The sequence below is a fragment of the Canis lupus genome, chromosome 3 (assembly GCF_011100685.1).
Source record: "Canis lupus familiaris isolate Mischka breed German Shepherd chromosome 3, alternate assembly UU_Cfam_GSD_1.0, whole genome shotgun sequence".
In the NCBI taxonomy this organism is placed as follows: Eukaryota; Metazoa; Chordata; class Mammalia; order Carnivora; family Canidae; genus Canis; species Canis lupus.
In genome coordinates this window covers 12387449-12875035 of record NC_049224.1, presented here as the reverse complement: position 1 = coordinate 12875035, position 487587 = coordinate 12387449, and the positions used below count along the sequence as shown (strand labels likewise).

Sequence of the window (487587 nt, the reverse complement as noted above, 5' to 3'; positions counted from 1 at the left end):
GCACACGGGCTTTGGAGTTACGTGGCCTGCGTTCAAATACTCAGGCAGGCACTTACTTTAGCTAGTTGTTGAGGGTCTGTTGCCTCAGTTTCTTCATTTACAAAGAAGGGGGATAATTAAAGTAGTTACCTTGAAGGGTTGTAGTCACAATCAAGTGTGATGGGGTCTGGTGTACCCTAAGTGTTCAGTGGCTATAGTCATTGCTCCTACTGATAGTGACCAATGTTAGTAGCAGTATCAGAGGGAACATTGCCAGACCTGATTAAGGCTTTTGGAAATATCTTCCAGTATCTTTGGAGCTGCTTATCGGCCTTAAGACTAACACCATGAAATCTTTAAAAGGAGAATCTGGAACTATTAGTCAAAAGCCACTGAGATTTTCACCTAAATCTGCATTTGATCCTTCAGGGATGTTCCTCTTCAGCAATTCTTTTTTTTTTTTTTTTTTTAAGATTTTATTTATTTATTCATAGAGATGCAGAGAGAGAGAGAGAGAGAGACAGAGATAGAGACACAGGCAGAGGGAGAAGCAGGCTCCATGCAGGGAGCCCAACGTGGGACTCGATCCCGGGACTCCAGGATCATGCCCTGGGCTGAAGGCGGCGCTAAACTGCTGAGCCACCCGGGCTGCCCTTCAGCAATTCTTCTTAAGAGAGCCCTTTGTTTTGCTGGAGTGTTCGTTGCCGATGGCCTTGCTGAAGAATTCGTGTGTTCATTACCTTTCTGATATCAAGATATTAGTGGAGAAAACTCACACCAATGCCAACTGCTTTGGACGCTGCAGGAGGTAGTTAGACCAGTAGATCTCATGGTTCCAGGCCCTTTCTCATACCTCCTTCACTATAAAACGACTGGATGCATTATTTCTGGGAATCTGTTAAAGTATTTTTGACAGTTCGAATAATTTTTAGGAGGCTGTAGAAATAGCTTTATAAACTTCAAGGAGGACCCCGCCTACAATTCAGCCAGAGTCCCGTCAGCTTCATGACCTTACAATGTTCCATAAAAAGGTAGCTATCCCTGCCTGCACTCTTAAAAGAAAAAAAAACCCCAAAGATCTACATGAAAACTGTTTACCTGTCTTGCTCATTTCTGAATCAAAGTCCTATATTAGTGCATTTGCTTGGCACAGCAACCTCACTGTAAGGGAGGCTGGGACTTGGAGTCTGACATCTTTGGGGCAGTGGGACTGCAAATGTGAGATAATAAGTAGCCACCAAATCACATGGGCCTGATAGACTCTTCCACCTTCCCCTTTTTAGTCCAGCTCCCTGGGTTCCATAGAGCTCCTCCTCATGGAAGTCTTCCATAAACTGCCTGTTGCTGAAGGAATCTTCCTTGATGCTCTGGGCTAGGTTGGGCTGCCACACAACAAGGTCATAAGGGTTCATTTTGCTCAGCGCCATAGCGTTAGCATCTAACGCAATGTGCTTGGCCCTCAGTAGTTACTCAATGAGTTTGTTGGATGAATATAAAGCTGTTTCTTCTCTTCTGTAAATCTAGCCTAAGGGCCCTACAACTACCCCTTCAGGCCTAACTTATAATTAGGACACATGAAATGCTGTCATATTTTGTAGATACAATGTACTTTGGACCTGTATGTTGTCTCACTGTGATGCTAAACCCACCCATGGAACGCCATTCTACTTCAGTTCAGCCCAACTGCTCAGGGCAGGCGGTATGCTGGCCATTCTTTTACACCATTTGGACTATATTTGAGATTTCGTGTGTGAAAACCTCCTCAAACAATAACAAAGCCCTCTGAACCTCACTGATTTTATGAGGCTGAGGTCATTGGGTCAGAGTCAAAGAAACCAGCTGAAAATGACAATGTCACAAATACCACCAGTAATGCCACTTACATTTATTAGATTTGCTTTGCAGTTGGAAAGGCACTTTTATATATATCATGCCATTGATCCTCAGAACAATTCCGTGCGTAAATCAGGGCGTGTATTTATTTCATCTTGCAGATGAGAACACTGAAGCTCCGTGGTGTTAAGTGACTTGCTGGAGTCTTCAACAGTGAGTAGCAGAAAATGTCAAGGTAGAGGTCTAGCCTTCCAACTCTCTTCAAGGCATTTGCCATGTTGCCATGCAGCTAGAGTGACATTGAGACACAGGATGTGAACCTTCTAGAAAGATAGGAGCGCAGAACCCTCTACCCACAGAGGAGAATGTCCCTCTTGGTCCAGCCGGGTTAGTATCATAGCACAAACAGTATGGAAGCTCGAGGCAGCACTCCAGCCAAGTGAACCGTTGCCTTGACTTCACATGCATTTGCAGAAGAGCATCTGGTTGGGAATATGAAGCTGGAGCACAGCCCACTGGTGTGCTTGTGCCCTGCGTCTCTGAGGAGCTTTCTGCCCACATGGAACAGAGCCCTAGCAGAGCCTGCAAGGGACAGAAAGAATGCTTCTGTGTGACTCAGAGACCCAATTCTGCAATTATCTGATGTCTAGTAAGCCTGGGCCTGTGCCGGCCGCCATGGGGGCAAGAGATGAATAGAACACGTCTGCGTCCCATGGTGTGTGTGGGGGCGGGGAGGGGCCGCAGGCATGGCACCAGTCTAACATGAGTTTCATCTTTTTCATTTGTGATTGTAAGCGAAGCAGCTAATAATGTGTTTTGAAGGAGCAATTTTCAGAGCTAGGCCTCCTGGCATTCTTTGGTGGTGGATACTGTTTGACTTGTGCGTGTCTGTGGACCAAGGGCACAGAGAGGTGTTGAGATGATGAGAATAGACTGCTGGCATTCCACATTGGTGTTCTTTGTCTTCTCACTTTGATTTCATTGCTAATCTTCTGCTCTGGACATGAAATATTAGCTATATTGACTATTTATTTTTATACCATGATTAAATTGAGAGATTCTCTGGGCTCCTTTAAGGCAGCACGTATAACAGGGAAAATACTGGCATGGGGGGAGAACTGTCATGCGGTATAAATCTAGTTAACTTTATTACTGAAGACAAATACTGTCACCCAAATTTAAGGTTCAGAGATATCTGAGAAATGCTCAATGTTCTTTGGCATAAATCTCCAAGTCAAACGGCTGTCACTGATCATCAAGTTATTAGCTCAAGGTTATTAGGTGTTATTAAGTGAAGAGGAGATTTATAACTGCGCCGCTGGCTCGATGTTTGCTGTAACCCAATTGATCAGATACAAATTATCTTGTATTGTGGCTTAGTAGCAAAAACATGTTTGTAGAATCTAGACTTCAGCCTCTGCCCCTCCAACCTGCTCTTCCTTGCTATCAGACCCATTTTTCTTAAGGATTTTATTTATTTATTTTGAAGAGAAAGGGAGAGAGCAGACACAAGCAGGAGGAGCAGCAGAAGGAGAGGGAGAAGCAGACTCCCTGCTGAGCAGGGAGCCAGAGGCGGGACTCGATCCCAGGACCCCAGGATCATGACCTGAGCCAAAGGTAGATGCTTAATGGATTGAACCACCCACCACCAGACCCATTTTTTTTTAAGTTTTTATTTATTTATGATAGTCACACATAGAGAGAGAGAGAGAGGCAGAGACACAGGCAGAGGGAGAAGCAGGCTCCATGCACTGGGAGCCCGACGTGGGATTCGATCCGGGGTCTCCAGGATCATGCCCTGGGCCAAAGGCAGGAGCTAAACTGCTGCGCCACCCAGGGATCCCCACCAGACCCATTTTTAACACTTTCTGGGGACCTGATCTTGACTTTATCCTTTGGACCTGATTTTTGTTATTTTCGCTCTGGCTCTACTTATTTTCTTCCTTCCCCTCTATCCTGATCCCTAGGGACCTACCATCTAGGCCTGGGTATAAAGTACATGTATCCAATCAAGATTAAAATAAACTGAACATAAAACGTGTTTTCTCACTCATATGTGGCTTTTAAATTTAAGCTTATTTTGAAGTAACAGCAAATGATACGTTATTATTGCTATGATTCCACCTCTAACACAAAAGCAAGGACATAGAGTATATGGATAGTAGCATACGTAGAGCCAGCCTACCTGGATTTTCAACTCACATCTATATTTATTGGCTTTGTAACTTTGGGAAAGTCACTGAATTTCTCTGGGCTCAGTCTCCTCATCTGTAAAATAGGAATGATGATGGGTTGCATTAGAAGTATTAACTTTTTTTTTCGATTTTATTTATTTATTCATGAGAGACACACAGAGAGAGGCAGAGACACAGGCAGAGGGAGAAACAGGCCCCATGCAGGGAGCCCGACATGGGACTCGATCTGGGGTCTCCAGGGTCATGCCCTGGGATGAAGGCAGGTGCTAAACCGCTGAGCCACCCGGGCTGCCCTAGTTTCTTTTTCAAAGTGAGCATATTTAAGTTTTAAAAAGTGACACATTACCAGAAAAATATTAAGTAAATACTAGTTCAGGCAGTCAAAGAATGTGGGAAAACAATAAAGCAGGGTCCTTGTATGATTATTACTGAGATACTAAGCCTCTTTCATTAGGACCCATACAAATATAAGAAGGTAGGCAGTTTTTACCTACAGTTTCCAGAGAAGGAATCGTGAGGCCCACTTCAGAACACATGGCGGGTCAATGGTAGACCTGAAGTTTGTACCCAAAGCTGTCTGATGCCACAGTTCACTCCAGTAGGTACCACTCTACCTTAGCACTTCGTGAGCCACTTTCCTAAAGCACTCTGGAATTTAGGAAATGTGGAATGGGATTCTTGAGCCTCCGGGTTCACATTACAATTCTCCCAACCTGCTCGCCGCTCTTGAATGCACCGCAAAGTCCATTGGCCGCATTTCCAATCCCAGGGTTGGCTGTGTGTAGTAAGATGAACACTTGACAGGATGAGCACTGGGTGATATGCTATATGTTGGCAAATTGAACTCCAATAAAAAAAAATAATAATTAAAATAAAAAATAAAAGATAAACAACTGACTGGTTGACTTGTCCTGCTCAGGTTCATGCTCCACACCGCAGTCAGAGTCATATTCTCAAAGCGTGAATTGAATTATGTCACTTCCTTGCTCAATGTCCTCCAGTGGTTTTCCAATGCACTTCGGAAAAAAGTTACCAGGCCTGATTTGTGGGCTTATCCCCAATGCTCAACTTCCATGCTTTTTTCCTCGTGCCTCCCCCAGAATCTCACTCCTTCATCATTTCCTCACTTTTCCCTTGTGCAACAATCTGTTCAAGTTTCTTCCACTGTAATAAAAGTGCTTCTTCAACCTCTGCTCCCCTCTCCCTCCCCAACCACTGCCCTGTTGCTCTTCTTCCTTTTAACTTTAAGCTTCTAGAAAGGACCATAGACATACTCTAGCAGCTGTTTTCCCTCCATGAACCACATATATACTCTCTTAGCTCCTTGTAGCGTGGCTTCAGCCTTTACCTACTCCTGAAGCTGAACCATCTCTTAAAGGTGTAATCTGAGGCAGCCACCCAAGCCAAGGGCTCTCGCCTTTCTTGACTTCTTTTTTGAAAGATTTTATTTATTTATTCATGAGAGACAAAGAGAGAGAGAGAGGCAGAGACACAGGCAGAGGGAAAAGCAGGCTCCCTGTGGGAAGCCTGATGCAGGACTCGATCCCAGGACCTTGGAATTACAACCTGAATTGAAGGCAGATGTTCAACCAGAGTCACCCAGGCTCCCCTCCTTTCTCAACTTCTATGTCACGTTTTTGGGCTCTTTCTTCCCCTGTTCCTGACCTCTCTAGTTCTCTTTTCCTTTCCTTGTGCTCCAAATGTCCCTTCCTGTTGCCGATCCATATTTTCCCTTAACAGGCACATCCACTGTAATGACTTTATCACCTTTTTTTTTTTTTTTTTTTACAATATCCAACTCTGAATTGTTCATGTATTCTTGCTCACATTTCTCATGCCCATTGATTTCTATGTGGAAATCCTTACTGGTTCTTCAAGCCACCTACGACTAAGCTTCCGTCACACCTGCCAGGCCTTTCTAGTGCAAACCCCTGCTTCTAAGCAGGCAACTTCAAATCTCATTTCTTCTTTTAAAAAATATTTTATATAAATTCAATTTGCCAACATATAGTATAACACCCAGTGCTCATCCCATCAAGAGAAATCTCATTTAAAAAAAAAAACAACCAATAATCTTACCTCTATTGCTTTGCTGTGATTCAATATCATTTCCTTATGTGCTCTCTACCCCTTTTCCAATTCTCATCATTCTTTAAGACCTGGTTTATATTCTCTCTCCTCCTCCAACTCTTCCTTGACCACAGATATACTGTAAATCTTATACCAAAGATAAATTCTTAAGGGCAGAGGCCATGGGTTCCATAACACTGCATTTTTCTCATTGTAATCATCTCCACCTCCTCTCCCCAAATTCCAACACTTTGTAAGCTTTCAAATGTTTCCTGAGCATATAAAGGAAGAAATGAAAGAAGGAAGGAGGTCAAACATTTGGGGAGCTAAAGAAGAAAATGTAATCTTGGCATACTGCTTAGTTCTACCGAGAATGATATTTGCATTATCGCAATATGGAAACATGCTTATGATTTTCAACCTTGAACCTGACCTCTAAGAAAAAAAGTAGAAGATTTAAATATAATTACATGATAGACTGTGATTGTCATCTACCTTAAGGCTGTAAAAGTGAAGATGGTTGATAGATGGTGGGAGTGAAAGTGGGGAAGCAGGAAGGAGTTACCCTCAGGTGGAAGGCGGTGGGTTTGGATTCAGACTGTCTCGTCCCCCCACCACCTTCCTGGCCTTGTGACCTGAGGGAAGGTATCCCCTAACTACCATGTCCTATTTTTCTTATTTGTAAATTAGAAATGATACCTTATAGAGTTGCTATAAGGATGAAGTAAGATAATTCATGTAAAACACAACAGTGTCTGGCAAATAGTAAATATCCAGTACATTTTAGTCATCGCTATCTTACATAGTTGAGGGAGAAGGGACAGTGTGTACAGTTGATGGAATGTGTTTTGTGTAAAGATATAAAGATAACAGAGGAACTAAAATAAAAGTAGTGAAACTTGGAGTTGGAGGAAAAAATGAGGAAAATAGAAATGAACTAAGTCTTCATATTTCAAACCAGGAGTCAAAAGACCCTATTTTAAGATATAGTGGCCCCAAATATTATTTAGAATTAGGGAAATAACCATCAGAAATTAAAAGGGAAAAGTTTACAAATGAACGCATGACTGTTGTAGGAAGGAGTAGAGAGAGGGTCTGTTGCTTTTCATTGTGATCTTTCCAGTATTTGATTTTTTTACTGGGCATGTATTATTGCGATTTTTATAAGGTAGAAACATTCATATACATACAAGTATTCGCATTTACATGGACACAAGATGCTTCAAAAAAAAGGGCAGGAGTGATCTCACGCCCTGGCATCACCTGCTGCGGCATTTTGCCAAAATGTACACACAATAAACAGGTGTGAAAGCTGCTGCTGCCTTTACCTGTTTGTGAGTGGTGGTTATTTGACACTGTTACCTTCCAAAGCAACAGGATTACCTTATTTTTAATAGAAGAGCTGAGCTGAAAGTTGTTTAACTTATGCTAACTATGTCAAGCCCATGTGTCTTTTTTCCTGTTTTCCTTTAGATTAGCCAACAGGTGCTTCCTTCTTCTCTAAAAGCAACACTTGATGTTCTGAGCACTTCAAGGAAAGTGAACATACGTTGAAAATGACATTTTTCTCAGTACGGAAGAGATGATAGTGGAAAAGTCTCCAATTTACTTTGCCTCCCTTTATATCCATCAGGTTGCTGCATATTGCACGGACATATTACATCAAATGATAAACAGAAATCATATTTCAGCTGTGGTAGAAGGGTTTAGGGCTGTTTTTCACAAAACAAAATTGTGAAGCAAAATGTTAGGGGTCAATCAATTATATACAAGACTTGTATAAACCCCTGGAGGGAGACAATGCTTTGAAAAGGAATTCTGCTCCTCAGTCAATTCTATTATACCTGATAGTTTGGATTTGGGTCTCTTGAAGATGCAAGTTCAAAACTAATTCCTTTAGAATATTGCAAAGTTTTGATAGTTTGGACAAGGAAACAATACCATGCTTTTTTTTTTTTTTTAAAGTGACTTATTTAGATGTAGGTTAAAACTATAAAATTCTTTTCTCAAAAAAAAAATTATTTTCTCAGACACTTGTAGAACTGCATGTGTTCAGTAGGAAACTTATTGATAGATATGCATAAATCCAAGCTAGTAATTTGAAAGACACTTGGGAATTGAGCAGAGAGCTAGAAACATTAAGAACAAATCCATAAGAGAGAAACATATAAGAATGTCACACAGAAAACATCAGTGACCAAGAGAAAGCTGGATAGGTGGTACCAGAGAAATAGAAGGATTTTGTCTCTTTCCTTCCAGTTGCCTACCTCTCCCACTGATCCTAGAAAAGACCCAGAAAAAAAAATAGGTGGAAAAATGAAGAGCAAGAACAGGAGGTGGAAGGGGAACTGTTCCTTATCTCAACTCTCATTGACTTGTATCCATTTTATAAACCTGGTTGCATAATAAAGAAAAAGAAGATGAGGGAAAGGAGGAGAAAACTCAAGTATCTTTTCTTTGGCCAAATTTTCCCAATGACCAAAAAAAAAAAAAAAAAATTACTTTGGAAATAAAAAAAAAAACAAATATATTTCCCTCTAGAAAAGAAAAAAGAAAAAAGAACAAATCCCAGATTAAAGCTAGTATTTTATTTTACTTTACCTTCTGTGCCCTCTTTCTGGAACTCCTTCTGTGGTCTTTTAGTCAATAATTATTAACAGGTGTGAATTATACCAGTGGTTCCATGAAAACCTGGTCCCCTGACAGAAGGGTGCATTCTTTCCCCTTCCACTGATATGTGACCTCCTCCATCCTCCTTGTATCTTCTATATGAGTGAAATGCTTATCCAAATAATGGGAAAGGAAGGCTTCTGAATCTTCTTACAGACAGAGAAGCACTCAAGATCTGCACCTTGTAGGACATTTTCTACTTAAAAAGTGTGATTAACTTTAAAGCACCCGACCAGGAATAGCGAGAGGCCTAGCTATTCCATTTCTAACGTTCCCACTGATATAATGAAGCCCATACCTCCAACGCATAGTTATTCAAATACCAAATTTGATTTATTGGAATCCTTTGAGTTTTGACCCCTAGTCCTCAACTTCTCAGAAATCCAAGCCTATCTATAAACCTGATTCTCTTAGGTCTGGTTTATGCATTAGATAAATATGTCAATTGCTTTTTGGATTGTGTAATTTGCCACAGGAGGTATGTAAGGGTTAGGACAAATGACTCTCTGCAGTTACACATGTCCCCACTAGATGAGGCTACCACTGCTTTTGCTCTCTCCTCTCCAGAGAGCTTGTAGTTTGGCTACTAGATAACATTAATGCGGAATTTAAAACCCTAGGGTTACTCAAGGTTGCCTTGTTTTGAGGATAAGGTGACCAGTCTATTTTGACAATTTCAATAAAATTTAGAGAGCCAAGTGTTAAAGTGCACATAGACGCCCTTATTATAGTGCACTATAATCCATGGCTTGTTTAGTTAGTAACTGCTTATTTTAAAAATATTCCCATCATCACCTACTGCACACTTATTTTGTAGCAGTTATTGGCTTAACAGAGGCACAAACATAGCACATCAGTGGAAAGAAGAAGCCTCTACTTCCTCTTAGATAAAAGTTGGGAATTAGCTTAGTAAACATATTTTCAGAAGCATAACCATGAGCCCACCTACTTTTACTTAGTGTACAGATTTATAGAGGGTAACAGGTGGATACAGAATTTTCACAGAAGTTGGTTAAGTGTCCAACTTTTGATTTCAGCTCTAGTCATAATCTCAGGGTTGTGGGATGGAACCCCACATGGGGCTCTGTGCTTGGTGCGGAGTGTGCTTGAAATTCTCTCCCTCTGCCCCTTCTCCACTCACTCTCATTTCTCACACTAGAATAGATAAATAAATCTTAAGAAAAAAGAAGAGGGTCTTAAGAACAGCAACCTAGTAGAAAGAAGGAACTGGGGGTGGGGTTTGTTAGTAGCTACATTTGTATATAAAGAACACGGTCAGATGATTCTCTGGATTGTTCAGTGAAAGAGCTGAAGGGGGTGATGAGTGTTGGGTTAGAGAGGATTAAACATAAGTGGAGTGAAAACTACTCAGTCGTCTGACCATCCACTTTGTGGAGCTACTGTAAGAGGATCAGATACTTAGCGGAATTGAAACAGTTCTGGTAAATGCAGATGGTGTCCTGGCACCTGGGAAGTCTTTGAGGGGAACCAGGGCAGAAGAGAGGGTCCTTTTATTTTTATTTATTTATTTTTTATTAATAAATTTATTTTTATGGTGTTCAATTTGCCAACATATAGAATAACACCCAGTGCTCATCCCGTCAAGTGCCCACCTCAGTGCCCGTCACCCAGTCACCCCCACCCCCTGCCCACCTCCCCTTCCACCACCCCTAGTTCGTTTCCCAGAGTTAGGAGTCTTTCATGTCCTGTCTCGAGACGGTCCTTTTAATCACAATAATGGCATACTATGTAATTGGACCAGCACTCACAGTGAAGATAACTATAAACACTGACAAAATATAAAAAACACCTTTAAAGCCTCAAAGACTAAGTTACTGAGCCAGAATTCTAGAAAGAATGGAAATCCAAGAGGCCTTTAGGGATTCTTTTGCACTAGGGGCATTTACAGGTTTGGAAACAAGAAACTGAGAGGCTAAGTTTTTGACAGCTTCCCAGGCCCAAGGGAGGCAAATTCTGAGTCCAAGACCAGCTGAGCTTAATGAGAGAGAGTAAGGCAGTCCCCGACACCCAAGAGCTCACCTGGGACTCATAGACAGGACTTGGTGTTGATCTGTTGTTGAACACAAACAATTTTGTAGAACATCATCAGACAAACCCACTCGATGTCTATGACGGTCGAAGACCAAAAAAGGCTGACTTCATAATCGTGTCTGAATTCAGGCAAAACATGAACATTGTCATCAGCACAGAAATGACCAAACACCTCCCTATCCTGACCAACAGGAGTGACTGCAGTCTCTTTACAAATTACAGCCTTAGCCTTGGTCTAATCTTCCCTCCTTATTAAAACACCCGCTTACAGAATTAGCCCCACTCCTGAGATGGTCTGAAACAAAACAAGGCCCTGCTTCATTAAGCCCTTCTCAATCACCTGACACATCCTCTAATAAGTCCTTCCCAGCATTTTCCTTCTGAGATGCCCCGGTGTCTCCACCGTGTGCATTCCCTCTTGCTGCAATGACTGGAAAAAAAACAAAACAAAACAAAACAAAAAAACCAGTTTATTTAAATGTTTAAATGACTACTCACCTTTGTACCTATTTGGGTGGTAATTTTTTTTATTATTATTGCTATAATCTTCTTGAGCTTTGTCCTGGGACACAGTTAAGTTACTTGAAAACAATTTGATCCCTTTGGATCTTGCTTTTAAGATTTTTGAGACAGGACTGAAGCCATGCTCCATGTAGGGTGATTGCTCCTTCCTACTGAGGCAAAACCCCTCTGGGTACTCTACTTGTTGGCTTGTTGATCTTGAGGTTTTCCAGTCGGACTGGCGGACGCACACACTGTTTCTGCCTCTGTGTGGGAGCCAGGTACCATTACCTGTACTCCTTTCCAGTGGTTTGTGTCTCTGGCTTATGTATTTTCCACAAACGCAGGCGCTGATCAATGATGAGTTGAACATTCAAGGGGAACCTTTGGCAGATCTCCAAAGCACGTTCTGTGTGTGGGGGTGGGGGGTGGGAGGTGGGGGGGTGGGGGGGGTGGGCTCTGTCCTTTCGGTATTTTTCCCATGAACTCGAGTTTCCTTGCTTCCCCAGAATCTCAGCTGCATCTCTTCAACAGAAAATGTCTGCTGGGATCTGCCCGTGGTCTCCCTCCAGGCACAGCTGCGTGGAATCCCTTAAAGCAGTGAACTGGGACAATCTCAGGGCTGCCCTCATTTGTTTCCTTCTCTTCTGGGGTCACCGCTGCCTCCAGTTGCCTGACATTCTTTGTCTTGCAAACTGACTTATGTCCATTTTTTTTGGTTGTTCCAAGTGAGAGGATAAATCCCAAACCCTTACTCTATCTTGGCCAGAGTAGAAGTTCTTATAGACATTTAAGCTATATCTTTAAACAGCAGGAAGCCAAGAAATGTGTTTTGGTTTAATCAGTTGGTTGTGTAATTTGGAAGCATTAAAATTTCCTTTCAAAATAAAGCATTTAAGAAGCTCAGAACCCCTCTGGTTTCTTTTGCTGCCATTTTCCTGTTTGAAAATGTGCTATCAGTTATTGAGGTAATATTTAGAAAGAGTAAGAAGCACCAGAACTTTTCATTTGGCTATTAAATAAAAATTTTAAATGTGGTACAATTTCAGTTGTCTAACGTCAGGTCTGCTTAATATTCTGTTCTACTTCAGCAGTGTAAGATGTTTATTGTTACATTTTTCCGCTTTTGTTTTTAATAAACGTTGTGCACGGCATACTAAAGATAATCAATTTTTTATAAACCATCTTCCTGTCAGCTACAGGTTTAAAATTCTGACATTATGCTCTTCTCATTTTCTGTTGAAACTGAATGAGTTTAAAGGAAGCTACAGAATGTGTTTATTAGGTGGATTCCATATCCCCCACTCTCTCTCTCTCTCTCTCTCTCTCTCTCTCTATTTAGCATAGACCCTAGGTCTTTGTACTATCAGAAACTTTTTTTTTAGGTTAAAAATATTAAAACCATATTATAGATTTTGCCTTTATTTATTTGAAAATAAATAGAGGCATAGCAATAATTCTGTGAAGAACTTTCGACAGATTTTCAGAGATCCTTTTGAAAAGAGATGGAAGACAGAAGAGGAAGTGGTTTTCAAAACTGTAAGTTGGTTGGGTTTTCAGAGTGACAGCATCAAGTATTGATAAAGGTCAAGCTGTACCTATGTTAAGGGCAGAACATTCAGCAGCCACACTAGCAAAACAGAAGGGGAACAGGGAGATTCAGGAACATGTCATCTGTCTGGAGGCTATTTATCAGTTAGTTTATCCTGAAATCTCCCCACCTACAATATAGGCAGCATTAGGAAATAATTTTTAAGGCATTTGAGCACCTCAAGTATTGTCCAACTGGCTTTATCTGTTCATTTTTCAACTTGCAGCACTTTTTAAAAGATTTATTTATTAATTTGGGAGAAAGAGAGGGAATAGGGGAGAGGAGCAGAGGGAGAGGGAGAAGCAGACTCTTCACTGAGCCGGGAGCCCCATGTGGGAGGTGGGGCTGGATCTCAGGGGCTTGATCATGGGGTCTCCACCGTGGGAGCTCCATCCTAGGACCCTGAGATCAAGACCTGAGCCGAAGTTCAGACTCTTAACTGACTGAGAATGAGCCCCTCCATGAAGCCCCCAGCTTGTAGCACTTTAGAAGGAACAATCTTGGCCCTAGGGTGGAGGTTGGGGATAGTTGAAGGTAACAATAGAGAGTAAATAAAAATCTGACAATACTAGAGGAAGTGAAATAACCTTTGTAGAGTACTCACAAGAATTCAGAAAGATATAGCAACACAAGATTATTTATTAGATCTCATTGGCCTCAAGGGTAGCATTTTATTACAAAATAACATAATCACTGATTATCATCAAGGTAGAAAACCTGTAAACAACTTGTAAGACATTTATAAACTGATTTTCACATATGATCTCAAATTGATTCTGACATTGACAATAACCCTCTGTAATAATTAAGGAAAGTATTATTGTCTCTAAATTGGACATAAGGAAGTGACTTATTTTAAGAAGATGGCAAGTTCGATTCTCTTGATTCTAGGTCCAGTTTGTAATAATAATAAAAACCTTGAGTCATTAATGTTTAAATCTGTTGAGAACACCCTAGGGGGAATGGAAACCTCTACAATATTTTTGAGAAATGTTTCCATTTAAAAACTAGTAAAAATCTTTGAACTTAAGTAAGTTTCAACTTTTGGGAAAAATAATTTTACCTCATTCATTGTCACTTGTTTGTCGGCCTATAGGTACACAATACCCTGTGAGGTGCAGGGAAGAGGTGGAGGCGTGGTGTTTGGCCCCTAGCCTACAAGAAATGATTGTTTAAGGAAGAATATGAAGCACAAACCTGTTAACATAAGATATGGGCGGGTAGCACTAACTGAACAAGTGCCTGTAGATAGGGACTGGAAGGGGGCATGTGTCACTTCCAAGGTGGCATTTGCCTTGTGATAAGTAGGTTTACCTAGAGGACGTTGAGAGAGATGTATTGCACATAGAGTGTAGCTCCAGGAAGATGAGGAGATACTGGGCACATCCATCAATGCAAAGCTCCCTTGTCTGCCTGAAGCATGGAGCAAGTACAGGACAATCTGAAAGAAAAATTTTAAAAATGGAAAATATTGAAAATACATTCACTCAGCCAGCAGATATAAACAGATAGGCCAGGCTCTGCTCTAGGCTCTGGGCATTCAGCAGTGAGCAAAGTAGACAAACTCCCTGCCTGCAAGAAGCTTACGTTCTGGTGGAGAGACAGATCAAGCAAACAAATCAATACATCATGTAGTATCAGAAGTTGACAAATACTAAGAAGGAAAAAATTAAGCAGGCTGAGGTGATAGAAGCTGGGAGGTGGCAGGCGGGGGCGGACTCAGGTAGGAGTGCTCTTTTAGAGAGAGCCAATGGGGAGAGTTTGAGCGAGGACAGTTCAGAAGCCCAGGGTAAAGTGAAAGAGTGAGATTTATGAATTCCCTGGGCCACAAACATCCCATAGCTTATTCTGTTATCAGGAAAAAATTAATTAGAAACCCTATTTGATGAGAAAGAGTTCTAAGTAATAAGCTACGAAGCCCCCTGGACCTTACTCAACTTTGTTGTCTAGGATTCTGCAGCCCGATCCTGGAACCCTGTTTCCTCACTCTCTCCCATCCCTTCTGTTCTCGTGGGCAGAGAGGAGTTCTGAGAACACACACACTGAGCTGGGCCCTGTGACAAGGAATGTCGCCAAAGTACCCCCCGCTTCCTCTCCATCCTTTGCCCCGTCCCTCCCCTGCTGCAGCATTAGATACCTAAGAGTTGGCCTTCGGTTCCTCCTCTTCTTTGGCCCCCTTTTCTGCACTCATCTGTTTCCAGCCGACTTCCCCACGCCACGGTGCCCCTCTAGCTACAGGAAATGCCATGCTGAGGGGCTCCATTCAACCCTGTGCCTCTAGCCCTCGGTGTAGGCTACCTCCTAGACTTTTGCTCCTCTGCTTTATCAAATTGTTTATCCAAGTTGACATGAAAAAACATAGAAAAAAGAAAAAAAATTAAAGTTTGAGAGTTAACTAGGATCTAATAATAGCAGCACTTGAATTGAATGCTGAGCCAAAGGACAGGCTGCAAAATCAAATGTATGGCAGGACAAAGTACAAACACCAGAATATGAGGAAGGTGTGTAAGATGACAAAAGCCAAGCTGGTTTTATTTCACTTGAGAATAACACCTGTGTGGGCCTTTAATGCCCTAGGATCTAAACCAAACACCTGGACAGAGCATCAGAAGGCCCATGTGGCACATAGGCTGCCAGTTGGCCCCCCACGGTCTCCACGTGGGTACCTGCCTCTCTGTGTACATAGGAGGAAGCCACAGAAAGTTTTAAGCAGGGGGGTGACATGATCAAGCGGTAGTGCAAAGGATGAATCTGGCATCAGACCAGGCCTTGAGGAGTCCAGGAGACTTGTTTGAAGGCCATTGTGAGGAGCAAGGGGGACCTAGACAACTTGAATGGCTCTGAGAATTCTTTAAACTTTGGATACAAAGAGATTGAAAGCGAAGGATCAAAAGGACTTCGCAACAACCTGGAGAGGGGGCAGGATCAAAATAGGTCTATGGTCCAATCACAGATGATGGAGGAGGGCTTGAAGCAAGACAAAGTCTTGTGCTTTTGGACTAAAGCTCTTGTCTGAAGCCCCATTCGTCTTTACCATAATGAACCAGCCAGTGCTGTAATCAGGAAGTATGCAAAGTTCTGGGTCTTACCAGAACAGAAAGTGAAATCAAAAGCACCTTCCCTTTCACTCAAATCTGCAACAGCATGGAGTAAGGTAACACATCAATATTTCTCTTCAATTTTGTCTTAAAGCTCAGAATTTTTCAGTGAGAATGATTGATTACTAGAACTTAAGCTATAAAAAATGCTAGATTGAGGAGCTCTTGTGATGTAAGGTGAGGCCTGGGGGAAGGGAGCGAATCTGGCACTACTGCCTTGCAAAGTATGTGAGGTTAAGGTTGGGAGTTGATTTAAGAATCCCTCTGCTTTACTGACTCACTCTCTTTCAGAGATCTTTTAGCCTTTCCCAGACATTTGCTGCAATTCCTGTCTTGGATCGCAGGATGTTTTTGTTCACTGCAGTGCTCTTGGATGTAAAGGAAAGTCCCCGAGACCAAGGGTCAAGGACTATATATTCATCCCCATTTTGCTTGAAATTTCCCATGTGATTTTGGGAAAGTCACTTACTCTTAGGTTCCTTATCCAGACACCAAAGATTTCTATCAGCCGGCCTTTCAAGGGCTGTATGAATAAATAGCAAGGCCTTTTTCTCCAGTCTTGACCAATGAAATACAGCTTTCTTGGAGTGTGTCTGCTACAAGTAGGGACAGAACTAATCCTTAATTTATGCCAGATAATTCAAGTAATAATAATCACAATAATAATTTAATAGTTAACATTCATTATGTGCTTTGTATAGGCTAGTTGCGGCGCTATATCAAATTCTTCCTATGAGTTATTTCATTTAATCTTCCTAAGGTGAGGATAGTATGATTATTACACTATTTTATAAGGTTAGAAAACTTACACTCAAAAAATAAAAAAAATTGGGCAGCCCAGGTGGCTCAGCGGTTTGGCTCAGCGGTTTGGCACAGCCTTCGGCCCAGGGTGTGATTCTGGAGACCTGGGATCAAGTCCCATGTCGGGCTCCCTGCATGGAGCCTGCTTCTCCCTCTGCCTGTGTCTCTCATGAATAAATAAATAAAATCTTTAAAAAGATTGTCCAAAAATCATATAGGTAAGTGCATTGGAACTAGTATTAGAATCCAAGCACTCTGATTCCCAAGCTCATGACTTATCAAATAAGCAATTATTCAAACATTTTCATTTTTAAAACATTCAGAAATTTGAGGTAATAGACCAATTATGGTTTTGTGTTTTAGAGGTTCTTGGAACACTAAGGTTTAGTAGCTGTAATTTTTTTTTTCAAAGATTTATTTATTTGGGGACAAAGAGCATGAAGGAGGAGGGGCAGAGGAAGAGGGAGAGAGACTCTCCAGGAGACTCCTTGCTGAGTGTGGAGCCCAATGGGGGGCTCGATTTCAAGACCCTGGGATCATGACCTGAGCTGAAACCAAGAGTCAGACACTCAACCGAAAGAATCCTTCAGGTGCTCCTAGCCGTAATATAATGCTTACCTAAAAAAGATAGGAAAAATGTCATTATCTTTTTTTTTTAAGATTTTATTTATTTATTCATGAGAGACACAGAGAGAGGCAGAGACACAGGCAGAGGGAGAAGCAGGCTCCCTGCAGGGAGCCCGACGTGGGACTCGAGGATCATGCCTTGGGCCAGAAGCAGGTGCTCAACCACTGAGCCACACAGACATCCCTCATTATCTTTTTAATGAAAAAATTTTCCCCAGCTTATTGAAGTATAACTGACATTATATTATTATATAAGTTTAAAGTGTACGACGTATTGATTTGATACATTACATATTACAAAATGATTACCACCATTGCATTAGCTAACACCTCCATCCCATCCCATAATTACCATTTCTTTCTTGTGGTGAGAAAGTTACAGACCTACTCTTTTGAGAATACACTGAGAATCTACTCAACATTCAAGTACAAGATACAGTATGATAATCTACAATCACTGCTGTACATTAGATCCCTAGAACTTGTTAAATCGTTTTGTGCCCATTTCCCCCACTGCACAGCTCCTGGTAACCACCACTCTACTCTGTTTCTCTGAGCATTGCTTTTGTAGATTCTACACATACATGATATACGGTATTTATGTGTCTTTCTCTGTCTGACTTATTTCACTTGTCCTTAGTGAAATAATACATAAATATTCTCACTAAGAATATTAGAAACTCAAACTTTTTTCCTGTATCTTTTGATGTTTTGGAAATATATGAAGGGTAAACACTGAACTTGACCAGCATCCTTTCCACCAACAGCCATAGAATAAAGCCATTCAGATGATGCTATTCATTGAAAGAGGTGAAGTTCAACACCATTAATAATTATACCTGGTGTCCAAAGAACATAGAGTTTCATAGTGACTCAAGACAAAATAGAGACCACCTGTGCAGCTTATTTTCAGGTGTCCAGGATACAGCTAGAATGATGTAGCCAAATGTTAAAAACATTTAAACATTAATTCACTAAATCATTAGTGAATTCATTAGTGAATTCATTAATTCTTCATTAAACATAATTCACGCAGTGAATTTATATACCTGCCTTATGTTTATTGCATAAGAATGCAGAGGGAATTCTATACATGCAGTTTTAAGGCAGAGTCCTTTCTTTCATTTGGCCTCTACAGGACTTTTTTGTAATAACTAAATGATAGCTCAATTTCTACTTTATTGTGTGGTTATTTAGCTTGATCCTAACAGCAGGTTTTCTCCATTCACAAACATAGTTTTACTTTTTAAAGATTTATTTATTAATTGAATTCTTTTTCTACATGCTATAAATGTTTTCTTTTTCCTCCTAGGTCAAATCCATCTTTGAAACATATCATTCGGATCCTGTGTGATGTAACTGGAGCTAGTACAGTGCTGTAGAGAATTATGCAATTTAGCCTGGATATTAATTTGTTCTGGAGAATGATTTAGTATCCATTTGTCTACAATGGCTAATTCATGCAGAAAACTGATATTTAATATTTACATGGGATTTTACTGCTCAGCCATCTTGCCCAAAATATGCATTTGTTCTCAATTTTCAATGTCATCTATTGATCTGTTAAATACAGACCCTGGGGCTTTCCCAGTAGCCACCAGTGGGGAACCATTTCCTTGGAATAAGCTAAGGCTCCCCAGCATGGTCGTTCCCCTCCACTATGACCTCTTGGTCCATCCAAATCTCACCTCTCTGGACTTTGTTGCATCTGAGAAGATTGAAGTCCTGGTCAGAGATGCAACCCAATTTATCATCTTGCATAGCAAAGATCTTGAAATCATGAATGTCATCCTTCAATCAGAGGAAGATCTGAGATACAGGAAACCAGGGAAAAGGCTGAACATTTTGCATTATCCTGCTCATGAACAAATTGCACTGTTGGTTCCAGAGAAACTTATGGCTGATTTGAGATACTCTGTGGCAATTGATTTCCAGGCCAATTTAGCCAACGGTTTTGAAGGATTTTATAAAAGCACATACAGAACTCATGGTGGTAAAACAAGGTAGGACATTGCTCTAGCTGTTTAGTCTCTTGTGATACTTTCCTTATGGGTGACATCTGTTTGCCAGGAGCCCATTTCAGCAGTCTTTTATGAAAAGTTTAATAAACTGTGAGAAACTTGGAAGAAGCAGCAGCTCTGCGATTTATTAAGGAAATCTCAATAAAGATGGGAACACAAAATGCAGAGGCATAAACAACTAGAGGGAGAATGACTAGGACAGATGAGTATGTGACTGTGTTGAGACAGGTATATTCATGTGCTAGGGAGAAGGACTGTCCTGGCACAGAAAGCTGAAATAGGGAAGGCTTCTCAAAGGAGGTGAGTCTTGATCTGGAACCAGAAGGAAATGCAAGTGAGATTTGGGTTGAGAGAAAGGAAGTGAGAATGTGTGTACATTGCCCAGGAAACAGCATGACTCAAATCCAAGAGGCAGGAACAAGTCTGTTTGGAGAAATGAGAAATATGGATTGACCGGCATGGATAAGGACAGTGACAAAGGAGAGAAGTAGAGTATAAAGGAGTCAGATCATGCAAAGACTTTGAACCTCTTGTAGGGAGGTTAGGCTTTTCCTCCAGTGCAGTAGGAATTCTCAGGAGCTTCTGGTCTGAGGTATGCTCCATAAAGCTCAAGTATATGTTGAGAGTACATTATAGAGAGGGGGAGAGGGGACATAGAGGACGGCAATTATTTAGGAGGCCGTTCCAGTGATGTGAGCAAGAAGTGAGGGTGGCTTGAGCCAGGCTAGTGGCAGTGCTTATGGAGTCAAGTGACTGAACTTGGCATTTGTTTTGGAGGGTAAAACGGAATTTTCTGATAGTTATGTGAAATTAGAGAAAGAGAAGCATCAGTGATGCTTTATAGAGTGGATGCTTTGGTTGCCCACGGCCAGGGTCCATCTGGGAGGGAAGAGGAGTCTGGTTTCAGTACTTTCCCACCTTTTATCAGTGACACTCAACAGCCAGTTAGAGAAACCCAAATACAGTGGCTTAACCACAGAGGAGGCCATTATTTTCTCATGCAACAGGAAGTCCAGAAACAGGACAGCCCAGGTTTGCTACAACCCTCTTCCGTGCTATCCGGGACCCAGGCTGCTTCTATCTTTCTGCTCAGCACCCCTGGCATGTGGCTTTCCTCCTAATACAAAATGATTTCTGCACCTCTAGGCATCAAGTCCACATTGTAGGAAGGGGGTGGGGGGTTGGAGGAGAGAAAAAGACAAAAAGAAACATTTCAGCTGAATATTTTACAAAGTTTTCCCACTCATTGACTTTAACCAGGCCAGAATGAGTTATATTGCTCCACCAAGTTGCAAGAGAGTCTGAAGAGGTGATTCTTTTATCTGGACACATTGTCTTCTTGAGTAAAATCAGGATTTCATTGGCACTGGAGAAGGGGAATGAGTGGGTGACTTTAGCAATGTCTGCTACATATCTCTTTTTTCCCGCCTTAGGTGCTCACTACCCTCTGGGGACTCATGTGCCGTCCCCCTCCCCTGCCTAGTCCCCAGAGTCCACTTAGGGGAGTTCTTTAGGCCCATGTCTTTGCCCCTCCCCTTGGGGACACCCCCTCAATGCAACCTCATTTCTCATGGGTCTAATCTCAGCCAGCATAGTGCCAGATGGGGAATTTATTATCAATTTTGCTCACTTAGGCAACATGTGACCAGTGTGGCTTTTTCATTTTTTGAAGTGACAAAGCCTTCACCCCAAAGAAGTACTTTTTAAGGATATTATTTTGGGAGATGTGGGAAATTGGGAGGGGAGGGGAGGATTTTTTTGAGTACAGCTCTTGTAACTAACCTCAGGCTATTTGTGACTCTTCTTAAGATTAATTAGTTCTCTTCATACTCAATCACATAGTAGGTCTAACACATAGGATGATTTGCAGGACAGCGTCAAGAGACTCATGAATCTCTCTCTCTCTCTCTCACACACACACACACACTCACACGCACACACACACACACACACACACACACACACACACGACTTAACCTAAAATATAGAATAATCCAGTCCACATAGTTCTTTGAGAAGCAAGAAATCACTACTTTGCATGCAGAGCTAAAACTAATTGTGCAAGTAGCAGAAAAGAAATTGAATTTTTCACTTTCCCAATATAGACTTACTATAAACAAAAGTTCACAGCAGTGAAAATTCTTCTGGGCATGTGGAACTCTTTTATTCTTGTAGTAGCTGCTACCAAATCCAAATAAAGCCGGAAGTTCCAAGCAAATCGTTTTGATCCCCAGCCTCATTCTCCAATCTATATTATAGAAACAAAGTGAATCGAGGCACAATTATCCTGACAACTCCTCTTCTTTCCCTCCTGGGCCTTCACCTTTATCTCTTCTCCTTCTCTAACAAAACTCTGCACTCTAGGTTTGTTTCTTAATTGAAGCTTAAAGTCCAAAGAATACGTCTATAATTATACAATTTCAGGCATTATCAAGGTGATAAGGTAGAGAGATTTGTCAGAATAACTATGTATCTATTATAGTCTGTGGACTGGAGCTACTTTGCTGGAAAGCAGAGAAAACTAGAAGTTTCTGGGAGTTAGACTCTGTGCCCCACCCCCCAACCCCCCCCACCCCCGTGGGGTACAGAATATGAAATCCCAGCTCCTTGCTTCCGACAGGGGAAAACTCAAAGGTGTAGTTTCCATTCCAGAGCTCCCCAGAATGCAGGCTGAAGCTGGATCCAGCCTGGCTTTTTCTTCTGTCCTCTCCTGTTTCCCTCGCTCCTTACCTACCTCCTTAGCATCTCCTGGGGGGCATGTTTTTAATAAAGCAGGGCCTGCTTCCTGAGAACACAACCTAAGACATCCCTGATATTCACAAGTACTCAAATCTCCAACTGAAGCCCCCTCCTTAGGGATGGTCCTTACCCACTAATAATCGTAGTCACTTTTGGCATCAAATTGATGGGGTGTGCCTATTTCATTTAGCAGCTGAGTTACTGAAAGTCTCTGATCCTTGTCAACTACAAGTATGAAGGAGGTCATGTAAGTGGACTGTGCAGCACTGTGCATTATTCATGATTGGCAGCCACCAAACACAATTTTACCCCTGTTTTATTTAAGAAGACAGCCTAGATTCACTAAGATGATGGTTTGAGAAGTCAAATATATCACCTCCAGGATTGATAACCTGTGTCCTGATGGCATAGTGCATTTCTTTTCTTGGTTTCACTTGCAAATTCTGGCCGGTGGTTTCTTAACTTCACAGAATAATTGCAGTAACGGATTTTGAGCCAACTGGAGCACGGATGGCTTTCCCTTGTTTTGATGAACCACTGTTTAAAGCCAAATTTTCCATCAAGATAAGAAGAGAAAGTGGACACGTTGCACTCTCCAACATGCCAAAGGTATTGTCACTTTCAGAAACTTTGGGGGAATCATCGCAAGTTGACCCTTGGTCTTTGTATTTATTTATTTATTTATTTATTTATTTATTTATTTATTTATTTATTCATTCATTCATTCATTTATTTATATTTCCTGTTTTCAAATTTCAGCCGTTATTTATTTTTTTTATCCACTTACATATTCTATAATAACCCCAATCCTTCTAGATTTTAACATCATTCTGTGTGGGGCATTGTTATACCAGAAGTTAAAAAAAAACACAAAGTGATTTATATTTTATTTGTATTCATATGGAAACAATGTTCCTTTTAAATCTGTGTTACTTGGCTAGGGATGAAATTCAGAACCACCCAGACAGAGCAGCACTTCTCAAACTTTAATATTCGGATGAGTCATCTGAGGATCTTGTTAAAATTTAGATTCTGATCCAGCTTGGAATGAGGCTCAAAGTGCTGGCTTTTTAACAAGCTCCCAGGTGATACCACTGCTGCTGGTCCAGGCATCACATTTAGAGCGGGAAGGATCTAGAGAACCCTGCCTGGGCTCGACCCTGGAAATTCTGAGCTAGTGATCTCTGATCTCTGATGAAACTTAGAAATTCTTTTTTTTTTCTTTTAAGTTCCATGGGTAACTCTTAAGATCGTCTGTGAAATTCATCTATTGTAGCCATATACTTTTTTTTTAATTGAAAGAGACACTTGAACATTTTATTTGGACTCAAAATTCAGAGACTCAGAAAGATACAGCAGGCTATGGGCCTCATTTGATATTTCCTCACTAATGATGTACTTGCCATTTGTGATGTTGGACAAAAAATATAAAATATTTCTCAACCACTGCTTGGAAAGTGAGACAAAATTAGAGACTATTCTGATTGTTCTTCAGCAAAATGAGCAGCCCAGAAAGCAGCCGGGCCATCACAAGCCAGCAAGGGGCCCTACCGCATTTTTCTCTCTGCCCTCCAGAGAGATGGGCCTCTATGGATGAAGGGGAGAAATGAGTCGATAACATGAGACACTGAATTTCCCTAGATTTCGGTTTCATGCTGGTAAAGGTATTTGCTCTGATACACTGGCAGAGCAGATCAAGGGGGAAAGTGACAATACTCCATGTGACACATATCCTAGTTTTTCCCCGATCACACGGACAGCAATTTAATCAGCCCACTCGTTTCAGGGTAAAAATGATCCTCTACTTGGAACTCCAAGTCTGCTTTCTAACTAAACGTTCATTTAAGGGCAGCTCAGTCTCTTTCCCGGCAGCTTTTAATTAATGTCATTTTTCCTATGAACAATCATGGAAGGTAATAAAAATATACTTATTGAAGCCTTTTAATTAAAATGCGGTGCAAATATAATTGCCATTTCATTATATGAGAATTTGGGTTTTTTATCTTTAGAATCCTCCAGCCATTTCTCATATTTAAGACAAATAAGTGAATATTTCAAAAATGTTTTATGCAATCCTTGAATACTTGCATTGCCTCAACTGACTTGTTCAGTTCTTTGGATCGTGCCTTTTCCAGCAAATACTGGCTTGACTTTCTGCTTCTCACCGACATGCCCAACCCAGGCTCTCTCAAAGTTGGCCGAAAAAGGGCAACTGAAGAAATGCCACAATCGTACACTCTGGCCAATCGCTGTAGCAATTAAGTTGGGTTATGGATTGGTGAGAAGAAGCAACACATGCTAAGTTCTCAATCTGTTTAGTTAAGAATACAAGATTTCAAGGAAGCGAGGTAGCCAGCTAAGTTCTACTAGAGGCAGCCTATCTTTGGGGCCTCTCTTTGTTCCCTTCATTCCTTAAAGGAACACACACCTGCTGGCGACACTTGCTATGTAAGTAAAGTCCTGCCAATATTGAGAAACAGCTAAATCCTTGTCTAGCAACAAGTGTTCCCTACTTGGAGATTACATCATCATCCTGGAAGAACATACACTAACACCTCATACGCTTCCATTTAAGGCAATGTTAATCTACATGGGTTGTTCCCAGTTCCTGAACAAAACTCAGCCTCCATGGGCTACATCTGCATCTGGAGGGAGAACACAGAGGGATCGCCCATTTGTCTCCTAACCACTCCTGCCACCAGTGTCTAGTGTCACAGACTCTCATTCTCCCGTAGTCCCACAGCCTTCCTCCTCCTTCCCTCCCAGCTCTAACACCCTAGCCCTATTTTTTTTTTTTTTTTACAGAGTTTGTTCCTAAGACTACGGTCATAAGGCCCTCTCCCCGGCCTCTGCCATAATCCTCACCTCTGTAGAAATATGTGCTCATAGAATTCTGGTTGAGTCAGACTCCTAAAAAAAAAGAGATTGTTTTTCTGCAAAGTTAACTTGTAGGATATATAATATGATATATATATATCATAGTCCAATACACTGTATATACCGCCACCTTTTTAAAAGTATTTGGTCAGTGTCTTCTGCTTTATTAAAACTTTGGACCTCATTTTTTAAAAAATAGAATTCTGTAGAATCAAATCCTGTTGCACAAACACTAAATAGCGCAAACATTTGTTATTTAAGAAGGCGAGACAGTTTCTGGTAACACTTCAAGCTATTTTCTCTTGCCAAACCAAACTGCGATCTTATCCAAACAGATAAAATATGTTTAACAAGCCCTGGGTAGTGCTGTCACGAGCCTGATGCCTTCAAAGGGATGTTGGGAGGGGAAAGCTAGTCTAAGAGCTGTTACCCATTTGAAGAAAGCAGTATTTTCAGATTCTTGGATCTGTGTCCATTCAATATTTGGGGGCATTGTACCATGGTGGAGACCATCTCTGGGGCAAGTTATCCTGAGCAAATAAAGATAGAATTTGGTAATTAACTCAGTGATTTTGATAGATGTGGCTGACCAGTCTGTAGGCTTAAAACTTCTTACTTCTTCCGGAGATAGGCAGAAGCTTAAATTACTAATGACCTCCTTGGCCTGCCTGCTTTCATTGCTGAATCAATGAAGCAAAGATAAAATAAGACTATGACTCAAGCTGTCACACAGCGAGTGAAAGAATGAGCAATGTCTTTGGAGTCACACGGTCACATCCACATCTTGGTCTTGCTGTGGAACTAGCCATGTGATCCTGGGCCAATTCAGTTAATGTTTCTGAGGCTCTGTTTCCTCACCTGTGAAATAACACCTACCTCACACATAAATAATAAGAGGATTAAAAGATGATGAAAAGTATTTCACGGAGTTTTGCGTCCCATTCCCTTCTGCAACAGAGATTTCTTATATAACAAACAAAGGGAAAGGAGACATTCTTTGATATTTTTCCTTAGAAGTACAGATTTTGAATTTATGCCAGTGTTGGAGATTACTGCATTTCAAAAAAGTAGAACCATCTAAAATATTTTTATGCTTTCAAGAAACAAAATAAGAAATAAGATTTGGCATCATTCTGGAATCCCAAAAGTGGTACACTGAGTCTTCGAGGAAGTCCAGGGATTAAAAAAAAAAAAAAAAAAAAAAAAAACAACCCACAAAAGGAGGAGGGGAGAGATCACAATATTATGATGGGCCATTAATTTCCTATAATGGCATCAAGTGTCCTTCAAAGTGTCAGGACCTTCCTCTAACTAACCTGGCTTAAGTCATGGACATTGTAAAATAGTCACATTTTCAAGTACTGTTTTTTCCTCTTCCTGTAGGTTAAGACAATTGAACTTGAGGGAGGCATCTTAGAAGATCACTTTGAAACTTCAGTAAAAATGAGTACATACCTTGTAGCCTACGTAGTTTGTGATTTCATCTCTGTGAGTGGCACAACCTCCTCAGGGGTCAAGGTGAGATTGAGTTCTAATTTTATGCACTGTCCTGAGAGCAATAAGCTTTTATTAGATTAAGATTTCTTTTTCTCTTATTACTAAAGTATCATGCTTATTTTACAAAATAGGCAAAAAATAAATTGTTTATAAATCCCATCACCAAGATATAATGATTGATAATTTAGTGTAAACTTTTCAAATATTTTCTGTATGTATGTCAGTAGATGAGAGTGTATACAATAGCTGTATATACTTACTCTTTACAAAATAAAGTTTAACCTTATTTCACTCTATTTTTACCATAATATGCCATAAGAACTGAATGCCATTAAATTTTTCTATAATATTTTGTTATAATATTTTAGAGTATATTTTATGGATATTTCTATAATATTATGTTCATAATACCTTAGTGTTATATTGCATGGATGTACCAAAAATTTTAATCAGTATCTTGTTTTAGGACATTCATATTGTTTCCAATTGTTTTCTATAATAACTTTTTTCCCCAATGAGAGGTAGACTTTGTAATTTTTAAAGTCTTCATTATTTGAAAAAATTTACAACACCCAGTGAGTATCTTACAGTTTTGCAAATATCAGTAGAGAAACATCATTATCATCATCTCCTTACCCTGAAGAGCCAAATGTAGACATAAAAATATTCAAAGAACCATAAAATAATGCTTATTAAAAACACCTATAATATGGCTATTTCAACTTATATACTTATTATACTTACAGATATATAGATATATATATCTACAATGTATCTACATACATAACATACCCAGCTTCAGGTGTGCATAGGTAACAGAAGTGTGAGCAGTCTGAGGGCACTATACTTCAAGTTCCAGTGAGCTTCCTAGGTTTCACATCCCAGCTCTACAATTTTCTATATGGGTGTATGGGTGACTTGGAGCAAATTAATTTTCATGTGTTTCTATCTTTTCATAAGGTTGTTGAGAGAATTCAGTTAGATTTCACATGTATACATTTAGCACTGTGCCTGATAAGCCATCAAAAAATGGTAACTATTAACATATCCTTCCTATAAAAGTTCTTAGGGATTTCAGATAATTCAGAGCAAGAAAGCAAATCATGAAATGAAAGTAAACCCATCCCTGAAACCTGATAAAAGTGGAATGTAATTTTATTTTTTTCCACTCAGTGGCTATTTACTTGGAGGGAGAAAATGAACATATTTGGATATTCTTGAGTTTAGAGTCAACTAGATGGGAAGATGGATCCAATAAGTTCTTGAAGACTTTCCAACTTATGTACTTATGTTTTATTTGACTTGTGCTGGTGGACACAATTCTGGAAGGCTAACACTCAAGTGCTAGAATGCATGTCAGTGATGAGTTCAAGTGGCATCTCATGATAAAATGGATCCATATAGCTTGAAATTTACAGATTAGCACCTAGGAAATGAATTATAACAGGGAACACAGGGTTGTTTGTAATTCTTAAGACTGACTTTTGCTGTAATACTTTATGGAACATCTTATCCCCATCAAAAACATTCTTAATTCTTAATCATTTCTTGAAAAATGTGGTCTACCTTTCTTTGAGTGAGGACTGTCAGGAATGGAATTGTGCCAAGGATTTGTGATATTCAAAGACCACTTCTTCTGATTAATATTTCCAGGTGTCTATCTATGCATCCCCAGACAAATGGAGTCAAACACATTATGCTTTGGAAGCATCATTAAAGCTACTTAATTTTTATGAAAATTACTTTGATATCAACTATCCACTCCCCAAACTGGGTAGGTTCAAATTCCATGTCATTATATTTATTTTTGCTTATAAACCTTGCTTTGATTTTTTATATGTGATTTAAATGAGTACTGAAGAGATTCAGTTAGCCCAGGAAGCAATAATTTTACTTCAGAGATGGTTCTTGAGCATAGAGAAGGTATTTATGAGAAGTACAAGTAGTGTGGATCATTTTATTATTTTATTAGGTTCATATTAAAATAGCTGCATGGCAGGTTAGATTTAATCGAATGAAGTTTCCAGAGCATACAACCTTTTTCTGTGCCTTAAAGATCATATGAAATGTATTTATTTTTTTAAGATTTTATCTATTTATTCATGAGAGACACAGAGAGAGAGAGAGATAGAGAGACACAGGGAGAGGGAGAAGCAGGCTCCATGCAGGCCCCATGCTCGATGTGGGACTCGATCCCCGGTCTCCAGGATCACACCCTGGGCTGAAGGCCGCGCTAAACCGCTGAGCCACCCAGGCTGCCCGAAATGTATTTTATTTTTAAAAATATTTTACTTATTTATTTATTTATTTGAGAGAGAGAGAGAAAGTTTGAGCAGGAGGAGAAGCAGATGGAGAGAGAAAGGGAGAAGCAGACTCTTCACTGATCAGGGAGCCCAACTCAGGGCTCAATCCCAGGAATTTGGGATCATGACCTGAGCCAAAGGCAGATGCTTACCCGACTGAGCCACCTAGGCGACCCTATAAAATGTATTTTAAAAATAACTGAAAAGAAGGATACAGTATAGGAAAAATTAAACCAGATATAAGTATCTCTAATGACTATAGGAAATAATCCAATTAATATAAAATCATCAGTGCAATTTACAAAAGGAATTATTCCCACAGGTGAAGTATCAATGAATCTTTATTGATGCTAATTTATTTTTTGATTGTCTTATAAATATTTGTTTTTATCCACTAGAATTAACTAGTGTTAATTCCAGGCAATGTAATCACAAGTCAAGTGGCTTGGTTTGTTTCAACTTAAAAAGAATTACCTTTCTTTTTAGTCAAACAGTACTTCTTCCAAAATGACATAGCAGAATAAAAAGTAAAAATTCCAAGATTAAATATTAGCCAGAAATTTTATGACCTATGTGACACCAATGGCAAAGGATAAACATACACACACACACAGAGATATAATATAAATTAATATACGTTATGCCCGAGTTGCTTAAAGCTGATCACATTTCACTTTTTTTACTCAAGACTTTGTTAAGAGGTAGAAAAAATATCAATGCTGAAAAGGAAATTGAGGTCAGAAATAATTGATGCCCATAGCTTTTTTCCTGTACTGCCTTAGAAAGGACACTTGCTCATAATAGAGGCTGTATGTTCTTGAAGTACTAATTGAAATATTGACAATAGAGATTTCTCCTAAAAGATGTTTTCTGAAATTAAAATCTCATATCATTCTCTGTTTTATAGAAATGAGTTCATTATGTTTTGATGAATCTCAAACATACTAAAAATTATTTAACACCTTTCAAAGTTTTTGAGTAGTATTAATACAAAATATGAGTATTTTTTAAAAATTATTTCTTTATTCATGAGAGACGCAGAGAGAGAGAGGCACAGACACAGAGAGAGGGAGAAGCAGGCTCCATGCAGGGAGCCCGACGTGGGACTCATTTGGGGACTCCAGGATCATGCCCTGGGACAAAGCTGGCGCTAAACCGCTAAGCCAACAGGGCTGCCCTAATATGAGTATTTTTTTAGAAAATAATTTTTTTAGCAGTAATGCGCCCAAGGTATTTGCCGAGTTTAGCATGCTTCAAAACAAATGGTTAAATGTCAACAGGTTACTTCAGCTCTAACCAAAGCTGTATTGATAGAATTAATGCTGCTCAGTGATGGGTACTGACTATTTTCAGTGCAACTACGAGACACTGTGTCAATGTTACAATAGACTTGATGTTTCCAGAAAACCTACTTATACGTGAAAGCATCACAATGTATTTGAGGAGAAAGTAAACCTCATTTCTAAAAAAAAAAACAAACAAACAAAAAAAAACATTTCTGGTGCAGAAGCCATAATGATCAAATATGGTTGTTCTTATTTCTTAGATCTAATTGCCATTCCTGACTTTGAATCTGGAGCCATGGAAAATTGGGGCCTCATCACATATAAAGAGACATCCCTGCTCTTTGATACTAAGACTTCTTCTGCTTCTGATAAACTATGGGTCACCAAAGTCATAGCCCATGAACTAGCACACCAGGTACCTGACACTCATGACAGTTTCTTAGTATCAGCCCAAAAAAAGCATTGTACAGGACATCAGCAGTCTTCCTGAAACAACATAAAATTATATCGTTTTACCCTTAGAGGGAACCTTAGAGACTATCAAGCCAAACAGTATGTCAAGTAGCAGAGATTTCAATTTCTAGACTAGGAGACTCACACAGGAGTGTTATCACAGGAGTGTTATCACTGGCCACTGTGTCATCTAAAACTCTTTAAGGCAAAGCCTTCCAATGTATTTTAGTAAGGAAGGTATGGATTATGCAGATACATAGGACGCAGAATTGGAAACCCTACAAGTAGAGTTTTCTATTAAAAGTATTTCTCCTTATACCCCTAGTCTAGGGCAAAACCAATCCCCCTTCAGTTGAAACCTGTCATTATATAGCCATCACGAGTACTTCAAGTCCAAGCCATTACAGGCAGCTGACCCTAGACACATTACCTAATCCTCTAAATTTCATTGTCTTTGTCTATAAAATTAAATTAATAAACTCCCTGCTTCTTGCAGCTGTTGTAAAGAATTACAGATAAGTGTCAGTGCCTGTCACACTCAATAAGTGTTGGTTATTAATGATGGCAGCACTGATCTCTGCTACTGCTACCATTTCTTGCAGGCTACAAAATTTCCATTTCCTAGGCCCATCTATCAACACTGTATTAGATGCAAATATGGAAGTGTAAAACTAGCTGTATGGATATCAGAGACTATTTTCCACTCTATTTCATTTCTGAAAATCCCTAGTAACAAAGTGAATTGTTAAGGGCCCCAGAAATTCTCCTTCACCATGTAGACAAATATCATTTTATTGTATTTACTAGAAGCCAGCAATATCTTATTTTTAATTTTTAACTTTCCCTTTATCATTATTATAATAATACATTGGATTTTAAGTAGTGAACTAAGTACCCAATTACATAGGAACCATGCTCAGCACTGTACTCTAAGAACATATGTACAGTTTCCTCTGGTTTAGAATCTCCCCACTGGCCCATCTTAGGGCTTTTGATCATTAGTCACTGATAGCCCTAGAGCACTTGACTGAATGTGTGGATTTCTAATCTTTCTACTGAATGTTCATAGAGAAATGGTTGGAGAGCTCTACTTCTGAGGCTCCGCTAGGCCTTCCTTTTACAGCTTCTCTTTCATTGGAGATGCAGAGTCTAGAGCTGAAGCAGTAGGCAGCAGTGGAATTTTTGTCTTGACATTTTTGTTTCCCCATTTGTCTCCATGCGACCATTCACTCTGACAAAGACTCCCAACACCAACTGAGTGGGTCAAGGGTCCATAACATGGCATACAAGGTGGCCAGGATGAAGCCCTTCTCCACTTCATCTCTTACCAAACCTAAGCTTTAGCCATCCCAGGCTATCTGCCATTTCTGAATAAGCCAGGTTGTATTGCTCCTTTATGCTTTTGCTCCTACTACTTAATCTGCCTAGAGCACACACTATTCCCAACAAGAAGACTCAGGGAACCAATCATTTCCTAACTAACTTAGGCACTCTCCTAGAAGAACTTATTTTTAACCCCTGGAATCCTCTCTATCCCTTGTACAGGCATTGGTCATAGCATCATAATGTTTCATTGTATTTATCTATCACTTGACCTCTGTCATTTGTATTGGGGCAGAGGCTGTATTATATACATCTTTATATTTCTAACTCGTTGCCAGTAATGTAGTAGATTATCAATAGATATCTATTGAATGAATGAATAAACCACTCTTATAACTGGTGACATTACCATAATTAGCTCAACTTGTATTTTTCATATTCATCACTTTCAAATTAAGGAAACACCTCCATCCCTTTTCACAGATGTCCTTAGGAAGATTGGTGCCCATTTGTAAAATGATCTGAGGGTTGTCAGAAAAGAAATAGACCTTGAACAGTTTTTAGAAGCTTCATATCTAGCTATAACTGTAAAACTCTTCTGAATCTTAGAATTTTTTTGTTTAATTTCCTACCCCTCAGGAGATTGCAATCCTAAAACAGATAAACTAGATGGATAGTACTGGGCATACAGGCTAAATAAAATACAAAAGTACATGAAAAAGTAGTAATACTTAAATATAGTGTTACAGATCAAATATAGGTTAAAGGTAAATTTCTATTTAGATTTCCTTTAGGCATCTTGTTAATTTTATGTATATATATTTAAAATTGCAGAATTTTATTCACTTTAGTGTCCAGGTTAATCCCTGGAAGGAAGTCAGAGCAAAAGTTAACAACTAAATTCCCTCATCAGTAATACTATGTAGCAATCTGAAAGTCCTAAGCAAATTCTTACCAATTCTCTTAAGTACCTACTACTTAATGTAAGGAAGTGACTTCACCAAAGATATTTAGGCTTATATTTCTCCTAAGACCACCACCATAAATCAAGAATAAGGTGAGTTTGCACTTACCCCACAAATGATTTTATTTTCTTCCTTAATATTAAAGCTAATAGCTAGGAAATGTTGGGAGAATAAAATGCAAGTTGGAGAGGGCAATAAAGACGAAAGAAAAGTGAAACAAAAGCAAAAATGTGGTGAGAAGGGAAGGCAAAGAACTTGGTAGAAGGAAGTTGTACAGAGAGAAAAGGGTAACAGAGAGAGGAAGGGCCTTAACCACCGAAAGAAGGAAGTTACCACCCGTTGTACTTTTTGCTACAATTAATAATTTTTTATATTTGCTTTATTTCTTTTTTTAAAGAGATATTTATTTATTTGAGAGGAGAAAGAGAGAGAGTGTGCATACATGAGTGGAGGGAGGGGCAACCAGAGAGGGAGAGAACCTCAAGCAGACTCCCCACTGAGCATGGAGTGGGACTTAGGGCTGGATCTCACAACTCTGAGATCATGACCTGTGCTGAAATCACAAGTCCCACACTAAACCTACTGAGCCACCCAGACACCCCAATATTTGTTTAATTTCTAATAACATTGAGTCTTTGCCTCCTAGTGGTTTGGGAACCTGGTTACAATGGAATGGTGGAATGATATTTGGCTCAATGAAGGTTTTGCAACATACATGGAACTCATCTCTCTTAATGCCACATATCCAGAGCTACAATTTGTAAGTTTACAATTTTGTATGTCATGCTATATATACAATTCTGCTCATAACATAAATCCCTCACCCAAACATCTATGGACAGAGAGCTCAAATAGCACAAATACACAGCGGTGTATGTGAGGTGAAAGGAAAGAAAACCTATGTGCATATACAATGATGTAGGACAAGATGGTGCCCATGGCTAAGGATCCTGTGAAGAGTTCTTGACATGTAACCTGAAAATTAAGCATAATTGGGGCACATGCCTCTAGAATTTTCAAAAGGTGAATTCACTTCCCAAAATGTATGAAAAGATTTTTTTCAAACATGTCTTTTTCTTTAGGCATAAGGAATCTAAACCCTTCATATCATAGTAGTTTGTAATGGTTAATTAGCCCTTTGAGGTGGGCGTTTGGTCCAGGATCATTTAGACAGACATGGACTCAGAGTTAGTGTCTTCTTATTTGCTTTGTGTTGAGTCCACGGTGTAATCCTAAAACTTCATATAGCCTCACTTGTAAAGCGCATACAATGCATCTACTTTGCAGGGATCACAAATGATGGATACGAGGTCCTGGCACATAGCAAGTGTTCACTAAATGGGAACCATTTTATTTCTGTATCCAAGGGCTTTGGTATATGGTAAACATTCAAAGAATGTCTGAAGGAATGTTGGTTTTATATCTTTATGAAGCAGACAATTGGGGGAAGGGGAATATATAATGTGATAGAAATTTTCAATCAATTGAAGAAATATTGGTCGAAAATTTTTAGGAATATGTTACTAAGCCTCCTGTGTTTTCTACTGCTTTGAAAGTGCCAAATTGAAAGTGAAAAAATGTTCTTTCCTCTTTAGGATGATGGTTTTTGCCATACATGTTTTGCAGTAATTAAAAAGGATTCATTAAATTCATCCCATCCTATCTCCAACCAAGCAGAAACTCCTACTCAGATACAGGAAATGTTTGATGCGGTTTCCTATAACAAGGTATTAAATGCTGTGGGCAAGTGGAAGCTCTGCTTTCAGGAGAAATATAATGAGGCTTGTTAAATCAGCAGTTGAAGTTATTGGTTCCAGGTTATTGCCACTTGTTATACTTTTGTTATATTTGATGTTCATCTTTCAGACATTATGCATGTTCCATAAAATTTAAACTTCCTTTAAAAATAAATCATACTACCTATTTTTCTTTCTTTCTTTTTTTAAGGGAGCTTGTATTTTGAATATGCTAAAAGATTTTCTGAATGAGGAGAAATTTCGCAAAGGAGTTATTTACTACTTAAAGAAATTCAGTTATGGAAATGCTAAAAATGATGATTTGTGGAGAAGTCTGTCAAATGTAAGTCATCTGTTGGGTAACAGTAGACTGTTGTTAAGCCTAAGATGTAACAGCATAATTATGAAGGTTTATAAATAGCCATATTGTCAGTCATCCAATATTTATTCCACTTTCTACATTGCCAGGGTCCATAGAAGGCAGAACTTTCCTTTTTTCTTTAGCACCACACTAAACCAGGATGCCACCCACACTGGGATAGTCACAGGTGTTTGACGTTTGGCCCTCCTCTCTTTGGTTCCCTTCTATCGTTAACCCAATAGTTTTGTCTCCCCATTTTCCAAAATCTTTAATGTCTTTGTAATTCCTGCCATGAACATCTAATCTTCTCATCCAAATTTTAAGGTTGAATTCTACTTTCTCAACTTTATTGTCCAGCATGTATTCTCCATTCAGTGAGACACATCTTCTCCCTCATTAGAAGAAATCCTGCTCAATCCTTATGTCACCATGTTTTTGTTTCTAGTGACCTTGCTACGTGAAATGCGCTTCTTCTTGCCAGCAATTCAAGTGCCATTCATCTTTTGAATTCTAGCTGAGATTTTACTTCCTCCTTACAGACTAACGCACCCCTCAATGATTCACCTTTCTGCTCAATACGTCAAAGTGTGTTTATGATTCTGTTCCACGCAGTGACATTCTCTTTTACTAGTTTATAATGGTTCAATAATAACAATGATAATAATAAAATTTGCTTAAGAACAAGAATCATATCTATTCTTTTTTTAATGCCATGGCAATTAGCATTGTGATAAAAAACAGTTAGTTATTGATTAAAGAACACATGGTCTCTTTGTTATTGGGATTCATGTAGTATAATAGGTAAAATGAAGAAAACATGCAGTCAACTCAGATAATTCTAATAATTATTAAAATATTCTTAAATTTTTTACTTGGAGTAAAATAATCTTTTATAGAAGTATTGGACTGATGGAGCTCATGTATATAAACGCATATGGCCCAGGGACAGTAATAATACTGTTCAACATTGGTATAGCACTTAATCGTTTAAAAAGTTATTTCAAGTGCATTATCTCATTTGATTTTTTATGCCCTTTTATAAGGGCATAAGTCTGGACCCTCATGGCCTAATAATTTATGTGATTTTGTGGTCAAAGAAACAAAGTCGTTAAATATTTTTTCAAAATGGCTCAAATCTTTTGTTCACATTTCTTGAAAATCACAAAGGGACCAAAATACATAGTCTTTAGTATGACCTATATAAATGTTCTTTACCCATTTCCATTACCTTCTGCCAGCAATCTAGGTGATTCTCTCTCTCCAGAGTCCTCCTAACTTCTCAAGAAGCCTCACATTGCTTTTATCCCCCATCCCTCTCCTTCTTCCTCTCCTTTGCTCTGTGTGTGTATATGCGTGTGTGTGTGTGTGTGTGTGTGTGTGTGTGTATAGACCTCAACTTTGCCTCTCTTCAATAAGAAACAATCCATCTTTGGTGTGCATAGTGGATATGAGGGGAGAGATTAAAGGAGAAATTTGGTCAACAATTGCAGGATTCTTTTAGGTCAGCTATGACTATTTCTAGGTTAATTTTTGTCACATCATGCTTATTAGCCACCTCAAGAAGGTAAGGTAGGCATTCTTACCCCATTTTTGTCAGTGAGAAAAGCAATACTGAGGAAGAGATTGGTGCAAGTTGTATATACACCATGCAATGACAGAGTCAGTACTTGAAATCTATCTTCTGATTCTAAGCTGAGTATTCATTTTCTTAATTACATCACAGCTTCTTCCTAGTTATCAGGAAAGTCTCGATCTAACCTTTCCCTGAAAGTCCTTAGTTCTAGTTGACCACTTCCTGATGCCAAATGAAAGTATGGTACGAAAACGATAAATTCCTGTAAATATCTTACTCAGAATTGTGTCACGTTATATCATTTCTAATACATTTCAATAGCCACTTGGGAATTAGAAGAATTATTTGTTGTTATTTTTCACAAAATCATTTAATAGCATTTGAGAGCCTTAGACAGTATATATGTCTTATTTTTCCATTTACAGTTCCCCTTAAGCATTCAGTCCTTGTTATTTAAGGATTGATTGACAGACAAGTTGTTGATTCTCTTAGGTCTAATTTTAATTCTGAATTCAAAATTTATTGTTCTCTTTATAAGCTACTGTGAATCATTGGGAATGCCCAGGTAAGCAAAGACATACCCCTCCCCGGTCAAGGGATTTGTGATATGAAAGAAGAAGGTTAATACTAGAGACACAATTGCCTAAATGCTAAACAGGGGCCTGAGTAGAACACACAATAGAATAATAAAGTAGGACCTTCCCCAGGGGAAAGAGAAAAAATGAAAGAAAAATTCGGCAAACTAATTCATTCTTAAAATAGTTGTTCTACTACCTTGTACTTCTTTAGAAAACTTAAAATAAATATATATGTATATAATACACACACACACATATATAAATTTAATTGATGAAAATAGACATGTTAAGGAGCATAGCAAGTCATGAAAATTAAAAAAAAAGGCAAAAAAAGGCATCTTGGTAGTGACCGTAGGAAATCCACAAAAATTATTTTTGTTTTATGTATATAAGTAACTTTTGTGGACTTCCTATGGTCACTGCCAAGATACTTTTATTTTTTAATTTTCATGAATTGCTATGCTCCATACTAGATCAATTAAATTTTCATAGACCTATGCTGCTAAATGTCTGCATTCATGTCTAATATGCATATTCAGCTGACTATCAGTACTGAAATGGCAGTGTTCTTTCATTCTTGTTTTATAGAGTTGTCTAGATGATTTTACATCTGGTGAATTTTGTTATTCCAATTCCAAGATGACAAGCAATATAGTAAGTATAAAGAAACCTACAAAGTAGAAGTCTGGGGTATCACATGACCTGTAGTGAGTGTGGACTAGCCCAACTGTCCCTTTATTTTTTAAAAATATTTATTTAATTATTTGAGAGGGGGGAGTGCTGTGTGGGGAAGGTCAGAAGAAGAGAATCAGAGGCTCTATCCAGTCCCCTGACCTGTGAGATCATGACCTAAGCTAAAACCAAGAGCTGGACACTTAACTGACTGAATCACCCAAGTGCCCCATCAACTGTCTCTTTAAATAACTGGAAAGGAAGAGAGACTTCATAATTTTCCTTGAAACAGATTTGACTGAAATAGGCATGTTCAGGCCATTTAGGGGGATGATGCTGTTACTACTATATTTTTGTTGTTATAATTCAGCATTCCCACAACCCCACTGCTAGCTAAAAATATCTCAGCTTAGAATTCCTCTGCGTGGTTAGTGCTGCACTGGCATCCTCCAGGCTCAAAAACATGCCAAGCCAAATATGTTAGGTCTGGAAATATAGTGAATGGTTTTCTTGAGGCCCTGTCTTTTTGTTTACTTCTGGGAAGTTATTGGAACACTTTAGTGAAGGAGAAAGAAAAGTCACCCTGAAAGAAAAGAATTCCCTTTGAAAAGAATCATGGTGATCCCATAAATTGTAATTTTTAAAGGAAGAGTCAGCATAATCCAGTGATTTGAAATCTATAATAGAAGCTGGGGAGCTAGAGGTTTTGTTCTTTATTCAATAGACATCTATTGATGTAATATTGTTCTTTTGGAATATTTAAAGCTCCCTAAAGATAGACATTTCTCTCCTAAACACCTCGACTTCACTGTTCTTAAAATGAAATGGTGGGGTGTTTTTTTTTTTTCTGTTTTTGTTTTTGTTTTCAGGGTTTTTTTTGGTTTGAAATGGAGCAGGAAAAAAAAAAAAAAAGAAATGGAGCAGGAGGGAGGCTCCAGCATCAAGGCCTTCCTCTGGGACTTTGTCACCACACGTTAACCCTCTCGCTCCCACATCCACCCCTCCTTCAGTTAACTTGCAGAGAGCAGGGGGCTCCAGTCCCGGCCCTGAGGGTATACCCTGAGGCCTCCCCTCTTCCTCCTCCAGCCTGGTTCCTGGCATCCAAGGAGGTCTCTGTGTTTTTCTGCCCTCCTTGGTGTCTCTCCTCTGGCTCGAGTCACCAAAATCACTTGTCATTTCAGCTGGCCTTTCTGGGGGAGCATGTGGACGTCAAGCAGATGATGAGGACCTGGACTCTGCAGAAAGGACTTCCCCTCCTGGTGATTGAACGAGAAGGGCATTCCCTCAAACTGAGGCAGGAGCGCTTCCTGAGCGGAGTCTTCAAGGAGGACCCTGAGTGGACGGCCCTGCAGGAAGGGTGACTGTGTTTCTTCTGTTGGTCCAGTTCCCTTCAGCTCAGTTTGCTGCTTGGTTCATTAGCTTTCTCTCAGTTTCAATGGCAACAGGCTGGATGCTCTTTCTCCGCAGGAGTCAGAGGCCTGAGCTAGCCTTGAGAACCCATGGAGAGAGCTCCGGGTGGGCCCCAGGCTGCCTTGTTGAGGGTGCAGCTGTGTTCTTAGGAACCTGCGGCAGCCCCTCAGTTCTGATGCAGGGGGTGGTCAGCTATGTGGCTGTTAAAATATGTCCTGTTCTTTTCAATCCTAGATTTCTTGGGCCTTGTAAGTTAGGTGACCAGCGCATACCTAGAAAGTGTTATGACAGCTCCACATCTTATCAGAAGAGAAAATAGGGGCACCTGAGTGGGTCAGTGGTTGAGCATCTACCTTTGGCTCAGGTTGTGATTGGGGTTCTGGGATCGAGTCCCTCTCCCTCTGTCTCTGCCTCTCTCTGTGTCTCTCATGAATTAAGTCTTGAAAGAAAAAAAGAGAAAATATATCCCCTATATGGTGAATTACATTCCTGGGAATTAAACCTCCTGTGGCCTTTTATTTTTCAGTAACTGACTATAAACAGGGGGTCTAAAAACATATGATGTTCTTGGTAATAATGAAAGCAAATCCAGTGAACCGTACTATCATCTTGCTCACCAGCCTGACCTAAAGAGGATGTGTTCAAGGCTTTACTAAAAGCAAGAAACACAACACTGCCCACGTTTCTCAGATCTATTGGTTCTATCCACAAGATGAATGAGGTTAATTTTAAATGAAATAGTACAAGTGAATCTGCACTAGCTCTTATGATTGTTATTTCTTTGGGATGTATCTGTCCAATAACAATTCTAGAATTTTTCTGAGAACCAGAAGCAAATTCAAAGTCTTTAACACAGAGAATATATATATATTATATATATATTCAATATATATAATATATTTTTCTTTTTTATTTGGTCAGTTGCCTATTTCCAATCCAATAGCAACTTTAATGCCATTTCTCTATACATGCGTCATTTCATTTTTCTGTATCTCCTTCTGAAGTCTGAACCTCAAAGAGCTTAAACAATTTAGATCTTGACAACACAGCCTGGAAAATCTAATGTTTGCTTTGTTACTGGGAAGGCATGATTCACACTTTTGTAGTTTATCCAAATGCCATGAGGGAGTTCAATGGTGTGGATGGTCCAGAATAACAAATAATCTTCTACAATGATCTGTATTTTTCCTCTGAGGCAGTATTTAGATTACTCTTATAAAATTATTACCCTCAAAAAAAAATAAAATAAAATAAAATTATTACCCTCTGATTCATGCCTATCCAAACTCATGAAATGCTACTCTCCCTCTTTTTCACTCCCAGATATGTTTACCTAGAAAAAATCCCTTTCCTTCTGGAGCCAAGAGTGATCCAGATCATCCTGTTAAGTCCTGGCAATGTCTATGTGTCTATTTTTACCTTTTTATATAAATTTTTCGATTGTTTTGTTAATTACTGATACTTTGTGGGTTAGCAGGTAGATTATCCCTTCTGACCCTTTATGGGATAAAGTCTGTGTATACTGTTTCTCTCATTGTTTTACATTTTTCTGAAAACTAATAGGTAAATCCTTAATTACTCCTCTTTCTGTTTTATACCTGTCGGTATTTTCAAGCACATGATTTTACGTGTGCAAGATTACTGAAGCTAATATGGCTTGATGTGATAGAGGAAATGAAAAAAAAAAAAAAGACCCAGCCGATTTCTGTTATTTACCATAGTAGGACCATTGAAAAGTGTCCGAAGTACATTGAAATTGGCCTTTCTTCCAATCCATTCTGTTTTTCTGCTCTCTGGACTTTGCTGATTTGCAGATCCTAGATTTTTTGTGGCATAGCTGACCACTTACAGTCACTAACCAGTTGCAGGAGTTGGGTGTGGGTAGCTTTGTTGAACAAAACGGCAAGTGGAAATTATACTGAAGTCAGATCTTTATCTCTTGAGGCTTTTCTTGAAGCTTTTCCTTGGTTATTTGAATTAATATCAGGCTGCCAGAGTTTTTGAAACTGTGAAAGGAAGATTGGATTTTTTTTCTCTTGCTTAGAAGAAAATAATCAGCAGAACTTGTGGTATGAGATTTGGACAGCAAATGACACTGGTAATTGTGACAGAGTTCACCTAGGTATATATTGTTGCACCTCTATAATCACATAGAAGAATTTTTACATACTCAAGGATCTGCAAGTCTTAGCCTATAAAATTTACAAGGCCACTGATGGTGTGAAAGATGGGCCATTAGGTGTCTTTGACAGCCTACCTGAGTCTGGCAATGTGAATGTTAAAATGGCCATTCATAACCGTCTCTATTTTCTGACATAGGTTCCTCTGGCATATTCCACTGACCTACTCCACAAGTTCCTCTAATGTGGTTCATAGACACGTTCTAAAATCAAGGACAGGTAATAAACTCATTAGTCAAACAGGTGTTTCAATTCTGAAATTAAACATGTTTTGGGTTATTTGGAGGAAAGATACTATAAGTAAATCTCATAATAAGAGATTTATATTTGGGGAAGTTCTCACTTATCCATTTATTAGTTACTAAAAGAATCCTTTAGTTGGAACATTCAAATTTCTATTCAGTGGAAAGTTTTCTTGTGCTTTAGCACTTAGAGATAGGTTTGTATTTGTATCAAGAAATGATGGATTCCTATCTTACAGCTCTCAAATTACTAACCTAGCAATTGGCAAAAATGTGTATTGGAAACATTTTTGTTTGCCACAAGGCAAAAATATGTATTGGAAGAAAACATGCACTTTGGAACAAAATGGCCCTGGATTCAACTCCTCACTATATCATCTATTATATGTGTGACCCTAAGAAAATTCCTTACTTCTCCTGAGCTTCAATTTTTTCATCTTATTTTGCATGAGGACTAGGTCTCACAGAACTATTGAGAGAATATGATAATAATGTTATTTTACCACATAGTATAATGTCTGTCATATTAAAAATATATATTACAATCTTAATTTCTCTTGAACACCTCACTGAACTGTGAGAGGGTTTCCATCATAATGTCATGTTCAACCTGGAATCCTTATTTCACCCCAAATAAGGACTAGACAAATGGATCACGTCTTTACATGTACATGTTTCAATGACCAGTAACTATGTTTCAATGACCAGTAACTAAACCCTGAGACAAATAAATCAAGCGGGATTCTGATCATGCTTATCATCTGGTTAACGGGGCCTCTTAGACCAGCGAAGACTGCGTTTGAGAACAAATTTAGCAGTCTTTTTCCTATGAATTAACTTATTTATTAATTTAATAAGACCATAGCTCACAAAAAAACCCCATTCAGTAGACTATGAAAATGAATGTCACAATGATTCTTCCATAACTTTGTCTTCCTACCGATTATTTAGTAAAAGAGTGAGTACTAACAGTTTTGGAGATGTTCTCCTAGTATGTCTGTTGATAATGAAATGCTATGACAATTTCCTCCTTCTAGACACTCTGGAATTATCTGAAAAGACCAGTTGGGTGAAATTCAATGTGGACTCAAACGGCTACTACATTGTTCACTATGAGGGGCATGGATGGGACCAACTTATTACACAGCTGAGTCAGAATCACACACTTCTCAGACCTAAGGACAGAGTAGGTCTGATTCATGATGCGTTTCAGCTAGTAAGGTAATGCAAAATTTCATCTGATTTCACAGTAAATAACTTAATCATAATCAGATATGCTAGATTTCAAAATCAAATATTCAGTGTTGGTCATTGATTGTTGGTATGAGATGGATCTGAATGAAGGTCAAATACGGGCCACTAGGCCAAAGCCTACTCACTAAGAAGATGTTTTGACCCGACCAGTATTTGAAAATGTATTCTGACATTTTAAAATGTGGGTAAATTTATATACAAATCCTGACTTCTGGAATCTTTTTTTGAAAGTGAGGAGATTTTGCAACTGTGGACCTTAATTCCCACAGAGGAGGGTGCAGTGGGCAGATCCTTCTTGAAGCCAGGCTTTCACTGTCCCATGCACCAAAGTTTCAAACTGTACATGAGTGGCCTGATTCACTCACTTAGGATGGACCCTCTAAACATTTAAGCTTTTGACTCCAGATTTAAAATTTGTTTATATTTGTTTGTTGTTTGTGAGTAGCTTGCTGCTTCACCAAACACCTATGTAATCTGTTGAACCAAAAGTATAATATAGTCTTAGCCTTTATGATTTTAAATGTTAAATCTAGTACACAATCCACTTGTCACATTGAAGAAGTCAGTATGAAACTGAAAGGGAAATGAAGGAGGAATTGGCTACTTATGCTTATTCCTCCTTAGACTTTCCTGGAAAGACAAAATATTTTCTTTCTTTTCTCACTTATCCTCAGCAGAATAAAATATAAAATAAATAAGGTCACAAGATCACCAACAGAAAAAAATATTGGAAATCAGGTGGAATATTGTGCATTGTAAGCTTTTCCTATTCTCAGAATTACTATAGTCATTTTATTCAATGTGACATATTATTTCCTTTCAGATGTTTATCTAGGTCAAGTTGAGTGAGAGTAATCAGCAGGACATCTCTCAGGAGAAGCTTCTCCATACAACAACAGAATTCTCTAGTTAGGGGAAAAGGAGAGATTGAGAGCTGAATCTTCAGCCCCACGTGTCTCAAGAACACTGTGGTAGCAGAGCCCACTGGAGGCCAGGATTGGCCAGGACGTGGCCATCCAACATCTGAGTGGATCCATCAGACTAGCAGAGAAGTAGGCCACAGTTCACGGAAGGCGATTTGTCTGCTCAGAGGAGAAACTCTGAGTACATTGCAGAGAAGATAGATTAAAAATTTAAGAACAGGGTCACTGAGGAATATTGACAATTTAGCAAATGAAAGCCAATCTTTCAAGTAGTTGCGAAGTCTTTTTTGCTCTCTCTAGCCAATACATTTATGGGTTGTGTTAATTTAGCAGAAGGAACCCTACAGTTATTAATAAATCAGTAGAAAAAACAGTAATATTTCTTCACAAAGTGGACAGGTTAGTGAAGCTAATTCAGAGTAAAATTTTGGTTTAAAATAGATGACTTCAAGTACTACCTCTTTAATTCTTGTTTGACCTTGGGCAAATTATTTAAACATTTTAAGCCTAAATTTTCTAGTCTTTAAAATTCCAGCTTTAAATGGTAATATCTAATATCAAGGGTTGTTTCGAGGATTGCATGAGATAATGCTGATAAAGCACTAGCACAGTACCTGTTCAATCAATGTGAACTGTTAGTATTATTAGTATTATCTAATATACATTGCGTAAAAGATTGTGTATTGAAGAGGAAGATGAAGTGACGGCATAGAAATGCATTTCAAATAGTGTGAGGTTAGGAAAAAAGTGGAAAGTGAATTTGTGTATTATTATGTTTGTAACTACATAGAAAAAAGTACTTCCTAAAAGTGGAGGGGAAAAAAGAGGAGGAAATATTCCAAAGTGCTATTTGTGAATATGTAAGGCAATGAAACTATGAGGCTTGTTTCCTCCCCCCTCTAATTTCCAGCTGTTTCATAATTTGTTTATATTAATTTTATAATAAAACTGATTCAATAAGGAAACAATTTAAAACACTCATAATAGAACTAAATATTTTTACTTGCTACTCTCCCTTTAGTGATATTTATCTCACCCTTCCTTGCTTTATAAAATCTCTATTTAAGAGTTCAAAGAAGTAATCAGCTATCATATTTGGTTTGAAGACAGAATTTGACCAAGGAATGGATATTTATTTCGATTGGATTTTCATATTTACTAAATATAATTTAACACTTGAATCCCATCTGAGTTGAGTAGAATTAAAACGACAACTGTAATTTCCTTACAGAAAAACTATTTGTTTCTTTTAATCTGACACCATAAAAAGAAGACCTAAAGTGGTTCCTCGAAAATATAGTTTTATCTTACAAAGATACCATTTAGCTGAAACTGTATACTAATAAGTAGAGAACCGTCTACTAATAGAATATAGTTTTTTTTTTTCTGTTGGGCTGAAGTATACACTTATATGTGTCTTTAGTTTTAAGCTGAACAAGCATTCAGATAACATTTTGTGTAATGATTGGTGGTGAGAAGCTGGATTTTTATTAAACTAATTATATAAAAAGAAAAGATGACTTCTCATATGAATATTAAGATTAATTGTTTATAATAGATAACTACAGAAGTAAATAAGGTGCTTGTTTTAGTAAGATACAAATTAGGCTGGACCAAAAAAGAAAAGCAGGATTACTATAAGGTAGTTTTTGTGTTCAACATTCTTTTTTAAATTGTGCCCCTGGAATATTATACTTAGTTTTTCCTGTTGGTGATCCTCTAGGGTATCAGCTGTACTGTACATCATGACACTTACACATGTGGGAAGGAATAGTGACATTTGGTAGATTAATGCTTTAAAAAACACAGCCATCTATAGAATCATAGTGTATATGGTTTAGCCCTCCGTCTTCAGACAAAAATTGTGGAAATTTTCCGTAAGTCTGTTTTAAAGCAGTATCTCATTGTGTCTGAGAAGAGTGAAGTCACAACAAAAGTTCCTTCTTTTTAGTTTCAGTTCCCTCTTTCTCAATAAGAATTGAAAATTTCAAAAACCCCAAGGAGGTAGCACATTATGTTAATGAAAAATTCAACAGAGACGTCCTTTGTTCTGGAATCTGTTTCCATATCAAACTACTATGCTTAATCTGGGAGTCCGATGCTGGCAGTAATAGCTTACAGACCACGTGCAGGCACAAGTCCTGTCAGAAACACATGTGAGAACCACTCTGCAAAAATGACAATATAATGGTTTACTTCCTCTGCAGAAGAGACCCTAATGCTTTGGTATTCAGAATAATAGTTTTTGTTTGTTTGTTTGTTCTTCTTATTAAAAGAAAATATGGAGAAAGCATATAACTTTGGAATCTAAATAGATTTCGAAAACACAATGAAACTACTTTTTTTGTCCCACTAGAATAATTACTACTTCTCTGTTAGACTCTAGGAGGGTCGTTAAAAAAAGAGAAGACACTGTACATGTCATCAAAATTCCAAATTTAAAAAAAAAAACAAAACCAAAATTCCAAATTTGCTGGGAGGAACAATTCAAATCCACAAACTAAACAATTAGAGAATGACATAATATATGAAAACCTTGATATTATTTTGTACTAAATATTAATATTAGCTAATATTTCTTTTATAAAGCTCTTCCTGTATTATAGGAATTACTCTAAGCACTCAACTCATATGAAGCCATTTAATCCTTAGAACAGAACTGCCCCCATCATTGCTCTCTATATCATATTTGTTTTAATGTTAAGAATATTAAGAACTATAAAATATGCACAAACCACCAACAACTTGTTTCATACTTCAGTGCAGGAAGGTTGACCCTAGACAAAGCCCTTGATCTGACTCGCTATCTCCAACATGAAACAAGCATCCCTGCACTTCTCAAAGGTCTGGAATACTTAGAACTATTTTACCACATGATGCACAGAAGGAATATTTCAGATGTCACTGAAAACCTCAAGGTTTGTATCACTTCCAGAAAATTCACTGAGTAAGTATAGAGTGTCTGGAGGATTGGTGAGACTTGGTCTGTCTGTGTGAACTCCTGGGGAATAAATCTTCAAGAAGCTGGGGCAACTGGCTGATAGCACAGTCAACACCACAGCATTGAATGGTTGGGAATCCTTTGCTCCTTGTCATCACCAACTTAAGAAGATCCTGACAGGATCATGAGCAAAATATTCCTCCTAAATGTGATTTTATCTATTGATATCCACCCCCACCCCCGATAGGAAATTAAGTCATACTTTTAATGCAGAAACTCTATTTGACTATGGTAGGTGGGGCCCAGAAAACAGAGAGAAAAATAGATGGACTAATAGTTCTGTGTTTGAGGAAGATTCATGTAGATAGTTTAGAGTTGACCCCTTTTGATGATAAGAGCTGTGTTAAGTACTAAATTTAGCCTCTCTGTAAATCATCCTGTGCTTTCTGCAGCGTTACATTCTCCGATATTTTAAGCCGGTGATTGACATGCAAAGCTGGAGTGACAAGGGCTCAGTCTGGGACAGACTGCTTCGCTCGACCATCTTAAAATTGGCCTGTTACCTGAACCATGCTCCTTGCATCCAGAAGGCAACTGAACTCTTCTCTCAGTGGATGGAATCCAGTGGAAAATTAACGTAAATCTAGATATCTGTCCTGTTCTTTGTTCCTTTCACTTTGATGCTGAAGTCTTTGATCAAGCAAGACATTACATCTAAAACCTTTCAGTGAGGTTGGAGGAGGGGGGCGGAAAGCCATGCTGGGAATTACAAACCCTTGTTTCATGCTCCCATATAGTAAGTGCTCAATAGATTTTGTGGGAAGTGAGATTTAGGTACCTTTAGAGGAACAGCTAATAAGCATTGGCATGGTAACAGAAAGACAGCCAGAGGGTAGAAGCACCGGGGGGGGGGGGGGGGGGGTGCCCAAGCTCAAAAAGTGATGTCTTTTAAAGACAAAAGGCAATGTGAAATGTACATGTAGTCAAAACACCAGTGATCATTTGCTAAAACTTGTTTTTAAAATAAGGAGAGGATACCTTTTTAAAAAGTCTATTACTTCTTCATTAACCAATACCACAGACCCGAATTTTGACCCCAAATTTCATATTTGAGGGGAAATTGATGGCCTGAGCCATGAAAAGTGTGTATATTGATGGCAAAATGTATTCTGGTGGTTATTATAATCAAGAAGATGCCCAGTGATCACATGGATTATGCTGCAGTTCAGTTTAGCAGTTACAATACAGAAATACTAACAGATGCCACAATCTTTTCAATGTAAGACTTGATTTCTATCCAACACATGGTTTTACATTGTTATCATTAAAACTGACTCTAGAGTTGGATGTTTTGAGAAATCAAATTGGTATGTGAATCAAGGAAAATTCATTCTTTAAAACTGAAGAAAAAAATTCGCAATTTTAGTGCTGTGCAATGTAATGGTGTCCATTTGTCCTATCATATTGCTGATAGGCTATCATAATTTCTCTCCATATAACTAAATCTCAGTGAGCTTTTTGAAATCCTTTCTTGAATTCTTCTTTTTGAAAACATTAATTTGTTTTCTTCTTTGTACTTTCCTTGTCATTGTTATTTGAGCCAAAAAAAAAAAAAAAAGCAGTTTAAGAAAAGTATCTTTTAGCTCCTCTTTTTTGTTCATGTTTGAATGGGTTGAATGAGTGACGCTAAAATGTAAACATCCTGCTGCCTTATAGCATAATGAGATATTATTCCACCTTTATACTTGTTCCAAGAGGAGTGATCTTATCTGCAGCAACCCACCTATGGGTTAGATATGTGAGTTGAACGTGTTTAACCAGATGCTATACTTGTGAAAATATAAAGCTCATTTATGCTTGTAATCGATAATACATAATTAAATATTATAGGGTTTTCCCCCTAAACTTCAAGATTTCTAGTATTGATCCTAATGAAGAATTTTCTTACATAGATTAATTACTTCGTTCATTTGTGTGTCCAATATATAATTCTTTGCATGTTGCCTGTGGGCCAGGCACTGCTTATAGGAAAAAAGGATAAAGCAGTAAACAAAACAACTATGTGTCTTACCTTCAGGGAACTTACATGTATTTATTATCAACTTTCATACATTTGTACAGTAAATACACTAAAATCAAAACAATGCAGACTATAATTTAATTGCTTAGTCTTTGTTTTGTGATTCAACTGGCACTTGGGATATTTAAGCACGTATAGGGGAAATAACGCAAGTGTTAGGATCATAGGTTTAAATTCCATCTTCACAATGGCTAGTCATGTCACCTTGTGCAAGTTACTTAACCTTTCCAAGCTTTATTTCCACTTTTTAAAAATGGAACTATCTCACTAGGTAGCTTTGACAGTTAAATATGATTGTAGATTCTCCTATATGGTCACTACATGATAAATGCAAATTTCCTGCCCCATCCTCTGTTGCAGTTTTTCTGAGCCATCAAAAGGAATATCAGTTATTATTGATCTAACAATATTGGAATTAAAAACCATAGACCAAATTAGAATCAAACCTAGTTAATATTCTACAGGGCAATAAAACCCCAAAACCTTATCAGGTTTACAAATTATAAATTATAAAATGACCGAACCCAATCAATTGTGCTAAATTAAATTTTCTAGACCCAGAGAATCAGATGACTCTCAGTCCTGTTAGAAAATACACTTTAATGTGATATTAAAGCAGTAAGAAACCAAGTTTTATTTTTAAAAAAATCACATAGCACCAATATAGGTTATTCAATTCTAGAATTCCGTATAAACCAACACTTTGATATGTCAGAAATCATTGATTCTACAAAGTTGCTATTTTAGTCCCTGAGTAAGTTAAAATTTTATGATTATTCTCCTTGCTAACATTTTATTATCAATAAGGGAAAAAAAACCCACGGGGCACCTGGGTGACTCAGTCGGTTAAGCGTCTGACTCTTGATTTCAGCTCCGGTCATGATCTCCAGGTTCTGAGATCCAGCCCTGTGTAGGGTTCCCTGCTTGGAGGGGAGTCTGTTTGTCTGCTTTTCCCTCTGCCCCTCCCACCACTGCTCTCTCTTTCTAAAATAAATAAATAAATCTTAAAAAAAAAAACCCACAAATAATTTGCAAAGCAAAATTACATAAAATATTTTTATAAAAATTTGACAGAAATAAAGGTTTAACACACTACTGAAAATAACTCAGGGGTGATTCTGTTATAGCAGTTTAAAACTGTAATAAGAAAAAAGGGTTTTTGTTTCATAGGGCTTTTTTCTTCACTTTGTTCTTCATACTACAGCATTCCATCAGATGTTTTGGAGATTGTGTATTCCATCGGTGCTCAGACAACAGTGGGATAGAATTACCTTTTAGAGCAATATGGGCTGTCAGTGTCAGGTGCTGAAAAAAACAAAATTCTGTATGCATTGTCAACCAGCAAACATCAGGAAAAGTTAATAAAGTAAGTGCATAAACTTAACTAACTTGTTAAAAGTAAACTGATACAAATTCAATGAAGTAAAAAAAAAATTCAATGAAGTCACTAAAATATTGCCCTCCAACTTCAAAGGCATTAAAATAATTTAATCAAGATTTGATTTGCTTTGACTTTACTTCCAAAAAATACATATTGACAAAATGCAAATAGTGAAAACAGATATATTCCTAGTTATTAATCTGGTGACCAATACTGGACAAATGGCTACATTTTACATCAAAACTTTGGAGAAAAATGATCACAAGAATACATTCTTGTGTGTTAGATGTTTTACAAGATGCTAATTAAAGTACTTTGAAGTAATAAGTGAATGAAGTTACTGGCAGAAAAAAAATTGAAAGTTCAACTGGAACATTAAAAATGTTAGCCAGGAAGGAATTTGTTATGGATTTTAACAAATTATAATTTTATCATGCCTCTTTCTCTTCTATTCTTTTAATATATTAGTAGCCTGAGTTAATTTCCATTACATAGCACATACCATGACAAGTCAAATGGTCTTTATTTCTTCAGATTAATTGAACTAGGAATGGAAGGAGAAGTCATCAAGACTCAAGAGTTGGGCCTCCTTTTTCATGCGATCACCAGAAGTCCACAGGGGCAGCAATTAGCCTGGAATTTTTTGAGAGAAAATTGGACCCATCTCCTTAAAAAGTTGGTATTCATTTACATCCAATGTGTGCTCTTCCACCTAAATAGCTCCGTCGCCTGAAACCAAGTACAATGATGTGTCCCCCCCCCCCCCCAAGCATATAAATGATCCTAGTTCTACCCAAATAGTTTGAAAACTTAATGGCCCAAAATTACTCTGTCCAGGTGTGAGGGAGAGGAATGAGAAGTGAGTGGCAAAGAGATTTCGCTCACTCTGCACAGGCAAAGACCTGCTGGGAGCAAGCGTGTGATGAGTTAAATCCAGTCATCAGCCCCATCCAGCACGCTGAAACCACATATAGTGCATCAAACACATTTGGCTTGCTTTGTTAATGCAGTTTTGTTCTGGGGGAGAGTTTCAGGAATTTTGATGAGAGCTAACCCCCACCCTCAGGTCCCCTGTGGAAGTGGCCCAGTGGAGAGCTTAGAGGAACTGAAAGAAATCTGATCAAAAGTGTTTGGGGAGCACTCCCACCCCTTTTTAAAACTCAATCAGTTCTGAGTCTTTTCTCGGATTTCAACTCTTAGGAGAACCAGAGCTCACTCCAGCCTGCTCCTGGGCCTAAAGTATCCCCCAGAAGGAACCAATAATGGTTAGATTTCATTGGAAGGCACAGGATGGCATTGCTTTCTTTCACAACAAACCCCTGCTAAGGCACTCAGCTAGTCCTTATCCAGAACCAAAATGTCACTTACAAACTATTTGGAAAATATCCTGAATCTAAGAGCTGCACAGTCTGTTCTGTTTACCTTAGTGTCAGTATCTCTGATTTCCATCATTCCCAGTTCCTCTTCCCTCTCATTTGTTAGCCATGAAGGACTCAGAGCCTCCATAGCTTTGTGTAAGCAAAAAGAGCATTTTCACCCCTCTGCCAAGGCCTTGAAGGAGGTTTGAATTCTCATGGTATCAAACAGAAACAGCTTTAAAAAACATGTGTGTGTGTGTGTGTGTGTGTGTGTAAAATGAGCGTGTGTATGTTTCCTTAAGGATTACTGGAATCATTGGTTGGGTCGTTTGCATGACTATCAGTTCCCTCCCCTGAAATGATGAGACTTTTTCTGCAATGCCATAGATTTCCTTTGTCACTAGAAATGATCCTCCTGCCTGACCATGTGCACAGCCTGGATTTGGAATCATTTCTAAGATGTATCCATTCTCTGCTTTTCAGCACGAATCCCTTTGACTTATGGTATAAATTCTCTATATAAGACACTGGGGTGAAGGACTCACTCTGTGGCTACAAGTGAGAGTTCAACCAAATAGCATTGCCCCCCACCCCCACCAAAATACTGTGTATAAAGACAGTGGATTTCCAAAATGGGAGGCGAAGTGTGCAAGACAGTACATGAGAGTGCAAAGAGAACATATTACTACATATATTAGTTCTTATGCTATTAAATTTTCTATTTGACCTATAACAGTACATGCATATAATACATAAATAAAAATATGAATATTGGGAAGTTTGTGGACAAAAAAATCTTTACCAATGGAGTGCGTAATAAAAACATAAAGAATGCTGCTTTAAGCATAAACATATATTTAAACATAAACATTGCTGGATAAGCTAGTCACAGTTCCTAAAAAGGTTTTATCTACATTTTCATCTTATGGTCAAATTTGACACACTTTGGGACGTCTGGGTGGCTCAGCGGTTAAGCGTCTGCCTTCCGGCTCCGGGCATGATCCTGGAGTCCCAGGGTCGAGTCCCGCATCCGGCTCCTTGCATGGAGCCTGCTTCTCCCTCTGCCTGTGTCTCTGCCTTTCTCTCTCTCTGTGTGTGTCTCTCATGCATAAATAAATAAATAAATCTTAAAAAAAAAAAACCTTTAAAATAAATTTGATACACTTCATAGTTTTGGGATTTTCCTGAATAATTTATTCTTATGGTAATTAATATAATATATTGTAATGTACAAGCTTATTATCACTAGATTAATGTCATATATTTTAAAAACATATGGTATCATAAAGATAAGGCCAGTATTTCTACTACTTAAATCTGTGTGTTTCTCTTTTTATTTGCAGATTTGACTTGGGCTCACATGCTATGAGAATAATCATCTCTGGCACAACATCTCACTTTTCTTCCAAGGATGAGTTGCAAGAGGTTTGTGACTCTCTACTGCTAACAACCTAAAAATAAATGTTCAAATCGTAAAACTGAAAGCAAACCTAGATGTAATCTGGTTTAAAGTTCTTGTTTTATTAAAAGAAAATAAGTAGTTCATCCAGTGTCACATAGAAAGTAAATGGAAGGGACAGGGCTAGAATGTCTTAAAATACAGGTGTTCATAGCATTCAAAATGAAAATTACACTTAAGAGATGAGTCCTTGCTTATTTTTTGTTTCATAGTGTATTGTCACAGAAGTGACTATATTGAAGTTTGGGAGAGTACTTAAAGGTCTTTTTTTTTTTACCAAAACTACTGTTGTTGATAATTCTACTTATTTTTTTAAAGCATTCTAATGTTTTATATCTTCTTTCCAAAGTGAATCTGGAGTTATTTACCCTTTAAGGAAACTCAGAATTCTACAACTTAAATCCTGGCTCGCTACTTAACTGTATGACTTGGCTTGATCACTAAACATTTTTACTCACAGTCTGCTCACTTATAAGATAAGGATTTATCATTCTTGTCTTACATTATCTATTGTTTGAAGATAAAGTGAAAAAATAATTACACACACACACACACACACACACAAAAGAGGAAAAAAACCAACCATTCAAAGGTTGGCAGAGAAATGATTACTCTGGTGTTGGTATAATTTGCAAGCTGTTCTGAAACCCTTTGCAAGAGCAAGTATTTTATGAACCATGTCAGTAATTTTTTTCTTGCTTATTTTTCAGGTGAAACTCTTCTTTGAATCTCTTGAGGCCCAAGGATTACATCTGGATATTTTTCAAATTATTTTGGAAACCATATCCAAAAATATTAAGTGGCTGGAGAAGAATCTTCCCACTCTGAAGACTTGGCTACTGGTTAGTTCTTAAGTGGTCAGTAGAAAGAGCACTTTGGTTGTGGACATGAAGTCAACAAAGCTCAAGTCAAAGCTCTGGATATTTCGCCTAAGCCACCAAGCAGCCTCAAGAAACCAGCCAGCTCAACTGCCTACCCTCACGGCTGTCTCTAGCTGACAGATGTATGATGTTGAGGTCGGGGAAATCCACTTCAGTAGCCTATTTAAAAGTAAACTTCCTGAGTAATGGAGATATGTTGAAATGTGAATATAGATATATAGACATAGCTGTAATAGATTAGCCACACGGCACATTATCTACATTGCCTTACACCATGCTACTTTTTTTGCTTCTTTGATGCTTTTTCTAACCTGCTTAGTATCCTGGAGTTTGCCCAGCCAGTTTTACCTTCAAGGAAACATAGCCAATTCTTTTTTAAAAAATCTTTCATTTACATCCTTTCGTCTCCTCCTTTTCTTCCTCTTTCATCTCAGCCTGCATAGTTCATTTGATTTCTACCATTCATGGACAACCTGAATCAAATTATGAAGTATAAGGATCAGGAAAACAGAGAATTTGTCACCAAATCTCAGATTATTAGAAGCTAGGTGTCAGAGTTTATTAACAAAATCAGGAGGGCTACTTGGCTTGAACCTCACATTTATTTTTAATATTTTATTTATTTATTTGAGAGAGAACACAGGCAGGGAGGAGGGGCAGAGGGAGAAAGAGAAGCAGAACCCCTACTGAGCAGGGTGGGTTCAGTCCCCACTCTGGGGACCCTGGGATCATGGCTTGAGCCAAAGGCAGGTGCCTAATCAACTGAGCCGCCCAGGTGCCCCAAGCCTCACATTCTTAATGAGCCTCAAGTATAGCCTTCTGAGGTCATCTCCACGGGCAGCAAAATCTGTAGTCACAGAGGCTCAGGAGAGAACAATGATACCTCACCACTTTAAACCATACACTGTCACTTTTTAAAAAGATTTTATTTATTTATTTATGAGAAACAGATTGAGAGAGAGAGAGGCAGAGACATAGGCACAGGGAGAAGCAGGTTCCATGCAGGGAGCCCAATGTGGGACTGGATCCCGGGACTCCAGGATCACGTCCTGAGCTGAAGGGAGGCGCTCAGCCACTGAGCCACCCAGGCGTCCCTACACTCAAATTTTTAATCTTTTGAAAATTGCAAAATTAGTTGGTGTTGTGTATATTTCCAGTTAACTCAGGTTTAATGTAAATATTTAAATGAATCATCATACTTTATAATTCAGTTTTAGCATTTCTTTATATTTTTAAAGGAAACTTGACCTCTGAAACGTATTTCTAGATGCTTCTCTGAATTATTTTAATAAGGTATTTGGAATGAACAAAGAAACCACCACTCCAAATACAGGTTGTAAATTTAATAAATTCATGTACCCATGTATGAATCAGTATGAAGATATAAACATGTTCTAGAAAAATTTGAATCAATACACAGATGATTAACTTTTCTGGGCTATTAAGGGAAGCTGGGATGTTGGGGCAGAGGTGAGGTGGGAAGGGTATTGACTAGTCCATTTTGGAGTGATATCTTGAAGGTTTATAGATCTTTCTTTGGTGCCACAGTCAGAGAGAGGGTACAATTTGGATAGACCATGGGCATGACATTTTGTTAAGTTTTCAAACCATTTCTTGGAATCTTTGATGTATCCTTGGCTTTAGATTTGACTTGGTTGTGGTCCTACCACAGTCTGTGTAACGCATATATCCCTCTGCAATTATATGTACTTTCAAATAAAGAAACTGAAAAAGTAAAGAATGTCATTTTTCCACCAACATAATGTGTAAATTAAGCAGAAGAATGTGTATGAGTTTTGGTAGATCTGTTCTGTCATATTTATTTCCATAAACATGTAAAGTTCTTTCTTTTGTATAGTAAGTTATCCACCATAAATTTCCAAGTTTTTTATTCTCTTCCTTTTAGTTCTTTATTTATATACATTTGTACCTTTTCGCATCCTTAAGGATCGGGTAGAGAAGTAGAAGTTGTAGTAGAAGTAGCAGATTATTATTTGTGGTGAATGAACATGAGAAGTACTGTGCCAATATTGTTTTAACAAATAAGGAGGTTTTTTTTTTTTTTTTTAAAAAAAAGAAATGTATTCTACTTCGTGTGGTATTTCAAAACCTTTCTGGTAGATGACAAACCCCCAGCACCAACTCAGATTTGGCTAATGTTAGTTTTACTTCCTTTTGCCCCAAATGAGCAAACAAGCTATGAAAAAGTTATACAGAAGATTGTGAATGGATGATGGAGGGAGCAGACACAGTACTGTCCCTCACCGAATTCCCAGAGTCTTGGGAGGATTTTATGGTCTCCAAAGCCCACCCAGAATGAGAAATCTTCCATACCAGGGGGCCCAGAACCAATGTCTTGCTCTCTTTTAGGCTTCGTGTAGGGGTCAATGGGGACTTCAGCTCTCAGCAGTCCAACTTCACCACCATGATAGGAATTTCTCATCCTACGTCATGTCGTCCTACTTCTGCATTTCATTCCTTGCTATGTCATTGGGTCTATATGAGGTTCCACAGAATCAAATGATCATAGATCCTGATTTTCTGAGGGAAGTTCCTGTTTTTTTTTTGTTTTTTTTTGTTTTTTTTTGTTTTTTTTTTGTGAGTGGAGGAAGGATTTATTCCAGCCTAATTACAAGGGGAACCTCCAAATAGTCCTGGAGGTTAGTTTTCCAGTTGAACACTGATGTCTACCAAACACAAGGTTGTTTAAAATGGCCACATTTTTACTCTGCAAATTTACTTTGCTTATATTCACTATTGATCTTCTTTCTTCTATTTAACCATATATCACAATTTTTCATTTCAGCATGTAATGGTTTACAACCATTACATTTACAGACTTTTTTATTTTTTAATTATTTATTTATTTAGTTATTTATTTATTTATTTATTTATTTATTTATTTATTTATTTATTCAAGAAAGACACAGAGACATAGGCAGAGGGAGAAACAGGCTCCCTACAGGGAGCCCGATGTGGGACTTGATCCCAAACTCCGGGATCATGCTCTGAGCTTAGGGCAGACGCTCAACCGCTGACATTTACAGACTTTAAACCATTTATCTGTTATATTATCTGCTCCCAGAAGTCTTAATCTCATTCATCAAAGTGATAAGGTCTCTAAATCATAAGGAAGAAAGGGTGAAAAAAATATTATGAAAGACATAGGTTAGCTGGGTTGAAGCACATGCATGCTTTATGTAACCTAATATTTTAATAGATAGTGCCAGGTTACCTCCAACTTAAGTTTTCATTGTTTATTATTTTTCTAGTTCCTATTTTGTTATTCACTGTTGGTTATACCTGTAAGGGGGTGTTAGTTTACTTAAATAAAAATGATTTATTTATTTATTTGAGAGAGAGGGAGAGATATTGTGCAAGAGTTAGCAGGGGGAGGGGAAGGGGGAGAAAGAGAGAGAGAGAATCTTAAGCAGATTCCCCCCAACTCAGGACGGCCGATGGGGCCTTGATCCCATGACCCTGAGATCATGACTGGAACTGAACTCAAGAGTCAAATGCCTAACCTACTGAGCCACTTGGGCATCCCTAATTCACTTGCTTTTTACCCCTGTATCCTGCGCTTGTTGGTACCAAATGTTAATCTTTTATATCTGGTAACACTTTCCCTGGTAAAGTACAGCTCCCCCAGATATATCCATAGTTATGCCATTAGTTTCTTTTGATTGACATTTGCTTGATGTATTTTTCTCTGTCCCATTACTTTGAAATTTTCTGTATTTAGTCTCAGATGAGTCTTTTGTAAACGGGTTACACCTGAATTTTCTCTGCTATTCTGTTTCCCCACTTGGGCAAGCTCAGGCTCTCCCATCTGTCCTTCCCACTCTCAAAGGCAGAAAAAGTGAAGCTTCAGATGCCCTCCAGGTGAACATTGACTTCAGCCTTCTGCTTACCCCTCAGGGTTCCTGCCTTCCATTAGTTTTTGATCCAGGACTATTTCTTACTAGCTTTCCAGGTCATTGATACATTCAAACGATTAATTTTTTTAAATTTTTTTTATTTATTTATGATAGTCACAGAGAGAGAGAGAGAGAGAGAGAGAGAGGCAGAGACATAGGCAGAGGGAGAAGCAGGCTCCATGCACCGGGAGCCCGATGTGGGATTCGATCCCGGGTCTCCAGGATCGTGCCCTGGGCCAAAGGCAGGTGCTAAACCGCTGCGCCACCCAGGGATCCCTTAATTTTTTTTTAATTTTATGTTTTTAATTATTCTCAGTAAAAAGGTCAGTCAGGGTATTTAGTCTATGCATATTCCAAGAAGCAATAATTTATTTTCAACAATGTGCAAATGCCTAACACTTTTACATAAGAGCCTCCTTAGGATGGAAATTGGTTTTCAGTATTGACTGTGTAGTATTGATTTGTCATAAATAAAGTTATGGATGCCTAACATTGTATCAGGAAGTTAGGAGTATACACAGATCATTTGTTCAGGATTTAAATTGAGAAAAATTTCCAATATTCATAGGGAGAAATGGCTAGAAAGTATGAGAAATGTAGATCTGACAAAGTAAAAAGAATTTCTGTGTCTCAATCACCTCTGCAAACTTTACTTCGCAATCCTAACTTCAAGATCTTTTGCTAATTTTTTCTCTTTTCTCCAAAAGTTTTCATCTTCTACTACGTTCCCAGATGAAGTCAGGAAGCCAGTTTTTTATTCTCAGTACACGATTAATTAATTCTTACTGTTGGGTATTTACACATATAATTTCCCACACTTCTTTTTTAAAAATTTTATTTATTTATTCATGAGAGACACAGAGAGAGAGAGGCAGAGACATAGGCAGAGGGAGAAGCAGGCTCCATGCCGGGAGCTTGATGTGGGACTCGATCTCGGGTCTCCAGGATCACACCCTGGGCAGAAGGCAGGTGCTAAACCACTGAGCCACCCAGGTGTCCCCAATTTCCCACACTTCAAAGTTCATACCTCACCTCTGTTGAATTATGCCATCTTTCTTTTTCTTTCTTTCTTCTTTCTTTCTTTCTTTCTTTCTTTCTTTCTTTCTTTCTTTCTTTCTTTCTTTCTTTCTTCTTTCTTCTTTTTCTTTCTTTCTTTCTATATGTCATTTCAGGTTCATGCTTCTGCAAGGAATCCACCTGACAGGTCTCTGCAGTCATCCAAACAACACTTGTTATAATTACAAACCCCATTTTAAAGTAGGCAGAGTAAATTGTCTATGAAAAGACTTAATGACTACAAAGGACATTATTTCCTGGTTTTAAAACCATATCCCTCCTTAAAAACTGTTCTCTAGTAAACTGAGTTTGGAAATTCTAACTCATTTCTAATTATTTTGAGTTCGAGTTGGGAAAAAGTTAGGTTTTACACTCTAAACACTCAAATACGGCAAGAGGCAGGGATGGGAGTTGGGGAACTTTTTCTGAAAGACAAATGAGTGTCTTTGCGGCCCAAGGCTATTAGTATCTACTTTTATTTTCTTTCTATTCATGCCTCTAGATGTAGGCCCAAAGACTAGCAGTAGGAATTTTAGAAGGATAAACAAGAGCTTTTTAAGCTGGTAAGAGGTAAACAGGTCTAGAGACTCAAGCTAATAAAGATCAAAGACAAGATCTGATCTGAATCAACTTGCACAATTCGTGTGAACCAGATAAAGCCCATAGGAGTCAGACCCTGTGTCCTGGGCAAGTTAATTCAACTCACACTCAAGGACTACATTAGGGTCACTTAAGCAATGGTGAATACGTTGTTGGTTAATGAGAGAAACTGTATAGCTTTTCAAGGTTTAATCTTATTCTAACTTGTGCCTTATCTATAGGCAACAGTTATGACACTCCTGATCAAAGCACTGTTTTGTTTTATTTTACTTTATTATTTTTTCAAAGCACTGTTTAAAAAACAATGTTCTGTATTCTAGAAAAACCATTACCTAGTAGAAAAAGCATTTTAGGGCAGCCCAGGTGGCTCAGCAGTTTAGCGCTGCTTTCAGCCCAGGGAGTGACCCTGGAGACCAGGGATCGAGTCCCACGTCGGGCTCCCTGCATGGAGCCTGCTTCTCCCTCTGCCTGTGTCTCTGCCTCTCTTTCTCTCTGTATCTCCCATGAATAAATAAAATAAAACCACTAAAAAAAAAAAAAAAGAAAGAAAAAGCATTTTATTCTCCTAATTTAGATAACTGTTTCTCTGGGCAGCCTAGCTGTTTGGATTTTAAGGCCAAGGGGAATATACTTATTATTTCCTTCATCTCACTGAGGACTTAGATAGAAATAACACCTGCAGTGTTGGACTTGCAAGTCTAGATCTAAAAAATGCTACCTAAAAAAAGGAAACCTCATAGCCTATTCTTCAAAATACATCTTCTCATTCAGTTGCCTCTTCTTCTAGAATTTCACCACTATAGATTCATTCCTTTGGGCTAATATAAGTTAAAGTATTCAATTGTAACTCATTAGTCATGCTTTAGTGTTACTTTTTAATTTTTTTAAAGATGAATACTTATTTCTTTATAGCTAGCTGAGAAAAGAGCCCTAAGGAGAGAGAGAAACCTGGAGCTGGGAGAGGGGATTGGGAATGGGTGGGTTCTGGGACAAGGGCAACACTCTAGAAAATACTGGTTTGGTGGGAGGCTCTGGAAGGCAGTGTCTGTCACTTACTCAAGTGTGTTATTTACAGATGGCATTTGATAAATATTTGTTGACTGTGGGAAGCAGCATCTAGAATTGAGGAAGGAAAATATAAAATGGGACCTAGCAGAACTCAGAGACCTCTACTTGTCAACTCTGCCCCAGACTGGTCCTGCTAGTACATATGTATACTTCCGTGTCATGTGTTGTGCATTATGCATGTATCCTGGGTGCTTGTCCGGACCGGCCCAACGTATTGCAAGCATCTTAAAAGCAAAACTGTACCTCCCGCTTTGTTTTTCTCAGTTCTCTTTGGTGTTCCGGGCACCGTGGGTATCCCACAATGTTTCTGACCGACAGTCTGTGCTGGCAGCTATCAGCCAAAGGGAGGAAGAAAGCATCTGAGTCATCCCGGAGTCAGCCAAGAATCACAGTCAAGTATAATTTTCTTCATAAATATTACAGTACCTTCTCATGCTCAAAAACAAACAAAAAACCCGAAGGACACATTTAATGGGAAGGAAATCTTAGGCTCTGGTTTAGCACAGCTGCTAGAAATAAAGGAGAAGGAAAACTGAAACAGAATCTTTAGGAGTGTAAATATCTCCCTAGAAAGAGCAGGTCAATCAAAAGTTCCAACTAGAGATAATTTCTAAAAATAACATGTATATCTTTTGACTTTTATAGAGGAAGGCCCATAATTGGTTTTCATAGCCTGAAGCAGGGCCCACTGTCCCTGATGCCTCCCTAGCCTGGGTAGGGCCCAACTGATTGCAGGGCTTAAATACCAGTATCAAGAACTCCGTTTTCTCAGGACATTATTATTTTAAATTATTGGGTTGGAATAAATCAGCATCATACAAATTTGTTTGCTCTCACATTATACTTTGCAAATCTAGACTTTTTTTTTTTTTTTGCATGTAATATACATGGTACTAAAATGTCAGAGTTCACATCTAACGGTAATAGCAAATACAACCTTAGTGCTGATTTCGTGCCAGTCTCTGTTTAAAGCACCTTCGGTGTGTTATTTTATCTTATTCTTATAATAATCCTAAGAGGGTGGTAGTACTTGTCTCCTCAGTTTACAAAGGTGAAAATGAAGCCCAGGGAGATTAAGCAACTTGCTCCAGTCGCAGAGGCACAGGTTTTTAGGATACTCATAGAGTGTGCCAATCAACAGTCAATCTTAGAACATTTTTACCCAAACAAGGATCCCCCATACTATGAGCAGTCGCTTCCCTTCCTCCCTCCCTACAGTCTTAGGCAAACACTAATCTTTCTCTATCATTTTGCCTAGCCTGAACTTTCCATATAAATGGAATAATACAATGTATGGTTTTCTGTAACTGGCTTCTCTGATGAACACTTTTTGGCTATTATGAATAATGCTGCTATGAACATTCATGCACAAGTTTTTGTATAGATATAAATTTTCAATTATTTTGGCTATATAGCTAAGAGTGAAATTGCTGGATCATTTGTTAATTCTATGATAGTTTTTTGGGGAACTGCCAGACTATTTTCCAACACAACTGTACCATTTTATATTCCCACCAGCAGTGTATGAACATTCCAATTTGTCTAGATCTTCACCAACATTCATTATGTCTACCTTTTTGATTCTAGCCATCCTATGCCTGAGCCTAGCCATACTGCAAAGTGGCTTCTCACTGCAGTTTTGATTTGCATTTGCCTTATGGCTAATGATATGTACCATCTTTTCTTTTTATTTTTTTTTTAAGATTTTATTTATTTATTCATGAGAGACACAGAACTAGAGGCAGAGACACAGGCAGAGGGAGGAGAAGCAGGCTCCATGCAAGGAGTCCAATGCGGGACTCGATCCCGGAAATCTGGGATCAGGCCCTGAGCCAAAGGCAGATGCTCAACCGCTGAGCCACCCAGGTGTCCCTGTACCATCTTTTCATGTGTTTATTAAGTCAGGTGTATGTCTTCTTTGGAGAAATGTCTATTTGGATTTTTTGCTCTTTTTTAATTGATTTATTTGTCTTTTATTATTGAGTTGTAAGAGTTCTTTATATATTCTAGATATGTCTCTTGTGAGGTAGATGACTTGCAGATATTTTGTCTCATTCTGTGGGTTGTCTTTTCACTTCTTGATGCTATCCTTTGAGGTCAAATCTTTCTTGATACTTATCTTCAACTTTCTTTCTGTTAGAAGCTGTTACAATGAGTTGAATAGTGAAACCCCCCACCAAAGTTCACATGTTGAAGTCATAACACTCACGACCTCAGGATGGGACTTTATTGGAAATGAGGTCATTGCAGATGTAATTTGTTATGATGACATCATACCCTGATCTAACATGACTAGTTCCTTTATTAAAAGGGAAAATATGGACACAGGAGGGTACACAAGGAGAATGCCGTCTGAAGACTTGGAGTTATACTGCCATCAGCCAGGGAAGCCAGGATAGAGCCTGGAACATATCTTTCCCAGGAGCCTTCAGAGAGAACATGGCCCTGCTGACTCCTTGATCTTGGGCTTCTAGCCTCCAGAACCATGAGGGAATAAATTTCTGTTGTTTAGCCTACCAAATTGTGATACTTTTTTACAGGAGCCTTTGCAACCTAATATAAATGCTTAATTTATTTTTTTCATTTTAGCAGTTATTTCCAGATCAGAATTTGAAGTTTAATAATATACCATTTCCTGATTTGGAAGCCTAATGGCATTGACCAATTCCATGAAAAATTACATTAAATTTGGGCTCTATCTTTACTATTCTGTTGACAAGTACCTTAGGGTTTAAAGAAATTATTATCAAAACATTATTAAAATATTTTGGTGTTTATAACCTTCAGTGGACATTTAGGTGGCCTACTTGACATTTCAGTTGCTTAACCCCCACTTTTCCCTACTGAATAATAAAAATGATTTTACCCAGTCCCTCTTACTTCCTCCTGTGAAACAGGGAAGTGATCTTAAACTCAGTACTCCTAAACTCTGCTTTAAGAAACCACCCATAATAACACTGTTTTTATTTCCAGTGATTGGTTTAGAAATGTATAAAATTCAGTTTTGGCAACCCAGGAAGAATTCTTTTGGGGGGTTTTTGAGAAAAGTTTCCTTGCTCTTGAGAAAGAGACACCAAAGAAAAGGTTCCTTCTCTCTTGTCTGATGCAGCCCATGTCCTGTCCACAGGACGCTCAGTCTTTTGGAGAACTGCTCACAGAGCGGACAGAGTGAGAAGCTGGGTTCTTGGTGAGGTTGCGAGCTGTGACTAAAGACTGTCTTATCTCTGCACTTATGTGAGATGATAATTTTCCTTAATGTTTATGCTGATTTGATTCAGCATTTTGGTTTTTGTAGGCCAAAGCATCTAAACTAGTATATAACTGTTCCTTTCTAATAATCTTTCAGTTTACTTAGCTGAAACTTTTTGCTAATGTCTAAGCTCTATAAGAACTCTGTTGGATAATTATATTGCTTTCCTTAGTGCTCTAAATATTTATTAATTTGTGATAGCTTCAAACATCACTAATTGGTGCAGAGCATGTGTGCTGCAAATAGGTTACATTTAATGAGATATTGACTCCTCTGGTCCTTGGGTAGAGTCTGGAGTAGCTATAAATCTCATGGTAGTCATCTTTGTCCTGGAAGCAAGCAGCGCCCTCCATTTATTGAAGAGTGCTGAATAAATATCATTTTCCGATGTGTATACTGAATTAATATATCGTTTAGCTTAATTTCAAAATAATTAGAGAAGATATTTAATAATGTTAAACCTAAAGTTCACATAGAATATCAGTAAACTAAATTGGAATATCAATTAAATAATTAATGGAACAGTCTTCTAGTAGCCTGAAGTTGGCTATATTTCTCTTTACTACATATCCCTTTAATGTGTTATTGTCATTGGCCCTAAATTCCCTGTGGGAGTAGGGAAGGAATAGCAAACTCAAGAGCACTCGTTTAGAACACAGACCACCTGAATTCCAGTCTGTGTGTGCCACCGGACTGGGAGTAACTCCTCTAACCTCTCCAGAATTCAACTTATCCATTAACATGAGACTTGGATTAGTTGATCCATGGCAGACCAAGTGCTTTATTTTGATGGGAAAAACAAAAAAAGTTTCTTTATTCATTGTTTAGCAAATTTGCTGCTTATTTATAAATAAATGCTGTTAGTTACTCAGGGATCTTACATTTTTTTCCTTTGTTATGTTATTTATACTATATTTAGTCCTCTAATTTTTTGGTTTTCTAATGTTAAGTGGTAGACAGCAAGGATCTTGAAAATAATAGGTGGGTATAGCAGATAATGTCATACTACCTCCTCTGATAATGAATATTAACTTAATAATAATTTAAAGTATTATATCCTGGGCACCTGGGTGGCTCAGTTGGTTGGGCATCTGCCTTCAGCTTGGATCATAATGCCCCATCCTGGAATTGAGTCCAGGGTAGGGCTCCCTGCTTTGCGGGGAGCCTGCTTCTTCCTTCCCCTCTCCCTGACACTCCCCCTGCTTGTGCTCTCCCTCTGCCAAATAAATAAATAAAATCTTTAAAGTATTATATTCTTGGGCAGCCCAGGTGGCTCAGCGGTTTAGAGCCGCCTTCAGCCCAAGGCCTGATCCTGGAGACCTGGGATCAAGTCCCACGTCGGGGTCCCTGCATGGAGCCTGCTTCTCCCTCTGCCTCTCTCTCTCTCCCTCTCTCTCTCTCTACTGTGTCTCTCATGAATAAATAAATAAAATCTTTAAAAAAATAAAGTATTATATTCTTAAACTGAAGATGAAACTCTGTGTAGGAGAATAAGAGGAAGTTAAAGACTGAAACATAATCAGTAGCAAATTTATGAAATCCTGTTCCCTCAAAGAGTCTTCATGAAGTCAAACGTAAAATGGCATGCAAACAAAACCAAAATACCCACAAGGACATCCCAGAATAAAGCAAAACAGAATTTATTATTATTCTTTTGAAGGTAGGTGGGATTCTAAAACATTTTGGTTGCTTACTCATTTTACCTCCATTACAAAATCACAAGTCCTTAAATGTCCTTCGTGTGCGTGTGTGTGTGTGTGTGTGTGCGCGCACATGTACGAATGGGAGGAACAAGAGGCAAGAGGTTAGCAAAGAAGATAAAGAAGTTACTTATCTCTTTCTCAAAGAAATCTCAGAAAGACAGGATGACCCACCTATATTTGCTACTGCAATGGTGAAGCATTGTTACCACAAGTCTGGAAAACTGAAGTATTTAAGACAAAACACAAGATAACGTGTTTCACACCTAAAAGCATGATAGACTCTAGCTTACAGGTAAGGTGAGGTGAGGAGATTTAACACGTAGAGTTTTAAATATCTCTGATCCTAAGTGCTTTGGCTGCAAAAATAACTTCAAAGGAACATGACATGACCTAAAGTATAGGGACGAGTCTCTTATCTGAGCAATAGAAGATGTGGAGTTCTTTTATCAAAATCCATCCCTGCACGTTCTATATGATATCTGAACACACATGGCACCAACCTGGGGGTTCACTTCCTGTTCGGGGTTCTGAAGTGCCTGGGCCAGGAGGGGAGCCTAAGGGCTCTGGTTATTTAACACAGTGGGGAGAGAGCAGCTTTGAGGTATCATAGGATACAGACATCTTATCTGGAATCATCACAAACACACTACTGTTTCTGGCAGAGTTTTTCAACACTGCAAACGAACTAGAATTCTCCATACCATTGTATCTGTTCACATACGTGTTCATAAATGATTTATTACATACTTACCTTGGGTTGGGATACAGCCCTTAAAAAGGCAATGACCCTGCCTTCATGGAACTTGCATTCTTGAGAGGCAGATCGCTAATAATGAAACAACAAACAGAAGCATTGGTTCAGAGAGTGATGAATGCCGTGAAGACTATAAAGCGGGGCCCAGTCTTTAGAGAGGAGACTGTGGCTATTTTCCACTGTGTGGTCAGGAAAGGCTGTCTGTAGAGGGGACATTGGAGCCGAGACCTAAAGGACGCGAAGATGCCGGCAAGCAAAGTACCAGGCAAAGGACTCCTCCTTGGGCAAGGACCGTGCAAGAGGACTGTGGCCAGGGCTGGGTAGAGCTTGCGGACTCCCAGGGACCGCGGGGAGGCCTCTGCGGCCCAGGCGTCGTTATAGCACGTGGACGTGAGGTTCCAGAGCTGGACCAGGAGTTTCGCGTTTCTGGTCCTGCCATTGGTATCCACCGGAGGTCCTAAAGCTGGACTGAAAAGTAGGTGGCTTAGTACAGTGGACATTTAAAAGTGCAACATGGCAGTCCGATTTCGCTTCTTTTGAGACCCAATTTCTAATTCTGCACGGGTCAAACGACACCCCAGCCCAAGCTGTTTGCAGTCGCCGCCGGATTGCTTGCACCCGGCGTCCCGTGCTGACAGCCTCGGAGGAGGAGTGTGACAGTTGGCAGGCGCAGGGAGGCTCGCCCGAGCCAAGTCGCTGCAGGGGCCGGGGCTGCGGGAGGGGAGGGGGAGGCGGCTGTGGCTGCGCTGGGGGCGGGGGGGCACGGCTTCCCCTGCGAGCCGGGCGGCGGCGCCCACTTGGACCCGGGGGTAAGGAGGCGGGCCCCCTACGAAGCCGGGGCTCCTGGGGCCCCGGGTTGTTCCATCCCGAGGGTTCGCCGGCTAACGCCTAGATTTGACATTGAAGACAATGCTGGCTCGGGGTCGGTGGCAGCGGCGCGAGCAGCCGAGGCGGGAGCGACTTAGGGCGTTTGCGCTTCTCCCCGCTTGCTCCGCCCGGCCGGGCCGCGAGCCCCTGCGGCTGCACCCACCCGCGCCCGGGCGCTGATTTAAAGCCCAGCTCCGCAGGCCTGCAGCTCAGACACTGCGGCGCCCGCACCGCCCGGCGAATCCAGCTCCGGGTTTTGGGGCCCGCCTGCGCGGAGAGGCGCGCCCACCCCCCCCCCGCGTGCTGACCCCCGGGCTCCGCGGGCTCCGCGCAGGTCCCCGCGCCGTCGCGTCTGTGTCCCGGCCGGCGACCGCGGGGCACCGCTCCGGGGAGGGGCGGGCGGCCCTCCCGACATGACCCGCAGCACCTGCTCCCTCGGGCCTCCTCGGCGGAGCGAGCCACCCGGAGCCCGTCTCCGCCGGGAAAGCGAAGCCTCGAAGTCTGGGCAGCGACCTTGGCCCGCGGGCGCCCGCCCCGCCTCCAGGTGCGGCCTCGGGGCGCCGCCCGGCCGTCGGGACAGCCGCGCGCTCTCTGCAGCCACCGCCCCGATTTAAGGCTCGGCGGGACAGTTCTCTCGGTCTTGTGCGCCTCTGTGTTTGCTTAGTGTCTGTCTCCGGGATGCCCCCCTCCCCGCACGGGGCAATGGTCGTTGTTTTTTTTGTGGGGGGCGCAGTGCCGAGCTCCCGGCGCCCAGGCCCCCGAGGCCGTCTCCTTGGCTGAGTGACTGACTACGGCCCCGGTCCTGCGGCCCCGCGGCGGCTGCGAGGCTCCCGGGGGCGGGGCTGCCGCAAGCCCCGCCCCCGTCAGGCCCCGCCCCCGTCAGGCCCCGCCCCCCGCCTGTCCCAGGCGCCGGCCCCCGGGGGCCGTGCGGTGTTTTCCCCTCCGGCCTCCCTCGCGCTCTCTCTGCGGCTGTTGCAAAAACCTGGAGCGGCGGAGCCTCAGAGCGGCGGAGCGGCGCCGCCCCTCGCGGCACCTCCCCGGCAGCCCTCGGCGGCCGCGCTGGGCATGCTCAGTCGGCAGCGCCGCTTCGGGGCTTGGAGGAGGAAGCCGGGGCGCCCGGGCGGCGAGGAGCGGCGGCGGCGGGCGGGGAGATGGATCCCTTTACTAACGGTGAGCGGGCGGCGGCGGGCGGCGGGCGGCGGGGCCGGGCGCCCCGGGGCGCGGAGGGCGGCTGGCCGCGGTGACACGCGGGGGCCGCGGCGGGGGCGGGGGCGGCAGGGGCGGCGGAGGCCCCCGGGCCCGGGGCTGGCTGCGGGTCGGGGCCGCCGGGCGCGGGCGCCGGGGCCGGGTGGGCGCGCCGCAAAGTTCGGGCGGCTTCCCGCGGCGGAGGGGAAAGTTGGCCTCCCGGGTTCGCCCCCGCGGAGGCGGCGCGCGCCGCGGCTCTAGGGCCGGGAGGGTCGGACCGCGGCCGCTGCCTGCAAACTTCTGCGGTGCAGGGAGCTGGGGTCCTTCGGCGGCGGCTGCTGCGGGGCGGGGTGGGGGGGACCCGCGCAGAGGAGGGATGCTGCTGGGTCCTGCGCTGCCGCGGAGCTGCCCGCCCGCCCCGGGCCCCTGCCGTGGGTCCCGGGGGAGGCCCCCCCACCCATCCATCCACGCATCCACCCATCCCTGCAGGGCGTTCCAGCTCCCTTTCGGGGGCTCCCGAGGAAGACCTCTTAAATACCAGGGGGTCCGTCATGCTGATCTCACAATGTGACTTGAGGCCAGAGCCGGAGCCTTGCAGGATGCCCTGCAAACAGCCCCAGCTCCTCACGGAGCGGACGCACACGGTGGATCCCACCCCGGGCAAAACCCATGGCTTTGCTTTGGCCCCCCACCCCCCAAGTGCTAGAGTCACAATACAGGGGTGAGATGTCTTCACCGTTTTTGTTTTTGTTTTTGTTTTGGTGGACTTGGAGTATATGGGGTTTCCTTTTGGGGGACCAGAAAGTAGGAAGGATGCCGGCGAGGGAGAATTGACCCTAAAAATTAAGACGATTCAGTCTGTGGCTGACATGTGTTTTTCTTGCGGGTGGTGGTTGGTTGCTCCAGGTGGACAGTTTGTCGCATTAGTAGATGCGAACGCCTACTCCTGTTTAGGGTCGGTGGCCACCCCAGAGGTAGAGGCATTGTCCACTGGACATCCCAGGCCCTAGCCGGACTTTCCGTAAGCCTGTTCCATACATGGGACTGCGAATTATCCTAATCTCCCTGTCCCTAGTTCAGGGTGCTTTCTTCTACTGCCATCTTCCTGTCTGCACTGTCTCATTAGGCTCAACGGTGGCAACTTTAATTCTGCATTTTCTTTCTCAATCAGGTTCTTTTATTAAATTATTTTTTAGAGATTTTATTTATTTATTCATGAGAGACAGAGAGAGAGAGAGAGAGAAGCAGAGAAACAGGCAGAGGGAGAAGCAGGCTCCATGCAGGGAGCCCGACCTGGGACTGGATCCTGGGACTCCAGGGTCAGGCCCTGGGCTGAAGGCGGCACCCAACAGCTGAGCCACCCAGGGATGGATCCCTCAGTCAAGTTCTGTTTGTAATAACTAAGGCTCTAAGAATAGTCAGGTAAAGTCACTAAGAGAATTAAGGAATACTGGAACCAGAAGTAAACTTAGAGAGCATCCAGTATTTTAGTGTCAAATACGTTTCATATAAATCATTATGTCCTTTCAAATTAATATTCCAAGCCTTTTTCTTTGTCTGAGATAGAATATTTGGAGCTTCCATGTTCACAGGACTTTTTAAATGTGAACTTTCGACTTAAAAAAAAAATTCCCTCGCAACAAGGCTGAGTCACCCATTTGGTCAAGACTGGTGCTAGCCGATTTGGTAGACCCGTGCCTATAGAATTAAAGTACATTCTCACATCTTCCAACTGGAGTCTTTTCTCCCCTCTTAAAATATGGTCCTCTGTATGTGAATATTTGCAAATCGTCACATTGGCGAGGGCAGTGGAAAAGCCCCAGAGAAGTGAACAAAGACAGACAAACGCTTCAGCGTCTATGTAGGAAATTGGTTTTTTAATCCTTTTCCTATCTTCCAGATTTTCACAATCTGCTGGAGAACAGTTTGACAGTGCATTTTAGTTAATGTGTTAATCACTCCTTGAAGGCTTATCTAAGTGTCCTTTAAAAGGAAATAGAAACTACAACACCTAAAGTCAGCCAAAAATTAGCTCCTAGCAGTTTGAGGTGCTTTTCTGGGTTAAGATGGACTGTTTATTTATTTCAAAAGTTTTGAAGGATAGCTGTAGAATTTTTATAGTGTCTTTAAATGGGACTTGTTTAAGCATGTTTATCTTTGTACTTAATTCTGTTGGGTACAGAGGATATCTACATCTAATTCTTCTCCTTTAGGTCTGGGGGTTTTGGTGCAGAGTATTTTCTTATGCAGAGAATTTAAAATTATAGGATTTATCAAGCTTGATATTGGCTTTTGCACATTCACTCTCTTCTAATAAAATCTTCACCACTTATACTGTCTCATATATATCTCTGCTTATAGGAGAGGTGTGAGAGCTTAACAAACTAGTTTTGGCAATTCAGAACCACTTATCTTTTAATTAAAATGTTGTCAATAGTTTCATCCTCTGACCTGGAAATTTGTAGAAGAGGCACATTTAGTTTCTGTTTTGTGGTTTTGTGACTTTCAGTACTCATCTATTCCAATAGGGCTTTCTGTGCTTTCCCTGTTTTCCATCAAAAGTTGCTGCTGGTGTGGCCCATTTGTCTTGGGCCCTGCTCTCTGCCTGCTCTGCCTGCTGATAATGGGTTCATTTGATGAATATCCTATGTTAACCTGTCCAGGTAACATGCTGCTTCAACCTGTTTAATATGCTTATCTCCAGAAAGGTTTATAAGAAGAGACTTCAGTGTCAGGAATTTCCACTGGGCTCAGGAGTTATTTTTGATCTTGCCCTTGGGAGGGGACTGCTGACTGTTACACTGCAGACTGGATATCCAGTCTGGCTTTGGATTCTTGGTGACTTTTCTGGGGAGAAGGATGTGCTGGACTAGTTACTCAAGATTGATTTGGCAGTAACTATTATGTCTTGTTAGGCCGTTAGAGATGACTTCTTAGGAAGTAGTGATTTATATATCACTAAAACCCAAAAAAATAATGGCAACTCTCTAGATCTTTTGATACATGTACTAGGTTATGGCAGGTAGTTATTTGATGACTGTGTTGCTTTATTTCTCTTTATTTCTTCTCATTTACATGCAGGATTAGAGTATTTCAGAAGAATTTAAATTCATGTTAAGGAATGTAAATGCCAGGGCTCACTCTTAGAATCTGATGATGGAGTTCTAAGGTTAGGGCCAGGAATGTGGGACTTCATTTTGAGGATACTAGAAGTATTCACCAGAAGGGAGCTTTTGAGAACTTAATTAGGTAGGCAAATTCAGGATTTGGAAGCATATTAATGGAGGACTTTTTTTTTCTTCTATGAATACATATATAGTAGACATATAACTATAACTATAACTATATATATATATATATTCCACCCCCTCCCCCCATGCTTTTTAGTTTGTGGTATCTGGAGGGTGGAAAAGCATTGATATTTTGAAGTCCCAGAACTGAAAACATAATTTAAATGGTTCATCATTTTTTTTTCTTATGAACAAAGCTCCCAGGAAACACTTTGGTACTACAGCCTGGTTTATAACCAAACAAGGGGAATTTACCTGTCTTACAAACTGTCTTTGTTTTTGTTTTCAGATTGCCATCCAATTGAAAATATTCCCCAACTTCCAAAATGGGAAATCTGGAAAACAAATTAGACAATTCATGGGTTGTAAAGCAGTATAAAATTGTGATTTCATCTTTTGAACTTAAAAATAACAGTTGTCCCATAGTTATACATTTTCTTTTTTAAAAAATGGTAGCATCATCTATCAAAAATATGAACTTACCACATTATTTATATATATGCGTGTATATATATATATATATATATATATATATCTTCTGTGATAGATGGCCACCATGAAGGAAAATCCTTAAAAAATGGAAGATTGTTTCTCCGAGTGATGGAATATAAAGTAAAATATATATCTTTATCCTTCTGTCTTGAGTTTTCCATTTCACGTGAGTGAAATAGGACTGTACAGGAATCAAGTGTTAACATCATTCAGTATTCTAAAGTTAAGGCTGTAATTAGAAAGTATCCATTTTTAAAGAAAGCAGTGTTGGTTGGGGAGACCTTTGCTTTGCATAACAATTTCCAAAAAAGTGTGTCGTGAGACAGCATATTTTAGGAATGATTAACATCGGTGGTTATCCCTTATCCATAGGTGATCCTTGAGAACTGAAAGATACATAACTGGAAGATTGGTTATAAGGAAATTATCATATAGAAAATAAGCCAGTAATTCATTCAAACACTGTCTTTTGAATGCTCACTTACAAGGAGATTTTTCTGCTGGGCCCAGTTGCAAGAAACCCACAAACCTGTCAGCAGATACTGCTGACCTCAATAAGAGAAATGAAATGGAAGAGTCTAGTTTTGTATTCATGCTAATATAAAACTAAGAAGTATGGAAGAAACAAAAAAGCAATGAAACTTTAAGATAGTTTTCTAATTAGGAAGCAAATGTACAGAATTGTCTTTATTACCTTTTCATGTAACATCTCTTACCAGTAAGTTCACATTTGTAATGATTCATTGTAATACTCCTGTTGGGAAACAACAGCATTTTGAACCCTCTCTGTGAAAGCATTAGGAAATTGAGATATGAAGGAATTTAGCCAAGGTTACCCCTGAAGTTGCGATGGATCTAGATTAGGCCAATGTCTCTGGGCCGTTGAGGTTAGGACAGTGTCCCTGTGTTCTGTTGGTTAGTTACCTCATGTCTCCAAAACTGTAGGAGGTTGGAATGAGGGCTAATAATATACTAGTAGATCTTTCCATAATATTATTGGAGCAACCAGAGAAAGCTTTTTTTTTTTTTTTTCTTTTTTAACTTTGAATCCCTAGATATGTACATTTTCTGAGCATTCACAGGAAACCAGGGTTGGGGATGGAGAGAAACTTTGGGTGATTCAGCTCCTTGTATATCCATCCAGTGGCCTTTGAAAGAAAGCTGCTCATTGCCTTGGTGTTTCTTCTATGTCGTAAACATGACAGAACATAGTTTTTGTTCCTTAGTTTATGGAAGGATGGTCAGGATTCCCTTGTAACTTGATTCGTTGTTGTAATCCAATTGTGATTGTCCTGGGATGCCCTGTAGGACTTTGAATCCAAAGATATTTAGGGAAAATTGGGACTTAAGAGAATAAGTGATGAAGATGAAAGAAATGTAGAGGTTTAAGGAAAAGGGGAAAGCTGATAGGCAGAGATTTCCTAAATGGTCATGTCTTGAGCCTTGCAAATCTTTGGCTGAGAAATGACTTTAGTTTGGGGAGCAGGACACTGATGTATGAGGTTGAAAGATGGAGGAATTGAAGTGGGAACAGGCAAGTAGGTGGATCTGGTTAGGCAAAAGTAATTGAAGGATGGGGGGATTAGTGAGTTAAGACTGGCATCTTATCTTATCTCCCTGGAAGGAGATGACAACATTTGCCGCAAGTTAAGTGATACACAATGTACTTCTCTGTCTCATAGTCAGAAAATTCATAGTTATTTGTAAGGTAAGACTGTTCACTTTCCTGGGGGCGTCTGGCTAACTCAGTTGGTACAGGATGAGACTCTTGATCTCTTGGTTGAGTTCAAGCCTCACATTGAGTGTGGAACCTGCTTAAAAAAAAAAAAAAAAGACTTTCCGGAATGTTTTAGGTTTCAAGAAAAACATCACTAAGAGGAATATGGAGTCATTGACTTTGTAGGAGCATAGTGATTGCAGTTACTGCTTTTTAGTGCCTGGTTTTCCTTCACTTTTCCACTGATGCTTATGATTGAAAAATGAATTAATTTACTTTTTAAAAATTTCAACCTTAGCATCTAAACCAAGAGGAAACCAGTTCATTTACCAAAGTAAAGAAAATTCAGGCTTTCAAGGGTGTTTGAAAAAACAATGGAGAAGCAAGTTCAATAGTAAAAGACTCTTTGAAGTTCTTTTCCGTTAGAATGTTTTGCTTAATAAAGGCCTCCTGAGCATTCCTTCCACATATTTCAAGAATGCAGCCACCAAAATAAAACTTAAGCTGGTTGTTTGGACTTTTTGTAGATTGAGGGGTTGGGTAGTCCAGAGTTTTGTCTAGACCCCTGGTGGTATCCAGGGAGGCCAAGCTAGTGGATCTGGGAAGAAGGGTAAGGTAAAGGTAAAGGCTTCTTGATGCGTTTATGGGGAGAACTTCCTAAGCTGGGCTAACAGGAGAATGGAAAGTGTAGTGAGAGAATGAGTACCTTTGTGGGTTGGGTGAGCTCTTTCCTTCATGGGCCTTGGAGCAAATAATGACCAGGCCTGTGTGGTAGTGTTTCTGAGACAATTGCCCCAGGTGTCATTCACTGCCCTAGATGAACTTTCAGGTGGGCAGGGAGGCTTTGGACCATGATATTTCTCACAGCTGAAACTGTTATTTCATAAGATTTAAAAGAGTTTTAGAACAGTCATCATTTCAACAGCATTACACCATTCCAAGGTTCTTTTTAGAGGAGAAATGCATGGTAATTAGTGGGAGTAATTGAGGACAGCTAAATGCTTTAAAGATCTTTCTTTAATTTGGTATTGGTAGTGTGATTTGATGACAAAGTAGTGTAATCCTTGCCTAGTTTCTTCTCATTCCATAATTGTCAAAATGTCCTCAATGGTTAAGAAAGGGAGGCTTCTGTGGCCCTTGGAGCTTGGTGGTAGGCACTAGTATGTTCAACAGTTATCAGAATAATGTCCATGAATTTGGGCTGATTCCTCTTTTATACATATTAGCAGTATTTTCTCTGCCCTCTAAACTAAATGCGAAGTACCTAAGCCCTTTGGGCCACTGACATTGTCCTTTCACTCTCTAGATTGGTGGCGAGTTTAAGAAAACTCTTGAGTGTAGAGTATTGAGTATTAGTGGGAGTAAGAAATGCTTTGCTCTTTAGAATAGCAGCCTCACTTCCATTTACATCAGTACAGGCTACTGAGAGGCTTGCTAAGTTTTTATCTGGAGGAAGCACACAGAAAAATAATTAAACGTAAAAGGAAAGTCCAGCCTGATTTGGGAATTAGATAATAGTGTTTTGAATTAGGTAGAAATAAGCAAATGTTCACTAAAGAGTCACTAACTTTGCTCCAGTGCAGTTCATTGCAGTTGAGTACATAATTCTGTTTTAGTTAATTACCAATTCAGGAAACACTATTGAGATAAAGATTTGAAGAATCCATGCATAGAAGCTTTTCTTGGCAGATAATGAAATGACAATGACTATTGGTAGACAAAAATGCTGCAATCCCAGACTTTTGGATAATCGTCACTATCATCATTTTTAAATGAGTTAGTGATAGGCAAACTGACCCTCAACAAATTGTAAATTTATGGCAAAGTTTTTGCTATGAAGATTCAAGATTATCATTTACCTTGTGTTTTATTAGTCTGATAAGTCAGAGGGAAAAGTATTTCAGAATTATCAGCAAAATAATTTTTTTTTCCAAATCCCTCTGACATCAGTTCTAGCAAATTTATTCACCAGTTGAGGTATTTTCTAACTCATAAGCATTCTGCATACATTGAAGAGTTCTCATATATTTTCTTTGGAGATCTTTGGTGCTATGCATTCTCTTTAAATCACTCACAGGTGTTCTTTATGCCTAATGCCATTTTTCATTTTAAATAAAGAATAACGATAGGTTAAGATTCTTTTGAAACTATATCCAAATAGTTTATGGAATTAAAAATAAAATTTTAGGTTTTGCTCTTTAGAAAGTATTTGAAGTTTTGTAGATTTACTCAAGAGATTAATGAACACAAATATTTAGGCATCATTATCAGTTTCAATTACTTCTTATGGCTGAGTCTTTCTCAGGGGTGCCCTGAGGATTGTCGAGGTGTGTGAGACTTATGTTATGAGGAAATATTTTTTAAAAATACTATACCTGATAAAGATTGTAAATTTGTTTGGAGAACAAGTTTGATATAAATATAAACATTATGCTAAATAATTTAGCCTTGAAAAGGAAATTGAAAAATTAAGCTCAATTTTATTTTTTACCCACAAGGAATGACTGAGATTAGCTAACTTCTAAGCGAGTAAAATAGCATATCTTTATGTGAATTCTGGTCATTATGACAGTATTCCACACTGTTTGTATTCTTTAGTCCGTGGAATATCGTGCTGCCCTGCCCTGCCTTAATGTGATGTGTTTTAGGTGTCCTCTAGCCTGAATCTTAACTAGAGTATTCCTTCTGTGGTATCAACGGTGTTTTTGAATTGGTGATTGTTCAGTAGAATTAAATGGTTATGATCAGGACTTTATACATTATTGTAAATTTTACTTCTTCTCTTTGTTCTTTATTAATTTCATTCTAACAACCAGGGAAAAATACAGGAATACACATGTATATTGAATTTATCGTACAAAAAGTTTTTTAGGAGATGAATGCTTTGGACTTAAGTCTGTTTTATTGAAACCAGGTAATACTAAGATTCGAATGTACTTAAATTATTTTCTTTTATATTGTTATTTTCTTTTTAATTTCTTCTTACATCCTAATAGCCTTACTGCATCTGTTTTTATCAAGACTAAAAATATTGCAAACCAAAATTAGTGTCCCACGTCTCCTTGCTCCATTCTTCTTTTGGGGAGTGAGTAGTTGGGGTCAGAGAAAAACCATAGAGGGAGTATTTTAATACGGATTCTTCTTATATACCATTTTAAACTGTATCAGCTAACCAGTATTTTTAAAATTTGTTTTTGACAGGCCCCCACTTAACTCTTTTAAAGAAAATAATAGCTTTTAAAAAGATATCCCTCTCAAATAAATATATTAAAATATACCTTCACTATGTGCTAACTTGTTCCAAGTTGTGTTCTTAAAGCTGGAATACAAGTAAGTGCAGTATGCTTTCTGCCCTTGGAAAATTTACTTTCCAGCAGAATAAATAAAAAAAAAATGTGTATGAGCACACAAATTAGTACACTCTCTTTGAAAACAGTCAGACTTGGAGGAGCGCAGGTCCTGTCCCACATTGCTTTCCTTAAATATATTTAATTTTATACTTTGTTTTTTCATTTTAGAGATCTACCCATGAATCTACCCCCTTTTGTAAGGCTACTGCATAGTGTAGCATAATGGTGAAGAGCAATTCATACTGCCAGCATTCAAATCCAGGCTCCTCAGTCACTGGCTCTGTGACTCTTGTTTTAAAGATACTACCAAGATGCTTTCTTTAATAAGTTTTGTTAAAAAACCAAAATGTGCACAGAAACTCAAAACCTTTTCTAATAACATTTGAGATCTGGAAGACATGGTGGTTTGGGCATATTCCTGCCATAATGAGATTTTGAAATTTGGGAAACAAATGATATTTCTTGTATTTGTTTACTAAAGGCTAGAGGCCAGTATAGGAGGATTCTTTGCATTTCATATTTATTAAGAATTATGCATTTGTAACACTTTCAGGGAAGTGTTGCCTAAGTAGAGGAACTATTCATTTCTACATTCAGTTTAATTCTGGTTTACATATGTTTTCCTGGTTCTTTCCAGCAAGTGTAATTTGCAACACCTTGCTGTTCATACAAGTAGGTCTTGTTTTCAGTGTTAAATCAGGTATTAAATATATTTTGTCTCTTAGGTGGGGTTGAAGTAGTTAGGAATTTAAGACCAAAAGGGGTAGTGTTAAACATGAAGGTATAGAATAAAGGTACTTCTTTAACTGGTAACAAGGTCTGTATTTCATAGGCATCAGGAATGCAAACAAACCTGTCTATCATACAGTGTGTTTCAATACATACCTGTTTTGTGTTTTCACAGAAGCTTAAGAAACTAGTTTTACTAGTGAATTTCTATTTCTTCTAGTACCTGTTTACCCTTACTTTATTATTATTTTTGCTGAATGAATGTAACTTGGCAACACCTTTTTGGATCTAAGAGTCTATTGTGAATTTTGGCAATTCACCTCCCTACCTCCATCCTGCCAGAAGTCTCTGGGTCTGTTGTTTGTTTTTTCTCACAAAGATAATATTCTGAACTTCTGAATCATTAGTGATTTTGACTAAACAGCAAGGTGAAGGAGGTAAGAAATAATCTTTTAAGTATTTGGTGGCTATGTGAGTGGATTGCATTGGAACAGAGTAGAGACATTCTTCTCCTTGAGTCAGGGTTGTTCCTGGGAGACCTCAATGTTAGGAAGATAGCGTTTTCCCACAGGAATAAATTATTGGAGTTCACAGTTCTGCCCAAGAATGTCCAAGGACGCATAAATGGTATATTATGAAAGCAGAGATACCACTTGTTTAGGACTCCATTTTTTGAATGGTGAAAACCACATTTTCAGTTCTGTGTTTATGTACATGCTTGTTCAGCCAAGAACCATCAATTACATATGACAGGAAAAACACAGTTGTCTTATATCTGGTTCCTACCAGAGTTGACACCCAACATAGTACCCCACATGTTAGACGCACATGTTAGATGCTTTACATTAAATGTTATCTGAGACTAATACTTTACACAACTCCAAAACAAACTTTAAGTAACATTTATGTTTTTACTCTTTTAATGTGGGTTTTTCCCAAGTAAAATTAAATTTCAGTGCTCTTTTCCTTTTTCTATATATTTTTCTCTAGCAAATAGAGTAATTCCAAATCACTTTTTTTGAATGTTCGTATCAGTGTTCATTCAGCTTTTCTTTCCCCCGAAATGTGTTTTGAGTTCTTGCTGTGTTTCAGACCCTGTGCTTTGTGTAGGGAAGATAGTGCTAAATGAGAAATGGTCAAAGTGTTTGAGGGGAAGGGGGATGAAGGTTAGTGGAAGGGAATCTCTTACTCTGAAGCATTTTCAGAATCAAAATTAAAGAATGACCCAATATTTTCCCTCTCCTTTCGTCTTCTGTGCTTATCGCATAGCTAGAGAGCTGCTTTGCATTTGAGAACTACATGATGCACTTAAATCAGTTTCTCTTTTTGCAGTGCTGTGGGTCTTCTGACTGACCTGTTCAGATACTTTGGGGATCTTTGGGGATACTTTGTCTGGGGATAACTGTTCAGATACTTTGGGGACCTTTGGGGATACTTTGTCTTTCATTAGAGAGCCACAAAAACAAATACCAAGTCAATTAGATGGGACTTTTAAAAAGAAATTTCCTACTATCAGAATTGGTCAAAAAGGCATGAACTGGTCATGCATAAGAATTCAAGTGGCCTCATGGATAGAGTAAAGTAGAGGAAGCTGTCTCATGGCTGTCACTTAGACAAAGATATTGAAAGGCAGGATTCCCCATTAGTTTACACAACAGAATAACTAATGGTCTGAGTTACTGTATTACAACATGAGCTGAGGTATGAAAGCATGAATTTAGACATGACACTAACCGGAAAGAAAAAAATGTAGATGTTTCTGTTCTGATGTTAAAAGATAAAAATTAAATGACATTTTGAGAAGAACAACACTAACTACTAGTACCCAAGTAAAGGAGATTATAATATATAAACTGTGAAGACATTTTTTCAACATTGCCTTCCCCCTTAAAAAAAAAATCTGTATTTCCCTCCCTTACTTAGTATATTTATATACCTTATACCTTACTTTATTTATATATCTTACCTTATACCTTACCTTATTTATATATCTTATACCTTACTTAGTATATTTATGGAGTTTTTATATAGAAATGGTATAGGCAGTATATTAGCTCAACCTGCTGTAACAAAAAACTGTAAGACTTAATTAGTGACCTAAACCAAAGAAAAATTATTTTCTTACAGTTGTAGAGGTTAGGAGTCCAAGATCAAGGTGGCAGCGTGGCTGGTTTCTGGTAAGAGCCCCCTTCTTGGCTTGCAGTTGGCCACCTTGCTGTGTCCTCACATGGCTTTTCCTCTGTGCCCAGATCTCTGGTGTCTCTCTCTCTCTCTCTTATAAGAGCACCAATCTTATTAGCCCCACTCTGATGACCTCATTTAACCATTATTATTTCTTTAAAAGCCCTGTCTACAAGTATAGTCACATTGGGGGTTAACACTTCAACATGTGAATTTGAGGGGAATAGGGAACCCTCGTTTTGGATAGTTTATTTATCTCAAGGTAAAGAAAATTGTGTTTTTCCATAGGAGCAAATTATTAGAGTCTATGTTCCTTCTGCCTGAGGATGCTGAAAGGAACACAAATGGTTCAGTTCTTTTTTTCTGGACCCAGGAATTCAGGGTGATTCAGAACCCCTTGCCCCTGCCTGCCGTACTATAAAGTTATGCAGACCACCTATATTTATTTTTCTTTCTTAATAAGTTTCTCTATATGCTTTTTTCATACAGTATAATGAAACTGCAGTGCTCAAATTATGATATCTGGAAAGTTTGGGAATTTTTTTATCTTTAAAGGCAAGAGTTATGCTTCTCAAATCTTAGGGTATCAGGACCCCTTTTATACACTTCAAAATTATTGGGAACACCTAAGAGGTTTTGTTTATATGGGTTATATCTCTGATATTTACTGCATCAGAAATTAGCACTGAAATTTTTTAAAAGATAAAAATTAATAAGTTAGTAGATTCCATACTAACAATAAAAAACCTTTTACATGTTAACAGAAATGACATTTTGGAATGAAAAATAGCTATCCTCCAAAACAAAATAGAGCAATTACCTTCCACCGTTGCAAATCCCTTTAACATCTGGCTTACTAGAAGACAACTGAATTTTCATATTTGCTTCTGTGTTCAGTCTGTTGTATCACGTGTCGTGTAGCCTATGGAAAACTCCACTGTATACTTAGGAGAGCCTGGGAGTGAAAATGGCAAATAACAGCTCGGTATGAAAACAGTTTTGGCCTTGAAGGCCACTAAGAGTATCAGGGATTCTCAGGGGTACTTATGCTGTGCCTTGAGAACTATTCTAAAATTCTAAAACAGGTAGAAAGTGGAGCTGATGGAATTGGGCAGCAAGTGTCTTAAGATAAATCTAGGTCATAGGAGAAGGAAATGTCCTAGTCAGGCATATCTGACGAGCCACACCTCAGATGCCTTGGTTGTTTGAGGACTCTAAGGTCATTTTATTTCAGCCCTGGATGGTTCTAAGGAGGGCACAGATTTAAAAAGAAAAACAAAACATTCAATTGTCTTTTAAAAAATTGATTTTTATCTCTTTTCTGTTTATACTTGCAAGATTTTTTAGCAAGTTTCCCCTCTTTCTCAATACCCCCTCCCTCCAACATACACTTTATGGATGTATTGTTTAATTTCTCAGCCCTTGAGTGATATCTTAGACTTATCTTAATTATAATGAATTAAAAGCTTCCAAAGTTCAATTATTTTTGATTTCTGCTTGTCTTGGTCTGTGGAGTCCAGAATGATATAAAACCCTTTGTCCCATACCTGCCCCCTCATAGAATGACCTATACCTTTAAGAGAACTAAAGTCAACCCTCTTTTTTTTCTCTGGTCTCTTTGGGGCCTGAATAACTAGGACTGATCTACTTAAAACTGTCTTGCCTGGGAAAGAAGACCTATGGTAAACTGTGATCACATGTAAATATGTACATCCCGGCATGTACACAAAAGTTGAGCCAGCTGAGCTAGAGTTCTAGAAAAATAGGTGATATACTCACGTGTGCTAACACATCCATTCAAAGTACTTTGAAATAGTTATTAAAGAGAAAGCCATCAACTCTCTTGGTGTTTATAAGAAGTGTCAGGAATACTTTTAAACAGGAGACCTTTTACACTTCCTCTGTGTGAGTGGACAAAAAGTAGTTTTGTTACAAAGTCATGAAGTCTGGTGGGTGATTGTGTAGTTATTGTTCAAATAAACCTCTCAAATTGACCTTTTTATAATGAAAATCAAGAGTACCAAAGTGTTGCATATTCCTGATTCTTGGTGTTACATTTTTTAAACGTAAAGTCAAACAAAACAAAAAAGCTTTACAATTTATCCCTCCCTCCATCCTGAGGACCCTGAGATCATGACCTGATCCAAAGGTAGATGCTTAACTGGCTAAGCCATCTAGGTGTCCCTACTTTATAGAATTATATATAAATAGAATTATATAGATTTTGTATAAATGGAATCATGTACCGTTTTTTTTTTTTTGGCCTGTATTTTTTTTTTCACTCAGTATAATTTATTTTGAAACTCATCCATGTAATACCAGTAGTTCCTTTTTTTCTTTTTTCTCTTTTAAATTGCTGATTCGTATTTTATTGTATTGATATACCATCATTCGTTGGTTCACCTCTTAATGGACATTTGTTTCCAATTTTGAGTTATTATAAAGCTGTTGTGAACATTCAAATACAGGTCTTTGTGTAGTCCTTTGTTTTTGTTTGTCTTAGGTAAATACCTAAGAAATGATTGATAGGATCATCAGGTAGCTGTGTTTTAACTTTTTAAGAAACTGCCATCTGTTTTCCAAACTGGTTTTACCAATTCACATTTCCATTAGGAGTGAGAGTGCTTATTCTCTATGTCCTTGCCAATATTTGGTATGATTAATTTTTAAAATTTCGACCAATCTAATGTGTGCATAGTGGTATCTCAGTGTGGTTTTAATTTCATTTCCGTGGTGACTGCTGATGTTGAACATATTTTCATATTTTTTTGGCTTTTTTGTGTGTGTGAAATATGGCTGTTTAAATCTTTTTGCCCGGTTTTTGAGTGATAAGGGTTGTTTATGTATTCTGGATACATGTTTACACAAAAGTATTAAAAAAAAGGTTGCACAAATGTGCAATATATATTAATACAGTTACTATATATATTACACAACCACATATAATAATTGTTCCATGTACATAAAAACAATAAAGGTGTTATTCTATCATTTTCTGGCTTCCGTAGTTTTCTGTTAAGAAACCTGTGGTGGGATGCCTACCTGGCTCTACACAGAGCTTGCAGCTTGTGATCTCTGGGTCATGAGTTCGAGCCCCACCGTCCGGCACCTGCTCCTCCCTCTCCTTCTGCCACTCCCCCTGCTATGTTCTCTCTCACTCTCTGTCAAATAAATAAAATCTTTAATAAAATTCTATAAAAGTAGAAAATAAACTAATCTGTAGTAACAGGAAACAGGTCAGTGACTGCCTAGGAATGAGGATGGAGATAGAGTTTTCTTTGAAAAGAAAACCAAAACCAAAAAAACTTGTCGTAATTTGAACCAGTGTTACCCTATATATGATATATCACTTTTTTTCTAGCTGGTTTCAACTTTTTCTTTACTTTTGGTCATTAGCAGTTTGGTTGTTTGGGTCGTGGTTTGGTTGTCTTTGGACTTTACTCCCCCCCCTGCCCCCCCCAAGATTCATTGAACTTCTTGAATTTATAAGTATATATCTTTCACCATATTTGCAAAGTTTTGGGCCATTGTTTCTTGATAATTTTTCTGTCTCTGTTTTTTTCCTGTCATTCTGGGACTCCCAATTACATACAATTACATACAATTATATGTTAGTTCTTTTGCTACTTTCTTACAGGTCTCTGTGGCACTGTTCATTTTTTTCCTCACTCTTTTCTGGGGATTCTTCAAATAATTTGTTTACCTATAAGAAATATTTATTGTCTGATATGTGGATCATAATCAAAATTGACCTTCAGTTGAACTTATAAATAGCTGGAGTAAACAGCTACAGTGGGTTCAGTGAAGAAATCTAAAGTAAAACTTAAAAAAAAATCCCACACAGTATGATTTGCTGTAAACTTTTAAGTTGCTAACTGAAATGTTTTTTAAGCAAGTTGGCCAATTTGGTGTTTTAGGTATGGGGTGTCATTTCCTATATTACTATTCTTTTATCAGTTAGGACGGTGAGTTCTGTGTCCCAACAAAGAGCAGTGCAATTATTTTTTCCCTATGATGACTGTGTTGAGACCAGTCTTTGTAAGAAGATGGGAAAGTAATAAAATGTGTTAGAAACATTTGCATTAAAAAACAAATTTTAAAAATTAGTAAAGTTTCATCTCTTAGCCAGAAAACTCCTACATTTATGATTATGCAGACTCTGCTGTCCCAAGTATCATGTTTTCCAGTTCTAGGATTCACCTAGTACTAAAGGGTAGAAGGAGACAGTGCATAGTTTTCAAAAAATCAGCTATATTACAACATGAGAAATTTCCCTAAAAATACAATTTTTTCAATCATATTTCGTCTCTGTTTTGTCTGAGATCAGGATGGAACCATGTTGCTCAGTCTTGAACTGTCAACCTGTTTGTTCATTGTAATGTGTTCATTTTTCTTTTTCTGGTTTGGCCTTAAAGTCTTAAGAATTCATTTTACTATGAAATGTAAAAACTCATTTTTAAAAAAACATTATAGTTCTTTGCTCTTTCATAGGAAAAAGAATAGAATAAAGTAATAACTCTAGCATCTTATATACTTGCTATTTAGATAGATGAGTGCTTTACAACATTATGAAGTTCTATTATCTGAAATGGACTCATTTAAAAAAAAAAAAACTTGTCTACCATGGCACAAGAACAAATGACTTATCTGAGGTTGCTTAACCATTTCCTGTAAGTCTGAGAAAGTGGTTGTTTTCAAAATCATTGAGCTGAATTTGGGTAGAACTAAACTTAGCCGAGCAGTTTGGTAGGTTACATTCACTCATCGTTTCACTTCCATCTTCCTTGTAGGAAAGTTAAAATTTAAAAATTAAAAAATGAAGTCTTGATTTCATTAATATTTCCTAACCAACTGAATAACTGAACAAAAATTAATTATAAAATATAATGGGTTTAGAGGGTAGCATAAAAAGTTTCTAGTTTTCTAAGACATCAAAAAAAAAGTTTCAGTAAAATGAGTGTTATATTTGGATAATTTCATAATCCTAACGAGTGGTAGAAAGTTCAGTTTACTGCCCGTGATGAAGTTATAACAGGGAATGTAATTGGGAAAATCAAACAGCACTTTTGAATACCTACTAAATTCCTGGTGGAGAGAGTTGTGCGAACCATCGTGTTCAGTGTCTGACACATGGTGGTAGTTGTATCAATCTCTTTGTAGTTCTTCAGCTCTGACCTAGAATAGAGGTGGCTCTGTGACCGCCCCAACCAGATCCAGAGGCTGCAAAGACATAGGACTTTTCTCTGGCACGTGGGACTTGGTTTGACATTCCCGGAGCTATTTTAAGTCCTGGCACACGATCTAGAAGGGTTTAGTTACTACAGTCAGAAAAATGTAGGTTTGAAATTTGGCCATGCCACTTACCAGCAAGTTATTTAGCCTCTCTGATTCTCACTTCTTCATCTATAAAATGTTGTGGGGATTAAATTAAATGAGATGACGTATGTAAAATGCTGATTAATAATACCAAAAGCTAATAATTATTTAGTACTTTACAGTGTGGCACTTTACTAACGCTCTGTTCTAAATGCTTTACACTTATACTATTTAATTCTCAAAACTCAATGAGATAGGTACTATTATTATGTCTATTTTACAAATGAACAGACTGAATTTGGAAAGATGAAATAACTTGCTCCGGGTTACACAGGAAGTGACCAGTCTGTTTTTTTTTTGTTTTTGTTTTTTTTTTTTTCCAGTCTGGTTTGAGAGTCATTCTTAACTACTCTGCTGTGCCTGGCTCATTGTTAGCACATGCTAAAGCCCTTAGTGAATGTTGATTTTGATCATCATAATTATTGGTGGTGGAATTAAGAAGGGGATTTTTTTTTTAATTTTTATTTTTTTTATTTATTTATGATAGTCACAGAGAGAGAGAGAGAGAGGCAGAGACATAGGCAGAGGGAGAAGCAGGCTCCATGCACCGGGAGCCCGATGTGGGATTCGATCCTGGTCTCCAGGATCGTGCCCTGGGCCAAAGGCAGGCACCAAATCGCTGCGCCACCCAGGGATCCCAAGAAGGGGATTTTGATAATGAACTTGGTGTTAACTTTTTTCATTGTCTGACCTAGTCCTGTACTAGGACCCCAGGCAGAAAGAGCATCCACATATCTGTTGATGAGGGATAAAGATGTCATGTATTTCAAGGCTCTTGGGCTTTGGAGGAAAAGCCCACAGTTGCACAGTTTTCATTTGAAGAATGCTGTACGTTCTGAATATTGGGTATTCTATTCTAAAGGGTCAGAGTTGAAGTCTGACCATGAGGCCCTGCTTGTGTTCCCATTTCCAAGATGCTATAGAATCATAGAACTAGTATGTACAGTGTAACCTCAGTTTTGTCTTAGGGAATAAATGAATCTGTAAGAATTGTACACCACAATATTAATAGCTACTGTGTGGATGATGGATAAATAATTTATCTATTGCTGTGTAACTAACAAACGACACAACTTAAGGCTTAAAATAATAACCATTTTATTTGCTCACAATTTTGTAGGTCATCAGTTTGTACTGGGCTCAGCTGGATGTTTCTTCCACTGGTCTTGCCTGAGGTCACTTGATTTAACAGCTTAATTTGGAGCTGGAAGATTTAAAATAGCTTAATTGGCGTATCTGGCCATTGGTGCTGCCTGTTGGCTGGGCCTGTCTTTCCAGCACGGTTCCTCATCCACAGGGAGACTAGCTCAGATTTATTTTTATGGGGCTTTCCGGTCAGTACAAGAGAAATAATGAAAGGGACGGGGCCTCTTAAAGCTAGGATTAGAAATTTTACAGTGTCACTTATGCAGTACCATTAATGGAAGCAAGTTTTAAGGCCATTATATTCAAGGGGTGGAGATACAGACTCCGCTTCTTAATAAGAGGTCCCATGGGAGGTTAATAGCAAGTTCTGTCCTGCTCTCCCAGGTTTCCTGCACCATCCAGGGCCATTTCTAAGACACTGCAACAGTGTTGATAATTTTTCATCAATTCGTTAACTTTAGATCTCCACAGATTAAAGCATGGTCTGTATAAATTTGAGGGAGGTTTCCTGTTTTTATACAGATAAAAAGTAGAAAGTATAGATAATAAAAATGCTCAATATACCCATAACTCCCAGAAATAACTAGTATTAACATTTTTATTTACGGTGCGTCCAACTGGATGAATATTTATTTAAAATTCTGTAAATTGCCACCTAATACTATATTTTGCACAACTTTCCATGTTTTAGATAGCAGTAAATTTTATGATATAATTAATTTTTATTTCTGATATTTTATTAGGTATGAATATATCTAGCCCCAATAGTTTCATACTTAGATTGTTTCCTTTTTCTTACTGTGTAAATAAGACTGCTGTAAACATTCTTATACATACATCTTTCTGCATTTACTCATAGGATGTATTTCTCTTCTGGAGTTACTTAGTCAAAGAATACGTTTTAAGTTTTGACATGTATTAATGAGACATGATTTTAAACATCTTGTGGTTTAAACTCATCAGCAAGTGTAACTACAGAGTAAAGTTCTTAAGTGTTGTAGTAAAATTATTCTTTAGACATTCATGAGTAGATGTATACATTATGATTTGTGTTTGGGGGAACTTAGATGTGTGCGTGCCCTTGATTGTCAGGATGAACTGTTAGGGTAAACCTTAGATTTAGATCAGTTTCCCTTTAATGTGATCTCAAATATAATGAATAACTTTGAAAAACTAGTTAAAAATGGAAGTCATAAAGAAAAATACTTTGCTCTAGTATTTCAAGTCAAAATGTGTAAATTTAGTTACTAATATTGTCTTATGGACTGAAGCTTTTATTTTGCATGTGGACCCACTGATTAGAGTTTTGTGTTCTTCTCTGCTGCCCATGATGCATCTATAATTTCCAGGTTCTTCTTTTCTTTTTTTTTTTTTCAAGTGGTTTGAGAACTTAGACACTTTGAAGCCTGGGAGCAAACATTCTGCTGTAGGGCCCTGTTTCCCCAATCTTTTTGTTTTTTCTTGGTAACACTTAATTTGGCAGCTGTGTTACTTGGGAGACTTGCTTTTGTAGGGTCTTTCTGCTGCATACTCAGCTTTCACAGAAACAGTTTTCCTCCTTTTTTTTTTTTTTACATTTAATGAAATACTTATGTAACTACAATCATAATTTTAACTAGCATGTATTGACTGGAGAACAACTAATCCTTGGCAAGAACACAGCTGCTCTGGTGGGGACATAAGTGTTTGGACCTTCTAGATAGTAGCGCTTTTGGCATCAGTGGGCACTTGGTGTCAGAAAATGTCTTTTGAGGGGAATGGAGAACATTGGCTGATTTAGAGGTTTAAGTGGACATAAGTTAAAAGCATGCCTAATTTGTTGAGGTAGAAAATTTTCTTCCTTTACTAAAGGAAATTACTCTTATTTTTTAATTCTTGTATTGCAGTTAAGGTTTGTATTAAACTACAGGTGTTTATTTGTCCCTTTCTCCTAGATCCTTTTTTTTTTTTAAAGATTTTATTTATTTATACATGAGAGACATAGAAAAAGAGGCAGAGACGTAGGCAGAGGAAGAAGCAGGCTCCCTGCAGGGAGCCTGATATGGGACTTGATCCCAGGACCTCTGGATCACCACCTGAGCCAAAGGCAGAGGCTCAACCACTGAGCCACCCAGGCACCCCGCCCCTCCTTGATCCTTTATGTGAAATTCTATATTTGAAGCATTTCATGTCCAGATTATGTGCTGTAGCCCTTGTTTGTATTTGATACTCTTTGATCATTGGCCTTCTCTAGTAGAATGCTTCCTTTTCATCTTAAATGTTCTCCTTGATAGATATTTAAAATTATGTGCTTCATAGCTACAACGTAAAACAAACAAGTTCATATTATTTGCTTCTTTCCTCCTGCACTAAAATGTTGATTTTTGCTTATTGTTGACTACAAAATTGCACAGAAAATAACAGATGTGATTAGGCTCAGGGAATAAAATGTGGTGTAGAATTTGAAGATAGTGAAAAGTTTATTGACAGTGTTTTAGTTTGGTAATGTAAAATTGATAGCTTTGTAATACTGCCCTTCAGGTTATTTTAATCAGAAAATGTGAGCATTATATAAATTTAAATTGCCTTCTTATAAAGTGTAGCTGTCATTGGTTATCTGGGTTTTATTGTGTAAATGCAATTATAGTAAATGAGCATGGCCTTTAGATACACTTAATCCCTAGAGATATTTTGGGAAGAGTTGTAGTGTATTTACAATCAAGGCAGCCATTTGGCAAATATCTCAAAAGTCACATGACTTCAAATGTAAAACCTGTGTATTAAAATCTCTGCAAAACAGAATTATCTCAAGTTACCGTCTTCCACACTGAAATCCTTTATGGGCGTTGCTGTTGCTGATCTTAAACGACAAGAGGCCAGAATTGTTGCTTATGTTATCATTTGGTATTTGTGGCACAGAAGACAGATTGGGTTTCTAGACTTTATCTATTTTATGAATTTTTTTTACTGATGTGTGCTGTAGGTGACATTTAAGCATCATCTTTTATAGTAAAAGGGGGGGGGGGGGGATGGATTGTACCAATGCATTTTAAAGGGAAGTGCTGTGTGTGTAGTTGAAAAGTAAAAGATGTGTTTATTTGCTATGATTTTGATGCTCCTACCATAATTATTTAATATATTAGCAAATAACATTTAATGTAGCACTTCATAGTTTGCAAAGTGTTATGACCCATTTATCTTATTTGATGTCTATGATTATCTAAGCAGATTGGGCAGTCATTATTTCCTTTTTACCTGTAAGAAAACTGAGGTCCCAACAACACACTAAGTGGTGGAGCCAGAACCAAAATCCACAGGTTCCTCAGCACTATGCTTTATGCCTCCTAAAGCATAATTGATTTAAATTTCACACTGGCTCTGAGGGAAGAGTACTAAGAAGTAAGTAAGAAGTAAGAATAGTCAAGTGTCCAGAAGAAATGATACGGAGTGATTCAAAGCCCATAATCACTGAAGTACTACTAAGCCCTGCTGATTTGGGACCCAACCCCACAATAGATGTTAGGAGGACCTTCTTAACCTCATAGCTAGCTTGTTAATTCTATCTTATTCCAAACTTTAGTAAGCCTTGGAGATTTAGCCCTTGGAGAATCTGTGAGTGGACATGGAGGTAATTTTCATTAATTAATACTTAATTTTAATATGTTGGGTGTTGCTACTTTCATTTCAACATTTATTATAGCTATTTTCCCTGCAGGGCACCAGGGATATGGTGATGAATGAGATAATTGCCCCTCCCTAGAAGACTGTTTCAGTGTGAAGCAGAATCTATAATTATAGTTTACCTATGCAGAACTTCCCTTCTTTATTGGCTAAACCAGGCCTTGAAATTTTTCTAAACCTTCTCACCTTCAAATTATATAATTCTGTAATAAGCAAGGAGTTCCAGAATTAAAATGTGGAAAAATTTTAGAAAAATGTACAGAGCAGGTTTTGGAACTTCATATTTCATCCTAAATGTGAAAGGCTGTATGAGCATGTCGTGTGCACAACTATCATTTGACAGATTTGAGAGGCTGCCAGGGGTTTGTAGTGTGGAAAGAGTGAGGTGACTCATGATTCGGGAATGATTGTTTTGATCTCTCCCTGTAGGCTCCGTAGAACATTGGCAGGGCGGCCAGCATAATTAACACTGCACAGTCTAATTATAAACACAACTCTGTGGACAGTGGCTACCATAGAAGAAAGCCTGTATTGGATAAACAATCAAGCTGGCAGGATTCTTGTGAGTGATGACTAGATAAGGTCAAGTTTACTATAAATCAAATTGCTTTTCCTAGATTGTCTCAGGAGTTACCATAGGGGAAAAAGGTATTTACTGTGAAAGTCTCACTGGGTTATTTTCTTAAGGGCCCATTGAAGCATTTCTTTATTGCAGTCCTTCTAACCTTCTCATCCTGAGAAAACAGGCGTCTTAATTTTTATGGTGTGCTGTTTTAGGGAGAGGAGGGGGATGGGTCACAGTAGCACACTTGTTCCAGTAATAGTTGAATTGATTTTGAAAAGGTGAAAGAAACTAGGGATTTGAAAAGCTTATATTGGACTAGTGTACTGAAGAGTGAGAAAAGCAAGTCCTGTGGGCTGAGGAAGGTGAGGAGGCTGGGCTCAGGGTGCAGCGGTGAAGTGGCCACGAAAGCCCAGGCTTGCGAGAAACTGAGACGTATGTTACACATGATGGCCTTGCACACCAGTCAGAGGCAGCACAGGCACTGTACGTGGTTGTATGTGTTTAAGGATTTGTTGAAGCGTGGCGCGGAGCTGAGGAATGACTTAGTTTAAATATAGGTTTAGCCACTGGCTCCCTGAGGTTTAGAACAAAGCTGCTGGTCCTGGAGGTGGGTTTCACAAAACTGTAAACCTGTGCTATACTGCAGGATGGTTGTATTTCTACAGAATGAACCTCAGATTTGTGATTTACCCTAAATAAAGTAGCACTTTAAATCAAATGCTTAAAAATGAGGCTTTTTTTTTTTTTTTTTTTTTTTTTTTTTGGCTTTTGCTTTTGCTTTGTCTTATTGAGAAGTACTCAGTTAAAATTTTAAATGGACACTGAAAGACATTTTTCCTTTTGCCTTTGTGTTGCCCATTCTTTTTTGGAAACTTGCGAATGTGGTGTCAAAAAAAGCAGAATCTAAACACTTTGCAGCCTTTTCCTGTCCTTGAATTTTTGGTGTAGGAGCTGTATAAGTAACAGTTTATGCTTTTACTTTAGTTTACACATGTGATCTTGAGTTTTCTGTTAAATGTATGGTTTCTCTTAAACAGTTTTAAAAAAGATTTCTCTTTTTAATAAAACAATATACAGAAATCTAAATTCAGAAATAAATGAGTTAAGTACAGGTTGTTTTTTTGGTTTTCTTTTTGCATAAGAATGCTTTTTTTTTATAACCATTGAAGAGATTTTATAAGAGGTTTTCTTTAAGTACTGCTCCAATTCCTTTTAAATTTACAAAAAAAAAATTACAAAAAAACTTACAAAAGGAATTCTAGCTTTTTATTTTAAGAGGAGGGGGGAACATATGGATGTAGCTAGTAGCATTATCCCTGGCTATATATTTACCAGACACTCTTGGAAGAGGTACAGATATAAAGCTGTGGGGCTTGTGAAAGAGAATTTCTGTCCCTAGCCCAGGACCCAGTTCTTATTTGTCTCTTACATGAACCTAACTAGACTTTTGAGAAGTGAAAAACTGGTCTTGGAGATCCATGAGGACCTGACATAACGTTGATTTTTAAGGCCAATTCCTAGGAGAATATGATTAAGAGCCAGTAATACTACTTTCCTGCCCTCCAGCATTTTTTGCTTTAAAAATTTCTGTTGTTTCAGCTTTCTATTTCTTTGATTTCCACTCTGTTCTTTATTATTTCTTCTCTTAGGCTTAATATACTATTCTTTTTGCTTTCCTAGGGTGGAAACTTATATCACTAATTTTGAACCTCTTTCTAACATAGGCATTTAAAGCAATAAATTTATTTTTTAAAATTTATTATTTATTTCAGATATTTTAAAATTCCTGTGGTTTATTATTTGGCTTGTGAATTATTTAGAAATTTTCTGCTTTCCATATATTGTCTAGATTATTATTACTGGTTTTTAAAAATTATTTCTATTGTGGCTAGGGAACATAGTCTCTAAAAAACTCTTTCGGTCTTTTAAAGTTCATTGAGATTCGTTTGATGGCCCAGTATATGTATTCTTCAGTTGTTCAGTGTAATGTTCTATAAATGTCTTTTCAGTCAAATTAGATGATGGTGTTGTTTAGATATCCTTGGCTTTACTCTTTTCTTTTTTCCTTGTTCAATCAATTTTGAAGAGAAAGATGATAGACTCTCCAGTTATGATTGTGATGTTTCTATGTCTTGAGTTTTGCCATTTTGTTTTTAATTTTGAAGCTCCTTTTTTAGATACATACATACTTAAGCTTGGTATCTTATTCTGATGAATTTATTTTATCATAATAAAATTTTATTGTAACTTGTTAACCTATTTGTGTTCTTAAATTTAAAAGTTATCTTTTATAAACAATGTGTAGTTGAGTCTTGCTTTTTTAAATCCAGTGTGACAATCTCTGTCCTTTAGTTGGAATGCTTAATCCATGTACAGTTAATGAAATTATTTATGTGGTTGTGTTTAAATCTACCACTTTGCCATTGTTTTTATTTGTCCCTTTTATTTTTGTTTCTGTTTCTTTTTTAATACCCCCTTATGGGTTAATTGAGTATTTTAAAATTAATTTTATTTTCTTTACTGGCTTTTTAGCTATCCATCTTTTAAATTACAACTTCTATCGATTACTCTAGGGTTAAAATTTGCATCTTTAACTCATTAAAGTCTGTTTATTGTGAATATTATATCATTTAACACTTATACCTGTTTCTCTCTCTTCTTTACATCTCCTACTTTTCACTGGATACTTCCATTTCCCCTTCTCACTTCACAAATATAACTTAATTCCTCTTATCCACTCTCTCTATTCTTTGTGCTCTTGTTGTCATATTTTTTATTATATAACATACATATTCTATATATGTTAAAAACTGCTTACATACTATCTTTAAGATAGTTTTAATATACAGCTTTTTAATGAAATTTTGAGAAGAATAAAGACCATAAACTTTTATTTTTAACAACTTACTCATCATTTCTGATATTCTTTCCTTCTTGCAGATTTCAGTTTGTCTGGTATCATTTCCCTCCCGCCTAGAGAACCTTCTTTATAGGATCTTGTAGTGCACAACTGCTTGGGATTAATTCTGTCAGCTTTTATTTTAGAAGATCTTTATCTCATTTTTTGAGGGATATTTTCACTGGTTATAGAATTCTGAGTTGACAGGTTTTTTTTTTTTCTTACAGCCCCTTAAAAATGTTGTTCTGTCATCTTCTGGCCCCCATTGTTATGATGAAGTTAGTGTTCTTTGTATTATTTTTCCTCCTGTATGTAACATATTGTTTTTAGGCTTTTTAAAAGACTTTCTCTTTGGTTTTCAGCACTTTGACCATGATGTAGCTAGATATGATTTTCTTTTATCTATAGTTTTTAGAGTTTGATGAGCTTTTTGGATCTGGTAATAGTGTTTTCAGCAAACTTAATACAATTTTAACTTTTGTGCCTTCAGATATTTTTCTGCTTTATTTTTAGAGTCTTTTGGGGCTCTTGTTACATATGTGTTAGACAGTCTCAAATTTCTGATACTGTATTAATTTTTCTTTGATCTTATTTTTTTCTTTGTTCCTCAAATTGGTGATTGCTAGTGATCTGCCAAGTTCATGGACTCTTCCTTCTGCCATCTCCAATCTCCTATTAAGTCTATTCAGTGAGTTTTTCATTTTAATTATTGAACCTTTCAACCCTAGAATTTCCTTTTTCCCCCTCCCATTTGATTGTGTTGTGTAGTTTCAGTTTCCTTACTGAGAGTTTCATCTGTTTATGTATTTTCCTTTCTTATTGTTGTTTAAAAACATTTTACTTTATTTAAGACATATTTCAAATAGCAGCTCTGAAGTTTTTACTAAATTCAATATTTGGGCCAATTTAAAGTCAGTTTCTAATGACTTATTTTTTCTTATGGGTCACATTTCTTGTTTTGTTCAATGTCTAGTAATGTTTTTATTATGTTTTGGGCAGTGTTGACATATTGAAGATATGCCAATTTAAAAAAAAATTTGTAGAGTGTTTTGTTTTGTTTTGTTTTTTAGTAGCAGTTTAGTTACTGGCTGATGTCCCAATACAGGTTTTTTAGGCTTTATGGTTTGCCGGGAGAATATCTGTGGAAAGCTCAAGGGTTTTTTTCTGGCTCCCCTAACTTAGCACAACTCTTCCGCCAGATTCTTTTTGCCTTGTGAATTTTGTTAGGGCTTGGTTTTAGACTTTGTTAATGTGGTCTAGAGTTGGTCTTCTTCTAGGGTGTACTTTTTCCCTTAAAGTGAAGCCTTTCTAGCATTTCAAATTGATATGCAGATTGGTCATGAGTTCTCTTTATTCAGGCTGGATTAGATTGGCAATGTTTCCCTCTGTTGCTTGACCTTATTACAGCCGCTCTTTTGTAAGCCTTATGTAGTTACACCCAGCATTGGTTAAGGACTCTCAGGGAACCCTTATACAAACTTCTGTGGTCCCTACTCGGCACAGTCCTGCCCTCTCCAGTGTCCGGCCATGCTCTACTAGGACTCTAACTCACTATACTACAATTAGAAAGTTGTCCCAAGGCAGAGAACCAAGCAAATGTAGGCTCACATTATTGTTCATTTATCCAGTAGCTAAAAATAGTTGCATCATTTTGTCCAGTTTAATAGTTGTTTACAAGAGGAAGAAAAGTCTGGTATCAATTACAGTGTCATATTGGAAGTGGAGGTCTCCCTTTTTTATAATGTGTTGGAGTGAACTTTATAGGTAAGTTGAAAGGGAAAAATAAATCTTGGTCTCTCCTAGAATGAAATAAAGTGAGCTTATGGTGCTTATGAACTGACCATTTCTCTTTGGTCTTCCTTCCTCCCACCTCTATTCTTCCATTCATGACTATCCTAGCGCTCTAGTCATAAGAGAGGCAAAGTGGGAAAAGGGAACAGAAGAAAGACCTTTACTTGGATCATGCATCCTAGGTTGTGACCCTGGACCTGTCAATTGGAAAATTAAATGGGCTTTTTGAAACAGCACTATGTAAAAGTAGGAATGCATATAGGACTTTTCTGCATTAGTATTTTATGACACTGCTGATACATTGCAAGCAGTGTTTGTAAGCAAACAGGGTGTATTAGAGAAAGAGGCTTTTGAGAACATCTTTAAAACTTCTCCTGTTAGTAACTACTCTTCAGATTCTGGTGAGAAAATGATGTTTCTTAAACTCATAACTTAACAGAAGCATTGTAATCAATAGACTTTCTGAGTGTGTCCCTTGAGGAGGAATGGGGTATTGTTTTATCAGATCAGGGCTATACAGAAAAATCACTGTTTTTGTTCTAAATTCTAGTTGTTTTATTTCCTTTTTAAGCTTAAATTTTTAAAAGATGAAACCTCTTTTTGATTGCAGAGGATTGCTTATTGGGGAAATAATTACCTTGTTTGATAAGTATCCATCACTTCAGAAATTTTATAGTTTCCATTTGGAAATGATCTAGAAGATATAAAAAAAGCTTGAAGCTTTTAGCTCTGTTTAAATATATCTGAGAGGCCTCAAAAGAAGCATAATTCTTTACTGTTGGTCCAATTTAAATCTAGCAAGTTGGGACGCCTGGGTAGCTCAGCAATTGAGTGTCTGCCTTCGTTCGGCCCAGGGCGTGATCCTGGAGTTCCGGGATCGAGTACCGCATCAGGTGCCCTGCATGGAGCCTTCTTCTTTTTCTGCCTGTGTCTGTGCCTCTCTCTGTGTGTCCCTCATGAATAAATAAATAGAATCTTAAAATCAAGCAAGCAAGCAAGTTGCTGTATTACCAAATTGAATATAACCATTTTGGATCTGCCCAAAAACCCTTGTTGAAATTAGGCCTATTCTTTCAAAGTTATTCTGGCTTGTTGGTTTGAAAATATACCCCATTTCATTTCATTTTCTCAGAAAATGTAATGGTAGTTTAAAGGGATTAAAATCGTGAGAAGTTTTCTTGTTTTAATTCAAGTTGCTCACTATGTTTTTTGCCATAGCTTTACTTTTGTTGTGTTTTCTAAATTCAACCCGTTAATCACTTTCTCTCTTGCCAGCACCTTCTATGCATTTTCCCCTTAACTTTTCACCACATCCTCTCTACATATTTAACCCTGAATTATCCCATCTGCTTTCTCTACTCTAAACATTTTTTGGCATTAATTTTTTCATTTTTTAATTGTGATAAAATACACATAACATGCTCTTTCTTCTTTTAGACTTGGGTTGGTAAGCACTGCTAAAGGCATTTATGGAGACTGGTAGTATGACAAAATCTGCTGGATGTACTGAACTTCTCAGCCATGCTTTGTCCTTGGGTCATCCTTCCCTGGTCCTTTGCTCCTGTACTCCATTTTTCTCTTTAAGCCACCTGTGCCTTTCCCACAACTGCCTTTGGGCAGTTAGCCTTGATTCCTCTGTTATAGAAAACATGGAGACTCTCTGCTCTTCACCTCCTCAGCTTTTCATGCTCTTATATATGCTGCTTTTCTACCTTCACTTTCTGTCTCCCAAGTTCAGAGAAGTGCCTACTTCCCAAGGTAAATCTCTCTCCTGGAGTTTGTGTGAGGTCTTCCTGCCCCTCTGGGATATTATTCCAACATTTGCTCTGGTCTATTTCTTCACCTCCACATTTTGTCATTCTTTACTTTTCCTGCATTCTTAAAGTTGTTCCCATCTTAAACGCACACAAACAAATTTAAAGAAGGACTTAACTCTTCTCTGTGCCATACTTTCTTTTAGTTTGGCCCTATGTTATGTGTTTTTTTTTTTTTTTCCCTTGACATGTAACTATGTACCTTGAAAGAATAGCCTGCAGCTCTTGCCTTCCATGTTAATTTTCCATTCTTTGGACTGTTGATGTTAGGTTCTCATTCCTACCATGCACCTGAAGTGACCTTCCTTCATAAAAGTCTCTTCCTTCATGAAAACTTCCTTTGTTTTCTGGGATGCTATTGTCCTAGTTTTCCTACCTTTAGTAATGTTCCTTCTAATTCTGCCGGTCTTCCTCTGCCCACCTCTTCAGTGCTGATGCTCTCTGACTCTTACCTCTTTTCGCTTGTCTGCATGATTTTCATTTTGTATACATACCCAGGTGATTCTGAAATCTGAATCTTCCATGCAGGTGCCTGTGTTGAGTCCAGATCCACGTAACCTAATCTTCAAGCAATCCTATAAAATAGTTAGGTTTTCCACATTTATAGGTAAGGAAATTGAAGTGCAGGGTTGTCTGGTAACCCATTTGAGATCATGCAGTAAGTCCAAGAGGCAGGATTTGAACTTCTTTCTAAAGTTAGGTCTTTAACTCTGTAATAAGCTGTTAGTCAAACATCTCCACCTGGCTGTCTGACATATATTAAATAACAAATGCCATCCCCTGACTCCATTCTCATTACTCTTCTTCTTACAGCCACCACCCCCCTAAAAAAAAAAAAACAACAAAAAAGACAAAGAGAATTTGAAAACCTATACTCTTAATCTCAATGAATGGCATTCTTTCTTCCAGTTATCCAAGCCAGAATGTATGCTGAGAATAGATATAGATCCCTCTATCACTCCATCTTACAGACCTGCCTGGCCCAAGGGAGCATCAGTTCCTGGGTATTCTCCCTTTTTAACATGACTTGTAATCATTGCCTTCTTTTCACTTCTACTGCCATCATAGTTGAGAACTTCATATTGACCTGGATTGCCATTATAGTAACAATCCGACCCATTTCCTCCTTATTACCTGAGTGAAGAATTGAGGTTTTTTGTTTTGTTTTGTTTTTTAATTGTTAATCTGTTGCAGAAGTTTTGTAGCATTTGAAAATATAAATTACTGGAAAACAATGAAAAAAAGACATACAATCTATAAGTTCCATTTTTTAAATGATTGAATTTGATAGACATAAAATTACTGATAAACTGCTACGAAAGTTTTTAAATACTAATCATACACATGTGTCTTGTCACAGACAGCAGTTTGTAGATTGACACTGATCCACAGACAACATTGAGGAGCACCAGTTCATAGAAGGATGAAAAGAAATGTCTTCAGTTTTCTTAGATTATTACCACATGGGCTTATGTTATTTAAAACTGAAACATGTCAGCTAGGTCATTCTTTGCTTTTGGTTTATAGATAGCATATATATGTGGATTTAAGAGATTTTAGAAAGTTTCCTGTTTCTGATGGATCCCTTCTTTTATTTTTTAATTTTTTGGGTCTTTTCTTTTAATATAAATAAATCCTATTAGAGCAAGGGTAATAATCATTGTCACATTACAATTTAATGCTAAGAATCCAAAGTAAGATTTTCTAAAATAGGTTGGAAGTACAGTCTTCATAGATTACCTATAACAAGAGTGATTTCCCCAGGTTTGATACATTTAATTTGATATTGTATACATATACTCAAAGTTTATACCTCTAATGTGTAATAAATTACAGCAGAGGGGTCAATGTATTCTGTTTCTGAAAGATTAAAATTCTGCAGAGGTGTTAATCTGAATGGATGATAAATAATGAAAGTAAGGTATCTTATCTAAAGATAAGACTAAACCCTTATCAGAAGATTTGAAATAAATGAAATGCAGACAGGTGATATGGAGGTGGTCAGGGAGTAGGCTACTCCCTGGCTTTAAACAAGGCATTACTTAAAACACAGAAAAACAAAGTTCTAAAGGGATACGAATTCAAGAACAGATTACTCTAAGTAAACTGAAATTATAGTTTAGAAATTCATTAAATAAAACCATACTTTGTGGACCTCCTTGTTGTCTTCATTAGGCCTAACACAGAACAAAACACAGGGCAAATGCTAAAAGAACAGGGATCCCTGGGTGGTGCAGCGGTTTAGCCCCTGCCTTTGGCCCAGGGCGCTATCCTGGAGTCCCGGGATCGAATCCCACATCGGGCTCCCGGTGCATGGAGCCTGCTTCTCCCTCTGCCTGTGTCTCTGCCTCTCTCTCTCTCTCTCTCTCTCTCTCTCTCTGTGACTATCATAAATAAATAAATTAATTAATTAAAAAAATGCTAAAAGAACATAATTTTCCGATATGCAACAACAAAAAGTCTGAAAAGGCCTTTTCGTATTTTGAAAAAGCAAATTAAGCAATTAATCTTCAGCACTGTCCCAGGACCAAAAACTACTATAGAATTTCTAACCATTAAGAATTCAGTAAGAGTTCAAAAAAATTTTTTAAGTTCAATTACAGCAATATTTACTCTATTAAAGAAGTAAATGACCCCCAAACACAGTAAAACTATCCAAAACAAAACAAAACAAAACTTTGTCATGAGAAGTAGAGGCAGGATCAGATGTTTAAGAGATTAAGTTCCTAAAGCAGGATATTGTAATCACTCTTCTTCCATTTGTAGGTCATTCACAGGAGGTGGGAAGATGGCAGCTTGCTAAACCCACACCTAGAATGTGATCAAAAGTTTTACGCAAAGAAAACTTATAGGGCAGCCCGGGTGGCTCAGCAGTTTAGCGCCGCCTTCAGCCCAGGGCGTCATCCTGGAGACCCGGGATCGAGTCCCATGTCGGGCTCCCTGCGTGGAGCCTGCTTCTTCCTCTGCCTGTCTCTCTCTCTCTCTGTCTCTTTCTCTCTCTCTCTCATTGTCTTTCATGAATAAATAAATAAAATCTTATTAAAAAAACTAAACAAAGAAAACTTGTAAAGTAGCATGGCTTGTGTGGAAGTTCAGGTTAGAGAGGAGGTAGGAAAAGATAACCTTGTTGGGGTCTCTGTGCTCCCCAAAGCAGAAAGAGGTGACATGCAGTAAAAAGAAAATTTGTTTTTTAAATGTAATAAATAAAAAGGAAAACAAGAAAATAACATTTCCTAATTAGCATTGTAGCAAGTTAACCTGGGTTATGGAATAACAAGTGTTCACCTGGTAGTCTGGGATGGAAGGGAGAAATGATGACATTGCAGGCAGGGGGAACAGGGAAGATAGGCATGTGGAGGATAGCTTGAAAGAGCAGTGTGTCTTGTTCTCAGAAGAGTCAGCAGTTTGAGGTGGCCAAAGCACACCCAGGAATGGGGTGTCTAACGCTGGCTGAGATCTGACCATAGAAAAGGCTGAGACCAGTGCTTCTCAAGCTTATGTGTATGTAAATCACCTAAGGATTTGTTAAAATTCAAATTAGGGAAATGAACTTGAGAGCCCACTCTCAAGCTGCAATGTGATGCCTGTGCTCTGGTCCACAGAGCACGCTGTAGCAAGACTAAGTTTTGTTCTGCTGATGATAAAATAATACTCTTAGCAACTTCATTGCCAAGTACAAAAGAAATAATTTAGTTATTCTTATTCTTAATGAATTAGTTGAGTAGAGGGTTGCAGTGTATTATGGAAATAATCTAAAATTTGGAATTAGATTTTTAGACCTGGGCTTCAGTATCAGGTTTGTGTCAAAACTGCTCTTTTATGAAGCTAAATTCACCCATTTCTCTTTTTTGTTTCCTAATGCCTAAAATAGTTATACTTGGCATTTATAGAATTGTTGTGAGGGTTAGAAATGATAATGTATGAAGTACCTTGAGGAAGGTTAATGGAGGTTTTAATTACCACATTTTTTACATCCTTTAAAAGCTGAAATTCTGCTAGTCTTAAATAAAGAAGACAGGATCCTTGAGTGATCTTATCTTAGAAATTATTGATCTGTGTGCAATTTATTTACCCTTTTTGTTTTCTCAGGAATTTTTGGCAAGTAGGAGAATATTGTTCTTTGTAGCTTATGAAACCTGCCACTACTACCCTAACACACGATCCACTTATACTCATGGTATACAGAATGGTTGTTACAGAGGGAGGAATATGTTGTGTTTCTGAATGCTCTGGAAGCATGAAATAATAGGTTGGATTGCAGTGGTATCTGGTTTTTATAGTTCTTTTATTTTTAAGTGATTTCTTGATTATGGAAATTTTCTATAAAATTTGCCACTTTCAGTTTGCTGTAGAATAGGAACATCTCTGTTTTGGAAATAAAAAATAGCCCAGCCTGTTGCTTAGCTATCATTCAAGCCTATAAATGGACATACCAGTATGTGTTCCTCCCTTGGGAGAACCGGACTCAGCAGAGACCCACAAGTACTTCAGAAGCAGGTGTGAAGCCTTTTAGGCAGGAATTCTGGTGGTTCTGGTGACCAGACCCTGCAAGGGGGACATAGACTCTGGATGGGCACACCTGTGATCCGTGAGGACAGGCACAGCAGTTCTAAACCCGGGCCCTCTAAAGCTCAAGACAAGGACCCAGGCTGTTGGGCAACAGTATATTAAGGAAATTAGTGTCTAGTCTCGGCTGTCTCTTTTTCGATACTAGCTCGTTTGTTTAGCTTTTTTGTTTCATGACTGTGGTAAACTTGTATTTTACGCTTGAGTTTTCTTAATGGATGACACAAGAAAATTATAAGCACCTTATTTAATTCAGTAGCTCTAAGATGGAAATAAGTCTTAGTGACAAATTTCTTAAGATTCAATGTGGTTTTGCTAGTAGGCATTTTATGATGAGATTTTCTTTTCTAACTCTGTACCTGTCCTTATGTTTTGGTGTATAGATTTGCTTCAGCTCCCCAGGAATATGATTGAAAACAGCATGTTTGAGGAAGAACCAGATGTGGTAGATTTAGCCAAAGAGCCCTGTTTACATCCGCTAGAGCCTGATGAGGTGGAGTATGAGCCCCGGGGTTCAAGATTGCTGGTGCGGGGTCTTGGCGAGCATGAGATGGATGAGGACGAAGAGGATTATGAGTCGTCTGCGAAACTGCTGGGCATGTCCTTCATGAACAGAAGCTCAGGCCTTCGGAACAGTGCAACCGGCTATAGGCCGAGCCCAGATGGGCCTTGCTCTGTACCCTCTGCCAGGACCATGGGGGTTTGTGTTTTCCTCATTGTGGTTGCCGTTTCTATAATAATGGTGATTTATCTTCTGCCCAGATGTACCTTTACCAAAGAAGGCTGCCATAAAAGAAACCAATCCATGGGAGTAATTCAGCCACTTGCAACAAATGGAAAGTTGTTTCCCTGGGCACAAGTCAGGCTTCCCACCACCATTATGCCACTACGCTATGAACTTAATCTACATCCAAACCTAACCTCGATGACATGCAGGGGTTCTGTGACAATTTCACTTCAGGCTCTTCAGGCCACATGGAATATCATTCTTCACAGTACAGGCCATAATATTTCAAGAGTGACCTTTATGTCAGCAGTTTCAAGTCAAGAAAAACAAGTTGAGATCTTGGAATACCCATTTCACGAACAAATTGCCATCGTTGCCCCCGAGGCCCTTCTTGAAGGACACAATTATAGCTTGAAGATAGAGTATTCGGCGAATATATCTAGTTCTTACTATGGGTTTTATGGAATCTCCTACACAGATGAAAGTAATGAGAAAAAGTATGTAGCCTTCTTAAATGATTCTATTTCTTTGCTCTGTGATGACTTACATAATATGGATTCCTTTGCCCACACTGGAGACATTAGCTGGATTTTTTCTTTCAACTTAGAAGGTTATATGCAAAATAGTAGGTGATTTGGAAGAAGATACTATTTCTGTCTTAGTCAAAGCCTTGAGCATCTATCATGCTCATATATATCATATATCATATGTCATGGTGGGACTTAGGCATGCCAATGGAAGGAAATGGGTAAAGATTATATCAGTTATATTCTCTAACACAAAATCTTAAGTTATTTTGAGCTTTTTGTATCTTAGATGAATATAGTTTTCAGTCACCTTACAAGATCTCCATGGGATGTAAAGAAGAGTATGGATTATTTTTTAAGACCTGTTTTTCTAATGTGCAGAGCTTTTAGGAAGTGCTTAGTGGGATGGAGAAAGGGGACAGAAAGAACTGTTGTATACCTAATGTATGTCATTTTTAGTGTCCTTAATATTTGCTATTCATGAAAAAGTCACTCTGTTTTGGATTTCTGATGGAATTTAAAAAAAAATCTAGGAGAGACTGAATTTGGTTTAAAAAAAGCTGATTCACAACATAAAAGTGTTCAGCTCCCTATTTAGACTATGTATTTTTCACTTTAACCTTAGCATTCATAGTATCTAGTTTCAGTTTCTGGAAAGATGCAGTGCACACTGTATACAGGTTACAGGTTATTCTTAAGTAGCAATAATGTCATTTCTCTTATGTATATGAAATCCTTATGACATCTGTTTAATTTGATTGGCACATACACTCATATTACTTTGTAAGCCCATTTGTGAATAGCTGATGCTGGCCATTTGGCAAATGTGTGTTGGTGTACTGAGAAAATAGATGAATATTTTAAATCTATCTTAAGGAAATGGTTTGATCCTTCTTAAATGGAGAAAGACAAAGCAAGATTTATACACCTATTCAGATAAGTAATTTTTCTCTTTGCCTTTATTTAAGAAAAAAGTGGCATGCTGGCTCTTGCATGAGATCTGATGTTAAAAGCAAATTTATAATTTTGAGATGTGGCCGTGGGCACTGCCAGAGGTGAACGTGACCCAGGACAGGCTCACACCCATTTCCTTTGTGGGTCTGTGTTTCTTTCCCTTTTACTTTCATGCTAATCTAAAACTAGAACTTTACCTTTTCAAATGTCACTATTAACAAAATAAAACTGCACTGTAATGCAGTAAACAGGATCCAAAAAAAAAAAAAAAAAAAGCAAATTTATTATTATAATGGCAGCTCATGGCTTCTTGGCTTTATTTCTCCCTTTATAATCTTCATTATCTCTAAGAATTATAGGAGGTATCTCTATAATTATAGGAATTATAAAAACAGTGCAAACAAACCTTAAAAACAAATCCAGTAGTCATCTCTTCCAATTAGATTATTGCCCTTGGAGTCCCTTGGGCCTACTACTATATAATGGAAGGAATAAATATATGGCAGATAACAGTGATTTTGGGTATGGTCACTTGTTGACTCTTGCCATGGGCTACCTCGAGTTGTGGAAAATGCTAAAAAAATAGAGAAGACAACTTCTTAAAAATAAGAAATAGAATATTGTTTAAAAAGTGTTTTTAAATCTATTAAAACAAAGTAATATGTGAAATTCTGCTGTTACAAAGCGTATATAAATCTGTTAACCTACCTGCTTCAGTAAAATGAATGCCCCTCATGATTGTATAGCTTAAGGGAAGATAAAAGTTGAGAAGGTTATTTATACCTTTCAAGGTATGGGAAAACTGTAATTCAAAGCAATTTTGGGGGTCTCTCTCCAACATTTAATTTTGCATAGTTTTATTAGAGAAAGTTTTTGTATCCCCCCTCTGAAGTATAATAACTATATATACAAGTAGATAACATAATTAAGGGATGTGTTCCTTAATGATGGGAAAATCAGAGTATATGTGAATGTCAAACATGTATTTGTGGTAAGGGAATCTTACCTATGTCATCTAAGATGTAGAGCTGGTCAGTGAACCTGGAGTTCAGTCTGAAGGTGTTGATGATATACTTCAGGTTATAGATAATAACTGATACTAGAAGAACTAGTAAACAAATTTAGGATGGGGATCTTTTTTTTCTTTGTCTTTCAGTTTCCTAGTCCCTTTTTCTTGAACTCTTCAAGTATCTTCTTAACTGGTCTCCGGGCCTCAAATCTTGCCACTGCTTTCTCTTTCTCTTGCTGCCATTCTTCCTCACTGTTGCCAGACTCCTATTTCTAGATGTACACATCTAACCATGGTGGTCTTTGGTTTAAGATCCTTCAGTACTTCCTCTTTTCTAACAGGATTTAGTTCAAGATTCTTCCAGATTGGGCCCTTGTTTGTTTCACATCCCTCATCTGCCATAACAAACTTCATGTGCACTTTGCTGAATTCCAGTGATAATAATACGCATTTACTGAGAACTGAAGTGTTAGAAACTCTTCCAGGCATTTTATATGTCTAATCTTTTGTTTTGTCAAACCCATTAAAAGGTGGATATTAATATTTTATTCATTTTACGGGTAATGAAGCAGAGGCACATAAAGTAAATCTAACATCTTACGGCTAGCAGGTAGCACAGGGGGACTTCAAAGGTCACTTTAACTTGGGACGCCATTCTTGACCACTATGATCTACTGCCTTCTTAGTTCACACCACTTTTTCATTTACCCATTGTTACTCTCAGTGGTTAGAATTCTCTTACGTGACCCCCAGCTAATTCATGATTGTCTCCTGCGCTATTGGCAGTAGTTCTCAAATTCCAGGTAGTATTTCTGAAAGCAAAGGAAGTCACTAATGAAAGAATAAGCTTCCGGATGTTCAGCATAGATAAGATAAATTATAAGTATCTTCAAGCAGCAGCCTTCTCAAAGAGACTTTTATGTAAGATAGTTATTATTGAATCCCTTTGAATAAAAATTTAAGATTTCCTTTGTCTTAGAACATTATGGTCCAATTTTATATAATAAAGTGTTGGTCTAAGTAGACTATATGCATATTATGGATATCATTAAACTTTAATCCCCTGGTCTCTTGTGGCCTTCTTCCATAATTTTCTGTTAAGAATTTGAAGAATTGAATTTGAAAGTGGAGTGAAGAAATTGAGTATTAACAATTTGAAAGTGGAGTGAAGAAATTGAGTATTAACAACATATGTTTAAATTGTGTCTGTATGTTGATTGCTAACTTTTGTGCCATTTACTCAATAGAAACAATTACTTGGGCAAATCCTTATCAGGACAAAAGCACAATTTTAAGTGTGAATAAAGAGGACTGTCTTGCATGTATAATAAGCATCTGTGTTGGACTTTGTGACACACAAGTAGTTTTTATTTTGAATAGTCTTATTTGATTCTAAAAAAAAACCCTGAATGTTTGGCAGAGGATCCTACCTCAGTCCTAATTTAATAAATAAAGAAACTGAGGTGTGTGTTACTGATTTGCCAGTCACATGGCTGGTAAAGTGCAGGGTTGGGGTCTTCTTCCAAATCACACTCTTTTCTGTGTATCTTTTAAAAGTGGAAACTAAGCCTTGAACAAGCAAGGACTTCCTGTCCAGAGGGGTGATTGTATACGTGCCATATTGACTAGTACCTGAACTATGCACAATAGGGCCACACTTGCTCTGATTATTCTAGGCTATCTTTGGATGATTTCCAAAATGGAGACCTGTTTTGTTGCTCTGCTTTACTTGAAAATCTGATTTTCTCCTCTTTTTCTTTTTATGCTTTTCTCCCAACTTTTAATTGAGGACTCTCATAGGGGTTCAAATTTCATGTGTTGTTGCTGTGCTGTAGGAGAGGGAGGACATTTTTTTCTTTTTTTTTGAAGATGGTAAAGGAAACCATCATACTACAGAGCACCTAGTTTTTTTAGTCTTCACAGAAGTGAAGTAATAAATTTAAGATTTGGTGTTGTGAAGCCAGAGACTGTACAGGTGGCCATTAATGACCACCCTTCATACTGACCTTCATCTGAAACCTTTTTAAGACCTTAATGGCTACCTTTGTGGCTTCATCTCCAGCCATTGTGGACGGCCACCTCCAGTCCCTGAGTATCCATTGCTCTGTCTTTCCTTGTGCTTCCCACTCTTTTTATAGTGTACCTTCTACCCTTCTCTGCCTTTTCAAATAACCCTCATTTTTAAAGACTTCAAATGTTATTACCAGTTTCCATACAGTGTCTTAACTGCTAGTCAGAATTTGTTTCCTACCCTTTGTTTCCACTGCTTTATTGTCAATATTAATGACATGGTTCGCAGCCTGACAGGTATGCCTCTCCCAGTTGATTACAGATCTTTTAGTGACTGGGATTGTACCAGGTTTATCTTAGTATCCCAGGTACTTGGCAAGATACCTTCAATAGCAGGTGTTCAATAACTGTTGGATGAATTTGCATTTGTTTTAGGTACTTTGCAGCAACTCAGTTTGAACCCCTGGCAGCAAGATCTGCTTTTCCTTGTTTTGATGAACCAGGATTTAAAGCCACATTTATCATCAGGATCATAAGGGATGAGCAATATACTGCTTTATCAAATATGCCTAAGGTACTGTTCTGTTCCTTAATGTAAAATCTTTGAGTGGATCTCTTTCTTTTTTATGAATACTTGAATTCCTCTTTGTGATACTGTTGAGAATGATTAGAATCATATACATTCTTACTCTTTCTTAAAATGCTTAAAACTTAAATATATGTTGGAATTAATTGAGAAGTCAGCCCAAGGAGCAGTTGAAGAAAGAGAAAGACCTGCTGGATGTGGAATGCATGGGCAGGAAATGTGAAGTATGTACTTTATACTAAAGTTGTACAAATAATAATACTATATGAACTAGTATTAAAGATCATGGTGGTATTTTCTGAGACATGGTGAATTTGCTATTCTAAATAGTGATACGTGTTAGTGTTGAATCATGATTGATTTTAGTGTTTATTGGTTATTGAAAAATCTATATTGTAACATGAAAGTTTTACAAGAACATGAACCTCTTTCTTGGATGTAAATTCTGTGTGGGAGGCAGTGGGGATAAAACCAAGCAGAATTGCTTTTATGCTAAACAGAACCTAGGGTTTTGTTTTTTTTCCTGACACATGAGTCGCCATGTAGAACTGATAGGAGCCTCTCAGAACCCATGTGGTTAATAAAGAGGACCACCCACGTCTAACTGACTATGGAGTCAACCTTTGTTGGTAGGAGGGGTTGTGATCTGTCCTTAAACAGGGACATCACTTCAGTACTTCCACTCCTAGCCATACTCTTCACCCTTAATCTTCTTTTAAAAGAGGTGCCTCCTTGCCTAATATCCAAAAACATCTTAATTAATCATCAGAAAATTTTACAGGTTTGCCTGCATTCTCTCATCTTGTGTCTGCCTCATACTTCTGTAGAGACTTACCACCTTTGATCCCACTAAACTTTCTCAAGGTCATCAACGTGGCATCTTAAAAAGCTGTTTCAGATCTGTCAGAGGGATACCCCACTATAGCTCCTTCTGTATTTGTAGCAGTAGAGTGGAGTAGTCCTGCATCATAAGGAAGGATTTTGGTGATATTTTAAAGGGGAGAAACAGAACCACTGATATTTACTATTTCTAAGTTACATTTATTTAAAATGGATCTTTTGAAACTAAAAATTCCTTTAAGATTTTCACGATGACGGATGATAGAACAGATTGAGAATAAGGGCCATGCTCTATTTAGACTAGAGTCATGCTCTTGTCCTGAGAGATTAAAATGTGCCAGCATCTTCGCTACTTGTTTCCTATTTGAATTTTCAATTTCTTAGTTTGTTTCTGTCATTTATTCCCATAGTTAACCTAGTTATCCTTTCCCCTTTGCTTGTAGAATTCATCAGTCATCATGGAAGATGGACTTGTTCAGGATGAGTTTTCTGAGAGTGTGAAAATGAGCACTTACCTGGTTGCATTCATTGTTGGGGAGATGAAGAACCTGAGTCAGGATGTAAATGGAACCCTGGTATGTTGTAGTAGTTGTCTTGAAAACCTGTTTCACAGGAGGTTAAGAGCAATTCTTTAATGACTTCTGATAACTGCTTTATGAAGGAAAATGAGCTTTTAGATCACAACTTTGACATCTTATGCTAGAAATGTTACTTTTTATTTAGCTTTATTTACTTTTTCTTAATTAAATACCCAAAAGTCAATAATCTTCAAGTTCCCTTTAATTTTACTTCTATAAGAGAATTCCAGTAAGACAGTATATGTATAACAAAGCTTCTATAACTGGGCTCTACAATATGGTGATCACTGGCTTTATGTAGTTTTTTACATTTAAATTAATTAAAATTAGATGACAGCATCGTGGCTGAATAAGGTGTCCCTCATTCATGTCCTTTTACCACAGCAACAGTAATTTGACATCTGTTCATGGACAAAAATGCCTTTCTGGAAACTATGGGATCCAACACCATATGCCAAAGAACTTGGGAGGAATCCTGCCCACCCATGCATCAGGTGGTAGCCATACAGACCACACTTCTGGCTGTGGACACTATAGTGGCTTGTGAAACAGCTCTAGCCCACTTAGCCATGGTGTAGGAGCACCTGAAAAATACTGTCTTAGACAGTAATACCTGGACAAAATAGCCTTTGTGGAAGTCCACATTTCTAGCCAAAAAGTTCTGTAGTCTGTTTGAAAAAGAAAAGAAATGCAAGTTTGGATGCACTGGTGAGAGCAGTTAGTAAAGACAGGAGGAAGTGTCTGCTGCTTCAGATGTGAAGACAGTAATACAGAACGTCAAGAAACATGAAAAATCAAGAAAACCTGATGCCAGAGGCTCACAAGAATATTTGAGTAATTGATCCCAAAGACATGGAGATCTGTAATTTATCCAATAAAGAATTCAAAAAAGTAGCTCTTGTAAGGAAACTTAATGAGCTACAAGAAAACAAAAAAAGACAATTCAGTGGAATCGAGAAACAGTACATAATGCGAAGTTTAACAGATACAGAAATGAAAAAACTAAACAAATTTAGGGCTGCAAAAGTTAATGAATGGAATGAAAAGAGGGAAATAGAGAACATCTACAGCAGAACAGATGAAGCAGAACAAAGAATTTGTGACTTGGAAGACAGCAAAGTTGAGGGGCACCTGGGTGGCTCAGTTGGTTAAGTATGTAACTCAATTTCAGCACAGGTCATGATCTCAGGGTCCTGGGATGGAGCTCTATGATGGGTTCCCCATGGGCAGGAAGCCTGCTCGAGGATTCTCCCTCTCTCTCTGCCCCTTGCCCCCATTTGTGTGCTCCCCTTCCAAATAAATAAATCTTAAAAAAAAAAAAAAAAAGATAGGAAAGTTGATATTATCCAGACAGAGAACAAGTAAAAATGGAAGAAAAGAGTGAAGAAAGCCTATATGATCTATAGGATACCATCAGAGAAACAATTTGTAAATTACTGGAGTTCCAGAAGGAGAACAGAGGGAAGAGGAACAGAGGGTTTATTCAAAGAAGTAATGGCTGACAGCTCTCCAAATGTTGGGAGAAATTTGGATAATCAAGTTCATGAAATTTACAGGTTACCAAACAGCTTAAAGAGACACATGATAGTAAAACTCAAAAATCAAAAAGAATCTTAAAAGCCGGAAAACAAAAGAAGCTTGTATCTTACAAGGGGTAAGTCTGTCAGTGGGCTTCTATGCAGAGATCTTAACAACCAGAAGAGAGTCAGATGATTCAAAATGCTGAAAGAAAAAACTGCCAGTCATAATACTCTTGTCTGACAAAGTTTACCTACAGTAAAAAAGGAAAACAGTCTTTTGACTTATCAAGACAAAAGCTGAGGAGTCCTCCACCACTAGACTTCCTTTAAAAAGTGCTAAAAGGAGTGCTTCCAGCTGAAATAAAAGCATACTAATTTTGTGTATTTTTATATGTTGTGTATTTTTATAAAATACACAACACATTGGTAATGATAAGTATATAGCCAAATTCAGAATACTATAATATGGCAGTGTATGCATCCAATAGGATGCATAAAAAGCAGTTCCAAGAAGGATGTTTATTTTTTTTTAAGATTTATTTATTATTTATTTATGATAGACACAGAGAGGGGGTGGGGGCAGAGACACAGGCAAAGGGAGAAGCAGGCTTCATGCCGGGAGCCTGACGCGGGACTCGATCCCAGGACTCTAGGATCGTGCTGTGGGCCAAAGGCAGGTGCCAGACGACTGAGCCACCCAGGGATCCCCAAGAAGGGTGTTTAGAGCAATAAATGCCTATATTAAGAAAAAAGAAAGATTTAAAGTAAACAACCTGATTTTATACCTCAGAAAAAGAACAAACTAAACCCAAAGTTAGCAGAAGGAAGGAAATAACAAGGTCAGAGCACAAATAAATGAAAGAAATAACAGAGAAACAATAGAAAAGATCAGTGAAACTAGAGCTGTTTTTTTTTTTTTTTTTTTAAAGATAAAAATGACAGACCTTTAGCTAACTAGTCTAAGAAAAAGCAAAAGTCAAAATTGGAAATGAAAGAGACATTGCAGTTGATCCCACAGAAACAAAGGAACATAAGAGACTACTATGAACAATTAAGGCCAACAAATTGGATAATCTAGAAGAAATGGATAAATTCCTAGAAACATACAAGCTACCAGACTGAATCATGAAGACATAAAAAATCTGAACAGATCAGTAATGAGTAAAGAGATTGAAGCAGAAATCAAAAACCTCCCAACAAAGAAAGACCAGGATCATATGGTCTCTCTGGTGAATTCTACCAAACATTAAAGAAAAATTAATGACAACTCTTCGCAGACTATCTAAAAAATTGAAAAGGAGAGAATGTCTTCTTACTTTATGAGGTTGTCGTTACCCTCATATCAAAGCCAGATAAGGACATTACAAGAAAACTGTAGGCCAGTGTCCCTGATGAATATAGTTGCAGTAGATGTCATTGCACAAAATTCTCAGCAAAATGTTAGTAAATTGAATTCAATAGCACATTAAAAGGATCATATACCATGATCAAAGGGGATTGAACACTGGGATACAAGATGGTTCAATATATGCAAATCTGTAAATGTGATACATCACATTAATACAATGAGAGATAAAAAGCCCACGATCATCTCAATAGCTACAAGAAAAAGTATTTGACAAAGTATAGCTTCTTTTCCTGATAAAAACTCTAAACAAATTAGATATAGAAGGGCATACATCAAAATAATAAGGGCCGTATATGGCAAGCCCACAACTAACAACTTACTCAACAGTGAAACACTGAAGATCAGGAACAAGAAAAGGGTGCCCACTCTTACTACTCTTACTTAAAATAGTACTTGAAATCTTAGCTAGAGTATTTAGATAAGAAAAAGAAATGGAAGACATTCAAATCAGAAAGGGAGAAGCAAAATTGTCTTTCTTTACAAATGATATGATCTTATGTATAGAAAATTGTAGACTCCACCAAAAAACTAGTTGAACTAATCAATGAATTTGGTAAAGTTGCAGGGTACAAATCATCATACAGAGGTCAATTGCATTCCCATATACTAACAATGAAATATCCAAAAAAGAAATAAAGCAAATCCCATTCACAATAGCATCAAAAACAATAAAATACCTAGGAATAAATTTAACCAAGGAGGTGAAATATCTTACACCGAAAACTAAGATTTTGTTGAAAGAAATTAAAGACAATATAAATGGAAAGATATCCCATGTTCATGGATCAGAAATAATAATATTGTTAAAATGTGCATACTACCCAAAGCCATCTATAGATTCAATGAAATTCCTATAAAAATTTCAATGGCATTTTTCACAGAAATAGAAAAACAATACTAAAATTTGTATGGAACCACAGACCTTGAATATCCAGAGCAATCTTGAGAAAGATCAAAGCTGTCACACTTCCAATTCAATCTATTACTACAGAGCTATGGTAATCAAAACAGTATGAATACTAATTAAGAGAGAATAGCATAAAAACAGACATGTAGATCAAGGAACAGAATTAAGAACGCAGAGAAAAATGCATAAATGGTAATTAATATTTGATAGGGAAGCTGAGAATAGTCAAGAAAGGATAGGCTCTTTAATAAATGGTGCTGGGGAAACTGGATAATCACATAAGAGTATAAGATTAAAAATGGACCCTTATCTTACACCACTCACAAAAATTAACTAACATATTAAAGACTTAAACATAAGGTCTGAAGCTGTAAGACTTCTAGAAGAAAACTTGGGAAAACACTCCTTGACATTGTTCTTGGTAATGATCTCTTGTATATGACACCAGAAGTACAAGAAAAGCAAAAATCTGTAAGTGGGACTACATCAAACTAAAGAGCTTCTGTGTGGTTGGCTCAGTTGGTTAAATGTCTGCCTTCAGTTCAGACTGAAGGGCGTCTTGCTCATCATGGAGCCTGCTTCTCCTTCTCTCTCTGCCGCTCCCCCTACTCCCCTGCTTGTGTGCACTCTCTCTGTGTCAAATAAGTAAAATCCTTAAAAACAAACAAAAAAAAAACAGAAAACAAGGTTCTGCAAAGCAAAAGAAACATCAACAAAATGAAAAGGCAAAAGGCAGCCTAAAGAATGATAGCAAGTATTTGCCAATAGCTGATAAGGGATTACCATCCAAAATATAGGGCAGCCCAGGTGGCTCAGTGGTTTAGTGCCACCTTCAGCCCAGGGCATGATCCTGGAGAGCCAGGATCAAGTCCCATGTCAGGCTTCCCTGCATGGAGCCTGCTTCTCCCTTTGCCTGTGTCTCTCATGAATGAATAAATGAATGAATGGATGAATGAATAAATAAATCTTTACAAAATATATAAGGAACTCCTACAACTCAGTAAAAATAGATATAAACAATCTGATTTAAAAATAGACAAAGGAGGAGTGTCTGGCTGGCTAAGTCAGTAGAGTATACAACTCTTGATCTTGGGGTTCTGAATTTGAGCTCCATATTGGGTGTAGAGAATACTTAAAAATAAAACCTTAAGTAAATGATAGGCAGAGAAACTGAACATTTTCCCAAAGAAGATGTAAAAGTGGCCAACAAGGATCTGAAAAGGTGCTCAGTATCACAATCACAAGGGAAATGGAAATCAAAACCTCAATGAGATATCATTTCACATCTGTTAGAATGACATGGTGTGATGCCATTAAAAAGGTGAGAGTTAACAAATGTTGGTGAAGATGTGGAAGAAAGGGGAACCCTTGTGCACTGTTGGTGAACTGTAAATTGATAAAGCCACTGTGGAAAGCAATATTGAGGTTCCTTAAAAAATTAAAAATAGGACTACCACATGATCCAAGATTCCCACTTCTGAGTATATATCCAAAGGAAATGTAATCAGGTTCTCAAAGAGATAACTAAACTCCCACATCTGTTGTAGGATTATTCACAACAGCCAAAGTATGCAAACAACCTAAATGTCTGTCTGCAGATGTATGGATAGAGAAATTATGGTATAAACGTAATATGGATTATTATTTAGCCATGAGAGAGAAGGAAATTCTGACATTTGCAAAAATATGGATGGACCTGAAAGGCCTTAGGTTAAATGACATTAAGTCAGAGAAAAACAAAAGACTATATATATATATCATCTCACTTATATGAGGAATCTAAGAAAACTGAACTTTTAGAGACTAGAATGGTTGGTTGCCAGGGTCTGAGGATGGAGGGAAATAGGGAAATGTTGGTCAAAGGGCATAAACTTCCAGTTATAAGTTTTGAGATCTAATATATAGCATCGTGATTGTAGTTACAATACTGTGTTATATGCTTGAAAGCTGCTGAAAGACTAGATCATAAAAGTTCTCATCACAAAAAAGAATTGGTAATGAGGTGGTGGAGGTGTTAACTAATACTACTGTGGTAATCATTTCACAATATAGAAGTGAATTAAAGCAACACATTACACATCTTAACCTTTCACAGTGTTGCATGTTAATTATATCATTAAAGCTGCAAAAAATTAAATTTAAAATTTTCTACCTCGGTCTCAGTAGCCACATTTCTAGTGTTCTTGTGGCTAGTGGTTACCATATTGGATATCATGGATATTGAACATTCCCATTGATGCAGAAAATTTTATTGGACAGCACTAAATCTAAAACATTGTGCAGACTTAAGAGATAGTGTACGATTGCAATTACAAGATGAAGTCCAGGTTATAAAAGTTAATTTAATCTTCCTTTTTTAAAAAGCAAGTCCAGATTGAGTTTTCTTCATCTTAGAGTTGTAAGATTGCTTAAGCAGTACCTTTAAAGGTACTGTGAATCTGTAATTTGTAAAAATTTATTATTCTGATTAGGCTCCTCTGCTTTTCTTTGTCATTAGTCCCTGTCTGTAAATGATTATTTGCTTGAATTTTATGCTTTTATTTCACAGTAGAGACCTAATAAAGTTAGTATTTTTATACACTTACAATATAGCAGAAAAGGGTCTTTTTAAAACTGAAATGATTATTCCTCATGATAGAAATAAGATACAATTTTTAAGTTTTTTTCATAGTTTTGATCACCCCAGGGAATATTTTTCACCCATTGAACACATTCAATTGGAGTTGGCTTTCCTTTCTAGATAAAGAGATTTATTTTAATCACATTATATTTAGATCTTGCTAATTAAAAAGGATATACTCCTTCTCTTAGGAAAGATGATCTTGTCTACCCCATAACTCTTAGACGTAAGGGCAGAGATAAGGATTATCTGGCTTTTCATCAGCAATAATACTGTATGCAATTAGGCTCAACAGTAAAGGATGAGAACTATTCACGAAGTTTAAGTGTTCAAGGTTAGGTGTAGACTATGTAGTGCCCAAGTGCTCAAATAATTTACAAACGTTTTGCTTGAAAGAGTTTTTGTCAAGTCTAAAGCAAAGAATTTTTTAGAATCCTTTGAAAAGGATAATGAGATTGGTGCAAATCTTATAAAATTCAGTTAATTTTTCTTCAAGCGTCACCCCCCAGATTTAGCCCTTGATTCAGATGTTACAGTCTGGATGATATCCAAAAGGCTCAATCTAGGAGAGTCAGGTTTGCTTCCTCAGGACCCAGCTGAATACCATTCCTCTCCTTGAAGCAGTTCATTCTTTCCCCAGCTGGGATTAATCATTCCCTCTGTGATCTTTCATAGCTCTTTAGTTACATCTCTGTTGTAGTTATCACACTCTTTGATATAAAACCCCCAGCACTTTTTATTGTCTCCTAGAATATATGCAGTCTTGGCTTTTTCTTTCTCCTCTGTCCCACTCTCCCTCCCTCTTCCTTCTTACTGCTAGGATTACATTCAAACTCAACATTCTGGTATTCAGGGCTGTCTTATAAATCCATCTGTATTTCTAATTGTTCCAGTGTGGATTCTTCTATCTAGCCAAGCTGGATTATTCATTGTTAAGATATATACCTTATTCTCTTGTATATAGAGGGGGACAGGGGAAATGGAGAGAAAGGGAAAGAGATTGATTGAGACAGATTGAGAGAGAAGAATTTGGGGTGGCTTTTTTTCTTTTAATTTATATGTTAGGAAACAACATGGTTAAACGTGGACTCTGGAGTCCCTCCTGTACAGCTTACTAGAATGTGTTCTTGGGCAGATTCCTCTGTAATCCTGTCTAAACCTCACCTTCTACAATAATAGTATATTGCCTATATTAGCCTTACCTCTCAAGGATTAAATACTAAAAATTTAGTGCCTGGGAGATAGTAATACACACACACACACACACACACACACAAAGTGCACTCTTTTTTTTTTTACCCATGTGCAAGAATATTGTGAACTTTCTTATATGTCTGTAAATATAAAATCATAACTTTTTTAATGCCACCCCATACCTGCATATTTCAAAATGTGTTTTGAAAAAATTAGTGTTATGCTAATAAACAATTGTTTCACTAATTTTCTTTTTATTAGGATGAGGGAAGAATCTGACATGCATGGAGCTATACTCCGTGCTGGCAGCTGTCTCAGGCTCCTCATTTATAAATATCTTTTCATTTCATAAACCACGTGGAAGGGAAGCATTAATCCCATATGGCTGATGAAACTGTGTCTCAGGGAGTTTACATAATTGACCTAAGATTATATAGTAAATGATAGTCAGGATTGTACCGTCCACCACAATATGCTGCTGCTTACACCCAATGACATATATAACTTCTATATGTATGGGGACAGAAATTTAGACTTGAAGTCTAACAGGATTTTACTTACATTAAAATGTTGAAGTCTTTCAGATGTTTTCTATTTTGTAGTATTTGACAGTAGGCCTGTTTCACAAGATTCAGGAATAAGGCAGTAGTAGGGCTTTACTTAGTAATGTCAATCTTACCAAACAACTAAAAATGTCAAAGTTGACTGTAGATTATTAAACACACCCTCTTCAGTGATCAACATTACTAACATTGTTGAAGTTTTTAAAAAAGAGGAACATTTGTTTTTACCATTTTTGTCTGTTCTTCACTGTTCTTTACACCTCTGTCTGTGTTCAGCAATGCCAGAATTACCTAGAAAATTCTAGGTCAGTTTTGAAATACATTGCTTGGTTTGTCTTGAGGTTTTTGTTTTGTTTTTGCCATTGCCCGATTTGGTTTTTACCATAGACAGGTCTAATTTGTAGAATCAGAATGCATGGTAGTTGGTCAGATGTGGACACCATGTTGTAAGTTATAAGGTCTGAGTGCTAGTTGACTTCCATTTGACAGTGTTTAGAGTGCTCTTATCAAACCCAGAATACTGGTCAAGACTTTTTTTTTTTTGTTGTTGTTGAACTGGATTGCTCTGTTTCTTACTGCTTCTGTTGCTCTTAAAAGAAGCTTGATAATAATTACAATTACCAGATAACTTATCTCTAGTGAGAACTCCTAGCACATTGTCTTTTAAAGAAAAAAAAAATGAAGGAAGAGAAATACCAAACTACCTTTTTCCTAATCATGTATTCCAGAGATGGAACTAATCCCTTGATCAGATTTCAGTTTCATGTGAGCCTCTTTTTCCTCTAAGGAAAGGTGCTCATACATAGAGATGGGAGTGGTCAAATGGTGTGTGTTGCAGAAGGATGTAGGAGGAGAAATCTGGAGGATATGTGTGGTATTTCTATTGGGATAGCTTCTTCTAGGTGATTGTGTTGACTGTGATATTAAGTATGTATTTCTGGTAAAAATAGAGATAATAAAGATTTGTCTCAAATTCCTAGTGATCTTGGTATAGTCATTTACAATGGTAGTTAGAGATTGTAAAAGAATATGTCAGGATTTTTTTGTCTTTTGCCCACTAACATTGACTTCAGAGGGAGAAAGATGCAGGAACTCCACCTGTCAGTGGAATTAGCCTATATAGTTCCTTTGGCAGATGGTGACTGAATTCAATCAACTGTGGTCACAGCCCTTTACCAAGAGCTGCAGATGGTAGATGCTAGGCTAGTGAAGTACACTTGGCCGCCTGAAGTGGGAGATTAAATTTCTTTCATAGTTCCCTTAGAAAGCAGCATAGTTTTAAGTGACAAACTCCAGTCCTAGATACCTTATTCTTCTGGTAACTGTTGGCACAAATGCTCCACTCACACATATTTTGCCACTTTCCTGTTGGACTATATTTTTAATAATGATGACAATTACCATTTATTGAACACTTATATCGTGTCATGTACTGGTCTAAGTTCTATCTGTATATATTAGCTCATTTAATCTTCCCAGGAACCCAGTGAGTATAGGAGCTACTTTAATCACCTTTTTAATAATAAGGAGACTGAGGTTATTAACCAACCTCTCAAGGTCACACAACTAGCAGAAATTTGTTTTTTGTTTACTTGAATTTTTTTTTTTTTTTTTGCTTTTCATTTTTTATGTCATGGTACCTCTGTATTTTTATGATTAACTGTAGATTAAAGCCCCACATAAAGACAATTATGACTGAAATCTGTTTGACCTTTTAGAAATTGTTGGTGATTTTTTAGTCCTTTAATGAGGGAATAAATTAGAGTTCACCAGTGCATTTTGTCCAAGTAATGACTTACTCAGTAAGTCTCCATTTCCCACCAATTGAGATTTTTTTTTGAAGTTTTTATTTTCTATGTTTTGTCCATTTCTCACATTCCCAGGTGAGTATAGAGGGCTTTTTTTTTCTTCAGTCAACTGGAAAACAATATATAATGCTTTTTAAAATCATTGCTTTTCATAGAATTGTTTAAATTTTGCCTTTTGATACTTACTGAATGTTATTTATTTATTTATTTTTATTATTTTATTTAAAGATTTTATTTATTTATTCATGAGAGACACAGAGAAACAGACAGGCAGGGAGCCCAATGTGGGACTTGATCCCGGACTCCGGGATCAAGCCCTGAGCCAGAGGCAGACACTCAACCGCTGAGCCACCCAGGCGTCCCTGAATAAGTTGTTTATAGTTAGTCACAACTTATGGGTTTAACTTATGCCCTTAGTCAGAAAAAGAGAGAAAAAAGTAGCAATTTAAATGACCTGGGCGATCATATCCGCCTTCCCCCTTAGTGAGCATGTACCTGAAGGCACTGGGCAATGGGAATAGGAATCTGTTATCCCCATAGTTGGTTTTAGTTACTCTGTGCCACTCATTGAGTGTTTGATTCTGTTTGGTATGATTATTTTTTATACAACATGATCCATGAAAACAAGCCAACAACTGGAAAAAAAGTAAGCTCTCCCAAGGCTGGAAGAAAAACAGGCTGTGCCACATTTACTGAAAGAGGATGCATTGGTCTATAATTTCAACAAATGTGTAATTTCTGCCTTGAGTGTTTGCTTCAGAATAAACTTCCTTATGTGACTTCTCTGTATTAGGTGCCTGGTTTTGTTCTTTTTTTTTTTTTTTTGTAAGAATTAATTTATTTGACAGAGAGAGAACATAGTAGCAGGGAAAACAGCAGAGGGAGAGGAAGAGGGAGAAGCAGACTCCACTGAGCAAGGAGCCCAATGTGGGGCTCTGTCCCAGAACCCTGGGATCATGACCTGACCTGAGCTGAAGGCAGATGCTTAACTGAGCCACCCAGGCACTCCTTGGATGCCTGAATGATGCCCAGCACTGTAATAGGTGCTAAAAAGATGAAAATTTGCTTTGTCCTTCAAATACTTCAGTTTTGATAGCTCATCGGTAAAGAAGGGCAACTTTAGGTAATGGATCATAAAATTAATAGGCCAAAGCTTATATTTTGCCATAATATGACCCAAATAGTTTATTTGGGATGTTATTTAACTTAAAAAAAATCAGTAAGTTTTTGAATGTAGTTCTATGTGTGGAAGTGACTTGCTAAATTTTCCAGGGGCTAAAAGAATTAGAAGCAAGAGTTTGTATCCTGTAAAATTTCATAAAAACTCTTTCAGTTCTCACATATGCTTCAACAGTATTCACCTGAATATCATGCCATTTTGGTTGTACTTGTCTTTACACTTCACATGATATGTGTGTGTGTGTGTGTATGTGTGTGTATATCTGTATCTATATCTATATCCATGTATATATATGTTTTCTTTTAGGTTTCTGTATATGCTGTACCAGAAAAGATTGATCAAGTTCATCATGCCTTGGAAACAACTGTGAAGCTTCTTGAATTCTATCAAAACTACTTTGAAATTCAATACCCACTTAAGAAATTGGGTAAGAATCAAACAATGCCTGATTTTTATTACCATTATAACCTAGATTCATTTTGCAAATGTTTTTTAGAAAGAACTTTTGCCAAAGTTATTTTAAAACTAAAAAATTCAAAAAATTTTTAAATTGTCTATATTTGTTAAGATTATTCAGATTCCATAAAAGCATCTGAATGTGGAGCTTAAAGCATTTAGAAATTTAAGAGGCTGTTACTAGGGCTTATACAGTTGCTGTGTAAGTGGGAATTTGCTTAGGGCTTAGTCTGGAGTTTGACTAATTCTAACCTCCTAAGAAATTCCTGATTCAAATAACAAAAACTGAGTATTGGGAACTCAGGAAAGCAAGAGTATTTCAGAGCTGTTTAGTGTGGAGCTAGCTAGTTAGAATGTCAGACCTGCACCTTATCCTCCTTGCTCTAGAAAGTTGATTCATTGTGAAGGAATTAGGTTTCTCTTGCTTTGCTAAGTGACAGAGGAACAGTGACTCTACAGGGATGGTTCAAGTCTTTCTCAACTGACCAATAGGTAGGAAACATACAACACTAGAATAGGGTTCCATTTGCGGAGTATAAAATGAACTCCCTGCCTCTTGATTCACAATGATAAACGAGTGGGTAAAATTTTTATTTAGGAAGTGCTTTACATGAAGGCTAGTTAATCATTTCTTTCTTCTTATGTCCAGATTTGGTGGCTATTCCTGACTTTGAAGCAGGAGCAATGGAAAATTGGGGTTTGCTCACTTTCCGAGAAGAGACACTTCTGTATGACAATAACACTTCTTCTGTGGCAGACAGAAAACTGGTTACTAAAATCATTGCTCATGAACTATCCCATCAGGTATTACAAGACTATTATATTTTATATCTCTATTTTATATTGTAGAGTTTTAAAATAGAATTAGATGCTTATAAAAAACTCAGCTTTTTATTGTAGTATCGCCTTTTTTCCATAATAAAATGGTGTTTTCTAACACAAACTTGATTTTCAGTTGAAAATGCTATCTAATATTTGCATAGGATTTTACAGTTTATAAAGAATTTTCACATCTATTCTCACCTTTACATTTATAACTGCTCTGAGATAGGTGATAATCCCATTTTACAGATGTGGAAACTGAGACTCAGTATAAGTAAATAAGCGAGTTACCCAGAGTCACACAGTTAATAATTGGCAGCACTGGGCCTTGAAGAGCCACTGTCTCCTCAGGATCTCCCTCTCTCTCTCTCTCTCTCTCTCTGTACTTTCTTGCCCTCTGATAATAGAGAGCTATTTCACCTCTGACAGATGCCACCAGCTCAGTATAACTTTGTGGTGGAGCAAGACTTGCCCTAAATTTCACTTTCCTCACAACTTTTGAACTGTAGTTGACAGGATTAGATTTTTGTTTTCTTCCCCTGCTCAAACTGCGTTGTTACTTTAGGAGAGAAACAAGGAGAAAAAGAAGGAAAACTATGTGGGTACGTGAACCTCTTGACTCTTTCCCCAACACCTTGACTTTCTTTTTCTTTTTCTTTTTCTTTTTCTTTTTCTTTTTCTTTTTCTTTTTCTTTTTCTTTTTCTTTTTCTTTTTCTTTTTCTTTCTTTCTTTTTCTTTCTTTCTTTCTTTTTTTTTTTCTTTGCTGAGGTGCTTAACAGTGTTGGGCATAGTTTGGGGGTTATCATGCATGATGGAAGGAGGATGCGGAAGAGGAGTAGCACATACTCTGGTCGGTTTGCTCCCTGTCTCAAACACCATATGTATGCCACTGTAGAGCCCTTGTGAAGACTTCTTAACAGGCTGGCATATGAAGCACCTACTTATCGACAGTTACGGTTTTAGTCATGTAGCCAACTTGTCCTTTAGGGATGCCCTCTTGGTCTGTTTTGCCTGGGGCCACCCAGCACCACTTCTCTGTTACTTTTTTAAAACTTAAAAATCATATTCCTCTGAAACAAGTTTTAAGATAATAGCTTTGAAGGATAATTGCTTTGTCATTCTCCAAAGTGTTTTGTTTTGATACCTAGTAGCCTTATTATTTTGCTGCTGGTTTGAGATGAGTCCCAGGCCACACTGAACTGCATACTCTGTTACCCACCACTCTCCATTTCAGGGATTTTTGAGATACATTTTTTTTTAAGAGTCTCCTATCATTGCTTTAATTCTTACTATTATATCATAGAAGAAGACATTTAAAGATCTTTCTGATTTCCTTTATTTATGTGCATGACAACTTTCTTAAGGAAAGTTACTTGCATTCTGTTTTGAATCATGATCTACTGTCCTCAGCTCTGGTGACTGAGGAGAAACATGAAACATGGGCTCTGTAGAAAGATCTGTTACATACAAGTTTATTTTTTAGTTGTCATGGATGGTTGTAGATAGAATGGAAATAATCTTACTAACTTGATATTAGAAGGTAGAAGAATTTCATCATCTAGGAAATAACACTTTTAATGAAGTAACTAAAAAATGTTTTTGTTTACCTAGTAAACTGTGTGCATTAATTTGATAAATATGCTGATTGTGTTTCTTGCATGTTTTCCCATTCACCAAGGTGAAAATGTTAACATTTTCATTTTAGAGTAAATGTATACAAATTTTCTTGTAAGTCGTTAATTTGAATATAGTTTGTTTCAACAAATACCTGTATTTTTAAGTAATTATAACCTAGTTATAGGTGATTAATCTGACAATTCAATTATTAAAAAATTCTTAGGGGTGTAAATGTTATATTGGTTACTGGTTTGTTTGTTTTTTCCCCCCACAGTGGTTTGGTAATCTGGTAACAATGAAGTGGTGGAATGATCTGTGGCTAAATGAAGGGTTTGCTACTTTCATGGAATATTTCTCTTTGGAAAAAATATTCAAAGAGCTCTCCAGTGTAAGTACAGCATTTGTTACATGTACTGTCATATTTACCATGTATTTTCTAGACATTTGGAGAAACGAAAATGTTTCTAGAAAGATATAATAAAATTGAACCTTGTTACTGATATGTTCTACCTCTTGAGATTTGACAGTGATAATTAAGCTTTTATTTATTGATATGTTTTATTGAAAGTTGAAATTAAGTGAAATTATGTTTTGTTAGGATGGACATTTTGAATCACTTTGCTACATTTTATTTTTAATAGATGTGGCCCTTCTCTTTGAAGGAGTTTAGATAAAGTTGAAAAGCCTTTTTTACAAAACAAAACTTTTTATCCTTTGTATAAAAAGAGAAAAAAAAATTAAGACGTTTTATAGTACTATCTCTCTGTTATCACTGTGATCATTCTTGTAACAGATTGATACAGTAATTTGCCTTGTTAAAGTAAACACCATATTTTGTACCCTTTTCAAAGACTTAGGACATCATTCTGACATAGAGAGCATAATAATGTTACTGAGTTATTAGTCTCTCTGGAAATGTTTCTATCCTTAGAAATATTTGAATATACTAGGCTGTGGTATGATAGGTATTGCCAAATAACCCAAGCAAGAGGTAGTAAAGTATAAATAAAGATCCCATTCAACCCTAAAATTCTGTGACTTTCTATTAAATATATGATTCAAGACTGCTTCAACATAGGGATACTCTTAAGAGCTTCCAGTTTGAAATTTTTGTGTAACACCCGTTCAAAAACTTACGGTGGGTAGAAGGAACTCATTTTTAGCTAGCATGCTAAGCAAAGTATTCTAAATCTATGTTACTTAATTAAGCAATGAGATACACAGTTTCACCACTTGGTGGTGCCCAGAATGTTTAAAACCTTTTAATGTATATTCTAGGGGAGCTTGTCTGCTGAGCTATGAAAGAATTCTACTTAAGTGTTATATTTTATTTCAAATGAACTTCAGTTAAGAGAAATGTATATTAATAAAGAAACATGGATAATAAATCAGCTTAAGGACCAGTTTTTATTTTTGCTTTTTAATTTCAGATATTATTTAAAAATATACACTAACCATTTTAGAATATTTACTTTGAATATCTATCTGGATTTGGCACATTTGGTTGCTTCGATAATAGATTCTTAATTTATCCTTAGGCAGTGGCTTCAGAAACCATGTTTTTCATGTGGCTAGGAGGTTTATTTCTTTTTTTAAATGTTAGGAATATGAACGAAAGTTGCTCTATTCCTACATTTTCAAAAGCTTATTTTCTGTGGTTTAATGAAGATGGTCTTTTTAAAAAATTATCTTAAACATTAAGTAGTCTAATTCATATAAATAATTACTGTACTTGCTTTTGCCTTTGATATTTTTCATGGCTTCCTAATCTGTTTGATGTTTTTGCTAGTATGAAGATTTCTTAGATGCTCGATTTAAAACCATGAAGAAAGATTCCTTGAATTCATCTCATCCGATATCATCATCATCTGTTGAGTCTTCAGAACAGATTGAAGAAATGTTTGATTCTCTTTCCTATTTTAAGGTACTGCTGTGCACACCAGGGACCTGAGTGGGTTTCAAGTTCATTTCATATTTGAGCAAGCTGCATCATTTAGATTACTTTATAGATTAAAAATTATTTTAAGATTGTTTTCAGGTATTTTTTTTTTTATATAAAATAATTTTTATTGGTGTTCAGTTTACCAACATACAGAATAATACCCAGTGCTCATCCCGTCAACTGTCCCCCTCAGTGCCCGTCACCCACTCACCCCCACCCTCCTCCCCTTCCACCACTCCTAGTTCGTTTCCCAGAGTTAGGAGTCTTTATGTTCTGTCTCCCTTTCTGATATTTCCCACACATTTCTTCTCCCTTCCCCTCTATTCCCTTTCACTATTATTTATATTCCCCAAATGAATGAGACCATATAATGTTTGTCCTTCTCCGATTGACTTACTTCACTCAACATAATACCCTCCAGTTCCATCCACGTTGAAGCAAATGGTGGGTATTTGTCGTTTCTAATGGCTGAGTAATATTCCATTGTATACATAAACCACATCTTCTTTATCCATTCAGGTATGCTTTTAAACTTTAAAATGTTTGCTTCTTTTTAAATCTTGGTTTTAACTTTTCTGTGTTTTTCTTTATTTCTCTATTCACATTTCAGCTCTCTGACTAGGTTTCTGGGCAGTTAATCAGATCATACAGCAATATATCTTTTTTTTTTTAATATATCTTTTAAAGTTGGTTTAGTCTCCAGGTCTACAGGTAGAATATATCTAGGGAACATTCTAAGCAGGCCTTTGGCTGCATTATTGAAAATTGAGGTGTGTTCCAGTCACAATTGCCAAAACATGTAAACCAAAAGAGATCGTAAGAGCTGAAAACTAGATTGCAGGAGCAGAGGCACAGACTCCAGGTTTGGGAGTGGAGCAAAAACAGAAAACTAGAATCCTCATTAGGATCACCATAAGTCAGGGGTGCCTGAGTGAGTGGCTTAGATGGTTGAGCATCTGCCTTTGGCTCAGGTTATGATTTTTGAGTCCTGGGATTTAGCCCTTGTGTTGGGCTCCCTGCTCAACGGGGAGTCTGCTTCTCCCTCTTCCTGTAACCTCCCACCCCTGGTCGCACACTGGCTCTCTCTCTCTCTCAAATGAATAAATAAAATATTTTTTTTAAAAAAGAGGGGGTCACCATAGGTCAGGGGACAGAACAGTGCCACTCACAGTTTTGGAGGGAGTCATGAATGTTAGGACTTATTTTTGCCTTCTTACTCTGGCTGTCAGATTGATTGATTAATAAATGACTTCCTGCACTGGACAGAGAAAATACAAAAAACATGTGAGAGACATATCATCAAAAGCTCAAAGTTTAGGTGGTGGGTACTTGTTAAGCAATAAGAGATGATATATGTGGAATGAATGGTACAAACTTTTTTTACTTAGAATTATGAAGAGAACTTTTTTAGAGGAAAATGGAATTGAAGGGAATTAATAAAAAGAATACAGATAAAGAAGAATGGGAAGCCCTGAGTAGGGCAGGAATGGGGCAGTGAGGTGTACAACGAACAAGGAATACTAATGGGCAAGAAATTTTTGTTTAGGGAGTAAATGCTTGTAGTGGAAGCCATATGTGGAGTAGGGGAAAGATGAGACAGGTAGGTTGGGGCAGTTGTAGAAGGTTCTGAATTCCATCAGGAATCTGGACTTTTTTCTGTAAGCAGTAGGAAGCTTTAGAAGATTTTTCAAACAAAGGAATTCCTTGATTAAAGTTACTGTTTAGGAAAACTAATTTGTTCCAGCTTACAAAGTAGATTTAAGTGGAGGGAGACCTGAAGTCAGGAAGTTGCTGGTAAAGTGCAAGCATGATGTGGTAAAAGTGTGAAATTAGGAGTGGTAGTGAAAGTGGAAGGAAAATGATGAGTGTAAAAGAACAGTCGGGGGAGGGAGGTTCTTGAAGGATTTAGTGACAGAGTAAGGCAGGCAGGCAAAGAGGGAGCCATGTTCTCCAGGTTAACACCTAACTGGCATAGAAAATGGTGGTACTGTTAACATGAGAACTGAAGAGTTTAATCACCTATATTAAATATATTCCAAGTAGAGCACCTGCTGTGATTTTTAAAGCCCATTTCGGATCTGTCAATAAAATGTTTAAACTTGTAGTTCTGTTCTTATACAGAACTGTTACTTCAGGATTTGTTTTTACAGAGCACTGTCATCCTCTGACCCATATCCCCAAAACCCCAAATTCAGTGTCTTCTGATCATGTGGTCTTCACAGCATACCTAACTCCTGTCAGTATGGTAACTACTTATTTCAGGATTGGAAGTCTGGCAAATACTCCACATAATTGGGAAAAGTAGGACTCTTGGGTAATTTACCAGTATTGTATGCAAGAACAAGTAAGGATCATTTGGGAAATGTGTTTTATAGACATATTCTATCTGGGGTTTTTGATCTTCAATCCTAATTTTGATGTAGATTGTCTGTTGAGGAGATCAACTAGGAAGGAAACTTTGAAAGAAAAAGAAAAAGAAAAAAAGGCCTGAAATTTAAATGCCAGAAGAGGGGCGCCTGGGGGGCTCAGTCAGTTAAGCATCTCCCTTCTTAAGTCATGATCCCAAGGTCCTGGGATCGAGCCCCACATTGGGCTCTTTGCTCAGCAGGAAGCCTGCTTCCCCCTCTCCCTCTGCTGTTCCTCCTGCTTGTGCTCTCTCTCTCTGTTGAATCAATAAATAAAACCTTTTTAAAAATGCCAGAGACACCAAAATGAGGAGTTTCAATGCAAGATGAGGATCCAGCAAGAGACTGAGAACGATGGTCAGTGAATAGGGGTAGAATCAAGAGAGGTGTCCCAAGGCCAAGTGCAGAAAGACTCCAAACGGGGAGTGAATGATTAATCATATCAAATGCTGCTGGCAGGTTGATGAGTGTGGGAATTGCCATTGGCTCGACACCACGAAGTTCTCCCGTGACCTTGATAAAAACACTTCCAATGGAGTGATGATTGGATGATGGCTCTAGAGAAAGTGGTTAAGAGAGCAAATGGAGCTAGCAAATGCAGACAGCTCTTTTGAGAAGTTTACTACAAAGGGGGAATAAGAAATAGGATGATAACTGGAAAAGGCATGGGGTTAAAGAAAGGAAGGACATCTTTTATTTGTTTTATATGAGGAATATTGCATAGTTTTGTTAATGGGAATGTAATAGTAGTGAGGGAAAGCTGGTGATGCAAGGCTGAAAGGGATCTGTTACCAACAAGAATGAATACTTAAATGTGTAGAACAAGTAACGCCATGAAGCATGGTATAGAAAAAAGGGAGTCGTAGGTATTAAATACGGTTATCTGTATCTGATGATCTTTTTTTTTAAAGGTTTTATTTATTTATTCATGAGAGACAGAGACACAGGCAGACGGAGAAGCAGGCTCCATGCAGGGAGCCTGACGTGGGACTCGATCCCGGGACTCCAGGATCAGGCCCTGGGCTGAAGGCAGCGCTAAACCGCTGAGCCACCCGGCTGCCCTGTATCTGATGATCTTGATGGCTTCATATTACTACATTTTTACCAGAAGTGAAAATCAAAGACTATTTGAGTTCCTTCTGTGTAGTAGGTATTGTTTTAGTCCCTGGAATTGAGTTTTTTGGATTTTCCCTCAACTAGGGTGGGTACAGTCTAGAAGAAGAAATGAATTAATAAATAATTAGATAAGTATATGTATATATATATATATTTAAATATATATCTGTAGCAGATGCAGAAAGTGATATAAATTGCTCTTGAAGATAGAGAAATATTTCTATCTCAAATCGGGGATGACTTCACAAAAGTGGTTTTTGGAGATGGTGACATATGCTTTGGTGACTCACTGGTGTCACTGAAGTGCCTTTAACAGTTGCATGTCGGATTTTGAATTATTAGTGTATGCGTACTGCCCTATACATTCATTAGTTCCAAACATATTTGAAGTGACTCTGCAGGAAGAAGAGAGATCTTGGTTATTTTAGCAACATGATATATTGAAACTGGAAATTAATGTACTCCCAAGCAGAGAGGCTTTTGGAGTTCTGCTTGTTTATTGTCTCCAGCAGTGAACCCATGAATTCAACTGGTATTCTGAGCACTGGGGATGGAGATGGGGATTCCACAGAAGATTTGGCATATTTTTCTATTAAAGATATATTCACAGACACTTAGCTTTTATCACAACACTGAGATAGAAACTGATAAACTACATAAATGGCTTATAGTAGGATTAGTATACGTGGGAATCTGCTCCCATTATTCTTTTGTCAGATCTCTTAAAATAATTTTTAAGACAATTTGAACACCATTCACATCTGATTATATGACAGTAAATAACAGTGTTTTACAACTAGGTTCTCTATATGTGAGTATATTATTAGAATAATTATATTTTGAATTTTAGATTCTCAATTCTATAAACCTATTGTAGTCTTTTATTTACTCCCTTTTCTCACTTTTCTTTTTTTTTTTTGAATAGGGAGCTTCCCTCTTGTTGATGCTGAAAACTTTTCTTAGTGAAGATGTGTTTCAACATGCTGTTGTTTTTTATCTGCATAATCATAGCTATGCCTCCATTCAAAGTGATGATCTGTGGAATAGTTTTAATGAGGTAAGTGACCTGAATATTTTATTTAGTTCTTAAAGAAGATCAGAGTTCTTCCATTTATATTTTTATCAAGCATATAAATAAGCAATAATATCAAAGATAGTTATTTGAGAAAGCACAGAGGTCAAGAAATAGATGTATAACATTTTTGTATAACCATTTTTGTTCTGTACCTTAATCTTGATTCCTGCTTTGTAGGAAAGTAGCCCTTCCTGAAGTAATAGATATATTACTATATTTTCATTATTTGAATTTTTTTTCAAAAATATGTTTTCCTTTTCTTCTTTTTTTTTAAAGATTTATTCATTCAGAGATAGCGAAGAGAGAGGCAGAGACACAGGCAGAGGGAGAAGCAGGCTCCCTGCAGGAAGCCCGATGTGGGACTCGATCCTGGGTCTCCAGGATCACACCCCAGGCTGCAGGCGGCGCTAAACCGCTGCACCACTGGGGCTGCCCTGTTTTCCTTTTCTTATCCTTTTGCATCTTTACCTCTGATTTATTTATTTATTTTTTCCTCACTCTGCCTTATGAAGCTTCCTGACTTTTGTGGCTCTTTTCTTACAAGACCATCCTTATAGATGATATACTACAAGCTGGCCTCCATGGGCTCCATATTGCCCTTGAATCATTTTGCTGTTTGGATTTTTTTGCGCCTGCAAATGTTCTAACAAGCAGTGCAATTAGGTCTGAGTTAAGCTTCAGAGTAATGCATGAACCCAGCCTGCATTGTGCATGTATGCTAATTGTATAACCCCCAGGAGCATTTTAGTTTGTTGTTACCCTAATCCAGATCAGGGGTTTTAATGTTTTGGAAGATCACAGACATATTTGAAACTTTGATGAAAATTCTGGACATATTCCTCCCCCCCCCCAAAAAAAAACCTACATATATGCACAAAGTTTCAAAGTTTTAGGGCCCAGGATTAAGAACTATTCTGGGGCTGCCTGGGTAGCACAGCGTCTGACTTTCAATTTTGGCTCAGGGTCATGATTTCAGGATTGTGAGATTGAGCCCCGTGTCAGATTCCATGCTCAGTGCAGTGTCTGCTTAAGACTCTCTCTTCCCCTTTCTGCCCCCTCCTTTCTACACTCTATCTCTCTAAAATAAATACATCTTTATTTTTTTTTAAGATTTTATTTATTTATTCGTGAGACACACACACACACACACACACACACACACACACACACACAGGCAGAGACACAGGCAGAGGGAGAAGTAGGTTCCATGCAAGGAGCCCGAAGTGGGACTCGATCCCCGGTCTCCAGGGCCACTCCCTGGACTGTAGGCAGCGCTAAATCGCTGAGCCACCCATGGATCCCCAATAAATAAATTTTTAAAATAACAACAACAACAAAAAAAAACCCTCGTATTCTGAATCTCTTCCATATACTCTTCCTGCTTCCTTTTCTTATCTTCAACCTGTATTTTCTAGCTGTTAACCCTGTGCCCAGAAGGTGTACCTTCCCTTCTCTCTCAGTTCTCTTTGCGAAGATGGATTAGTCCCTATTACTAAAGAGTTGCTTCCACATCACTGTTTTTTTGTTTTCTCATCATATGGTAACATTTCAATTGGAAGCACATTCTTTACTCTATACTCATTGTATTATCTCCTTGTATTGAGAATATATTTCTTCCTTTCTGACTTACTTCAGCTTTTGCCTCATAGTTTTCCTATCCCGACCTCGTCCCTAACATTATCCTCAGGTTTTTCGACCTCTGCATCAAAGTATGCCCTGGCCTTTTCATTCCCATCCCATTTCAAAGACCCAAAGTGCTTTCGGCAAAGTTTGTTTCCTTCCCAATCCATTATCCAGAAATGAATATATCAGAGCCCTGAGAAATGTAATATTAATGTTGCAGCGAATTTGGATAGGTTTGATCCATCTTTTCTGCTTTAAATAAATGGGCATATGGAGACTGAGGTGAGGCCTGCCATTGTGGAGTGATACTGTTACCAAACACTTAAGGCACTTAAACAATTTTAGGTGCTTGCAGTTCAAATGCATATACAACCTAGAGCACTGATTGGAATCAGAAGGTTAACTCACATGCTTTAAAGAGATAGTTGTTCCAGAATTTCTTCTCGATCATTGATGCCAGATGTCATAGGGACAGTGGGTTTTAGAGGGTCTGTGGACCTCTGACACTGGATGCTAGATTTCATAGGTAAGTTGATGCAATTTCTGGGAGAGTGTCTGTGACTATCAGAAAAGGTGACTACTGTTGTTTGGAGAAACTTAGAGTCAAGGCACCTGACCCATTGACATGTTACGCTTCTGCTCCTTTCTGGCACTCACACAGTATTAGTTCTTTCCAAGATGAGCATTAACATTTACAAAATCAGAGGGTCTGAGGAATAAAGAGAAATCTGTACACAGGCTGACTCATAGGAATTGAGTAGCTGTGCTTCTTATTCTAGAGCGTGTATCATTATTCATACCTTCTCAGTGGTAGTCTTGTGAGCTGAAGGAGTGCTTGTCCCTACTTAGAGATTTTGACAAACACTCAGTGAATGAACTTCTCTCTCAACACAGGGTTTCTCTTACTTTCTCTAGTTGTCACTTAGTTCTGTGCCAGGTGACTTTCCTTTTAGCAGTTGCTCATTTACTTAGATTAGAATTGTATTTAACTCCACATTTGTGCTCCTGTTTTTATATTAACAGTACACGTAGTCTGGAACGCCTGAGTGGCTCAGCGGTTGAGCATCTGCCTTCGACTCAGGGCATGATCCCAGGATCTGGGATCGAGTCCCATATCAGGCTCCTTGCGGGGAGCCTGCTTCTCCCTCTGCCTGTGTCTCTGCCTCTCTCTCTCTCTCTCTTTCTCTCTCCCTCGCTCGTGAATGAATGAATGAATGAATAAATAAATAAAATCTTTAAAAAAAACAGTACACATAATCTTCATAGAATATGGTAGGCAGAGAGGGAAAGGTACAAACTGTAAAGTTTTTAAGCTGTTTATTTTTAAGCAAAAATAATTCTTTTTTTTTTTATAGGTCACAAACAAAACACTAGATGTAAAGAAAATGATGAAAACATGGACCCTGCAGAAAGGATTTCCTTTAGTGACTGTTCAAAGAAAAGGAAAGGAACTTCATGTACAACAAGAAAGATACTTTTTAAATATGAAGCCTGAAATGCAGCCTTCAGATGCAAGGTACGTTCATGCCCTTTCTGCCTGCTATCTCTTTTGCACCCTTGGGTTAAAGTATTTGTAAATTACAATCGCCTTGGAAACCTAACAAGATTATCTTTTTCTGGGGATAGCTTGAAAATTTCTCCTTTCCGCCAAAGGGAAAGAAAAGGACCCACCAAATTATGTGTAACTGACTAAAATATTCGAGAGAGTAATAATCTTCCAATATTTTCTTTTCACAGCTATCTCTGGCATATTCCACTATCCTATGTCACTGAGGGAAGAAATTACTCAAAATATCCATTGGTATTTTTACTGGACAAAAAATCAGGTTTGACTCTAATTAACTCTTTTCTGATAAGAAATTTGAAACAGCATGTTTTTTTTTTTTTTAAGAAATCTGACCAAGCAGCAAGAGGGAGATTTTTTTTTTTAAAGATTTTATTCATTTATTCATAGAGACACAGAGAGAGAGAGAGAGAGGCAGAGACACAGGCAGAGGGAGAAGCAGGCTCCATGCAGGGAGCCCGACGTGGGACTCAATCCAGGGTCTCCAGGATCATGCCCTGAGCTGCAGGTGGCGCTAAACCGCTGCGCCACCAGGGCTGCCCAAGAGGGAGATTATACTTTCCAAAGTGTACAGTTTCGGAGTGTGTTTTATGAGTCACCTATACAAGACAGGACTAAAGTGATATTGGTCCATCTATCATGTATGAAGGTAGTGAAATAAGGTATAAACAGTTGCGCTGACTGTGCTAGCAGTCTTGGTAGAAAATTGCAAATGCTGTCTTTATAGCCTAGATAAATTTTATGTTACAAAGTATAAAGTAGTAGAAGCAGAGCAGTCTCTTGAAGTATGCTCTGCTATCTCCTTTTTAGGGGTGAGCATGGGCGACTGCATTTCAACAAGTACCTTAGATGATTCTTATGCATAATAAAGGTTGATTCAGGATCTAGATTCAGAGTAAATTATCGTTACAAAATATCCTGTGAACATAGTATACATTTTTTGGCAATAAGAAAATGGGGCGGGCAGCCCCAGTGGCTCAGCGGTTTGGCACAGCCTTCAGCCCAGGGTGTGATTCTGGAGACCCTGGATCCAGTCCCACATCGGGCTCCCTGCATGGAGCCTGCTTCTCCCTCTGCCTGTGTCTCTGCCTCTCTCTATGTCTCTCATGAATAAAAAAATAAAATCTTAAAAAAAAAAAAAAGAAAATGGGGCAAGAAATTATGATTGCAAGGAGGGATAAGAAAATGTAAAGATTGTATATGTTGGACCCATAACATAAGTAGTCTATGAAAAAAAAATCGAAATGTAGTTTCTGACCATTGGTGAAATATCACTACGAATGCCACACCACACATCCTGAGAAAATATGAATATTTTGGGTCCTGCAGGATACTCTAGATTTATGGAAAGGGAAAATTTCTTGTTTGAATTTGTATCTAGTGTTTAAGCCTATATTTTTGAGAGGGGAGTATGGCCTAGTGGTTAATGGAATGAACTTTGGAGCCAGATTGTCTGGTTCACTTGTATGATTGTAGGTAGTTCTGTGACTCTCTGAGCCTCATCCCTCAGCTGTAGAGTAGAGATAGGGATCATATTTTATAGTGTTATGGTGAAGATTGAGTTCATTTATGCAAAGCACCTATAATAATGTCTGGCATGTGTTATGTGCTATATAAATGTTAGCTGTTGTTAATGCTATTATTGAAAAATAAATCTTTAAATGTGGTAGACCCATAGTACATAAAATCTAGAAAATGGATTCACAACTATTCTCATGATTATTTCTTTCTAATAATTTTTAAAATATTTTTTACTTAGTCAATGTCATTGTGTATAGGTGATTTTTATATCTTGTTAAAAAAGAGATATATTTTATTTGATCTTTCCTTACTGTTGGACATTTGATACACCATTTGTCTCTATTTTAAAAAGTCTCAGTAAAAATTTAGGGTCTTACATGTTTGGTCATTATATGAACTTCTTTATGGGAATGATTCTCAGAAATGAAGATTGTTATCTTTTGTGATTTAGTACACATTTCTAAGTTGCCCTTCTGCTATGCAGTAATAATTTATAATGCCAGTTGAATTATATGAGCCTGCCAGTTGCATTGCAGTTTAACTAGAGTGGAGTGTTAAAACAATCTCATTATTTGAGATGCTGAGAACACTTGATAGTGTTACATCTTTGATTAATATAACATAACCAGAGATGCTGCCTTCCTTGATGAAAACAAAGCTCCATACTTTTAAGTAGCCTTGGAAGGATGGTCCCTGGCTGAAGAAAGAACACTTAATCCCATCTCCCTTTTTGGACCAGTAAGGAAATTTGTCAACCTCCCAATAGTATGTAAGTTTTTGGTGGCTTCAGAAATAATTGGACAATAAGAAGTCTGCTTTTATTTACACTTAACTTTTTCAGCTCAGTTTGTACATGAGCTTCTTAAACTCTTTTTGAGATTCACATCCCAAAGTCTAGCTCATATTTTACTGCTGTAGCCTCTTCTCCCTAAGCCCTTGCCTGGCATTCTATGCTTCTGCTGTACAAAAGCTGTTTTCAGCCCCTCAAACATGCTATCCTGCCTCATGTCTCTGGGCCTTTGCATATACTGTTTTCTCTCCCAGAAGAACATTCTTGTCTCCCCATTCCTTCGATTTACTGCTGTTCATTCTTCAGATCTCAGTGTGCCCACTGCTTGCTCCAGGAAGCTCTCCCTTACCCCAGGATAGGTTGGATGCCTACCTGAGTGTTTAAGAATAATATCCTCTACTTACCTTCTTTTGATATACTGAAGTACTGTTCTACTTATGTCTATCCTCACATTAGATATATTCCCCATTTAAGGTAGAGATCATGGCCTCTATGAATCATTTTTGTGAGCTTAGCACCCAGTAGGCACCCAAAAAATGTTTTAAATGAATAAATTTTAGTTTGTAACAAGGTGACTCAGTTTCAGATCTCACTGTAAAAAGTTTTAGAAAAATAGCATTCAAATCCTGGTGAAATAAAACCTTCCTTTTTCCTTCACTTGTAAGTATTCTTAATAAAGGGAAATATGCAAAATATACTGCAATATAATTGGTTTAATCTGGAGCTGGAACTGAGCCAATAGATGATGAAAGCAGTGTCTGTTGCTTCCTCTTCTCAAATGTTACTGCCCTTGCTGCTACTGCTGCCGTTGCTATTTTAATATCTGGCAGTTCAGGTTTTGAGAGTCCACATTGAAAATGTTCTGTCCTCACAAAAAATTATTGACCCTGAGGATGGTTGGGTCATGTTGGTTCCTAAGGCTCCAGCAAGAAGCGCTCTTATTTTAATTTGTTTCTATTCTCAAAAGAAATATTAGCAGAGATGGTGACTACAGAGGCTTATTTTTTGCCATATGACTTTAGTACAGTGTGTTATCTTGGTGGTTTGGTGGTTTGTTAAATCTATAGTATATTTCCATGTGTTCTAATGCTAGGGTTCCTGGGTTAGTCCATTTGTTCAATCAAATATAGGAGTTTTATTTGATCAACATATTTGTCACTTTTCCCCACATACATGAATTTTGAATGATTAATAGTTGTGAATAAGAAGGTGTGCCAGTTTTTCAAGCTGCATATTGAGGAAATTACACTAAAATAGTGTCTCCTTCTCCCTTCTCTTCCCTTTCCCCTCTTTTTCCTTCCCTATGCTCTCTCTCATCCACATCCTACTCGGACCTAAGCTCTTTAACTATAGGAAATCTTTATAGTCAATCTAATTTGAAACATTCATGGTATCACTGTGCCAGAATGTATCTGCAACTAAAAGACCTGTCATTGTCTTTGAATGAAAGGCATTTGGAAAAAAAGAATAAGGAAGGGCATATAATTAAAATATTTATCATGTGCCATCCTCTGCTCTTGCCTTTTTCCCCCTCTAATAAAATAAAGGAGAATAAAGGTTATTGGAGAAAGGAATGCTTTTGAACGAGAGGGGATGTAGTTCAGCTGCGTGTATCATGCTAACCTACTGGAACAAGCTACACAGGAAATTTTTCAACTTTGTTGTAAGAACTTGTTTTTTTGTTTCTGTGTTTTAATGTTTCTGTATAAAACAGTAGTTGATTTTCATAACTTATTGACAAATGGTTTTTAAAATCACTACTAAATTACTTCATCTGGGCTTCTGCCATATAAGATTGGAGTTACTCTTTTTTAATGCTCAATGGACTGTGGAAATTGAACTCTTAATCTGTTAATGATTATGATAAATTAAAAACATATGAGGGTAGCCTCATCCACATTTAAGCTGTAGGATGTAGTTACCTCCCTTGTGTGCAAAGCTTTTATTTTTTAATACCTGTGGTTTTAAGGTCCTTCATTCTGGATCATTCAGAAGACCTAAAAAAGACTAATATGTTGATTCTTTAAATGATAATTCTCCTCTCTGTGCTGTTGGCTGCACTGCTCCATATCCTGTCATCGAGACAACAGTAATAATCTCAAGTACTCTCCCAGCTGCCCTCCTGCTTTCTACCGTCTGGACTTGGCCAAGTTTACAACGTGGCAAATTGCTTATCAGTCAAAATACACTGTATTTCAGTATTTTCCTTGCATCCATCCTGTGGAAGAATTGCCATACCTATCATTTCTTGCCTCCTATTTTGGGAAAGGGAGATTTGGAGCTCTTTAGTCCTTATTCCCAAGGCCCTTTTTTGATAAAAGCTCTGTGGTTTGAAATTATGTTTGGTGACCTGGAGAACGTCGATATTTTTGCCATAGTTAATGATAAAGTTAATTTCATTAGTCCTTGCTTTGTTAAAATGTCTCCAACCTGGAGCAGCTACTTTGTCCTCACAATTATTCCTTAGAACTGCATTCTGCTCTATGAAAAGGAAAAAAATCCTATTACTGTAGTTGATCTTTACCATCTGCTGCTGTATCAGCCATAAAACAGAAATTGATATGGAATTTTTTAGTGAAAAAGACTGATTATCTGATATGTCATGTTAAGACCTGATCAGAACGTAAGCCCTTTCCATATTAAACATCCTCTGTAGTTTCAGTAGAATTGGAGTAACTAGGTATTAAGAGAATCTGATAAATTTTAATAATTCCTGCTTTTGAAGTTGATAGATCTGAGACTTTAGGTACCAAAGGGTTTAAATGTATTCCTAAAGCATCTTATGTGTAAAAACCATCGTACAGAGTTATTATGATAGTGGAAATTTTAAAACAGCCTACATATTTCTAACTAAGAGATGGCTTAAACTGTGGTAAGTCTTTAAATGGAATTTATGAAGATATTTGAATACTGTGCCTTGAAGACAGTGGAAAAAATGACTGGGGGTGGAATCTGATAGATAAAGCAGTATAAAAATAAATGCATATCTATCCACTGTGTGAAATATTACATCAATTAAAATGTGTATGGAAAAGTCTGAGCAGGAAATACACTGTACAATGTTTTCATTGAGGTTAGATTATTTTCCTTGTCCCTGTTCCTCTTCTGTAATTTTTAAAAATCAGTACTCCTTACTTTAGAATTGTAAAGAAGGGACAGCTGGGTGGCTCAGCAGTTGAGCTTGAGTGTCTGCCTTCAGCTCAGGGCGTGATCCTGAGTCCAGGGATCAAGTCCCACATCGGGCACCCCGCAGGGAGTCTGCTTCTCCCTCTGCCTGTGTCTCTGCCTCTCTCTGTGTGTCTCTCATGAATAAATAAATAAATAAAATCTTTCAAAAAAAATAAAATTGGAAAGAAAACTTACATTATATACATCTCCAAACCTTATTTAGATTTGTTTTGAAAACATTTACTGTGACATAATTGTTTTGTTTATTTGTTAATTCAGCAAGTATTTTTTGGGTACCTGCTTGGAACATTGTTCTGGGCACTGAGGGGTTAGCAGTAAACAAAATAGTAAGCTCGTGGAACTGTATTCATAAAGAGTAATTCTGAAGATGCTTAGAAGCATACACTTAACATTTATATTAAATCCACGTCTTTGTTGCCAGTTGTAAAGGACATTTCTTGATTAGTAATTTGAAGGATTTTAAAAGTTCCTGCATACATTTTGTAGTCAGATTTTGTAGTAATATTTTTTGTAGTCATATATTTTATGACTACTTTTTTTTTTTTAAGATTTTATTTATTTATTCATGATAGACAGAGAGAGAGAGAGGCAGAGACACAGGCAGAGGGAGAAGCAGGCTCCGTGCCAGGAGCCTGACGTGGGACTCGATCCCAGGTCTCCAGGATCGCGCCCTGGGCCAAAGGCAGGCGCCAAACCGCTGAGCCACCCAGGGATCCCCATTATGACTACTTTTTAATTGAAATGATTTTATATAAATTTCCAACAGTTATTTCAGCATTTATATATACATAATGGTAGGGACCCCAAAAATGCATATCACTTTTCCTATTACTTTAACTGAGTAAGAGTTTACTTGTGCTTAAAGAGATCTTAATCCTTCCTAATGTTTGTTTTTGCTAGCTTTGAATTATGTGACTTCTCCAAATGGCTTCGTTTATTCTTCCGCCACCAATGTAATGAAAGACAGAGATGGAACACATTTTATGTGGTTCTCTCACCGTCTTCCCTGCTTTCTCACCCTGCACACTCCTGCCCTTTCTTCCTGTTTCTCTCCTCTAGCTCCGCTGAACTTGGAGCCAGTTCAATGCACAGACACCATGTATACTTTGTCTTTGGGCCTTAGACACTTAGGGTCCCTTGTCACTTGCTTAAAACACCCATATATCTTGAACTCTCAATGTGGGTGTCATTTCTTCCCAGAAACCTCTCCTAACATCTCCTAGGTGGTGAAGCATTCCTTCTGTGTTCTTCCATGCAATGGCATATTTTCTTTGTCCATCAGTAACATTTATATGATACTCTCCTTGCTGGCTACGTTAGACTGTAAGACCTGTGAAAGAAGGGTCATTTCTGTCTTGTTCACTATTAAATAAATGTTAAATGAATGAGTGGTGATCTTTGCTAACATTAAAATAACTGCACTAGGAGGCAGACATTTAGTTTCTTAGAATGATTAAATGTAAAAATATACTATAGTCACTTTGAAACAAACAAAACGTCTATTTAATACTTTTTCCTCCCTTGTTATCTCATCACATCTCTCTCTTTTTTTTCCTGTATTAGGTGTCATCAATCTTACAGAAGAAGTGCAGTGGATCAAAGTCAATACAAACATGAATGGCTATTATATTGTACACTATGGGGATGATGACTGGGAAGCACTAATCAAACAGCTGAAAACAAATCCTTATGTCCTAAGTGACAAAGACCGAGCCAACCTCATCAACAACATCTTTGAACTTGCAGGGTACATACAGTGTGCTTGGTTTGGGTTTGTTGGTTGGTTTGTTTTTAAATGAGTGTGTTGTAGAAAAGAACACTTAAAAAAAAAAAAAACAAACAATTAAATAGTGTGTATTGACTGTTAGGTATTATTCATTTTGGATGATTAGGAAGATATAAGATATAATTCCTCCCTTCGAGGGTGTTATAATCTATATAGAAACATCCACTACAAAATATTGAACAGTTAAATAACAAGGTTTAAATAATGTCTTAAGATTTGGTGATACCAACAGGTAAGACACATGTTTGCTGAATAAATTAATGTAGGAGTTCAGACTCTATTTCATGAGAGAATTCTTTTCAAGGAGCATTTAATTTAGGCATGAAGCTTAGTGCTTACGCACTGGTTTGAGTGATGTCTCAGAGTTGAGGCCTTCTTATTTGTGTCTAGCTTGCCTCCCAACCACTCCAGGCATTATAGAATCTCACAACCAAGTATGGCGGTGACCTTGTGTGTAGATAGCCTCAGAATAGTAAGGTTACCAACTTGGATTGTTAATGGGGCTAGAGACACATGGGATATTCTGACTGTTTTGACCTTCTTATTTTGGTTTATTTTTTATGAAGTGACCTTAGAGCATCTGAGCCATCATTGTTTTGATTTCTCTTAAATGGTTAATTTTTAAAATATATTCACCATAAATTCACAGTGAATCTTGCTGTACCAAGTTTGACAAATTCCTCTACAAATAGCAAAATATTTTCTTTTTGATTCAGAACCTTTTTATGTCACATATCCTCATCTGGTAAATACAAGTCATAAATAAATAAAATGAGGCTCTTCATCTTTTCTCCCCTAAGACATTGCAATACTTTCCATGAGTCAGTAGCAATTTACAGGTAACTTAGAAAATAAAACCTGAGCTATTATTTATCTTTCTCATGAAATGTATCTTTAACCTTGGGTCATACACATGAACTTAAGATAATAATGTTTAGTCTAACTTTACAGAATGCCACTCTAAGCTTAAATTGTAGTTCTCCAAGACTCATCATCTATTCATAAAGTGTCTCTACATGCATATAGATTTTATCTCCCTCATCATATTGACTTTTCTGTTCTTTTACCTGTTAGCCTAGGCAAGGTATCTCTTCGAAGGGCCTTTGATTTGATTGATTACCTTGGAAATGAGACCTGTACTGCACCCATCACTGAAGCCCTGTTCCAGACGGGCCTCATCTATAACCTCCTTGAAAAGCTGGGATACATGGATCTGGCCTCAAGAGTAGTGGTAAGTCTGCCTTATTGCTAGCGTGTCTTTGTTGCTCGCCTTTAATGTCATTCACAGTTCCATTTGGCAGAGTAATAGACTGAAAAAAGCAACCAGTTATATTCCCTTTTCTTCACTTTCTTAGGTATGAAATCTTTACTTTGAATCATAATCTCATTGCTTACCAGGAAGAGGTGATAAAAGACTTAGCATAACATGGTCTTGTTTGAATATCAAAATAAGGACTTCTGACACTGCTGTCAAAATGAGGTCACAGGAAAAGAAAACTTCTCTATTCAAATTCCAGTTTATTTTTATATAATAAATGCTTGAAGTAGGTCCTTTTCCAATGTGGTGTTCCACGTTGATTCCCTAGTGGTCATTATGAAATGACAGTTATGTTTGTATTGAGATTATTCTGTTTTAGGAGTCCTTGCTGATAACTTTCTTAGGGAGGATGATGCAGGTGGATATATTTCTCTGCAAAGTGCTAAAGGAGTCTTGGTATTGGTGACTGCTTTCCCTTTTTTAAAACCAGTTGCCTAATTAGTATTAAATTAGGTTTAATACTAACCTTTCAGTATTAAACTGTTGGCAGAGTATTTAAAAGGTCGGGAGGAAGAGATGAATTCTTTGTTTCATCTCATTCTCTGAATAAGCACATTCTGACAATAGGGTTTGCTTTAGAAACCAGTCAGGTTTGGGGATCCCTGGGGGGCTCAGTGGTTTAGCGCCTGCCTACGGCCCAGGACGTTATCCTGGAGACCCGGGATCGAGTCCTGCGTCAGGCTCCCTGCATGGAGCCTGCTTCTCCCTCTGCCTGTGTCTCTGCCTCTCTCTCTCTCTCTGTCTCTCATGAATAAATAAATAAAATCTTAAAAAAAAAAAAAAAAAAAAAAGGAAAGAAATCCATCAGGTTTTCCAGGGACCTGGCCAAAGGCAGCTTTCAGAAAAAGCAAGAAAGTATTGAACCAGAAATTAGAATGTCTTCTGGGTTTCAGTGTCCTCACTGGTCAAAAGATGTGGTTGGATTATATCTTTTTTTTAAGCCACTTCCCTTCTGCCTCTTATTAGTTAGTCTACTGCACATCCTCTGTGATGAGTTCTCCCATCACACACTATTCTCAGTGGGGGAAGGCAAGCCCAGCTGGTGGGCCATAAGAACTTGAGAAGCACCTTTTCCCCCAAGTGTCTGTTCTGACCCCAAAAGAGCCACACCTACCTAACCCATAAGCATGATGCTTAAATTAGATGATTTCTGAGGTCTTTTTTTTTTTTATTGGAGTTCAATTTGCCAACATATAGTATAACACCCAGTGCTCATCCCGCCAAGTGTCCCCCTCAGTGCCTGTCACCCAGTGACTCCATCCCCCCGCCCGGCCCCCTTCCACTACCCCTTGTTTATTTCCCAGAGTTAGGAGTCTCTCATGTTCTGTCTCCCTCACTGATATTTTAACTCATTTTCTCTCCTTTCCCCTTTATTCCCTTTCACTATTTTTATATTCTCCAAATGAATGAGACCATATAATGTTTGTCCTTTTCCGATTGACTTACTTCACTCAGCATAATACCCTCCAGTTCCATCCACGTCGAAGCAAATGGTGGGTATTTGTCGTTTCTAATGGCTGAGTAATATTCCATTGTACACATAAACCACATCTTCTTTATCCATTCATCTCTCGATGGACACTGAGGCTCCTCCCACAGTGTGGCTATTGTGGACATTGCTTCTAGAAACATCGGGGTGCAGGTGTCCCGGCGTTTCACTAGATCTGTATCTTTGGGGTAAATCCCCAGCAGTGCAATTGCTGGGTTGTAGGGCGGATCTATTTTTAACTCTGAGGAACCTCCACACAGTTTTCCAGAGTGGCTGCACCAGTTCCCATTCCCACCTCTTGCCCTTGCAAGAGGGTTCCCCTTTCTCCACATCCTCTCCAACATTTGTGGTTTCCTGCCTTGTTAATTTTCCCCATTCTCACTGGGGTGAGGTGGTATCTCATTGTGGTTTGGATTTGTATTTCCCTGATGGCAAGTGATGCGGAGCATTTTCTCATGTGCTTTTGGCATGTCTATGTCTTCCTCTGTGAAATTTCTGTTCATGTCTTTTGCCCATTTCATGATTTGATTGTTTCTTTACTGTTGAGTTTAATAAGTTCTTTATAGAACTTGGATACTAGCCCTTTATCTGATATGTCATTTGCAAATATCTTCCTCCATTCTGTAGGTTGTCTTTTAGTTTTGTGGACTGTTTCTTTTGCTGTGCAGAAGCTTCTTATCTTGGTTAAGTCCCAATGATTCATTTTTGCTTTTGTTTCCCTTGCCTTCATAGATGTGTCTTGCAAGAAGTTGCTATGGCCAAGTTCAAAAAGGGTGTTGCCTGTGTTCTCTAGGATTTTGATGGATTCTTGTCTCACATTTAGATCTTTCATCCATTTCTGAGATCTTTTCTAATTAAGATTTTTATCATTCTTCTATATCATGAGGCTATCTGTTACCATCCTTAATAAAAACCAGTGTCTTCTGAATGTGACTCAGCCCATAGTAAATGCTGAGCAAGCAAATCAGTGAAACACACCAGAAACGGGCACATTTCAGTGCTTATTATATTCTGCATACCATACTTAAGTGCTTAACGTAGATTACTTTGTTCAGGCCTCACACAATGCCTGATAGATATTTCCACCCCCATTGGCTAGATGGGAGACTAAATAACTTCCCCCAAGTCACTTACCTAGGGAATTATAAAGCTGAGCTTTAAACCCAGATTAGTTCCACTCTGAAGCCCACTGTTTGTGTTATGTTGCTGTATTTTAAATTAATTTGTATTCTAGGAATGTCATCTTTCAAAGGATACCTTTTTCTTGGAAGAATCAAGGCTGTTTCCTTGCCGCTATCATTTTTTTTAAACTGAGATTTTAAATTAAAATAATTTGAAATACTTGTATACCATTTGTTTTAAGTTTTAAAATGACAGACCTTCACCTAATTCCCTTGAAAATAAAATTGTCAATATTTGAGATTTCTTTTATATCCAAAATGTTAATAAAATTTTTTTTACAATATTTGTGCATTTCGGAGAAATATGTAAATAACCTATTAGTCCCTTTAGGGCAAACTTAGAATCCAGAACGGACTTTGTACTGTTAATATATGAAAGAGATTGTCCATTTAGTAGCCACTTCAGCTGCCATAGATGGACATTTGAGTTGTTTGCAGTTTGGAGCTATTAGAATAGCATTGCTGGGACTATTCTCATATATATCTTTGGTGAATATCTGTATACATTTATATGGGCTATGTGTCTGGAAGTGGAATTGTTGAGTCATAACATTTATAGTTAACACTGTACTATCACATCATTGCTCAACATTATGTCAGTTTGTGCTCCATTAGCGTATGAGAATTTGAGTTTTAATTTGGCTCTATATCCTTGTCAACACTTCGTATTAATAGTAATCTTTTTACTTGTAGCCATTCATATGGATGCATACTTGTATTGCAATTTTGGCTTTAATTTGTATTTCCCTAACGACTAGTGAAGATGAATTCCTTTTGATTTGTTTATTGACCATCGGAGATACACTTTTGTTAAGTGTTCAAGTCTAAGGATTTTTTTCTCTTGGATTTTTTGCCTTTTTCTGATTGATTTGTAGAGCTCTTTATATATTCAAGATAAGAGTCCAAATATCTTCTCCCTTCTGGCTTACTTTTTCACTCTCTTAATGACGTTTTTTGATTAATATAAATTCTTAATTTTTGTGTATGAAATCTGCGAACCCAAAGTTATTCTCCTTTGTTCTCTTCTGAAAACTATTATTTTACCTTACACATTTAGATCTATGATCCATCTGGAATTGATTTTTGTGTATGGTATGAGTTAGACACAAAGATTTATTTTTTTGATATGGCCATCCAGTTGATCCAGCACCAGTGTGCTTCATTGTATGTATAGATTTTTTTATTATTGAATTTTATGATTACTTTGGGAGTTATTAGTGCCATATCAAATCAACACCATTTGGGGTAGTAATTTAGTTTCCTAGGGCTGCCATAATAAATTAGTACAAACTTGTTGTCTTAAAACAGCAGAAACGTGTTCTCTCATAGTTCTGGAAGCTAGAAGGCCAAAATTAAGGTATTGGCAGGGCAGATGGATTCCTTCTGAGGGAGAAGCTCTTTCATGCATCTCTTCGAGCTTCAGATGGTTGCCAGCAGTCCTTAGCATTCCTTAGCTTATAAATGCATCACTACAGTTTCTGCCTCTGTCTTTACAAGACATTTTACAGGACATTCTCTCCTTGTTTCTATGTCCAAATTTCCATGTTCTTATTACATAGGCTCCAGTCATTAGATTTAGGCCCACCATAATTCAGTATGACCTTATCTTAAATGTATTACATCTACAAAAACCTGTTCCCAAATAAGTTTACATTCACACATTCTGAGCAGACATGAATTTTGGGAAGACACTATACAACCTAGTATAGGTAGCAATAAATAACTTTAGTCCCTGTCATTCACTTTTTTTTTTTTTAATTATTGAAGGATCATGTTGGTAGTGAATGTATTTTAAGAGTTAGCAGGGTATCCCTGAAGTTCCCACCTAAATTACATGATGGTAGAAGCCGTCTTCCCTCTGCCTCTCTCCAATAACTCTTCTGAGGGCCTAATGTCAGAAAGCACTTGATACTTACCTCAAGCTATCTCTATGCTGTGACACAGATGCTAAATTCAACCTAGGGAGTTAGATGTTTTGAATATTTTCTTTCTGTGATGCAGGAGTAACCGCATCTTCATCCCAGATGATGATTTCCAGTTTCCGGAGAAGTCATGTGTTTATTAAGAACATATCGTCAGGGTGGGGTCCAGGGAATGGGTCCTCGGATGACAAGGGCAGGCTTAGTCAATGTTTGTGAGCCCATGGGCCCATGTACTGCTGTAGATTTTGTGCACTTGATTGTCAGTTAAAAGTCAGGTTAGGGGCAGCCCAGGTGGCTCAGTGGTTTAGCACCACCTTCAGCCTGGGGCATGATCCTGGGGACCCAGGATCGAGTTCCACGTCGGGCTTCCTGCATGGAGTCTGCTTCTCCCTCTGCCTGTGTCTCTGCCTCACTCTTTGTGTGTGTGTGTGTGTGTGTGTGTGTGTGTGTGTGTGTGTGATGAATAAATAAATAAAATCTTTTTTAAAAAAATAAGGTTAGCTTTAGGTTATCAAGAGGAAGAAACTCTCAAATTCTTAGGGCATTCTCGTACCATCAAAACTCTCAAAATATAAAATCTGACACTAATTAGAGTTGGAAATGGCAGACATTTCTGAGTCCTTGGATCCAATCTTCAAATAGTATTTATGATTAAGACTGATGTCTAATTAATTTTTTATGTTGTCACCAGAGCGTTGTGTACATATATTGGTCATTTTGTTATCTAAGCTGCGCATACCTATATAACACATACATCTATATCACATTTTGTGATGTATACTGTGGTGTTGTGGTCGATAGGGTCTGGAGGCACTATTGAATTGTGTCAGATTGCTCACATCTGACGTTAACATCTGATCCCAGCCATATTCCTGTTTCATCACTTACAAGTCTGTCATTCTTTTACATATGAGGGATTGGTGGGATAAACCTTTTGCAATAAAAGCTGACACTTCACTTTTAAGAAGCCGAGTTGACCCAAGAAAGAACTCCCTGGGCATATCAGTGTAAAATTAAAGCAGTAAATCAAAATGTAATACATTATATAGTGCCACCATCTTTCCTGTCTTTTATTTTTAAAATCATTTTTGTCTAACATTCTTGCATTTTATTGCATACCCAGTGTTTGTAGCTTGTATAACCCATCCGCTTAATTTTTCTCCCCATTTTCCTTTTTCATTTTATGAAATCAGAGGATAGGATTCTATTGTTTAATGAGTTTAAATTAAAAAAAAATAAGTTAAAACCCAGGAAAAGCAAGTTCTATGTGTGAAGCCCTTGCTTCAACATAGAAGCACTTGCTATATGATTTATTAATATTAAAAATATAACCTGGATTACTTATAAAAATGATAAAACAGGAATTATCTAAAAACAGAATTATTTTTAAATTAAAATCTTTTGCTCTGTTATGTTGTCATTTGAAATATATGTAAAAATCAACTCTTTGGGGATTTCATCTTAACAATTTGGTACCAGAAATAACTAGTAAAGTTGCACCCTGTAACTCCAGTGGAATAACTGCTCGTGAGCTAGCCTTAGCAGCTTCAAGTGTCAGGTTTCCCTTGCTGCCAGTACTTTAATGTGCCATTTTCTCCCTACTGGTTTCTGTATATTTTAGTAAATTCTCATTGACATACATTTTTCTCCACTGAGGTTTTAGGGGGTTTTTGTTTGTTTGTTTGTTTGTTTGTTTGTTTGTTTAAGTAAAATCTGAAGCTTGTAACTTTTCCCCTACCCTCCTTCTTTTGTTTCTACTTGGCAGTTATGAGTAGATTTGAATTTTCTTTTATTCTTTATTCACTTGGGGTGGTTTGCTATCATGCCATTGAGAATGTCAGGCCAGTGGCAGGCAGCATGTCCGATGCAGCCATGTGTATACAATAGGATCTCCTGCATTGCTTTAATGTTCCTTGGATTATCAGTCACCCTGGCAAGTATTTTTCCACTTCATGTCCTCTCAATGACTCGCAGGCTTTGTTACTCACACATTCCACAAGGTGTCTGTTCTCTATTTTATCGCTTTTGAAGCAAACAAAAGCGAGTTGACATGTTATCACAAACTTTGAGTCCTTCTCCTTGCACAGATTTCTTTTATTTCGTTCTCGGAGCTCCACAGGAGACTTATTTTCAGAAGGTCTGTTGAGAAAATGACTTCAGCAGTTCAAAATTCTCCGACTAGGATTCATTTTAGGTATTGACAGTGGTACTCTGGAAGAATAGGATGCTACGTGAAGAACTTGAACATATTTTCTGGGGTGTACGAGTATTGTAAACCAATGAATCTAACATATGGGTATTCTCTGTACTATTCGTGTTGCTTTGCTTTACTACAGGTCTGAAAAATTTTTCAATAGAGTTGAGGGTGAGGAAATAACTATAAACAACTATTCTTGCCTGCACACCTCATTTTCTTGCTAATTTGATTAATTTGTTAGATCATCAAGCTAGTTAATATTTTAAGTATTCCTTTAATACTGCCTTCAGAAGCATTTAAACATCTACCTATCAGTAAAGAAGTATATTTTTCTCTCATTGTTTTATGGATTTATGGAGTCTAAAGTTATGAGGTCAGAAAGTTCCAGCTTGCTTCCAGCAGTGGCTATGGGCAGGAAAATACCTTCTCAGTCTTCTCACTGAGTACATACAGAAGACAGGCTCTCCACTGCAATGAAGTCATTAATTCTTTCTGTGTTACGTAATTAAGAGTCCGCCTTGGCTATAGCGGCCTACGTATAGTCTTGGTTATTGAATGGCTTCACCCCAGTTGCACGTGGGCTTCATATGTCAGTTGAAATTTATTGAGTAATACCTAAGCCCTCCTCTTTTTCCTCCTTGATAAATATTGGGGGTAAAAAAGATCTAGCCATCCTGATTTTTCTGATTGTCCTAATTCTTGTTAACAATTCATCTCTCTAGACCAGGGTATTTAAATTACTTCGAACCCAAATCCAACAGCAAACCTGGACTGATGAAGGCACCCCATCTGCCCGAGAGCTTCGATCACTCTTGCTCGAATTTGCTTGCACCCACAGCCTAGAGAACTGCAGCACTGCTGCCATGAAGCTGTTTGATGATTGGATGGCATCCAATGGAACTCAAAGGTGACATGTCATTCAACTCAAATGAACTCTGGTCCTCTTCCTTACCTTTATATCACATACTGAAACCAGGATCTTTTCATCCTGGGTCATAAATGTTACAAAACTGAGTGTTAATGTAGGTCAATTCTGTGTACTCGCATTGTCAAACAAGACTGTTTTTCCAAATTGTAGTAAAATACATAAAACAGGGTTTATCCTAACATGTTTTAAGTGTACAGTTCGGTAGTGTAAGTATACTACACATTGCAACAAATCTCCAGAACTTTTTATCTGGGAAAACTAGAATTGCTTACCCTGACGACTGTCCGTTTTCCCCAGCCCCCAGCAGCCACCATTTTATTTTCTGCTCTAAATACCTTATGTGAGTGAAATGTACAGTATTTGTCTTTTTTCCGATTGGCTTGTTTCAGTCAATGTGATGTCCTCAAGGTTTGTCCGTGTTGTAGCGTGTGTTAGAATGTCCTTCCTTTTTAAGGCTGAATGTATTCATTGTGTGTACACACCATATTTTGTTTATTCATTCATCCATTGATAGACATTTGAGTTGCGTCCACCTTTTGGCTTTTACAAATGATGCTGCTATGAGCTTAGGTATACAAATACCTCTTCAAGGCTCTGCTTTCGATTCTTTCAGATGTCTACATAGAAGTGATATTGCTACATCCTATGGTAGTTCTATTTTTAATTTTTTGAAGTAATAACCATATTGTTTTCCATAGTGGTTGCACCATTTTACATTCCCACCAATAGGGCACAAGAGTTCCACTTTCTTCATATCCTCACCAATGCTTGCTGTTTTCTGCTTTTTTAATAGCAGCCACCTAAATGGGTGTGAGCTGCCCAACAAATCTCTCTTAATTTAGGGATATAACATAGCAGGTAGAGTTAACTAACTAGTAGACATGTCTTTGATGATGACTGGTTCTCTCCATATTCCTTACTGGGCGTTATGGAAATAGATTCAAGCATCAGATGAGAGTTGGCGTGGGAGATTTGGATGACCTGTTGGGGTCCTTTCCAGCTCTGAGATCTTAATAAGGCCAGAAAACTGTGCTGCTTCCCCTCTTTTTGCTGTTCCCCTCACACCTGCTTCTGTATTTCTACCATGGAACTTACCACACTATGTGGTAATACATTTATTTATTCTGTATGTTGTAATAGCCTCTGAGTTCCTAGAGGGCAGAGACTGGGTCTCATTCTTCCCTTCCCCGGCTTCCAGCCAGTTGTCCGCCTGGTTCTTGGTGGGTGTTCAGCGAAAAATTATGGCACTTAGTTGAACTGATACTCTGTTTTATAGTCACACCACCAGGAAAGTAGCAGCCCACTGAATTAAATATTTTCTTGAGTAGGAGTTATAAAGACTCTTCTGTTACCTGCTCTGGCCCCGCAAGCACCACTAGTCAATTCCTTGCCTTTGTACTCAGGATTTTTTTTTCCTTGTTTTTCTCATATTTGTACCTTTCTTACAGCCTACCTACTGATGTCATGAGTACTGTGTTCAAGGTTGGAGCAAAAACTGAGAGAGGCTGGTCATTCCTGTTAAGCAAATATGTCTCTGTAGACTCTGAAGCAGAGAAGAATAAAATACTTGAAGCTCTTGCCAGCTCAGAGGATGTACGGAAACTTTACTGGTATGAAGCCATCCAAGGAATTTGATATGTAGAAATACCAAAAGCATAAAAGCATTGTGCTCCTAAGTTTGAGCTCATTTTCTCTGGGATCTCCTTTTTTCTCCCTTTACTTGTGGGGCAGCCTTGTCTTGGATGGTTTGGGGAGGAGCCCGCATGTGTTGGGCTCCCATTATAAAGTACTTAACCAGTACCTAAGGAAGAGGAATAAAATGTGGATGTATCTCTCATATGACCCTTCACTTCCACTCTTAGTCTCTCTTCTCTGTTAACAGTGTCAGTCCTGGTGTGTGTATTTACATATTGAATGTAGGTGTATACTATACCCAGTGTTCTGTAACATTCTTTGTAGTGAATGATCAGTCTTTGAGATTTGCCATGTTCGTTCATAAAGCTTATTTCATTCGTTTTTAAGGCTACACAGCATTCCAAAGTATGGCCCTTTCATAATTTAATCTATCACATTTGTTGGGCATTTGGGTTTTTTCCCCCATTAAAAATAATTTTGCATTCTTTTGAGGGTATGTGCTTTCCCCTAGAAGCAGATATTATAACATGATAGATGAGAATTGCATTTGTGTAAGTACCAGGCTTTAGTATTTATAAGCTACACTATTGCATCAATTTTACTTAACCTCAGTTCCTTAGACTGTAAAATGGAGAAAGGTAATGATTACCTATTTCAACCATTCTTGTGTCAAGATTTTAGAACATAATCTAGTACATAGGAAGTATCCATAAGTGTTAACTATTAATATTAAAAGCATATTCTAAAATGTATCGTGCTTTCATACATATTCTTGCTAATACATATTCTAAAATGTATCAGCTTTTTAAGAATAGTAATATTACCAGGATGCCTGGGTGGCTCAGTGGTTGAGCGTCTGCCTTTGACTCAGATCGTGATCCCAGAGACCTAGAGTTGAGTCCTGCATCACACTCCCTCTAGGGAGCCTGCTTCTCCCTCTCTCTCTGCCTCTCTCTCTGTGTCTCTCTTGAATAGGTAAATAAAATCTAAAAATAAAAAATAAAAAAGAATGGTAATATACCTATCTACTCAAATAAAATAAGGTTTTTAACAACAACAAAAAAATCCAGTCTTCTGAGTTATAGTAAATTCTACTTGAATTTATTCCCTAAATGTCCTTACTACTATTTATTATTATGTGACAGTATACTTAAGTCCTTATGTAAGTGGTGACTTCTCCCTTCATTTAAAAAAATGACAAGTTTTCAATTTATCGGTCAATCTTAGACCAGCCTGAAACTTACATCCTTTGAATTGCTTCAGAACTTTCATTAAGAGACTGGCACTTATTTTAAGTCCAGTGATCACTTCATGATGAATAATTGTTTTTGGAAACTAAATCTGCTTTGCTCTTCAGGTTAATGAAAAATAGCCTCAGTGGAGATATCATCCGAACACAAAAGCTGTCATTTATCATTAGAACAGCTGGCCAACATTTTCCTGGACACTTGCTGGCATGGGATTTTGTCAAAGAGAACTGGGACAAGCTCGTGCAGAAGTAAGTTTCTACTTATTTTCTACTAATTTTTAACTAATTTTCAGTATTCTCCGGTTCTGCATGTGCAACTGTTCCCAGTGTTGTATTGATTCATAGGATTTAAGATCCGCTGTGAGAGGAAAAGTATATCAGTGACAGCTTAACCAAAACACCCAGAAATTTTTACACTTGTAAATGTAATTCCTTAACGTGAGTCGTTGGACAGTGGTGCTCCATTCGGGTACTGTTGAAGCCAACCGTGCTTGACACTTAGGTCACTTCACTTAACGTGGCCATGGACTATTTCACAATAGCTGCTTAGTTACGTGTGTTGAAAAATACCTCTTCGTTGCCAAGAGATTGGATAAGAACTCATACCCGCCTAGACCACACATGGAAGATATTCTTTTTTCTTTCAGAATAATAATGGCGTTTCTAGAGGGGGGTAAGGTGTGGTTTTTGAATCAATTAAATGGATTCATTTATCTGGGTATCCATAACTCCTGCCTTTTTCTGCCCACCTTTCCTTCGCCCTGGTAGTGAGAGTGTGTGTAGGCTTACCTTCTGATTTCCTGAGCTTCCTTACCCAGGAGCAGGCCTCCCACTCTCCCCTTGGCCTGTGTAATGTATAGTCAAGTATTTCCTTTGCGCTCAGGAACTTTGCTTCCCAACAGCTGCCTCATGTTTTTGCTCTTTTTGCTCTTGTATTTGTGTTTCTTCAGGTTTCATCTGGGGTCCTATACCATGCAAAGTATTGTTGCTGGGTCAACGCACCTGTTTTCGACAAAGGCACATTTGTCTGAGGTTGGTTGTATAAAATGTTAGCAGGGAGATTGGGTCACCCTTTCCGCTTTGGCTGCTCAGTCTCAGTGAGACGGTGCCTCGTCACGCCAAATCCTGCCTCCCCCCCCCCCCCCCCCCCCCCCCGTGTCTGCCTTGGTCAGTGCCAGTCGTTGTGCCCTGGCATTAGTGCTTAAGGGGCCGTTCTTCAGCAAGGAGGACGAATTCTCATGAGGAAGAATTTGGATTCCATTCTCAACTGTATTCCCTCATCGGCCTTACACAAATAATTTTTGGAATTAAGACGAGCATATGCCACCTTTCTTTTTAAGTGGTAATAAAATGGTTTTAAGGAATTCCATTCCAAGGGAATTCCATTCCACTGGGCACTAATTCTAACTTAGATGACTTCATCTACTGTTACTTGGCGGCTTTTTTTTTTCCCCCATTTTAAATTGGAAGAATTTATCCTTGTGGGAGTAAGGGGAACTCATTTTTAAAATGACTTCAGATTTCACCATACGTGATCAGGAACTTGATGTAAATTCTTTGAATAGGAAAGTGCTTTTTGTCTCTACTTCTTTCAAGACATCAGCATAGCCATGACTAAGTTAAAGCTTCTTTGAAAGGGATATTCAGAGTTACCTGTGATTTAGTGTTCTCCTTTTGAAATACTTCTGCGTGCAACTTACAGGTCCAGGCGTTCTTTGAAAATCAGTCAGAGGCAACCTTTCGGCTTCGTTGTGTCCAGGAGGCTTTGGAAGTCATTCAGTTGAACATCCGATGGATGGAGAAGAACCTTAAAACTCTGACGCGGTGGCTGTAGCATGCACAACTGCACCCCATTTTGTTGCCCATTCAGAGAGCTTATTAACTTGGGCTCTGCTGCTTTTGCAAAAAGCCAAGGTGAAGCCAGAATTGCTGCCGAGTTGTTTGCACTCTTAGGAGTTCTAGTTAGCTCAGGGCCCGTCTGTGTAGTTTTCATCTGTCTTTTTCGAATTGTCTTTGGGCAGTACATAGTTATTTATTATACAGAATTATATTCACCTATATGCCAACACCTACAAAAACAATAATTTTTCTACTCTGAAGATACACAAATAGGGGAAGAAATCTGTTGTTTTGGCAGTCTGTTCTCTTTGTTGGTATCCAGAAAATACTGACACAGTGAAACAAGGCAAGACTACCACGGGAGCCGTCATCTTTGCAGGCTGCTGGTTTGTCAGCCATTTGTTGCTTCTCACTGATAGATGTTACTTGAATGTGGTACAAAACTTAGCTTCAAAAACTATGGTAATGAAGTCGATGAATCCTACAACTGTTAGAAAACTGATCTCAGGTGTGCAGATCTACTTTGGTTTGAGGTTTTGATCAATCCTTTATTTTCTGAAACAAAGTTTAAATAAGGTCTATAACTATTATATATTTTTTTTTTCTGCAGAACAGCCAGGTGCTACAGAATTTTTAAATTTTTGTTGTACTGAAAAGCTAAGTAACAAGGACAAAAGATTAAATTTTCCAAATATTTAATACTTATTTTTTCATCTTTTAGGAAAATGTTTCAAACTGAGTTAGCTTCAGTTGAAATTATTTTATTTATGAATTCCAGTACTCTCCAAATCTGTACACCTTTGTCACTCCCTGCTATAGCTATTACCTTGTGTTATAAAGGAATATGTGTACATTTATGGCATTTATGGCAAGCATTTTGTTAATACTGTTGTCTTTTATCATGACTTTATCACTTTTACTAAAAATACAATTAGTTTAAGTTGCCTTTGACATTGCCTGATCATAGACACTTTCTCTGAGAATCATATTCATGTGTAGATTTTCATGTTATATTATAGCTTATATTAGAAGCACATTTTAAAATGGGGTCTTTGAGAAATTGAGCATTTTTATTTAAAGTTCACCATAGTACCTTAAAGGAATAAAGAGAATGTGGGATAGGAATAACCTGATTCAGATTTAATATGGTGGGCTTTGAATTTTTTCTATCTAGACAGTACTTTCTTTAGTTGAAAACCCAGTGGATTTTTGTTTGTTTTGTTTTATTTTGTTCTTATCATGGCCAAACTAACTGATTTAAAGGGATGGCCAAGGAGAGAAAGAAAGAAAAGGGAAGATTTCCAAAACTGTATGGCATTTTCACTCCTTGTAAAGGAGAAATACTGTACTTGAATTTTTTGAGCTATGCAGACTTAATACTTAGATCGTTGAGTTTCTTTGATTCTTAGGGGAAAAGTTTTCTTCCTTATAATTTTGAGTACTTTGTATTTTGTTTGAAAACATCTTTCGTGTACGTAAAAAGGGTAGATACCCATTTGTGAGCACTTAAAACACTCCAGAGAATCAGTGGGAAAGGTCAGCTTTTTTAATTTAGCAGGTATACAGTGGAAATATGTGGGACTGTGTATAAAATTATATTTTACTTTATGAAAGTATTTTTATATAACAAAATTTAAAATGCTGGCATGCTAAAAGGTAGCTTTCTTTAATCCTAATGCGTTTCCCCCCAAGTTAGTCTTTTCTAAACATTTACCTCTGGTTCAGAGTACAAAATATTATATCCTGAGAATCGTAGAATCCTCTAAAGATGTCTTATTGAAGCTGGGCTGATTGTAGGTCCTTATTCCTCTCGTGCTTCAGCAGACGAAAGAGAGTTTAGTTGATATTGGAAGTCAGTGTGTTTTTATATTTTTAGAGTGGGGAAAAATACTAAACTTTTGAGGGGTTTTTTGGTTGCTGGTTTTTTTACCATGTTATATTACCGAATTCCACTTTGATACAGAGTTTAAATTTTGCTACTTCTCAGCATCAGTTGAGATTTTTCAGTTTTTCCTGCCCATCTTTACATTGCTCCTGGAATGTCTGTTAACTCTGCATATGGCAAATCTTGTCTTGAATTATATCATTTTCCCTGACTGTGTGTGTGTGAGTGTGTGCGTGCATGTGTGTGGACAGAGGGTGACGTTTAAGTAAACCCCTATCAAAGCGTGGGCTGCAAGAAGAGGTGACTTGTAATCCATTGCTTGCCGTGTACCCACAACCCGTCCACTCGGCGACCGCACCCCTGCTCGGCTGCCCCTCTCTGGAGGCCTCACCTCCACGTTTGTAGATTCAGCGCCCCCCCCCCCCCTCAGTTTCCCACGGGATTCCGTAGTTCCCAGCGCCAAGCTAACCCGTCCGTGCGGCGCTTCTGAAGATGAGCTCCGAGCCGGGAGTGCAAGGCCAAGTCACAGAGCACGAGGCGTGACGCGTACAAGCGGCCTCGCTCTCCAGGCCCGCAGCACAGCCGGGCTACTTGAACGGGACGTGGGGGGCACGTGTGCTGGGTTGTTAAGAAAGGGAAACCTGGGGATTTGGACTCGTAGAGAAACCCGCACTTGGAGGCGGAGGTGGGAATCCAAGGAGTCCAGTGTGTTAATGGCAGGACGCCGGATCCTTTAAACCGCAGGTGGGTCAGCGTTCCCCCCCCCCCCCCCAGCTCGGGCCTCCCTCCTCCTCCTCCTTGTTTTCTCTGAGTCCCTGCACGTGAAACCACGTTGCCGTGGCTTGGCTGTCCCTGAACTTTCTCACCATCACAGGTTCTGCTTACTCCTAACACTCTTGGCCGCTCATGTTTCCATTTTACCGCCCTCCAGCAGCCGAAGAGCTGTCAGAAGAGTTCTGGGTACGTAGAGGCTGTGCAGCTGCCTCAGTCTCCCCGGGCACAGAACAGAGTCTTCTCTGAATACCAGAAAGTAAGAAGTGAGGGTCAGGGGCTGAGTGTGTTGCATCACCGGTGGCCTGTTACTGAGCCGTGTCCTCCGCGTCTCCCTGGGACCCCAACGTGCGGTGGTCGCTCGGATTGCTGCATGTTCACGCAACCCCCGTTCATTTGATGGGACTGCAGAGAAGGTGTGTGAGCTCAGGACACGGCATCAGCAAGTCAGCACTTCCAGGGCAGAGTTTGCAAAATGAGGTCTGCGTTTCTTAGGTACGATACAGCTCTTTTTCTCCCCTTTGCCTTTGTTCTTTTCTTTTCTTTTCTTTTCTTTTCTTTTCTTTTCTTTTCTTTTCTTTTCTTTTCTTTTCTTTTCTTTTCTTTTCTTTTCTTTCTTTTCCTTTCCTTTCTTTTCTTTTCCTTTCTTTTCTTTTCTCTTTTCTTTTCTTTCTCTTTTCTTCTTTTCTTTTCTTTTCTCTTTTCTTTTCTTTCTTTTCTTTCTTTCTTTTTTATCGGAATGAATTCTCTATCTCGAGAGCTGCTTCTCTCTCCCCTCTGACTCCCCCGTTTGTACTTTAAGAAAACAAATGTGTGTATTTTTGCTATGCATTGCATTCTTTTATTTTGTGGTTCATTCTGGGCTTTGGTGGTAAGTCCTGAATGAAAAGTGGCAGCCCAAACGCAGGACAGATCTCCTCTTGTCCCTTCCCCTCATTGCCTGCGTGTGCAGCAGCTCTCAGAATTAACTGATGTCTTTAAGTGGCTTTTCGGCGGGGTATATACTTTCTAAATGTGCATATGTAGTCTTGATGTATTTTTATTTTCTTTGGGTTTTGTACACTTTATTCTGATAACGAGGGAGATACTGTCCTGTGATGTCTCCAGCCCTTCCCAAGTTCCTGTGTGGGCAGTGGCTACAGGTAGTGACTTGACGTTTCTCTTTTTTTGGAAGTTAACGGTGATATTGGGCGGAGAGCAGAGTATGTTCGTTTAAAAATGTGTACAGAATGTTTTTGCTGCTATTTTGTGGGTGTTCTTTCACTTAGCACTTCATTCATCTTTCTCATGGGTGTGTGGATACCTAATGAGCTGTGGCAGTGCGAAAGTATGACGAATGTCCCGTTTACCTCCTCCTTGTGGCTTGCATGGACAGTTGTCGTTGCTCTCGTTTCAACCGAGTCTTGGCGAGGTGGGGCTTGTGTAGCTTTCTTGCAGATATGTGTTATGCTCCTTTTTTATATTCCATCTTATATGTGTTTGCATGTGTACATATGTGAAAATCGAGGCTCAGGGTAGGACAGATTTCCTGTTTGTCCTTTCCTTTATTGCCTCCTTGGGTTAGTAGCTGATATTGTTTTGTTTTGTGGGGTGGGAGAAACTAGGGTATGTATTTAATGTATATAAATAGACTTTGTATTACTACTCATTTCGTACTGTGTCCTTCTCAGAGGACATCAGAGTACTTAATGAGACGTGGAGGTCCGGATGTATGACAATCTCCTCTTGTCCCCTTCCCTTATTGCCTGTGTGGGCAATAGCTAGTAGAATAGTTGTTGAAGTTGGGGGGAGGGAGGGAGGGGGTTGGGGGAAGGGATGTGTACATGCTGTATATACCTATTTTTACTGCCAAGTTGTATTATTTCATTGGGTACCCAGACTGGAAGGTACCCAATAAACCATGGAGGTCCGGATGTATAACAATCTCCTCTTGTCCCCTTCCCTTATTGCCTTAGTGGGCAATGACTAGTAGAGTAGTTAATTAGTTTCAGGGGTCCTTTTGTGGGTTTGGGAGTAAATACTTTTAAATATATATACATGTTTCTACTTCCTTATTATAGTATTTCACTGGGTACCCCGTCCTTCACCGGACACACAGGTCCCCAGTGAACCGTGGAGTTCTAGATGTATAGCAATCTCCTCTTCTCCCTTGCCCTTTTTATCTACGTAGGCAGTCATTTTCAAGTAGTTTGGATTTTTTGAAGTCTTGAGGGTGAGGGTGGGAGGGTGGGAAGGGACTAAGGGCAGGATATGTACTTTTGAAAACTGTATGTACAGTATTTCTTACTATATGTGTTATTCCATTTTGTACCCCGTCCCTTGCTTGGACGTGCAGGTACTTAATGAGACGTGGAGGTCCGGATGTATGAAAATCTCCTCTTGTCCCCTTCCCTTATTGCCTCTGTGGGCAATAGTTTAGAGTAGTTGTAGATTAATATTTGTACACTACCACTCCCTCCGCTGGGAGGGTGGGGATATATATACTCCTTAAGATGTATATAAATATTTTTGTTCCTTTTTTCTGTTACTGCATTTTGTACCTAGATCTTTCCTTGGATATTTAGGTACATGATGAAAATTAAGGTTCATTCTATGAAAAAAATCTCCTCGTGTCCCCTTCCCTTATTGCCTGTCTGGGCAATGACTAGTGGTATAGTTGTTTTGAGAGGTTTTTTGGGGGCAGGGCGGTGGGGGATTTCTGGGCTTACATTTCTTAAAAGGTACATAAATGTCTGCTGTGGTGGTGGTGGTGGTTTTGCTCTTTTACTTCAAACCGGTTTTTTGGTTTGGATTTGTAGATGTGAAATGTAGTGCAGAGGCCCAGATCCAGAGGAGCGGTAAGCCCTTTCTCCCGTTGCTTACGGCCTGTTGTATGAGAGGACGTTAGGACTTATACTTTGTTTTTGAATTTCTTAATGGGGAATGGGCCCAGTAGGTAAGATAGTTGATGTTTTAAATGTATATAAATGCTTCTGCTTCTTTTTGGTGTTTACTTCATTTTGAATCTAGTCCTTTGCCATGAGTATTTAGGTACTTAATGAAAGTTGAGATTGATTCTATGAAAAATCTCCCCTACTCCCCTTCCCTCATTGCCTGGTGGGCAATGGTAGAAGAATAGATGTTTAGTTTTGTCTTTTGGAGGGGTGGGAGTAGTCTGGATGAGTGTGTGCGTGCGTGTGTGCGCGCGCATGTAAATTTTTTTTTTAATGTATATAAATGTTTGCTACATTTTGTGTGTTATTTCACTTCTTACTCAGTCCTTTGCTGGGACTTGTAGGTACACAGTGAAACATGGAGGTCCATACGTATGATAAATCTCCTCTGCTTCCCTTCCCTCACTGCCTGCATGGGCAATAGTTTTATAATTTGGGGTGATTTTTTTAAGGGGGAGAGATTATTTGGGTGGGTAGTGGGGAGGGGCAAAGGTCAGGGTATGAACTTTGAAAAAGTGTATATAAATGTTTTCCTATTATTGATTTTGTACCTCCTCTTAGCATGATGCATAGGTACCGGATGAAAATCGAGGATCAATGTATGACACATCTCCCCTTCTCCTTTCCCTTATTGCCGATGTTGGCAATAGTGAGTAGAATAGTTGTGTGTTGTTTATTTACTTGGTTTTTTGGAGGGATTTATAGTTTTGGCAGGGGAATATTCTTAATATGTATGAATATGGGTTTTTTTTGTTGTTTCATTCAGTATCTAGTTCTTTGCATGGCTCTCTATATTGGGACCTAATGAAAACTGAGTTTTATAAATTGGCAGATTGCTTCGTCCTTTCCCACATATTTTCTTATTTAGCAGTAGCTAGTATAGTTTTGTGGTTATTCTGTTTTATTCTCTAGGATATATGCCTTTAAAAATGTAAACATATAAAAAAATTTAAAAATGTAAACATATATATATGCACATATCTAATCTGCTTTTCTTTTTCGTTATTTTTCATTGATACTTAGTCCCTTCCAGGGTGGTGCATGGCTCTAACAAAAATAAAGTCCCACCAAATCCCTGCCCTCTGACTTGAAAGGCAGTCGGGATGGTGTAACTAATGGCAACAGGTATATAGCAAGTAAGTTGGGAGAAGATGCTTGGATATGGTTGAGTTATGAAAGTTAATCAGATTCAGCATCCTTACGTGGATTCAAATGGAAGGAAATGGTGAGAAGGGACTTGTACTTTGGAAATTACAGAGAGGCGAGAGGACAATACTAAGTAAAGAGTATGTTTAAAGTTCATTGCTGATTAATCTCTCAGTAACTGGCATGCCAGCCGGTAAAAGTGCTGCCTAGAATTTATTTGAAGACCGTTGAGAGTAGCTTCTTTTGGAGGCCTGGAATTCTGATTTATCTACAGAAGTCTCCTGCAGTTCCATCCATAGCATATTATGTAACTGATAGAAATTATTTTGATTTTTGAAATGAACCTTTTGACTTATTGCCACGGTTCTAGCGAATAACAACGTGGGCCCAAAAATCATTCCATAAAGAACTGGGGGGCAAGCCCTCTTTGAACGACCATCTATGGTAGGGCAGGTTGGCCCTTTTTTACCCAGAGCTCTTCTGTGTGGCTGCTTCTCTCTCCACAGTTCTCCATTAGCTGGACCATTCTTGTTCCTTCTTTCTTTCTTTTTTTTTTTTTTTTTTTTGTCTTTTTATCCTCAGTGCCTGTAATATTAGATGTTATTCTCAAGTACATTTTTAAAAATGGAAGTCAGAAAAAAAAATGGAAGTCAGTGTTGCCTCATCAGCTGTATGTTTTTTGCATGCATTTCATACATCCAGACTTGTGTGTTCACTTTCAGCATTCTTGAATCATACTGACTCTTCCTCCGCCACATGGTACATGTTAGGACTCCACGTTTGTCCGTATCAAAGAAAATGCATGTGTAAAATCCCTCTCTCCCTCGCTGCCTCTCTTTCTTCCTTCCTTGCTTTTTTCCTTCAGGCTTCTAAGCAATCTTTGTTTGTTCTACAGTTTATAATGAATATAATGCTGAAGATTTGCCATATTATTTTATTTTATTATATATATATTTTAGAAACATTAATAGGACTCCTAGAACATTTGCAAAGAGATGTCATTTACCATATCAAACTCTCAGGTTCTAGTGTTCAAAAATTAGCCTATACTTTGCTATTATTTATACCTGCTGCTGTAGAAAAAAATAAAAGTTTGTTCATGACACATGTAGCTTTGATCGTAAATAAGTGAGAAAGGGGCACCTTTTTGGAATTAGTCCTGGTAGTCATTAGTGACAGTTCTGAGCAGTTCTTAATTTGAAATACTTCAAAGAAGTAAAGGTCATGGCTTAGCTGAATGAAATGCTCCAAAAGTTGCACTGTATAAACCATCAGTACAGTAATACACTTGTGTATGTATGTGTGTGTGTGTGTGTATACATATTATATAATGAGAATTACAGCATAATTGGAGCATTTGCATTAATCAGCAAACTCACACTGAGACAAAACTTAGTCTTCTGGCCGTCTCGATTAAAGCCAAGTGTTCCATGTTGCTATGAAGAGTAGGCTCTTTCAAACACTTCAAAAAGTAATTACTTGGAAACTTGTAAAAGTATTACATTTTTGTATTTAAACACCTATACCGATCTACAGTTCTTTGAATCTGAGCTTGTGGGTGGAATTCTAAATTTGTATCATAATCTGTCTTTTGTGGAAAATTTTGAAAACAGTATGTATAATATTATATATATGCAAATTGTGTTGTGTCACTTGTAAAGGGAAAAAGCTTATTTTTCTTTATACTTCTGATAACTTGTTTTGCATATGACCAGCACTGACTGAAAAGGCATGTGTAATTGCAAACACTGTTGCTTTTTTTTGTGAAATGAAAATAAAAGTATTTAAATATAAATGTTGTGTTGGCCTCTTTGGATGAAAAAAACTACACGTAAAATGGTACATCTCAGATTACACACTCGACCAGGATAATGACCATATTCATTGTCTTGCATGATTTGTTTTCTACTCCACTACGTACCCCAGTATCTCTACTGCCTATAACTCCGGGTTTCTCACACTCACACTATTGACACTGGGGCTCTCCCGGGCATTCTGTGATGACGAACAGCACCCTTAGCCTCTAATGCAAATAGCAAACACAAGCTAATGCCAACTCCAGCGTGACAAGGAAAAATGCCTCTAGACTTTGCCAAATTTCTCCTGCAGTGGGGTAAGGATTAAAACTTCCATTGGATGCTTGGGGCAGGGGGCTCAGTAACTGTTACATGAATTCTATCTAGGGCAATTATTTACTTTTTAGACTGAATTGCTTCTTGTAAACACACTTCAGTAGCAGTTGGTACAGTAATAGTTAAGTACCTAAATCCATATGAGACATGTAATTACTTATGCCTGTGAAACCAAAGAACACTTACAATCTGAATTTGAAAGTGAAAGGACACTGAATTTTACCAGGGGACACCCGTTTTGTTTCACATGTAATTGGAGCGGGACCGCACAGCTTTATCAAGGGACAGTGCCACAGTTACATTCCTGGTCACATCTACAAAAGGAGTTTCTCTTTCTAGCCCCATAAATTGTTTTGAAGGACAGTTGAGAATTTCTTAGGCTTCCAGATAGGGGAACTAGAACCAGTATTTTCCTATGGTTAATTGTCAAGGCTTTAAGTTAGGGATGTTAGGGCAAATAGAGTATCTCTTTATCCCCCAACCCAAAACCCTATTTCCAGTGACACACAACAACCTTGAAGCCATACCTTTTTAAAATCTCATAATTAATATTAATATTAATATTATTATTGATCATTAATATATTGGAGAATCAACAAAGTAAAGGCAACCTACTGAATTGGGACGATGGTTGCAAGTGATCTGTTAAGAGGTTAATATCCAAATTATATAAATGACTTCTACAACTCAACACTAGAACACCGAGTAATCTAGTTATAATGGGCAGAAGACCTGAATAGACATTTTTCCAAAGAAGACATGTACATGGCCAACAGGATCCCCATGACTCATCATCAGAGAAGCAAATCAAAACCACAGTAATAAATCACCTTAACATCTGTAAGGATGGCTTAGAGGATCAAAAAGACAGGAAATGTCAAGTGTTGACAAGGATATGGAGAAAAAGGAACCCTCGTGCACTGATGGGAATGTAAATTGATGCAGCCACTATGGAAAACAGTATGGAAGATCCACACAAAATTAAAAGAATAACCATACGATCCAGTAATTCCACTACGGGCTATTTATCCAAAGAAAACAAAAACACTGATTTGAAAAACCATATGTACCCCTGTGTTTTTTTGCAGCATTATTTACAATAGCCAAGACATGGAAGGAACCTAAGTATCCTGTTGATAGATGAATGGTACATATGTCATTTATACACACACACACACACACACACACATATATATATAATGGAAGCTTATTCAGGCATGAAAAAGAATGAGACCTTGCAACAACATGATGGATATAGAGGTTATTATGCTAAGTGAAATGAGACTGTAAAATGCTATATGAACTTCAATAAAAATATATATAAAAATACTATATGATTTTGCTCTTATGTGGAGCCTAAAAAAAAAAAAAAAGCAGAAACAGACCCATAAACAAACTGGTGGTTGCCAGAGGGTTAGAGGAATGGGCAAAATAGGTGAAGGGGAGTGGGAGGTACACGCTTCCAGTAATGAATAAGTCACTGAGATGAAAGGCACAGCACAGGGCACGCAGTAAATGGCTTTAGTGTTGTATGGTGACAGTGGCACCATATGCTATACTTGTGAGCGCAGGCCCGTGTGCAGAGCTGTTGAATCCCTGCTGTACTCCTGAAGCTAATGTAACATTGTGGTGTCAACTATACTCGGGTAAATAATAATATACTAGAGAAACGTTCTTAGGAGTTGCCAGGATTTTGATCAAAAGCTGCTGGTTCATGGTTCTTACCCTTTTTTTATTCATGGATATCTGCAATAAACAATTGAACTAAAATTCTTTATAAATGTAGAGAAGAACACTTCGATTTTGATGGACTTTTTGATGAGAGTGATAGAACTGTATTTTTGAAAATCATTTTTAGAATTCATGGCACGAAAGAGTTTGGGTTCTATTTTGCTTTACTTCAGTTCTTACCATAAAGCTCATCCCCCCCCACACACACACACACGCACACACATCCAGGGCTTCCTAAAACTAGTGACTGAGGTAAACAGTTGACTTACATGCTCTTCAGAGGTGTTACCACCAGAGAGCAAGACCATGCTTTTAAATCACCGTTACGGCCTACCTTCACTAACTAGTGATATGTTTCCAGAGCTTTTTGCGGTTTCATTTTTATTATTTTTCTTATGGTCACCCAGTCACTTATGCGATTGTGATTTCTGTTGTTGGCCGAGCTGACTTAGAATCAGGACACTTGCGTATATGTGTAACAGCTTTTATCCTTAATATCCTGCTCATTTTTTTGAAGGATGCACATAACGTATTAATATAATAAAATAACCAAACAATTGGTTAAATTATGTGATGAGCCAAAGTTGAAGCGTTGAGTAGGCTGCACCAGGAGGCCACAGATTGAAAGGAAGTGAGGGCCAGCAGACAAAAAGCCACATCAATTTAGGAAAGGCCACGGAGGGGAGACAGGGTATTGCTTGTTCCGTGCCGTTTGCCCAGAAGCCGGGTGTGGAAACTGCAAGCCCTTGTGCTGGATGCTTTCTGATGTTGCTCTTCTATGTCAGTGTGGCACCAAAGTGACGCTTGGGTGCTTCGTGCAGGATTGCACATGGGCTGCCCTGTGCAGTTAGCGGCTGTTTACATCTTCATTTACTTTGCCTCCCAGCCCTTTGTAATTTTTACAGTTAAGCGGAACTCTTGGAATATTACCATTATTACCTAGTAGCAAGAGGTAATGATTTCTAGAAATTTAAACTATTTGAAAGGCTGTGGAACATAGACTGGCATCAGTCAGGACTGAGTTGATTCCCTCGTTCAACCATTTCCCACTTGTGTTTTAATTCCTCTTAGCCTCAGTTTTCTCCAGTAATAAAACAAGGACACTACCTGCCTTATGAGGTTGTTGGCTTCACCTTAATAAAATATTTATAAATTACCACATGAAATAAGTCCATCAGAGAAATAAAATTAGCATATGGTTTCACTCGTGGAATATAAGAAACAGCGCAGAGGATCACAGGGGAAGGGAGGGAAAAACTGAGTGGTAAGTCTTCAGAAAGGGAGAGAAACCATGGGGGACTCTAACTATAGGAAACAAACTATAGGATGGAGGAGAGGTGGCAGGGGATGAGGTGATGGACTGGGTGATGGACGCTGAGGGCACATGATGTGTGAGCACTGGGTGTTGTATGCAACTGACAAATCATTGCACACATCTGAAATCACGTACGTACTTTATGTTGGCTAATTGAGTTTAAATTTTTTTAAAAAATTAGCACAATGCCTATAAATATCACAGTGACATGGTAAATGTCAACTGCTATTGTTAAAACTTCTTGCTGCTTTCCGGAGTATAAAGATGTTAATACCCTCAGTTACTGATGGAAATGAGTGTTTTTTGTTTTTGTTTTTTTTTTAATTGAATAGGTTATACAACTTACCAGTTAGGAAATTAGAGAAATAATTTCAGTCTAATTGTCTTTGTAAGTCTTAAGCCTTAAGTATGCAGATTTGAGAGCTATTGCCTGTAAATTGGAAAAAGCGTGAAGTTATATAGGTTTCACAACTGGAATGATACCCTATCACTGAATTTGTAAATAAGTAGGAAATGAAATCCTAATTATTGACTAATCTGCATGGTGGTAATAGGATCTACTTTGCAGTAATAACATCAGGCACAGGTATATGGGAAATGGATCCAGTACTTCATAGGAGCTCAGTAAATACTCCTTTTCCCCCCCTTTCAATAATGTAGTTGCATTAAATATGCAAAAGAATCAAGCATGCACAAGTCCCAATTCTAGCTAGAAAATATGTGTACAGCTTAGCGCATGGCAGAGAAGTTGGCCAAAATCTCTCCTAGTGCCAGAAAAAAACCTTCCATGTGACGTAGTCTAATTCTCTCATTTTCCTGATCAAGTAAGAGCACCAGAGGCTGGGCCTTAGCGAAGACTCCCCCATAACATGACGTTATAGGTCAGATCTGCACGTGTGTTTGTATTAGAAAAAGTTCATGTCACCTTGAAAACAAATGATGTGCAATTTGCCTGCAGGATGCTGTTTGCCTGGAAACGAGTATTAGACTTTACTATTGAAAGAGGTGTTTGGTTATTTTAATGTGGAGCGTGGAATTAAAACTATCCTAATAATTCAACTTTTTTTTAATTAATTAATTTATGATAGACATAGAGGCAGAGACACAGGCAGAGGGAGAAGCAGGCTCCATGCCGGGAGCCCGACGTGGGACTCGATCCCGGGTCTCCAGGATCGCCCCCTGGGCCAAAGGCAGGTGCTAAACCACGGCCACGCAGGGATCCCCTAATTAAACTTTTAAACTCAGCAGTTGTTCACACCCTCTGGATACCGCAGTCTCAAAAGCATGGGTGTGCGGAGGTTAACACCTGCGTCCCCCTTTGTGTGTGTCTGGACTAAGTGGGTTGCAATGAAGTAACCACTGTGAGGCGGGGGACACCAGGGTGGGGGGGTCGGAGGGGCTTCTCTCACCCCCAGAGGGACACCAGGGCGGAGGAGGGGTGGTTAGCAATGGAGAGGCCCGGGAGCCCCCACGCCTGGTGACCGGGGCGAAGGCACACAAGCTCCACCAACTACGGGCAGGAGGGGAGGGGGCCTACAGTTCTGGGGAAAGAGGTGATATTAAAACACAATTTTCGGATCAGGCGTTTCACCTGTGCGGTGGTCGCTGGGCCCGGGCCGGGGGGGGGGGGGTGTGGGCTGCGGCCCCCTGGGCCCTGCGACCCGGCCCACAGGCCCTTCCCGGCGGGCGAGCGGCAGCTGGGGCCCAGCGCCCCTATTCCAGACACCTGCGCACCCTCAGCCCTGGGCCCCCGCACCTGAGGGTCCCCTCTGTGCAGTGGCCCCGGCAGCTGGGCCCGGGGCTGCCGTCCCCTCGGACTCCCTCCACGCGCTGCTCGACTGCATCTTCCAAACCAGCACGTTGCCCTCCTGAACGGCAGGTGCCTGTTGGGGGGCAGCCAGGTCCTGCCCTCCGGCTGCTGGGAGGGGAGCGCCCGACCGCCGAGCTCGCCCTGCTTCGGGACCGACAGCGGCCTCGGCTGACCCGGGGCGGAGGACTCCAGGCCGCGCGGCTCCCACGGGGTTCAGGCTCCAGCATCCAGTCGGTGTGACTTGGACCCCGCCCGGGCCTTGCCTAGGTGGGTGCGCGCCCCTTGACCCCAAGGGGAGCAGCGGGCCCGGCTGCGGGAATGCCACCTGGGCCTAAGCCACGGCCTGCGTGGCGGGTGGGAAAGAGGCCAGGGCGTCGGGGCTCATGGGGAGCCCAGGCGAAGGCACCCCGAGCCTGAGGCTGGCAGTGCTGCGGCCACCTAGTAACAGTGCCACCTTGAGGGCCGGGGGACCCTGGGCCCCCTCCCACCCCACCCCAGGACTGCCCCCCACTCACCTGGGTGTGCAGCACAATGTGAAAGCCGGAGGCCTCTCCCCAGATGCTGTGCAAGGGCCGCATCGATGCCTCGTGTCGCTGACTGGGGACCAAAGGCGCCTAGGCTCCCCTCGGAGTGGCCGCGCACGTGTTCCTTCCTGAGGCTTCCCAGTGAAGGACACGAGGCTGGAAGTTAATTGCCTCTGCTTTCACTCCGGGTTCCCCCCCAGTTCTAATTAGCCATAAACGAGCTTGGCTCACCTCAACCTGAGTTGTAAGAGGGCTTTCTTGTCTGGGTTGCTCGGTGTAGCCACGCAAGAATGAGGAGAGTGTTTCAAGGTAGACTTATAAATCGGGGGTCTTGAATTACACCAAAGTTCAATAAAAGGTAGAGGCTTGTAGCTGCCCGTAGTGGAAAACCTAGAGGTGAAGTCCCAGAGTATGAGGAATTAAATGCACCATACAGGAAATGCACAGTTTATCTGCTAGGCTTCCAGACGACAGGCCCCATGCCTCCAATATGTCAATGACCGCCTGTGAGCCTCAGCAGTCGGAGCAGCAGTTCTGACCTTTGACCTCTCCAAGGTCCCTGCCTTAAATTAAGAGCAGTCTGCAGAAATCTTTTAGAATGTGCTTGGGATGCAGCAGCAGCAGCAAGTGGGTAAAAAACCCTAGTGGCTTCTGTCCTTGCCCAGTGCTCACCGGGAGTGACCAAGAGCAGGCGGGAAGACTCGTTTGTCCGCAGATGGCTGAGGGTCCATACAGCCCATGTGGAAGGAATCCTAGACTCCTACAGAGACTAGGGAAATCTGAGTGAAATGGAAGGAATCCTGGAAAATGTGCTCCTATGAGAAACAAGTTGATGATGACTGGACAAAAATGGAAGTGCTTCTTTCTAGTTTGAGAGAGATGGTTAGGCAGCTCTAACAGAAATCCCAAACCTTCCTGCAAAAGGGCCAGAGCTGTGATCTGATTTAGGCAGTCCAGAAATCTCCAATGACCAAGAAATGAGTTGAGCTATCCTAAGTAGGAGTGGCTCCAGCAGGGGGTGGGGCTCTCATACAACAGCCAGATCCCGTCTAGGAGGAGTTAGTGTGTGGACTTGGGTGGAGGCTACCAGGACCCAGAGGTGGGAAGGTGCAGCCAGGTCCCTACAGGCAAGGAATCTTCTCCAGGATCTGTGAAATAGGGGTTCCCATGGCTTAGGCAAGAAGACCGTGGCCCTCAGAGGTGTTCCTTGGTTGCCTTACAGATGGTTGTCCAGAGTTAGCCCAGGAGCATGCTCAATTCATACTGAGGATGAAGGATTGACTGTGGTTTGCCATGAAATGTGGTTCCAAAGGACCTCATGCTGACTGTGCAGAAGAGAACTACAGCTCTGAGTCCTCAGCCTACAGTTGCTCCAGGAAAATATCCTCTTTCACTTGTTACCACGCCAGCTCTGCAAATAGTTGGTGGAAAAACACAGAAGATACGTTCAGACCAGACTGATAAGGATTGGTATTTGAGGGTCTTGGTCACTGGACTTCTGTTGGAGAAGGCTGTCTGGTAAATGTGCCCTCTGTGACTTTCATGGCTCCACTCTCCACAAGGTTTGTTCAAGGTGATGATGCTTTGAGGCAGGTGCTTCATGACTTAGAATACCAAGCTTTTTCATGCTCCATACACACTAACAGTCCACTTTTGCAGACTCCCCTAGGAGAAGCATCATCATCATCCCTGGAGCAGGGAAGCCTCTCCCTTGCTTCATGCAGTACAGCAAGTGGCTGAGGATGGGGTGGAGAGAGGCAGGTGGATTAAAGCTTATAACATCTCAAGTGTATAGTGCTACTCAGTTCCTCAAATCCTTGTATGCCACTCTTAACTCCTTTCCTACTATGGATAAATCATTTCTGGCCCCAGCAAAGTAGTAGAAGCAGAAGATATCACATGAAAAGAAAACTACAAATCAATATGTTTATAAATATAGATGCAAAAATCAACTAAATATGCAAACTGAATCCAACAATATGCATAAAGGATTATTCATCATGACCAAATGAGATTTATCCCAGGAATGCAAGGTTGGTTTAACACTCAAAAATTAATGTGACACAGCATATCAATAATATATCATACAATAAGACATAAAAACAACATGACTATCTCACCAGATGCAGAAAGAAACACTTGACAAAAACCAATGCACTTTCATGAAAAAACACACAATGAGGGGGATCCCTGGGTGGCGCAGCGGTTTGGCGCCTGCCTTTGGCCCAGGGCGCGATCCTGGAGACCCGGGATCAAATCCCACGTCGGGCTCCCAGTGCATGGAGCCTGCTTCTCCCTCTGCCTATGTCTCTGCCTCTCTCTCTCTGTGTGTGTGACTATAATAAAATAAATAAATTACTTAATTAATTTAAAAAAACACACACACACACAATGAGGGATGCCTGGGTGGCTCATTGGTTGAGCGTCTGCCTTTGGCTCATGATGTGGTCCCATAGTCCAGGATCAAATCCTACATCGGACTCCCTAAGAGGAGCCTGCTTCTCCCTCTGCCTGTGTCTCTGCCTCTCTTTGTGTGTCTCTCATGAATGAATGGATAAAAATCTTTAAACACACACACACAAACACACACACACACACACACACACACACAATGAAGTAGGAATAAAGGAGAACTTTCTCAATCTGCTAAAGGGCATCTATGACTCACCAATTGCTAATGTCACATTTAATGGTGAAATATTGAAAGATTTTCTCCTGAGATCAGGAACAAGGTAATGAGGCCAACTTTCACTACTTCTATGCAACATCATACTGAAGGTTCTAGCCAGAGCAATTTGGCAAAAACAAAAAACAAAACAAAACAAAAAACAAAACAAAATACCATAGCAACAACAACAAAAACCCAATAATAAAAGGCATCTGATGAGAAAGGAATAAGTAAAAACATCTCTATTTGTAGATGGCATGATCTTATACATAGAAACCCCGTATCAAAAAAATATATATATGAGAGCTAAAAAATGAGTATAAAAGGTTACAGAAGACAAGATCAATGGTACAAGTCAGTTGTGTTTCCAAACACTAACAATGAATAAGCCAAAAGTGAAATTATGACATCAATTCCATATATAATAGCACCCAAAAAATTAAAAGACTTAGGAATAAATTTAACCAAAGAAGTTCAATATCTGTACACTGAAAACCATAACCATTGCTTAAAGAAATCAAAGAAGACCTTGATAAATAGAAAGATCCCACGTTCATGGAATCACTGGAACACGTTATAGTGATAAGATGTCAGTACTCCTCAAACGTATCAGAATCTATCAGAATCCCAGCTACCTTCTTTGTAGGAATTGATGACCAGATCCTAAAATGCCATGAAAACTCAAGGAACCCAGGATAGCCAAAACAATGTTGAAAGGAGAACAAAGTTGGAGGACTCACCCTACACAATTTCAAAACATACTATGAAGCTACAGTAGTCAAGACAGTGTAGTAAGAGCCACAAGGACAGGCATACACATCAATGGAATAGAATTGAAAGTCCAGAAATAAGCCTATGCAGTTGTGGAGAATTGATTCTTTTTAAAGATTTCTTTTTTAAAGTAATCTCTGCACTTCTTGTGGGGCTCAAACTCAGAACCCTGAGATCAAGAGTTGCATGCTTCAGAGACAGAGCGAGCCAGGCACCCCTGGTCAATTGATTTTTGACAAGGGTACCAAGATAATGCAATGGGGAAAAAATAATCTCTTGGACAAATGGTGCTGGAACAACTAGATAGCCACATATAAAAGAATGAACTTGAACCACTACCTCATACCGTACACAAAAATCAACAATTAATCAAAATAGATCAGAGGCCTAAATGTAAGGACTAAAACTATTAAATTCTTAGAAGGTGTTTAAGATATGACACCAAAAGCACAGGCAACAGAAGTGGAATACATCTGACTTCATCAGAATTAAAAACTTTAGCGCATCAAAGGACCCTATCAGGAAAATGAGTAGATACACCACAGAATGGCACAGAATATTTTCAAATCGTATATCTGTTGAGAGTTTGGGATCCAGAATTTATAAAGTATTCATATAATTTATTTTTTTAATTTCTTTTTTTTAAGATTTTATTTATTTATGAGAGACACAGAAAGGCAGAGACACAGGCAGAAGGAGAAGCAGGCTCCATGCAGGGACCCTGATGCGGGACTCGATCCTGGGACTCCAGGATCACGCCCTGAGCCAATGTCAGGTGCTAAACTGCTGAGCCACCCAGGGATACCCCCCCTTTTTAAAAAGATTTTATTTATTTATTTATTTATTTATTTATTTATTCATTCATTCATTCATTCATTTATGAGAGACACAGAGAGAGAGAGAGAGAGGCAGAGTCACAGGCAGAGGGAGAAGCAAGTATTCGTATAATTTTTTTTTTGTATTCGTATAATTTAACAATAAAATGACAACCCATTTAAAAAAAGAGACAAAGGATCCAGACATTTCTCCAAAGAAAATATACAAATAGTCAGCAAGCACGTGAAGATCCTCAACGTCATTAGTCATGAAGAAATGCAAATCAAAACTCATGAGATCCACTTCACACTTAGGAGGATAGTTACCATTTAAAAATGGAAAATAATAAGTGTCGGTGAGGATATAGAGAAATTGGGACCCTCATACATCGGCTGGTGGGAATGTATAATGTGGAGATCAGTTTGGCTCTTCCTCAAGGGGTTAAAGATTGAGTTACTGTAAGACCCACTTTCAGATACCCAAGAATTCGAAACAATGTTTATACCAAAATTGGTAGTTGTATGTGTGGACGTTCATCGCAGCATTGTTCATATTAGCTGAAAGCAACAATCCAAATGTCCACTAATTAATGTGTGGATTAATAATCAAAGTGGTATGTCCATTCAGCAGAGTATTCAGCTGTAGAAATGAATGAGGTGATGATACAATGCTTGGATACATATGCTTGGCTCTTGGAAACTTACCCTAAGTGAAAGGTGGGAGGAGAGCGATCTCACTGAGAAGGCCTGGTTAATCCCACTATTCTCTTTCCTTCAGTCTTTTGATCCTGGACGCACAGCTCATGCTGGGAACCTCTGAGTGATGTGCTAGTTCACAGATAAGAATGCCCAGCGTTGCCTCAACACCCTTTCTTGGAGAAGTTGGTACATAGGCTTATGGATGAGTTGTGAACCTGCCTACCCCCTTCCCTGTAGCTAAGATTGACTGGCCCGGGAATGAACACACCTGGTGTAGGAGAAACAAATCACAATTTGGGCAGATACACTTAAGTTTTCCAAACTCCACAACATTGGGGCTTGGAGGAACTCGGTGTGATAATTCACAGTGACTGGCTGCATTTATGAGGCCGAGTCTGAAGGCATCCTCTGGTGCAGTGGTAGGGTGACCACCTCCTTCTAGTTTGCCCGAGACTTTCCTCGTTTTAACACTGATAGTCTTGCATCACAAGAACCCCCACAGTTCCAGGCAAACTGAGCAGTTTGTCACCCTAGAAAGGGGCCATTCTGGACCAGTATACGTATTTGTGCAGAAGGAGGCAAGGGGGATCCCTGGGTGGCGCAGCGGTTTAGCGCCTGCCTTTGGCCCAGGGCGCGATCCTGGAGACCCAGGATCGAATCCCATATCGGGCTCCTGGTGCATGGAGCCTGCTTCTCCCTCTGCCTGTGTCTCTGCGCCTCTCTCTCTCTCTGTGTGTGACTATCATAAATAAATAAAAATTAAAAAAAAATTAAAAAAAAAAAAAAAAAAAAGAAGGAGGCAAGGGAAGCAGACATATGTAAGCAGGGATGCAAAACTACAGAGTCAAACCTAGAATCAGTGGGAGCTGCTGCCTTGATTCCTGATGACTCTCCAGTTCCTTCCTCTGCCCGCCTGTTCATCCATGTAGTGGACCAAAGGTTATTGAACACTCACCTTGTTTTAGGCGATTTGGCAAGAACATAGATGACCTTGAGGTCTGGGTTTACTTCCCATTCCTTGGATTTTCCAAGATACCCGAAACTGTTTCAATAAGCTCCGTTTTATGTTCAGCAGATCTCTATTCCTTGCAACCAAACTATCCTTAACATACTCGCCCCCGAAAATGTTGGAGGGGACAAGGAAGAGGGAAGGAAGAGGGGGTTTGAGCCTAAAAAACTCCACAACTCTGCATCAGGGCATAAAGGACTCTCCTGTTTATGGTCTATGTCAGCCTGTGTCCTTGTGTGGGATCAGGTCTGGGGACAGTGACATCCATAGATCTTAATGGCTGGGAACAGGAAGACTAAACAGACATTTTAGACATGGAACTTGGATGAAGAAAACTTCCGTTGTTTTCTAAAAGGTCTCCAATGAATTCTGGATGTTCTCACTAGGCCAGTGGCTTTCAGATGTTTTTTTTTACTTCTATCCAAGGAAAGATGTACAGCAAATAGGGTAGATATCACCATGGATTACTCTGTAGCAATGAAAGCGATGGGCCGAGTGTGGATAGTGTCTTTTCAGTTTAATTTTACATCAATAAAAACACGAACCCAGAGTAAAGAATATTTTACAAAAACATACAGAAAACGAAAATAGAAGATACATTTAACTCATTATAATGGTTGCCATTGGGGTCAGGGAGGTGAATTGAAAGTGGTGGTTGGAGGATTAAGGGAAACAAGGGATGGAACTTCTGCTGACCAATGAGAAGATCTGAAATAAACTAATTAGTGTAATTGCGATTTTTTTTAAAATGCATTTTACCTTGCAACCCAGCACACATATGCATATGTTTAGCTGTAATGAATATTTCACAAATCATTATTTACCTTCACTATGTTCAGTGTTCTCCAGTTTTGTCTTATTTGATTTTTTTAAAACGCTAATCACAACTCACTCCTTTGTTTTCACGTCTTCCTAACGTGATAGGACCTGTAGTTGGAGAACTGTATCGCACCTCAGTGAGAACACCTGCTGGGCAGCTCTCAGTCTGTGTGACAAAGACTCCAAAACCCCTTAAGCACCGATGTTTTTGCAAGGAGAGGAAACAGTTTGCCGCTCTTTCATTTCATACAGATACATCCGGGGTTCATTTCTATTTCTGATTGAAGTCCAGAACTACAGTGTGTTAGGCAAAAAGTGGTCTCACAGGGCAGCCTGGGTGGCTCAGCCCAGGGCCTGATCCTGGGGACCTGGGATCGAGTCCCACGTCGGGCTCCCTGCATGGAGCCTGCTTCTCTCTCTGTGTCTCTGTCTCTGTCTCTGTCTCTGTTTCTCATGAATAAATAAATAAAATCTAAAAAAAAAAAAGTGGTCTCCTAAAGACGTCCATGTCCTAATCTTAGGAAGCTTGGAATTTGTTACCTTCCATGGCAGAGGAGAATTAAATTTGCAGATAGCCTGAAGGTTGTCCAGAGCTGACGTTAAAATTGGGAGACTAGCCTGGATGATCTCATTGGGCCCAGCGGAGTCACAGGGATCCTTAAAATTGGAAAGGGGAGACATAACGATGCAATGTGAGCAGGACTGTTCTTCCTTTTGCTGCATTTGAAGTTGGAGAAAGGGAGCCACCAGCCAAGGAATGTGGATTGACCCTGGAGGCTGGAAAAAAAGCAAGGCCATGGATCTTACCCACAGCCTAGGGAAAGGAACTCAGCCTTGCCAATGCTTAGATATTAGCCGGTGAGACCTCTATCAGATTTCTGGCCCACAGAGTCGTAAGATAATAATTTCGTATGTTTAAGCCATTAAAGTTTGTAATCATTTGTCGCAGCAGCAGATACAAAATAATTTATGAGGACAGTTAGAAAACTTGGATCTTGGGGTGCCTGGGTGGCTCATTTGGTTAAGGTGCCGACTCTTGATTTTGGCTCAGGTCATGATCTTAGTCAGGGTCTTGGGATCGAACCCCACATTGAGGTCTGCACTCATTCTGCTTGGGATTCTCTCTCTTCCTCTACCCCTTCCCCCACAAATTAAATTAAAAAATCTTAAAAAAAAAAAAAAAAGAAGAAGAAGAAAAGTTGGATATAATCAATTGCTAAGACGCTGGTACCTATAAATCCCATAATTCCAACCTCTGAGGAAGGAACTCTAAGCTTCAGATGAGCTTTACAAATCCAAGCAGAGTTACTTGGCAACCAGGAAAATAAACAGTTTCAGGAGCAGCCTGCTGGAGATTGGAATCGCCAACATCTTCCTGACTGTGTCTCTTGGTACAAACTTCTGCTTTTATGTGCTTTAAACTACTTTTAAAAATCCAGGGAATGATTTAGAAGATATATAAATCATCACCCATGATAACTTTCTCAAATATAGGAATTCACGGGGTGGTAAAAATGGAAAAGACAGTGGCTCTCGGAGAGTCCTTGAGTCAAGCTTGTGTCTAAATCACATCTGCTAACATTTTGGGGTCACAGATGTACTTGAAATCCTTTTTAGCAGAATGTGCGTGTATACCTGTAGACAATTCTGCGTTTGGTTTTACTGATGCCAAAGCCTCCTTACTGTTTATAAGCCCAGGTTTACGAACAGCTCATCTATGTAGGTGTTTTCAAGGTGTTGTGTTTGATTTGAGTGGGGGATAAATTTCTTAGAAGATATTCATGGGACTGAGTGCAGATTAGCAAGTGCACTCGAAGCGCTGTCTGTATGCCAGTTAACTGCGAGGGGCTAGGTTTTCTTCAAAGGGCTTATGCTTTTTTGTTTTTGTCATCAGTAGGATCCAAATCTAATACTTCATTGGGAAAGGATGTGGGCTCTTAAATGCTATAAATGTGAGTGCTGTGGGAGTGATTTTGTCAGCTGCAAGGCTCTGAAGTATCACTTTCGACAGAAGCATTTTGGAAAAGCTCCCTGTGAAAAATGTGGCCAAGAAGTCCTCAGGGAAAACCTGCAAGATCACAGTAAGGTACAAGTCGGGGAACGTAGGGGGAGACTTGGGGTTTTGCTCCACTTTTTCTAAAACACCTATGCTTTCTTTTTTTTTTTATTTTTTTTTTTAAGATTTTATTTATTTATTCAGAGAGAGAGAGAGAGAGAGAGAGAGGCAGAGACCCAGGCAGAGGGAGAAGCAGGCTCCATGCAGGGAGCCCGACACGGGACTCGATCCCTGGTCTCCAGGATCACACCCTGGGCTGAAGGCGGTGCTAAACCGCTGAGCCACCCAGGTGTCCCTTTTATTTGTTGTTTTTTTGTTTTTTGTTTTTTGTTTTACTCTCTTCGTGGAGATTTATTGACAAAAAACCAAAAACGAGGACAAACCTGCAGTCATAGGCCGGACGGTGGGATGCGGCTGCTGAGCTGTGTGTCTCAGTCCCTGCTCTGAAGGCTGCCCCTGGGGATGCTCAGCAGAGTTCACTGGGCACAAGTGTTGGATCCAGGGCAGCTGCTCTGGTTTAATCATTATTCCAAAATGCTTGTGAAGTGAGAGGATTCTCACAACCCTAGAACTTCTACTTCCATTGTAACCTTGGAGGTCGATTACTGGACTTCCCCCCACCCCTTTCACAAATGAGGGAGCAGAGACCCAATGAGGTTAAATGATTTGCCCAAAGCCTCCAATAGTCAATGTCAGAAAAAGAGCCAAGATTTCCTTCTTCTGATTTTATAAAACAAAACCTAGTGCTTTAAAAAAAATTGTATCTCTTTTTCAGCACCGTGGTTCTCATGGTTCATTTATTCATCTACAGCGGGGTTCTACCCATATCAAAAGAACAAATATATAAAAGATAGTGAAAGGGAATAAAGGGGAAAGGAGGAAAAAATGAGTGGGAAATACCAGAAAGGGCGACAGAACATGAGAGACTCCTAACTCTGGGAAACGAACTAGGGATGGTGGAAGGGGAGGTGGGTAGGGGGTGGGGGTGACTGGGTGACAGGCACTGAGGGGGGCACTTGATGGGATGAGCACTGGGTGTTATTCTATATGTCGGCAAATTGAACTCCAATAAAAAAAACTAAAAATAAAAAATAAAATAATGTGTACAAACAAACAAGCAAAAAAAACATACCAGCACTAATAAAATAGGCAAATCAATACTGGAAAACAAAAACAAAAACAAAAACAAAAAACAACAACAACAACAACAACAAAAGAACAAATGGGCCCTGCTGTGCTTCGGAGACATAGAATGAGAATCCCTCTGCTCCTGAATGGGAGCATTTAGTGAGAAGCCAAATGAAGACGAGGAGGTCTATCAAATAGCTCTTGTAATTCCTATGTTATGTTTCTTTTTCTCAGTCTGTATATGACAGGTCAGCCATGGAGAGACACAAGCTCAACTGGGAAAATCTAGAAGAAAGGAATATAAAGCATATGGCTACAGAGATATCAAAAACCTGCAGGATGTGTTCTAGGCACTTTGGAACAGTCTTTAGTCGGAAGAACCATGAAATACAAGAGCATCACTTCACAGCCAATAAAAGAGGTAAAAAAAAAAAAAAAGACACCTGGCTCTTTCCCTCTGTGTATATTTACGTAACATAGAAACCATACTTTGGTTTTCCCTCAGTGCAAGGCTTCAAGGGGTGTTTCTAGGGACAGGAAATAGAGAAGGAAGGGGATGGAGATGGAGACTGCATGCTCTTGGGGTGGCAGGGCCGAGGAATAATTTTGCAAAGCCAAATTTGAGGAAGAAGCTGGGAAGTCAGGGTGTCATTCAAAGAGACAACACAGCAGGATTCTGTGGGCTTGCAGTCAAAAGTGAAAGTGTCAGGAATTCACGTGCGAGTCAGGTTAGGGTCCATCCATGTCAAAAATAACCACGAAACTAGGATCTTATACCTTTTGTTCTCATATTTGTGGTCTGACCTCTAAACTAACTGCTGCTCTATGACAGTCTTTATTAAAATAAAAATTTTTCCAGGAAATAATAATTGGTTCTGGATACAGGGATGTCACGGAAAAGTAATTATTTGTTGATGAACTTTCCCAAAAGACAGTAGTATACAAATTGGATGTTATGTTTCAAGCAAACGAATCAGAGTGTCAAAAAAAAAAAAAAAAAAAACCCAAACCACAACACATCACAAGAATCTATCAACTTGGCTTAATTGATAAACAGGGGCCATGTATTCCTTGAGCATTGATATAAAATTTCTTTAAAAAATAAATAAATAAATAAATAAATAAATAAATAAATAAATAAATAAATAAATAAAATAAAATAAAATAAAATTTCTTGTTACTGATTAGTTCTGAGTATGTTCCGATTTCTGTTATGATTTCTTCTGTGAGCCATGCTTTATTTAAAGAATGTATTTCTTAAAATTTCTTAAAGCATGGTATATTTTTAGGTATTTTTATTACCGACTTCTCATTTAATCGCACGGTGCCAGAGAACGTAATCCGTGGGATATTAGTTCTCTGATATGAGCTGAGTTTTATCTATAGCTGAGTATACATTCCATTCTTGTGAATGTTCTATATATGCTTGAAAGTTCGTTCCAAGAAAAAAAAAAAAATAAAGTTCGTTCCAAGAGAGAATTAGCGAATTCTTTAAGGTATTTGAGTTCTCCAGCCAGAGGCCAATCTAAAATTAATTTTCAGTGCTACTATGAATTGGTTGTATAAACCTGAATGAGGGCTACTTTGTGATTGCAGATACTGAAGGATTTTTTTTTCCCCTGGTCCATCCAATGCAGAAATGATGGAAGTTTCTTTGCTGTTGAAGCGGCTCCAGATATGCCACCCCAAATTATGCCACTTTGGTGTACTGATTATTTGGAGGTGAGGCAGTTGAGAAACAGTAAAAGCAAGAACACCCCGCTCTCCCTGCGTGAGAGCAAGCCAGCCAGGCTCCCGCTCTCCTGGCCTGGGATGAGGAGGGTAGCCTTTCTCCTTGGAGGCCTAGAGACGGCACATGAGTTGTTATAAACAAACCTTCATGACCTTTATCTTTCATTAGTTCCCCCTGTATGTTTCCTGGTCACCTTCCCACAGTCCATTGGCCTTCGAAGGCTCCAGCCCCCTTCCCTTTGTCGAAACACTTCTCCACCATTTATTGTCCTTTGCATAAGTGGTATACAAGCCCCCAGGTCTCACAGCTACTTTGAGTTTTCATTTCTTTTCTGTAAAGAAGCCTCTGCATATATATAAAAAAAAAATGTTAACACCGGTAATATTTGTGTGCCTCTTCTGCTAATCTGTCTATCATCAGTTTGGTTCACATGCCCCTTTCACTGAACCTGGCAATTCAGTTACTCACTTCCTTCTCGTGGAGGATGTGGTCAGTCTCATCAGCTCTTCTGGCTCCAACCAAACACACAGCTATGACATCCCTGTTTTTTTTTTTTTATATATATACTTGTTTATTTATTCATGATAAACACAGAGAGAGAGAGAGAGAGAGAAACAGAGGGAGAAGCAGGCCCCATGCAGGGAGCCCGATGCGGGACTCGATCCTGGGTCTCCAGGATCATGCCCTGGGCCGAACGCAGGTGCTGAACCGCTGAGCCACCCAGGGATCCCCGATGTCCCTGTTTTGTTTTGTTTTTTAAATGTACTATCTCCTGATTTCTAGATGTTGGCTCAGTCTTTTCTTTTTGAAAGCACTGTGCAGGCCAAACCAAACACTCTGGAGGCACAATACGGCCTTCAAGCTGACAGTTTCGCACCTTTTAATAGATGGTTTAATGTGGAGTTCTCTACCCTGGGATCATTCTGTTGAAACTTGTTAACATACCTGTTTTTCATTTCGGAACTTGAAACAATTTAGTAAATTGGAGCAAAGTTTTTTTTTCCTTCACATACGAATGTTGGAATATGTGTTTTCTGAGAAATTCAGCCATTTCTCTACAGGGACCAGGGGTTAAATGTCAGCTAATCTGCAGGGAGTGAAGTTTGCTCCCTGGCACCGAAGGTTCTCTGCTTGATGCCCTCCCCGCAGAGTCAGTCTCCCTGTTACCACAACGAGGTAGTCCTGGTGATTAACTAGACATAATTTGCATATAAAATTGGATTCTTGGGGATCCCTGGGTGGCTCAGCGGTTTAGAGCCTGCCTTTGGCCCAGGGCGTGATCCTGGAGTCCCGGGATCAAGTCCCACATCGGGCTCCCTGCATGGGGCCTGCTTCTCCCTCTGCCTGTGTCTCTGCCTCTCTCTCTCAGTGTCTCTGGTGAGTAAATAAATAAAATCTTTAAAAATATATTTTAAAATTGGATTCTTGCCTTAGACACACATCATTTCTGTGCAGTGTATGCCAAATACTGATCATGTTTCTATGCAGCCCAAATGTCTATAGGATTTTCCCCTCAGAATATGCTGGAGTGTAAGAGTCCTCAGGAGCTGCAGAGATTCGCAGATGAAAATATCCACCCAGCCCCGGGTGCTCTGAGGGCCGCCTGCGTGGCCGAGGTCGGGGCCCTGCTCCAGCTGCTGCGGGCCTGCTTCCCGGTGCCCGCCTCCCGGGTGATCCAGGTGAGCTGAGCCCCGGCCCCCCCGCCGGACACACAGCCCAGGGACCGTCCCTCCCCCCGGAGCTAAGCGCATCAACCGGGCAAGGGCACATGCTCAAAGGCCAGCGTGCCTCCTGCGTGGGGTGACACGGCCTCCAGGGAGCCCTTGGAAATGCCAGGGTAGGCCTCAGGTTGGCGGGACAGGCACTCAGCCGTGGGACACCTGGAGCCCATTAAGATTGGCAGTTTTTGCCCAAGGGATGAAAGTGCCTTTACGTTGGCAGGGCCTAGGGATTGGCTCACACTTGACCGATATTTGTAAAAGCTTAAGGGAATTTCAGGCCAAGGGGTGAGCCTGTCCCCCAGGGCCCTGTTTCATGCCTGAGCAGTCCGCCTGTGGAAATAATTAGGTGCTGCGCTGATGGGCTCCCTGTCAACTTAAAGACCACGCGGTGTGTCCAGGAATGGTTGTCCACAAGAGCACAGGACATTCCTTGCAGAAAAATGGCCTGAACACAGGAAAGGAATCCAAGTAACAATGACGGTGTGGGTTCCCCCCATTATTATTATTTTTAACATTAATACCATCAGTGTATACTCTCTAATCAGTGTCTAGAGAAAAAATCCAGGGCAGGGATCCCTGGGTGGCTCAGCGGTTTAGCGCCTGCCTTTGGCCCAGGGCGCGATCCTGGAGACCCAGGATCGAGTCCCACGTCAGGCTCCCTGCATGGAGCCTGCTTCTGCCTCTGCCTGTGTCTCTGCCTCTCTCTCTCTCTGTGTCTTTCATGAATAAATAAATAACATCTTAAAAAAAAAAATCCAGGGCAGTTCTGAGGGCATTTTATTCCAATAATTTTTCCACTCCTTCATTGAAAAATGCACACATCGGGGTGCCCGGCTGGCTCAGTGGGTGGAGCATGAGACTCTTAATCTCGGGGTCCTGAGTTGGACTCCATGTCAGATATGGACATTCCTTAAGAAAAATTTTTAATATTTTAAAAGATGCCCCCGGATGCACATATAATTGTTATAAAATCATCTTTAGGCCATAGGTTGGTGTTAAAGCAAAATTTATTAAAGGCCAAAAATGATCTTTTAATGTAACTCTCTAGCAAATAGGACTTATGAGTATGATTAAATTCCTCCTTAGGCTAGCTATGGGAAAGCCTGGACATGAAACTATGTATTTTCCTCTACAGATATAAGGTGCAGGCACAGAGCTGGAAACTGGGAGCCAGCAGTTCTAGTCCCATCCCGCATGACGGGCCGAAAACAAGGGCCAACGGTCAAGTTGCAGAATTGTTGTGCCCTTCACTCTGCTCTTGGAGATCGACAGTGCGTGTACATTAGCGTATTGAGAGCTCTCAGGTTAAGGATGCTAAAAACTACATTTCTCATATTCCTTTGTCACTATGATTTCTGACGGGAAGTACGTTTCATAAATTAGTTGCTCTAGTGCGAACCGTGTTAAGAATGGAGTTAAGTTGGGGGGAGCCCACGGGGCCCGAGACACCCTCGTGTTAGCTAGTCCTTGTGACTAGCAGAAACAGAAGGACTTTGGAGCCAAGCTTTGGAATGGTTTCTAATGTCGCATGAAATTGCATTGTCCCTTCATGTGTCACCATCTCCCTTTGACAGGTTGCTTTTACCCAAATCGCAGGCCACAGGTTTCTCTTACCAGTGAAGAGATTCCTTTGGGAACCTGCAGCCCAGAGTTTTCCTTGGGTGCTAAGGAAGGCAACAATGTAGTGTTAATTACTTTGAGTTTTGACTTTTATAAAATTACATTTAGCAAGAGATCTGAAGTAGATTCTTATTAATTCTACTTACACAACACTTTAGTAAAATCTTCCAAGATCTATTCAGAAACCCAGCAAACTAACGTCCACCAGAGCATCCATCGGTCCCTGATGGTTCTGACTGTCCCAGGCGGGGTTTGTGTTAGGGCAGTGGGCCTGGGACGCCTGCCCACGCGTGAGCTGCGGGCTGTGCGGTGGTGAATTTGATTCCTGCCCCAGTAGGTTCCTTCCAGTCCAGTGGCTTTCAAGAAGAGTCTGAGAACTTGTGGCTCTGAGTCTTAAGGATTTTCAGGCTTTTTCTGCAAATCATGCTTTCTTGTTCATAGCTGGACCTAAGTTCTCAGTAGACCGTGTGATAGATTGCTTTCTCCTTCTCCTGTCCTTTTCTTTTTTCAGGGTGAGGAGCATTAAACAGCACATAAAAGCTATTCCACAATGTTAAATTCTTTTAAGTTTTTTTTTTAAAGACACACAGAGAGAGGCAGAGACACAGGCAGAGGGAGAAACAGGCTCCATGCAGGGAGCCCGATGTGGGACTCGATCCTGGGACTCCAGGATCATGCCCTGGACCAAAGGCAGATGCTCAACCACTGAGCCACCCGGGTGTCCCCCACAATGTTAATTGACCGTATAATGCTACAACTTGAAATCTGTGCTTTCCTCAAGGTTAGTTGAGGTCTTACCCACGTTGTATCGTTCGTCTTCTACAGGGTGGTTCTTATGTAAAGGGGACCGATACCCAAGGACGCTCTGAGATCGACGTCGTGTTGCTCAGTGATGTGTTTGCCAATGTGAACCATTGCAAGAAACAACTGAGAGAAGGGTTGGACGCTCTGAGAGAAAACTTGAAGCAAACTTCACGTGGAAACAGGTTTGGGTGAAGGTGTTCCTGTGAATTCTTTTATTCCACAGGTGGAAAGTCAGCTAAGGGAAACTCTTAGCCTGGCACAAAAGGGCATTATTGGGTAATAATTACTTGTGTATGCTAACATTAAATTCTTGGGAGCAAACCTGGAGAGGTTGCCCCAGAGGCATTTTTTTTAAAGACTTCTAGCTAAACTTTCAATGAAAGTTCATGAATTTGAGATCCCATGATTTAAGGACTAATTATGTCTTCTCCAACGCACCTTTATTTAATTTCCATCCCCTTAGCTGAAATCTGACTCTGAGGAATGCAAACAGGAAGGGGTGGGCAAGGTGCCCCCAAGTACCAAGAGTCTTTGAGACACGTTTGTCTGATAAACATTCCCTTCAGCGATATCCCGGGGTCTCTTGCTGATGTGGCTTTGCTGACATTAAACACAATATGTCTTTGCTCCAAATGTTGAACTAATCAGGCCTGGTTTTTTGGTGTTTTTTTGGGTTTTTTTTTTTTGGTAAGTTTCAGAAAGAGAAAAAGAAATTAAAAAGCCTCGACATATTGTTATTTATTTTTCTATTTCATTTTTACATCTTCTGTTATTTTTTTCAGTCTAGTGAATTGTGGATGAAGAAAAATGCAAATATCTCTGTTGTAAAATGAAGAAAATATTTTTTTCCTGAGAAAAATAGACCAAGCTGTGTGCCACTAGAATTCAAAAATAAGATCAATGATTTAAAACAATGTCCCAGAACTGTTTCTTAATTTAAATAATTGATTCATTACCGAGCCCTTGCTTCAACTGAGTATAGAGAAGTAGCTTGAATGTGTCTTTTATTGAAAAATACTACCTTCAGGAATACCAAGCACCTACTAAATTGTGGCAGTTAGCAAAAGACGTCAGATGAATGGCATAATGGTGACTATAATGAAGTCCATTGGGTTGGAAAGGCAGAAAGGGAAATGATGGAGTTTCACATGCGATTACACTTAGGATGGAGAAAGACCACCTTTAAGACAAAAGAAAACAGAAAGGAGAAATGGGAGAATGTGTTTTTCATTTTACCCATTGCTTCTTCCAAGTTTTCCCCATTAAATTTGTAAACTATGGGGTACATTATACCATTGTTATTATTATTTATCAAAACAGAACGTTAATGTACTCTAAAGACACATTAAAAATAAGAGTTAGGCTATATCCTTTTCATGGTGACCTTATTTGGAATCAAAATATTTGTTTTTCATTGTTAGGTCTTTTTTCTCTACTCCTTGCCCACACAGCTTCAAAGAACCTTATGGACGCGCTCCCCCTAAAGCTTTTCCCCCTCCTCCATATCTCAGGTGCCCTTGGTCCTGGAAAAAAACAGTCCTGGAAGGTCTGTTTAGATTTCCAGAATGAGTTTTGAAGTAAAACCCATGAAAAAATAATAGCCCTGAAAACCTTGGTTCATTTGCTCTAATTGTTCCCAACTAAAAACAAGCGAACTCATTTTCTCATCTGTGTTCCTTCTGTTCTTTCAACTCATTAAATAGTTTAATTGAAATCCTTTAAAGTTGAACTGAATTCCCAGGTAACCACCATCTTTCCTTTGCACCTGTCAAGTGCCTGTTCATTTTCTCTTACCCCGAGTGGTTTTTCCAGGGATGGATTGTTTTAATTCAGCCTAGAATCTATTTTATCCCACATTTTGTCTCTCAGAATGGTTCCCATGGCTGAAAAGGAGCATGTTTGCTAAGGGCTGAGTCTTAGAGGCAAGCCCAGGAGGGACTGTGAAGGCAGGGAAGGAGGCCCATTGTCCAGGGTGTTGTCCTGTGCTGACATCTGTACACAGCAGGCGCTTTGTCAGGCTTTCTTCTCCCCTACCCAGAGCAACCAAGACCATACCGCAATCCATGTGAAGGGAAAATTAAATTAAACGTGGAAAAGAAGCAGATATGTGGGTCTGACAGTTGGTTTTGACTCCCACCCACGGAGAGGGTAGAGTTTATTGTTTCAGTTGATGCCTGGTTTTCGGTGATATATTGTTTGTTGCTGTTATTTTAAAAGCTATTCAGTTCCTTTATTGTGAGAGATGGATGTGAGAAAAAAACTCTTTCTTTTCCTTTGAAACTCGTCCATGTCTTAACCTACCAGTAACAGCAACTGTTCTGTGTCAGTCATTTGCGAGGCCCTGCTGGTGAATGAAATCTCAGGAGACCTGGCCAATAAGCCCAAGGTACTGGAAATCATTTACACGCCAGAGGAACTGTGCTCCTCTCTTTACACATCAGTGTGTTTATTATTTAAAAACCACAGTGGGAAAACATACTCTCAGTTTTTAAAGGAGACAGTGCTGTAAAATGTGTCGTGCCTATAGTGGTTATGGTTATGACGGGGATTTCTCCCCATTATCTCTTATTGCTTTGATTTAGAGGTCTTGGAAACAAGGATCCCTGTTTCGTTTTATTATCCAGTCAGAGCATATTCAGGCTCTCCTCTGGGAAATAGTCTTTCGGCACCACATGGCAGGACGTGGAGTTGTCCTGATAAGACGTGGACAAGCCAAGACATATTCGTGGACTGGGTTGGAAGAGTAGGAATGGCTAGTAATACCACCTGAGGGCTCGTGAACGGGCACTGCTAGGACTCATGCCTCGTTTCATCTAATAACGTTAGCAAGAATCCGTTGGGATACTCATTGGACAGTAAGGTGCCTGTAAAGTAGCACTGACATTCTCATTAACCTTGACCCATTCTAGAACACTGAACTCCTCGATGGATTTAATACTTCATTTAAGCTCTCTCATATTCTCAAGAGTAAACTTGACATACGTCTGGCCATGTCTCCCATAGCCCTGTCTCTTGGCATTTCTAGTGATTTCTTAAGATTCAAGCCAGGACACTGTGCATACAAAATCCTAGAGGCTTCAGCTGATGTTCTTTTTCCAAAGAGGGTTTACGCTTTCTTTCTTCAACAATTGGCGAGAATAAGAGCTGATTACTCACGTCGCACCTCATATCCATTAAAAAAAAAAAAAAAAAAAAAAAAAACGTGTCTGGAGGCGAGAGCATCCTAGTTCTTAAGGATCCCCAGGTATTTCGAACATACTGGTACAGCCCTAGTATGTTCACCAGAGGGACTCCCCCTAGGCCTTGTCTCCTCAGCCCTTGAGGCTGAACCATAAACCATGTTGTTCACCCCGGAAAGACTGTCAACACTCCCATTCACATCTTCAAGACATCCTGCTTTGTTTCCTGAACCATACTTGTCTCAGACATCTTCAGAATTCAGCAGATGTTTTAAGGGAAAAGGTCATATTTCAGGTTCAGCTCTCCATCCTTCCCTTTTCATCAGGACTGTGGCCTCCAAGTCTCTTAACGTCGTGGCAGCCCCATGAGCTTGACAGAGTTTGGCTGGTTTCTTTAATACCAGCAGCTTCTCTTTGGCCACATGAAATCCGTGTCTTCAGCCTCTTGTCTGTTCCCCAGGTCAGTGTATGTCATATGTCCTCAGAAAGAAACCAACAGAATATCTATCCAACTCTCCGAGATCTGATGCCCCCACCCTCATGGGACCTCAGCTTCCCCATCTTCATCAACTCCCTGGTGCCTCTCAAATATGCTTATGCATGGTTTTTAGAATCTAATTTTCTAGTTGTTCTTTTTTTTTTTTTTTTAAAGATTTTTATTTATTTATTTGAGAGAGAGATCAAGAGCACAAGCAGGGGGAGTGGCAGAGGGAGAGACAGACTCCTTGTTGAGCAGGGAGCCCAACGTGGGGTTCGATCCCAGGACCTGGGATCATGACCTAAGCCGAAGGCAGACACTTAACTGACTGAGCCACCCAGGTGCCCCTTTAGTTGTACTTAACGAGGCTCAGCCTCTTATAAATAACTCCTTTATACCAGGAAGTCGAAGTCTGATTTCTTTCAAACTATTTTGCTTAATCATATTCGTGATTAGCAATATCTTGTACTCCAATCCATATTCAGATAATAATTCATTTAACAATTACTTGTTAATCACCTACTATGTGTCAGATACTAGGGACAGGGCAGTGAACAAAGCATACACAGCTCCTGCCTTTGTTCAACTAACATCCCAGTGTGAGCGAAATAAGCAAAAAATATAATTCCAAGTGGTAACCAAATGCCATGAAGAAACATAAAGCAGGGTAAGGGGGCAGGGAACAGGAGGGAGCTCCTGTTTTAAAGGATGGGCAGGTAAGGCCAGATGGGGCAGTGGAGGCCTGAATAAAGCCAGGGCTGAATCCACGTGGGTTATCTTTGAGGAGCGTATTCTAGGTATAGGAGCAGCAATTGCGAAGACCCTGAGGAGGGAACATTTCTGGAATATTCAAGAAATAGCCAAGAGAGTAGCAGAGCTAGAGTAAGAGGAAGGATGGTTGAAAAGCATCTTGTGTTTTCTTTTTTCTCTTTTATTTCTCATGCCACATCATGTTCCTTTTTTAAGGATCCTAATGGGAAAGAGAGCATCATTGTCTTTAAGATTTAATTTTTTATGTGCGGAAGGTCTTCACAGTCATTCCTTTGAGATCATGGCCTGCTGTGACGTCCTGGGGCCTGCCCCCTCCACAGGTAGGATGTATTTGTTTTGTTCCACAGGAAGCCTTCAAATGGCTGCTTATTCAGGTTGTCTTTCAGGTTGTCTAATCCATGATGGGATTAGAGCCCTTAGACAGGGAACCAGACTGCCTATAGCAGAACTGGAACATGTAGTGTTTTTAGGAGCCACTCTTCTATAACACGTAAGCACCATGCATCTGTATGCTGCCAGTTTTTAATTTAAGAACTGTGATTGGGATCCCTGGGTGGCTCAGTGGTTGAGCACCTGTCTTTGGCCCAGGGTGTGATCCTGGAGACCCGGGATCGAGTCCTGCATCGGGCTCTCTGCATGGGGCCTGCTTCTCCTTCTGCCTGTGTCTCTGCCTCTCTCTCTGTCTCTGTCTCTCATGAATAAATAAATAAGATCTAAAAAAAAAAAAAAACTGTGATTAAGGACTAACTATTTGTCAGTATGATGGAGTAGAGAAAGAGTGCAAAAGAAGTATGGGCATGCCTGCAAGGAGCTGCTTCTTGTAGTGGGAATCCTTATTTGAGCCTAAGTAAAATTTGCACCAGGATTCAGCCACAATCTGGTGGACTCAGGAGGGTAAACGAGTCTCCCCCAGTGGGAAAGATGGATTAGAAACACAACTTCGGTCCAACTTCAGATCAGTATTGAAGAAAGAGGACTCAGCACCAGTGGACTCAGCACCAATGGACCCATGCCTCTGTCTCTTAGAGAAAGATTTCAAAAAAAATTTTTTTTTGAGTGAACACCAGAAGAGCTGCATCCTGGCTGTCTGCTATGGCAGACGCAGCTTTGCAGCCTGAGTGGCGGAGTACAGCTCAGAGGTGATTGTGTGAGCAAGGAGGGCATCCAGAAAGCCTGAGCAGCCGAGAGGCACCCTCACTCGGACTTGTGAAGATGCAAGAACAAGCCCCCCTCCTCGATGCTCTAACTTTCCTGGTACTGGCAGAAACAGTTGTGACTTTGGCAGGCATGGCCACCCCTGATGGTACTGCTGGTTTTGGTAGGATCATCGATGCTTTTGGTAACAGCAGCCACAGAAGACACCAGACAGCACAAACGATGGCGGAGAAGATGGTAATGGCAAATAGCATGTGGTAAAGAGTCTGCAAGCACGTGTGAGAGAGTCGAAGGGGGCATCTTAGATAGGGGAGGAATTTGAGGGAACTCCCTAAAGAAATGTGAAATGAGAAGAACAGAGTCATAGAATGACATCGTTATGGCCGTTGTCGAGGTTGTTTTTATCCCTAAGGTGTTGTGGTATCTGGAATGAGATATGAAATATAAAATTTAGTCATACACATAAAAAGGGAGAACAGAGTATCTCCATTAGGCAAGAAGATGAAGGCCCTGTTATGGGCCCCTCTAAATTCACGTGTGGAAGGCCTAACCCCCAGTGTGACGGTATTATGAGGAGAGGCCTTGGGGAGGTAGTCAGCTTGAGATGAGGTCATGGGGCTAGGACCCCCATGATGGGATTAGAGCCCTTAGAAGAAGAGGAGACCCCAGAGCTTCCTCTCTGGGCCATGCAAGAAGGCTGCTAATTGCAAGCCAGGAAGAGACCTATCACCAGGAATCGAATCTACCAGCACCTTGATCTTGGACTTCTCAGCTTCTAGAACTGTGAGAGAATAAATCTCTATGTTTAAGCCAACTGGTCTGTGGTATTTTGTTATAGTAGCCCAAGCAGAGTCTCAGATGACTAAGTGATTTATGTAGATGTATATATATTCTCCAGAGAAATTGGGAGTTGAGTCTAGGGTTTTGCTTGACTAGAAACATTTATATATGTCTTCTTTTTGAGTCAATAGCTTGGAACTGAAAATGCCATTGCAGCTAGTGAGCCAACACGTGACCAGTGATCCGCTTATAGCTTAGTAGGACATCTTAAATATTTTCATTGATTTTTTCATTTATCTCATTCGACTATTATTTGTGGAATATCTACCATGTGCTCTTAGTTACTTACAATGAATTAGATGAGAGTTCAAGATTTTTGTTCTTCTGGAGCTCATATATTATAGAGAAGAGATTCATGAGCCAAGTAACTCTGAAACTTTCAAGCCTCAGTTTTTCATCTATAAAACAGAGATAGTTGCAAGAATTAGCAATGGTTTGAAGTCATGTGATAACATGCTTGGCACAATGAATATTAAAAAACAGATAACTCTATCTCCTTAAGTCTTTTTTTTTTTTCTCCTTAAGTCTTGTATAGGCTCATGAAGCTCTCATATTTGTGCAAATGCTTTCTTTCGTATGTGTGCCTGCACAGACTTCAAAAGCACAATTGTTAGCCAACAGCAGCTCCTGGTAATTGTCTTGAGGATTTGAGGCTATATCAGTAGCTCTCGAGTGAAAATGTCTCCCAGAGGAGCCAAAGCATATTTTTACACTGGCTTCTGAGTCCCCTAAGTTCTTGAGCACAGCTGTGTGAAATGAATTGAAAAATCCTAGAATTATTATGTAGTCCTGCTTCTCTCCCCTGATGATGGGAAGTGGGTTTTACAGGACAACAACAATCCAGCAACTCAGACAAGTCCTAGGATTCCAAGGAATTTCTGTGGGCAACTAAATGTTGCTACTAATTGTCAGAGCGAGACTCAGATGATCAAAATCTTCACAGACGTCCTGAGGTTATTGCCGGCACATCTTGCATATGTGCTGGACAATTAACAGCATGACCCATGTGCCACAGAGCAGCCCAGGGCCATGAGATCTGATAAGACTGTGATTGACAACATTCCTGCTTCAGATATCGTTCACAGATCAGCACTACCAGTGTCACCTGGGAACTTGCTAGACATACAGAATCTTGGGCTCCATCCCAGACCTGCTAAATCAGAAACTTGGTTTCCAAAGATCCCCACATGATTCCTGTACTCATTAAAGTCTGAGGACCACTTGAATTAGCCACCAGTTAGGAAGCATTTGGGCTCAGGTCTAACCTGCAATAGAGGGCGATAGGGTGACAACAGATGACTTAACACTCCAGCCATGCTGACTTCGAGGAATCTACTTAACCTCTCTGACTCTATTTCCTCATTTGTAAGCTGGAGAGAATAATAGTTCCTGTATCTCAGAGATGTAAAAGAGTAAATGTGTTAATAATTATAAAGCACTTAGAAGAGTACCTGATTCAAAGCAAGGGAGCTAAGTCTTCCTGCTTTACAAGTGATGGTGATGATATGATGATGATAAAATGAAGCTTAATAAACTCGCCTAAGTCACACAGAGTAGAAACAAAAATTCATAAGCCTCAAAAATGAGTTAGAGATCACTAACTTGGGTTCCTGCCAGTGAAGAACTTTGAGGGAGAGGAAATGTTGATATAGTAGTGGCTTTGAGTAGATAATCCCTGGGTCAGCCATGGCATCTTATCAGATAGAGTAGGTCACCAATACCTGACATGCCTATTGAGTACCAAAATTTGAGTTGAATTATTGTCTTTATCATCATAAATCGGAGTTTCTGTCCAAGTCTGATTGCTAAGAAAGGCAGAGAGCCTCCCAGTAAAACTGAAAGGTCTTTTTAATAGTTCAATAGACTGTTGCTGGGAAAGTTTAGGACTAAAAAAAAAAAAAAAGTAAGTTTAGGACTAGAATAGATTTTTTATAATATGCCTTGGTAAGAGTACTTTCCATATATAACTCTATTTGTTTATATCTATCATAGAAATTCGATTTTACTTTCTAACCTGTTGATAATCAACCCACTATTATATCTCTGATTTGGCCCTCAACGGCTGGACCAGTATAAAAAGACTGTAGAGATATGCTTGAAATTAGGAATCCAGATCAAACTATATATAAGTGTTTAATTTTTTTGTAAAATGTATTTTATAAGTAAAATAAAGTTACTGGGCAGTTAACTTTACGAATTGTAGATTCAAAATTTGCACGATTAACAAGTGTGTCATGGTGTGACAATTTAGTTGGGCAAAAGGATAGGTACTTATAAGGGCTGTCCAAAATAAATTCATATTAGAACTTATAATTGTGTTGAATTGGGAAAATTTAAATAGATTACGATGAAAGATACTAAATATTTATATTTCGTACAAATAGAATAAGCACAATCCGAGGTGATGTTTTAGGGGATTGTAGTATTAAGCCATGAATAATTATTTGAACAGTCTTGCCAACTTAGTCTAGTCTTCCTTCCTCATTAGTATATCACTAACTGAAGTGGATTATTTGTTTTAAATTTGATATAAATACATCTTTTAAATCATCTCTACCTTGATAAATATAATAAATTTCCTCCAGCATCCGGGTGGCAGGATCTCTTCTGCAAGAACGTATACGAATAGGAACAATTTAGATATTAACCAAGGGGGACTATGGAAGTTATTTCCAGAGATCCTGGTGATATTTAGTTTACATGGGGATGATATTTGCATAAGGTAATGAAATCTGCTTCTGGGAAATAAACTTCCTCCATGAATAGACAGAAAATCTGCCTCATTAGATTTTCTTGTACCAGAGTTTGCTCCATTCGAACTGCTCCAGCGTCATGATGTTTGAAGCTTTCTCTTTTAATTACTTGGGTAAACTGGAACAGCTTTCCTAAAAAGAAAACAACTGCTTTGTTTTAACTGACCAAGGTCTAATTGATCAGAGCTCCTTTGTATCAGGGGAACCAAGAAAAGAGAGGAGGGAGCAAAGTCTCACAACTGTCTTTGTTCCTTGGTGTTCACAGATTTGAGACTTCACCTTTACCGCCAACTGTACCTCTGTCACGACAGTGAAATGGCACAGCTGTGGGCCTTGGCCCTCTTGCCATACCAAGTGGATTTTGTCAAGGCATCTGTGATGAGGGTCAAGGAGCTCATTCGTTTAATGGTACACTGGTTCAGGACATCCTTTGCCAACTCCACGGAGGAAAACAAGTATGTAGCCAGCACACGGGCACCATGGGAGCTTCCTCGTTTCAGATCCTTTTCCTTCCTTTATATTTCTAGGCCCTACCTCTTTCCTTGGTAGGCACAGGAGAGGGAATATACGGGGAGAGAGAGAGAAAGCAATGTCCAGAATAGGAACATCTATATTACGTTATTCCAAAACAATATAATGGTTTGGTAGGAACCAGAGAACAGAAACAAACACATTCAGTGGCATAACCAGATGGATTGGCGCAAAGAACGAAGGCGCAGGGAAAAGCTCAGGGGAACTACTAGCATGTTTGAATGGGATGTTTACCGTTGGAGCTCCAGTTGTTCCTTCTGCCTGCGGCCAGTTCAGTCAGAGGCAGAGTTGTCTTTCAGAGAAGGGGGGATCCTCACAAGTTGATACGCCCGTGTTCTTGTATCTTTCCTTGCCTTTGGTAGGAACAAGCTCAAATTTAGGATGAAGGGATGGGAGGGAGACTCAGGGACTCGTTTGAGTATTTAACGATAAACTTTTGATAAAGAAGTAGAAATGAACTCTCCACTTGGCAGAAATAGCAGAGACAGGGATTTTACTATAAGATACTTATATATGGCACTTTCTACAAGGATTATGTCTTCTTTGTCTTTGTATAAAGTTGCTAATAATCCTGATTTGTTCATCTGAATCGCACACTCTCTATACTCTGTATTTTTCTGTTTACCATTGAAATCATTAGTCACTTTGCAAAAACATATAGTACTTCAATATAATTACCTCCTGTATCTAAACATCTTTAAACATTCTATATGTTTTTTTCTTATTTGGTTGAGTAAAAATGTATTATTAAAAAATAGAACAGAAGAACAAAGAAATAAAGCTTCCTACCTAAGTAGATCCGTGGTTGGATAACAGGACTGGTTTTGAAATCTAACACTTTTTTTTTTTTTTAATGGAGACCATTTATAGGTCTGCAAAAATAAACTTATCTATTAATATAGCAGAACAATAATTCTAAGACTTGAAAAGGTGGTATTGTGGGGAAATTGGACCACATATGTTATAATATGGTAATTGGTTTTCTATTTTGGGAAAGTAATCTGGTAATGTTGTATTAAACATTTATTATGTGTTAAGGATTTTAAAATATTCAAACCATTTGTCAAGGTAATTCCCTTATATGAAAAAAAGTGACAGTAAAAAGTAAAAAAAAAAAGTTTATTTATTACTCAGTTACAAAAAAAGAGTTGAGGCCATTTATGACATTAAAAATATGTCATAAAGAAAGAGTACATAAAATATAAGTTTAAAAAAAGAATTGAGAAATACCTAGAGAACTAACCTTAAAGAAAATAAATCACATTTAAAAAAGGAATTTGTGTAAATATGTTCAGAATAGTGCTGCCTAAGGTAAGGAAAACTGGGAACAACAAAAATGCCCCTGAAGAGCAAATAAACTTGCACACACCAACCATGATGAAATACTATTCAAGGCAAATTTGGGAGAATTGTAATACCTGGAAGAGGTTAAATGAAACAATGTCAAATGGCTAAAATAGAACCCAGGATAGTGTGAACACGTATCAGAGATATGTAAGTACACATGTAAACATGCCGTAAAATGTCTTTCTCCCCCGTTAAATTTACTCTCATGAAATATGAAGAGCATCTCCTGCTTGAGTGGTTTTCAACCGTGGCTTGCTTTTGGCACATGGGAGTATCAGCTGGTTCAAGTGGAGATGGATTTGAGGTCTGGTGTTTGTTGTTGTCAACCCCTAAGGAAGTATTGCAAGAAATGAATTATTGATCAGTTGAAATCTAGCTTGCTGTCCCATTACCAGGATAAAATATTTCGTCTAATTTTAGTTTTTCCTATTTCCTTTACTGAAGTAAAAACAAATGACCAATAGTGATAGTAAGAAAATGTCTCCATTCTATTAGGGAAAAAACTGCTTGATTTTGCAACATATCCTCAAAAGAGATTACTATGGCTAATGAATGCCAGGGTAACAAAAATACATATTTGGATAGCAACCAACATGAAATCCTGAAACTGTTTTTTCCTGTTTTTTCTTTCCTCCCATGAGTTTGTTTTTAACCCTCAGCTTTAGTTTTTATTTTATTTTTCCCTGATGTACATAAACTACAATTTAAAAAAATTAATGTAAGAAAAAAATTTTTAATTAAAAAAATTAATTTAAAAATTAATGTAAAAAAATTCTAACAATGTTTAGGACATATTTTGCCAAATTTGTTTTTTTACATATGCTTGTTTTTTTTTTAAAAAATACAAAGGGTTTGCAGTTTGTGTATCACTATGAAAATTGTTTTTTCATTTAACCTGTATCTTTTTATATCTTAGAGATCTACTTTCTTTTAATGACTGCACAGCACAGATCACTGCTGTGGTTCAAATCAAACTATATATGCAATATTAGATATTCTGGTAGCTACATTAGAAAGGTAAGAAGTAATAGATGAAATTAATTTTAATAATATATTTAGCTCACTATACCCCAAATATTATCATTTCAACATACAATCAATATAAAAAGTAATAATGAGTATTTTCCTTTTTTTAAATCTAAGTCTTCAAAATCCAGTGTGTGGTCAAGTCAGACTAGTCACATTTTCTACAGAAGGAATAGAAATGGAAAATGCTATTGAAAGGGATGGAACATATCAAATTCAAATAGAGTTTGACTGCATTAATTTACAAAAAAGACTGTATTAATTTATAGTCTCACCAATAGAGTATGTTTATTTTCTCACGAACTCACCAGTGTTGGATATTATACCTCTTTATATTTTGCCCATCTGATTGGTGGAAAAATTATTGTTTGATCAACAGTGAGATTGGAAATAGGATTTCTTCTTCTGTAAATTGCCTGTTGAGCTTAAATTTTTCTCGTAAGTGGATAAATCTGTCTTCATCCTCTGGGTTAAGGGAAGCAGACAGTCCTTCATTCTGTGTCTCTAGGTTCCGGAGACTTCCCTCATCCTACACAGTGGAGCTCCTCACCATTCACATCTGGGAACTGGCAGGAAAGCCCCTGCTCTTCAGCCTGGTGCAGGGAATGAGGGCAGTCCTCAAACTTCTGGTTCGATATGCAGAAATCGATGTTGTTTGGCACAGACACTACCATCCCAAGTTTCCCATTTTTGTAAAGGTGAACCAGAAACACACAAGGTAACTATTTATCTTTCCTATGCCCTGAAGATAGAAGAAGCACGTTTGCCATCAAAAAAGAAAATCCAGAGCAGAGATAGCTCTATTGTGATTCACTGTAAAATGAGAAGGCCTTAATTGGCACAAAACCAATTCCCTTTGATTACTTCTCACAGAACTTTAATTCTCAAGTGTGAATTATGAGGAATTTGAGTAGAATGAATCAAATGTGGATACACATGGCAAACGAAGAGAAAATTGAAGGCTGAAAGCAGGGAGGAAATGCCTCCCAAGGTAAAAGGTAAAGAGGAAAAATGAGAGGGAGTCAGAGTTTGGGGAACAGAAGCAAGATGCTGTTTTCTGATAGATATTAGCCCTCCGTGGACTTGCTTCCACCCTTCACAGAATCCTTTTCTGCACCAAGTTCCTTCTTGAACTCTGACATTCCCTTTTCTCACTATGCAACAAATCAAAACTGAGTTCAGACATGGATAGTTTTATGTTTTGTTCTGTTTTATTTTAGGCCGTTCATTTTAGACCCTGCCAACCCTACTGTCAACGTGTGTGACACCTGCAATGCCTGGGACGAAGTTGCTCTGGTGGCGAGACATAGCCTACTGAAGCCTCTTTTCAGCAGAGTGAGGGCTGAGCCCCCTTGGCTTTTCACAAACAACTGGTAAACTGGATAAGGAGCTACTGTCCTTGGATTTCCATGAAGAAAATAAAAAGGATGCAAAACATATTCCCGGTTAGAGTGCTCTGGAGGAAAGGCAGTATGAGGGAAGCTTGTCTTAGCTCTAAATGACTACCTTAGTGACCCAGTCTTTAACAAACATATCGATGAGAGTCATCATTTAGGATAAACCAATCCACTTCAGCCTTTAGGAGAATTGGAACCTCCTCTCCTTTCCTTTTTTTTTTTTTTTGGATTTATTTGCTTTGGTGGCCTTGTGGCCAAAACACATTTTAAAAAATCTAAGTAGCCACAGTGAATAAATAAATAAAATTCCCAGATCCTTTCAGAGAAGATTAACTGAAAGGGTAAAATCACTCCCCTTTTTTTTAGTTTTAATTCATTATGGTTTCAGGTTGACTTTTCAACTCTCCGTGTGGTCTGGTATTTCACTGAGACTCCTGTGTTTTCAAAATTTCCCCATGAAAACCTGCTTGCACTAAGTACAGCCTATTCACTTCTAGACATAAACTAACAAATCACTACCTGGAAACATGGAAATATCTGGAAGAAACACCATGGGTTGCCTCAGAATAAACTGTTTCCAAAATCATTTTATGACTGCCTATGTCACAATGCATGGGTCAGAGTGGAGCCATTCTTAAAGGTTGCAAGGGGCTCAGTCATAAGGAGGGGCAAATAAAGTACCCAGGCTATGAACTGTCCAGCTTTGCCACAACTATTTTCATTTGGTGCTATCAACTGTTTTCTTTTCTATTAAGTAGCATTAGTAGCCACTGATAATGAAAGCCAGGGCCCACCAGAAATAGACCAGAGGAAATTTCCTGACTCACTTGCATGGCAACAATTCATCAGCATGGAAGATGTATGAAGTGTGACTGCAGATTAATGCGAGTGATTAGGCTTCTCCACATGACAAGAACGCTTACATATAAATGAGTATTGGCCCCTTCAGGCGAGTCCTCACAGAACTTGTATGCTTATTACAGTGATGTGATTGGTCTGGAAACACTTTTCGACTTCCCCTCAGGGGGGAATGTTCTTTTGAACATCCTTAATGGTGACAAAATTTGTCCTTTGAGGGTGCTTTTGACTTTTGGAAATGGTACAATGTATTCAGAGTGGGCATCTGTTATTTTTTTTGTCTACCCAGAATCCTTCTCCCCAATTCATGGTTGGAGCGACTGCATTTCTTCTATTCATTCTGCCTCTGAAGCCTCTCAAGGGAAATACTTTTTAAATGACCTGGGAAATGGTCATTTCTCCTCACTTTGGTAACTGAACCCATATTTCCCTCCTTCTCTACTAGGCCTATGTTGTTTAGGTGGGATGAATTGACCACAGGTTCTAGGGGGACAGATGTGTGACTCGGGAATGGCACAGGGATTGATTGAACTAAAACACCACTATAGTGCTCGGTTCTGTGATTTGGATGTGAACTGCTGGAAGAGAATTTCTTCTGCTGCTATAAGGGAAGTGTGAAACTGCTGGTCACTATCTTGCTGCTCCAAGGGGACAGCCTGCCTAAAAACAGGGCCAACATAAAAGGAAGCTGCTTTGAGAAATGAGGAATAATACACATAGATGCGCATATGTACACATCATTGTCACGAGAGAGACCAAGTCCTGGTTTGTGCTCCTGGATACAGATGTCCCTGGAGCAGAAACTCTTGTGTCACAAGCCAATAAATTCCCCTTTTGCCTAGTAGGTTTGATTTGGGTTTCTACCTTACAACCAAGTGAGTCCTTGACTAGTCCAGTAGGACAAAAACCAGGTCTGGTGAATGAATTAACTCATCATCAAGGAGTAAGGAAGGCACCAACCCACTGATAACAAATTCTACTCAAGAAACATTCACTCAGCACCTGCTAAATATTTGATCTAATAGTCCAGATGCTAAAATAAACTAGTCAGTTCAGGACGGCAAGGAGCTTTCAGCCAACAAAAGACACTGCTTTTCTTCTTCCTTTGTTCACATGGATTCAGAGGACCATTTCCAAAGACAAGTCCAAGACTGGAATGTCTTTGGCAAAGGCTATATTCTTGAGCATTGTCAGAGCTCGTTATTAGCTTCCTGAGGTAATTAATTTTTTAAGAGAACAACAGTTATTTGATGTTATGAATTCTATCTTTTTCGAAATAGAGTCCTGTTTTGCTTCTGTGATCATACCTCCTGTAGAACACGAGAACACAGGAATTTCTATGCAGGAGAGCAAGGGCAGGATGATCAACACGTAACACATAAATTTATTTAATAGTTTGAAGGACTCCTGACTACTGTGAGACCTCACAGTGGAGTGGGAGGGGCAGTGAGTGGGGAAAATGTTAACTCTGTCACCAACCAGTTCTAGACTTACTTTTCTCAGCAGCATTTTTATCACTTGAAGAGGCTCTTCCTCATGTTGGTTTTTTGGGTCTTCTCTGAAGATAAAAAGCCCAGAATAATATTGTGTGATTTTGCTCTGAATGAATAGGGTCCGTTTTCTTGGGCTACAAGGTATGTGATCCACTCAGATAAAACCATAAGAAAATTTTTTGCAGGGCACTTTGGCCAGCAGCTCTTGCCATCCCCTCATGGGCTTCACGCTTTTACCTTCTCCTTGCCTCTCTGCCTCTCTTTGCATCTGCTCTCTGCACCCATTAGTGTCTCCTTTTTCTACTGAGCAGCTTTCTCTACTAACTCCTTGTTCCTTCTTCCTCCTCACTTCAGTTTGCACAGACCATAGAACATGGTCTCATGAACATGACTTCCAACTTCCCCTCCTAACTCAACCTGCAAATTCCTTTCATGTTTCTTAGTTCACATTCCTGAGAAGACAGACTGATCAGTCCAGTTTGGAGTTTTGAGCTAGATTACCCAGAATCACTGGCCAGTTATGGGGCAGCTGTGATCAGGATAGGGCAGTGTCGTGTGGAACCTAATGAGAACACCAAAGAAGCAGGAAACCATAGGAGTATGGGTGCATGGGACAGGCTCCGTGGCTACTGTGCTCAGTGTAGTCCTGCTTTTGGTGCCTGTGCCTTTCCTCACTTCTCTACACACTGAAAACAGTCTGCAGAGAAGCTTAGTAGCTGCCATTTTCAGGTCACACAAATATTCCTGTTTCTCTAGTGATACCAACTTAGAAATTTTCAGTTTGTAAGAAGGCAGGAAAAAGTTACCTTTTGTTCAGTACATCAGCAAGTAGAAGAAACCATGATTGGAAAAGCAGCAAGTTGGGATGCCTGGGTGGCTCAGTGGTTGAGCATCTGCCTTTGGCTCAGGTCGTGATCCCAGGGGTCTGGGACCGAGTCCTGCATTGGGCTCCCCAGAGGGAGCCTGCTTCTCCCTCCACCTATGTCTCTGCCTCTCTCTCTGTGTCTCTCATGAATAAATAAATAAAATCTTTTTTTTAAAAAAAGGAAGAAGCAACAAGAGATGGCAGTGGGTAGGGTATTGGCAAGGTACTCTGTGGGGGGCACAAAGAGAAAATAAAGAGCCTGGAGATCCAGTTTGTGAGTGTGAAATATGCCCCGGGGGGGTTATCAACTATGCCTTAGACCCACAGCTGCCCTTGTTCTACTGTCCCCTGCCCACTCGCAACCTAGAGGATGTATGAGGTCCCATAGATCAATGTTTGGGGGTACCCTACTGCTTATATAGGCTCATTTGGGAAACTTGCCACCATTTATGACCTTGTTCTATAGAGAAATGCACCCTCAAGGTTGAACAACTGACTTAAAATGTATTTATGGTACGTAATTGTTGCTAAAATTGGGAACTGCTATAAATAGATAACAATCTTGGATTTTCACTTGCAAACCACTGGCAAGTCAACAGCTCTCCAGGAGTTTCTGCTTACCTTTCCCACAACCTACTTTGTTCCAAGGTACAATGTGCTACCAGGGTTTAGTCAGGTTTAAAGGAGCAACTTTAACCATGAGCTAAAAGATCTTTCCAAGGTCTCTAGTAAAGGGATTAGAAGTAATTCCAAATGTTAAGGCCAAAGTGATAAAAGGGTGGAAGCTACTCTTTTGGTAGAAAAAAGCCATATCTCTTTGCCCCTTCTGTTTTTTTCCAGCTTCCAAAAAGGGTAGAGAGGCAACATTCCCTTCTCTCCTTTATTCCTTTCTGCACTCTACCACAAGAGGTGGTTAGGTCCAAAGGGGCAGAGCTGTGCTGCCCACCAAAGGATGTGTTAGGTAGCTTCAGGCCAAAAGAGCTCAAATTTAAGTCTGATCAGAAACACCTGGTAAATCATCCAGACCTTCTCCTGTAATTTGGTCAGCAGGTCTAGGCTGTGGCCCAGGAACTTGTATTTTTAAATGAGTACCCCAGATGATTCTGGTATGGATATTTCATGTATCATGCTTGAGAAAGCAAGCCTGGACCCTGGGGCAGAATCTGTCTATACTGCTAAGATATAGCATACTTAGTGTAAGTATATTTATAAGTATATACTATACTGTTAAGTATATATCTATACTGCTAAGATATAGCATACTTAGTGTAAGTATACTTATAAGTACTTACACACACACATGAATGTGCTTGCCCTGCTTTAGCTCTGGGCTCTAGGAAAGCCTGTTGCTCAAGCAAAAGATTTTGGTCCCACCTAGCTCAACATATGAATTGGGGCCAAGACCAAGTGGAGTAATAGCTCCCACTGGTTAGGCCAAGGACCTAAGAGCCAGACCTTCCTGGGTCGAGCAGACATTCTCAAACCTTGTTGCACATTGAAATGACCCAAGGAGTTTTAAGAAATACTGATGCCTGGGCCCCATTTCCAGAGAGTTTGATTTCATTGGTCTGGATATAGTTTAGACATTTAGCATTTTTTTCAAGCTCCTTGGGTATTTCTAATGTGTAGCCAAAGTTGAGAACCACTGTGGTAGAGAAAATGATTTTCATGTTCCGAAGAGCCCTGGCTAAAAACAATATTCACTCTTTAACACCATAGATACCAAAGAAGAAAATATCTGCATTTCTGTAAGGCAAAACAAAAAAGTATCAACAATATATAAGTGATAATATCTTGAATAGTGTTTACTTGTAAACGTAGTCAAGGATAATGGAAATATTCTTTATCTGACTTCTTCGGTTCTTTGGAAAGAAAGAAAAGTATGGCATGATATAGCTCAGAATTCTCTACAGCATTTTAGAGATAAAGTCAACTACATCAATACTGCTAGCTTCAAAAGTTTCTCCCCAAAGAAACAGGGAAGTATTAGATATTTATGCTTTCTTTCTCTTTTTTCCTGAGACATTAATGATCAGTTCAAAGTTGATGTAGGTACGGCATTTCAGGAATATCTGTGATTTCTTTCTTCTCCTTTTCTAGAGGTAACTAACTGAATGAGTTTAGCAGAAAATATATCAGTGGACTATAGCTTTTGAACCAAATTCTGATCATTAGAGGAACAATGACTTCATTAAATTGGTAATATTCTGATAGGTTCACACACATTTAGTGACCAGTTTGCATTAAGTGGCTTTTTCATAACATTTTGGTACATTTGGATTTTGTGAAAATTAAACTATCTCTTGTTAAAATGCAGTACAATTCTGTATGTAAGGATGATGACATTTAGACATTTATCTTAGAGATGGGCTACATGGGGCTAGTGTCTGAACTCGCTTGGATCCCTGCTGAAAAGTTTAAGAGACAGTAAGTCTGTGCTCAAAATTAAGAGTTCTAAACTGGAGGTTCTTGGACAGAGCAATCCATGTGCTTTGGAGAAGTCCACAAACTCTCTGAAACTGTGCAAATTTGAATGTATATACTTCACTCTATTTTCCTAGGAAAAGATCATGACTTTCATCAGATTCTCAAAAGAGTTATAACCACAAAAGTTTAGGACTCAGAGATCCATGTATTTAAATAGAAAATCCTCCACTCTAATCCTTTTCAACACGGTGTGTCTGTGTGGAGAACAAGATACAGAAAAGGAAAAATAATAATAATCTTCTTTACTTTTCAACCTGGCTTTTCTTGCGTCCAGAGTTATAAATGCTTAAGTGATGTACTGACAGCCCTTTTGTCTTAGCTGGCATTGATTTTGCTATTAATGAGCATCAAAGGGCCCAGCGACAGCAAAGATTCTGACTTTTGTTTCTTTTTCTGTAGGTTCCGTACCCTTCCAGAAAGAGTAGGCAGTTTGGGCCAGCTGGAAACAACTGCCATGGGCCAAGGGAGAACTTCTGCTTTTAGTTTACACAATTGTGCACTTTTCTGATTGTAAGGTAGAGAATAAATTTAAGTATTTTCCCAGCTGATTCTGGTTCCTATATCTAATTAGATGGTGCCAGCCTGAAGTGGACATTGTCAAAGTCTGCAAATGCAGCAAAGATGTACCTACTTTAAACATACCTAGCATGGGAAATGATTAAAAAGTGATGACTTAAAAAAAAAAAAAGTGATGACTTTATGACAAAATTACTTTAAGTAGAAAGCTCCCTTAATTTTAAAATTTATTCATCTTACAAATATTAATTCTAATACCTCTTTGGGATTATAAGGGAATACAGTTTTATTCCAGGTGACATTTAGCCTCATTATAGATAGGAATGTGACATTTGTTAAAACAATATTTTTAAGTTTATCTAATACTATATAGTATTACCTTTAGCCATTTGATTAGGACAGATATGAAACTAAATTTTCCCCTAATGTGAGAGATATAATATATGAAATTAATTTTTTACACTCATGCCTACTTCCAAAATACATGATCAGTATATATAATTTTCATGGGAACTTAAGGAGTGACGATTACATCTGCACATTTAGATATGAAGTTAAACTATCTGTGAACTTCAATGTAAATATAGTGGTTTTAGCCTTCAGGAAACAGTTTGCACTTGCTTAAACATGAAGAAAAGGAAATCTTGTTTTACATTGAAAAAACTGTGTTCTTTATTTTGAAATTTTGGACTAAATGCAAGGGTTATCTTCAGGTTATAAATATGGAATTTCCTACAAGTGTTTAAAATTGATACCACTGCCATTCTGAGTGACCAAAAACTATCAAAAGATTAGTCTGTATTTGCTTTTGGTTTTCTTATCAGTTAATTGACCCAAGCCATTTTCAAAGGGAGATGTCTAATTAAAACCTAAAAGTGACCTACATTTGAGCTACTCACGGCTTATGTTGTTGAACAACAAAAAGACAGCTAAAGATTCTTCTCTAATGCATGAGAAACTAATGAAATGCAAGCATGTTAAAAGCTAATAATGACTTTTCAAAATGTTTTAACCTTTAAAATGCCAGTAATTTTTTCCATTATAGATACATGACTGTGGTGGCAAAAATAGAATCAATTCAAGTAATCTATTTGCAAATTAAAAATGAGCATGACTGATTGCAGGGCTCATAAAAATTAGATATTAATTCTTCTTGAGGAATACAAGTGAATGTACTATTCTGGTTGACATCCTCATATGGAAGAGTATAGATTTTAAAAAATTATTATTACTGGCATTTTAAGCCAAATTAAACTTAAGTATTTTCATACCATTATGACTTTAGGATCTTTGATAGCAGGATGTCCAGATAAAATACTGACTGTAATTTTGGGTAACACCTAGTAGAGTATAAATATCTCTTAGCTTATGAAGCTTAGGAAGAAACTCTGACCCGTGCATATTTTCTACATTGTTTATTTAGTCCCAAGTATTTTCAAAAATTGCTATCATGCTACTTTCCCCAGACCAGGCTAATGTTCTTTTGGGGGATACTACACTGACCTATTGTTTAAAACAACACTTATAATCTAGCAAGGCACATGTCAACAGGGCTTTAGGTTGAAGCCAAACCTGGAAAGTATTTTTCAAACAATCTTATCTCCATCCTTTCAGTAAGAAGAGAAACTTTTGAAAGCACAATGGGAAAATTGCATCGAGTGGGATGGTGGGTCCTGTAAGGGTCCTACTACTCTCAGATTCTCGGAATGGAATGGATGGGAAGAATTAGTACAGCCTTCAGGTAGTAGCTATAGGTGCTAAAGCCTCCAGTGACATTCACTGAGCTTTCTAATGTTAAGAGTCCGGCCTCTGCCAACCTTGAGGCAGCCGGCATCTGGCCTTGCTAGTGGTAGCTACAAAGAGCCGTTAGGCTTAGCTGATCATCACTGGGTGAGGAGGTGTCAGGATCACTGTAGATCTGAGTCAGGGCTAAACTCAGGATTTCTTTCTTTTCTTTATAAAACCGCAGTTCTTGTCCCGCTTTCCTGGCTTCCTCCAACTCCCTCAGGGCCATCCGGAGCTCTTGAGAGAGGATTCCTGGTGACTCCTTTTCCTTCATGATCCAGTCCAGGGCCATATGACTGCGCATCTTTTCATCTAGGGAATACTGGGAATAGTAGGAGATGACTTCCTGGGAGCCAAGAAGACAAAGTCCAGAGTGTCAGTGAAGAGCAACAAAGGCACCTGTGTTCATGGCCTTCCAACATCTCATTTCCTTTGTCTCTGCCACCCCCCACATTCATATCCATAGGAGTTTTGCCAACAACTGGACCTCTCTGATGTTCACAAACTGAAGGCAAATTTCAATACATATTTCTTAAAACAGATGAAGGGCTAACCTGGTCAAGCAAAGCAAGGTCACTTCAGGTTGAGTCAAAACATTCCCACCAAGAATAACTCAAAAATGTTCACAAACAGAACTCTGACCTTGCTAGAAAATGTCTTCGTTCGGAAATACATTCCTTCATGCATGAACATCACCTCGTTTATTATTTGAACTCTTCTGCCCAGCTCTCCTTCAGCAAGGCAGAGAGACAGAAACAATTATATGGAAGGATTAGGGCAGAATTTGGTTTGGTCACACCCATTGCAGAGACCAGGAGGCTTTGAGTCAGGACAACGCTTAGAAACAAGGAGAATCAACTTCCTAACTGCTGTGTTGTTAACATAAGATAGATGGCAGTCCAAATGGTTCACAGAAACTACAGAAAGAACTTTAAAAGTGTACTGTGGAACGTAGGCATTATTGGTATCATAATGGTACCTTCATGTACATTCTCTTTTCTGTTAATCATTCAAAATTAGTCACTACCTGTCAATTCTCATGTGAAAAATTTCCCAATGCATCATAACATCATGTATAGGTTTGATGGATACACTTTAAGAAGATCTTGTAGAGGGGATGCATGGCTTATTTTTATTTTCAGGAACATGTGGTATTTATTTATGACCTTAACAAATTAAAAACAACCATGGAAAAGTGTTTATAACCAACCCAGCGAATTTCAAAGGCCTTTTATAAAATCAAAGGAAAAGAAAAAATAGCCCAAGCCATTGTCAACTACTCATTTCTTTTCCATCCTTGACATTTTGAAAGCCAGACTTTCTAACCAGAGAACAACTAAAAACTCCTGGGGCTGCAGTAGATGGAAAACTCTTATATCCACCCACATCTAGCTGACTAGTAGAGGCTTTATTCCTCACACAAATTCCTGTTAGCAAATTCTAAAAAAAAAAAAAAAAAAAAAAAAAAAGTCATTTTTCAAAGTCTACTGGTGCACAAAGGAAGGATAAATCTTGGAGGATAGTAGGTGAAAACTGTTAAAGACACAGGAAGGGAATTGCCTTTGCCATTAAAAAAAAGGGGGGGGGAGGGATGCTTCTTATAGGATTATATATATCTTATATCTTATATAGTGAGACGTTGATTCTGAAAAATAAAGAAGAAACTTCTAAACCAAAAAACTGAAGTGACTGAATGCCCAACATTATAATCATTTCTGTTGTCTTTTGGGGACTTCTGGTGGGTGTAAGAAAAATCCTCCAGCTGCAGCCAACTTTACCACTCTTCAGTAAGGAGGTTCAGAAGCAGTACATTCTCAAATTTATTTCTGCTTGGAGAGTAGAAGAGGGCACAAATTCTAAGGTGGGGCAGGTGCGTAGAGAGATTCAGCATTTGACTTAGAAACCAAGTCTAAAAGATCCCTCCATTCTGGCATTTAGTATAGGTATCAGTCCTACATGCAGGCAACATTCTCCTTAGCATATTTGGTCAGTCTCTGGCTCAAATGAACTGTTTTTCATGTATCCTCTGCTCTACTAGATAAAGTACCAGATTTAAACAGAGAAAAATCCAAATAAAGGAAATCTAGGAAGACAACAAGCCATCTGCTCAGTCCATAGGACATAAATTCGTTCTCAATTGGAAAGTCTCACCTGTCGGGAACACTTTGTTTCACGAAGGGCTTTTAGGCTTCCATTCCAGTGCAGAAGTTGGAAAATGGTCATCAGCTCCTGCAAAACCCAAACACTTGCCCTTACTCTCAAAGCAGAAATGTAAAACAAAGTGTGAAAGCTGGGCAGGGCATAACTCTGATCGCAACTATCTCAGGGAAATAGAATATACAATATCAATGGAACACTTTAAGACTTTTCAAACACCAGAGTCCTCCAAGCTTCTGGAGCATTCTTCCTTCCCTCCTCTATTATATTAATATTTGCACAATAAAATGACTAAGCTACTAGTTGACAAGTATCTTTCAACATTAAAAGTACATATGCTTGGGGAGCCTGGGTAGGCTCAGTCAGTTAAGCATCAGACTCCATTTTGGCTCAGGTCATTATCTCAGGGCCATGAGATAGAGTCATGCTTTGGGCTCCCACTGAGCATGGAGCCTGCTTAAGATTCTCTCTCCCTCCTCTTCCTCTGCCTCTTCCCCCAACTCTCTTAAAAAAAAAAAAAAAAAAAACCCATATTCTCTAACAATTTTACACCCAAAAAGTTATCTAAATAAACCAGCACATCTCAGAATAATGTATAGGCAAAGTTATTCACTGTATTGTTTTTTTAGAATTGCCTGAGGCTGGGAATGTTTTAAATGCTAGTTTTTATTTGTATTTATTTCTAAAGATTTATTTATTTATTTAAATAGAGAATCCTCCACTCTGATCCTCTTCAACACAGTGTGTCACTGAGAACAAGATATAGAAAAGGAAAAGGAATAATAACCTACTTTGCTTTCAACCTGGCTCTTCTTGGGCCTGGAATTATAAATGTTTAAGTGATGTACTGACAGGTACTGACTGATGTGCCTTATGTCTTAGCTGACACTGATTTTCTATAAATGAGCATCAACGGGCCCGGCAACAGCAAAGATTCTGACTTTTGTTTCTTTTGCTGTAAGTTCCATACCATTCCAGAAACAGTGGGCAGTTTTGACCAGCTGGGGAAACTGCCATTGACCAAGCGAGAACCTCCACTTTTAGTTTACAGAATGGGTACAGTTTTCTGATTGTAAGGCAGAGAATAAATTTAGTATTTTCCCAGCTGATTCCGGTTCCTGTATCTAATTAGATAGCGTCAGCTTGAGGTGGACATTGTCAAATTTTTCTTTAAAGACCTATTCATTTTAGGAAGAGTGTGTGCATGAGTGAGGGGAGGAGCAGAGGGAGAGAATTTTCAAGCAGACTCCCCAGTGACTGTGGAGCCCAATATGGGTCTCCCTCCATCTCACCCATGAGGTCATGAACTGAGCAGAAAACTGAGTCAGATACTTAACAGACTGAGTCACCCAGATGTTCAAATGCTCATTTTTAAAGGAATAGTTTAAAAAAGGATGATACTGAAAAGTAGCAGAATTTGCTGCCCAAAAATAAGAGTTCAGGACATGGCACCCCAAAAGATGCCACTTTGGTATATTAATTATTTTAAGGAGTAAGCACTGGAAAAACAGCAAATGAAAGGAAAGGCTTTCTCTGAACACTGCTTATCTGCCTAAAGACACATCCTCCAAAAGGAACCCAATTATGAGAAATTCCCTCCTGAGGAATTTCATCAACCAGGGAACATTGACTCATCACAGAAGACACAGACCAACATAACTGCCACCTATTCTTCTAAGGGTCCATTCATCTTTCTTAAAAATCATTTACTATCCCCTAAGAGGCCTACACCCCCCTCCTCTTTCCCTGTTAAGATGGTATTTGATCCTAAATTCCAAGCCACCACAGAAAGATACTATTTCACCCTCCGTATCTCTCATGTATACATGAAGTATATGTGTCAATAAACTTCCATTTTTCTCCTATTAATCTGTCTTTTATTACAGGAGTCTCAGCTAAGAGGGTACAGGGAAAATTATTTTTCCTCCTCTACAATACATTCATACCACTGAATCCTTTCATTCACAGAGAAAGGATGAGAAAGCTCTCTAGGTTTTAAAATAATCTCTATGATGTGGTGTTAAAAGAAAAGCGAGGTCCACAAACATATACTGTGCACTTAAAAAAGAATAGAGAATCTCTATAAATATTTGTTTGTAAGTGCCTATGTGAGTTTTGGCAAGATACAAAAGAGCTGGGCAACATAATTGTCTCTGCGATGGGAACAGGAATGCCTGTGGGGCAGGAGTGGGAGGGAGACCTCCCCTGACATTCTTTTGTACCTTTTGAGTTTTGAATCACGTGACAATATTATATATTAAAGAAAACCATTTAAATTTTTAAAAAATTCAGCCAAAAAAGTAGATCTAGATAACATATAATGGACAAGCTACAGAAACTGTAAAATACTCCTATGCTTATAAGTTCAGTCAAGAAAATCCTGAAAAAGTAGATAGGTTGAACTGACATTAAAACCAATCCATAGTTTTTACATCCAATGGCCAGGGCTGAGCAAGGCATTAAGCTTCCAGCAGCCTTTTCCTTCATCATATTAGGGCAAGCCAAACTGTATAAATACTGAAGATTTTATTTTCCTAATGTGATTAGAAGTAGCAGTCTTCTATCTGCATCTTTTTTTCTTTTTTGGTCAGAGAGACATCTATTGTGGATTAACGGCATAAACCACATACACACAATACAATTAAGGAAATTCTTGGTCGTGACACTAGTTATGAAAATGTACCATCTAGACAGTTGTCCTACTGACCATTCAAAAAAACGATTTTTATTGTCTTTATCTGTACATGCTCAGGAAAAAAGTTTAAATTATGAAAATGAGGAGACTTAAGACATTCTAAGATTTCAGACATTTTAAAATTATTAGGTAAATTCTAAAGCTATAAGATAATCAGAAGAGCAAATATCATCATTCTTATGTCTGAACTTGCCAGTAGAGTATAATAGGGTTTTTTCCCCTTCTTTTCAGTTGGAGATTTTGTCAGTATTCCACTGTACAGTATGCACTCAAAGAGCCCATAGAGACTTCAGTGAAAGTAAAATCATGTGTTTCCATTAATTAAAATGAGACATGGATACCCGTGGAATTATTCCACCTGCCTCAAACAGAGACGCCACCATCTGCCTAGGGTCCTGGGCCCACTGCCCAGGGAAGCCACCCCTCTCATGTCCTCTCTCCTCTACTTGTCCCTGCCCCATCCAAATTTGCACTTTGTCACATCACTATGATAATCTGGAAAAGTGAGAGTGGTTAGTTCTATAGCCAAATCTTACGTAATCTGCCTCTTACCCCTGTGCTTCTCATCAAAGTTACCCCAGTGACTCCTCAGGATAAATCTGTGCTGCCTTTCTCACTGTACCTTTAAACCCACTCACTAAAGACTTTGCTGCCATAAAAATGAAAAGGATCACTTTTTATGTCCTGATAGGGAACAGTCTCTGTGCTGTTACAGAACAGTCACTATTTCCAAATAAGACGTTTCTTTTCATTTAATGTTTTAAGGCTCCCCTTGAATTTTGCATTCTAGTATATGTCCATTTTTAAAAATAATAAATACCACCTCCATTCCCCCATCTTCCCCTTAACCCAAGTTTATAATGATTAAACTCTATATGACCCAGAACGATATACCGAGTTCTTCTGTGACTTTCAATAACCATCTTGGTATTGTCCTGGTATTCTTGTGGCCCGGTTTGAGAAACAGCCTGCAAGGGCTCTTAATTCCATCCTCTGACAATTATTGCCTTAGTAACATATTCTTCCTCCAATGTTTTCTTTTCTTTTTTCTTTTTTTATTTTTTATTTTTTTTCCTCCAATGTTTTCTAAGCTCTCATTCTTATCTATATATAGTAACCATTGCCCCCCTTCCAGATAAACCCCTGTCATTCCACCCAGCAGTCCTCCTAAGACTTTAGAACCCACAGTTCTTCTATGAACAGAGCCAGAAACCATTCTCATGTCTCTTGGCAACCTACATACATCTCTCAAAAACTTCCCCACAGAGATTTGAACTGTTTTTGACTGCAGGAGACTCATCCCCCATATCTCTTCTGGCTTACCTAAATTCTCATTCCATCCCCAAAGAATTTTTCCTGCAGCAGTAACACAACTGCCTCTTCCTCAGTGTTGTTCTCTTTCCCAAAAATTCCACAGGGAAGATGACCTTATTTCTGCCTTCGTACATTATGTACCAATCTAGTTCTTGCCCTCTTCTGTAGAGATACTAATCTTACCATCACTATGTAAAGTATATTGAAATATTTCCATGTTCTTTCTATCCTTCTTTATTTCCCCTCATAATATCAAATTTACTATCCTCAGATAGTCCCGAAGTTGTACGAGTCCAGGTGAGCCCAGGAAATCCTTGTATGCTTCTCACTGATTCCATCGGAAATCCTTGCATTATTATAGACTGGCAAGAAGGGGGCTGTGGACTTCTAGAAGGATTCATTCCCTAGTTTCACCTGAGTCCTTGCTGCCTGGTTTTCATCGTTTTATCTGTCAAAGCCTTATCGCTTAAAGGAAATCTGTTTGGTAAGTTATCTGTCCTGCTCCTCATTCATGGCTTTGAGCTGTGCTATTTGTTATGCACCTGATCTAGAAGACCAGGGACTCTGGGTAGGCGGACAGATAAACCAGAAGCTGGCCTATAGGTTGGGTTGGGACTAGGATGACGTGAGTGAAGCAAGATTTAAGGTGACTAATGAAAGTCCAGGGCCTTTTATTTCAAAATCTGTCTTTAGGGGCGCCAGGTTGTCTCAGTTAGTTAGGTGTCTGTCTTTGGCTCAGGTCATGATCCCAGGGTCCTGCTCAGTGGGGAGCCTGCATTTTCCCTGGCCCCACCCCCCCACCCCACCCCAGCTCATTGTCTCTTTCTCTCAAATAAACGAAAAATTTAAAACAAATTTTGTCTTTATTTAAAATTTTGATATTTTGTTTATTTTTACACATTCATTTTGAGTTTTTAAAATATTGCATTATAATATTATCTTGATCACTGAGTTTTTTGACACTCCTTTAAATTTTGTGCCTGAGGTGAATGCCTAACTCCTGTTACCCTAGTCTAGTCCCTTCTGGTGAGTCTCTGTCTCAGGGACAAGGCTGGCTTCTCACAGGATCCCAAGCTTGATTTCATGCTCCCCTGACTTGAAATTCTTAGTGATGCTTTAACAAAAGGCCCTGCATTTTCATTTTGTATGAGCCCCAAGGATTATGCAGCCAGTCCTGATCAGTAAAATAAATTTGAAATCAAATGGAGAAGCAAGCCTTGTGTTTTCTGCATTCAAGTTTCAGCTTTCCTTCTACAGCTTTCCTGGTTCGATTTGTCATTCATTCAGTTTAAACCACCAACAGCTGGGCTCTGTCCTCATTGTGCTCCATGGTGTTGCCTCCTGTTAGGAAAAATGTTTGCCCTTTCAGCTACTTTGTGGGAAGAAAAGGCACTCTGCTTCTCTCTGGAACTTTGTCTGGGAGACTCGCTTGGTTCTGTGATTCATCAGAAATAAGAAAAACAAACACTGTAAATGGAGAACTTGAAAAACAGGTGGGCACCATCTCCCCACCCAAGAGAATGGATTTAAGAGGAAATTTGTTTATGGGATGAGGTTTTAAAAGGCGACCTGGAGAATTTAGCAAAGATGTAAATAAACAACTCGTCCTTGGACTGCATTAGGCTTCAGAATAAATATATTAACCAGCTTCAGTCAAAGTCCGCCTCAGATCTGACCTTGACAAGACCCAGTGGCTAGTGCTGTCGCCATCCCTCCCCCCAAACTTAAGGCAGTTTTGGGTATGGCAAAGCTACTCAGCTTCCCTCCCACGAAGTGAACGTAAGCAGAAGCCTATCACGTTTCCTCTGAGTGCTGCCTCCTTGACAGCCCCCCTGGAAAGCCTGCAGGCAGTCAGGAGACACCAGCCTTGTTTTTATATGGCATACTCATCCGTAGCTACATACAGACACACATCTATTACCCACCAGGGGTACTGAATTGCTGTGTCGGCTGCAAACAGCCCAGGTCTGTGGTCAATTCCCATTATGTGCAGAAACAAGCTGATGCATTTAACCCAGGCCACCAAGGAATGTGCCGGGACCCAGCAGGCAACCTAGAACTGGCGGAAGGAAAAGGGTGTGCTCCATGGCCCTCCTCCTGGGTTGCCAGCATACCTACTGGGGGAGTGAGTTTGGATTTTTCCTGCCCTCACATCTTCCTCTTCCTTTGTCCTCCATCCTGCTCCCAGCTTCTTTTATGAGAATTTATGAAGCATTTCCACAGTTTGATTCAAGTTATTATTTCACACATTTAAACACCTTACTACATAGACCACACAGAAAACATACAGCCCATCGCAAGGTAATTAAGAATTACTAAAAGGTTGAGTAGAGCCATTCATAGTACTTGGACAAAATTTTAAGATTTATTTTTTTTTAATCTTGCCTTCCCCTATCTTTGGCAGACTAACTCAATTGCATTCAAAAATTATTCTTAATTTTCTGAAAATAGCTATTAAATCACATACAAGCTATTACGTACCAGGGCAGGCAACTTTCATTTTATAATAAAAAAAAGTGCAATATTCTTTTGTTGGGGTTGAGAGGGGAGGAATTAAAATAAATGGAGTTCTTCCTTGGGGAAATTACTAGACGCTTTATAAGTATCATGTTGTATAAATTTCACAAAAATCCTATACAATGGGCATTATGATTTTTATTTTGTCAGTTTTTAAAAATCGGTGTTCTTTCACTTGTGTTATACTTCTGTTTGTTTTTTTCTCTGTTTGTCTTTAGTTCATTATGGGGAAAAGAATGGACCCTTTATAGCTTCACCCTTTATTCTACAGCAAGAGCCCTGAGATGTTTGCAGGGTGCTGCCTTGTCCTGATGTGAAACCTTTAAGTTACTTAAAACCTTAAGGTAAAGTTGTCAAGGGGATCCATGCGGTAACCTTTGGCATTTCAAGTGACACAGTCCTTCTTCAGAAGTATGTATAATAACAGCTGTCAATCTTCACTGAGTATTTACCATATGCCAGGAACTGCTTTGGACTCTTTCAATATTGTCCCATTTAATGCTCACAGTGGCACTGGGAGGTTGCACTAGTACTATAGGTCTCCCTAATTTACATACAATGAGGAAACAGATTAAGAGTTGAAAAGTAGAGCCAAGCTAAACCGGACCAGCCCACTTCAGAGTCTGGGCTCAGAATCACTGAACTCAAGCATGCCCCTATCTATTCCAGAGCTTAGGCTTTAGGGATATCTGTTCTCTTCAAACCCAAGGCAATCAACATCAAAGGTCAATGAGAACACTACCACTTAAAAAGAAAATTGAATGACCAAATGAAGAGGGAGTATTTTTGCTTCAAACAAGGGACTAATGGAGGAAAATCCTGATTTAAAAAAAAAAAATGGGCAAGAGGGATGTATCAACCCACAAAGTGGCTATGCTATTGCAGTCCAGAAAACAGTTTGAAAGGTATTTGAAGGCTGGTGGCTTCAGGGCTCAGATGAAACACTTGTAAATTACACCTGGATGAACATTTTGGTCCATAAAACTATATCTCTGATTGCTTCTGGGAATCTAACCTAAAATAATAGAAATACTGGGGACCGAGTCTCTTTATTGTATCACTGTGTATTGATTCCTACTAGCATTTCGTAAATATGGATATTCAGCATTCCAGTTGTTTTTTTTCAGAGGGCATACATTTCATGCCCAATCATACTGAATTTTCATCTCCCAGCCCAATAAAAGATAATAGTTGTGAATGTGAGCTCAGAAATCAGACTGTGGGGGTCTTTGCTCTGCAATTGACTAAGCTCTATGGCACACTTCCCACAGTGATGACAAGGGGATAATAAATACTCATGTTTATCTTGAGTGTTGAGCTATGATATTTTTAAATGCTTACCCCAGTGAGCACAGTGTCAGAGAAAGTAAGCATTCAGTAAGTGTTGGGTATTATTATTCTTACTGTTAATGTTATTAAGATGGTCATTTAATTTGCAAAAATAGGTAGTGTGGTTTCTCAGGTCTATTATCATTTGTCAGCAGTGGATGAACAGGGTTACAGTTGGCTGAATCTTTTGACCTAGTTAACAATGGGTGGTGGTAGATCTTGTTTAATGGAAATACCAGAACTGAGGGGGGCATTGTTTAATGTACGTTGCAGACAGCTTCATCTAAGACTTCTGAAAATTAAGAACCAAACGGTCACAGCCAACTCTTCAAACTGTTCAACTCAGCTTAAAAGGGGAACTTAGTACGGAAGGGCCGGTGAAATGTTACAGGGTCTTCAGATGGTGTTTTTCCCCAGCTGTTTCTTAGACTTAAGTGCTTTACTTCACTGCAAGAAAGCAAAGACTGTGCCTTGTTTGCTTGTTTGTTTTAGCCTCCTGAGGTGTGGCTAAGGACTACCATGCTAGACTCAAAGAGGGTTAAGTTAAAATGACCAAAACACAAAACAACTAGGTTATCAGCACAGGAGACGTTAATGGTAAGAGTGGTATTCTCCTAGGCTTCTGGATTGTACAGTAAGTCAGGTACCTGAAATTCCAGCATGGTCTTCCCCATGTTTGACTCCAGCATGTAGTGGTAGGCTCCAATACTGGTGCTCGGGTCATCCGCATCATCCAAAGTGCCCTTGGGAAGAAAGCAGAAAAGGAAAATATTATGGATTTTCCCTCTTCTTCTTTTGTGGTCACGAATTAATGCTGTGGCCCTATAGTGAAACTTCTATTATATTGACCCTTCAGGTATGCATTCTACGACAGAGTCTCCAGTTGATTTGGGATAAAAATCCTTAATCTCACCTTGACTCAGGTAGAGGATTTTGTAATCCATCTGATCAATTGTCATTAGAAAGTTAACTGATAATATTCTTGCTAAAAGAATAATTTTCCCAAAGTAGAAATTCTTTTATCTTTGTACAAGGTTTTTCTGTTGATGGGGGTAATGTTTGCATGATTGCCCTCTGAGGCTGCCTTCATCTGTTATTTGAAATCTTGAAATGCTTGTTCTGATTTGATGGTAACCAGGCAAGATTATATAACCTGCAGGGAAAGAATTCTCTGGTTGTATGAACCATTCATATTTTACTGCCATGATTCTTAATGGGGGATTTTTATAATATGCTGGTGTTTGACATGGAGGCATGGATCTCGGTGTGTATTTTTTTCATTTCTGGACTACCTAATCTTTAGGAAACAACGTGGGTGGGTGACGAGTAGAAATGAAATTGCCCTTCAATTTGGTTAGGGGCAAGGGCAGTAAAAAAAGCTAACACAAGTGCTGGATTGGCAGTGGGGCCTACCCTGCAGGATCCCAGGGCCTTGGATTTCTGGGGAGGTAGGCAATGCCTTTGTGAGGCTGAACAAACAACTGCCAGCATCAGATAGCAGCAAATTTATAGCTTCTGAATGCAATAACATTAACATGCTGCTGTTGAAATATTTATGTTGGCTTTTTAAATATCCCAGAGGAAATCCATCCAGAAGCCTGCAAACCTTATATATTCTCTTCCCTTAGAAATTTCCATGAAAAAATGATAAATTACATTTACACTGAGGGCCCCTCCCTGCTCCTGAGTAAATTCCACACATATAAATCAGGCATCATTTTCCTAACTTCTCTTCCTCAAAGGCTCTTGAAATTTACAGGGCAAGAAAATAAAAGCTTCCTTTCATCCTGACAGCAGATAGAGAACAGAGCTCCCCGATGTCTCCCTTTCAGGTCAACCATTCTCTGTCCCCTGCCCCTTCTCTTATCTCTCCTGTGGGTGACAAGAGCATTTATGAAGGGAAAAGGAAGAAAAGGGTCACTGCTAGTGTGACAATGTGTCCTTCATTTTCAGCAGCTTCTCCAAAATGACAGAAACTTTATAATCAGATTAAGGTAATCAGAGAATGTAAATCTGAGATGGGGTTTATTCATGCTAAAAGCAAAGCCAGGAGGTGGCTAATTCCCTCAGTAATGCCAAGTTTCTGCCTTTGGAGGACACACAGGGAGACACCTGCCACAGTGGGAAACCAAGGCTTCCTCCATTATTTGTAGTTTGTAGGTAGCAAGTAGCAGAAGTTCTTAAATAACTCATGGGGCAAGTCATTTATTCCTAGATTGCTGAGAAAATACCTAAATTTCTAAGAAGAGTTTTTCCTCTAATGCATTTTGCATTAACTATGTCCATTAACAGTAATTTTCTCTGAAAAAAATGTTCATCTCTCTGAAAGAATTAATACTAAGCATGATAATTCTAAGAACTAACAAATATTGGGCATATGGCTTTTCCATGTCTAAGCAGTCAGCTTTTCCTTAAAAATACAGATTGCAGGACCCCCACACTGGCTGGGGAATTGATACTTTTAATGCACACTTAGGATAATTTTTATGATTAATAAAGTTTGGGGGGAAAATGAGCTAGTTTACCTCTAGATTAAGGCAGTATTCATTGCATGCATTTCCAGGCCCTAAAAGAATCAATACTTTTCAAACAGCAAACATTCAAATAAATTAGGATGGATCAAATTATCTATCTTGATTTAAAATTTGATTAATGCTCATCCAGGGTAACTACAAAATATTTCTGACATGGGGCAGAGGGAGCCAGCTCCAACTTCTTGATTTCCAAGCCAAGTGTTCATTTTGTTGAAAACCAATGATCTCATGGGTTAAAATTAACCCTGCACAATTTTGTTTGTTTTAAAATCTCTGCCCAATGTGAGGCTGAAACTCACGACCAAGCCAGCCAGTCTTCCCAAACTTGCACAATTCTTAAAGAATTTGCTCACTTTAGTATTTCCCCAGATGCAAATGCCTCTGTGCTTTAGTACCCCCAGCTCTCTACCCTAGTAGATACTCACACTGGTGGAGGCAACTGCTTCCTGTACACTCTCCATAATGAATTCCTTAGTGATTCTTCGAGAGGGCAGCTCATTGAAGAGGGAGTTGATGAGGGCCACTTTCGCTGCATCACGTCTGGCCTCAGCTCTACTTAAGCAGCACTTGAGAAGGGAAGGAGAAAAGGAATCATTACAGGATTCAGCATCTCACCATTTTTGTCACTGCCTCAATGGATTTCTGGATGCTTTCACTCATATGTTTACTCTCTGCACCTATTCTCTCTTACCCATTGCTAATACCCTGAAGATCGTGTAGATTTTCTTTCTGCCCTAGAGTCCGTGCAAATGTCTTAGTTTAGGTCTTCAAATGATTTTTGTATTCTCTTATAGTCTTTGAATGTTATGTTTTGCACCAGAGACTTTGCATACTGTTGATAAATTATAATAAAATTAATGAGTCACTATTGTGTACTTGACGATTACATTCATTTTCAAGACCTTCCTCAAATTCTTATTTCAGAGGGAAAAAAATGTAAGGAAAGAAGGGAAATAGGAAATATTTTTAAAACAATAATTAAGAACACAGGTTCTGGAGTCAGACTGCTCAGATTCAGATCCCAACTATGGTACTTATTAGCTGGAAAACTCTGAGCAAGTTATTCTGTGCCTCAATATCTTCCTCTGTAAATGGGAATAACAGTAATGCCTATGTCATCTGGTTGAAGACAGAAAACAATTATTTAATATACATGAGGCGCTGAGAAAACCTAGCACATGGTAATACTCTAGGGGACTATTCCAGTCTTTTTTTTTTGTATCCCAGTCTTATATGTACTCATATGTCCAGGTCAGGACAAAGGAGCTGCCGTCAAAATCTATTGTTTTGGCTTTTCCAGCATTTATCCCCCACTTTCCCTCTAATAACAGTTCCTTGAGCTTCTTGAGGACCATCCTTTCCACCTTGCTGTCAGTCCACACAGTTTGGGTGGGACATGCTCCATTTGGCCTTTCTGGAGTTAGGAACCACAGGCAGACTATGATTAGCAACTCATTAAAAAAAAAAAAAAATTCTCCTAAAAGGAATATTGTACTCCATTCTCCTAACCTGGCTTTCCAATGGCTCACTTGGGTCTGCTCAGTGTATCCTGATTCTTTTCTTTTCTTTTCTTTTCTTTTTTTTTTTTTTCTTTTCTATTGTCTCTTTTGTTATCAACTACAACTCCTCTTTTCAAATTCTGGCTTGACATGGATCCTGGGGGTCCACATAGAGGGATGAAACCCTAATGAGAACTGCACTGTCCTTGGAGCCCACTCCTACTAGAGGATGGGATGCCATTTCTCCTACAGGTTCCTGTGAACTGCCAAGGATCCTAGACCCTACTCTAAAACTCCTGGTGGGAAACAAGCCCCAGGAAGAGAAGCACAGGCTCAGGTCCTGGCCAACATGTTAGACTGGCGCCCCTGGCTCTGCTACTTAGTGATGGCGAGACCCAGGCATGCTGAATTTTGGGACTTATTTCCTCACTGGACAAATGGGGAGGCCAGGCTCTCTGATCTCTAGGACTCCTATCACCTAAAAAGCATGATTCTTAGAATCAGTAGTGTTTGGTGACCGATAAGAAAGAATAGGGCAAGTACCAGAGATCTCTTATTCTCCCATTTTGTAGCCTCAAGGACTCTAACTCCACTGGGAAAAAGCCAAACCCCCTCCATTTGCTTCCACACCTCCCTATCTCTACTTTATCTGCCCCATACTGACCATCTCTGTGCTGACCGAGGAATGCTCCAAACTCATGTTCTTGTATCCTCTAGGGGTTGGCCTCCCCTCTCTATGAACTCTGTATGAGTCCCCTGAGATCAGGCTCCAGCTCCCTCTGATTTTCTCACTTCGACCTCCCTCTTTGGACAGTAATGATCCCCTACTTGACTACAGATTACCTCTTCCTGCCCCTCAGCTAACCTCCAGGCCTGGGTAGGGCCACTTCTGTATTTCTGGAGCATTCTCCACAGTGCCTACTCCCAGGATCAGCATGTGGAAATGCTCACACGTGTTTAGTATTCAGATGAAATAATGACAAGACTTCTGAAATAGGAACATGACACCAAGGAGGACGGGAAAAACATGTGTCAGTAGCCTAGCAAAACAGTAATTATACACAGCAATTTTAATTTACAACACAAAGAGAGTTCCAATATTTCCTGTTTAAAAAGAATAGTGCTAAAGTTCTAAAATGTATGTGAAAGTGGTTTGGGGTTTTCCTCTTAGAGTTGAATGACAGCGGAGAAGGCTTTGGGGGTCACTTCAGGTGGCAAAAGCCATTGAAGATTTAGACCTCTTCCAAAGTTTAGGACACTTGTATTAAATTAGGGGGATCTGCGCAGGTAGATTGGATTTGCCTTATGGACTTGGGATTTATGGGATTTATATCTGAGTTGGCAGGCTTGCAATGAAGCTCAAGTGCCACATCTCTCAGAAAGTTTTCCATGACCACTCCCAGGGCCAGGGTGGGAGGATCACTGTCCATGAGAGGCATTCACCACACTGCTATGTAATTATCTGCTAGTACTCTGCCCCATAACTCTAGGCTGTGAGCAGTCTAAAGGCAGAGTCTGTGACTAAGTCATTTTTGTGTCTCTGTACCTGAAATATAGTTTGTTGAGTGAATAACTGAATGCAGCCTAGAAAATTCAAACACAAGTCATTAAGGTACCTGATAAAATGTTCAAGAAATCCTCATAAAGATAATTAAATATATATACTTATTATTAAAATAATCCCGTTTCAATATACCTTATATGGTATGTATAATGTAGTAATATAAAGATATATTAATATGTGAATTTCAGAGGGATAATTGACTATTAAGTTCAGACAGTCTAGGATTATTATTTTTGCCTGAGCGTTGGCTGTGCTTATTATTCTTTGAAAAAAATCCGTTTCCCATGAAAAAGCAAACAATTTTTTTGCAAATATTACCTGACATCTGTAGGAGTAGCTCATTTTAATAGGAATCTGCTTTATGAAATCTACAATAGAGTCATTGGGGTTTTAGAGTTTAGAGAATTAGATTCAGATTTGGGCAGTCCTAAGAAACTTCATATACTTTCTATCTAAATAATAGCAATTTAAACCATCTTTCATAGAGAGAGACCTAGTAAACACTACTTAGATAAAAGAAGCTATCTATTTTAAATAAGACCAACTAAGTAGTAGATCAAAGGCGCCACATACATTTACAACCAAATGGCACTGCTTCTGAGATCAAAGTACTGCTGGGCTGAGAGAACAGAAGAGCCTTTTCCCAGAAAGCATGAAAAAGGACTTCGGAGACCTAACCAATATCAAGATTTTAAAGCAGACACATGTCTTTACTTATTTTATTGTTCCAATGTACAGAATCTTTGGTTAAAATGGGGGAGAAAATGTACCAATTAATAAGTACATAAAATAAAATAAATTCTGAACCATCAAAAGGCTTTTCTTGCTATTGTTCTTTGCATTTCTGAAAGAGAAGTACTTCAAAATGCCTATAATGTTAACCAGCCACTTTCTTCTAAAATTTGGAGCTACAAATCCAAGCCAATAAAGGCTGCATATTTTTCTTTAGGGATCTTTAAATGGGATGTCTCAAACCATAAGGGTCCACACTTGGGCAAGAAATTTAGCCAAAAGCAATCCACTTGGCAAATCTAAATCAGAGTGTGGATTCTGCTGTAAGAACAGGCACCATTAGAATTACCACCAGTAGGAAATTCTGCAAGAGAATAAAATATGGTAAGTGACAGGACATTTTATTGATGTGTCCAACTGGTCATCAAAGAGTTTAGTTGGGGAATGAGTGAAGTATGATGTTATGTCAAAGCAACTTCCTGCTAGAATTGGACTTCCCAGGTTGTATGGTTTATTCTTGCTGTTTTTCAGCCAGACCTCAATCATAAATACAGATTTGTAAACCGTGCCTTATCCGCTAACCATTCTTACTTGTTAATATAGAGAGACAACTTCTGTCCTTTGCACTTTGTTAAAGTGCAGGGCTGCAATATTTAATAGTTGATATTTTACTAAAGTCAGCTGTGGATTTCTTAGGCATGTGGATCCACATGCTTTTCAAGAGGCTAGTAGACCCCACTCAGACATTTATCTTGATGCTCAGATGCCTTTCATTTGCTGTTACATTATAAACCACCATAATCATTTCAAAGCCTCCTGGTTCTAATCTAAAATTAAAGCAAAAATAAAAGATTAAAAAAAAAATAAAAGAGTGTTTGTGGCATTGCTGAGGAAAACTATTTAAAGGCAGCAGCAGTAACCAGCCCCAAGACAGCTCCCTGGGATCTCTGCTCTTGGCATTCATGCCCTTATGCAGTCCCCTCCCATACTATGCTACAGCTGGTTTATGTGACCAATAGAATAGGACAGAGCTTAGCTTATGTCACTTTCAATATTAGGTTATAAAAAGCACTGTGGCATCTGTCTTGGTAATAGTTGATTTCTCTCCTAGATAGCTTGCTCTGGGAAAAGCCCACTACTGTGTTGTAAGCAGTCCTACAGAAAGACACACGTGGTGGGCAACTAATGCCTTCTGCCAACAGACATCTGAGTGAGATTGAAGCTGATCCTCCAGAACTGATCAAGACTTCAGGTGACTTCAGCTCCAGCTGACAGCTTGACTACAACCTCCGGGAGACCCTGTGCCAGAATTACCCAACTAAGCTGCTTCCAGGTTCCTGATCCCCAGAAACAATAGGAGACAATGAATGTAAGTTTTGAGGCAATTTGTTACCCAACCATAGAGCACGAATACAAAGGCATTTCTCTTTGTTGTCCTTATTTTGCAGATGAAGAAACAGGTTATATCTCAAGGTCATACAACTTAAAAAGTGATGAAAAAGGGGGGCCTGGGAGGCTCAGTCAGTTAAGCCTTCAACTCTTGATTTCAGCTCAGTCATGATCTCAGGTTGATCTCACAACCCTGAGATCAAGCCCCACATCGGGCTCTATGCTGAGCATGGACCCTACTTAAGATTCTCTCTCTCTCTCTGTCCCCCTCCTCTAAAAAAAGGTGACCAAAAAAAAAAAAAAAAAAACAACAAAACAAAAAAAAACAAAAGAAAAGAAAAAAAGAGATTCAACCGCAGGTCTGCCTAACTTGAGAGCTCAGATTTTTGACTACTACACTATTCCACTATTCTGCTTATCACAGAAATGGTCACTCACCTTGGAATAGAGAGAATATAAAATCTGGTTAAAATCTCATAGCACTCCCCAAATCTATATAGTTTTTTTAGCTAACGCTCCTACTTTGATATTCTGTGGGCCATTTTGACAAAAGACTTCAAAATTTTCTCCACCCATCCCCATCCGACAAATTCAACTTCATTCAGAATAAAAGTCCAAAGAAGAAGCAGCACATGGTGGCAAGCAACTGTGCTCAATGAGGAAGGCAATGTGCTGACAATTATTTTAATATCTGCTTCCCTTCTACTGTCCTTTCCATGCTTTACCTGGACTAAAGGGAGGAGGAAAATGGAAAGAGGTGTCAGCTATGATTACATGAGAAGATCAAATGCCATCTACTGTAGGAAATTTCTCTGCTGGCTGAACATGACCCATTGATTAAGTATGGGGCCAAGAGAATTTGGAATTTTACCACGTAAGATCGCTCAATAGTTTTAAGAAGTGTTGGCTAACTCTTCAGGAGCAAAAGTCATTTAAATTAAAGTTCCTCAGCTCCATTGGATGAGAAATTATCCCAAGACCAGCTCATTCGTGTCTTATATTTCATTTTGCATGTTAGATCACTAACAAGCCACTAGGAGCCCATAGGGTACACTATGAAGATCATTGATAAACCTAGGCCAGGAGTCTGAACCAAGAGTTCAAAAGCTTTAGTGTTCATAGTAAAATCATCGCCTGGGGGGAAATTGCTAAAAATGCACATTCCCAGGTCCCGATGTGACCACTTAATCAGTTTCTTTAGATGCAGTACATTGGGCACAGGGAGGATGTCTAAACTTAATAAACTTTCCAGGTGATTCTGAGGCAGGGGAACCCAGGACTATTTTCAAAGTATTGCTCTAGCTTCTATCCCATTTCTAAATGTCAGTGGCAGAACCAGATTATGTGGGGCCTGAAGTTTATACAATTTGGGGAAACTTGAAATTTAAAAAGTTGGCATTGTGATTTGGAAGGAGCCTAAGCAGAAGCTTCACTGGCTTCATGGTTGAAAAGGATAAGTCTCTCCTCTAATATACTATAACAGTCTATACACTTCTATCTTCTGTTCACCAAAACAACTAATTGCCCCACACAAACGAATTCTAATACACCAGCCGGGGAGGGGGGGCATCCTACAATTTTACATAATTCTTAAACAACCTGCCTGGAAATAGCATCATGTCCCACAGAGGAATGGCTCTGTCCTACAAGACTGCCTCCACTTCAGATATCAATAGCAACTCCAGGTTGTCACCTTGGTTTCTGATCAACCAGCTAAAAATAAGTAGTTCTGATGACCCTCTCCTCTTGTTCTACCATTTGCTAGAACAACTCACAGAACTCAGGAAAATGGTTCACTTACTAGTTTACTGGTTTATTTGTAAAGGGATACAACTCAGGAACAGCCAGAGGAAAAGATGAATAGTGCATCTATTGTGGGAAGTGTGGGAAGAGATGAATAGTGAATCTATTGTGGGAAGTGTGGGAAGAGACTCAGAGCATGATGCCCTTTCTAGGTGCACCACCCTCCCGGAACTTCCATATGTACACCAACCTAGAAGCTCTCCGAGTCCCAACACATAGGCTTTTTATGGAGGTTTCAAAATATAGGCATGGTTGATTAAATCTTTGGCCATCAGATTAAGTCAATCTTTAGTCCCTCTCCTCTCCTAGGAGGTCAGATGCTAGGGTGAAACTTTCAAACTTCTAATCATGTGATTGGTTCCCTTGGCATCCAGCCACCATCTTAGGGGCTTTTCAGAAACCACCTCATTAACATAAACTTAAGTGTGGTAGAAAGGGTTTGTTTTGAATAATAAAAGATACCTTTTTCATTCTTACCACAGGAAATTCTAAGGGTTTTAGGAGCTCAGCACTGGGGACCAGGATAAAGACCAAATATATATTTTTATTATAAATCACAATATCTACAACACCTTTCCAGAACAATTTGGGGTGATCATCCTTTAAAGTGTCTATAGTACTTCTCTTTGGTGAACATTTTTATTGATTTCTAATTTAATTTAAATTTATTGTAGTCAAAAACACACTCTGAATTCAGTTCTGAAATTTTTTAAGACTTTTTTTTTTTTTTTTAATGGCTCGGAATGTGGCCTACCTTCATGAATGTTCCATGTACACCTGGAAAGAATGTGCATATTCTACTTTTGGAGTTTAGTGTTCTATAAATTTCAATTGAGTTTTAAGTTGGGGTTAATAGTGTTCAGATTTTCTTCATTACAATGGTAAATCTACCTCTGCTGATATCAAAATGTTAATTTCTCACTAGTGAAATTGCCTCTACCCAAGAATCTAGGAAAGCAGTGTTCGGGTTGAAAAAAAAAAAAAAAGTTCTTTATGACAGTTCCGAAATTAGGCCCTTAGGAAGTTTATAAGCACTGCTGACTTAATTGAGGTCTCAATTTTCCTTTCGTGCTCAGTAGTTTTTATTTCCTCCATGATAATTTTCCAAAGTGTGACACTGTAGAATGGCAAATTAATCAACCAAGATCAATTCGTGGGCCAGTAGTTTGTCCTGAAATAAAATAGTGACCTATCAACTTTTTAGGATGTACAGAAGTTCTTAAATTAAGTGAAATAAAATTTTGGTAGTCATGTATGTGTTATGAAAATAGAAATGCCTAATAAGAAGCTAGGTTTATTGTTAATTATTTATTAAATGCTTATAAAATTATTGACAAATGTGTTACTGTTCATAGAACCAGCTTCTAGTTAGACAGACAAAATTTATATTCTGAATGGTTACTACCCTGGTAACCTTCATTTGATTAATAATTTTCTCCATGTTTAGTATTAGGAAATGGACAGAATGCATGTGTTGAAAGCTGTTTCTGGATGCCAAGGTTTTACTGTACATACATCCGACTACAGTGTTTTCTACAGGAAAGCACTTGCAAAGACATTAATTTAAGTAAGTTTTCTCCATCTTAACAGACTTCTGGAGGTTTTTCATATTTGTATTTTAAGGACATCAAGAAAAAAAAAAAAGGTTTGTAGCTCCAAAATGTATAAAACCAAGTAAGGCACACTTTACTCAGTCCCCTACCAATGGTCACCAAGAAGTTGAAAAACAGTCTATAAGGAATGAAGTTTTTGAATAAGAACAACAACATAGTAGCAAATGTGACAGATTGAATGTACACATGAACCCAAAGCTGAAGATATTGTTCCCCCCCACCCCGCACCCCCAGGGGTCAAGGGCAGGTCAGTGTTATTTAGGTGGCATTTGCTCAATAGCACATATACTCCAGGGATCTCCTGAGCTGGGACTTTGCAGGTGGCAAAACCAAATAAACCGACTCTGCAAGAGGTGAGAATTCTTGCCCAAATCCTTTCAGCTGTCAAGTCTGTCATTCAGGTGGTTGGGAACATTCGCCTTTGTGAATCAGAGTTCAAGTCTCAGCAAGTGACTTGCAGAGTTTGTGTGTATGGTCGGCCAGCTCTGGTCAGTGTCACCAACACCTCCGTTTCATCCTGACAGCAAGGCATCAGCACAAAGAATGCCGCAAGCCAGGCCTTGCTGCTAATTGTCCCCTTTTCAGTTTCTTAAGACCTTGACTGCCCTGGTCTTAGCATGAACATTTGCATGTGTTCCAATTTATCTAATTGTGGATATATTAGCATTCCCCCCCCCTTCCAGATGGTAATGTGAAAAAGGGCAACCGTTGAAACTCAGTCACCCAGGTTAATACTGTGTCTCTTTCTCCATAGGTCAGGCTGGCTACAAATATGTTGGGAACAATTTGGAGCTCTGTGTGTGCTGGGAATGGGGGTCTTTGCTAGGTATGGGGGAGGGGAGTGGTCTGGGAGTCCAATTTTCAGAGAAAACTCACCAGTTCCTGTCAACTGAAAGAAACGTTTCATGCACATGGTAGGTCAGAATGTTATTTTTATAATATAAACCACCTGGCCTCCTCCTCGTTTACCTCTGCCACAAATGCTATTCTACACACATACCTAGACCAACATCCCTGGTAACTATTACAAAACCATGTTGTGTTCTGCTCCTTGAGGTTTTTTCTTTTCTCTTTTTTCTTTTCTTCTGTTTCTTTTTTCAAGTTAAGGTGAAGACAAGATGAATTGATCAGGGCTCAAAGTTTTGGTTTATTTTTATAGTTGCTTTGATGTTAAAGGACTTGGCTCTGATTGCACTGAGAGGGATGCAGGGGGGATGGGGAAGGATGGAGTCAGCTTTTCCTCCTCACTCAGCAACTCCTGAGACAGTTAGCATCTTCCTAAAGCTCATCAACTAAAGGCTTGGAGACTCCTGTGAAGATAGTCCCAAGTCTTTATTTATCACAGATTCTCTTCCTAAGCATTGCTTTTGCTGCACTCTGCTGTTCTATTTGTAGGCCAAGCATCTCTTTCCACGTGACTTGCTAAGAAAAGACGCAGATTAAAGTCAGGGGATGGGATTGGGGAATAAATACAACATCTCATTAAAACAATATGCACTCCCAATTTCATGGGCAAGTCATTAAAATCTTGACATATGACTTTCAAATGAGAAGGGCTTATAACTAACCTTCCTATCTTTGGGTCTCATTAGTTGCAAAACAGGATGCTTTCCTGGGGAGATTTCTTCCAGGAAGTGCCTCCTTTAGAAGTTAAGTTACACTGCACAGTGTGTTGTGCACTGGAGTCAAGGTATACAAATCTAGAGACAGAGAAGAGGTTGGGGATGATTTCAAGTAGAGATGCTTGGCATTAAAACAGCTTTAGTGCTGGGCAGTAGTCTCAATTTTCTGGCAGGAACTAAATCTATTTGGGACATAGAATGTTGAGGCGAGGCCTTATTTAATAAGCAGTGAAAAGAGTCTTACGGTTCCATTTAGTCAAGTCTATGAATTAATAAAAATTTTTCTTAGTCCTTCTCTCCTGGTAAAAGCTTAATCTTATAAACTTAGTTTATTGTGATTTAAATATATTTTTAATTCCCTGGACTTGGAGAAGAATCATTCAATGTATGGAAGCATAAAACATGTTTTATACCTGATAATACAGGTGAAGTGTGCTTACTGCCTCAAGTAACTTAAAACACAACAAAATCAGTCTTATTTTCTTTTAGACAGTATGCATCTTGGAAAAGTAATTTTTCTAGGTATCTTCATAGACAAAGGTTTTGCTTTGAAAACTAAGAGGCATAAAAATGAAAGGCCTTTTAGAGACAGAGATTTGCTAGGAGCTCATCTGCTCTGAGTGTTCCTCTCACATCTCCCAACTGTGCAGCCGTGTTTTGCAACACCAAGCCTTGGTTGAAAATGAAAAAAAAAAAAAAAATCAATAACAGCCTGCCTATGGAAATATTAAATGTCTCAGTTCCATGGGTTGCTTGGAACACAAAGAGCCTGAATACCCAAACGGTGTTTAACACCTATATTTATTTTCCATGAAGAAATTTGAAGAATAACAAAATAATTACATGAAAAAGATATGATACCCAAATGAATTAGTGTCCTACACTTCAAATAATTGAGCTATCACATCAATGTTTTAGCCAGAGAATACATTTTTTTCAATCCTAACTTATGCACATAAATAATCGCACAGTCTAATACTACACTCAAAGGAATTTTTGGGTTTTATTCCAAATAAGAAAGAAATTCATTAATCCAAATCACTCTAACAGATGACATGGAAGGCCACGTCACTGGCTAGAAAACAAAACTTGAATCGCAAACCTTTTAATCAAAATACAAAATAAGATAAAATACTTAAATAAGTTCTCCTTTTGCACTTGAAAACAAAAACAGCTGCTGAAGCAGTGAGTGGCTTTCCTTCTGAGTTCATCAAGAGGGGAGCCAGACGTTGATCTGATGGCCCTTGTGTTGCTCTTATTGTAAAAAAAAAAAAATGGAAATTACTGCAAGTTTTCATGGTCATGATATGTGGCTAGGGAAGGATTAACTGCCTAGACAAGAATGGCATAAAGAAAATATGTCCAAAATGCATGAATTCTTACTGAATGCCTGTAATATTAGAGGATGGTTTCTTTTATAAAAGACGGAATAAGAACTAATGTATTTCAATATAGCTTTCTAAAAGAAAATTTAATATGCAGATCATTTTATTGTTTTGAAATTCAAAAATGAATCATATTCTCACTTCTCTTTTTCTAATACTGTCGTAGCTTATAAAGGCACAGTTTAAACAAGATTATGACTGCTTTCTTTCCCTCTGGCCCTCTGTTTTTTGTGGGTTGTGGTGTCAGGACTAACTGAAAATTCTTTAATTAGTCTACTTGGACACAAGCCTCCCATTTACTTCAGTGGGAGGTTTCTTTGCATAAAACCAGTGGTTTGTGTCCATCAGAGCCTTTGACTGCTTTCCTTTGATTAATCAGAAAACTAAAGCACAGTCTGAATACCATTTTTCTAAAGAATGAATGGGCATAATCTCTTACAGCTTTCATGAAACCAGAAGGATTAATCCTTCAATCCAGTCCCATACTCCACTTCAAGTATTTTCAATTACTTGGCACCATTGGAGGTGACGTCCATGGCTCAGTAAGAAGGCTACTGCTGGCATAATGGTTTCTCCATGTCTCAGCACATGGTCTTGGCATTAATAATCCATCCTGAAATGATTTGCAATGCACAAGGGTGACATTTGATTACGTGAAAGGCATTGCAGGAATGAGCATGTAGGCTCTTACTGGCCAACTGCTGGCAAAAACATGATGAAATGTTATATGGTGAAAATAGCATTTAAGAAGGTTTCTGAACGGACAAAGAAAAGTGTAAGGACGTTGCTTTAGGAGAAATTTTCTTTCTTTTTTTATTTTACTTCCTGGTCCTTTCCCAAATCATATCTTGGAGGGCCAAAGGGGTTAAGGGGCCAGATTTGTCAGCCAATCATCCAATACATTTTCAAAACATTCGATTCAGGAAATTCTGCATCTTTTAAAGCAAGGATGTTAACAATCCTCCTGAGAACCTTAAAATATAATGATTTAAACATAAGGTAAAGGAGACCCTGAAATGATTAGAGAAATCACCAAGAGGCCTCCCTGTTGAAGAGTTCACTTTTTTCATTTTGTCTTCTATTTTTTAAAGATCACTAGGAGGATGTTGAATGTACTATATAGGGGAAGTCTTATCATTTTGAGTAGAAATTTATAAGATGATTGGGAAATTCATAATTCTCAAGGTCATGAAAGCAAAAACAAAAACAAGGAAACTTGAATTTCTTAAACTTATATCCTCTAGTTCCATTCACTGATGTGTCAAATATGTTATATTCTAGGAGATTATAGTGAATGCATTTATTACATACAAACATAATACACACCTAAGTGAGAGAATGTCCAAATCTTGCTTATTCTTGGTCATGGGTATTGGGTGGAAAGAAAGTTACTATGCATAAATTAAATTCAGAGCGAATCAGATGTTTTTTTACATCAATATTTTTAAATTAATCCACTTTCAAAACTTTAAACTACTGATATAAATATAATAATATTACCTGATTTTAATGTTCTTGACTTTTCTTTGGCAGCCTACCATCTTACAGTTAGGTAAAATATCTTATTTGATATATTATATTCTGTATAATAGTATATACTATTTTGTATATCAATCAATAATGATTAGATATAATAATGGACAAATATAAACTTCACTGATTTTTGAGATTTATTGTTCATTTATTTAGCTATTCACTCAACAAAATGTACTGGGCACTTACTATACGCAAAGCACAGTGCTAGGAGTCATAGGGTTATAAGGATAAAGACCCTGACCCTGAGGCATTTATGTTTTATTGTAGAGACAGAACATTCACATAAGTAGCAGTTAGAAGAGGTCAAGGCATGAATGCACTGAGTATCAGGAGAGGAATTTAGGGATATAAAGCTGAGAGGGAAAGTTGGGGCCAGCTACAGAACTTTTAATTCCAGAGTAAGGAATTTAGACTTTAATAAGATGGTAGTAGCCATCGAAGACTTTTTTAAGCGTTTAATTTTGAAATAATTTTAGATTTATGGAAGGGTTTCATAGATAATACAGAGACTTCCCATAAAGTAGTCAATATCATCTCTGTTTAATATAATTGCTTAAGTAGTATTCTTATATTATACTCCCATAATTCCTTTTATCATGCTTAGCATAGTATATGCTTTGCATTTTTTTCTTACTCAGAAATGCCAAAGATTTTTTCTTATTTATCTTTTCAAAAAATATTTTGTTTTTATTGATTGAGTTTGACAGTTTTTGCCCTGTTACATCAGCTCCTCCAAAGCTATCTTCAATCTACATTAAAACAAAATTAAAACTAAAAACCAAACCAGTGAGATCAATTATAAATCCAGATCCATTTTTTAAGCAGAATTTTGTCTCTAAGTTCTATATGGCCATGGTGCCCTGTGATTCATTTGTCATGATCCTGTTTAGAAATATAGTGGACCACTTCAATATGAAAATTTGTGTTTTGGGCAGCCCAGGTGGCTTAGCGGTTTAGCGCCGCCTTCATCCCAGGGCATGATCCTGGAGACCCGGGATCGAGTACCATGTCAGGCTCCCTGCTTGGGGCCTGCTTCTCCCTCTGCCTGTGTATCTACTTCTTTTCTTTTCTTTTCTTTTCTTTTCTTTTCTTTTCTTTTCTTTTCTTTTCTTTTCTTTTCTTTCTTTTCTTTTCTTTTCTTTTCTTTCTTTTTCCCTTCCTTCCTTCCTTCCTTCCTTCCTTCCTTCCTTCCTTCCTTCCTTCCTCCCTCCCTCCCTCCCTTTCTTTCTTTCTCTTTCTTTCTTTCTTTCTTTCTTTCTTTCTTTCTTTCTTTCTCTTTCTTTTTTTTCTTTCCTTTCTTTCTCTCTCTCTCTCTCATTCTCCTCTCTGTGTCTCTCATGAATAAATAAATAAAATCTTAAAAAAAAAAAAGAAAATTTGTGTTTTTCTTTAACTCAAAGAAAGTTATTTCTGTGGAGTGCCTGAGTGGCTCAATTCCTGGTTTTGGCTGGGTCATGCTATCAGGGTTGTGAGATTGAGCCCTGTCTGGGGCTCTGCACTCAGCAGGAAGTCTGCTTGAGATTCTCTCCCTCCCCCTCTGGCTCTCCTCCCACTCATGCTCTCTCTCACTCTCTCTTTCTCTCTTTCAAATAAATAAATAAACAAATAAAGAAAGAAAATCTGAAAAAAAAATTGCTTCTGTTCTTTATTTCCTACCCTCTATTTCCTTCATCTCTTTCTAGAATTCTTATTAATGTTTACTCCAGGATTTATCTCCATCTGTCTTGTGTTATTTTTTTCCATCTCTTTTTGTCTTTTTGCTCTATGTTCTAGAAGATTTACTTTACTATTTATTTTTTACTTTGTCATCCTTCATTAATTTTGCTGTGACCTATGTCCACTCATCTCTTTACTCCTCTTTTATTTGTTGTTATTTTAAATTTCTTATTCCCTGCTTGCTCCTTTTTTCATAGCTGTTTTAGGGATAAATATCCTCCTATAATTTTCTGAGGATATTCACTGGAATCCTCTCCTATGTCATCTGTGGCTTGAATTATTTATATACTTTTGTTTGTTTGACTTGGCCTTTCTCTTCTGTTTTTGGTTTTCCTCAAATGTTTGGTGGTCTTTAGTCCACTGACATTCGTGGACAAAGAGATTTATTCAGTTCACTGGCAAGACCTTGCCCTGTGGCTGAGTAGGTCTGTTTCCCTAAAAGTTCTCCCCTGAACAGGAAGTCAGATGGAAGCACTGTATGTGTAGGCAGATTTTACCTTTGAATACTCAATGATGGATCTGCAGTCTCACATGGATTAAGAAATCCCTTCCTCAGTTTCTGCCTTTCTTCCCAAATTCTCCTGCCCCACATCCTTGTCTATGTGTCTGTGGTTATATTAAGCTCTGTGTTTCTGTTTCATTTTTTAAAATATTGATTGATTGATTGATTGATTTAATATATAGAGAAGTCATGAGCAGGGGGAGGGGCAAAGGGAGAGGGAGAGAATCTCAAGCAGATTCCCCATGAGCTCAGACTCCGATGCAAGCAAGGCTTGATCTCATGATCTTGAGATCATGGCCTGAGCCAAAATCAAGAGTTGAGTGCTTAACTGCCTGAGCCACCCAGGATCCCCCTTTTAAGCTCTGTTTTGAAGTTTCTAGACCCACTTTCAAGTCATCCTCATCAGGAAATTCACTATCCTTAGTCGGAGGTCAAACAGAGGTCTGCTGTTGATCAATGTTCAGGGTAGGAGAAAGCAAGACCTCAGTGGCTGGCTGGGCCAGAAATTTGAAAACAGTTCCTTAATTAGCCTTAAAATTACCCCCATGCTATTGCCAGAATAATCTTTCTGAAATATATTTGAATACATTAGTCTCCTGCTCAGAATCCTTCAGGGGTTCTGATTTTACATAGAATAAAACCTGTTCTCCTTTGCAAAGCATAAAGACCCATTATGGTTTGATATGAGTGCCTAACCCATCATCTCCTACCACTTTCCTGCCACAGACACACTTAGGCTTCCCAAATTCTGAAAGTGCTTGTGGTTTTCTTTTGCTCCAGGCATGCCTTTTGACATACTGTTCCGTATTCTAGGAATGTCATGTCCCCTATCCTGACTGGCAAAAACACCCTCAAATGCATATTTCAGCTTGTGCTTGCATTCCCCATGGATCCTTTGACTTATCCCAGTCAGACATAGGTTTGTAGTTCTATTTATTAAACTATACTCTCCACTTCATAAAGGTTTGAAATAATATGTAATAGGTACACAGTAACAGGATAAAATAAATGAGTGAGGCATACTAGGTTCAAAGGGAGAGTAAAGGTAGAAAACATAAATAATATCAAGTATGCCTGACATTGGTCCAAAATATTACATGACATTAAGTTTTGTAAACTTATACTACAAAGAGATACATTGAAAATTTGCCTCTGGTGTTCCTAGTTGTCAAAGCTATGAGGGCATTTGAATGCTTGTTGAATATATTGTCCATAAAATACAAATAAGGCATTTTTGCCAGTAATTGAAAATTGAGAAATAGTTTACTGCAGTAAAGGAGTACTCATAAAGGTGACTGGTAAACTGAGAAGTTTCTTTTTTATGCTTTCATCGACTCTCAGATATTACCCCCAGGCAATATTTAATTACTATAATGTTTTTAAACACTAGTTTCCTCAAAGTATGGACTATATCCTCATTACTTGGCCCAATGCTTGATATTTCCTAGTCACTGAATGCATATTTGCCATATACACTGGACAATCAGATGTTGATGGTTAATATAGGCAATATTTTTGTGTGAGTTGGTACACAACTAGAAATGCATTCATCATTTACCCTTATCATAGACATACTAAAGATTTAACCAACTAGATAAGTCTTTATAATAATTACAAAAAAATACTTGAAATACCTAGTATGTGCCAGATAAATATATTACATGTATATCTCATGACTCCCCAACCAACACCATGGAAACTATTCCCCATTTCAAAGTCAGGGAAATCAAGGAGTTAAATAAGTTTCCCAAGGATATTCAGTTATTCAGAGGCAGAACTTGGGCTTAGCACAGGTGCCTAAATCCAGACCTGTGAGTTGCAACTTTTGCTGTTGGTTCATGCTTTGCTGTGTAGTAGATTGATTAGTATTTGATTCAAAATTCATGGAAGTGGAGACTTCCTACTCATGAAAGGGCCCTGATGGAAGGACTTTATAGAGGTTTCTTTGTTTTTTATGGTTTATTCCAAAATATTTTGAGGGAAAATGAAGCAGCTATCAGGCAAATAAAATGCTATAAAATTAATTTTCCATAAAGAAATATCAGGGGATACCCTAATATAAAACACTTCCATTTTTAAAAATTGGAACACCTGACCAATTTTCCTGGGTATTATGTGTTGCATAATGGAATGCAGCACAACTTTTTTTTTCACTACAACCAGGAAAGCTTGTAATGTTACCATTTTATAAAAGGACTTAGTCTATTTTAACCCAATTAACTTTTACTGACCAATTTATGGTTGTTTCTTACCTGAAAGTTGCCAAAACAGCTTCCCCCTGGGAGGGTCACATAACTCACAAAGGGAGGTCCTGGAGATGGCAGTGACTCATAGACCACCACGCCTTCACTTGGGAATGCAGCTCTCTGCTGCTGCTTGCTTTCCCAAAATTCCTGTAACATCGACACAACATTCACTGGAAAACATAAAAACGATAATCAGTTATTAAGGATGGATGTACTCTGGAAAAAACAAAATTGTAGTTGCAAGCTGGATTGTGTAACGTGTCATTTCCAGTTTAAGCAGAACAGTGTATATATGTTATGGCTGGGAGGGAGTCCTTTCAGATGTGAAAGAAGCAAATCCTGATTAATGCAAATATGTTTATTTCTTCATGAGTATGGCTCAAGTGGTTTGGTGCCCTAATTCTAAAATTATTTCAGTATATTAAACTTACTAAAATTATAAATTAATTTTTAATATAAAAAATTTAAAAATCTCACTCTTTGAAAATTTGCCTCAATAAACTTTGTTTAGAGCTATGGTTATCCATAGCCCCTGCTCCCATTTATCATAGAATCTTAAACCTGCAAAGCGAAAGCCAAATTTGGAGGTAAAGATATAAACAATGCAATTTTAATTGGGACCCACCTATTATAAGAATTAAGAGGAGAAAGGCAGAAAGAAGAAAACTCTTTCATGCTCCCCTCCATGCCAATCTAAAGGAGAATGAAAGGCTATTGTGTAATAAGCAGGAGGCTGGGAAAAGCCATAAGTGAAACTAATAACATGGAGACCTTTTTAAGGACCATGTCTGTTAGATGACTTCAGAAAACAGGGTAATGGCTATAGCCATGTGGTTTAGATTAAATGACCTGTGATAGCCTGCAGAAGTTTCAGATCAAATTTGGTTGGATTATTTATCCTGTACTGCAAATTGAATTGTGGAAATTAACAAAGATAATAGAATTGTAGCGTCAAAAGAGACCTTTCAGGTCATGCAGGCAAAGCTCTGCCTAATGTAGGAATTCCTTATACAACACTATTGACAGCTGCCTATCTGGTTTGTGCCTGAGCAAATGGAAGGACCTGGTACTTGGCACATCTTGAGGCAGCTTATTTCAACTTCTACTGGTTCTATCTGTTGTGAAAGATCCTTCTTGGGAGTAAGCTGAAATCTGCTTTCCTGTGAGATTCATGCAAGTCGTCTATTTCTCATTTCTGGGGCCTCACAGAAGTTTATCCCCTTACCCACATGAGAGTCTACTGCTTGCATGAAGGCAATATAGGAAATCTGTTGTTTTTGCTTGCCTCGGAACAGCACAAAAATTTTCCTTAAATAATCATCTTTTCTTCAACCACGTTTTCTCCAGGGCTGAGGGATGGGGATTTGAACAAAGTCAAGTCCTGGACTCATTCGAACCAATGAGTCCAGGACTTCTGTTGGAAAGGTTGAAAGATGAGATTCTCCTTTTTTCCTAGGGTTGCTGGGATAATAGGAGGTAAGTGTGGCACAGCCCAAGCAAAGGGAGAACTTGGCTGAGAAGACAGCCAACAGAGAGAAGGGTAGAATGAACAAATGCAGAAAGAAAAACTAAGTTCTGATAACATACTTTGAGCCCCTGAGCCAAGACACCTAATTTTTTCTTAAATCATTTTGAACTGGTGTCTCTCACTTGCATATGAAAGTTTACTAAAACAGACAACTCTCAGGCTTCCTCAAATCTAGATTAAATCATTTTTGTTTTTTTCAGTCTTTGCATAACATGGTATCTATGCGCTTTGGCATCCTCCTAAAATACATTCTTAACTGTGCTTCATAATGTTGGGTTTTTAAAAAAATGTTGGGTTTTGATATTTTTCAAGTGGTCAGGAAAGTCACAGAGTTTGACCTAGAGGCAAAAACAATGCACAACCACCTTCTAAGCTATTTACTGAAGCACCTGGCTCCTTTACCTCATCGCTACGTCACAGGTCAGCTTCACATAGGTAGCTCGGGCGAATTCTCAAGATGCCTAAGGAACTAGATGCCTGTGTTTATTTTAAAACTGTAGTGTTTAGTATTGAAGAAGTGTTTTGGAAAAGAAACTGGGAAAAGGTAAGATTGTCAGAGGGGATAACTGAATTAACTAAAAAGTACATGTTTAAGTGGTCATGGTGAGATTGGCCATTACAGAGTTTCTCATTCATGCAAAAATATTTCAATAGTATTTTCCACCAGTTGATGCAATTCAAAATAGAATTTTTATATTCTTAACTGTATTTCTGCTCTGCATCTTCCCCTGCCTTTCAACTCCAAGAAAACAAGGATTTTTGAGCTCGTTGACTTGAATTTCTGCTTGCAGGTGACATCCAGAATTCAGCAGGATGTCTTAAAGATGGAAGTTTAAAACCAAAGCTAGTGCTTGTTGCTCTGATAGCCCACAAGGCACATTAGCCTGCTATTTTAAGTTAGTTCATTGCTGAATTAATTTTAACTGATAACTGGAGGAGGAAGATGGAGACTCATGATTGTCTACGTAAAATGAACATGAGAATTCTGCAATGTAAAGCTATGTGGATTAAAAGAGTTCAAGGGTATGTACTAAGTAGAATTCTACAGGAATAAAAGTAGCAGTTTTCAAATTTTTCATTCTGAAACTTTGGAAGACGTCTTTGATAATCCTATGTATGTCATCACCTCTAAAAAGTACAATGTATGTACATGCACACACACAATCCATCTTTCTATCTCTATCTCCTCTTGTCGACTAGAAAACCAGATGAATGGAGTGCAGAGGGAAAAGGGCCAGCTTGCTATTTGGAATTTCAAAGATCAGTATATCAGAGGATGCTCTATTTAAGAAACACATGCTTTTTTATAATTTTTTTGAAGTAGCAACAACAAGGTTCATGGACAATGTCAAAGAAAATGCAAGCAGAGGCTCAAATTCTGCTGAAGAAAAGCACCCAAGAGAAGCCACATTACGCAGTTTAGTCCTTAGCTGCAGTTGCACTTCAGTGCTCAGCCAATGATCCTGCCTTCCTTATTTTGCAACAAATGTGGGCTACCAAGTATGTGATATCCATCCCCACCTCTAGTGACCCACCTGCGCAAGTGTCCAGCTCCACATTATTTCTACCAGTATCAAATGGCATTGTTCTAGTAATTATTCTCTTCACCTCCTATTCTTTTTTTTTTTTTTAAGATTTAATTTATTTATTCATGAGAGACACACACACACACACAGAGGCAGAGACATAGGCAGAGGGAGAAGCAGGCTCTATGCAGGGAGCCTGATGCAGGACTTGATCCTGGGTCTCCAGGATCACGCCCTGGGCCAAAGGCAGGCGCTAAACCACTGAGCCACCCAGGGATTCCCTTCACCTCCTATTCTTAAAAGTTTCCTCTTTATTCATATCTTCTCAGTAGCCATAGTATGCTCAAGAGAACAAATAAATGAATCAATAAATCCATTCATCAATTAAATGAAACATTCAACCTTGGGACTATTTTGGGCTACTAGTTATTAAATATTTTCCTATTGTAGTGAGGCTGCTAGAAAGAATATTTTATATTACTTGCTCTGCTTCCTTATCTTCCATTCATTTTTAGCCCTCCATAATCTGACTTTCTTCTATACTTTATTCCACTGAAACTGCTCTGGCAAATATCACCAATTCCTAATTTTCAGTCCTTATGTATTTGACCTCTAACTTCATTTTTACACAGTTGATCAGTTTCCTCTAGAAGCTCTCATATCTCTAGGCTTTTCTGACAGTATTTGTACTGATTCTGCTTTTCTGTTTCTAATTGTTTCCTCTCAATTTTTTTTTTGTGGGTCTCTTCCTCTGCTTACCCCTCACGTTGATTTGAATAAAAATCTTGTCTTTGTCTTTTCTTGTTCTCTTTCTACCATTCTCCTTAAATGACAGAACCTATCTCCATGACTCCATCTACCATAATATAGCCTGAGAGTTCTCACACTATTCTCCTATAACTCCAACTTTATTAATAGATACTTCCTTGTTATATGTGACATGAATTCATCATTTCCCAAACTCAACTCATTTTCTTTCTTTGCCATAAAGAAATTACTGAATTACTTAGAAAGTAATATTAGCACCTACCCAGTCATCTAATTAGAAACTAGGCAGAAACCTTAAATTTCATATCATGCTCTTTCCTTCCTAACAAATGTCCAAGTTTTATTAATTCCATATTCTAATGTTTCTCATAGTCCTTACTTCCTCTCAATTTGTACTGCCATTGCTGTCTTGGTTCATATCTCACTAAGTATGCAACAATATCCTCCTGCTTCCATTATTCGCCTATCCAACCCATCCTCCTATTGTTTCCTGAGTAATCTTCTAAATCACATAGCTCATCAAATCACTCACATCTTAAAATCCTTCTGTGAGTTCTTCATTACCTACAAGATAAATGACTCCTTGGCAATGCATAGACGACCCTATGGTTGATACACTGTCTCATTCCACACTTCTCTCCTCAAGCCACCTTCCAGGCCCCAAATAATCCTATGCTTTTTATGCTACTGGCAAGCTTTTTACTTCCATTACTACACTTAGAATGCCCCTTTCTCCACTGACTGTTGTCTTCCTGGATGGCCTATTCATCTTTTGAGATTCACCTTCAGGATCAGCTACTTAAAAATAAAAACAAAAACAAAATACTCACTAAACCTTGCTATGGAAACTACAGTCCTCTAAGAGGCAGCCTGGATATCACTTGGGGACTTGTTAGAAATGCAGGATCTCAGGTCCTATCCCTATTGAATCAGAATCTGTATTTTTAACAACATTCTCAGGCAATCTGATATGCAATAAAGTTTGAGAAGTCTTGTTGTAGGAAGAAGTCCTTATTCTCATTTCCTTTACTATGTACCTACTATATTTCAGGAACTATGCATTTTTCCCACTTAATCTTTACAACATCCCCTAGAAATTGGTATCATAATCCACAACTTAAAGATTAGAAATTAAAGATTCTCAAGGTATAATCACAAAGCTACAAAGTCTTAGAGCTGGAATTTTTAACCTACTGCTGTTTGAGTGTATAGTCCATGCTCTTTGTTCATTCAAAGACATTCTCTAATTATGACAGAATTCAAGTTGTTTTCATGTGCATCTACCTCTACTGGAGACAGTGCTCTTTAGGAGAAGAATTATATCATTTTCCCCAGTGTCTGGAATATGGTAGGTGCATAATAAAATTAGTGGGGTATTTGAATATTTTCAAAGTATAAGAGATAAGCTGCATTTGTGAGGCTGTTGGCAAAAGAATTACTTCACCTATGTTTTCCCAGGGGCCATTTTTTTGGACACTTGTTCTTGACAAAGTCAAATAAAGGCCAATATTTGTATTTTTTCATACAAGTGATATGACATATTTCTATCTTGGAGCTGCCCTATAGAATGAGTAGTCTCTCCCCATGTGAACGGGTATCCTGATGACCAATCTTCAGCCAACACTTTGCTCTGGTTTAAAGCAATGGTGTAAATACCCACCGATTACGTGCCCCAGAGAGGGCTATGACTGGGCCTTCTATCTAGTCCCTCCCTTCAAGTAAAGATGACGAGAGGAGAGAAAGGGGAGAAACGGGAAGAGCAAAAGGGAATGACAAAGACTGAGGGGGTCTTAGACAGCCTTCCTAGGCAGAGAGCCATGAGCAAAAGTCAAGGTCGAGACTCTGTTTGATTGTGCTTTCCACCTTAACATGAAGAAGCTATAGTTCAGAACATATCCTTTTTGGTTATGCATTAGTTCTCTCAAAGTTTAGTAAAATTCTTTTTATAAAGTTTCTATTTTGTCTTAATGGAGACTAAAGAAAAAAGGCTTTATCCACAGCCACGACAAGATAAATTTGTCATCCATAGTGAATTTGGATACAACAGGAGAGAAGTAATGCATCCTCAGGTGGAAACTGGGAGGAAAGCAAGTGGCTAACAATTTGCCTGATGTTGGATTCAGGACAAGCTGAACAGCCCTCCTAGTTGAGGGTTTAACACCCACAGGTTATCTAGTGTTATCTTTATCAAGGTAACTAATGTTAAATTGGTAAAATTACTACAAAGAAATAAAATATCAAGTGGCTGAGAATAGGGATGTGGGAGGACATAGAAGGAGAGCGAATTGTTGGGAAGATCCTAAGAATAACAACATGAAATCTGGTTCGTCCTTGTGACTTTTATCAGTTTATAATATCTGAGAGTAAAGAAAGCAATTTAACCTCTGAATTTACTTTGCACATCAAATTTCTTAACCCATTGTAATGCCCCAAATTGCTTTCTCAGACAGAAGAGATTAATCCTGATACGGACTAAATATTTGTGCCTCCTACCTCTCCGCTCCACCACACCACACCACCCCTCCATTCATATGTTGAAGCCCTAATCTCTAGGATGATGGTATTAGAAAGTGGAGACTTTGGGAGGTAATTAGATGAGATCATGAAGCTGGGGCCCCCATGATGGGATTAGTGCCCTTATAAAAAACAGACAGACACACAGGGTCCATGTGAATATACAGCAAGAAGGCAGCCATCTGCAAGCCAGGAAGAGGTCTATTAGGAACCAGATATGCTGACAACTTGATCTTGGACTTCCCCCATCTTCAGAACTGTGAGAAAATAAATTCCTGTTGCGTAAGCCACCCAGTCTATGGTATTTTGTTGCAGTAGCTTGAGCTAACACAAACCTCTTTAGCAGTTTTGAATATTTTGTATATCAACAAGACAATTTACAAAATAGTTTACAGGCATTAGTGTAGTTACTTTCCTGGTGACTATTTGAAATTTGAATGTGGCAGAGTTCTGAGAATGGTAATTCGATCCATAAGAAAACCTCTCGTCAATGAGATTTTCATTTTTCCCTACCTCAAGCTTTATTTTTGATTATAAAAAGATGAGTATTAAGGCTTTCACAGAGGCAATGGACCAGTGAAGACATCCAACAATGTGGAATACCTTGACCATCCAACCTTTGATTCTCTCTCCAGAAATCCTCAATCAACTTCAGCAAAGCAGTGTCTTTACTTGTCCCTGAACATAGAATGCTTATTTATTTATTTATTTTTTTACCTCTGTCTTGGCTCAAGTTCTCTCAGGAGTATTGTTTCTGCCCCTCCCCTCTATCCATCGAACTTACTACCATACTTTAGAGGAAATACCACCTACTCCATCATGCCTTACTCACTGGTTCCAGCCCACATGAATCTCCTTTGCTGAGCTCTCATTCCATTAGTGGTCATGTGTCTTAGCACTTAATCTCCTCTAAACCATGCTAATGAAATGGATGTGGTGTTCCAGGCTAAATTGATCAAGTCAGACTTGGCTGGACTTCTTTCTAGCCAGAGGAATGAAATGCCTTATGATAACAATTCATCTTACAGCATACAGTTTTCTGTTATTTAACTCACAGCAGACTGTGAGAATCTGGAGGGCAGGGACTCTGGTTCTTTTTTCTCTCTAGTTTCCTTGGTACCCAGCACAGGGCTATCTACCTAGAAACAATCATTGAATTCACTTGGAATATAAGAAAACTCTACATTTCTGAACCATTGGGGTGCAACTGAATAAATGTATAGAAGGTAAGTGAAGTCACTATGATTCCTGGAGAGGTTGAGACTTCCTTCTTGAATAGGAGGTTTCACATATACCCCACTGTGGAATTCAAACAGCATGGAAGTGGTGGTAACAGCCATGCTGGGGATGGTGGAGTAGGTGCAGAAAGATCAAGCCTGGTTAGAGTAGACATATGATTGTCACTTCTAGCTAGGTCTTTACCATCATAAAAACTAGGATTTAGGAAAATCCTGAATGGAGATGGTAAGTAATTTTGTCTTGGAGTGCCAACCCTAATCAATTTATTTGACTGCCTGGAATAGGATGTTGAAAAGGATTTGAAAGTAGTTTCTGTGATTAGTGGAACAGAACACCATAATTAACTAACATTGTGGCACTGGCATGGTTTATCAGATGACCCTGACCTTGATGATATGGAGTAAAAAAAGAAGTTCAAAACAGGCTTCTTCCCATACAAATCTACAATTTGATTGCAGAAATAATATAATTAGTAAATAAAATATTAGAGTGCTACATTGTAGAACAGAGATGATCTTTTTTAAAGACTTTATTTATTTATTCATCAGAGACACACAGAGAGAGGCATAGGGAGAAGCAGGCTCCCAGTGGGAAGCCTAATGTGGGACTCGATCCCAGGACCCGGGATCACGCTCTGAGTCAAAGGCAGACGATGCTCAACCACTGAGCCACCCAGGTGTCCCAAACAGAGATGATTTTTAAAGCAATATTTAAAACCTAAAAACTTATGGGACAATAATTAAATCAATACAGGAGGAAAAGTAGATGAATGTAGGCTGAAAAGGTCAGGAAAAATCTACCCTGGAGGAAGGCCTAAGCTGATCCACTTCAGAAGATTAAGTTCTAGACCGTCATGAGAGAGAAGTTGTGTTCTCTTGACAAAATGAATAAGAAAAATAATAATGCCTCAGCCAAGGAATTAAGTGAAGGCAGCATAGGAGAGAAGTATGATTTGACAGGAGACAGAGTAAGGAGACTTAGCTTCTTTTAATAACTGGAAATCAACCCCACTGTCCTAGTGCCCTAGCTGTACCTGCGTGGGTAAGAATGGCAGGAACACAGAGTCCCTTGCCCTTTGCCTTTGCCTAAGGTGCTGTGCTGCTTATGGTGCTCCATCCAAGAGGCAGGGCCCAGACACTTGGAGAGAATGTATGGCTGCTCTTATAGAGCTGGGTGACCCCAAGGAGAAAGTTTCTGGGAGGGGTTTGGGCATAAAAATTTATGAGAAATGGATAGGGGATGTGACAAGCAAGGGGGCTCATTTCGCTGCCTAGAAGGAGTATAAAGCCCCTTCAGACAAGATCCTCAATAACTGGATACTCAGAGGGCTTTTATCCAACAAATTCAGAGCTTTTCATTTTCATGGATTGGATATGATAAAGATGCCAATAGGGACAGATGATTTATGTTTTCATAAAGGCATTCTCGGATATACAGAATGTAAATGCCCATGGATTATAAAGTATGTTATAGAAGAGTCCTCAATACAGTCACTGGTTCAAACACAGTACCATGCATACTGTGTCTTGTCTCTTTACCTTTTATCAACCAGTAGACAATTTACTTAGTAGTTAAAAGTATGAAAACTGGAGCCATAATTCCTGGGTTGGAATCCTGTCTGTACCACTGTAAGATATCTACCTAACTGCTCCAGTTCTATCTGTAAAATGCAGGATTTAACCACACAGAGTTTCTGTAAAGCTTAAATGGAAAATGCTCAGAATAAAGCTTCACACATAGTAAGCCATGAGAGTGTTAGCTATTATTTGTGGTTAAAGAAAGTGAAGGAAGAATGGACAAGGCATGATTATATGCTTGCATATTGCATCTTTGAAACTGTCTGTTCCTGGATTAGAAACCATATCATTAAACATTCTAAAAAAGTCTGCACATCTGAAAATTCCCTAATTGTACACATTGTGCTATTTATTTCCAAAATATGTAAAGAGTTCAGAGACGAAAAAAGAGAAGGCTCTTTTTGATATTATTCACTAGTAAAGTCAAAGCTTCATAATAGCCAGAAAACAAAGGGATGAAATGCTACATCTGATAATCTGGAAATAGGGATGTTTGTCCAAATTATTCACTTTCTAATGGATGCTAAAGACAATAGAACTGCTCTTAGCAGAAAGGAGAGGAGCTAACTTTTATTTAAAATTAATGTTTAATGACTGCTTATGCTTCAGGAAAATAGAGACATTATAGTTCATTGCCTAGTTCAATTACCTAATATGAAATAAGTCCTGAATGGGGGACAGTCATTTGTCAGCAAAAGGGCTCTTAAAAGTATGTTATAAATCTATCAGAAAAAAAAGAACCACTTTCTTTTTGCCTTACGAGACAAATTCTAGCCGGGTAAAATACCCTTTGCCAAAACAGTTAAAGACAAATTGGAAAGGCTTCCATTTACGGATAAATCATTAAGAGGCTTTCAAGATGATTAACTTATTTTCAAATTGATTCTCCTCCTCCAAACAGATGGATTTATGTTATGCAATATTTTAATATAATCTTTAATTAAATTAGCCTTAGCAGGTGATATTTTAAAATAAAGTTAATTAGTATTTTCGATTCTAACAATTCGATCATGTACAACTTTCTCTTGCCAAATGTGATTTCCTAGATTTTTTTTTTTTTTGAGGAAAAATAGAAAAAGGACCCCCAAGTAACTTAAGGGGCAAGCTCAAGGTGTGATGCCAATTTATGACTCATGCCAAATGGGTTGTAAAATGGAGTAAGTACCTTTGGGTCTTGTGGCTGGCTTGGTAAAATCTAGGACACTGATAACAGACCTAGTTGTCTAATCATTTATAACCATCTTCAGGCCCTATTAGGTTTTGATCCAGCAAACAGAATCTTGCTGACACAGCTTGTGTTTCAGATTGGGTACAACTTGTAGGAATCTTGGGCCCCTTTTTCTTATGTGTAGACACTTTCAAAGATAGCTACAGCTATACTGCAGGCTTGAGACAGTTTGGAGTCTTACTTTGTTCCCAGGGGAGGAACATTCTTTTAGTAATGCTCCAGAGTCAGCACCTAGCTCCTTCAGCAGCTGGGAAACTGGTTGTGTTTCTCCTTTTGTTTGCTTTTTCTTTTCTTCTTCTCTGTTCCATGCTCTTCCCTGAATATGTTTCTTGAGTGAATTATGATCCTTTGGGTTGTTTTACAAAGTTAACCTCTTGAGAGATTGTTCAAAATGTGCAAAAAGTATCTCATTCTTCTTGGTTTAATTTTCACCTTCAAAATTTAAAATTGCTAAACTGTAAATCATTTGGGAAGAAATTTAAATGATATTTATTTTTTATATCTTTGGAAGTACTGGGTAATTTTTTTAAAGAAGGCAAAGGGGAGAGAATATGAAGGAGCAAGAAGGAATTACAAATTAAAATAGATAATTAAGAATACCAGAATACCACCTCACACCAGTGAGAATGGGGAAAATTAACAAGGCAGGAAACAACAAATGTTGGAGGGGATGCGGAGAAAAGGGAACCCTCTTACACTGTTGGTGGGAATGTGAACTGGTGCAGCCACTCTGGAAAACTGTGTGGAGGTTCCTCAAACAGTTAAAAATATACCTGCCCTACGACCCAGCAATTGCACTGTTGGGGATTTACCCCAAAGATACAAATGCAATGAAACGCCGGGACACCTGCACCCCGATGTTTCTAGCAGCAATGGCCACTATAGCCAAACTGTGGAAGGAGCCTCGGTGTCCAACGAAAGATGAATGGATAAAGAAGATGTGGTTTATGTATACAATGGAATATTACTCAGCTATTAGAAATGACAAATACCCACCATTTGCTTCAACGTGGATGGAACTGGAGGGTATTATGCTGAGTGAAGTAAGTCAGTCGGAGAAGGACAAACATTATATGTTCTCATTCATTTGGGGAATATAAATAATAGTGAAAGGGAAAATAAGGGAAGGGAGAAGAAATGTGTGGGAAATATCAGAAAGGGAGACAGAACGTAAAGACTGCTAACTCTGGGAAACGAACTAGGGGTGGTAGAAGGGGAGGAGGGCAGGGGGTGGGAGTGAATGGGTGACGGGCACTGGGTGTTATTCTGTATGTTAGTAAATTGAACACCAATAAAAAAATAAATAAAAAAAAAAAAAAAAGGAAAAAAAAAAAAAAAAAAAAAAAAGAATACCAGAATTAAACAGCATCAGCATCAGCATCCTGCCTGAGTTCCCATGTGTGTTTTATGCATGCACCATGGTCAGATGATGTCATCCAATCACAAAAGCTACATAAAATAAAAACCTGATGTACTCTATTTAACCAACTAGGATGTATATCTCTTTCCTATGTTCCATCAGGCACTGACATTACATTGTATTCAGGAGACTTTGTAGGACTGTTGATTTGAGATAACCAATCAAAGATTAAAAAAAAAAAAAAAAGGCAAACACTGGTTGCTTTGCTGACCAATTCTGTTTAGTTAAAATGGCCAATCTGTGCAAATGTGGCTTTAGGCATACAGTGTACTCTCCTTAGGAATAGTCATTATAAGAAAGCAACTCTGCAATAGCTATCTAACTAGGGTTTATGCACAAGTTCAAGGCATAGAGTTTCACCCCAAAAAGCATGTTGTGGGGCAGCCCGGGTGGCTCAGCGGTTTAGCGCCGCCTTCCGTCCAGGGCATGATCCTGGAGACCCAGGATTGAGTCCCACATTGGGCTCCCTGTAGGGAGCCTGCTTCTGCCTCTGCCTGGGTCTCTGCCTCTCTCTCTCTGTGTCTCTCATGAATAAATAAATAAAAACTTAAAAAAAAAAAAAAAGGCATGTTGTATGACCTTTGGTGACCAAAGTTGAGGTTAAACCCTAAGGATGAATATAAGGATTGGCAATCTGAATTACTGTGCCAATTATGGCGTATGGAATGATTTGGGGTACTCTACCTTGACCAACCCAAGACAGTGCTCTGGAGAAGTTATCTGAGGTGGCTGTGTTTATTTCCAGAACCTCTTCTTCCTTCATCCTCCTCCTTCCTCTCCATCCTCCATTCTGACATCTGGCTGTCAGTTTAATCCTGCATGCAGTTAAGCTGTGGCAGTGGATGATGTTTTATAAAGTACAGTTTATTTTATAGTAAAGGAGAATACTCTACAATAGGAAAAATCTTCCTCCCTTTCCATGCGGGAGAAAACCAACCAATTAGCAACCAAAAAATGTCTTTTGTGCACCTGCTAGGTGACTGACCCTGTGGGAGGGCACATCGGAGGGCAAGATATGGCTTTGCCTTCCTGAGACTTGCAACTTAGATGTGGACAAAAACGTGCCAGCAAAGCTATAACTCATAATGCACAAGAGAAATGTAAACTACATAGCACAGGCCATGAGTGCCAAAGGAGTGGTGACTAAATGATGGGTTCCCACTGCTGCCTAATGGGATGAGATCAAAATAGGGATCAACTGATTATCATCGCGGCAAGAGGAAAAAAAAAAAGGTGAAACCATAATTCAAATTCCATTCCATGGACAATAGAGAAAGAATACAGAGAACAACAGAGAGTATAATAATTTACTATTTGCTCAATATTAAACTTCCAATAAGATTTTTTTTCCCCATTTTCTTTAAAATAAGATTGCTTTAACTACCTTGACAGACTAAACTTACATGAGCATTTGAACATGGAGGAAAAGAAATAAGAGCCTTTGGGGTTAAAACTTCAATATGAAATGTATTAAATACAGAAGATTCTTTTATGAAAGGCTTCTAAAGTTGTCTTACATTTCTTAAATCAATCTGTAGCACATAATCAGTAAAACCGTATCATTTAAACAGAAAAATCATGACTTCGAAACTCACCCTTGTGCAGCTGTATCCTATTATGGCTGTAACTTAACACATGAGTTTCAGAAGTTGTTAAAGTTGAGATCAGGCTAACAAATCTTAACTGTTAAAAAAAAGTCTATGGTGAGATGAGACAGTAGACCATGAAGAAGGACTAGATTTGATCACAGGTTGAATGTTGATCATAGCTTATTTTGATTTGTTAAAGATTACTTACATATTAAAAAATAAATGTATTAGGACAAATGGTCATTAAGTGATCAAGAGGCCACTTTTTTTTTTTTTTTTTCTACTTTGAAAAATTTTCCTCTGGGGCTGAGACTTTCAGTATTTAAATCTACTATATATATAAACTGAAAAAAAGGATTAGAGAACAGGGCTTCTACCACTAACAGCTGAACTGAAATCTGCATTTGTCTCTTAGTATAATTAAAACTAGCTGGGATGCCTGGGTGGCTTAGCAGTTGACGGTCTACCATTGGCTCAGGGTGTGACCTTGGGATCCCAGGATGGAGTCCCACATCAGGCCCCCTGCATGGAGCCTACTTCTCCCTCTGCCTATGTCTCTGCCTCTCTCTCTGTGTGTCTCTTATGAATCAATAAATAAAATCTTAAAAAAAAAAAAACTAGTTGTATCCTGTAATTCAGGAAAACTAGTGCTTGAATAACCCTTCAGTAGAATGGATGTTCACAGTTTAGATGCTAAAATTATCAGAGTTCAAATTATTGTAATTAAGATGCTGTTGTAAATCCACAATAAGCTAGTGAGCAGTGGAGGGTTGTTTTTTTCTTTTTCTTTTTCTTAACTATATTCTTTTAGGCACACTTTATATAGTGGAATGTAGTATGTGTAGATTTTACTCTGCAAGTACCTTCATCCCTTACCTCCTACTCCATTCCTTTCTGTGAAGTGCAAAAACCATAAATGTATCATCAAATTTATAGATTTCAGATAACTACACTAAAAAGCATGCAATGGAGAAAATACTTTACTCCTGAGGATTTTTGCTCTTTTGGGTTGCATACGGCCAGATTCATGATTACTAAGATGTTTTTAATAGCTTTATAGTCTGGTCCAATTTTTCCAAAGGGTAAAAGTGTACTTTTTGAAGTATTCACCTATCTGATATAAATAAAACCTTTCATGCAGAAAAATATTTCCCAAATGGAAGGTAATGCACCTCAAATATGTGAGAAATTTGCTTCTAATTGTGCAATGTTCAGTAAAGGTTTCTTCTCACTTTTTCATTATGAAACTTGGAATAACATATTAATGAAACTTAATGCCATTTTATCAGTCAGTGCTGGAAACCACAGATTCTCAAGGCTTCAGTGATGACTAAGATCGTTTTTTATCAATATGTTTTAAGAAAGTTTGCCTTGTACTTTGACTTTCAGTTAATCAAAGTGATTTCTCACTACAAGCATGTTTACATTTGCAAATTTTGCATCCTGTGTGAATGGGCAAGAGGACAAGAGGATTTTTTTTCTATTGAAAAAGCTGCAACTCTCCCTAACTTAGTATCAGGAAGTGTACCTCCAATGGATGTCAATATAATATTTTTCCCAATGCAACGTAAGGCCATAAACTTACAGAACTAATCTAGCATCATCATTAACTATAATGGCTACCTGATGCCTGCACTTCTGCATGATTTCACCTGCCTTTACAGCCTTGTCTCCACCTCCCCAATGCACTGTTCTTGTATTGCCTGATATGTCTTTGGACAAGCTCTTCTTTCTCCACAAAAACACTCTTCCCCTCCGACCCTGCTGTCACATTCCTGCTCAGATGTGCATTTTATTTTATTTTTTTAACTTTTTGTTTTACAGATGTGCATATTTAATGGGCTCCCTCCATACTCCCAGAGGAGTTCATTTCAATCCCCTCTCCACCCACTCCATTTTCCCATGACAGTATAAATGCCATGGTAATGTAAGACTTCTGAGAGGTAATGTTTTGTAGTGGCTAAAGGTGAGGAATTGGAATAGGCCTTTGAATTCTGGCTCTATCACTCATTAACCATGTGACCTTGGGGAAGCAACTTTAACTTCCAGGAGCTTCAGTTTCCTCACCTACAAATAACAATAGTACCTACATTACTGGTTTGCTGCGAAAAAATGTCCTTGCAGAGTGTCTGTCATCACATGATGAGGACTTGATATCTTAGCATTACCGTGAATGGATAAAGGGCAAGCCCAAAGATGGCAGATAAACATTTTATGCTCTTGTCATGTGAAGAGTTAACTTAGAGTAGAATCTGAAAGTGCAGCCATCTTGAAATCATGTGGATTTCCTTTGAGAAAGCACATGAGGAACTGTCAAGTGGTGGCAAACAAATAGTAAGCTCACCCACACACTTTCAAAAGAATTGACAAGGGCTGTTTTTAGGATAGCTCATCTTTGATTGTGACACTTGGCAAGCAAAAAGAAATTGGATGCTGAACAAGCCAGAAATGAAAGGCAACATGGAGAGATGCCTTAATTTCCCTGCAAAGAAATTCTGTCTGTTGGTTTGGAGACTCTAAGCATTACTTGTTATAACTTTGAGACATTTAGATAGTGGAGAACAGTCCAGGGTCAGCTTAGATGAGCAAATTCCAAATGGAGAGCCCACCTTATTTCCATTACTTTTCATTTGAAATGTGAAATAGTTCTGGAAAAAAAGCAAAAAATTGTTATGGAATTCATTTCTGTCCAGGAAAGAAAATAAAAAAAGCACAGCTCTTGCCAGATGAACACCTTGTCTAAAACAAATAAGAGACTTAATGCATTGCAACAAGCCACTTGGAGGGCCTCCTTGGCTGAGAAAAGCATCCAAATGATATTTCCTTAAATGAATATAACTATCCCCATGTGTATCAGTCTCAGACCAGAAAACTCTCTGGGTGCTTTTCCTGACCAACTTGAAGAGAAAATTCAATTTACAATTGCTTGTTTTTAAATAAATCAAAAGCCATTGAGGGCAAAAAAATTAATCCAATGATCCTTTACATCCCTTGTATTATGTGTTTCCAAAGAATGAAAAGAGAAAAACACCGCCCTTGCATTTGTAGAAGAGAAAATAAAGAAAAACATTTTGAGAGAGAGAGAGAGAGAGAAAGAGAGAGAGAGAGAGACTGTGTATATGTTAATGCTCCTTTGTTCAACTGTGCTGGGTTTTAAAAATTCTTGGATTGGCTTTTCATCTTGTAGGAAAGCAAGGTAGCAATTTTTCTTAAGGATCTGGCAGTGATGTACTCAAGCGCTCAGCTCTTTCCTTCTGGCAGGAAGAGACTGGACTGGGGTGGGGGGAAAGAGGCCGAGAGCGACGAGGAAGAGAGGAGGCTGCTCAAAACCTGCCTTTCAGGACTGATGGCAGCTTTTTACAAGCTGTGTAAAAGATGAGTGTGGTGGCAGCAGCTTATGGGTGTGCCAAAGAAAATGAGTCCATGTGCTAACCTCTGGCACGTGCACGATAGGTTGCCAAGGCATGGCATAAGCCCCAGGCAGACTTTTGATGTCCTGCCCCAGAAAGGGAGTAAGCCTGTTCCCATTTACTCCATGAGGATGCTGAGTGGTTAGGTGTTTCAGTGTTATAAAAACTGCTGGTACAGAAATTTGCCATTTGGCTTACTTTCATTTAGTCATTTCTCAGATTAGAAACACCTGAAGGGAGAGGATCAGCCGTTTAATACCCACACCTATTAAGCCAGGCAAGCAGTTGTAGAGTACAGCCCATTCCAGGGCAATGCTATCCGATCAAATTTAGGTTCTATGTGAATGAATGAAATATATAAAGTAAGACATTTCTTTATCTTTCCATATAAAAGAGTTTCTGCAAAGGTCTGGATGACAGAACATAATGTGTGCTTTATTTCAACTCCTCTTCTATTTTATTCTCTCTGCTAAATTGTAAATAATTACTGGGATTTAGTTCAGCTCAAAAAGAAGACCTCATAGTTTCAGATTAGATTTCTTAAATTCACAAGAAACTCAGGGAAAAATTGTTCCTCTATTTCTTTTTACTGCTTCCACTCTCCAAACCAGCAGCATAAGACCCCTGGTTCTATACAATTTATCCAAAGCTTTGAGCAGGTCAAGAGCCCTTTTACCCTTCACTGGTGAATTCAGTGCTATTGTAGGAGAAAGACATTCTTTCCTTCCCTTTTCACTTAAAGAAACACTCTAAACCTGAATAGACTCCAGGCTGGATTGGGGGAGGAGTGATTTTTATGAGTCTAGCATAGCTATTGACATATGCTTGAAGACAATATTTAAAAAGACAGAAAGAAGGAAGGAAGATAAGAAGGAAATAAAGTGCTTTAACTAAGCCATTAAAGGGCATATATGTAACAGTTTAATTTCTAAGAAGAATATTTTGTAGAATAAAATGGCCTAACATTTCTTTTTCTTCATCACACATATGAGAAATATAAACTAAAAGGACATCTGGAAACTAACATTATTCAGCAATCAGAGAGCAAAAATCCAAAGCATTGATGTTTTGATGGAGACAAACATAACAAGATTCACAAAGAAAGCTGTAACTTATTGAAGAAAAAAAAATTCCATATGCATTTTACCTTTTGGGCAGTTCCATGGCAAAATTCTATTTCAGAAGCTCTTTGTAATATGAAACTCACTGTAGATAAGATACAACACGAAGATAGTCTGTTTTGCAGCAGCAGGAAATCAAATTGGTTCCAGAAAGTAAGTTACATGACAAATGGTTTAATAGTATTGCTAGAATTGGAGAGCTTGATCGAATTATTTTTCATAAACATTGAAAAAAAGATTTTGAAATAACTTTGCCATAGCTGTTTCAATTTTTTTTTTTTGGGGGGGTGTTGCAAAGGTGGGAAGACTCTAATTTTATTGGCCTTTTAACTAAAATGTTAGAATTTGTTACCAAAATTTAAGAGTTCACTGGTGATTTATTGTTTGTTTGCCACAAAAATTTTCAAACAAACACAATATTTGATTCAACACAGTTAATATATGTTACTGAGGATTAAACAGGTTAACAAATACAGAATATTTATTATCATAGATAAGTTATTTTTAGTTTTAATCTCAGTAGCAATCAGCCTTGCTTTATTTAAAAAGGCATCTGGAAGAGTTCATTAAGTCTTAGGAGACTCTTGTATTTTAGAAAAGACTTCTAAACGGTTAGCAAGATGTATCGCTGACAAAATAACCCAGCGACTAATACTCGTAGGTGAAATGAAATCATTTTCCTGACTGAAGTCAGGAACAAGTTAAATATCACTTAGACCACAGCACACGACTACAGAGATTTAGGAGAAATCATACTTAAATAGGATGTGACTAGACATTTAGGACTATTTTCAGAAAACTTTTTCCCCTTCAGTACTTACAGTCTTTGAAGACTAAAGCCGGGTCTCTGTGAGGCAAGACTTGGGCAATGATGTGTCTCAGGGATTCCAAGGTTCTGTCCATCTTGGGTCTGCCTGTGTGAGCCTGCTGCACAGTGTCCTCATGCCTGAATTCTTGCAGTCCTGGACTGAATTTGTACAGCTCATTGATGCACAGGATTACCAAAGAATCCCTTTTAACATCTGCCAATCAGACATTTCCCAGAATCTAAAGACCCCTCAGGGGGCCCTCCTCCCAGGCTCACTTATCTTTGTTGTATGCTGAGCTAATTAGCTCTAAAGGCTGGCTGACAGGCGGGTTCCCATTGCTTCCTTCTGTTAAACACACCCACCTACAGGCTAGCTGGGGAAGCTCGCTAATCATGGGACCAGCTTTCCTCTCCAACCAGATTTTGCCTGAATGGCATACAGCTTTCTGACCTGGGAATTTCTTTTGGTTCTCCAACGTCAAATGTGCTGTCCCCAGGTATAAAATCAAGAATGTTCTTTGTCTCAAGGAAGTTATCTTAGTAACAAAGGAATTTCCAGCTCAGGATTTCCAGTTAAGAATTAATACAATCTAAGTTCTTCTTTGGTAAAGAAGTGCTGCTATAAAGATTTTGAATATAGCCAGGCACCAAATTATGCTTTCTATTTGAATTCAGGAGCATCTCTTTGGAAACCACGATTAATTTTTTTCCCCCTCACCCAAGCTATAATAATTTCTGATGGGTAGTGGCAAGTAAAACCTTGTGCACTGTCTTTTGGCTTGCCTGGGAATGTTTGTTTTCCTATTTATCTTCGAGGCAATCATTCCCAAGATTGAGTTTAATGAAATCTGGTATCACTCCTTTTTGTTTCATGGTAATTCTTTCAATTAAAATTTTCAGGAGAAGCAAAAGTATATTTTTCAAAAGAATATGTTCTTTTGAAAATACCTGAAATATCTTAATAGATTTTAATAGATTTCTCTATTTCCCATACCACTCACAACATGGTTAAATAGTTTTTCCACCGGAGACATAAATATAAGTCATGGGATTCCATTGTAGTAATTAGGATTTATACCAGATATAGAAGAACTGATTTTAATGGCTGTAACCTATGTTAGTTATTGAAGACTTGTTGAGGACTACTCTACTTTTGCTTCAAGTACTTTTCCAGAGTTGGCTCAAGAGAGTGCTCTCCAATGTTCCTTCCAATTTTCAGATTCCATAATGGTGTTATATTATATGATTGACTGAAAACAGTCCTTTAAAGACAATATAAAATGTTTTGCATGTGATAGGCTTCCTCAGCTAGTTGGTAGAAGGGTGGACTTAATAAAAGGAAACAAAAGAAATGGCCTTATGATAATTCTTATCATAATGACTATTACTTACTAAACGTCCACAGGGAGTATATGTCACACACAACAGAGACATGGGGCTGCCCCATTGTGCAATGATATTATAATAAAAAAGACCTTGAAAGAAGTAGCACTTCAGGATAAGACATTTATTTAGGGTCCCACAGTGTCCTTTACAGGGTCTGTGCCAAATAGGAAGTCATCAGTATCTTTGCCTTTCATGAGTTTATAATTTAAAAGAGAAACTATATGGTTTGTAGACAAAAAGCCTATTATTATAAAGTGATTGGACACAAAGTATAAATGAATGCAAGTATTTCCAGCATGATACTGAACTAGAAACCAGGATATTTAAGGTTTCCATTAGAGAAACAAGAATTCTCAAAGGAATGAGATTGATAATATAAAAACTGGTTGATGCTTGAGTTTCAATCAATAAATGGACTTCTTATGGGCTGCAACTTAATTCTAGAAGTACATAAAAATATTTTGGTTGGGTTGTGTCGTGGAAAAAATTTTATATTAGTAAGAATTTTATATTAGTAAGATTTAAGATTTGATTTTTTGTTACCTGTATTACATTGAAGAAGTCATTCGTCTCTGGGCTCAGAGTCCTCATTTAGAAAATTAGAGGGCTGAACTGGATGCCTTCTTTCAAATCTAATATCTGTGATTCCGTAGCTATATTACAAATGACCACAAATATTATTACACATTTTCTAGTCTTCTGAAAAGTTATATACTTACTTCCTAACAGTTGGACTGGTCTTCAAACCACAGTAAATTCCCACAGTAAATTCAAAGATAGGGTGAACTTGAAGATATTTATCACTAATGCCAAATAAGAATTTGTTAAGAAAATTAATCTTCCACTCCCATATGATTTTTCTAAAGAAAGCAAACTGTAATTAAGAGTCTGCTTAGATAACCCCGAAACAGCTTTGCAAAAATAATTCTGTAAAAATATCATGATCTTTAACTGAGTTATATTTTAAGAAACGAAAAAAGAATTCTAGAAAGGTGGACCGTACAACATTCCATTTGGATAGTATAGTTTCTTCTTTCTAATCAGGTCCAAAGCTTCAGCGGTTTTCCAAATCCTCTGCTAACGGTTTCTTCCTTGTCCACCCATAAAGACTTCTCACCCTACAGTTTTGTTGTAACACAGTCTAAAAAACCAACTCAGTGGTTTCTTACCATTCTCTACTTTTGATGTAGAAATTACCGGAGGGAGATGGAAAAGCCTGAGAAATCCTTACGTAATATATCTATTTTGTACAGATTCTACAGTTCACATGCTAGATTTCACTGTCAACCTCAACAATCTGTAGACATATGCCAAAAGCAAAATTCAAGTATTAAAACAAGGGTAGCTAACCACAGCGAAAACCAAAATGATATCTTTACAAAACTTGTTAGAATACTACACAGAAGTGTGAGAAATGGCATCCAAACGACATATTTAGTAATCAAAACTTATTACCCAATGGTAAAAGAGGAAGGGTCAGGGCAACAGCATACTTACCAAGCTCCCAGGGAGTACAGAACTCTGAAAAGGTAAAAAATCAAAGTAGTATATTTGCTCCAGTACATGTATAATGCTACAAAAGTCTACAGAAATAATAACTTTGCTGGTAAGGAAAAGAAAATTCATTCCTATCATTCCAGTAATATTTTTGTTAAGTTGCTTATTACAGGTAGAAAAAGGATAAGGAAGTGGGGATCACCAGTTGAAATAACATCCAGAATGTTAAAATACATAATATATGCATCAAAGAATCATCTTTGGTTGAAAACAGAAAAGAGCTTCCATTCTTCTCCTTGCCTCCCCACTTCAGGATCTGCTCTGTCCTAGAGAAGGAGGCTGGAATAGGTGAACCGTGAGAATGGGCATGTAGGTGAGTGAACAATTCCAGGCATGCAGGCATGCAGACTCCTTATAGAAGAGGCCTGCTGTAACTGAACCTGAGCCAAGTCATAGCTACTCATCCCAGGAATCAAGTGATAGAACGAGAAGACACTAATCGAAATTTTTGAAGATTATCTTTCCTGAAATAATTTCTTCACTTACTTGCTAATGTTTTGAAACTTGAAAATTTACAACTTAAGACAAAATAAAATGACAAAGAATTGAAGTGATACAGTTAAATAAAATGAGAGAGTGTGTTCTTTACAAAAGCAATAGGAAAGATTGAGAGTGGCTCCTTCCAAATTCCAACGGGAGATAAGTGAAGGGAGCTAGAAGGGCCTAAGAGCTGGATTGGCAGAAGAGGGTCAGGGCTGTGAGCAAGACTGTTTCTAGGGCTGTGTTGGAGGGTGAAGAAGGGCAAGGCCAGGAAAAAACTGACTTTGCAGAGGTAATGACTAATGACTGTTTAGTGTCAGCTAAACGAAGCTGAAGAGACCGGTAGGAAGAATGAATGGCTGGTTAGCATCAACTTTAACTCTCAACTGGGAAAGGACCAATGAGATGTTTGAATCAAGGTATTTATGGTCATTTGGAAAGGCAACTTGAGACAAAATAAATGCAGAAGAACCAGGTAACATAAGGTAACTTTACCTCAGACAATTTTACTCTGATATTTCACATTTAGGAAATTATCATAAATACTAACCTGTATAACTGCATGAACAGATGACTAGAAAATTGATTAATATCCCATTTACTGGTTAAAAGAATGTACATCTCATTTGCATACAATATTACAAAAAAAAACCTTTCTTAAAATAATATCCTTCCTTACCAGATAAAACTACTAATAAGCTGCTCTTTAGCCTTGTCAGGGCAGTCAGAATCAACATTCTTAACCAGAAAGCACAATGAAAGTATATACCCAAAGTATATACCCATTTACCTAAACCTTCTGTTTTATATATAAATACACATATATATTTGGGGGCCTGAACGAGCCCATGTCATCTTGACTGTTTTAAGTAAGCAGTTACGCAGCCCTGTCTTGGTATTTGGTCTTGAAAGAGAAATAAAAAATTGATTCTTTAAGAAATACTTGAGGGGCCAAAGATCTCACAAGAGGAGGTTTTGCTAGTTGACAGGTTAAATTTTCAGGATAAACCCAGAAATATTTAAAGGTGAGAAAACTTGAATGTTCATTTACAAGACTGGAGATAATGATGCCAAGCCCTTGGGTGATTAGATATGTGTTCTATGAAAACTGAACTCACTACCTTAACTGTGGCTGGCTGACTTCTGGCATAATATATACTTTGAAAAGAATAGTTTAACAGTTTTTGTTTTTGGAGTGAATCTTTCCACCGGCCTTTATAACAAAATTTTCTTTCATGTAAGTTTATCTAATTATTGGTTCTTCTCCCTCTCCTTGCATTTTTTCACATGAACCACCCCCGCTACACTCCTCACCCTCACATCCTGCTGTCCAGGACAGGAGTTTATTTTGCTGGGTGTAATTACAAGTTGTGGCTATAGAGTGATCAGATTGATCCTAAAAGAGGCGTGTGAACTCCAGCTGAGTCTTTAAGCCTCTCCTCAAATGAAGAGTTGAGGTCTTGTATAAAGGAAAGCCATTCTGGGGGGATGAAACACACATTGTTTACATAGACTAACTAACTGAAGCTACCTTCTTTTTTTTTTAAACAGTAGATAGCCATGTTTCTGGGGGTATGTGTTCCTTGGGTTGTTTAAAATCTTTGCGACAGTAATGAGCCTAGTAAAATGAAAACCTAGACTGTGAAAAATATTAATAATATTAGATTAAAACAAATCCAGGAAGAATGTTTATTGGTTATAAATAAATGACTTAAGCCTGAGATTAGTTGATGGCTATGTTAGGTTCAAGCAAGCCAGTAATTTCATAGCTCCATATATTTTAGATGAAGGTTCCTGTAAAGATTGCATCATTAGTATACTCTTAATTCAATTCAGGCTATATTTATGGATATGCTTACATTAAGATAAAAGCCTTGTGCCCATCTATTTCACACTGTAAACTATAATTTCCATTTCACTTCCTATGCAGTCACTACCAGAGTACTGCACTTAGCATGCATCCTGTTGACACAGGAGAAATACTTCTTTTCAAAATTTGTTTAAAGGAAATAGAAAACTGTATAGAAAAGGGGCCTATTTTTCCACAAAAAGAAAACTAGAGAAAGACCAAGTTCGAGAATAATATACTCTTCTGATCCTCTCCAGATACTTCAGGAGCCTTGAGCTCAAGGAAAAAGTACTGTTCCACCCCATCACCCTGCCCCCTTCCCACCTCCCCACAAAAAAACAGAAGTGTTCCATTCCAGGCTTTAGTCTATTGAGATGGGTTTTTTTGGGTCTCTGAGAAAATGAAATGCTTATCATGGAAAAAACAAAACCAAACCAACCAACCTGTTTTCTAAAAAGGGAGGAAATTTTGTGGGGGATAGGACTCAAAATCTGGACCTGGTTGTAAGGACTGTCTCCTCTCATACCTCCACAATACCAGGAAGACACGTCAAAGTGTGTGGACCTTGGTAACTTTGCACAAGAGACCTTTGGGCTGGATACAAAGTTCTAACCACTTGAGTATTCTGGTTTTGCTACCTTTTGCCTTTCTGGTAAGTACCAATTCCATCTTTTCCTTCCACTCACTCCCAACCCTATGTATTACTCCATGTGACTTGGGCAAGTAATTTTAGACCTAAAAATGCTTTCTCATATCTAAAATAAAAATAAGATAATCAATAATCTCTGTATCGCTAGTAAAATATTCTATCCCAGACTGTCTTAACCTTAGCACTTGAGCTGGCTGTGCAGCATTTTAGCTTCTGTTTGATTCCTTCGATAAATTGTCTAACACGGACGTTCCCTCATTTCTCCCTCCCACTCACTTTATTATTCTTAAATTTAAAAAAATTTTTTAAAAAAATAATGTCTATTCCCAATGTGGGGCTTGAACTCATGACGCTAGATCAAGAGTTGCATGACTAGGGTGCCTGAGTGGCTCAGTCAGTTAAGTGTCTGCCTCTGGCTCAGGTCATGATGCCAAGGGTCCTGGGATCTAGCCCCGCTCCAAGCTCCCTGCTCAGTGGGGCTACTACTACTACTACTACTACTACTACTACTACTACTATCTCCCTCCCTCTGCCCCTCCTCCAGCCTCTGCACCCACGTGCTCTCTTTCTCTAATAAATAATCTGTAAAAAAAAGTTGCATCTCTACCAAGTGAGCCAGCCAGGAGCTCTCCCAGTATCTTTAAAGTCAAATCACTATCGTGTTCAAAATCTACAATTGTTCCTTTTGCAATACATCAAGATAATTCCAAAAAAATTTTTAAATCATCTTTAATTTGGCTCTTTGCTGCGTAACACCCCTTTCCCAACTACAGCATATTACATCATCTTCTATATGACTTCCTCTTTGCGAGGTCTTTTTCAGTCTACCTATTCAACCAAATACCTCTTCCCCACAACTCACCAAATCACTGGCCTTTCACCTATCCATTGTCCTTAGAAGTTCCTCAGCATGAGTTCAATGGTACCAGGTTCTTCAGTCTACTTTGTACTGTCATATAATTGTTTATTCTTGTCTTTGAAAATATAGTGGAGGCTTTCAGTTGACAAAAATTTTATCTTAAAAATCTATATACTCCCTCAGTATCTTTAGACAACATCAAGCACTTGCAAAACTTATCTGCATATTGTATTCTTTTCCTAGTGTAAGCCAAGCCTCTTCTATCAATAGCAGTTACAGTAAGCTTTTTAATTCATTCAGGTGGTTACATTTTTTAAAATGGATGCATGTAATATCGTGACAAATGTTCTAAGTACCATATTTGTGTTATGAGGCATACTCCTATTTGTGGAATTAAGCCTACAATAATGATTTTAAATGTCATATAAAATGCTAATTTTAATGTCATCATTTACAATATTAAGGAAAAGTAAACATATTTAAAATACAGAATTATTAGTCACTCACAGCCAAGTGTCGTAGTCTTTGGAGTTATTCCCACACTCCTAGTTATTACACAACTGTGTAAGCCATGGTTATTTTGAACTTTACCTCACTCCCAGCCTTCTACAGTTGCAACAGGCTGGTTCCAGACATACAGCAAATCAAGGTCAAACTAAGATATGGTCTGATACTAAGGAGATGTTGAAGAGAGATGGAAAAAAATGGAGATGGTGAGCCTTTGACATCCACAGTATTGACTTCACATAACCTATACCTCAGGGTAATGCTCTCCCTGAGAACCAAATGAACTCATCCCTCCACCTATGGAAGCGGCTGATAAACCTTTAGGGCAGCAGTTTTACCTGTTAGGTTCTTTAATTACGCAACTATTTCTTTTGTCATAAATTTTACTGAGTACTTGACTAAGAATGATTATCTTCTGGCTAGTACCCTTTAAAGATCAGGAGAAAGCTCAGACAGCCAGCTATGCACCAAAGAACAGACCAACAGCTACCAGGATCACAAAGTTACTTAGCACAAGTATAAACTGCATTATCTTGCGAAAAACTTATTTAATAGGAGCAACAAGTACAGGATACAAGCCTACGAGCAAAGCATTTGTGTGTCTAGAGAAAAACACCATCAAAAAGATCATAGTCGAAATATCAGTAACCTGGAAAATAGGAGAGATTTCTCTGGAATCCTCCTTTTGGTAACCTGAAACCATCTGAGCAATACTTCCTAACATATAGCATGTATCAGGCACTGTGCTAAGCTCCTTAGAGGTTATTTAATTTTTACAATAACTCTGACACTATTATTACAATAACTCTAAGACATTATTGAATGTCTTACAAGTCAAAAAAGTGAGGTTAGGCTACGGAAAGCACCTGAGGGTTGGGAAATGGTAGAACCAGGATTTAGATTTGGAACTCCCAGGGGAGCTCGTAGGTGGCTCAGTTGGTTGTGTCTGCCTTTGACTCAGGTCATGATCCCAGGGTCCTGCTCAGTCTGGAGTCTGCTTTTCCCTTTCCCTCTGCCTGCCACTCTGCCTACTTGTGCTCTCCCTAATAAATTAATAAAAGTCTTTATTTTTTTATTTATTTTTATTTATTTTTATTTATTTATGATAGTCACAGAGAGAGAAAGAGAGAGAGGCAGAGACACAGGCAGAGGGAGAAGCAGGCTCCATGCACCGGGAGCCTGATGTGGGATTCGATCCCGGGTCTCCAGGATCGCGCCCTGGGCCAAAGGCAGGCGCCAAACGGCTGCGCCACCCAGGGATCCCAAAGTCTTTAAAAAAATAAATTTGGAACTCTCAGACTCAAAAGTGTTTTATTAGCAATCACAGTACAAACCTTGACTACATTAGTAGTATGCTTATATTTTGTTTTTGCTTATTATGCACTATGGATGTTTTAAAATGTGAGGGTTACATGTTGTCTGATAAGGCAAGCTGATTTCCGATGGCTACTCAAAAACATCTTTTAGATATTGTTGTGTTTAGACGATGAATAATTTGTTTATATTTGTGCATTTGACTAATTTGTCCTGAAAAACAGGAAATCTCAGGCTATTAAGAATGAAAACTATGGAGACGCCTGGGTGGCTGAGCGTCTGCCTTCAGCCCAGGGCGTGATCCCGGAGTCCGGCATAGAGTACCACATTGGGCTCCCTGCGAAGAGCCTGCTTCTCTCCCTCTGCCTGTGTCTCTGCCTCTCATGAATAAATAAATGGGAATCTTAAAGAGAGAGAGAAAAAAAAAAAAAGGCATTGGAACTATGTATACTTGCCTTCAAAGTTCCTTAAATAGCAGCATGTTTTTTATGTAGTAGGTGCCCAAAAGTGGAGTGCAGGAGCTCAGTAAAATTGAGGATGAAGTCATATAGTTTTATTGCCAGTTTACTTTTGACATTCTAAACACAGTATGTATTACAAAATATTCTTTGGTTCTATTAAGCTGTCTTTAACACTGTTTTATGCTATCGAAATATTTTAAAGTAGATTTAATAAACGCTTTAAAGACACACCTAAAATTCAAAGCTAGGTAAACACTTCCCAAATTAATCTAAGTTAATTTTCAGGGGAATTGAATTAGACATTTTCTTGCATCTCCATTATTAAAGGTAATTTACCAGATAATGATAGGTCTTGTAAATAGTAGAATCAGTTTTACAAAGGTGAAAGGGAATCTGCCATCTTTATCATTTCTGGAAATAAATCTGCTGTTATTTCTTCTGGTAGATCATTATCACACATGCAAGTGGTTTTAGGACATTCGGTCGGGTGACCGTGGAGTGACATTGCCCTCTGGCGGCCACATTTCACCACAGGCGATAATCCTCTTGGCCCAGTGGGCAAGACTGAGGAGACTTGAATTCAACATCAGGTACTGTACTTTAGGGCCCATCTTCACATCTCACTGGATTACAGTCTTTGAGGGAGGAGTCATGCCTTTCGCATTTTCTTTCTTTCCTGTACTACGTATTTGTTAGTGTCAAAGTGAAAACATGTTCTGGACCCACTTAGCTAACAAAGAAGTTTTCATTCCTCATCCCTTCTATCTCCTCATACCTCTAATTCTTCTACTTCTGGTCAGGCCTGCATAAAAACTGGCAAATGTAGAAACTGTGGTGAGACCTTGGCAACCTTCTGTTCCCATGACCACATTACCAATTTAAAAATGCAGAAAATAAAATTATGCATTGGTGGCTGATCCTCAATACTGAAAACTAAAAACAGAGATGGCGGTAAATTCTTCCAGTGGTTAAACACAATGCAACCAAATTGTTAGAATATCAGAAGGATAAACGTGATTACAATGATCATTCTAACAGCTACACTTTAAGGAACGTTTATAAAGCATTGGGAGTTGTTGTAAGTGCTTTCTGTGCATTATCTTATGTAGTCTTCAAAACAACCCTACAAAGTGGTTATAAACCCAATTTTAACAGTAAGAAAACTGAGGTGGAAATGGAGAAAGAGAAAGAGAAATATGACTTGCCTAAAGTTGTTTCTATCAGCAAGTGGAAAAGCTGGGATTTAAAACTGGAATCTACCTGTTTTTTATAGAGAACAAAAAGCAACAAAAACAGTGATATTTATTTTTTGAAAAATACCCATATATACCTAATGAAGATTATTTTAAAAACAGATTTTTAGTGGATTCACCAGTTGCCTAAAAAAACCTGGAGAATTAGATTGCATTAGCAGAATTACTGTAATTCTTCATTGGAATACATATACCAAATGAGTCAAATTAATAGATGAAAGAGTTTATTTATCCATTTATGTATCTGCCTTGGTCTAGAAAAGACTAGTGAAGGGGTGTCTTAAAAGGGGGATCATAGTAACATTTTGAAAAATATTCAAGATCTTAAATATATTACTCTCCCCAGAAGCTGGCTGCTTCCAAGCTTGACTTAATATTTTGCATGTTTTCTCTTCGTTGTTTTGTAAATATATTTGCTTCTCCTTTTTGCAATCGACGTCTTACAGCTGATTTTTGCTGTTTTGTCAACTGACGTTTCACCTTCTGTTTCACCAATTCCTGGAAAGATTTTATGAATTAGTATTACTGATAACTGACCATTCTGATAAGAAGTAAAATATTCAATACAACAAAGATTTACATTATTTTTTTCAAAATTCTTAAGAGCATTAATTTCTTAAATTCCAAACACTGACAGTACTATATGAAACAGCAATAAAATAAACACCAAACTAATGGTTACAAAATAGACCTTAAATTCCTAACAGAAATACAGATTATAGCAAAAAGGAGTACACAATTCTTTGAATAACACAAATCGCCATAGTGCCACCTAGCGTCCATCAGGAAAACCAAAACCAAAAACCAAAAACCAAGATACCCAACAAGATAAAAAACTGCTTCTCTGCTTTCGAGGTAAAAGTAGACACATCTTCTAGTAGAAAATTATGTTTGAAAGTATTCACAACTGGTCAAAATGTATCCAAGAATGCCTCCATAACTTCAGGTGTAGAGATAACCTGATGGCAACAGTTCTATGGAAGAGTTTTTGTATAATTTCTGGGAGATAGGGAATGCTTTCTCAGTATAAATTCAAATTATTTCTTATTAAGACCTAGGCCACCAATGTCACTTTACAAGATGAATAAGAAATTTGAATATTCTGTTCCCAATAACCTTTTCCTCATCTGAAGCACTACAGCTTGTACATAACTTGTATCACCCAACTTATTTCCTAAAGAAGAAACACTGCAAAGGTTGAAGCAAGGGTCTCTTGTTAATAAGCCCCACCCTATGCAACTTATCTAGAAGCATTTATTAAAAATTGGTCAGGTTAAAAAATTAGTGGATCTCGCAGGGAGCCTGACACGGGACCTGATCCTGGAGATCAGGTCTGGGGCCGAAGGTGGTGCCAAACTGCTGAGTCACCCGGGCTGCCCAGAGGATTATTTTTAACATAATACATGTACATGTAACATACTTAGAACTGTATCTGACACAGAGTAAGCAGTATATAAAAATAAACTTATTATTTTGAACTGAAAAAAAATTAGTGGATCTGAGGTAAAAATGGGCTAGAAGCATTAGTCTGCCTAACACAGTTTCTTGGATTGTATATGTGTACTATAAAACTCTGGACCAGGTAAGTTAGGTGGAGATTCTGCATTATTTAACATAGTTAAGCAGACTACACTCAATTAAATAACAGGCTTTAACGAGTTATCCTTCTTAATTTTAGTCTTAATGATTCTCAATGGGAAGAAAGGTAAGAGAATAGAGGGTGGAAACAGATGGAAGAAACAGAAGTTAGGTCCCTGCAAAGGCTGATACCCCATGAGATGTAGTCACCCAAACCCAGTAAGGCAGGAGACTTAGAAAACTGGTATCCTGGAAGTTTCAGAACTGAAAGCTGTAGGATGGGCTGAAAGTTTAGAATAAGCATGACTGGCAACTCTTCCCTATCCTAGGAAGAAAGGCAATTATCAGCCTTCTCAAAACAACAAAGATAAAAGAGCAATACCTTCAGAATTTGGAGGGGAAATTATTTCCAAACCACAACTCAAACAAATTCCCAATCAAGTATGAGAACAGGAAAAGACATTTTTAGCAATAAAAAGCACCGACTGCCCCATTCACTCATATAGTTACCGGAATCTATACTGCCAAATAAAGTAAACCAGGTAAGAGACCATTTGCTTCGACGTGGATGGAACTGGAGGCTATTATGTTGAGTGAAGTAACTCAATTGGAGAAGGACAAACATATATGTTCTCATTCATTTGGGGGATATAAATAATAGTGAAAGGGAATAGAAGGGAAGGGAGAAGAAATGTGTGGGAAATATCAGAAAGGGAGACAGAACATAAAGACTCCTAACTCTGGGAAACGAACTAGGGGTGGTGGAAGGGGAGGAGGGCGGGGGGTGGGGTGAATGGGTGAATATGTGACAGGCACTGAGGGGGGCACTTGACGGGATGAGCACTGGGTGTTATTCTGTATGTTGGTAAATTGAACACCAATAAAAAATAAATTTATTCAAAAAATAAATAAATAAACCAGGTAAGAGAAAGAGATGGTACTAGGAAAGAAGGTAATCAATAAATAGGAGATGAAAAGTCCCAGGGAATTAACAGGAGAAGATGCACCACATTTAAATAAGAGTAATTAATTCATAGATGCCTCTAGAATATTGGCAAGAAAAAAAAATCAATTTCTTTTCTAAGTGTTCTGCTTGAATTTCCCCTTGGTTCTTCACTTTGATGAGACCATAGGATAATCCTATCAAGAAGCTGAAGTAAATAAGGAGAGATTGTATTACAATGCAAGTACTTCTTCTTAATCCATAACACTTTACAATCTTACAAGGTTAAATTTTTTCATGTTAAGAGTGAGAAAAATCGTGTTTAGTATATATTTTTTAAAATGAAGCACGAAAAAGAATAAAAAAATAAAATGATGAAACAAAATACTTGTGTATTATTTCAGGGAGTACATAAAAAAATTAACAAAAGTCATGCATTTTGTTGATTCCATTGTTTGTTTTGTTGTTGTTGGCCACATTTACATTTATTAAAAAGGAATATACCTTAATGTTTAATTAGAATTTGTTATATATTAGGAAGAACAGGATTGGTAAGTGGCAACTTTGCCAATGGAAAACTATACAGGTATTTATATGAAGAAAACAGATCTTATAATTACAGTTTCAAAGAAACAAAGAGAATCTTTTACCAGATACCACAACAATAATCATCAAGTTAACGGAGGTTACAAAATAAACTGTTTTCTCCAGACCCTTTAACAAAATAAAATGTGACCTCAAGGAAAACACTGTGACCAAATTACCAAAAGAATGTAGAGTTAAGATGATCAATTTGTTTCCAATGACAACAGGGAAACCTTTTATTTTTTTTTATTTTTTATTTTTTTTAAAGATTTTATTTATTTATTCATGATAGTCACAGAGGAGAGAGAGAGAGAGAGAGGCAGAGACACAGGCAGAGGGAGAAGCAGGCTCCATGCACCGGGAGCCCGACATGGGATTCGATCCCGGGTCTCCAGGATCGCGCCCTGGGCCAAAGGCAGGCGCTAAACCGCTGCGCCACCCAGGGATCCCCAGGGAAACCTTTTAGATCAAGCTAGGCTAGATCTTTTTTTCTCTTAGATGGCACATCTGTATTTCATATTATTATAGGCTTAACCCCATTTTAAACTTTCAGTTCCTGTTAGCTATAAGGCAAATAGGATAAAGTCAAGACCTAAAGACAATGTCAATGTCATCATCTTTATATAATGTCTATATATATAAGACAGCATAATTTAGAATTTAAGAAAGTAGCATTAATTAGTAATTTAAACTTCTTTATATGCAATTGCCGATTTTACACCACTATAATTATATAAAAGTACTTATGTTTTGAATCTGAGAAAAAAGAAAGAATCTGAGAAATAAGGGGTAAATAATACTCTTTAAATATAGAAAATACCACAGCTAATGGTGGACAGGCTATCAAAAAGTGTGAGAAATTCATTTTTTTAAGATTTATTTATTTCGGGGAGAGGAGCAAAAGGAAAAATTTTAAATTATTTAAATTCAAGTTAATTATATATTAATGTTAATTGTACACTACATATTAATGTTAATTATATGTTAATTAAGTGGTAGAAGTCAGTGATTCATCAGTCTTCTATACTACCCAGGGCTTGTTACATCTCCTCAGGGAGTCTTAAATTCTGGTTGAGCATTAAGTCTGACAAGGGGCTTTCGGGCTAGATCTCCTGACCCTAAGGTCATGACCTGGGTGGAAACCAAGGGTCAGACGCTTAATTGTCCTACCTAAGGCATCCCTAAGGAGTGTGAGAAATTCTTAATAAAAACTGGTTGATAATACTTAAAAGTACTTGCATTGCACTTAAAGGGAGACTTATCTTTTAATGTAATTAATAGATGTTTTCAAAATTCCATAGATTTAAGTTTACATCCAGAAAATCAGGTGAATTACAAGGCCAACAAAAAAACAGTATATTAAAATCAATACATTTACAGAATTTCACATTTTTATTTTTGTCTGATAAGCTCTAAATGCTTCTATTGTCAAGTTCCTAGAATCATTAAAAGTCTGTTATATTATAAAATATGATATGTTATTTTTAACTTGTCTTTGATCATTCTCATTTAGTTTTGTACATATCCCATATTATATCCATAGGACATACATTTTAACTTGCTGACAATATATATGAACTTGAAAATCAGAAGTTCAGTAACTATAAAGTTCTTACTTTTTTTTGAATTCACATTCCACATTATTTTCCTTTCTAACTTCTAAATTGATTTTCTTTTGCTCATTTTAGGTGAAGTTATCAGTATAAACTGGTTTCAATGGTATTCAACTGAATGCCCTTAAGCAGAAGGAAAACAACCAATACACCAACAATGTAATGTTATCTCTTTCCTTAGAAACTTCAAAGGAAATAAACTGATTCTTCCTATTGGGTACCCTGGAGAGAAGGATGACAGGCAGTAAAGCTCCTGAGGAGCTGGACTATTTGTGTTCACTATCCTGCAAAGAAAATGTCCCTTATGAGATTCTTTTGAACATTCCTGCTAAATGTCTAACAAAAATTTAGGATACCAAAAATTTTTAAATCACGTATTTTTCTCCTTCAAAACTGAAGAACTAGGTAGTGACACTGGAGCATCTTTACACTTCAGCTGTAGGACTGTCACTGGGGAACCCTGAGCAAAGGCACGTAACCTATCTGGGCCTCAATTTCCTCACTGTTAAAATGCAGGGACTAGACCATATAGGAGTATCTACACCTGGCCACAGTAGTGACCTAATCATCACTGGAAAATGTTGAATAGTTACCGGAGGAATTGTTGAACAGCTTAAAACACTGCCCACAGATGTAACACTCAGAGTTCTTGTTCTGTACTGTTTAGTATCTTCTGTATTTTCTTCATTTCTAAAATTAAAAGAAAATCACAAATTATCCAGTTAATTTTTTATATTTAATTATGGGTAATTAATTTCTATTTTCCTACATGATAGTAAAACCTAAAGACGTAACAAACGGCCCAAAAAGATCATATTGAAAATTTCTGTGAAGGTAAAACTACTCACAATTCAGCCCAATATATTAACACTTCATTTGTCAGCATTCAAGTAGTCACTATCAAAATTGCAAAATAACAGAATGTTTCAGCCACCAAATTTGTTATCACTTCCCCCCAATTCATACCTTTCCCACTAATCCTCTCCTCTTCTTTCACTGAACTTTACACCTATCTGCCTCTTACATATAAATCCTTGGAATACTTCCCTGCCATTTTCCAAACAACAACAATAGATGGAACATAGATAGTACTCTTAGTCTATGAAGTCTATTTTACTAAGGCAGAAAAACTGCAATGATGGAAACTAACTTGTTTTACACGTTGTCCAAAGTTTTAATGAATACAAGGTATAACAAACTCAAACAATATTGACCCCTAACAGTCAATAGTATTCATCAACATGTTATCTTGTTTGTACTCTGAATAATAAAGATTTTGTCCAACAGGTGTTCAAAGAGAACAAATTATGTGCTAAACCTATTTAACCCGAGTAGATTTTCTATTACTTATAATCCTCAGCCACTGCCACCCGTGACTTTAATTCAGTTTTACAAGTTTATTAATCGAGTGATTATAGCCCTGAGACTCCAGATACAGTTTTACAAAAAAGGCAGAAAATTTTTTTTTCCTTCACAGTAAAACTCTAAAGATTAGGACAGCCTTAGCATATAAGCCTGAATACGTATCAAGAAATGCCTAATAAATGTACTATTGATTTAATTTTGTAATATTATAATTTTGAAATAAATAAAAGCCCATTTCATTAAATTATAATTGTTTGATTCTGGACAAACTATCCTAAATTAATTTTTTAATCTTTTGCTAATATTAGTATTTGTAAGAAGAAACTCTTATAAGAAAAATAACAGTAATATAATCTTAACTGTACATAAGTATGGATATAGGATTCAAAGTACCAAAGAAAATTCACTGTAAGTAGATATTTTATGAAGAAAGTACATTTACTACATGTTTGTTGGACTATGTATAAATCAAACATATGGGGATCCCCGGGTGGCTCAGGGGTTTAGCGCTACCTTTGGCCCTGGGCGTGATCCTGGAGTTCCGGGATCGAGTCCCATGGCGGGCTCCCTATATGGAGCCTGCTTCTTCCTCTGCCTGTGTCTCTGCCTCTCTCTCTCTCTCTCTCTCTCTCAATCTCTCTGTGTGTCTCTCATGAATAAATAAAATCTTTAAAAAAAAATAAATAAAAGATACATCAGATTTAAAATTACAAAAATACATGAGGATTCATCCATCTTCAATTTGATCAATTTATCAACTATTTGTAAATAATTCTTCTAAAGTAATTGAGTTGTATTAAGGCAGAGTTGCTTAAAACTGAAACAAAAGGTTGTCTAAGATCAGGTCTCCTGTAGGGGGTAATGTGAATTTTACCAACAAAGGGTTGATTTCATTTTTTACATATAATGGGGCAGAATGTAGCTCCACTGCATCATTTGGGAACAAACACACCCATTCACTTACCAGACTTGAAGAAAGTATAGGCCTCCATGTTAAAGTAAAACAAAACAAAACAAAAAATCAATCAACAGAGATCTATACCTGAAAGACGTGATTTCTTTGTTTAAGGACAAGGCAATCAGATGAGGGCATGCATCTTCATACTCTTCATTGCCCATGGGCATTCCTCCTTGACTTGCTTTACCATCTTGCCTGGTGTCATTTTTAGTTTTGTTTTTTTCCTCAGAATACTCAGTTATAGAACTGTTGTCAATGGCCTGCTCTTCTATTTCTTCTAAAGCCTGACTGAGTTCAGGTAATTCAAAATTGTGTGCACTCTCCTCTGACAAATCATCTTCCTTTATTTGTTCAAGGTCTCCAGATGATACACAACAGTCAGTTGACTCATCTGTAGAGTTTAGATCACTCTGATTTTCTAAACTACAAACATTTGCTTTTTCTGACATCTCTTCATCAGAATATGAGAATTCAGACTCATCTTCTGTTTCAATATTTCTATCAGTTGGACCTACTAGATGAAGTAGTTCATCATCTGCCTGCATTTCCTTTGTGTAGCCGCTGGCGGAAACCTCTACATCAAGGGAGTGCTCCCTCCTAGGAAAAAGAGTAACAAGCAATAGGAAAAACTGCAGTTAGAGAAACTTCAGTTGATACTGTTTTAATAAATTAACTTTCAAAAGGGCCAGAGATGACTTCTTTTAAGTTATGTCAATCGTTCCAAATTAGAAAATAGTATCTTAACTAAGTATATAAAATAAGTGGGAAAATTTTGCTTTCAGAATTTACATAAGATTATTCCATGAATCAAAATGGCTTCTGTTCCGAATGAAGGAAAAACATAAATCCAATTAACATTTAACTTGCTTCCTTAAAAATTCACATATTAAACTGCACGGAGTAAAAAGTCTGTGAATTTACAAGAAACTATGTATGTTTCCCCCCTCCAAACTCAGTAACATGCCTTAATAGACCAAAGGCAGGAATTTATCTAGTGTTTAAGCTTCATTTATACATTAGACAGCAATGATACTCAATAGTGATTATAACCTGTTGATGGTCATTATTTGGAAATTTTTTTTAGATTAAACTAACTTAAAACTCTGGAACTAAATAAAACAGAATTTTATCATTTTAAGCAAAGCAGAGTACAAACCTGATATCACTAAAAGTTGGATAAAGCTCACTTTCATAGCTGAAACGTTTCATGAAGAAATCTCTAATGCATTTAACATCTCTGTCAAAATACCTGTAAAAGCAAGAACTTTCGATATAATCTTTATTCTTATGCTTTTTATTAGGCAATGACAATATCCTTATTAATGAGACACTCTTAATCATCATTACGAATAAGGAAGTTACTCATAAGAAAAAAACATAAGAAACGAATCAGTTACTAGTGTATTCAAAAAACTCAAATTAAAAGCAGAGAAACTAACAGGAAATATAAGCTGTCAAAGGCATACAGTATGTCCCTGTAGTTAGAAAATTCGAGGTCTTCCCATATGTAACAGACATACTAAAAGAAAGTAAAATGTATATGAATCTCAGAAAATTCGCTATCTGTGGTGTGGAAGCAGGTTTCCACTTTTCCTCTATAGTTTCCAGTCTGTCTGGTTATACTTCTCATCAGCTATACCCACTAGAAACCCAGATGACTGCAAAACCTGAAGATACCTTAAAAAAGCTGTGGGGATTATTAAATCATGTTTTATTTATACATCTTTATTATCTATTAGCTAATTTGCAAGAGCCAAAAGAGATAAATAATGCGGTGGCTTATAAATCTGAAGACATGTTAATCTGGACCAAGGGTAGAGGACTTGTGAATATCAGGTTGCTTTTGAGGACACCATAAAGCAGTGAGGACGTATTAAATTCTCTCGGTTTCTAGATAAGGGAGAATTAAGAAACAGGGTGATGTAGAATTGACTACACACTTGAAATATTAATTAATATTTTAGAGAAAGATGAAGTCCGGAAACAAAGATAATGCCACTCTTCTTTCCTTTTTAGGGCATCCTGGGAAAAACCTCAATAAATTATTCTAAAATTATCTTTTTATATATGTCTATGTCTCATCTAAGTAGACAAAAATTTCAAAATCTTCAAAAGCAGAGACAGATCTTTTAATATTTTAATTATTTATTATTTTACACCTTAATTTCTGGTGATTAGCACTTCTTTATCCCAGAACTTGCCCATTAAATCCCAAATTAAATCACACTGTTTCCTTATAGAACAATGCAGCCTACACTTGAAATGTCATGATTTGTCATCGTTTCCTTCACTTCTGGTGGTTCCTGGATGTTCCTTCATTGTGTGACTATGTTACTCCCTATTAACAAAAATGATGATTAGTCATCATCCAAAAATATATTAACCACTCAAACACCTATTCATCTAGTAATAACTGTTTGGTTGGAAATATTCTTTAAGTTTATATTTAACTGACATTTCTCTTTCTAAAGTACAGACATTTTCTAATGAAAATCAGGAAGAAGAAAATCTTGACTGAACACAAATTTGAGCTCCCACTTTCTAAGAATTCATTATCTCTGTTATGTAAGTAATAGTGGTTGTCATCTTCAGGAAAAAGTTCCTCATATATATAAATATATCCTATTTCACAGCTTAGCTAGCTTACATGGGTAAGTAATATGAAGAATAAGATTATCACACTATATAAAGTGATTCTGCCCTGTGTCAGGGATGAAGTTTTACATAAATTCTTTTCTAATAATAAAATGAAAGCTAAAATTGACAGGAGAGATATTCTTGGTTTGGCAACTGAGTCCACTACAAAATCACCATTTTTATTAAGGCCATCACAACGATCAAGTTATGCTTGGTGAAACAACCATGGAGCAACCACGGAGCAGAGAGAAAAGGGGAAAGGCAGAGTATGGGGTGCTAGGGGTCCCTTGTCTATGTCCCTACTTTTTATGAGCAGGCTTTTATTTGTTTTACGAACTGCACTTCCACCTAAAAGTTTGAATAAAGGGTCCCAGGGCTAAGAAAGAGGGCTTTTGAAAGTCTGACAGATCACACAAGTTATTGAAATTCTTTTGATGGTTTATAAAGCAGGCGGTTTCTTCAGATTTCCCTTAAACAGCATAAACTTAATGACTAGGTTTTAAAAACTGGATCTAAGTGCATTTTTCCACCCTTTAAAACACTGCAGAGTAAGATTCTTAGGAGGGTTATCCTAGTTTGATATCCTTTATTTTTTAAAAGATTTATTTATGAGAGAGAGAAAGAGAGAGGCAGAGACACAGGAGGAGGGAGAAGCAGGCTCCATGCCAGGAGCCTGACGTGGGACTCAATCCCGGGACTCCAGGACCATGCCCTGGGCCAAAGGCAGGCGCTAAACCGCTGAGCCACCCAGGGATCCCCTAGTTTGATATTTTTTAATTAAAAAAAAAAAAATTAGGGATCCCTGGGTGGCACAGCGGTTTGGCACCTGCCTTTGGCCCAGGGCGCCATCCTGGAGACCCGGGATCGAATCCCACGTCGGGCTCCCGGTGCATGGAGCCTGCTTCTCCCTCTGCCTGTGTCTCTGCCTCTCTCTCTCTCTGTGTGACTATCATAAATAAATTAAAAAAAAAAATTAAAAACAAAATTAGAGGCGCCTGGGTAGCTCAGTCTGTTAAGTGTCCGACTCTTGATTTGGGTTCAGGTCATCTCAGGGTCCTAGGACTGAGTGCCATGTCAGGCTCTCTGCTCAGCAGGAAGCCTGCTCAAGGATTCTCTCCCTCTCCCTCTGCCCCCACCTTTGTGTACCGCATGCGCGCATGCTAATATGTAAATTAGAAAAAGAAAACCCAAGTATTTAGACCATTAACATCAGCTACTTTGAACCAGTTATTGATCTAAATCACAGTATTACAAAGTTGAAAAATTAAGAAAAATATTACATCACACATAAACACACTCCTATCCAGAATCACTTTAGTATATACCATTCAGCATTGTGATGAGAGGTTGAAACCATCTGTGGAAAATCAATCATGGTGATGTGGTCATCTTTATCTAAAATGAGATTGAATTCATTAAAATCTCCGTGAATCAGTCCATGATTTGCAAGTTTGACAATTAGTTCCATAGCTTCATCATATACTGATGCAGGATCTTCCACATGGTGTATCTGACATCTGAAAGTATGAAAACAGATTATTTGTACTTCTTTATGATTTTCGTGAAAGCAAACATATGTGTGTATTATTATTTCCATTCCTTAGTTCCCTAATGGCTTTCTCTTCATTTCTACCAGCACACAAACATGATGTAATAACTCCCACATATTTAAAAAAAAAAAAAAAAAAAAGCCACACCCTGCCTCAATTCTATATCCTTATTCCACTATATACTTTCTTTGATAATTACAGCCGAACTCCTTTACATGCACTTTCTTCATTTTTTTCCCTTCCATTCTAACAAACTCATTCCAAACACTGTTCCAAAGAAAGAGGTCTGGTCAAAACCACTTATGACTTCCATGTATAAATCCAGGGGTCAATTCACAGACTTCATCATATTTGGTCTGTCAGTTAACCTTGTCACCCTTGCTCAAACACTTCTTCACTCGACTCTTGGTACACCAGCTCTTCAGGCTGTCCTCTTTCTCCATTTATCATTCCTTCTTAGTCTTTCTCACTAGTTCTTCATCTTTCCCTGACCTTTTAAATTTTGGAGCTCCTCAAAGGTTATTACTAGGAGCCTTATTTACAATCATTCTTGCTGATCTCATTCAGGCTCAGGTTTTAAACACCATATATACACAGACCTCAACCTAGACTTCTCTGAATTCCAAGGTATCTCAAACTTAACTATGTCCCACACTGAACCTCTGAATATATTTCACCGTCTAACTCCAAGCTGTTCTTCCTACAGTCTTTCTCATTTCTGTAAATGACAACTTTGTACCTCCAATTAAATTGTTATTCAGACCCCAACCTTGGTGTTATCCTTGACATTCTCATTCCTTTGTATCAATATCCAACCCCAAACAAATCATATTGGCTCTACGTATAAAACGTACCAGAATCTGACCACTTTTGGTCACCTTCAAATCTACAACTTTGATCTAAACAACCACCGTCTCTTGCCTTAATTATTGCAACAATCTCCTAACTTGTCTTCCTAATTCTGTTATCTCCTTTCAGTCTATTCTCAAAACATCAGCCATAGTAATCCTATTAAAACAGTCACATCATGTCTCTTCCCAGTTCAAAATCCTGCATGGCTTCCTATCCCAATCAAAATATAAAAGCCCTTGTACTAACTACTGCTAAGCTGGCAATGACACCGTAACACATAAGTGTATGAAATCAACATGTTGTACACTTCAAATTTATATGTTAGATGCATTAAAAAAGAAATAAAAAATTCCTTGCAATGGCCTACAAACCTTAAATGATCTAGTCCCCTGTTGCCTCTGTGATCTCATCACTTATCATCTCTGCCCTCACTCATCAACTCCAGCCACAGCAGCCTCTTCACTGCTTCCATCCCAGGACCTATGTACTTGATGCCCCCTCTGCCTAGATTGCTTCCATATATGCATGGTTTGTTTCTCTCATTCTTTTAGGACTACACTCCAAAAACACCTCATCAATGAGATTCTTCCCATTTACATAAAATAGCAGCTTCCTCCACCTCCCTCAGTATTTCCTGTCCCCCTTATCTCCTTTATTTTTATCTACTGCATTTTCTACCACCTGATAACTGTGTATTTCCTTGTTTAGCTACTTATTGCAAGCCTCCTTCCAACAGAATATAAGCTCTATGAAGGATTTCGTTTTGGTCGCTGCTGAGCCTAGAACAGTGCTCGATATATACTAGATTGATAATAAATACTTGTTGAATCAGAGAAATTATAAAACCTATACTGTCAGAATGAAACTGAATTTTTAATCTGCATTTGAGACTACAGCTTTATGGTAATTCCTAATCTCCCAGAGGCAACTTCCATTTAATCAAAATCAATTTAGTTTTGAAAACTAAATCTTACATTTATTTATTAAGATCCATAGTTTAAAGAATAATAAATACTTACAGAGGATAGCCATTTACGAGTTCCATGACCACTGCATGGCGGTTATAATCAATTGGTTTTGGGACCGGGAATTTCCGGTCATACAATGCCTAAAACAGAGCAAAGCAGGTATAAACTAATGAAGAGGTCATTAATTTTTAGGGAAAAATAAAAGTAAACATAGCTGCCCACAACCAGAAGAAAAAACACACAAGCCTTTACAAAATTACAGTTAACACATACTTATTTATATATGGTTATTCACAGTACAAAATGAGCTATAAAGAAAACAAAATTTTAAACCAGTTTACTTAATTTACTTTTTTTAATCAAACAATCTACTGAGCATTTGCTAAATATTAAACATGGTGCTAGGGTTACAGAAACGAATGTTAAAAAGTCTGTCGCCTAAGAAGCCTACAGTCTCTTAGGATAGATCTTCTTTTCCTGTTAAGTTTCTGTCATTAATTGGGAGTGTGCTTAAAAATTCACATGGAAATAGACTGATTTAGGAAATACTCTTGTCTTCTGGCAGATTAGGAAATGAAGTACCCAGTAGATAAGGCATTTTAGTTTATAGAGCACTGACCACCATAGGGAAGATAAATAACCCTATTATGTGACAAATATACACACAGTCGTAGTCTGAGTCAGATGTCACTTCAGATCACCATTAATGCATCCTTTCCCCATATCCTTTACTTTCTCTGTCCTATTGCTTACAAAGTCCAAATATCTTAGATTTATGCCCTCTAAATTTGGAATGCTACCATCTCAAAGTAGGCCTTTATTACTTTTATCTGTTTGCTCCAACAGTGGTTCTAGCTCTTGTCACCATATCTAACCTCTATTCTGTGTATCAATACCAAATTAAAATACTATGTCAAAGTTTCATTTAAAAAAATCTACAATGTTTCTAAGTATTGATTTCAGTCTGGAAAACTTTTCCTAGTTTTCAAAACTTTTAGTCTACTTAACCAGTAGACTAAAAGTTTTTTTTAGTCTACTAAAAAACTAGTAGACTAGTTTTTTTTTTTTTCTTACACTCTCTTTAATAAGTACTCTGGAGGACATTCAGGGCTTATACCCATATTCATGTCTTTGCCCATGGTGACTTCTCTGCAAAGTACACTGTTTTACTATCTTTTCCTTAGAGATAAAGCATATCATATGCATGCTTCATGATTCTACTCAATTCCTATTTGCTTTATGAAACGTCCTTCATCAACTATTCTAGTCCACAGAAGTTTCTCTAAATATAACATATAATTTAATTTTTAAATTGTTCTTCATGGTATATTTGTGTTATATTCCCAATGTTAAGACACTGTATTACTTATTCCTTTGGTATCCACATCTTCAGCCCATCATATACCACGTACTTGTTCACTGGTAGACATACAACTGATATTCAATATACACTTATTAACAGGGTTAGTTTTTTTTTTTTTTTAAGATTTTATTTATTTGTTCATGAGAGACAGAGAGGCAGACACATAGGTAGAGGGAGAAGCAGGTTCCCTGCAAGGAGCCTGATGCAGAACGTGATCCCAGAACCCCAGGATCATGACCTGAGCCAAAGATGCTCAACCACTGAGCCACCCAGGTGCCCCCAGGGTTAGTTTTATAAAGCTGTCTACTTTCTTTGTTAGAGGAACTGAACTACTTCCCACTCCCCAAACGTTTTTGTTTGGTTTAAAGATGGTTTTTTCAATCCAAGTACTTTCAAACATGCCTTGGCAGCTCAATAGCATCTAATAACCTTAACTACTGTCATAGTGGTCTAGCCCTTGCACTATGGCTTAATCCTTAAGCTATAGCCCAATCTTATATTACTCTCTCCTAGGAAAAAAGAGAGTAAATTTAAAGCATATTTATGCACAACCAGGTTCTATTCTAGTACCTTCATATAAACATCTGAAAAAAACACCTAATACAGTTTTGGGAAAATGTGTAACAACCCCTATCAAACTGCCTACATATTGACTATCACAGGCTACAAACCATCAGTATAAGACCAGAAATACCTAACATGTATGCTATGAGCATCATTTATTTATATTGTCTTAAGAATACTTCCCCTGTGGTTACTAAAAATTTAAGCACATGAATTAAAATAACCTACTTAAAAAAAATAAAACTGAACCTCCCAGGAATTTCACATACTGGGCAAATACTAGAATGACCTTTTTTTTTTTTTTTTTAAATGTATGTATGTATGTATGTGTGTATTACTACTAAACTCAATACCTAACGTGGGACTCAAACTCATAACCCTAAGATCAAGAGTTGCATGCTCTTTCAACTGAGCCAGCCCGGTGCCCCTAGAGGGACTTTTAATAATTCAAAATGTTAAAAAGTGAAGATAAGTAGTAACAAATAAGCATGACTGGAGAATAATAGTAACAGAATATTATTTTCTATTTACTTTAAATGTTATTGAAGATATTTAATTTGGTTATTAAAGCTATTTGACAAATCTATCCTGAACTTAATTGTGAAAGCAAAAGGTTAAAGGCTAACGATTTTTTACCTTTCCTAATATGAATGCAGATTTGTAAAATCAACAATTCTTCTCCATTACATGAAGGAAAAATTCTAGATAACTTATTTGAGACACTAAGGTTTCTATAGATAACTACTATAGGTAATTCCCTGAGGTTTTTTTTTTTTTTTTTTCCCCTGAGGTTTTCAATTAGAGACAAATAGATACACGTTCACACACACTTGTGAGGCAAGCATATCATTAATTAAGGCTATTTGTTAGTATTGCAGAATATTATACTACAAGGTCTTATCAATACTGTAGAACACATGTTGCCTTTACACATTAAGAATAATGAAAAATGTCTTCACATAGAAAAAAATCACCAGAAAAGCAAATAACAGAAATAATTAACAGTTAAAAGTAAATGAAAGAATTGGGATTGAGGGTAGAGAGACGTGGGGGCAGCAGTCTGAAAAGTGTCACTCCATCTTTTCAGCTACATGTGTTATTTGGTTAAGAAATACAAAATTATTTACCAAATACCTTCATATAGGCAAATTCTTTCATGGCAGAGAGACGAGATAAATAAAGCCAGGACATGTTATGCCTGTGTTTATGATAATCACGCTTGTTTTTCAGATTTCGAAAGGAGGTTCTTCCCAGTCTGTGAAGCTTTAATGCAAACTGCTGTCCTTCTTCATTTGCAACAATGTAAATATCTAGAGCCACCATTTAGAAAAGATCATTATTACACTATCACTCCAAAAAGTTCAAATGTGATTTTCTAATTTTGATTTTATTTGTACTAAATTTTCTTTCTTAATAATCAATACTCACTACTCAGCAAAATTCTCTATTTTAATTACAATCCAAAATAAGATGACATGGATTAATAACGACTACAAAAGAAAACAGGGATGTAGTGTGTCAAAGGTTATTGCTTCCAAAGGTGCTCAATACTCGATTCAATTTAGTGGGAAAAATCTGATCGTCCCTTAGCGTCCTACATGTATGAGAAGTGACTTAACATCTTCCTTTTCAACAACATGAAGTTCAATTCTTCAACTGCTTCAGTAAATAATATTCAGTGGTGAGAATATAAACTTATAGTCATCAGAAAGGAGATCTCATAAGTATTCCAATTTTCAAAAAAAAAAGTTGCTTTTCCAAATACTGACATTTAAAACACGTCCTAACCATTCATGAAAATTTTTGATTGTTACACATCAAGAAACTTTCACATTGGCAGGATTATAAATCAGTGTCAACTTCTGAAGGGAAATTTGGTACTATCAAAATTTTAAATGAATGTAACTTTTGCACTAATAATTCAATTTTTACGACCGTATTATGAATTTATTTGCACAGACACGTGTAAGGGTGCCCACCATGTCATCATTTACTATATAAAATTCTACAACTATGTAAAAGACCTATTTGTTAACATGAAATAATATCAGAAATGCATCAGAGGCACCTGGCTGGCTCAGTCAGTAGAGCACAGGATCTATTTCAGGGTTGTAAGCTGGAGCCCCATATTGTGTGTAGAGATTACTTAAAAATAAAATCTTAAAAAGAAAGAAATGCATCAAGTGGGAAAAATCAAGGTGTAGAATAATAACTGATGTTTGCTTTCACCTGTGATTAAAAAGATATGTGACTGTATATACATATATTACATAGACTATTTCTAGAAGGATATATAAAACATCAACAGTAACAGTTTTGGGAAGTAATAACAGCAGATTGAGAGCTGGGTTAGGAATACTGTACTTTCTTTTGTACTATTTATCATTGCCTTGTAGTGAAGTTCTTAAAAACCAAAAAAGCCATTTTTCTAAGTTAAAAAAGTAGACATAAAAAATTAAGAGGTAGCATATCTAAAAAGAGGTCATTACCTCATTTTATACATTTCACACACACTCACTGCTATATTTAGCACTCCTGCAATACTTACTTGTTCAATGCTATTTTAGAACACTTTTTTCTATGTTCTACACATACCTAATTTGTCAAATGTCTATGATGGAAAAATGTGTTTGTGGCCGTTAGATATTCACTATCTTCTAATACTTCCTTGTATTACATATTTTAACTATTACAAATATCCACTTATATATAAAATTTCATCATCTATATTGCTTCCAACCAACTTTCTAATTTTAGTTGGAAAAAATGGAAAAATTAAAAGATAATGTTTTCTCAAGGGGAAACATAAACAGAAACTACAGCAAAGAAAATGAGTTCAGTAGTACTGTTAGCACTTACCCGATTCTTTGCCAACACCCATCTGGTTTCCAACGGACTCAACTACCTGTCTAGAAGAAAGTGTTTTCAAAGCTAGGTAATCATAGCCTGCATTTGTCAACCGGTAGCCCTGGACAGCTAGACAAAAGGAAATGAAAAAGACTGTATTTTACTTATATCGTATAATTAAGTCACATTAGTTCAAGTCATGAGAAAAATTTAAACATAAGAATTCTTAGCTGGAAAGATTAGCTTACCCAGTCTTATGAGTTTGGCATTTCTTCCTACAATTTGTTTTTTTTTTTTTCTCTAGAGCAGTGTTATTCAAAGTGTGACTCCCAGACTGACACCTCTCTATAAATATTTGTTACCAGTCTGTGGTAAGACACAAACTGAAATGGTTACGTTCAGAAATTTGTATATCACTTTGACCAAGTTATTTATGTCTTCAACTCTAATAAGGAATTTGTGCCTGTATTATATCAATTTTTAAATTCCATTTTCCTAGTAATTATTAATTTATTTATTGTTATTAAATATTAACTTTTTAATTGTTATTTTAGAAAACTATGGATCCACAGTAGGTTGAAAAAAAAGAAACTCATTCCTCACAACAAACGGTCTGAGAATTAATGCTCTAGAGTCTTGCAGCAGAACGTATTTTCCAAAGAAATTGGCAAAACAATTATCTCTATCCTACGATCTTTTACAAGTTGGAACTTGTTAATCCCCTATCAGGAGATGGAGGCTATTTCTCTACTCTTCTTTGATTTGGGTGGGCCCTGTGAATGCTCTAATAGAACATGGTAAATGAATGCAGTTTTCAGGTCTATGAAGAGTACTCTGCTGGTCTGGAAACTTTAATTTTCCACCTTTCAAAAATGCCTGCTCTGGAAGAAGCCAGAGCTTCTTTCTACATGAAAAAAATAATCACAAATGGTGCCGCAAATACTTACTTTTGGTACGCTCCCAAGCTATCAGTTTATGTTTCACTAATTCTCTTAAAACTTTATTACAGCCACCATGTTTAAGGCTGGCTATAGAAGCAACTAAACTGCAGGGAACTATTTCATGGTTCTTCATGCCCATTTCAACCTGAAAAGGAATCATATAGTTATAATCAACACAGAGCTATTGTCTATCAAATCCTTGCTAAGAAATTTAACCTCTTCAAATTTCTCTGACCATGCAGTTCCCCAACCAATTCTGAGACAGAAGTACTACCTTCTCTGGACATATTTCTAATCACAATTTGATATATAATCATAGATATTTATAATCTGCTCTCTACTAGACTCTAAATATAAAAAGTGCAAGTTCTTAACAGTTACTGACATGTGGCAAAATACTAAAATATTTATTGTCCTCTAAATATTTATGTTTAAAAACTAAAGGTATTTCAGATATTCATTAAGAAGGTATTTAATGAAATGAAAGCACCATATGCAGGCATGGTAGAAGATTAAAAAATGTATAAAAAATACTCTCCAGGGATGCTTGGGTGGCTCAGCAGTTGGGTGCCTGCCTTTGGCTCAGGGTGTGATCCCCGGAAGTCTCGGGATCGGGTCCCACGTTGGGCTTCCTGTACGGAGCCTGTGTCTCTGCTTCTCTCATGAATTAAAAAAAAAAAAAAAAAAAAAAAAAACTCTCCAGGGGGAGAATTTATTATCTAATTGTGGAAATAAGAACCTACTCATCTAGCTTTATCAGAAGACAAGGAATAGTAAGTGCTAAAAAAGTGGCGCAGGGCTGAACAAAAATAATTCTAGCTGAGGAAGAAATAGCCCTTGAGATTGACTTTGAGATGCAGGAAAACAGAAAAAGCACACAAGGGAATATGAGAGAAAGGCAAAAGATCTGAACATGGCACATATGCAAGAAAGCACAAAGCCCAGCAGCAGTTAGTACACTGATAGCTCAGATGTGAGGGCAAATAGAGTTCATGAAAAGAAGGCTGGAAAACGCTTTTGAGCAAGATATGGGAGGCCCTGAAATGCAGACCAAAGGGTTTTAGATTTCTGAGGAAAGCTGAAAACCTTGAAGGTGTTTATGTAAAAGAGATTTGTGAACAGGGATGTTTTAAGGACATTCATCACAACTCAAAGTTCTGGAAGGTCTTTCAAATGAAGATTTTCCGGACTGAAGTCATAATTAAAGGGGAAAAAATGGTTATTTGAGGCAGGTAAGGATAAAGCTATGAAGTGGATATGATCATTGAACAAGACAGAATGAAAGACAAAGGAAGGACGACAGACAGAATTTTGGGGGAATTTCACATTAAAATGTAAGGGCAGCCAGCTAAAGTATGATTACTGATGTAGGAGGCGCCTGAGAAGTCAAGGGAAGACAGTCAAGGAAAGGTGGCCTCTGATACCGAGGATGGTATGCCTCAACAGAGACTGAAATATTTAATGAGTCATTTGTTGGTGAGCTTCAAAAAAGATCTTAAATACTGCAGAGACCGACGTTTTGGAAGATAAATCCGGCACTGTTTGCATGTCCCGACCAAGATCTCACACCTTAACTCATTCTGTTAGTCTCTCACATTCTTTCTCACTACGCCCATATTTCTGTCAGAGGCATTGAGGAATAAGTCCATGTGCTGAGAGGGACCTATTTTTCAGAAGTGACAGCAGGCATTTAAAGAAAATACAGCTGGATCAAGCATCTTCCAAATTTCACACTGAATTTGCATGTGATGCCTTACTGCCTATTTAATTGAAAGATAGTATCTTCTAAACAAATTTGTTTTATTCTGGAAATGCCTAATCTACGTGTTGTTGATCTTTGTTCCCTAAGACTACGACCATTAAAATCAGTTTCTGAGGAATGCCTGGGTTGCTCCGCAGTTGAGCAGCTGCCTTTGACTCAGGTCATGATCCCGCGGTTCTGGGATCATGTCCTGCATTGGGTTCCCTGCCTGGAGCCTGCATCTCCCTCTGCCTTTGTCTCTGCCTCTCTCTCTCTCTGTGTCTCTCATGAATAAATAAACTCTTTAAAAAAATTTTTTTTAAAGAGTTTATTTGAACAAAAATTCATTCAAAGGCTCTTGGGTGGCTCTGTCGCTTAAGCATCCACCATCAGCTCAGGTCATGGTCCCAGGGTCCTGGGATGGAGTCCTGCATCAGGCTCCCTGCATGGAGCCTGCTTCTCCCTCTGCCTGTGTCTCTGCCTCTCTCTCTCTGTGTCTCTCATGAATAAATGAATAACGTCTTTAAAAAAAAAAAAAATCCGTTTTTGTCACTGGTTAAAACATTCAGCAGTTCCCCTATATGTGGAGTATCTTCTGAATTCTTTACCAAGCTCACAAGGCTCTGCAGCACACGACCAGTCTCTCACCTTGTCCAATGCCATCTCCAGCCATTAAGTCTCTTGCTCACTATGGCTCCAGCCACACTGGCCTTTCCCTTCTTCATAAACTTCTGAGGTCAGAAGCTTTGCACGCAGTTCAGCTGTTTCTTTTCTTTTAAGATTTTATTTATTCATGAGAGATAGAGAGAGGCAGAGACACAGGCAGAGGGAGAGAAGCAGGCTCCATGCAGGGGGCCCGATGTGGGTAGAACTTGATCCTAGGTCCCCAGGATCACGCCCTGGGCCGAAGGCGGTGCTAAACCGCTGAGCCACCCAGGGGGACCCCCCCCCCCTCGACCCCTCCCGACCCCTCCCGCCCCCTCCCCCCAGTACAGCTGTTTCCTCTGTCTCCATCACTTTCCAAGAACTTCACTGGACTGCCTCCTTTTCATCCAGCTCCCATTATTTCCCCATCTCCCCTGCCAGTCTTTCTCTTACTTGGCAAATATTTCTTCAGTATCTACCAAGCGCCAGGAACTTTTTCAAAAGCCCTTAACTCTGGTTACGCACAGTAAATAAGCAAGATTATTTCATTTAGGTAGTCATCCCCTTTTTAAAAAAATTTTTAAAAGGATTTTATTTACTTATTCATGAGAGAGAGGCAGAGACACAGGCAGAGGGAGAAGCAGGCTCCATGCAGGGAGTCCGACGCCAGACGCGGGACTCGACCCCGGGTCCCCAGGGTCACGCCCTGGGCCGAAGGCGGCCCTAAACCGCTGCCCCACCCGGGATCCCCTCAGCAGCCTTCCCTGACGTCGCACCGAATCTAAAGATGACATCCGTCCCCCCCCCCGCCCTCGACGTGCACGTGGTTTCTATTTTACGGACCTCAGCGCTTATTAGCTGATTGCACCTCATTCCTTTCCCGGTTTACTCGGCCCGTCTCCCTCGTCTTGGGCCCCCTGCGAGTTCCCTCACGTCGTCACCAAAAAGCCCTGACAAGTCAGCGCCGCTTGAATCACAGTGAATAAATGCTGCGTGAGTGACCGTGTGCGTGAGGACCCCCGGCGTCACCAGTCCTCGGGAGTCCCGGAGCCCCCGTCGGGGGGGGGGGGGGCGGAAGGCAGGCCCCGAGACGCCGTCCGGGCCGCGGGGACCCAAGGGCGCCCCTGGAGCCCGAGTAGCGGGAGCAGAGAGGAGGGAAACGCCCACGAGAGCGGCCCGGCTCTGCTTCGGGGCGGACGGAAGCTCCCGAGCGACCTGACGGCCGGGCCCGGTCCTGCACCTGGGCCGCCCGGGTCTCCGAGGCCTACGGCGCGCTCCGCCCTCAGGCGAGGCGGGAGCCGGAGAGCGCGCGGCCGGCGGGCGGCCGGGGGGACACGGCGACTCCTTACCGCGGTCAGGACCCTGAAGTCATCCCGGCTCAGGTAACGTAACTTGGCCACGTTCACCTTCCCCATGGCGCCCGAAGACCAAGCCAGGAGCCGCCTCCTCTGCAGCCGCAGACTCTGCGGACGCCTCCCGGGCAGCTCCCGGGCGCCTCCCGGCCGCAGGGGCGCTCGCGCATGCGCCGCTGCGCGCTGCAGGTCCTCGTTAATGGAACGCTCCCGCCCCGCGTGGGAAAATCACACGTCCCGTGTCTCTACGCTGCACGCCGCAGGGGACGATGCAGAATATATATATTTTTGGGATGGCTTTTTTCACCTAAGTGAACGGACTTTCAATCTCTTTCGACCTCTACAACAGACCGTTTTATTCTTCCTATCTGTCAGGACCCACTTGCCGAAAGGAGGCGAGCCGCCTGGATCCGAGCGGAAAGGAACTTCCCGGGGTCGGCGGCGGGGGAAGCAAATTGTATTCCTCGACGGCAACTCCTGCTTCAGGCAAAGTGAGTTCCAACAAGGAAGGGGAGGAAATGAACCCAAAACGTGTCCGGACACACAAGGCGGTTAAAAAGGAAAATAGCAGGAATCAGGCAGGCAGGCCCGCCTTTTTTTTTTTTTTTTTTTTTCTCCACAGCGCCCGCCCCGGAGGGGGGCGTGGCTAACGAGAGCTCTCTCCTGCGCGTGCTCAGTGTTGGTTTTAGGGAGGGCGGCGGGCCTCGGGAGTGCGCCTGCGCGGGGCGGGGGCGGGGCTTGGGCTGCGTGGAAGGCGGGCCCTGGTGGCCGCGTCTGCCGGGCCTTTGCACCGGCCGTGGGCCGTGTTGACGAGTTGGGTCGGGTCCGCGGAGGTTGCTGATCAGAGGCCACGCCGTGGGGCTTTAGGAGAGCTACACACTCGGAACCTGCAGCCCTTCTCTACGCCCACAGGAATGGTAACCCAGGCAAGACTTTAAACAACATGCGCCCCAGGCCGGGGGCGGGGTGGGGGGCTGCGTTACCCTCCCTCCCCTGCAAAAGCAGCGAGGGTGACCAAACTCGCCTGATGTTTGTGTTTCTATCTTGTTTCATGAATCACATTTTTTTTTTTTTTTTAAAAGACCGTTACCTGTCTTGTTAGGCCCTCGCGCGTCAGCGGCGGGTGCAACATACGGTCGCGGAGGATTATGACCTGCAGGAGCCTCGACGGCGTTTCCAGCTTCTTTGTGCGTTGAGTCTCGAACACTTGGAGTGTGAACTTTGGAGTTCAGTATTTAGAGTCCCATGTTTTTCCTGCTGGGGTTCTGCTGGCCGGGTGTTCAGCCCTGCGACGCAGTACAGAGTATGTTGCTTTGTGCAAACACAGTTAATAGCCTTTTCATACCCCTCCCTTCCCCGCAGCGCAGTTGGAAGGCAAGCAACTGCATATGCCCTTTCTTTTCCAAGTCAGAATAGTTAATACTCTGAAACCATGGAGTACAGGCAGTAGAACAATCCTCTATCCCGTCTACACTGCAGCCTTTGCATTCTTTTTTTTTTTTTTTTTACACGTGAATGCCGTAAGCCTTCCATTGACCATGCTCAACTAATGGTAACCTCCACTAAAATGGAATTTTTCATTCTGTACCTCACATAAGAAGACATGAAAATGTCAAGTTGGTTGTTTTTGTTTTGTTTTTTTTTTAAGATTTTATTTATTTATTAATGAGACCCACACAGAGAGAGAGGCAGAGACACAGGCAGAGGGAGAAGCAGGCTCCATGCAGGGAGCTCGACGTGGGACCCGATTCAGGGACTCCAGGATCACGCCCTGAGCGGAAGGCAGATGCTCAACCTCTAAGCCACCCACGAGTCCCAAATATTAAGTTTCTGCGGAGCAAGAATGAGATGTGAACCACAAGTTGTTTGACTATTCCTAATCCAACATTCTAGCAGAGGTTGCTAATCTCTTAAGGCACACATTTTGGGTTACTTTAAACTCTGGCTCCAACCACCACTAATTGATTGACTTTGGCTACAGTCGCTGTCCTGGTTCTGGAGAATGCCCCGGGGTTGATCACACTGAGCCCACATCTCTTCTACTTTTGGTGTTTGTATGTATTTTTTAATACAATCCTCTTAATCAGGCCCTTGAAGAGGAAAAGTGATTCCAGTACTGTTCAGTATTCGGAATTACTGTGTCATACCATACTTAGTAATGACAAACAAAATAATATACCCTTTTTTTAATTCACTCATTTACTGTTTATCAAACGTATATGCCAGATTTTTCACTTGGTCCTGGGGAAAGAATCCTACCCCTTAAGACTTGAGGTGGAAGGAAATGAAAAAACAAGAGAATAGTATGATAGAGGTGTGCAAAGGATTTAGGACATCATTTTTACCTACTCCCAAACCCCCATCTCTCTCTCTCTCTCTCTCTCTCTCTCTCTCTTTCACACACACACACACACAGTTCTCTATAGATGAAAGTTCAAACTTCTTGGGTTAGATTAAATTTAGGCTAGCATTCAGGATCTTCAACAATCTGTATCATTGCTTACTTTTTTTTTCTTGTATATATATATTTTTATTGGAGTTTGATTTGCCAACATATAGTATAACACCCAGTGCTCATCCCATCAAGCGCCCCTCTCAGTGGGCACCCAGTCACCCCACACCCCCACCTGCTTCCCCTTCCACTACCCCTTGTTCATTTCCCAGAGTTAGGAGTCTCTCATGTTTTGTCACCCTCTCTGATTTTTCCCACTCATTTTCTCTCCTTTCCCCTATGATCCTTTTTACTATTTTTTATATTCCCTGTTTGAGTGAAATCGTATAATGATTGTCCTTCTCTGAATGAGTTGCTTCACTCAGCATAATACCCTCCAGTTCCGTCCACGTCGAAGCAAATGGTAGGTATTCGTCCTTTCTGATGGTTGAGTAACATTCCATTGTATCTATAGACCACATCTTTTTTATCCATTCATTTGTTGAAGGACACCAAAGCTCCTTCCACGGTTTGGCTATTGTGGACATTGCTGCTATAAACATTGGGGTGCAGGTGTCTCGGCGTTTCACTGCATCTGTATCTTTGGGGTAAATCCCCAGCAGTGCAATTGCTGGGTCATAGGGGAGCTCTCTTTTTTAACACTTTGAGGCATTGCTTACTTTCAAGTAGCTTATACTCTTGTGTTATTGAACAGCTTATAGTTCCCTTAATTTTCTATCTTACTGCTGTCTCCCTTCATCTGTAATGCTTACTGTCCCACCTCCTTTATTTTCCCCCTGTCTAGTCATCACATATGTAAATCCTACCTACCATTCATAAAACACTATGCATCCCTGGGCAGCCCGGGTGGCTCAGTGGTTTAGCGCCGCCTTTAGCTGAGGGCCGGATCCTGGGTCTTCAGGATCAAGTCCCATGCCAGGCTCCCTGCATGGACCCTGCTTCTCCCTCTGCCTTTCTCTCTCTCTCTGTCTCTTGTGAATAAATAAGTAAATAATCTTAAAAAAACACTATGCATTCCATAAAACTTTTATTAACCTTATGTTATTTTCCTAGGATTGCTGTAACAAATAACCGCAAACTTGGTGGTTTAAAACCATAGAAATTGAGTCTTTTACAGTTCTGGACCATGTTCCCTCTAGAGACTCTAAGGGATAATCTGTTTCTTACCTCTTTCAGCTTCTGTCAGCATTTGTTGACTGCTGGCATTTCTTGGCTTGTGGTTGTATCACTTCATCTCTGTAGTCATAATGCCTTCTCCATTTATGCGTGTTTCTCCCTTTGTTTCTGTTTTATGAAAATCCACGTCATCGCATTTAGGGTCCTTTTGGATCATTAATCACATCTGAAAGTTTTTTGTTTTTTTTCCACAGAGGGTATATTCACAGGTTCTAGGGATTAGAACATGTGTATCTTTTTTTGGGGGGGGGGCATGTTTCAACCTATCATAATTTCAAAGGGAAGTAAACTCTTCCTCCTCTAATCTTCTGTAGCTCTTTATCTTTAATGATTCTGGCTGCTTCTGAATGCCGTCCCCCGCCTCCCTGCCTCCCTGCCACTAACCCATAAATTAGATTAACTGGACAAATTTGAACAAGGAGATTGAATAACAAGTTTAGAGTCAAGGAAAATAAAAATGATATATTTATCATGTTTAAAAATATTATACTAAAAGTCAGAAAAATTGTGATAGATTTTACTGCACATGGGCTATAAGGCCATAAAACACAGTATAGAATATACAGATATATGTAATTTATAGCAAGTTCCAATGAGAAACTCACAATGTGCACTTGAAGGATTTTAGAGCATGAGAGAAAATGCAGCAGAGGTATATATAAATTTTGAAAAACAGTTTCTTGCATACTACCAGTCCCTGAGAGAGATAGAGTGACATTGAGATACTAAGTGACATTGTGCCCACAACTGTCCTTCACAAACTGATTTCTGGTAAATTAACCATGTTACAAACTTGGGCAAGCTCAGCAACAATCTCATAAGATGAAAGTGGTACATTCAGAATTGGACACAAGTTGGATCAGAGGACAAATAAGTTGCATGACTATGTAGCTAGACTCCCTGTCATCCACTACTGTTGCCCAAGTGCCTCTCCCTCAGCTTACACCTCAGTGGGTGATCCCTTGTGATCAACTGGTGAAGGAAAAAATGAGCCCACATTTGGTTTATGGATGAATCGGTTTGGTATTCCAGCTGAACTATAACCCTAATTGGGTGGCCTTAAAAGAATAGTAGAATATCCTCCTATTGGGTAGAGCCTTGAGAGATGCGTCCCGTACTCCACTTTGTTTAAGCAATAGAGATAACCCAAAGTAAGAATACACATGGATCATGGGTTGAAGGCTAGGAGTGAATAGCTTGGCTGGTTGGTCAAGGACCTTGAAAGGACAAACATTGTTAGATTGGAAACCAGGAATTCTGAAATAGAGACATAAGAATGGGTACATGGGAGTGTACAAGGGGTGTAAACATCTTTAAATGGCATGGTAACACCCTCCAGAAAGCATCTAACACAGCAAAGGCACTAAGCAATGAGGTAGACTAAAAAGTTGTCTTGTTGACAGCCAGCATCCTATCATTGCAGCCTGCTACCACAGTGAAGGCAAAGTAGGTAAACAAATGGATTAGTGATGGTAACAGTGATGGAGAAGGTGAAGCATGATCTTAACAACATGAGTTCCACATTACCAAGGCTAAAATGGCTACTGCTGTCCCTGAATACCCACTCTACATTCACACACCAATACTGAGTACAATGCCATCCCTTGAAGAGACTCTTCAGTTACTTGGTGTCAGACCGACTACATTGGATCCCTTCTACATATCAGGCCGGAGCCAGAGGTTCCTACTGAAAGTTGTATGTATTATGGGCATAGGTTCATGTTTTCCAACTCCAGAGCCTCAGCTTGCACCAGTATCTTAAAGCTTACAGAATGTTCACTCTTATAACACAGAACTGCACTTTACTTCAAAGAAGATACATCAGAATGTATATGACCATGGGATCCCTCCTTATATCACATACTATACCCTTCAGAATCTGCTGGTATGACAGAAAAATGGCTAAGTGTGTTGAAGGAAGAATAGAAGGAATTGAAGAGTCAGCTTAGAGATAATGCCTTCTAAGTTTGGGTTGCCATTCTCTAAGAGATCAGTAATATGGTCCTCAGGAGGTGGAATACATGGACCCAGAAATCAATGAGTGGAAATAGTACCGGCTCTGCCTACTGTCATTTCCGAGCCCACTTGTGAAATTTCCATCTGAGCAACTCTGGACTCAGTGTTAAGGAGTTTTGGTTTTCAAAGAGGAATATTTCCGCTAAGGGACACAAAGTTCAGATAAACAATTAGCTGTGACTGCTAACTGTTCTTCACACTGCTTGTTGCAAAGAGACATGGCATGAGAAGGCATGGAGACTTTGGGATGAGTATCTGGATCACGCTACCCGACAAATCATGGTGATTAACAGGTGTGCCAGCTGAAGGTGAGAATAATCTAGAACAGATAGTGAATGAAGGTGGTAAATATCATAGCTGCAGTGATGGAAGCTCTAAGTTTGTCCCACTTACCTCCCCCAGAAAGAGAGGCTCACTGGGATCCAGAGGTAGCTGCTTCCAGAACTTAAAGTAGATCCAAGTAGCAGAAGGATTGGATGATAGTGGACCACTGTGAGGTACCACCCAGCTATCCCCCTCCAGGAATGAAGGTCTTCCCACCAGCTCCTAGAAGTGCTGCCAGCGGAAAATGCTCAACCTCCACTCGGATTATCTAGGTTGTTAGAGCCACCTCACAGAAGGTTACACTTCCTTTCTGGGTTTGCCTGGATCCAATGACTGATTGACATAGATGTCTAAAGGCTCAAATTCTTTGCACCAGCTCAGCGTAACTCCGAAGGATCACATAATCTTTAAAACTCCTTGGGAAAAAAAAAAAAAAAAAAACTCATTGGAAAGCCAACTGCAGCCTCCCTTGGTAGGGCATCACAGTTCAGCCTCTTCCTTTGGTTACGCCTGCTTTTTCCCTGCTCTTCTCCAAGGGCTGGTCATAAGAGCACTTCTTATTTGTACCCCTAATACAGTTCAGATCTGCTTCCTGAGGAACTTGACTTTCACCATTGTTTTTCTGGGCCCTCAGCTTAGTGCTAATAGGACCCTGCCATAAAAATGGGATAGGCAGGATAATTATGCCTCTCCAACTGAGGCTTAATTTTGCCACTAACTGGGTTTTTGACATTGGGTACACTTTTTAAACTTTTTTTATTCATACAAGTTTTTATTTTGAATGTTTATTATACAACATATTTTGGTAAACAAAACTCAGTTCCTTTCCTCAAGGAGCTTATAGGTCTAATGATTCTTAGGTTGTTTATTTATATTATGAAAGGACTGGACTTGTATTGTGTTTTTATTTAAGGTTTTGTTTATTTATTCATGAGAGAGAGAGAGAGAGGCAGAGACACAGGCAGAAGGAGAAGCAGACTACCCAAGGGGAGCCCAATGCAGGACTCAATCCTGGGGCCATGGGATCACGCCCTGAGCCAAAGGCAAATGCTCAACTACTGAGCCACCCAGGTGTCCCTTGAATTGTGTTTCTAAACCTTTTGTTTATATAAGTCCTAAGGATGCCTGGCTGGCTCAGTTGTTGAGCATCTGCATTCGGCTCAGGGCCTGATCCCAGGGTCTGGGATAAAGTCCCATATTAGGTTCCTTGCAGGGAGCCTGCTTCTCCCTCTGCCTGTGTCTCTGCCCCTGCACCCCACCCCCCATCTCTCATGAATAAATAAATAAAATCTTAAAAAAAAAGAAAATTATTAAGAATCATGAATTTGGCAAAAAGCTAAATACAAAACTGAACTTGAGAAAGGAGAATGCTAAGGCACCACAACTTCCACTACTAAGGCTCACGCAATTAAAACAAAATTGAAATTACTTAGAAGCTTAGGAAAGAGGCCCCGTGGACCTGAGGCCCAGACCTCTAAGGAGGGCTACTGCTGTATTGGTGCTAATAATTCTGGAGCGGGAAGACTTGATAAGACTGCTTTGGCAAGTTTGGGACAACTGCAAGCTACAATTGTTGCTATGGAAATATACCCTTGGGCTGAGTAAGTGTTGGGAAAATGCTAACAAAAATGGTCTGCTTGGAGGAAGCAAACAGGAAGCAGGAAGAGGAACAAATTAATTCTTCCTCCTTTAGGATTAGTTTTCAGGAGGATCTAATGTGGAGCCAGCTGGCAAGGCAGAAATGTGCTTTACAAGGTTCCAGCCTTAGCATCAGAAAGTAGGATGTAGAAGTCTAGGCTTTGGCTCTTAGAGACTATAGCTTAATAACTGGCTCAATCTCTAAAAGATTTTTGATATTTAATGTTCTACTTGCCTGCCTTATAGACCTGTACAGGGTAATTATCAAGTAAGAATCTTTATGATTTGTGTAATTTTCATGTGTTTTCTTTTTATTTACCTTCATTTAGAGAATAAATAACTTCTTTCAGATTTTTGGAGCTCTACTTTCTTGCTTTACTTAATGAATGTACCAGTTTTAGTCCTATTCCTGTGCTGTTATTTTGTTGTTATATTTTTTGTTTACAGGAATTAAAAATGATCTCATTATTCTGTTAAATGTTTTAAATAAAAAAGGGCTCTTTGGTTCCCTAAAATAGTGTAATTGTCTTGATTACAAGTTAGAGCATTTGACCTATTATTCCAAGTTACTCTTTCAAATTTTAAGTGTTTCTACACACCACATACTATTTGGTTTTATATTTTTTTCTTTGAAGAGTGAATCTGGGTTTTAAAAACATTTTTCAGACTATGGAGCATTTAACTGGTCTTCTGTTAGAATAGCTTTTTTAAGGCTCTGCTCCTCCTTGGATTCCAAACTTGGATCCAACATTCTTACTATTTCCCTTTTAACATGGTTTAATATGCTGCTCTTTAATGCAAAAACATTATTTGCTCACAAGAAGTTCTCATGAAAGGAGAAAGGAGACTTTATATAGAATATAGTATTAAACTTCTAGTAGGAAATGATCAAATAAATAGAAAATATTGAAAATGAGGCGTTCAAAAGTGGAATGGTGGTTTAATTAGTTGAAGAATACTTAAAAATGTCTGTTGACATAAATTAACATATGAAAATGTAGCTATTTACTCACTTCTGTGTAGCGTTGAAACTTTATTTTAAAGAATAATCAATGGGGGGAGGAGCAAGACGGCGGAAGAGTAGGGTCCCCAAATCACCTGTCTCCACCAAATTACCTAGAAAACCTTCCAATCATCCTGAAAATCTATGAATTTGGCCTGAGAATTAAAGAGAGACCACCTGGAATGCGACAGTGAGAAGAGTTCGCGCTTCTATCAAGGTAGGAAGACGGGGGAAAAAGAAATAAACAAAGGCCTCCAAGGGGGAGAGGCCCCGCGAGGAGCCGGGCTGAGGCCGGGGCACCTAACAGGCACCTGCGCCCCGGAGAGTGCGCCGAGCTCCCTAAGGGCTGCAGCGCGCACCGCGGGACCCGACGGGACCCGGAGCAGCTCGGAGGGGCTCGGGCAGAGGAAGAGGCTCCGTGCGGAGGGGCCTGCGCGGTTCCAGGAGCAGCTCGGAGGGGCTCGGGCGGCAGCTCCGCGGAGGGGGCTGCGGGGCGGGAGCGCGAATCCAACAGCGCAGGCTCCAGAGCACAGGGCGCCGGGACACAGCCCAGGATCCGGCCTCCCCCGGGACAGGCAGAGGCCTGGAGGGCCCAGGACAGCGAGGACGCTCCTGCCCCAGCTGAGCAGATCAGCGGCCCCGCCCCGGAGCCTCCAGGCCCTGCAGACGGAGTTCCTGCCGGAGCTGAATCCAGGTTTCCAGAGCTGCCCCGCCACTGGGGCTGTTCCTCCTGCGGCCTCACGGGGTGAACAACCCCCACTGAGCCCTGCACCAGGCAGGGGCAGAGCAGCTCCCCCAACTGCTAACACCTGAAAATCAGCACAACAGGCCCCTCCCCCAGAACACCAGCTAGACTGACAACTTCCAGGAGAAGCCAAGGGACTTAAAGTACACAGAATCAGAAGATACTCCCCGATGGTTCTTTTCTTTTCTTTTTTTTTTTTTGTTTGTTTGTTTTTTTGTTTTGTTTTGCTTTTTGATTTGTTTCCTTCCCCCACCGCCTTTTTTTTTCTCCTTTCTTTTTCTTTCTCTTTTTCTTCTCTTTTTTTTTTTCGTTTTTTTTCTTCCCTTTTTTTTCTCTTTCTCTTTTCTTTCCTTCTTTCTCTCCTCTCTTTTTCTCTTTTTCCCAATACAACTTGCTTTTGGCCACTCTGCACTGAGCAAAATGACTAGAAGGAAAACCTCACCTCAAAAGAAAGAATCAGAAACAGTCCTCTCTCCCACAGAGTTACAAAATCTGGATTACAATTCAATGTCAGAAAGCCAATTCAGAAGCACTATTATACAGCTACTGGTGGCTCTAGAAAAAAGCATAAAGGACTCAAGAGACTTCATGACTGCATAATTTAGAGCTAATCAGGCAGAAATTAAAAATCAATTGAATGAGATGCAATCCAAACTAGAAGTCCTAAGGACGAGGGTTAACGAGGTGGAAGAACGAGTGAGTGACATAGAAGACAAGTTGATAGCAAAGAGGGAAACTGAGGAAAAAAGAGACAAACAATTAAAAGACCATGAAGATAGATTAAGGGAAATAAACGACAGCCTGAGGAAGAAAAACCTACGTTTAATTGGGGTTCCCGAGGGCGCCGAAAGGGACAGAGGGCCAGAATATGTATTTGAACAAATTCTAGCTGAAAACTTCCTAATCTGGGAAGGGAAACAGGCATTCAGATCCAGGAAATAGAGAGATTCCCCCCTAAAATCAATAAAAACCGTTCAACACCTCGACATTTAATAGTGAAGCTTGCAAATTCCAAAGATAAAGAGAAGATCCTTAAAGCAGCAAGAGACAAGAAATCCCTGACTTTTATGGGGAGGAGTATTAGGGTAACAGCAGACCTCTCCACAGAGACCTGGCAGGCCAGAAAGGGCTGGCAGGATATATTCAGGGTCCTAAATGAGAAGAACATGCAACCAAGAATACTTTATCCAGCAAGGCTCTCATTCAAAATGGAAGGAGAGATAAAGAGCTTCCAAGACAGGCAGAACTAAAAGAATATGTGACCTCCAAACCAGCTCTGCAAGAAATTTTAAGGGGGCCTCTTAAAATTCCCCTTTAAGAAGAAGTTCAGTGGAACAGTCCACAAAAACAAGGACTGAATAGATATCATGATGACACTAAACTCATATCTCTCAATAGTAACTCTGAATGTGAACAGGCTTAATGACCCCATCAAAAGGCGCAGGGTTTCAGACTGGATAAAAAAGCAGGACCCATCTATTTGCTGTCTACAAGAGACTCATTTTAGACAGAAGGACACCTACAGCCTGAAAATAAAAGGTTGGAGAACCATTTACCATTCGAATGGTCCTCAAAAGAAAGCAGGGGTAGCCATCCTTATATCAGATAAACTAAAATTTACCCCAAAGACTGTAGTGAGAGATGAAGAGGGACACTATATCATACTTAAAGGATCTATTCAACAAGAGGACTTAACAATCCTCAATATATATGCCCCGAATGTGGGAGCTGCCAAATATATCAATCAATTATTAACCAAAGTGAAGAAATACTTAGATAATAATACACTTATACTTGGTGACTTCAATCTAGCTCTTTCTATACTCGATAGGTCTTCTAAGCACATCTCCAAAGAAACGAGAGCTTTAAATGATACACTGGACCAGATGGATTTCACAGATATCTACAGAACTTTACATCCAAACTCAACTGAATACACATTCTTCTCAAGCGCACATGGAACTTTCTCCAGAATAGACCACATATTGGGTCACAAATTGGGTCTGAACCGATACCAAAAGATTGGGATCGTCCCCTGCATATTCTCAGACCATAATGCCTTGAAATTAGAACTAAATCACAACAAGAAGTTTGGAAGGACCTCAAACACGTGGAGGTTAAGGACCATCCTGCTAAAAGATGAAAGGGTCAACCAGGAAATTAAGGAAGAATTAAAAAGATTCATGGAAACTAATGAGAATGAAGATACAACCGTTCAAAATCTTTGGGATGCAGCAAAAGCAGTCCTAAGGGGGAAATACATCGCAATACAAGCATCCATTCAAAAACTGGAAAGAACTCAAATACAAAAGCTAACCTTACACATAAAGGAGCTAGAGAAAAAACAGCAAATAGATCTTACACCCAAGAGAAGAAGGGAGTTAATAAAGATTCGAGCAGAACTCAACGAAATCGAGACCAGAAGAACTGTGGAACAGATCAACAAAACCAGGAGTTGGTTCTTTGAAAGAATTAACAAGATAGATAAACCATTAGCCAGCCTTATTAAAAAGAAGAGAGAGAAGACTCAAATTAATAAAATCGTGAATGAGAAAGGAGAGATCACTACCAACACCAAGGAAATACAAACGATTTTAAAAACATATTATGAACAGCTCTACGCCAATAAATTAGGCAATCTAGGAGAAATGGACGCGTTCCTGGAAAGCCACAAACTACCAAAACTGGAACAGGAAGAAATAGAAAACCTGAACAGGCCAATAACCAGGGAGGAAATTGAAGCAGTCATCAAAAACCTCCCAAGACACAAGAGTCCAGGGCCAGATGGCTTCCCTGGGGAATTTTATCAAACGTTTAAAGAAGAAACCATACCTATTCTCCTAAAGCTGTTTGGAAAGATAGAAAGAGATGGAGTACTTCCAAATTCGCTCTATGAGGCCAGCATCACCTTAATTCCAAAACCAGACAAAGACCCCACCAAAAAGGAGAATTACAGACCAATATCCCTGATGAACATGGATGCAAAAATTCTCAACAAGATACTGGCCAATAGGATCCAACAGTACATTAAAAAAATTATTCACCATGACCAAGTAGGATTTATCCCTGGGACACAAGGCTGGTTCAACACCCGTAAAACAATCAATGTGATTCATCATATCAGCAAGAGAAAAACCAAGAACCATATGATCCCCTCATTGGATGCAGAGAAAGCATTTGACAAAATACAGCATCCATTCCTGATCAAAACTCTTCAGAGTGTAGGGATAGAGGGAACATTCCTCGACATCTTAAAAGCCATCTATGAAAAGCCCACAGCAAATATCATTCTCAATGGGGAAGCACTGGGAGCCTTTCCCCTAAGATCAGGAACAAGACAGGGATGTCCACTCTCACCACTGCTATTCAACATAGTACTGGAAGTCCTAGCCTCAGCAATCAGACAACAAAAAGACATTAAAGGCATTCAAATTGGCAAAGAAGAAGTCAAACTCTCCCTCTTCGCCGATGACATGATACTCTACATAGAAAACCCAAAAGTCTCCACCCCAAGATTGCTAGAACTCATACAGCAATTCGGTAGCGTGGCAGGATACAAAATCAATGCCCAGAAGTCAGTGGCATTTCTATACACTAACAATGAGACTGAAGAAAGAGAAATTAAGGAGTCAATCCCATTTACAATTGCACCCAAAAGCATAAGATACCTAGGAATAAACCTAACCAAAGATGTAAAGGATCTATACCCTCAAAACTATAGAACACTTCTGAAAGAAATTGAGGAAGACACAAAGAGATGGAAAAATATTCCATGCTCATGGATTGGCAGAATTAATAATGTGAAAATGTCAATGTTACCCAGGGCAATATACACGTTTAACGCAATCCCTATCAAAATACCATGGACTTTCTTCAGAGAGTTAGAACAAATTATTTTAAGATTTGTGTGGAATCAGAAAAGACCCCGAATAGCCAGGGGAATTTTAAAAAAGAAAACCATATCTGGGGGCATCACAATGCCAGATTTCAGGTTGTACTACAAAGCTGTGGTCATCAAGACAGTGTGGTACTGGCACAAAAACAGACACATAGATCAGTGGAACAGAATAGAGAATCCAGAAGTGGACCCTGAACTTTATGGGCAACTAATATTCGATAAAGGAGGAAAGACTATCCATTGGAAGAAAGACAGTCTCTTCAATAAATGGTGCTGGGAAAATTGGACATCCACATGCAGAAGAATGAAACTAGACCACTCTCTTTCACCATACACAAAGATAAACTCAAAATGGATGAAAGATCTAAATGTGAGACAAGATTCCATCAAAATCCTAGAGAAGAACACAGGCAACACCCTTTTTGAACTCGGCCATAGTAACTTCTTGCAAGATACATCCACGAAGGCAAAAGAAACAAAAGCAAAAATGAACTATTGGGACTTCATCAAGATAAGAAGCTTTTGCACAGCAAAGGATACAGTCAACAAAACTCAAAGACAACCTACAGAATGGGAGAAGATATTTGCAAATGACATATCAGATAAAGGGCTAGTTTCCAAGATCTATAAAGAACTTCTTAAACTCAACACCAAAGAAACAAACAATCCAATCATGAAATGGGCAAAAGACATGAACAGAAATCTCACAGAGGAAGACATAGACATGGCCAACATGCATATGAGAAAATGCTCTGCATCACTTGCCATCAGGGAAATACAAATCAAAACCACAATGAGATACCACCTCACCCCAGTGAGAATGGGGCAAATTAGCAAGGCAGGAAACCACAAATGTTGGAGAGGATGTGGAGAAAAGGGAACCCTCTTACACTGTTGGTGGGAATGTGAACTGGTGCAGCCACTCTGGAAAACTGTGTGGAGGTTCCTCAAACAGTTAAAAATAGACCTGCCCTACGACCCAGCAATTGCACTGCTGGGGATTTACCCCAAAGATACAGATGCAGTGAAACGCCGGGACACCTGCACCCCGATGTTTATAGCAGCAATGGCCACGATAGCCAAACTGTGGAAGGAGCCTCGGTGTCCAACGAAAGATGAATGGATAAAGAAGATGTGGTTTATGTATAGAATGGAATATTACTCAGCTATTAGAAATGACAAATACCCACCATTTGCTTCAACGTGGATGGAACTGGAGGGTATTATGCTGAGTGAAGTAAGCCAGTCGGAGAAGGACAAACATTATATGTTCTCATTCATTTGGGGAATATAAATAATAGTGAAAGGGAATATAAGGGAAGGGGGAAGAAATGTGTGGGAAATATCAGAAAGGGAGACAGAACGTAAAGACTGCTAACTCTGGGAAACGAACTAAGGGTGGTGGAAGGGGAGGAGGGCGGGGGGTGGGAGTGAATGGGTGACGGGCACTGGGGGTTATTCTGTATGTTAGTAAATTGAACACCAATAAAAAATAAATTAAAAAAAAAAAAAGGAACATCCTCCACATATGTCATATGGCATTTATTTCCCTACGGAAAGGCATAGACATGAAATAGGTTAAATCGTTTGCACTTTAAATTATGTGCTTGTCGGGATGCCTGGGTGGCTCAGGGTTGAGCATCTGCCTTTGGCTTAAGGCATGATCCCAGGGTCCAGGGATCGAGTCCCACATTGGGCTCCCTGCAGGGAGCCTGCTCCTCCCTCTGACTATGTCTCTGCCTCTCTCTGTGTCTCTCATGAATGAATAAATAAATAATCTTTAAAATAAAGTATTTGCCAACTTGCAAAAAAAAAAAAAGAATAATCAATGAAAACACTTTTATATTCTATGTAAAATATATGTGATGGTCCAAAAATACACATTCTTTAAGATCCAGATTATGATAATGGGTTCTAGTTAAGCTTAATGAAAAGGTAGTACCTGTTCCAGACCCCCAAATACTGCAAATTCTTTTCCATAGGTAGATTTATAAATTCCTCAAAATGATTGCTGAAAGTCCACCCGGAACAAGGTGTTCAATGCGGATTCTTTCATCCTCATTTTGGGAAATCACTGTTCTTGAGACGTTCAAATGGTTCTACTTTTATAACTGCGGATGTCCTCTTTCAAACGGGTCTTCCAAGGATAAGATTGTTTAGTTCTCTTAGAATTCTCAGCTTTGTTAAGCTGTCATCTATAGTCAGAGGACATCTGGAAATGTTGGAATTAGCTCTTAAAAAGTGACTGGGTTTACCATAATCCCCAATACTATGATACTCCAAACTCATTTATTAACTTACTAGGGAGTTCTCCTCAAGGAACTCAGAACTTGGCTTTAACTGATCTGGTTGCTACCTGATTATTAGTTCATGTTGAACTTATTTATTTTTCTGAACGTATCTAGCATATGTTAAGCCTGTATGGAATAAAGCTCACGCAATGTAGTTTAGCCAAAAATAACCTATCGGCTGGTAATTTTTAGAACTTTCACCATTTCTGTAAATATTGAAGGTAATGTCTTCTGGTATTTAATACATAGCCTCTTAACAGTCACTGGAGGAATTATTTAGTTTGCAAATAAACTGAAACCCTCTCTTGGGTTTTTCCTTATGGTTCCTGCTCTAGGCATTTTCCTACCTGTTTAATTCAGGGTAGGTGTATAAAAGAAAGTGAGGTGAAACAAAAACTGTGCCATTTTTATTGTTTTTATTAGCTCAGATAAAATATTTCTTAAGAGTTTAAAGGCATTACATTGAGGGTCCTGGCTTATCTAAGGATTTTTTTTCACTATTTTCCACTATTTCTCTAGATCATCAAAGTAGATCTCAATGATCCCAACATTAGTTTCTTAAATGTCAAGATAGATTATAATTTATGAATGTTTAAGGTATTTTAAAACTAAATTTTTAAAGAAAAGCATTTTTAATTTTAAAAGTATATTTTCATTGTATATTTCATTGTAGCCTTGTAGCATTTGTTATGTTAAAGCTTTTCAGTAATTTTTTTCAATATTAATTTTAAAATTTTTAAGTTATTTAACTTATTTATAAGGATTTATAAGTCTGCTAATTATCCCCAGTGCCCTTTTTTCCTTTTAGCAATAGAAGCTGCTGATTTCCAGGTGGGCACATGACCCCTAAGCTAGAAATTATATTTCCCAGCCTTATTAGAACTAGATGCAGTTATATGTCTAAAATTTTTTTTAAGATTTTATTTATTTATTCATGAGAAACAGAGAGAGATAGGCTGAGACATAGAGGGAGAAGCAGGCTCCCTGCGGGGACCTAATGTGGGACTTGATCTCAGGACCCTGGGATCATGACTTGAACCGAAGGCAGACACTCAACCACTGAGCCACCCAGGTGCCCCATATGTCTAAATTTTTACCAATGTTGTGTGGGTAGAAATTGTAAATGCATCATCTGAGTCTTGCCTTTAAAAAATTGGGTATGTAGATCCCTCTTTTATTCCATTCTTCTGTAGACTGGACCTTAACTGTCATGGTAGTGAGCCAGCTTCAACCATGCAGATAAAGGCAATGCTCTAAAGGGATGCTTAAAAAATAATATGGAAGGGCCTTGGTCCTTGGGTGACATCAAGTAGCAGTCTGCCTTCCCATTCCACTCTACCTGCCTAGCTTCTGAGTGTTATGTGGAAGAGCAACAAACTTCTACTTTATTTGAGCTACTGTATTTAGGGGTCTTTTGTTACAAAAGATTAGTTCCTAACCTAAAAAATATAGACAGCGTTTTTTTTGTGTGTGTTTTTTTTTTTTGTTTGTTTTGTTTTTAAGATTTTCTATTTATTTATTCATGAGACACACACACACACACACAGAGGCAGAGACACAGGCCTAGGGAGAAGCAGGCTCCCTGCAGGGAGCCTGACATGGGACTTGATGCCAGGTCTCCAGGATCAGGCCCTGGGCTGAAGGCAGCGCTAAACCGCTTAGCCACCAGGGCTGCCCCCTAGACAGGGTTTTAAGTAAATATTTTTTCTGATGACTTGGAGTTTCAAAGGAGACTCCAGAGATCAAGGCTCATAGATGCTAAATATCTACATTCAAAACTTAAACACTAGCCCATTTATACAAGATTGGAAAGGCAGCTTGGGAAGCTCAGTTCTGCTCTGGTTAACCTATCACTTCCATTCTGTATAAAAGAAGGCCAGATGTTATTGAAGACTGAAAGATGGAAGCCTATATGGAGTATTTCTTGGGAGATAGATGTCAGTGTTTTGTAATGTTTCCTCTCCCACCTTTCAAAGAGGAGAATGGTGCTGGCCTCTACTTCAAGTTAAATGATAGGACCTTGAATAGACACAATTAGGAACTTTACATGTGACACTGAAAATTTAGGAGATATAGGGGCTGGCAGCTATCTCACTCATGAGAGTCAAGTCAAAAAGCTGGCTGGAGGGGCCTACTGTAAGAAAAAAAAAAGAGAAGGTATATTGAGGTCATCCTATGCTTCCGCAGTTTGGTTGGGCAACCCTCAGAGGGGTTAAATTTTGTTCATTTACAGCGAGTCACTGGGTATGAAGCTTTTATGGACACCTCTGTCATACCAGGTAGATCTCCTTGTGTCACCACCTCTTGAGCATGAGCTTCAGGATCAGTTCTGCAATGTCATATCCATGAACTAAGCATTAGGTTTTATTGAAGACAGTAAGGTGAATCACTCAGAATCTAGTTAGGAAATAGGAGCAGTATCAATTATTTTAACAGAATTTTATATAAAGAACTATTCACCAGGTGCTAGAAAACAGATATCTTCCTTAAGTCTAGGGGTACCAAAGGGAAAATGTTGATATTTTTAAATCCTGAGTCTTGGAGGAAAGATCTTAAGCTGGGACTCAGACCTCTAAGGAGGAGTCATTTATTGCCTGATTATTGCTGGCACTTCAGGAATATGAGTATTGCACTGAGAACTCTGGGAGGGGCACAGGCCATCTGGTACTGGTGTCTCTGAGGGACGCAATGAAGGGTGGTTTGGGGAATGAAACTGCAGCCCACTGCTACTTTAGGATCAACCATTCCTGCCAGGAGTAAAGTGTCATTGCTGGGTGATGCTGACAGAAATAAGAAGTATACAGGAAGGGCCAAGTTCATTTTTTGGGGGGGGGGGCAAGTTCTATCTCCCTCTTCCTTTAGCCTCCTTTGAGTGATCCTACTTGAGAGAATACAATAGGGAGCCACGTGTTCCTTTTAGATATGATCTTTTTTTGAATGATCCCAGACCAACATACCTACCATGAGTCCCATATTTTGTCTTAAGGATTTACACATTTCAATTGGCCATTGTACAGGACTACAATTACTTCCCAGATGCATCCCCGTCTATTCTTCCATAATCTATTTTAGTTTTCTCAGAACCAAGTCATTTAATAGATACCTTTGTTCCCCCACAGCAGAAAATGTATAAGAAGTTTTCCAGTTTTGTTTTGTTTTGTTTTTTTAAGTTCCTCCCTCTAGCCTTGAGTGAAGATAATAGCCACATTCTTTCTGGAGTAGGTTGGAATTACAGCTTCCTTTGTGGAAATCCTCTTTACAAATTAATTTTTGTAATTTCCATCAACAAAATCCTTTATAGTCTTGGTAAAGGTGAATTGTCTATCCGTTTCTTAGCCACCTATTTTGAAATTTCCTTCTGATATGAATGGCTCTGCTAATGGTGAAGAACCAGATGTTGAAGATACATATGAAGAGTTTAAATAAAATTGTTTCATCAAACTCTAAATGGAACAAAGCAATATTTCTAGATTTCTATGTAATCTTATATATGATTTAAGTATATTACTTAATTTAATGAACATAGCTTTATATACAGGGTAGCCTTATAGCTAGCCATATATGATGGCACATACACGTGTCATAAATCATAGCTTACTTAGATAAGGAGGCATAAATCAACATTTTCATCTCCTTTTGATTTTAAATATACAAAATAATATGAAATTGAGGTCTCTGCCTCTATTTTGCATACCTTGATGTAGAATGCATATCACAAAAATATAGTTAACCTTTTAACAGTTCTTATCTATTGAATTTCTTCCTAATGGTGGGTTATATATTTCTGGGATTTAAATAGATGGCATTTAAAACTTAATTTTGGTGAAGTACTTTTTGTTTTTGGATATTGCATGGTTTCTAATAGTTTATTAGCTTTTAAAATATCTTTTGAACAATGATCCTTCTAATTTAACTTGTACTGAGACATATTAGCTTACTAATCTGAATCTTTCATCATTTTTACCTTAATTTTATTCTTAAGAATTTTAATAATAATTTAGAAATCTATGAAAATGCTATTAATAGTTATCTTAGTGACTTAAATATTGTGTCTGCCTATATTCTTGAACTTCCAATTGAATCTTTTAAAAATAGTTTCTATTTCCCTCTAGAACGTCCTCATCTGTTTACTTATGTCTTTTTAAGAGTATTTGAACATATTTATAACAATCTCTTTAATGTGTTTTTTGCTACTTCCAACATCTGGGATATTTGGAGACCTTTTTATATTGGCTCCTTTTTACCGTATTATGGGTCAGGTTTTAATTGTAAATGTAACATTTTAAAAATTTTGTACTGGACATTGTGGATGGTAGGTTGTAAGAATTCTATATTATATTGACTTCCTTGGGTGTTGAGTGTCTTTTCTCTGGCAAATTAATTTGCTAGTTAAATTAGTAGAAGAGCCTCTTACCTGTTAGAATTAGACTTTTGGTTTGTTAATGTTGGTCTATTTCAGTCTTGTCCTTAGTCCTAGGATTTCTATCTTATTTTGGGTTGTGGTTCTTACTGTTAAGGAATACCCTTTTGGGTATGACAGAGGTGCATCTGAGTACCCGAGGAACTCTGCAAAATATTTTTATTCCCTTTGGCCTGAATAAGACATTTTCTGGCTTTGTGCAACTTCTCTTTTTTTTTTTTTTCCCTTCAACTCTTAACAGCTACTGTCTTTTGGCCTCTTGGATTCTTAGTTTGAAATGCATGATTTGCATGTTGGCCAAACACCAAGGGAACTCCTATTTATATTTCTGTGTAACCTCCTCATCACAACTCTCTCCTCCAAGAATCCTGTCCCATAAATTCCAGTTGCTTCAATAACTCAACCTCCAATTTTTGCCTTGTCAGCTCAATGAGGCTTATACTTTCTACTGCAGCTCTTCCTCACTGCACTATGGTATAGAAAAAACCCAAAGCTTCCCTGATATGCTTCTCTTTTTACTACTGGCTGTTCAGTTTATAAAAGCGTAAATCATATATTTTGCCCAGCTTTGTAATGGTTTATAGTGAAGGATAAGTCCAATGCTAGTTTCTATACCATGGCCAAATGTAGAGGTCTATGCTCCTGCAAATATTTTCTATAATTATCTCCTCCCCACCCCTCACCCCACCACCCCTGCTCAAAATCTGAATCTTGAATAACTATGTAAAATCTTGTAAAGCTTTTTTAAACATTTTCTCTTATTTTATAAATGGTAGAAGAGGAAGAAAAGATTTCCAAATAATTTTATGAAACCATTATTACTCTGATATTAAAACCAGATAAAGATGTTGCAAGAAAAGAAAACTACACACTGATAACTTTGTGGATGTGAAGCCCAAAATTCCTCAATAACATGGTTAAGCAGACATATAAAAAAGATTATACACTGTGATTAAGTGGAGTTTATTTCAGGAATGCAAGGCTGATTCACCAATCAGTATAATAAACCATATTATACTCAAAATAAACATAAAGACCTGTGATCACCTCAGAAGATACAGAAAAAGCATTTGAAGAAAATCAAGCACACTTTCATGATAAAAATACTCAACATAGTAGAAATACAGGAAATATCTTCAATTTTATAAAGGACATCTATGAAAAATACAAGGCTAACATTCACTTAATGGTAAAAGACTGGTAATTTTACTCCTAAGATTAGGAATAAGATAGTGATGTCCACTCTAATAATTTCTATTCACCATTGTACTAAAGGAACAAACTAGGACAATTAGATAAAAAAAAAAAAATATATAAGTCATCCAGATTGGAAAGGAAGTAATAAAATTACCTATATTCACAGATGACAATGTTGTATATAGAAAATCCTAAGGAGTGCAAACACGTACAAATATCAGAATATCGGAATAAATGAGTTCAGCAAGGTTGTAGTATACAAAATCAATATGCAAAACTCTGTTCACTTAGCAATGAATAATCCAAAAATGAAATTAAGACATTTTTGTTTATTGTAACATAAAAAAGATAAAACATTTAGGAATAAATAAGTGTGCGACTTATACATTGAAGACTATAAAACATCATTGAAAAAATGAAAAAAGACCTAAATAATAGAAATACATGGATTAGAAGACTTAATATTGTTAAGATGGAAATCCTTTCTAAATTGATCGAGAATTGATGTAATCCCTTTTAAATCCAAAATGACTTTTTTTTTTTTTGTAAAATTGACAGGATAATCCTTTAATTTATATGGAAAGAAAAGGGGCCCAGAATAGTGAAACAATGTTGGAAAAGAACAAAGAGCAGAGACACTTCTTAACTTCAAAATTTACGTCAAAGTAATAGTAGTCAAAACAGTGTGAGACTATATGAAGATTGATATAAGATCAATGAGTCCAGATTTGTGCTGGGACAACTGGAAATCTATATGCATAAAAAAAAAGTTGGACCCTTACCTCACATTATATACAAAAATTTAACTCAAAATGGGTCAAAGACCTAGATATAAGACCTCAAACTATGAAATTGTTAGAAGAAAACATAGACTAAACATTTGAGACCTTGGATTAGATAATTGTTTCCTGGGTTTGATACTAAAAGCACAAGTGTAAAGGAAAAATATACATATTAATTTCATCAAAATTTTACACTCATATTCAAGTAGCATTTCTTTTAATAACGAAAAGGTGGACACAGTCCAAATATTTATCAACTGACAGTTGGGTAAACAAAATGTGTTATATCCATACTAAGGAATATTTTGCCAAAAAGAGGAATGAAGTACTGATTGTGCTATAACATAGATGAACCTTGAAAACATTATACTAAATGAAAGAAGCAGGCTTTCTACATATTATAGACATATTATAGACTACATATTACATGACTCTTTGTTAGAAGTGTCCAAAATAGGCAAATCTATAGAAACAAAATGTAGATTAGTATTTGCTAGAGAAGGGGAAATGTGGAATGACTTCTAATTGGTATGAGATTTTGTGGTATGATAATAAATGTTTGGTGTTTGTCCTATGTGCTTAGCAGAGAGCTCCTAAAAGTCTTGCAATTTTGTCAAAAGAAAATTCAGAGCTTTATTTGATATGAATATTATATTGAGTGAGAAACAAGCTCTTTGTAAACAGGGAGGCTTCAAACTCAAAAGAATCAAGCTCAGAGTCTTAAAAGTACACGATGGCTTATAAAGTGAAAATGAGGAAATTGTTTAGTCTTTACAGTAATTGGTTATTATAATGGAGATTTCCAGATGGCAGGAATTGGTTAAAAGTAATTATCTTATACTATTTTAGGAAGATAAGTTTTATTTATGATTATTTGAGGCATTTACAAGAAATAATCTAAATTAAGTTTTGCTTACATTCTTGAAATAAGCTAGATTAAGGTTTGCTTGCATGGTTTTGTCTGGTGCTTGAGGGAATCTTCAAACTTGGCCTCCATTTTATTTTATTTTGACATTGTCTTTTGTATGGTAATGAAATGGCTCCTAGGGGAATCGTAGATGGCTTTAGGATGGGAATTGACTACTAGAGAATTAGAACTTTCAGCCTCACCCACTGACTTTCCAGGGAAAGGAGAGGAGCTAGAGATTGAATTCAGTCAACAAGGGCCAATGATTTAATCAGCATTGCCTACAATATGAAATCTCCGTTAAAAATCGCTAAATGGATAGAGTTCCTAGAGTTTTTGGCTTAGTAAACAAATTGATATGCTGAAAGTGTGGCATCCCTGAGAGTGCATGGAAGCTTTGGGCCAGGCTTTTCCCCCATTCTTTGTTCCATGTTCCATTTGTCTGTTTCTGAGTTGTATCTTTTATAATAAACCAGAAAATATAAGTAAAATGGTTTTCTGAGTTCTGTGAGCTATTTTAGTGATAGGTTGTGAGAACCTCTGAATTTGTAGTCGGCTAGGCAGAAATGTTGATAACCTGAGTACCCCATTTGCACCCAGCATCTGAAGTAGACACAGTCCTTGGGACTGAGCTCATAACCTGTGGAGTCTGCACTAACTTTGGGAGTTTATGTCAATATTGAATTGATTGTTGGACACCTAGTTGGTGTTGGAGAATTTATTGGTGTGGAGAAAACTCTACATAGTTGGTGTCAGAAGTGTCAGGAGAAATAACCACAGGCTTCTTTCTGGGATGGTGAAAATGTTCTGGAATTAGATAGAGATGATCATTGTATAACATTGTACTAAAAGGCACCGAACTGTACACTTAAAATTATTCTGCTTTGTCATTCACAACACAGTCCTTGGTGTACAGAGAGCACTTACCAACCCACCTGTTCCCCTCATGTCCTCTTGTTTGGAGGACCTATAAGGACCAGTCGACACCAGCCTCACAGTTCCCAGGCCCCAGGTTCTGTGGTCAAGCCAAATACTTTTAGCTCCTGTGCATGAGATGAGGCAATGGTATAATTTCCCCCTGGGTCCAGGTTCTCCAGACATGGCCCTGTGGGAAGGTGCTATGTACCCATCCTTTCCTCTTCCTTGACATCTGAAGAAATAAAAGTTTCTCTGTTTTGAGGATGTAGGAGCCAACCTGAAAGAACTAATAGTCAAAGCTGGAATAATTTTAGCAACAAAATAAATAGCAATAGTATTGAAATATAACCCAAAGAATAAAATAGATATCTGAGCGCCCATATTGACACAAATAAAAATTAAATAAATAAATAAATGGAGGACAAAAGATAAGTCTTTTTTACAAAAAAATTCCAAATAATAAATGTAAAAATAATGAAGGAAATAGAAAATTGTAGCACAACATAGTAATGATTCATGTACAAATGAATGCTAAAATTAGAGGGCAACACTATAAGGAGAAACAGGATATTTATATAGCCTGGAAGTATCTCTTCCCAAATATTTATTAATTTTTCTGGTGACTTAACGTGTATACAAGTGCTTTGATACTTCTGTCTCTGAAGTTGAGTTTAATTCTCCCCCCTTCAAAGTAATTGGGATTTTATTTTATTTTATTTTAAAAAACTTATTTATTTACTCATGAGAGACACACAGAGAGAGGCAGAGACATAGGCAGAGGGAGAAGCAGGCTCCATGCAGGGAGCCCGATGCAGGGCTTGATCCCAGATCCCGGAATCATGCCCTGAGCTGAAGGCAGATGCCCAATCATTGAGCCACCCAGGCATCTCAGAATAATTGGGATTTTAGTGACTTACTTCTAATAAATAGAGTAGAAAGGGAAAAATAGTAATTTTATTGTAAAAAAACTGGCTCATATTACTTTAATCAAATGATTAAGGGTACCATCATTAGATAAGTAGTGTTAATATCATATACCTCATGATATGTGATGAAAACCTCTATAGTAGTCACAAAAATTCCTAACCCTGATATAGTCGTGAGAAAAAAAAAAAAACAAGCAAGCCCAAATTGAGGAACATCCTACAAAATACCATACTAGTACTTTTAAAAATATCAAAGTCATGAAAGACAAAGACTAAGGAATTCAGATACCAGAGGAGACTAAGTAGATATCAAAACCATCTTGAAAAAAAAAAACAAAAAAAAATCTTGATATCTTGGTTTGGATCTTGGAACAAAAAAAGAATATTACTGGAAAAACTAGTGGATCTAAATTTTAGTTGATAGGGTTGACCAATTCTGACGTCTTAGTTTTGACAAATTTATCATGTTTATTTAAGATTTTAAGATCCGGAGATTGAAGGAAGCTGTATCTTCTTCATAATATTTCTGTAAATATAAACTTATTTCAAAATAAAGTTTTAATATTACTATTTTAGTATGCTCTGAATTTCCTTTTTCTTTATTAGATAAAACCTTCATAAAGAATCCTCTTAAAAATAATATAAAACTAAAAAAACCCATAATTGACTGTGAATTCTGTGGGCTGTTTTTTATTATTGTTTTTTAAAAGAAATAGTCTTTACAATCTTCATCAAACTAGTTATTATATTTTAAAACCTGTAACAATATATTTTTGTTCCCATGATTCCCATGTTTGAAAAATTTGAATGTTACAGTTCTTGAATCCATTAAATAATTTGAACATATATTTTTAAATTCAGGTGTTATATTTCAATTTAAAATATAAGGTACACTATTTTGTCTTTCAATAATGATAAAAATCATATTAAACTAATGTTTTGCTATGAGAGTTAATATTTATCTACATTTTGTAGTCTTCCAATTTCCAAAAGGTCCTTGAATTAGGTTACAGTAAAAACACACACAAAGTTATTTAAAAGCCATGTTTGAGAAAAATATTTGAGATGGAAAGGTAATTGTTACATTAAAAATAGTTGCACAGTTTCTATAATATTTTCATAGTTTTGTTAGGATGAATATGTAACCTGGAAGAACATATACCAAAATTTTAATAGAAGTAAATCATCTTTGAGTTGTGGTATTTTTTTTTTTTGAGTCTTTTTTTTTTTTTTTTGAGTTGTGGTATTTAAAATTTTCTTTTTCTGTATTTTCAAAAGTATGTACAATGTATGTCATTACTTTTGAAATCAGAAAAACATAATACATTTTAAAAACATGCATTATACATATAATAGGCTAAAGACAGATTGGATCACAGAGAAAAAAAAAAATCAGTACATTTTGTTCTCCTGAATAAATGAACCTAAAATTTACAAGGTTTGTTCACTTCCTCTGGCTTATAAAACAGCTACAAATTGTTCATGCTTAGTATTTAAATTTATACATACATGTTCAAACACAGATACAATCTCACGAATGTCTCCATTAACACAATAGACTCATGCCCTATAGTGAGTTCTCAGTTCTCAAAGAAATTATACTTTGAATATTTTAATATATGATTGGCCATTATGTTGTACAATAACACCTCAATCAGCAGTATTTTAGAGATAATATAAAATTTTGAAAATAAAGCTTAAATCTGTAAACATTAAAGGTTTTGTTTTAGTTTTTTTTAGAATGAGAATATTTGTATAATGCTTGATTGACTTTCCTTACTTAAATCTTAAATCTCAAATATTGAACTCAACTGCGATGTACTGACATACTGTTGAGTCTGTTGTGTTATTCATTATAATTGAATGCCTTCAGATTGTTTAGAAAAATCAAAAAGAAAATAAAGTCTGTTCTACTCTTTCTAAATTATTTACCAGCTTTTACTTCTCATTGGCTATTGTGTCCACATGATATGATTTACTTAATTGTTGGAATCCACATGTGATTCTGCTTGTCCTGTCATATAAAGTTCATGGATTTCATGATAGGCCTTTCAGACTATTTTTTTTAAAACCAACTTTTAGTGCAAGACTAGAGATTGTTAGAGGTTTGACCTGAGTTAAGTGGAGGCATTATGATATTTTTATAGCTACCTTTTTTTTTAAGAAACATGACTGAATAACTTGAAAGTAGTACTTGCTTGTGATCTAAAAACAAATTATTACACTTTTGCAAGTCTTTATTTTTTTTTTTTAAGATTTTATTTGTTTATTCATAGAGATGCAGAGAGAGAGCGAGAGAGGCAGAGGGAGAAGCAGGCTCCATGCAGAGAGCCTGAAGTGGGACTTGATCCAGGGTCTCCCGATCACGCCCTGGGCTGCAGGTGGCGCTAAACCACTGCGCCACCGGGGCTGCCTCTTTTGCAAGTCTGTATTGTGAACACTTTAGTTGAAATGCATGTAGTGAAGCTTTTTTTTGGCACTGTACTTGACTCTTCCATGGTAAGGCACTTACTTCTCTTGTGGAGATGATAACTGCACCTATCCTATAAGGTTTTGTGGGAATTAAATTAAATGTAAACAAAGGGTGTTTAACACAATGCCTGGGAGCATAACAAGTGCACAATGATTTTTATCTAAGAAAGAGAAACTGAAAGGAGGAGGTTGGTGTGGATGGAGAGTGAGGCAGAATGCTGTGCCATTGGAGGAGGAAAAGTAGGCAAGGGCAGAGTCAGGCTGTGTTTGGATTTTGGACTATAATCTGGGTAGGAGACACCAAAAGATTTTAGACAAGGTGTGACATAATCATATTTGCATTTTGCAAAGAACATGCAGGCTGCTGTTTGGGGAATGGAAAACAGGAACCAGGGTACATGGTCTTTTCCTTGAACTGTGTGTTTAGAAGTTGAACATCTTTGATTTAAACCAATGTTTTTAAATCCTTCCCATGAGTACACATCTGGAATCTTAGCTTCTTAACTTTTATTTTGATATAGTCACAACACACTTGCAAGTCATGTGGCAACTGTGTTGTTGTTGTTTTTAGGACACCTGGGTGGCTCCGCGGTTGAGCTCTGCCTTTGGGCCAGGGCGTGATCCTGGAGTCCTGGGATCCAGTCCCACATTGGGCTCCCTGCATGGAGCCTGCTTCTCTCTCTGCCTTTCTATCTCTCTGTCTCTCATGAATAAATAAATAAAATCTTTTTTTTTTTTAAAAAAAGAGATTTTAACTAATCTCTACACCCAACCTTCAGCTCAAACCCACAATCCCCAGATTAAGAGATTAAGAGTTGCATGCTCTGCTGACTGAGCAATAGGTGTCCCTATTGTTGGTATTTTTTTGAACAAACTTGTCACTGTAGGGCCACCCACATTTGGTAGAGGATAGGCAGGGTGCCAACAAGCAGACCAGCTTTTCATGTGGCTCTGTTTACCCCCTCTTTGGATTGCCAGAGTCCTTAGAAGAGCACTCCACGTAGCTGGTAGATTGTTAGAATTAGCAAGAGCATTAACCTATCAACATTCTTTTTTTTTTTTTTTTCCTATCAACATTCTTGATTAAAACCCTTTTTTTATTGCTGGTGTCTATGTGATAGCATCTCACTGCTGCCTTCCTCTGCATGCAGATCCTAACTAATTGATCTGTGTCTCTCTGAAGCTGTTATAAATACCTTTGTTTTTGTTTTTATCATCTTTGGGTGTACAGCCCTTGGCTTCATATAGCCATGAAGGTCTTGCCCTACTTCATGTCTGCTCTGGTCTCTCCCATTCCCTCTTCACTAATTTTACAAATTTTTAATCTAATTAATTCTCATTCTGTTGCCCAATTTTCAGGTTGATTATATCCAGGTTATCCTGAATATCTTTCTTCAGGGGTAAACATGTAGAAAGAAACTGAAGTATTAATTGGTGAAATAATGTGATATATGAGATTTGCATTTAAATACTGTAGCAAAACCATTCAAGAAAAGAATGGTAGAACCAAACATGAAAATGATTTGATAAAAAATGACAGAATGTTGATACTTGTTATACTGTTCTCTTTTGTGTATGTATGGATTTTCCATAGTCAAAACTGAAAAAGACACATAGAGGATTCAAACATACTTTCAAACAAGTAGAGATTCTGGACACATGGGGCAGAAGTATTGGAAGCAATTGCATTAAAGTGGAAGAGAAAGTGTTCTGTGTTTTGTCAATGTATGAGATAGCCCAATCATGTTGCCTTCTCATATATTGTTCTTTTCTGAGTGCTTCTCTTTAGAGATCATTATCCTTTTGTTCCACTATATCCCACTCTCCTGGCTGACCAAGGGATGGAGTCTTAAACAAAGGCATCTATCTCAAAAAGCAGGGTGTCTCAACTTGGGTACTATTGACATTTTGGACTATATAATTTTTTAATTACGTACTGTCTGTCCTCTTGATGAAGATGTTTAGCAGTACTGAGTACCTACTAGATATCAGTAATACTTCCTTCTGTATTCCTGGTAGTGATATCCAAAAATGTCTTCAGACTTTGCCAGGTATCCATGGGGGCCAGAATTGCCCCTTGTTGTGAGCCAAGGAAATACAAGGATATGAATTTTTAGTTAGGTTCCATCCTAATGGGGGCTGGCTGACTTGATTTGGGTATTCCATAATTTTTCCATGCTATATTAAAAGGCTGAATGTAAGTATTATAAATAATAATTTAAAAACAGCAAACTTCATGTCTCCCTACATGTTTGCTACAATAATATAACTTGTTTTAAGCCTAGGTCCTCTGATTTTTCATCTTTATCATATGCAGTCTTTTCTTTTTTTTTTTTTCTATAAAATGTTAAGATAATCATTTCCCTAACCTCTGCATATTTTTCAAAATCTTTAATATGTTATTCTTTTATTGTTTACAGAATACTAGTTTTTCTTTTTTTTTTAGGTACAATTATGTAGTGCTAATTTTTATTTTTTAAATTGTTGTGAATTTTACAGTGTCTTTGGAAATGTAGCCTTCACATGGATGGGAGAGCCTGGAAATTTATTTGATAAATTTTGTGGTTCTGGGCACAGTGTAAATGAAACATTTTCAGGTGCTACAGTATATAAATAAGTGAATGTTTTTCCTGGCTCAGTTTTGTACCATAACTAGCCAACAATTCTTGTATTAACTTCTTCAACTGAATGGAAGCGTACTAGTATATACCTCTGATTTAATAAAAGCCTCAAAATAGGTTTTTGTGCTAATATATTTATAACATGCAGGTGTTTGACACAGAAACATAAATTACATGTACATAAAATTGGTTCAGGGAAATACTGAAATGTGCTAGGGAGGATATTAAAATATATATTTGAATGTTTATTTTTTAATTCAACTTGAATATTTTTTAGAACTGTTAGAGGTCGGAGCTCTATTATATGATTCTTTTTTTGTTGTTAAATCTTGTATGGTTTTTATCATTTTTCTATTTTTCTTGAAGTGACTTTATTTAGTCTGGTTGTTTAATTTCTTCTTTTTTGGAGCACACACAGAAGTCTGATTAATAAAAAAAAAATCCATATAATTACTCCCAGGAATTTTATTTATCAGCTTGTTTTATTATGCACTCCTATAGAAACTTGTGTAGTTTATGGTTATCTTGCTCCACAAGAAACACAAATCTGCTGGTCTACTTAGAATGACAGTCATATTTGTCTAGGTCACATTTTTAAGTTATTTTAGAGAAATGACAATATTAAATGCATTGTTTTAAAAGATTATTTATTTATTTATTTTAGAGCGAGTTTGTGGGAGAGGTGCAAGGGAGAGGGAGAGGCACAAGCAGACTCCAGGCCGAGCAGAGTTCAATCCCGGGAACCTGAGCTGAAATCAAGAGTTGTATACTTAACCAACTGAACCCTTAAATGCATTATTTTTAGAAGATGCTTTAATTGGGTGAAGGGTCATCTCCTTGAAATTTAAGCATGCTAATTTAATTTGCCTCTTTAAAGATATTTATTAAATTATTATATAAAATATATATTAATAAGAAATCCCACTTCATGACCATATTGAATAAAATATTTAGCAAAGTTTACAGTATAATTATTAACATACACTATTCTTACTTACTTTGCTCATTTGTTAAGATACTTGTGTACTATCATGCGCTAGGTGCTTGGTATGCCACAATGATAAAAGCAGACATGACCCCTGCCTTTAAGGAACTTATAGTCTCTCAGGGAAGACAGATGTATCACTAAAGATTCAGGCCTCTGTCCCCACCCCAACCCCTCACCCCATGTTATCATTAAAAGTAGAAAATATTTTGGTAACATCTAGATTTCATTCTGTTTTTCCAGAATATATGGTTAAATTTTTGTTTTATCAAGAGATCATCAGGGTTATATGGTATGATGACTCCTCAAATTCTTTCTTCTCACATTATTAAGTTTTCACACACCCTGGATCTACAAAGAAAAGTCCAAGCAATAGCAGTAATATGTATTTAATGCTTTCTTTTATTCTATTATGATGCGAGCAAAGTTGGTTGTATTATAATCTATTTCTGAAAATACTGAATTCTGAAATGCCAGATTGAGCTAAGAACAGACATGCTGATCATTTTTAGGTCATTACTGCATTGGTCTGTTCAACCTGTTTGTGCAATTTATTAATAATTTGATTTTAAATATGTTTAGCTTTCATTAATTCTTTAGTTTACCTTCATAAAACTTTTTCAAGATCAATATTGTCATTCTTACTGGATTTTAACCCAGTCTAATATAGAAATGAATTTTGAACAATAGGGAAAATTAGTCATTAAGTGCAGAATTTAATAAAAAATTCTTGATTTTTCATTCCAATATAGTATTCCAAGTTGAAGTATACTAAATGATGTACTTAGTTTTAAGATAATTTGCTGTTTCTTTATTTCACAAACATCCCATCTATTTATTTTTCCTGTGAATCAGAGGTAAGTAGCAGGAAGAAAAACCAAGGCATTCATGATCAGATTTTGAATAACGTACCTTTGGCCACTTTTCTCTTTCTCTCTTTGTTTGCATAATCATAATCCTTTTAGAGTTTAATTTGCTTTGTGGATTATGGTTTTTTTTTCTTTAGATTATGGTTTCTAAAAGGAGTTTTAAGTAATCTCTTATTAATGGGATACAGATCTTAAAATTGGAATAGTTTTATCATTTGGACTTTGACATCCAATACACAGTTCAGATCAGATATTCTAATAGTGTTTTGTCTTTGTTCTTTCAGTGCAGTTTAAGATTGGAAGCCCTTCTGGTTTAATGTTCCTTAAGAATCACATGAAACAGTAAAAAGAAACCCAAATAGGGGTCATGAGGATTTCTTTGCACATGCATCAGGGTTTTCCAAACTGGGAAAGGGTTAAGAAAAATACAATTAAATATTTCAGTGGTTTTAAGAAGTTGTATTAATTTGAATGTTTGAATCCCAAATTTCTAATGCAAGAATCAGAGGGAACTATAGTGTGGAGAATTGAAATAGCCAGTTGATGTGTTGAGTCTGGCCTATAGATGTATTTTGTTTGGCTAGTATGGTGATTTTTAAAAGTGTGAATTAATGGCAAGTGTTTCACAGCTGAGAATTTTCACACAAAAATTCAGATTTCTAACCTGGGAAATTAGAATATCTGACATAGTGAGCCTGCTTCCCACAAAGAAACAACTAGCTGAGTTGAGTAAGGGTATCTTTTGGATCATTTTCCAGTTTGCTATATTTCTCACCACTCTCATTCTCCTAGCATAGTGACATGTCATGTCACTTACCAGTTATCATTGTGCATGCACTGAAGCTTTTTCTTATACCTTATCTGTAGTGATGAGTTTGCATCTCCCACCATAGAGCTATGTTCTTCCTGGAAAGCATTTCCCCAGAACACTCTTCCCAATCTTTACTTAGGCCCTCTCTTTCCAGTGCCCCCATAGCACCTTGTTTATATCTACCTTTAGTACAAAGCAAATATATATATATTTAAAGATTTTATTTATTTATTCATGAAAGGCACACATAGAGAGAGAGAAAGAGGCAGAGACCTAGGCAGAGGGAGAAGAAGAAGCAGGCTCCCTGCAGGGAGCCCAATGTGGGACTCGATCCCAGGACCCCAGGATCACAACCTGAGCAGAAGGCAGACACTCAACTACTGAGCCATCCAGGTGTCCCAGTACAAAGCATATTTTATAGTAAGTGTTCATTTGATAATTTTCCTTTCTAGGCATGACCTTTTTAAAAATAAGGATCTTATGTTATTTCCTCAGGGAATTCAATAGTGTCTGACACTTAAATAGTATTGAATTTATGCTTGTTTGACAAATGAGATAGACTTTGTTTTCGGAAGAGATAGATTCTAGGATACAAGTGCATCTCCAGGAATAGTTTCTTATGAGGTTGTAATATTTGTTATTAAAACTCATTGAGAGGTCTACTGATGGCTGCTGCAGAGCAAGACCACGTCTTGGGGGAGACATGGGAGGTTCCCAGGGTGAAAGTTTAAGGAGGCCCTCCTTAAACATGCTGTTTTATTTGATGCAGAGAATATTCTGCAATCTTGTGAGCAGAAATAAGATTATAAAGGATTGAGGAATAAGTGAAGGAATGTACTGGGGAAGATAGTGAGTTGTTGTTATTGTTCTTCGTCTTCTTCTCCTCCTCCTCCTCCTCTCCCCCCTCCTCCTCCCCCTCCCCTCTCCTTCTTCCTCTTATATTTTCTTCTATTTTTCTCCGTTTCTTTAACAAATAGACTAGCAGACTTATGATGAAATATATTCTATTTTTAAAACATATACTTAAAAAAATTCAGACGTTATCTACAGAACAAAATATCTCTACTTTAGAAGGCTATTGATAACTACCAACTTTCATTTAATTGGGTATATTTTTTTGAGATTAGAAGTATCTATCATCTATCTATCTATCTATCTATCTATCTATCTATCTATTTATCTATCTATCTATCTTTAGCTTTAGGTTTCAAACTATAAAGGAAAATCCTAAGTAAGTTTATTATTGTTACTGTGTGCAGTTTCCTATTTCAGGTCTGAAATAGCAGTTTCAGTTCCTTTCCATATAACACATTATTATAATCTCATATATAGCATCAGCCTTTGCTGTTAGTGGTAAAATAGGGATTGGTGCCAGCCCTAAAAGATCATAGCATTCCTTTACAGATTTCTTCAATAAAAAATATTTAAAAAAATTTAAAAATAGATACGCTAGAATTAATAAAAGTAGAATTTCAAATATTTTAGAGTAATTCATAAGATAGTGCTTTCTTTTGATAAGGAAACAGTAAAGAAGATTTGAGCATGGTCTTGAGCATGATGTAACCACATAATTCATAGTTTATTGAAAACGTGTTTAGTAATAAATAAATTGTAAAATTAGATATAAGGAAATGGATTCACTAGTGTTAGATATAGTTCTGAAAGCATCATTAATGAGTTTGGCTTCTGCCGTTCTTCTATTACTTATCAACCTGTGATTTTAAGCAAGTTACTTAAATTCTTTTGGGACACCTAGGTGGCTCAGTTGGTTAACTATCTGATTCTTGATTTTGTCTATGGTCTCTGGATCTGGTCTCTGTGGATGGAGCCTCACATCAAGCTCTGCTCAGCACGTAGTCTGTTTGTCCCTCTCCATCCCTCTCTGCCCCTCCCCTAGCCAGGCACTCTCTCACTCTCTCTCATTCTCTCTTAAGTAAACAAACAAACAAACAAATAAATAAAATCTTTAAAAAACTCTGATCTTCACATTCCTTACTTATAAATTATAGTGAACTTTGACCTTGAAGTTTCATAGGCTGGTCTTGCAGAGCAAATGATAAACAAGTGTGACATATCTTTAAGTACTAGATATAGTTAAGGTATTTCAAGCCATTAAGTATCATCTGTCATTGCTGAAACTTATCGGGTTCTAATTGTTTTTGTAACTTTTTTTGTCCTGAATAACATTCAGTTACTCTTTTTCTCCCCCTAAAAGTACAGAACAGAGTTATTTTAAGATAACAATTCTACTTGAAGAGACTATGGGCAATGCAGAGCTGTTCTGGTATGTGATATTAATGAGAAATAAATGTGGACAAATTTGAGGCTTTGGCCACATTCTTGAGATCCTTGTGATCAGCCACTTATAAAATAGAATTATAATCTCATACCTATTGAGAATGAATAAAGATAATATTAGTGAAATAGAAATGTTGATTGTCTTTGCTTTGTTGCCTGACATTCTGTGAAGAAAGTAGAAATAAGGAAGAAGGAAGTGGTGATCTTAGACTGCTTTCCTGGCAAATAATTTGTTCTTGTGATTTATTTTGTAACAGAAGGATTTACTTTGATGATTTTCTGTTTTATTATGTGTACTTTCTAAAGCCCATTCATTCCTAGTACTTGGAAGAATTGCAAAGAATATTTACTAAAATTGTAAATGATAAATTCATGTATTATAACAAATTGAGTACTTAATGTTACAGAAAAATGAGGATCGTAGAATTTTATGATATGTTTAGGTTAGAAAACAACACTGGTATCACATAGAGCAGATCTTGTGTATATTAGTATTTAGTAAATGAGAAATGTTAGATGCTGTTATGGATAATATGAATGGTCTATTGTGTATTTAGAGCTTCCTTGGGAAAAATATCCATAATCTTTACCAAGAAACCTTAATTATTTTGTTGCTCTGACAGCAAAGTGTAACTCTCATTTGATTTTTTTACATGATAAAGGCAAAAATGTCAGAAAAACTTTTAAAACCTAACATGATACCTTGAAAGTCAGGAATAACAGAATTTCACAAGTCTAAGAAGATAGACACCATAATGTCAATATTTGTGCACTGATGAATGTGAGTTGTGAAATTTGGCTCCAGTTGCCAGATGCTTTAGAGCCTTGCAATTTAAAATTACATTAGTAATGAAAACTAATGAACACAAAGTTTCCAGTTTTGAAAAGCAGCTCTACCCAACTTGCACTATTTTTGAGAAAAATAATTTTAGTTTTGGCAAGTGCTGGTTAAATATTTGAATCTGATTTTGTGCTCCCAGGGCACATTTTATTCATTACATTAACCACACAGTAAATAAATGAATACTTTATTTATTTATTTATTTATTTATTTAATATATTTAATTAATTTATTTATTTAATATTTATTTTATTTATTTATTTAATACTATATTAATTTATTTAATATTTATTTATTTATTATTTATTCATTTATTTAATGAATAAATACTATAGTCATTTACTTTGCTTAGTATAACTAAAAAATTAAGTGCAATAAGTATGTAGAAATGAAATAGTAATGAGGAATCCTATGCACAAAAACCTAACATTCTTGTATCTGACCTTTACATTTTTCTTGAAACTTAACAGAATAATTCCAATTTTATTTCTTTTTTAATTATTTTTTAAAAAAGATTTTATTTATTTATTCATGAGAGACACAGAGAAAGAGGAAGAGACAAACACAGAGGGAGAAGCAGGCTCTTCATAGGAAATGCGATAGGGAACTCAATCCCAGAAACTGGGGATCATGCCCTGAGCCAAAGACAGATGCTCAACCACAGAGCTACCCAGGAGTCCCTGTTTTTTTTTTAATTTAAATTCATTTTAGTGTTTCATCACTTGCATTTAGTGCTTGTTACATCAAATGCTCTCCTTAATGCCCATCACCCAATTACCTTCTCCCCCCACACAGCTCTTCCTTGTAGAAATGTCTATTCATGTCTTCTGCCCATTTCTTGACTGGCTTTGTTTGGTTCCAATTTTTTTTCTTGCCTAATTATATAAAATGTAATGGTTTTAAATATTTTTTCCTCATTCTTTCATTTCCTTCAAGTATTTGTTCTTATGTTCCTTTAATTTCTAAGTCAAAAACTTGTGCTTCTCTTTGTTGATAACATTTTAGAAATAACATTGGCAGAAGCTTTAATTGTCTGTAAGTGACATCACATCATTTTCCTTCTGACATGAAACTATTCTAGATATTATTATAAATTTGACAGTAAATAACTAAATCATATTTTTAACTGTTACATAAAAATACTGTATTAACTGAACTTTAATCAAGTGACATTTATCTCTGTTGTTTTCTCTCTTTTGAATGTTTCTTACATCTTTTTGATGAGTGTATTGAAAAGAATGAGAAGTATGCCTTTAATAGACATCTGGGCATGTCTGAAACGGAAAAATCAGATGACATTTTCATTGATAACTAAATTTCATATTTACTGCCCTAACTAGATTCATGTATATTTTTCACATAAAATTAGAAGTTGGTAGATGATACCAAAAGCACAATAATAGAACCTTTGGTGTATTGACCCCATTGAAATGTAAAATTTCTGCCTTATGAAAGGGGATTAAAATACAAATTACAAACTGGGAGAAAATACTACAAATTGCAAATTTAACAAATAACTTATATTTAAATAAATAGCTCTCAAAACTTACATAGAAAAAATCCAATAAGTACATGGGCAAAGACATAGAGACATTTACCAGAAAGGATACACAAATATCAAATAAATATGTGAAAAGTTGATCAACCTTGACTTCATGTCTTTTAGGGAAATGCATTTTAAAATCACAACAAGATACCACTACACAGTTTTTCAAAGGCTAAATGAAAAAAAAAAAAATCAAAATGGGCTTTGAGTTATTTGGAGGGAAGATTGGTAGTTATAGTTACTAAATGCAAATAAAATGGATGATGTAAAATTAAATAATATAAACAGATAACATACATCTAAAATTAAATTGATGATTACATATTAAAGGATTCTAAAGAAACATGCATATAATACTTTGTCTCTGTTTGGGAACCACAGATGATGAACTTTCCTTTAGCTCATCATGTAACTGAAAGACTATCAGGAGGCACTTGGGTGGCTCAGTGATTGAAACTCTGCCTTTGGCTCAGGTCATGATCCCTGGATTCTAGGATCTAGTACCCTATAATACTCCCCATAGGGAGCCTGCTTCTCCCTCTGCCTATGTCTCTGCCTCTCTCTGTGTCTCTCATGAATAAATAAATAAAGTCTAAAAAAAAAAGACATCAGAATCTTATGGTTAGAGAAAATGTTAAAATCAGACACATTTCCTCATCTCCTTCCAATGATAGCAATTATTAGAATATAGCACAATATATGGTCTGTACCTTTCTTTGCTGCAATAATTAGAAAGAGCCATGGTTCAGTAGTCCTTTTTGTTTCAAATGTCTATAATACTTTAGGAAAGACTGAAGTAAAAAACATCATCTTTGCTTTTCCTTTCAGGATGAAAATTGGAACATTTGTCCTGATATGAGGTCAATGATCAGAATATACTGTGCTTTTAAAATTTCACATGGTGGGGCGCCTGGGTGGGTCAGTTGGTTGGGCATCTGCCTTTTCTCAGATCATGATCTTGGGGTCCTAGGATTGGCCCTGTATCTGATTTCCTGTTCAGCGGGGAATCTGTTTTTCCCTTTCCCTCTGCTGCTCCACATTGCTCATGCTCTCTTTCTTTTTCTCTCTCTCCAATGAATAAGTAAAGTCTTAAAAAAAAAATTTCCTATGGAATGGAAATGGAAATGATTTAGGATGAAAAACTTAAATCTGGAGTGGAGTTAAGGCAAAAAGAAATTTATTTTGAAAAAGACTTGAGTGGAATATCAAATCAAAATCATACCAAGAAGCTATATGCAGTTTCTATTTATTTCAATAAAATGTATATATTTTTCAGAGCCATTTGATAACATATGTCCGAAGCTGAGGTGAATTTGCAGCTAAAATAATGAAGCTTGAACTTTGGGGCCCCTCACTTGAGTGGGCTTTTTTCAAGGCTGACTAGAAAAAGACTACATTAGCTTTTTGTCTATAGAAAATGATAATTCAAATAATTGATATTTTAAGAGGTGGTCAGAGAGTGGGCAGTCAAAAAAATTCAAGAAAAAAATGTATTACAGCAATTGTCAGATAATAAAACTGTCACTTAACTCAATTTTTGTGAAGTTTTTGTTATATTTTTCAGCTTTTTTAAATCTCTAATTTGTTTTGCTTTCTTTTCTAATTCTAGATAAATGTCTACTTTTATATAAAATTCTATATCTGTTACTTTTTTTTTTTTTCATTAGAGGCTCCTGTATTGTAAAACCTCAGGCCTACCAAAGCCATGAGACCAAAGAAGGCTCTTTGCTTTTAGTTGATAAATTTAAGAATAATGGAATTTCTAAAGTCAAATTCTCATAAAGGATGAATTACATTTATTTTGAAGTAGTTTCATTTTTGTGGATTTTAGTTGTCCAGTGTAGTACCAGATGTGCCGTTTTAAAGCAAACTGTACCATGAAACACATGCCTTTTTAGACAAATAAGCAGAATGAATTTCATATTCCAGGTTCAGATTTGTGTACTATTTTTCCTAATATGGATATGCTGATTGTTTTTCCAAAGGTAAGATTTTTGTTTTGCTAATTAAGGGTGATATTTTCTGTTTTTACCCCAGGTTAAGTTCCTTCACCTTTTTATGTTCCCTGTCTTCCTTTTTTTTTTTTTTTTTTTGTTTTTTTCCCTGTCCTTTTCACTTGGCTGAATTTTTGAGAAATTTTAAGGAGTGATGAAACTACGTTAGGAGCATAAAAGATTGTCACAAGTGCAGAGGAATTAGAATCATCTTGAAAAGACAGAATTGTTAATCAAATTCCAAATATAAAAATCTTTTCTCTATTTTGAATCTTATATTAAGAATATTCATAGATGCTTAATCTATGCCTTTCAAATGTTCCTTCTCTTATATTGTTCCTTAAAGAATTTTTAATGGTGACATTTTACTTTCTCATTTCTTACACAAAGTATTTATTGTCATTCTAAAGAACACTAGCCTGGTGGCATAAAATTCTTAGGACAGCTCAGCTTGCTGTGACAGGGAAAGCTCTGTAGTATCTAGAGGGTCTAAGCATGCCACTTTTCCTCACTAGACTTTTAGAGGCATTTCAGAGTAGTTGGGGTTTGCAGCCAGATTGCCTGGGTTTAAATCTTGGCTTTGCCTCTCATTAGCTGGTGAATTTACGTAGATCATTAACCTGTCTGTGCTTCCCTTCCTTTGTCTTTAAAATGCCAATAATAATTATATTCTTAAGCTTGGTTAATATATTAAAAAGTGCTTTTATATTGTTGTAACGTATAGTAAATTCACAGTAGACTTATTATTATAATACTGCAAGAATAATAGATCATTTGGGGACCTTTGTTTTTCAGTAGGGTAGTACCAGGCCTAATTTCTCTCCAGGAACCTTCAGGTATTTTTGGAACATTGTATACATCATTTCACCTGTCATGCAGTCAGCAGACATAGAGGATTTGATCATATTTTGGGGGAACTTTAAAAATCATGATTACTTTATGAAAATGATTTATTGAAGATAGTTCACATAACATTATTAAGTCTTCAAGTTTTTGTGAAAGAAAATCATGGATAGAATTTGGATTGTGAACTAGATTGTGAGCACTAATCATTGACTAAACATTTCTACTCTGAAATGTTTTCTTATGGAAACTTCTGGTATAGAATCTTATTCTTGTCTAATTTTACATCTCTTCTAAATGTATTTCTGCTTAGTTATATCAGACATTTTAAGTGAGAGAGTTTTTTATAAACCCTGTTATATGAAGACAAATTATTTGGCAATAGGCAAAGATGCAATGATTGAGTTGAAGGGAAGAAAGTATTTAGGGCCTGCCAGATAGGCTTAGAGGAGAGGATAGGAGAGGCAAGAGGTGAGCAATATTGGAATTTGGTTCAACTTCCTTTGGCCAGGGCTTCTGAAGTGCTTGCTGATTTCAAGTTCAGAGTAGTAAGCAGCCTTTGTGAGTGTCAGGAGCAAGTGGAAGAGATGTTCTGAGACTTATACAAGAAGTTTCATTTCTTCTGTGGTGGTGCCACCACAAGTGATATCTGCCTTGTGAAGAGGGAATGAAGACAAGCCAGTGATAAACCTGGTCAGTTTTGTTTTTCTTTTCTTTTCTTTTCTTTTCTTTTCTTTTCTTTTCTTTTCTTTTCTTTTCTTTTCTCTTCTCTTCTCTTCTCTTCTCTTCTCTTCTCTTCTCTTCTCTTCTCTTCTCTTCTCTTCTCTTCTTTTCTTTTCTTTTCTTTTCTTTTCTTTTCTTTTGTGATTCATCAGTTGCATGCTTACATCAAGTGCCCTCCTTAATGCCCATCACCAAATTATCCCTTCCTCCCACCCACCTTACCTCCAGCAACCCTCAGTTTGTTTCCTAGAGTTCAGGGTCTTTTATGGTTTGCCTCCCTCTCAATCTCTTGTTTGGATTCTGAGACTAATGAGTACAAGTAGTTTGTGTACTAAAGTTTCTAATGCCCAGGTCAAAGAATCTTTGCATTCAAAACAAGCGACTGAGAATTTTATTTATTTATTTAAAATTTTTAAATTTATTTCATCATGAAAGAGAGAGAGAGAGATTGAGAGACAGAGAGAGAGGCACAGGCAGAGGGAGAAGCAGGCTCCTTGCAGGAAGCCCAACGTGGGACTTGATCCTGGGTCTCCAGGATCACACCCTGGGCAAAAGGCAGCACTAAACCGCTGAGCCACCAGGGCACCCTGAGAATTTTACAATATGGTTGAATCTCAAGATGCAAAGGAGATTGTGGTTTCCAGATCCTATTCTAAAGACCTTTGCTTGTGGAAAAACAAGAGGCCAGCTGGAAACTTCTATTTGCAATTTTCCTTAATAGTTTATTCAAACCTCTCATCTTTCTATTTTGTGATATATTTGTAGTTCTGTAAATATACCATGGCACTTTGGAATGAGACAGGAAGCAAGAGGTACATCTCTAATTATGACAGTCAGTGTGGGATGGCTGATAGGTATGTGCTGAGGAAGAAAAATGCCACACTACACAAAGAAATCTTCTGTGTCATATAGTGTGCTCAGACCCCCATTGCAAAATGCTCTTCTATTGTATATTTTTTGCAAGTCTTCTACAGAGTAGAATGCATGCTAAGAACATATAATGTCATACCCTGTTTTCATCCCTTTGCTTCAGTCTTGGGTTTGTATTCTTTAGAATCTCATTTTAGAAACTGGCCTGAGACAACCAGACCCTTGCAGCTGCCACTCCTGGAGAGAGAAAAGCAAAGGAAATAGAGTTACATGAAGTTAAAAGGGAATTTAAGGAGACCAACAGTTTCCAAGCTACTTTAATATTTTCCCCCTCCCCTTCCCTTCCCTTCCCTTCCCTTCCCTTCCCTTCCCTTCCCTTCCCTTCCCTTCCCTTCCCTTCCCTTCCCTTCCCTTCCCTTCCTTTTAACATCTAGAACCATTTAGGTTTGTGTGGAACCCTAATAGGAAGACAAGAGAAAGGCTGCTTTGCTGGAAGCATGGATGAGGCAGTGCTTTATCTTCTTCCTGGTTGTGATTCTGGGGAAAACAATTTGAAAACAACTGATTAATCATATTTAAGAACGAAACCCAAATGTTTAAACAACTTGCTTCCATTTCTGACTTTGATTCCTGGGACAGTGTGAGCATGCTTAAAACTCTTCTGGTAATGGGGAGGTTTTTGACATGGATTGCCAAATCTAGCTTTTGAAGTTTTAAATTTTCTTTTATTTCTCACTTGCTTTTAAATTATCTAAAATTAAGGTTGAATACAGTAGCAAAGTTATTTGAGTCAATTTTGTTTCCCACTTTTCTTTGTAATTTAATATAAGATCATATGTATTGTGCACAAGGTTCTATTGCTGTAGAGTGAGGAAAAGGTCTGGTGGATGTAAATTAACATATTTTAAGAAAAACCAATAGATTTTTATTTTCTAAGGCAAACTTTTATTGTACAACCACAGTGCAAATACATCAGTTGAAGGTTTATAAATTAATGTACCAAAAATTAAAGTTACCAAATTCTTTAAAAAAAATCCTAAATTTGTGAAAAAAGTTTTTAGCATTTCCTGTACCAAAGGTATTTATTTTCTGTTCTTTCCTATACTCTAAAGAGGAAAATAAACCCGTAATTAGTTGGACAAAGTGTGTATATAGTAGCATTACATTATCATGAAATAGTTGCCTGTTCTAGAAAGCTCTTGTTCCTCTAGAGGGCAATGCTTCACTTTTACATTGCTAAGGAAGAAATTTAAGAACAACTTTCTTTCTTAAGAGACTAGATATGGTTCATTCTACTCATTCTCTTTCTTTAAAAATATATTGTATAGTTGAGAGATTTAACAATACATGCTTTTAAACAGAAAATATCCAAAATAATTAGAACTTCCATAAACTAATATTTGATTTGGAATTTTAGAGAAGATTTCTTTGGCTTTCTTTCTTTATTTTCTAAGAAAACATAGAAAGAGCTTGACCTATGCTCTAAATTTAGTTATAATTGAGTTGTCTTTTTCTGAAAGATAAACTTTCTTTCCCTCTTAAAAAACATTGTGATTTAAGGTTCCAGACTGGCCATTTGACTTGCTAAAAAAACAGAACAAAACAAAAATCAAAAGCCAAAGTAAGAACCAAAAGACCTTTCCTCTTTATTCTATTTTTCTATTTGTATTTTTCATGCTACTTTAAATTTTAGACTATTTCTCTTTTTTCACAACTTTTTATTGTGGTAGTTCCAGAGAACAAATGAATTGTTAAGAAAGCATAAGGCTTCTCCATCCCTTACAGCTTACTTTTATCCTATCTGCTTTAAAAGCAAAACCAAATATATTAGTGTGGTAGGCACAACTCTAAGATGGTTCCTAAGATTTCTGGACCCTGGTGTACATATATATACCTTCAACCAATTATTCAAACACTAATCCAGATACTACTGTGAAGGGATTTTGCAGATATAATTAAGATGCCAAACAGTTAATAAATCTTAAAATAAGATTATCTGGGTGAGTCCTTTAGATGATCATATGAGTCCTTTAAATTTTGTGTTTAGAGATCAGAGACAAGTCAGACAGATTTGAAATGTTGGAGGGATTCAGTTTGAGAGAGGTTCTCCATTGGTGGTTTTGAGTTGGAGGGGGCTCAGGTGCAAGGACCTGAGAGTTGCCTCTGGTTTCTGCGACTGAACTCTGGTTGATAGCTAGCAAGAAAACCAAGACCTCAGTCCTACAATCACAAGAAACTAAATTCGGGAAGTGCACCCTGTGTTTAGATGAGAATGAAGCCCAGACAACACCTTGATTTTAATTTTGTGAGATCTTGAGTAGAGGACGAGTCAAGCTGTGCATATATTTCTGACCAACAGAAGTGTGGGGGTAATAAATGAATGTTGTTTAAAGCCTCTAAGTTTGTGTTAATTTGTTTCCCAGTAGTGTAAAACTAATAAAAGAGGGTAAGTAAATTCCTTTTACATTGTTTTAGAGAGTTGACTTGAAAAGTGAAAACTCTCATATGATCTGATACTGAAATAGTAATGTTCAACACTTGGGTATTTGCTATACCCTGTTATAGTGGTGGCCAATATCCATGCTCTCTTTTTCCTGGTAACATTCCTTATTGGGTTTATCTCATGCCTAACTTCAGAGGTGAGACTCAGCTCAAGTCATTTAGAGCCTATCACCTGAAGATACCACACATGATCTTAACTGGTCCAATAAGAGTAAAACTGAGGATGATTTTGGTGGGAATACCCCAGCACATTATGTCCTTTCTCTTCTGAACTTGATGATGTGAGTATTGAGGTTTACAGGTTTTGATGCTCCAAGGGAGATCTTGGAGTTTCTTAGAGCCTGTCATATACAGCTAAAAAATTAAACCAGAGGAAACAAAGCTAAGAAAAATATTCTGGTTATGTTTGAGACTTGGTTCAAGCTGTGTGTGAATATAAATCTACTTGACTATTCAGCTATACAGGCTGATAAATCTTTCCCTTCCTTTAAGGATGGCTCAGTCAGTTAAGCATCCAACTCTTGATCTCAGCTCAGGTCTTGATCTCAGGGTCATGAATTCAAGGCCCACGTTGGGGTCCATGCTGGGCATGCAGCTTACATAAAAAGAAAAAAAAATGGTCTAAGCTTATTTGCATTGAATTTCTTGTTTCTTGTAAATGGAAAACAACCCACACTGATAGACTAGTAATTATTAATTTTCATTATAGCTAGTAGTCTTATCATCTAGATATATTTTCTTTTGTTTTTGTCTAGACTTTTAGCTGTAGAGATAGAAATTGGTGAAAAATTATAACAAAATGTCATACATTTATTGTTTTTATATTATACAATTGGGCAATTCAGAAAAACATATTTTGGCTTCTATAATATTTCTATCATAATACATATTTGAAGAATATTAATTCATTATTGGCTTTGCCTAATATTTGTCCTTTTAGAAATTATGTCAATAAAGTAGAACCAGTTTTGTTTCAAGCTAGTGAAGATGTAAATCATACAATTCTCATTGATTACCACTATAATTGCTTATAATTCTATTGATGGATACATGTTGGAGGTAGTTGACCATGAAAAAAATACCTGATGTTTGTTTTATTTAAAGATGATAATTGGTTTGTATTGCTACAATTAGTATTCAAAGCTTATAATAATGATCTTACTAGAAGGGATGCCTGGGTGGCTCAGAGGTTGAGTGTCTGCCTTCCTCTCAGGGTTTGGTCCTGGGGTCTGGGATTGAGTCCCACATCAGGCCCCTTGAGGGGGACCTGCTTCTCCCTCTGCCTATGTCTCTTCCCCTCTCTCTCTCTGTGTCTCTCATGAATAAATAAATAAAATCTTAAAGAAAATTCTTACTAGAAGAAGTTAATAGATTCTATGATACAAAATGTGATATTTCAAGAATAATAGTCCCTCTTTAATAATTTAAAGTACGTTGAAATGCGTGTGTTTTAAATATATGTGTGTGTGAATTGAAAGCTTTGTGGGTTTTTATTTGTTTGCTTACTTGCTTTTTATGCCTTATGGTCTTTTCTTTGGCTTACAGGCCTTAGTTTGCCAGAATATAGTTGTGACAACTGACCTTATTAGCCTTAAGCTTTTCCTACCTGAGCTAACCCTTCTCTGAGAGTATCTTAAATATTAGTATGTTAGGTAGAGCTGACTCAAATAGAGTATAGCAAAAATATATTTCTATTTCTATAGATACTTAATAGTAATTTTGGGGTGAATAAAATATATGCATTATTTCAGCTATTTTTTAGATTTCTTAAGGAAAGATCATGAAGGATATTTCTAGCATAAGAGATACATATGTTCAAAATCTATGAATTTCAAAATGAAATTTGGCTATTCTTATTCAAGAAAATACAATACAAATTGAGTGAGAAGGATTTAGTATTGATAATGGGAATTAGGAGGAGCCAAATAATTTTCTTTTCTTTTCTTTTCTTTTCTTTTCTTTTCTTTTCTTTTCTTTTCTTTTCTTTTCTTTCTTTTCTTTTCTTTTCTTTTCTTTTCTTTTCTTTTCTTTTCTTTTTTCTTTTCTTTTCTTTCTTTTCTTTTCTTTCTTTCTTTTCTTTCTTTCTTTTCTTTCTTGTTTTTTAAATGCAAAGATGGATTTATAGAGGAAAATTTAAAAGAGAGAGTATAGGGTGAGTTGATTTGAAGTGGCATGACTGAGGGGGGACCATCTGCAAAAGATCCCTGAGGTAATGGGTTTGATTAAAGAAAGGGCAGAGGGGCAGAAGGGATAACACCTAATATGTGTCTTTCAAATCAGAGAAATTACATAAAGTGATAAAAATCCATACCAAGAACAAAACATGTTAGATATTTATTATGGTCAGAGAGCAGGAATCATTGGCCAAGTTAATGGATCAAATAATGAGATGGATGGTGTATTAGCACGCTAGAGCTGCCATAACAAAAGGCCACAGACTTGGTGTCTTAAACAATAGACATTTATTTTCTCAGTTTTGGAGGCTAGAATTATGAGATCAAGATGTCAACAGAGTTGCTTTCTTCTGAGAACTCTTTGTGGTTGTGTTTTTCCAGTGTCTTCACATGGTCTTCCTTCTATCTGTGTCTTTGTCCTATTTCTTCATATAAGGACTCTAGTCATATTGGATTAGGGTCCATCCATATGACGTATTTTACCTTGATCATCTCTTTGCCTACTCCTAATATAGTCATATTCTGAGGTACTACAAGCGAGGACCTCAACATGTGAATTTGCGGTGGGCAGGAATGCAATTCAGCCCATAATAGAGATGTTTACTTCAGTTGACTATGAATTTAGCCTAATATGGTGGCTGTAGGAATAAAACAGAACAGATTAGCCAATAAAAATAAGAATTATTAAAATAAATTATTTTGAATGCAGGATAAATGCGTATTTTTAAAACTTTAAAAAAAGGAAAAAACCTGTTTTGAACAGGAAAATATATTTGAACCTCTTACTTTTGAGGCAATAAAATACTTCAAGTTGTTCCATAGGTAAATGGTATTGGAAGCCTGGAGAAATAGGATCTAGGACAGATTTAAACCAAGGGCCACCTAAGGAACATTGTACCTTCATATCTTCTAGTCTCACAGTGAATATTCAGAAATGTGCTGGAGCTTTTAATGCCAGTCACTAGCTTGTATAGCAAGTAAGCAAGAGAAGAATCATGTGAGGTAGTGATAAGGATGGCAAGGCCGAATTACTTACCCTTCATGGAACTCTTATACTGTTTGTTTTTATGGCGACTTGGTGTTATGGGAACCCTATTCCTTTATCTGTGTTATTTCTTGCTTTGTGCCATTATTTATATAAATTCCCATATTCTTTGGTGGTTAGATTTTATATTTCTTTTTTTTTCTTTTTCTTTTTTTCTTTTTTTTTTTTTTTGATAGGAAAGTTGGGGAGAGGCAAAGGAAGAGGGAGAGAGAGAATCTTAAGCAGACTCTACATGCAACATGGAGCCCAATGCAGGGTTCCATCCCACAATCCTGAGATCATGACATGAGCCCAAATCAAGTCAGACACTTACCTAGGTACCCCTCTTATATTTTACTATTGGCATATTTTTAATCAACATCTCATAATCCCATGTAACAAACATGATAGGCATGATAATAGGCCAGAATAGGAATCATTCATTTAAGCAAAGACTCAATGAGTGTCAAAATTATAATTATAATTAATAATATTAATTTAGTATTTAATATTATGATGCTATTTTATTAATTAACATAATTAATTCTTTACTTTTTTATAGAGAGAATTAAGAAGTAAAATAATGTAGTCTGCTAGAAGGATAGGTTCTATCACCTTCTTTGGTCACAAAAAGGTACATTTTATTTTTCCAGATATAAACCGTAATTTGGAATACTGTGTTGGCAAATATATGGTATAAAGTTAAAACAGCCACTTTTATAAGCAGGAGCAATTGAAACCTTGTGATGCTTTTTGATGTTTATACTTATTCTCTACAAGCAGTTGGTTTTCAAATTCAGTAACCTTCTTCCAAATAACATAACTTGCATCTATTAGTTTGTCTTTTTAAATCACCAAGTCATTTGCCCAACTTTGTAGTTAACCTGAACCTCTGTTTCATGAGATCTTTGGACATTGAGGCCAGCTGGAAGGCTAAGGGTGCTTTTGAATATTCACCAAGATATAATTCTCCCTTCACCTGACAAGAGATGGAGCAGGTAAAGTGCCTTTAGCCCCCCTGGACTCATAGTACAGCAGAGCCTTTACTATTTTGCCCTAAGAGAAAATTGTTGCCTGTGCAAAAAGAGAAGGAAAAGGAAACAAAAACAGCTCTATGCAAGTCTTAAATTTCTCTCCTTCTTTCTCTCTGAGTCTATGTATGTGTGCTATTTGAAATATTGCTATTAGAAAAAACAAAAACCCTGATTCCTAGTGTCCTGGTTGGAAAAATGGATGTACATTTCTCAATCCCTCAACTCAATAAAGCTGAAACCCTTGGGAACAGATATATTTTAAAATTCAGAATTTTTCACCATTTAGAAAGTGATACCTACACTAGATACTGTTTTTTCAGTACTCTTCATTTAAAATTTTTAACCCCTCTTCTTGACTTTAATACTATTATTGCTGGTTTATTAACCTTACTTAAGGTTTATAATTCTTCAAATGCAGCAAGTGCAATTAATATTTAATTACTGAGTCAAGATTTTTATACCTTCTAAACAAATAGTGGAACAAACTCAGCATTACTAGGATATGTAAAATATTACTATTTTATATATGGAATATGTATATATATAATATATATAATGTGTGTATATATATATGTGTGTGTGTGTGTATCTCAATTTAAAAATATCCTGGAAGGCTAGGTATTTTATTTTATTTTATTTATTTATTTTTTTAAATTGTATTTACTTATGATAGTCATACAGAGAGAGAGAGGCAGAGACATAGGCAGAGGGAGAAGCAGGCTCCATGCACCAGGAGCCCGATGTGGGATTTGATCCCGGGTCTCGAGGATCACGCCCTGGGCCAAAGGCAGGCGCCAAACCGCTGCGCCACCCAGGGATCCCAAGGCTAGGTATTTTAGATGTAACAAGTTGAGTGGGTAAAGTAGGGAAAACCAATGATTAATTTATTAGTTTATTAAAGAATGCATATTATTTTAATAAACAATCAAAAATGAGTATTTTTCCCAGATTCAATTACATTAAATAAAAAGTCAGTACATGTAGTCTTTTACTCCTTAGAGTTTGTACAGTTAAGAGTAAAAATTCATGTATGCAAGCAAGTTTTGCGTGCGGTAGTAATTTTTTAGATTAGAAAAGGATATGTCCTCATTTACCTAGTGTTTGGGTCCTTTGCTTAGAACATCACACTTGGTAATTCCAACCACTGAATGTTCACGTTTGCTAATGAACTTTTAGCCTTTAAACTGAGATTTGTCTCTGATTTTCAGAGAAGTTTCCAGATGTTGCCTTATCGTAAAAGTTGGTATCTAGGAAGATTTCAGAAAATATATCTCTTCCACCAAGCCTTCTATTTTCTTTAAAGTAATTCAACCAAATAATGTGGCCTATTAAATTGTTTCATCTTAATTCAGGGACAAAAGAGGAATGCTGCTCTGGAGGATGCTAGCATATATCAAGTATTTTCTCCTTTGCCAAGTGTACAGTTCATTGTTCGGTCACCTGTGTCTGTCCATTTAGCACATTTAAGGCAGTTCTCAACAACCCCCATTTTTCTCTAAAACTTACATGGAGGCTTCAAACATTGTCTGGCTCGTTATTTCCCAAGAAAGGTTAAGCCCTTTACTGTCAGACCGGAACCCTTCACTAATTAGAGCCCTTGCTTTGGCACTGAATGTGTCATGTCTGTGAGCCTTCCCACTGTGATCAGGGCACATTGCTTGCTCACTGTGTCTAGCACTGGGAAGGACTGCCTGCTATTTTTTTATGTGACAAATTTTTAACTTGCTAAAATTCTAACTCCTCTTTAATAGGCTCTAAGTAGAATTGGGTGAGATACTCACTAGTTCACCAAGAAGATTTTGCTTATTACCCTGTTCATCTTCTTCAGTTTTAGTAAAATTGAGTCCACACTAGAATCATGAAACTAATATTTTCAAATGTGGAAAAACAATGTTAACGTTTCTTACTCTGTTAAAAAATGACCGTGTCAAAAAAAAATTAAAAATAAATGAGTGTGTCAATGTATCATGTTAGGTTGATGCCCTGCTCCCAAAACAAACCTTTGGTCTTTTTTATTTAATTAGTAACATAACCCAAGATTGGTTTAAACTATTAAAATGGTATCATAAAACTACATTACTTCTTTGATTTTCATCTTTTTTTCAGGTAATATATAATTTATGGTTCTTTTTTCAGTTGATAAGATTTTATCAGTTGCCTAGATAAGAAAACTGAATCCAGGTCTCAAGCCTTTGAATTGTCAAAGAATGCTTTTGGGTGTTAAATCAGGCTTCTCCATTTGTATTCATAGGAGTGCTCCCATGTTTTCTGTTTGATCATTGCTTCTTTCTTCCACTTCCAGCTTTCCTTGGTTAGAGCAGGGAGTTAGTCTGAATGATGCAAGTCTCTTGGTGTTTGATTTTGTTATGAGTTACCTTCTTGAAAAAAAATCCTCTACCGTGAATATAGACCATACTCCTTTATTTGGCTAGTTGATTCACAGGCTAGTTCTATACACAAGATTAGTTCTATAAGCTTAGTGCATCTTTCTTTCTTTCTTCGTTGCTTTTCTTTTTTGGAGAGGGAGGGAGGGATGAGGAGGAGGGAGGGAGGGCGGAGGCGGGAGGAGGGAGGAGGGAGGGGTGGGAGGGAGGGAGGGAGGGAGGGAGGGAGGGGGGGGGAGGAGTGGGGGAAGAAAGAAAGAAAGGGGGATAGACAGGCTCCTTTTTTAAGGAGGACGCCGTTTCCGTCTTCATTTCTCTTTCTCTTTCTCTTGATTTCTCTTTCTCTTTCTCTTTCTCTCTCTTTCTCTTTTAAGATTTATATATTTATCCGTGAGAGAGGAGACGAGGAGAGGAGGATGAGAGAGGGCAGAGACACAGGCAGAGGGAGAAGCAGGCTCCATGCAGGGAGCCCAACGTGGGACCCGATCCCTGGTCTCCAGGATCACACCCTGGGCTGAAGGCAGGCACCAAACCGCTGAACCACCCAGGGATCCCCGCATTTTTTTTTTTTTTAAATAAAATGCATTCTAAAAGTTTTTCAAAAATTATAGTTCACTTATTCTTAGGGAAATATACTATTTATGGTTATTCATGTCTGGTGACTTTCATGAATGTATTGAGATTTCATTATACTTATTCTATAAATAGATTGACATTTTAACTTTGTAATTTATATCTTTGGGTTTAGTAGTCCATCCCCTCATATAAAAATTGAGTGAAGGCAGAAAAAGCAGATATAGTTTTAAAGTAAAAAAAGAGTGGGACACCTGGGTGGCTCAGTGGTTGAGCATCTGCCTTTGGCTCAGGTCATGATCCCTGGGTCCTGGGATGGAGTCCCACATCAGGCTCCCCACAGGGAGACTGCTTCTCCCTCTGCCTATGTCTCTACTTCTCTCTCTGTCTCTCATGAATAAATAAATAAAATATTTTTAAAAAAAGTAAAAAAAGAATTACATCAGATGTCAGAATAATTGAAGGCCAGAGGAGAGAAATTTTCTTTCTCACCAAAAAGGAGTTTTAATATGTTAACTTTTGGGGGGATAGGAAGGAAGAACAAGGAAACTATGGGAAATAGTTCATAGAAAGCTCTAAAACTATAAAAAAAGTCACATACTTATTGGTTAAGTCAACAACTTTTAAGTTTCTTTGTGTTGGTGTTTCTTGAAAGACTGCTATAATAAATATTAATTATTTTTTGAAGTAATAAATCAATTATAATCTATAAAATGGATTAAAGCTATTTTAAAATATTTGTCTCTTTGGATAATTCATTGGACTTCTGGTACTGGATTCTGAGTTTCTGCACTTCTCTGTTTATTTTACTACAGTTGAGATTCTGTTTTACCAAAAATGTATATTTGGTATTTATACACATGTATACGTTTTGGAGGGAAGTATAAAGTGAGAGTGGCTCTTTTTAAAAATGTTTTCCCCCTGATTTTTAAGAGATAGATGTTCATTGTAGAATTTTTTTAAGAAAAAGGAAGGGGAAAAATCTCACCTGTAATCCAATATCCTGAGGCAACCAGTAGATATTGATTAATTTTAAAATTTAGACATTTTTCTTCTTTTATGAATAGTTGATTCATGTTTTTAACTCATTTAACCATTAGGACTTAATTTTTTTTTTTTTTTTTTTTTTTTTTTAGGACCTAATTTTTTTAAGTCTATTTGTAGGTGACATATATATATATTTACTTATATGGGCAAGTCTTTTCATCTTTTAATTTTCTTCATTGATTTTTATGGTGATAAAGCTCATTCTATGGTTTATATTCACCATTATGTTCTTTTTGACAGTTAATAGTTTTTAAATTTTTCATTGCTTTTGATTTGTTTTAAATTACACTAGTAACTCAAATATAGTCTCAGAAAAAGAGTTAGATAGTACCTTTTTTCTGTTTTACCATGCCAATCTCCTACTGAATTTTAACCATGGTCTCTAAGTTTGTGTATAAATTTCCTGACATTTTTCTTTCCATTAACATATGTGTTAGGTTTTTGAGTGTAGAACTTTTCCTGTTGCTCTGGACTAGGGAAAAAACCAAGGACATATTGGACAGCCAGTATCTCATATTCTAAAGGGAGCTGGAGTGTGACAGTCCCTCCAAGGCTCAAACCAGACCTGCAGTTCCCAACCACATGCCAGACCCTCCTTTTAAACTCTATGCTCCTCCAGTGTATATAAAAGAACTCTAGGGAGGGAGGATATATATATATATATATATATATATATATATATATATATATATATGAACATAGCTAGAGAGAGAGAGGGAGAGAGAGAGAACGTGCCAGAACAGTTGGCTTGCAGCTGACTGGCTGATTTCCTGCATCCTATTTGAGCAGGGAGAGACAATGGGCAGACAGGAGACTGTAGGAATCAGCCTGTTTTCCTGTGGCTTGGAGTGGTAGTGATATGTGAGCATTTTGTGGGGCAACTGGACACCATGGCAAGTGGATGGGCTTATGCCACCCTTCTAGTGCCTCATCAGAAGGTGGTCTGCTGTTTGAGGAGACTCAGGTAGTGAGGGAACCCGCTTGATACAAGTGCCCTGTACTACAGGGGCAGGGTGTGGGGCAGGGAGGAGAGGGAGCTGGAACAAAGTAGAACCACCCAGACCTCCTAAAGTCAGGACCTACTACCTTTAGTGAATTGTCCTCTCTCCCCACTGTTTTTTTAAAATCTTTATCTATCAAAATATTAAATATACTGAGATTAATATACCATGTAATATTTAAATTTTATATTATTTAAAATATACTATAATATATTTAAGGTATGCTAATAATCAGTTCCTCAGATTATTAAAATTTTTTTTAAGATTTTATTTATTCATTCATGAGAGACACACAGAGAGAGGCAGAGACACAGGCAGAGAGAGAAGCACCCTCCCTGTGGGGAGCCCAATATAGGCCTCGATCCCAGGACCCCAGGATCATGCCCTGGGTGAAGGCAGATGCTCAACTGCTGAGACACCCAGGCATTCCAGATTATTTTAAAATTTAGAACAATTTTAAGCTATACTTTCCCATTTGTTCTTGCAGGTGAATTTAGATTCCAAAACAAAATTCCTCAGGGTTCACTTGAGTTTTGGCCTTTTCTGTATTTGTTACTTTTCACTGGCAGTGAGAGAGTTGACTCCTATTATAATTACTATATCTTTGTTCAGTTTGTTCACTCCCTCTGGATATAACCAATGTCACTGCCTTCTATATGGATTCCTTGCTCATCACATCCATGTTCCAACTCTTGAGGCCAGGGCTTCGTGTCCAGAACTGAGCGGGCCTGGCCAGCACTCCTCAACCCCTCAGGCAGCACCTCAAATCAAGCTCTCTGCTTGGTAGCCTCACCTGTCCCTGCTCAGGCTCAGAACCCCTGTGCCCGATTGCCACCCCTTTTGCCCTGCTCACTGATTTAGGTGCTCTGATCTCCATACCAGGCCACCACTCTTGTACAGATGTCTTCATCACAACAGGTGGGGCTCACACCCTCTACAGGGATACCCTCCTCACTCTGCCTGGGCTCTGACACTCCATGCCAGGGTACCCTCTTATCCAGCTAGGGTTCTGACACTCTGAGTTTGGTGAATGCTCCCTTTACTCTCTTTGAGGTCTGATTCTTCACACTGGGATGCCATAATCCATGAATTCCTTTCTCACCCTGCTTTGGCTCTGATATCCTACCTTGGGTTGAACCTCCTGCAGGTACCCCTGTTGTCATCCCAGTTAGCTTCTGACTTCCTGTCCCAGGTCACCCACTTAACTTCACTCAGGTACTGAGTAGCCTGACCAGCCCTCCTACCTGGACACCTTGCTCACCCTGCTTGGGGTTTTGCTACTAGATGCCTATCTTGTTCTGTCCCACATACTAATGATCTGAATTGTTTGGAAATGAAAGAAGAGGAAAGGAGAAGGGAAAAGGCTAGCTATATTTGATTTTTTTGTATCTTTTCTTTCAAACATATTTGTTATAAAGTTAAAAAGAAAATAAGATAAAGTTACTTCCTTTCAGAGGTTTACTTCTGGAAGTGGGGATAAACGTATAGATATTATTACAGTATAGTATGATAATACAGAGTTTTATCCTAGGATACTGTGGTGGCAGTTTGGAAATACACCTATGCCACATAGCAGAGGCCTTTGAGGGGTTTTGATGAGAAGGTTTAGTCTTTAAAAAATAGGAGAATCTAACCAGGTAAAAAGGAAGCCAGGGTAGGTTGATGCGCCCACGGTAACATTTGTATCACTCTAGAAATTTAAGTTACCATTATATTAAAAGTGTTAAGATTACTAGGAAAACACAAGTAGATTTTATTTATTTAAAAAGCCTTTATTAATGATAAAAATCTCATTACATGAGCAGTTTGGACCTTTTCTGACTTTTCGCAGAACAAGGAAATTGGTTCAAAAATGAGTTCATTCTGTTTTAAGGGCCTAGAAACTGCCTGAATATGAATTACTAGAACCACAAAAAAGAATTTTAAATGAAGCCCTAAATATTTTATAACGGGAATGCTTATTAATTTATACTTGGAGTAAGTATGACAAACTTCTGAATAAAAAGGAAAGGAAATTTTTTCTTTATAGAATGCCCTTCTTTTCTGTTTAATTAAAAAAAAAAAATCAGTGAAGAATATTACTAATGGGGGTTTTTCCCCTGTGTGGGATCCTTGAGCTTGCCGCCATGACCATGATATATGACCAAGTGGTTTGACTTGGGAAGGATATCATTCAGTAGGTATGAGAACCATGGTTGGATATGAGAGGCTGATGTGTCTTAAGGGAGGCCTAAAAATGGGACTAGAGATTCTATCCCCAGAAGATTTGGGGGGATACATGGTTAGTTCTCTTAATTTGCCTATCCTATGCACTTGAATTAGGATGTGTATATATTTTTCCTAAAAGAAAATTTATGCATCAAATAATATATTAAAATCAAAATTAAATGAATTATGGAAGGTTTTTCTGGCATGAGAAAACAAGGTTGAGCATAGCTGGTTTATAGAATGCATTCTATACTTTTGTTTTCAGAATACTACTAAAAGTAGAACTTCAGTGTGTGGTAAAACAGGCAATTTTTGTGGTCCCAATCTGTTGGAAAGGCCTACGTAGTTGTCTTAGCTGTATGTGGTGGTTGAGGCCCAGTATTGCCATTCATAAACTGCATGATCATGGGCTAGTTACTTGATATCTCTCAATCTCACTTTGATCATCTGTATGATATGAATAATAGTGTTGAGAAAAATTATATCCTTTCCCCATAGCATGTTATATTGTTTGCAGATTACTAGACTGAATGAACTGTATGTATGATCCACTTTCTCTACACATATTCTATGTCCAAATAACTTTATTTTTAAAGAAATCACTATTAATGCACCTGGTTCTTCACAGTAATTTCAGAATTAAGATAATTTTGCTTATTCAAAATATAAAAAAATAAAACTTTCTCAGAGCTGACATACTAAAAAAAAAAAAAACAAAATTAAACCAAAACTTGCATTTTACCTCCTTAGTACTTAGTATTCACAGGAGAATAGATAATATTTTCATCTGTAATGGAATGTTGATTACATAGTGAAAAATAGCTGTGTTGGTCAGTAATAAAATTGCCTGAAAACGATGCTTAAATTATATAATATAATTTTTAACTACTTTTTTTTTTAAAGATTTTATTTATTTATTCATGAGAGACACACAGAGAGAGAGAGAGAGAGAGAGAGAGAAGCAGAGACACAGGAAGAGGGAGAAGCAGGCTCCATGCAGGGAGCCTGACATGGGATTCGATCCTAGGTCTCTAGGATCAGGCCCTGGGCTGAAGGTTGTGCTAAACTGCTGAGCCACCTGGGCTGCCCCTAACTGCTCTTACAAACAGTGACATTGCTCCTTCTTTGTGTACTGAGATTATTATGTAATATAAGACATTGCATAAATGGTTGTAGAAATCATGATTCTACTAATTCAACAGTTATAATATTTTCTAAGAAGTATTGAGTCTAATCATCATATTAGGGTCAAGACCACCAACACTTTTGAAAAAGTAATTTGCAGATGTAATAAATTAGAGCTCATTCCTATTACTTCTTTGGGAAATTATTTTTACCAATATAGCTGCTTGTCTAGTTATTAGAAAATCTTTTGTTTAGACAATTTTCTTTTAAAATATTCCAGGTTACAGTATGTCATTTCAGTTTTCACGGCTACTTTTATGGTAAGTGTTTCTGCTAAAATACTTTATCAAGTGGAAATGCTATCAAACTTTAAGTGAAAATAGGCATAAAACCTCAGCAAATTTAGTTTGATTCTTAAGAAACAAATGCCTAGATTTTAAAAATAGAGTTTCTTACTAAGAAAGCATGTAGTAAGACTTTTTTTCTCTTTGAAATTTTCTTTTCTTTCTTTTTTAAGATTTTATGTATTTATTCATGAGAGACACACGGAGAGAGAGAGAGGCAGAGACACAGGCAGAGGGAGAAGCAGGCTCCCTGCGGGGAGCCGGACGTGAGACTCCATCCTGGGTCTCCAGGATCACACCCTGGGCTGCAGGTGGCGCTAAACCACTGCGCCACCAGGGCTGCCAAATTATTTTCTTTAGTCACAAAATACATGACCGAATTATGTGCTATTTATAAACCTAGGAAAAAGTTAAACTGATTTAATATTTTAAAAAAGCATGCCATCCAACATTGTATTAAAACACAGTAAACTTCCCAGAATACAGTTTTTTTTTTTTTAATAAATTTTTATTTATTTATTATAGTCACACACAGAGAGAGAGAAGCAGAGACACAGGCAGAGAGAGAAGCAGGCTCCATGCACCGGGAGCCCGACGTGGGATTCGATCCTGGATCTCCAGGATCACGCCCCGGGCCAAAGGCAGGCGCTAAACCGCTGCGCCACCCAGGGATCCCCAGAATACAGTTTTTAAAAAGATTATTCCATTTTTTGGGATTTAGAAAAATTATCTTCCTTTAGGGATTTCCATAAGGTCTGAAGATGTAGATAGATATAGATATAGATATAGATATAGATACAGATATACATACATATAAATTTTTTTTGGTTACAAGTTATTTTATGTTTGTCGTAAGAGGAATTCAGTGCATGAAATTATAAGATAGGCACACAGATTAGTACCCACCATTGTTATCTGACATGTAGAGAAAGCATTAAATAAATATCTGTTGGATACATGAATGAGTTTTAATGAGAAATTAATTATTGTGATAAAGTTTGCTTTGTGCAAGTGTAAGTAATATAAGCTGGATATACATCTTTTGTTTTCAAAATTAATTATATCATCATGATGAACAAAAGACAAGTTCACTAAAAAATAAATTCACACGTGGCTACCATGTGCTGTGAAGTTTCTCTCCAAGAGTCTATACTGTGTTCCACTAATTTCGGTTTTGTATGTTAGTATGTGTAGTTGTAGGTGTTTATAGGTTTTTCACGTTAAAAAACTGTTTATGACATGTTTTTCTTCCTGGAATATAAAAATTTGATAAATAACTTTAAAAATGTTTTGGCATAAAAAGTTTAATTGATAACTTTTTGTGGAAAAAAGTTAATGGTTGATTCTTATGTTATTTTTTAGAAAGATCTCAAAAGTAGCTTTTTTCCCCTTTTTTTTTTTTTTTTTTTTGATTCTTAAGAAAAACAAGGGAATCACATGTAAGAAAATTATTCTGGGCCTACAGCCTATGGGATTCCCAGTTGATGAATAATTGCTAATCAGATGTATATGGGTATTCTCAATGATTTTCAAAAATAGTGACAGTTATATCTCAAGATATCATTTATTTTGCCTGAAATATTTTTATTTTCTCCTAAGTTTTAACTTTTAGTACTTGGGGTATTACTGAGGCACTCATTTTCAATCATGTTATTTTACCTTCTGTGCTTCATGTTTGAGTTGGCAGGTAAGGGTGACTTCGTGTGACCTGTCTTTCTATTATCTGTGATTTCATGCCATATGTTGACCTCCTTGGTTTTGATCTTATCTTGGCCTATTGACCTCAATTTCTGATTTAATAGCATGTCTGACAATTGGGCATCTCTAGTCTATTCTAATTCCAATTAACCTGGTTATAGCTGTTCTGCAGTTAAAAACCCAAACATAAACAAACAGAAAACAAAAAAACCTCCTCCCTGATATCTAGAAACAGCTTCTTTAATTTATCATGTAATTTGGCCAAAATGAGTTCTCAATTTGCCCACATGGAATTTTTTAAAAAGATTTTATTTATTTATTTGAGGGAGAGAGAGAGAGGGAACATGGGGAGAGGAACAGTGGGGGGGGTGGGGGAGAGGGACAAGCAGACTCAGACTTCTCCCTGAGCCTAACATGGGGCTCTATCTCACAATGCTGAGACCATGACCTGAGCCCAAACTAAAAGTCAGTCACTTAATCGACTGAGCTACCCAGGCATCCCCACATAGAATTTTTTATGCTTGCTTCCCTCCCCCCCGCACCACATGTTAATCCTCAAAAGTGTTGACCAATTTGTAGGAAATTTCATATTTAGCAAATTTTTTTCTAGATGTTCTGTAGATGTTCCAGAGAAGAAAGTTCCTGGGTTATAAATGTGTGAAAAAACTCTGTATAGTTTTCCTTTTCTCAAGGATTCATGGTAGTCATTAGTTTTCCAGTGAATAAACCTGTTAAAGTTTTTAGTGTAGCATTTTTGTAAGAGAGCAAGTTGGACTCTTATTGATAATCTTTGAAGTCATTTTTCTGTGCCTGAGGAACTTTGAGCCTGTTGAAATCATGTTATTTAGAGGTAGGTGTGAAACTTAAGCAATGTCCGTGTTTGAGGTTTGTGGTCCACTAATATTCTTGATCAGTTTCTTTCCCTCTATTTCTGGAGAGAATTGAATGAGGGAGGGTGGCATATGTTGGGTGAGTGAGTTGTAAGGTGGTAGGTTAAATAAGTGAGATAAATAGCTTACTTTTTTCACTTTGATTGGTAAGTAGTCCTGGTGTCATTTCTCCAAATAAAAGTCTAAGCGAGCTCCCATGATCAAAGTTAGTGGCATGTTATCCAAGAGTCTATTTGCTGAACAGGCTTTGTGCTTGAGCAGGGATGACAGAGGGGGCTGCATGGGCAAGTGCTAAGGAGTATGAAATTGTGAAGAGGGTTGATAAGCAAGACTTTCTAAGTCTGGAATGAAACTTACATCTTACAATTAGTACATTTATTCTACTATGCCTTCATCTTTTTCTTTTTAGAGGGGGAAAGGGCAGGGGGAGAAGGACAGAGAATCCTAAGCAAGCTCCACACCCAGCATGGAGTCCAAGACAGGGCTCTATCCCACAACTTTGAAATCATGACCTGAGCTGAAATCAAGAGGCAGGCACTTAATTGAGCCACCCAGGTTCCCCCAAATATATACATCTTTGCTTACTTTTTAAATTTATTTATATATTTATTTATTTATTTATTTATAAATTTATTTATTATTATTATTTTTTTATTTTTGCTTACTTTTGACACATAGAAATTCATGAGATTGATAAGTAAAATATTTAGTTCATAATTATTGAATTTTCTAAAGCTGCTTTAACAAATTACCATAGATTTGGAGGCTTAAAACAACATAAAGTTAGTATCTTGCAGGGATCCCTGGGTGGTGCAGTGGTTTGGCGCCTGCCTTTGGCCCAGGGTGTGATCCTAGAGACCCAGGATCGAATCCCACATCACGCTCCCGGTGCATGGAGCCTGCTTCTCCCTCTGCCTGTGTCTCTGCCTCTCTCTCTCTCTCTCTCTCTCTCATAAATAAATAAAAATTAAAAAAAATTAAAAAAAAAAGTTAGTATCTTACAGTTCTGCAGCTCAGAAGTCCTAAAATCAAGGTTATCTGTAGGGCTACATTTCTTTTGAGGATGAAACAATTTCCGTGCCTTTTTTCTGCTTCTAGAGGTCACGTGGATTCCTTGGCTAGTGGTTCTTTTGTGTCTCATTCCAGCCTCTGCATCTGTCATCACCCTTCCTCACTGTGACTCTGACCCTCCTGTTTCTCTCTGATGAGAACTCTTGTGATTATATTGAACACATCTGGATAATCCACAATATTTTCTGGATTATTTCAAGGTCCTTAACTTAATCACATTTGTAAAGTCACTTTTGTTTTTTTAAGATTTTAAAATTTATTTTAGTGAGAGCAGGAGTTGAGGGGCAGAGGGAGAGGAGAGAGAATCCTGAACAGACTTCCTGCTGAGAACACAGCTTGACCCCATGAGCCTGAGATCACAACCCTAGCCAAAATCAAGAGTCAGAGTCTTAACCAATTTAGCCACCCAGGTGCTCCTGCAAAGTAACTTTTGCATGTAAGATAACATTTACATGTTTCCAGGATTAGGAGGTAGACATCTTTGGAGGGCCATTATTCTGTTTACTACAGACATAGAGTTCCATGAAGTATGGGACTATTAGTCTCTGATCTAAAGCATCATCTGGTAAATCAATTTCATCACTGAAAATGAAACAATCTTTCCTACAGATTTTTTTTTTAAGGAACATCAACTGCTAAAAATTAAACAAGGGAATATTATTATAGAATATGTTACTGGGTGATCTCTCTTTCTCAACTAGATATATTTATTTATTTTTGCTGATATCATAACATCTTCTCCCCAAATATAGTAGCAGAAATCTCTGAAATATAAGAGGATTCTCCTCTATAGCCCAAATAACAGTGTTTCTTTTTCCAAGTAAGTATAAGAAATTTGTTGCAAACTCTAGTAGGAGGAATATATTGGTAAAAGTAATTTTTCTTGAGCAAATGATCATTGTTTTTGTTGATCTTACAGATATCCAATAATATAACTGACCTCTTTGTACTTGACTACTAGGATGCTTAGAACAAGTTTATGGCCCATATTTAGCATTGGTGTTTTTATTATTTATTTTTGCATTTGCTTGTATTTTTTCCTGGTTTCTTCATTTATGTTTTTTTCCATCTCAATATACTGTATATGTCTCTATACCTTACCTTAAATCTTTTTTAGAATTTATGTATACATAAATAAGAAAATATTTCCTGTTTGTACTTTGGAGTAGTGTTTTCTGAGGAAACATATAGAACCTTTATCCTTGCAAGTTTCATAATTTGGTTAAAATGTCATCAGAATACTTTGGGTTGGAATTCTGCTTAGACAAGATTTAAACATCCATTGGTATTTACCTTGATTCCTCTTCCTCTCCTCTTAAGAATAATGGAAATATGAATTGACTTATTTTCTTGTTGGGTTCTATTTTATATTATATTATATTATGTTATATTCTATTCTATTATTTATTTATTTTTAAAGATTTTATTTAGTTATTCATGAGAGACAAAGAGAGAGAGGCAGAGACATAGGCAGAGGGAGAAGCAGACTTCCTGTGGGGAGCCTGATGCAGGACTTAACCCCAGGAACCCGGGATTATTACCTGAGTCAAAGGCAGATACTCAGTCACTGAGCCACCCAGGTACCCTTATTTTATATTTTCAAAGAAGAGAAGAACTTATGCAGGATTTTACTAAAGTAAAAATGTCTCTTATTTGACTCAAAATATCCAGATTCACTCTACTTAAATGAGAGCAGCCAAATGAAGTAATTATTATGTTTTCAGGAAAAGAGTTTGCAGAATATGAAAAAACAGTAGAAGGAGGGTTCTGATGGTAGGTAGCAATTTATTTTTGATACATTCAAAACTATTGCAATACTCATGCAGTTCTTTACAATTTTTCTCCGTGGTGCCAGAGTCTAAAACTACCCTGAGGAAGGAAGCATATTACTTCCCTTGCCCTCCCCCAGTTTTCTGTTTAAATCCTGCTGCTGCCAAGTTTGAGTGGAAAATCATTTCATTGCCAGTTGGCGACTTACATGACTCTTGGCCAAGAAAGCTATTTAAGCAACTTTGAAATCTGCTTAGATTTTCAGAGCTGTGTGTGTGGTGCAACACCAGTGCTCCTGGAAAACACTGGGAGGCATGCCATCCTCCCTGACATGCTCTCAAATATGACATAAGTTTCATGTCATGGATGCCAGCATAACAGAAGAGCTTAAAGGAGGGCCTTAACTCCATTTTGTGAGCTTCCTGACATAAATCCGAGGGGGTACTATTACTACTATTATTAGCACACATTAATTAAACACTAACTGTAGAGCTAGGAATTGTGCTAAGCCTTTAAGTGATTTTTAAATTTAATCCTCAGAACTGCCCTCGGAGGGAGTTATAATTGTTATCCCCGCTTTATGAGTGAAGAAGTTAGGACTTTGCCCAAGATCACATGGCTTGTTAGAATTGTGACTAAAACATTTGTATGTTTGACTTTAATGTCCAGTGTTAATCCATATGCTGTCACCACTATATGAGTTTGCATGTATATAAGGAGCCATACTATATTGCTGCTAAGACTTGGCTCATAGTTTTTTAAAAAAATTTTTTATTGGAGTTCAATTTGCCAACATATAGCATAACACCCAGTGCTCATCCCACCAAGTGCCTCCCTCATTGCCCATCACCCAGTCACCCCAACCCCCCCGCCCACTTCCCCTTCCACCACCCCTTGTTCATTTCCCAGAGTTAGGTATCTCTCATGTTTTGTGGCTCATAGTTTTAAAAGCTGTATATTTTTCTGATATGAGGTGAGTAATATATAGCACTTATCTCTTTAAGTTAAAAAAACCTACTTCATTTAATATTATTTTTTATCTGCTATCAACTAGAGATTGCCTTTACATTCTGAAAAGAAATATAACTCTAATATTACCTTGAGATTTATCTGGCATCATTGGAGCATAGCCTTAGGTGAAAAAAAGAATATCCTTAAATCATTTTGATGGGTAATAGCATAACGGGCAGATGTAATGATGCTAGGAGTGAGGAAGTGGATCTTATGCTGTTATTCAACTTTGACTTATATTATGACTTTAGAGAACAGCTCAGTGTTTTAATAGTTTTCATATCTTTTCCTTGAAATGAAGCTATACATAAATGTAACATTATGCTTAAGTGTGTAAGATTTGAGTTTTCTTCCTGAAGTAGGTGGACCAGCTACTAGATTGTAGGCTTATAACATCTAAGTTACTCACATGTACTGTTCAAGCTGGACTTGTCCATGGACAAGGCAAAGGACCACATCTTTTCACAAGGGAAGGAGGGTAGGCCAGGCTTGCCCATGTTGTACACAAGTCTTCAGCTGATGCTTTCTTCATGCCTGACTTGGTTCTGATTCCGACTTGAGAGCTCAGCTTTGAGTTTCATTTCCAATTTGGCCTTTTTCTCAGACCATTCAGCCAACTTGGCTCTATGCTTAGGCTATGTTTGCTACACCCCTCACCCTTGCCCACCATTCTGATGTAGTCTATTGCCTTTCACCCCTTTTTATGGGCTAAACTGCACACAGCATTGCAAGTGCATGTCTGGCATTCTTGCCTTTGTGGTGAGCTACTCTTAACCCAAACTTAGTGCTTGTCTGACAGAGTCAAGCGCTACATGGCTAAAAAGTCACTATAAAGGAAGGTGTCTTAAATATTCTTTAGTATTCAAAAAATTCAGTGCTTAATCACAGAATGATACTTATTTACATTATTTTTTTTAAAGAATTTGAACCTGCTGTATTTATTTCCTCCTTTCTTCCTATTTTCTTTTCCTCCCTCCTTTCTTTATCCCTCCCTTCTTTCCTTTTCCCTTCCTTCTTTTCTTTCTTCTTAGAAATTTCAGGAAGATTTGAACTAGAAGAATACTGAAACATTTCCACCTATCATAGTGGTTAGGATAGTGTTTATATTACAGAAGAACTCTCAAAATGGCTACTTTAAAACCACTTCTGTAATTGCGGTCCAACAAAAATTATGAAGATTTAAGAGAAAAGTCCTAGCTTGCATAATTTTTTATAATATTTTGATATTTACAAATATTTTAACTATTTAAGAATTCACAGTGTATGATATTATCTAATTTATAATTGCTTGTTAACATTAAAAGTATTGAAACTGCACTTCAAAGCATTAATTTAAAGAAAGGTTGAGGTGAAAAGTGGAATATACTCCTAAAGTTGCCAACTATTTTATATGATTTCAAAGTATATTCTTTTTACACTTTTGACATATGTACATTTTGATCATGTATCCCTTTAAAATTATCATATTAATGTGTAGAATATTCCATTAACATGGTCTAACCTTGATTATTTCACTATTCTTTGGTTGTAGAATATCTTTTGTTCATTCATTAAGTCATTTATTTAAAAATATTAGTTGTCTATTAAGTCCATGATTATAAGGCAGCACCTCTGTAAATAAGGTAAACGTAGTTTCTAGCCTCTTTTGAGTTTATAAGTAATTGTAATACACACTGAAAAATGTCATGACAGGGAAAAATGAAGAGTTTTGTAGTTTCCACAGAAGAGGGGCAGAGTCTAAATGGCATGGACATGGCAGGAGAAGAGGATTATAAAACATCCCAAAGCAAGTGTTCCTTTGCAGATCGCATGTAGAGATGGATTTAGCTAAAGTGGATGAGAGGGTGTTCTGATGGAGGCATGAACACTGAATATAAGAGAGAACACGGCATGTTCAGACACTGAAGAAAAATCCCATATGGGTAGAGGATTAAGTATAAAAGAGAAACTTGAGCATTGGGGAAAACTAAGAAAGAGGAATATGTAGGATCCAGGAAATACTGTGCCAAAACTAAAAACATAAGGAAGTTCCTGACTGTAGCAGATTAAAGTAGAAACTCAGCCATATTGAAGCAAGAAAGCAAAAAATCCTGGAATGAATATCTCCAGTGGAAAAGTAAACTCTATGTAACAAAGTAGAATTGAAAGGAAGGCAAGATAAATGTAAGGATATAATTTCCTTTATATATCCCCCCATTTCCTTTTTTAAGAAAAATGAAAGGCATTCAGAAACTCTAGGAAAAAACAAATGGCTGAAAAATTGAGCTATACTCCAAATATGAAGCTAATTATGTGGCTTGATTTTAAGTACTCGATATAATGGAAGAAAAGAAAATACATTTTACTGTGGTGTTAGGAACACTTTCTTTTGAGAAACCCAGAAGTAGTTACATTGGACTCATTGAAAAGTTACTGAGATAACTGGTGGAAGAGCTAAGAATAATAATGTAGTTATCAAATTTTGGGACACAGGAAGGCAGAGATTTTGTGTAAGTGAGCCAAAGCATTTTTTTCATACCAAAGTCAGTGGATGGCACCTAAATCTGGTAAATCAAGAAGAAGAGAAATACACATATTATTTAGAATTGTGGGACTAACTACCAGAAAGACCCAAACAGAAACAGCAAAGTTTACCTATGGAGTCTTGGAAGGAGGAGGGATATTTTCAATTTCATCATAAGCATACAGATTTTATTATTTTTTTTCCTATTTTCTTGTTGCACTTTATCATAGCTAAACTCCATCCCCCCCCCCGCCCCCCCGATATGATGGTCCTTAACCTGTTTCTGGCTCTTCTATTTTCCACTTGTTTTTGTCTAGAACTTCAGGGTCATGTGACCATTTTTACTCCCTTGTCTCAAATTCAAATCAATTACCAAATGCCATCATATTTGCTTCTAGACTGAGTATTGCTTTGATCCCAGCTATCACATCTTAAAAGTAAGACCTAAAATGGGACACCTGGGTGGCTCAGCACTTGAGTGTCTGCCTTCAGCTCAGGGCGTGATCCCAGGGTTCCAGGATCGAGTCCCACTTTGGGCTTCCTGTATGGATCCTACTTCTCCCTCTGCCTGTGTCTCTGCCTCTTTCTGTGTCTTTCATGAATAAATAAATAAAATCTAAAAAAAAAAAAGACCTGAAAGAATCAAGTTATTTCCAAGAAACCTGACAAGAACAAGACTCATCCCAGAACAAGACTCAATATCTATAAGCATACACAAATATTAAGTGCTCAACAAGGCAAAACTCACAAAGTAGTATCCAGTCAGAGATGACCAGGTATGCACAGAAACAGAAAGAGAGGACGCATAATGAGAGAGGACGCATAATGAGAAGTAAAATCAATCAGCTGAAGCCAGTTCAGAACTGATATAGATATTATACTAGTAGGACATTAACACCATTAGTATAACTGCATTTCATACATTCAAAAAGTTAAGTAGATAAAAGGTTTAGGAAAGATCTAGTAGAACTTCTAGAGATGAAAACAATATCTAATGAAAAGCACAAAATTTGGTGTTTTAGGGTTCTCTTGAGAAACAGGATCAATAGGATGTGTGTAAATATATATAGTATTTATTTAAAACATATAATAATATATAATATATTATGTATATAATTATAATATATTTATATAATATATTTATTTATAATTTGTTTTAAGGAATTATTCATGATTGTGGGGGCTAGCAAACCTGAATTATCATGACAGGCCGGTCAGCTGGGAAATTCCAGTAATAATTGATGTTCCATTGTTAACTCCAGAGGCAATCTAGAGACAGAATTCCTTTCTGCTTGGGGGAATTCAGTTTTTTTCTCTTTAGGTCTTCAACTAATGGAATGAGATCCACTTACATTATGGAGGGTAATATACTTTATTGCACTCAAAGTCTAAAATTTTGCCTTACTCAAAGTCTAAAAATTTAAATGTTAATCACATCTAAAAAATATCTTCACAATAATATCTAGACTGGTGTTTCACCAAAGAACTCAGCAAAGTTAACACATAAAATTAACTGTCCCAGAGATTAACAATAGATGAGACATTCAGTACAAAAAAATTAGTAAAATTTGAAAACATGGCAATTGAAATGTTTGAAACAAGAACACAGAGAAATGAAATAACATCAAGAAAACAAACAGAATGTCAGCAAACTGTGGGACAAGTTCAATTAGCCTAAATACCTGTAGTTAGAGTCCAGTGGACACTTTTCAATTCTTATTTACTTGGCCTTTCAGCAGCATTGGACTATGTTGACTATTCCCACCTTTTCCAAATACTTCATTTTCTTGGTACCATGCTTTGTTTTGTTTTGTTTTGTTTTGTTTTCTTCCTATCTGGTTGCTTATCCTTTGTCTCCTTTTCCCTTCCTTCCATCTTTTCCTTTCTTTAATCTTTCTTAGGTTCCTTTTTCTTCTAATATTCTGTACTTTTCCTGTATGATCTGATCTTACTTATTGTCATGGCACCAGTTACCATCTCCATACTTGCTCCAAAATCATTATCTTCAATCCAGAACTCTTTTGAACGTTTTCCCCCATTGATGTGCCACAGGCATTAGAATCTCAAAATAATCATCACTGAGTTCACCCTCTTTTTGTAACTCTCAAACTACTCCCCTCCTGCATTTCCTGTCTTACTGTGTCAACTCCTCTGGCCAAGCCAGAAATCTGGGGATTTCCTAGACTCCTTTGACTCATTCATTTCCTATCAGTCACAAAAGCCTGTTAATTCTACCTTCTAAATATTTTCTAGAATATGTGTGTTCCTTTTATCTCTGTTGCAACCGGTTTAGGTTAGAGGGCTGATATCTCTCCTGGTTTATGCCAAAAATATCCTAATTGATTCTCTGTCTGTAGTGTTCACAGTTCTAATCAGTTTGTTACATAGTAAAATGAGAATCTGACAAGGTTATTCTTAAAACCCTTTTAGTGGCTCCTACGTCCTTTAGGCTGAAGTCCAAGTTCATTACAAACATCTGTGCAATCTGTTATCTTTTACCACCCCTTTCCTACCCTATGCTCTAAATACACCCATACAGAACCTAGTACATAGTTATTGAATTGAATTGAATTGAATTGAATTGAATTGAATTGAAATGCATTGACAGGCTTCTGGGTCTACCTAAAGCAGTTTTCAAAATGACTTGTATTTGTACATTCCATGCCTGTTTCATCATATTCTTTAAAATTTAAGAATCTGACTCAAGGGGTTAATTTGGTATGGCTGAGATCACTCTATGCTTCAGTTTCTTTATATATACAAACCTTTTCTGCATCCTTTTGACTTACGAAGAGTAAGGGAGTGACCATGGCTGGCTAGAACAAGCTGATGAAGTTCTGACTGGGAAGAAACTCCTCCCAAGGCAAATTAAGGCTTTCATTATCTTGCATGAGGACGACTGGGATAGTTTCCTAACTGGTATTTCTGCTTTCTGCCTTCTGCAGTCTAGCCCACAATCTGTTGGCAAAGTCATTAAAAAAGTACAGGCCTGGTCATGTCATTCCTTATTTAAAACTCTTTAATGGCTCACCCTGATTCTGAGAATGAAGTGCAAATATTTTCACTGTGGAAGAGTTTCTCTCTGGGCTGGTTTCTCTGCCTTCTCCATCCAGAACTCTTGGTCCTTGCTTCTGCCATCCAGGTGCTTTCCCTTCCGCTAAAAGGCTGGGTTATTTTTGCACCTTTGTTTATTCCACTTCTTGAACATCTTTTTCCATTACCATTTCTTTCTTTGTGCGTGTTCCAACTTCCATCATAGAGCTTGAAGGACTTGGGTGCTTAATACTTGAGTTGTTTTATCATGTGGTTTCTGAAAGACTGATTAACTAACTGACAGACTGAATGAAAAGATAAGCATGCAGATTCCATTCCCTCTTGGAAACCAAAACCAAAGTCCATTCCTTGACAATGCTTACTCTTGGCTGTTGTTCTAATTTTATTTTAAGTTCAGTGACAATCTCTAAAAAAGTGATATATACTCCATTGCTTTTCTTTATTCCTCAACCCTTTATAATCTGGCTCTTGTCTTCATAATTTTACTGAAATTATTTACTTACCATATCCACGTATACTTCTTGCTATATTCAGTGCCTTTCTTTTTTGTATTTTCCTTACTCTCTCTCTCCTTTTGCATATCCTACCATCATCTCAAACTCAGCGTGTCTAAAACTAAATACTCTTATATTCTTTTCACATCAATATTCCACCTATGAACTTCTTTCTACCAATTGTAGAACTAGTAACCCAATCTCAGATCCTTGAGTTTATGATCCCTTTCCTTATCCACTGATCTATTTGGTTTTTCGTTTGCAATATTTACTTTCATTCTGTACCATATGCACAGTTATCACCCTAGTCGTTTCACTGATGTATATTTGCAATAAACTTCTAGTTGTCTAATGAAATATGAGACACATATTTTATTTTATTTTTTTTTTTTTTAAGTGTACTTTTTTTTTTTTTTTATGATAGTCATACAGAGAGAGAGAGAGAGAGGCAGAGACACAGGCAGAGGGAGAAGCAAGCTCCATGCACCGGGAGCCTGACGTGGGATTTGATCCTGGGTCTCCAGGATCGCGCCCTGGGCCAAAGACAGGCGCCAAACCGCTGCGCCACCCAGGGATCCCGAGACACATATTTTAAAAAAATATTTATTTATTTATTTTAGAGAGAAAGAGAGAGAGAGAATGTGGTGAGATGAGGAACAGAGGGAGAGGAAGAGAGAGAATCTCAAGCAGACTCCCCATTGAGCTCAGAGCCCAACACTGGGCCCATCTCACAACCCTGAGATCATGACCTGAGCCAAAATCAAGAGTTGAACACTTAACCAACTGACCCGGGTGCCCCCATATATATAATTTTAAATTGTCTGGTTGTAGCATTTAACAACATGAAAAAGTGAAATTTATCAATATATTTTATTTATCCCATTATATCCAAAATAGCATTTCAAAATGTGATTAACATAAAAATTATTTATGAGATTTTTAATGTATTTTTCCTCTTCTTTGGAATCCAGTTTGTGTTTTATACTTAGAGTACATCTCAAGTGAGACTAGCACATTTCCAGTGCTCAATAGCTACATATAACTAGTGGCTGCTATCATGGATAGCACAGAGGCTAGCTGGTTTCTTTTACTCTAAATTTTTACTTCTTCCAATGAAATCTGTGTCCCACCATCAGACCAATTATCTTGCAGTACTATTTTCATCATAAACATGAAGAAAAGACTCTATGGTTACTTTCATTTGGGTTCCCTGGAAAGACCTGATCTCTTTGTGTAATTCAACACAAGGATCTCCATCAATTCATGTAGCCAACATTATTTACGGCTTACCTAACATCATTTCAATGTATCCAGCGTTATCCCACCAGACACCATTACATTGGTCTTTTTTAGTTAAATTGGTCTTTTCACTCACTATTCTATGAACATGCCTGCCTCATTCCCACCATTCCCACTACTGTGCTTTTACCTCACATAGTTCTTACTACTTGGCTGGTTTCCTCTATTCTTAGCTCTCAACTCCCAGATCAACTTCTTTCTTTATGAAGCTTTACCTGACTAGTACAAGTAGAGGGGAAAGTGCTGTTGTTCAGACGTGAACATATAAATAAATTGTGTCATTAACAATATTATTAAAGTATAATTTGCACTTTAATAAAATAAGAAAAAAATGACAGCATAGAAAAAAGTACTCTCCACTAAAGGCTTATCAATAATTATAGTAATTGTTTCATTGTAAATTATTAGCTAACACTAATTGTTTACTATATACTAAACACTGTGCTAAGTGAATTATGTGAATGTTATCTCATTTAATTCTCACAAAAATATGAGGAAGTTTCTATTATTCTATTTTGTAGCCAACACATTTGAAGTCCAGAAACATTACATTTTCTGGAAAGGAATGAATGCAAGATTTGACATCTAACTCTTTGACTCCTGCTTTTAACCACAAAGTAACAGAGCCTTCTTCATGAAAGCATATTCCCCCTAAGAGACTAAAAGAGTTTTCTACATATAAGGATTATTGCAGCTCCTTTCTCATTGGTAACCTAGACATCAACCCAGATACTTTGGTTAATATATTGCACATTTATTATGGTACATTATCTCAACTAAGATCTAATAAACTTTTCTGAGATTATTGCACTGAAGCTCTGCATTTCCAAAAACTAAACTTTTCCAACTTTCACTATGTTCATTAATACATTTAGTAAGCAATTTAGAAATAGAAATACACATTTCTTCATTCAGTAGGCTAGTAACAGAAAATTTAAAAACATGCTTGGAAAAATTGTGTAACTTAATCTAATATGATTTACTGTCCTCTTCTAAATATTCTCTCTCTATGACTAAATTCAGCTGAGGAGTTAAGTATAAATTACAACTTATATAGATAAGATTCTTTAAGTAAAATTATTTTTGCCAAAGCGTTCCATTTGTGACATAGATGGAGAGAAAATAAATAGTTCTAGAAATCAATCTATTTTAGAGTAAGATGAATAATCAGATATCATCACGTGGTTACTGAATAAAAACTCATATATAAACCTTAAAAATTAGTATTATTTATATCCTATGTCCTTTATGTCTTACAATTTGTAAGATGCTTATACTTTTTTATTTTTAAGATTTTATTTATTTATTTTAGAAAGAGAGAAATAGAGAGAGTGCAAGCAGAGAGAGAGGTTGGGGGAGAGGGAGAGACAGAATCTCAAGCAGGCTCCATGCCCAGTGTGGAGCTCCATGTGGTACCAGATTCCATGACCCTGAGACCATGACCTGAGCTAAAATCAAGAGTTGGACACTCAACTGACATAGCTACCCAAGTACCCCAAGATGCTTTTACTTTTAAACAGTTTGTAGTCTCTAAATTGATACACAGAAAATTCCATTATTCCTTCCTTTACAACAAATAGAAATGTATCTTTAAACTTTAGCATATTCCCACTTACTTTTTATAAGTGTATGTATTGAGAAAGAATATGTAGTTCAATGACACCTTTTCCAAACAAATGTCTTGTTCAAGTAATTCATATAAAGTGTGTAGTGAATAGAATCTCTTGATATTCATTCATCACTGAACAAAAAAAGCTCTTTTATCCTATCTTCTTAGGTCTTGAACCATTTGATCATTCTTATCCCTGTGTCAGAGCATTATCCAACTTGCTTTCTTCTGAAAAGTCCTAATCTGTACTGGACAGATTGGAATAATGACCTTATTTTGCATGGAGTACTCACTCCTCCAAATTTCTAAGTGCTTCATCTCATTTTTGCCTACTTTATTTATTACCACAATAGCCAAATTCTTGCTTTGATACTGACCAGGAGAAAATTCATTTGTTTATTTTACAGCATACAATTTTTCTTCATTAAGAGGATATTTACATGTTTGAAAATCCTTTGTTCCAAAATATTTACAGTTTCTGCCACCTTAAATCATCTCTAGTTTAACTAGAACTGCATTAAAAGGGTAAATTCTGGAGAGGGTTGAGAACTTTTATTCTTACATTGTTTTAGTTTCTTCCAAATTCTGTATACTTTAAGAGATGCTCACCCTTTCTACATTAATGGAAATGAAATGTATTTGCCAAATCATTAGAGAATCTGGCATTAGCTATGTGTATAGAGCGAATTCACTGCAATAATGTTAGGTTGGTTTTCCAATGTATTTCTGTACATTTTAGGTTGAACTGGAAAGTCCCACACAAAAGATTTTAAGAATATAGGCGCCTCTATTATGAATTGCTTGAGACTTCCTTACTAAAAAATAGGTAGAAATTTTGGAAAAGATGATGTATTCCACTTTTCAGTGCAGAATTATAACAGTCATTGTACCTAAGTGGAGATAAAATTCCACTTTATTTGCCTATCCCCAGATGGACCTCAGTTTTCAGAGAGACATGTGGTTTCTGAAGCTTTTATACTTGAAGAGTTTTTTTAATAGCAGAGCTATGTATACATACTTGTTAAAGATGTAAACTTATACAACCAATCTTAGAAAATTATTTCATAAGGTCTGTAAGCTTCTATTTCTAAAATGTGTTAAATTGTTCTTATTTAATTTTTAACTCAAATGACTTGACTTAATTTAAGCCACCTGAAATTTATAGTTTTTACTTAATATAGGTTTGTCATCAATATTTTGTTGTTTTAGGAAACATTCAGAAAGGAACTTAAAAGCTGAGGTTTTTTTTTTTTTTTCAAACTTTATTTATTCATGAGAGACACACAGAGAGAGGTAGACACAGGCAGAGAGAGAAGCAGGCTCCCTCTGGGAAGCCTGATGCAGGACTTGATTGCAGGACCCCTGAGCTGAAGGCAGATACTCAACCACTAAGCCACCCAGAGGTCCCAAAGCTGAGTTTTATCTAAAGCAAAACAGAGCTTTATCATTTTGAAATTTATTCTCCTTCTAATTAAATTGCTCAGAAAACATTGTTTTATAGTTACTAGCTTAACCTTTGAAGTACACATTATGCTGAGAATGTAATGTCTTTCTACCTATTTTACAAAAAGAAATTCTTCATTGGCTAGAAAAACCCAACTTGTGAAATTCCTGTTGCCTTATCTGAAGTAAAAAAAGTGTTGAAATGTACTGGGGCCTACAAAGTAAACTGCAAAGAAACGGTCAGATACTTCTTTTCTTTATTGATATTGTGGGGGTTTTATTTTTGAAATAAACTTTTTTTGTACAAAGAATAGGGAAATATAAAGATGCTTAATGCTACTATATTTGATTAAATCTAACATGTTATGGATTATAAATTTCACTATTAATTTATGTACCTCCAAGTAAGAAAAAACATCACCAGGTAAACCATGACATACCTTAGTTTGAAAGTCTCATCCTAATTTTGAATTGTTAAAATGTGAAAAAAGTCATTGTAAAGTTGATGAGATACAGCATTTTTATACAATCTCCTAATCTAAACTTTGAGACTTGTCTTAAGATTGTATGACTTTTTGGTTAAAGCTTAACTTTAACAGAAATACGTGTATAGTGAAATAAGAAATCCTTTTAATTTTTTTTAAACTCAAATTTTTGTATGCTCTATGATTTTAAAGTGAGAGAAAGTTTAGATGTCTCATGCCCTTAAAAGAACTAGGTGGTACATGCCTATTGACCATTTGGAGTGAGACCCATACTAGAGTTATTAGGAACAAAGTTGACCAGCCTTAAGAGCATTCATTTTAAAAGTTAATTCCAAGGAGGGGTACCTGGGTGGCACAGCAGGTTAAGCATCAGACTCCTGGTTTCAACTCAGGTCATGATCTCAGGGTGGGGGGAGATCAGCTTCATGTCAGGCTCAGCATGAGTTTGCTTGAGATTCTCTCTCCCTTTCCTTCTGTCCCTCCTCTTGTCCACATGCTCACTCTCTTAAATAAATGACTTACTTTTTTTTTTTTTTTTAAGTTAATTCCAAAGAGAGGAGAGGAAAAAAAAGGCCCTCTAGATGGTGGGAAGATAGCTAAGAAGAAAATGGTATCTTGAACAGTTTATCAGTGCTCTTTTGGAATAGATAAGGATGTATTAGCAGCTATATTCCGCATGCCACAGGCAGACTAACCTCATTAATCTAAAATTGAGAGAGTCCTGAGCTAGTTTGGGTTAAGAAAGTGAAATGAGCAAATATTTTGAATAGTGGAAACAAATGGCATGTTACTTAATTAGGATGAGTTTTTGTCTCATTTAAATCTTCTTTTAATTTTTTAGTTTTCAAGACTTATACATCATTTGGTCATGTCTGTTTACAATATTTGAGTACTGGAGTAAATAGTTTTGACAGTTTATGATGTAATATGAAGCTTTTTCCACTTGGTGGCTGCAGTGATTAAAGTTCTGATCAATTTTATTTTGAGAACTTTATTTTAAAATGAAGATTTAATTATCAAAACTATGTAAAAATTCTTTATTATTTATTCCTGAAAAATTTTTCTTCTTCTTTTTTTAAAGTTTTTATTTATTTATTTGAGAGAAAGCAAGAAGAGCATGAGCTGGGGGACGGCAGGAAGGCAGGGGCAGAGACGGAGGGAGAAGCAGACTCCCTGCTGAGCAGGGATCCTGACTCAGGGCTCCATCCCAGGACCCTGGGATCATCACTTGAGCTAAAGGCAGATGCTTAACTGACGGAGCCATCCGGGTGCTCCTTATTCCTGTTTATATTTTTTTGAACATATTATTACTACTGGCATCAAGTAATCTCTAATCAAAATCTCTTACCTCAAATGACACATTTCAAAAGCTTGAAAATTTAATCTTAATGAATTTCATACACTTGTTGGATTGGGATACCTAAACTTAAACTTTTCAAGTGAGCTAAGTTTGTAAAAGAAAATAAACAATGGTGAATTGATGATTCTTATACATATTTCCTTATATCCTCTGTGACAGTTTTCTTAGTTTCTTTTTCTTTCTTTCTTTCTTTCTTTCTTTCTTTCTTTCTTTCTTTCTTTCTTTCTTTCTTTCAGAGAGAGAGAGAGAGCGCGCGCGGCAGAGACACAGGCAGAGGGAGAAGCAGGCTCCATGCAGGGAGCCCGACGTGTGGGACTGGATCCGGGTCTCCAGGATCAGGTCCCTGGCCAAAGGCGCACTAAACCGCTGAGCCACCAGAGCTGCCCGTTTTCCTAGTTTCTAAATTTAGAATTAGAAGTTTTGGGTGATGAAGATTTTTAGCATTACTAGATAATATCAAATTTCTCTGCAAAGTAATTAAAAAAATATATACTCCAACCACATACTATGGAGATTTCTATTGCTTCATATCCTCACCAGCACTTAATATTGATATACTTAAATTTTTTTGTTGTTGTCAACCTGATGAATTATTTTCTTTTGAGTTCCTCTACTAGTGAATATGAACATTTTTCCTTTTATTGGAAAGGAAATTCCAAGATTCATAGAAAATGTCTATTTCACCATATTCCATTTCTTGGAATATCCATATTCCAATATGAATATTCTAAGAATATTCATATTCTTCTGAAAATGATCTCTTTACATCTGCTCATTTTCTCATAAGATGGTCTATTATTTGACTTGTGGGAGTACTTAAAGTTTCCTGCATGCTAAGGATTTAAAGATTGTGTGCACTTTAAATGATTTTTCACAGCAGGTAGACTTTATTTCTTTTTTTCTTTACCTTTTTATAATGTGCTCAAATTTGTAATTTTAATGAAGAGTATCAAATATTTTGTTGTGTGTACTTAATTAGTATTTTGTATGAGAAATCTTTTCCTACACCCAGATCATAAAAATATGACTTATATATATATTTTTCCATATAGTGAGTTTATTTCACCTGGATCCATTTATTGAATACCGAATCCTCCTGCCACTGATTTTTATATAACCTGAGTCATATATTAAGTATGCATGAGTTTATCTCTCAGCTTTCTATTCTCTATTGATTTACTCTATTGATTTACTTTCTTTTAATCCCTGACTACTGCAACGCTTTTTGTCTTTTTAACTATAAAGTTTGGTTTCCGTTGGCTTACCTCCTTTGTTCTTTTTTTTTTTTTTTTAAAGATTGTATTTGTTTATTCATGAGAGAGAGAGAGATAGAGAGAGAGAGAGGCAGAGACTCCGGCAGAGGGGGAAGCAGGCTCCATGCAGGGAGCCCGACATGGGACTCAATCCTGAGACTCCAGGATCACACCCTGAGCTGAAGGCGGCGCTAAACCGCTGAGGCACCGGGGCTGCCCATCTCCTTTGTTCTTAAAACAGTTTTATTTTTTGGCTATTTCAAATATTCCACATGAATTTTAAAAGCCCTTTTCCCCAAAGAATTATTGTATTTTAATTTTAATCCAAATTGTATTCAATTTATATTATTTACAGAACAAGTGACATTTATGATACTGTCTCAATCCATGAACATGGTATATTTCCCCATTTATTTAGGAGTTATACTTTTCAATTTTTTTCATAATTTTCTCTATAGACTTCTTACTTTTTTTTTTGTCTATTGCTAGGTACTTCATAGTTTTGTTGCTATGGTGAATTAGACATTTTCTTTTTCCTATTATTACTGTTATTTCTGTTTTTCAAGTATAGTGTAAGCTTCAAGAAGGCAGATATTTTTCTCTCTCTAGTCAGTGCTGTATTCTATTATACAGATAGAACCTGATACATGGTATGCTCTCAAAATGTGTTGCATAAACTAATATTACATTTTCTAATGCACTATTTCTGCTTTAGAATAATAATAATAATAATAATAACAACAACATAGTGATTTTTGTGCCAGCTTGGATGGATTTGTATTATAGCTATAATACTTTACTCATTGATTCTCTTGAACTTTATTTTACATGGAGAAAATGAAAACATATGAAGAAAAGTAGTTTTAAAAATCATTTATTAAAATTTAGTATTTAGTGTTTGTTGGAGAGTTGCTCATAGTATATATATTTATACATATATTATGACTTAAAAATATTCATGTGTATAAATTCACTTTTAGAATTACATAATACTGTAGTAGATTTCAAAAAAAAAATCTTTTTTCAGTGCAATGAAAATTCCCTTAAACTATGCCTTATTTTGTTAAAACAAAATTAAATTTCTGACTTTAAACTTCTCATTGTATTAAAATGACTAAATAAAATGAATATTAGGGAAGGATAGCTTATTTTGGCACATTAACTCTGTCCTCTGCATATCACAAACCCTTTGATAATTTTTATAGCATATCTAGCTTATAATTTCTATTCTTGTTTGAAAGCTATTAGATTATTTTCATCCTACTTTCTGACTACTCATACAAACAAAATTTTAAAAGTTAACTGTTTCCATCTTTTTGTTTCTTCTAATTTTACTTATTGTTTTTGTTTTATAGTATCTCTAATATTGGACCTATACACTACACTTTGGTCATACTACCTTCAATTGTATTGAATGCTGGGAGTCTAGTTCTTGCTTGTTTTTTTCTGTCAGGTCTTGGGCACCACTCACAAGGCACATAGTGTTGCCCCAGTAGTTGAGGAACACACGCCTTCATCGATTCTAAGAGCAAGTAATTTCAACACTTTTGCAATTTCTTCTGGCCTTTGCCTCTATATATCTAAAGAATAAGTTTATATATCTATTTCTTGATTTTTCAGATTTAATTATTATTGAACCTCCTTATGGAAGATGAAGACTAAAATTCATACAAAAGTTGACCAATTTAAATATATCACAAATTCTGGCTTATTCAAGATTTAGAGATTATATTCCTTTATTTAGTAATTATTGTTCAGAGCTCAGTCACATAGAAATTGATCACATTGTCTTTCTTATACAGGTTTTAATTTATCTTAATGGAAACAATAGTCTCATTTGGGGGGGAGGAATCTAGATGTTTATCACTGATCACTATCTCTTGCAAATTCTCTAAAAAAAAAAAAAAAAAACCTGTGAAATATTCCTCATTAGGTCAAAACACCTGGAAATTCTTTTCTTTTGCCTTCTCAGAATGTCCATCTTTCTGTTTTCTAGATGGTTGGTTGTTCTCCCAACTTACTGTGTAAATGTCTTCCAGGAAATTCCTTTCATCATTTGCCTAGGAATTTCTTTCGCTTCTCTTGAATTTTAATTCCCCTGTCTCTACAATCCCATGTCTTTTTTCATAGTGAACTTCTTTCTTTTAGTGGAAACTCTGTAAAGTGTCCCATGCTGAAAGAACTGGGGAAAATTTCTCAGAGGAAATAAAAATTGAATTGGATTTGAAGAATAATATGTGACATGCTAAAGATTTTGAAATCTTTTCTTGAAGACCATAGTGACCTGAAGAAGTTTTTAAACGAAGAGACGTGATTATATAATAAATTATTTCTAATAAAGGGAATTATGGGAGCATTTGGGAGCAAAGTGGAAGCAAGAGCTGGCAGGAACAGCACTTAGGAGACTATTGTATTAGTCTCATTGAGATATGATGAAGCAATTTTAAGTAAATATGGAGTCCAAAAGGTCAGTCTGATATTAGAGTAATTTTAGGGATAGAAGTAAAAGGACATACCAGTATGAGAAAGGTTTTTGGGGAAAGGTGTCTTTGAGAAAGACTGCTGTTAACTCTGATAAAAGTATATGAGGAAGAATAGACTAATGATGGGAAAGGAAGAAAATAGCTTAATATGTGCATTTTAAGACCATGACTAGACATTGAGATGGAAATACCTGATACCCAAATGAATTATGAAAAGACTATTATTATCATTATTTTTTTGTGACTGTATAGGATTATGAGGTTAGTTGGTTGGTCTTATCAGCCAATTCGTTGGAGAATTTATCAGTATCACTTAGAGAATATTTTCAAAATAACCCCCCTTTTCCTCTTCTGGAGATTCTGATATATTTTCTTCTAGGTGAAATTCAAATATAAGGGATTTTATTCTTATGATTTAGTTTCTAACTCTCTTAAGAGAAAGTAATCTTGGATGTATGTTGTTTTGTAATGACCTTAAGATTTTTTTATCTGATCTTGGTATATTTGTCTTTCTCTTAAAAGAGACATAGAAGCAGTTCTTCCAGAAAAGGGACATGCTTTTCAAATTCAAATTTCTATTTTCTTCAGGCCAAAATTATCACTCTATAATTTGAATGATAGATTATCTATGTGAAATGGATTTGACCTCACTAAAGACATTAAAGATATTTTTGAAGAAAAAATAAGCTTGATTCTTTTCATTTATCTAACCTAAAACCACCATTTAGATTTTAAATTGCTCTGAATTACTTGCTAATGTATTCTTCCAGTTAAATTATATATACTTACATTGTCATATTCTGAGGATTGTTAAGTTTTTGATATGTCACACTGACATAGGTAAGTGTTAACCTTATTTTATTTGTAGAAAATGGCAACCTAGATTTCAAGTGAATTTTTCAAGTGAGTAAATGACAGAGTTTGGAAAAAAATTTAAATTTTAACATAACTTATCATCTGAAAAATACCTTTGTAAGCAAATAGCATTTTCCCTCAAACACCTAAAAATCTATTTTCCTTGGGCTGACACACAGATAGTGAACTGAATGAAAGCAATCTTTTTCACTAGCTATGTTTTTCAAGGGTGGTGTCTTTTGAGTAGTTTTCAGGATTAAGCATTTAACCATGTCACCTTTCCTGTAAGTGTTTATGTAAAATTTTCCACAATACAAAAAGTGATCTTAGTGACAGCATGAATTAAGACTTGATTTGGTGAGAAGGAAATGAGCCAATGGTGTTCTCATGGAGAGTTTTGTAAAGTTGTTTTAATTCTTCTGTTCATATCACAAAACAAACCAGAGTTAAATACCATCTGATTTCTCAAGGTTAGTGTCTTCTAGAAACTATATTAGGATCTTCTCATTGACTGGCTTCACAGCTTTTACATTTAAACAGAATTATTCCTGGCAAAAAAGAATATATTAATCGATCATTGGCAAAATGCAATTATGTTATTCCCATGGCTTATTCAATATTTTGACAAATATTTACTTAGCAGTTACTCTCTACTGGTAAGTCATTATTTTGTTTGTGTATATAAAAGTACCTGTTGGGTTTGGTAACAGGAGAATCAAACTACTTGCTTTTGAGTTGTCTGTAAGATTTATCTTTCTGAGATTAAGGCCATGATGGAATTGCTGACTACATAATAATTATATCTATTTTTAGTTTCTGAATTGAATGATAATGGAAATCTGGAGCATATAAAGTCAAACATATCTATATGTAATATATATGAAGTTTGTATATAATATATGTCATTTTATATTTATAAATTATGTGTATATTACTTAATATTTAGTACTGGCATTGGTAAAGCCTATAATTATTAAATAATAAAAATTGCCAGGTTATTTCTAGCTTAATCCAAGTTTATACTATATACATAATATATTATTCTAGTCATATGATTTGTCTCCCATCTTTCTCTTCCCTTTCAATAACAGAAAATTATAAAAACTGTTTCAATGAGGAAAAGTCACTTTTTCTCGGAACGTTCTTGCTTATAATGCCTTTATCAAGAGTATTTGCTTTGTAAGTATCTCTTTGCTAGAAATTAGTTATAATAATATAAGTGATAATAATGACTGTTGTCATTTATTAAATATTTAATATGTGCTGGGCACCATTTAAAAACTTTGCATATATCATCTCAAACAAATAAGCAAAAGTCCAAGGTGATTCCATTGTTTTCAGGTACACTTATCTTTAGACCCTTATTTTCTCTTGGCAATCCAGTTGTTAGTTATTGTTTGACATTATATTTCAAGGCTTTCTTAGATTTTTTTCCTTTTGTTCTATGTTAAGTGGGAGATTAAAAACAAATAAACTAAAAAAATTCCTTAATAGTGTCCTTTATTATTCCTTAAATGAGAATCTCATGAAAGTCCAGAGAACATCTTTAAATATGCAAATCAATTTAGTATTTTCCTCCTTGATAATATAACAGTGGGCTAGACAGTGATGATGGTTCTTATTCTCACTTGACTGTACAGTGACTGCACTACTGATGTGCCTTCCTTTTCTCACCTTCACTCTTTTGAGGAGTCTGATTAGTTTCAGGGGCACTATTATTAGATTCAGCATTGCATCTAGTCTTGGGGGCCCTTTGTTCATTCCCGGTTTGAAAAGGGATGTTTGAATGGCTCTGTCTTTCCTAATTATGTGAAAAAAGAAACAGGGTTAACAATTTTATGGAAACCTCAATCTGTGTTTGAATGAATGTCATGATAAATGCATGTAACCTAGACCAGTATTGACATTACCTTCTACTTTTGGGGCCTAATAAAAATTTTAATCTTTCTCAGAAAATATGGAATTGCCATGTCAATAAATCTTGTCAAATTTCTAAACAAGAAGTCAATATTTATTAAATAGATACAAAAATGGGACTTAGTCTTCTGTATGTTCACTATAAAACCTAATATACTGATGGTACTCAGCCAATATAAATGTTATTCATTAAATGTTATTAAATAGGCAAAATAGATTGTGTAGGAACATTAATAATTACTAAATATGACTGGAATTCATTTCAGCTTATCATGGAATCCTATATCCTCCAAAGAAATTTCTATCAGTATCTACCTTGTACAAAAATTTAATATTTTCCAATAGTTTCCCTTCAGTAAATGAATTGTTGTCTTCTCTGGATGATGTAAACTATGGATGACCACATTCATAGTTAATCCTGTTTGTGTGGTGTGTGTGTGTGTGTGTGTGTGTGTGTATGTGTGTTTGTGACAAGATATTTATATTGAAGGAAATTAAAAGTTTCAATTATGTATTAAAATACAATAGATGTGAAATTAAGAAGTGAGATGAAACAATTTGTGATATTGAAAGGAAATGCCTCATGGCCTTTGAACTACTTCACTCAAAGTCACCTGTGAGTAAGTGGAGGAGAAAGAATGGGATTTTTTTTTTTTTCTTATAGATAGCTGATGCCTTTCTTTGAGTTCCCATCCCTGGAGAATGAGATTAATTCTAACTCCTAACTTTTAGAAGAATCTTTTCAAAAGGCTAAGTGGAGATTTGAAGATGTCACTCCTATAACTGGTGTGCTGGGGACTGACTCTGCCTGGAAACCTGAAAGGTGAAGTTGGGATGGCAAACTGCTTCAGGAGTCAAGCCTGGAGAGTGCTGCTTGTTGGGATCTGTTCCTACTTTGAGAGTTTGTCCAGTCAAGACATACAAGAATGGTCATATAGAGCTGACATGGGTCTTGCAGGAGAGAACATATACAGTCATCCAGGTTTTCCTCGTGTGGTAGAAGGACTACTGCAGCCAGAAAAAGCTGGGAGGTTACTGTCTGGAGACTGAAGATGGAGTAGTACATGACCACCTGTCATAGAGGTGTTTCTGCATGGTTGCAGGTTACTTAAGAAAAAGGGGTCCTGCAAGACACTTCAGGCAAGCTTCTGAAAGCATCACATGATACAAAAAGGTTTTTATCCACCAGTTTCCAGGGAATGCAAAACTAGCCTAAGGTAGTATTAGTTTCTCTTTCCACTTGCTACCAGAGAGGGACTGCAAAAGTGGTTGTCCAGCTGGGAATGTAGACTGGTGGGGGGAGGGGGAATGGAAAGGAACATTCCCTTCTGTACATCTCGCTCTGAAACAGAATAGAGCCAGGAAAGAGGAGATCTTAGGTACAATTGATTAAAACCTTGACCTGACCTATTTTCTAAATTGAGACTCACTGAGATTGTTTGCAACTACAGAATTGTCCATTGCTTAGGAATGAGCTGAAGACTCCAGGAGTTTGCTATAGTTTCATCCAGGGATAGGCAATATTATTTCCGCTGAATACATTTTGAAAGGGAAGGAAAAGGAATAGTCCAAGAAAGCCTGGCAAAATCTTGATAACTAGTGGATATGGGTGGTGAGTACCTGGGTGTTCATTATAATTCTCTCTCTGCTTTTATATGTATTTGAAAATTTTAAGAAAATATTCTTAAAAATAAAAATAAACAAAAAGATAGTGTTTTTATTACCACTTGTGTTTGTTCAATACAATACATGGATATAATTTCATATGAAAGTATTTTTATGCTTATTTAAATCCAATTTTTAAGTTAAAATTGAAATAGAATCAAATTAACTTTCTACTAGGCTTTTGATATGGAATGTCAAAAAATGAGAAGTGAGGGTTGTATTTTTATTAGAATCATCAGGCTTTGTTTTACTAAAATTTTGGTTGGACACTTTTTTTTTTTTTTTAGAATCTATGAACCATTGCCGGTATGCATAATTAATTCACAAACGTGTTGAGAATCTATTTTTGAAAAACAGTTATTTTTATTGCAAAACAAGCTTTGAATATGGCATGGATTTGGAGAAGAAGAATGTTTGGTAACATAGAAGGAAAGATTAATCCAGATTGGGTTATCCTTCTTAGGAAAGGTGGCATTTTAGGTTAAAGGCTTAAATGGGCTAGAGTATATGGCATTATAGTAAAAGCAGCAAGGCACATTATACAAATGAAAGCACTGTACAAAAATAGGCAAAGATGTGTTTGGGAAATGGTCTGTCTGGCCTGATCTGAGTTCAGAGATTTCGTAAGAGGAATATGGCTGGAAACTGAGTCAGAATAAATTTGCATGGGATTTGTATACCTTACGAAATTTAGACTTTTGTTTTAAAGATACTGAGGAACATAGAAGTTGATTTGAATGTGGGAATAGTATTGTCCAAGTCTGTTTGGTGGCCATAATGGAAAAGCTTAGACTGGGTGGCTTTTAAAGAACAGAAATTTATTTCTTTCACTTCTGGAGGCTGGAAGCCCAAGATCAGGGTGCCAGCAGATTTGGTATCTGGTGAGAACCCACTTTCTGGTTCATAGGTGGCCATCTTCTCACTCTGTCCTCATATGGTGGCAGGGACAAGGGAGCTGTCAGGGCCTACGTTATAAAGGCACTAATCCCACTGATGATGGTTCCACCCTCCCAACCTAATCACCCCCAAAGGCCCTACCTCTAAATACCATCACACTGGGGATTAAGGTTTAACATATGAATTTGGGGAGAGGGACATAATCAGCAGATTTGCTCAATACAAGACATGCTTGATATTTAATTAAACCTCAGGGTGAAATGTATTAGAAAGGAGAGAGATTTTATAAAAAGAGTTAAGGCTTGTTACATATCTCAACTGAGAAGTACTGAATGTGGGTGTGGATAAATGAAGTAAATGGATGAAATAGAAGAAACATATAAATCACTATCTTTGTAGATTTTGGAGTGAAATGATTGGAATCAGACATTATTTAGTAAGAAGCAGCTCATTTAAAAATAATCCTCTGTTTTGTGGGTGTAATAATTTCTACATAGCTTGATGACTAAAAGATTTATAATAATACTCCAGTATCACTATAAGAAAATTAATTTTAACAAGATTAACAAATAGAAGTTTCTATGTTGAACCATATATTCTATTTTTCTTTTTATTTTCCACATTATCTTTAAAATGACTTTGTGATCTAGAAAGAAGGAAAGATCCACATTAAACTGTTTCATTTCATTTAGAAGCACAGCTAGGATGGCATTTTTTACTTAGTCCTCCTTCCTGAATGAAAATAAATGTTGAGGTAATTACTGGGTGAAGTATAGGTATACATTGGCTGATATATTACACTTGGAAAGCAAATAATCAGATAGGAAATAGACTACTTAGGAATAAATTATAAAAATGGGTAGAACTGTGTATTTATCCAGTAACAATTTTACTAAGCTATCTTGATGATATAATAGGGATTACTAAGCTATATTAAGATGAAATATTTCTGTAGAAAAAAACACATACCAACATACATTTTGGATAAGTCAAACTTTCTCTTAACAGTTTCCTTTTAATTGAAGGCAAGCCTAGTAAAGATTGATTAGCTCTGGGAATGCTTGATATTGATGCTTTACTTCAGGGCTACACATCACATATTTTGTGGAATATGTATGAACAATAATTGATGACCTAGAAAGAAAATTTATTTTAATTTATATTTTTCCTTTAAATATACATTGTTAAAAATCCTATCGAGTTTCTTGTTTTCTTTTCATGTGTTCATTTGCTGCTAATCTCGTGGCTGTGATGATATACTAATTTTCCCCCAACATTTTCAAGGCAATCAAATTCCAATGTCCTTCAGAATGAGGCTCAGTGAAATTTGGCAGCGTTGAGGGGCAGAATTTTAATACTTTTTTAAAAAAGATTTTATTTATTCATGAGACACACACACACACACACACACACACACACACACACAGAGGCAGAGACACAGGCAAAGGGAGAAGCAGGCTCCATGCAGGGAGCCCGATGTGGGACTCGATTCCGGGATTCCAGGATCAAGCCCTGGGTTGAAGGCAGGAGCTAAACCGTTGAGCCACTCAGGGGTCCCTTAATACTTTTTGATTATTATGAGTGAACTGGCCCAGAAGGATACTATGAAATATGAATTGGAAAGATAAAAGATCAAAGTCAGGGGAATCAATAAGGTGGCTTTGGAACACCCAGGCAAGAGACAACAAGAACATCTTTTTCTTCCAGGACGGACAATAATTAGTTGTAATCCTAGATGTGAAACTGTGCTTCCTAATGTTGTCACTCTTTTGAAAGTGCATCTTACCTTTGCTAGAAAAATTGTTGCATAATGAATTTTTATAAACAAAATCAGAAAACAAAGTCACAAAAATAAGCACATGACAAAGTCCTTTGTTGTAGACAAGATTTTAGGTTAACTCCTTCTTAACCCCTCTAAGTTTCAAGGGAAAGTGCTATTGTATAAAGAAATTCCCTATGCATGGGTTAAAAAAATATAAAAACATAGCTTGGTTGCCTTTTTATCCATTTTAAATGAGCCTAATTAAAAATGATATTACACTCACATCTGTGTAAATTATGGCAGAAAATGACTTGTGTATATTCGGTATGTTTCCAGTATGTATGATTTATATAGTGACTATTGTTTTTTTTAGTAAAATAGTAATATTAATCACATAACAATATTCAGATTTCACCTTAAATTTTGTATATCCTAGTTGGACCTCCTCTGTGGGTACTTCCTTTACAACTGGCTCCAATCAACCTTTCCTTCCAAGTACTCTGCCTTCTTTTCTCAGGTGAGTTAGTCATATGTGTATCTGCAGCTAAATAATATAGTTACAAAGGGAGTGTTTTGTTATTCTCTATGTGTTTGTAACTTGAAAGTTTCTGTCATATCTAAAAGACCATTCAGCAGTTTAATTTTAAGACTGCCTATGTCCCTAGGGCTGTTTTTGCCTTTGTTTCCTCTTGCCATTGGTTTTGAGTATAGATCAATGAAGTAAATGAATGAGGAAAAATACACAATAATATGTGAAACCCCACATTTTATGGAAATATTTTGATACTGAAATAGAAAATTCAAATTCCCTGTGTATATATTATTCCTTACCATCATTTTATAGTTAGCAGCTGTGAAAAAAATGGTATTGATCATTTTATACCAGAATCATTAAAAATGTTAAAATACCTATTCAAGTCTGCAATCTGCAAAAAAGGTAAAATAAGGAAGAAACTAAAGAAAATGCATTGATTTTTTTACTCTTTTGTTTCCACACTTAAAGACTTTTTAAAAGATGCTATTTATTTATTTATAAGGTTTTAAAATGTTAATTCCAATATAGTTAACATACAGTGTTATATTAGTTTCAGGTGTATAATATAGTGAAATCCCCAACACCTATTTCACCCATCTCCCACCAACCTTCCCTTTGGTAACCAACAGTTCTTATTAAGAGTCTATTTCAAAAAGAAAAAAAAAAAAAAAAGAGTCGCTTTCTTGGTTTGTCTCTGTCTCTTTTTTTATGCTTTGTTTTGTTTCCTACATTCCATACCAGTGAAATCATGATATTTGGTCGTCTTCTGACTAATTTTGCTTAGCATTGTACTCTCTAGTTCTATCCATGTTGTTGCAAATGGCAGGAGTTCATTCTTTTTTAATGCCTGAATAATATTCCAGTGTGTGTGTGTGTGTGTGTGTGTGTGTGTGTGTGTGTGCCACTTTTTTTTATCCATTCATCTACTAATAGACACTTGGGCTCCTTCCATAATTTGGCTTTTGTAAATAATCCTGCAATAAAGTTTTTTTTTTTTTTTAAGGTAAGTTTAAAGTCGAAACATAGAGGTGTATATATCTCTTTGAATTAGTATTTTTGTATTCTTTGGGATAGATACCCAGTAATAGGATTACTGGATCATAGGGTAGTTATATTTTTAATTTTTTGAGGAATCTCCATACTGCGCCAGTCTGCATCCCACCACCAGTGCACAAGGATTCATTTTTCTCCACATCCTTGCCAACATTTGTTGTCTCTTGTGTTTTTTACTTTGGCTAACCTGACAGGTGTGAGGTAATATCTCACTCCAGTTTTGATTTGCATTTCCTTGATGATCAATGATGCTGAGTATTTTATGTGTCTTTTGGCCACCTGTATATCTTCTTTGGAGTAATGTTCATGTCTTCTGCCCATTTTTAAATTGGATTATTAGTTTTTTGGATTTGAGTTGTATAAATTATTTATATATTTTGGATACTAACCCTTTATCAGGTATTTGGTTTGCAAGTATCTCTCATTCCATAGATTGCTTTATAGTTTTGTTGATTGTTTCCTTTACTGTGCAGAAACTTTTTATTTTGATGTAGTCTTAATAGTTTACTTTTGTTTCTCTTGGTTCTAGAGATATATGAAGTTGAATCAGTAATTTAAAAACTCTTAACAAATGAAAATCCAGAGCTAGATGACTTCACAGGTAAATTCTACCATTAATTTTTAAAATTAATTAATTATTTATTTATAAATATTTTGTCTATATATATATTTATTTGAGAGAGAGAAAGAGAGAGAGAGCGAGAAAGAGAGCAAGAGCTTGAGAGAGAGAGAGAGAGCGCACAAGCAAAGGCAGAGGGAGAGGGACAAGTAGACTCCCCGCTGAATGTGGAACCCAACACAAGGTTCTATGTGGGACTCAGTCCCAGGACCCTGAGATCATGCCCTGAGTCATCCAGATGCCCCTCTACCAAACATTTAAAGAAGAGTTAAGATCTGTTCTTCTCAAACTATTCCAAAAAAATAGAGGAGGGATAAAAACTTCCAACTTTATATTATGAGGCCTGTATTACCCTGATTCCAAAACCAGATAAAGATACTACAAAAAAAGAAAACTATAGGCCTCTGTCTCTGATGAACAAACATGCAAAATCTGCAACAAAATATTATCAAAGTGAATCCAACAATACATCAAAAAATCATTCACCATCGCATCATATGGGATGCAAGGGTGGTTCAATATTCACAAATCAATCAACATTATATACCATGTCAAAAGAAAAAGGATAAAAACCTTGTGATCATTTCAATAAATGTAGAAAAAGCATTCGACAAAGTACAAATCCATTCATGATAAAAACCCTCAACAAAGTAGGTTTGGAAGAAACATACCTCAGCATAATAAAGTCCATTTATGAAAAACACACGAGTAACATACTCAATAGTAAAAAATCAAGGACTTTCCTTCTAAGATCAGGAACAAGACAAGGATGTTCACTCTTACCATTTTTATTCAAAATAGTGCTTAAAATCTTAGAGCAATCAGACAAGAAAAAGGAATAAAAGTGATTATATAATCACCCAAATTGGTGAAGAAAAACTAAAACTTTCACTGAAGAAGACATGATACTTTACATAGAAAACCCTAAAGACTTCACCAAAAACTACTGGAACTGATAAGTAAATTCAGTAAGGTTATAGGATACAAAATCAATATACAAAAATCTGCTACATTTCTATGCATTAATAATGGAGCAACAGAAAGAGAAATAAAGAAAGCAATTCCATTTACAATTGCACCAAAAACAATAAGATACCTAGGAATAAATCTAACCAAAGAGGGGAAAGATCTGTACTCTGTAAACAATAAAACACTGATGCAAGAAATTGAAGATGATACAAACAAATGGAAAGATACTCCATGCTCATGGATTAGGAGAACAAATATTGTTAAAATGTTCATGTTACCCAAAGCAATCTACAGATGTAATGCAATGCCTGTCAAAATACTAACAGCATTTTCACAGAATTAGAACAAATAATCCTAAAATTTGTATGGAACCACAAAAGACTGGGAATAGCCAAAACAACCTTGAAAAAGAAAAAAATCTGGAAGTATCACAATACCACATTTCAGGTTATACTATAAAACTGTAGCAGTAAAAGCACTATGGTACTGGTACAAAAGAAAACATATAGATCAGTAGAATAGGATAGAAAATTCAGAAAAAAAACCATGATTATATGGTCAGCTAATCTTTGACAAAAGAGACAAGAAGATGCAAAAGGAAAAAGATTGTCTCTTCAACAAATGGCATTTGGAAAACTGGACAGCTTCATGCAAAAGAATGAAATGGGACCTCTTTCTAACACCATACACAAAAATAAAACCAAAATGGATTAAAGACCTAAGTGTAAGACATGAAACCATAAAAATCCTAGAAGAGAGCATAGGCAGTAATTTCTCTGACATCAGCTATAGCAACATTAAAGATCTTTTTTTTTTTTTTAAATACAAGCTTTTGGAGAGGTAGGATAATTTAATTTTTAAAATAGTTTCTCCATATTGAAATTTTATTTTTAAATAAAATAAATATTAAGACTGACTTGTAAAGCAGCCCTGAGGTAAATGTATAAAGTATTTACATGTTCCTTTTGAGGGAGTAGATTCATGAATTTTTGTTATGAAATAAAATGTAATGTGCTTTGTCTATTTCTCATATTTTCAACATTTTAAAAGCTTGGAAATTGTAGGGGCACCGGGTTGGTTGGTTAAGCATCTGCCTTTGGCTCAGATCATGATCCCAGTGGGATTGAGCCCAGGATTAGCCTCCCTGCTCAGTGGGGAGCCTGCTTCTCCCTCTCCCTCTGCTCCTCTTGCCCACTTATGCACTTTCTCTTTTTCTCTCACTCAAATAAACAAATAAAATCTTTTTAACTTTTACAAAAGCTTAAATTAAAAAAAAATAGATGATCATTTCATTAAATTGGGACTTTTTTTCCCTGCTTAAATGGAATAAGGCATATAAGCATGGAATATGCCACCACTATGAATATTAGAAAACATTTTGCTATCACTAACTATGAGAATAACATATGCCCCATTTTTAGTTGTATCTATGGAAATAATTTGCTTTCTGGTGAGAAATACATAGAAGAGTGTATCTGAGGTCATTTACAATGAGAAATAGCCGAATGCAAGTGTTAATGTTGTGGTATCATTATTGTTGAGCATGGTTAAAGACATGATATGATATTAAATACCAATAAAGCAACTAGTTACATTTCCTATACCATATATTTTATCAATATATTTTCTAAGTGATTTTTGGTTTTATGCATGTAATTCTGCTGCTTATTTAATAATGGCTTCTGAATGTCATCTTTCTGTTTCTATTCTAGGCTTCTTATAATCTCATCTCTATAAGGAAGCAAGAGTAATCTATTTAAAACTTAGCTAAGCTCATGGCATGCCCATATTTAAAATACTTCAATGATTTTCCATTACATTTAGTACAAAAATTCAACGCCTCTTGCCAGTTTAGTTTGTAGATAAAATAATCCAGTAAAAAAATTGGTTTTGTAGAAGATGAGAGGATAATTCATTACTTAATGCATTCATTCAACAAATAAATTTTGAGTGTTTATTATGTGCCAGGCACCATTGTAGATACTTGGGTAAACAAAAGACATAAAAATACCTGCCTGCAAGGGGCTTTTCTTCTAGTAGTATAAGACAGGCAATCAACATAAGATACAATATATAATTGTATAAAGGAAGTTAAAAGGGATAAATGCTATAGAAAGAAAGGGTAGAGTGAAGGGATAGGGTGTATTTAGCAATTTTCAAAAGGTTATCTGGGATAGGCCTCATTAAGAAGCTGTCATCTGAGCAAATATTTGAAGGAGATGAGAGCTAGTCATGCTGTTATTTGGGGAAGGAACATTCCAGGGAGAGAGAATAGAGTACAAACAATCTGAGGTGAAGGCAGAGCTGCCATATTTAAGGAACACTGAGTTGCCTAATGTGGGGAGAGGAGGAGCGTTTTCAGCACAGGAGTGGTATTATCTGACTTAAATTTTTACTGGTCTCTTTATCTGCCACAGGTAGAGTGGAGCAAAGGTAAAAGCAAGGACACCAGTGAAGGAGAATAGGTTGAAAGAGGATAGCTTGAAATAAGGAGGTAGCAGTGGAGGTGGTAAGAAGTAGTTTAATTCTGAGTTTGTATTACAGGTAGAGAAAACAAGATATTCTAAAAATTCATTGGGGGAGGTAGGGTGGGCAGCTGAGTGACAGACAGTAGGCAGAGCATCAGGGATGCCCAGGTTTTTGGATAGATGAATGGAGTTTCGGGTTTGAGAGGGAAGATCAGGTTTGTTGGGTCAGGGATGTCTACTACATGTCAAATGAAAATGTTAAGTCAGTAGTTAGATATGTTGATCTGGGGTTCAAAAAGAACTCTAGGCTTGAGGTATAAATTGTGAGGTCACAAGACTAGAGAAGTAAACCCTGGAAGTGAGTGTGGATAGAAAAGAAAACAGATCCAAGTACCGCATTCTGGGGTACTCCAATCTTTAGAACGAAAACCATGCATGTGTAGGGAGGTGACAAGATTCCCTTCACAGCTGTTTGTTTATATATTGCTTACTTGACAGTCCCACTGAAGTGAGATCCTGTCTAGAGTATTTTATCTGTCTAGAATATTCTTGGCACAGAATAGTTGCTCAATAAATATTTGTTAAATAAATAACAGCCAAATAAATTAGGATGTCATATATTTATGAAAATAATTTTGATAATGTTTTTCATACAGAATTGAAAGCTGAGTCTGTAAGGTATCTATTTGAGGTCCATATTGAGAAGCATAGGCCTCCTTTACTAGCACCGGACTGACTGCTTAGGAATTAAGTCCTAGTCTTGGTATTTGACTTATTTCCCCCTCATCGGATAATTTAGGGTGACTTTTTTTTAATTTTAGTTATGCTGAAAGCAAAAATAAAATTTTCAGCCATTTTTCACCTAAAAAGAGGTGGCACACATACATATATTCTTCAGACTGGTTAAAGGAAGGGTCCAAGTAGTCCCTGTGAACTGGTCTACTCAGTCATTCTCTCTTGTCTCTGTACTATTATCATGATGGGTTAGTGTTTGACCCAATTAAGGGAAATGAGAAACTTATTCCTGGTTGGTGAGGTCATATGCAGATTTAATTTTTGAACTGGTGATTCTAACCAGCTTCTTTAGGGAGACCATTTTAATAATTTTGACAGACCCCCCAAACTTAGGCCCTGCCCTCATAGTCATTGTCAAGAGACTTACAAGAGATAAAGAATGTCAAGTTCTTGACTAGACTTCAGGCTATAGTGAATGCCTGGATTTTGTGGTACCATCATGATGCTGTCATTCTCATGGTGGACCGGGAGATGACGAAAATTTTCTGCTAAAGGCACTTCCTGATTAGTTTTTATAATTTGGGAACCAATTTCCCTATTTATTAGTAGGCCAACCTGTGCATTCAGACTGGCAATGCCATGCTGGTGTGTGTGTGTGTGTGTGCACTTTGTAAATAGTATCTGTGTGATATGTAGGACACAGGCCTATGAGTTCAGATTTATGTCAAGGAAGATATTCTTTCTGTATTTTCTGTTTGGTTTTATTCTATAATTGGTATTTTTCTAAGTTCATTTTACTAGGTTTACAGCCATTTCTTAGTAATTAGGTGATTGACAAAGAAGAGAGAGACCTACCTAATGAAAAATTATCTTTTATTAAAAAAGCAATATATGTTCACTTAAATGTTTTAAATAGTAACCAAATGTACACATTTAAAACTGTTGCCTGCCACGTTAACAGTTTGGATACTACCTAATAGATTTTATTTATATATAAATGTTTATGTGCATATACTTTGAAAACCATAGATGCATTGTAACTATGACCATCATTTGCTTCTTGTGTTTTTTTCGCTTCGAGGCACTGGGGTCCCTGTGTGGCTCAGTCAGTTAAGTACCTACCTTTGACTCAGGCCATGGTCAGGGTCATGGGATCTCACGGTGTCAGGCTCTTTACTCAGCAGGGAGTCTGCTTCTCCCTTTCCCTCTGTGTGCTCTCTCTCTCTTGCTCACTCTCTCTCAAATAAATAAGTAAATAAATAAAATCTTAAAAAAACAAACAAACCCCAAAGCTTCAAGGCACTGTTCTATGCTTGTATATGTGAATTAGACACATTCTTAATAGCTAACTAATATCCCATTATACAAATAATTATTTACTCTCACCTTTTTAGGTATTTAAATTGTTTCTGTAATTTAAAAATTACAAATAATATATTAATAAACATCTTTGTATTTACACATTTACACACATGTACAAGTATATTGGAACAATGAATTCCTAAGTTAGATTATTTGATGTGTTGGTGGGAGAGTAAAAGGACAGAAAATGAGATTTAATTGCAATTTATTGTGGAAATAAATATTATCCTGAGGCATTGAGTGTAATATGCAATGGGTATTTTTGCCTGTCTTTCCCTTATCTTTTGCTATCTTTTATGGCAAAACTTTAGGGTATTTGCTTTCCTGAGCTCTGCTTTCATAGTAGTAGCTGGCTTTAAATATACTTGAGTTCTTTTTTGTCTATAAAGGCATGAATGTATACACTGACCGATCTGGTTCAAGATTGAAGGCCACATGCTTATGCTCTGTAACATATCTCAGACATTACCTGTTTTATTTATTGTTGTAAGTGTAGATGGTCACTAAATATCTGTTACTTAATTGAAAGATAAGGCAAAAATGGAAAATTTCCATATCTAAATATGTACCTAAATATTTTGTTCATAGTGAAACAAGGATTCTAGAGGCAAGAGAAGTCTATGTTTTTCCTAGGCTAGGATATAGAGCAATAAGAAAATTTAATAAATATCTAAGGACTTAATTAACAATAAAACAATGCTATTTATATGCATTATTGCTTAATGATACTTCCTCTTTACCTGACTTGCTTCCAGCTTGAACTCTCAAACCAGTAAAGATTCACCTTAAAGTCTGTGGTCCCATTGTGTCTTGTGGTCACTTGTTCTCCAAGGCTGCTTATCTTGCCCATGGGAGCAGCACCCATTGAATTACATATGGAAGGGCTGGGTAGAGCTTATGAACTTTGGTTGCTACAGTTATTCAGTTTCTTCCGTCACTGTACAATGCTGATAGCTGTGGTTATCGATCATGATATTTCTGTCAAAAGTTGACAGATGAAAATGTGGTTCAAGCATCATCGCTTTTCTTTCTAAATGATGGCAACAAACAAACAAACAACTTCTTTAACCTCCAGAGGTATGGAGAAGTTAGTATCCCCTTGTATTTGTTTTTCTTTTACCTCTTCCCATTCCTGCACTTAGTGTGAAAATTCTTTTCTATTCCTTTAACTTATGCTAAGGCTGTGAGTAGCATAGTAATGAACTGTAAGCTTTTTAAGCATCTGTTAAGTATACATAGCATTGCAACTCCTTTTCTTAAACAGAGGTAGGCTCTTTGTTACTTACATCTCTTTGTGGCTATGGAGAAATTATATCTGGAGGCCATTTGAGAAATTTGCTTCAAGTCCATATCATTTTTAAACATTTCATCAAATTTTGGAATTGCAGTATTCAAATATAATGATATATTTTCTCATCCCCACCTACACCATTGAACAATACAAAGTACACTAATTCTATTGGTTCTTTGGTATAAAAGTTTTACACTTCTAAATGTTGAATTGTTATTTACACTTTGATCACTCATTAGTAGTCTATAGAGAAAATGGAAAGTAGTTTATGTGTAGGTATAAAGCAATGTGGTAGACAAACATAAAATATCACTGGGTGCTTAAATTATGTGTTTATCTGCTCCTATAAACCAGGGGTTAGCTTTAGCCCTCAAGGTTTAGCCCTTGTTTCCCTAAAATCTGCTTAAAAACTTTTCACAAATCTAGAGTCTCCTTACAGTTTAAAAGCAAATTGTATATTTATAGGCTTTAGGGTCTCAGGAAATGATTCAAATTGCTCTTGGAAGTGGTGCAGTGAGAAAGAAAATTCCCATAACGATTCTGGCATTAGATTTCTGACAGATTTTAGTCTACAGAACAGAGCTGCAGATATGATTAAGCAATTTAAAACATTTTCAGACCCACAGCCCATTGGGTAGCTTTCAGAGCCAGTTATCATTGTCAAATATTTTAAAACCAAGGGAGAAATTATGAAGCCATTCAGCATTCTCTAGAGTTTGGCATAGCCATTAGTTTATTCATTAACAAACATTTCTTGAGCATCTATATTTACCTACATAAAATAGGTAAATAATAAAATATGTTGGATGTTGTTAAGTGCTTTGTGAAGAGAAAGTAGAGGAGAGTAAAGGGGAGTGGAAATGCTGAGACAGGGGAAAGGATGATGGACAAAGGGCATTGAAATTTGAAATAATGTGATCAGGACTGGGCTTATTAAGAAGGTGACAAGCAAAGGCTTGAAGGAAGTGAGAGATAGTTGTACAGATTTTAGGGGCAGAGTATTCTAACCACTAAGACAGTTCATTCAAAGGCACTGAAGTGGGAGTTCTGACACACCCAAGAAGCCAATGTGGCTGCAGTAGAGAGAGTGAAAGGAGAAGTTACTAAAACTATGTTCAGAATGGAAGCAGATCAGTGGGCCACTGCAAGGATTTTGGCTTTTCCTGGGAATGAGATTGAGACCATGACAAGGTTTTGAGCAAAGGAATGACATAAATGATGAGTCCCTGGAGCTGCTGTCCTAAGAATAGACAACAGGGGGCTAGAATGCTAGTCTAGTCAGGAATTAAGAACAGGGAAGAGCAAGGAAGAGCTGTTAGTGGCTTGATCCAGGGCAGTTAACAGTGACAGTGTGGGAAGTAGTTGAATTCTGGATATATCTTGGAAGCAACATCTACTGAATTTCCTGATAGATGAAATAGGGGCATGAGATAAAGAGAGAGATGATTCCAAAGTTTACTTGCCTAAGCACCCAAAAGTTTGAAGATTCCATTACATAAAGCAGCGGAGTGGGCAAGAGAAAGATAAATTGCAAAACATGTTTCCAATATGGGACCTACTTTGTAGTATCATAATTTATTAGCATTTTATTTTTTAAATGAGTTATAATGGATGAACTGGATATAGCTTGTGGACTTCAGTTGCTACAGTGGTTCTATTTCTTACTTTATTAACATTTTTCTGCATTGTATGTAATCAATTTCACCATTTTAATAGAAGCCATCCAGGCAGTTTTCTCCATGGCCTATTTGAAGTTACCAATACGACCTCACCGAAAGTGGAGATGGGAAGAGATGGGTGTAGGTGGGTCTTGTGAGACAATATGAGCCAACCTGAGCTCAGTGTGTCTGAGCTATGTAAATTAGAACTAATCTTTACGATATTAACATTTCTAGGACCTCCTAAGACTTAACATAGACTTAGACATTAAGGCACTAAACTATGTCTATATATGTGATTACACCATGAACAATATTTCATTTTGTATGACTGGGATTTTTTTTTTTTTTTTTAAGGTAAATGTAGTCTTGACAGGAAGTTTCCTGTAGGGTAACTCAGGAGAGAGGGCTGTTTTTTTTTTTTTTTTTTTTCGTTTGTTTATTTGGAATATCACATTTTACTTTAAGTTGGGTAATTACTGACCCTGAACAACCAGTGATGACTTTTGTTTTTTGCTTCTAAGACATTTTGGTCTAAACCAATGGCCCTTGAAATCTGTATATTCTCATTACTCTTAATCTGTTGAAATACTTATTTAGCAAGTTCATTTTAGAGTCCAATTCATAATGTCATGTGGTTTTATAATTTGAAGTATGATTGCTTGACTTTATGAAAAATACTTACATATTTAACTTAGTAGAAGGTATTTTATTATATGTAGTGGTAGTGATGCTTTTCACCAACTGTGCTGTGTTAAATCCTATTTTGAATATTAAGTATTTAGTCTATGTATTGCTGCAATATACTCTGGTCCTGTAATCCTTTACAGAAAAATTGGGTGAAATGAATGTAGTACAGATCTGACCAGCCCTGGGGGTATTAATTATATTACACAATGAACCCAAGCTCAGATATACATTTCCAAATATCCCTTTTCATGGAAAGTAATTACTCAAGATTGGTAATCATATGAAATGCTGTAGTTTGTTAGATTTCTTATATTGTGAAAACTGATAAAAGAAAATAAGAAAATGGATTTTTGTTTTCCATGTTTCATGAAACCTAACACATTACTATCTTAGCTGAAGCTAATGGGAAATCACTGCAGACTTCCAAGCTGAGGAAGTATATCTGGTTTGGATTTCACAAATGTCGTTTTGGTTACTGTGGTTATATGTTGAATATAGACAGAAGGCAAATATTTATGAAGAAAGGCTAAATGGGAAGCAATTGCAGGTGAGACGATGTGATATCGATCAGAGTATATTCAGAATTCCTTGCTAGGATGCCAGCTTTGCCCCAGGCACTAGTTCCTGTTAAAATGGAACTCAAAGTGATGTAATACCATGATTTTTATAAAAGGTTTCCTTTGAGTTGTCACTCCTTTTGAGCCAGATATACTAGGCAGCATATTTCTTTCATCTTATAAATGTTGAATATAAAGTACTCAAATATGAGGATAACACTTTTATTCTGTATTGTGACAAGTCAGACTGGGTGACTGCAGAATGTAGGCCACCTATAAAATTCAACTTCATAAGAAGACACCTGAAATACAAAGTAGAAGAAAAATTCTCTTCTGTGTTGACAATCGCACTTAATTGCATATTTTTTCTGACAGCTTCACTTTTACATGGAATTTTTGAACATTTAAAACACAAATTGAAAGTTTATCGGTGTCTCAAATCTTTAATAAAAATAGCTTTTCATGTAAATTTTGAATGTGACTTAAAGCATTAACCTAATTTTTAAACGACCAAAATTCAATATTTATATTTGCACAAAATTGTTATTCATGTATATACCTTAGGTATTCGTATCTCTCTTTTTTCTTTCTTTCTTTCTTTCTTTCTTTCTTTCTTTCTTTCTTTCTTTCTTTCTTTCTTTCTTTCTTTCTCTGTCATCATGTTTATCTATATGCTATCTATCTTAAAAAATTGTCATAAAGTTTGTCCTTAATGATTATTTAATAATTATGAGAAGAAATAAGATTTCAGCAATAGACTTACATTTTAAAGGTTTTTAATTAATTATTTGTGCCTTAACAATTTATTTACTGTTTTTTAAAAAACAGAAAACCTGTGAGTACCATTTAAATGACTTTTTTTCCTTTTGACTTCAATGGGGGAATATCTAGCTCATCTTTACTTAAGACAAAATGGAAATTAAGTAGATTAATCTCTCAGTGGGATTTATCATCATCAATAAATTAAAGCACAAAGTAAATGGTCAATTTAGTCTAAGAATTAGCCGGCTAGAAGATTTTAATATTGTCAAGCTATCATTGATCACTCAGAATTTAAAAGATGATTAACCTTATCATTCCATTTTCTAGAGATTTTTAAAAATGCATTTTAAAAGCCAGACATATTTCTAAAATATCATACCTATAATAAGTAAATGATGTAGTGATAGAACGCCAAAAAAAGTTGATGAACAAAAAGGCATATTCTAAGAGTTCAGGAGTAGAAAGAACAGAAGAGGTCTTTTTGGTTTGGTTTTAATGTAGGGAAAAAGGAAAAATACATGTATTAAAATTGTTTTCATAAGTCAAAGGAAATTAAAATTTCATGTATGATTTCATGCATTTGTGGGATTCAAGAAACAAAAAGATCAACATAGGGGAAGGGGAAAAAAGAGAGGCAAGTAAACTATAAGAGACTTTTAACTATAAAGAACAAACTGAGGATTGAGGGAGGGATGTGGGCAGGAGTTGGGCTACGTGGGTGATGGATATTAAAAAGGGCACTTGTGTTGAGCACTGAGTCCTATATGAAAGTAATGAATTATTAAATGCTACTCCTGAAACCAGCATCACACTATATATTAACTAACTAGAATTTAAATAAAAATTGAAGGTCCAGGGCAGCCCGGGTGGCTTAGCAGTTTAGCGCCACTCCAGAGCCTGGCTCTGGAGACCCGGGATCAAGTCCCACATTGGGCTCCCTTCATGGAGCCTGATTCTCCCTCTGCCTGTGTCTCTGCCTCTCTCTCTCTTTCTGTGTGTGTGTCTCTCTCTTTTTTTCTTTTTCTTTTTGGCAAAATAGTAAAATCAAAATCCTCATAATTGATGATGAAGAGTCTGTTAATACAAAATATATATATATATATATATATATATATTAATATAAAAACCACCTAAGTAGATACAGAATATGCTTTCTATAAGGTATACAGTACCTTAGATGTGCAGTATCCATAAAATTGAACAGGTGTTAAACAGAACATTATTTTTAAAATATCCATCCTACACATTAGAAAGAATAAGTGTAGTTCATTGTATGCTGAGTAAAGAAATAGAGAAGCAAAGAGGTTTTGTTTATCCCCAGGAAAGAAAGATGGAGAATTCCATAAACTGCTTAAAAGAAGGAAGTAAAAGTTTGAAATGTTGAGAGTGTGTTTTATATCACGCATGAGCACTGCATAGCATAGAAGTTTTCAACCACTTTAATGTTGCCCACAAAGAAGGCCAAGACACTTTCTGTATCTGCATAATTTGATAACATCAGGTATTGTGAACTTTTTTTAAATGCTTTTATTTATAATATTTGTCTTTAGAATATATCTACATAGGCAAGCCTAATCTTAATTCTAAATTCTAAAATCTCTCATGAATCAATCAATCAATCAATCTTTAAAAAAATTGAAGGTCCAAAATATTAGTAAAGTCATACTTCTAGTTCTCTCCATTATGTATAAGAAACAATTGTTTATGGCAATACCTAGAAGTTAGTTTCTACTCTATATGATTTTACAAACTTAATTTACTTTCTGTGATATTCATTTAGCGAAGGTACATAAATATAAACACCAAAGTTTGGCCTGTTATGTGTATAGTCATACACCTATTTGTGTGACTAAAAACCTAAGGTTGTTATACATAGGGTTATTTTTTTAACTATATATAATCAGGAAACTAAACAGGAATTAACACATTTTATAGAGGCCTGACATTTGGTAAACTTTGCATCTGGCTATGCCAATGAGTCAATAACTAGGGGTTAAAGACTATAAATTCTAGGTACCATCTAGGCACCATCTGACAGACTTTTTCATAAGTGGTACAGCTGCATTTTTCCCAGCAATTCACTTTAACAACAAAAGTAATTTTTAAAGAATTAAATAGTAAGGAATGTTTCGCAATTTTAAAAAATATTAAAATTATTTTTCAGGTGACCGTTTCCTTCTGTCCGTTGAAACAGTTAACATTGGCTTCTTTCTCCCTGGTCCAAAGCAGTCTTTTCTTTCATTGGATTCTAAGAATGTGTTTGTCTTGGACAGTGTAGAGGGGATACATCAGTGCAACCACCAGTGCTGAGATGGTTGGGATCACCCAACTGGTCCACCACCTGGAATTAGAATCAATAGCAGTAATGAGAGTTTCCAAAGGCTTGCTTATCTTCGATCTGCTATCCAGATGAGTGACTTATATTTTGGACATTTCTCTAGTGTCTGTAGAAGCCCGACATACTCAGAGTTTTCAGTAGCATCCCCTCCAGTTTGTTCCCTTAAGACTTCTTCCCGCCAGGATGCTCCTCCAAAAGCTTGGTCAAATCGTACATTTTGGATTGGTATGGATCAGCCAAGTGCTTTTGCTATGGTTGTGCTTCTAGATCTCTTCCAGGGTGTAGTACTTGACAGTCTGGTCCAACTACTCATTTTGGAACACAGCAATCCACAGACAGTGCAGACACCAGCCCAGCCTGGTGCAGCGCAGTATGCATCTCAGCTAGCTGGGTCCCGGACATTCCCTGTGCTGTGGCCCCACACCCAAAGCCCTATTTTCTAGAAATTTTGCTGGCATTTTTAAAGAACAATTTAGCGGAATAGCAGAATATTGACAAGTTTCATTTCAGAATAATTTTTTGAAGATCAAATATTAAGATATTAATTTCAATTCATTTTATTTCAATTTACTTTATATTGCTTTCTAACATATTCAAGTTAATGATTATTTTGCTTAATTATTAGTGATAGATATAGCATTTGTTTTTGGCATATACTTTGGATTTTGCATAATCCTTAATACAGAGGCAAGCTATATCTTCCTTCTTTCTCTGACTATAATGTAGAATTACATTCCTGGAGTGTTTGATTGTATTGATATTTTCTAGCTCAGTGTTTCCTAATTGTCATCCTACCATAATACATTTTCACTAGTTCATAATGCAGAGAGAAAAATAAGGATAATGTATATTTTGCATAAAATCTGAATGTGCTTGATTTAAGAAGTATTCTTTATTTTGAGTTTATACTTTCTTAATGCTATAAATTTCCATAGTCCTGTTATTTAGAAATTACAGTAATAATAGGTGGTGGTTGGCATTGATTTAATAAGATATACTTATGTGATGAAATAAAATGTCTGCAACACTTCGTCAGACATGTAAGTATTTAATTGTGGAATTTCACCAGTCCTTCAAGCTTAGAGGATTAAGAACTACTAATTCAATTATTATATAATTCTTCAAAATCCTTGAACAAAGGAAAAAAATCTAAAAAACTCACTTAAAGGAAATCTGTGTTCATATAGTGATAAAAAATCTATTTGAAAATAAATGTTCAATTCTGATTATAGTAATTATGGATCTTCATTTTTATCTGTAAGTATCCTAAGGTAGAGTTGGTCCTTTGTACTGATGTGACTTTTTTTTAAATTTTAAATATTTTACTTATTTAAGAGAGTGAGCGAGCAAGTGAGCGAGAGAGCATGAGAGGGGGAGGACCAGAGGGAGAAGGAGAAGCAGACTCCCTGCTGAGCAGGCAGCCCCAGCATAATACCCTCGGGGATTAGGGCTCCATCTCCAGACTCTGGGATCATGACCTGAGCTGGAGACAGACGCTTAAACGACTGAGCCACTCAGGTGCCCCCTGATGTAGCTTTTGATCAGATTTCTGGATTTCATTTTATATGGGTCAACTTTGTTTAGAAATTTAAGTGCAATTAATTAAACTAACTGTATTTTTCAGTCCATGGCTTACTTTTTTCATTGGTCCTTACAACACTTCCTCTCTCTTTCCTTTCTCTTTTTTCTCTCATACTGCACTTTCATTTTCTCCTCTTTGAAAACTATTTAAATATCTTTAATCTATATATTTTACTTTGAATATGTTCCTCCAAAAGCATATTGTTTTATATCCATATATTCTTAATTAATGTAAGTATATTATCTTATATTTTTCATTCTATTTCTTTTAAAACTGAGTCTTCTTTTTGTTCATATTGTTACTTGTACATCTAATGTAGCTTCTAGCTGCTGCATATAATTCCTTAGTGATTCTTTGGACAATTAACTGATGAGAAGTGGAAAGATATTTACAAAATCCAATAATAACCAGGGTTTCATATTGAAAATATGCAAATGTCTCTTGCAAATCAACTAGAAAAATACACTCTTAGAAAAAAAGATAAAGTAGATTAACACAAAATTTAGAGAAGAGCAAACTTAGAAAACTAGGAGGCTGTGACAAGATGGTACAGAAAATGAGTAATATAAGAAATGCTAATTAAAGCAACATTGAGCTATGACTTTATTTTTTTTTTTTTAAATTTTTATTTTATTTTATTCATGATAGTCACAGTGAGAGAGAGAGAGATAGATACAGGCAGAGACACAGGCAGAGGGAGAAGCAGGCTCCATGCACCGGGAGCCCGACGTGGGATTCGATCCCGGGTCTCTAGGATCGCGCCCCGGGCCAAAGGCAGGCGCTAAACCGCTGCGCCACCCAGGGATCCCTGAGCTATGACTTTAAATCACCAGACTAGCAAACGTTAGAAAGATGGATACTAGCAACTGGGACATAAAGGCATAAGAACTCTATTGACTCCTGGTGTTATTAGAGAACAATGTAGCATGACTAATTCATAGGAAGTGTAAGTGCAAAACCACCATACTACTTCTGAGAATATATCTAAGGGGAATTGAGGGGACATGCATGGGGATTTTCTTTGTAGAGATGTTCATGGAGTTGAGTTGGAAGGACCCTGGATGTTTCTTATCCGGGTAGAGATAGATAAACCTGAATGCCCATCACTTGGACAGTGGGTAGGTAAAATGTGCAACATGTGGGTATTCAAAAACCAGCCATAATTAAGGAGTTCAGTGATATTTAACATAGTTTGTATTTTTCTGATTTTAAATTTGAAGTCACTTAAAGTGCTCATGGGCCACTTAAAAAAATAAAAGTGCTGTATGTGGGATTTAAACAAAACAAACAAGTACAAAAACCAAGCTCATAGATACAGAGAACAGGTTGGTGGTTGCCAGAGGTGGGACAGTGTGGGGTGGGTGAAAGGCATAAAGGGGATCAAAAAGTATGAAATTCCAGTTATAAAATAAATAAGTCATGAAGGTATAAAGTACAGTATGGTGACTATAGTTAATAATACTGTATTGTATATTTGAAAGTTGCTAAGATAGTAGTTCTTAGAAGTCATCATCACATACACAAAAAAATTTTTTTATACTACGTATGGTGATGGATGTTAACTAGACTTACTGTGGTGATCATTTCACAATATATGCAGATACCAAATCATTATGTCGTACACCTGAAAGTAATAGAATGTTATATGTCAATTATACTTCAATTAAAAAAAAGAAAGAAAATGAAAGTGCACTTTATCAAATTTTTAATGTCGAAGGCTAGAGAGTAAGGACATGATTGGGGACTCCTGTGATCTCCCCCTATCTTTAAATACTTTCTAAATAAAAAAAAATACATGCATGATACTTAGTAAAGTCTAATAGTGTTAAAAGGAGTACAACTAAAAATGCAGTCCTCTGTTGCATCTCTTTTAATCCCTGTTGGCAACACTTTCAACTCTTAGCTATTTTAAAATATTTACCTCTATGCTTTAAAATTATGTACTCATACTGTTCTCAGTTTATTATCTTGAGAAATTTATTTAAACTTGAATATGCTATTTCAGTTTTTCCTGTTTCAGAGATTTGTAGTATATTGCAACCCCATTTTCAACATGTTTGCTCCCCGGCCCTTCTATCCACCATGGTGCCTGGTGTCTCAGAATCTAGCCTCTCTGATTCAACAGATACAGAAAAGGCTGGTTTCTCAGGGTGGTCGGTGCTGGTGTTACACTTACTCACTTAGAGATACGGAGGTAATGGTAGGGGCCTCCATACTTAACTGTTCCTTTTTAGACTTTCCACCAATCTTCCTGTTTTCATTCACCCCTCCCCACCTTATTTAATCCTGTCGCCTCTGAGTGAGGTGAACCATGAACATAATCATGATCTGTGGAGCAAACTCTTCCAATTATTACCTTTGGAAATCTCTGAGATATAACAGCCACCATTTTGTTAAATGCATTACTAGACTGTCTACTTTCTTCTTATATTGTATTTTGGGTTTGAAGATATCTCCTACTTTTATTAAATATCGTACATCTATTTCTATTTTTCTCTACTTGTGAGTTTTGGGAGATTATCTATCAAATGATAGAATAGTTTATGTAGAAATTATATATATAGGATTTTTCAAGCATCAGTCTATATAAGACTATAGAACTTTTCTGGTCAAGGCAATTTTCTAGGACTAGGATTCCTTAGAGAGCACTTTGTATAAATGCTCTCATAGGGCATTATTATTTCACATGTACTTCCTTGGTTTCCTTCACAACATCTCTGAGTATTAAGTGCTGTTACTTTCCTGGTTTAATGGATGAAGAGAGAGACTTAGAGGCTTAATCATCTAAGATCACAAAGCCTGTAAGGGGCAGCACTAGCATTTGAACTTCTAGCTCTATAGCCCAGTCTCAGCCTTCTGTGCTAGCAAGAGCAAGGATTATTGGTAACTTCTACTTGCAAAACCAGGCCTGCTGGGTGGATTCGATGAGCTATAAGATATATATTTTGTAGCTCTCAAAAAAAGTTAGCTTCTTCTACTTTTGTCTTTATTTTGCCGCTTAATGTGGTATTTTATTTTTGTAAAACATGTGTATCTTGTTTATTTTATTTTTGTAAAACATGTGTATCTTGTTTCCTTAAATAGATAACCTTGTTTGGAGAGAAGTTTTTACACACATTTTCTAGTTGTTATAAAACCAAACCTACCGCTTTTTAGCTAAATATAGGATTTAAAGCTCAATAATAACTTTTATAATAAGTAAGTAAATATTTGGAGATCATCTTTTTATATTTAAGATGTTTCTATTAATATGGGTTATTATCCAGGTATTGTTAATATGCTTAAAATATCAGTTTTGGAGAACTTTTTTTACATAGCTTGTATTTATTGGTTAGAGAGAATTAAAGCAGGTTTGAGTATTATTGTGAAAATCCTGAAATACATTAGATTTATTAGAAAGAAGACTTTCTCTGTAATTCTAAAATGTTAATTAAAATAATATTTAAAAAAATAATTTGAAGTAAAGAAATAATAAAATATGCTTGATTGACCTCTTAAGTTTTGGGGATGGAGACATAATTGCCTCACAAAGGCACTCGATTTTGGCTTAGTATTACACCAGATTTCTAGGTCCAGATTACATGCTGAGTTTCTAAATTAATTTCTATGGAGATTAAAAGTACAGGGTGGGGAATATAGTCAATGATATTGTAATGACATTACAGTAATGTATAGAATTATTTAACCAATATATTGTATGCCTGAAGCTAATAAAACATTGTATGTTGATTATACTTCAATACAAAATTCAGTCTTTTAGCACAGCATTCTTGGCCCTTCAAAATATGGCTCAGTGTCTTTTTTTTTTTTTTTTAAGATTTTATTTATTATTCATGAGAGACACAGAGAGAGAGAGGCAGAGACACAGGCAGAGGGAGAGGCAGGCTCCATGCAGGGAGCCCAATGTGGGACTCCATCCCAGGTCTCCAGGATCACACCCTGGGCTGAAGGTGGCGCTAAATCACTGAGCCACCTGGGCTGCCCCTCAGTGTGTCTTTTAAATTATTTTTCTACATTTTTCCCTACTTGCTACTATTATCTTGGCTCATTACTCTCCAAACATATCCTCTGCTTTCTTTCTGGTTCTACTCATGTTGATCCTTCTATTTGCTAAAATCATGTACATCTATTTTTCCAGATTTTTCTCAAATTATATCTTCTCAGTGAGGCCTTTCTTAATCCTTTTACCTATTTTCTTGTATTCCAACAATTCAGGTGGAATCGATATAACAATTTTTGTATCAATGTTCCAATATTATTCTGTTATGTATTATACCAGTATTATTCTATGAGATGTATTCTACTTCTTCCTTTCACCTCCCAAACTCCTCCTACTCATGCTCCCAGACTCTTGAAGCAAGAGTTGAATATCATGAATCCTATTGGTCTTTGTATAATAATAATAGTAACTTTTATAATAATAACAAGAACAACATAATAGTGATATTGTTGAGTGTTTACTAGAGGTAGATGCTGTAGTTTGTGCTGCAATATTGTATTTCTTTAGCTTATACATCTTACAGTGACATAGGTAATGTATTTACCTTATTTTTTAAAAAAGATTTTCTTTATTTATTCATGATAGGCACACACAGAGAGAGAGGCAGAGACACAGGCAGAGGGAGAAGCAGGCTGCGTGCAGGGAACCTGACATGGGACTCAATCCCGGGACTCCAGGATCATGCCCTGGGCCGAGGGCAGGTGCTAAACCGCTGAGCCACCCAGGGATCCCCTACCTTACTTTTTTTTAAAGATTTTATTTATTTATTCATAAGACACACACACACACACACACACACACACACACACACACACAGAGGTAGAGACACAGGCAGAGGGAGAAGCAGGCTCCATGCAGGGAGCCCGATGTGGGACTCGATCCCAGGACTCCAGGATCACGCCCTGGGTGGAAGGCAGGTGCCAAACCACTGAGCCACCCAGGGATCCCCTACTACCCTATTTTATAGTTGGGGAAACTCACACTTTAGAGAAGTTGCTTGCCCAGGACCACACAGCTAGTGAGAGGTGGGGCCAGGACTTGACTCCAAGCGTTAAGATTCCAGAGCACATATTTTGAATCACTACACAGTAATTTCTTTAGTTCTGTTGCCAATAGTAGAAGTTCAATAATCTTTTACGTTGATTTTTTGTTTCCAAAGAAGCATACATTTACATATCAAAATTTGATGCAACATGGTTAGTCTATTTCATATATGTGCTCTCTTTGGAAACATGCATCGTAAAGGATATTCAAAGTATATTACTTTCTATGGAATATCCCTTTTATAAGTATGGATATAAGCACTCTGTAGTATAGAAGATTAGACAATATGGTTTGAAAGACAAGGGACTGAAATCATTTGACTATCATACCACTTGAAGAAATGACTTTTCACATCTAAGTTAAAAACTTTTCCCATTATAAAGCATTATTCTTAGAAATTATCAATGATGCATATTCTTATTTATTACTGGCTGTTTCTTGACTTATCTTTTACTGAATAATACAAGCTTTTTTCCTTACCTATTTACTCCAGACCAGGGAGGGCAAATATATTTTATCTCATGGATCACCTGTGTTTGTTCTTTTAATAGTAGCTATCTGGAACACTAAGTTAAGAAAGAATCCGAGTCTTTGCCCAGGTCCTCAGGAAAGAGTATATTGTCATCAATTAGAAATATCTGATACAAACATAGGACTGGTACAAATAGTACCATGCCTGCCACACACTGGCCGTTCCTGCTGTAGGCTTTTAGTGCTTTATAGACATATGTTGGTGTGTAAATGAATTTTGGTATTAAGTAAAACATAACAGAATAAGGAAATACTTGGGATACAAATAGTTATTTGTTTTGAGCAAGGTATTTTGGAATAGATCACTTTTAGTGTTAATTAATAATGTATGTAATATATATATTTTTAGCATTATCTCTGCTAATGTCTCTGTCATCATGATATTATGACCTATACATTCCTATTATATATATCTTGGCACTATTTTCTTATCTTTTTATTAGGCACTGTTCCTGGAGAACTTTCAACTACTCTGGGTGATGCCAAAGATACATTTCACTAAAACAGTAATTATGCTTCTGGACCTTTGCCTGGTAAAATGGAAAAGATATAAAATATGTGGTAAGTTTATTAAATTATTATCCAGCTTTTTTTTTCCCTCAGATTTTTTTCTTTTATGTTTACAGAATAGTCAGTAAAGGTATTGGATTAGAATAATGACAGTGAATGTTTTTAAATAATCTTCCTTGCTGTTTCCTGGCTCCCTTCAAGTCATAATTCTGAAGCTTGATTGGTTGTTCCTACTTTACATCTAATAGTAGTTACACTTAAAGTCATTTCATACGTACAGACTTTGCTTTTTGTTAAGGACATTGTCCATGTTTTGAATCTTTTGGTTTTGGTTTTATTTAAATTATATAAGAATTTCAACCTGAATATAAAGATAAATGATTACCTCTAATAGAGGGAGTATTATGTATGTTGTTTATGCCTATTAAAGGTTAAATATTATTTTCAAACGATAGAGCTAATTTGGATTTTGTTGGAAATATATCTAAATTTTTCTTCAAGTCTCTTATTACATGTTTCTCTGTCTGGAAATTTTCATCCACATTAACAAACATCTTTACTTATTTTAATCCTATTGGCCGAGATTTCTATATGAAGTTCTAATAAGTGGCAAACACCTTTAGAAATATTTGGCATCTAAATGTCAACACGACTTTAACACACTGAGATGAAACAGTATTCCTCGTGATATGGGTTTGGTTTTTGCCTAAGGTAATAAAAATTTCAATAAGCATTCTCTCACTGATAACTTTAATCTTCATCCTACATTTGACTTTACATAAGTATAAAATTATATATATGAAATTAACTTTGTAATAAAAATGCTATTCTCACTGTAATCAGTCTTCTTAGCTACAGGCACTTGGACTCACTCTAGCCAGTTTAAACAGAAAAGGATTTATGCAGGGTTGTCAGGGACCTCATGGGATCACTGAGGGAGCTGAAGGAACAAACTTGAAAGAACTAAACTGCTAAGGGAACCTACTGGAATATTCTACAGGTCAAATGCCCCAGGTTTTTTTAATAGATAAATTATAAGGGCGGAAAGGGGTAAAGGAGGAACAATAGATTAAAAAAGACTTAAAAGGCACAGCAAATTTTTAAAAAGGGGGCCAAGATTAAACTATGATGTATAGGGATACATACTATTTAAAGTTAAATTGAGACATACTAAAAATTTTAAGAATTTATTTGATCAAAACTCCATTCCAATTGGGCACTGCTTAACTGGAAGCAATTAGAGCAATCCATCAATAGGTGATGGAGTGAGAGTTTTATAGAGAAAAGGTGGAAGCAAAGTAAGGAAATTATTCAATAGCTGGTTGGTTGTGATTGGTTGTACTTAGGTTTCAATTTCATGAGTGTCATGAGGCACTTACAGACTTAGGCATTTTGGTTTGCCTACTTTCATAGGCCTTGGCATTCGAGTCGTTTTGATCTGATGGTCTCCTTGTTTAATTAATTTAACAATATGTATGTGATAAAATATATTTTTAATAAGCATAAACAATGTACATAATACATAATAGAATATATTTTAAAAATAAAACAGAAGGAAGTAATTTTATAAATGTCAGGATAGTGGTTTTATTTGGGGGGAAAATAACTTGTGAGGAGGGGTTATATGGAGGAGCTTCTGGGTGGTTTGCAAAATTCTACTTTATGATCTGGGTGGTAGTTATAAGTGATTTTATCTTAAAATGTTATTCATTTTTTTCATATCTGTATATAATTTTAAAATAAAAAAGTCAAAAATATAATTAAAAATAAAAAAACATGTTGGTAGTATCAACTTCTTAGGAAGCAAGATCTGAGGCTAGGTGAATAGCATATCATTGCTTCTAAGCCCTCTCTACTGACAGAGCAAGGATACTTATGTGTGTGCACTGACCTGTGTATGTACACATAAAATATTTCTTTGTGTAACCATCTATTCCTATAGTAAGCTAAACACCAGATCCTGCTGTTGTCTCAGGCTCTAATCCATTGCCACATGGATATTCTAGACTCTTCCCCTTGCTTATCTCTAATTTACCATTCTAAATGGAGCCAGGTTTCCCTGACTCATTCATTTCCAAAGTTACTTCAGTTGGCCTCTTTCTTCTTTCCCCTTATAGTGAGGTTTTTTTCGCACATTTGTAATATAGTGAGGTTCTTCGGTCACAATCAGCATTCTATTCTGGAACCGCCTGACTTCCTAAATGATTTTTCAAAAAAAATTGTGTATATTAAGGTTCACTTTTTATGCTGAATAGTTTAAATAGGTTTAACAAATACTTAGTATCTTGTATTCGCCATTACCATGTCATACTGAGTAGTTTCACTTAATTAATGCTCCTCACCCACTTGAACCTCTGGCAACCACTGATATGGTTATCATCTCTGTAATTTTGTTTTTCCCATGTTGTCACATAAATAAAATTGTAATATGTGTAGCTTTTTCAGACTGGCTTCTTTCAAATAGCAACACACGTTTAAAATTCATCCATGACTTTTCATGACTTATTAGCTCTTTTTAAAAAAATTCCTCAGTAATATTCTATTGTATATATGGACCAGAGTTTTTCTTACATTCACTTGATGAAAAGCATCTTGGTTACCTACAGGTTTCAGTAATTATGAAATAAACTGATATAAACATTTGTGTGCACATTTTTGCGTGGATGTGTTTTCAAATCAGTTAAGTAAGTAACCAGGTATGTTATTGCTGGATTGTGTGGTAATACTGTGTTTAGCTTTTTAAAAAATTGTTTAGCTGTGATTGGCATAGAACGTTATATTTGTTTCAGGTTTACAATATAATGATATCTGTATATGTTGTGAAATGGTCACCACAATAAGTCTAGTTAACATCCATCACCATACATAGTTACAAAAAAATTTTGTGTATGTGATAAGGACTTCTAAGATTTACTTTCTTAGCAACTTTCAAATATATGCTACAGTATTATTAACTATACTCACCATACTGTACATTATATCCCCATAACTTATTTATTTTATAGCGAGACATTTGCATTCTTAACCCCCTTCACCCATTTTAGTCAACCCCCACCCCTTCCTCTAGTGACCACTGATCTGTTCTCTGCATCTCTGAGCTAATTTTTTTGGTGGAGGGATTTCCACATATAAGTGAAATAATATGGTATTTATCTTTCTCTGTCTGACTTATTTCACTTAGCATAATGCCCTCAAGGTCCGTCTATGTTGTCACAAATGGCAAGATTTCATTCTTTTTTATGCCTGTATAATATTTCAGTGTGTGTGTGTGTGTGTGTGTGTGTGTGTGTGTATGTACACCATATTCTCTGTATTCATCAGTGGATACTTAGATTGCTTCCCTAATATGGCCCTTATTCATAATGAACATAGGAGAATATATCTTTTTGAGTTAGTGTTTTCATTTTCTTTGATGATCAAGTGGAATTGCTTGATCATGTGGTAGTTCTATTTTTCATTTTCTAAAAAGATTTATATATATATATATAATATATATATTTTGTAGCTCTCAAAAAATATGTATATATATACACAGAAGGGCAGCAAGAGGGAGAGAGACTTTCTAGTGGACTCTGTGCTGTGAGGATGACCTCACAGCCCTGAAATCACAACCTAAGCTGAAACCAAGAGTTGGATGCTTAACCGACTGCACCACCCTGTCACTCTGTTTTTTTATTTTTTGAGGAATTTCCATATTGTTTTCTGTAGTGGCCACACCAATTTATAACCTTACCACCAGTCCAGGAGGGTTCCTTTTCCTCCGCATTCTCATCAATACTTGTTATTTCTTGCCTTTGTAATATTAGCCATTCTAACAGGTGTGAAGTGATATCTCATTGCAGTTTGGTTTTCCTTTCCCTTACATTTAGTAATGTTGAGCACCTTTTCATATACTATACGTCTTCTTTGGAAAAATGTCTATTCAGATCCTCTGCCATGTTTGAATCAGACTGTTTTCTTTGTGATAAAGTTGCTACGTTCAGCTTTGTAAGATACTGCCAAACTGTCTTCCAAAGAGGCTATCCCATTTTATATTCCCACTAACAACAAATGAAATTCCCTGTTGCTCTGCATCCTTGCAGCATTTGGTATGGTCACTTTTTAAGATTCTAGCTTCTAATAGAGTATTAGTGGTGTATTATTGTTGCTTTAGTTTGTAATTCTCTAATGAAAAATGGTGTTGAGCATCTTTTCATATGCCTATTTGCCATCTGTTTATTTTCTCTGGTGAACTCTTTTGTCTATTTTTTAATTGGGTTGTTTGTTTTCTTATTGTTGAGTTTTAAGTCTCTTTCTTAGCTTTAAGGATTTCTTAACAAGAAGCCTGAATTCAGGAAGGGTAAAAAGGGAAGTAAATGAACAGGAAGTTGAGGATCTAGCAAATATATTTTTGAGTAGTTGCTTTTGTTTGCTTGTATGTATCCTAAGAATCAAACACAGGAGAGAGTACCCTGGAGCAGAATAGAAGATGTTGGAAAACAAGAGGTAGGGACAACTCTAGACCCTGCTTTCAAATCATAGTTTATTTATTGTACCTTTCGTGGTGCCCCAGAAGTGGGACAGTGAGTTTGGGAGTCAGTGTTGGAAGAGCACCCTCTCTTTCTGAGGCTGTAAGAGAAGTGAATAACAAAGCAAAGTTATCAAATAGAGAACCTGATAATGAAAGTGTAACTGAACCAACGTGAGTCTGCTCCGTGGTGAGTTCCAGATACACCCTGTGGAATTGTCCCACAAAGGCAACTCTATTTGTAGCAAATAGGGGGGAGATCCCTGGGAATAGCGTCCAAGGCCTTGACTCCTGAAGGAAAATGAATGGGTACCTTTTGTTTAGGGTTAAGATGAATATTTAGATAGGGAAGCCTTGTCATCGTATATAGAGGCAGCTTAATGTCACACATGTGCCTTAAGCCTTAGATGTACAAAGCATGCTATGTAAATGAGACTGAGGCTCCTCCTTGGGCAGAGATTAATATTATAATGAGCTAAAGGTAATTGCTGGCCATTCTGGGGGGCCACTTCATGGTCCATCTGCACAGGCATAATTTGGGGGTTTAGCTCAAATGGTCTGGGTGGTCTGGACCAGAGGGAGGTCTTGTCAGGGCATTCATTTTCACCTGACGGGTGGTTTCAGATGTCACTTGTCTGAATTAAGGAGTAAACCAGAAAGAAGAGCTTAAGGAAAAATATAAGACAAAGGTAAGTAAGTACAAGCAGGTGGGCAGTAAAGGTCAGGTCTTGGGGTCTAGCTGGAGCAAAGGTAGCTGAGGAGGAAACGCTTCTTGGAGGACCTAGATAAATAACCACTATGATCTGAGGTTGCTGATGACAGGAAATTAAGGCAGAACTTGGGTTAAAACATCTGGTTTCGATCCCTGCTGCTTCCACCAGTTATCAGTATTAGCAACCACTTCAGCCTCCCAACCCCTAGAACAGCAGAGCTTCTGAAAACTTTTCCGAGTCATAGGGATTTCTTGCCTTAATCAAGCAATCAGGTAAAGTTGTAGCAAACATTATTTCCAAACCTGTTCTAACAGTTTATTTCTCCTTCTCCTCCTCCTCCTCTTCCTCTTCCTCCTTCTTCTTTTAATTCTGACAAAAATGAAGGTCTGCTCTTTCTCTCTTGAAAACCTAGAAAGGGCTCTTTACCTTTTTGGATCTGTGACCTATACTAACTTCTATGCTTAGCCAAAAGCAATAGAGCTTAGGTAATTTTTAAAATGTTTTTAAGTAATGATGGAGATAAAAGTATTGATATAAAGTATTTTTTTAAGTATTTTTTTTTAAAGATTTTATTTATTCACGAGAGACAGAGAGAGACAGAGAGAGAGAGAGAGAGAGGCAGAGATGCAGGCAGAGGGAGAAGCAGGCTCCATGCAGGGAGCCTGATGTGGGATTCGGCCCTGGGACTCCAGGATCACGCCTTGGGCCAAAGGCAGGCACTAAACCACTGAGCCACCCAGGGATCCCGATATAAAGTATTTTTTAAGAAAAATATTCTTATGTTAGGTAAGAAACACAGTGTAATGTTGATAAAGAATATAGTCCGTCCAAATTTTATTTGGGGGGATAAATAATAATAATATGTATTTATAACCTGTCTTAAATTCTGATTTATATTGTCCTTTAATTCTAAAATTTGATATGCTATATTCCTTATTGCATTTGCATGCAGCATGATGTCTATTACCTATAATTCAAATGTGCTTTGTATGAAGAAAAATGCCTATGGCAATAACGTTCCTATTATCCTAGGCAATGATAGCACTTAATAAAAGTGTTTTATTCCTGAATCTTAGTTTAATTTTTATGACTTTTAACCTTTCATGCTATCAGTTTTTTTCATCTTAAAAATGAAATTATTGGGGTGCCTCTGGGTGGCTCAGTCAGTTAAACATCTACCTTTGGCTCAGGTAATGATATCAGGGTCCTGGGATCAAGCCCTAGGTCTGGCTCTCTGCTCAGTAGGGAGTCTGCTTCTCCCTCTCCCTCTGCACCTCCTTCCTCCCCTGCTTGGTCTTTCTCTCTCTCAAATAAATAAATAAAATATTTAAAAAATGAAGTTATTATCTACCTGTCTCCTATATACAATAATATTGGGTATGAAATAGTATTATGGGAAGTGCTTATTTCTTTTTGAGAGAAAAAAACTGACATTTTTAATGATAGTCTATATAGGGCTATGATTTGAGTTACAGACTTTCAGGTCCATAGTAGAGTAAGATGGCATTTTTACTCAAATTCTCCCACATATTTTATGTCAGGAAATCGAATCCTGAGATGATTTCTGCCTTGTTAGAGAATTCTATTGAAATTAATTTAATGGGGAAATTTTTATAAAATTTTATGTTTTCTAAGTAATTTTCATTGGATAGTACATATCCAATGTACATAAGTACTTTTAAGTCCTTATGTTTCAGATCTCAAAAATATTTTAGATAGAAAATATGAAGTATACCATGTTGATATAAAAAAATAAAAGGGCATTTCTAGTTTCCATTGTGTCAAGTGGGTGACCTTTTGAATCTGAACCAAAACAAATTGGCAATGACAGCTTCAGATTTTCACTGATCTCTCTTGAAAAACATTATTGCAAATTGTATCTTAGCAGAAGTGCTTTTAAAAAAATAATGAATTATTCATGAAAAATCACATAATCTCATAGTGCACCTGCTGAGAAGGTTTTGCATTACCTATTAAAGTGTATGCAAAAGCTGTGCAATTAAACCTTCAATATCAGATTTATTTTGCTTTGCTAATACCCTGTAATGCATCATAGGAAGGGCAATGACAAACATGTATTTGAATTCATAGATCATTAAAAAAATAATTAGTGCTTGAAAAGGTCACAGAAAAGATCAAAGCAAGACTTGTTGTGGCATTTAACCAGAGGTTGAAATGGTGAGGGATATATCTTTTCCTTTTGGTACAGGTCCATTGCATTTGTACTCTTACTATTATTTAGAATTAGTTTATACTCTGCACCCACATTTTACAGAACTTGCACTGATGATAGCCTATGGAAGCAATCACAGAAGACAGGCCCCCGCATTGTCTATTCATGAGAAATCTGGTGCTAGTGGTATCTCATTAGTTGATCAAAAAGAAGATCTCATGACCAGGAGTTTTAAAACTCAACAATTTTATACAGAAGACTTGAGTACCCTTAAAAGACCTTTCAGCTAAGAGATTAAAGCAGTTAAAATGCAGGTGAAGTTGAACTATAGAATATATTCCCACAAAAAAAAATCTCATCTATAAATATACTTATTTTTTGCATTAGGTAATATATAGACTTAAAAATTGCATATTTCTTTTATCTATTAGACTTGTGTAACAAGGGATCCCTGGGTGGCGCAGCGGTTTGGCGCCTGCCTTTGGCCCAGGGCGCGATCCTGGAGACCCGGGATCGAATCCCACATCGGGCTCCCGGTGCATGGAGCCTGCTTCTCCCTCTGCCTGTGTCTCTGCCTCTCTCTTTCTCTCTGTGACTATCATGAATAAATAAATAAAATCTTAAAAAAAAAAAAAAAAAAGACTTGTGTAACAAAATCATTTCTCTGGTGCCTATCTCTATAATTATATTTTAAAATATGGATTCTGTTTTATTTGCATTATAGACATTCACTTTTTCATTCTTTCATTTATTCAGTTTTAATAATTTCTTCTCTTATTCAATAAGCATTTATTGTGTACAAATTGTGTGTTAATTATTGTGCTAGGTTCTAGTGGTGCAGAGATGAAAGTGAGTCCCTGCCTGTAAGAAATTCGAGGTTAGTGGAAGAGATAGATATGTAAATTTACAGTTATACTGCAGTTGGGTAAATGTTATGATTGACTTGTACCCAAAATGCTTTGAGAACTAAAAGTGAGACACCTAACACCTCTAGGCGTTGAAGGAATGCCAATAAAGACTCCCCAGACAAAGTTGCACTTGAGGATATCTTGAAAGGTGCGAATGAGTTAGCTACATGCTAAGCAGGTATTCTAAGGAGAGGTACAACATGTATAGAGGCAAGACACAGCATTTCACCTTCAGGAAACTGCCGGCAGGGTTTGAGTGTGGTTATGGTGGGAGATATGATTGGGGGTCAGGTCATGTAGTATCTGGTACTCTTGGACTTTGTCCTGTGGCAGTAGGCAGCCACTCTAGGGCTTCCAACTGGCAGAAAATGATCAGAATTGCCATCTTAAAAGTTTATTCTAGTGCAAGTAGCAGGTTAGATTGGAGCAGAGACCAAAGGTAGGAAAATTATTCATGTAGTCAGAGTTGGACGTAATAACTGCTCTAATTATATCAACAGTAGGAAGGATAATGAGGAGGGAACATATCTGAAACTTATTTAAAAGCAGAACTAACAGGACATGATGACAAACTGGATTTATAGGAGAGAGGATCCTAAAATGACAGATATTTGGCAAGATAGGTGATGATTTCTTTCAAGATGGGATCTACAGAAAGAGGAACAGGCAATAGCTGAGCCTTGCCAAATTTTAGTCAACAGCTGTACCATAAGATAACAGCTAATTATATCAGCAAATTACAAAAGGGAAAGAAAATTGTATTTCGAGGAGATCTGGATTTTATTTCTAGTTCTTGAAGAAGCTTAATGCATAAACTTGTAGGCCACTTAAATGCTCTGAGCCTCAATTTACTTTCAGACGTAAAAAGTAGGAGGCTGTATTACATGGTCTATAGAAGTATTTCAACACTAGAATTTTGATTATGGAAAATTTCCATATCAACAGTCTCAATTAAATACACCTTTGCTGCTAAATAGCCATCCAGAAAACAATGGCCCATGATAAATTTTAGGAGCCAGGAGGAGAGGGCTAGAGAGTATGTGGCTCTCCACGGTAGTCTTTCCTTTTACAGACTTTAAGCAGATTTTTAATTTACCAGTGTTTTATAGAAAAGGCTGATGTTTTCATCTTTATCCCTTCAGAATGCAATGTTACAATAGTGCTTTACCAAATTTTAATTAAACAATTAATTTAGAAATAATAATTTAGAAGTAATAGCTAGACATATTTCTTATGACTACATTAAAAGAAAAATTAAAATATCTTTAACTTATATGCCTATATTAAACTTTTAGAGAAAATAACTCTAGTTATTAGTATAAACATACAAAGCCCTAATATCTAAGTGTGAGTATATTTTATCATTCTTAATTTATCACTTCTCATTCATTAGGATTTAGGTATACTTTTTTCTGGGCAAACTTTTCTGACCACCCCTTCCAATCTTCCCTTTCCTGACATCCAGGTCCACAGCCTCCATGTGCCCTATATTCTATTTGTAACACATTACTCAGGTGCTTTAACTTCTTTTGGCCACTGACATTACTAGACTATGAACTCCCTTGAAGGCAGCAACTTTATCTCCTTTATCTCTATTTACCCAAAACCCAATATTCTATCTTGGCATATAATGAATGCTCACTACATATTGGCCAAGTGAGTGAATGAATAAGTGAATGAATGGATCTTCCTAGGAAGATTACTGCATATGTTCTCATTTCACCTCTTTTGTCAAAGAAAGATTCTTCTTCAACAGCCCTGAGAAGGCTTCCTGGAATCTTTATATTGACCACAGTTAGTTGTTCCTGTTCTTCAGTTCCAGCTAACTAGAAATTTAATTGTGTCACTAAGTTTCTCAACTAAGAAAGGGAATCAAATTAATGTGATTAAAGTTACATCTCTGTAAACCAGGTAATATTACTGATCTGTACATAATAGGACCCACGATGACAGATTTTTCTTGTATTTCTGAGGTTCCTAGTTAATGGAATTTACAAAATATACATACATTAGCAAATTATTTTTGATTGATATTATCTTCCAGTTCTTTGTAACCAGTTTTCAAAGTTGTAGTTAATTTCAATATTGGAGTACACACGGCGCATCAAAGTAAAACAATTGAGTTATTAAGTAGATTTAATAATGACCCATCTCTTTCCTTCTTTTTATTGTATTGCCACTATGTTAGTCCAGGTCCTTATTAACCTCTATCTCAATCATTACAGTAGTTTCACTACTGAATGCATTGCTTTCTGTCTTGTCTGTACAAATTCTGTTCTTCCTACTTACTGCTAGAATGATCTTTGCATAGAGAAGACCCAGCATGTAGTATCTCTGTTCAAACCCATTGCTCTTCCAGGTACTTAGAAAATAATGACAACAGCTTGGTATACAAAGAAAACGAGGTCTGCACTAGGATTCAAACCCAATTTATCTTTATAGCCCCTTCTTTTGTTATGTATCATAAAATCAGTTAAATTTGAATCTCTGAATTACTTAAGCATGGGCAACATTTTACTCATGGCCCATGAGTAAATTTTTATTTACTCTTTTTATTTTAGCTTGGCATTTTCTTCCCTTCCACTCTGTCAAAATACAAATCTCCTTTCAATGAATGCCACATTACCTAAAAAATGTTCTTTGACTGACTTCTGATTCCTTTATTAAGCTTCTCTTATTCCTTCAGTAAAATATTATCTCATCCTTGATGGTGTTTTCATGGTGCTTGAATATACACGATAAGCTAATCATTCTGTTACAGTGCAAATAATATACACACGTAAGTCCCTTAAGTAATAGGGTTTGAGCTCTCTGAGAAGTGACCTCTGCCTTGATGACTTTTGGATGCAAAATGGCATCAAGAGGCGACATAAAAACACAGATCCTGGGGTGGAGGCAGGGCCTTTTGGGCTACCTTTCATGATGTCAGACTTCAAGGTCAGAAAATCAGAAAACAGTATTGTTTGTTTTTTCCTGGGTGTGTGTGTGTGTGTGTGTGTGTGTGTGTGTGTGTTTTAAATGATTTTATTTATTTATTCGTGAGATACACAGAGGGAGGCAGAGACACAGGTAGAGGGAGGAGCAGGCTTCATGCCGGGAGCCTGATGCAGGACTTGATCCTGGGACTCCAGAATCACTCCCTAGGCTGAAGGCAGGTGCTAAACCGCTGAGCCACCCAGGGATCACATTCCCCAGGGTGTGTTTGAATCAGTCGGTCATACACTGTGAATTCATCAGAAAGTTTTATAAGTTGCAGGGCTAACATTAATTTTATATCTATCTATCTATCTCTATCTATCTATCTATCTATCTATCTATCTATCTATCTATCTCCTATAACTGGGACATTACCTTCTAGACATAAAAGAAATTAGAAATAAAATTAATAATTATAAGGATACTCTAAAAAATAGGAGCAAAAGATTTGTGATGGCTTAGGAAAATGTTTCATTCATCCTAGGGGAGAGCTTGAAAGAAGTGATTTACTGTATTGAATATAACTATTTAGTAGCTGAACAGTTTTTCTGGGGAAAGCAAAGTTTGCATCTTTTGGGTATGTGGACCATGATAGACACAAACTTTTTATTTTGCTATTTTTTTTTCTAGATTTTGCAGCTCTTCTATTTTAATAAGACAATGATCTCAGGCACATTATAGTAATATTGGTAGCTGCTTAATTCGCTCTTTGCATCAATCAGTTGACTTAAGTTGAAGTTGAAAGGCATATTTGTTAAGGTGACTGAATTTTGGAGACAGCCTGGGCTTCTCCTTCAAGGCTGGAGGTTACTATGGTCTCATTTGTAAATACGTTTACAGAAATCTTGAAAGTTTGCCACTTTTGAAGATGACTATTTTTATCTCTTTCGTATTGAGTCTTCTTTTGTATCTCAGAAGGTAATCCTCAATCTTGGTTGACCCTCTGATGCTTGTAGATCATTGTTCTCTTTCCATACCTTCATGGCCCATGACCTATCAATGTGTCTTATACACCATAGATACTTAAGGATTTGACAAAAAGATACTAATAGTAGGTTTATATTTTGAAGCAATGAAATAATTACATATAGATAAAAATAAGTATAAAACAAAAAAACGAAAAAAAACCCCATACTGTTACTTAAACTAACTATATATGGTTTTTTTCTTAAAAAAGATGGAGTTCCAGAGTAGACCCAGGAATAGTTTCCAGCACATTCCTTTCTGCCATACATGTCACAAAGTTATTTTGCAATTTAGTAGAAAACTCCTGACTGTTGGAAAGGTTTCTTTAACCTTCCCTTACTAACCTGATTCATACTAAATCAGCAGGAATTTGTTTACCCTCATTTGTAACAACCTCATTGCGTGTACCTTTCATATTATCATGAGCTTTTCGAGACTCTGTTAAGGGACTTTTGAAATTGAGGTAGGAAGACAGCTTTTCTCTTTTGAGGCTTTAAAATGATATAAATATTGCTGATTGCTTAAAATTAGTTAACATTTAATAAATTGGACTTTGTTTTATAGCTTGGTCAGGAATATCAGCAGTAACTCATAAAATAAAATGGAGAAAACCCCTTGAGGCATTTAATAATGTATCTGTATCATAAAATATAGACTAATGAAATAAAAACAAATAAATAAAAAATCCCTTACATCAAGTAATGTTTGCATATAGTGAAACAAAACCATCCTCTCTTGCTTGGTACATATCAGAGCTGTGTGTTGATTCATTTGGAACAGACATTTTTGAGGCTTAGGCTCCTGATAGAGAATGCCCTTCTTTTCCTCTTACCTACAGGTTGCTGTTCTGAAGTCCTCAGAATTGTCATGACAGGGCCTAGAACAGATGGTCCCTTAGGCAGACTAATCTATGTTATTTAATCCCAAAAGGAAAACTGTCAACTGTTTCAGGGAAAACAGAGCTCGAAACTGAAGAATTGATGAGTAAACATGAAATTGATTTTGAAATAGTTTGAAATATATTTTAATTTTTAAGTCTAAACACACATTGTTAACTGATTTGCAATCCTAAACCACTGTTTGGATTTAAGAATAAGTTCTCTGGAAATTGCTGGGAAGAAAACTTCCTAAGGAGGCTTTTCACTAACAATTTTTAAATGACCACACCAACCCCACAAAAAAGGATTATAATACTAGTTTCAGTTATTGTTTGTTAGTGCTTTTGAGCAAAGGGTGAAAAGAAGTAACCTTTTCAGAAATTTAATAAATGCATTTGAAGCCTATGGCATTTTCATAGAATTTGACATAAAGTGGGTTCATCTTGGGTTTCTCTAAGCAAGTTTAATTGCTTATTGAAAGGGAGAATTTCACTATACTCATCATGTTATAGCAAGATTCCACTATGAAATACTTTTACTCTTTGCAAATAGATATTCTGCTTTTCATTAAAATTTCTTTTTTTAATATCATAAAATTTATAATACAAGGAATATACGTGCCATGTGGAAAATGCAAATGGTATAAATATTTATAAGGTAGGAAATAGATTTCTTCCAGTCCTACTTCCCAGGAATGATTACCATTGCCAATTAGATGAATTGCCATTCACCTTTCTCTCCTACATATGTAATATATGTGTGCTTACACTCACATAATTTTTTCCACTAAAATGTGGTGGTGGAAACACTGTTTTGAATTTGGCATATCGAAAGTTTTAAATCAATTAAACAGAAAGCTAGATTTCAATATATAGCCAAAACAAACAAGCAAAACCTGTATTATTATCTAAGGGTTTGTCTTAAGGAAGAAAATGAAAAAAAAAAAAAAAAAACGAAAAAGAAAATGAAAATGAAAAAATACTTTTTTGGTTCTATTTCATATTAAGAAAATTTCTGGGGCACCTGGGTGGCTCAGTTGGTTAGGCATCTATCTTCAGCTCAGGTCATGATCCCAGGGTCCTGGGATCAAGCCCTGAGTTGGGCTCTCTGCCCAGCAGGAAGTCTGCTTCTTCCTTTCCCTGTGCCCCTCCCGCTGCTAGCATGCTCTCTCTTTCTCAAATAAATAAATAAATCTTTTTTTTTTTTAAGAAAATTTCTTATAGAGGCCAATGAGACAATGAAAAAATATTAGAGTAAATATTTTTAATCTAATTTATTCAACTAATAAAGTTAAATCATATGTGAAGCATTATGCTAGGTTTTATGTGTTCAGGAATAAAAGGCATGATCTGGGCCTTAAGCAGCTAATCATCTAGTAAGATAGATAGAAAAGGAAAAAAAAAATCCAACTATTACCGTAGAGTACTAAGTAGGGAGCCATGGAAACACAGAAGCAGGGCATCCAAACCAGTAGAGATAAGTAAGGAATTCTTACTAAAGTTCAAATATTTTCAGCTTTGAGTGTTTGTAGGTACTCTAGAAACTATTTAGTATAGTAGTTAGGATTGCTTTCTTATTTCTAAGCTATATGTACTGAGGTGACCACTCTTAGTCTCAGTTTTCTCATCTATAAAGCAGAGATAATGACAATACTTGCTTAGAATTATTGTGAAGAATACATGAATCCATATATTTAAACATTTGAAACAGTGCCTATACTAAGAAGTAATTGCATGATGAGTACTTAATAGATAGTATTCACTATTTGAAGGTTAGCCATTAGGCAGTCACATATGTAAGTCTGCTGCTTAAGAGGGAGATGGGGATCTATGATGGTTATATAGTTTGGGGGTCATCAGTGTTTGTGTGCCAGATGAAACCAAGGATGTGATTGAAATCAACCACACAGAATAGCTAGCATAAGAAGAATGGGAAGAGCCAAAGGTAGCACAGACTTACAGAGATATGGGTAAAGAAGATGGACCCTAGAAAAATTCTGTTGAAAAGTGGCCTGAAAGGAAGGATGAAAGTCAGAAAATAGTTGGGTTCATAAAAATCAGGGAAGAGGAGAGTTTCAAGCAGTAGTTTCTAATGTCAGATATGACAGAAATATCAAATTGTGTACAGAAGAACATCTCACTTTATTTTTGAAACTAGGAGGTCTTTAGTAAGCAGCGCCTTTGGAAATGGGTTGGAAGCAGGTGGTCATGGGTTGAGGATGAAAGCAATTCTCGGAAAATTACTAGTAGAATGATTTGAGAATCCTGATGACAGAAAGTAAGAGGAAAAGAATCAGCTGTAAGTCAGAGAAAAGTTTTGTAAAATGGACTTTTATGTGAAGTAAGGAGTAGAAAATTAAAGGATGGAGGAGAGAGTATGTAATTAGTGAAGCACAATCTGTAAGGAGGAGGTTGAAGATTTACTTAGTCTTGAGTAAGGAAGATGGATTGAAATATAGATCAAGGCAAGAAATTCCAAGCAAAGGAACACTTGCTGAAGGGTTTATTTATTTATTTATTTATTTATTTATTTATTTATTGTAAGATGGTAAGGGATGAACCTTGCATTATGGGATTTAAATACGTTTATAAATATCTTTTTTTAAAAAGGTTTTATTTATTTATTTATTCATGAGAGACATGGAGAGAGAGAGAGGCAGAGACACAGGTAGAGGAAGAAGCAGGCTCCATATAGGGAGCTTGATGTGGGACTCGATCCCCGGACTCCCAGGGTCACGCCCTGGGCCAAAGGCAGGTGCTAAACCACTGATCCCCATTTATAAATGTCTTAATGTCTTAATCTGAGGAAAATGACAGAGGTATCTGACCAGGGACAGTTACAAAATTTGTTATCCCTGGTTGATGACTTTGGAAACCCTGACTTCTCATGAAACAAATCAATAAGGTAGTGTGATTTTTGTCCTGCAGTACCCAGGACCTTGGCTATAGCGAATAGAATATATACAAACCTTTGAATTTATTCAGGTTAGGGTGGAGTGGAAAGTAGTAATGGGAAATGATTCATCATGGCCTGCAGGCCCTTCAGGGAAGGAGATTTAAAAAACAGTGATAGTATAAAAAAATAGAGATTAAAGGATTGGAGGATTTTGATATGTGAAATGACATTTGTAATGAAAGAAAGGTAGTGAGAGAATGAAATAATGGGATATTTGGGCCAGAAAAAAATTAAGTTTATGATTCCAGAAATGAGACTGTTTGGGATGTGGCAATAGAAGTGAGGTCTATTGTGAGAAAATGGAATAAAATTTAATGTCTGATAGGAAGAGTCTCATGAAAGTTAAAGAGGATTTACTTGTAAGACTTTGTGCTATATATTAACTCTTCTGTATTTCAAGTTATATAGGGTACCTCATTTAAAGAAAAGGAGGGTAGGGGCGCCTGAATGGCTTAGTCGGTCAAGCACCCTACTCTTGATTTCGGCTTGTCTTGATTTCAGGGTCACGAGTTGAAGCCCAGCGTTGGGCTCCACACTGGGTGTGAAGTCTACTTAAAATTAATCAATCAATCAATCAATCAATCCATCAATAAATAAAGGAAAGGATAAATTCATGAGCTGGCATTCCTTAAGAGGAGGTAGTTATTTACTATTATATTTTGTGTTATGAGTGCCTAGTCCAAGGCCTACCCAAAGAAGAATCTTAATAAATGCATGGAATGAATGAACAAATTAGTGAGTAAAAAGAGGCTAGAACTAAAATTGATTAATGTCAATTCATGATATTCTAAGAATACTTCCTTGTAAAAGATTGAATTATATTGCTAACATTTCTTTTTGGTTTGTTATCTTGTTTGGAAATACGGTAAGTTCAGAGGCCATTTGTAATTGGAAAATATTTTTCATTCAAGCTGAAATTCAGTGAAGTGTTAGACTTACTGCAACCAATAATCATTTTGTGCTAATCTGACCTAAAAATGAGATTACCTATAATCCTGTGTGTGTGTTTGAGTTATATTGTGCAGTGTCTTAAAGTACACAGATGTACCATATAAGTGTCCCATCCCACTCCACAGCAATAAACACTCTCATAATGTTTGACATCACTGCCTTGAATCCAAACAGAAGGATTCAGGAGTGCAGAGTAATTAAAACAGTATTTATAAAAGTTTGCAAATGTTGCACCCAATTGCTTATTTTACTTGAGACAGAATTTACAAATGCTGAATACAAATGAGATAGAAGTCATTTTATGGATGCTTTAGAATGTGTCACAGCTTTTATAGCTATACTGTGAGAAAGCCTTTGAAAATATAATTTACTTGCAAATATATGATTAACTTTCATCCCCTCTCTCTTTCCTTTTTTTCTTTTTTTTTAAAAAATTATTCTTTCCAAGATACATTATTTAAAATTTTTTTAAAAGTTTTATTTATTTATTTTTAGGGCAGCCCCGGTGGCTCAGCAGTTTAGCGCCACCTTCAGCGCCATCTCCTGATCCTGGAGACCCGGGATTGAGTCCCACGTCTGGCTCCCTGCGTAGAGCCTGCTTCTCCCTCTGCCTGTGTCTCTGCCTCTCTCTCTCTCTCTCTGCATCTCTCATGAATAAATAAATAAAATCTTTTAAAAAAGTTTTATTTATTTATTTTTAGAAAGAGAGAGAAAGAGAGACAGTGGGGGGAAGGGGTAGAGACAGAGAGAGAGAGGGTGTGTGTGTCTTAAGCAGATTTCAGGCTCAGCACCGAGCCCAATGTGGGGCTCAGTCTCATGACCTGGAGATCACAACCTGGGTCAGTCAAGCGTAGCCACCTGTGGCCCCAAGTGCCCCCAAAATCTATTATCAAACATGTCAGAAGACTGTTGGATAAATCCCAGGCTTCAAATACTATAGTGAACAATTAGATTTTTTTCCTCTTTTGGAAAATAACACAAACTAATCTTTTCTGAATATTTCTAAACTTTCAGAGCTTTTGGTTTAATAATCTGTTTCATGATCTTTGCTAGGTGAAAAAGTCAGGTGATTTTTGTGTATTCTTATTTTTGGTTTTGATTTTGATTTTGTTTTGTTTTAGAGAAATCAGGTCTGAGATATCTACTGGGGTTGATAAGGAAAAAGTCACTCAATATAAATTCTAAACACACCCCTACGAGTAAATGTTGACCTAAGATAATTCCTGGTTACATCTTAAATTTTTCTTTAAAAACTTAATACAATTATTTAATGTAGGCTTTTGTTCAGGAATCATTAAGAACATAATACTCACTTTGCATTATTTTAAATCAAAAACTGAATTGATACTAATTTTCTACTGAGCTTTTCAGCAAAATAGTTGATTTTTTTATATCACCTGGATGATTTCCCATTTATTCAAAAACATATCAGCTCTTGATAATATTTATAGAACATTTTGCTTCATGGGAGACAAAATACTGTGTCCAAGTGCTTTAAAGAATTCCTCTCCTTTTTGGGGAATTGATAAACTGGACTGACCTTATGATTGTAATGTAATATGGCAATGCTAGCTGTGCTTGCACAATAGACATTAAAATCCTTATTTTAAAGTTTTATATTCTATCTACTTTCAAAAGGGTTGGAAGCAAATTTGCAAAATTTGAAGGAATGAAAAATATTGCTCAAATATACAGTGATGAGGATTTTTGTTACAACTAAACAAAAATCTGTTTCAAACTTTTGGATGGTTTTCATGAATAAATTCCACAAAGATATGCATTTATTTATTTGTGTTTAATGTTTTTTTTTAAGAATTTATTAAGTTACAATTTTTAGAGCTAAAGATCCATTAATATTTCTAATAATGACATGGATTTAGGCTTTTGGAACTTTTATAGTAAACCATAATAAAATTTAGTATTACTTTAGTTTGGCACTATAATGCGTTTATCATTGATTTTTAAAAACAATTAGCAATGCATTGTTTCTACTAATTATTCTCATAGTAATTTATAAATAAAGCTTTTATTTAGATTTCATAAATTTGGATTAAATGTAAAGCTGCTTTTTTTTTAATTTATTTTTTATTGGTGTTCAATTTACTAACATACAGAATGACCCCCAGTGCCTGTCCCCCATTCACTCCCACCCCCCGCCCTCCTCCCCTTCTACCACCCCTAGTTCGTTTCCCAGAGTTAGCAGTCTTTACGTTCTGTCTCCCTTTCTGATATTTCCCACACATTTCTTCTCCCTTCCCTTATATTCCCTTTCACTATTATTTATATTCCCCAAATGAATGAGAACATATAATGTTTGTCCTTCTCCGACTGACTTACTTCACTCAGCATAATACCCTCCAGTTCCATCCACGTTGAAGCAAATGGTGGGTATTTGTCATTTCTAATAGCTGAGTAATATTCCAAAAGCTGCTTTTTTAAACAAGGCATAGGGGCACCTGGGTGGCTCAGTGATTGAGCGTCTGCTTTTGGCTCAGTGTGTGATCCCAGGGTCCTGGGATCAAGTCTCTCATTGGGCTTCTTGCATGGAGCCTGCTGCTCCCTCTGCCTGTGTCTCTGCCTCTCTTTCTATGTGTCTCTCATGAATAAATAAATAAAACCTTTTAAAAAATAAATAAAACAAGGCATAGAAATAATCAAATATGTTAATTTTAATCATTTGGACTCTAAAATTAAATGTAAATAGATGACATATAAAAGCTGGAAAAGTCAGTTTAATTCTTCTAAGATCTTTTTATTAAGTATTTGCATATTCTTTGAAGAATACCTGGATTCAAATGCCTTTTCTGGATCTCCTTAACTCTACAGCCCAAATTCTGTGACTTAAATTCTACGAATTAAATTCTGTGAGCATTAGTTTCTCCTGAAAAATGATTCTAAAAATTCTAATAATAGCTTCTTCTTAGTGCTGTGAAGTAGAACTTTTACGGTTAATAATGTGTTGGTGGCCTTCAGGCAATGTTATGTAGCTACAGATTATGGAACAGATTGGTAATAATAGAAGGACCATGAGCCATCATTCCCTGTTTATTGCATATCATGCCACAGAGAACACAGGATTGTAGATTTGGGCTTTCTGAGCATTTGACAGGAACCACAGTTTCCAACTACTAATGTCTGTGTATCTTTGCCTGAGAATTTTTTTTCCAAAAGGAAAAGCCACTATACCTCTAGAGCTGGCCAAAAACACAAGGGGAATTAACACTTCTGGGCACAGCCTTTAGTCATTGCTGATGAGAGCCCCATGGTTTTGGGTTGACTCATGTGTTAAGTCCAGTGTTACCTGGTCCCATGATGTGAACTTTATTTGCTGTTTTCTGTTTCTTTTCTCGTTTCACTTTCCTACTCTGTATCGGTGATTCCTGCACTTTTCAAATGAGCTCTTTGCACACAAACCCTTGTCTTAGGGTGTTCTGAGGAAATCCAAACTAAGAGCAAATTAGTGTAAGCTGAGCAATCACTTCTGCCAGTCAGCTAAACTCAATATGTATTATGCTAATTTGATAAATGCTCTAAGAAAGTTAGACATAAAATTTAATCAGGACACAGATGAGGGCAAAATTAATTGTTAAATCTGCCTGAGGCTCAAAGATGTCTATCATATCTGTGGGGACGTTTGAATTGTTTGGAGGATGAGAAAGAGTTCATAAGTGTCAGAACTGGAGAAGGGCATCCTAGATAACAAGAAATAGCATGGGAAAAGAATAAGAAGTGCATGATATTCTGAGAATGATGAGTAGCCCACTGTGACCAAAGAGAAAGGCAACATGGGCCCAAGAAAAATGACTACTGATAAATTTCGGACCATACTGAAAAAAAAAAGTCATACTGAAAAATCATTCTGAAAAATGCTAACTAAACTCATATGTTAGCTTTATTCTTTTGGCAGTGGGCAGGCATGGAAGTTTTTGAAGATAACAATGACAACTGCAATTGTGGTTTAAAAAGTGCAGGGAATGAACCGGGCTTGGACATGACATGGGCAGGAAAACCATATAGGAGGCTATTGCTATAATGCAGAAAAAAAATGACGTTTTAATCTGGTACAATGGCAATTTGAGTGGAAAAGAGCTTATGGATGTTAGAGATGTTAGCTAAAAAATAGAGGATTGGAACAAAGTGTTGAAAGAAGAGTTTAAGATGACCATAAGGTTTCTAGTTTAAACAAATATGTGCATTGTAATACTTTTATTGGCATGTTAGGAAATTCAGAAGAAAGTGAAAATGTAACCATGAACTAGTAATGAATGCAATTCTGGATATGACATTTACAGGTAGAGTGGATTAAAGTTGGCAGTGGGCAGAGAAATCCAATATCAGCAATAGACCAGGGCAAAGAAGTTCCCTGCCCTGGGTCCTATGATTGTGGATTCCCCTTTAGATTGTCCTCCACCTGTGATCCCTCCATTGGACAAGAGCTCGGATCCATCTGCTGCCCATATTCCTTGTCTTTGGGTGCCTAGAACCCCAAATTCTTTGTTCAGATGGTTCCAAGCACATTTTAAGGTCCACAATGCCCTTTAACTCATGTTTTTTCTTCCAAGGGATCTTGTTGCTTTATTCACATACTTATGCCTAAAAGGTGACCAAGGGATAGCTATTTGCTGTAGGCATAAAGGGACAGAACTAGGACATACAGGCTAATGTGTCTACACAGGGCACCTCATGGTTGGAGCTGCTTGGTGGAAGGACAAGGAGGGTAGGCTGCAGGATGAGGCTGTGTGCCGGAAACTAGGGATTAGGAACAAGCTCTTCTGGTGGTATCAAGTTCTGGGGCAGACGTTTGAGGAATCCAAAAATCCTAAATTCAACGTTGGCTTATCTGGTCATTATGAAATAATTTTTTCAAGGTAGCAGGAAAGCACACATTTTATTTAATAGTCTATTAGCTTGAGGTATGACTATGAAATATTTAGAAAGATAGTGTATGGGTTTCGACTTGTTATTCTTGGTTCAGGCTTCAACAAATGTTAGCAGCAAACCTAATAAACTCAACAGATTTGTGTAACGATATAAGCCCAGGTTAAATTATAGCAGTTACAATGGAAAGGAAAAGAACCTAAGAGGCACATTTTTAGGATGCACTTAACTATCAATCTCAGATTTATTTAAAGATGCACTTGAGCTTCCAAAGTATTCTTTGTTCATGGCCACAACAAAAAACAATGCTCATAGAGTTCAAAAGCAATATATTATATTCAGTTTACTTTTCCATCCTTAAGTCACATATTATATGTTTTCTGCTCAAATTTTCTTTTTATTAATCAGCATGAAACAATATTGAGCATTATGGTTAGTATGATAAAGATACTACATTATTCATTTTGGGCTTATTTCTCTGGATGTCAAGTGACCTTTCAAAGTTCCTACTATAGAATTAAAGGGAAAGAGCTTTTTCCAGCTGTATTTATAAACTTCATCTAAGAATATAGTATGAAAATATTACCTTCTTTTACTTCTAGAAGACAGCGCAGAAAAACTGTAAAAACATCTGGCTGCATACAAGTGAGGACCCTACCTTGTAGTAACAATATATATCATCTCTGGTATACATTTAGCTTGTGGAAGAAGAAACCCAGCAACAACATAAAAGTATCTTTGAACAGTGAAGTTTTTTTTTTCTCTTCACAGATAAAAAGTCATTTATCAGCATTAGGATCTCTATTGCTTGGGAAATTTTTTTTTTTGCTGTCCCATGGAATTCATTTTCATCATATTGTATATCTAATTTTTCTAGATTTACACATTTACACATGTGAATTTGTTTCCTTGGATTTGACTTCATAAAAAGTACCACCAGATCTTCAAAATAATCTCTCATTCTGAGTAAATTAAAGCAGGCTGCCCAGCTTACTGTGTGTCCAGCTGGCTAAAGGCTTAAACAGGAAAGAGACTCAAGGAGATTCTGTGGTAGGTATAAGATAAACATGCTCTTGTTTATGTTTTGCTGATACTCTGGTTGTTTAGAAGTTGGGGAATTTTTTTCCTTGCTTTGGGCTGTTCTTTTAAAAAAAACCAAACAATCATCCAGTGTGCCTTGTGGCTTTGATCTTTGTTTTTATATTTTGTTATACAAGGCTCAAAGTCTTACAGTTTGTTGTGTTTCATACTTTGCCAGATCATCCCCTTTCTATATATATTGCCTACAGATGGCTGGAAGTAAAAAATAAAGGAAAGGTAGAGTGTCTTAAAAACTGACATCTCCCATAAATCCCAGGAGAATGTTGTATAAATACTGGCATACTTCTGCAGGTGCTAAAGAGAATTCTGTGGCCTTTCACCTGGTGTAATTAACTTCCTTTTATTACTCACTGTTTACCATATCTTTTCCTAACCTTTGTTTTTCACAGCAGTGCCCTTAGGACCAAACCTGGTAAATTGTAGAGACACCTGCATGCCACAAGGCAAACGCCAAACTTCATTCTAGCCCCAGAACAAAGATCCTACAAACCGACTGGGCAGATTCCCTCAAACGCTAGTGTGATGAACTATGTGAGGCTATATAATCAGTCTCAAAAGGAATGTTACAGTGATTTGCTAATTTTGACACTCATGGAGACATTGGTACCTGAAGTGACTTAATAATACAAGTTTATGCTTTTAAAATCGGTTATGAAGCACTTTGCTTATGTGTTTGTCTGTGGCACATATTTTAGTTGTCTCTGGAATCTGGTGATTCTTTAACAGAATGTGGGCTGACCTGAATTATAACAGATCTTTTGAAGTTTCATGTCAGGGAGACAAATAATGTTTACATTTAAAGTATGCAAAATCAGTGACACTGGTTTATTTCTTGAGCATACATTTATGCTGAGCATGAAAGCACAACATATCTGGATTTTAAATATTTAATATTAAATTTTAATATCTTCTGATTATAAAATATTATAAATTGTCTTTCAATGTATGTTCTTAGGTCTATTGATGAAGGGGTAACTTTGGTGAACACAAAATTTGAATTAAAATTCCACTCCAAAATATTTTCCTAAATGATATCATATAAATGTTTGAACTTCAAACTCCGTATTTTCCCCCTACAATCTCCTATTGAGATGGTTTCATGGGCAGCCTGCTGACAAAGGAACCTGGAAAACATAGTTTGCAGAGTCCTATCTCAAGGGTCAGAGTTGGAGTAAGAAAGGATAAGATTCTCTTCCTGTTTTCAGAAAGGGAGCTGCAAGAATCCTGCTGATCACATGATCCATCTCAGGACAACGTCATAAAAATCTATCTCAAAAGAAGATTTATTACAGAAGAGGAAGTGGTTTTGCTCAAAAAATCTTAGGCTTTTCAGTCTTGTCAGAATTTCTCTACCGTATCTTTAATTGCCACTTCAAATACCATTAAATCTTCTGAATCCTAAGGCCCAAGTAGCAGAGCATCTTGTACAGGGTCCTCGACCTGCTATGGAAACTTTCCTTTCTCTGAGCCTGACTGAAATTTGGCAGCCTTATGGGTTACCTGGCCCATGGATCGGAGCAGCATGCTCTAACATTTTACATGATTTCTAAAATCAAATGAATACTGTAGATCCTAGTTGACTCTTTTATAGCAATAATCAGTGCAAGGTGTAACAATTGGTCCCTTACTTGATTTCCAGGCATACTTCAGACCAGTAGACTCCTAGATACATCATGGTGACATTCTCTGTTTTCATGGGCTTATTTTCCATCTTGTGGCATGTTTGTGTCTTAAAACGATACTTTCTACTTTTTGCTTATGTGTTCCAATCAACATGATGTCATCATGTTGATTGGACCAGATTTTCGGTGAGGTGCCAATATGATTAAGATCTCTGAGGACTAAATTAGTTTAGAAAGCTATCTATCAATGAGAATTGAGAGAGCCCTAAAATGAGACAATGCAGGTGTACTAACAATTTTCTTCAACTGAAGGATAGTTGACATCAAGTGTTTATATCAGTTGCAGGTGTACAACATAGTGATTCAACAAGTCTATACCTTATGCTATGTTCACCACAAGCATGGCTACCATTAGTTACCATGTAATGCTATTATAATACCATTGACTATATTCCCTGTGGTGTGCCTTTAATCCCTGTGACGTAATTCTTTCCATAACTGGAAGTCTGTACCTCCCACTTCATTCATTTTGCCCTGATCCCCATCCCTATCCCTTTGGCAACCATCAGTTTATTCTCTGTATTTATTTGTGGATCTGTTTCAACGCAGTTGTATTTTTGCCCATTTGGGGGGAGAATGAACTGTGTCTAATAAAATTGATAGAGGAAAAAAAAGTCAAATCAATAGCTGTGTAACAGGTGCCAGGATTTGTGTCAATTTGTTCTAGTAAGAAATCCCAATAGTATCTTATGGCAGCAACTGGAATCACCACCTGTTCAAGTTTTATTCTCTAAGATCTGTCTGCCATCTGCACAGACAAAATAGCAAGGTAAGTGTGAATAATAAAAGTCAACATTTTGCATTTTTCAAGTCTTTAATAGTGGCACTAATATAATCAGCTTACTTCAGTATGGGATATCGTGTTTAGTTTTCAAATCTGATGAGAGGAGGTAGTTCCAGGAACTTATGCTTGACTTTTTCTACCATAAAACTCTTTCTCCAGTATCCGTGTGAAGAGTGATTTCAGCCAATTGATGAGTATGTATATTTCAATGATATATTCAGGAACTGAGAAACAAGTGACATTATGCTAAGAATTTCTGGCATCGTGACTTAATTGACTGTAGGCCATGATTAATTTTTAATTATTTTCATCAACTAATCAAGAAAGTTGTTAAAGCCATTTCTCAACTATTTGAGCTAACACATTAAAATCCAGAATCTCTGTTAAATGGATCTGTATCAATAAATTGAACCAATGCATTTTTTTTTGGAAATAACTTTATTGAGGAATATTACTCAGACATTAGATACGACAAATACCCACCATTTGCTTCGACGTGGATGGAACTGGAGGGTATTATGCTGAGTGAAATAAGTCAATCGGAGAAGGACAAACATTATATGGTCTCATTCATTTGGGGAATATAAAAAATAGTGAAAGGGAATAAAGGGGAAAGGAGAAAAATTGAGTGGGAAATATCAGAAAAGGAGACAGAACATGAGAGACTCCTAACTCTGGGAAACGAACAAAGGGTGGTAGAAATGGAGGTGGGCAGGGGGTGGGGGTGACTGGGTGATGGGCACTGAGGGGGGCACTTGATGAGATGAGCCCTGGGTGTTATTCTATATGTTGGCAAATTGAACACCAATAAAAAATAAATTAAAAAAAAGAAATAACTTTATTGAGTTATAATTTACAAACAACAAAATTCACTTGTTTTAATCTACATATAAATGACTTTTGACAAATGTCTATGACTATGCCACTAGCCCAATCAGGAAATTTCCCTTGTACCCTTTGTAGTTAATCTCTCCAACTCCCTGCTGTAGATGACTACTGATAGGATTTCTATCACTACAGATTAGTTTTTCCTCTTGTGGTAATTGATTTGAAAGGGATCATATAGTATGGTTTTGTTGTTGTTATTGTTGTTAGGCTTCACTCACTTAGTATAATTTCATGTTTTTAATTTGTTTCTTCCTTCTTATTGCTGAGTAATAAATATACCAGAGCCATTCACTAGTTGGTGAATGTTTGGATTATATCTATAGATTTTCTGAATAATGTTGTAAACCTTCATTTATAAGTATTCCGAGACATATGTTTTTCTTCTGACTAAATACCTTTAGATGTGGAACTGCTAGGTTTATGTTCACTACATGTTTAGAAATATAAGAAACTCAAATTTAATACAATGTTATATTCTATTCACTTTAGTCTAAAACATTTAGAGTCTGATTATATTCAAACGTATTCTTTGGGTTTCTACCCAAATATGCTAGAAAAATCTTGCAAGTCATTTGGAATATATGTAGCCTTCTCCTAGATCAGACTCTTTCTGAAGTTTGCTTCAGAAAGGTACACTAGAGATTGTATATAGGTACAAATCGAGATTGTAATAATTACTGAGAGAACTGATAGCTTCCTAGAAGGCAACTTCCCAATGTGGGAGAATTTATTGCAGGATATTTAACAACAGAAAACTGGTCCTCAGATTCAGGTTATTGGAGACTAAATTTAAACTAATTCTGTGCCCTGGGGCTGTATCACTATGACACCTCTCACTAGGTAATGACCCCAGTAGGCTCTTCTGACAAATGCTACTGCATAACTTGAGTTAAAAGTTTCTTTTAAGGTTTTCATTTTATTTTTAAAGTTTATTTACTTAATTCAGCATTAGACAATTAAAAAGTTAGTGAATTCTTTTTTTTTTTTTTTTTGTGAATTCTTTTTAATGCATGTGTCAGGTAGTATCCAGGGCACTGGAGATAAAGCCGTGAATGGAATAGATGTAGTCCCTCACCTTAAAGAATTTACAATCTAGAATTAAAGTTAGTTATAAAGCACACAAACATTCAAATAAATGCACAGATATGAATCATGGTAAGTTCCATAAAAGAAAATTAAATCAGGAGAGATTATTCCTGAAGAAATTTACATTGAAGAGTGTTGGGGCAAAGCTAGTTCTTTTGAAGAAGTGGTGATTAATCCTGAGTGGTGAATTAAAGTTAGATGAAGAGGGGAGAAGAATACCCAGACAAGGTAAAGGGCAGTAGGAAGGTGCTGAGCCAGAGAGACTCTGTATTTTCAAAGGAACTGAGAAAACTCTTGTTTTTTTTTTTGGAATAAAGAAAAAAAAACAAAGCAAAGGGAATGTAGCTGAAGAGGCAGGCAGGGGTCAAGTCTTGCATGGCTCAAAAGCTTTGTTAAAGCATTTGGATTTTATCCCAAGGGCAGTGAGCAGCTATTAAAGGGTTTGATGCAGAGGAATGATTTTAAGTTCAATATTTTAAAATATCATCTGACTATAGTGTAGAAAAAGGACTGAAGAGAGCCCAGGAAGGAAGTGGATCATGTAGTAAGTAGTTCACCGTAAGTTGGAGAGAGTGACAGCAGTAGAATGGAAAGATGGGTGGGTTTGAGATATCCCTTTGGGGTAGAATCCATAGGAATTGATAACTAATGGGATGTGGGAGAGTGATGGAAGGGCAGTTTTGAGGATCACTCTGTGTTTCTGGCATGAGCATCTAAAATTATGGAGATACCAGTTACTGCCATGGGGAATTCTGGAAAGGAAGCATTTCTGAAGGGATAATCAAAGCTTAGCTCATGAGTTTGCTTCTCAGATGGGATGTATGGGTTGGAAATGGAAATTTGTGAATAGATGAAAATCACCTAGGTCAGAATGAAAAGCACAGAAGGACTGGAAGACCAAGAGCTGAGTACATGAACCATGAAATGTTCCTATAGATGCATCAACAATTGCCCCCATCTAGTGTGCACCTCATCACCTTAACTCTCAAAGATGACCTTGTCTCCTACTTCCTATGTATTAAAAATTTAATAATCTTTAAAATTAATCTATTCATGAGAGACACAAAGGCAAAAACATAGGCAGAGGGAGAAGCAGGCTCCCTGGGGGGAGCATGATGCGGGACTCGATCCCAGGACCCTGGGATCATGACCTGAGCCGAAGACACACTCAGCCACTGAGCCACCCAGGCATCCCCCAAGGAATGATTTTTTTTTAAAGATTTTATTTATTTATTCATGAGAGGCACAGAGAGAGAGAGCGAGAGGCAGAGACACAGGCAGAGGGAGAAGCAGGTTCCATGCAGGGAGCTTGACGTGGGACTCGATCCTGGGTCTCCAGGATCACACCCCAAGGAATGATCTTATATCAAATCTTCCCAGTCTTCACCCTAATCCATTTGGAATCAAAACACTCTCGGTGCTTTCCTCCCAAATCTTCTCTACTCTTGGTTTGCATGGAATGAATCCCCTCCTGTTCCTTTTACCTTTGACTACTTTCTCTTGCCATTTGAGCCCGGAATGTTGATTTACCTCAGATTTGCATCCTGAAACTTCTTATTTCTTACTTTTTGTGCGTTTATACCCAGACTTATGCATGTAAACATGACACAGGTTGCTAAAGTAAAATTCTTCCGGTCTCAGTTTTTTACTGAGATTACAGATTTCAAGAGCAAACCAAGAGCTGCCAAGTACTGAAATAGCTCCAATTGAAGTGCTAGACTACCTATTCTGGATATATTAAAGAACGTGAATTTTTTTTCCCTGTTCTTAGTGATCACATTTTTCCAGTGTCCAAGACAGTAAAGTTTGAGATGTTGGAGAATTTTCTTGAAGATCGTTGAGGAATCACCATTGTGGTGTTATGAGATGGCTCTTTCTCTTCTTTTTACCTCAAACCCAATGAGGTGTTTTTCCATGTGCCCAGTAGACTGGGCAATACATTTAAGAACATTAGATACAATATTTCTTAAAGTAATATAGTATCAAAAGTAAGAAAGTATTATAAAGGAAGGTAGTTGCTATGTCTGGGAGTACCTGAAATGTTTTTACTGTGTCCTAAGTACCCTTTTTGTTTATAGGTCACTACAGAGGCTAAAATAACTTGCCCCTCCCTCCTTTTTTTGGAGCAAGGTGTTTTTTTCTGGTGGTATATGAAATGGTTGGTATAATTCATTGATTGGTATATAAATGAACAGATGTACGATTTTCAGTAATTCATTGTTTCAGATGTGCTATTGATTTTTTGTTTAGTTTCACATGATAGTGAAGTGATTGATTTTGTATTTTCCTATTTGTTGTTTCCTTTGAGTGAAGATCTGTAGTTTCATTTCACCACTGTGAATGGGACTATTACCATTTCCCCCCTGGAAATACTTTCCAAAACAATTAAGATTTTCAGAAAAGTATAGCTGTTTAGACACAGAGACATCTGTAAGCCTCAAAATCTCCTTCCCTCTAAGAATCAATGAACACTTTTTGAGCTGCCAAATTTTAAAAATAAAGACACGCAGTTTCTTTTCTTTTCCTGGTGAATCTTGGAAATTATTTTCGTGGTTCACATCACACAGTATTTTATTTATTTGTTTATAAAGATTCATTTATTTTATTTGAGAGAGAGAGAGAGAATGAGCACATGAGGGAGTAGGGGCAGAGGGAGAGGGAGAGAGAAACTCGGGCAGATTCTGCATGGAACCCAGATCCCACCACCCTGAAGTCTCTACCTGAGTGGAAACCAAGAGTCGGATGCCCAACCAATTGCACGACCCAGGTGCCCCATATCTCACAGTATTTTGGATGGATTGATATGGAATCACATTAACCTACAAAAGTAGCATTTGTCGTTTAAGAAAAAAAAAAAAACTTATTGATCAAGAAAGCATTGGAAGCCAAGATTTGTCTTGAACACTGTTCGATTAGAAAAATTAATTGTCGACATTTAATAATCAGGTAATTTCACAAACCATTAAAACATTTTCTCTTTTTTAATGTGGCTGATTCTGCAACATTGAGTCTGCTTTATCATATGGCAAGTTGGTAGAAGCTCCTAGCTTTATTCAGAGCTGGTTCTCTTTGGGTTGCTGTAGTCCTCCTGATGATGTGGGAAACAAAAATAGAAGGGAATGTAAATAAAAGTACATTTTCTTATAACTTCCAGCCTATTGACAGAGTATAGCATTCCTACAGGAAACTCCCAACTGTCTTAATGTTAATGCTTTGCTACAGTTTAGAAAAACAACCTTAGCTTGAGGATAGATAGCAAGGCCTCCAATATCCTGTGAGTCTTCTTTAACATATGAAAGTTCTTTTGGAAACCTCCCTTTTTTCCTTAGCTCCTGAAACTTCCAAATATATAATCAGCCATTCCTCACTATTCCAGGGCAGCTCTTTCTGCCTATGGGTCCTGTTCTATTGCTTTAATAAAATAACTGTTTTTACACCAAAGACATCTCAAGAATTCTTTCTTGGCCATGGGCTTCAGATCCCAACAACAGCACTCTAAAACTACATCAACGTGGCCTTGGCACCCTCTCTAGCATTTGCCTGGAACTGGTAGGTATTTGATATTTTGACCCCTAAAATGCATAGTCCCGAATATGACATGTATTGTCTTAAATACTTCTAGTAGAAGTAGAGAATTTTTAAAGACTTTTTCCCTCTCTCAGCAATTCGCATATTTGTTTGCCTCTAATGGAAAGTTCACTTAGACTTCAACTGAAAGTTTAGTATCATTTTTCTTATATTGTAATTCATTTATGGATTCAAAATGTTCAGTTCCAAAAGTAATATATGAAATTTGAGAGATGGCTAATTTTACTTAGTTTAAGTATTTTAAATATAAAGAATGAGAAAGCCATGTATTATTAATTACTGTAAAGAATGCAAAGAAAAATGGCAAGAACCATAGAGGGCATATATTCAAGATACACACTATTTGCAATGATACCTGTGCCAGGCTTGCTCTTAGAATTCTAGGCATTTGAAGGATATTACTTGGATAAACTTGATTCTTATTCAAAATATTTGTATATATAATTTAAATGTTATGAATATATATTGGATTTGTAATGTCACAACTGAATTGAATTGTGTTAGCATGTGTTATATGCATAGTAATTATTTCAAATATTTAAACCTAAAATTGGATAGATTGATTTTTAAAATCTTATTGAAAATGCAGATGGTTTTCTATTCATATTCAAGCCTCAGTGAATTTTTCCCTGATTTAAAAAAAATAACATTTTGTTCTTTTAATATTTATGATGCTTAAACAACTCCTTTCCTTTCTGGAAGCAATGATGATTTGTTTAAGCATGATATCTATGCCAGTTTTTAAACAACTACACTATATCATAAAATTATTTTAAAGCATATGCAATTTCTGTGAGAGGAAATCCTATCTCTCTAAATCATACAAATTGCTTCGTTGAATATTGTTGTCAAACACAAAGCATTAAATCATGCTTGGTTTCTCTCTCTCAGAATATAATGCAAGGACATTTCCTTTAAATAGGGTGAGTGGAGAGAGATGACAGAGCAATGTGAAGACCTTGCTGTTCCTTACTTGCATACTCAAAGGAGAAAATTCCATTGAATAGCCTATTGTTTGGTCATATCTTCTTTTATAGAAAACTCCCACCTCATCTCTTACCTCTTAGTTCTTAGAATAAAGACAAAATAACTATATTTAGTAACGTGATAGCAAAGTTCAGCCAATATGTATATAATATATAATAGATTTTAATGTATTACATGTACATGTAATATATAATGTATGTAATACAATATATAATAAAGTGCTCAATACCAGATAACGCCTGCAAAGTGAATAACTGGATGTTGTGCTGAAAGTCACCTAATAAAAAGCCAGAGAAATTTAACTTTTGTCTTTGGCATTCTCTTCATCATCCCTTTCTTTATCTCAGATCCATTTTGTCTTACTCTTGGAGATTTTTCTCTTTGCTTTTATATGTAAACATTTTGGTTTCTGGAGGTAGGCTCTGCATTAACCACTCACTGACTATGAGATGAATCTTGATTGACTACTGTAGACAGGCATTGGGAGGTTTCTCCTGTTAGATGATGAGTTCATGGTGGGTAGAGATTTGGCTCATTTGTCTTTGTTTTTGCCATGCCAGAGGTGCGGATTCAGAAAACTCAGTGAATTCCTTGACTACCTACACAGAACCAGAGGCAGTGTTGTAAGGAAAATCATAATAACCTAATTCAAAAACTCGAGAATTTCAAAGGATTTGACCTCTCCCCACTCCCTCTAATCCCTCATTTGTACTCCAAGCCTTTATTACCCATTGACTTAATTTTATTTAAATTAAAGCATGTACTTCCATATTCTGGACTCTAAACTTAGAACAGGAACCATGTCTGAATAGGCAAGATAGCATAGTAGTCAAGAACCTTTCCAGAGACAGATTGCTTGGGTTTGAATCCTCATCTATTGCTACCTCGCTTGGTGATCTTAGACAAATTACTTAATCACTGTCTTTTGACCTCAAAGTGTGGCTGTGAAAACTATATGGATTAATATGTATAGGATGCTTATATGGGTCCCTGGCTAATAGTAAATTTGTGAGTATTTACAATACTATTTGTCTTTGTCACCTCAGAGTCCAGCATGGTCGCTAACATTGAGTAGGTGCTATAAAAACATTATTGAAATAAATGGAGGAATTGAACCCAGATCCCCTGTGTGAGAAGCAAGAATTGTACCACTAAAAAGACTCCAAAAGTGAGAGCATTTTGTTTAATTTGTTTCCATTCCTGACTCCTCTGTCTTACTTTTGACTTGCAGAGAGCCACTTTTCAAAGATCAGACCCTGGTACCTCACAAAATTTCACTGTATAACCCCTTCCCTAGAAACGATATCATTCCCATGACATTAACAGAAGCAGATGATACTGAAGTTGGAACTAATTGTGTTGGATTGAAATATTTGCCTTCATATCAGTTTCAAAAAGCTAAAATAGAGGTGAGGAGGGATAATTTCTAATTGTAAAAATTCTAATTGTAAAAATTAGCCAATTTCTAATTGTAAAAATCTGTGAATTTTTAAATCTTCTGGTATCCAGACCCAGGTTCCCAACAGTTATTGAGGCTTTTATACCCCATATTTAAATTGAATCTATCATTTCATCACTCATATGAACTTCTTTGATGTGTCCTTCTACTACTGTCTTAATTCAGCCAATTATCATCCTCATCTGGATACTTGTAATGGCCTCATAACTGATTTACCTGACACATGACCCCAGTGGGGTCATGACCTGAGCTGAAGGCAGATGCTTAACCAATTAAGCCACCCAGACACCTCTGAAAAATATAAACTTTCAATTCTATTTTGTCTTTATGTATTATACTATATTCATTAAGTCAGAAAATGCATATTAAGCATTTAGAATATATCATAAATGGTGCTAGGGATAAAAAATAAGTGAATGGGAGCCACGGTCTGGTCCTTAAAAAGCACATGGTCCAATGAAGCACCCTAGTAATCTGAATGCAATACCAAGAGAAGGGCTGTGCAGGAATGAGCTAATAGTGTAGCAGAGGCATCTGGAGGAACACAAAGAACCAGAGATTAGCTGAAGGATGTCTGGATTTCACAAGCAGTGGCTAGCTTGGATATAGAAATGTTCTAGGTAAGGGGCAGCTGGGTGGCTTAGTGGTTGGCTCAGGTCATGCTCCTGTGGTTCTGGGATCGAGTCCTGCTTCAGGCTCCTCATGGGGAGTCTGCTTCTCTCTCCTGCCTATGTCTCTGCCTCTCCCTCTGTGTCTCTCATAAATAAATAAATAAGATTTTTTTTAAAGGAAAGAAAAGAAATGTTCTAGGTAAATATCTTAAACAATAAGAAAAGGCATCCCAAGAAGGATGGAATACTTAGGCAAGGGCACAGATGTGCTTGGGGACTGATTTTTTGCCAGCCTAGGTATAAAAAGAGTAGACATATAGTTGGACTAAAATTTTGGTTTCGAAGGGCAGGCAAAATAGAAAACTGAATGTGAGATTCTTTAGAGAGAGGACTTAAAGTGGTATCTTGAAATCTGTGCTCGTGAGGAATTGAAACTGAAGGGAATGGTACAATGAACTGGAAAAAAGAACATGGTCACGAGTTTTGAAATGTCCTTATCTTATTCTGTGCTTACCCTCGATTCTCTCAATTTCCCATACTCCAGCCATATACTTCCCAAATATAACACCTGACCTTTCCACAGTTTTGGTCAAGATGTTCCCTTTTCTGGAAACTTTTCTGTTTTGGGAACTTTGTTAAAGCCAAGCCCTACCCCAGCTTAAAAAAAAAATCCACCTCTTCAAAGAAACCTTTGGCTTTATAGTTATTTATTTTATCTGTTCCTTCACATGATATGTGTACCTTTTTCGCTTATTTTATCTGTTCCTTCACACGATAATGTGTACTTTTTTTTACTTATTTTTATTCAATTCTGCCTTTTTAGAGACTTATTTACTCCAGTTATTGTTTCTCCTGTTAGATCATGAGTTCATGGTGGGTGGTGGGTAGAGATTTGGCTCATTTGCCTTTGTTTTTGCCATGGCAGACTCTTTACCACATGGTGTGGTAAAGAAAATAATTACAGTCTCTGCCTCAAAGAACTTATGCTCTAGTGGAAGGGAGACTGACTGATCAAATAAGTAACTAAGATAATTTTCTATTGTGATAAATGGATGCCAGGAAGGAGAGATGGGCAGTTTTACTTAGAGTGGTTTGGAGCCTTGGGAAGAACCCACAGTGGGAAAAGGAATGGCAGGTGCTAAGGCCCAAAGTGCAGAAGAACAGGGCAGGTTGTTAGCTTGGCGTGGGCAGCATACTGTTCCAGAAAGAATTTACTTGGGTAAGGATCCCAGTGTCGTGTCAATGAGTACAGATAACACTGGACAGGAACTTCGGCGACCTCGGACACATCACTTTACACTTAGAAGCTTACACATCCTTCAGTAATACGAAGCGGTTGGTCTTCATGTCTAACATTAAGGTCTTTTTGATATCTGATTCCTCTTCGTTCTGGGAGATGGAGTAACCTTAGGATTTCTGAGAAGGGTGTGGGCTGGACAGATTAGATTTTTTTCTCCTTTCCTGTTCATAGTAACTTTGAATCCTTTATGTTTGAGCACTCTGGCCCCTGTGTGTGTCTTCAGAGTACAGCTAGGGACAGAGGGAAGGGGAATCCATAGGTACTTTTTACTTTGTCTCAAATAAAGCTTCCTTTTAACCTTCTGAGAAGATTCTGGCTGCTGTTCAAGGGTACAGGTATATTCAGAAAAACCAGAGCCGCTTCAAGGAATTTGAGGGTAAAGAAGAACAAAGAGAACACTTCATGATCTTCACTTCGTTTTCCTGTAGATACTGCCACCTTCAAAGATGAACTGGAAAAAGAAAATAAGGAGTTATTTGTTTAAATTTTTAAGTCTCCCATAATATTTTTTCCCTGACAGATCAGACTGGGCATTCCTCATAAATAGAATTACCATTGCATTGGCAAAATGCTTCCTCAGCCTTACGTCTAACGAAAAAAGCCTGATAGATGGATAGATAGTCCTAGGATAGATAATACCATACTTAGTTCCTTCTCACAGATTTGCAGAAAATTAGATCTGAGATGGTGCATTTACTCAAGAGGATAAAAATGAGTGATTGGAATGGTTTATATTGAAGTCAGTGATGGATATTTTTTGTCTTCTTAAATTCGAATTGCAAGGGGCCAGAAAGGCTAAGTTATGATTAAAGATTAATATAAAGATTAATATAAATTCAACCATAGATTGAATTTGGACTTTTTTTCCCCAGAAAAGTGGTTACGTTGTCCAGCTAGTATTTTAACCATTATTTGTGCTAAAGTTGAATACATGACAGTGTGTATTGTGTGAAAATGATTTATGAGATGTGAATGAAAATTGAAATTATTTTCAGACATAAAGAAAAACACTTTGTGTTTGGAGTAAGATGATGAATTGGGATGTTTATGCTGTTCTGATTTATAAGACTGTTCCTTTGATTATTAAAAAGATGAGATATAGAATGATTTTAAGATAGTTTTAATTTTCATAGTGAGCTTAACACTCCAGACTATAAATTATCATAGTAATTATAGATCTTTTATTTGTGAACCATTTTCATGCAAACCAGTTAGCTATGGGATAACAAGAGGGTGATTTGAATATAATTCAATTTTAAGGAAGATATGTTGCTGGAGAAAACTTTTTCATTTATTTGGATGCTTCTTTTATGAGAAGTGAAGATATGGAAACAATTTTATCTATTATCTATTTTCTTCAACAAATGAAACTTTCCCATTCCCTTTTTATCTTAAGATAAAGTAAATTCAAATATGTTGCACTAAATCCTTTATATGGTTAGCATTAAATTTTGCAGAAAAGCGACACATGAAGAGATTTAGAATTTCCACTACTGCAAACCTAATTATCTCTGTTATCCAGTATGTGAGTGTATTATTAACTGAATTTTTTTTTAATCTTTTAAGTTAAGGAAATTGCCCAAATATTATAACTTTTTGGCTTTATGTCTCTAGTGGGTTATTTTCAGAAAGAGATGTTACCAATTGTAAGTCTACCATCAGAACTAACCAGGCTTATGGTGGTGTCACTGTGCTTTTAGAAAACTTCATTGGAACACGTGTTTAAAGCTATCACTGATGATGTTAGCTAAGCCAAAAAAAAAAAAAAAAAAAAAGAAAAAAAAGAAAAAAAAAATCTGTAGGGGAATAAAGAATTTCATCACTCAAACACTGAACCCTGAAAGCTTTTACAGACTGAAAACTTGCATTTAAAAATTTTAAAACAGGGATGTCTGGGGGGCTCAGTGGTTGAGAGTCTGCCTTCGGCTTAGGGATCCTGGAGTCTTGGGATCGAGTTCCGCATCAGGATCCCTGAGAGGAGCCTACTCCTCCCTCTGCCTATGTCTCTGCCTTTGTCTCTGTGTCTCTCATAATAAATAAAATAAAATCTAAAAATAAAAAAAATTGAAACAAAACATAATACTTAAAATCAATGAGGAAAATAAGCTACTGAATAATGCAGAGGTCTCTGTATTACTCAATAAATAGAATAACATTTATTTTCACCCTGAAATAGAAACTTGACTGGCCATTGAATTAAATAAAACATATGGCTATCTTAAATAGAATGGTAAAAAATGAATGATTTTTAATAGACTTGTCTTTCCTTCAATAAGTTTCCATCTCTGTGTCACCTTCCCTTACGACTTTAACACATGTAACTTCTGTCAAAAGTGGTACATTTAAGGCTTCAGAATGAACTGAGTTCAGCAATAATGGCTGCTTTATGTCACTATTTAATTAGCTTTTATTTATTTATTTATTTAATGTTATGGAAATTGTAACCTAATATAAAAGTCAAACATGGCACAATTGTGTCATGTACCCATTTTTAATTGAGGGTAATATTGATGAGGGATGCCCTACTTATTAAAAATATTATTTTAGGTATATGATTTCCTAGCTGATATATTAAAATTTTAATGAATTTAGAGATTTGGTTTTATTAAACTCCAAGATCTTATCCACTGTATCTAATCTATTATTTGTTTCTGAATGAATTACGTCAATTCTGTAAGGTTAGAGAGGTCTTTTTTCCCCCCTCTGTTCCCTAATCAGTAAATAACATAAATTTTGAAAGGAAGATAACTCATTCCTGCCTCATCTTGATAAAGATGAAATATGAGAATATTATGTATTTGTGTGGATCTATATATAGTACACATAGAGTTGTTTTTTATTTTTTAAAGGAATGTTTTGGGAGGATTCTGGGGTATATGATGGAACAAACAGAATGAGAGGTAAGTTAGTTAATGGAACTCTAGAAAGGGACACTGACTGAATCCAATCTTGGTTATCTGTTCATGTGAACTGTAAATTTCTTAGTATGATAAAATAGTTGTGCAATTAAAATTTTGAATGTAAATTAACTCTTTTATTAAGGTCAACACTGAATATTAAATATGTAATATAGCTCCATGAATATTTTAAGAACATGAATTTAGTACAGGGTAGGTTTATGACTTACTTGACAATAATATCTCATAACACTTAAATTTGAATTTATAGTAGTTATTCCCAGCTAGCAATTATATATTTATTAGCATGTGATTTTGTTTATGCCACTTTTTCCCAGTGTGCTGTAATCTCCACGAGGTCCCAGGATCGAGTACCGCATCAGGCTCCCTGGATGGGGTCTGCTTCTCCCTCTGCCTGTGTCTCTGCCTCTCTCTGTGTCTCTCATGGATAAATAAATAAAATTTAAAAAGACAAATCTTAGTATAAGACCAAATAGTCATTTTAAGATGAAACAGACTTTGATAATACCGTATTTTTTAAAGAACAAAGTTGTGTGAGAGCTATATGTACACAGAAACCCAAAGGAAAAGTTTTTTTCTTCTCTTAGGTTCATATATATACTCCTTATTCTTTGGCAGTTTGAAACTTACAGTACTGGTCTTTGTAAGGACCATAAGTGGATGCATATTAGTCATAGGAATCAAACATTTTTGATTCATTTTTCATGAAAATAAGCTGTTGGTGTCATGTAAACCATTTGTCGAATAGAATTTTGTTCTTTGTTAAAATATGGTTAATAAGTGAGACGGGTCCTTGATGGGCAGGATGAACATTTGCATCTGAATCTCTCAAGGTTCCAAGGTTAGTTTTTTTTTTCTATTTTTTTAATTTAAAATTTGTTAGTTAACACATACCCAGGTTTTAATTCTGAGTCCACACTTAACATGGTTAACATATTCATAGCAGAGACCTTGGTTCAATAAAATGACTTCTTTCTTGTAAAATGCTATAAATTCTCTATTTGTCATTCACTGAAATTGTCTTTTGATATTTTAATTAAGTAATTAATTAATTTTTAAAAAAGATTTTATTTATTTATTCATGAGAAGCACAGAGAGAAAGGCAGAGACAGAGGCAGAGGGAGAAGCAGGTTCCATGTAGGGAGCCCGATGCAGGACTCGATTCTGGGACCATGGGATCATGCCATGAGCTAAAGGCAGATGCTCAACTTCTGAGCCACCCATGCGGCCCTTGATTATTTTATTTTTTTATTTTTTTATTTTTTTTAATTTTTATTTTTTAAATTTTTTTTTAACTTTTATTTATTTATGATAGGCACACAGTAAGAGAGAGAGAGGCAGAGACAGCAGGCAGAGGGAGAAGCAGGCTCCATGTACCGGGAGCCTGACGTGGGATTCGATCCCGGATATCCAGGACCGCACCCTGGGCCAAAGGCAGGCGCCAAACCGCTGCGCCACCCAGGGATCCCTGATTATTTTAATTTAAATAAGTTTATCAAATGAAGGATAATATTTAAAATGTATCCAATCTTTGTTAGAAACATTTATCCACTCATGCATCTCTTCATTTCTTTTTTTTTTTTTTTTTTCATCTCTTCATTTCTGGTGCATGAAGCTCACTCTCTTTCGACATTGTTTTAACCTAATAATTTCTGAAGCATCTCAGGTAACAAGTATAAGGTGTTTATTGCCCTTAAACTGTTTACAGTCAAGCCTCAGAGATGAAATCATATTTGATGAAATGTTAGTAGAAAATTCAGCTGCAAAGAATGTTTGGGGAAAGAGTGTTTTTCAGTTAGACAAATCTAACAAAGTATTTCACTTTTAACCTCTTGGATACTAAATATTCTAAAATCTCACCATTTCATGCTATTAATAGAATATACTAAACACATTTTAATCTTTTGGAAGATTCAAGGTCTTCATTATAAGAATTTGCTCTTTGGATGATACAGTTCTACTGAACTGTATTTTTTTTTTTTCTGTTTGATTATACCTAAATAACCCCAAACTATTGTGAATTTTGTGTTCTTAAATTGGTGTATGTGTGTGTGTGTGTGTGTGTGTATGTGTATGTGTGAACTTGTTATTGATACCCACTTTGCTATGGTGTCATATTTCCTTACTCGCCTCACTCCTATTTCCCAGTCTTACATTTTGCTCCTTCTAATTTGCTTTGGACTTGGAAATTTTTCTTTCTTCCCTCTCTTTCCTTCTTTCTTTTCTTTCTTCCTCTTTCCCTCTCGCTCTCTTTCTTTCTTTCATCCATTTACTTATTTGACAATTATTTATTGATTGTCTCCTATTGCTAGGAAGTGTACTTATTAGGATTATGTAGAAAGCAGAAAAAATGAGCTTCAGACAAGATCCTTGAGAATTTTCTTATGAATACAATGCGCTGACCTTAGTGTATGGGACTTGTGATTTCTCTTTGGTCTACTCAGATGTCTTTTATCCCTACCTAGTTTTGGGGTGTGTTTCATTTGGGTGAGGTCTTAAGTTATGTGATGAACCATCAGAAGTTAAGTGACAAAGAAGTTCAGTAAAAGGGGAGCAATTAGGGTGGATTATATTACTGGAGAAAATCTCATGGAAGAAGCAAGAGTTGATTGACTTAACATGAGCTAATAAAATTACAATGATATAAAAATTTTCATGATGAAAAACTACCACAGTGGGAATTTTTTTCTTTGTGGCCCTAGTAAAATTTCAGACTAGGTGGTATACTTGTGATCAAATAAATGGTTGCACAGATTGTCCTAATTAAATAAAATTTAATAGCCACACATGATGATGTAAATGATTTCACTTTAGAACACTAGGCTGTTTATTGTGCAGTGGTTCATCATGGAGGCCTCACAGTACCAGTTACATGTGATTGGATTTGCCCTTCTTGGACTCTAATAGTCCAGGATAGGGAGTGCATATAATTGTTGGCTCTGCAAAATGCTGGTAAGGACTGGGACAAAGTTTTTTCAAATGTTTTTGACCATGGTTTACCTTTACATACATGCACAAAAACATATACTTCATAGACATAGAAGAGAGAGAAGTTTCACAAACTTCCTAAATGCAGTGTGTTCTGATATTTCCTGCTCCATTCAATTTTAAATATATGGATATGATCCACTAAACTGATTTCGTGACTCACGAATATGTTGCAATCTTCAGTTTGAAAAAAGCTGGTCTCAGAGTTATGGTATGAGGCAAGGAAAGAAGGCATGATAAGCACTAAATTCAGTCAGGTGCAGTGAACATTTGCTGTTGTTGGTTGCCAAACACATATTCCTATTTTTAATTGTGCCCTCATTTTCTTTTGGAGATTCCCCTCTTTCACTATGGCTCTTTGTGGTGGGCAGTGATTTCTAGGTGCCAAGACTCTCATCCTAATTGCCAAGGGACAGTCAGATGAACTAAACTTGGCCCATAGGACTCTGTCTCTCTAGGGATGTTAAGTGTTGTGAGAATGACTGAGAAAATGGTCAGAAATGACTGATCTCAATGACAATGTCCACATCATCCTGGACTAGGCTGTTCCAATGTCCTCTGTTTGCCTGCTTCTTGTGGCTCCCTGGGTTCTGGCCAATCATATATGATCTTCCAGACTTGGGCCCCAGTGAGTATCTTATTGATCATTGAAGTGGCCCTATCCACCAAATGCTTGTAATAATATAGTTTTTGTTTTAGTGTAATAACATTGCTTAATTTAACTAGAATTAAGTTCTGTTGCTGGCAAACGGGAACTTTAGTTGACTCATTAGTTAAAAAGAAGAGCTGTTGATTAGGTTGGTATCATCCTACCACAGGTTATCTTTTTGATATATATGTTATGGAGAAAGAAGGGGGAGTCAAGGTGAAGTTAGAACCATGCAGTTGATATGACTACTACTTGACAGATGGCACCAATATACAGCACATTTCAGAATGTGCCATGTTTTGACAGTAATCTAAATATAAATGCCAAATGGCAAGGAAGGGAGTTGAAATTGTCTAGGTTATTCAAAGGATAAAGGGCCAAGAGAGATTTGTTTCACTTGTATAAACATTCTTTTCCTCATTAAATGGTTGTTTCAATTAATTCAATTATTTTTATTTTGTCTTGTTGAGTGCTGTTGGACTAGGTTTTTTTTTTTTTTAAGATTTTATTTATTTATTCGTGAGAGACAGAGAGAGAGAGAGAGAGAGAGAGAGAGAGAGAGAGAGAGGGAGGCAGAGACACAGGCTGAGCCACCTGGGCTGCCCTGGATGAGATTTTTAATATGAGAATAAATTTTGTACTTAAGAAAAATCTGTACTTAGAAACTGACAATTTGCTTGTAATTCACAATAAAATGAGTGGATGCTTTTAGGTAAATGCTATCTCAGGGTACTTACTCCTATTACTACTATGATTACTATAATTATTGTCAATATACTTTAGTTTCTGGTTTCATATGGTGGGGATATTTTCAATGAACTATTTCAAAAACTGGTAATATGCAAAAGTGCATGAAATACTAATGGTCATTGTCAAAAGAATCTGCTACATGTTCTTAATAAATAATTTAGGAGGTCAATAAGAAAAGGATAAATAGGAAGGTAAAAACATCACTTGAATGTCTATCCAGAAATAATTATCACCAAAATGTGATAAACACGTTTTCAAATACTTTCCTATACAAATACTGAAAAGATAACTAAGGGTGATCTTCTCTATTACATCACACATATTACTTTAAAAAAAATATTTTATTTATAAATTTATTTGAAAGAGAAAGAGAGTGAGATCAGGGAGAGGGGGTAAAGTGAATCTCAAGTGGAATCTCAAGCCCACTCTGCACTGAGTGTGGAGCCCCACATGGGGCTCCATCTCATGACCATGAGATCATGACCTGAGCAGACACCAGGAGTTAGTTACTTGACTGAGCCACCCAGGTGCCCTACCCATGTACTTATTAATAAAAGTATTTTTACTTATGAGAATAATTTGATGGAATTATGAGTTGCCCAAGATACATATTTTTAAAAAACTGATAATTCCTGGTATTTGTGAGTATGTAACCCTTGAACATAATTTGCCATAATATACATGAAAGCTTCCCCCCCCACACCTTTTAGATAAAATCAAAGTAGTGAAAATTATTTGGTCACATAAAATAACCAGAGATGTGTCCAAATAGGTATCAGAATATTTACTACAATGATATTCATGGTGGTGAAAAAGTGGGAAAAATTACATTACACATACCCAAGTTGTATTACAGTAAAATAAATGACCTTCTTAGTCATTGCATGTAGTAGTATGCAGCCTTGCCAAACAATGTTGAGAAAGGATCACTAAAGGCATGAGAAGTTATCATTTAATACCAAGTGACAAAATATAAATTGCAAACATATGCACTTGTCCCTTGAACAACACAGATTTGAAATGAGCAGATCCACGTGTTGGTGGACTTCTTTCAATACCCATACTGTACTGTATATAATATTGTAAGTGTATTTTCCTTAAGATTTTCTTTTCTCTATCTCACTTTATTCCAAGAATGTAGTATGTAGTAAGTAGAACTTAGAAAATATGTGTTAATTGACTATGTAAATTATTGGTAAGTCTTCTGGTAAATGGCAGTAGTTAAGTTTTAAGGGAGTCAAAAGCTATATGTGGATTTTTGTGCAGGGGTTGATACCCCTAACCCCCTCATTGTTCAAGGGTTAACTGTACATGAAATCACACAAAATGGAGGAAGGTGTCTGAAAGATACAAACTACCCGGTTTAAAATAAATAAATCATGGAGATGTAATGTACAGCATGGTGACTATAGTTAAATAATACTATATTGCATATTTGAAAATTTCTAAGAACAGTTGAGCTTAAAAGTTCTTATTACAATACAAGGTATTTTTAACTGTGTGGTGAGGAACATTAAATGGACTTATTGTGGTGATCATTTTATAATATGTACGAGATTCAAGTCATTATGTTGTACACCTGAAACTAAATGTTACGTGTCAATTATACCTCAGTTTAAAAAGTCATGTGAAAAGACACAGCTGACTTGGCCGTGTTACTCCAATCATTATCCCCAGGAGATACCTGCAAAAGTTATAGACTTCAAGGATATTCATTGTGGTTTTGTGTTCTCGATTTAGCAAGGAGTGCTGTTGCTTCTCTCTCCTCATAGCCTAGAAACTAAGAAGACCCCTCACAAACTAGGAAAAATGGGGTCTGAGAGAATATCTCAAGGGTGCCTGGAAGAGGATGACATTGGTATCTTAATCTTAAATTAGATGTCTTTTCCCATGGCAGCCTTACAGCTCTACTCCACAATTAGGTAAGCAGTGGTGGGGCAAACTGAAAACAAATAAAAGGAGACAGGGAGCAGCTGCTTGTGCTTGCATTGTTTAGGACACCAGGTGGTGGGATTTTACATAAAGTTCCTGATGCAAAGGAACCACATGTGTTTGATCACCGCTGCTGGCGTTTGAGGCAGGATTGGAAGCACTGAACCAGAGTACATGTTTCACACGAGAAGGTTACGCAGTGTGAAGGTATCCTCCGTGAGATATCCAATAGAATTCACCTGTGCTCTCTGTAATTAAAGAACGGTTTCAACACCACTGCAGCGAGGAGAGTGTTTCTGGCTGAGGGAGGAGTATGATCGTACAAGCGAGGTGGTTATGTTTTTGGCTTTTTTTCTCTAAGCTGTACATTCTGCTTTAACAAAGGAAACGCTATAACCAGAAAAATGGAAGCAGGAAGAAGCACAAAGGGCCTGGGTTAGGAGAGGGGAGTGTATGGGATATGAAATTGAGGTCTTAAATTTGAGTAGGATTGGAACTTCCTAGATTCTGACTCAGATTAAGATGTGGGAAAGAGAGATTCAACAGGGTGGTTATTCAAGACAATAAAATCATTCCATAGTTAGATTTCACTGAATTAAGGTTGTTCAAGTAATCTATCAATACTTGTATGCATCAAATGCTCCTGTGTACATTGTATGGGCTGTATGGGTTGTTAGTTTAATTTATTCTTTGATATGACTGGTAAATTTATGGTTAGAAACCATATGAAAATTTAGTCTTGAATTCGATCTCAGTACAGAGATAATTGAGTACATAATTTTTTTGACACCAGGAAACATGTAACAACTTTAGTACTAATGATTGTCTTTGGGTTGAGGAATATAAAGCTTACTCACAATTCCTTAAGGGTTATCATTCATATTGTTAAATGAACTCCTGTATTAAGTCCCCATTTTTCAAGGATATAAAAAATAAATATTATGTTTTGGGATTTTTGTCTACATACCTGCAATTTTCAAAAATCCTATATGCTGTGCCTCTCTTCCGAAGCACTCTCCTGTCCCCGGAGCAGAGGTAGGTTGAGCTATGGAGTACTTTTGGGCCCTGGTTTTATTTGGTTAAGTAAGGAAAGACTGCTAAGAATGTTTACGCAATATCTCCTTGATACGTAACAGGACTGTGGCCGTTTTATGCCCCGTTAGGCCTGGCTGTTTTTCCTGGCTTTCCTTAGCTCTGCCGGGAGAATTGGAGAGCCGTAGTGGAAGTGGAGGGGCTGACCCATGGACCCAGTGTCTTCTTCCACCATGATGAGACTTTATCCTTCCTTTTGGCGACGATTCCATGTTCCTTCCTATAGGCCTTCTTTCTTGATGTAGTGAAAAAAGACGTGGACACTACCCAGTTTTTCTTATTAACTCACCATGTTACACAAGCAGTGCTTCTGGAGTCCTTGAAAGATAAAACCAAGAGGGAAGAGGGAGGAAACGTGAAGGAAAGCTTGACTGGGAGAGTAAAATGAAAAGGAAGAAAAAAATCAGGAAAATAAAAACAGAAAAATAAAGGGTGGTAGAATGACCTCGGAAGTTGCTTTTAATTTCCTCTCTGTGGAACTGTTATTTCTGGGCCACCCTGCTCTGTGGTTTTCTGGTTTTCATAATTGAATGGATGGAATTGAAAGGATGTATGAATGGCATTACTATGATTATGTAACAGTCTAAACAAGTTCACTGTTGTGTGAAAGTGAATGAGGACTACATTTTACTAGACGGTTACCCTGCTTTGGCAGCTGTTACGCTGTGATAAATGACCACAGAATTAATTGAAGAGGTTCTTATACTATTAAAATGTATTTCCATGGAGCAGTAATGAGACCTCATTGTTAGTGTCCACCATTCACTAATGGGAGATTTCTAGTGTTAGACTTGAGATCCTTATCTGTTAGAGTACATATTAGAACTTTATTTGAAGAGGTGTCAACTTCTCTTGCATTTCCAAGACTAGATTTTGTCACGAGAGGCTCAAGATTTCTCTGTTTTAAACTTGGTCAACAGATTGAGTTAAAGCTGAACTGAATTTACCAATTCCTTGCTACTAAGTTATCCTTACATAAGTACAATTGCCTGTAAAAAGTTCAGAAGCTAATTACAATAGACGAGAAGGCATTATCTTTCCTTTTGTAGTTAAAGAAGTGTTGCTACTAAATGGTGTTCCATCAGCATGTTTTAAATATTCACATGAGCTCAGCTCTTTCAGAATATCTGAAATGACAGCAGGAAAACTTGATAATTCTTTTACATTTTAATAAGGGAAATTGATGGAACAACTGGAATTCTTAAGCAATGACCCTGTGAACCCACTATGGGTAGTTTGGACAGTAGGGCGCCCAGCAGGGAGGCTATACCTATAACTTAGTATTGTGGTTTCCTTTCCTTTGTCAGTATGGGCTGTACCTGAAGATAACGGTCTATAGGTGGTCGGCAACTTGCTTTCCTCCGCCAACTCCTGTAAATAGCTGGCACTCCCAGAGGTTGTTGTAATGTGTGCTCTATAAGAAGAGCAATCACAATGTGTGGGGCTCCTTCCCCTGCAATGTGAATATAAGCTGCTCATGCAGCAGAGTACCCTGGTCCTTGTCAAGTCTCTGACATGATGGTAGGACCGGGGTCTTTACTTTTCTGACCCTTCTCTCCTAAATTTCCCTGGTAAAGCTTTGTGTGGGGCTATAGGATCAAGGGCTCTTCCTTGCGGGATATAGTTCCACTGTGGATTGATTGCTGTAAGCTGAGATATGAGGCGCTACCTTTTTGGTTTCTCTGAGAAGGAATTTCTCCTAAACGTGCGTGGCCTTTTACTATACTTCTTACTCTTTCCACTTGGGATTGATGGACTTCTCTGGCTGGGAGGAAATAACACTGATTGACATTTATCAATTGTCAGAAGCAAGGCTATCAGTAATCTTAAAGGAATTGGGATTTAAAAAAAAAAAAAAACAAAAAACCTTTTTCTATCCTCTCTGGGTGAGTGGAAACAGTGACTTGTGCAAATGTTTTACTCTGTAGACTCAAACTTTGCTGTGTATAGTATGTCCCTGGAGGGCAGGGGGTTTTCATGCCTGGTCAGTTTTCACAGTACATTCTATTTTCCCACTCAATCTTTACTAGTGACAAGGATGGTATTTTCGACTGCAGTTTGTCTTGTGTATTTGTCTTCTTTTTCAATTGGTTCAGAGCACAGGGGAAAGAGATAACACTGATTGGGCTTCTTTGGATTTTAATTTCTCCAACATCTTTCCCAGAAGACCGCTATTAAAGGATTGAAGCAGTGCATAGCTTGCTGCTCTGATGCCCAGGTGCTCTTTCCACTGATGGATTTGTTTACTCCTAGTTAAAAGGTGGTGCTGTAAGGGGACAGAGATTTCAAATTCCAAATGTTTGAGTTTAACCTGGTCAAGTTGAAGATGGCACCCTGCTGGAGAAATTTTCCATCCAGGCTTCATAAAAAGCCAATTAAATCTTTAGCCCAAAGGCTTTGCTCAGCCCTGTCCTCATGGTGGCAAAGGCATCTAGCTAGAAACACAGTAATACTCACTGAGAGGTACTCAGTCCTGGGCATTTGATAGTTAGCTTAACTACATTCTGGCTGTCGAGGGACGCTTAAATAACCTAATAAATCTCTTTGAAGATACAGCATATTTTAAAGAAGTAATCAAGCATGCAAGTCATGGTATTTAAAAATGTAAGTCAAAATTGAATGACACTATGAACATGACATAAATAAAATGGTTTACTTACTAAATTGGCTTGTTGGGCATAGGAAGCTTAGGTAGAATAATTTTAATTTACCATTCATTCCCTGAAAGATAGAATGACTTTAGTTAAGGTAACTTGATACTGGAAATACAGTTGACCCTCAGACAAAAGGATTTGAACTGCATGGGTCCATCTATATATGGACTTTTTTTTTTTTTCAAAAAAATATGGGACAGTATTGTAAACACACTTCCTCTTTTGATTTTCCTAACATATTCTTGTCTCTAGTTTATTGTAAGCATATAATAGTTATACATACGGCCTGCAAGATATGTGCTAGTTAAATGTTACTGATAGGCTTTTGGTCAATAGTCGGCCATTAGAAGTTTTTGGGGAGTCAAAATTATGCATGGATTTTTGACTAGGGAATTGGACTATTCAGAGGGTTGGGTGCTTAACCTCCCCATTTTTCAAGAGTAAGCAGTATATGCATGTATTTCTGCATATACACATATGTGTGTATATATATTTACATATGTACATATGTGTATTTACACATATATTTACTAGAGTATGAACTAAAGTGTTTATTAATTTATTTTTTAACATTATTTGAGAGGGTACATGAGGGTGTGAGAGCACGAGGGACAGAAGGAAAGGGGAAGAGAGAGAATCCTAAGCAGACCCTGTGCTGAGCACAGAACTCCATATTGGCCTTGATCCCAAAACCCTGAAATCATGCACTGAACCAAAATTAAGAGTTGGGTGCTTAACAGATCTGAGCTACCCAGGCACCCCTCCTTAATTATTAGAATTTTGTAGTGTGCTACTTTCAAATTCAGAAAAAAAATTACATCTATATATTTTACATATATATATAATATATATATATATTTTATGTCAATGATTGGGTTTATAAATATTACTGACATTGATTCTATTTCAAATATGTGAATTTATAAACCAATTATGAAACTGGAAATTTTTAATTAAAGCCCATCTGGACTATTTAATGCCTTGTATTCTCCACAAGATAATGTAAAACAAGACAAAATTTATCCCCTAGTCTTTAATTTTCTGAAGTGTAGAAATCGATGGGTAAAGAATACATCCTCTGTTTTTTAAAATACTGTATGAAAGAAGTAAAAGTCATACGTAACTTCTTTATCCTGAGATAAACACTACTACAATTTTGGTGATCATTTTCTTTTAGACCTCTCTCCCTCTCTCTCTTTCTTATAAATGGAGCCATATCCTATGTTAACTCTATCAATAGCCCCTTTCTTCCTCCTCCTTTACATTTCCTACAAACTCTGCAACCCACAATTTGTTCCTAAAGCAATTAAGACCTATGGAGTTGATTACTGTTGCTCTATAATGTATATCTTCCAAACAACTGATTCTTTTTCATTTTCGTCTCAACAGTTGGTCATTTACCCTGTATGAATTATAAGGTTTATCTAAATTTTTTTTTGTTTGTTTTTTTTGGTTTATCTAAATTAAAAAAAAAAAAATCCTGATCAGATTCTACTGGTAGTTACACTGAATTTTACATGATAGTGTGATACCTTTTAAAATCCTCATCACCGGTGGAACATGAAAGACTCCTAACTCTGGGAAATGAACTAGGGGTGGTGGAAGGGGAGGTGGGCGGAGGGTGGGGGTGACTGGGTGATGGGCACTGAGGTGGGCACTTGATGGGTTGAGCACTGGGTGTTATTCTATATGTTGGCAAATTGAACACCAATAAAAAATAACTTTTAAAAATAAAATAAAATAAAATAAAATCCTCATCACCTTTTAGCTGCCAGGAATTTCATCAGGGTTATTTACTTATTTTTTATTAGACTATCTTCAGGAAGTTCCTTAAAAACTAAACTGAGAAGAGCCTTCTTTCTACAGTGATCTACAAACTTTGATCTCTGTAAACTATAAGTGGTTTACTTGCAATTTAGCTACTAGGGGAAATAATTTCTAACGTCCCTTTTCAGTTGGCTCTAAAATTTATATAGAAGAAGGGTTAAAGTCTGAGGCAGGTGGATAGATACATAGATAAAATAATATAGTATGAAAGTTGATACTTACTCTGGGTCTGTAAGAAATGAGAATCACAGATACTTCATGACCTAGGATAAAAATGATAAAGTAATGTATGGTTAGGTTGACCACCTGTCCTGGTTTACCCTGGGCTGAAGAGAATTCCAGGATGGAGGACTTAAAGTGCTAAAACCAAGAGAGATCCAAATAAACCGGATTGGTTATTCATTCTATCTGGTTGGATAGTTTCTTTAAAGTAGGTTGAAAATGTCCATATCCTTATGTATAATCAAACTGACATTTCTGTTAGTTGTTAAAATTGACTTTAAAAATTATTCGTTTCCTTAGAAATTTTGTAAAGATTAGGTTCAAATATTGATGTTAAAGATAAATTACTGGTATTCAATATTTGATTTGTATAGTTGAAAATATTTAATCTAGAATAGAATTATAGAAAAAATGGTTCTCCTATAACAAGCCTTAGGAATGCCAAAAAAAAAAAAAAAGCCTTAGGAAAGTATAATATAGGAATGATCATCTTAAGAATGGTAACTGTTAAGGATGAAAATGAACATGAAGATAAGCCAGTAATTTATATTTCTGATGATACTCCTATATAGTCTAGAGAAGTTATGTTCTTTAGGGCTCTTGAATTAGTCTTCTCACTGCTATAACAAAAGTAGCAAACGCAAGCTGCATGGCTTAAACAACTGTTCTGGAGACTTGACGTCCAAGGTTACGGTAAGAACTTTCCTCCTGGATTTTATGCACTGCCTTCTCAGAGTATCCTCAAATTGGAGAGCCAGAAATCACATGCTCTCTGGTATCACTTCTGTAAGGGCACTAATTGCATAATGAGGACATCAATCTCCTGAGCTTATTTAAACCTGAGTATCTTCCAAAGGTCAGCATCCGAATACAATCACCTTGAGGGCTAAGGCTTTGACATAAGAATTTTGGGGAGCACACAAGTCCGTTCGTAGCAGTTCTCATGTAAGTATACAAACCGTGAGAAATTGATGATTTATTGCAGTTAATTTGGCTTAGATAGTAATTGCTCAAGGGTCTCAATTCTGAGTTATCACTAAATTATTTACTGAAATTTTCATATGTTATTGTATAAACCTATTGAGGAATCAGTTTTGACAGAATAAAACACAGATGACTGCACATAAAATCCAAAAAAACTATCAGGCAATGAAAGGCTTTCTAGTGATCAGAATTCAAGTTCTATTGGATTTGCATTTTCATTGGCTTATGAAAATCTTTAATGGATTTCAGTAGAGTATATTAAGCAGATGAATATTTGCCCTTTATAAAGTCACTTATTTTATGTAAATTTTTATTAGGTCTTAGTCTCCTCAAACCACCATTATTATACTGTTGTGCTTTTTGTAATAAGGGGAGGTTGCTAGGCAGTGTTAGATTTTGGCACTAAGCCACTGATTTGTGACCGTGCCAACCTCTATACTGCGTAGCCATTCTTCTTAAAAATGAGTCTAAGACAGATAATACGTTTTTAAGAAAAAGGAAATTATATGCCTTTGGGTGAAGATAAAATTTAAACATTGTTTAATATATTAATACTGGCAAATGAAATCTTTTTTTCTTGTGATTGCATAGTCTAGATCCTTGTACTTAGCTTTTCACTATTTTGAACTTGATTATATAAATTTGTTAGCATACTTTGTATAGTCTGTTTTAATTGCTTACTTTATATAGATTTATACAGGAGGCCTTTAGATTGGGTATTGATGGATCTTTATTTGTAGAAATAAAGTGATTGGATAAAGAAAGCAATTTTTAGGATTTAGGATGTTTTTGTGATTTGAATTATTTCTCCATGGCTGTTTTTCAACTATTTTTGATATACCTAAGACAGCTCCTTGAATGGTGGAAATCTAAGTGGGGATGGAGCTAATTGGGGGTGGTGGTGGTGGTGGTGGAGGGAGGTTGTTATTGTGGAAAGAGAAAATCACTAAACCATGTGGGTGATTCTGTGAAATACAAGACGACATTAGTATGCAGATTGCATCTGATGCTCTCATAAATAATGTGTTTTTAGAAAAACAACCATTTGCTCCAAGTAAATGGTAGTGCATGCAACACTTCTGTTGATGATTTGTTGAGTATGCAGTGGTGATATTACTTCTCCTACTGAGCATATATTCCCTTAACTGTGTATTCAGGAAAACATATAAATCACAAATGCAAAGTAAGCAAAATATAGCAACCCACATTTAATTATGTGGTATTGAAATGTGTGCTTTTTAATATTTTTCATGACTGATGGCTTGTATAGGTACTATAAAAAATAAAGCATTAGATATTATATAATTGTGAGTGTTCAGTCTTGCCTGAACCTGTAATAAAGCCATATTTGTATTACATTCTGATCATTCTATTTCTTCAGTGATTGTTAGATCTTCTCCTGAAATTTGTCCTGAGTTTAGGCTACATTCAGCAATGTCAGGAAAATTGATAATGTTTATTTCTTAACACCATGCAGTGTATGATCTTACTAACTCTGTTAATATTTCCAAAGAAGGGTAACAAAAGGGGCTTTTAGCATTCACCCTTTGTTCAGTAAATCAAAGATAAACATGGTCTGCACATGGCTTTTCAGTGAACTCTGCCATTTTATTTGTCTTTTATCTTGAAGGTTTATTGCTTCACACGGCTTAAAGCGATTCAGGGTCTGAAATGTTTAATCTAGGATGTTTAGGTTACTGATGTCTCTGCTGGAGTATATGAGAAAGTCAGATGCTAAAACCCTCTGAACATGTACAGTAGGTGCCGTTTATGTGTTCGGATGATTCATTCCTTGGCACATGACCATTTTCTGCCCTCTTGTTTTTAAACTGCATTGCATTTCTGAGTAATTAGCTAAAGTATTGGCTCTTTGGGTGTGGATTATTTTGTCTTCACACTAAAAACTTTCAACAATGTGCTAGCTCTTTTTCAGCTTTACTAGGAACTTGCAGAAAGGAATCAAAGTTGATAGTTAAGAATTTATTAAAATCTAGTGCCTTCAAGATGCTGACGATGCAACAGAAAATCTTTAGTTTGCCGTTTACTTTTTTCCTTCTTAACATTACTAATTTTCCAGTTTCTATTTAAATGGGCATATAACTCTTCGAATAATGACTCAGTACCTCTTTTCTGCTTTCCCTACTGGGGAAAGTTCTTGGGGGAAGGGAAGAGGCACAATGCAAGTATAAGCAGAGGGCTGGACCCCCCAAAAATAAAACTTAGGTTTAATAATTATTTAATTAGTGCCAGATGCTGTGCTAGAGACGTTGTTGTATGCCTTGCACTTAAGATTGGTTGCAGATAATACTTTTAAATTACAACATAGTAAACATGCATATAGTGCTCTGATAAAATTACAAACTTTAAAATGATTCTATATGGCCATGAAATACTACAGGAGTCCCTGGGGAAAGAGCAGTCCATGTGGAGCTGATCTGGACAGATAAAGCTCTGAGGAGATGACATGTGGTCAGGACTTAGAAGGAATGGTGTACTTGTTAACATTTGTTTAACAAGGAATTCAAAAGTATTTGTTGACATTTTTTAATTTACAACTTGAAACCACGGTTTGTAATCAGTAAGAACCATTCCTTTAAAACAAGGTAAATGGACTTTAGGAAGATGAACTAAATTTGCATCTCATTGAACCGATGAGGTACCGCTTTGCTCCCAAAGTCAGCATGATTTCTCTCCCATTGCAGCTCCATCCTTTTATTCTGGTTAAAACGTTCTGATGGCTGTCCACCACATCTTAAATGAAATCTAAATTCCTTTCCATGATCTCTCAGTACCTACTGGAATTGACTTTTGTCTACTCTAGGACCCCACTTCATATCGCTCTTCCTTCACTAATAGAACCCCAGACACTTTGAAACATCTATCTTCTGATGGATCCAGAGTTTTGCATGATTCATACTAAATACTGACTTCTTGTGTAGTTTCCGTTCATTTTTAGTCTTTGCATGATAGCTTCCTGTTTTTTGTTCAGGTGTTTACCTCTGTGTGGTTACATTGTAACCACATAGTTTCTGGGATTGACTTGTGTTCTACAGGTAATTCTGAGTCATCAAAGCCAATGGTGGTGATCTCAGTTTTTTATAGACCCTGAACTAGTCGCCCACACTCATGCCAGGCAATGCAAAAAAATTCCCGATTTAGGGACTGAGTCAGGAGTGGGCAAGTGACTTTATTCAGGCCAGTGGTGTATGAGGAAAACCTTGCCAGAGATTTCATGGAAATGTTTTCTTGCTTTTAAAATAGAGCAACATAAAGAGGCCATCTCTTTGTTGGATATTCCATGCAAAGGCTAGGATTTTGGTAGCTCTCTTGCCTGAAGCTCAGAGTTGAGGTAGTCCCATAGATGAAGACCAAGTCAAGATTACAGAGCTATTAGAAATAGCTGTGAATGACACTCATCCTTGACCAATACTCATCTCAGTCAATATCTACCCTTTGTTGTTGTTTAAACTAGAATTTTTTTAAAACTTTTTCTTTCTTTCTTTCTTTTTTTTTTTCTTGCTTGAAGTTGTTTCTACTTTTTGCTTGGCATTCAGAACTCAGTTGAACTGTTGGTTATTCAGAGAACCTTTCCTTGATACAGTCTAAAATCTCCCCATCACTCTTTATATCAATACTGTTTTATTTTCTTCATAGCACTTATTACTACTTACTTGCTAGTGTATTTAATATCTGATTTCTTAAATGTGAGCTCCATGATAACAGGAAGCTTGTCATCTCAATCACTGCTATATCTTTAGCAATTTTAATAGTGCCTTTATCCATAATAGTCTCATTTGTTGAATAGATGGATAAATGGAAAGATCATATCCCAAACTTCTGGTTCAAACTGGATGCTGTTTCCACTGCACTTTGTTGCCTGGCAAGGAGGAGAATGGAAACCATATTAGGAACAGAAAGAAAGGGACTCAACTTATCTTTTTGTTGGAGGAGGAAAAAGTAATTCCAAGTTTAAATGAATGTCCAAGTAGGCCAGTTAAAGTGTAAGAGTTTTAAACTAAATCAAATGTATTTAAAATATAAGACAGTAAAAATTAGGTACAATAGACACATAAAAAAATGCAAGTGATTTTTAGAGTAAGTCTTGAGTACATAGGTTTTTCTGTGACAGCCAGTGACTTAAATCCCAAATTTTATCTGTAATGAGTGGCTTGTGACATAAAGGAGTTCTAGAATCTCAGATTCTAAACCCTTCAGCCAGAAGAAAGCTACCAGGTCTTGGAGAACCTTGCCAATAGGAAGAAATGAATAAATCGAGGGTTTACAAGATCTCCAATGGTGGCAGTTTAACATAATGGTTAAAGGCATGTCTTGATACAAGGATGATTGGGATTGAATTTCCACTCTGTCAACCTACTAACTGCCTAACTTTGCTTAACCTCTCTTGTCATCTGAATATGTGGCTAATAACTATTTTACAGAGTTGTTACAAGAATTACATGAATCAATATATATAAAAGAATGCTTTTTACTGGCGATAGATCTTTTTTAAAAAAAAATGCCAATCTGCCAATCTGTTACTGATACTTGAATCATGAATTCATAGTAACATGAATTATTACTAAAGAAGATACATACTAATCTCAATTCATTTTTTAAATGACTTATTTATTCATGAGAGGCACACAGAGAGAGGCAGAGACACAGGCAGAGGAAGAAGCAACCTCCATGCAGGGAGCCCGATGTGGGACTTGATCCCGGGACTCTGGGATCCTGCCCCAAGCTGAAGGCAGATGCTCAACCACTGAGCCATCCAGGCATCTCACTAATCTCAATTCTTTGGGGGAGAAAAAAGATTGAAAGAATTATTCATAATTTTCTATAAAAATCTCTATTGGACAGAGACAGCAAGCACAAGCAGGGGGAGTGGCAGGGAGAGGGAGAAGCAGGCTTCACATTGAGCTTTAGTGGGAATCCCAACGTGTGGCCTGGGATCATGACCCTTAGCCAAAGGCAGATGCTCTACCAACTGCGCCACCTGTTACAAAAGCTTCTAAATGCTCAATTTCTGCAATTCCCAGTGAACTGCTGCTAACCATCACCCTTTGAGTAGCATTGGTGGGAAAAGAATGTAAAACAATGCATGACCTATATTATATATTGTATAATATTGCTCAATATTGCATGGCTCAGTTTACTTGAAGGAGTGGATGTAGAAAGGTTTGTCTACTACATACATCCAGATTCTGAAAGCACAGATGGGTGATTAAGAATGGGGACTGGTGATCAGAACTCTCTTGTTACCTCTCTTGGTAGCAGACATGTTTAGTTTTAGTGATTTCCTCCCATGACTACTGGGGTCAGCAGGTTTTTTAAGATACTGAGTACATTAAACAGTAAACAAAGTTTTGGGGATAGGGAGATACTTCTTGTGGGTGTTTGGCAGGCATTATTTACTTTCTTGCCTGATTGCAACATGTATAACTTTCAGGGAAAGGTCCACATCTCAGACTTTAATAAAACTAAAGAAAACTGGCTTCGACCCCTTTCTGACTGTGTGACTTCAATATCTCCTTTTACCTTCATTAAGTCATTTGTGATATGGTTATAATAATCTTTCCCCATAGGATTACAATGAATATTAAATAAGCTAATGTATCTTAACTAATATCCAACAATATCTGCCATAAAATAAGCCTAACCCATGGAGGATACCCAACCCATGAAAAATAGAAATCCAAATACAGGCCTTTTTTGATTAATCAGGTCTTCTTAATGGACTCAGAAGGCAGTATAACCAAGTCTCAAACCAGTCTCCCGTTGCCAAACATTAGAAACACTAAAATCTTTACTCCTAATCAATGAAATGGCATTCTCCTTGGACTGGAGCAATTACCTTGAGTGACATGGTGGTACAAAGTCACATAATTCCAAAAGCAGAATAAACCAGACCTATTATAGCAGAAAGTTACCAGAGCTTAGACAGATGCTACGAGCACCCAGTTCTTCACAGAAAGCTGTGCAGCAGCTATTTGAAAGTGAAAAAAGGGATGAAAGCATTTTAAGATGTTGACTTCTCTTTTAAAACTGTTAGCCAGTTTTTTTTCTTTTATTGAACAAGTCATCTTAAAGTTATTGAATGTATACTGTGAACATAGTATAATTGAGGGGGAGAAATGGTTTAACTTTGAAGAACATTCAAGGTGGTAGTTAATGTGGACTTTTCCCCCTAACAATATTATACTAGGTTTTAGTAGCAATTAAAAGACGACCATATGGGATGATATATGAATACTTACCTTTAAATAGAATAGGTCGTTGGAAAATAGATCACATCAGGCTATCCCAATTGGGATAGCAGTTATATTCTGCTTAAACAGCCATATGTTTTGTTTTATTCAGTAAAAATAAAATCCTACATACACATACATAGTCCTCTCTTTGCACATATCCCAAGCTAAAAGGGAACCACAAATGTTTTATGTTTTCATCATATTCTTCTAGCAAGTGTTTTATGGCCTTTTTTTCCCCCCCAAGTTATTCAGCACTTATATTTGGGTACTTCAATATTAATATTACAAAGATGCAATCATGTCCCACACAATGTTAATAAGTGGCTATGACTCGTATTTACATTTATCTGAATTATTGAAGCAAAAAATGTTAATGGTTATCTACTTTGAGTATAATTCTGATACATTAAAACCATAGTATCACTTTCAACCTAGAAGTTCCATAAAAAGCATTATAGTAGAATTATCAATTTGTTCATCTTTTTTAAAAAGTCATTAAGAAAACCCTTTTTCTGATACAGAACTTGAAGCAAGTTTACCTGAGTTCCATATATAATACTGAAAGGCAATCTAATTTTTCTGGGAACATTGAACATAGTTCAACCTTAAAATTGCTGAATGTCTATTTAGGTGTGCAATGTAAATTTAAACTCAAAGAGAGATCTTTGAAAAGTTTAAAGTTAAAAATTAGCACCTTTTCGGATTTGAGGCCCATCAGGATTTCAACGTTTTCTTTTTTTTTTTTGATTTCAACATTTTCTAGCTGCACATTCTCTTTAACCTAGTGTCTGAAGAGTGTAGCATTAATTAAACTTTTGTTATTTATTCAGTCGATCTATGGACTTTGCAAGTTCAAGACTACCTAATTAGATTTCATGGTGGTTCCATGACTAGCATTAAGACCATGTCCCTCAATTTAACTTATAACTTGTTAGCACCATGTGATTAGAATGCTAGTCAGTTTATTTTACCTTTTGGGGAGAAAATGTGCTGAACCTTTATATAAAATGTTTTCCTAAGAACTTAATTGAAAAATCTGTGGTGTTTTCAAGCCAGTATTCTGAAGTAGCACATTCTGTCTTTGAGAATGATTTCTCAGCAGGTCCTGATTTCCACTCTAGCTATATAAGGACGGTAGCCAAGTCTTCTGGCAGTAACAGATGAAATTAAACACATTTTTCATAAGGTATATTTATCTAGAGAACCAAACATACTGTGAGCAAATATATTCTTTAGTTATTCACTTAAACTTGAGTTCACTGGAGTGCTCAAAACCTGACTCTGCATCCTTTTAAGAATGTGCTAAATTAGAGGAGTCAATAGTTATCTTCTTTTTTTTTTTTAAGGAAATAATAACCACAATGTAAATGGTAAAAAATAATCCTAAATGATTTCAATATTTTTGGTAAGATGGATAATATTTCTTCATTCTGAATGAGAATGCTAACTCCCAAAGAGTTAGCAGTAAAGGAAATTAAAACCTGTTGTAATGTGCATGAAATGTTTCCATTCTACTGTTAAGATTAATCAGAGGAATGCAAATAGGTATACCTGGAAGTCAGTTGTACCTAGATGTTTTTAGCCATAATTCATACCTTGTAAATTTTTTCTTCAATAAATTACCCATTGTGTTTTGGAGTGTGACTATTCAAGTCAGTCTAGTAATATCATTCAACACACATAAACTGATTGCAGCTCCTTTACCAGGCTTGTGAAACAAAACAAAAACAAAACCAAAAACTTCAGAGACAGAAGCTTGGATCTGATATTCAGAGAATAGAAAGTAGCATCCATATACCTTTGATTATTTTAAACATAAGCCTAGCTTCCAAAATGGAAATGAAGTAGTCACTTAATTTCTTGGATTGCCAATTTGTGTACTGATTGGTGATTATTTATATCTACAGTTATGGTAACAAAATAGCTTCACAAGTAGGCAATGGAAATAGCCTAAAGCAGCATTTCTCAACAGTGGCACTATTGATACTTAGGAATGGATAATTCTTAGTAGTTCAGCTGTCCTGTGCATAGTAAGATGTTAGGCAGCATCCCCCCCCTCCCCCAGCTCTACCCACTAGATGCCAGTAGAACCCTCCCAGTTGTGAAAATTAAAAAAAAAAATGTCTCCAAACACTGCTAAGTTTCCCCCTAGGAAGCAAACTCACTCCTGGTTGAGAGTGACTACCACATTTTGGGGTGGATTCTCTTTCCAGAAACTTGTCTGTCGTGCGTGCGTGCGTGTGTGTGTGTGTGTGTGTCTGTCTCCTCTTTCGTGTATTTTCTGCCTTGTTTACCTGGTAATCAGTGTAGGAAGAAATTAGCAAAAACATGACATTAATATTAAAAGTGAAAATAGGGACACTTGAGTGGTTCAGTTGGTTGAGAGTCTGACTTTTTTTGGGGGGGGGGGGCTCAGGTCATTATCTGAGAGTTGTGGCATTGAACCTGTATCAGACTACACACTCAAGGAGGAGTTTGCTTGGTTTCTTTCTTCTCTCTCTGCCTCCCCTCCCTGCACATGTTCTCTCTCTCTCTCTCCCCCCCACTCTTTCCCTCTCCCCTGCTCCCCCTCCCTTTCTCAGATAAACAGGATCTTTAAAGAAAAATAAAAGTGAAAATAAAATTGTTACCAAGGCAGGAATGATAATAAAGGTAGTCTAACTGTGAGGGTTGACGTTCAGGCTGCCCTATTATTGAGTAATAAAATAATTATCCAAGAGAAACTAAGGTTTTTCCTCATAGTAAATTCTATAACAGATTCTCCAACTTGAACCTCTCTCTCACCATTGGGGCATGGTAAGATGCAAGCAAAGTTCAAAGTAAAATCATATGACTTATTTACATTACCTGATGCTTGACTCGACTGATCTAAGCTTAAAACTGAGAGTATATGGATGATACCCAATTGAATTTATGTGTTCCCTTGAGGTGTTAAGGATGGTTAAGTATCTCCTTTATTGGAGACAGGCTTTTGGTTGACACTAAAAATATGGCTAAAAAGTTACACTCTCTGAAGAAGATTTAGAGTGCTTGTTCTTCATTCTTCCAACAGAGAAAAAAGCCCCAAGTTTGGGAACTAATATAAGCAGGATCAATACAAGTAAAATCATACTGAAGCACATAGCAAACGGCCAAAAACCAAATATAAAGAGAAAATTCTCCCCCTCCCAGCTTGATGGAGATAAAATTGGCCTATAACATTGTGTAAGTTTAAAAGTATATGATGTGATGATTTGATACATGAGGAAAATCTTAAAAGGAAAAGACCTATGAGTCACATGCAGGATTACAATGAAAACAATGACACCTGAACAAGAACAATGGAGGACAGAATACATTTAACATGTTTGAAGTGCGGAGAAGGAAGTAAAAGAGTGTCGCTTTAGAATCCAGTATATACTTGAAAATACCCTCCAAAAATTGTAGTAAAATAGTTGTAGTCTTAAGTGAAAAGATATTTAGATAACTCGTCACCAGTAGGCCTGTTACAAAAGAAGTGCTGAAGAAAGTTTTTTTTTTTCTGGGTGAAAAGAAATGATAGTAAGTTGAAAATTTAATGAACAGGACTAGAAAGGGTAACTATATGGGTAATTACACAAGATCCTTGTATGGAAAATTTTTTTCTTAAAACAAGTTGTTTGGGAGGAAATGAAGCACAAACAAGGCAATTAGGTGGAAGCACACTAGTTGTAAGGTTTCCATTTTATATAAAGTGAGAATATTCTTAATTCTTAGGAAGCTGGATACATCCTATGATCCTGAAAGCAAACACAATAAAATGAAGTATGGCTAAATAGCCAATTGAAAATGAAAAATAGAGGACTAAAATTTTGCTTAATCTAAAATGTGAATAAAAGAACAAAGGACCAAAGAACACAGTGGAAAAATAGAAGGTAAATAGGGAGATGCCTATTAAATACATCCCTTGTGAATGGAGTAAATGTTACAATTAAAATCAGGTTATATAAATGGACAAAAAAAGTTAGGTTGTCTTTTAAAGATTGAGACAAATGAAAAGTAAAAGAATGACAAATATGTGCTGTGTAAATAGTAAGCAAAAGCACTTGTGTGGTTCCACTAAATCAGGCAGAGTAGACTTAAGCCAGATGTACTACTAGAAATAGGTGCATAATAATAAATTTGCTTTAAAATTATTGAAATAGGGGCAGCCCAGGTTGCTCAGTGGTTTGGCACTGCCTTCAGCATAGGGCATGATCCTGGAGACCTGGGGTTGAGTCCCACGTTGGGCTCCCTACGTGGAGCTTGCTTCTCCCTCTATGTCTCTGCCTCTCTGTTTCTCATAAATAAATGAATAAAATCTTTAAAAAAATTATTGAAATAACTTAAGGGACAAATAAAGGACATAGAATAAAAATGTAAAATAATCATGAAGACTTGTTACATGTGTACTTAACAGAGTTACAAAAGTAATAAGCTTAAACAACCACACAAAAAAACCTAAACCAAAAGAGCAAAAACTGACAGGAGAAATCAAGTAGTTTGAGACTGAGAGCACCTGGAGGCTTAGTCAGTAAAGCATCTTACTCTTGATCTCAGCTCAGGTCTTGATCTAAGGTCCTGAGTTCAAGCCTCACATTGGGCTCCACCTTGGATATAGAGTCTACTTAAAAGAAAATGGTTGGAGACTATAATACCCTTCTCTTAATAATCAATTGAACAAATATATTAAAAATCTATAGAATAATGGAGCAACATTTTCCACTACCTTAACCCCATTCTTGTTTACAGAATATAAACATCAACAACTACAGAATACACATTCTTCTTACAAGCTCATTGAGTATTCAACTATATAGGCCATATATTGGATCATAAAATCAGCTTCATTATATTTCAAAAGATTGAAATCATGTGGAATGTGTTCTTTGACTATAACAAAAATAACTTAGAGAAAAATTAACTTAGTAAAAAACATGAGCCAAAATTGGAGTTTTTCTAAATAAAACAGTTCTAATCACATGGGTGAAAGAAATCACAAATTAAAATATATCACTTAAAATATATCAACTAGTTGAGACTGTCTTGGATATTTTATTTCTAATCCATGGTTCAGTTCTTTACCGAGTTTATTTTTTAAGAATGCGAAGTTAAATATATTTTTACATTATAGATATTTCTACCAATAGAATTTCACTACTGTACATTTAATGTTTCGTATGTCTATACTTTCCTAATGTCAAAATTTACCTTGATTTTTTTCTAAGTTACAGCAAATAATATTGTAAATCTTTATAAAGAGGATTGTGTTTTATTTTATTTTTTTTTTGAGGATTGTGTTTTAAAAAAAATGATAAAAATAGTGAATTGGAAAAAACCCCAATATTTCACTAATGAAAACATCTTGAATATTTATATTAGTAAAGTTAATCATGTGATTAAAATGTCTGATCATTAACATTACTTGTTTTCCTACACTGAAGAAGGACCCAGGCTTAGTGGTCTTCAAGTTTTCTATTATAACTCACTCCTATCCCCTGAAATACGACGTATGCCATTATAAATGCTTTCAAAATATTTGAATGTTTACATATTATTTGCTGTGATACATGTTTTATATTATTTCCTTTAATACTTATTATCTTTATTTTTTTTAGGATTTATTTATTCATGAGAGACTGAGAGAGGCAGAGACACTGGCCAAGGGAGAAGCAGGCTCCATGCAGAGAGCTTGACGTGGGACTCCATCCCAGTCTCTAGGATCAGGTCCTGGCCTGAAGGCGGTGCTAAACCGCTGAGCCACCTGGGCTGCCCCTCCTTATGATCTTTAAATATAAGGAAACAGGTCCAGGTTATACAAAGGGAAAGAACCAGAATTTAGCTGAGATCCTATTGACAGCAAAATTGTACTCTAAAATTCTTGTAAGTCACATTATTCAACTTTATAAAAAGATTCATTTAGAGCAAATGAAAGATAATGCAAAATGGAGAGGAAGCTATAGTTATTTTGCTTTATCCCCTGCCCCCAAAGATAACATAGCCTCCCCCATTATCAATGTTTGCTACTAGAGTTGTAGATCTGTTACAGTGGAGGGACCTAGACACTGACCTACCATAACCCCACAAAGTCCCTACTTTACATTATGGGTCACTGTTGGTGTTACATGCTTAATTGGTTTGGACAAACGTATAATGTTTTGTATTCATCCTTCTAATATCATACAGGCAGTTTTTTACTACCAGAAAAATACTTCCATGTTCTTCCTACTCATCTTCCTCCCTATGCCCTCAACCACTGGCAGTGACTGATTTTTTTTTTTCCTGTCTTCATAGTTTTCCAAATGTCAGCGTTGGAATCCTATAGTATATAGCCTTTTCAGGGTGATTTTTTTTTTTCACAAGTAATATTCATTTAAATTTCTTTCATGTTTTCATGATTTGATAGATTATTTATCACTAAAAAGATATGAGCTATTATCTCTCGTGTGTGTGTATATATATATTTATAAAAATCAAATATATTTTAATCAAATTATTTTTAATAAAAACCAAATATTTATAAAATCAATATATATTTATATTTTTATAATATATAAATTATACATATATATAATTTATAACATAATATATAAATATTTGATTTTATAAATAAAATATTAAATAGCAAATATTTATAAAATCAAATATATTTATGTGTATATATATATATATATATATATATATATTAAGTTTATCCATCTACCTGCTGAAGGACATGTTGTTTGCTCCTAAAGTTTGGCAATTGTGAATAAAAGTGTTGTAAACACTCATTAGCAGGTTTTTGTGTGAATGTAGCTTTCCAATTCCTTTAGGTAAATACCAAGGAGCATGACTGCTGGATCATATGAAGAGTAGGTTAGTTTTGCACGAAGCTGTCTTCTCCGTTATTAGATTTTGATATACCACACACAAGAATGATGGACAATTGTAGGCCATTTAGATGGATCATTGTATTTCTTGGAAGTATTTTGAGAAAAGAAAATAAGGTTGTGCACTTACTACTGTGGTGAAGAAGTATAGCAGTTTTTTTTTTTTTTTTAAATTGAATCCTCATGAGAGTATATGTGATGGTATCTTATTACTGTGATTGTGAATCAAAATGTAGTTTGAGACTAAAGTACCAATAGTATTTTTCAAACACTTACACAATAATTAGTGGAGGCTTTGTCTCTTAATGAGTTTACTAACTCTGAAGGACAGTTAGCTCCATTAAAAAATTTAGTAGTTTGTTGAAAGTTTTAACAAGTACAAGATCTAGAAGCTTGAAACTAGAACTATAATTTGTCTTTAGTTGAATTCTGAACTTTGCTAAAAATTAAATGATTTTTATGTGCAAAATATTGTACTCAGAAATAAGAATTAGACAGTTTTTATTTTAAGTAAGTTTCTAGTTACACATGAATGTGTGTTTTTTTGTCAAATGGCTAATTATCTTGCATTTATTAAGTAATTAAAATATCCTAAGTTTATTATAGAGAAAGAAAAATATTTTATCAGTGTAGAATTAATCATAGAGTTACAAATGACTGGGTTAAATTTTGAAATTCTTTTAAAAATCATAAAATCTTCTAAAACTAATGTATAGCTTAGGGAATTATTTAAAAGTGGTCCAGTAATCACAATTCACATTAAGAAATTGGTTCTTGTTCAGACAACCCATAAATCTTCCATGTGCCTTATCTCCTTCATTTCTGCCTCTTTCCCATCAAAACTAATATTCTGACTTTTATAGTAATCACTCTCCTGCATTTATTTTTTTTTTTCCACACCAGTGCATGTATCGTGAGGTGCTCTACCTTAGTCTTGCTCATGAAGAAAATAAAAGCAAAACAAAAAACAAACAACAAAAACAATAAAAACCCAATATATCCTTTAAATCTCCAATAGTCAGAAGATTCTTCTTCCATCATTCTCTTTTCAGGTTCTTAGAAAATCTTTGTTTGATTTGTAGAGTTTCTTGCCTGTGATAAATATTTGTGATTTCATACTGCTGGTATAGTTCAGTTTGTCTTTTTTTTCCTTTCCTCTGTATTTACAAATGGTAGCTGGATCTTTAAGTTTGATTAGGTACAGGTTGGGTCCCTTCGGCAACATTACTAGTGGTGAGGTATTGTTGTGGGTTTTGTTTTAAAATAAGAGGCACAAATTGATTGTCTCTATTTTTGTGATTCTAGTGGCCATTGCTGTGCACTGCCTAGACCTAATTTATTGTTGAAAAATGCTGCTAGTCGAATTCTATCATTTTATTTAAACTGAATATTTGGAACACCTTAATATGAAGCTAAACTGCTTCATCTATTTGGTTACCCAGTGCTATATAGTTAATTACAAAAAGGCAGGATAATGTTTTTAAGATAGGAAACTAATTTACCATTTTAAAAGTCACTCTCCTCCTTTCAGAGTGATAATTAGCTTAATAAGAATGTCATGAATTTAATTATATTTTACTAGTTTTAATCTTACCTTCTGGAAACTCGTTTTGTGTAATTTGAGTCTCGTTAAATTGGTTGTTGAGTTCTTTGAACATGTTTTTGATGATATCCTTAATATAAGATTGAACAGGATGTTCCCGTATTACCTCACACTTTTCCTGCCCCAAACCTGGAAAAATTGTAATGCAAGGCTGTATTCTGGACACTAAGAATTCTCATTACTGCTGGGTTGGTCATTATTCTATGCCTTTTTAGTGAAGAGAGAAATAACTAGTTTTCTACTTAAATATAAAATAATTGAGAAATAATTGAAGGGTAATACCAAATATTTTCAATTTAAATTCAGGACTGTAATATTTTTATTTTAATTTGTCTGTTGCTTCTGTTTTTTCCTTCCACAGTGAGAATACTGGTATTTGAGAACAAGAAGAAAGAATATCTCTAAATAACTCTTCTGCTTTATCCCATGTTCTACATAAAACAGATTCAGAATAATATCAATATAACTACTATCAATTTTATTCTTGAATTTGTTCTCCCTATATTCTTCCCTCCATATAAAAATAGTTGTACCATATCTACATCGTCAGAGCACATAGTCATAATAGTCCCTTCCTCTTAATCCCCATTTAGTGTTCACTCTACAGTTAATCATGGGAATTCATTTTGAAAGCTACTTAGTTATTTTGGCTGACAATTTGATTCTGTGAAAGAGTCCCTAGGAAAAATTCATGGGAGCAATAGTATGTGAGTCTTTAAGACTTTGTGTGTGTGTGTGTGTGTGTGTGTGTATGTGTGTGTGTGTGCCCTTTGTAATTGAAATTCATTTTTTCTGGTTATAAAATCTTTCACATACATTCTCTTTGCTTGTTTCTCTTAAATATGTTACCTTCTTAGGCATAGAAACATAGATGTTGAAAGATTATTTTTCTTATAAATTGCTTTGTCTTTTTGTCTAGACTGTTTATATAGACTTTTTCTTTGTATTTAAAGTTCAGTAGTTTTACTGGAACACATTTTGGTGTTGATCTGGTTGGTCAGTTATATGGTGCACTTGTTCAGTATATAATTTTAAATCACTTATACTTTTAAGAATGTTTTTGAATTATAATTTTTAGAGTTTTTTTCCTGTTTTACTTTGTTTTCCTTTTCAGAAACTCCTATGTATACATTGTGTACATTTTGTCTACAATATTTGTCACTTGTTTCATATTCTTCCTCTTTACCTTTCATTGGAAACTTTTCTTCCTTTTCACCTTTTGTTTATGTTAAGACATTATACATTATTTTTGTCTTTCTAGTTTGATCTATTTCTTAGTGTTATTTTGAATCTAAATATATTCTGAATTTCATCAACTCGTTGTAAAATGTTTTATCCTAATTGTAATTTTTTTTAACCTCTTGTATCATTTACTTGAGACTTTTAGTTTGTTGTGAAATAATTTGTTTTGCTGGCTTTTGGGTGTTTTTGTTGTCTATAAGGCTGTTATTTAATCTTTGTTCTTTTAATTACTTTTTACAGGATTTGACCATGATGTTTTTCCACTGCTCATATTTATGCAAAATTGCTTTCCATGAACTTTAAGAAGGAAATCTATGCAGTTCAAGACAGTTTTTGGAATTTTTACTGCATCTACAGCTCCTGTTGTTTTTGTGGCATGTTTTAAAATATGTTGGTTAGCTTTCTGACATTTCTGGCTCTTTGCCTTTTCTACTTTACTTCTGTGTGCCTGTTGTTCTTAGCCAGTTAATTTCTGAATCTACTCCCAATTGTTTCTCCTGCATGATCCTGTTTGGAAGAGAGCTCTTGGATGGTTAGTGGTGAGTCTGGAAGTGCTTCTAGTGCTTGAGTCCTTTTTAGACTGTACTTTGGCTGTGTATTCGTCTATTATTGGTTTAGACCTAACCACCCCCATTGTCAGCTGTTGTTCTCATGTTAGCCCCTTTCCAGCACATACCGACCTGATGAATATTTGGGTGTTCTCCTGTCCTCAGGTCACTTCCAGGCTCTTTTTTCCTCCTCCTATGTCAGTGGTACCATGTAAGTCTTCTGGCTTTTACTGGTTGGTTACTTCTATTTTAGAGGTAGAGATAGTTTGTTACCGAGTATAAATTTATCCATGATTTTTTTTTCCTTGTTACCTGTTTTTATTTTTTATTTTTTTTTATTTATTTATTTATTTTTTTTTTAAATTTTTTATTTATTTATGATAGTCAGAAAGAGAGAGAGATTGAGGCAGAGACACAGGCAGAGGGAGAAGCAGGCTCCATGCACCGGGAGCCTGACGTGGGATTTGATCCCGGGTCTCCAGGATCGCGCCCTGGGCCAAAGGCAGGTGCCAAACCGCTGCGCCACCCAGGGATCCCTGTTTTTATTTTTTTTTCAGGAGTTATTCAGAGGTGTAAAAAGTATGCTGCTACCTCCACAGTAGGTTTGGGTTAAAATATTTATACCTTCCTGAGGCTTCATATGACTTGGTATTTTTCCAAGTGCATGTGGTTTAAAAAAAAAAAAAAAGCTTTGTACAGTTTAAAATTTTTAAGGGCTTCTGGGGTGCTGGGTGCTGACTTCAGTGGGCTAGTGTTCCCAAGGCTATTAGCTAAGAGAGATGTCAGTCAAAATAGAAAACAGGGAAGAGTGCTCAGAACATTCCCATAGAGTCATTTCTACCTTTTAGGGTTTCTATTTGGAATTGGCTGCGTGGACCATGCTAAAGTGCATAAAAGGGAAGCCCTCTTCCCCTGAGTATTCTAAGAACTATGAAGACTAGACTCAATTTTGGTGTTTTCTTCCTGTACATCTCCTGTGGAAGCACGTGCCATTCTTAAGCTAGGATTCAACCAAAAATGGAAATACCTTCTGTATTACTTGTGCTGATGTAAGTGTAGAGTGTCTATGATGAGCTCTTGGATTTCTAAAGTACTTAGGGTTTTACAAATTGTGTTAGCTTCCATGCTTCTAAGGGAACATCATAACATAGCTGTGAAGAAGTCAATGCCAGTGCTATATGCATTTTCATTCTTTTATGGCTGAAGAAACTAATCTTCACAGAGACCAAGTAACTTGTCCAATGTCACACACCTGGCGTGTTGCAAAAATATAACTAGAACTAGTATTTCCTGATTCTCAAAACAGCAGTTTTTCCACAAGGAGTTTTGAGGCCTCTTCCATTGTAATATAAACATATTTGCAACATGGTATCTGAATGTATTTGCCATAAAAGCCATTTTATCCAGCTATTCTGTATGCTTAGTAAATGCCAAAAATATGTAATAGCAAAGGGATTAAGTTTGCCAATGTAGTTTCACACCTCACTTGACTTTTTTTTTTTCTCAGTTTAAAGCCATTCCCTCAACCATTTGTTGAAAGTATTTAGTCTAACCCTGGAAGTAATTTATAAGGTAATGCTATGAAAACAATGATAAAAATGCGGTCATCTAAGCTCTTTATTTCCTTACCTCTGTGGCCAGGGCTGAGGTGATTGCCTGGAACTTGTGTTTGTTCAAGAGGACTTTCATTTATATGGGGCTAAAAGATCTCCCCTTGGATTTCTGTTCTTGGTGGATTTATTTAGAGGGAGGGACATCACATGGGTAAAGGATGTTGATTAGTATGTTTGAATATTTGATTTGACATGTCTGAAGAGCTCATTCAATAATCAGAATTCTTGTCCTTATAGGGATATTTCTCTGCCTCACAGAATTGACTTGATTTCCAGATCTTACTGGTTCATGGATTCATTGTCAGAACGGATAATGTCCCTAGATATCACGGACTCTAACTCCCACTGTCAGCTAGTAAGTGAGGTGCTAAAGCTCCAGAGGGCATGGCTTTCTCACTTTCCTTACCATTATGTCTGTTGCAGGCTTTCTCCACTCTTTCCTTCTATACAGAGCCCCAACAGACACAAGGCCCTTAGGACCTGAATAGCCTTCCACTTGAATTTTTACTACTGCCAGTTCTCCAAAGTTGAAGCTCTAGTCAGGCTAATAGGTTTTGAAATTCAACCAAATATCATGTTCTTATACCCTAGGACTTTGGCATGTCCTATTTGCTCATCCTCAAAAACTGCCCTTCATTGGTTTTTATCTGATTCCTATGTAAACTTTAGTGATAGCTCCACTACACTTCCCCAAGAAGTTTGACTTGGGCATCCCAAGTTTTGGTGACTCCCTCAATTGCTGCTCTAGGACCCAAACATACCACTTCATAGCACCTAGCTAGGTGATGCTGAAGAAATTTTTTTTTTTTTTATTGGTCACTATTGCCTACTAGACTGAAAGCTCCAACAAGTCAGGAACCTCATCTGTTATATACCAGCATACTGAACAGTGAATATATCTAGCATAGTGTATAAAGTAAAAAGTGAGTTTTCTTTTAGGACTATTAAGTGACTGGATTGTTTATATCATTACCTTATACCTGTATGTATGTGTACACACAAACATGCATGCACACGTTACAAGTCTCCTACTATTTTCTGACTCTTTACCTTTATGCGTAATATCTTCAATTTCTGAATCAAATAAAATCTCTTTGAGATCATGTACTAATGGTCCCCTCTCTGCTTCACCATCCTAATTCATCAGTAAGCACTCTTACTTGATTAGTCATTTATTAAATTATTGGGTGAACTATGGCTATTGTGTACTTTTTAGGAAAGAATTTTGAACATCCAGAGCCTAAGGGATTTCACCTATCAGCAGAAACAATATAGAAGTTATTATTCTTAAATTGGTATGTTTGTTCTGCATTTCCTTCACATGCATTTAATTTTCAAGAGTTAGTCTCATTCAAGGAGGGATCTGAGATGGGTTTCAATGGTGAAAGGTGTTGGTTATAGATATGTCAAACACCATGATTTTACTAGACTAACACATACTAACATCTTTTGAGGGAGAATATAATCTGAATTAGCAATTTCTAAAATTAATATAGAACTCAGGGTCCTATGAATGTCTGCCCTCCATTCTGATTTTAGAGTCTCAAAAGTGCTTAGCTTAAGGGCTTGTGAAAAATAGGTGATCAATAGCACTATTGAGAATTTTGTTCATACTTCTCTCTCCAGATAACTTTTCTTGATCATTTATAGTTTAAACTTACTCTTATAACTCATTTTTGTCAGAATTCCATTCTGTGCTTTTTTTTTTTTTTTTTAACTTTTTTCTGAACGCAAAGTTGAAACTGAAATGCTTTCATAAGGCATCCTCCTTGACATTTGCGGGACTGGATATAAGTTACAGGCTATTTCTGAAAACCAGACAGTGACCTCCTTAAATTAATTGCATTTTGATAAAATGGAACAGCTAACTGATTATATTACTTTAACATATAAAGTACTCCGTATACTCTGTCTTCAAGGGGAGCTTTATTATCTGTTTTATTTACATTTTTTTATATTGTTAGAGATACAATGAAATATGTATAGGATTACCTTAAATATTTTTAATAATTAGTGTTACTGTTTTATGTTTATAAGCTGACATTAAAATGTTTGTGTAGGTTTTATATTTTGTATACCTCTGATGTTTATGGAAATAAAAAACAAATTTTAATGTTTGTATCTTCTTACTAGTAAATTAAGCTTGTGACTTTTTTTTTGGGGGGGTGGGCTTTTTTTCTCTAGTTTTCCAGTTGATAATTTGTTACTTATGTAATATTGTAAATCAAATATGACCAAATTTTTTTTTTTCAGAATTAAGTCCAAGTATTCTGGTTGTACAGGGATAGGTGCTATAAATTAGAATTATATGAATTAGTTTAGGCAGATAACATAGTAAACTGGTTTTAAAAATTGGGCCATGGAATGATTTATCCATTAATTTGTTAAAATATTCACTACATCGTACCATATTGGTCACCTGTTAGTAAGTTACTTGGAAGGAGGAGGGATCCCATCTCCTTAACTTTTCTATCACTGACAGTGCTTTTTCTCTTACACATTAAATGCTCAAGAAATAGTTGAAAGTGGGTGACATTAATTTGGATGAGCTTTGAATTACTTATTTGATACAGTATACTTATAGGAAAGAACAAAGTTAACCATGTTCTTTAGAATTTTTCTTGGGGATTTTTTTTACATTGTGCTATGCTGATTGTCTTTTTGCCCCCACTAGATGGGCTTCCCCCCCTTCATCTTACTCCCTGCTCTGGGAGGTTAAACTGAAGGGAACACAACAGCAGGACTTTTAGCTCTGTGACTTCTGGTTGGATTTGGCCCATGGGGTGGCAGGAGGTCAAAGTTAAGAGGAAACAGTGGGGTTGGGGTATTTATTCCCTTGGCTTCTTCTTGCAAGTCCCCTAGTGCTTGCTGTGTTAGGCATCTGCAAGTTACTGCTTTTCTCCAAATAAGTTCCTAATTTGGAACAATTGGAGAACATTGTCCAAATGTTCTATGGGACTCTGCTGCCTGGCCCTGGAAACCTCTCTTCCCTCTAGTATCCATTCAGGCCTAGAGGTGTTTAACAGCTTGTCTACTGGTAGCCCTGGGTTTATCCTCTGTTCCCTGAGTGAAAAGTCCTTTGGTAAATAAACTGTCCTTGAATTACACTAGTCTGACTGCCATCTGGTTGCATTTGCAACCTTGAGTGATAGATCTTGCTGTGATTTTTTTGTTTTAAAACTGTGTTCTATTATTAAATATTCTATTAAAACTTAATTTCCATAAGAACAATCACAATCTACAAATTTGGTATAACTGAAGGGCTTTTTGTTTTTTTGTTTTTTTTGTTTGTTTTTTTATTTTTTTTAAGATTTTATTTATTTATTTATGAGAGATACAAAGAGAGAGAGAGAGAGGCACAGAGAAACAGGCAGAGGGAGAAGCAGGCTCCACTCAAGGAGCCCGATGTGGGACTCGATCCTGGGTCTCCAGGATCACGCCCTGGGCTGAAGGTGGCGCTGAACCACTGAGCCCCCCAGGCTGCCCAACTGAAGGGCTTTTTGAAGGCATAAAGTAAATTGATCAATCCTTTGAAGAAAATGATATCTTTAATACATGTATTCTACTGCAAAGGGAATAGTAGACCATTTAGAATTAATGTTCATTGATTCAATAAATAACAATACACCATGTTCCAAGACCTATAGATACTTCTTTCCTATGATAAGGGTTTAGTGGGTCAGGTGTTGCTTCTCAGAGTATGGGCTAAGATGACTGTCCTGTACCAGTATATAACAGAGGGAAAGCAGCCATGCCTAAACTGATTGTCTAGAAACAACATCATCACAGATAGATTTGTTCCCCTGCTTGGCTGCATCTCCCAAATGATTTTCCAATTCAGAAAGGGGAATATGGGAGGTCATGTATTTACCTTCCTAAAACTATATAGCTGACAAGTGAGAAAGGATCTACCAGGCACAGGTATGAAATGGCTTGGTATATTTGGGTGTTATGCCAGATTTTGACCTGTCAGTTCTTCAGCAGGATTACAGATTGTGGGTCTAAGATGAAATTTGTATCTTTAATCTCCCTCTTGCATTTTGTAATAGGTGTTTTATAAACTCAACCTATAGGGAGTCATTGATAGGAACTTTTATGACAAGATTCTGTTAGAACAGAAATTTATGAAAGATAAATGGGAGCTAGTATTAAATGTAGCAGAGGGATCAAATAAGAAAGAGTCAATAAGTTTGTTATGGAGAGTAGGGAGATGTTGTAGTTTTAAACAGGGTTTTAGGGATTGAAAGCCTAATTAGAACAGTTGGAACAAAAACAAACAGATGGAGAGTAAACCTCTCTGATTTACAAGTGAGGGAAGGGAGAGAAAAATTTAAGGAGCTACAGTGACACACAATAACTAGGGATTTTTGTTTGTTTGTTTTTTTAAGGATGAAAGAGATTTGGAAATAATTCTAATCTATAAAGAAAGCCAGCAGCAATCCTTCTTTTTTTAAAAAAATTTTTTATTGGTGTTCAATTTGCCAACATATAGCATAACACCCAGTGCTCATCCCATCAAGTGCCCCCCTCAGTGCCCATTACCCAGTCACCCCAACCCCCTGCCCACCTCCCCTTCCATTACCCCTTGTTCATTTCCCAGAGTTAGGAGTCTCTCATGTTCTGTTTCCCTCTCTGATATTTCCAACTCATTATCTCTCCTTTCCCCTTTATTCCCTTTCACTATTTCTTATATTCCCTGTATTCCCTGTATGAGTGAAACCATAGGATGATTGTCCTTCTCCAGTTGACTTGCTTCACTCAGCTTAATACTCTCCAGTTTCATCCATGTCAAAGCAAATGGTGGGTATTTGTCCTTTTTGATGGCTGAGTAATATTCCTGTGTGTGTGTGTATGTGTGTGTGTGTATATATATATATATATCACATCTTGTTTATCCATTCATCTGTCGAAGGGCATCGTGGCTTCTCTCACAATTTAAGCCTGCAGCAGTCCTGAAAAGATTAGGTAAGGAAAAAGGAAGAACAGAACATCAGATCAGCTGAGGAAGGCTGAGTCTTGGGCTGGGAAGGACCTTTTACCTGTGGTCTGGAGAGGAGATGCAGATGGTGTGGATACATGCCTCATCCATTACTCAGTAATCACTAATTTGTCAGACTTTTTACCATCACTGCTAACTAACTGAAAACATTACATGCTTTTAAATGTTGGGAGGGAGTTTGAATCCCTACTCAAAGAATATATACTGAGTAGTGTTCCTCATGATTGAAACCCATGTTGTAAATCTGCACTTGCTCACTGACCAGGATATTTTGCTTTTTTGTTGTTATTGTTTGTTTGTTTGTTTGTTTTCTAGAGTTTTTCTTACTATAATGGTTTTGGGTAGTGGCTCTGAAAAGTGAACATGAAAAGGAAGGCAAACAGGGAGAGGGATCATCAGCTTGTGACCTTTGACACTTTTTCCCAGTGGCTTCCACAGTGGAGAACTATTGATTTAAAGCCTTCCAAAACTAAGAATTTGTTTTCTAGTGTAGGTATGATTTTTGTGGTATTCCCAATCCAAAGCAATATTAAGCACCATTTGGATATTTTGCATGATGCTTTCAACTCTGTCAAAGAGCAATTCCTTGAAAAGTTCTTGCACGGTTTATTTGATTTTATGGATTGACAAAAGGGCTTCGTATAACCCAGTGCAAAGCCAAGGCAACTGCTTTTGGTGGTACTGTGTTTAGAACCACTTTAAAGAACTTCTGAATTGGTGAACTCAACGGGAAGCTCAATGAGTCTGGTTTCATGTGACATGAAATCATTATCTTTTTGCCTCTGTTGAAGCCTAAGTGGCAGGGTGTTCTTATCTCATGGAAACCTAGAAAGCAAGTTGTTACAACTTCCCAACAATGAGGCTCTGATCAAAGGATATTTTAGCTGTTGCATTTTCTCTTAACTGTGTATATTTTATCTTTGAGGTGAGGAACACACATGGTTATGCAACTTGTGCTTTCCAAGCACAATGGAAAGTGGTTACAGACTGTAAATTCCATCTGCTTCCCAGAACAGTTACCTAGTGATACTGAAGAGGCCCAAGACACTTTCATATCACTTGGCTTTTAGATGTGCTCATAGACCTTCACTGAACAATTCTTCTTGCTGCCTCCATTTAGTATATCATCTCTTGGTCACAGCTTTTCAGATTTCCCTTGTGTAGGTCACATATATACACATATATTAGGAAAACACTGTCCATGCCAACTGGCATAAGTGCAGAAGGAGGGGCTGTCTAGTTGGTCTCCTTTCCTTAATGATTACTGCTTTGTCATTTGTCTTTACTCCTGTGCTTTGTTTCTGTCAAAGAAGCAGGGTTTTTTGCCAATAGGATGCTGACTTATTCTAACACTAGGTCTGTTGCTTCATCTGAAAATCAGTGTGGCTGAGTCCCCTGTTTTGCCGGACTGCCTTGCCTCTGACTGCCTTTTTCTTTTATGGTCTCCATCCAAAAGGCAAATTCAGTGACAGGTAGATAAATTACACCTGATGTATTTTTCTATATGTATCTTTATTTAGTCATGTTGTTGTATGATTGCTGTTATGTGTAGCCTTCACAATACTAAGAATTTTAGCATCTTGATTTCTTTTGTGATCTGCTAAAAAAGGACCAGATTTATAAGGGGTCTCTAGAGAATTTTAATTCTTCTCTTCAGTGATTAGAAGTATCTGATCATACCCTATTTGAGCCATTGAGACTTCCTTTAAAAAAAACCTGGCACATATGAGGACCATATTTAAAATGAGAGAAAATAAATAAAATCCACAGAACTAAATCTTACAGTAACATATTTCAATATTTCCTTGAATTTTGAAAGCTTGAGTGCTTATTATGTGCCAGACATTTTACTTAGGGCTGCCAAATGAAGATATTCAAATATCAAACAAAATATTGATAGCATATTATTTAGAAAACAGTATCTGATATTTCCCAGCTGACTAATCTTTTCTTAAAGGAAGAATACCAAACAAGATAAAGCTGTGCTTCACTGCTTCTACACACAGACGTGCAAACTCATTTATATCTGCGCTTTCTCAAAGCCTCATGAAAAAGCTAAATATTTTGTGTTTCAGTTGTGCTCTGCTGTCAGTCACAGACTTATGCTCCAGAGAACAAGTGTTTTTCTCCACCTCCTGCAGATGTTCTTTTCTTGTATGTAAACCTTAAAGTGCGAGTTTCAGATGATCCTTGTAAAAATATTTTTGCTGTCTTAAAAATCAATGTTGTGCAGATTCAAGATGCATTGGAGTCCATCAGAGAATCAGGAGCATAAAGGTACCAATTCACTTGTTTAATCTGAAATGCTGCAACATAAATCATCTTTCTAGCTCCTCTGATTCTATGAACATAAAGTAGCCATCAGAAGAGGAAGTGTACTTGTCTTGACTTACAAATTGCTGTTTGAGGAAGACTTAAATTTGTGTTTATGCTAGAAATCAACTTCTAAAGTGATATCTGTGGTAGGAAATCAGTTACAGAAATTCTGCTTTATTATCCTTTCTCTTTAGTTAGAAGAATAAATACTTAATGATTTGAAACGGTGGCATACCAAGAGCCCATGAATAATATGATGTACACATTTTCTTAAACATCGTTTACTTTAGCAGTAACTTAACTTCTAAAATATCCGTTCTTTTCCATTTTTATTCGTTATGATGATAGACTACTCTGGGCTAATTGCACATTTCTATCCTTCATTGCCAGATCATGCTGCCTGAATCTTGACATGATTCAAATGGGTAAAAGAAATCTACAAAAGCCCTTCCAGCTCCATGATTTTGGGTTTGTGAATTCCATATTGAAAGATTCTAAAAACAGGAAGCTTTTAGTTTTCCCTCATTTGCTATCAAAACAGCTAACCTGCATAGCTTAATCATTGTATTTATATCCTCATTTATTGCAGGGAATGAAAATGTCTTCTAATCAAGCACTTTTCATTTGTTTTTAAATTTATTTTACTTTATTTATTCATGATAGAGAAAGAGAGGCAGAGACACAGGCAGAGGGAGAAGCAGGCTCCATGCTGGGAGCCCGACACGGGACTTGATCCCAGGTCTCCAGGATCACACCCTGGGCCAAAGGCAGGCGCCAAACCACTGAGCCACCCAGGGATCCCCTCATTGTTAATCCATTTACATTTGAACAATTATCTTAATTATAGTTGCTTACAAACATTGATTTTTGTTGTTGCTGCTGCTGCTGTTGGTTTTTGTTTCAGCATAATATAAATCCTATGCTTTCTAAAAGCCTTACTGCTTCAAGATAATAATTTTATAATTCACTATTATTATGGTGGTTTTGGCAGTTAGAAGTTCTAAACAGTCACATGATAACTGAATAGTTTGCCCTGTTTTAAGTGTTTATGTAAATATTTAGAGCATAGCGTTTGAGAAGAAAGCTAAATTGAAGTGATGATACTAACACAAAACTAAGTTAGTTGTGGGATGTTTATGGTTTACTTGGTTGATTTCCTTGTTTCTATAGCTATAAAGTAAAATAGTGCTCCCAACACTGGATGTAGACCTGCATATGGCTGTTGAGATCTAATGGACAGTGCACCCACATAAACAGCATTTTTTCCTGCATTTCTACTTAATAGTCTCTCAGTTTATTTCCTAGCATGAGACTACTGGAAAAGACAAATTCTTGTAAGTAACATTAGTCCACAGATGGCAAATATTGGAAATAATACCTATTGACATTCTTATATCTCCTGCAAGAACAGTCATGTCAATGTGGAAAAATAGTCCGACTGAGATGGATGAATCAGTGGCCACCTGGGAAGAAAAATTGGTTCCATATCTTCTATCAGAATAAGTTACAAATGGATCAAATATTTATATTAAAGTATGACCTCATAAAAATGCCAGAAGAAACTATGGAGTAAGTATATTTGATATAGGAAAAGATTCTCTAAAAATAGAATTTATCAGTATTTTCTTTGTTTTCTAAATTTTCTATCATAAATAAAAATTTTATCTGGCAGAAACTGCAAATTCAAAATACACATAACAGAAACAATTTGCAAGTCATACCAGCAGAAAGAGTATTAATTTCCTTAACATCAACAATTCTAATAAAAATAGGAAAACCACCACCCAACAGCAAAATTGGCAAAGGGTATGCAATGATAGTTCATAGGAAAAAAATTCTTAAAAATCTAAAAAAAATTATTCAATTTTATTCCTAATAAAGGTCATCTAAGAAGACTAAATATGTTCATGTATAAAATAGGCAAAATCGTGGAAGCTTTTTGATAACAAAATGTGTTGAGGGCATGTGAAGAACCAAGCATTATCACTGACAGTATAATATAAGATTGTGCAACTCTCACAGAGGGATATTTGGCGTTACCAAAATGACTAGTGCTTATAACCTTTAGCTTAGTAATTCGATGTCTGAAATTTTATAGACCTATCATCTATACATGGCATGAAGTTAAAGTTTATTTCTTGGGATAATGAAAGATTGCAAAAATCTAATTGTCTATAAGTTATAGACTGTTTTAAATAAGTTCTGGGGGACACTGCAGCTCAGGGCATGACCCTGGGGTCTTGGGATCAAGTCCCACATTGGGGTCCCCACAGGGAGTCTGCTTCTCCCTCTGTGTTTCTGCTTCTGTGTGTCTCTTGTGAATAAATAAATAAAAATCTAAAAACAATAAAGGAATAAAATGACTCTTTAAGTACTATTACGGAAAGACCACCAAAATATATTATGTAAAAATAGCAAAGTGAACAATGGCACTGTAGTATATAAACACTATGATGATGAAAATGTGTATTTATGTGTATGCATGCATAAATATGTAAGCTCTCTGGAAGAGTATTCGTAGTTGAAACCTGAATCTGGAGTTGCATGTGAGAATGGGAACTGAGTAGACTGGAAGTTAGAAGTAGTAGCCCATTCTACACCTTAAAAACTTTGAATTGTAAATATTTCTAATTCAAAGATTGACTTTAACATACACACAAACCCACATACCCCACACCCCACATACCCCACACCCCACATGCCCACTGTTTTTTTCTGAAACAGAAAAACCCAGTGCATTCATTTCTCAACTCTTATGTATGATTCTAGCTCTATGTATGTATGAGTTTTAGATGACAATGAAGTTTCCAGAATCCTGTGAAGATAGTCATTCATCAAAAATAAACATAGGGAATATAACAGAAAATCCTTATGCATTCTTAAATGTGCTTGAAACACTTGTAGTAAGTACTATTGCATTCACTTAAGACAGAGTTGTAAGCTAGACTTTTTTTTATTGAACGTGGAGGATTTTAAGATAAGTTTAGGAATAAAGAGCTAGGTAATATGGCCTAAGATGGCATTTGGAACAGGGTTATATGCTTATGTATATCCCAGACTCCATGTGAGTGAGACCTAATAGGATTTGGAAAAAAAGAAATCCATTGTGGCTTTGTCTTTTATTAACCATTCTATCTTGGCTATTTGGCATCACTTTTTTTTTTTTCTTAAGATTTATTCATGAGGGGATCCCTGGGTGGCTCAGCGGTTTGACACCTGCCTTTGGCCCAGGGCGTGATCCTGGAGTCCCGGGGTCGAGTCCCGCATCAGGCTCCCGGCATGGAGCCTGCTTCTCCCTCTGCCTGTGTCTCTGCCTCTCTCTCTCTCTCTCTATGTCTATCATGAATAAATAAATAAAATATATTTTTTTAAAAAATTATTCATGAGACTCAGAAAGAGAATGAGAAGCAGAGACCTAGGTATAGGAAGAATCAGGCTCCCAGCGGGGAGCCCAGTGTGGGATTCCATCCTGGGACCAGGATCATGCCCTGAGCTATAGGCAGACACTCAACTGCTGAGCCACCCAGGTGTCCCTGGCATCACTTTTGGACCTCAGTGGAAAAAAGAGATTATAGGAGATGATCTTGAAGATCTTAGGAATGTGGTATTCTGTTACTCTGATATAAATGATGGTTTTATCATTGTATATGTGTTAGGATTTAAGCAAGCGTCTTTATATTAAAATGAATTGAATAAGTTAGAGTAAACACCATAAAAACTAGCTTTATTTCAGTCATCTTAATGGAGGCTATAATTAACTCTGATAGCCTAATATTAGAAGTTTTTCTACATTGTAATATGACTTTTATGTTTAACATGTAAATGCTATGTGTGACCTAGTGTGTAGCACATATAGTGAATTTATAGGTTATAAAGGTCATAAATATTTTCTTTGAATTTTCTGAGAGTTGCTTAAATTTTCCAGGATTTGCTAAAAAGTGTATCAGAGAAATTGTGACAGGGTTATGGGTTCTAAAACATCTATATAAGGAACCAAAAGTAGTCTTCTAGGAAGAATTAGGGCCAAGTATTGGGTGGGTATGGCCAACAATGTTAAGAGGCGTGAAAAATGATCAAACATGCATTTTTGATCTGCAGTGAATTGGGAATTTATGAAATACTAAGGACAATGAAGCAGTGGAGGAAATGAAGCTAGAGAAGTTAGGGGAGGGAGGATAATGCAAAACATGTTACTGTATGTAAAGGGCTACTGTTTGTTTTGGTAGTGAAAAGTCATTTCAGGTTTTAGAGTAAGTGAGCAATAAGTATTTTAAATAGATCTTTTGATCAATATAGTGTATGGAGTTGGGAAATGGGAGGTAGGAGGCAGCTAGACCAATTAGGAAACTTTGTAATCGTAGGCAGACAATGATAAATGCATCAACTAAGAGATCAGACTCAAAATGGCATGTAGGGTTGTCTGGTTGTTGACTGATGGTATGAGTTTATTTTAACTAAATCTTGGGGATTAGAGGCAAGCCAATGACTTCTTAGAACAGCAGCATTCTCTTTATTTCTCTTTCTGGCTCTGACAAAATCGAAACAAAATATGCAGGTATTTGTTTCAGGTTTTGTGATCTCTCTTCAAATTTTTGTCAATTGGTCTACATTACTTGGTTGTTATTTTTTAATGACTTGATAGAAAACAACATTTCATACTCTAGTCTTTAAAACTAGTTACAGACCATGTTCTCACTAACATAAATAGTTGGAGGGGGGGAAAGCATTGACAGCAGGAGCAAGCTGAAGGTGGATCTATTGATATTGGGGATCAGAGCTAAAAATAAATTTAACCAGCCTTGAGGAGCCCCACTCAGCTGACTTAGACACCGGTATCGCTCTTCTTGCTAGCTCTTGCCTATACTGAATGATCTACAAGAGTAAAGCTGCTTCCAAAGAAGCAAAAGGAGTACCTGTGATACAAAATAAAAGGATTCATTTTGAGCAATATTTTGAATTCTTATTTAGAAATTTATGTGGTAGGCTTTATTTTTTTCAGTAAAGTTTCCATTTAAACAAAACTCTACTAGATATCTCAGCAAAGAGACTATTAAACAAGTTACTTGCCTGGACCTCTAAGACTTACTGAATTATATTGAAAACATTTTCCATTTAGAAGCTGGTTCTTCAGCTTGATTTCAGGTACAATCAATATTCCTACAAGTGGAATCATAAAAAAAACAGTTGAAGCATTCAAAATTGCTACCATCAGTTCTACCTTAGGGTTCATAATCATCATGCTATTTCTTTTTAAGGGAATTACTAAGTGAGGTTATAAATTTGACCTTACCTAAATTTTTTTTGGCATCAAGTGCCAAAAATTGCATTTTGGAATCTTTTTTCTTTGTGTTCATACCAGCTACTTGTGAAGGGTCACTGTGTTTGCTTCTCAACATTGATGCTTCCCTAAGTAAGAGAAAGAACAACAGTATTTGAACACCAGAGACAGTCTTGCTTTCTGTTTCCCACCTTCTCTCTCCATCTGTGCAATGATGCTAACAGACACACACACACACACACACACACAATTAAAGATCTTCCTCGGTTGCTTGCCCTTTGATATTTTAGCTAGGAACAAATGAATGAATCAGCAGCCTAGGCCTCTTGCATAAAAGAAGTTTTTTGCCCTTGGGGGTCTGAAATCTACTGGCACCATCAGAGCTAAACATGCGCTCAAAATATCAAACACTATTTTCTTTCAGTACCAAATACGTACTTGTGAGCGCTGGGTGTTATACTATACGTTGGCAAATCGAACTTCAATAAAAAAATATATAGATAAAAAAAGTTGTTGAACCTGTGGGTTAAAAAATAAGATTCACTGAAATTACACTATGCAAAAAATTATTTTGTTATTATTTCAGGATTTGTTCTATATCAATGTCACCATAGACCTCATTGCATACATGACTTAGGTGATGGAGGGGAGGTAGCCCTAGATCTTTCTGTAGTCTATAAGAAAACCATTACTTATCCTTATGTACTGTATGGTTTTTATATCCTTCATATATTTGAGGTTGAAAGTAAATAGAAACTGCAATTGGCTTGGGGTGTGATCCCGAGCCAAAGGCAGATGCTCAACCACTGAGCCACCCAGGCATCCCCAAAAGTGCTTATCATCTAGCTAAAAAATGAGCCAGTAGTTGTCATAAATCATTCACACCCTCAAAATCTCATTTATAAATGCTTTGACTCCCTGAAAATATCCTCCCCCCATCTTCACTGGTTTTAGTCCATTTCACCCACTAAAACAAAATACCACAGCCTGCATGGTTTTATAAAGAATAGAAATTTATTTCTCACGATTCTGGAGGCTGGAAAGTGCAAGATCTAAATACCATATTATTCAGTGTCTGGTGAAGACCTGCTTCCTGGTTCATGTAAGGTGACTCAATGGGATTGCCTTTATATAGAGCACTAATCGCATTCACGAAGACCCAAACCTTGAGATTATAGCAGTATGTTACCTTTTTATAAAGTTCCCACATTGATATATTTGAGTAGTATTTTCAGAAAGAATTCAAGGAAATAAAACAAAAGCTTAAGAATATTCTTCTGGAGAGATCTGTACAGCATAAATGAAAGAACATCATTAAATTAATGTTGGTAATAACAAGTAAATTTTTCTCAAAAGTTACGTAGATGATGAATTTTATTTACTTGATAAAAATAGTTATTGAATATAATATGCCAGGCACTATTACCTATCTAGGACTTAGGATTGATAAGGTCTTCTCATGGAGGTGTAATTGTGGTTATGGGAAGGGTACAGTGATAAAAAATCATTAAATGACCAAGTTAATGTCATACAGAGATAAGTGGAATGAAAGAAGTAAAACAATGTAACCAAAGAGAGTGGAGGAGAGGTTGGCCAGTTAGTCTAGTAGCAGGGATTCTTCACTGACGAGTTGGTGCTGGTGCTGAGGCTGTGATAACAGATCTCATTAATAAATATACAAAGGGCCTGATCAGGTATTTCAGACATCTAGTGAATACATCAGTGGGAAAGTATGTGATTTCACTAACAAAAATCAAAATGCAGATTTTACCTCAAATCCGGAACAAATAACTAATAAAATATACTCTGCAGTGCTAAGGACATGGTGAAACTAGGGTTCTCAGAGTAGGTGTCAAGAATAAAAACACCCAGACACTTTATCCATTAGTCTCACTGGGAATACCCTTGTTGAAGAATACATGCAAAATATGGGAAAAGTATCAGCAGGAATTTCATTTCAGCATTAATTTATTTGAGGAAAATGGGAAACAATTTTTTTACTAAATTAAGTGAACTTTGAAGAATATACTTATAATATGCATCACTAAAATAGTTATTGTAAAACTTAAGTAAAGCACTGAGCAATAGTGAAAAAAGAATGAAATGAAAAACCAAGCAGATGACAAAATATTTTGAATCTAAAATCCTATGTAAGAAGTATGAATTTGTATCTTTTTTTTAAGATTTTATTTATTCATGAGACAGGGACAGAATATTAGGCAGAGGGAGAATCAGGCTTCTTGCAGGGAGCCCAATGAGGGACTTGATCTCCAGATACCTGGATCATACCCTGAGCCAAAGGTAGACGTTCAACTGCTGAGCCACCCGTGTGTCCCTGAATTTGTATTTAATTTGTTATTACTTCACTATCAAGTTAATGGAAGTCAAAAATTGTTCAGTTTTCTGTTCTAGAACCTAATTTAGTTGATAGTAAATGAGCAAAAATGTGATAGAATTTTTTTTTATGTCGTTCAGCTTTTCTAATCTTACGTGGGGTCATTGATCACCTTCCATGTTTCTCCTATTCTTCTAGTGTTGCAGTTTGAAGGGACTCATTTTTCAATATTATTCACTGGGTTTTGGAATCCATGTCTAAGCCACAGCTGATATATTTCTGAGGTCTTCATCCAAAACCCCAGGTCTCTGTATCGAACAGAATTTTGGTTCCTGTGGTTTTCTCACCCCATAGTGTTATTCCTATGCTTATGTTACATGTCAAAGGGGGCTTTGAAAATACAATAGAGATTATGAATCAGATGACCTTAAAATAATCCTAGATTATCCATCTGGATCCAATATCCTTTAAAATGTTTCAAATTACATGTCCATTAGAAGAAGGCAGAGAGATCCAAAGCAGGAGAGGAACACCACATGCTCTTGGCTGGCTTTGAAGATGGAGGGGGCCACAAATTGAAAAATGAGGCAGACTTCAGAAGTTAAGAACAAGTCTCAGCTGACATTCTAACAAGGAAGCCTGGGCCTGTGTCCTAAAATTGCATGGAATAGAATTCTCCCAACAACCTAAATGAATCTGGAAGCTGCTTCTACTCCACAGCTTCCATATAAAAGCCCAGGCTGTCCAAATCTTGAGTTTGGCCTTGTGAGACCCTAAGCCGAGAACCCAGTAGAGACTCCTTTGGCTCAGACTTCTCGCCTAAGGAAACTGTGAGGCAATCAATGGCTATTGTTTTAAGCTGCAGGGTGAATGATTATCTAAGGCAGTGAGAGTCTCCTTCAATGCTAACCAAACATGGATGCTTCCTACCTCCTGGTTTAGCTATAGGCAGGAGACTCTGCCTTGGTCTTTGTTTAATGTGATACTCTATGCATGTCTGAATTACCCAATTATTCTCGGCATTGCTGCAGCCATAATATTGATGTCCCTTCACAGAAATAATACTTAATAAACCAAGCACTTGAAAACTTAACCATTTCTCTCCATAGAACACGAGCTAATATCTAGCACTAGCTAGCACCCAGCCATTGATTCTTGCTGTCAATGTGATGTGAATGTAGGGCAAATGGATTGCTCGGTAAAATAGCAAATCTTATAAAAGACCTAAGGCTTCATAAAGGTGGTGAAAGTGACATCAAATGGTATCTTGTGGAATTAGACCATTTAACAATGGGAAAGAAGAAATCAAAGTTGATGGTAGATGGACTCCAAATGACCTTTTTCCCCTGGTATTTATGACTTCTGTGCATTTGACCATCATTTTCTGTAGTGTGCTTAGTTCCCCTGGGTTAAATTTTTCTCTTGTTCCCCATCTAGTCATCACCCCACTCTTCTAGGGTTCTGTTAAGCATAGTTCTTTGAGTGGATTTCTACTATGATTTTGGCTTCCAAGTGTCTCTACCGTTTTTGTTCTACTGGTTACTACAGCTGCTAACTTGGACCTCCTCATGGTAATGATCTGAATGAGGCATGATTTGGCCACACTCATCAGTTCTGCTGCAGACCCTATCAGTTCTCCTTTTTGGGGCAGCTTCTCAGATGATTAAAGACCCTTAAGCCCTCCTAGTGAGACCTGGGCAGCAGACATCTGCTCATTTTCAGCTTCCTCTCCTCTTCCCAACTGTCCCTAAGTTACTAAGATCCTAGAATGTCTCCTCTCAGATCTGAGATCATTACCCTTGTAGATAGTCTTTGCTTTGATGTAATTACACTGCTTTCTGCAGGTAAAAACAATTCCTTTGTGGCAAAGACTAGGCCTTCTCTGTTTGGGCCTTCTCTCCATGAAATAGAGCTATCCCACCTTCAGTGTTAGCTGGCCAGATAGCCACTCTGAAGATAGATGGCTAAACTCTCTTAGAACTTGGTGGGTCCCTTTGACTGAAGTCTGGCAAATGGGAAGTAAGAATCTCACAGAACATGTCCTTAATGTGATAGGGCACTCTTCTCTCTGTCCTTTTTTCTGTTAGAGTGGAATATGGATATAGGGACTAAATTAGATTGATTATTCTGGACCACAAGAATTCTGAAGTTCTGGAGTTCCCTATGATTTTTGGACCTACTTAACTAGCCCTGGACTTCGAAATTTTGATGAGACAGAAATTTCCCATAGTGTTTACCACATGGACATTTTGGGTTTTCTGTCCCTCAAAATCTGATTCTAAATTGATATTAAGCAAATCAGTGATACAGAGTATATGTAAATGAGTCTGAATTGCATAAAAATTAAGATATATTAAATGAGTCTGAATTGCATAAAAATGAAGACATATAAAAATGAAGATTGTATTTTAAGAGGATTAAAACCTTCCAAGTATCTTGTCATTCTGACACCTCTATTTTCTAACAGTGCCCTTGTGTTACTCAGGTAGATCTTTTTCTTGCATTTAACTTTAAAAATTGCACTCTAGTTTTATAATTACAGTGGCTACTGTACATTGTTCTATAATTTATTTAGAGCTTTTAAATTATAATATCTCTTCAATTTAACTGCAGATTTCTTCCTTTCTTTCTTTGGTCTGTCCTGTGGCTGCTTTTCTCCTCCTCATATCCACCTGCTCCTTCTTCTCTGTATATGTTGAGGAAAACTTTTTTTTGTCAATTTTAAGAGAATCTCTTTCAAAAACAGGAAAATAAACCGGTCTGTGGACAAATACCTATAGTTCTCCCATTTCAGCACTCTTATTCACCCTTTGAAGCTGTCTACTCTGCCCTGGCAGAGATCAGGAGGACAAGCATACAAAGAAGGCTATAAGTGAAAGGTGGTTGTTATCCATTCACTCTTTATTCTGAAGGAATAAGTCCTGAGTACTTTAATGGATACTCCCAATGGGTACAATTACTTGTTTACTAAACACTTTTGTGTGTTTTAGCAATACTGGATGAACCTTGAACAAAGATCTCTGCCCTGGGTGTTTCTGAACATCTCAAAGAATGGTTGATATGTTGTTCAAGGAGAACAGAAATGCAGAGAGAATTAGGCTCTGAGCATAAGCCAAACTCTGTCTTGTTGTATTCTCTCATCTTTTAACTGTTGAGGCCTAGAGAAGGTTGGTTCTAGAGGGTGGACATTGTGCTTGGATCAGTTTTAATGCCACATCTGAGACTTCAGGGAAAGCCAAGAGCAGCATGACCAGTACTTCTCTTGGGAATAGTCAATTACTCAGTGTATCTTTCTATATGACCTTGTACTAAAAAAAACACCAATCAGTACAATGGACGGTGTTTTCCAACAATGATTTTGTAGAAATTGCAAAATATTCTTTGTTTGGATCGTTACTTCAGAGAACAATATTTAAGTAAATGAAGACCTAACATTAAACCATAATTGAAAGAAAGATTTTTTTTTAAAGATTTTATTCTTTCGTGCGAGAGACACAGAGAGAGAAGCAGGCTCCATGCAGGGAGCCCAATGAGGGACTGGATCCCAGGACTCCAGGATCACACCCTGGGCTGAAGGCAGGCACTAAACCACTGAACCACCCAGGGATCCCAAAAGAAAGAGTTTTCAAACTACCTTTGTAAGATGTAACTATCTGGATACTATTTGGTCATGTACCTTGATCCAGGAAGGATATTTAGAACACCTGGTGCGATTATGGTATATCCTGGACTAGCCACTCTCACTTGGCTTAGTTAGACCTACCAGGACGAGTTAAATACTCAAGTGAGATCCTGAAATACAGGCATTTTGTGTAGTTATTTGGCTTGACTACTAGATATAAGGTTGAAAACTTTTATAATAGAATGAGAAGTTTTTCAATGGGAATAAAAAAGTAGCTTTGACAAAGAAAAGGAAAAGAAATTCAGATTTAGCTGTCGACTGCTCTACCTTCAACTTTAGCTCTCATTTCTAGTATAGAAAGTAGAAGAAGTGAGGTGAGACTATAGATTATGGTTAGTTCTTTTTTCAAAGTAGGTTTTACTTTCTTCATTCTTTGATCCATTCGTTCCATTTAACTTAATTTTTTATTGTGGTAAAAACATTTAACATGATATCTACCCTTCCAAGAAATTAAGTGTGTAATTCAGTATTGTTAACTGTAGGCACAATATTGCATAACAAATACCTAGAACCTATTCATCTTGCATAACTAAAACTATATGCCCAGAGTACATAGGTGCATATTACAGCAACTCTCCATTGACCCCTCCCAAGACCCTGGTGACCACCATTCTAGTCTACATTTCTAATGTTTGACTCTTTTATTTTTATTTTTCAAAGATTTATTAGAGCATACAAGCAGGGAGAGGAGTGGAAGGGGAAGGGAGGGAATCTCAAGCAGGCTCCAACTCCCCACTGACCATAGAGCCTAATCTCATAGAGCCTAATCTTGAGATCATGACCTCAGCTGAAATCAAGAGTTGACTGTTTTACTGCCTGAGACACCCAGGCACCCCAAAGTTTGACTCTTTTAGATACCTCATATAAAAGGAATACTGCAGTATTTGTCCTTCCATGACTGACTTATTTCACTTAGCATGATGTCCTTTAGAATGACTTATTTCACTTAGCATGATGTCCTTTAGGCTCATCTGTATTCTCACAAACTCAGGATTTCTTTCTGGAGATGAATAATCTTCCATTGTATGTATATACCACATTTTATATATCCATTCATTTGTTGAGGAATACTTAGGTTATTGCCATACCTTGGCTATTGTAATTAATGCTGCATTGAATATGTGAGTACAAGTATCTTTTGGAGGTATCAATTTCAATTCTTTTGGATATATATGGTTTTTTTATTCCTCAAATCCTACTGTTACTCATCAGATAAAGCTGATGTCTCAATGTCCTGTTTTCTTCTTTTTCTGTAGGTAGCGCAAACTGGGATATGAAGAGAGAATTGCAATTCTTTTTTTTAAAGCTTTTATTTATTTATTCATGAGAGAGCCCGAGAGAGAGGCAGAGACCAGAGGGAGAAGTAGGCTCCTTGAAGGGAGCCTGATATGGGACTCAATCCCTGGGTCTGGGATCATGCCCTGAGCCGAAGGCAGACACTCAACCACTGAGCCACCCAGGCATCCCAAGAATTGCAATTCTTGTCCCTTTTTTTAAATCTCAAATTTGCCATGTCCTGAGATGCCTCACTGCTGTCACTTGAACCTATTGATCTCCTTCTCTGGAAGAGAAATGATATGTACAAGTATCTTCAGAATAGTTTCAACAACTCCCTCCCCATATATTTCTCATAGGAGGAAAAAATTTACTGTGCTTCTACACTTTTCTTAGAGGCCTTAAGCTGAATAAGACTTTGCTGAACTGAATAATCTGTCTAGTCTGACAACATTTATGAAAAAAATGGTCATAACGTGGGAATTCGTAAGCACCATACACACTCATAGTTAGGTTTTCATGTTCTAGCTCTTTGACTTGGAAGGGTACTTGTTAGTTGTGTGGCTCCAAAGAGACTTCTAAGTAGAGATTTTAGTGTTGACTGTGTGGCAGTCATGGACCAGAGTCACACCATCTGGGAGAATTGTCCTAATAATGTGTTTATTTAAATGATACCCACATTCCCCAGTAACTGTAAACTCCCTGAAGTCAGGGGTTGTGTCTGCCTTACTCACACTGTTACCTTCAATGGCTAGCACTGTTCTGGCATATAAATAGAGGCTGAGTCAATTGTTTGTGAATGAATGAATGATTTTTAATAGGAAAGTGTAGGAGGGCCCTTGAACTCTACAGAACAGGAATTTCCAATATAGCTTTAGACAGCAATGTTGGAATAAAAGACAACCATAGCATATAAGCAATTGTATTTTGTTATAAAAATATTTTTTCCATTTCAGTTTATGTATACATTAGGTTTATTTTTCTATAAGAGAAAAGGGAAATTAAATTAGCAATATTTAGAAGACTAAGACCTATTATATATAGATGGATTTCTTTAAACATTACTGAAATCAAGCATCTGGTAGGATATATCACGTAAAACATTTTTAGCATAACCAAAATCTTATTTAATTTTATTGCTATTTGAGGTTGCTATTCCTTTCCATGGGCCTCTTATAAAGCATCATGATTTTATGGAATTCATACTCGCTTTAAATGACATCATGGGGTTTTAGCTACTACACCTATTAGCTCTGCTAATCTTTTTTAAGCTGATAAAGGAAACAAGATAAAGCAAAATCTGCCTTTATAGGCAGCTTGATATAAAAGAAGCTTCAAATTAGTATGATTACTTAGCAACAACATATTGCTAAGGCTGTCAGATTTTCACTCTTTGCTAAAAAATTTCTAATTATTTTTCCATTTCTCATAGTTGGCCCAAGAATGACTTTTGTCCGTGATATCAAGATCACTTAATAAAAAATTCCTATGACTATCAGCAATTAATTTCCTCAGTTTATCTTCCCAAAGTGAGAAAATTCCCTCTTTAACACTTTTTTCCTCTCATCCACGTCTTATAAATAAGCATTCAGAAAATTCTAAACAAAACTGTTCAAGAAATGATAGTACATCGGTTTCCTTCTCTAGTGTCATGCCAATATCCTACCATCAGCTGTCATTTAATAAGAGCAGGACCAGCTCTTCCAAGTTGAGAGTG

At 37.3% G+C, this 487587-nt stretch overlaps 6 protein-coding genes, 1 long non-coding RNA gene and 1 other non-coding gene across 29 annotated transcripts; 4 read left to right on the top strand and 4 right to left on the bottom strand.

The window, feature by feature from the left end:
* Positions 1-1849: 1849 nt before the first annotated feature.
* LOC111095124 lies at positions 1850-33183 on the bottom strand. Of its 10 annotated transcripts, XR_005356634.1 has the most exons (12): positions 32990-33183; positions 26510-26603; positions 25485-25584; positions 25043-25087; positions 22554-22714; positions 21550-21686; positions 19106-19226; positions 14206-14332; positions 11140-11229; positions 10788-10918; positions 3998-4080; positions 1850-2101 (listed from the first exon to the last, which is right to left on the bottom strand). It is a non-coding gene; the product is annotated as an uncharacterized LOC111095124 (long non-coding RNA). The 10 variants fall into 10 exon arrangements; XR_005356633.1 differs by lacking the exon at positions 22554-22714; XR_005356632.1 differs by lacking the exon at positions 25485-25584 and having other exon boundaries at positions 22308-22714.
* Positions 15986-55648, top strand: ERAP2 (endoplasmic reticulum aminopeptidase 2). 3 transcript variants are annotated; one of them, XR_005356627.1, is made up of 19 exons: positions 15986-16045; positions 18730-19420; positions 22648-22786; positions 26438-26572; positions 28205-28325; positions 30401-30555; positions 33528-33641; positions 34477-34608; positions 34829-34960; positions 37718-37783; positions 38983-39158; positions 41531-41610; positions 42671-42854; positions 46572-46728; positions 47204-47388; positions 50036-50197; positions 50747-50887; positions 52914-52995; positions 53740-53827. XR_005356627.1 is itself a non-coding variant. In XM_038532266.1 (18 exons), exons 2-18 carry the CDS (start codon positions 18867-18869, stop codon positions 53881-53883), a joined length of 2697 nt encoding a protein of 898 aa, XP_038388194.1. In that variant the 5' UTR covers positions 15986-16045; positions 18730-18866; the 3' UTR covers positions 53884-55648. The 3 variants fall into 3 exon arrangements, 2 of the variants coding, with proteins under 2 accessions (XP_038388194.1, XP_038388195.1); XM_038532266.1 differs by lacking the exon at positions 50036-50197 and having other exon boundaries at positions 53740-55648; XM_038532267.1 differs by lacking the exons at positions 50036-50197; positions 50747-50887 and having other exon boundaries at positions 53740-55648.
* A 2433-nt stretch (positions 55649-58081) lies between these two features.
* Positions 58082-67357, bottom strand: LOC119876125 (protein SREK1IP1-like). The gene is made up of 4 exons (XM_038532265.1): positions 66521-67357; positions 66256-66330; positions 60795-60882; positions 58082-59035 (listed from the first exon to the last, which is right to left on the bottom strand). Exons 1-4 carry the CDS (start codon positions 66695-66697, stop codon positions 58842-58844), a joined length of 534 nt encoding a protein of 177 aa, XP_038388193.1. The 5' UTR covers positions 66698-67357; the 3' UTR covers positions 58082-58841.
* An 818-nt stretch (positions 67358-68175) lies between these two features.
* LNPEP (leucyl and cystinyl aminopeptidase) lies at positions 68176-167031 on the top strand. Of its 4 annotated transcripts, XM_038532258.1 has the most exons (19): positions 69013-69031; positions 90681-90813; positions 102270-103110; positions 107549-107687; positions 108983-109114; positions 120624-120744; positions 121423-121577; positions 123488-123601; positions 125003-125137; positions 129602-129733; positions 132730-132890; positions 133112-133200; positions 140002-140185; positions 141299-141455; positions 149054-149238; positions 150708-150869; positions 152252-152392; positions 153094-153175; positions 153846-155107. In XM_038532258.1, the coding sequence occupies exons 3-19, from the start codon at positions 102293-102295 to the stop codon at positions 153975-153977; spliced, it is 3039 nt and encodes a 1012-aa protein (XP_038388186.1). In that variant the 5' UTR covers positions 69013-69031; positions 90681-90813; positions 102270-102292; the 3' UTR covers positions 153978-155107. The 4 variants fall into 4 exon arrangements, with proteins under 4 accessions (XP_038388185.1, XP_038388187.1, XP_038388184.1 ...); XM_038532257.1 differs by lacking the exons at positions 69013-69031; positions 90681-90813 and adding an exon at positions 68176-68295; XM_038532259.1 differs by lacking the exons at positions 90681-90813; positions 153846-155107 and adding an exon at positions 166984-167031 and having other exon boundaries at positions 68934-69031.
* LOC119871358 lies at positions 91658-91784 on the top strand. Its single transcript, XR_005357465.1, has one exon. It is a non-coding gene; the product is annotated as a small nucleolar RNA SNORA13 (small nucleolar RNA).
* Positions 167032-176314: 9283 nt separating the features above from the next.
* Positions 176315-197898, top strand: LOC102153214 (2'-5'-oligoadenylate synthase 3-like). Of its 2 annotated transcripts, none has more exons than XM_038532261.1 (9): positions 176315-176401; positions 176908-177096; positions 178429-178615; positions 181415-181605; positions 184093-184253; positions 188695-188819; positions 193513-193702; positions 196660-196869; positions 197372-197898. In XM_038532261.1, the coding sequence occupies exons 2-9, from the start codon at positions 176938-176940 to the stop codon at positions 197526-197528; spliced, it is 1380 nt and encodes a 459-aa protein (XP_038388189.1). In that variant the 5' UTR covers positions 176315-176401; positions 176908-176937; the 3' UTR covers positions 197529-197898. The 2 variants fall into 2 exon arrangements, with proteins under 2 accessions (XP_038388189.1, XP_038388188.1); XM_038532260.1 differs by having other exon boundaries at positions 176328-176401; positions 176905-177096.
* LIX1 (limb and CNS expressed 1) lies at positions 194975-254851 on the bottom strand. 3 transcript variants are annotated; one of them, XM_038532263.1, is made up of 7 exons: positions 254447-254503; positions 253652-253710; positions 235712-235875; positions 218524-218664; positions 216212-216307; positions 207704-207781; positions 205168-205898 (listed from the first exon to the last, which is right to left on the bottom strand). In XM_038532263.1, exons 3-7 carry the CDS (start codon positions 235859-235861, stop codon positions 205611-205613), a joined length of 753 nt encoding a protein of 250 aa, XP_038388191.1. In that variant the 5' UTR covers positions 235862-235875; positions 253652-253710; positions 254447-254503; the 3' UTR covers positions 205168-205610. The 3 variants fall into 3 exon arrangements, with proteins under 3 accessions (XP_038388192.1, XP_038388191.1, XP_038388190.1); XM_038532264.1 differs by lacking the exons at positions 205168-205898; positions 253652-253710 and adding an exon at positions 194975-195454 and having other exon boundaries at positions 254447-254851; XM_038532262.1 differs by lacking the exon at positions 253652-253710 and having other exon boundaries at positions 254447-254796.
* A 10099-nt stretch (positions 254852-264950) lies between these two features.
* Positions 264951-287426, bottom strand: RIOK2 (RIO kinase 2). 5 transcript variants are annotated; one of them, XM_038532255.1, is made up of 11 exons: positions 287248-287383; positions 285902-286025; positions 283519-283657; positions 282584-282700; positions 280859-281034; positions 277849-277937; positions 275753-275944; positions 272947-273039; positions 271875-272387; positions 270061-270157; positions 264951-265246 (listed from the first exon to the last, which is right to left on the bottom strand). In XM_038532255.1, the coding sequence occupies exons 2-11, from the start codon at positions 285914-285916 to the stop codon at positions 265082-265084; spliced, it is 1596 nt and encodes a 531-aa protein (XP_038388183.1). In that variant the 5' UTR covers positions 285917-286025; positions 287248-287383; the 3' UTR covers positions 264951-265081. The 5 variants fall into 5 exon arrangements, with proteins under 5 accessions (XP_038388183.1, XP_038388182.1, XP_038388179.1 ...); XM_038532254.1 differs by having other exon boundaries at positions 282584-282724; positions 287248-287366; XM_038532251.1 differs by lacking the exon at positions 285902-286025 and having other exon boundaries at positions 282584-282724; positions 287248-287426.
* Positions 287427-487587: the final 200161 nt, after the last annotated feature.

Excerpts from the sequence above, each read along its gene's own strand:
- ERAP2 (XM_038532266.1), top strand. The coding sequence starts at position 18,867 with ATGGCTAATTCATGCAGAAAACTGATATTTAATATTTACATGGGATTT. Across the intron at positions 22,787-26,437 it reads CACTCTCCAACATGCCAAAG|GTTAAGACAATTGAACTTGA; the intron begins GTATTGTCACTT and ends CTCTTCCTGTAG. Across the intron at positions 41,611-42,670 it reads CGTTCTAAAATCAAGGACAG|ACACTCTGGAATTATCTGAA; the intron begins GTAATAAACTCA and ends TCCTCCTTCTAG.
- LIX1 (XM_038532262.1), bottom strand. The coding sequence starts at position 254,528 with ATGGACAGAACCTTGGAATCCCTGAGACACATCATTGCCCAAGTCTTG. Across the intron at positions 218,665-235,711 it reads GCTGTTTTGGCAACTTTCAG|TGCTGCTTAAGTAGAGCTGA; the intron begins GTAAGAAACAAC and ends TCCCTTCTCAAG. Across the intron at positions 207,782-216,211 it reads AGACCATGCTGGAATTTCAG|GAGCTGATGACCATTTTCCA; the intron begins GTACCTGACTTA and ends TGGGTTTTGCAG.
- LNPEP (XM_038532256.1), top strand. The coding sequence starts at position 68,980 with ATGGCTTTGCTTTGGCCCCCCACCCCCCAAGTGCTAGAGTCACAATAC. Across the intron at positions 109,115-120,623 it reads AGGATGTAAATGGAACCCTG|GTTTCTGTATATGCTGTACC; the intron begins GTATGTTGTAGT and ends GTTTTCTTTTAG. Across the intron at positions 120,745-121,422 it reads ATACCCACTTAAGAAATTGG|ATTTGGTGGCTATTCCTGAC; the intron begins GTAAGAATCAAA and ends TCTTATGTCCAG.
- RIOK2 (XM_038532251.1), bottom strand. The coding sequence starts at position 287,313 with ATGGGGAAGGTGAACGTGGCCAAGTTACGTTACCTGAGCCGGGATGAC. Across the intron at positions 282,725-283,518 it reads AGCTTGGGAGCGTACCAAAA|TCTTTTTCATTTCCTTTTGT; the intron begins GTAAGTATTTGC and ends AGTAAAATACAG. Across the intron at positions 273,040-275,752 it reads TCTCATCACAATGCTGAATG|GTATTTTGACAGAGATGTTA; the intron begins GTATATACTAAA and ends TTGCTTTTACAG.
- LOC119876125 (XM_038532265.1), bottom strand. The coding sequence starts at position 66,697 with ATGGCAGGACCAGAAACGCGAAACTCCTGGTCCAGCTCTGGAACCTCA. Across the intron at positions 66,331-66,520 it reads AAGGAGGAGTCCTTTGCCTG|CGATCTGCCTCTCAAGAATG; the intron begins GTACTTTGCTTG and ends TTTCATTATTAG. Across the intron at positions 60,883-66,255 it reads GGGCTGTATCCCAACCCAAG|CTGCCAGCACAGACTGTCGG; the intron begins GTAAGTATGTAA and ends TTTGGCTGATAG.
- LOC102153214 (XM_038532261.1), top strand. The coding sequence starts at position 176,938 with ATGTGGGCTCTTAAATGCTATAAATGTGAGTGCTGTGGGAGTGATTTT. Across the intron at positions 181,606-184,092 it reads CCGCCTCCCGGGTGATCCAG|GGTGGTTCTTATGTAAAGGG; the intron begins GTGAGCTGAGCC and ends CGTCTTCTACAG. Across the intron at positions 188,820-193,512 it reads GGGGCCTGCCCCCTCCACAG|ATTTGAGACTTCACCTTTAC; the intron begins GTAGGATGTATT and ends TGGTGTTCACAG.